We start from the raw sequence: 575,054 nt of genomic DNA, 5'->3' as shown, positions 1-575,054 counted from the left end.
ACTCCCCCGATGCTTCTTTTATTTGGATGGAATCCCCCCATTTCTCCCCTCCCCTTTCTTATTTTAGACTCGCTTCTGCATATCCGAGATCTCGACATTACTTTCTACCAGTTGAGCTACTCTCTGGATCACCTGGTGGTCAGAGGGCCACCAGGAGAGCCGGGAGGCCGTTACTGGCCATTTCAGCTCTTCTCAGAGGGCTAGGAGGGGAGGAGGGAGCTGATGAACTGGAGTTATTGGAGGGACTCAAGGGCTTCCAACTAGACTTTTCTGGGAGGTAAGAGGAAAGGAAGGTGCCCACCACTGAAGGCTGGATCCGCTGAAGGAGCTTCAGAGTTGGCGCCTGCCACCCTGAGCCTGCGCACTCTGCCCGGCCGTGTGGCTTTGGGCAGATCACCTCAACTCTTTGAGTTTCTGTTTTCTTTTGTGCAGAACAGATACCACAGGGCTGCAGCAGGTCAGGTTCCTCAGGAGACAGTCTCTGAGGTGGGGGTCTATTGGGGAATGTTCTGGAGCTTAGCACTTGCTGGGGGTGGTGAGGGAAGCAGGATTCAGCTGAAGGAGGAGTGAACTAGGCAGTGATTGCAACAGAGACCCCAATATCATCCGCCAGCTGGAGCTCCAATGTCCCCGCCATCATCCTCCCACCTGGAGGCAATGAGCTGGCCAGTCATTGGCTGCAGGCTGCTGGGGCTGGGAGGGGAGGGTGATGGTGGGTGAACAGCTACCTTCCAGCCGTGGGTGCAATTTCAGGGAGGAACCTGGCTGAGTGGTCAGCCAGTAACACTTCTAGCAACTGGGGGAATGAATGCTTGACCACCAAAGAGGCCCTGGCAGCGCCCCACGGTGTCCACTAGAACCCGAACTTCTAGGGTAGTCGGGAGGCTAGGCCAGAGCGCACCCACCAGCCTCTGGGTAAACGGATGCTATTGTTGTTATCGTGATCATTCTGGTACTGACAGTTTTTTTTTTTTTTTTTTTTTTGAAGTAGCAAATAGAGAAATGGAGCAGCAAGTAAAATCCAAGTGACCTTAAGATTCAGGAAATTCAGAGGATATAATAATCCTCTGAGTTCGGTGGCCTTGGCAAAGCCTCTAATCTCCAAGGCGCCGGTGGTAGTTTGGGTCTGGGAGGAGCTGCGAGTCTGCAAACAAAGGGCCTGTTGCTGTCTTTGAAGGGGATGCCGGGGAAGCGGAGGTTTCAGCAGAGCCGTTCTGCACTGTCCCCAGCCCGTTTGACGGTGCTCCAGAGCCTCGGGTGCAGCAGCGAACAGCAGAACGTGCTCTTTGGTTTTCCCTGGCGGCAGGCCGAGCTGCAGCCCAGGAGCTCTCCAGGCCTGACGCCGCTTGGGACTCGGCTAATTATTTACAGCATGCACTCTGGAGCGAGGGCGCGTGCTGAACACTCTGAATTTAAACCTGGCACCTTGAGGCCACCGTGGCAGGCCTTGTCCTCACCCTTGGCCCCATTGGGTGAGACATTGATCTCTCCCTGGAAAAAGCAAGCAGTCAGCAGAACACGCTGCTGGATACGCTGAGACGTCTAGGAAATCCACTGGGAGTTGCTCCCAAAGCCCTGGAAGCCCTGGTTTTCTTCTCTCCTGGGTTCCTAGAGGCCCGGCCTAGAGGGTGCACTTGTGGCCGAGGGGCACACGGTGGCCACAGTGAACTGCATGAGCTGGTTTAGTTTGTCATTGTGTCCCCAGAGTTTATCACGGGGCCGGCTCCATGGTAGAAGCTCAATGAATCTTTGCTAATTGGACGAGTAAATGAGGGAATTCTCCAGAAGGTGCTGGAAGGCCCCAACTCCACCTCCTGATCTTTGGACCCCAGGAAGCAAGTGTGTTACCACCATGGACACGTGACTTCCACGGTCAGCTCAAGGCCTCTTGCTCCCTCTGAGCCCTGGGACCTGCGTGCACTAGGTTGTCCCTCGCGGGTGACGTTCCACAGGGATGGAGAGCCATGCAGTGTTCTTTCCCAAGCCAGGGCCTTTACACCTTCTAACGACTGGCCTGGTCAGCAGCAGCTACCACAACGCTGGCCTTGACCTAGGGTGGCACGAGTGGCACCTCTCAGTCCCCATTTGTGACTCTTTTCTGACGCTATGGGGGGCTCTCTGGGGCCTGGGTGTCCTTGGTCTGTGCCTCAGGCAGGCAGATGAGCCCCAGGAGCGATCCCCAAGGGCGAGGGGAGGGAGCTGGGGGTAAGCAGCTTCCTTAGCCCCAGGCTGGACAGTTCTGTGGTGTGTTCCAGTTTCTCACAGGGTCCTGTGGGACAGAGCCTCTGCTGCTCCTGGCGTCCAGGGACTAACGCACCCCGTGCTGATCGCGATTCTCACCTCCTCAGGGGTGCTGACGGAGATCACCCACAGGTGAAGGCCTTGCTCCCGGGTGCCATCTGACAGCTCAGCCGTGTGGAAGAGCAACCGTATTCTTCTGTTTTCTGTAGCCAGTAACACAACGCCACAGACTGGGCGAGTTAGAAAGAAAGGAGGTTTATTTTGGCTGACGGTTCTGCAGGCACAAGGCTGAGGGCTGCCTCTGGTGACGCTGTTGTGAGGTGACACAGGGCGTCACATGGCAGGTGGCGCGACTGGTGTGTGTCTTTAGGCGTCTTTCCCTGGGAGCTTGTCTGACCCTGATCACTTCCCAAAGGCACCCCGTGAACACCAGGCTGGACTAGGTCTCTACTCTGAGTCCTCGTGACGGCGATCACAGCTCAGCACATTGAACTTGGGACGCTCCACCCACATCCACACCTCAGTGCAACCCAGCTGAATGTCAGACGCAGGAGACGTGGTCCTCCTGTGCCTTGTGCAACCCAGGAGTCTGAGTGGGCCTGGGGTCACGGCATGGACCCCTGCAGAACAGCGGGAGGTGAGGCCCTCTCCCCCTGTCTGCTTGGGATGCCTGTGTCTGTGGTCCAGGCAGGGTCTGGGGGCGAGTGACCAAGCAGTGCCACGCACAGGAGTGGGCGTCAGCATCTCCTGACTGGCTGCCACGTGGGGGTGACAGTGCTCTTGACAGTGAGGCCCAGGGGCTGGGCAGGGGGTGAGGCCAGTTCACACAGCACAGCTTGAGTAAGAGACTCCTGTGGTCCCCAGGTGTCCTCCGCACTGCCCCCAGGGGTCCACCAACTGCTGACCCCCGCATTGGCCTGGCATTTCTGAAACCATCTCCCAGTGAGGCCCCACCGGGATCCACACAGTGCTGGGCGGTCACCTGGAGCCCCAGGGGGCCCATCCTCAGAACTCCGGGAACCCCACAGACTCATCCCACACTCCCCGTGGGTGGGCTGACTGCTGGCCACATCCTGCTCAGCCACCAGGGGCCTTTCATCATGAATGTCCAAACGGAGCCATAAACTATTTATTTAAAGTAGCTCCTTTCAGCCCGTCCTCACAGATAAACATAAATAAATCACGTGGCTTCTCCATGAATCACGCATTAAGCACACATCTGTAAAACTCCCCATCAGTGGTAGGACTTTGAACATATGGGGTTTTAATTGAACACTAAATCAATTTTCCTATCTCTGTTGATGGAATTTTTAAAACTGTTCCTAGCTTTATTTAAGATGTCTGTCCTGGTTACATGATAGAAAATAAAAACCTCGGACTCTGGTGATTCTGACACCGGCTTCTCGTGCTCATTTTCCATAATTCAAATCCTGGTGCCGGGCACCTGTGATGGGGAGATTAAAAGGGTCCTTGGGGAGCAGAGCCCTGGAACACTCGGACACTATCAGAAAATAAAAGGCAGAAAGGTGGCCAGATCAAGTGGTCAGATCGCTGGAGAGCTCTGCCCCTGGGGCGTGAGCAGAGAGCGCAGGGACCCCGGGCTGGGGAGACACCAGGCAGGGAGGGGGAGGGCAGAAAGGCAGGTGTGCATACCGGGAAGGCGAGGGTATCTGCTCTGACAGGTCTTCTCCTTCCATGGCCCATGGAACCCACAGGCATCGGGTCTGTTTTGCAGATGAGAAAACTGAGGCTTAGGGAATTCACGGGGGGTTTCCCAACACCATAGACAGTGTCCAAGCCAGAATTCAGACCAGTGTGGCTCCAGTCCCTGCGCACTTGCTCTTTCCACAGGAGGAGGGCTGGATGGCCAGTTGTGTAGCGTCTTGTTGGGGTCACTCCTCCCTGATGGATGGCAATGGGACCACAGCAATGAGAGAGGCTAGTGTGATGCTGAGTTTCCTAGTTCAAGGTTACAATTTCTCTGAGGGCTCTGGGATAAAATATAAGGTCTCACGTTTTGGGAAGGAGTGAGTTTCACATCAGTGGAGGGAATCAAGGACAGCCCTCTGCTAACTCCTCTGGGCTCTTGTCCAGTGAAGTTGGAAGTCCCTTAGGTGCACTAATGGAGGTGTGTCAGGCTCTTTCAGGGGAAAGAACGTGTGAGGACACAATGAGAAGGTGGCCACCAACAAGTCAAGGAGAGTCTTCACAGTGAAACGCAGCCTGCAGGTTCCTTGACCTCAGAACAGAAATCAGCGCAGCTTCAGCTCTCTGACGGTGTGTCACGAAGGCCCTAAAAAATGAATCTCCCTTTCAGATGGTTGGCACAGGAATTTAGGGCGTGAAAAATACACAAATTGCCAAGCAGGGCTCCGGGTACCTCACGGACTTTCAGTACACACATGCGCTCCTCTGACTGCCACAAGTCCTGGGGACCCGTGGTGGCTCCTCGTGCTCTGTGCCTGAGCACCCCAGGCACACAGTCAGCACAAACATGTTTGCTGAACGGAGCTGCAGACACAGCGTGCACTCGGGGTACCTCCTGAAACCCAGGGGCTCTGGCCCTCTCCCTGTCAGGGACCTGCCCGAGCCCCACCCCAGTGCCACCCAGAGTGGTTCCTCTGGTCATGGGACCTCCCTTAGGAGGGCTGAGTTGCCTCGGGCAGCCACTCTCTCAAGAGCATTCTCTGGTGAGCGTCGCTATGGCCCTGACCCGGGGCTCCCAGAGATGGTCTCATGAGAGTCACACAGCAGCCTCCCGAGGTAACATCGTCCCCACGTTCTGTAGATGAGGAAGGCACAGTCCCTGGGTGTCCGTCAATCTGAGAAGTGGTAGTGCTTAGGATCAGACCCATGCAGAGTTGATCTCCGGGTTTATTTAAAGTGTAGGGGGCCCTGGCTCATGTGCAAAGGAGTCACATCCCGGTAAATCCATTGCCATGTCGGAATATCATCAGCTGAAAACGCATGGGGCACTCCTACCCCACCAGAGTCACAGTGCACGGCGGGATAGCCGTCGGTTGTCTTTGTGGTCACGGGGCTGATTTGGCGCTATGGCTGCAGCCACAGCCCAGCACCAGGAGGCAGGTTCGTCCTGCATGAGGCTGGCCTGGGGCAAGATCAAATTCAAAATTCAAAGTGGGGTTTCTGCTGAACCATGTCAATTTCACACCGTTGTCAGGTTGAGCAACTGCAATAGAACCGTCCTGAGGGAGGAGCCCTCGGTACTTGAAATTCAGATAGATTAAATGGTCACAAAGCATATACAGTTACAGGTACAACTGAAGACCTTCTGCTCCGTCGTGCATCAGCATTTTCTCCTGAATCCCCTAGGCCGTCCATTGGTAGGTACCACCGTTCCCTCCAGGGGAGGAAACGGGCACTGAGGAGTTCAAGTTCAATGACTGGCCCAACTTTCCATGGCTGATAAGGGGGTGGAGCAGGGTGTGCACTTGGCGTCCCTGCTTTTACTCATTGTGCTGTGTAATAACTACTGAGCGTTTGCCATGGGCCCCTGCTGGGGCTCAGTAGCCCTCACCCAGTGACCCCTTCCTGGGGATGCCCGAATGGCAGAGGACCTTTGTGGGGTCACATGGCGGGTGGGAGGCAGAGCCGCCACTTGCAGCCCCGAAACCTCCCCCCCCTCCCCCGGGACTCCTTGCTGTCTCCCTTGTGTGCCCCTGTCTCTATTTCAGCCTCCTCTGACCTGGGGCTGCACCCAGGTGGCCGGAGGACTCCTCTGCCCCAGAGGCGGAGGCTTGGTGAGTGAGCGGCAGCCAGGCTGCTCTGGGGAGCCAGCCCTGGAATGGCCCTGGTGCTTATTTTCTCATTATTTTGATTCTGAGCTTCTGCAAATTGGGGACTCAGCAGCACCAGGATTAGGCAATTTTCTTGCCTCCTGTAATGTACTTTCTCTGAATTGGTTCTATCGAGACAATTATCTGAAGCCTTTGGATTGCTCCTGCAGGCAAGCTGAGGGCGTCAGGTGACACATCTTCATATGCAGACAGGTCTTAGGGCTGCTTCCATCCTTACTGGGAGTCACAGGCATCGAAAGGAAACTCAGAGCAAAAAGGAAAGTTGCTCCTGAGCCCGCAGCCAGGGTCTCTGAGGGCAGACCTTGGATTTTAAACCCACGCGCCACGCCCGCGGTGCTCTTCCAACCCTTCAAAATGGCTAATATTGTTTCCAACTCTCAGTTGAGGAGATTGAGGCTCATAGAAGGCAAATCAAATTTCCCAGGTTAGAATTGGGGAAACCAAGTCCCAGAGAGGGGGTGTGATGTACCCAAAGACATGGCTGACTAAGGCGGGCTCAAGGCTCTGGAACCAGACCTCAGGTGTTAATCTCAGCCATCATCGCCACGTGCATAAGGAAACGGGGCTTTCTTCTTTCTCCTCTCTCCCTCCTCCCTCCCTCCCTCCTTCCCTGTGTTATCTGTTGATCTATTACTTCTTCTTCTTCTTTTTTTTTTATCAGCAAAGTTCTTTGGCATTGAAATAAATAGGTTCATGTAAAGTAACATCATTAAACCTTCACCCAACACACACAGGTCTGCCTCCCGTTGGGTGCTGTCCAAGGTACTCAATGCCGTTGGGCCCCATCTTGTCCAACCTGCACTATGGAACTCAGCATCCCCATTTAGCAGAACTTAAATGGGGCTGTTTGGTGAGCTATTTGGAGATTATGGCTAAATCTGGTCCAGAGTCCATCCATGAAACCTTTGTAGAAGTTTCCAGAGTGCTGAGTTAAGAATTTAGACTCTGGGCTCAGAAGACCTGGGTTGAAGTTCCCGCTTCTCCGCTTTCCTGCCATGAATCCTTGGGCCAGATCTCAGCTGTCCTGGACCTCAGCAACCTCATATCTAAAATGGGTATAATAGAACCGATTTCCTGGAATACTTGCAGAAAAGAAGAGAGATAAAGCATGTTAGACACCTGACTTAGCCACAGGTGCAGGGTAAAATGAACATAAAATGTCAGTTATTTTTTTTTTTATACTTTTAAGGCCTCATGAGTTTTGAGATCAACGCATGTGTTCCAAGAAAGCTTTGTCATTTGCTGGCAATGAGAGGCAAGTTAATCAACCACTCTGAACCTTGGTCTCCCTACTAGTACAATGATAACAACATCCATGCACCACTTGCAAGGTTCTTACAATTTTAAATGAAATTAAAGCTTGTCAAGTGCTTAGAATACTGATTGAACCTTGGGAAATGCTTTTTGCATAATTGGCATTGGGTTCCTTATTCTCTTGGTCTTGCTGGAGAAGGAGCATCCACAGCTCTGTGGTTTTAGGAGGTACCGAGAGGTCAGTCCATCCGCAACTACGCAGGCTCGACGGTCCCGTGTTTTCAATGTTATCTGAAGAACCCCAGAGACATTCTTATGGCAGCAACAGAGATGGCATCTGTATCACAGAGAGCATGATCCATTTGCAGTAGACCCCTCTGCGGGGGCCAAGGGGACAGGGGACAAGGTCGTGGGTCTGCGTGCACAGAAGGGAGGGGGGTTGAAGGAGCTTCGCCCATCTTCCTGCTGTTTCCCAGACATTCCAAGCTCAAGGCCATTCTCTGGGGAAAGAAAAATCCCTCTGGGGAGTGGAGAGTCCTGTTGGGAAGAGCGAGGCTTCTATGAATACAGACTGGGTTCTTCCGACTTGGTGACAGCTGTTTATGGATGAGGGTGTGTGACCGGGTGAGGTTTGTTCTGTCTTCAAGGGGCTCAGACCCGACACGCCTGCTCTAATGCAATTATTTCTGAAATGCTCTCGAGGATTCGATCTTTGCAGCTCAGCATCTAACCTGTTCTAGGGGTGTTGGTGAGACTGCCTGGGTGTGCGTGCGTGTGTTGTTTGGTGTAAATTCAGTCATTTTCAATTCCTGCTCCCCTGAGCCTCTCTTTTCTTGGCAGAAGCCCTTAGGAGCCACTTGGACGATGGATGCTGGTCCTTATCTGCAAAGAGCTGCCAGTCACAAGGTACCACCGGCCGACAGTGTCTCACGGGCCCTTCCACCATCTCAGGGCAATCAGGTCAAGGAAGCTCCAGAGAAGAATCTAAAAACAAGAGACAGACTGGGACACACTGAAGGCCCGTCCTCTGACGCACGTTCAGAAACTGCCCGAGTTGCCCCCGCTTCCAATGACAGTAATGGCACAAATAATTGGCACAGGACAGTGGCTTTTACTGTTTCATAACAGAGCCACCCCAATGTGTTCAGGGTGTGCATGCTGCCTTGTATGATTGTTGAGATATGAGGTGTCCCCCCGACTCTTGTGTGAGACACTGCGAGAACATTCAGAGGTACAATGATTGGGTTATGGGAGCTGTGACCTAATCAGTGGGTGCAGCCACTTGAAGGGATTAACGGGGGTCATAACTGTAGACAGGTGGGGTGCTATGGTTTGAATGTGAGGTGTCCCCCAAAAACTCACATGTGAGACCGTGCAGCAAGGTTCAGAGGAGAAATGATGGGGTAGTGAGAGTCTTCACCAATCAGTGGTTTAGTCCCCCAGAGGGACCGACTGAGGGGTGACTGGAGGGGTGGGCGTGGCTGGAGGGGTGGGCACTGGGGCGTGGCTGGGGGTATATCTCTGTATCTGGAGAGTGGAGTCAGTCTCTCTCTGCTTCTTGATCACCTGGATGTGAGCTGCCTCCCTCTGCCACACACTCCGCCATGATGATAGCGTCATCGGGAGCCCCCAGGAATGGAGCCAGCCTTCTGTGGACTAAGATCTCTGAACTGTGAGCCCTCAAATAGACTCTTCCTCCTCTGTAATTGTGCTGATCGGGTCCTTTAGTCACAGCATTGGAAAAGCCGACTAAAACAGGTGTGGACAGTGGAAGTGGTCACTGGATTTATATTTTGTCCTTGGCGAGTGGCGCTCTTTCTGCTTCCTGGGTGCCACGTCCTAGGCACACCCACACCTGGTTGCCACATCCACACCCCTCTGCCACGGTGTTCTGCCTCACCCTGGCCCAGAGCAATGGAGTCAGCCCTCTCTGGAGTGAGACCTCTGAAACCTTGAACCTAGATAAACTTTTCCTCCTCTGAGTTGTTCTTGTCAGGTCTTTTGGTCACTGAGGTGCAGAAGCTGACGGAAGCACCTCAGAACTGAGTGTAGTAGAGTCTGGTGCATTCGGTAAGTTCTGTTTGTGATTTGGGGTCTGCAGACCCCAAACTCAAAATAGCTAAGTGCAAGAAAGTAGAACAGTGACTTTAATATAATTAACAAATCCCACAGAATAGGGTACCAACATAGGGATCTGGAGTATCCAGAGGGCAAATAGCTGTGCAGCCCTGACGGTGTTGATTCACTTGTTTGTTTACTCGACACATATTCCCTGAATACGCGCTTTGTGCCAGGTCCTGTTCCTGGCACCGTGAGTACAGGCATGTCCTGACCTTCAAGGTCGAGCAGGGGAGACAGTCTTAACAAATGTTTTCATTAATAAATGTAGGTGCAAGGAAGAGCTCAGGGTGCACTGAGATGGCATAGAGGGCAGTGAGTCTAGGCCAGAGGTTTCAGGAAGTGACGTTCAAGATGAAGTTTGCAAGATGAATAAGACCTAGGTGGGTGGGGAGCCGGGAAGAGCATTCCCGTGGAGGAAGCAGGAGGCAGAAGACCTTGCGGGCCATGTTGTGGATTGTAGACTTTCTTTAAGAAGAAGAAGAGGCATGAAAGATCTTTTTAAAACTGGTGAATTAAATAGAGGAGGCGCGAGTCAAGCTGGAAGCTGCAACAGTGATCCTAGGAGGTGAGGAACCATCTCTGGACGGGGGGGGGGGGGCACGGGGAGAAGTGAGCATGTTCAAGGTGTACTTAGAAAGGAAGATCTGAGAGAACCGGAGAGAAAGCACATGTTGGGGAGCGAGGGAGAAGGAGTGTGAAAGGTAACTGCCAGGTTTATTGAGAGATGACAGCGGAAGTCACGGTACCACTTGCTGCAGATGAAGATACATGGTATTGGGGGTTGGCTTTGGAAGAGGAGGCCAAAAGTCCAGCCTTTGTCAGAGAGACACCCATGTGCAGATATTAGGAAACCAGTTTTGTCTAAAACACAGAGGATTTAAGTCCAAAATATCCGAACAGGGTAGTGCTGGGGAATGATATTGGCCAAATAATATCGTTATACCATGTGCATGTACAAATATGTAACAACGGACCCCATGATTGTGTACGGCTATAATGCACCCAAAAACATGTGCAAAGAGAAAAAAAATGACCTGAATGGGAAATGCCACCAGGGTGGACTCATCAAAATGCAGACTTTACAACCACGGAGGGAGTTGTTTTTCTTTTTTTAATGGGTGCATTCTGATTATACAGAGTAGTGGGGGGAGTCCTTGACATCACCGAGGAAGGACAAGCGAGTGTCCCAGGCTTGGGGTGGAGGTGAATGGGTGAAGGAAGTCGAGAAGGTGTGTCTGCAGAAGGAAGAGCGGCACCAGGAGCCGGGGTCATGGAAGCCGAGAGTGACAGGTGCTGCAAACAGCGGCCACCCCTGTGGTCACGGGGCAGCTGGAGCTGGACAGAGGGAGCAGAGGCAGAGTGGAGAGAGTCCTCATGGTGGTGGCAGAATTGGTAGGAGAAGGAAGGGGAGAGGAGGAGGAGGAGGAGGAGGGGGAGGAGGGGGAGGAGGGGGGGAGGAGGAAGCAGGAGTTCCAGTGGCTGCTGTAGCCACAGCTTCTGCGGGAGCCGGAAGTGGTCCCAGGGGGCAGGAGGGCAGCTGGGGTTGGGTGTTCTGCACCCTGGAGAACAGCGGTCTGTCTTTCAGGCGGACTGAGTGGCAGGACAGCTCTGTGCAAGAGGAGGGAGGAGTCCGTGTTCCTACTTCATGGATGGGGAGGTGGGGAGATGGGAATGTGGGGTAGTCTTCCCGTGAGAGAGGGGCTACTCCTTAGCAACAGGACCAGAAAGGGAATTCTGGGCCCTGAATCCTCAGTACATTCCCTCTCCACTGTCTGCTTGTGGCATAACACCAGGGGCCCTGTGTGTCCCCCCGGGACGTGCTTTCTGGGGTGGGGGTGGGCTTTTGTGCACTAATGGGCCCTCAGTGCCTAGTGTGGTACCTGGCACCCAGGAGACTCACCCATCACAGGAACGATGCATCAACCTCGAAGAGTGAACGACTCTCAACTAATAAGCATAAGACAATGAGGAATGCTTATTATTTTAATGAATTCCATGTCCCCTGCCCATCCTTTCTCTTTCTGTCTGCAAACCATATGCCACAAACTGATTCAGAAATATATTTTTTTAGGACATCCATCCATTAACATGAGAAGATTTTGAGATTCTGCATATGTTTGTGAATCACAAGTCCATACCACTAGTTCACTGTCTCAGATTTAAGATTCAAGAAGTGATTCAAATCTAGCTTTTCTGGGTTTTGCTTTTTCTTCTCTGGACCCAGCTTCTCGATTTCCTTCACATATTTACCTCCACCCCCACCCAGGGACACCCACCGACCATTCACATTCAGGGGTGTTTTAGGTCAATGTGGAAAGTAACATTTCTTCCCCCGAGACCAGCCTGAGTAGAGGAGCTCTGAGATCACGCTGTGCTGAGGAGGGGTCAGCTGGAGCCCATGAGGGGTTCACCATGCTGTCTAGGCATGGAGCTCGGCTCCCCTCTTCTACCTGAGAATATTGAGGAGAGAGAGGATCATGGAGTGAAGAGACCCGTCTGGGAGGCAGAGGGATGCAGGTTGCAAGCTCTGTGTTTAGACCGTGGAAAAGTCATTGCCGTCCCCAGGTCTCGGTCCCCCTCATTCTAAAGCAGAGACACAGGCTTATGTCTCAGGCCCACGGTGGGAATTACCGAGGGCATCATAAGAACCGAAGGCCCAATGCCAGGACTGTATCAGGGAGCTCAGTCCATGAACGTTTCCCCTCCACTCCTCGGAGAACCATTTACGTAAAGGAATAAAGGACGTTTGCAAACTGTGAAGTGCTGTGCCCGGTGGGGAGGGCCTTCTTATTTACCTTCCTATCCTGCTGTTGCCTTTGCAAAAACCCTGGGTTCCAGGGTCTGGACCTGCCCCCCCGCCCCGTTCCATTTTCCCTTCCTTCTGTTTGTGCCTCCAGCCTGGACTGTTCTCGCCAGCTGCACACTCAAGCCCCATGACGTCTCCTCTTGGACGGGCCTCAGCCTCCCTCTGCCCAGATGGGGGACAGGGTGTTCTGATCTCCTGATCCACCCAGGAGCCAAGCCAGAGTCCTCCCCCTCTCCCAGCCAGCCATCCATCACGTCCTGCTGGTCCAACCCGTCCACCCATCCGTTCCCACCACCTCGCCCTCCTCCTGGCTGAGATGTCTCCGGTAGCCTCCTAATTGGTCTCCCCGCTGCCGAGCTAGCCCATCGCCACTCCGTCACCCAGCTGGAGGGCTCCCTTCACCCCCGACCTCAGATGGCCCGCTGCTGCCTGGAGCACTGCAGCACTCCTCTGCTCCGAGAGCTCGTCTCCTCCGCGTGGGGTGCAGGTGCATTCGTTCCCGTAGCTGCCAGGAAGGCCGAGGCCGACAGCTCACCCCGGCCCGGCCCTAGGGAGGGTCTGCCGTGTTCAAGGTTGGGTCCCCTCCTCAGGGAACAACCGGTCAGTGGGGGGGCACCCAGGTCTGCCCCCCGGCTTCACCCTGGGACTTCTGAAAGGCTTCTCCTGCCCCTTCGTGAGCAGCTGAGAACTCCGCCGTGGGGCGCTGTTCTTCACCCCTCCCTCTGCCACTCTGCCTCCCTCCCGACCCTGCAGGTGACACCAATAAACCTTCTGCATGCGGATCTCCTGGGGACATGACCAACAATGTGGGTCTTCTGAGGCTCCTGGGATCTGCCTTCAGCACCGTGCCCAGCCCAAGGGCACACCGTGGGTTGATCAGCTGTTTGGTGGTCAGATGGGGCAGTGAACAGTGCAAAGAGCTTCTCTCCCAGGGTCAGCCCTGGGCATCTGTTCGGGGCCGCAGGGGTGTGGTCAGAGGACTCCCAGGGTAGCCAGTGAGTCACTGGACCCCAGGCAGCTGTGGCCTCGGTAATGACCATCTGCCATCCAGCGGGTGGAGGGCAGGAGGGCCCGCCGGGGGCTTGCTCTCATTGGCAATGCTCCTCCACCAGCAGGGCATTCACCTCGGAGTCGATTCTCGGGTATTCCTGACGCTGCCAAGCCTGGAACCAAAAGAAAAGGCAAGACTTTCAGAATGTGCTTTTCTCCGCAGCCGAGGCCGTTCTTGCTGAATTTCACCTTTTTCAGTGACTTGCTGTGGGATCTGCAAGGACAGACTGCTGGCAGGACTCCCTCTGTGATTTTGCATTCACCAGCCTCAGCAAGTAAAGGGAGATGGCAGGCGTCAGGGCCTCCCGAGCTCTGCTCTCCACCTGAGGCTGCTGCGCTTCACCGTCTCCAGGCCTTTGAACTTGGTGTGTCTGCCCACAGTGGCCTCCTTGGCCTCATCCACGTGCATGACTCACATCAGATAGGATCTCTAAGACGTCTTCTCCACACTTCTGCAGGATCACATGCCTCTCCTCCTCCGCTGACCAGACCAAATTGTCCTGTAGCTTCTTAGTTTTCTCTTTGCATTGGCTACTAGGAAGCTCGGTGCTCAGTGTGCAGGCGCCATCAGCCTGTTCAGTGTCTGCATGGTGGACACTGATCTTTTCTGACTTCCCCTTACTTGCTGACATTAATTTTCCTTTCCCTTAATTTCCTCGGTGTAATCTTCCCCTGACTCCACTCATTTTTTTCTTCAAGTGAGAAAGGAGAAACATTAGAAAATCAATGAGCTCTGACTGTCTGCTCGCCTGTTCCTGCTGGTTTGAGAGCCTATGGGGAGAAGACAGTAGCATCTTTTCATCTACTTTCCTCAAAAGCCGGACACATAGTAGGTCCTCAAAAGTATTTACTAAGTGAATGGAGCAGACTTAAGGGCAGAGGGGGTGGGACAGGTACTTTGAGGACTTTTTGCTTTGGATCTAGTATATAAAACAAAGGGAATGGAAGATCTCAACCATTTTGTCGGGTTTTATGCAAAGTAGGATATACTGGTCGGAGTTTGTGAGGCAAGGAGGAAGGAGAGAGCCCCGGGGGACAATGTCCCCCCCGGGGGGCAGCCCCTCCATGGGGCTGGGAATGGCCACTTGATGAATGGGTAGAGCCATATCTCAATCCCCCAAATATATAAAACACGGGACAAAACCCAGCCAGTAACTTTTTTGTGATGACAAAAATTCATTTCATTTTCCCCATCAAATAATGGTCGTTTCTGATTATCTAGCAAACCTGACACAGTCCTACTATGGAGATTCCTGACGTTATCATATTTTATGTAGACAGTATCCTCTGGTGACGGGATAAGGCAGACAGAGAAGACTCCCTAGGGAATCCAGAACTCACCAGGGGCCCCTTCAGAATGACTTGGCCCTGATCCACTTCTTCCTCAAAATAGGACAGAGACAAGCGCCATTTATTGGTGTGGACCTGGGCTGCAATTGAGGAGGGAGGAGATCATTTGTCACGGATAGCTTTTGGGGACAAGGCTGGCTCAGAATATTTGCCAACTTGGATGCGTGGGGACAGAACTTCTGAGAAGACCAACTGAAGGAGCTACAATTAATCACTGTGTGAACTCCAGGGAGCTTCACTTTGTCGGATAGTCTTGAATTCTGTCCCCATGTTGGGATGCCCCAGTAACTTCTTAATCTAGCGCTAACTCTATGTACTGGCCACCGGGCGCAGGGCTCCGTCGGCCTCCTTCAATTCATCTGAATACCAACCAACGAAGCAGCCACCATCTCTGAATCCGTTGGGCAGAAAAGGAAGCTGAGCCTTAGCCTGAGTCGCCAAATAATAAGGACCAGAGCTGAGACCTGGTGCGGTTCCAGCTAAATCCAGCAGCTGGGTTCTGACCTGGCCAACTGAGGGCTGAAACTGGCCCCTCAATAGGTTTGACTTAAACAGCACTTTTTTTTTAAAAAAAAAATGTCAATTGTTGAAAAATTAAAGATTTTACAAAAATATTTTCTTCCAACTCATCCTGAAAACCAGAACTATTCAGTAACACTGCCCATTCCCACCTGGTGACAACCAGCTGGCACAGAGCGGGGGCTGCCTCCTGCCACAGAGCTGTCACTCGTTCGTGGATCGTGGTTGGCCCCCGTAGGCACCTGAGATTTTGGCCTCTGGTAAAAACCACCCCGCGTGCCCGGCCTGGAGAAGGAAGAGCACCACCTGCATGCATTACGATCACCTCTCCCTCCGGTTCCTCCACCCCTGCCCAGGACTCAATCCGTGCCCTTGAAGTTGACCAGTGGGGCCAGAAGGACGGGAGACCTCGTGGCCCATCACTGTGACTGGGGTGCCTAGGAAAGGACAGCCAGGTCCTCCTTGGAAGCCAGCACAAAGGCTCAGCATTCTCTCCAGATCTTTCCTTTGTTTTTAAAAAGATCCTAGAGCATTAGAATTCTTGTAGGTATTGCTAAGTGGATGTCGAGTCCAGGTCACCCCCCCTGACGATTCCAGCCGTAATTCTGGAGCCCAGAGGGACCAAAATCAGGGAAAGAGGCCCCTTCCTTGCACTGACTTAACAAGGCTTACTTATGTCTCTGCGAGCCACAGGTTAAATCAGCGCCGTCTCTCCTGTACATCAATAATGTATGAATGTGTGTTAAATTGCTAGGCTTGCTTTTTAGTCCTGGGAACGCAGAGGAACAGATGCCTCAGCCCTAGACCGCGACTTCAGAGATCTGCCTCTTTACCCTTCTTGCATTAAACATAGGGCCTGATGCACTCCCAGGAAAAAAGTCCCAGGGGACACTACACACAGTCACAATCCGACCTGCTTGCCAGTCAAAGGTCACAAGCTCAGTGCTGGATGATGAGGAAGGTGACACCTGTCCTGGGCGGTGCTGGGTGTGTTGATAGAGAGAGAGATAATCTCTTCTCTAATCTTTATCAGCAACTCTTTCCAGTTGGTGTTGTTATTTACACTTTGAAAATGAGGCAACTGAGGCTTCAGGGGCTGACACACTGGAGGTCCCACGCTGGAAAGAAGCCATAATTGTGATTCAAATGTAGTTTTATTGGCTTCCAAAACTTTCTACCCTCCACATATGTAAATTCTTCAGCAATTTAAATTAAACTATCTGGCCTGCCCCAGAGAACAATTTGGAAGAGATCCATCTATCCCATTTCCTAATTATCCAGTGAAAAACTCTGTGCGTCTAGGAGAGTTCGGGCATCCATCACCGTATGAGGTTGGACAGCTTCAAGAACCTGGCACCTACGTGAGCTAAGGAGTGGGTGCGGGCAACCTCTGACTTCCCAAGTCACGCCTGGCAACGAGGGAGCCCCCTCTGCCCCGTGCTCCTTTGATCAGCAAGTCCACAGAGAACCGTCCTCCACGTTGCCAGACGGCTCAGTCGCTGCTGTGTGTCAAGGAGTGTTAACATTCTGTATCAGGGTCTCCAGAGGAGCAGAGTCAACAGGAAGTAGGACTGTTAAAGGGGACTCACGACCACATGTGGATCACCACGTCCACGGTGTCCGACTGTCTGCAGGCTGGAGAGCTGGAGGGACCAGGGGCTGCGCAGTCCAAGAGGCTGAAGCCCCAGGACCAGAGGGGTCAGCGGTCCTACCCTAGTCCCCACCAAAGGCTCGTGGGGAATCACTTCTTCTGCTCTGGAAGAGTGAGAAGCGAGAAGCCATTCAAGCAGATTCAAGCTTGCACCTGCTGCTGCCTTGCTCTTCCAGCTTTTCTTCCAACCAAGCCACCCTCCTATGGGTCGGTGCTGCCCCTGCTTGGGGAGGGTCTCCATTTCAGTTGGCTTCTCTCGTGCCAGTCATTCCTGGACACACCCTCATTCACACACCCGCAATGCCCTGACTCTTCCGCATCTCTTAATCCCCCCATCAAGTTGACAGTTCAAACTGACCATGACACCTTGTCTCCAGAGGCCGCCCTTAGGGAGAGTTGACCCGTGGCTGACCATCATCTCACATTGCTGCTCTCCCGAGGGCTGCGGCCCTGGTCACCTGGAGTCCTGGCCCTGAATGCTTCAAGGAAGGCGCAAGAGCTGAGCAGCAAGGCACAAAGGGAGAGGACAAGAGGCCCCCAGGGTCCCCTTCGTGTTGGGAGGGTGACCATGGTGTGTGAAGTGGCTTCCTTCCGAGCGCTGCAGGGAAGGATCTGCTCCAGGCGCTCTCCTCAGCTTGCGGGTGGCCCTCTTGTCCCATCTTAGGTGGCCTCCTCCTCTTTTAAGGACCCCTGTCATTGGACTAGGGGCCACTCCCACGGGCTCCTTCACCCTGGATGACCTCCTTACAGAGGGCAGCTCCTGATACAGCCCACTCCCACATGCTGGGAGTTAGGATTGATTTCAACACATGAATTTTGGGAGGGTCACAGTTTGGCTCATAACAACCCAGGAATGAACCCTTAAGGTTTGTACCTTCTGCTGTGTGTGAATCTTCATCAAAAGAAAAAACGCCTACGAATATTGAGCTGCGGTTAATGATATACAGGCTGCAGTGCTTGGGCAGGGTGGGGGAGTGTATTGATGTTGGCAAGGACTTTGAAATGCATCAGAAATAAGACAGATTAATAGATGCACGGATAAGGGATGGACCAGATCGAACAGCATTTTAATGGTCGACTCTCGGTGGTGAGTGAAGAGGTTTTCAGGGTAGAATTTATTTCCACATTGTTCTATTTTAAAACATTTACGATTCAATGTTGAACACTACAAATGGAGTACCCACTGTGTGCCAGGCGTGGAGTGGGGGGCGGGCAGGACTGAAGGAGGAGTTCCGCACCCTCGGGAAGCTGGCACTCTGCAGGAGCCCATGGCAGCTGAGTTTCCGGGGTGCATCCTGTGGGTGAGTCCTTCATGGGTTAGTCAGACCAGATCCGACCCCGATGCCCACCTGCATTTCATATTTAGTGGCTCGGTGGACCCGAGCCAATGGGGCTTTCTGCCTCCATTAGGAAGATGAATCCCCCGTCAGCCCCTCACTGTGCAGAGATGAACCACCCTGGGTCTGAGGGGCGAGCCACTGGAGTAACAGCCATCTATACACCCCCAGGAGTCCCTGGTGAGAACCCCCACACCATTTATGATGCACAGTGACGGCAGTGACGGCAGGACGGAGAGGCAGCTCTGCTTTATTGCTATTTGCACAGAACAGAAGACACCCCAACGGAGAAGCTCACTGGGAAGCAGTTGGCTGGGAGACCGTCAGGGCGCAGAGTTGATCACGGGAAGAAAACGGGCATCCGCACAGAGCCCTGGTGATAGTTTTAATACCAGCTGAACGCTTTTGAATTGGAACAAAGGGATTCTTTCAATCTTTTCAAATAACTTCTAGGCTTATGGTACAAATCCCAAAGAGTAAAATGTTGTACTGATGAAGCCACATAATAGAAAATAAGTTAACTCCTCGGCTAGAGTCTGTATTCCTGGAGTTTGGGAGACCTGCACTGAACAGAGAAAAGAAAAACCATTGCATCATCAAACAAGAGTTTTTCCATGACGTTAGAGCCTGTGGGCTTGAATGCTGATACATATGTTTTTTAAATGAGGCAAACTTAGGCAAGTTACTTGGTATCTTTAAATCACAGCTATTTTTTTAATCTGCAAAATGCAGATAAGATATCACCAATTCACAATGTCCTAAGAACTTGGAAATAAGGATGGGAACTACCTTCCTGGGACCCAGCCTCAGCTTTAGTACTGGTTTCTGATGCCCAGAAAATTTTATCCACGGGCACAATGATGGTGCCCATAGTGATGACGGTGTTCTAATGGCAGTGGTGACGATCATGGCAGAAGATGACGGGGAACAGTTGGACATGCAGGGGGCAACTGTCACCTCAAACAAGCCAGGAGGCTGTTCTGTCTCTGGGGGATTAAATGGCATGAAGTCCTCTAGGAGACCTGGACACGGGAACTGTGGAAAGAGTCGAGCATGGGTCGAATAAATCCAGCAGAAGGAGGGCATCTGACCACCGGGGGCAAATGGCTCCTCCTTAACCAGTGGTCAGCCTGGCTTATGGGTAGACGGCCACCGTCAGTGGGCCACGCTGCCGTGTGCCGTGAGCTGGGACAAGTGTACGTGTGAGTCTACGGGTTGTGGTGGAGGAGGCCCAGACAGACTCCACGTCTTGGGATTTCTGGCTGTGGGTTCTCCCAAGGTGTATTATTATTTGGGTGATATTATTATCATCTGCCTCATTAGTTTTGAGAGCAAACACCATCTATTTCCTTTTTTTAAATCTCTCATTCTTCCTGCATATAGACAATTCTTTGGTGCTCGATGGAGATCCGTTAAATCAATTAGAAGCATGATTTTGGCAGTGATAATTAATATTTCTAGCCTCGTGCTGCATTAGGAGGGCCATATGTTCAGAATATTTGTCTCTATACGGCTCCTCTTCAAGTGGGGAGCGAGGGGAAATGAGCACCTCATACTTTAGAGCAATTACCTGACATCGATCTTTGTAAAACCCTGTAAAAGTCGTCCCAGATATAACCTAATGATGGGTTTGTGACTCACCTCCTAAAGTGGTGTCATGCTTCTCAGAGAACCACCTTGGTTCTGGGTCAAGCCAAAAAGGAGACTGTTCACTAGGAGTTTTACACGCAGTCAGTAACCACCCTCCCCAGTCTCTTCCTGGTTATTCAGGAGATCTAAGGACAGGCTTCGGATGCCGTTTTGTCACCTGCCGTTCCAGGACTTATGACTTTACCTACATGGAAGCCAGAGGCTTACTCCACCCAGTGCCGGTGGCTTAGGAGGTCTCTCTGTCTGGCGGGACCCCGCGGGTTCCCAACACGGCTCCCTCTAAGCCTCTCGGTGGCTCTTCCTCCAGGCTCGGGAGCTGTATTCTGCGGGACACCGTGGGGACCCTCTGCTCAGCCCTCTTTTCCGGGTGCTCGGTGGAACCCTGGCTCCGTGGATCCCTGCATGTCCTCCACCCCAGGGCCCCAAGGCTCTTCCTGGCTCCGTGATCCTCGGTGGCTTCTGGGCGCTCTGTCCAGGCTGAGAGATTCCCGGGTCTGAACTGGTGTTCTTCCCACAGGAGTGGCCCTGGATCGCCCGGGGCCTGCTGTCTCTGAAACCGTTGTGTCTCGAATCTTGTTGGGTTTTTATGGTTATTTCAGTTGCAAACCAGGGAAAGCTGATTCTTACTACTCCGTCTTACCCAGAAGTGGCCTCAGGAGTAGTAATGTGTGGCTCTTCTGAATCACGAGGCCCCGGGTCGGGGCGATGAACATGTGTTGGAATATGGGTGGGTTTGGCTCCATTTTCAGTTCTGTTTAGGTAACTGGCTTTGTAGGGCTCTTCATAAACTATCACAGAAACCGACTCTGAACTTAAACTGAAGGAAGCTTCAAGGTCAACTTGCCCTGCCCTCTGAGGAACTCACAGACTTCTGTCACAACAATATCAACACAGAGCCATCTAGAAGAACGATTGCTTCTGCATTCCTGCCTTTGTTTCAGCTCTAGAATGCGGGAGAAGGATGGAGAAGAAGTGCAGATGGAGAAGTGCTGTATAAGACTAGCTCGAACCCTGGTTCTTCTACCGAGTAGCTGGGTGACCTCAGGCGACTTGCCCTCTCTGTTTTTGTGAGATAGGAAAATGCCTGTCTGGAGGTGTGGTTGAGGATATGAAAGAGGCACTATCTTTGTCTCACGTGGGCACAGAGCATAGTCGGTGCTCAACACACAGTGGCTTATTTCTGGTCTATCAAGAAGAGGGCCCTTCTAAAGCTGACCCTGGGGGACTGTAGGACTCGGGGAGTGGGGTAGATCACTTCCCCAGTCCCTGCCTTCGTTCCTGCTTCCTGCAGAGTTTGAATAAAACAGTCAGCCCAGGGAGCCCAGGGTGGGAGGCCCCGTCCCTTCCTGAAGGCAGGAATCGGGGCTCAGCCCTGGAGCAGGTTAGGACGCTCACTTTGTGTTCACACCAGCAAAGTGGGGGCTTTAACAACCTCAGCTGGACGGATGGCTGGCCCCCGAGTCAGCCGTCCCAGGCCTGGGGGGCTGGTGTCAGTACCTGGATGTGACTTTCTTCTGGCCGCAGGAGCAGGCCCTTCCACCGGTGACCAGCTCTCAGGACCAGGCCAGATGGATAGAGCTGCAAAAGCATCACCTCCCACAGGTGAGTTCTGTGCGTTTACCCTCCAGCCAGCACAGTTTCTTCACCAGCATTACGGTTCATGGCAAATTATGTCTCTTCTCTCTTCAAAACCCTCCATCAACTTTATACCTCTGGAATCAGCTCCAAATTCCTTACCAGGTCCTGAAAGTCCGGCCTGATGTGACCTTGCCTGAGGGTAATTTTCTCTCCCTTCCCTTCTGTGGCCTCTGTTCTTGCATGCACAAACCCTTTTGTGCCCCGGGGCCTTTGAACTTGCTGCCCTCCCTCGTGGCCTGGCATATTCTGTGTGATTTTGCTGTGTCTTATTGGCTTATCTTTGAAGTCTTCCCCATGTGTTAACTGATCTAAAGGAACTTCCCCCTAGCATCAAGGTAGCTCATTTGACAGAGGCGCGCTCCCAGGAACCGCATCATTTCCATTTTAAAGGTGACAGACTGTAATGGCTTGGAAAAGTGATACCTGCCTCAAGTCTCAGAGCTGGTAATGGTAGAGTCACCACTGAACCATTGCTTTACAGGAGGTTTTTCAGGGAATTCTTATCCCTTACTTATCAGGAATTCTTCTTTTTGGAGTCATTTTAAGGTCAAACTGACCCCCACGGTGCCTGTTGGGGAGGCCCTCTCCTGAGCGGTGGGCAGGGGTCACCTGGCCTTCTGCAGGCAGCTCTCCCTCTCCATCATTTACCCTGTTACGGACAGGCCTGGCAGGGACTCCGCTGGGAAGAGGCCGATGGCCCAGGCTTCCTAACGCAGTTTGTGAGGTCAAATGGGTGACATTTCCCCCTCAGGCCAGGCCATCAGGGGGTGAGCTGGGTCCGGGTCCCAGCACAGGGTGTCCCTGTCGCCAGCCGGCTCCACCCTCACACCAACAGACACCTCTCCTTCCACCTTCTCGTTCCTCCCTGCTGGGCCACGCTTTTGGCTGAGGCCATCCATGCCCGATGCTCAAAGGGAAAGGGGGCCCTGAGACGCCCCTCTCCTTCCCCAGAACAGCCGCGCTCCGGGGAGGTCAGGGGAGAGCCCTGGTTTGGAGTCCCAGGAACCCAGGCTCTAAGCACAGACTGTCTCCTCCCAGGGAGAGCAACTTGGGCCGACCGGTTCCCTCGGAGCCTCGCCTCCGCCCCCGTCTGAGCCTCTCTGGCTTCCCCGGGTGGTTCAGGAAGTGCCAGATCCGAGGTCGCTGGTAATTCTAACGGGAGCAGAGGATGGTGGTCCAGAGCCTTGGACTCCATTACTTCTAGTTAGGCTGGTTCACAAAGGCAGACTATTCATTTTTTTAGCGCTGCCGTTAGGCCCAGCTGCAAAGTTGGGAAAGCAACACGACTTTTGTCACTAGGTTATGGCATGAATCACCTGAATGAGCTCAAGGAAAGTCCTTTCAGCCTGACTGGAGAGCAGGAAGTAGCCCTGGACATCACTGTGGCCACAGTGGATCTCAGACCTCCCCGAGTGTCTTGCTTGTGCTTCAAATGTCCTCCTTCCTACTAGGATTCCAAGGTCCACCCACACTGCTGGGAAGGGAGGAGATCAAATGGCAGAGACTTCCTCTTCTCTCTGTGACCCTGACCACTGCTGTCAGGAGCTCTCCTGCACCAGATGAGCTGTCTCCAGGGGTCACTTTAGGTCCCCTGCAGATACATCCAATATGGCGCGCCCCACACATCCCAGACCATCCCTGATGTGGCCAGATGCCCAGCATCATTACTGTTAGAAACAGGAAAACTAGAACCACAAGATGCAGACCTATCAGGATGTCTAAGATTAAAAAGACTCACCCAGGAGATCCAACATGGCAGCGGGCGCGGAGAGATCAAGTCTCTGACCTCCTCAGCTGCGCGGGCATAGGGAGTCGTAAACCGTCTAAATGCTGTTTGCTCAGGATCACTAGGCAATGCTGAGCTGATGTGGATCTGGGGCGAACAGTCTGGGCCTCTCAGAACATGGCAGAGAACTGACGTCACCAGAATGCAGTGGAGGAGATAACTTCATTGAAACCGGCGGCGGCAGGTGTGTAACCCCCTACCTTCCTCTCCACATAGCGGGGAAACCTTGGGGGCCCCTCCCTGCTCTTCAGTGAGCGCGATAGTCAGACAGAGGGAATCAGGAGTGGCGCGGGACCCGCGGCGTGAAACCCCTGGCTACTGCTCCCACCAGGTCTCTTGCACCAGCTACCGGGGGCGTGGCTACCAGAGGGCAAGCAAAATTCGCCGAGGGTTCTCAGCCCCAAGCTCCAGAAACTTAGGGTCTGAGGGAACGGCCAACAGGGAGAGTGTGCCCAGTCGTTCACGAAAACAGGGCTCCCGGGAGCAGCAGACCTGGCATGCAGCCAGTGTTGTGGTGAGCGTCACCGGTGAGCGGGGCCTGGCTTGAGGAAAAGTGGGGAAGTGACTAGACACAAGAGCAGGTCCTAGGCACTCAGGATTGGAGACTGCCCAGTCTGGGAGGAGGAGCTGCTGCACAGTGATTGGTTCCCACGTATTGAGAGGAGAAGCTTGGCCCAGTGGGCACAGCTCCACCTCCTGGAAGAGATGTTAATCAAACTCTAAGACTGCATTAATTAATTTTTTTATTTGTTTTTTTTTTAATTTGTTTTTTCATTTTCATTTTTTTATTTTTTAATTTTTTAAAATATATTTTAATTTTAATTTTAATTTTTTTGATTATTTTTAAAAATTTTTTTCTTTTTAAATTTTCTATTTTTTTCTTTTGTCTTTTCAATTTCCTTATTCCCCCTTCCTTGAATTCTACCTGCTTACTCTCATTCTCTTTAGTGACTTCTTCCCTTCCCTTCTAATACCTTTCCTCCCAAGCATCAAATAAATTTATAGGAGTAAACAGTAACTCAGCAGTCAAACAGAACAAGAAGTAACATGAGCAGCATGAAAAAGCAAGGAAGAAAAGGAGTACAAACAATGCAGGACAGCCTAAATATTCAGGAGGACCTAGAGGCATCAGAAAAATGGCCAAATAAAGAACTCAAGGAATACCTTAGACAGATGGAATGGAACCTTAACGAGGATATGAGACGGCAAATCCAAACAGTGAAAGAACACATTGAAAATGAATTACATAACAGATAAAAGAAGCAAATAAGCATCTTTATCAGGAGATAGAGATTATTAAAAAAAAATCAAACAATAATTCTAGAAATGCAGGAAACTATGAACCAAATTAAAAACTCAAATGAGAGTATCACCAACAGAGTGGAGCAAGTAGAAGCCAGAACATCTGATAATGAAGACAAAATATATCATCTTGAAAAGAGTCTAGCCAACTCAGAAATGCTGGTAAAAAATCACGAGAAAAACATCCAAGAGATATGGGATAACATAAAAAAACCAAACTTAAGAGTCATTGGGATAGAGGAAGGTATAGAGATTCGAACCAAGGGAATGAGCAACCTGCTGAATGAAATAATTATAGAAAACTTTCCAGAAATAAAAAAGGAAATGGATGTACAAATTGTCAATGCATACAGGACACCGAGCACACAAAATCACAGTAGACCAACGCCAAGACACATTGTTATGAAGATATCCAATATACAAAACAAAGAGAAAATATTAAAAGCTACAAGAGAAAGGAGGCAGATTACATTCAGGGGTAAACCAATAAGGTTAACAACTGATTTTTCATCACAGACGCTGAAAGCAAGAAGATCCTGGAACAACATATTTCAAACACTGAAAGACAATGGATGCCAACCAAGAATTTTGTATCCAGCAAAATTAAGCTTCAGGTATGACAACAAAATAAAAATCTTTCATGATTAACAAAATTTAAAAGAATTTGCAGCCAGAAAACCAGCACTGCAAAGCATCTTGAGCAAAACACTACACGAGGAAGAAATGAAAAACAATAACCAAAACCAACAGTGGGAAGTACCTCAGTAAAGACAGAGGGCAAGGTGGGGGGAAGCTAATCATGGAGAAACAAACTAAATTTAAAAAAAAAAGATAAATAATCAAACATGGCTGGAAGTACAAACCATATATCAATAGTAACTCTAAACATTAATGGCTTAAACTCTCCAATAAAGCGACACAGGCTGGTAACATGGATTAAAAAAAACAAATCCAACAATATGCTGCCTCCAGGAGACACATCTGATTGGAAAAGACATACACAGGCTGAAGGTGAAAGGTTGGGGAAAAATATACCACGCACACGGTCCTCGTAAGCAAGCAGGGGTGGCCATCCTCATATCGAATAAAATCGACTTCAAGACTAAGTTAATCAAAAGGGATAAGGAAGGACATTATATACTGTTAAAAGGAACCATTCACCAACAAGACATAACAATTATCAATATTTATGCACCAAATAAGGGTGCTGCGATGTTCATAAAACAAACTCTCCTCAAGTTCAAGAATCAAATAGACCACAACACAATAATTATGGGTGACTTCAACACACCTCTCTCACCATTGGACAGATCCTCCAAACAAAAGTTGAATAAAGAAACTATAGAACTCAATATCACAATCAATAACCTAGACTTAACTGATATATATAGAATATATCAACCATCATCAAGTGGATATACTTTTTTTTCTCAGTAGCACATGGATCCTTCTCAAAAATAGACCATGTATTATGCCATAGGGCAACCCTCAGTAAATATAAAGGGGTGGAGATAATACCATGCATTTTATCTGATCATAATGGAATGAAACTGGAAATTAATGATAAAAGAAGGAACGAAAATTCCTACATCACATGGAAAAAGAACAATATGTTACTGAATGATCAATGGGTTACAGAAGACATAAAGGAGGAAATCAAAAAATTCTTAGAGATAAATGAAAATACAGACACAACATATCGGAATCTATGGGACACAATGAAAGCAGTTTTAAGAGGGAAATTCATTGGCTGGAGGTCATTCCTCAAAAAAAGAAAAAAAAACAACAAATAAATGAGCTCACACTTCATCTCAAAGCCCTAGAAAAGGAAGAGCAAAACAACAGCAAATGCAGCAGAAGGCAAGAAATAATTAAAATCAGAGTGGAAATCAACGAAATTGAAACAAAAGAAACTATTGAAAAAATTGACAAAACTAAAAGTTGGTTCTTCAGAAAAATAAATAAGATCGACAGACCCTTAGCTATGCTAATGAAGAGAAGAAGAAAGAGAACTCAAATTACTAACATACGAGATGAAAAAGGCAATATCACAACAGATGCTACAGAAATACAGAAGATAATTAGGAATTATTTTGAAAACCTATATTCCAATGAAATAGAAGATAGTGAAGACATCGATAAATTTCTTAAGTCATATGATTTGCCCAGATTGAGTCAGGAGGATACACACAATTTGAACAGACCAATATCAATGGATGAAATAGAAGAAGCAATCAAAAGACTACCATCTGGGCTGGGCATGTGGCTCAAGCAGTAGCGTGCTCGCCTGGCATGCGTGCGACCCGGGTTCGATCCTCAGCACCACATACAAAGAAAGATGTTGTGTCTGCCGAAAACTAAAAAATAAATATTAAAAAAAATTCTCTCTCTCTCCCATCTCTCACTCTCTCTTTAAAAAAAAAAAAAAAGACTACCAACCAAGAAAAGCCCAGGACCGGATGGTTATACAGCAGAGTTTTACAAAACCTTTAAAGAAGAATTAATACCAATACTTTTCAAGTTATTTCAGGAAATAGAAAAAGAGGGAGCTCTTCCAAATTCATTCTATGAGGCCAACATCACCCTGATTCCGAAATCAGACAAAGACACCTCAAAGAAAGAAAACTACAGACCAATATCTCTAATGAACCTAGATGCAAAAATCCTCAATAAAATTCTGGTGAATTGGATACAAAAACACATCAAAAAAAATGTGCACCATGATCAAGTAGGATTCATCCCTGGGATGCAAGGATGGTTCAATATACGGAAATCAATAAATATTATTCACCACATCAATAGACTCAAAGATAAGAACCATAAGATCATCTCGATAGATGCAGAAAAAGCATTCGACAAAGTACAGCATCCCTTTATGTTCAAAACACTAGAAAAACTAGGGATAACAGGAACTTACCTCGACATTGTAAAAGCTATCTATGCTAAGCCTCAGGCTAGCATCATTCTGAATGGAGAAAAATTGAAGGCATTCCCTCTAAAATCTGGAACAAAACAGGGATGCCCTCTCTCACCACTTCTATTCAATATAGTTCTCGAAACACTGGCCAGAGCAATTAGACAGATGAAAGAAATTAAAGGCATAAAAATAGGAAAAGAAGAACTTAAATTCTCACTATTTGCGGACGACATGATTCTATACCTAGAAGACCCAAAAGGGTCTACAAAGAAACTACTAGAACTAATAAATGAATTCAGCAAAGTGGCAGGATATAAAATTAATACGCAAAAATCAAAGGCATTTCTGTATATCAGCAACAAAACTTCTGAAACGGAAATGAGGAAAAACACCCCATTCACAATATCCTCAAAAAAAAAAAAAAAATACTTGGGAATCAACCTAACAAAAGAGGTGAAAGATTTATACAACGAAAACTACAGAACCCTAAAGAGAGAAATAGAAGAAGATCTTAGAAGATGGAAAAATATACCCTGTTCATGGATAGGCAGAACTAACATCATCAAGATGGTGATATTACCAAAAGTTCTCTATAGGTTTAATGCAATGCCAATCAAAATCCCAATGGCATTTCTTGTAGAAATAGATAAAGAAATCATGAAATTCATATGGAAAAAGGAAAGACCCAGAATAGCAAAAGCAACTCTAAGCAGGAAGTGTGAATCAGGCGGCATAGCGATACCAGATTTCAAACTATACTACAGAGCAATAGTAACAAAAACAGCATGGTACTGGTACCAAAACAGGTGGGTGGACCAATGGTACAGAATAGAGGACACAGAGACTAATCCACAAAGTTACAACTATCTTATATTTGATAAAGGGGCTAAAATCATGCAATGGAGGAAGGATAGCATCTTCAACAAATGGTGCTGGGGAAACTGGAAATCCATATGCAACAAAATGAAACTGAATCCCCTTCTCTCGCCATGCACAAAAGTTAACTCAAAATGGATCAAGGAGCTTGATATCAAATCAGAGACTCTGTGTCTGATAGAAGAAAAAGTTGGCTCCGATCTACATATTGTGGGGTTGGGCTCCAAATTCCTTAATAGGACACCCATAGCACAAAAGTTAATAACAAGAATCAACAAATGGGACTTACTTAAACTAAAAAGTTTTTTCTCAGCAAGAAAAACAATAAGAGAGGTAAATAGGGAGCCTACATCCTGGGAACAAATCTTCACCCCTCACACTTCAGATAGAGCCCTAATATCCAGAATACACAAAGAACTCAAAAATTAAACAATAAGATAACAAATAACCCAATCAACAAATGGGCCAAGGACCTGAACAGACACTTCTCAGAGGAGGACATACAATCAATCAACAAGTACATGAAAAAATGCTCACCATCTCTAGCAGTCAGAGAAATGCAAATCAAAACCACCCTAAGATACCATCTCACTCCAGTAAGATTGGCAGCCATTATGAAGTCGAACAATAACAAGTGCTGGCGAGGATGTGGGGAAAAGGGTACACTTGTACATTGCTGGTGGGACTGCAACTTGGTGCGGCCAATTTGGAAAGCAGTATGGAGATTCCTGGGAAAGCTGGGAATGGAACCACCATTTGACCCAGCTATCGCCCTTCTCGGTCTATTCCCTGAAGACCTTAAAAGAGCGTACTACAGGGATACTGCCACATGTTCATAGCAGCACAATTCACAATAGCTAGACTGTGGAACCAACCCAGATGCCCTTCAATAGATGAATGGATAAAAAAAAATATCGCATTTATACACAATGGAGTATTACTCTGCACTAAAAAATGACAAAATCATGGAATTTGCAGGGAAATTGATGGCATTAGAGCAGATTATGCTAAGGGAAGCTAGCCAATCGCTAAAAAACAAATGCCAAATGTCTTCTTTGATATAATGAGAGCAACTAAGAACAGAGCAGGGAAGAAGAGCAGGAAGAAAAGATTAACATTAAACAGAGACATGGGGTGGGAGGGAAAGGGAGAGAAAAGGGAAATTGCATGGAAATGGAAGGAGACCCTCATTGTTATACAAAATTACATATAAGAGGTTGTGAGGGGAATGGGAAAATAAACAAGGAGAGAAATGAATTACAGTAGATGGGGTAGAGAGAGAAGATGGGAGGGGAGGGGAGGGGGGATAGCAGAGGATAGGAAAGGTAGCAGAATACAACAGTTACTAATAGGGCATTATGTAAAAATGTGGATGTGTAACCGATGTGATTCTGCAAACTGTATTTGGGGTAAAAATGGGAGTTCATAACCCACTTGAATCTAATGTATAAAATATGATATGTCAAGAGCTGTGTAATGTTTTGAACAACCAATAAAAAAAAAGAAAAAAATAAATAAATAAAAAGACTCACCCTAGCAAGTGTTGGCGAGGGTGGGGAACAGGGGACTCCAGGTGGGAGTACAGAATGGCACAACCACTTGGAAAAGGGTGTCAGTTCAGGATTTAAACACACGCTCTTCCAAGACCCAGCAGCTCCATGTTCAGCTCTTTATCCAAGGTGAAGTGAAAAGTCCACGAACAGATCTGCACGTGAATGATGATGGACACCTTATTTATAATGGTCCACAGTGGAAACCACGCAGGCACCCATGACAGGGTGAGTGAGAGCCGATTCCGGAACAGGGTTCTGAATAACTAAGGTGGATCTTGGGAACAGAAACCCTACACGGAGCAGTAAGTCCTGCAGGAGCCGGTGGTGAGTTCTGGATCAGGCACACCTTGTCTGTCATGGAGACGAAACCAGTGGTTGCTTGGGCTGGAGGGTTGGGGATTCATTCCCAAGGGCACGTGGCCATCTCTGAAATGACAGTGGTGGCTGCAGGGAAAGGGAATTAAAAGCAAAATCCAACCCCAAGTCAGAGCGATGGGAGGGAAAGGAAGGCAGAGGAGCCAGAGGACCACTTCATTATGGACTCGCGTTGAGCCAGCGTGAGAGGCCCGCCAAGGCACTCTGCCCGGAGGCTGCAGAGACGGAAGGAAAGCTGCCTTGTATGTGGCCCGGCAGGCCCAGAGGGGTAGCCTAGTCCCCAGGTGAGAGGGCTCTTCCCCCCAGTCCTCCAGGGTTCCTTGGTGACAGGGGTGGCCATCTGCATTTGCTGATTGGCTTTATCCAAAGGAAAAACAAACTTCTCACATCTCCACGACAGGAGGAGCTTGCAACTTGGAGTCAGGTGTCATCCTGGGTCCTGACCCTGGGAAGAAGCTCAATTGGCTTTTTAAAAAGATTTGCATAGATTTCAAGGAGAGAGAAAGAACCTACAATCACCATCGGCCCTCCAAGTCCTACCACATCCTGGAATTTAATCAACATGGGTTGAAAATATATAGGAAAAAAAATCACATCTGTATTGAACATATAGAGACTTTTTTTTCCTTGTTATTATCCCTAAACAATATACCACCCAGGGGCTTACACTGTGTAAGGTCTTGGACAAGCAGCCCAGGGACGGTACGGGAGGATGTGCCATCGTTTTGTAGATGAGCCTGGAGCATCTGTCTGGTTATTTGAGGTTGGCCCCGGGACGAATCCCCCAGATGTAAGGAAAGACTATGCCAGGTTTCTGTTCTCAGGACTCAAAGGCTCAGGGGTCACTCCAGGTAAACTGGGCTGACTGGGCTGCACGAAGTAACCACACAAGAGACACAAGTACCTTGTTCTTTGGGGTCGCTGTGACGGCTCCTCTGACCTTAAGGGTCCGCAGGAAGAGAGAGCGAGAGCACCCACTGACCCCTTTTATTGAGGAGAAGCTATTCAAATGAGGCCAGGGGTCAGGTTTCAGGGGGATGAGTCTACCTTCATGATGTCCACTGTCAGCAGTTGACTGACACCTGGGTAGGCCACACCCAAGGGCACAGTAAGAGGAGGGGACACACACAAGGCACTTCCATGGAAGATTCTATCCTAAACAGGGCAAGGGGTTATATTACAGATGAACAGGTGAGCCTAGCTCCACCCATGGGCTGTAGCAAGACACACCCATGCACAAGACTCCGACCCTCAAACCCAAGAAGGGTGGGGAAAGCTCTGCCCCATTTCTGTGACTGAGCGCCTCAGCACCCAGCCGGGGAGTGTGACTCAGTCACGTGTGAGGTTGGTCTCCCACAAGACTACACAAGTTTTCTAAAGTAAATGGGCTGAGAGAGGGAAGGGGGGGGGCAGCCTCTTTCAGCAGGAGAGGCAGCAGGAGAATTGAGCCTCTTATGTTAAATTTGTATTTGCCCTTGTAGGTGTACATGCTCATCCGAGTTATCAACCTAGATACTAACACGTGTGCCTCTGAGCATAAGAACATCACACCTGAAAAAGGTCATTTAAAACGTGCCGCAAACACCTGCTCTTACCTAGGGCACCTCGGAGACCCTCCTGTGAGCTTCTTGAAACCCTCACAAATTTCTCTTGAGTTATTTTCACGGTTGTGTGAGGAAAGTTGTAGCTGGGTTGTACCCAGGTTCATATAACTCATATTAAAGAAATCCTCTTAAAGTTTTGTGGTAAGGGAGCCTAATTCCTTCAAGAGACAGAAAAACGCAATTCAAAGGGAATTTAGTAAAGAACATTAAAATAATTTAATACCTACCGTTCCGCAAAGCATAGAATAAGCTGTGCGCTTCCTTTCTCTTTCCTCCTCCCTCCCCATCCTCCCCAAATGGAACGGAGCATCCACCAGGTCCTGGGTCTGGGGGGGGGGGATGCCGAGCGAGCGGTGATGAGAGACAGATGTGGTCCCTGTCCTCAGGAGACGATGGTGTAGAGAGGTAGCCAGGTGGTGAACCAAGAATGTCACTAAGAGTGATCATGCTGTATTGCGATAGGTGCCGAGGATCCCAAGGTGTAATGAAAGTGAGTGTGCGTGTGCATGTGTGCGCGTGTGCAGAACTAGCTGGTAAGTTTGGAGACTGCCCTGGAGGCACTAGAGGAACGGCCTTACCTGGCTGCCCTCCTTCCTCCCTGCCCCTCAGCATCGCTGGCTCCTCTGCACCCAGACACGCCGTCTATTTCTCTGCTCTTTGAACACTGCGACCTTTGCAGTGTTGGAGCCATTCATTATTTATAGATTCTGAGGTTTGCAAATGTTAAGTAGAAACGAAGACCAATTCTCAGGCCCAGGTGGGGACCTGCGAGGTTCATGGTCACTGCTGGTCATCATACAGGGTCACCAACAGGAACCCTCAGCCAATGCATGTGGCTGGCGGGAGCCCAAGGACAGGTCAGTGCAGGGGCTGGGGGTGGGGTGGGGAGTGTGCCCCGACCAAGGGCCCTGGGCCTCACTAGTCAACTCTGAGTTCTGGGATGTGTCGGTCCCTATTTTCTCTTGGTCGTCAGATGACGGCCCTCGGAAGGACGCAACTGTAGGAACTGATCGCCACGCTCTGGGTTGCTCTTGTAGCCTCCGACCGTTCCCAGCCCCGCAGACACTCTCCCAGTCTCTCGGACTGAACTCTTCAGCAAAAGGGTGACTTGTGCTCCTGGCTGTCACTGAGTCAGCGGCACCCGCCAGCTCAGCTGGCGTCCTCGCGGGAGAGGGTTTGTACAGAGAGCAGCCACACAGCCCCTCCACGGTGGGCGCGCGCATCTCAGGCCTCTTCCTGTTTGTCAAGCAGATTAATCTGGATGTGTCACCTAAACACGGGGCTCGCTGGCTTGTGTGGCTGAGGATGGGCACAGCGCGGGCAGAGAGGGAGCCTCGCAGCCTCTCCACCCTCCATGACCCCTTGAAATTTGGAAGCGTGGGATGATGATGCTCACCCCGGAACAAGGTCACAGCTCTAGTGACCTCAGGAAACGGTCTCTGTGTCCCCCTTGCAACTGGCCGCCAGTCTGGGGAAGTCGGCCTCACTGGGGTCAGAGCGTCCTTGCAGGGTGGTGTGGCGAGCCCCAGGCACGGCAAGGCCTTACCGCGTCTGTGTAGTGGGGGTTGCAATTTTGTCTTTCTTTCTTTTCTTACTTAAAAAATAGAGAAAAACGTCCTTAGGTTGATCAACCAAAAAGGGCCAATTTCTGTTTTTAAAAATGGAGTCTTAATGTTTGTTGGTATTTAAAAATGTGAAGTTTATGTATAAAATATAATTTTCTGGATTAAAAAATAGGAAAAGTCTGGAAAAAAACTGGGCTTCCATTCCTGCACGGTGGCGTTGACCTGGTACTGACCCAGCCACTCCCAGCTGGTGGGGTCTGAGCTCCCCACTGCGGCCACTTCTCCCTTTAGCTTCCTGAACTCCCTCCGTGACCTGCTCCACTCCTGTAGGAGGTGGGTTTTGACTTGTTTTTCTCTGCGATCCTCTTTCCCAGTCCATGATGGTCCCCTTGGTCTCTTGGCTTCTCTGCTCGTCTCCCCAGGATCCCAGTTCCTCTTCCTGTCTACCTTTCAACCAGAAGGTCAGTTTTTAAATTCCACCCGATTTCCACGGCTGGAGCCTTGGGTTGGATGGAAACGTGAGCTCCTCCAGGTGCCGTGCTGAGGAGCGGAAGATGAGGAGAGATGGTCCCTGGTTATCGCCAGGAGGCAAGGCCTGGCGACCACAGCCTCTCCCCGCGTGATTCCAGCCTGTGGCGACTCTAAAGGAAGGTGTCTCCCTCCTCCTTCCCCATCCACCCTCGTAAGCCAGCATGGTGTGTCGGATGAGGACTGGATCCCGGAGCCGCCGTGGGGAGAGATTTATTCACTGGGAATGGAGTGGGGTGGGGGAAAGTCCCCAAGATGACAATTTGGAGAATATAGAAAATTTACAAGACATTTTCACAAACCTTTCTTAAACACAGCACAGAGAACTGGCCGGTCTATTCCTCCAGCATCTTAGAAATTTCTCTTCTCCCTGGAGCGGAGACTGACTTAACCTTCTGATTATTCTGCCCGTCTCTGTTGAGTCAGTATTTCCCAGGGTATTAAGATTGCTCAGGAGCATATTCTAACTATGCATCGCGTTACCGTGCCCTTGTCCGCGGTTCTGGACGGCTGGGCTGTCTCCTGTTCTCCATGTTCTCAGTGACATCATGCACAGACCTCCTGTGCTGGAACCCTTCCTCATGGTGGTTTCTGAAAGGGGGATTCTAGGTAAAGGGCTGGACCTCGCTAAGGGTGACCTATCAGCCCGTCCACAGCACCGTCTGGTGTCTGGGTTGGTATCTGGGTTGGTATCTGGTTGCACAGATATTGTGCTACCTCGGACTGGGAGCAGGAGTCGGGGCGTTGGCTTAGGGATGCTGGGACCTTTCCTGGATAGGAAGGATGGCCAGATTCCGAGGTTCCCTGCACGAGTGTGTTTATTTCTCTTAGAGATTTTCTGAAAAAAATATTTTTTTTGGAGGGGGTCAATTTCTTCCACCACCAAGGTCTTCCCCAAAATGGTGTGTGTCTTTATCCCTCCCTCCCTCCTTCCCTCCCTTTTCCTCCTCCTGTCCACCCCTCCCTCTTTTCTCTCTGGCTTGCAGTAACCACCATGCACTGAGAGTCTGCAATGGACCAGACGCGGCTCTTCATGTTGTCATTCACTGGATCCTCACCACAACCGTGCCAGGCATTTACCGTCACCAGGACGTCACGTGTAGGAGAGGTGACCCCAGTGGGTCTCCCGGCGTGTGAGCGTGCTCCTGGAAGGCCAGCCGCAGAGTGAAATCCACTCTGACCGTGCGCCCATGCTGCCCGTGGAACTCTGGAAGGGGCTCCTTGCTGGTCAGACGCAGGGGCCAGCTGGCTGGGGCTGCCATGCTCCCTTGGCACTTTATACGTGTATATGACATGGATCCTGCTGAAATGTCCTGGGGGGTCATTTACCATGGCCCGAAAGTCTTTTTTTTTGGGGGGGGGGTGCATAAAATCTAAAGCTTCCCACTCAAAAAGGGGCATCAAGTGCCGGGAAGACCAAAGACCTGTATTTACTGCCATCTGCCCAAAGTCCTTCCCCAGAGTGGACGGCACTGGGGACACGGGCAGAGCCCCCTGGGGAAGGGGCACGCAGCAGTGGATCGTGGGTGAAGCGAGTTGACACGTGCTTTTATTTCCCTCGGTTTCCCCTTTCCTTTTCTTCCCAGGAAAGAAGTTAATGAGATCGGGAAGGTCCCACTGTGCCTGACAAAAAGTGGTTGAAAGGAGGCGAGTCCGTGGTGTGACCCTGGAAGGTGACCACATCTCCCTGAGGGTCCATTTCCTCCTGCCTGGAATAAACATGATTCAAATCCTAATGACTGTCTCCAGATCGGACATGACACACGTGACTTACGTGGCGAGGGTCTGGAGTTACTTGCTGATCTCGGTATCACTGTTACTGTCTCTCTCTCTGTCCTGGCTCATAGCTTTCCTCTGCCTGGCTCCCCGGCCCCCGGACACACTCTCTCTGGTTGGTGGGAGTTCTAGGAACGGCTTCTACCTGCCCAGAGCTTGGAGACCAGGCTTCCCAGACGCACAGCGGAGGGAGGTGATAAAGATATTTAATACACGAAGCTGAGAGCTGACCGTGCTGCCCTGGAGAAAAACCAGGGTGTTGGGTAAAGACGTCTGGGGTGAGGCGACGGGGGTGGCTGGGGGCTTTACAGAGGAGGTGGCACTTGGCCATGACTCAAGTGACAGGAGGAGCAAAGCCATGGCACACTTGCTGCAGTGACACAAGGTGCCAAGGTGGGGCAGGGGCTGGTGGGTTCCAGAAGTGCCCAGGAGGCAGCGTGAGGATGCCAGGAGGGTCTGGAGGGGGTGGGCGGGGCCACTTGAGACCTGCAGGAGGCGGGGCAGATGGGGGAAGGGCGGGGCTGACAGCGGCCTTGTGAGCAGCAGGTTTGCTGCTGAGTAGAGCAGAGGGAGGGGGGACAGAGCGGAAGGCAAAGAGGGTTGGCTTGTGAGAGGGAGAGGGAGAGAGGAAGAGGGGGAGAGGGAGGGAGGGAGGGGAGAGAGAGGGAGGGAGGGAGGGAGGGAGGGGGAAAGAGGAAGAGGGAGAGGGAGAGAGGGAGGGGAGAGAGAGGGAGGGAGGGAGGGGGGAGAGGAAGAGAGAAAGAGGGAGAGAGGGAGGGGAGAGAGAGGGAGGGAGGGAGGGGGAAGAGGAAGAGAGGAAGAGGGAGAGAGGGAGGGAGGGAGGGGGAAAGAGGAAGAGAGGGAGAGGGAGAGAGGGAGGGGAGAGAGAGGGAGGGAGGGAGGGAGGGAGGGAGGGGGGAAGAGGAAGAGGGAGAGGGAGAGAGGGAGGGGAGAGGGAGGGAGGGAGGGGGAAGAGGAAGAGAGGGAGAGGGAGAGAAGGAGGGGAGAGAGAGGGAGGGAGGGAGGGAGGGAGGGAGGGGGAAGAGGAAGAGAGGGAGAGGGAAAGAGGGAGGGAGAGGGGGGAGAGAGAGGGAGAGAAGGGTGTCACGGAGGCTCCTGCAGCTGAACGGGGTGTGTGCCCATGGGAGGCTCGTGGCCGACTCAGAATCACGTTGTGGGAGAAGGTCAGAAGGGTCCAGCCAGGGCAGGGGTCAGGAGAGGCAGATATTCTTGAGTCCAGACCAATGAAGAACCCAGAGGCCGCATCTTCCTAAAAATGCAGGATCAGTTTAGCCAAAGGATGAGCCGATGCCGCCTCCATTTCTGCTTGGCTCTAGGGCAACGACCGACCGCAGAACACCTTGGAGAAAGTTGCCAGCCTCCAGGTTCTCTAATTCCATTTCTAAAATAGCTCTGAAGCCTTTGCCTGCTCATGGCAGGATAATTAAAACTAATGAAGTGAATTTAGGGGTGTGCATCGGGCTGAGGCGGGAGTCTGCTGGTGATTACAGATGCGCTGGGCCCTCGGCAGGTGATTGTTGAGCGACCCTCCTTCATTTGTATTCATAGAGGTGAGCAGCGTTTTCCTGCGGCTGGTGAACCTCGCAGAGGCACTGCTCACACGTTAGGTTTAGCATTTAGAATTCTTCACTACACCTGAAGAGTTCTGGGGCTTTACCCACCCGTTACAGATGACTGAGCATGGGACATTCTGTCCTATGTGCTTATTCTGCAAGTAATGGATTTGAGAGATGGGACCTGAGAGAGAGGAAGGGCAGGATGGAGAGGGAAGGAGAACGATTCTTCGTGTTCATATCTGTAAGTGTTGATTGAGCCCCTATTAGGTGCCAGACCCCGTGATGCACCAGATTTGTGTCCAAGGTCCTGAGGATCAATAAACAAAACGGACAAGGTCTCGCCTTTCCTGCACTTACTGTTCTAGTTGGTGGAAACAAAACCAGGAGGAATATTGGGTGGTAAACCCTGTGCAAGAATAGAAATAGATGGGTCAGAGGGCGCCCGGTGGTCCAGGTTGAGTTCTAACCTGAGATCCAGTGACGCAAGAAGGAAACAGACCCATAAAAACTGACAGGAGACCCTCTGAGGTTCGGGGAGCCCTCGTTCCCGCTGCAGCGAGGCGTGACCGTGGGCGCCTGGGCAGGGCTTCGGGAGGGGAAGGGTTAAGGCTCTGTTGTCAGGACACGGGGGCCATTAGGGGCTTGTGGTTGGGGAGCAGCTCTCCTCTGTTCTCAAAGTTCTCTTGGATGTCCATCGGGAATAACCTGTTGAGAAAGCAGGAGAACCTTCCAGGAGGCGCCAGCAGTGCCCGGTCAAGACAGGAGGGTGGCTTGGGTCACCCTGGCGGGAGATGGAGCGTTGGGAGTAGCCAGCCGCTACTCCCTTGAGGGGTCGGGTTGGCTGATGAGAACAGAGGAATCGAGTGGCCTTCCCAGGGTGCAGGCAGGAGGCCTCGCCAAGTCCTTCAGGGTTGTGCCCGAGTGGCTAAGAGACGTTGGTGCCATGTCCCAGGTGGAGGGACCTGGAGGAAGAGCAGACGGGAGGGGCGGCTGGATGTCAGAGTCCAGGCCAGCTGTGGTGACATCAGATGTGTGTCAATCAGACAATGGAGTAGAGAAGCTCAGACAGAGGGACGGTGACATGGCTCAGTGGAGGTGAAGGGGACAGAGGGAAGAATCAGGGTGGAGCGGACTGTCCTTCTGGCCACTTGGCTCCAGAGCCGGGACCTCGCTCGGTGTTAGCCCAGGATTGACACATCCTAAGGGACCCCAAACCCACCGCGGCTGTGTCCTTGCTCTTGTCACCAAGTCCCACTGCCAATTACCAGTCTGCTCCCACATCTCCCTCCGTCCTCAAGGGCAGGGAGGGCGGGTGAGTGGCCCCCCGCAGCCCTGGAGCTGGTGTGGCTGCAATGTCTGCCTCCATCCTCCGGGTGAAGTCCGCTGCCTCCCCGTGCCGGGTGAGAGGACGTGGCATGAGCTCAGCCCGCCCCTCCACCCCGCCCGCCCCCGGTGGAGACTGTCTCATCCATCGGCACAGGAACCACAGCGGCGAGGTGTGTTCGGCACCAGCCAAGTGCCCACACAGGGCTAAACTTAGCATAGGGAGGAGAAAGACTACGAGGCAGAGCAGGAAACTTCTTCTAATTCATTCCGTTTCCAGCATGAGATGCAGGAGGCCATCGTGGGCAGGACAATTAAGTCTCAATATGGCCCAGCTAAGCGTAAGAGTTGTTCTAAGGGGAAGGTCAGGAAATCCAATGGCAAACGTTCGGGGGGTGGAATGAGGTCCTGGAGGCGAGGTCTAATTATCTTGGCTGTGTCAATTTCAGAGCTGGTGGCTGGCCTCAGACATCCCCATGTCCCCAGGCTCTAGTGGGAGTCATTTAATAATAGAAGGAGCGTTTATAATAGCTTGGCTCTGAGGCTGCAGGCCACTCGGCGGGAGGGTGGAGGCGTGGGTCTCTCTGCACCTCTGATCTGGGCACGTGAATGCCCGTGAGGGCTGGCTGCTGGTGGGGTCCCAGGGGCACGCTGTCCGTCCCCCCCACCTGCACATCTCCTGCGTTCCCCCAGGCACTTCAGTGAGGGCGCTGCTGCTTCTGAGGTGGAAGGGAGCCGGCGATGAATAACTCCCGGTCCTCAGGGACGCGGGAGCACAGCGCCAGGGAGGGCATAGAGCTGGAGAGACGCACCCACTCCTCCAAGGCAAAGGGCAGATCCCCTGAGGCCACCTGAGGAGACTCGGCCACCCCAGGCTCGTCCCACTCTGGGACCTTGGGCATCCGTCTCAGACCTCAGACTCCTAAGCCAGCAGTCTCCTCTCCTCCGTCTCTAGGAACGCCTCTTTTTTATGTACTGGGGATTGAAACCGGGTCCTTAATCACTGAGCTACACCCCAACCCTTTTTGATATTTTATTTTGAGACAGGGTCTCGCTAAGTTGCTGAGGCTGGCTTTGAACTTGAGATCCTTCTGCCTCAGCCTCCTGAGCGGCTGGGATCACCAGCGAGCGCTACTCTGCCCGGCTGCATCCCTCTCACCTCCTGCAGGTCGGATGTGGGAGGCAGGGCAGGGGGAAATGATCCCAGATGGGGCCCCAGGGAGGCCCTGATTCTAAGCCCCCTCCCTGCCTTATCCCCACCCCACCCACGCCGCTGACTTAGAAACCGTTTCCTGGTTCTGTGGGATTTAGCATATTCAGGGACTTCAGGATCTGGTCCAAGTCCCCTCCAACACAGGGTCCTTCACTGTCACCCCCTGAGGGGCATGTCCTTATTCTTGACCACTTCTCAGGCAGGGATTCTCAGGGATGACTTTGCCCCTATCCTTCAGGGGACATGTGGCCATGTTTGGGGATCTTGGCCCGTCTCAATCCAAACCCGACCTAGCCACTGCTTCATTGTTGAAATATGCCTATGCCGACAGCCTCAAAATCATCGAATTCCCATGACCCGGAGCCTCGGAGCACCTTAGGAACTCCAGTGCTCATCATGACAGAAGCAGAGTAGGACTTCTGTCCACTAGAGGAAGGACAGTGCTGGCATCTCAAGTGAACAAAACGCCACGCAGGTCACCAGAGACCAGGGCTCCGGGTGGATGCTAATGAGCAGGAGCGAGATCCCTGGTTGACCATGTGTCAGATGTCCTTGATGCTCCGTCCCTTGCCCTCAGCTCTTGTCCTTATTGTTGTGTTTGTGAGGCTGTAAGACGTTGTTGGTGGCAGGATGACAGACCTCCTCTCGGCCCTCGGTGGGGGCACGGAACCAGGAGGCTGAGGTTGCACTAGATTGGCGTGACAGCCGCTTCCCGCTCAGAGAGGAAATGTCAACGCCAGAAGGATGCGTTCTAAAAGGACCACCCTTTGGTTTGCCTTTCTAAAAAGAAGGGTGGTTTGCTGAGACATCAGTGGTCTCCAAAGTCTTCCGCTTGTGGAGCCCAGCAGAGTTTTTAGAGCATTTCTCCACAATGTGCATTTATTTTCCTTTTTATAAGTCACAAACATGTACTGCTGCATCGACGTATTATGTACATTATCCAACAGATATAAGAATGGAGACTGAACGGGCCATGATAAGCATTTTCTATACGCACGCCAATAAAGGGCAGGAGGGGAGTGAACCTCAGAGGCTCAGAACTGACCCTGAGTGGATTGAAGGGAGGAAAGCCACTCCCCTTGCCCTTCACCTGCAGTCAAGGTCGTGAGCTGGGTTGTCTTCTTCCTGTCGCGGTCAGCACCCAGCTTCTGCTCACTGACTTGTATTTTGCACATGAGACACTGCAGTTAGCGTGACAGCGGACGGGCTCCCTGGACTAGGTGGTCCAACCATCCATCCCTCCAAAGAGGAGCAGAGAGGGCAAGAGGCTGGGCGGAGGCTCTGTCATGCACTTGTTAGGGGCTGAGAGGACACCCCAGCCTGGATCTCTGGCTCTTTGCTTGCCAACAGATCAGGTGGGAAAATGCTGTTTTAGGTCAAATGCTTTACAAGAGTAACCTGAGCTCAGGACCAGTGGGAAGAGAATTTTTTTGCTTTCTTTTAAATTATTGGGAAGTGTGTTTAATATGAAGTGGGTGAATATGAAGGTCCTGCCATGAGTTCCACTGGGTCCCTCCAAGATCCGCACGTGGATTCCTCCCTCCTGTAAATTAGAACGTGATTGCGTTTGGACAGAAGTTTAAAAGAGGTGACTTAGTTAGCATTAGGGCCACAGGGTGGGACTTGATCCAACCTGATAGATGTCCTTATGAAAAGAGGCAGTCTGGGCAGACACCGGGGAGCGTGGGTACCGAGGAGACGCCACGTGAGGACCACACAGGAAGGCAGCCGTCTGCCAGTGGCCACAGAATGGAACCTGTCCCACGGACATCTTGCTCTTGGACTTCCAGCCTGCACAACTGTGCAAACACAGATGTCCCTGAACTAACCGGCCAGTCCGTGGTGCTTTGAGGGCTGGCAGACTAAGACAGCCCTATTTGCTTCTGTAACAAGGCCCTGGTAATGTCTGTCTCCCCGTGTCTCAGTCAGCTCCCCTGAACACCGGGTGGTGCAGACAGAGAGCAGCTTCCATGTACACATAATAAGCAGGAGCTAATAGGAGTTAGGGCCCAGCTGAGCCGTGGGTGCTCCAAAGCGGTGCTGGGAGTTATCCCTGGGGCTGCTGGAGCCACAATTGGGTGGGGGCTGCCAGGAGTGCTCAGACGGAGGCGCCGGGTCACTTCCTGTCTCACAGGAAGTGCAGAGAGCAGGAGAGGAAACCAGACCCATCGCAGGAGATGTGGGCCATTAGTCTCATCCCTGCCAGCCGCCTCCTTCGTCATCTTGTCAATTCAGGAAGTATTTTTAGCTCCTACTCTGTACCGGGCGCCACGCCGAGGCCCGGCTCTGGTGGTGAGCTCGTCAGACGGCTGCCCTCCTGCTCACGGAGCTGGGGTCTGGGTGCACTGTGGGTCTCTGCATCCTCCAGGTCTCAAACTGCCTTCCTCCTTCAACCCGGAGCCAGGCGAGGAGACAGCAGGCTGCTTCTTCCAGTGTTTTCCTTTGTTTCCATCCCTGACAGCCATACTTCACGTCTGACAGGGGAAATGATTCTTCTCGACAGTGACAGATTTATGAGTTTTGACTGTTTGTGAAGTTCCCTAATTAATTCTTTATAGACTTCTATTGGCAACTAAATTTGTGTTTTGAGTTAAGGATGGGCGTTCAGATGAACTGCCATCCAGCACGGCGCTCCCTCGGCGCCGGCTCCGCCGTTCATCTCCTGCTCACCAGCAAACAGGCAGCACCGCCGTCTCCTGGCGACGCTCAGCAGGAGTTACCATGGCACACGAGAGACAGCGCCAGTGCCGGCCTGTCGTCACGGAACCCCTGGGCCATCTCCCCAGCAACCTGGCAGGGGCTCCCGTGCTCTCTCTGCACCGCGGGGGTTACTTTTTAATTAATTTATTTTCATGGGTGGCTTGGCATCTGCACCACCATCAAAAGCTCCATGTGGAGAAGCAAATTGAGGAAAGGAGCTACGGTGTGCCTTAGTCCAGAGAGAGAGGAAGAGAGAGAGACACAGAGAGAGAGAGACAGACAGACAGACAGACAGACATAGGGAGACACAAACAGTGGACACAAAGAAGGAAAGAAGGTGCCCTGGAATAAACAGATGAGGATCAAAAGGGACGGAGGCAGGGACGTCACTGTGTGTCAAGTGCGTGCCCTGAGCGGGGCGTGGTGCGGGACCCCAGCTTCACTGCCTTGTTTATTCTCAGCATGACTCCGTGAACAAGTGTCATGGCTTCCCCGGCTCTTCAAGTGCAAAACTGAGTAAGGTTAAATAAAAGCCCAAGCGCACAGTTTTCCAAGTGAGGGGCCAGTTGGGAAATTCACGAGAACTAGGAAAGAGAGATGGGGAGGGTGACACAGACACAGGAAGAGAGGGATGGGCGGCAGCAGAGTCTGGGAAAATACAGAGATGGAAAGAAGTGTGCAGAAGGGGACTGAGACAGTTGACCTACAGAAGAAGAGCTGAGGGAGGGAGAAAGAGAAGGAAACAGGAGTGTCTTTGCAAATATCATTCCATGGAAGACGGAAATGTCTGGGAAAAATGAGAGCCAGGGTCGTAGGATTATCAAATCATCAAGCTCCAGCCGTTTTCTAAACCAGGCTCGCGTGACCATTCACGTCGTCGAAACGCTGAAACGGGCTAAATGATGAGCAGAGGGACACACAGTCGCATTCGGAGACGAGGTGCGCACTCAGCACTCTGACCCCAGCGCGCTTCTCCCAGGGTGGGAGGTCAGCATGGCGTTCTGCAGGGCCTGGAGGTGGGAGAAGGAGGGACCGGGGTGGAAGGTGAAGTCACACACACGCCACCCCCTGCAGAGGCCAGCTGGCTTGGGCCTCCTGGTGGCTGTGACCAGAGAGCCCGGGGAGCACCGAGTGCCTGGGAACCAATTCTGGCACCTGTTTTATGGGTGACATTTCTCCTATAGCATCCTGGGTACCTGGGGTACCACATTTGTTAGGTAGATCGGGGAACCTGGGCATGGGAGGTCCCCAAATACGCCAAGTTCACACACTTCCAGGGCATAGCACTGGGACAAGGGCCTGAGAAGCCGGCATCAGGAGCCTGTCCCTAGACCTGAAGTGAAAGAACGTGACAGCTCTTGGAGGGGTGGGACTCTGCAGGAGGAGCCACAGGAGCTGTCTCCAGGACCCTGACGGCAAGGAGGCTCCGGGTGATGGGCGGCGTGGGCATCCATCCTGTGGTCAGGTCAAATGTCCAGTTTTGCAATAAAAAATGCTGGCGAGGTTGGACACGTGTACATTGCTGGTGGACTGCAGACCAGTGCAGCCACTCTGGAAAGCAGTGTGGAGATTCCTCAAAAGGCTAGGGATGGAACCACCAGAGGACCCAGCTATCCCACTGCTGGGTGTTTTCCTAAGTAACTAAAGTCAGCACACTATGGCCATATAGCCACCGCCAAACGTTACCGCAGCACAATTCACAATAACCAAGTCATGAAATCAACCCAGGTGCCCATTTACAGACGAATGGACGAAGGAGCTGTGGTCTGCAGACTAGAGTTCTACTCAGCTGTAAGGAAGGATGAAATCAGGGCATTTGTTGGTAAATGATGGAAATGGAGAACGTCGTGCTAAGTGGGATAAGCCAGACCCAGAAACTCAGCAGTCGAATGTCTCCTCTCCTGGGTGGAAGCCAGAGTAAAATAAAGGAAAGGAGGAGGGAAGGCCAGGGTATCCTAAAGAGATAGGGAGATCAGGGATGCAGAGGAGGAGGTCCAGAGGCAGAGTGGAGGAAGAGGAAAGGGTGGGCAGTGCAGAATGGATTATTATAAAGCCATGTTGTGTGCCTACATAGACATACCACAGGGAATTTCACCTTTAAGTAAGAACCACCAACCCCAAATGAATAAACAGATGAGTGGAAGGAAGTCTGGCAGAGTAGAGAAAAGAAAGGTGGAGGGGAGGGAAGATGGGAGGGGACAGGGAGGACATGAACTGCCGTTGAATTCCAGGCAGGCATGACTTTGTCAGGAGGAACACAGCTACTACGTGTAACTACCCAGCTCTAATAAGCAAGTCCACAGTTTTAGTAGAAAATTAAACTAAATTAGCTGGGACACAAATACCAGTAGCCTTGTAATTCCTCACCAGGTGCAACCAAGCCATGCTGATCCTACCATGAGTCTTGGCCACCACTGTCCTTGACACCAGATGCTGCTGCTGAGGCCCTGAAGCCACAATGCTGGAGCTCAACAAGGCGCAGACACCTTCTCTACATGTGCTTGGCGTTGATTTGAGCCATAATCTATCAAAAGACCCTGACCTGGGTCAATAGGGCATTTGGAGACACAACAAGAACATTGGTTAACGAAAGGAACAAGGTCCCCAGAGCACAGCACTGAGCCTTGTCCCCAGGTGAGAGCTGCTGGGGGGACAGGGGAAGTCCAGGTGAGGCGCGTGGGCTGTGCAGGTACGCGCACTTGTGTTTGAACTTGAACTCTGCCACTTGTTAGCTGCGAGATCTTGCGAACATGACCAGATTCACGCAGTTTGACTTCAGATCTCGCGCGGTCAACCATTATGTGGAAAAATCAGGGGTTGCTCAAAACACAGGCCTTGATCCTGAGCAAACAGGTGATGACCTGTGTTGACGAGGACGACATCGGGACCGTCCCCGGAGGTCGTGGAAGTGGGTCAGGGAGGGAGTGGCAGGAAGGGCTTTCTGCATGAGGGGAACTTGAGCTATCGTCGTCTTCATCGTCGTCATCGCTGTCGACAGCAGCTCCTGAATGTTAATTATGGGCCAGCCTGAGACCAAGAACCCACCTGTCCTCCTTTTCCTTCTCAGGGGCATCTTGAATTATTTATCTTACAATATACAAGGGCAGCCTGAGGCCAGCCTCCTGATGCCCCGAGCTTGCTCAAGGTCACAGGGCTAGGAGAGAGCGGAGACTCCAGCCCATGTCCGCTGCACTGCCCAGTGTCCTCAGGAACATCACCGTTACAGCTTTATGCTCTAGCTGAATTTCTAAAATCTAGTTTATTGGATTTTTCCCTTAAAAATGGGGTTTTACTTTTCCGCGGGCCTCTATGATGATTTCAGAGATGATTCCTCTTCATCGCTGATATGTCTTTGATTGACACCAGCTTTTCCAGCCGTAGTTTCTGTTATTTGTGGTCCAAAGGCTCTCTCAGTCTCTCTGCCAAGGAGTTAATGGTGTATGATCATGTTTGAGTGCACCCAGGGATCTTGCTGCTACATGTTCCCCTGGTAGAATGACGATTTCCATTGTTCTGGGAGCACAGGGCCCTGAATTATCAGAGGAGTGTGTCTATCCATCGAAACCACACTTAATTGACACCAACACACTGCTATTGCTCAACTGAAGATCCTTTTCCTGATTCCAGTATCAAAAGACTTCAGTGGAGAGGCCCCTCTGCCTTCGTTAATAAGATTTTTTTTTTTTTTTCCAATAACAAACTCAATCTGAGTCAGCTTGAGCAAGAAGCAATTTGTTGGAAGGACATGGGGGCATTTCAGAGAATCCAAGGAAATGTTGAACAACCAGGTCTAGAAATAAGATTCAAAAAAATGGGCTGCTCCGGGGACCTATATTCAGGGAGTTTCCACTTCATTCATCTTGAGTTCTGCAACTGAATCTCCAAAGCCGCGTTGGTCACTAGCATTTCATGCCTAACCTCAGCCACATGCTGGGCTGACCTACACCAGTTCACCAGAACCAATTAGTGAAATTTCAGGAACTTTTCGAATCAGTTGTTATACAATTGGTCACTTCAAATTGGCCACGGGAGTATTTACACCAAGGGAATTGGCCAGTGTCTCAAGTTAGGGTTTTATTTAATGATTTTTTTCCTGGAGAGGTGGTTTAGCAGCCGACCCTACTATCGACCCTTTAAGAACATAAACTTGGATCAGACTTGGTGTATTGGGGATCTCATTCTACCTCTCTCTTGCTGTAGAAGCTGGCAAGCTTCTTAGTCTGCCTGAATCTCAGCTTCTTACCTGTAAGGGACAAAGAACTAATTCTACCAACACATGTGAGGACTGACGGAGTGGATCCCTGGTGTAGTCCATGAAAGCACTCTGCGTCCATCAGCTGTTCCCACACCGCTGGGCCTGGGTCTTCCGATTTGATTTCTATCTTCTGGGCCTAAGCACCTCACAGACCTTGACAACACTTGATGAAGGAAGAGGGGAACGCGGGAAGGAGACAGGAAGGGCAGAGTGGCACCGTGGGAAATGGGCCCATTCTGGCTCGGTGGTGTGTCCCAGGATCTAGAAATGTGCCGGACGCATCATTGGTACTCATAAATCGCTGTTAAATGAATCAATCGATGCATAAACCCTGATCTTCTTGGGGCACATTTGTTAACGTCAAGTGACGTCTCCCTGACGTGTAGATTCTTCCACTCAGCATCACATTCCTACATTCCTGTCTTCTAGGTATTTGAGATAAGATCCTTCTCCATGGTTCCATTTCTCTGGTATGTGATTTGCGGAGGGTCCGGGCAGAGGGATGTGATAGTTGGTTTTACGTGTCGACCAACGGAGCTAAGGGATGCCCAGAGGCTGGTGAGCCACTATTTCTGCCTGTGCCTACAGGGCATTTCTGGAGGAGAGCAGTGTTCCAGTCAGCGAACAGAGCAGTGAAGATCCGCCCTCCACAATATGGAGGGGCATCATCCAATCCATGGAGAAGCCGGATGGAACAGAAAGGTGGAAGGGAGGCGGACTCTCTCTCTCTTCAGGAGATGGACATCCATCTTCTCCTGCCGTTGGACAGCTGAGGTCCTCATTCTGAGACCCTCAAACTCCAGGACGTAGGTCAGTGACCCCCTGGTCTCAGGCCTTTGGGCTTGGGCTCATGGCACCATTGACTTTCCCGGGCTTCCTGGCCTCCATCATCGTGTGAGACAATTCCCACAAAAACGTGCTTTTAGACGTCTCTCTATCCTATTGGTTCTGCTTCTGTGGAGAACCTGACGAATAGAGAGGGCAAAGGAAATGTCTTTGAGGGCCAGCCCCGGTGATGGCGTCTCACGGCTTCTTAGAAGGGCTTCCACTCTCACATCTCTGGCTGCACACCTTTTCCCTTTTCCCACATACATCACTTTTCCCAAGGCCACTCGAGGGGCCAGGACAGATGGGCCTGTAGTTTCTGACCTCGGTCACTCCGTGCCTGGAACTCTGCACACAGCACCCCACTCTGTAGGCTCCAGGTGGCGAGCTCGGGAGTGACAAAGACCAGCAGGAGGGACTTGCTGACCAGTGGATTGTAAGCCAGAAAGGACGGGAATAAGACCAGGAGTATACTAGCTTGTGGGGGGAGAGTCTGCCAGCCGCCCCCCAACCTCGGTGTCAGAAGTCTCCTCCTGGGGTTCTCCGGAAACTGAAGAAGAACAGGACGAAGCTGGTTCACGGCGCCTTGGGGAACCTCACCTCCTCACCGAGAGGGACACGGTGTCCTCCAGGGGACGTTCTGAGTCGGCTTACGTGGGCTTGGAAGCCACCTCCTGCGTGGCACCGGGGGCAGGGCGGGGTGGTCTCAGCTGTGAGTCTTCTTCCAGTCCTGCAGCTGCACCCCACCTTCCTGCTGGGTCCCCTCTCCTGGGGTCACAGGAGGGGTCTGGCAGTAGACCACATTTCAAAAAGGTTTTTTTTTTTTTGTACCTGGGATTGAACCAGGGGTGCTTAACCACTGCGCCACGTCCCCAGCCCTTTTTATTTTTATTTTGAGACAGGGTCTCACTAAGTTGCATAGGGCCTCGCTAAGTTGCTTTGAACTTGCAAGCCTCGTGCCTCAGCCTCCTGAGCTGCTGGGACCGCAGGTGTGTGCACTGCCACACCTGATTAAAAAATAATTTTTTTAAACACCAGGAAACAAACTGATTTCTTTTCCATACCATAAAATGCTATAAGCTAAAAGCATATTGAAAATTATTAGAGACATCCAAATGAATGGAAAGCCCATATGCAGAGTTAAAAGACCCTAATCCCTAATTAGAAAATGGGGGGCATCTCTAATCCCTGGTGGACAGTGCGGATCCAGAGTCTCAAGCGGGGAGCCCCACTCCTGTGGTCTAATGACAGAAGCCCTGTGAGGTCACTATTGCCAGCTCTACCTTACCCATCAGGACACCAAGGCACGGAGTTGAATGACTTTTCAAGGACACTGGGTCAGCCCGCGGCAGAGCCAGAATCTAAACCCAGACTTTTCCGTCTGACTCTAAATGCCAAGTTCTTTCTCCTCTTCTGGCTGCTTCTCTGTGATTTATCTATCAACCCTGTTCCAGAGACTCCTTTGACCTCTTCAACGAAGACCTAGCAGCAGAATCTATTGGAAAAAAAGAATTATGGACCTTCTACATTCCGTGTCAGACTCCCGCGGAGTCCAGGGTTTGTGGATTTTTTTTTTTTTTTTTTTTTTTAGCGCAGTGTTTCTTGGGGGATTCGAGGTCCCCGTGGGATGCTAAGCAGGCCACCTGAGCCTCCGGAAACGTCTGTGAGCTGGGATGGAGCTTGGTGTTCTCTGCAGGTGGCTTTCAGGGAGGCCCCTTCACCTCCAGCATGGAACCAGGAGGAGGCCAAGAGAGCTGCTCCCATGTCCCCCCGCCCCAGCGTACAGAGAGGGCGAAACAGTGCACTGGGGCAGAAGGGAACTGCTTGGTGGGGGGGGGGGACAGGATGGAGTCATCGTCTTTGCTTCTGGGTGGGGAACTGGAGGCAGAGGAGAGGGGGGAGCAGAGCGAGCACACGGTGAATGCTCATTAAGTCAGCTAAGCCCAGGATTTCCGCGCTGATTACAGAAGGGCTGCGCGTCTCACCCAGCCCAGGATCCCCAGGCCGCCCTCGCTGGCCCGCAGCTACGTGGCTAATTGAGGCACATCTTGCAGTGAAACTCCGGAGGGGGGATCATCGGCAAACCCTGCACTGCCCAGACACGTCATCCTGCTGCTAGTTTTTATTCTTGAGTTATTTGCCAGAAACCATCAGCTTAAGGAAAGAGGATATTGTTTTCCCCTCCTCCAAAAAGAGAACCTGCAGGCAGTTCGTGAGGCCGTCAAGCTGATGTCAGCTGGACTGATTTTCTGGAGACGGCATCTAGAGTTTTCTGGGTTAGGTTATATAACCAGAGCTGTGGACCTCAAAGACGATGGCGGATTTGTGTGTGGATATCCGGCCTCTGGGTGGGGAAGAGACAGAGTCTCCGCCCTGGCTAACTCTGCGGCTGTTTGGGCGCCTCCACGTTTATGAGATGGATTCATTGTCTTCTAAAGTGGACTGGATGCTGCTACCGAGTGACGTGCTGCAGCCTATTTTCCCTCTCACAAGAACCAATTGGTGTTGTCGGGAATCTCGTGCCAGCCATGAATGAAGCCATTGGTAGTTCCCCAGCAGCCGAGAGGAGAAATATCTTCACATTTACACCAGGGGAATGGGCAATGCTCCAAGTTAGAGCTTTTGATTTTCCTTGGAGAAGTGTTTGCCAGCATCCCCGGTCCCACGGTGGAGTCCTATGCTTAAGAATATGAGCTTTGGAGTCACACTCATGGATCTGATTCTTGTGCTGGGGTCATTTAACGACCCCAAAGTATTTAGCTTTTAAGCCAAAGCATTTGGCTTTTCTAATGTCAGTCTTCTCACCTGCCAAGGGGGCAGAGAGACTTCACAGGGCTTCCAGGAGGCCAGAGGGGAGAAAGGCCCGGAGCCGCCTCTGCGCCCAGGCACAGCTGCAGAGAATCCTGGGCTTGAAAGATGGCGGCCATGCTGAGGTCCAGAGACCGTTCCCAGGGGCATCAGGAACAGAGCTGCGGTGATGGGCAATGTCTGTCATGACGTGGGCGGGGCCGTGGATGGGAGGGGTGGAGCCCCAGCAGCAGGACCAGGGGCAAAGGCCTAGCAGCAGGTGACATTCAGCCAGCCCTGCGTGGGCCTGCCCTCTTCTAAGTGACTCACACTCACCAGGTAACACTAACCTGGTTGATCTTTGTGAGAATCCTGTTGGGCAGTGTGTCTCCACTAGGGGTGACTCTGTCCCCAGCGTATTTGGCAAAGTCTGGAAACGTTTTGGTTGTCGTGATTGGGGGGCTGGTGTGGGTGGGTGCTCCAGGCATCTAGCGGGAGGCACCAGGGACACTGGGGAACAGCCCACGGTGCCGAGGACACCCCTGCTCCCCACAAAGGACCCCCGGGCTCCGGTGTCGATAGTGTCAGGTTGAGGAACTCCGCAGGGGAGAATGGACGGCTGTGACCCCATGTGTTGACGGGACCAGTGAGGCACAGGGAGGGGCTCCGGAGGTTGTTCAGGAGACCAATGACGGCGCTGGGTTTAGACCAGGAGCTCACACCCTAACCTGGGCAGCGGGGTGGCTTCCTGTGGTTTGTAGGAAAGCGGGAGCGGGAGGAAGAGCGGAAGTTCAGAGCTACGCCTCAGGTTGAAGCTATGGAGAATCGTGTTTCTACTTTATCTCACTTGGCCGGCACTGAGAAGGGGATTCTCACTTCCTTGCTCTCCCGGGCTGCCTCCCGAGCCCCTGCTGAGACCCTTCAGCTCCCTCCCAAATCTCCCCTGGCATCGGGTCCTCCCCAGCTGCTCCCTGCCAGTCCAGGCTGGCGGTGAGGCCTGCAGAGTCAGTGGCTCTGACACGCCACAGTGGCCAACCCTGCGGGAAAGTGGGGCTGGAGGCGCTGCAGTGTCCTGGGTACAAAATGCCAACTCTGCCTTCCCACGGAGGAGGCCAGGGCCGGGGCCCGCTCTGGCACCACACGTAGTGAAGTAGCGGCTCCTCCTGGCTTCCAGGCTTTTCTGTGGCATGGCTGTCAAGTGCCCGGGGGGACTCGCCTGCAGCCTTTTCCACTGCCCTGAAGCCCTGAGCCTTTGACCTGCCCCTGGCTGCTCAGGCGGGAGTTAGGAAGGACTGGCTTTAATGTAAATAGAGGAGGAAGAGGAGGGGAGGGAGAAGGAGGAAGGGGAAGAGGGTCCAACCTGGATGGTGGGAGCAGCTCTGGTGACTCAGGGGTGAGGCTGAGCCTCGCTCCCCCCCTGTATAACGGGGCACTAGAGGAGGAGGCTGAGCCTTTCATCTTGTTAGACACAGATTCTACCCAAGAGGGCAAGGGCTCCTTTCTTAGGAATCCAACCAACACGGTGTCCAGCACAGGTGCCGTTGGAGAAGGACTCCGAGCAGGCCCGGTCAGGAAGGAGTGGCCGGCTGCTGAGTGGTGCCTGTCATACGCAGGGTGCCCCGCACACCTGGGGTTTGTGCCCAGGCTCAGCTGCGTGGTGAGGAGTCGGTGGAAACCGTGTCACCGCTGTTGTTGATTCTTGAGGTCACTGTAAATCAAAGGAAGGGACGTGTCTTTGTCTGAGGGAGGCAAGAAGCTGGTGGAGGACGCAATTTTGTTTTCCTGTAACTGATGGTTGTAGTGATAAATGGCTGTGCTGTCGGGGCCCCCACCTGTTGTGACGGGGCTGATTGGAAGTCTGATGATCAGCCATGATTATCTCCTTTGCTGAGACGTGCTCTTGCTGTGAGGTTGGGACGATGCAGATGCTACAAGGTTGGAGGCCAGGTGTCCTCCACAGTGGGGGTAAAGGCTGGCTGGGGAGCCGGGGGGCCAGGAGGTGGGGCTCAGCTGAGCTACTGATCCACGGGAGCCCCTCTGTCAGCAGGCGGTTTATGGGGAAGAGTGCAAAGACCTACAATGAGTGGACGTGCCTTGGTTCTCCTGCATTTCCAGGAACCCTCTTTAGGCGTGAGTTTCCCACCTGGCCCCTGGGTTCCAGGTGTGGGCTGCCGACTCGGGTCTGGCCAATCAGAACATTGCAGTCCCAGCCACAGAGGCAGGTTAAGGGCTCAAAGTCAATAAGAGAAATAGGTCCAGGAACTTTTTCTGGAACTCCTGGGAAAATCATTACTCTCTTTTCATCAGTCTTGCTCAGAGTGGCTGAAGGCCACTTTTGTCAGGACGGGGGGAGAGCAGGCCTGACAATGACGCCCAAACGGAGCAGAGTGGACTGGAGAGAAGGCAGGAAGTACAGCGTCTTTGAGCATCTGGATCCAGCCATGCCTGCAGCTAGGGACACCTGTGTCCACCTTTCCTTTCACCCATCCATGATGGTATTTTAGTCAAGGAAAAAAATGAGAGTCCTAATGAGTCCTAGCTGATAGCATATCCATGATCAAAGTACTGTTACCTAAAAGCCAAGTAAGCTTTCCTACATTTGCCGGGAGAAAGAGGGTCAGCACCCAGAACAAAGACAAAAGACTGAAAATGATTCTAACATGCTTCGCCCAAGAGTGAGAACTTCCACCAACTGAGTCTCTGCCCCTAACTAGGCTTAGGCCAGGAGGCTTCGGGGGGATCATCACTGATACCAACAACAGCCCCACAGTGAGGGCTGTTTTCCAGCTGAAGAAATCAGGAATTCAAAATCAATGTGTCTTGTGCAAGGTTCAACAGCTGGGTAAACTACGGAGCTTGATTAGAGTCCAGTTCTGCCTGAAGCTGACCCATGCTTTTAATTACCTGCTGCAGGGCCTCCAGGGGAGCCTGCTAAGGTGGGAGGGGAGCAGAGAGCTCCTGGAGCCTGGTGCAGTGTGGTGCAGTGTCTTAATTTGAGCAAAGTAAGGCTCCGTGGAAGCCTGCAGAGACCTAGAGAGAAAACAGAAGAATAAGGGAAATCTGTAGCAGGAAGTTCAAGAGCTGATCATGCAGCTCCTTCTACGGCTGAAATTAAAATAGTTGATCAAATGCACGTTATCGGCTGCTGGAATATGCAAGGGTAATAGCTGCCTCAGGTTCACCGCGTGGTCTCGAGCCCCCCAAGGGAGCTCCAGGGAAATTCCTGAAGGATATTATTGCATTATGTCACTCGAGCTGGTCCTGGAGCGGGGGAGGGGCGGTGGGGCAAGGAGTCACATCGAAAGCATATTTTGAAGTCGCTGGGACCAGTTCTCCAGGTGCAAGACAGCTGACCGTCTCCCAAGCTGCGGGCTGGCTGGAGACGCTCAGGGTTCCTCACTCTCCGATGCAGCGAGGAGAGCGCCGTGACAGTGAACAGGCCTCATTAGTGAGCCGTGTGTCCTGGACTTGAAGGAAAGCCAGCGTGTTTTTTTTCCTTGGAGACCTTCATTAAGCACCCTGCGTTAGTCTTAAACTGCACAAGGGGACGGTTTTACTTCAACATCATCAATATTTAAAAATATGGAGCGATTAGACCGTCTCCGGTTCAGTGAACGTCGGTTCCCGTTTCTCTTTCTCACCTCAGTGTGGCTTGGATTCAGAGCACATGGTTGAGGGTGATGGTGCTGATGGTGGTGATGGTGGCGCATCTCCGGCTCACCTCTCAGGGCTTGCCCCCACGTGTCCCTCTGCGTGGCCTTCCCGTCCTCTAATTTCCCTTCCTCTAGGATTTCAGTGAATTGGCTTCTGAGCCTTCAGACCCCGGCCTGGGCGTCTCAGTCAAGCTCTCTTATGAGACATTTTTCTCAGTTCCTAAATAGACGTACACTTTGCAAGAACTTAATTGCAGTGAGGTAATTTTTAAAATGACTGCTTGCATTGTTGCATTACAATAATAAGTAAATTTGATAAGAATAAACATTGTGTCACTTTTGTTCATTTTTATTCCTTATCACAGAGGCTGGCACCTGGTAAATCCTCCATAAATATTTTACAACTGCTCCGTGAAATGAGCAGATATTACTGACGAGGAGTTACAGATGAGGAAACCGAGGCACACACGGGGAATCGCAGGCCGGCAGACCAGCCAGGACTTGAGTCCAATCCCGTCTCACAGAAGCGCTCCCTCAACCACTATTCTTCCGATACCTTCTAGATACCTTTCTGTCTGGAAGGGGCCAAAGGGCTTGGTGGTCCTGGACAGCTGTTTGAATAATCCTGAAAGCTGAATGCTCTTTCTTGGGTCTAATGACCCCCAATTTCTGGATTTCACTACCAAGAAACTTGATTCAGTGGGCATTTGTGATGGTGATGGTGATGGGCATTTGTGTTTTTTTTTAATGTCCCTCAGGAGAGGCCGACGTGCAGTCAGGGTGAGGACCGTGGACTTGCCTTCGCCAGCCTCACCAGCCAGTCTCCATCTCCATGCTTCTCCCCACTTCAATGTCCCCCGTCACCGTGGTTTCTCAAGAGGCTGGGCTTGCTCTTTCCCCCTCTCTGGGGCCAGTTTTCTCTGGCCGATCCTCGCTGACACCACCCCTAGGTATTCCACGGCACTTGTCACACTGTATTCTAACCCTGTCTTCCAATTTAATCCTCTGGGTGCCCCCTAAGTGGACCGTGACCTGCTTGAGATCATGGACCAGGTCTTAGCCAATGCCCCACCCAACCCCTAACAAACGTCTGGCAGGTGAGAAGTCTGAGCCCACGGCTTCATAAAGAAGTGAAAGGCGGAGACGATGTTGCGTACTCTGTGCTTTTTATCATTTCCCATTTGAATTACATTTTCCAGAAGTTGAGGACTGTTCCTAAGGCCATTGAGATAAAAGATTTTAAAAGGACAGTATGAATGTCAGTGCTAAAATCGTTGTCAGCTTTTTGAAAAAGATTATTTGGGACCAAATGGCATTTTTTTGGAGTAGTTGGCCTGGAGACATTACCAGGCCAGTGGTTCTCAAAGCAGCTGCCCAGGGGAGTGTCTGGCAATGAGAGTGGCTGCCGTCTCACCGCTGCCATGTGCATTCGCCGCAGCTCTGCAGACTGTGGGCCCTGCTTGGAGGCATCTTGGTAATTCACGGATCAACAGAGGAATTTCTCACTGCATAGACCCAGATGCTCATGTTCTGAATTCTGACCATTCCTCTCCTTTTCCGACCGCACACACAGGTCCTCAGACACCCTAGAAACTGCAGTTGGCTTTCTTAAAAAAAAAAAAAAAGAAAGAAAGAAAGAAAGAAAACCCCACAACAAAATGCCATATTTTTCTGAGTTTTTCTAATTGGTTCTTTCTCATCTCCATATGGTAAACACATTCGTTTTGGCTTTCATTAAAGAGCATGAAAGAGACAAAAAAAATTTTTTTAATTGACGTTTGCAATTGCAGCCTGACATGAATGTTTTGATGCTGTTGTTTGGAGGATAAAAATAAAAGCTGAGTGTAGAAATATATTATTGATTCCTGCCTGCTCCTGAGGCCCATGTACTATTGATGAGAGCCCCGACCTTTGTTCCCTTACCCCACGGGAGCAAATTTGTAGAGCTTCCAAACACCAACACTTTGGCATGGAGCCTTTGATTCTTGGTGAGCCCAGCAAACTAGCTCAGAAAGTTCTTGTTAGTAGCACGGGAGGCCTCATCTGGGAGGTGCCAGGAGGGCCGGTGGAGCTGACCGCAAGGACTTGGAAGTGAAAGAAGCAATTTACAAACCAAGGGGCACCCCCCCCCGCCCCCGGTGATTGACAGAAACTCACCTCCAACTAGCATGGGGCTGTCTTGGTGTATGTGACTGGGAATGACAGAGGTAGAGCCATCGACCGCAGGGACAGCTGGATCCAGGAGTTCGAAGACACTCGGGTGTCATTGTTGTCTCCTCACCTCTGTATTTGAAATCTTCCATCTGAAACCTATTTTATCGCAGTAGATGAGCTTCTCTAGCAGTGGTTCGTCCTGAGCTGACCTTCAGGTACCATTCCTCCCCCTTTCTTGACATCACACCCCTCTCTCAGTCCCCAGTACCTCACACTGTGCTGAACTGATCAGCTTGGAAGCGGAAGGCTCCCGTGTCAGGTGGGAGATCTGGCCCGCCTTCCTTGAGCCTCTGAGACAGCCTCGCCACCCGATGAGCTCATTCTCCTCCCTCTGCCGGCGCTGCCCGCTCCCACAAGCCCCACTGAGAACAGGGCCCGGGCAGCGTGCAGGGGTGAGGACGAGGTGAACTGCTGCCTTCTCCCCAGACCAGCCTGGTTATGCGAGGAGAGGCTGTGGGTCAGGGACGAGACAGGCAGCAGAGAAGAGCCCCGTGCCTGGGCTGGAGCTGCCCATGGCTGAGGACCAGGTGTCCATGAGGACACGCGCTGGTCAGCAATGTGCAGAAGAAAACGGTGGTGGGCAGTCAGTCCTACAACGCTGGCCCAGGCGAGAAGGTCCTTATTCACGGACTCTGAGGACCAGGCTTCCGTGAGGAGGTTTTCAAGGGTGGAAGTAGATGCAGTCACTGTTGGAGCTGAGGACATGGCGAGGGGGATTTCCCGGTGGACCTGTCCACACGTGGGGTTGAGAGGAAGTGGGCGTCCTCGCGGCGGGCTGGCTAGTACTGGGCCCTGGTTCCTCTGTTCTCGTTGGCAGTGTGTGTTGGGACACCTCGGGATGCTCCTGCCTCCAGGGTCCACGCTGCCACCCCCGACAGAGGATCCCAGAGGGGCACGAAGTTTCATAAGGAATATCCACCCCAGGGTTATCTGTAATAGCAAAAAGTCGAGGTCCCCCAGTGTCTGACGATCGGAGGGTGGGGACACACGGCCCAGGGCAGTCGTAAGACCAAACAGTGCAATTCTGGAAAACACAATGACATGAGGGAATCCCTAAGCTCTGCTACCTCACGTGTGTTTACACCAAAGCCCAAAGAACCACGATGTCAAGTGGATACAAAGAAGGCACGCCACACTTTATATAATACGATCAAGAATTTAACAGGGGACTCCCACTGTGGATGTTTTAACTGGTTCTAAAGTGACCCTCACGCAGGGCCAGATGCCAGTGTTTGCGTAAATGTGTGTGTGTATCAAATGGGAGGAAATAACAGTGTATGTCTTGTATTTGCCAAGATCCCTGCAATGAATTTGTGCTACTTTTGTGATAAAAAAGGCCTGGTTTTCAGTTGTGTTTTCCTCATTGTAAACCTCTCTGTGACGATGCTTTCAAGATGCACGATTATTTTATGGGTCTTTCTTAGAGTAATGAACTCTCCATGGCACTGAGGTCTCCATCCACAGCACCTGGTTGTCTCCCCACCCACCGACCTCCAAATTCCCAGACCCAGCTGGGCTCGGCGTCGTCTGTTCTTCACCTTTGGTGGGAACCCCTTTTGGTGTGTGCCCTCCCCAGAAACCAGTCCTGGTTTTCTGAGGGCTGCCTGCAACCCCACCAGCCGCTTGTTGGCTTGTGACCCAGCCCCTGGGGGATGCTCGCTGACCTACGGGCGGTTCATGGATTCCACCACATGAACTGGGTGTCTCTGTGATGAACTTGCCACTGAACAGACAGGCAGCCTTCCCCCACCCTGTAAGAAAAATGGGAGCTTCCTTCTGAGCGGAAAGGAGCAGGAAGCCATGATGGTGTTGGAGGATGATCCCCCGCGCACCGCCATCTTGGATTTTTTATTCTTCTCTTCAGTTTGCACACATACATTCTTAGATTAAGTTTCTTTGTACTGGTGGCTGTTACATATAAAGAGTCCTAGCTATTGTGTTTCCTGTGCTCACGTTTTTCTGGGGAAGGTGTAGTCTAAGAAAGTTTTTCCTTTACTTTTAGCCAATCTAGACTCCATTCTTCCTCCAACCCATTACTTTGGGGAAATCTTTCTTCATCAATTCCATTTTGCTCTTGTCTTCCAGGTGCCCATGAATCCCTCCATCTTTCCCCATATCATCTGCTTCTTTTTGTATTGCTACCGGCTGTTTCTTCGCTGTACTTTGTAAGCATTCTGGGAGCTGAGAGAATGGTCTTTTTCATTTTGTTTGAATCCCACAACACCTACTACTGTGATAGGCAGAAATTGATTTCCTGAATGGGAATAAACTATAGGCCAATTGTTGGGAAAAGTGACTAGGGTGGACTTCAGCTGGTGTTGACAGACCCACACGAGTCCTCTCTCACTTCCTGAACACATATTCTGAAAGTGGTCCCTGGCTGGTGCTCTTGCGGGCGGGTTGATTCAGTTGGTGCAGGTGTGCAATGATGTAATGCGGTGGAGAGAGGAAGCCCTGAGAAGTGAGTCAGTTCCCACTTCCAAGATCAGCTCAGCTGGTCCACATCAGGAAACCTGCCACTGATTCACAGAATCATGAGCTCAATACATTCTTGATCCAACAAACTTTATGTTTGACAAATAATAATTGTGTATATTTATGGGGTAACAGGGAAACATGTATATTGTGGACTGATTAAATCAAGCTAATTAACATATCTATCACCTCGATTACTTATTTTTTATGGTGCAAACATTTAAAATCTACGTTGTAAAGCAATTTTAAAATACATAACACATTATTATTAACTCTAGTCATCATGCTGGGTGACAGGTCTCTGAAACGTATTCCTGCTGTCCAACTGGAACTTTAGAGAGAAGAAAGGTGATTTCCAGGCTGGTCAGCAGGGTGGGGAGTGGAAAAATGCTTGACGTGTTTGAAGCCATTATGGTTTGGGGATATTTGTTACCAGGAACAGTTACCTGATACACTCTCTATACCCATTTTTGTCTCATCTATGAAAATAGTACTTGCTTTGTAAGGTTTCTGTGAGAGTTGATCTATGTGTATAGCACACTGTTGGGGTACATGGCCAACGAGTACTCGATTCCTCTCGTACAATGTGCTCAGATGCAGAAGTTCAAGTTAGACCCCAGGCTTATTTTCTTTTCATTTATTAAGAGAACCCAATGGGCTTTCCACTGGCGTTGACATCAACTTGATCCGAACATGTCCACCATCTTTTTTATTAAGTTATTTATTTATTCTAATTTGTTCTACACGATGGCAGAATGCAATTCATTTCATATTACACATATACAGCACAATTTTTCAAGTCACCGGTTGTACACAGAGTATTTCCACACCATTCGTGTCTTGTACATGTACTTGGGGTAACTCATTCCACCATCATTCCTGCCCCCTGCCCCTCCCTCCCCTCCCTCCCATGTCCCCCCACATCCCCATCAGGAGTCGGCACCCTCAAATCAAACAAAACATTAGGCCTTTGGGTTTGGGGGATGGGCTTGCTTCACGTAGCATTAGATTCTCCAACTCCATCCATTTACCTGCAAATGCCATGATTTTATTCTCTTTGGTGCTGAGTCGTGTTCCAGCTGTACACACACCGCAGTCTCCCTGCCCTTCATCTACTGAGGGGCATCTGGGTGGCTCCACAGTTTGGCTGTTGTGAGTTGAGCTGCTGTGACCCTGATGTGGCTGTGTCCCTGTAGTGTGCTGATTTCAAGTCCTTTTGTCCACCATCTTTTGACCTTGGATCTAGCATTGAGGAGACAGGGGTGACGAATGCCCGTCCAGCTCTTCCTTATCCCACCCTCGACACAGCTGAGCCACCTGTGGACAATCACCTTGGACATCAGGGCAGGAAGCCCGGGAGAGGAGCCCAGGGGACATGTCCGTCCCCTGCTAAAAGCCAGGTCAAGTTGGGGGAGCACTCACAGTGAGCAGGAAGGACTTTTTTTTTTTTTTTTTTTTAATCAAAAGATAAGGCCAGACACTTCTCTTAGAATCCAAGGGAGGTGACAGGCGAGAGGCACAGTCCCCTGTCTGGACGGGTCTTGGTGCAGGCAGAGGGAAGGGTGGCTGTCGAACGTCCTGACAGATACGGGGACCTCGCGGGTGCCCACGAGGGCGATTTCCAGCACCTCCTCTTTATTTGGTAGCTGTGAAAACCCTCTGTTCTGGGATTCAGAGTCACCGTTTTCAATTTGCCAAGAGGTTCTTCTCTCCAGTGAGGTGTGATAAAATCTGCCAGGGGACAAAACAAAACCAAAACACTCTTCAGGGACCCAATCCACTCAGGGAAGTGCCAGAGGGGATGGGGCTCAGTGTCCTGTCTCTGATCAACTCAAGGTCAGCTGGGAGGCAGAACAGGCTGGAGGTTGGAGGGTTGTCTTTGAAGTCTGTCAAGCCTGGATCTGAGGGTCGGCTCCACCCTTCACGTCTCTGACCTTGGCCTAGTTGTTCAGTGGTCTGAGGCTCCCTCTCCACCTCTGCAGAGCACAGAAGGCAAGAGCTGCAACCCACGGGACTGTGAAGAGTCAGGAAGAAAAGAAGCAAAGGGTGCTGTGCAGAGCTGCTGGCCAACCTGTGCTCCATACAGGACCTGCAGAGCTACCGCTGTCCTGTCAAACAGTGATTACCCACCTACTGAGACCAGCACTGGGCTGGATGGACAGGGGAGGAAAGGGAAGGCACAGCCTTCGCATTAGGAAAGGAGTTTGAGCTGGGTGTGGAAGCTGAGGCAGGAGGATCCCCAGTTCAAAGCCAGCCTCAGCAATGGTGAGGCCCTAAGCAGCTCAGTGAGACCCTGTCTCTAAATAAAATCCAAAAATAGGACTGGGGATGTGGCTCAGTGGTCGAGTGCTCCTGAGTTCAATCCCCAGTAAACCTTCCCCACCCAGAAACAGAAGTTTGGAAAACTTTTCCTGTAAAGGCCAGAAGGTGAATATTTTAGAGTTTCAGGCCTGAGGCCTCCACTGCAGCTATTTAACCCTGCAGTGTAGGGGACAAGCAGCCACAGATAACATGCAGGTGGCCTGTGTCCCAGTAAAATCTCACTTACAAGAGCAAGCGTCCTGCGGGCTGCCACCTGGCATCCTCTATCCTGGAGAACACATGGGTAATGCCTTGGGCTAAGCCCAGAGGAAAGTGTTCCGCTATGAGTCTTGGGGAAGACAAGCCTGGCTCTGAGCGGAGGATCAGTATTATGCAGTTTCTGGATAAAAGGTGGCGGCAGGGGTGGGGGTGGGGGGAGCACACTGCATGTGGGGGACCGTTGACCTTTCCATATTTCTAAAAGGTCAGAGGTGAGAGACAAGCTGTTCCGAATCCCTGGAGAGGGTCTGCTATGGGATGCAGGGCCAGGGAATCTTTAAGAGTAATTGAGAGTGAACATCACTTTATTGAAATGAGCAATCGTTTTAATAGGAACACCTGACATTTCTCAAGTGCTCAGTCAGTGCCAGGCACCGGGTTGGGCACATGGGTTTCTCCCAATAATCGTAAGAGCTAGGTGCTGCCCCCATGTGACAGATGAAGAAACCGAGGCTCCGAGAGATCAAGTAGCTTCTCCAAAGTCACAGAGTAAATGCTAGAGGGGGCGGGCCACAGCTGCTCAACTCTGGACCCTTCCTCTTAAGGCCTAAGGCCAGCTGTTCCCCATCTCTGAGTGACAGGCTGGGGAGGTCCTTGTGCCTGTACGTTCAGCATTTCTCATCGTCTCCTGTGACATGAGGGTCACTGTGCTCTGAGTGAAGAGTGAGCTCTGGCCAGGACTTGACTTCTGCCCTGTGGGAATTCCAAGGACAGGAGGACAATGCTTAGTTAGAACTGACCACTTTTACCTGCTCATTAAGGCAAGCTCCCGGGACAGTGGCTCTTGATGGTGGTGGCTCAGAGCACCTGAAAGGGATTCCAGGTGTCCCCTGGTTGAGTGGCTGGGGGTGAGTGAGTCCCTCCGTCCCTCCCTCCTCTTACTCTCCCCCTGTCTTTACACGCCCACATGAATCTGCCGTCCTTTTAAGGTGACATCAGTGATTCTATAGGTTCTTCTTAGACCCTCCAAAATGTGGCTTGGGGCAGGCGTCTTCTGCTGCCACTGTCACGAACAGGCAGCCACCTGCTCCCTCTGGGGTGTGGGGCACCCGGGAGCTCATGGTAACTCGGGGCTCTCCTCTGGGTTCCAAGAACTCCCTCTCCACCTTCTCGTGGACCGGTTCTTTTAGACGTCCCTTTGCTCCAAGCTGCTGTCCCACTCCTGGTGAGCAGCCAGTGTGTCACTCTCCTGGACTCACGGTGGCTCCTGCAGGCCTGTGGGGTCAGAAGTGCTCACCAGAGGCAGGCCGCAGGCAGAGCCCTGCCCAGGTCCAGGAGTGCCAGGCTCAGGAGCCAGAGCGAACCTGCTCTCTAGGGATGGGGGAGCCACCACCCGTCCCTCTGGAGGGCCATCCTGGGAGAGAAGAACTTTATGCACGTGCATTTCTATTCAGGACGGCCGGGATGTGACAGTCCCTGCTCCTTTACTACTGAAACAGTCTGGGATAAGCAGCTTTGAGACCTCCAGTCTGGAGCAGCGCGCGCCACAGCGGGAAAACACAGAATCTGCATTTCCTTAAAAGTGGTCTTGGCTTTCCTGTCATTTCAGAAAGATCCCTGCCCCAAAGTTTGGAACTGAGGAAGTTTCCTGTGACGTCAACAGCTTGGTGACCACCGGAGCTGTAGAGGGGCGAACCTGCCCGTCCTTGGCCCCACACCCCCTTTCCAGCCTCGTCCGCTCTCTGTTCCTCCACGTCCTAATCCCTGGATCCTGTGAATCTGACCTTATTTAGGGAAAAAAAAATCTTTGCGGATGTATGTACATTAAAGGTCTTGAGACGGAGTTGATCTCGGATCATCTGGTCAGACCCTGAGTTCCTCCACAGACGTGCTGTGAGAGTAGGGCTGGGGGCACGGGGCGGACAGGGGAGGAGACCACGTGACCCTGAAGGAGGAAGGAGAGGTCTGTATCCAGAAGCAGAGGACACTGACAGGGACCAGAGTGACCAGAAGCTGGAGAAGCCAAAGAGCAGCCCGTCCTGAGAGCCCCTGGTGGAGGCTGGCCCCGCTGACACCTCGATTTGGGCTCTGAGCTTCTAGAACTGAAGGAACAAACCGTTCGTGTGGGTCTAAGACCTTTGCTTAGTGGTAATTTGTTCCCGCAGCCCCCGGGGACTAAGCTCAGCCGCTACAGGGACTAAGGCTCCTTCCCCGGGTGCAGACCGGAAGGAGCTGGGTTTGGAGGAGGGTGGAGTGTTTGGGAAGCTCGGAGGGGGAGGGCCTGGCTGGGTCTGGGCCCTTGAAGGGCCGGGTGGACCCGTGGGTGCGGGCGCCGGGCTGTCCTGGATTCCCCCCTCGGCAGCAGTCGATTTTGGAGCCCTGGCGCATCCTTGCTGTTCTCAAATAGCAGTGCAAGGCAGGCAGTCGACTCTGCCTGGGATTCACACCCACAGTCAGGCTTGATTTCTGCTGACGCCATGCAACGGCTCTGAGAGAGCTCACATCTGTATCCGTGGGAGGACGGTTTTAGCTTGGGTTCGGCGTGTGGGCCTGTGTTCAGTCAAGTTTTACAAAACTTTGCTGAATGTCTGTTCTATTCCAGTCCCTGGACTGAGTGAGCCCTGCAGGGGGCCAACAAGGTGACTGCGACATTGTCCCCACCCCCCGGGAGGTCACAGTCCAGTAACTGCAATGACAAGGCAGTGCTCCACGGCATGTTTTAAAACATTGGTGGATTTACGGCAGGTCCGCAGCTGTATTTATCATCGTGTGTGTGTGTGTGTGTGTGTGTGTGTGTGTGCGCATGTGCGCTCGTGGATACCTGTTAATGCAGAGGTGCCCATGTGCCTGTGTGTGAATGTGTGCACAGTGTGCACACCTACGTGTTTGCTTTTGTCCACACAGTGCATCTCTGGATCCACGTACAATTTGCACATGTATTGTCAAAATGAATATTTCATCTGTCTTTAGAAAGTTTTGCAGTCTTGCCCCACAGCTGATTGCATCCCCCCCGCCCCCCCACTACTGACAGGTCTGCTCTAATGATCTTAGCTTGGTAACCGCTACCCAGTCCCTCTTCAGTCAGTGGTTCATGCACAAGATATTGCAGGAAGTCACTGGGTGGGCTCATGGTTGCCCCCAGTCACCCCTTCCATCCCATCCATCTCCCAGACCCCCTTTCTCTTCCTAGTGTTGCTCCAAGGCTGCACAGTCTCCACGCTACCACGCTCTTTGCTGTGCCCCAAATCGTCTCCAGGGTCCTTCCTTTGGGGGAATTTGGTTGCTAATCCTCAGGTAGAAACTGGTGAGCATCTTCCATTGACTCCAGCGAAGTCACGTCTGAGCTCTATGTTTTCTTGTGGGTTGAGGGTGAGAGGAGGATTTGAAAGCATCCAAGGTCATCCAACATGTGGGGGGAAATGGCTTGGGGCAGAGAAAGCCCTGGGGTGCAGAACCTGGCCCAGGATGGCCCCTGGGGGAAGTCTCTGTTGTGTCTCAGCTCTGCCGGGCTCTGCTGTGTGGCCTGGGGCTGGCTGGTCACAGCCTCCTGAGCCCTGGGGGGGACTTGGCTACCAAACACTGGGAAGCCCTGTCCTGCTTAGAAAGACAAACATTGCCTGGACCCCTCCAGACCCACACGTCAGGCTCTCCAGGGGTGGGGACCCATGAGCAATGTTAATATGCTTCCCGGTGACGCTTTTGCCCTCTGGAGTTCAGAAACCATGGACTACGCAGCCTCTAAGTTCTTGGGGAAACTGAGACTATTATTTAGAAAGAGAAAATATTGACAGAGAGCAGATGGGATTTTCTCAAAGAAAGAAATGAAAAATCCTACGTCTTGCAAGAAATAAGAAAAAAAAATCCACAACTGTTTGAAGAAGCACATCCGGCGAGGAGGAGGGAGCCTGGGGCTGGGAATCTGACCAGAATGTTCAAACCAGGCTGGGGGCTCCAGGAGGAAGGACGCTCCCCCGCCTCTCCAGAGCCGTCCACCACCTGGCACCGAGACCAGGGAGCGCTCTGGGCCTGGATGCGCTTGGCGACTGTAAGTCAGAAGCCACAGTTTAATAAAGGGATGAAATACCCAATCTTGGGCACCACATTATCATCTTCCAATAGTTGGTTTGCACACTGGTTCACACGGTGGGTCCCTCCACATCATTAACGATAGTAATGATAATGACAATGACAAACGTCTGCTGAGCATCTGTCACGTGCTGGATGCGGTGCCTGGCCTTCCACAGAAATCAGTCCACTCTCTTGCAGCAGTCCTTGAGATGGGTGCTGGGTTATGCCCATCTCAGGGATGAGACAGGCAAGGCCCAGAGAGCTTGAGTAACAGCGTCTGCGAGCGTGCAACAGCGAGTGTGCACGTCAGCAAAGGTGTCCCCTCCTGAGCCAGAACAATATGCCGCCTTGGGCAGATACAGATCTACCAGTGCACGGTTGGCAGGTGGGTTGGCATCCTTATGTAAGGAAGAAGCACCCCTTGTTCCAGAAGGAGCCAACCCCAGGTGGCTCTCGAAGCTTGGCAACCATAAGGCAGCCTGGCCCCACCCATGCCTTCACCTAGCCACCTGTGTGCAGTGCACAGACCTGCCCTCCTGCCACTGTGGCAAGAGTGGGATGTGATCCCCAGCTGTCTGACTCTAGAGCCTACATTTTTTGTCCATGACAAATTTCAATCCTTGGCAATATGTAACAGTCATACGTACTTTGCTTTCTTTTTATAAAAGGGAGATGTCCGAGAGTCCGAGAGGGACCAGAAGGGAGTCCTGGCTGCCTGGTACTAGGTAGGGGTCACTTGGTGGTACTCTGCTGCCTGCCAGAGAAGCCACTGCAGATTAACTTATTTTTCTCAAGCAGATATTTTTAAAGTCCTCTGCAATGGGCTGTTGGTTTAAATTAGGGTACAAAGGCACTCTGAGGTTGGAGGACACATCACCGAGAAGCATGATAATTCTGCAAATGAGACCCGGGCTGGCCTGTCCTCTTTTCCGTAGGCAACATCCATCTGGTAGAAATTTTTACCTAGCACATCTGGTATTCCAAAATGAATATTGGAAAAGAAGCTTTCATTATGAACCCTCAAAGCCCAACAGTAAAAACACAAACAGTCCAATTAGAAAATAGGCAAAAAGACGCAAAGAGACTTTCCACTGAAGAGGATGTGCAGATGGCAAATAAAATGCGAACAAATCCTAGACATCCCTAGCCAGGAGGGAGATGCAAATTGAAATCATGATGAGATTCTGCCGCACACCTTCCAACGGCTAAAATGAAGAATGGCGGTAGTACCCAGTGCTGGTGAAGAGGCAGAGGAATCCACCCCGGCCCTGCTGGTGGGGACAATGGAATAGTACGCTGCTCTGGAAAGAGTCGGGCGGTTTGTGATAAACTAAACACACACTTACCACGCGGACCATCATTTCGGAGACTTGAAAACTAATGTGTACATAAAACCTGCTGGCGCATGCTCACAGGAGCTTTCTTTCCAATAGTTCCCAACTGGAAACAACCCATGTATTTGTCAGTGAGTGGATGGCTACACAAACTCTTGAACCTCCACACCAGGGAATGTGATTCAATAGAAATCACGAATGGAATGGCCCTCGGGAAGATCACGCTGAGTAAAAAAGCTTGAAATGTTTCTTACTGTATGGCTCCACCTATAGAATGTTCTGGATGAAGTGATCCAGAGAGGGACACACTAAACACCCTCGATCATCATGTGGGTTTCCACCTATGGAAAAGATCTTTATGCAGGAGCCTAGAGAGGTGTGGAATACCTGCCTGGGTACGCAGAAGCATGATAAATGTATTTCCAGGAAGTTCATAACGTTTGACTTTAATGTTTACATACAAAATAATATATGTAATTTGTATGTGAATCATAAAGTATAATAAAACTCATCTACTAATGTTCATGATTTACCCATTCCACCTCCCTAATTTATCAAAACAGTAACTATTATCACAACTTCTGAGTGTTTTTTATTTTGTTCCTGTAAATAAAAAGTTTTATTCTTAGGTGTGTTATTTTTAACCAATACAGTTTGATTCACTTGCTCTTGAGCTTTATTTTTTAAATGCTATAATATAACATGGGAGAGCCCAGCTGCTTATTTTCTCTCACTTGAGTATTATTATTTTCTAAAATTAATAAATGCTGTTGCCTAAAATTATATTAGTTTTTTGTCACTGTATACTATCTCATTGTTATGATACATCAACGTTTTCTATTCATTCTCCTGTCAATGGACATTTAGATTATTTCAGAAGCATAATTATTTGAAAAATAACAGATTCTGTATGCATTACAGGTGTGTATATAATTGTACATACATATATAGTTATATACATATGTATATTTATATATATATGATGGTTTTATATTTAAAAAGGGGAAAAACACAATACCTATGTGTTTGTATAACTGAAGAGAAAAACTATCTGGGAAGATGTACCTCAAATTGATATGACTCAATGAAGGTCACTGATGCCACGTGCTGACCACATACTGACCAACATGCTCCCACTGGACCTCCGGCCAACCCAGGGAAAACCCGCGGTGTCATGCAGTTCCAATGTGGCAGCATGCAGTTGAGAAGGAGCTGTCCTGAGGCCGCACATCTGAGCTGCCACTTTACTCCATCGGGTTCCCAGACCAAGTGCTGTTGTTGGGGACAGGAGCCGGCAGAAAGGCAGAGCTGAGCAGCTGAGCAGGAAAGAGGGGCCGGGTGGAGCCCTGAGTGGAGGCCAGGCCTGGCCCCTGCGAAGCCTCAGTTTCACTGTGGCTTAGCCCAGAGCCATGGTGCATCAGGCCCCTGTCTGCTCTGTGAAGGCCAATGACAGCACAGGGCTGCCGCTGTCCAGTCTCCTGCGTGGCCACGACATTGATGATAATCCCTTGTAGGGAGAGGGGAACCTCCGCTCAGCTCCTCTCAGGAGCATGGCTCCCAGACAGGTGGGAGGCAGGAACAAGTGGGGGAGGTCTCCGTGGGTGCTGCTGTGCAGGTGGAAGGCCTGACCTGAGAACCTGATGAGATCAGGTGGGTGGAGGGGAAGGACTGCCTGGCTGTGAACAGGGATGTCCCCCTCCCTCCCCTGCCCTCCCTGTCCTCCCCCCTCCCCTGCCCTCCCCTGTCCTCCCTCCCTCCCTTGCCCTCCCTTGTCCTCCCTCCCTCCCCTGTCCTCCCCTGTCCTCCCTCCCCTGTCCTCCCCTGTCCTCCCTCCCCTCCCTCCCTGTCCTCCCCTCCCTCCCCTGTCCTCCCTTCCTCCCTCCCTCCCCTCCCTCCCCTGTCCTCCCCTCCCTCCCCTGTCCTCCCTCCCTCCCTGCCCTCCCCTGTCCTCCCTCCCTCCCTGCCCTCCCCTGTCCTCCCTCCCCTCCCTCCCCTGTCCTCCCTCCCCTCCCCTCCGTCTTCCCTCCCTCCCTCCCTTCCTGCCCTCCCCTGTCCTCCCTCCCTCCCCTGTCCTCCCTCCCTCCCCTGCCCTCCCCTCCCTCCCCTGTCCTCCCTACCTCCCTGCCCTCCCTGTCCTCCCTCCCTCCCTCCCCTGTCCTCCCTCCCTCCCCCGTCTTCCCTCCTCCCTCCCTTCCCTGCCCTCCCCTGTCCTCCCTCCCCTGCCCTCCCCTGTCCTCCCCTCCCTCCCTGTCCTCTCCTGCCCTCCCCTCCTCCCCTGTCCTCCCTCCCTCCTGCCCTCTCCTGCCCTCCCCTCCCTCCCCTGTCCTCCCTCCCTCCCCTGTCCTCCCTTCCTCCCTCCCTCCCTCCCTCCCCTGTCCTCCCCTCCCTCCCTGCCCTCCCCTGTCCTCCCTCCCTCCCTGCCCTCCCCTGTCCTCCCTCCCCTCCCTCCCCTGCCCTCTCCTGCCCTCCCCTCCCTCCCCCGTCCTCCCCTCCCTCCCTGCCCTCCCCTCCCTCCCCTGTCCTCCCTCCCTCCCCTGTCCTCCCTCCCTCCCCTGCCCTCTCCTGCCCTCCCCTGCCCTCTCCTGTCCTCCCCTCCCTCCCCTGTCCTCCCCTCCCTCCCCTGCCCTCTCCTGCCCTCCCTCCCTCCCCTGCCCTCTCCTGCCCTCCCCTCCTCCCCTGTCCTCCCTCCCTCCCCTGTCCTCCCCTGTCCTCCCTCCCTCCCCTGTCTTCCCTCCCTCCCTCCCTTCCCTGCCCTCCCCTGTCCTCCCTCCCCTGCCCTCCCCTGTCCTCCCTCCCTCCCTCCCTCCCTGCCCTCCTCCCCTCCCCTGTCCTCTCCTGCCCTCCCCTCCCTCCCCTGCCCCTCCTGCCCTCCCCTCCCTCCCCTGTCCTCCCTCCCTCCCTGCCCTCTCCTGCCCTCCCTTCCCTGCCCTCCCCTGTCCTCCTCCCCTGCCCTCCCCTGTCCTCCCCTCCCTCCCCTGTCCTCCCCTGTCCTCTGCCTCCCTCCCCTGCCCTCCCCTGTCCTCCCTCCCATGCCCTCCCTCCCTCCCCTGCCCTCTCCTGCCCTCCCCTGCCCTCCCCTGTCCTCCCTCCCTCCCTGCCCTCCCCTGCCCTCCCCTGTCCTCCCTCCCTCCCCCTCCTCCCCTCCCTCCCTGTCCTCCCTGTCCTCCCTCCCTCCCCTGCCCTCCCCTGTCCTCCCTCCCTCCGCCCTCGCCGTCCTTCCTGAGCTGAGCCGGACACTGGCCGCCCTCCCACCAGATCCGTCTTTGGGAGTTACACGACGTGATCTAATACTCTTCACCGGGAGCCCATCCAGAATAGAGGGCGGGAGCTGAATGAGTCTCTGCTGCTACATTTTAACCTGCCCTTTTGTTCCTGGGAATTTGTAAGAAGAGAACAAACCGCAACCAGGAGGAAAAGGCAGAGGACCGAGGGCCGTGCCTTCTCCCGACTCGGCTCCCTGGACGGCCGAGGGCACCTCAGACACGAGCCCCAGTGAGACCCTCGCCCACTGCCCCGAGGCCCCTGCCCGCTCAGCTTCCAGGCCAGCTCCAGGGCTCAGCCCTCGACCCCCTCTCTCCTTCTCACCCGAGTCCAGCGCAGACACAGGCAGCCAGCCGCTCCACCACGTCCACTGCGCCCACGCCCCTGCCCGGCCCCTGCGCTCCCTCCTCTGCCTGCCCCCTGGTCTGCCAAGCTCCGTCCCCCTCCCAGGTCGCCTCTGCACGGTACCTGGCAGCGGTGCCCAGTCCACTCAGCGCCAGAACCTAACTGCCCACCGCCCTGGCGCCCCACCCCTTCTTCCTGGGCCTTTTCCCGTTTCCAAGCCCCCGCCCCCCATCGACGCACCGTGGTCCACCTGGAACCTTCCGCCTGCCGCAGGGCAGGTCCGCGGGCAGAGCCTTCGCTTTCCTTCCTGGAGACCCTGGCCACACGTCTCACCGGATGCAGGGAGGAGCTGGACACCGTGGGGACGCGGCGTCCACTCACTCTGTCAGCACCTGTGGCTTCCTCCTGGGGCCGCCACTGGTCCAGTGACCGGCTTTTAATGGTCAGTCAAACCCGATGTTTCCTGCCCTCGTGGAAACAGACCCAGTGATCACGGGGACGTGGAAGAAGGGCTCACGTGCTGGGGCCCCAGCGAGGACTTTGGGCTCCGTGTAAGGAGTCGGACATTGTCCCCAGGGAAGAGGTGCTGCAGCTGAGCTAGGAGGGGACACAGGGCAGGGGCTGGGGGATGGATGGGGCTGGGGCGCCAGGGCACTGCAGGGCAGTGGCACCGAATCTGGTGCAAGGGAACATTCTGCATGAAGCGAGACCAGGTCAGAGAGGCTGGACAGGGGTGAGGTGTCCAGCAGGAAGCTGGACAGGGAGGCAGAGTGCACGAGGCTGGGGTAGGAATCTGGTCTCTATGGTGGAGACAAGGGACATCCTTAATGGAGTTCAGTGAGACGATGGAGCTGGGTGGAGAGGGACTGGGATGGGAGAGGGGGCATCCTGAGGAGCTGCACTGCAAGATGTCGGGGCCTGGACCAGGGAGGATGGGGTGGAGGGGGAGAGAGATGCGGGTGTTTTTATTTGAAAGAGGAGCCTTCTTATGAAATAGGTCAAGGCCAAGAGGTGCCCCTAGGGCCTCCTCTTGGGAGTGGGGACAGCGATGCTGATCATCCGGAGGTTGCAAGCTGAGCTTGCGGAGAGCGGGACTGTGCTGCATCTGCGTCTGCCCCAGAGGCTTCCCTGGGGCCTCCTGTGTCCTTCCTGCCCCTCTGCTCCCTGGCCCCCATGGCCTCTGCTCCAGCCACACCAACACTCCGCCCCCACAGGTGCACCCTTGGGCTGGGGCATAGGTGGTGACCCCACCTGGCCTGTCCTTCCTCTCTCTCCTCAGCAACCTTCCCAAACCCCGAGTCAGGAATGAGCATCTTTGTGAAGCATCATGACTGTCCCCAGGAAGAACTTCTCTTTGTCCCCTGCGATCCTGTAGGTTTACGTAAATGTGCAGATATCACTAACCTGTCCTGTAACAATCCCTTTATAGGCTTGTTCCCTTACTGGACTGTCCAGTGTCTAAATTCAGTGCCTTGTAAAAGCTGTCGCAAAAAGAGCGACACCTAAAGTTCATCCTATGCTCATTATGAGACACGTGATCCCATGTTATGTGCATTCTTCTCTCAGCCTCATAACAAGCCGACAGTCATCACCCCAATTTACAGATTTGGAAGCTAAGTCACAGAGTGATGAAGTGCTGTGTGCAATCCCCTGGTCTGACTGACAGCTGGGGATTTGCACCCCCACACTCTTGACACCACTGTCATGGGCATTCGCCCCTGGGAATTCCCTCAGGAACGAGGGTGAGGGACACATGGGATTTAACTCTAGCTTTTCCACTTGCCCTTGCGTGACCTTGGGCCCATCACTTTACCTTTCTGCATCTTGGTGCTTCATGCATAAAATAGGATTAGTGCCGGGACTGAGGCTGTCGCGAAGGTTAAACGAAACATCACTGGGTAAGTGCCCGCCGTGTGTTAGGTACACTCCATTAACACCAGATCCCTCTTGGCTCCGTTTCTTCCCCAAAGAACAGGTGAAATGGCACACTCAGCCAAGAGACAAGATACTCCAAAGAGCATCCTCTGGTACCAGCTGCCAGCGTACCCAGAGACTTCGAGACTCCGGAGTTGCAGAAGGCGCAAGATCCTTCCCACATCTTTGACAGGGGACCTTTGGAACTTCCTGGTACAAGCCCCGTAATGCACATTTTCTATGGGGATATCAATTATGCATTCACTTGACTCATGAATATTTTAGGCTTCATATGCATAAATAAAACATACATTAATTAGAAGTTTGCAATCATATTTCTTTCCTGGTCTCTCCTCCTCGGCTTTATTTCTGAAGCCGAGCATTAGCGTGTGTGGCGAAGGGCCATCAATCATGCAATACCACCCTTCCTTGGCGGGATGGGCTCCCCTGCCGGGTCAGAACAATTGGTTCAACAGACCCTGGTGTGCAGTCGCCGGGCAACAACAGTGACCAAATTCTTTTGTTTCTCCTTTTTAGAAGAAATTAAAATTATTCATGAGGTGCTGCTCAACTGCACACTTGGATTCTTTCCCCCACTGTGGGGACAGATTTCCTGGCCAGAGCTTGCTGCTGAAGAATTTAACATTGGTTAAAAGCGAACATTTCCTCCAAGAGGGGACATTAATACACTTAATGTTCGGGGAGTCTTGGCATCCCCTGCAGCGAGGCTGCCAAACAAATTACATTAGGTGAGATGCGGTTGCTCTCCGCGGGATGAACAGGTGGCCGAGGTACGTCGTGCATCTTTATTCGCTTGGATCAGGTGCAAGCAGGTGTGTGCCGCTGAGGTCTTCGGACCTCAGGGGCCGACCGGCACCTTCCCAGGCCGGGAGACAGCACCCTTGCCACTCGTCCTGGTGCCGTGGAACTGGGGCACGGTGCTTGCTAGTGCCCAGGAGATGGGGGCCTGGTGCTGAGCGTCATTTCCTCCCAGTGGGTGGACTTGGCAGAGGACAGGAAAGAGGCTGGTCCCTGGATAGCTGTCAGACACCCTGCTGCAAAGGCCACCGGCTCCGAGGTTCCTGGTCACGCAGTGTGTACCAGCAGAGCAGGCTGGTGGGGCTTGGAGAGTGAGGAACTGGAGTAAGACGGAGTGGCCGGGACACTCCGAGAGACAGGTCATCTAAGGGTAGCTCCCGGGGTTTTAAAAGCCCTTTTGCAAGTGACCCAAGATGGCGAGATTCAGCAAGAGGAGCCTCCTGAATCAACAAGTGGCCCAGGGGGCCCACTGTAAATCGCTTTGTCTCCAGGGTTCAGTGGACAGACACGTGGTCAGCTGCTATTCTAGAGGCGAAAGGGGGGCCCAGGGCTCCCAGCTCACCCCTGTTTTGGTCCCTCTTGCTCCTCTAAAGCCTGTCACTCTGAGCCATCAAGCCAAGGTGAACGGCACCTGCTGTGTGGCTGCCCTGGGGGCACTTTATCCCTCTCTGTGCACAAGCCTTGTCCTCGTAACTCCTACACCAGGGGCTGTTGGTGAGCCTGCCCATCCTGGGCCACTCTCAGGATCACCAGGTCACCCACTAACACTCCTTGAGCTCACCACTGAGGGCAGAGTCTTAATTTTTTTTTTTTTTAATTTCTAACTGACAAATAGTGACGGGACATATTTGTGGGGTATAGTGACAAAGCCGTGCAGGTATACTACGTATAATGATCAGATCAAGCCGACTCGCATTTCCCTCTCCTTAAGCATTTTATTATCTCTTTGTGTTGGGAAGCTTTGAACTTCACTCTTCTAGTTCTTTATCTAATGCATGACCTACAGTCACCCCGTCACCCCACTGTGCTGTGGACACCGATGTGTTTGGAACCCATTTTCCACCCTCTTTACGTCGCCACCCCCTTCCCTTCCCAACCTCTCAGGAGCACGGTCCTGCTTCCTGATTCTGCTCTTTGCAGCCTCCATATGAGTGAGGACATGCGGTATGTGTCTTTCCGAGAGGCAGAGTCTTCTGAAAGTCACCTGGGCTTGGCCCTTGGGTTGACGGTGACCATCCTGTATCAGTCTGGGAGTCACTCAAGTCCATTCATTCGCCATGTGAGCCACATTTCTGGCTCTTGATGGGCCATTGCCTAGATCCTCCATCAATCAGCAAGAATCTGGTTAAAACCCTTCAATAAAACAGGTGCTTTTATAAACTGCTGATGGGATGTGAAAATTGGTGCAATCCTTCAGGAACAAAGTGGGACTATACGCCGACTGATCTGTGCAGTTTCACCCAGCGATTTGACTTCCGATCTAGCCGGGGGGAACCCTCCTCCGACCAGTTACCCAGCACCTTCTCTGTGCCAGACCTTGTGCTAAATAGTTTCCATAAATATCTCCTGTGGACCCTTGGCACCACCATAAAGCAGATATTAATAGCAATCCATTAAAAGACAGAAAACCGCTGCTTACAGAGGTTGCGTCACTTGTCCAAGTCTTTCAGCTGAGGGTCACTTGTCCAAGTCTTTCAGCCGATCGGTGAGAAAGGATCCATCCAGGTTTCAGACCAAAGCACTTTTCCTTCAGATAAATCACCCGTTGCAGTTGGCTGCACTCTGTAGTGATGCTATTTTGGAAGCTCCATTTAATAAGTTAAAATGAATTTTATGGGAAGCTGAGTAATTATCTGACTTGAACCCAATTAAAAATTGAGCCTATTCTGCCAGAGTCTGAGGGACTTTTTTGATGAATGCTGGACAAATGGATTTCTCTTTTTAACCAGAACTGTGAGGTTCAGACGGCGGGGCTGGCTCTGGAACAGAGCACCTGTCAAGAGGCTTATGTGAGGGACCCACATGCACCCACCTGTCCGAATGGCCACAAGGCAAGCACTAATCAGGGAGAGGATGCTGACGGACGTCTCTGCAGCCGAGGGGCTCAATTAGCACCTGCTTCTTCTATGTCCTTTTAGAAGCGCAGGGCATTTGACTGGACGTGGGCTTTAGACTCTGTAGACCTGGGCTTGAACACTGGCCTTGCCACTGAGTAGCTGTGATCCTGGAAAAGTCACTCTGCTCCATTTCTTGTATCTGTCGGTGATGGGATGAGGGGGACCTGGGTTGTAGGCGATGGAAGCTGAGCCTGGGTTCAGAGAGCTGCGGTACCAGGCTCCCTGCTCTCCCTGGACAGCTGGTGGCCGTCCCCCCAACACCACCCTGGAGGTGGACATGGGTGTCAGCCCTTGCTGCTCAGGGAAGGGGGAAGATGCTGCTGCTTTGTGTGTGATCCATTTTCAAAGTGGATTTCCCAGGTGTCCGTGTTGGGGACCTCGCAGCTCGGATTCTGCTCTGGGGCAGGCATATCTGATGGCAGAGCCCAGCGTGGCTGAGGCCTGGGAAAGGGGCATGGAGTCTCTGTTCCTCTGCTCCCAGGGAAGAAGGGTGCTTAGGTGCAGAGAGCTCCGCTCACCAAGGGCCTGCCTCCAGCCACCCCTGCCTGCCCAGGGCACCACCCAGTTATATCAGTGGATGAATCCAATCATTTCATCTCTAGAAATCCTCGCCCTGCCTCACACATGAACTTCTGCGGGACGCCTTGTGTCCAGGCCCTAACTCTGCATGGGGACAATCATACCCAGTGCTTGGCTTCAGTCAGTCAGTCCACTAGCACCTAATATAGGCCAGGAGCTCTGCTAAGTCTGGGATCTCGCCGTGAAGCCGAGGTTCACCGTGAAGGTCCCGTATTGCTCGTAACACTATCACTGATAAGGTCTGAGCTCAAGGTCCCGGCCAGGGGCTGCACTGGCCCCCGATGCCCCTTCTTCTCCCCCTTTGGGCTAAAGAAATGGTTCCTCCAAGGGATCAGAGCACAGTGCTGTGTGCAGTGATCCCCAATAACAGGTGTCCAGTAGGACGGACTCTCTCTCCCCAGCCCATAGGTTCAAGCTCTGCCATGTGCAGACAGGAGGAGTCCCGCCGAAGCTCGAGCGGGAGACAACGAAGAGAGTTCAGAGGTGAAGCGACGGGGCCTGAGACCCTGACCCACCAGTGCCCGACTCTCCTGCCTGGGTTCCCTGGGTGGGAGGGACTGCAGGGCGCGGCCTCCTGGAGCCGCCTTTGGGGTCTGTGTTTCCTCCCTGGTCTGCTGCGCTCTCTCTGCTTCCTGATGTCACACCCTGAGCCGCCTTCCTCCTCCACCACCCCCTTCCGCCATGATGTCCTGCCTCCCCCGGGCCCGGAGCAGAGGAGTCGGCCATCTGTGGGCTGAGACCTCTGAAACCGTGGGCCCCCAATAAACTTTCCATCCTCTGAAACTGTTCTCGCCAGGTCTCTTGGTCGCAGCAGCAGAAAAGCTGACTAAAACACACGCGAGTCCCGGGAGAGGACGCCGGCTTTCCAGGTAGACATCAAGACATTCAAAAGTCAAACCTGGAAACCTGACGATTGGGCCTAAATGCACGGTGTCAGCTGCTCAGGCTTCATCGGGGGTTGGCGGCCACCAAGCAGGTGCAAAGGGAATTAAGGCACCACCCACGACGTGGATGGGCAGCTTGCTGCTCGCAGGTTGGGATCGTCTCTGCCAGGCCCTGGCTTCGGCTTCCTTCGAACTCAAGGTCTCCGATCATGGCCGTTGCCAAGCCCTGAGGTCAGAGCGGAGCCCGGCCTGCAGAGCTGGACGTGGGTGCCTGTTACTAAGGGAAAATGGAAAAGGTGTTTGTGTCACGGGGGACAGGGAACCAAGACTGGACATGGGCGATGGCACTCCTGGGCGGGTGGGGTAGGGAGGAGAGGCCCGGCCGGCTGCTTCCAGGATGGGCAGCGTGGGGTGGCAGAGGACATGGTTTGGGACCTAGGTTCTAAGCATGGTCCTCCCTCACTCCATAACCTACTGGAGAGTCCGTCAACTCCTTTATACGATTGTCACCACACCCGGGTGGATGAGGGACTCAATAAGAGAATGCTAGCAGAGTACCGGGCTTCCTATATTGCCGGTGACAGGTAGTAGCTGCTAATTATCATGGTTATCAACATTACCGCGTCCCTGGGGCCACCTGCTGTGTGATCTTGGGCACGTCACCATTCCACTCGTGCCTCAGTTTCCCCTTCATGCGGCAGAGACTCCCCCCATCCATCTCCTGGGAACAGCGAGTGGATGAGAAGACAGATCTAGTGACACTTAGAAGTCACCTTACGTCCACCGAGCTAAGCCTTGTTTGGTAAAACTCAGGATGTGACAATCAGGGGGCAGGGCGAGCCCTCCACCCACCAAGGCCAACGCCGTCCTCTCCGGCCGTCCACCCCAAGGCTGCTGGGGAAGCGGGGCCTCATGTTCTGAGCGCTCCCTGCTCTGTCCCTGGTCCCTCCTGCACTAGAGCTGTCACAGAGACTGACCTGAGGCCACTGGTGCTGCTCCCAGAGGCCCTGGGGGGTCTGGTCTGACCCAGAGCTCTGTTCCCTGGAAGCACAAGTGGCACCTTGGTCATCCTCAGGCCCCAGCACCTGGCTCAGGGGTCTCTGGATTCTGGCCACTGGCCACCTCTTAAGCCTCTTCCCTCCCCACCATTGCTCCTGCTGAGGCACCTCCCCGAGTGCCTGCGGCTCATCCCAGGCCACGTGGACGCTCCTGAACCACGATGTCCACTTTCCTTAGGTTTGTCCTCCCAGCGCCAAGCCCCTGCTGCTCAAATACCTGGACAGGGCCAGGAGAAGTGCGGCCCGCAATGCGGGGCGTCCGCGGCCACGTGGGGGCACTGCACCGAGCCGTCCCTGCGCAGGCTCCTCCCGTCCCAGCAACCTCCAGTCTGACGTCCTGGCTCATGGGACGTGCCCAACGTCACACAGTCACGCGGGCTTTCACCAGTTCTTTCCAAGTTGGCTCGGACGCCGTGGGGTCCTCCTGTGCTCACACTGGGCCCCTGGTCGGCTGGCCTCTGCTCAGAGCCTGATTCAGGGCGAGGATTCTCGGTGGTTTTCTTTCTTCCACGTGGACTCTGCCAACGCGGCACCCGCCTCTTTTTTTTTCTGGAAGTGCATTTGGGGCTCATTCGCTAGAGTTTGAGCTGAGAAAGGGAGTGAGTGTGCAGATGCCACATGCACACACACGCACACACGTGCACACTCACCTGTGGTTCTTCGCAGCAGCTCACGATCTGGCTGGTGCAGAACCACCGTGATTTGCTGAGGAACAGCATTGCTGCCCCGTGTCAGGCTGACTCATTTCTGTGGCGATTATAACGAAAAACAAGCCCATTTCTGTCTCGACCCGGTTACTTTCAGCCCTTCTGCAGGTTCCCGCCCTGTCTAGCTCAGCATCTAAACAGCTTGTGCAATCTCCCCAGGGTTCCGCAGCATGGCTTACCTGGCGTGTTCTGAGGACATCGAAAAAGAATTACGTTTCTCTGGCTTCCCACAAGTTCTGGGAGGTTGAATGCAGTTCCTCGAATTATGGGCCACGGGCGAGGTGATCTTGTGTGATCACAATTTACCTAATCTTGAGTCTGATTCTGGCAGCTCCTAATGCATCTCTTGGAGATCAATACCGCTCACACAGAACACAGCGTGTACAAGATGTCAGCCGGTGTTGTATGTATTTCACATACATTATTCATTTAAGCTGTACGACGGCAGTATGAGGTTGAGTACTGTTGTTATCCCCATATTAAAAGAGATGTAATCAAGGTTCAGAGAGGTGAAGGAAATTTCCCAAGACCACACAGCTATTCATGCCAGGATGTGGGTTTTGACTCAAGTGTCTGCTCTTATCCACTCCGTCCATGTCCTAACGTGCTCCAAGGATGTCTGGTTACCTTCTAACCCTGCCGACATTGAGTGAGGTTTTATCGTGGGCCAGATATTTTAGAGGCTGCTCGATGTGCGTTTCTGGGTGGCTTCAGCTTGGTCCTTACGGTAGTCACCCGGGAACGTGAAGACTGACTTCCCCAATGTCCGCCTGTAGCCTTCGCGGTCAGTCAGGAGGCGTGGGATCGGAATCAGCATTTGGGCTGTGGTTCTGTCCCTGTGCTGGGGTCAGCAGGCAGCTTGGCAGGGGCAGGAGACCCTCCTCTCTCTGTTCTCTGGACCATGAGCTCAGGAGCCCTCCCTCAATGGGGCGGGAGCAAGGACCCTGGGGGGCTTTGTGTCTCGGCCATTGACGTCCCTGGCCGTGGCCTGGCAGAGCCGTCATCATCACCCCCCACTCTGCAGGTAAGGAGGCCAGGTGACCGTCCATGCTCCCGGAGGGGGACACTGCAGTCAGTGGGACACACCTCGGGGCAGGGGACCAGGCTCACGTTCCTCTCATTGATTTTCCTTCTGCTGGGACGCGGCCGTACCTGCTCAGCCGTCCAGACTGACCCTCCCTGCCCACTCCCCACGCAGCCCCAGAGCAAGTCCCAACTGCACGACTCCAGCTGGGTGTCCAGCTCACAGGCCCACTGTGCAAGGTCAGCTCCTGCTACCTAAGTCACCAGCTGCCACTCCGGGGACGCTGGGGAGGGCTGGCAGGAACCTGTGCGCTATTTGGTGACTTCTGTGAACCCACAATTATTCAAAACTATAAGTAAATAAGTCTCTGTCTCCCCCTCCCTCCCTCTCTCTCTCTCCCCCTCCCTCCCTCTCTCTCTCTCTCTCTCTCTCCCCTTCTCTCTCTCCCTCTCTCTTCCTCTCTCCCTCCCTCCCTCTCTCCCTCTCTCTCTCTCCCTCCCTCCTTCTCTGTCTCCCTCCCTCTCTCTTCCTCTCTCCCTCCCTCCCTCTCTCCCTCTCTCTCTCTCCCTCCCTCCTTCTCTGTCTCCCTCCCTCTCTCTCCCTCTCCCCTCCCTCTCTCCCTCCCTCTCTCCCTCTCTCTCTCTCCCTCCCCCTCTCTCTCTCTCCCTCTCCCTCTCCCCACCCCCTCTCTGTCTCTCTGGATAAGTTTGGAGAGACAGGGGTTCTCAGAGCACAGCACAGAGCTCTCTGCTCCCCTCTGTTGTCCGCCGCAGGCTGCCCTCTGGCCCTGGCCTCCCTGGAGTCCTGCCCCTGGCACCAGCTCCCTTCCTCCAAGATGCTGCAGCGCTGGCCGCTGCGCCCCTCTGCTGCCTCTGCGCCCCTCTGCGCCCCTCTGTGCCCCTCTGCGCCCCTCTGCGCCCCTCTGCGCCTCTCTGTGCCCTCTACGCCCCTCTGCGCCCCTCTGCGCCCTCTACGCCCCTCTGCGCCCCTCTGTGCCCTCTACGCCCCTCTGCGCCCCTCTGTGCCCTCTACGCCCCTCTGCGCCCCTCTGCGCCCCTCTGCGGCCCTCTACGCCCCTCTGCGCCCCTCTGCGCCCCTCTGCGCCCCTCTGTGGCCTTGGCTTGCTGACCCCCCTCCTGGACTCCATGGCTCCTCCTGGCCTTGCCCCTGCCCCTCAGGTTCAGCTTCAGTGTTGCCGCCCATGCCCTCCCCCTCCCTGTCCCCCTCCCCGCCCCCCCCCCCACAGGGACAACAAGCCTGTAAAGGACAGGACAGGACATATGGCAGGCTTCGGGGGCCATCTGAGGCCTCCTTGCTCCTCTGTGTCACAACCCTTCAATGGAAGGATCTCCTTCTTGGTTCCCGAGGCCCACCCTGGTGTCTGGCTCACCGTCTGCTGGCCGCCGCCCCCTGAGATCACGTCCCCTGGGTTTGCTGCTCCATGTAGCCGACTCCCCTCCGAGGCCGGCCTCCACAAAGGCAGGAGCTCCTCCTGACCACACATAGGCCCCACTCCGGTGCCGCCTGCTGCAGGTTCTTAACAGACACTGTCAACAAAAGAGAGCAGGAGGGGTCACCTGCCTTCCCCCTGACCACGGCCAGCAGGCTGAGGTCAGATGGCTGGGTGACAAGAACCTTCTAGGACCTCTCTCCTGCCACTTGCCTTCCACGCTAAGGAGGTCCAATACTTTTGCTCTGTATTTCGGTACCAGGGGTTGAACCCAGGGTGCCTAACCACTGAGCCACACCCCCAGCCCTTTTTATTTTTCATTTTGAGATGGGGTCTCACTAAGTGGCTTAGGGCCTCACTAAGTTGCTGAGGCTGGCTTTGAACTGGAGATCCTCCTGCCTCAGCCTCCTGAGCTGCTGGGCCTGGTTAGAATACCTTTAGTAAAGGGACTCCCTGCCCTCTGTCCCCTGTCCACAAGGAGGAAGGGGGCAGGTGAACAGAGCCCCCGCCCTGTCTGGCATGTCGATTTAGGACCGCAGATGCCAGGGACAGATGTTCCCATGACTTCAACTCCACCAATTAGAAAGCCAAACCGTGGCGTCCCGTTTAGAGCCAGCTCCCCCACGATGGGGGGATGGGCGCGGTGGCCACCTGGCTGTGCCCGTGGGGAGGACAAGGACCTTTTCTCTCTGGAGGGAGCCCGGCTGGTGCCTTTCCTATCCCACAGGGACCTGCAGGGATCTTAGAAGCTTCAAGTCATCCAGGAGAGAGCGAAAGGACAGACCCTGCTCCGTCCACGTGGCGCCAGCCCCGAGTGACCAGCTGACCTCTCTCGATGAGTTCCAGGCCTCTTGCAGCATCGCGCTCCCGCCTACGGACACCAAGCCGGGCTCTCTGATGGGGCAGTTCTGGGATCTGCCCTTTGGCTCAGGTGGTGCGATTCCAACCGTCAAGTGAAACCCCTGATCAGGAGGAGAGACTCGTCCCCTGTCGCAGCCACGGATACAAACTCAGGGCTTTTGCCCCAAATAGAACTGGTCCCGGGTCCACAGAAGAAAATGAATCTGTGCTGAGCCCAAGACCTTATCAGAAAGCCACCTGACGGGCCTCTGCCGGCCAGAAGAGCCGTGAGGCAGACCAGAAAGGAAAGAGGAAAGCCGCTCCGTGCTGTCCCCCGGCCACGGAGCCCAGAGGTCACTTGCACACCGCCAAGCCCTGGTCACTTTCTTCTCGGGAAAGCAGCTTCCAGAGTTGCTCCCGGCGCCGATCCAGGACTCGGAGAGAAACCAGTGGAGAGCTCGGCCTCCGGCCTCCGCGTGGCTTGGGCAGAGGCTCCCACGCTGGGTGACGGGTGGCAGTCTGGTCACACAGGGCTCTGCCGGCCGTTGTGAGGATTTGGGATTGCCCCCCAGTGAGCAAATGAGCACTGTGCACTGGGGACACCTTTTTTATTTTGGGTACAAGGGATCGAGCTCAGGGGCGCTTCACCACTGAGCCGCCTCGCGTCCCCAGCCCTTTTGGTCTTTTATTTAGAGACAGGGCCTGGCTGGGTTTCTAGGGCTTGCTCAGTTGCTGGGGCTGGTTTTGAACTCACGATACCTTGCCTCAGCCTCCTGAGCTGCTGGGATCACAGGCGTGGGCCACTGCGCCCGGCCACCGATCCCGTCTTAAGGGGCTGTCTGTTGGGAGGAGCTGGGGACGGAAGCAGGGCCTTGGTGAGCTTCGGAAGGAAAGTCTTTTTTTTTTTTGAATCCGTTGGATGTGGAGCGAGATCAAGAGACAAGGATGATGAGCCCTTAATTGCTGTGTCTCTCTTCAGTGTCAGCGCACAAGTCACTAAGAGCAGCTCGATGTCCTCTGTCCTGTCACTTCTGCACCGTGCCCTGTCTCCTCCTGGGCAGAGCGAGTGGCACTGACCCAAGTCCGCCCTTATCGGCTGTGTGCCCTGGGCAAGTGTCTTGACCTCCCTGAGCCCTTTCTTCTCCTGTTCAATTGAGCCGGGGCTTCGGCGCCGCCATCAGAGCACCTTGGGTGATAACAGGAGGCGGCTCGGGCGCCCGCTGGGGGACGTGCGCCCCCTGGGGGTGAATTCAGGGTTGGTTGCTGTCCTCTTTGGAGTCTGCAGGGCTGTACTTTGGCCATGGACTTGGGACCTTCCCTCGAGGCCAGTCACCGTCCCCTGGGCAGCCTGTGTCCAGCCGACAGGAGGTGCAGTGGTGGACGGGAAGGGAGCCCCTGTGGTGGCCCCTCCAGGGCTTGGTGGGGGCCTCTGTGGCCAGTTTGCCCACCTGTGAAGTGGGAGGGGACAGCTCTCTGCCAGTGTTGGGAGGAGAAAGGGAGGGGACAGAGGGACGCTGGGCACAGGGCGCCCTTCCCCCGCCTGCTGCTCCCGGCCTTGCAGGTGACAGGTGCCTGCTCTGGGCTGGGCCCTGGGGCTCCCGCCTGCTCTGGGTCACGGGAATCTCGCCCCTGTCCTCTGCTGCACCTCTGGGGGCGAACAAGGAGGGACAGACTTCTGGGTGATCTCCCTGCTGGGGTGTCCTGACTGGCCTCCCAGGTCCCCGCGGGGTGCTTCCGGGGGCCAGCGGGTCCTCAACATGCCGATCACATGGGGTTTCCTGAAGCCCCCCCACTGTCCAGCCACCCTCGGTTTCCTTGCGCCCCAGGGCCTTGCCACCTGCCGCTCCCTCCTGGCTGGGTGCAGGGGAGCAGGGGTGGCCGCAGGGCGCAGGCAGGGCCCGGGTGCAGCAGGGCGGCTGGCCGCGGGCGCTGGTTCTCGGAGCCCCGTCCACAGGTGCTGACAATGGACCCGTCTCCTTCCTGGCTCAGCCCGGCTCCTCTTCAGGACTGTCCTCTTTGTCCTCTCACCCCGTCTCTCTAGAGGGGCCACGGGAGGCCAGGGCTGCCGTCCAGGACGGGTGTAGAAAAGGGATTGAACAGGGCAGAGGGAGGAGCCTGGGAGGAGGACAGGCTCCAGGACAACCCCCGCTGTGAAAGTGGTGGCGTCGGTGACGGTGACGGTGACGAGCCAGTTGTCTGGATCCTGGTGACGCCCAGAGGCGGGCTCCCCGCACCCCGGGCCCCAAGGAGCAGGGCTCTGCTCATTCGCAGATGAGAGAGGCCGAGGCTCCAGGGGTGTGTGTGCCTGTTAGGGACGACTGTGTCCCACCCCGTCCCCAAGGCCCCCGGCCGAGCCACAGCGACTGCCGGGCGAGGGGCTTTGGGGACTTAATGTGGGTACAGTGGGTGGTGATGGGACGAGACTGGAGCCTCCTAGGAGAGGGAGAGGAGTGGACCTCGTCTTTGGGGGACCCTGCCCATGGCAGATGTCCCCAAGACAGGGAGCAGCCTCGCCGGATGGACCTCCTCCGCTGAACCTCCTCCCGCACCTTGGACTTCCAGCCTCCAGAACCGCGAGGACCTGCCGTGGGAGCCCCGGGCCCAGGTGTGCTGTTAGGGCCGCTGGGGCTGATGACGATCGCGCTGCCCGTGAGGACAGTGCACCTTCAGCCACCTGACGTCCAGCCTGGCCACGTTGGTCCTTCAGATCCCCTCCCACGTGGGGACGGGGGCGGAACCCAGTCAGATGCCTGGTGACGTTCTCCTCTCGGGGCCCCTGAAACCAGGGGCGTCATGAGAGTGCCCGAGAGCCATCGTGAAGGGGACGGGCTAGTGGAGACACCAGCCTTGGCGCCACCCAGCCATGTGTGAGCGCCGGCAGCTGCTCTCCTTGGACATCTGCCCCTAAGAGGAACGGCCCTTCCCTGTGAAAGCCCCCATGTGTCACTTGGGGTGGACGCCAACCTCGGTGGCAGGGACCGTCTGCCTGGATCCGTGAGCTTTGAAGACTCTGGGCAAGTGGCAGCAGCAGAACGGGCAGAATGTCACAGGCGGAGGGCCCGGTGGGTTCCTCTGTGTCTGGAGTGTCCCCAAAGGCCCAGGTGTGGACGGCTTGGTCCCCAGCTTGGCACCAGTGGCTGGGAACTGGAAGACGTGGGGCCTGGGGCCTTCTGGTCAGCGGGGACGTGTCCTGGGAGGGGACGGTGGGATCCAAGCCCTTCCTCTTTCTCTCTGTGCCTTTTTGTGTCCCCGCCATAGTGACGGCTCTGCTCCCCGGGCTCCCCTGCCTTGCTCCCCTGCTTCCCACAGGCGCAAGAGCAACCAGGGGCTCCTCCATCACAGACCCCCAAAGCTGAGGGCCAAAACGAACCTTTTCTCTTTATACGTCGATCGTCCGGGGTATTCGTTACAGTATGGAAAACTGACTAACACACCTGCAGTCCCCAGATCCCTGTCCACTTGGTGTCCCACAGGAAGCACCCCTGGGCTGGGAGCCCCTGGATTCAGGGCAGGGCTGAAAACTGCTTCTCCTCCCTTTGCTCTCTGCCTGTTCTCCTGAGCTCCAGTGAGAGAGCCAGGCCTAGGGGTTCTCTCCCCTACTTTATGTGAGGCCAGGTAGGTCGTCATGGTGAAAATGTGGAGGAAAAAAGGTGAAAGATGACGGATCCAAGCCTCAACAGGTGAGAGACGGGGGAGTGGTCTTGGGAGGATCGGCTCAGCCACGCACTCTCATGTGGGTAAGGAGTTAATTTTTTTCCCCAATTAAAAAAAAAAATCAGGTCCACTTTGCACATCCCCAAAAAAGCCTGCATCTCCTCCAGCTGAACGTGAATCACCCCGCGGAGACAACCGGAGCCACGTTCTTCGCTGAATACCAGCCCGGCACCACCAGCTCCAAAAAAGCCCAACTAATTATAAGTCTGCTTCCTCCACTGTTATCATCGCCTGGAACAGAGACACCTGCCTCCGTAATTATGCCCTGTTAATAAGCCTCTGCAGCCGACCCACCAGGGGCCTGGGGGGCGGGGAAGGAGATCCTTCCATCACAGCGTCGGGTTTCCGTCCGTCCACGAACCCCACGTTCCCAGAGGCCTTCCCGCCGTCGTCCGGATCATCAGGGAGACCGTGTGCTGAACTCAAAAAGTAAAAGTATAAATAAAAAAGGGATAAAGACTCCCAGGAGAAGGGGCCGCATGGGGAGTCAATCAAACGTCTCTGTCCGTGCTCAAAGCCACGCGGTCACCTGAGGAGGACGTTTCCCAAAGGAAAAGTGGGAGAGCAGAAACGCGCACCTCACAACTGCATTGTGTAGGCCCGGGGTGACGCGCCCCCGACTTTAAAAACAATCTCTATTTACATCCGCAGAAGTGTCACACACACTCCAGGGCACGTCTCTGAAGGAGGCAGCTTGATTCCTTTTTTGGAAAATTTTTTTATTGTGGTATAAATGATCATATATGATCAAAAAGTTTCCTTTCTAGTCATTCTGAGTGTCAGATCCAGAGGTGTTCATGATGATCACAGAATCCTGCAGCTCTCTCCACTACTCTCCCCCAACTTTTTGTCATCCCAAATAGAAGCTCTATAATCATGACAGCGTGATTCTTACGTACATCTACAATGTCTGACCAGAATTTAGATTAGAAATATAGCATTTTGGATTCCCAGCGGGCTCTTCTGCATGTCTCCCTGGAGGTAGCCACCATTCTGACTTCAAGCACGTGGATTAGCTTTGCCTGAAGATTCATACGGAGGGAACCCTGTCATGTGGTCTTTGTTGTGTCTGACTTCTTTCTTGAGATAATACCTTTAAGCCTCATCCATGGTCGTTCCATGTATCAGCAGTTTGTTCTTTTCTTTGTTACATAGTATTCCACTCCACTGTAAGAGTATATCGCAATTCATTTGTTTCCTCTATGCAATTTTCTATGGATGGACATTTGGGTCATTTCCAGTTTGGGACTATTGTGAATAAATCTGCTGTGAGAATTATTGAGTAGTCTTTTTAAAAAAATTAAAGACAGGTCTCCCTATGTTGCCCAGGCTGGCCTTGGACTTGGATCCTCCTGCCTCACCCTCCCAAGTTGCTGGGATTACAGGTGTGAGCCACTGTGCCTGGCCCCGTATAAGTGAATGTGGGCACCTTTACTTGGCCATTGTATTAGTTTTCCAGGGCTGTCATAACTAAGAATTAGAGACTGAGTGATAACAACAGCAGAAATTAATTATCTCACAGTTCTGTGGTTAGCAGTCCCAAAGTCAAGGTGTTGGCAGACTTGGCTTCCTGTCAGCTTTCTCCTTGGCTTGTGGATGACTGTCTGCCTCTGGTGTCTTCGTGTGTTTTTCTCTGTGTGTGTGTCCTAATCTCCTTTTTTTTATAAGGATACCAATCATCTTAGATTAGGGCCTCCCAAATGAACTCATTTAGCCTTAATTATCTCTTTAAAAATCCTTCTTCCAAACACAATTCCATCCCCAGGTTCTGGGAGGTAGGACATCAGCCTACGAACTTGAACTTGGGAGGACAGATGCAATTCAGTCTCCAACAGCCATGGACCAGGAGAGGGATCGTTTGGCCTTGGGCATGTGTTTCGTGTTAACAGATTCTCCCAGATTTGCCACATCCAAGTCCCACCGGCCCTGTGAGAGTTCCAGTTCCTCCACATCCTCGACAGCACTTGACGTTGTCAGTCTTTCTTTCATGATATTCATTCTGCAGGACGAGGGTCAGCGTCTCTTGGTGGTTCCCAGGTGATTTGGGGACAGTGACTCAAGGCCTCTGATCGGAGTCCTGCGTCCTAACCTGCACACTGTTGGGATGTATTTCGAGGCCACTCCTCGGAGGCCTCTGAACTCACAGAGGTCTCAGGAGCATGTTTGTCCACGCAGGTCTGAAGTGGCCTTTACCCCTGAGCGCATGGAGAAATTGTGAGCGATCTCAATTTACATCTTTGTGTGTGTATTAAATCTCTCTTCAATCAGTGTGCACGCCTTTTCTAAGATAAAAGCTACGTTTTACTTTAAAACATCGGAAAACATCTGCTGGGTCTTCATTGTAGGAGCTTGGGAGCGAGGACTCGGGGTACAATCGAGGGTGTGCTTTTTGATGGGATTCTCGTTTCAGATGCTCACTCATCAGAGAGCCCTGGTGTCACTCACACGCTGCTGGGGAAGCTTCCAGAAGACTGAAGATGAGGCCCAGTTATGTAGCATGCCCACATGTGCCCGTATGTGCCAACATGTTTGTATACACGCATGCGTATCTATTTCTAAGTAAACTGTACGAGATGCTGTGCAGAGAGACTTCTTAACATCTTAATCTGACGGGTGGTAGCCTATCAACAATGACAAAAATAGTTAGTATGATTTATTGGTGTCCCCAAGAAGTTCAATGACTCACCCAGCACCACAGTGTTTGGAAGTGGCGGAGCTAAGGCTCCGAACATGGACCCAACGGAGCCCCGCCTGTTGATAGTTCTGCTTTCCTGACGTGTCCACTGCTCCACACTCGAGATGCCTAACACTCACAATGCTGCAGATGGTGCTGCGCAGGCCATTCCACTCAGGAAGAGAGTCACACGGATGGTAGACAGGCCAGGGAGACATGATGCCTATTGTTGTTCCTATTATTTCAAATCTGTATCCAGCTCTTAGGGAGATGAAAGCCACTCTGTGTCCCCCTTGAGTGACAGGTCCATCCACCACAATGTTATTCCTTTCACGGGGAAATCAGCCTCCTTGTAACCTGTCCCCGAGACTTCCAGTCCCTAGCCCAGGATTCAGCCCTTAATTCAGTCTTCCCATGCACGCATCGTCTCCTGGGGCCCTCCCTTCTCCCTGCGCTTGCCAACCCCTCGAAGGCAGAGACCAGCCTCGTAGGCTGAACACCTCGCAGAGAGGCAGAGTCAGACGTTATTAAATAAATACTTGTTGATTGAAAGGTCCCACCAGGATGTCTCCCTCGGGGCTCATCCCGGGTATGTGGAAGGTCCCAAGGGATTTGCAGTTTAAATATTCATACAGTTTGCATATCATTTGCATAGTCCCCAGCAGACTGTGCAGTTGACACTCCAGATCTCTCCTGCTCTCCTGCAGGTAGTCATTTCCTCCTCTCTCCGTTCTTTCCCTCTCCAATGCCACGTGCGTGTCACATGAGGATCCGGGGCCCTGAAGTCCTCCAGTGCGTGAGCCCAGGCTGCAGCCGCAGAGGTCAGGTGGGGCTGCCTGGTGGAAATGCTTTCCTTTTAAGGGTGACGGTGGCTTCAGCCAGTGCTCTCACTCCTCGTTACTGGGCTCATGTCACCTGCGGTGGCCTGTGCACTGTGAGTCTCAGCCAGAAGCTCGTCAGTATTCTCAGTTGCAAGTGGTAGAAACCTCGCTGAGGCCGTTTAAGAAAGAGCCCTTGACTTCAAGGAAAGGCAGACAGACTGCAGACCCTCACCGAATCACTGCGCCTCTCTGCCGAGTCTGGAGACTCCCTGAGGACAGGAGCTGGGTGTTTCCCCGTGGAAATGAACATTTAAAGGGACAGGGAGAGGAAACCCCCAAGGGACTCGACCTTTGTTTCCCAGGTGCTTTTGAGCACCCAGTGCTGGGCAGTCCTGGTAGCAGATGCAGACGCAGTCCCTGCCCACTGCGGGGCTCCCGGTCTTGCTGCTGGGCAGCACACACAGGCTCCTAGAGCGAACGGTCACATGCATTATGCTGGAGGTTGGCACAGAGCTCTGTTCCGGGCCTAGAACGTTCCAGACAACAGGAGGGGAAGCAGTAGCGCCTCACGTCCTCTTCACAAAGCCTCTTCTGCATCTTCAGGAAACGTCAAGGGTGGCAGGTGTGACGGGATCCCTGTTCTGTGGGTGAGAGGTGGACAGTCTGAAAGGGGGTGTACCTACTCATGCTAGCCGCCGTGCCCTCCCACGCAGATAACCGGGCTTTACCCGTCTACACGACAGCCCCGGGAAGTCACGTCTTGTTCCTTGGTGAGAACTGGCACCTCAGGCTGAAGGAGCTGTCCAGCCACCACACGGTGCCCTGCCCCAGAAATGCCAACCTCCTTTCCCGGAAGGTTTCTCCGCCCTTTCATCCCGCATCGTAGCCTTGTTCCCGACGCTGGGTGAGGATGGTGGCGGTGGTGGCCTGTAGCCAGCGCCCCCCACCAGAGCTTGGCAGTGTGTGGGTGGCCCCGGGTCTGGCCTACCTGGCTTGGGTGATAAGTGAAGAGTTGCTGGACTTGCTACCAGCGGGCTCCAGGCTGTCCCCGTGAGAGTGAAGGTGCCGTTGTGGTGGCCACCCTTAAAAATGCCGGACTCAGAGAGGGCTCAGTGAGCGGTGTCGCGGATGTCCACAGACTGCATCTTCAATTCACTCCATAGATGAACCAGTGGATCTACTGCGTGAGAAGCGTCTCCCCCCACCACGTCCAGAATCGTCGATGGCGCAGCAGGAAGCCCTCGGTCCGTTTCTGGAGCGCTTCCTCGGCCCATGTTACGCGTCTTATCAACAAACGTCACCACCTTCCTTTAAAGCGAGTGCTGCCGTGCTCGTTGCAGGCTCAGAAGGAAGATGCGCTTGGCCAAGGTCACCCAGCCAGTAAGCGGTGGAGTCAGAATTCAAATCACAGCTGACTTTCACTTGCTTATTCAAAAATATTCACGGAGTGGCGACTGCCTGCGTTGGCTGGCCCTGGAGGTAGGTCAGGAATGAAACAGGGCAGATTCCTCTTCTCCTGAAGCTGTGTTCTACAGGGTGAGCACAGAGGCATACAAGAGGGGCAGAGTGAATGCATTACATAAGGACTATGGAGGCTGGATTGGAGCAGAGACCTGGAGAGAGCCAGGTTCCGCGGGTCAGTGTATACCTGGAGGACAGTGGACCATGCAGGGGGAACAGCCCAGAGCATTGGCCCTGAGCAGGGTGTCTTCACTCAGGGGCCAGGAGTAATGTCCAGGAGTAAGGAGGGGCGGTGTCCAAGGGCACTGGGCAGCTACCCTCAAGGCCTTGGATTCTGTGTTCCAGGGAGAGGGGTCACTGATGTGTGGAGAAGAGTCCTGCCTCGTGGGACTTGCATTTTAGAGGACTCGGGTTTTCTGTGGAGAGCGGACCACAGAGGGGAAAGGGTGGGACCCAGGAGCCCAGTTAGCCGTTGCAGGGATTCCGGGGACAAAGGTGGGGCTTTGGGCGGAATGGAGAGCTGGGTGGATTCTGAAGGACGCTGAGGGTCCTGGTACAGGCCTGCTCACGTGGACATTCTGAGGGAGAAGGGACGGGTCAGGAATGAGCCCGGCGTCACCTGCCTGAGCAACTGGAAGAGGCCGTTTACTGAGATGGCGAGACTCGGGCCAGAGAGGACTTGGGCAGAGTCGAGTCAAGAGTTGAGGCTGTGTTTGTGAAGACACTTCCCAGACGCGCAGGAGGAGATGCGCAGAGGATGGAGAGGACTCCGCGACTGAAAGCCTGCGAGGTGCCACTGTTGGCGCCAGCACCTTTGGTGTCCCTGGTGACCTTTCTGGAGTGCTGGGGAGGCCCCTGGGATCTGGCCCTGTCCCCTCTCTCCTCTCGGCCTCTCGGCTCCCCAGGGCCATGAAGTGAGCCGCTTCCTTTGGCCACCCCCCATGCTCTGCCTCACCCAGGGCCCAAAGCCACGGAGCCGCCGTCATGGGCTGACCCCTCCGACAGACACTCAGATACGTCTTTTCTCCTGTCAGTGGCCTGAGTCAGGTATTCGGCCACAGTGACGAAGAACTGGACTAACACAGACCAGAAGTGAATGGCTTCCCTGAGGACGAGGAGTATCACAGCACACTTGGGTCCCGATGCAGCAGAACACGACTAATTGTGACGCGGCCCAGAGGGCATGACAGGAGTGCCAGGTGTCCCCGAGCAGGTGTAGGGGACGGAGTTCAGGGGGTGGCTCGAGGGTCAGCCTTGGGGCCCGTGTCTTGCTGCCTCTCCTCTGCCAGGTGGACTGTCCTGCCCAGCACCGCGCACCCTGGGCTTCTTTCTTCAGAGCCACCTCAGACTTCCCGAGGAGTGCCTCTGCTCCAAAGAGCAAAGCCTGGGACAGATCACTTGCTATTTCTGCTACCGATAACCACGAATTAGAAAGAGGGGAGAGACGGGGGTGGCAGCTGCTGGATTTAGGTGTGCAGAGCGAGCCTGCTTGTGCCGTCACCCTGCCGGGCTCTCTCAAGGTTGGGAGAAGGTTTCAAAAGGAAGTTGAGAGGAAATCGACGACCACCTACCACACAAGCAGGGGATCCAGGTCTTCAAAGGCAGGGGACGGACCATCACCTCGGACTTGACGTGGCTGTCGGGCTGCCACTCCACCGGTCTCCCAAGGTCATTCGTGAAACAAACGTAAAAGGAGATCTGGGAGAGCCCTGGAGACACACACCTAAATCAACCTGGGCTCGGGTCTCAGGGACGCGGGAGGTTCACGGCGTGGCATCTGTTTGAATCAGATTTTTGTTTTTTTGTATCACTGTGGCCAAAGACCTGACAAGAACCACGTAGGGGAAGACGATGTAGAGGGAAGTTTGTTTTGGCTCACAGTTTAGAGGCCTCAGGCCACCGGCTGTCCACTCCACGGCTCTACCCCAAGGTGGGGCGGGACATCATGGCGGAAGGGCGTGTGGAGGGAAGCAGCTCAGGATGGGTAACCAGGAGGCGGAGAGCTCCCCTCAGGAGAGTGAAAGGCAAACCCCAGCATCATGCCTCAGTGCCTGCTTCTGGCCACACCCTACCTGCCTGCAGCTACCACCCAGTTAACCCATATTGGTGGATCAATCCACTGGTTGGATGGCAGTCTCAGGACCTAATCGCCTCGCCTCTGAACAGTTCTGCGTTGCCGCACACTTGAGCTTTGGGGACACCTCACATCTGAACCACAACGGCATCCTGTGTGAAGTGCTTGGGGTCAGTCACGCAGGCTGTGGATGCACCCAGCAGGGCTGGGCAGCCCAGGTCCGACTAAGAAAGGCTGGGCCCAGGGAGGTCTCCAAGGAGGAGAGCGCTCTGCAGCTCGGGACGGGGAGGTGGGCTTCTGACCCAGGGAACAGCCTCATCGGGGTGGGAGACTGAGATGCACTCAGGCAATGTCACATACCCAGCTGGGGGACCGCACCTTGAACCCAAGTGCCTTGGGATCTGTGGAAAGACTCTAACAGAGGGCAACAGGGTGGACGTACGTGGACTTCAAAGCAAGAGAAAATGTCGAAGGAGTGATCAGTCGCATCCTGCTCTCCGTAAATGAACCGGCTTCCTATGCACCCCGGGGAGCAGCTGAATTCCACATTCTCCAGATTTCGGGGGTCCAGAGGCAGGTGTGGAAGAATTTTCTGTTACTTAACCGTGCACCAAGTCAGCGTCTTGTGCACAGGACAGCTGCTCTTTAAAATCAAGAACTGAAGTTGTCTAAACACAGCTCTGATCTCAGCAACACCCCGTTAAGCACCTACGGTGGGCAAAGACAATTCCGTCCAAGGGTGACTGACGCTTCCCCTGAGAATGCGTGGGCAGCGGACCCCTGATGACATGTGCGCTTATTTTAAGCAGTATACAGGTGAGCATAAGATGATAGTCACTGCATGAGGGAATCGTTCCCTCTTCAACAGACTTTCAGTTGCTTTGAACACCTCCAGGAGACGTGCCCAGTCTGGTGTTAATGGATCTTTAACACGTCTTAATAGGAATCTCTTCTTTTAACATGTTGAAAGCAAAACTCCGGCTTAGACTCCCAAACAACTGACAAGCCGAGCGAGTGAGCAGCCCTTTCCTTCTCTCGTTTTATTGAGATGTAAGGCCCAGCGGCCTTATATATATATATGGTTTAGATTTCACTGTTGCCTTGTTGGGAGGAGTACTGCTTCCCCCTTGGCGGTACCGACGGCGAGTTCTCTTTTCACGCAGCTTTTTAAAAAGCAAGTGATCTGGAGGATAACAGAAGGTGAAGAGCACTTTAGGTGGCCTTTGGATGTGACAGAAATCGTGACGGAAGACAATCTAAAGGAACGGGGAGCTGCTAATGAAGTGCCACCGAGACAGAGACGGGAAAGCATGACGGTAAGTGAGATGTCGGGTGTAACACGCCACGTGCCCCTGAGTCCCCAAGAGACAACGCTAGGGACATGGAGAGGGGCTGCCAGGGCTGAGGGGGGAGGACAGTCTGAAGTGGGCCGAGGGTCCATTTGGGGGCCGTGGAAGTGTTCTAGAACTTGAGACCAATGGTCACACAGTTTTGCAGATGTACTAGGAACCGCTAGGTAGCCATCACTCAAAGCCATTTTATGGTGTGTGGATCGTGCCTCCGAAAACCTGTCAAGTGCTGTCAGGAAGGCACCCGGGGTCTGAACTGGAAACAGCCGACAACCACCGTGGACAGTCCCCCATGGGCTACTCTGAAGGAAAGGGTTTGAGGAGGCTGACCAAGGCCAGATGGCCGGATGGGGACAGCCTTGGTAGGAACACAGCCACCCACCCCGGGCACAGACAGGCCCACCCACCTCCAGGGGAGGCGGGAACATCCTCGGGCTGGTTTGAGTCTAGGTGTCATGAATGTTTGATGAAGAAAACTCATGTCTTATTTAGGACCTAAAGAAGGTCAACGTGTCCCTTCTGGGGGCACAGCACAGAACCAGGTGTGTCTGCATGCGGACGTGGCTCCCTTTAGATGGGTGTGCTCCCCCGTCTCTTGTTGGGGGTGGTTGGGCCCAGGCCACTTGGGACCTCACAGAGCTGCGTGGAAGCTCACCCACTCTAGGCTGGGGAGGGTCTGCTGGGACTTGGCAGCCGGTGCCACTGCAGGACAAGGTCCCTGGGATGTGCGACGGTGGTGCAGAGGGTGGAGTCTGCTGGGCTTTCTGACACGCCCACGTGCAGGTCAAGACAGCTGAGCAGAGGACGTCAGACGCTCCTCATGGCCATCCCACACGAGGCCAGCCTGTCCAGTGCACACGGAGGGATGGGGCGGGAAGCTGTGAGTCTGGCCCCTCTGCCCCCGGCTGGGGTCTTGCTCGTTGCAGCTTCTCAAACTGGTCTGTCTGCACACTGCCCCGACTCCTGCAGCGGCAAGTCACCCCCAAGGCCACAGCAGCCCCCTTAGAATAAACGGGGTGGAGCCCGGCTCCCGCTCAGCCTTCCCCAGTGGCCGCCATCTCCCGATGAATGAAATCAAAGAACGAGGACCTGAGAGCAAGGTTCAGCCTGATGTCAGTCCGCACTGTCCACATGAGGCTCCGGGGCACCTCACACAGCTGGAGGGAATGCAGATGTGCTGTGTGCGAAACGCGGGATTCCCACGCTGGGAGTGTTTGGAGATGGCGTGGGAGACACCGCCAGCTCGTTCTCCAATGCCCCTGATCGCATTACGATTCAATAAAGATGCCTTGGGTATGCTGGATAAAATATGTCATCAGAATCCATTTTACCTGCATTGTTGAGGATTTAAAGCTGGAGATCATTAGGGACACAGAGAGGCATTTCTGCCTGGTCCGCCTCCCAGTTTCCCACGCCTGGGGGTGGCAGAGGAGAGGCTGACGGTGGGCACTAACTACACTTAGGTAGGAGCCAAGCTCTGGTGCGCTGCGGCACAGGAGGTGACCACAGATGACAATTACGCCCTCTCTCCAAGCCAGAAGGGACACTGGACGCTTTCCCTTGGAGACCAGTCGAGGACTGGGGAGGCGGGTGGCTGAGCCTGATCTCACATTCCGCTGTGTGGACGCGTCCCTGGACATCACATGCTACCCCGTCATTCCGTACCATCCGTGAGGTCTGTATGCAGCAGTTAAAAATGAAATGAAAATGGTCACACAGTGGCCCACTGCGTCCCTCAGCCCTCCTCGCTTCCCAAGGGCCCCAGGCACCCTCTTGTCCTTGCTGGGCGAGACGGTCACGCTCTGGTTTGGGCACCTGCTGCCCGGGGATGAAGGGAGCTGCTCCTGTGCCTCCTCCGGTTTCCGTGCACACGCAGCTCATCAGAAAGGCCCTCCACCCCGTGTTCGGGAAGCCCCCAGCCCCCAGCGGCTTTTCTAGGTTTATTTCTGCTGACAGGACGCAGTGCCACTGATGTCACCGCTCATCCATGCTCATTCCTGTCTCTCCTACCAGAATGGACGCGTCCAGGGGCAGGGCCAGGCGCTGTTCACCTTCCAGGGCCTAGAGTAGCACTGCTGCCGAGAGGGACGTCCCTGCTGGCACCAAGTCCCCTGAGCAAGGAGTCATGTTCACTGTGACGGGTGCTGGCCAGAAGGGGTGCTGAGCCTGGGGTCTCCCCCCCTTCTCTGCTAACAGCATCCAGTGTGATCCGGGTATTGGCTCCCTGTGGCCAAGTTCCTCCTGAGCCGGCCTCGTCCCCAGCAGCAGGCCTGGTTCTCCCTGCCAACGGTTGGTCTAGTGGGCATGTGGCCCGGCTGTGGCCAATGAGGGTGTTACTGAAAGCTTGGTCCTCGTCCCCAAAGCCAATCCAATAACGAGGACACGGTTTTGAGAAAAAGGAGAAGGAAGGTTTATTTGCTAACAGAGGAGGGACAAGGGGCACTCCTGTCCCAGAGGCTGCGATTGTCCATCAGCAGGAGCGGGCGGCTGTTAAAGAGGTGACCCAAAGGCTACATCCGCGTGCTCCCTGTTGGAGGGTAATTCCCTTGTTCATTTGGGGACAGTCACTCTGAGGTCTTCTGGTGCCATCCCCAGAGTCTGGGTGGCTTCCTTCCTGTGCTGGGTGTGAGCTCAGGACAGGCAACTCTGCCTGGGAGGGGGAGAGAGGACCTGGGTCCCCTGAGAGTAGGGAGGGGAGAGATTAGGGAGGAGCAGGGAGGGAGGACAGAAGGAAACGCGCCCTGTTAAAGATCAGGTGGGTGGCGAGCAGCCGGGCTGCGTTCAAGGCACAGGTGGACCCTGTTAGAGGGGGTTCTGGGGAAATCATCTACTTTCCTGAAAGAGGAATTCACGTTCTCCCAGGAATCCTCCCGTCTGTACGTGGCGCCTGGAACTGCCGCGGTCCCTGTGACGGCCGAGGGTGAAGCCCTTACTGGACGGGCGGAGCCGAGGGGAGACAGGTCTGAGTCCCTGGAAGTTGCTGAGCCTCACGGCTTCGGGAGTCCCCGAGGGGTGCAGAAGGCCCTCCTGGATGAGCAGTTTGAAGCTGGACCTGTGACGGCTCCAGGCAAGTCCCCTGAAGGTGACGCCTGGGGTCTGTGTCCAGGCCGACTCTGTTTAGAGCCGCTTTTCCAGGAAGGAGGCGGGAGTTGGCTGTTTCTAGGGGACGGTGCTTGGGCTCCACACCTCAAGGAGGAGGGACTGGACATGGACAGGAGGTGGACATGATGCGCTTGGGCAGATCACCCCACAGCAGCTCTGCAGCTGGGACGGCCCCAGGATCCAGCCTCAGGACAGTCACCGGGTGGGGGTTGACCCAGGGTGGGTAGAAGGACTTTGGCCTGGCCAGTCCTCTGGGCCGAGGGCGCTTCCTGGAGAGGACTTGGGAGGGAGGCTGAGGAGTCGTGCAGCATGCCCAGGGCCTGGGGAAGCTGGGTGGCTCAGCCCAGGGCTCAGCGTTGACCCTGTCTTATGGGGGAGGGGACGGCTAAGCTGTGACCATCCAAGGGGTAGGAGAAAGTCCTGGAAGCCCTGGGTGCAGTGCACCCCAGAGCGGAGAGTGGCCTGTTTCCTGTCCACCCTCAGTGACCTTCGGTTGGGTCCTTGTCACTTACACCAACGTGTCCTAATGGGTACATACGGGTCCTCGGCGGAGCCAAGACCTGAATCCACACGCCCCCCGTCTCTCCAGCTAAATGGGCCCCTGTTCTGAGTCACCCAACGTGTCTCCAGGCAGGATCTTCAAAGGGCCCCAAGTCTGAAAATGAGGCTGAATGCGTCAAGAGCCACGATTCCCACGTGCGTCAAAGCAGCTTTCTTTCCTTCTTTGTGAACCAATTTCTCTTCTCCATCCGGGGGCCGCCCTGGGCAGCGGGAGTGCGGGAGCCGGGCTGTGGGGGAGGCTGGAGACGCAGGTAGCCGTCATCGCAGAGCCCATGACCGACCTAGAGATGGGAGCAGATGGTTTCATTAACAGTCAGTCAGTCACTGGAGGCAGGGCCTCTGTCACCAGCGAAGGCCGAGTGCGCTTCTGACGTGCGTCCATCACGGGAAGGCAGCACCCGGGGGCACTCAGCATGATGCTGAGTCATAACTGGGGAAGAAGAAGCCGATACACAATGTCACCATGCTCCAAAGTGTTTTTTTTTTTTTTTTTAACATATAAGACAGTGGAATGCATCACAATTTTATTACGTACATAGAGCACCCTTTCTCATATCTCTATTGTATTCATAGTGGGACAGGGAGGGATCGTGGGAGGAATAGATAGCTCCAGAGTTTTCACAGGTGCTGTTCCATCTACTTAATGCTTGTCCCTCCCATGCCTGGGAGACTCGGGTCATCCTTTGAGAGCCAGCTCAGCGTGTCCCCATTTCTCCCAAGAACGAGGCATCTTGTGGGTGCTGAGACGGCCAGGGTCCAGAGTGGCCCCCAAAGTCCTCGAGGTGGAGGAAGATGCAGTGATATTCCTGGATCCAGCAGTTCTTTAGGGGTGTGTGTGAGTGTGTGTATGAGTGTGTGTGAGTGTGAGTGTGTGAGTGTGCATGAGTATGTGTGAGTGTGAGTGTGTGAGTGTGAGTGTGTGTGAATGTGTGAGTGTGTGTGAGTGTGAGTGTGTGTGAGTGTGCGTGAGTATGTGTGAGTGTCTGAGTGTGTGTGAGTGTGTGAGTATGTGTGAGTGTGAGTGTGAGACTGTGAGTGTGAGTGTGAGACTGTGAGTGTGTGAGTGTGTGAGTGTGTGTGAGTGTGAGTGTGTGAGTGTGAGTGTGTGAGTGTGAGTGTGTGAGTGTGTGAGTGTGTGAGCGTGTGAGTGTGTGTGTGAGTGTGTGTAAGTGTGAGTGTGTGTGAGTGTGTGAGTGAGTATGTGAGTGTGTGTGTATATGAGTGTGAGTGTGTGTAAGTGTGAGTGTGTGAGGGTTGTGTGAGTGTGTGAGAGTGTGTGAGTATGTGACTGTGAGTGTGTGAGTGTGTGAGTGTGAATGTGTGAGTGTGAGTATGTGTGAGTATGTGAGTGTGTGTGAGTGTGTGAGAGTGTGTGAGTATGTGAGTGTGAGTGTGTGTAAGTGTGAGTGTGTGAGAGTGTGTGAGAGTGTGTGAGTGTGTGAGTGTGTGAGTGTGTGAGTGTGTGTGTGTGTGTGATCGATCTTTGGCAATAGAACAAAGCCTGTGGGCTTCCCCCTGCCAAAGAGCACACGCAGTCTCACACCAACACGCGTGCACACGTGCAGAGTTGCGTATGGAACTTTAGGGAGCTAAGGGACCCCTTGAGTCCTACAGAAGCATGCTCAGACCAGGATTAAGAACCCTCCGGGTCACACGGGTCTGTCCTGCCTCAACTCGGTATTGGACCTCAGAACCTCACACAAGCACCTGAGCCTCACTCAGTTCTGTTAGGAGGGGATTGTGGTGGGTTGAGTTGAACTGAAATCCCCTACGTGAGATCAGAGACTCAGGCCCCCAACCGACTCGAGGTCTCCTATGCCCAGGGGATCCTACCCACCACGTGGTCCCGGCAACCGACACCAAGCCGGTCACCTCTCCCTCCAGATGCCTTGGGTCCTCCTTCATCCTCACAGGACGCCCGAGTCCTTTCCTCCTGAAATGGCTCAGCAGGGAAACAGGAGCCAGTGAGACGGGATTCGCACCCAGGTCCCCTCCCGGAGCAAGATGCTCTAAGACCCAGCCCAGAGAGGGCAGCGAGGCTGGGAAGGCAGCGGCAGCCAGGCGGGGCAGAGCTGGACTCTGTGGCCTCCCGAACCTGGCACTTAGGGAAGACGGTTCAGTTTCACTACTAAGGCTAAGAGTTTCTCCTGTTCCGAAGAATTTATATGAAAGAAAGATGAAAAACTGTCAAAGCATTAGGAAGACAGAACCGCAGAGATTGGAAACACTGCTAATCGGGTGCTTTGGGCAGGGCAGGGGGGAAGCAGACATTTCACATACTGTTGCAAGGAATGCAATTGTGTGTGTGTGTGTGTGTGTGTGTGTGTGAGAGAGAGAGAGAGAGAGAGAGAGAGAGAGAGAGAGAGAGAGAGATGCTGGGGATGGAACCCAGAGTCTTGTGCATGCTAGTTAGGTGCTCTGCCACTCACAGCCCTATACACTTTTGAAGAACTTTTTTGATTGTAATCATCAAAGCAAAGAAATAAAGTAGGTGTTACTTAACCCAGGTGTATTGAGATGTTTCTTACAAATGTGTTTATATCAGTGTACAGTGAAGACATTCATTATTCACAATAGCTCACACCAGAAATAACCTAAGTGTCCAATAATAGGGGATTAGCTTAAAAAATGAGCTCATCCACACAATGGCACACACTGGAGCATTTGGAAAAATCCTATGCTCTGGTAAGAAGTCAAACTCACAGCATGTTTTCAGTGGGAAAAAAATAAAAATCAAAGTGGTGCTTAGAGTGCACTTATAAGGATCAAAACAGAGATGCAGATGTTTGGAGTATCTTTGGAAGGCTCACCACACACACAGACTCACACTCACACACACACAGGCTCACACACAGTTACAATGGTCAGTGCTGAGAGAACTGGGAAGGGACCAGGGCTGGGCTTGTACTTAATTCTCATGAGACATACTTTGTACTGTTTGAATTTTTTGCTTTGTGCATATGTTATTTTTTTTAGATGAAAACTAATCTTTTAAAAAACACAAGTAGCTCGTTCACAAGCAGCAGCCATCTCTTCAGTTTGTCTATTCACGTATCATTCACATAGTGACTAGGCACAGGTAAGAGCAGAAATCCGAGGGCCCCGATATTCATCTGCGGAGAGCCGTGGACAGAGCCTTTCCCCAGGGTCCCAGCCACAGCGGCCACCACGCCTGGGGTCTTCCCAGGCTCACTTTAGGAAGAGAGGAGGAAGAGGAGGACAGGTGACATTCTGTGAGCTGCTGTCTGTGTCTGAGCTCATCTAAGTGGCCTTCCTGCCATCGAGGCCCCAGCTCCTGGGTCAGAGCGAATGCGGGACTGAAGGAGCCAGCCCAGGAGAAGGCCCTGGGGCACGCGTGTCCTCTGTCACTGGGGGCCGGTGGCCCACGGGAGGGCATGTCCTCAGCTGAGACCGGTCCCTGCTGTGGGCTGCTGAGGGTAGGACGTCTCTGCTGCCGGCTCTGGGGACAGTGTGTGTGATAAACGCTCAGGATTCACACTCCGGGTGCGAACTGGGAGCCGCGGCGTGTCCCCAGCAGACTCGTTTAATATTTTAGTAGGGTGTGTTTTAAAGTACATCTCCAGGCCGCGCTAGTCGGTCTCTTTCCGCTCCTATTATATTCTTTAGTCCCGAGGGGTCTGTCTGTGCTCTGGAAAAGTCACCTCCGTGAGAACAGCCTTGGGTTTTCAACTAATATGTCCTGGGCGCTTTTAGCGAGAAGGCTCCGTGGAAGTCTCAGTGCACCCTCCTTCTCCCCAGGACCACCCCTGGCCCACTCAGGTCTCAGCGCTCACTCTGCGTGTGTCTTACAGACACAGTGGATCAGGCGAGATGTTGGGTTCTCTTTTTGCATCAACTACTAGGAAGCTCAGCGCCCGACTCTGCGCAGTTTCCGTTTGGTCCGTGAAAGTGGCTCTGACCTCTCTCTCTTCTCCCCCGGATCTGGTCCTCTCCTTAAGCTTATTTTATCTTACATAATAAGCACCCAACCAAGACATTCTGGAACACGGTAGGTAAATGGGTTTCCTAACCCGGGATGCTCTCAACTCGGGGTCTTTAGTTCAATGACACCTGCAAAGGTCCTTTTCCAAATAAGGGCACATGCCGAGGGCTTAGGGAGATGTGTCTTCTGGCGGTGACACCGTTCAGCTCACCACGTCAGGGAGTGAGTAAGCACAGACACCCATAAAGAAGAGAAGTAGTGGTCCGTGCCAGGGGTGAGGGAAGTAGGTCAGGTGTCATGGGATCCCCGTCCCCAGGGAAGCCACCATCACGTTCAGGAGTCCTGGCCCGCGTGGCCACTGTGCTTTATTAGCAAGAACCTATCACAATGTGGCACTCCACTACTCTCCACTTCACTGAGGGTGACAGGGCCGGGGGGCTCTTCATACCCATCCGTTCCCAGCCCATCATGCTGTAGATATCAGCTAGAGCCCAGAGAGGGCAAGAGGGTTTGCACAGCATGGTCACACCGCACAGGCCTCCAGATTCTGAGCCTGTCTCTTCCTACCAAAGAGGATGCAGACCTGGTTGATCAGCAATGAGAGATGGAAGTCGTTACTGAAGACTGGCTTAGATAAGGGCTTCAGGTAGTGAGCACCCTCAGGAGTAGGCTCAGGAGCACAGGCAGAAGGTGCATCTGGGGAATTGGGCAGGTTTCCGCTTTGACTCTGGGGTGCAGAGATGCCGACGTGGAAGGCCTCGTGCGTCAGGGAAGAGCAGCAATGACCTTGCTCTCCCAGGATGCCCTCCGCCTGGTCTGCGTCCTCCCACTCACAGATGGGGAAAGGCAGCCAGGAGTGGACAGACTGCGTGACTGGTGAGAGGAGTGGCCGGTGGCCGGCTCTGGTCCCTGGCCCAGCTTTGCCCCTACCTGGATTCATTCGTCCTGGTTAAGGTCCAGTCTGGACCCCAGCTTCCCCTCTGCAGACAGGAAGGGTGACGGTGATGCGGAACCTTCTGGTCCACGGTGGGCTTCCCTCCCAAACCCACCACCTGAAATCTTGGCCCCAGTGGGAGCATCTGGAGTCAGGGCCTGTGGGGGGGGCAGTTAAGGGACTCACGAGGGTCCCTGCTCAGCTCCCTGAACCCTGAGAAAGTCAAGTCCCGCTGCGTGAGCCACGGTCGGCACAGTCACGGCTCAGACGGGACAGTCTCCCCAAAGCTCCTGCTGGTCACTGTAGGAAGCTGTGGCCCCGCTGACGGAAGTGCGTCACTGTGCCCTTGGGGTGTGTTCTGTCCAGGCACACCGTCTCACTCTGCCTCCCGGCCACCGTGAGCTGAGCAGCTCTCCTCTACCTTCCCTTTGCCGCCATGTTCTGCCTCATCTCCGACTGCAGGTGGCCGGCCGTGGACTGGGTCTCTGACTGTGAGCCATGGTCTCCTTTTCCTCCTCTGAGTCGCTCTCAGCGGGTATTTTGGTCACAGCGATGACCAGCTCACTGGCCCAGCCGGGGGCCGGACCACACTCGGTTGGATGGGTTTGGGTACTGGAAGTGGTTCCTGAAGGCAGAGTGGGCAGGACTGTTCTGATGACACCTGGGATGTGGCCGGGGATGGGGGTCGACATAAGCAGAATGACGGGAGGGGACGTGGTGTCATGCACGGCGATGTCCAGGGCCTTCCGTGACAGAGGGGGTTGAGGTCGGATGGTGAGCTCAGACCCCCCTGTGGACTTAGGAAGGCCTCTGAACTTTTCCTTGACAATGCCCGTATTAATGGAGTTCAGGGTGACATTTCAACACACAACGGCAGTGTGCACGTCTGGGAAACCAGCAATTCCCCTGCATATCACTTCTTTGTTTGGGGCCTTGGAGCCCCTTCCTTCTAGCTCTTTCTATGTCCCTGTTTCCTTATCTATAAAGAGGCCGACTCACCTGGGCATCTGCGTTTTAGTGTGTTCTTCTGCTCCTGACTTCCGTGCATCTCAAGGTTTGCAGGGAGTAGATCTTTAAAGCGCAGAGGAAAGTGAAATCATGTTTCGGGGGAGTCATATCAGCACTGCATGGGGTGCAGGGAGGATGAGATGAAAGGTCCCATGTAGGCACGGGGCCTGGCACATAGTAAGTGCTCGGTGCACAGGGACTTCCTTCCCCTCTAGTTCCCCCACCAAGCTGCAGGCGTGGGGACAAGGGCTTCCCGGACAGGCTCACTTTCTGCGGAAGCAGACGGAAAATCTTCTTGCAGTCAGTCAACCCCCAAACCCCTGCAGATGTAGGATTCCCCACCGCAGCTAGTGACCCTCCTGCTGGATAGGGGAGGCCGGGCAATACCCTTTTCATAAAACACCGAGAAAAGAAAGGTCTTTCTGCGCTGGGCTCCCTGGCTGAAGAACCCTCAGAAACCCATCAACTCCAGCCGTACTGAACATCTGAATGCAATTTGCAAGCTATAATAACGTCTCTCTAGTTAGCAAATGTTTATGCCTCTCTGTAATTTTCTTTTCCATATGAAAATAGACCTGTCATCCTACATGGTCGGCCAGCTGCCTCGGGGATGTCGCTGATAAGCAGGAAGGATGGCTGGTCCTGCCGTCTGCAGGGCTGGGTCTGCGTCTCTGTTCTGGGACAGGCTCTGGGGTCCACTTTACAAGTGTCACTTACGAGGGAGCGAGTGTGGATCCTAGGAGGAATTAGGACACAGCGGGCTGAGCAGCGAGTGGCACTAATGCTCTAAAGCACCCCTGCCGCCAGGCAGGAAGCGGCGCCTTATGCATATTTCAGCAGTGCTCGGCCAGTGAGTGGGTCCAAGGGCCCCACCCTGGCACCTGTCCAGATCCAGACTGCGGGGCCTCATCCCAGGCCGGCCGACTCACCTGGGCATCTGAATTCTGGTGTACTCTTCTGCTGCCTGATTTCCGTGCATCTCAAGGCCTGGAGGGTGAGCTCTTGGAGCACAGAGGAACGTGGGGAAGTGTCTTTTCCACAACAGACGTGGGCCAGCCAGGCTTCCCTCCGGAGTTCACTTCCCTTTCCAATAACTGGATGATCCCAACACCCTTACCCTTGAACCAGGCCCTAACTGATCATCAGGGGCATCCCTTCAGCAGGTATTTATTGATGCCTGACGAGTTGCTGGTGCCCCGGCTGGAAGCTGGGGGAGGTCGCTCTGCTCCTGGAAGGGTACTTTCCAGATGGAACACCAGGCGTGCGCGCAGAGGATCATGGCAGAGTCTGAATAGTGTTGCCAGTGGGGACATGGGAGCCGGGGACCCCCGGGCGGCACTGGCTTAGTGTCAGGGCTCAGGGAAGCAGGAGGGGCAGCCAAGCTGAACCGAGGACAGCAGAAGTTAGCCCAGGGAAGGAAGTCTGACCTGGGAGGAAGGGACACCATGCGGCTGGGTACTGGGCTAGAGGGAGCCCGGAGGACGGGGGGCTTCCAGAGCTGTCTGCCTGGCTGCAGCGCAGAGCGGGAGGTGTCCCTGGAGGGCAGCAGGAGTCCCCGAGGGGTTCAGTGGAGTGTCCTGTTCACGTTCTGTAGGGAGCACTCTGGCTGCCCCCCACCCGGCTGGGCGGATCTCAGGTCTGGAAACGGCCAGGGCTGTGGCTGTCGTCCAGGTGAAAGGCCAAGGCCACCTGGGCCCAGGGAGCAGGTCTAGATGGACACCCGTCCACAAGATCAGGGTCCCGCCAAGGGAGCCGAAGTCTGTGCCGGCTGAGTGACTGACCCTGGGCAGCGTGGGAAGGTGTGAGGAGGCCGAGTCAACAAGCGGTCACCTGGAAGCCCACCCCCAAGCAAGCATCACGCCTCCCTCCAGCAGTTTCCTGACTTTTTCCCCCGTTTGACATTATGTCGCACAGATTTTTCATGCACAGCGGTGATTAAGTTTTCATGCACTTTCTTCAGAGTGGCTGCAGGAGGTCCTGCTGTGTAAACATCATGATTTATTGAAACAGTCCTCTTGCTGGACATCAAAGTTGTTCACATATTTTTCCACCATCATAAAAACACTTCCGTTAGCCAGGCGCGGTGAGCACGGCTGTGGTCCCAGCAGCTCTGGAGGCTGAGGCAGAAGGATCCCAAGTTCGAGGTCAGCCTCAGCAACTTAGCGAGGCCCTAAGCAACTCTGTGAGACCCTGTCTCAAAATAAAAAAGGTGGGTGGCGCTGGGGAGGGGGAATGCTGGGATGTAGCTCAATGGTCAAGCACCCGGGGTTCAATCTCCAGCACTCACCCCCCCCAAATGCTTCCCTTATTTTGACTTAAAGCTTTTTCTATATTTTAGACCATTTTGGAGAATAATTATTAGAGAACATGGACTTTTATGGGCTCAATCTTTCTAGAGAGAGGTGGTCTCCAGGGCGGACTCAGGCGGATCTCATTTGTCAGCTCTCTGTGTTCGCGGACTGGTTCTGAGCGCCAAGGTCTCTGAACACTTGTCAGACTTGGAGCAGAGGGCAGCTGCCCGCCGTGACCCTGACCTGAGACTCCAGGAGGCTCGTCCTCCCCAGAGCCGTCGAGGACACAGACTCCGACCCCAGACACGCGAGGGTCTGGACCCGGCTGCTGGCTGTGTCACAGCCTCAGGCCGTTCATCCTGCCGGGACCTCGGTTTCCTCATCCGTCCGATGGCCGTGACGGGCGCAGCTTGGTGGGCCAGAACAGGACGGTGAGGCCAGCACGTGAGGCACTGGCTGATCTTGAGCAGCAGGTGAACAGTCACGGTCCAGTTATGTGGCCTCACAGAACCTGCGGTGCTGACCCGTGGAGTCGGGGCAGCGGTGTGTTCAAGAACGGGGACGCTGGGGCCACCCGCCTGCCCCTCCCTCGCTGGCTCTGTGACCCTGCACAGCCTGTGAGCCCCAGCTTGCTGTCCTGCGACCTGGACAAGGTGATCTGCCCGTGACAAGGCTCGATGTGAGTTTGTAAGAGAATCCAGGCAGGCGAGGTCTGAGGACAGAGCCCGGCCCCGGGCGTGCCAGAGGGAGGTAGCCGGGGAGGACCCGCGTGTCCGCTGGCTCACGTGGACACGGCCTCTGGCTTCTCCTCGGGAACATCCTGGGTGCCTCGCACACAGCACCCAGAACTCCCATCGCAGGAGCTAGGGGGGTGCACCCTACAGACAGGAAGGTCAGGTTCAGGGGGCCCCGACCCGCCCCCCATGCTGGATTCAGTGGGCACGCTCTGTCCGGTCGCCTTTCCTGGACACCAGGTGACACACGCTCCCCAGGATACTTGACCACTGACTGTGAAGGTGGTTGGACAACGGCCAGAGACACGGTGTCCTTGAGGGCGTGGGGAAGAGTGGCCACCTTCACCGTCCCAAGAACTCCTAATTAAATCTCCGGCTTCCTTTGCCCAAGGCTGGCCCAGAGAGCCTTGATGAGGGCCCTTTCTGCGGAGGGTCACTTCAGGCTGGGAATCCCTCCTGTTCTTCAGAATCCGCTCCGTGTTCTTCTTCCTGTCAGGAGCCTCCTGATAAGTGAGCCGCTGTATTTCCCACGAGCTTGCCGGGGCTGGGAGAAGGGAGCCATTGTGAAATCGGACCCCGAGTCCCCAGAACGCACAGGTTGAGCTCCTGAGCATGACGTTCCCGGAGACAGACTGTCAACAGCAGCAGGGGACGTGCAGTCAGGCAGACACGGGAGAGGTGACAGAGGGACAGGGAGAAGGGGCACTGTGACATTGCTTAAGCTGGTTTCAGGATTTCTTTTCCTTCCAAATTTGCAACTGAAAAAATCCCGGAGGAAGGCGTCAGCGTGGTGCGTGGTCTAGGAAGAGGCTTTACAGAAGAGCTCGGGTAGGAGAAGCGTTTGTCATTAAGAGAATGAGACCGACGCGCCCTGCCTGCCCGGACCCAGCATTAGGTTCAGGATGGAGCAGGGTGAGTCCGGGTCCTGGTGGGCAGAGGCCCTACGGGGGCCCTGAGGGTCCGGCAGGCCCAGGGCAGGAGGTCCTAGTTCACGTGGCACTGGGCAAGCGCCTATCTTCATTTGTATTTTCTCCTTTACACACTACACATACTGATGCCGATTCTTCTGAGTGGCTTTGAGAGTTGCCAAAGTTTGTGTAAACACGTGTGACATAGGATGAGCCACACAATCCAAGAAATCCCGATACCTGTCAAGTGGTCTCCAGGGACTAGTCTAAAAATGAAGCAAAGGGACCCGAAACCCTCTCAAAGCCGGCTGCCTCAAGTTTCATAACCCGGAGCCTCCCAGCCCAGGGACTTCACAGAACATTACAGACAGATGGAAAGCGTCTCTCTCTTGCCCGTGCATCCCACCGCCAACCCTGCAGCCATTTCCCTTCCACCTGGCAGCCCGGGACCCGGGACGGAAAGGTCCGAGAAGAGCTCTTCTGCAGGATCAACGGTGACTGCCCAGAGCAAGGGGACAACGTGCTGACTGCTGCTACCCCCTCCGGACAACCCACACGCCATTTCTTGAAAGCGTGCTCCATGGACCAGGGGCATCTGTGTCTCTATGAGCTTATTACAGATGCGACGTCCAAGCCCCCCAGATCCCCAGTCAGAGCCTGCATGTCCACAGGCCACCTGGTGATGCCCACGTCCCTGGAATTGGTGACACGCTTCTTCTCCAGGCTCAGGGCAGGGCCGGCCCCTCCCTGTCACCTCTCTGGAGCCTGTGGTGTACTCTGCAGCCCTGGTCAACCCGTGGGACTCGTATGTGGACACTGTGCTGACTTCTGACTTTCCCTACCAGACTGCCCACCCCCCAGGAGCAAGGCCCTGGCTCACCCTCATCCCCGGGTTCCAGTGGAGTTCCTGGACCGTGGGTCACTCACTTAGCCTCGGGGAGTGGGACTGGTTTCCTGAGGTGATGGCGTGCGTGTGTGTGTGTGTGTGTGCGCACACGCATGTGTGTGTGCAAAGCCATCGAAATCTCACAGGGTGGGTGAAAAGCAGCCCATCCTGGTGTGCTGGCCACTCGTCTTTGTTGACCCAAACACCTGAATTAGAGCAGTGTCGGGGGGGGGGGTCAAAACTGATGTAACTTGGGCTCCTGGTTTCAGAGGCTCAGTCAATGGAGGGCTCCGAGACTCCAGGCCTGAGGTGGTGCAGAACTTCCTGGAGGAAGGGCTTCATAGAGAGAGCTGCTGGATGCAGGGAGGGGGAGGGAGAAAGAGAGGGGGAGGGGAAGGGAGAGGGAGAGGGAGAGGGGGAGAGAGGGAGGGAGACAGAGAGGGAGAGGGAGAGGGAGGGGAAGGGAGAGGGAGAGGGAGGGGGGAGAGAGAGGGAGACAGAGAGGGAGAGAGAAGGAGGGAGACAGGGAGAGGAAGGGGGAGGGGAAGGGGGAGAGGGAGGGAGGGAGAGGGAGAGGGGGAGAGAGGGAGGGGGAGGGAGGAAGAGAGAAAGGACCAATGCACCAGGGACAAACTATGACCCCCGAAGGCCCAAGCCCAGTGCCCCACCTCCTCCAGCCACACCCCTGCCCACATCGCCCACCCAGGACCATGGCCTCTCACTATTGATCCCTCAGTGGACTGGTCCCCCAGCTAAGCTTCAGCTCCCCTGATTTAACCACTTCACCTCTGAACACTCCTGCATCGTCTCACACTGGAGCTCTGGGGACATCCGAATCCAAACCTCACCTGTGGCCCCAACACCACTGGGGAGTGTGTCTGAGCACCCCATCGGTGTTATTGAAGCAAATGTGGAGGGGAGAGCCCCCTCCCCAATTACAGAAAAGGTTGTTTCTTTGCTGGGTCTGGCCAAGGACGGATCTCAAGGGGATAACACACTGGTTTGGAAGGCCACAAGTCGTGAGGTTTGGGCACATCACATGCCATGAATTCCTCACCCCTTTTCTCATGTTTTGGGGTGCAGAATTGTGAGCCCTCAGAACCTCCCATGCAGCTGTGAGGACCGGCGTTCACGTGCACCTCTCCGTACCAGTGGCACCTGTCAATCATGAGCAGGGGTGAGCCCTGGTGCAGGGCGCAGATGACCCTGGCCGATGACCCTGGCAGACTCGGTGCTGAAGGAAAGAAACCCACACAGAAGGCCGTGGGGGGGGGTGGGGGCCATTCATGTGAGGCGGACAGAAGAGGTCCATCCAAAGAGGCGGAGGGCAGGTCGGGGGCTGCGGGGGGCTCGCGGGAGGAGGATGGGGTGCAGAGTCACCGTGTGAGGGCCCAGACCTCCTGTGAGGGTGGTGAAATGTCTTGGCGCTGTTGGGGGTGGTGCGCGCAGCACTGTGAAGGCGCTGGATGCCCTGAGCGGTCTGCTGTTAGGTGAATTTCACCTCCAGGATCGGCACCCATCAAGCAGTGGGTGTGAGCCCAGCAGCTGACCAGCCCCTCCAGTCCCCCTGGGTTCCGACTCCTGACCTGAAAGGGCACCAGGCACAGGCTGTTTAGCAAGTTCCCCAGGTCGGGTGGAGGGGGTGCAGGGGTCACGCTGCGCCCGGTGCCTGAGAGTGGCTCTGGGGTCCCCTGCTGAGTCTGGGTTCTGTCTCTACCCCACCCCATACCTGTTTCCTGTTCTGGAAAAGTGAAAACTGTGATATTTACCATGTCAGGGCTGTTAAAATCACACCAGACGATGGTAACAAGGCACGTGGCATCCATTAGACGCTAAATAAATTGATATTATGAGGAGCACATGTCAAAACTGATTGTAAAAGTTAAAGACATTCGATTATAATGTAATGAGGTGTTTTTTTTTTGTTTTTTTAGTTTTTTTTTTATGATTATTTGAAGACACTGGGCTTTGTTGGGGTTGGAAGCTTGAAAGGGGAATAAGAATACAAAGTAGTCTAGATGATCCTAGGTGATTTTACTTTCTTGGCATCAGTGGGTTTACATAACCACATCTGAAATTCAGCTGTTGGATTCACAGCAGCGACAATCCCTCTCAATCAGGGGTTAAAAACAAATGGCCCCTCATCTGAAAAGACCCTGAAACTCTCTTTTGTCTTTGGGAAAGAAACAGGGACCAGAGGGGTCGCGAGCTCTTTGGCGTTGAGGAAGGAGGTCTGTATTTTGTGACACTGGAATCTCAACAGATCTCTTTTTTTTGGCCTGCGCTGTCCTCTAAGAACCTAATTGGTGGCTTCTCCAGTGACCTCCTACAGTCGGTGGCAAGGACCCTGAGTTGAGCTCCCGGACGGCCCGCCTCCTCCTGTCTCAGCTTCCCTCCACCTGATTGCGGCTGGTGCGGCTGCTCCTTTTACTGTGGACTTTCCTGTGAGTTGCCTCGGACGGACGGACGGATGGACGGACGTGGCCTTGCTGGTCCTGCCTGGGGCTCTGGAGTCAGACTCTGTGGCTCTGAACGCGGCCCTGTCCCTTCCCAGGTGTGTGGCGTCAGACGCGTTTCTTCCCTCGCGGAGCCTTGGTTTCCTCATCTCTTTGGTGGATGTCACTGCGGATGGGACAGAGGACTTAGTGAGATGGTGGGTCTGTGAAAAGCTTGGTGCGTCAGGAAGCTAGCCCCCGGAAACGGCGGCTCTTGTCGTCCTCTGGGCTCTGGGACCTGAAGCCACCTCTCCAGGTCATGCAGTGCCTGGGTAGGTACCACCCTGCAAAGCACCCGTCTTCCCCCGAGGACCCAGGGTGCCTCCTGAATTCTCTGGTCTCGATTTCTCCCTTCCAGCAGGTGCGACCCTCTCCCCACCAGAGACCCTGCTGTGCTGCTGTGGGGACTCCTGTCCTGGCCTTTTGAGTCACCTTTGTAATTTCAATTATCTTAAAATACCTTCTCTCTTTCCTCCTGCTTTGGGCTGGATGAGTTGAGTGGTACCCCTCTCTCTCTCTCTCTCTCTCTCTCTCTCTCTCTCCTTCCGTGCAGTTCCAAGGGCTCTGAACTTCTCTAACAAGGCGGCCTAGTTAACAGGCGCATCTTCATAGAAAGCCAGTACCAGACGCACTTGGATTGTTTTCCTAGAAATCAGACTCGCCAAGGTCCCCTGGTGTCCCCGGGCTCTCTGTGGGACAGGGGTTCTCTGTGCAAAGCTGCGAAGGTGGCTCCATCGAGATCCAAGGGACAAACAGCTCCAGGCTTGTCCAGCACCCGTGATGCTGGCCCTTTCCTCCTGGGTGGGGAAGGAGCTGCGAGGCCAGCAGTGGAGGCCACTCTAAGTCCACCGTGAGCCGGGACCCTGCAGGGTGCCTCCCCGTCCCCTCTCCTGCTCCCTGTGAGGTGGTCATCAGTTCTATCTGCAGAGACAGGTAAAGGGAGGCACAGGGGCTGAAGCCACTCTCCGGAAGCCACGGGGCTAGTGAGGTCAGGTCAGCTGGACATGGGAGGCTTCTGGACGTTGGGGACCTGCTGATTACTTCGGTTGTGGCAACAGCATCCGAGGGTAAGCCGATCTCCAAACTTTTCAAATGCTGCATGTTGAACACGGGCAGGTTTCTGTAGATCAATTACATTTCCGTGAAGTTATTTAAAACAAAACAAAACACCTTCCCGCTGGGCACGGTGGTGCGCGCCTGTCATCCCAGCAGCTCGGGAGGCTGAGGCAGGAGGATCGCAAGTTCAGAGCCAGCCTCAGCAACTCAGCGAGACCCTGTCTCAAAGTCAAACATTTAAAAAAAGTCCTGGGCTGTGGCCCAGTGGCTAAGAGCCCCAGGGTTCAATCCCTGGTTTCAAAACAAAACAAAACAACAACCACGAACCTTTCCATAAGGACTACCTTTGCCCTGCCCCCTTCATTTGAGAAGAAGGGGAGCCTCAGGGAGAGGCAGGCACAAACCCAGGGCCCAGCTTCACGTCCCACCTCTCTCCTCCATGGGGTATTTTGTGGTCAGTTTCCAAATCCACGCACCTTCTGCCAGCAGCCGCCATCTTCCGGAATTTTCCTGATCCCTCTGATGCGGGGAGCCCCTTGCCTCTGGGGCTTGTTGTCTGTGCCAGACAGGGCAGCCTGCAGGTCGTCAGCCTCGCCCTGGAACTCCAGCTCACGTTGCAGGAGCTCTCCTCATTACGGACAACTCTGCATTTATTGAGCTCCTGTTGGATACAGGGCTCTGGATCCAGTGGGGTCCATTCCCCAGAGGCCACTGCAAAAGATAATTTCTTTCTCTTGCAGAAGCTTCTCTTGGCTCCTGGAATCCAGCCCATCTCCAGGGCAAGGCGAGCTGCTGCAGAGGGTCCCGCTGCCCCTGAGCGGAAGCAGGCTGAGGAGGTCCTCAGCCCGGGGGTGTCCTCCTACTTAGGGTCACTCAGGGTCCAGGCCCGCGGGAGCTCCGCTGGCCTCAACATGATGATCAACGTCACTCCTGACAAGGACAGTCCGCTGGTGGGAGGGGACAGCTCAGGGAGGATTAGGCAGGAAAACTGACAAGGGACCTGCCACTCAACCCCACCCCATCCCGTAGGTCGGAGCCCGTCTCAAGGCCAGTTCCATCTGCGAGAGACGCTGGAGCCGGGGTCTGTGAACCAGAAAGAAGGGAAAGTGGGCTCCGGGTCAGGGCGCGGCCTCCGTCAGGCAGAGCCGGCTCCTCCTCTCCGTCACAGCCTCCCCTCCTTCTCTTGCTCTGGGCAGCAGCCCCTGACCAGGTCCCCTCCCCAGGGCCTGTGTGAGGGCCAGTCAGGTCTTCCGCTCCCCGCAGCAGCAGCGGTCTCTGCTGACCTCCTTCCTGTTGTGAGCTTTCCTTCCCTAAACCCCACAGAGGGCAGGTTCTGCTGGAGGTCGGGAGAAGGGAGGCCCTCGTGGCTCTGGGGCTCAGCGTGTGCCAGCCGTCCCTTCAGGGGAGGCCACTGAGTGACACAGAGGGTTGTCAGGGGCTCAGGGCTTTGGAGCAGGACGGGGCATCCCTGCTTTCTGCCGCCAGCACAACCGAGTTCCAGCTGGCCAGGGACGGGGAGGTCCAGGGTCACACGCCAGCTCCTCACCCAGGGGCTGTGAGGACCTGGGTAATGGCTGCCCCTGGCGCCCCCTGGAGTCACCAGGGCATTAGTGTCTCAAGAGGAGCAGAGTCACAGGAAGTATGACTACAAAGGGGACTTAGGAGGCTGGCTTACTGACCAAGCTGGACAGTCCACAGTGGCCGTCTGCAGGCTGGAGAGCTGGAGGGACCAGGAGCTGCGCAGCCCAGGAGGCTGAAGCCCCAGGACAGGAGGGGTCAGCGGTGCCACCCTAGTCCCCACCAAAGGCTCCTGGGGAATCACTGCAGAGTCCCTGGCAGAGTCCACTGTGGGAAAGTGAAGAGTCTGATGTCCTCAGGGACGGCAGCTGCAGGCAAGAACCCGGTCAAGAACGGAGCTCCCATCGGCTGTGCTTCCTGGGTCTTACCCATCCAAGGCACCGTCCTGCTGGACGGTGCTGTCCACAATAGCCCCCCACGTGCCGAGTGATCCTGGACACCCCTCATCTACACACCCCGAAGCCTCATGATCTTGGGCATCTCTCAATCCAACCAGGTTGGTGCCTCCAATGAGCCATTACAACAAGGACATGCTGAGTCCAGGGCTGGCCTGGCGTGGGGGGCCGCGATGTTAGCAGTTCTAGGCGCCAGTGGGAGTCCCTAAGCTCCCGGGGGACTCGGCCTCGTCCTCCTTGTTCCTTGGGGTTTTCTGGCACCGGGCCTTGGCAGCGTGGCGTCACGAGGCTTTGCGATCCCTCTTTCTGGTATCTAAACCTGAGTTTGCCTGAAGAGCACCCGGGTGGGACTGGTGCCTCCCTGCGTGCTGTGACTTGGACTTTCTTCTCTGCTGGGCTTCGCGAACAGGCCTCAACTGGACCCGCTGGGCAGGGGGGCACTTTTCAGAACAACCCGGCGTCAGTCACGGAGCATCTGTCTTGAGTCCGGATGGGCAGCAGTTGGCCAGCTTGCTGTGGCTCTGCCTTGGCCTCCTCCTGGAACTGCCCTCTCCCGGCCGCTGGGGGATGGACACGCGGGGGTCACACACCCTTCCAGATAAGGCCTCAGGGCAGAGAGAGGAAGAAGCAGATTTCGAAAATGGTGCTACGTATACAGAAATCTACCGCTAAGACAGAGTGATGTGTTAATTACCAATAAAATAAAGCTTCAAAACAGAATCAAGAGCCAGGCCCAGTGGTGCAGGCCTGTAATCTCAGGAACTCAGGAGGCTGAGGCAGGAGGATCACAATTTTGAGGCCTAGAGAGACCCTCAGCAACGTGGCAAGACTCTGTCTCAAAATAAAAAGGGCCGGGGATGTAACTCAGAGGTACAGTGTCGCTGATTGAACCCCCAGAATCTAAATAAATAAAGACAAACAGAAATAGAAATGAGCTCAGCCTGAAAACATGGAATCCACTGGAGTCCCCGACCCCGTCTAGCGTGACAATCTGAACGTCCGTGCATCTGTGCGGCAGGTTTCCGTTGTTCTTGTTCTGCCCGAGTTAACGGGGTTGCAGCCCCTGCGTCAGAAGTGCCTTCCCTAAAGGGCCGCCCGCTGGTTTGTGAATGTTAGATAGCGCCTCACCCTGAGAGCAGCCACAGGATGAGGAAGGCCACGGGACAGGATGGCCTGCACTCTGTCCCCGTCCGCCTGTGTTCCATGGTGACGGGGGTGGAATGGGAGTTGTTGAGATTTGGGTACCTATTCGGCTTTTCTGTCTGAGCTGAGGGCTTGGGCACCTCACCCGCCGGCGTGGGGGAGGCCCCTGACAAACCTTCTCTGGGACAGTAACGGGAGAGAGGGGTCTGCTACCATAGCGCCTGAAAGCAAGAGCCACAGCCCAGGGGGCAGTGGACTATGTCCCTGTCATTTCCAAAAAGTCACCTTGCAGGATTTCCAGGAACCGTGGAGTCTTTGGACTTTGGAGATTTCCTGTGCCGTCTGTGAACCTCTGTAGCTCCTGAGCTGATCGCTTTACCCACAGTAGTTTATTTTAGTTACTCTCCTGAGTCTCCCTTTTCACATGAGGGTCTCGCTCTGTCTGGGCTGTTTGTCGGAGAACCCTGAGAACTGCGTCACCTAATGGCTTCTTGAGAAGACCCTGGAGTTAGGGTGTCAGATTCGAATCCCAGTCCTGTCATTCACCAGCTGTGTGAGCTTGGGCAAGCGACCTAACCTCTCTGAGCCTCAGTTCTCTGACTGTAAAGTGGGGACAATCTTGGCATGTGCTTTTGGCCTGTGGACATTAAGTGAGATAATACATTCATGTCTGCATGTTAGTGTGGCGTCTGGCTGGTGACTAATACTTACTGTTGATATAAAGTTCAGTCTAGCCGACTCCACTGTGCTCAGCCATCTCACCCTGCCCCCCCTTCCTGCTGAGCCCACTCACATAGAAGCTGACCCTTCTCCCCTGCCACCGGCCCCCTGACCACGTCTCACAGGCGTTAGCTACTTGCTGAGTAAGTTCAGAGGCTGCCAGTTTTGAGAACTGGGTGACTGGGTGACTGGTACTCGCGCCTCCTGTCCCCGTCACTTGGGGGTTTGAAGCCTGCTGTCCACCTGCAACAGCAAGGGCTTAGCCCGCCCCCGTGCACAGCCTGGATCCTGACCTAGGAGGTCAACGCTCAGCGCCAAGCACCGCTGCTCTCGCTGCAGAGAGCGCCCACAGGCTCCAGACAGTGACTCTGCTGTCGCCTCTGTCCTTGGTGTGTCCGAGTGGTCAGTCCTGCATCCGGTTCCCTTTCACTTCCCCCAATGCCAGCTGTCTGACCTTCATCACGGAGAAACACACTGACCTGGTGATGTGGCGATTGCTGACCCTGAGCTGCGAACCTGAAGGTGTGGCTCATCCGGAAAATTCTGGGAAGTGCTTCCCGCTGTGTTCACACTTGGGTATCCAAGTCGCCCCCAGACACCAACCCTGACGCAGGTTGACCCTGGGAGGTGGCATGGGGCAGGCAGGGCCAGAAGCTGAGCCGAGCAGCGAGGGCAGCGGTGCCTGGGCGTGTGGGAGTCTCCCACGGGAGGGTCAGGTTGGCACAGCAGCGAGCAAGCACAAGGGGAGTGGGTCAAAATGACCCTCGGTGGGTACCGAGAGAGAGCGGCTACTGACGTGGGGACAAAGAAGCTCCGGCAGGTGCCTGGCCCAGGAAGAATGGGAGCCCAAGGGAACAGCTTCTCATTGTGTGGGAGTCGGCATCTTGTGTGGCCAAACCCGCGGGCACGTCGGCAGGCGCGGAGGCCGTGTCCCGGGGAGAGGCTCTGCTCCTGAGACGTGGCGTCGCCGGGTAAACGGAGTCTGTTTGGTCACTGCCCGCGTAGCTGGCCCATAGCAAGGGACTCCCTAGGGACGTGAAAGAGAGCCCTGGAGTCATCTTTGGCGCGACCCTGAGGTCACGTGCTCTTACTCCCACGCTCTTTCCTAGTCTCCTGTCCTCTGTCCCCATCTGGATGAGGGAAGCGACCGTATTTCACCAGGTGAGAACTGAGATTTCCAGAGTTCTCTCGGTGGGAGGTGTCCTCCTGGGTACTTTTGAATTCTTTGTCCCATTGAATATCCCCTAGTGCCAGGAATAGTCATCACCATTGTCCTCATATCACCCTCAAGGGGGTAGAGGCACAGAGAGGTTAGACAGCTTTCCCAGGGTCACACAGCTGGTAAGCAACTCTCTGTCCTCCAAGCCCTTTCATTTCTCGCGGCATCCTACGGCCACTGGGAAAGTAAAATGAGTTTTGCCAAAACTGAATAATAGTCTTTCTGCCCCTTAGAGACGGAGGGCGGTCAGAGCATAGATTTCAGGAGAATGCCATTTTTGACGTCCCTTTTGACCCCATTTAAAGCTCTTCTCCTGCACGCTCCACTTTCCCCAAGGCCAGGGGAGCGCTTCACGAAGCAGCGTGATTCTGTGTGATACTTGGCTCAATGCAGGGGTCGCAGGCCTGGGTCCCTGGGAGTGACCTCATGCAGCGAGTTCCTCTGAAACCCGGTGGATAATAAATTCCCTTCCCTCCTTTGTCATCCTCCGCCTCCCCGGTTAGAGTCAGGTGGCCGCGGCCCTGCAGCTTCCTGACCCCGCGGGAACGTCCCACTCCCTTCTGCAGTGAGAAGCCTGTTCCTGAGAAGCAGCTGCCCCTGTAACTGGCCGGAGATCCCAGTGCGTCATAACCGGTGGCCAGGATGACGGCGGGGGGGCGGGGCAGGCAGGAGGGGACCAGAGGTGCTGGGGCTGCTGCTCAGCAAGTGCCCAGCGGGAGAGCGCTGGTGGCAGGCGCACCCCACCCCAGGCAGCACTGGCCTCGCCCACACCCCGCGGGAGGCTGTGCAGAAAGGGTCCCTATTCTTCTGCCACAGGACGATGCTGTCCCAGGAACCACTGGTCATCACAGTCCCCCTCCTGTATTTCAGGGAGGACTCAGCCCACACAGGTGTCTCAGAGGACGCTTCTTGTCATTGTCAGAGCAAGGCTGCTCTCCCTCCTGCCCGGGCCGTCACTGCTCATTTCTGGGCACACGCCGTGAAGCTCCATGGGGGCCGCGCTTGGCGAGGGCGTCCTGTCTGAATGGTGTCCTTTGTCTTGAGCAGGCTCGGGAGCAGGTTCAAAGCTCCTCGTTCACTGACGTGGACAGGCTCCAAGTGGCCTCTGTCTCAGCTATTTTCCAGTCCTCTCCTCGGTGACGGCACAGCCCTGCCAACAGCCCACGACCCTCCCTTGTGCTCAGAGGGGCCTAGAGACCTGGCAGGGTGCCTCCCCAGGCTGAGAACAGTGAGCGCCACGCGTAACAGAAGTGCCGCTGCCGGGCCCCCTCAGAAGAGGAAGGACGGGGCCCAGAGGAGACAGGCTTGGGGGTCTCCCATCCAACCTCCGCGAACAGCTCTGTGAGGTGTGACCGTCTCCCTTCACCTCTCTGTGGCTCAGTCTCCTTCTCTGTCAAATATCAGGGTCCCCATGTTGTGCCAGATGTGCCACCTGGGATATGTCACTCGAGCCCCATCCCAAGTCCAGGATGAGGTCAGACCCCCATTTTGCAGACGAAGCAGAATGGGGAGCTTCACATCCTTTGGTCCCCTGCACCCACCTTTCCTCCTTAGCTATGGGTCCTCAGTTCTCTAAGCAGAAGATGGACGTTGGGCCCCCACCACAACTGGACCATGCTACTCCAACCTCACCTTGGCTCCAAGCCCACGACCCAGGTCAACTAGAACCCCCAGATGTCAGAGGGATGTTGTTATTAACCCACGTATCGAAACACGATCCTCAAATCAACTTTGTGCCTCTGCAGGGATCAGGGGCAAGTTAGCGGGTGCAGCAGGTGAACCCCGCCGTCCCAGGGACTTGACACAGTCACATTTTATTTCTTACTCACAAAACAAGGGGCACCAAGACACACCGCCTCCAGGGTCACGGTGGCAGAGGGGGAGAGTGCTGAGAGGGTCACCTGCCTCTCAACCCCTCGACCTGGAAGTGGCGCACCTCTGAACCTCAGCACAGGTCACCTTCCCATTGCGTGGGCCACACTGTCACGGGGCCAGCCTCAGCCAAGAGGGACAGTGGGAAACGCAGAAGGGTACGTGGTGGGGACCCTGAGGGGCCTGTGGTCCAGGCAACCCGGGGCATCTCCAGCCCCACCACAGCCAGGGCCTTCATCCGCTGCCCCGTGTGGAGGCTGGTCCAGGGGGCCATGGGGTCTGAGGGGTCCTTCCACAGAGCCAAGGGGGCCACAGGGGGTCGGCCACGCCTCCAGTAAGGGGTGGCTCCATCAGACGAGCACAGTTGAGATCTTCTCACAAGACACCTCCTCTCCCCCGTCCCTGGACATGTGCCTCTCGTTGGCCTCTCCGGACTCTCTGGGTGGTGGTGGCCGATGAGAAGCTGGACTTGGAAGCAGGACGGGAGGTGGGAGCGTCTGAGAGACCGATTTCAGCGACCTTTGCCAGCTCATTTTGAGACCTGGGAAGATCTCGTTCCCTTCACAGTCCTCCTGGAAGAGGGGAGCCCCTTCCTCCCAACCCCACGGCCAACCCCATCATGGTCTGGCTGACCGCAGGCGGGTGCTGACCTGTGCTCACCACCCTGAAAGGGCCTGCCCACAGCCAAGAGCCCCCTTGGGGACTGGGGTGTCAGAGGACAGGGACAAGTGTGGTCCTGCCTCCCAAGTCTCTCCCCAGGACTCCTCCCTCTAAGCACCGGCCGGCGAGGGGGGCACACAGGCTGGGGAGTCCCAGGGACACCCTCCTGGGAGCAGAGGGGAGGGGGACCTATAACACGTCACCTGCTCCTGTTGTCAGGAGGCGGATGACGCTTTTTGCTTTCTCAAATTTTCAGAAGCCATTCCCCTGCACCCCCCACTAAGTCAGAAGGATTCCCACCAGAAGAAGGGGAAAATCAGAAGACACCATTTACAGGTAACTATCAGAACCTCTGTCGGAACATAAATTTTTACAGACTTTCCAGAAAACAGTTTGCCATATACATCCCGAGCTTTGGAAATATTCTACCTGTCTGTGCAGTGATTCCACTCTCAGGAATTTATCGCGAGGAAATAATCACAATGAAAACAAATCAGGCCTACTGAAAGACGTCCAGGAAAGTATTACTTGCAATAATGAGATTTTAGGAATAATCTACGAGTCCAATAGGAGGATAAAATGGTAATGACGGTGTAGCCCTATGACAGTATTAGATAGCTACCGAAATGGTGTTTGAATCCTTTTTATGATGTGGGACCCGTGTGCCCAGGCTGAGACTCAGACGCTGAGTACAGACACGTGTGCTAACAGAATAAGGTGGCACCAGGGCCTTCAAATGAAGGCTGTGCCATGGAGGGGCGCTACTGGTGTTGCATCTTATTTCTTTATATTTGTCTTTATCTTCCAAGTTTTCTTCAATAAACATATACTGTTGTTTTAAGTCAAAAAAGAACAAAATAAACAACACACATATTTGGGGTTTAATAGATCTCCTTAACTGGAGAAGACCACGATTCTTGTTTATTTATTTATCTATGTGCACCGCTGAGGATAGAAACAGGGCCCCTTCGGCTGGGCAAGTGCCCTCTACCCCTGAGGTATACCCCGACCCCAGTTCTTATTTTGATTATTAAGCCTCAAAGTAACAGAGACATCTTCAACAAGGGGGCAAATTCCACAAAAGATGCTTTCTGTTAAGAGTCACGCTGAGATGTTTTGGCAAGAGGGACAGGGACCTGGGTAGGTAAGGGACGGGGACGTGGGTAGATGAGGGGAGGGGACGTGGGTAGGTGGGGGCGGGGACCTGGGTAGGTGAGGGACAGGGATGTGGGTAGGTGAGGGACAGGGACGTGGGTAGGTGAGGGACAGGGACGTGGGTAGGTAAGGGACGGGGACCTGGGTAGGTGAGGGACAGGGACGTGGGTAGGTAAGGAATGGGGACCTGGGTAGGTGGGGGCGGGGACCTGGGTAGGTGAGGGACAGGGACGTGGATAGGTGAGGGACAGGGACGTGGGTAGGTGAGGGACAGGGACGTGGGTAGGTGAGGGACAGGGACGTGGTAGGTGAGGGGTGGGGATGTAGGTGGGGGGCGGGGACGTGGGCAGGTGTGCGATGTCTCTCTCCTTCTCTTCCGAATAGCCTCCTGGCCTTAGGGATGGGCTCTGAAGCTCTGGCTCCCTCTCATCTGTGCACACTGACAAAGTCAACAATGTGTATTGAGCACCTACTATGTGCTGAACATCACCTCAGTTCTTGACTTCCAATATTGAACCACCAACAAGTTGGTTTTGTTCCCTAATAAAAATATGACTTTGGATTCCTCCCAAGCCTGCGTCATTAGCTGTTTGGTCCAATGCAATTGTTTGGATTCACTTCCCCCTGTCTATGTTTGATAAGCACCCTGGGCTGGATACTAGTCCAAACCCAATCTTCCCAAATGTTAGAATTCATGAATCTCACTTAGTGCTTATTTTAGGTCCAGTTTCAGGAAATTTTGATTTGATAGGAATCCAGCTTTTTGATTTATTTGGCATTTTTCTACTAGTACTAATAAATGGGTTCAGCAAAGTTGCAGGATACAAAATTGACATAAAAAATTAGTAGCATTGCTATATACTCACAGCAAATTATATGAAATGGAATTTAAGAAAGCAGTCCAATCTAAATAGCTAAAAAAAACCCTCAGAATAAATTTAACCAAAGAGGTGGAAGATTTTTAATATGAAAACCATAAAATCTTTTTTTTTTAAAGAGAGAGTGAGAGAGAGAGAGGGGGAGAGAGAGAGAGAGATTTTTTTTTTATATTTATTTTTTAGTTTTCGGTGGACACAACATCCTTGTTTGTATGTGGTGCTGAGGATCGAACCCAGGCTGCACACATGCCAGGCGAGCGCGCTACCGCTTGAGCCATATCCCCAGCCCCATAAAATCTTGATAAAGAAATCGAAGAGGACACAAAACGTGGAGAGACACCCCATGTTCATGGAAGGAGAATTCTGTTAAAATGTCCACACTGTTCAAACAATCTACCCATCCCAACAATCCCTCTCACACCAAGGGCAGTCTTAAAATAACCAGAACAACACCTACCTACCTTCTAAGGTTTATATGGAACCACAAAAATGCAAATTGCCAAGACCAGCTTTGTTAAGGTCTGTAAACAAGTCAGGATGGCGCCTGGCATTTTGCCAGAGGGAGTGGTTTGTGAGGTGGCGCCAGTGAGCCATTAAGTGTGGAGATTCCTTATTGGTTGACTGCTGTATCTAGTTTATGTTAATTAGATAAGCTGTGTGGAATGTATAAATACCCCTCCTGTCCTACAATAAAGGGCTCCCACTCCTGCTGCGTCAATGTACACAAGTTGTTCGTCACCCCCTGGTTGTTTTGCTGCAGCCGGACTGTGGCACAGCTTGAACCAGAAGAAAATCCAGGAAGCTTCCCATCACCCGACTTCCAAGTGTACCACAAAGTCCTAGCGACCAAAACCGCACGGTGTTGATATGGACCCAAAAACATCGGGGGATACAGCAGAACGAGGGCCTAGAAGTAGCCTCCAGGTCTGCAGTCAACTGACTCTCAACAGAGATGCTAAGAATGAGCGACTTTTCAATAAATGATGCGGGGGAAAGTGGTTATTCACATGCCAAAGAAGGAAACTCAGCCCCATCTCTCTCCAGCCACAGAGCCCCCTTTTAAACAAGGTTCCAGGGGAGTGATATGGTAGCAGGCCCCCCCCCCCCAAGAAACTGCCCAGAGTGGTTTGAAACACAAGATGGACAACACAAAAGCCCAGACCTTCTCTCTGGGAGCTCAAAGCCTCGGGGGGCACAGAAAGAGCTCTACATTCATTATAAAAGGACTAACAGCACGACAACCCCACCATGACAGCAACGATGAACTAGTAGCCACCTCTACGACTTACTGAGGGCCAGGAGTTCATGAGCAAGGACTCCGTTAGCCCTGGAGAGTGCTCTAGAGTTAGGTATTGTCCCTCCTGCTCAAAAAATGGAGAATTATCTGACCCGCCCGTGGCGCACAGTTGTGTGACACTGCCAACTCCAGGCTTCTGACCCCAAAGCACGTGTCCTTAGTGAGTTCAGCAGCTGGCTCTGCAGAGACGCGGTGGCAGTGAGTAACGCCTGTGGGGTGTGCCAGGAGCCCCGTGACTGGGGCTGGGGGGCCTTTAGGAGGGGGTGCCGAGTGCCTGAGCTGAGCCTGAAGTCCAGGGCAGGGGAGAAGGGAGACAAGGGACAGGGCCGTATGACCAACAACAGAGCCCGGCCTGGGTTTGGAGGTGGCCAGGATTTGGAGGTGGCCACCCCGACGTGACTGCTCTGTGGTGCAGGAGACAGGGGGCGGGCTGCCAGGCACTTCCTGTTCCTCCAAGGGGCCCGGACCTGTGCTGCAGATGCCGGGGCAGGGCCTGGGTACCATGAGCCTCATGTTTGTGAAGGAGGCTTTACTTGGAGAGAAGACAGAGCTCTCCTTGTTTCCAGGAAATGTGACTCTCTAATCCTGGAAATCACCTGGGAAAAAAAATCTTAACTCTAACCAGAAAGGGCAGGAAAGAGGCCATACTACAAGAAAGTTAGTAAAGAAAGTCAGTAGCACTAAGCAGGAGATACAGTGGAAAACAATCCCATCCCTCACAGAAGCAAAGAAGAATAATAATAATTAAAAAAAAACCAAAAACCCTTAAGAGCCAAATGAACCAGATGAAGAAAATTACCAGACTTTGCTGAGGAACATTAAGGAATCCCTCCATTAAGCGTAGAGACGTGCCATACTTTTAAAAGGCAAGACACCGTATTATAAATAGGTTCTCTCTTAATTCATTTACGGATTTAATGCAGTTGCAAAATAAATCTCAGTAGGACAGCTTTTGGGAGAGTTGACAAAATAATATTAAAATGCTTTTGGACAAACACGGGGGTAAAAAGAGCCAAGAAGGAAATCTAGGGAGCTCAGAGAGTGAGATTAGAGAACACTTAATGCCTGTGAGAGCGAGGGGTACCCTAGATTTAGGAGTGTGGCACATTGCATAAAAAATAAAAAAACCAATGGAGGAGAGGAGACAGGTCGGCAGTAGAGGTGAGGGCAACCCAGAGACCCACGGACACAGGTAGGAAAGCACCATCAAAGTGCCATTTTGAGTGGTCAGGGAATTAAGGTCAAACAGGGCCAAGCAAGGTCCCTGGGGGCGCACTTGTCCTGCCTTAGTTCACGACTCACTGCCTCCAAGACAGCACTCCTGCAGGGACCTGCAGTCTCCAGTTTGTTCTCAGCACCAGACCGTCCCCTCCCAGGAGGCCAGCAACTCGCCCTTGTCTTGTCGGCGTCCTCTGAGGAGCACCAAGCACTCCACACGTTTTCCTGGGTGAAGGGACAGAGGGCCCCTGGGGTCCCAGCCTCCGAGGACAGGAGGGCTTCACGTCACCGTGGGCAAACCCTGTGAGTCACGCTCCCAGGATGGCCCTGCACAGAACTGACAGAGTGGGAGAGTCCCATGGCCCCCGCTGTCCCATTTTCTCCTGCTCTTGGAGATTTGGGTTCTGCTGCTGCTGCTTTCTTATTTCTCAGGTGCAGTTTAACTGGGTCATGGATGGAAGAAGTTTGGGGAGGAGAGAGCCATTTCAGAATCTGAGAAACGTTCGCCCCCTCTGTCTTCCAGCAATATTTATTGAGCACCTATTTATGCTAAGAGGGCTCCCAAGACCATGGGGGAGGGTCTAAATTTAGGTGACTTCTGTGTATTATTCCAGATCTTTCTCTAACTTTCTGATTTCAGACAATAATCAATATTCTTGGGTCATTCCTCAACCACCACTGCAAATGGCCTCTTCTGGAGACTTCCGTGGTGGGTCTGGAGGGGTGTCCTCCTTCAGTGGGAATGCCACTGATGGGACCTTGAACCCTGTGCAGGAGATGCACATCCGGACAGAGAAAGACTGGTTCCTGGCTTCTCCTCTTCAGCTCACAGAGACCTCTGAACACTCACGCTAGTTCCCTTGGGACACAGCTCACCCTCCCCGCCGTCTCCGCGTCACATGGAAAGACCTGTGGTGTCTTCTTCACCAGATCACAGCGGCTGACTAGGTGGGACACGCCTGCCCGCAAAGGTCTCCTTTGGCCAACCTGCTCCTGTGCTGGTTCGCCGCATGACCTGGGTCATTAAGTGAGATTCTCTACACGTGCAGGACACCTCCGGCTCTGACCACCCCCAATAAGGAACCAAGACGCATGCCCAATGTTCTCATCATCCCCTCCACCATCGCTACTGCTAACTACCACGAGCTAAGCACCGTGCAGCACCGTGTTCTTGATCTATTTAATCCTCCAACATAGCTTTAGGAAACAGGGGCTGCTCTTGAGACTACTGATTTAAGCCAATGTAATTTTCCACCCGTTATCTATATGCTACAGTAATATATTCAGAGTAATCTCATTTCCTTCTATTTTTATTTCAATTTGACTTGATTTATTTTTATCGGGATCAATTCTGTTCACATAAATATTAGTTAAAAATGTTGCGGCCACTTTTTGACCTGGTGAATATTTAACCGTACCTCTCCTATCTGTAAATATTCCACGATTTTGATTTCTGGGGTGTTCTGACTCTGGACTTTAATAATAGAACTTCAGTGAAAATGATCCCCAAATGATATTTTTATATTGAGTATTTCTGATATGGATTCTATGAAATACGTGTATGTCATCAACTTTCTATACATTTTTTTCCTCCTAAAATTAATTTTCTTTCTCTTCCTTCCCCTCCCCTTTCTTCCTCCCTCCCCTTCTGCCCTCTCTTCCTCCTTCCTGTTGGTCAGAGCCTGGGGGGAGGGGAACAGTAGGGCGGATCAGCCACGGAATGTGGTTAAGACAATTGGCGCAGCTTGACTGGGGGCCACGGATCAGAGCGTGGAAACGCATCAAGGCCAACTTCCTGATTTTCATGGTTGCACCATAAGGTTATTTAGGAGAATATATCTGTGTGGGAAATCCTGGAATATTTGGGAATCGTGGGGCAATCGCATCTGCCATTCATTCACAAAGGGTGCGAAAATATTGATGTTTTTCTTCGTGAATATTTTTCCCTGTTTAAAATTATTACAATAAAGCTCAAAAACATTCTTATCTTAATTGCTACCTAGAATGTGTTTCATTTAAACCCAAAGAGGTGCAGAAAATAACTTCACAAGAAATGTAAAAAAGGGCTGGGGATGTGGCTCAAGCGGTAGCGCGCTTGCCTGGCATGCGTGCGGCCCGGGTTCGATCCTCAGCACCACATGCAGACAGAGATGTTATGTCCACCGATAACTAAAAAGGATGAATATTTAAAACTTCTCTCTCTCTGTCTCTCTCTCTCCCCCACTCTCTCTTAAAAAAAAAAAAAAAGAAATGTAAAAAAAAAAAAGAAAGCAACCAGATAAAAAGTAACAAAATGAAACAAGAAGAGCATCAAATTGTAGCCACCTTCCTTGGGTTCTATTCCTCTGCAGCCTTTATTTGATTTGGGATCCACTGGGCAGACTCCTTAGCCTTCCATTGCTTTACTTTGACCAACTGTAAAATCCAGGTAACGTTAATATCAATCTCCCCAATCTCATTTGAGAATTAAAAACCAGAAACCAGAGAGGGTTTTACATCGGCTGACCCCAGAAAGCTCTGATTTGTGCTAGTCATTTAAAAGCCTTCATTATTAATTTTTTTAACCAAATCTGACGGTGCCAGATCCTGCACGTCTAAACTTTGTCCAGAATGTTCTGTTCTCCCAGCGGTTTCTAGTCACAGGACTTGGCCGCGGACGGCGTTGGCTGCTGTCAGTTTTGCTTTCTGTTGATCATTCTACCAAGTCTAATTTTTTCCTCGGGTCAAATTTTTTTTTCTTTTGCAGATTTCGGTGTCATCAGAAAGCTGTGATTCTTCAGCCAGCGCCTCTGCTGTGACAGACCTCACCATGTGCGGATTTAACAGTTGTCAGCTTTGGTTTGTGCTGTGTGCTTCTGTGAGCTCCATGTATTATGGATTAGATAAAAGACCAATGGCACTTCCCATCTCTCCCTTAGAAAACACTCATCCGAAAACCAGATGTGTGCGTGTGGGTCTACCTGAGGGACACAATGACAACGCGTGACAGTTGCCCTGGATCTGCCTCCTCATCTGGGTTGCCACCTGGAGGGTTGTGACAGGGAAAATGACCGACCTTTAAAGCCCCCTTAACACCAAGACTTCAGATGCCAAGGGCAAGTCACGCCCACATAGAAGAACGCTTCAGGGACAGGCACAGGTTACCCTGGCAAGAGCCCTGGCTTTGGGCCCAAGGTCTCTGACCTTGGATCCTGGTCCAAGTACCACACCCAGGTGACAATCGTTGGGAAAGTCACTTGGCCTTCCCAAGCTCCCGTTGGTATGAGATGGTGGTGATGTTCACCTCTGGAACCTTGGAGACTGACGATGACTGTGGACAGTGTCCTCCAGGGTGGTCGACCTAGGTGCTCAACAGTAGAAGTCCTGATGATCAAAAGCTGCAGCCGCTGTAGCCAGCAGAACATTCTGGGATGATGCAAGTGCTCTATCCTGACATGGAAAATTGTTCCCACCAGCTGTGTGAGGCAGTGGAGCTCTTGAAATGTGGCTGGTGTGAATGACCAGCTGAATTTGTAATTTAATGTAAATTAAAGTAACCACATATGATTTGGCTTCTGCCTGGAACCTCATGGTCATAGATCTAAACATCCCCCAACCTCCCCCCAACCATTTACATAAATAGCACAAAATGCATTCATGCGGAACCGCACAGACCTTCTGAAATGAATCAGAAGTGCTGGTCCGACATCCAAATGTTAGGATTCAAGTGATTTTTGAGAAATACCTATAATTCAAACTTCTCTGTTTTCTGTAAAGGGCGATATTTTGTGATCTTCTTGGCAGAGCTGGCGAGACATTTGAATGGAAACTTCCAAGGGTGAAAGAGCACATTCACCCAAGACCTGGCCATGTGCAGGTCCGTGTGCCTCTCTGATCTCAGAGAAGCCTCTTACCCGCTCCTGGCCGCAGGTGCCATGCGAGACAGCTCCTCTGTCACCAAGCTCTCAGTCTGCTGGGGGACTTGGCTCTTCACGAGTGCCTTGGATGTCCCCGGTTCCACGTGCAGCTGTGTTCCGATTACTAGGGCCGGGCAGCAAATCTCCCCTGAGGCTTAGCTAGCTCCCATCACCGTTCATGACCTTTCAGGGTTTCTGTGGGCCCGAGAGCAGGTGGACCAGGTATCGTGATTTGGGGTCTCTCATAAAGTTGTGGTCACGTCACTATCTGGGGTTGGGGGCCATTCTGGAGTGATTTTCTCTTAAGTGTTCAGTAGCTGATGCTGGTAAGACACAGATGGGGGAGGACCACCCCTCTGTGTCCCTAGAGATTCTGCCCCATGACATCATCATGGGAATGGGCTTCTTACTTGGGCTTCAAAGGCACAAAGAGAGAGAGAGAGAAGGAGGAGCAAGAGGAAGAGAAGGAGGAGGAGGAGGAGGAGGAAGAGGAGGAGGAGGAGAAGAGAGAGAGAAGGAGAAGGAGGAGGAGGAGGAGGAGGAGGAGGAGGAGGAGGAGAGAGAGAGAGAGAAGGAGAAGGAGAAGGAGGAGGAGGAGGAGGAGGAGGAGGAGGAGGAGGAGGAGGAGGAGGAGGAGGAGACCGCCTCAGGGCTAGGGGCAGTGTGCACACAGCACGCAGGTTGCAGGGGCTGGAGGTGCTCAGCATGTTGGTGAAGAGGGGCTGGGGAGGCACAGAGGCCTGGTTGGCTGGAGGCCGGGCCTTCCTATGGCTGTTGGAAGCCCGTGATGCACAGAGGATGGCAGGGAACATCTGCATGGAAAGCATTCTCTCCAAGCGAGACCCAGATCTGGCGTAGGGCCACCACACTGAATTGTCCCCAGATGGGGCAACTCCTCGCTGCGGGGGGCAGGTGAGGTTCTGGAGTGAATGGTGGGTGAATGGATGGTGAGAGGCACCCAGCCTCAGGGACCTCAGAGCACCAAGAAGGCCTCTGAAGTCCCTGTTGAGTCCAGAATGGACCCCATTCAAGTGGCCTCCATGGACCAAGGTGAGGGTGAAGAGCGGGCAGAGAGGCCGGGCCTTGCTCTCCATGATGCTGGGAATCACAGCAGGGGTCTCTGGGTCAGGGGTCTTGCCACTCCAAGCCCCTGAAGTCATGAGGGGAAGGGGTGCCACAGTCAGGTGTTTGGAAGCCTCTGAACATGGTCCAGTCGCCAGGAAGCGTGTGGGGACTCCTGAGGCCACTGTCTTTCCCAGGCATCAGCGGGAGCTTTGATGAGCCTCTCTAAAATAAAACCCTATTGGCCCCATGAACAGATGGCATCAGCAGACCCTTAAAACGTTAGAACAGATGACAGGTAGTCGGCAAGAACAAGGGCTGATCTTAACAGTCTGCACCCAACACTGCTGAGCACTTTATGTGGATGAATTCATTGAACAGTCACAACCGCCCTGTGAGTGAGCTGCCGTCAAATAAGACAGGCTCCGAGACACAAAGTCACTTCCCAGGGCCACACAGCTGGCCGGAATAGAACTGGGATTGAAAGCAGAGGCTCGGGAGTCAGGTGGTATTGGATTCAGATTCTAGTTTGTCATTGCCTGGCTGTGTAACTGTCACCAAGCCACATGAACTCATTAATTCTTAATCTCTTCATTACACGCACACGATAAATCACCTACCCCAGACGGTTGCTAGCAGATCAACAGAATGATGCACACAGAGTCCTTTGCAATTGCATCTAGCACACAGAGTAGGTCTGCAGCCAGCGGCGGCTATGGTCCTTCTCGCTGGAGCTTCTCACAGTTTGGAATTCAGACTCTGCTTATAAATATGGGAGTGAAGGTCGACGCGCAAACCCCTAGGAAAAAGGAAAACAGTGTCCTGGTCGCCAGGCTGACCTCCCCAAAGCCCAGAGCAGCAGGAAGGGGAGGGCTGGCCATGGGGATGACCTCAGAACAAGACAAAGACAGACAGGGCTGTGCCAACCCTCCGCCCGCCCCGGTGCCCTGAGGTCGGCTGAGAAGGAAACACACTTCCACAGAGATGAGAGAGGGTGACTCGGCAGCCACTCTGATGTCCTCGCACGGTTTCATACGTATGTCCTCTGTGGTCCGCAGGAGTTACCACACTGCCTGCTTGGACACTGGGAGCGCCTGGTTTATCCGATGACGCTTTTTGTTGCATGGACAATAGTTCACGTTTCTGCTACGGGAAGGAGGGGTCTGGGTCTCAGTATTCATGTCACTTGGACGGATTATTAAACCATCTGTCCTAACGGAAGCTGGTGGGGTGGCCCACAAATGTCCACTCCTTCCCCCGCGTCCATCTCTCCAGTTTCCTGGGAGAACTGTCTCCCCAGATAGTTCTGACTCTGCCTGGGGCTGAGCCCTGGGGTGATCCCCATGGACGGGAACCCAGGGCAGGAGGTGGCATTGAGTCGGCGCAGGTGTGAGGTTGAAGAGAAATGAGGTCCCAGGATGAGTCCAGCGGATGCATAATTATGGGTTGACTAAGAGCCTGTGCCTAGCGGGAGGTGTGCTCAGCCCAGGCCGGGCCTGGGAGGAAGTCTACACCCTCAGAGGAGCGCCGAGAGGGAGACCTGTGAGGCCCGGGGCTTGGAGCACAGAACCAGGGTCATCGGAGTCATAGCAACAAAGTGGCCCCGGATGACAGAGCTAATGTGGAGGGACACCTGTTAGAGACAGCAGGCCAGGACTCCAAACAGGTCTGCTTGGTCACCCGGTGGGACCGGGACCTGGCTCAGGGAGAGGGCGGTGACTACACCTAGGTTCACCCGCACTGAGGCCCTGGGTGGAATGAGCCCATCAAACAAGGGTCCTTTGACCCAAGCAAGACACTTTCAGGACCAAGAGAATGAAAGTCGCCTGATACTAGGAGCAGGAAGTTGTTCACGGACCAGCTAAGAGTGGTCTCTCCCAAACCTCAGGGAGAGATTCGCTCCCCGCCTGGGCCCAGCTCTAGACAGGAGGCCATCACTGACGTCTGGACCTCAGTCCTCCTCCCAAGAAGACGTGACATTCCCACCAGTGAGGGGAGACCTGGGAGGATGATCTACCTGTGAGCTTTTCACGTCCCTTCTGAGAAAGATTTCATAGAATTACAGGAAGAAAAATTAAATTTAAAAAAGTAAAATGAATTCAAGTCCCTAGATGTCCATTTGAGTTCTGCTTTCATTTTATTTTAGCTCTTTGACCTTGCCTACCCCACCAGGACGGCTCAGGAATCAAATGAGGGCCCCCGGGTTGTGTGCAGAACCAGGCAGGCCCTTTAGGGGCCAAGGTCAGCAAGCAGGAGCCGCGCGTGAGGCTGGCCCTAAGCCTCTCCCCTAGCCCCGGACTCCAGCAGAGCCAAGTGACTCCCCTTGCTTTTCCCTAAGACTTCATTAGAAAAATGTGGTCCGCTCCTGGAAGAGAGTGAAAAGCAGTGATAGATGTCAGCATGCATCGTAAATGTTCAAGCAGCGCTTCTTAAAATTTAATGTGCATCCGAATCACCTGGGGATTTGTTAAAATGTACATTCTGCTTCAGCAAGTGTATTCGTTTCCTGTGGCTGCCAGCACCAATTACCCAAACTGAGTGGCTTGAAACAACATGAATTTATTCTCCTCCAGTTCTGGGGGCCAGAAAGCGAAGACCGTGGTGTCTGCAGGGCTGGGCTTCTGCCGTTTCTAGGGAGCATCTGTTCTAGGCCTTTCTCTCAGCTTCCGGGCCTGCAGTGGTCCTGGAGCTGCCTGGCCTGCAGACCAGGCTCCCGTCCTTGTATCTGTCTTCTCATGCCTTTGTCCCTGTGTGTCTCTGTGCTCTCTGCTGAAGGGACACCAATACACACGGACTGAGGGCCTGTCAATCGCGTCAGCAAAGACCTTTGATCCAAATAAGGCCACCTTCCAAGGTCCTAGTGGTGGGGATATCTTTTGGGGAGGGGGTTCAGTTCTACTCACTACAGTAGGGCTGGGGTGGGGCCTGAGACTCTGCATTGCTGGAGGCTCCCAGGTCCAGCTGGTCCACGGACCACACTTTGAGAAGCAAGACCCTGGAAGGTCTGTGGCCCTGATCATTGGCGGTACTCAGGTGTGCTGTGGACGTAACACGGGTGCAATCCCAGCCCACTGCAGACGGCACGGCTCAGGAGCCCAGTTCCTGAGCTTCTCCAGAGTGCTGCAGGGCGAGTCAACAAGTCCCGGAATCCCCCAGGTCCCGGGTCTCCTAAGATGACACTGGGCTGCTGTGACAACGTGTGGCCAGGGATCTCACAGCCAGGCATGCAAAGGGCACAGTCCTTTCTGCACCATTGTTCTCTGACTCCTGGGGCTTAGGGAAGTCTCCCAACTCCCAGAGAGACTTCCCCTGACAGTGCGTGTGCTTCCAAAGGCACGTGGGTGAGTCACAGGCTCCTTGTCACTTAAGGAAACTCACAGCAGCAGGCACATTTCCCTCTGAGAGGGAAGTCAGGGTCAGTGGCCTGCCTGGGTTTGAATCCAGACTCGGCCCCCTTGGTTAGCAGCAGGGTCCTGGTCAAGCCAATAGCTTCTCTATTTAAGCTTCGTTATCAGAAAATTGCTGGAAAATAATAGCACTGATGTCATAGAGTTGTTTAGGATATTTAAGAGCCAGCACATAGATAACAGTTGCAATAGAGCCCAGCACATAATGAACCCTCAAATACTGTGGCCGCTGCTGATATTGTATTTACTGTTGCATCATATCCCTGCAGTCCACTTGTGATTCTGGTTTAATACCGTCTTCTTATCTAGGTGTTTTGCAATAGAGAGTTTGGTCCAGGGACCATGATAACAAAATCCATTTCCCCATCCCTTTTAATATTTCATTTTATTTTTTTATCTGTTGATTTAATTTATACCTTGGCTTATCCTCAGAAGGCCAGGAGACAGAAAGGAGCGCTGTAATCCTTAGCACGGTCTCGTTAGGGCCTTCTCTGGATTGTTTCCTGACCTGGTTCCTCTCCATGTGCGAGATGCCCACCGACATTTCATCCCAAGAAGCGCCACACCAACGAGCGAGGCTCCCCGTCCTCGGCTCGACAGCGAGATGCGGAAGAAATACGACCATCCGTCCCCAGGGCTGGCGCAGAGGAGGGTGCTCTGACGGACCTTCCCTGGAAACCTCTGACTGCAAAGGAACGTGGTGACAGTGACGCCCAGGAGGAGCCCCTGCTGCAGGATGAGGTCCTCCGAAGTTGTCCCCTGACCTGGCCCAAATCGCCCCTCCCCTCGCTGCTCACAGTTCCTACACCCTTAGCATCCCTCCTTCCCCGAGCAGATCTTTAGGGGAAATCAAGTGACAGTCCGTCTGCTAACCTTTAAACATTTGGACATAGAAGTGACATTTCCCATAATAGTAAACTCCCTAGCTTATGGTTCCAATTTCCTGGTAGGTACAATACACGGCATCTCCTTCCCATTTCCCCCTCGTAACAACCCGGGGAAGTCAATATCACTGTTCTTCTTTTACAAGGAGATGGATTTTTGAGAGAGACCTACATCTCCCAAGGTTCAAGCTTTAGCATACAGCTGAAAACACCTCCGAACCTTTGCTATCGGGCCCCCAAAACCTTTATGTGGCAATATATGATCTACAACTTTCACTGTGCAATAAATGATGTGACATATAAAACACGACACGTTTACAGTCTGCCCTCCGCATCCATGAGTTTCATATCTGTGGATTCCCCCAGCCATGAATCAAAACTATTTTGAATTGTGACATTTAATAATTTATTATTAGAGCATTGTCATATAATAGTGGGGTCCACTTTGTCATAATCGTACATCAAAAAATTGCATCTGTAGTGATTGTACATGGATTTTTCTCCCTTGTTATTCCCTAAACAATACAATATAATAACAATAACAATATAATAACTGTTTGCAAAGCATTTACACGGAGCCAGGCATCACAGTGACTTAAAGGACATGGGGGGGGGTTACGTGTGAATTCTATGCTATTTTATATAAGGCGCTTGAGCGTCTGAGGATCTGGGTATCTGCTGGAGGTCCTGCAGCTAATCCGCGAGGGATACCAAGGAATGACTCCATGGTGTTTTGGGGGCTAGGACAAGTCTGATGAGTCTATGCACTTCATGTGCATAAGATGTGAGTGTTCTTCCTTTGCAATTACACACATTTCGTATTTTTCTAGTTGTATTTTGAATATAAAATATATATTTTACATACATATGTTTTGAATAGTGCATGGCATTTAAAAGGCCTGATTACACAGCTACATATTTTCTAATACTTTAAAGCGATTGAGGCCAGGCTAACTTCATAGGACCTGAAGATAAAAGATCAAACTTTCATTAAATTCAAGGCACATGAATCTGAACTCAGGGATTTCAGAAAAAAAATCTGAGCGGGCCATTGAGTTTCACGGTCTGCTCAAAGTCAGGTCTCACAATGCATGATGGATGCTTTTATATATTTGTTGCATATGAGAAATCAGCGGCTAACTGGTAAGAAAATTACCTGTCAGTTTCCAGAAAGAACAGGTGTGATAAGCAAACCGGGCTGTTGTACAAATTGTAACAAGTGGAACTTATTAGCTGAGTTTTGGACAGTTGCCTTCTCCTGCAGCTAGAAGCGTTCATTCACAGAGTTTTGGATTATTTCAATCATGTGGGCAAGAAGAGAGCCCAGGAACACAGGTACCGCCATTTGTTGAGTTTTTATGCCAGATGCTGCTTTGACTCCCGACAGAAGGCCACAGACCATAGAGGCCAGCCTCCTCCTAAACCCCCCCCACACCTTCTGCTGTGTCCTCCCAGGTCCCTTCCACCCTCTCCACCTGCTGTGGGACCTTACCCACCCTCATCCACTCTGGGTGGTTCTAGTGGGTTCCCTGGCCGGCTGGCTTCTGGTCAGCTTCAGCACAGCAGGAAACAGGCGCGAGGAAAGGGCAGTTGGGGTGTTCCTTCCTGTCCCTCTGCCTGGTGGCCCGGGCCTGCTCCTCCACGGAAGACCATGGTTCATGTGGAATGTCCCCCAGAGGCCTGTGTGTGCAAGGCTCGATCCCCAGGCCTTGGCACTATTGAGAGGGGGAAGTGACGTCATTGGAGCTGTGTCCTTGAAGGGGATATTGGGATCCCAGTCCCCACCCGGCCACCAGGAAGTGACCAAACCTTCTCTGCCATGTGCTTCTGCCCTGAGGAGCGGTGCCAGGGAGTCCTTGACCTTGAAAGTGTAAAAACCTTCAGGCTATTTAGGCTCCGATCTGCCTTCTCTTGTGGAGGTAGCCGCCGGGGCCAGAGCTCGTCTGGCAAAGGACCCTTAAGCTACACACATGGGAAAACTTCAGAGAAGAAGTGGCCAGGAGGTGGACCACCACGAGCAGGGGGTGGACACGTGGGGAGCTGGAGACCTGGGCCCCGTGGCTCTGCAGGAGGAGACAGATGGGCCTCCAGGGTCTGCAGGATCCTCTCTGTTTGCCTGTGACTGTCTGTAGCTGCTGCTTTAAACGAGAGCGACGTGCTCCGACGTTTCCAACGGTGCAGCAGCCCAGAGGAGAGGAAGACTAAAGGGGAGGAGGACCGGGAGCCGCGGCTGCAGGAGGAGACACGGATTCTGAGCCTGGGATGGAGGACGGGTCGGGGCAGCAGAGAGGGAGGACACATAGGAGCCCAAGGCAGGGCTCAGCCAGGACACACACACCATGGTGGAGCCCGGAACCACACAGCACAGGAAACGGGAGACGGGTGCTGAGCGTGGGGATCAAGAGCCAGCCGGAGCTCACAGGCAGGAGCAGGCCCGCAAGGACGGAGACCTGCATCAGTTTGTCTCTGACACAAGTGACACGAGTGTCCTGTAAGAGCTGGGGGCCTGGTCTCACACACACACACGCACACACACACTGGTGTCACACTCACACACATGCACACACACACTGGTCTCACACTCACACGCACACACACTGGTCTCACACTCACACGCACACACACACTGGTCTCACACACGCACTGGTCTCACACACACACGCACACACACACTGGTCTCACACACACGCACACACACACACACTGGTCTCACACTCACACACACACGCACACACACACACTGGTCTCACACACACACACTGGTCTCACACTCACATACACACACTGGTCTCACATACACACACACTGGTCTCACACACACACACTGGTCTCACACTCACACACACATGCACACACACACACTGGTCTCACACTCACACGCACACACACTGGTCTCACATACACACACACTGGTCTCACACACACACACTGGTCTCACACTCACACACACATGCACACACACACACTGGTCTCACACTCACATGCACACACACTGGTCTCACACACACACGCACACACACTGGTCTCACACTCACACACACACACACTGGTCTCACAAACACACACTGGTCTCACACTCACACACACATGCACACACACACTGGTCTCACACTCACACGCACACACACTGGTCTCACACTCACACGCACACACACACTGGTCTCACACACGCACTGGTCTCACACACACACGCACACACACACTGGTCTCACACACACACTGGTCTCACACACATGCACACACACACACTGGTCTCTCACACACTGGTCTCACATACACACTGGTCTCACACTCACACACACACGCACACACACACTGGTCTCACACACACACACTGGTCTCACACACACACACACTGGTCTCACACTCACACACACACACTGGTCTCACATACACACACACTGGTCTCACACTCACACACACATGCACACACACACACTGGTCTCACACTCACATGCACACACACTGGTCTCACACACACACGCACACACACTGGTCTCACACTCACACACACACACACACTGGTCTCACATACACACACACTGGTCTCACACTCACACACACATGCACACACACACTGGTCTCACACTCACACGCACACACACTGGTCTCACACTCACACGCACACACACACTGGTCTCACACACGCACTGGTCTCACACACACACGCACACACACACTGGTCTCACACACACGCACACACACACACACTGGTCTCTCATACACACTGGTCTCACACTCACACACACACGCACAAATACACACTGGTCTCACACACACACACTGGTCTCACACTCACACACACACACTGGTCTCACACACACACACTGGTCTCACACTCACACACACATGCACACACACACACTGGTCTCACACTCACACGCACACACACTGGTCTCACATACACACACACTGGTCTCACACACACACACTGGTCTCACACTCACACACACATGCACACACACACACTGGTCTCACACTCACATGCACACACACTGGTCTCACACACACACGCACACACACTGGTCTCACACTCACACACACACACACTGGTCTCACATACACACACACTGGTCTCACACTCACACACACATGCACACACACACTGGTCTCACATACACACACACTGGTCTCACACTCACACACACATGCACACACACACACTGGTCTCACACTCACATGCACACACACTGGTCTCACACACACACGCACACACACTGGTCTCACACTCACACACACACACACTGGTCTCACATACACACACACTGGTCTCACACTCACACACACATGCACACACACACTGGTCTCACACTCACACGCACACACACACTGGTCTCACACACACACTGGTCTCACACACACGCACACACACACACTGGTCTCTCACACACACTGGTCTCACACACACACTGGTTTCACACTCACACACACGCACACACACACACTGGTCTCACACACACACTGGTCTCACACTCACACGCACACACACTGGTCTCACACACACACACACTGGTCTCACACTCACACACACACACACTGGTCTCACATACACACACACTGGTCTCACACTCACACACACATGCACACACACACACTGGTCTCACACTCACACGCACTGGTCTCACACACACACACACTGGTCTCACACTCACACGCACACACACACTGGTCTCACACACACACTGGTCTCACACTCACACACACACACACACTGGTCTCACACACACACTGGTCTCACACACACGCACACACACACACTGGTCTCTCACACACTGGTCTCACACACACACACTGGTCTCACACTCACACGCACACACACTGGTCTCACACACACACACACTGGTCTCACACTCACACACACACACACTGGTCTCACATACACACACACTGGTCTCACACTCACACACACATGCACACACACACACTGGTCTCACACTCACACACACGCACACACACACACTGGTCTCACACTCACACACACATGCACACACACACACTGGTCTCACACTCACACACACATGCACACTCACACACTGGTCTCACACACACACACACTGGTCTCAAACACACACACACACACTGGTCTCACACTCACACTCACATACACACAAACTGGTCTCACACACACACACTGGTCTCACACTCACACACACATGCACACACACACTGGTCTCACACACACACACACTGGTCTCAAACACACACACACACTGGTCTCACACTCACACTCACATACACACACACTGGTCTCACTCACACACACACACTGGTCTCACATTCACACACACTATTCTCACACTCACACACACGCACACACACACACTGGTCTCACACACTCACATACACACACACTGGTCTCACACACACACACTGGTCACACACACACACTGGTCTCACACACATACACACTGGTCTCACACTCACACACACACACTGGTCTCACACTCACACAGGCACACACACACACACTGGTCTCACACACACATACACACACTGGTCTCACACACACACACACACTGGTCTCACACACACATACACACACTGGTCTCACACACACACACTGGTCTCACACACATGCACACACACACACACTGTTCTCACATACACGCACACACACACTGGTCTCACAACACACACACACACTGGTCTCACACTCACACAGGCACACACACACACTGGTCTCACACACACATACACACTGGTCTCTCTCACACACACACACTGGTCTCTCTCTCTCACACACACACACACTCTGGTCTCACACTCACACTCACACACACACACACACACTGGTCTCACACACACATACACACACACATGCATGCACCTGACCCGAACCAGAGAAACTAAACGAGGCTGCAGGAGAAGGAACAGTTGTAGACCCAGGTGCTGCCTTGTGCTGGGGACTGTCACAGACCAAAGTGAAAGTGTCTGTGGCTGCCCGTCTGTCTTTCCACCCTCACTAGGAGCAGACCAGGAGGAGGACTACAGGAGAAGTGGCTCAGTGTAGACCAGGGATAAGCCTCAGCAGCGCGGATGCGGTCAGTTTTAGGAAAGGCGCAGGTTTTTCTCACCTATTTCTAATTTCTCCTTAGGGCTGATGTCAAGGGCTGACCGTGAGGAGGCTGCTGGTGGTGAGGAGGATGTCATTGCTGGACTAAAGAGAGCAGAAACATTTGAAAGAGCGAATAATGAAGGTAGGTCTGTTCTGTTCACTTGAAGCCAAGCTCCTGGCCAGTGCAATAAGACAGGAAAAATAAATAAAATAGATGCACGTCCAAAAATAAATAAATAAAAGAGGTTGACTGTTTCCTATTTCTTCTCTCCTACCTGGTTAGATGGCAACCAGGTAGGAGAGAAGAAATAAGAAACAGTCAAACTCTAAAGGCTCCATGAACACCCTCACCTTCACCCCTGAGCTGAATTTTTCAAGGTGCAGTAAATCTTGGAGCATTGTGCATCCGGTTCATTAGCGCCTGCATCATCTGTTAGTTTACAGAAGGTTTTAGGCTGATTAAAAGAAGCCTGGAGAGAGAGCCTGCTGGAGATCCACCATGTGGGTCCAGTCCAGTGCCACGTGTCCATCAGAAAACACTGACCCAAGGACACTAAGAAGGACCGGACCACCGTGGCCCTCTGTGCTCCAGGATCACAGGAATCTACTCTGAGGTTGGGCGCCTCCCCTTCCTTCCGCTTCTCATGTTCACCATTTGCAAGTTTTTGTCTAAAAGAAAAAGCCCGAGACCCCAGAGCCACCTCATTCCCGGGCGCCTGCGCTCCCTCCGCCTTTGGGAGCGTGCCCTGCTCCAGCGTCTCCTCCTTGATAAATCTCCTCGTGCCTCCTCTGACGCATCCTGAAATTCCTTCCCAGTGTAAGGCCAGGACCTGCCAGGGCCGAGTTGAGGTCCCCTTCTCCCTTCTGGGGGCCTCCTTAGACCTCACGTGGTGACAGCATCATTATTTATAAGAAAATCGTAAGGCGTGGAGAAGACAGTGGAGCCTGTGATGGGGTGGGCGAGAGCCCCGATACCAAGGCAGTGCACACTAATCAGCCCTGGTTTTGTTTTAATTTTATTTTACTTATTTTTTTTCTTTTTGTAATGCTGAGGATCAAACCCAGAGCCTGATATATGTTAGGTGAGGATTCTATCACAAGCTGGCCTGAATTATAATTTTATATACTAGCAGAGAATAGAGACTGAAATTAAAATATTCCACGTTCAGCTGCATCAAAAATGTAAAATATGTCAGAATATATTTAATAAAAAAGTGCCCTACATCCATTGAAAACCATAAAACATTGCTGATTAAAATGAAAATCGTCTAAAAATAAGTGAAAAGACATTGTCATATTTGTAGATTGAAGACTATTAGGTTGGTCAGATGTCAATAATTCCTACTTTGAGCTATACATTTAGTTCACTTTTGATTATAATTCCAGCAGCCTTTATGGACAACAGAGGTCGAGGCCAGGCGTGGCGGTGCACCCTGTAGTACCAGCAACTCAGGAGGCTGAGACAGGAGGATGGCAAGTAGGAGGCCAGCCTTAGCAACTTTAGGGAGACCCTGTGTCTCAGAATAAAAAAATAAAAGGGCTAGAGATGCAGCTCAGTGGTAAAAAGTCCCTCAGTTCCATCCCAAGTATACAGAAAAAAAAATTGACAAAATCTGCTTTTAAAATTTAAGTGGAAATGCAAAAGTCATAGCACATCCAAGCAATTTTAGTAAAGTGAACAGATTTGGAGAATGAATGCTATCTGATTTACCTGACTTCTCATATGACCACTTTATCAAGAAAACGTGACATGGTTATAGTGTAAGACAATTGAATTGGTGGAATAGTCCAGAGAGTCCAGCAAGAGACTCAAACCTACCTGGTCAATGACCTTAGACAAAGATACCAAAACAGTTCATTGCAGACAAAGAAGAACCTGATCTCTTCCTTACGCCAAACACAAAAGTCAGCTTGACAGGATCAGGGACCTAGGCATAAAAGTGCAGAGTGTGAAATTTTAAGAGAAAATATAGGTGAATATCTGCTCAACGTAGGAGAAAATATTCCTCAGATAAGACACACAAAAAAGAAAAAAGAACAAAAATGTTAAATCAACTTCATCAAAATCAAACATTTTTTGCACATCAAAAGTCACCATTAAGAAAATGAACCCCCCAAACCACAGATTGTAAGAAAAAATACTGCAAAATATATATGTGACAAATGGCTTTGTCAGAATATTCGTGGAACTTCTACAAATCAATAATAATAAAACAAGCAACCCAACTTAATATGTAGAGTGCCTGAAGTACCTTTTCATAAGCAAAAATATGTATATTTAAAATAAGCACACACACATGTTCTAATATCGTTAGTCATCAGGAAAATGCAAAAATGCCTCATATCAGCATCCTACGTGAGTCGCTGAAACTGATCAAGATTGACAGCCTCCAATATCAGCCAGGATGTGGAGGAAACAGGAGTGCAGACCGTATAACCGTATAACCACGTTAGGAAAAGTCGGCAGCTTCTAGCCGACAACCTGTGATTCCAGTCCCAGACACGCATCAAAGAGAAATGAAAGCGTATATTCCCCAAAAGACCTCCACCAGAATGCTGATGGCAGCGTCTTAATAACTGCTCCAAATCGAAGACAGCCAAAATAGTCATCAACAGAAAAATGTACAAGCAATTTGTCGCTTTTTTATTCCATGGAATAACAACTCAGCAACAAACAGGAATAAACCACTTATGCACGTGAACAACAGAGATAAATCACTGAGAGTGTGGAAGGCAAGAGAAGGCTCAGAGGAGAAGGTTCTGTAAATGCCATTAGTATAAAGCCGTAGAACACGTAGAACCCGTCTATGGGGAAGCAGGAGACTTGGCTTCCTGTGGGAGCCCGATTGGCGCCTGGACTAAGGGAACTGTCCATGGGGGAAGTTCTGCTGTCCGTGGTGCTGATTAGACGTGCATTTTCCAAAACTCAGGCATTGCACACTTCAGATTTATGCATCTCACAGAAATTTTACCTACAAAAAAAAGAATTTAAAAAAATTTTGAACTCGGGTTGGCTTGCTTTTCATGGTGGATCAAGGTGGCGTTTCTGCAACTGCTTTGTGTGTCCCGAGCCTGGAGCAAAGGGGCCAATATTTTGAAGATAATGAGATCCAGGCTTCTCGTAGCGAGAAAAGGCAGTTACGAACAGAGAAAGGACAGAAGACAGAACATTCCCGGCGATGTTGGATTGGAATTCGGGACACTGGCATAAACCAGTGGTTTTCACATGGGTGTGTGTGTGTGTGTGTGTGCACTTGTGTCTACCCCAGCTCTATCTGCGAGTCCAGGAAGATTACTGTGTGGGGCAGTGAGCACATCCAGAGCCAGAGCTTGGTTCTCACTGCCAGCTTCCTCTGAAGGGAACTGCGGTTCCTTGGGTGGAAGGCCGTCATGGGAGGGGCCAGGGTGGGCTGGGCCTGGAACCCCTTGGGTGCTGTTGAGTTAGAAGTGCTCAAGAAGGAGGTGACTATTTTGACAAGATGTGGGGCCGCGGGAAGGAGTTCCCACTGGCTCCTGGTCTGATGCTCTGGATATGGAAGTAAATGGGGAGCCTAGAGTAGAGCTCACTGAATGACCTGAGATCTCTGAGCCCACCGTGAGACAAGGGGCAGATGGACAGGTAAGCAACAGAGGGAGCCGAGGTTCTTCCTCAGAGTGGAGCATCAACCAGAACATGTGGAGGACTGGTGAGTTAGAGAAGCCTCGGGAGCGCTGAGCCAAGATGGGTGAGCCTGGTGCAGGAGCAGGGCAGGCACGGGACTCGCGGTACCTGTGCACGAGTCATCTCTTGATTGCCAAGAGCGCGTAGAGTTCACAGTGGAGAAAACTGGCCAGACCACGTCACCCAGGTGATTCTGAGGAATGTTCTGCCAGATAACCAGCTTCCAAAATATCAAGGTCAAGAGAAACAAGGAAAGGCTGAGGAATGTTCTAGATGAAAGGAATCCAAGGAGACAGGACAGCCTAATGGGCTGCGTGATCTGGATTGGAAGGTGGACTGGGGCGGGTTGGGGCTGGGAAAGCCTGCTGTTGAGAAAATGGACATTTGGACAGGCTGAGATTTCATGGAGGCTTCTGTCAATGTTAAATTTCCTGAATTTGATGATTATGTTTACGGAAGAGATTGTTTTGTATGTTAAGGAACACACACTGAGACCAGTGAAGGAGGGGTGTGATGCCTAACTTCTCAGATGGCTCAGGAGAAAGTGCATTTGCATGGCGATGGGTCAGATGAGGCTCAATGTGAACCACTGTGAGCGCCGGGGGAGGGCACTGAGACCCTCTTGGACTCATCTTGTAGAGTTTCTCTAAGTTTGGAAGAGTATCAATCAGAGAGAGAGAGAGAGAGAGAGAGAGAGAGAGAGAGAGAGAGAGAGGGGGAGAAGACATGCACATCCATGATTCCTGAAGAGCAGGGCAAGGCTGTCCAACGCCGCGAGGTCTTGGCTGAACTCTGAAGCCGTCCCTGGGTTGGCGACGACAGGCAGACAGTGATGGTCACAGGTCTCTAAATCAGAAAGCTGGTTAGACCATAAAATTGGAAGGTAAAAAAGGGCATGTCGAGGTGTAGGAAGTTAATTCCGCTGCATATGTTATTCTGAAGGTTGCTATAATTACAAGCATAACTAATACGGAGTTACGTACCTTGTTAGGAAAGATCCTGTGCAGTAAGGAAGAACACCAGGCGGCCCTCTAGGTGCGCGTGGACATCTGGAACACAGACTGCCCGAGTCAGCCAGCCTCCAGGCAGATGTGATGGGCTGCGTTTAGCAGGCGGGGAGTCAGGGCATGCACAGGTTGACCACAAGCCACAGTTGAATGAATCAATGAAACTCCCGCGGGTTTGGCCAGACCCAGTCCTTGCCGACTTTTGGAAATAGATGTTTCCAGAAGGAACTCTGCTCTGAAGGACAGAAGAGAAATTGGTCTTGGCCTGGAGAGTTTGAGGGTCTCCTACAGGTGCCAAGAGACCGTAGCTGTCACCAGTGGGGTGATGGAGTTCGGGTGGGGAATGATAGGGGGAAAGAGTTGCCAGGGCAGGGTGGCATCCTGCTGTGGGGAGGGGCAGGGACAGCATGGAGTCCCTGGCAGGAGGAACCAGTGCACATCTCGGTGGAGTGTGGCTGCTGTTGGTGCCCACTCGTGCCAGTGAAGCAGACAGCGTGGAGGCCACGGTCCCGGGCAGTGTTCAGCCCTGACCTAGAAGACATCACGCTTCTTCCCGCCGAGGCAGACGCTTCCTTTATAGGTGTCTATTGTTCCTCAGAAGAAAGTCTCACAGAAAATCTCACTTCTCTGTGCAGCCCTTGGACCCCAAGAGGAAGCTCCCGTGAACATGCCCGTCCCCGCGCGCTCAGGTCTGGAGGCGCTTTTTGTACACACCTTCCCTAAGACCTGGCCCTGACATTCTGAGGCCCGTACTGTGAACCCACTGGGCGGGATGGAATTGGAGGGCGGCGGAAGGTACACAGAGACTTAAATTCCCGCGAATCTGTTTGCTGAGCTTTGTGGGACCAAGGAGCGCAGCCTGGAGGGACAGCTGGGTGGCCTGCTTCCCGAGGAAGGCTCCGAGGTGGCTACCTTTCTGCCCCCTCCCTAGGGCCTGGGGCTTCTTTCTAGGAGACCACCAAGCTCTGCCTTAGCCTGAAGTGACCAGTTGTGCCAAATGCCCACGCCCCGCCAATGGGTCCTCCCCCTCTGTTCTAGTCAGTTTTTTCACTGCTGTGACCAAAGGACCTGAAAGAACGTCGAGGTTTGCAGAGATTCCGTCCCTGGTCAGCCGACTCCATGGCTCTGGGCCCAAGGTGAGGCAGAGCACCATGGCGGAGGGTGTGGTGAGGGCAAGGAGCTCAGGCCATGGAACCACCAGGGATAAACCCCAAGGCACGCCCCCAGGGAGCCACCCCAGCAGCCACCCTGCCCGCCCACGTCACCACCCAGAAAATCCATTCAAGTGGATTAACGCACTGAGAAGGTTAAGGCTCTTAAAACCTCACCCCTGCACCTGAACTTGCTTGCATCGTCTGACCCGTGAGCTTTGGGGGACACCTCGTATCCCCCGCCTCCCCTCCTTTGTCACTTGGTCCCCAAGGGCCTGTGGGTGGAGGGTTGGCCAGTGTCCTCTGGTCCTCCAGTGGGCAGTGATGCTGTTTGAGCATTTCAAACAAGACCATGGCTGTGCTCAAAACCTAGGCAAGGGGGAGAGGGAGAGAGAGGGAGAGAGGAGGGAGGGAGGAGAAAACAGGGTGGGGAGAGAGAGCCGGGCCGGCCTCCTCCTCTGCCCACACCTCTAGCCTTGACCCCCTGGAATCCTGAGGGTGGATGGGAAGCAGGGGAGACAGGCAGAGGGGAGGGGACTCTGGGGACCCGTCATTATGCAGGGAAGGAAGAGGGAGGGGCTGTGCCTGCTGGAAGACGGGGGTCAAAGGAGAACATGAAGTACACAGTGTATTTCTTAAAGAGAGAAGTCACTGCTTCACGTAGACAGAGACTGAACACAGGACCGGCTCTTCTTGGTCAAAGGCTGAGGGAGACTCCTAAAACTGAGTGAATGAAATGTTCCCGTCTACCTATGAAGCAGCAAGGGGTGCCAACGACGGCCCCACCACGTCCTCCTGCCTCCAGCTCCCTCACTCCCTTAGAATACATGATATACACGGCATGCCGAGTGCTTACCCCACACAGTTACGCGAGTTCTGGTGTCGATTCATCAACATTCAGCTCTGACATTAAAAAGCACAGCACCGCATGCTACCACCGCGCTAGGACAACACGCACATTTTACTGGGCACTTACTATGTGACGGACACCTGCTGAAGCCCTGCTTGCTGATCCTCTCAGCAGCCCGATGGCAGATGTGGTAACTGGCAGCAGTCGCAGAGGTGACAGTTTGCCCTGTTCTTTGCAAAGCAAAGAGTCCCACCCAACTCTGTGACCAAACCTGGGCTCTTATCCGCTTTAGGAATCCACCGCTTTTTGGTATTTCCTTGTTTGGTTCTAACAGTTGGTGTGAGTTGGTCCCCTCTCCTTGTAGACATCAGGACAGTGGGGCACTGAGATGCTCTAGTTTGGGAGTGTCCCCTGAGACTCCTGGGATCCTTAATGACTGTCCTGTATTTAGCATGCACTGGCGTATCTATCACAGGTGGTTTCCAAGAGCTCGCAACCTGCTCTAAGTGCCAGCTGCCTGTACCTTGCAATCTCAGCCTCCATCCGGCAGGCCCCAGGTTCCAGTCTTAACAGAACTTCATGAGCTTTGGCTCTATGTATGTGAGGGTGACAGCTTGTGTGACAATCTAGTCTCCCCTGAATCCTCTGCCGTCTTCATAAGGGTTTCTAGAGAGGAAACGCCTTCCATCTCCTTAGAAGAAAGAGTAAGATGCAAACAGCCTGCCTCATCCTGCCTGATTTCAACTTTAAATTCTCTCTCCCAATTGATGCTCAGCACCTGTCTCTATCCCCAAACGTTAATTGATTACCTACTGTGTGCTGAGTCCTAACATGTTTCACTATGGGGGGTAAAAAAGAAGTGTAAATACAAATACACAATGTATCCATGACGACAATAAGCACAAGTGATACATTTCTTTATTGTAAAGCAAAAATTGTTTTTAAAGTTCAATTAGGCTGGGGGTGTAGCTCTGTGGTGGAGAGCTCACCTTGTATACAATAAACCCTAGGTTCAGTCTCTAGTACTGCAGAGAAAAGGAAAGAAAACTCCAGTTATTCTGCTTGTCTTAAAAAAGTGTTTTGGATTTACACATGAATTCATATCTAAAGTTTGACAGGTTATCAGCTAGCTTACTGTAAACATTGAAGACTAACAGATAATCGTGTTACAGAGTGATTGTGATAGTTAAAAATAAATTATATAGATGATAATGATGATGATGATGAGGAGGAGGAGGAGGAGGAGGGTTTTTGAGACAGGTTTTGGCTGAGTTGCTGAGGTTGGCATTAAAACCTGTGATCCTCTTGCCTTAGTCTCCTGAGTAGCTGGGATTACAGGTGTGAGCCGCTACACCTGGCCGAGCATATATTCTTAATTAATATCCTGGCTCATGGTAGATGGCTTAACGTACAGTAATATTTTTTGTCATTTTTATTATCACTATATTACAATGAACATATGCTCTAAATAATAAATGTAGGAAACCATTGACAGTTTTAAGACATAGACCCTAAAATATGAAAACCTACATTTAAACAGAGAAACATCCAGATGATAGGCTCTTCTTGGTGGACGGCTTCCCAGATGGCTCACAAAGGGACCAGGCCCCATATTGACAAGACCACCCATGAAACCGGGCCGTTGAAATTGACTGTCTGGACCCGGAACTCAACCCTGAATCCATACAGAGATCAAGCTGCAGATGAAGACGGGTGAGGCAGCCCGGGCACCCTAAGACGCACACCTTAGTCACAGTCTAGCTTATTTGTATAGTAAATGGATAGAATGGTTTTTAATTCCTATCCCAAATTTTCCTGAAATATGTGGTTCTCTTAGTCTACATTTGATTTTCCTGCAATTGACAGAGATAGGCCTAATAAATATTTTATTTCTTCCTTAATTATCCTGAAAAACAAACCTAAGTGCAATTGTAAACGTCAAGGAGTATTTGGATTTAGACTCCAAGAGGCAATAGAGAGTGGTGGGGAGTGCAGACTTGGTTACAGATGCTGTCCGCTTGAAGACTGCCAAGTGCGCCTGGCATGGGTAAATTTCTCAGTCTTTCCAAAGACACAGAAAGTGTGTATTTTTATGGGAAATATTTCAATATTCGAGTGTTGGCGGCTTTTTCCCCCACGTGGTTATGCGCTGACATTCTATAGACCAAGCAGGACATCTCACCGTAAGGACCCCTTAGCAAAATCACCCGGGCCAGGAGTCACCTCCTAAAAATCCCAGCCATTCATTCACTCCCCACATAACCACTGCCTGCCACATGTTCACCTTAGACCCTGGAGAACGCCCAAGGATGATGTGTGTGCGACAAGGGGCTTTGGGATCTGACCTCTTCAGGGTGATCCCAGCTCTGCCGCCTTCTGGCAGGGTCAGGTCATCTGTAAACCGAGGACCATCCCCAGTTCTCCGGGCTGCTCTGATAGTTAACTGAGACACTGCCCTGAGGGTGGATGGCAGGCGTTGGTTGGCCATTTACAGGTGAAGTCGGTTCTTGGGATCCTGAACAGCTCTGTGGTGGAGGCGTGGCCTTGCGTTTTCCACGTCTGAGACAGCAAGCTTCCGGCAAGCTTGGGCCGCTGTTCCTCCCCTGAAAACGTCCTCTCCATACAGCTCATGTGGGCACAGAAGCCATCGTGTTGAATTATGTGGCCTCAACCTTATTGCACCTCGGTGCCTAGTAACACTGCGTTGCATCTGATACCGTGGTCGCCCCGTCCTGTCAGACCCAATTTACGGTGAGCGGCAGAGCCACATTTCCTGGGTCCTGTCTTGCTCTGTACGTCCTCACTGACTGACTGGCAGAGGCAGGGGGGCCCAAATCTCCTAAATTCAGAGTCTGGGGCCGTCTGCCGTGTCCAGCGGCCTGGCGCTACCCTACCCTTCCTCCCCGGCTCTGGGCGTCTGCATCATCCTCCCGGAAGATGCCGCTTGGTTCCTACTGGAAAGTTCCCTTCCCGGTGTTCCCTTGGTTCAAGCCACCTGCCCTTCAGCTTTAGGACTTTCACGGAGGCTCCTTGAATCTGCTTATCTGTCTTTGATAAGAAACCATTATGTCCTCTCAAATCCTTTCTCCTGTATGTGTGCATTTCCCTCCATCCTTATTCAATTTTGAGATCTTCCCAAACTCTGCTTGATTCTACCACATCCTCCACCAGTGGGTTGAACACTCCGGAGGCGTGGCAGGATCTCCAAGGACTGACCGGCTGCTTGGCACCCTCCTCCCTTCATGGTGAAGGCTGACCTCCCAGATGGTGGCCTTTGGGGAGGCGCCCAAGTCACAGACGTGGAGCCCTCGGGCGTGGGATGAGTCAGTGTTCTCATATCAGGTGGAGGAGGTCGCAGTCTCACCTTCTTTAACAGGTGGACACGGGGAGAAGGTGCTGTTCTTGAATTGGGAAGTGGGCCCTTGACAGACACCTGATGTTGGACCTCCAGCCTCCAGAACGGCGGACAACCAAGATCTGTGGCTTATAAGACCCCCCAGGGCATTTTGTTATAGCAGCTGAAACAGACTGAGGCCACAGTGTGAAGAAAGACTCAGCTCCGAAGGCGAGACAGGTGTGTGCTTAGCACCACTTACCTGCCAGCGTTCCTCCCCTCTGGAGCCAAGGGTCCCCGTCTGTTGAAGGAGCTTGTTGACGTGACCTGATCCACGCGGGGGAAACACTGAGCGGACAGTGAGAGCGGCCTTCATCATTCCTGGCGGGTGAATGATCGGAACAAGTGATTATTCCTCCATCTCATCAAGAGAAAGATGCTCATTAACAGCACAAGATCGAACTCCTCAGGGTCAGAACGTGTCCAACCTGGGGAGGTGCCCAGTCCTCAGAGGACGGCAATGTCCATCTGGAGAAGAGGCGTTGCTGGAGGACACGAGGGCAGTAGGTGCTTCTCGTCCCTGAAGTGGACGGAGCTCTCACGTTCTCATCAGCACCAAGGCCTTCCCCAGGCGCTGCTTGAGTCCTTGGAACACCTGGACTGAGAGAGTCCGTACGCTGCAGTGCATCAGAGCCGAGGGCTCGCTGAAGCTGAGGGCTTTGGCCCCACAGGTTCTGATGTTGTAGGTCTGGAGTGGAGACCAATAGCCTTCGTTTCTGTTTTATTGCTGGGTCCCAGATGATGCCAGCTCTGCTGCCTGAGGACCACATACGAGAACTGCTGGCTTCCGATATTATCTCCCACTCTATCTTAGTGGTCCTCAACTGGGAGTCGATTTTGGACCAGCTGGAAGACTGTTGGCAATGTCTGGAGACATTTTTGGTCGAAACAACTGGGCTGCGGGGATGCTGCTGGCTTCTGGTGGATAGGGACCAGGGATGTTAGGCATCCTGTGTTGTACTGGATAGCCAATCACAACAGAGTTATGTGACCCTAAGTACTGGATTGACAATAGTCAATCTGATAACTAAATGAGCTACTAAGTGTCTGCAAGGAGGGTAGCATATATAGCATGGATACACTGTTCCACTGTTCAAAAGGATGATCCACATCCCAGGCAGGATGGAACAGGATGGCAAGAGATCTCATCATGCTACTCAGAATGGAACACAATTCGAAACTTGTGAATTATTTATTTCTGGAATTATTTATTTATTTATTCATTTTGAAGTACTGAGGATTGAACCCAGGGACACACTACCACTGAGCCACATCCCCAGTCCTTTTTTACTGTATTTTGAGACAGTGTTCACTAAGTTACTGAGGCTAGTCTCAAACTTGTAATCCTCCTGCCTCCTGCCTCCTGCCGTCCAAGTAGCTGGGATTAGAAATTCCCAGTAAGGACTTTTAGGCCATGGTAGACTACAAGTAATGGGAACCAGGGAAAGGAATACCACAGATAAGGAGGTCAACTCCATTGGGAGTCTGGACTCGAACACATGAACTTGAGGGTGGGACACATATTAGCTGAATCACCTCCTCAAAGACCCTCTCTCCCAATATCAACCCATCTGACATAATGGGGATTAAAATTTCAACATATGAATCTGGGTGTGAGGGACACAATTCAGCCCATAAATAACCCCAACTCTCTCTGAGCTGAAATTTCCTCCTCTCTCAAAAGAGCGAAGCTGATACGTGCCTGGGTGTGAGGAAAGCCCTTGGCACAGAATAGGGACTTGGTGAGTTCAGTGTCCTTCCTTGTACAACTCCCTGCTGCCATGGATCCTGTTCCTAGGGGCTGGAGAGAGGAAGGAGACTGGCCCACTCTTGCAACATTCCAGCCCGGGGTCTCGCTCCTCAGGCGCAGCCCTGAAGCATGAGTGTCACCTGGGGTATAAGCATGAGTGTCACCTGGGGTATAAGCATGAGTGTCACCTGGGGCTTATAGGGAATGTGGACCTCTGGCCCTCTGCCAGGTCTACACCCAAGCCAGAAGCTCCGGGTATCAGCTGCTTCGTCTGCACATTAAAACTGAGAAGCAGCCGTCTAGAGTAAATGCAAAGCGACTCACCTTCCCTTCCACCCTCTGCCTCTTCAGCCCAGGCAGCGTCTCCAGGGCTGAAGAATCCGCCCCCCCTCTCCATGGTTCTCAGGTCTCCAAGCACCCCCCTGTCTAGTCGGCTCTTCACCACTGTGACCCGAACACCTGGCCAGAGCAGCTCCGAGGAGGAGACGTTTATTTTCAGCTCAAGGTTTCAGAAGTTCAGTTCATGGTTGGCTGACTCCATTGCTCTGGGCCCCAGGTGAGGCAGAGCATCACGGAGGACATCATGGCGGAAGAGTGTGGCCGAGTGTGGCCGAGTGTGGCCGAGTGTGGCCGAGTGTGGCCGAGGAAGCTGCTCTGCTCATGGTGGCCAGGAGGCAGGGAGAGGAAAGGCAAGGAACACATGGGAGAGGAATCCTTCCAGAGCACGCCCCCGGTGACGGTGGCCCACGCCAGCCACCGCCCACCTGCCCACAGTCACCACCCAGTTAGACCCTTCAAACTGGGTCCGGCTGATCAGGTCACAGGTCTCGTCGTCCAGTCATTTCACCTCTGGACATTCAACAGAACAGGGATCTGGGGGGACTTGTCATATCCAAAGCGTCACGTTCCCTGCGTCATTTCACCAGATGAGAGAAAGAAACACTCCCCAGAGAGAGGGGTTGCAGTCTTGGCGCCACCGCTGAGGTCTGTGCCCGTCAGTCAGGAGGCGGGCGGAGGACAGCTGCCTGGCCTCCACTTGGTCTTCCCTGTCTGGGCAGCGGAAGGCCCCCAGGTGCAGCTCTGAGTCTATGCACGACCACTGTCATTGACAAGCGTCAGGCCGGCTCTGGTGGGGGTGGGAATCGTGGTCCAGCGAGTGGCTTTGGGACCTATCATGAGAAACGCTCAATCAATTCTGTTCTCTAATCGCCCCCGAAAAGCTGTGCACGCACCCGCCGCTCACGTCAGCAGCTCTTGGAGCTCACCTCTGTGACAATGGCTCCAGCCTCGATCCCCACAGTCTAAGGATGCCAACCCCTAGAACCCAGCACGTCCTCCTACGTGACACGCTTCCAGCTCTGGCCACGCACTGAGACAAGGAGAGAGTCTGGCCTCCGGGGGCCGGGGGGCGGGGGGTGGGCAGGAAAGGAGCTTGTACCCTTTCTCAGCATGGCTTCCCAGGCTGCCCGGCTCCTGACCTCAGTGGACACCATAAAGTCCATCTGCATCTCAAGCTGCCGCCTTCTGCTGCCCAGGCTGCTATCCGAAATCCGGACCCAGGCTCAGCGCCTCGGAGGCAGACGGAGCTGCGCGGAGACGGCACGACCATTCCACGTTCCCGTCCTGGGATCCTATAGTCTGAACAAATGGCTCAACGATTTTCTAGGCTCTTGGGTCTATTGCTCAGACCTGGAAGTCCCACCCCGTATCCTCTGCAACGCCAACCTCATTCCTGGCGACGCAGAAGGCACTGTGAACAGTCATCACGAAACCTCAGCCAGGCTGAGTCCCATGTCTGTTGCTCAGCGCCACGTTATTTGCACCTCAAAATATCCCCCAAATATTGATCCAGTAACCAGAGGGAACAGTCCTGCGATTGGCAGGTGGTTCCCTGGAGCTGCAGACCTGGACCAAGCCTCCTTCCTCTTGCAAAGAGGAAAGGTGTGGATGGATGGGCTCCTCAGCCCTCTAAAGAACTCCCGAGCCCCATCGATGGGCAATCTCGTCATGACAGGGATGACTCGCTAGTGACCGTTGTCCTAGCACGATCCTTCTTGAGACATTTAACTGCCACCTCGTAACTTCAAATTAAAAATTGTATTTTGAGATGATTAAAAATTCAGATGTGGTTGTAAACTTTAATACAGGAAAAAAAAAAACCTGTGTACTCTGTACCATCTCCCCGACGGTGGAATCCTGCAAAACCATCGCAGCCAGGACATCGACATCAACGCCACAAAGATGCCGCGCACCTTCCTCATCCGGAGGATCCCTCACGCTGCCCTGGCACGGCCCCCCGGCCTCCCTTCCCCTCCCTAACGCATTTGTGACAGCTCCACTCCCACCATTGGCCTTTCGAGAACGTCATGTTAATAGGTTCATGCTGTTTGTGAGCTTTTGATTTTGGATTTTTAAAAAATAATTTTTAAAAGAAGTTTTAAATAATTCTCCAAAAAGTTGCATTTGGGTGGTTGCATTTATCATTTTCTCCGTGCTGTGGCCAAGTGGCATTACAAAGTGTAGACGTGTCACCATTCATTCACGAGGGACTTCTGAGCTTTGGACTGTCAGGGTATCTTTTTCTTTTCTCTCCTCCTCCTCCTCTCCCTCCTCCTCCTCCACAGGCTCCGTGGGGAGGCAGGTCTCCATTCCTCGGGATACAAGTTCATTTTATAATGTCGGGTTGTGGGGCAGTTGCAGATTTCATTTCTAGAGACGCTGCCAGACTGTTCTCAGGGGGGTGTGTACCACCTTCTGTCTACACCAGAAGCGTGTGTCTGATCCAGTTTCTCCACATCCTTACCCGTATTTGATGTTGCCACTATTTTTTATTTTTTAGCCACTCTGGTGGCTGTGTAGTGCTGCCTCATTTTAATTTGCATTTTTTCCCGGGTGGTTTTGATTTGAGCATCTTTTCATGTGCTTTTTTCTGTCTGTACAGCCTCTTCAGGGAAATGCCTGTTCATGTCTTTTGCCTCCTAATTGGATTTCTTCGTTTCTTTTTTACTCTTGAATTATAAAATGTCTTCATATATTCTAGACATCAGTCCTCTTTCAGATATGTGGTTTGTAAATATTTTGTGCCCATTAGTGATTTGCCTTTTTATTCACTCACGAGTGTCCTTACAGGGCTAACATTCTTAAAGAAATCCAATTTATCAACTTTCTCCTCTATAAATCATGCTCTGGATATCAAGTTAAGAATTCTTTGCCTTGTTATAGTTCCTAAAGATAGTGTGTTCTCTGTTTGTTACTGTAACAAAATACCTGAGATAATCAACTTATAATGAAGAAAGGTTTATTCTGTTTCATGTTTTTGGCAGTTCAGTCCATGACCAGTTGGTTCTGTTACTTTGAGCCGATGGTAGCACATCAGGGTGGGGAGGGGGCGGAATGTGGTAAAACAAAACAACTATCCTCATCATCAGGATGTGAAAAGGAAAAGAGGGAGAGAAAGGGCTGGGGTCCACTGTCTTCTTCAAGTGCACATCCCCAGCGACCTGCCACACCCTCCTTCTAAACTTCCTCCCTGTAGCAGCCACCTGGGGACCACCACTTCACCACGTGGGCCCTTAGGATGTTTCAGATCCAAACGAGGCAGATATTCTCTGATTTTTTCCTATAAATTGTGTGGCCTTACATTGGAGTCGTGGTCCTTTTCTATCTATTTGTTTAGGCCTAGGCTGTGAGAGTTAGTGATGCTCCTCTATCCCACCCCTTTCCTCAGGCCCCTCTGTTGCAAGGGCGGCCCACCCTCTTGTGCACTGTCTTTGCGTCTTTGTTGAAATCAGCGGCCTGTGAGCGGCCCCTGCACCCCCTGTTCTGCCCACTGGTGTGTCCGTCTGTCCGTCTGTCCTGTCAACCCTGCAGAGCCTCAGGCCCCGGAGCTGTGATCTGGGCTGGGCGGGGGGTCCCCCACTTTGCTTGTCCTCACTGTTTTAGACCCAGTTCCTCTGCTCCTCCATACACTGTTGGCACCTCTGGTCCCCTGCTACCTTGGTAAACTGGCTCAGTGGTTCTAAGAGGCCTGCTCTCGGCTTTTCGCTGGTTTTGTTGTTGTTGTTGTTGTTCCTGGTAAGAAACTTGGGATTTTCTACAGAGACCGTCTGGCTCCTGCAGAGAGGGCTGCCCTGATTCCTCCTGTTGACCATTGGCTCTGCTGCAACTTGGAGAACTTTGTCGAACCAGGAGGGTGCGGGCAGGTGCCCTACCTTTTTCTAATCTTAAAGGTAAAACATTCAGGTTGTTTTACTCAAATGAGGAAGTTTCACTTTATTTAGTCTGGTGTGATTGAACATTTTTTTCCTTTACATTTTCTCTTTGATCCTCCTCCTCCTCTCCCTCCTCCTCCTCCCCCTCCCCCTCCCCCTCCCCCTCTCCCTCCCCCTCCTCCTCCCCCTCCTCCTCCCCCTCCTCCCCATTTAGCACCTACAATGGCTGGTTTTTATTGTACTTGGAGTCACACGAACATCATCGTGGTCTAATTTTAGAACATTCCCATCACCCCCCAAGGAGCCCGACCTGGTGGCAGCCATTCCCCTGTCGCCCAGCGCCCACCAGCAGCAGCACCCATCTGCCGGCTGTTACCGTGGATTTGAACCTTTTGGACAGGGAGTGTGATGCGACGGTAACTGGCTGCGTTCACGTGGAATCACACTTTCAATATCCACCAGTGCTGCAGCACGCATTGGTGCATCGTCCAGTTTTGGGCTGGATACAATTCTGCTGCATGGACATACACATTTCCTCTTCCAGTTCACCAGCTGATGGACACCTGGGTTTGTCCACCTCTGGCTGTCATGCGTAAGTCGGCTGTAAACTCTGGAGCAAGGCTCTGGGGGACATGGGTCCTCATTTCCATGGAGTAGAACGCCAGGCCACCTGTAAGTCTCTGTTTGCATTTTGAGGAGGTGCGACTGGTTCCCAGAGCTGCGGTGCCACTGCACCACAGTACCACCAGCTAAGGCCTGAGGGCCACGTCACGCATACTGTGACATCTCCCAGGCTGAGACACGTCTGAGGCACTTTGAGATCACCACCAGCTTTTTTATTTCTTGGTGTTGCAAAATGGCGCATCTTGCAGTCCATACCTGCTTAGATTTGAGGCCCGTGGTTTGTGTTCACCATCAGACACACACTGCCCATCTTGAGAGTAACCTACGAGCAGCGATGACGGAAATTAGGGACTGGAAGGGGAAGGGAGGTTCTGGGGGGAGTTTAGGGCTATCTAAGGTTGATAGAAAAAGAAGTCGTGCCATGTAGGAATTTATAACTAGGACGGACCTGGGAGGAGCAGAGAGGTGGAGAGTTCAGGTGAAGCCAATGGTCATCCATCACAGCAGGTGATCAATAAAGGTGCGAGACTCACAGATGCAAAAATAGCCCAGCAGCCACACGACTTAGAAATACAGAATGAACTACAAGAAGAAACAAAGAAAGGAGACAAGGGTGGCCACTTTGGTCATTCTTCATTGTGGGGGTGGAAGGATAGAGTTGGAGAGGTGCCGGAGATTAGCCCTGCATCCATTCTCCGCCTCTGTTTAATGTTTAGCCACGCGTTAAGTGTCAAATGTGGCAAAAGTATTAAAAATACACACTAAAATCAATGCTTTATTGAACTAAGCTCTCTTGAACACTTCAAGAGCAACAAGAAATATAAAATATGAGCCCTGAATAAGGTTTAAACACGAAGGGAGGTAGCACCAGCTGTGAGTCAGCTTTCCGTTACTGTGACAAATGCCTGAGACCATCAACTCAAAAAGAGGAAAGGTTTATTTTGACTTACAGTTTCAGAGGTTTCAGTCCATGGTTGCTTGGGTCGGTGGTGACACAGTGTGTCATGGTGTGGTAGGGCAAGCTGCCCACCTCATGGCACGTGAGAAGCAGAGACAGACAGAGACTGGTGTCCCACAGTCCCTTCCAGGGCGTGCCCAGTGACCTAAGGCCTCCCATGAGGCCCCGCCTCCTGAAGTCCACCACCTCCCCAAAGCACCACAGGCTTGGGAACCAAGCCCCCGACCCAGGGGCTTTGGGTGACAGTGGAGATCCAAACCCACCACCAGGCAGTGAGTCAGTTAGACACTTCACCTCTCCTACGTACTGTTTGTGCTATTTGTAGAAAATTCAAGGAGAGGAAAATAACATCTTTGTTCTGACACATATTAAGTGGCTCAAAATCCCAAGACACGGAGCGGCCGACATGGTCATTTGGATTCTGTTTCCAAGGACATTCAGGGTTTTAATCTCTCTCTCTGTGACTCAGTTTCCCCATCCCTAAGATGGGAAAAATACTCATTCATTCCAGAAAACCACATTATGCCATGAAACGTAGATAAAGGGAAGACTCTTTGAAAAGTGGAGTGCAGGGATCTTTGTTTTAATCGAGGCTTTTCACGTTGGCAGAACAGGTGTGGGCACACAGCGTGGGCTCTCTGTGCCTTTCCTGCGATGGTGAATATTTGATGACATGTAAGTCACTGAATTCTCACTTTTCTGTTTTCTTCTTCCTTCAAACTATAAAGTATTGAAATCCACAGCATTCCTACGTCCTCCTGTGGGAATCCCGACGTCAGACGCCTCTCTATCGCGTGTGAGTCATGAAGCGGGAACTGGCAAAGCTCCAGGGACCAGGAGCACCCTGGCACCTATGTGAGAGGTTCGAATGTGGCCAGTGACCAGAGACCCCCCCTGTTGTGCATTTGGGACATTCTACCTGATTTCCTTCTCCCGTTCCAAATGCACCCGGGTCTCCACAGCAATTCAGAGTCACCCAGTAGGCCCAGGAGCACCGTCCGACGTGGTCACTGCTTGGCTCTCAGAAGCAGCCTGTATGTCAGAGCAGAGGACCCTCTCTCACCGCTTCCTGGAGACTAAGGGTAAGGCCTGTGGGCCAGGGGTTGGTACAGTGGGTCTTGGCTGGTCCAGGGCTGGCCGTACACTCTCTCCTCCAACTGCTGCTGCACAAGTTGAAGTGACGGCATTTCGTGATTGCACCTTACGGATGAGGAAATGGGCTTAGAATGGGGGGAAATTGCCCAGGGCCGCTGGGCTAGGAGGGGCCTCGATTTCCAACGTGCCTTGGAAGTCTGCGCTCTGGCCCGGGTTAAGCCACCCCGCACACCAGGAGCCACCAGCAGATACAGGGAGGAGCCCACCGGACATTTCGCCAGCGGCAGGGGTCACGCAGACACTGACTTGATCTCGCAGCGGTGCAGAGGGGTTGGCTTATTACGAGTTTCACTCTCTTCTTTTCACCAACAGGAAGCTAGAGAGGCAGAGGACGGGAGGGAGAGAAGACAGAGGCAGAATGAGAATCGGCGGCCATCACGATGGGGCGGGAGGAAGAGGAAAAGCTGCCCGGGGAGGAAGCTGAGGGGCAGGAGAGGGCTACGGCGGACCCAGGGCCACCAGAGCTTGAGGGAGGACTGAGGGGCACTCCCTAATTGTCAGACCTCTTATTGGAAATAAAAGGACGAAGAAAAAAGGGGGAGAAAAGGAAGCCTCCCGCATCGCGCACCCTCAGGGCCGAACACAGTGCCCAGGTCATCGCTGTTAGTTCTCCAAAGGAACCTTAGGGTGGTTGACCTCCTTTTCCCCAATGCACATGACAAGCCCAGGTCCAGCCCAGCCATCTGGCTCCAAATCCCCACTGTGCCGCGCCCTGGGCGGGACCCTCTGCCTCCGGGAGCCTTTGCCAGTGTGATCTGGAGCAGAAGGAGCCACTGGTCCCGAGACGGAGCCCCGAGCCTTCACCCGCCAGCTGGGATCTGGACAATGACTGCACAGCTCCGACCCCAGTTTCTCACTTATAAATTAGGGGGAGACGCAGCGCAATCTGCAGACATGTGAGGAGAACCGTTAAATAAACAGCGCACAGCTAGAATTGCTACACGGCATCCAGCGGACGCCCTGCGCTGAGCGGCCCCTTCTCTGAGGACTCTCCCTGCTTCCCAGGACCCTTCTCTTGGCTCCGAGACATTGAACTCTCCCCTGTCCCCTCTCACCCGCTGGACCCCTCTTTGACACCTCCAACCTCTTCCACTGGGTCTCGGTAGGAGCTTTGTGTGTTTTCAAAGAAAAGTCCCGTCTGGTATCCCAGCCATTGTCTTCACTCCCTTGTGGCCCTTCCAGAACTCTCATCCATCATCTGTGACTCCCTACTAAAATCTAGGTTCCGCAGGGACAGAGAGACCACCTGTCGTATCCACCCCTACATCTAGATGGATATTTATGGTACTAGTTAGCTGGTTAATCAATACACAGAGTATTCCATTTGCTTACGTGGCCTAGAAGTACGGGAATCGTGAACAATGACCAATGGCTCAGGGTACCTCTCCTGTGACCTAGTCACCGACAATCGATACCCCCGCGTCTCAGTGATATTGGAATGAACAACTTTGTTTTTCAGAGCTCATAAAATCGTCCACCTTTCAAGGAACTCGGGGGTTACATTATACTTAAAAATTACTCGGGGTGATTAACGTCTTGTGCTCATGTCAAATGCAACGAAGACTCAGAGTTGACCCTAAATTGAATCAAACTCATCACAAATTGGCTGAGCACCTGCCCCGTATCTGCAGCTGTGCTGGGCCCTGCAGAGAGAGGCTCCTGGTAACCGGTGACTGGGGGTTTGTCCTGGAGGAGCTCCAGGGGGGTCATCTGCGTGTCCTCAGGTTGGCGATGTGCTGCCGCGGGGACCGTGACGTCTCATTCAGGGCCAGAGAGGAGAAGGGCTGAAGAGTCCAAATCCAGCTGACCAACTGCACCACCTCCTGACGCCACCTCCGACATCTGGCTCCTGAGACGGAGGCTGGGGACCACCGCTCCTGCCTGTCGTGTGCTGCAGGGTGTCCGGCGCCACACCTGGTCTGTGACATCAGAGTCTCCATAAGCAGACCCCCGGGTTTGTGTTCACGTTGGAGTTGGAGGCGTGGCCACATGAACAGGGACAAGGCATCGGGGTCTCACTTCCTACAGGTCACCCGGCATGCGAGGTGGGGCGGGGCCCTGGGAGGAGAGGGGGAGATGAGTGGGCCCGACGGAGACTGAGCTGGGCGTGCACCTGGCCACGGGGTCCCAGTCCCGAGCAGGCCTGAGGAGGGAGCTGGGGCAGGGGCCAGTGGCATGTGCTCACCACAGCAGCGAGGGAGCGACCTGGCGGAACATATGGGACCAGGTATTCATTCAGTGACAACCTAGGGAGAGGCCGAGGAGGGGACAGCCAGGCTTGGTCACTTCCCGTGGCTAGAGGACTGCATTCTCCTCTGCTGGCCGCTACCCTGCAGCCTGGTTGCATAACCCGGAAAACGGTGCATATGGACTGCCCCCGCACCCTGCCGAGGCCACGTAGGACCGATGGGTCCGGGACAGATGGGTCCGGGCCAGCTGAGGTTGCTACCTCGGCTGCCGCCAAACCTCAGTGCCAGATGCCAGACAGGGGCTGTCCCTCTTGGCTGCTTGCAGATGGGAGTGGCCTGGGGTACTATGGAGACGCAGGTTCTAGCCGAATCCCAGGACAACTGGATCCTAATCTTTAGGGCTGAGGGCCAGGCCTCTGTGCTTTTAAAGCCCCAGAGTGTGCCTGGTGTCACGGGATCAAAGATGATTTTGGGGGGGGGTCACTGTCCCCGGAGGAGGCCTAAGTACAAAGAGAGCAGGATGACTCTGTGCCCTGATTAGGGACAGGCGCTGAGGGGAAACAGCAGGAGGGCTGGTCTGAAGGTGCCTCAGTCTCCAAGGCATGTGAATTAAGGGGAAAGGAGAACCTCACACCGTTTTTCTTACTTTTGATATAAAAGAAGGTAACGGCCCATGACTCATAGTCTGGCAAAACGCTGATTGTCACAGTGAGAAAGTAACTAGGTCATTGCTGCCCGGCCTGACACCGGCCACTAGTGATTCAGAAGGACCTGGGGGTGCATGAGCCCCTCCTGCCTTCACCTACTCCTTCCTGGGTGGGGAGGGGGTAATGTGCTGCTCATTACGGGGCCTGGCAGGTGGGGAAAAGGACAGACATCGTCACCTACCCCAAAGAGGGGTTCAAAGATTCAATTAGACGCAGAAACCCAGAGATACCCCGCGGTCCCGAGAGGTCACGTGCGGAGACAGCAACCCTTTGCCAATCAGCCACAGCCGGCTCCTGCGCTCCTGAGCCCGGGGCTTCCTTTCAGGCTCAGCGCCTTGATCCGGGACCGGCAGTTCAGGCTCACACTGAGACAAAGGAGGCTGATGAACCGACGCCCCTGCTGTGGGGGGCGGGGGGGGGGCGCTGAACGGCTGCCTCCCAAAGATCTGCTCAAGTTCTGAAGCCGGTTCTGTGAACAGGGCTGATCTGGAGATAGGAGCTTTGTGGATGTCACTGAGCTGAGGCTGCATGGGTTTAGGACCAGACTGCAGTCCTCATAAGGACAGCGAGAAACAGAGACACGCAGGAAGAGTGACAGGTGACAACCGCAGCAGAGACGGGAACAGTGTGACTAACAGGGGACATCCAGGATGCCGGGCCCAGATGCCAGGAAGCCTCCAGGCCCCCCGAGCCTGCACAGGGGGCACAGTGCTGCCCTCACCTTGACTCTGGGCTTGCGGCCCCCACCACCTGAGAACACGTTTCTGTCCTTTGAAACCACCCGGCTTGGGGACATTTGGTACCGAAGCCCCAGGAACCAGAGACACCAAGGAACAGGAGATGGCTCAGGGCTGCGGGCTCAGATCAGAGAGCGGCTGAGCAGAGGAACCGCCCGCTGCCGGGGGTGGAGTTGGAGAGGCCCAACTGTCACGGGCCGCGTCACGGGTTGAAATCTCCGTACGCATGTCTCAAAGGGTTCATGGCTCCTATTTGGCTCCAGGCAAAGTTGGAACCCGACTTTGGTAGCATTCGCCAAACTCACTGGAGATCTCTGGGTTGGCTCCCTCTGGCCAGTGGGCACCCGGGGGAAGACTCTCTCCGCCCTCGTTACCCTTCCAGCTTCCTGACAACAGGATGCACTCCGGCTTCAAGCCAGAGTCACCCAGCATGACGCCCTTGTCCCCAGTTCCTGCCAATCCTGCCCCCTCTGCAGTGAGAGTCAGCCGCCCGGCTGGCCCCGACAGAGTCCTGCCCCAAGGGCTCCAGGGCTCCAGGGCTCCCAGGGCCAGTCAGGTGTCTCCCTGCTCCTGTCCTCATCTCCGTGTCCGGCTGTTCCACCCACATCCGAAGCCCACGCCCGGCTTCACACAGTATCTACGGGGTCTCTTCAACCGCTGAGGAAGGGGTCAGGATGCCGGGGAGGAACAGCCACCGCAGGCCCGCGGCCCTGCCTTCTGGGAGCTCGCGTTCAGCATCGTGGAAAGTCCCATCCCAGAGACCTCGAGATGACAGCGGGAGCCCAGGCCCTTGAGGGGGCCTCCACCAGCAGGAGACAGGGAGTCCCCGTGGTCCGTGTCTTCACGGCTGGGCCAGGCAGGAAAGAGGGGTCAGTCATGGGAATTAGGGATTAGTCCCTAAGGCTCCAGGAGGGGCTGTAAGAACACAGGGACGGAGACGGAGCGGGGCTTGTTTCTTTTTATTTTTTTTATTTCGCCCTTTCTTTCCTTTAATTTGCCTCGTTCATATTGGGACACGGGCCCCTGGCACTTCACTGGCATCGAGGCGACGGAGAACAGCTGCTTTCGCGCCAGGAAGATGGTAGTGGCCGGTGGGCAAGGAAGGCCCCCTGCCGGGTTCTCCTGACCCTGCTACACTCTGGGTTTCCAGCAATGTGTACTCCTGCAGGAGGACAGTGACCCGGCCACCGAGGGTGGCTGTGGGAGTTAGACGAGGTGATGCTCTGTGCCTCTCCACCCGTGGCGCCTGGTGTCAGGTGTCGTCCCCAGGATTGAGCATAAACTTGTCACGCTCCTGTCAGACTCTGCCACCAGGCTCAGCTCCACAAGCCCCTCGTCCCTTGTCCCCACAGAAGCCAAGGCCCACTTTTCTTTCTGTGTTTTCACCTTTTGGAATTCAGCATGGACAGCTCCTTCTGACCGCGGCCTCTTCTCAGCTTGGTCATCTAACAGACGCTTACGTAGTGGCTCGTCCTGATGCAGGGGACAGAGCAGAGAACTCGAGGGACAACGTCCCTGTCTCCTGCACCTTACATCCCACTGATAAGAGGAAGCGAGGAGCCAGTAAAGGAGGGCCAGGTGGTGTCCATGTTGGGAGTGCGCTGGGGTCCAGACGGAGCTGTCCCCAGAAGGTCGCGTACGAGGCAATGCTGGAAGGTTCCGAGGTGACATGATTGGGTTCTGAGAGGTGTGACCTAATGGGCCGATTAATGCCCTGACGGAGAGGAGCTGGGTGACAACTGGAGGCAGGGAGGCTGTGGCTGGAGCAGGTGGGCACCGGGGCGTGAGGCCGGGGTTTGTACGCCCTGAGTGCTTTCCTCCTCCTGGCCCGACGCTCGGCGTCCCCGCAGGCCCAGAGCTATGACGTCCGGGGACCGGGGACAGAGCCTCTGGAACTGTGAGCAGGAACGTCCTTGTCCTCCTCTCAGCTGCTCTTGTGTGTCTTTTGGTCACACAATGGAAGACCTGGCTAAACCAGCGAGGGATAGAAAGCAAAACTGAGCCGTGACGGTTGGATACCCACTGGGCACTGGGGCTGCCGCAGCCGGTGCCAGGCTCCACCCGGTAAAGAGAGGGGCTGGCATCACGCGCTGGTCGGATGCTGCTCTGCAAACGGAGACATCTTTGCTTAGAGGATCAGAACTCTCACGGCCTAGAAATAAACCAGGGCTGGCTGATGGGCAGGGAACCCACGACCGAGTGGAGGACTTGGCCAGTAACTCTTACCGCACGATCCCCCAGCCCCCGGCTCGGCCCCTTCTAAATCTAAGATGTCAACATGCACCAGGAAAGAGGAGGCGGAGGGGGAGGCAGCTAGCATGGCCACGCTGAAGTCAAACCGGCCTCCCTCTTTCTAGAAGGTCAATGTGCGCTTTTAATTTCTTCTGCGGAAATGGAGGTAGAGTTTTCCCAACAGAATATGAGAATATTGCTTCTTCATTTAATTAGGAAATTCCTCCCGAAGAGTTTTCATTGAAAAAAATCTGTTAGGTGTAATTAAAAAGATGAGCAGGCAGATCCGGGGGGAGGGAGCCCAGGCTTCCGGGCACAGAGAGTCTCTTGTTGCTCCTGGAAGACCCTCCAGCAGCCCCGCTCCCTGCCCCAGGGTGCTGGGCAGGATGGATGGCTTTCCCTCGGGCAGGTGGGACGAGGTGGGCAGGCCTGTGGGCATGTTGGAGAAGGGACCCCTGCAGTGAGCACTCCAGGGCCCTCCAGGTCAGCCTGGGACACGGCCCTGACAGCAGAGAGGGCCTTGTGGTGCAGCCAAAGGTGGACAGAGGGTCAGAGCGGCAGGAGGAGGGCTGCGGCGTGGGGGACATCCCTCCTCTGTCTCCGGCTGCCTGCTCCCGCTCACAAAAGTCACTGGAGCCTGAGCCACCTGTCCCCACACGGAAAAAGAGGACTCAGGTGGAGCAAACCCACCCCCCACCTTCTCTGAGTTGGTCACCTGCCACCGGCTGGTGCCACCGCAGGTGTCCTGAAGTTCAGTTGAAACGATGTCCTTGGCAGAAGTCATTTTCCGTTCTATTGGCGGTGGGGGGAGGGGGGTTCACGTTTCCTTTGATCATCACACGTTTTGAGTCTCCCTTTTCCAGGTGATGCGGAGCTGAGGTGCAGAGGTACGAAGGGACTCCTACCAGACCTCGGACAGAGGCAGAGCCAGGCGGGGACCCGGGTCTCAAGACCAAGGTGTGAAGCTCCAATGCAGAATGGATTCTGTTCTGCAGAGTCTCGCAGTGTGCACAGAGTGGGCGTGAACCGGGCCAGCGTTAACTGGGTTAATATCCCCCCAGGGTCATGTAAGGCAGCTCCAGGGCCACAGAGCAGGACGCCGACACCCAGCTCTGCGGCCTGGGCCAGGCAGGCTCCGGGCGGGGGGTGGGCACGCTCCCTGGCTTAGAGCAGATTCCACATCTGGAGAAGCCGTCACACTCCATGGCCCCTTCCTCCGCCTTCTGCTTTGATTGATCATGACTTTCATGATTCATATTGCTTAATTGCCTTCCAAATGGGTTATTTCTGGGTGGTAACCTTATGAGGGCAAGTTTGTAGGTCTCAGGAGCATCTTAAATGCCATGTTGCAAAGCTACGAGTAAATGAGACATGATCTCCTGATAACACAAGACGTGCGGGAAGGCTGTTGCTTGTTTGCTAAAGCAACGAAATATAAAGAAATATTCCCTCTCTGTGCTGTCCAATAGGGTAGCCGCTAGCCTCTGTGCCTATTGGACACTTTATGGCTAGTGTGACATGTAATTACATTTTTAACTCTATCTAATTCAGGGAAGTCAAGTGTGTGTGTACGTTGTGTGGTGGCTACCATCTAGGTCAGGGTAGCCCTGGAGCAATTAAAGGCTGAGGATCATGGAGTGTTGAATCCGACTTCTGGCTCTCACCGCCTGCCCGTGGTTGGACAGGCCAGTTAAGCTCTCGGGCTTGAAATTTCTCACCCATGAAGAAGGTTTAGGAATTTCTTTTCTTTCAGCTAGCTATTGTGGTGATTTAATAGTACACTGAATGTTTACTGCCTAGAATAAAACCCGCACATAAGATGGACACTCACCCGTTGAGAGCTGGTGATACTGGGCGTACATGCGGTGGAGTGGGTCAGAGGCTCAAACACGTTTTGCAGATCACCATCCTGAGTAGCAACGTTCTATTTTTCCCCTCACGAGCTTTCGTGGGCAGAAGGAATCCCGGACCAATCTGCCTGGGATTTATCTATCCAGGATCAACTCATCCCTGAGGATGTTGTGGAGAGAGGCATGCAGAGCGATGCTGGAGTGTGCTGAGGTCGGTGATTAATCTGCAGTGGCCGTGAATGTGCCTTAGGGACAACTGAGGGGTCATCAGGTCTGCCCTCTTGTCCTTGACCATATTTGTACAGCACCATGGAACTTCCTGAACGTGTCTTCCCACTCCGGTCTCCGTGTCTCTCCTCTGCCTGGAGTGTCACCATGTACCCACAATAGCTCCCTTTTTCTGCCTTCTCCATTTCCTCTCCTCTCAGCTCCTCTTAGAGAGTCAGTTCAAACTGTGATCCTCTCAGGAGCCTTGAGCCACTTCCTCTCTGTGCCCCTGGAAGAAACCCTCATTGTGGCATCTTTGGATGGTCTATTGCCCAACTTCAGTTTCTAGAAAACCTCAGGGCCAAGTACTAAACCTAGTAGGGAAAGGATCTGTGTTTACCAAACAGTGTGATGACTGCAGCCAAGGGGAGGGTAGAGAAGATGGTGATGGTGATGGAGATGATGGTGATGATGGTGATGGTGGTGATGGTGGTGATGGCGGTGAAGATGGAGATGATGGTGATGGAGATGATGGTGATGGTGGTGATGGTGATGGTGATGACGGTGGTGATGGCGGTGAAGATGGAGATGATGGTGATGATGGTGATGGTGAAGATGGAGATGATGGTGATAGAGATGATGGTGATGGTGATGGTGGTGATGGCGGTGAAGATGGTGATGATGGTGATGATGGTGATGGCGGTGAAGATGGAGATGATGGTGATGGAGATGATGGTGATGGTGATGATGGTGATGGTGATGATGGTGGTGAAGATGGAGATGATGGTGGTGATGGTGATGGTGGTGATAACGGTATAAATGGAGATGACGTGATGGTGATGATAGTGATGATGGTGGTGGTGAGATGGTGATGATGGTGATGGAGAAGGAGATGATGGTGGTGGTGGTGGTGATGGTGATGGTGGGCAGTGATAATGGTGATGATGGTGGTGGTAATGATAGTGATCATGGTGGTTGTGATGATGGAGATGGAGATGATGGAGATGGAGATGATGGAGATGGTGATGGTGGTGGTGGTGATGGTGGTGGTGGCCACCGTGGTGATGACAGCAGACATTTACACTGTGGCTACCCTGCTGTAAGTTCTTTATACATATCTGTGGCATTGCATTTACTTAATCCTCATAACAACTCTACAAAGTGGCTATGTTTTTTGTTCCGTATTTGGGAGTGAGTAGAATGGCTGATCTAGTTTGAATGATTTTCCCAAGCGAGTTAGAGGTACAACGCTGTTTCCTCTCCAGGGCCCACACCTCCAGGTGCTGAGGGTCCAGGTCTGCTGTGCCAGGGATCTGTGCCTTGCCCCTTCTCCCTGCAGAGAACAGCGTTGCTCCGTGAACAAATGTTGCTCTGACTCCTGTTGATTTGGGAGCCCAGGGACCAGGCCTCTTGCAATTCAGCATAAATCTCAGCCTCAGAAACAGCCCTGCCTGGCTCCGCGCCCTGCCGCGCCCCCCCCCCCCCCCCCCCGCCCGCCCCGTCCCGATTCCCAGGCGCTTATCACTGGACAGCTGCCATGGAATGATTTGCAACCACTCAGCGTTCTTCAGCAGGAAGCTGAAAAAATACCTCACAGTGTGGACTAGCAATTGCAGAGCGTCTCAGGAAGGCTGTCACCTGACCTTCTGCAGACCTGCCTGTGCCCCCCGCCACACACACACCTTATAACGAGGGGCTCAGCTGGCGCACCTCATCAGGGAGGGAGAGACCTGAACTCGGGGCTAAGCAGACCAAGCGTGCACTGGGGGGTCCAGGCCTCCCGGAGCTGCGGGTTCCTCTTCATCCTCCTCCCTTGATGTTCCTTGTGCCTCTTTCTTGGGCTAGGACGTGTGCTGGATGCTGGGTCCCTGGGTTGGAACACCACCTACCGCTGCCCCAGGAGGACACTCAGCCTAGTGGGGGCAGATATCTGCCGTGGGAGGGAGAAACGCGGTGAACCCCGAGCCCAGGGCTGTGCAGGCACAAGGGAGGGCCACGCCACTCTTCCTGGGGGAGTCGAGGAGGCCTCCCAAGGAGGGAGCATTGGGTCTGTGAGGCTGGGAGGGGAGCCCCGCAGAGCAGGGAACAGCTTGTGCAAGGGCCCGGGGCATCCAAGGATGCCGAGAGTTAGTTACTCACCCACTCGGCCAGTTACGTGATCAAACCGGAATCTGGGCCTGGTGTGGAGGTGTCTGGAGACGGGGTCAATGTCTTGTTTGATGTTCATCATGCGTCAAGAACACTGAGGGGGAAGGACCCTGTGGGGCTGGGTTCCAGGCCAGGAAGGCATCCCCCGTAGACCGCTGGCTTGGAAGCCGTCTGTCCCCTCAGAGTGGGCTGGGCGCCTTTGACAATGACACAATTGCTTTTCTTACGGCCGATCGGAAAGGCCTAGTGAAATAAGGCCCGCTGGGTGTCATGGAGGGAGGAGGGGAGGGGGCAGCGGGGGTCGCCTGGTGAACTCTGAGCACTTCAGACAGGTGTGCACCAGTGGACCTCAGCCAAGGTGGGCAGACGAGGCTCCGGGGGCTTCGGGGACCTGTCTAAGTTCACGAAGACGGTGAGGGCTGGAGTTCAGCCCGGAGACCCCATCAGAAACCCACACTTTGGAGCTGTAGCACTTTCAAGTTGCAGGTCTGTGAACTGCCAAATGCAGGGGCCCATCGATAGCCCTCCGTGAAGGTCTGACCAAAGGACATCGAAGGCCGGGAAATCCACAGGTGGGAACCCTCCCACCTGGCCAGCGGCAGCCAGCGCGACACTCAGCCCGGGTCCTGCGAGAGGCGGGAGGGGACAGGGGTGCGCTTGGCTCTTTCCTAACCCTCCGTGATTCACTGTGACATCTGCCACCAAAGTCGTCACAAAACCAGTCAGTGACACAGACTTTGCTAATTTGGGTGGTGTGTGCAGGGACCCCCTCCCTTGTGGTTTCCAAGGGTGGGAAAGGCCAGGGAGACCCAGGATGACTCCAATTGTCTGGGAGGAAGCCCTCAGCCACCTCTGGGTCCCTCTGTTGAAGGTCAGCTCCTGGCACTGACCTGGCAGGTCACACGTCCCCTGAGGGTGGCTGGTCTTGATCCTGGAGGTGGCTGTGTGTGCCCTGGAGAAGGGAGCCCAGGACTTGTTCTTGTTGTACTTGGGGAAGTGAGCGCAGAGGGGACCGCGGGGTGCCCAGGGGCACAGGGTGTGTCCCGCACAACCTCAGCTCTTCTGAGAAGCAGCTGGTAGAAGAAAGGCCCTCCCCTGGACTTGGGGCTGGGCCGGGGATGTGGTGGTCACAGAGCGCTGGATCCGGAGCCAGGTGCTCCCCCGGCCTGGACGTGGTCACTGGGTTCATGCTGGGTTGTGCTCGCTGTTGCAGGGGACCCTGGGAAGGCGTGTTGACGGTTCTGCCCTCCGTTTCCCCACCTGTGTGGCCTGAGCGTGAAGTCAAGAGTGGCCAGCAGAGTCGGGTACCCAGCAAGAGCTCAATAACCGTCAGCTGTGAGTGTCAACGTCCAGAAATTGTCTGCATTCCAAGAGGCATCTTCTTCACGTGTTGGAGTTCAGAACGTGTCTTAAACTGGATGCGTGAACTTCAGTAAATCTAAAATTGCCTAAAATAAAATGTTTATTTAGAAATCAATGCATTCACTTAAGGTGGCAAGGAAACGCCCCCTAGATTTTTTTTTTCTCAGTTAAAAAAAAAAAAAAATGTTAGAAATGAGTTAACTTCCAATCATGAGCATTTGAGAACCCAAATAGGTATTATGGGGCCTCAATTTGTGCCATAGTTGAGGATTTGCAATGGGGTAGCCCAGACCCTTGCTGGTCCTTCAGATGCTCAGTGCTCTTCCTACCACAGGGCCTTTTCACATGCTGCTCTTTGCAGTTCTCCTTCCTTCTTTCTTAATACCTCGTCACCCGTTCACTTCCAGCTTTAGTATATTTCCTCAGGGATGTTCTGACTTTCCCACGTAGGTCAAAACTTTCTAATACCAACTATCATTCATCCTAGCCCTCGACACAGTCACGATTTTATGTGATTTACACGAACGTTTGATAACTATCAGTCTCTTTCAAGCAGGCTCCAAGCTCCGTGGAGGAAGTGCCTTGCCTCGCTCTCCTAGATCTCCCCGGAACCGAGCTCCACCAGGGCACAGTTCTGACTACTTGTTCTACTGCGATTCTGCGCTGGTCACGTTTTATATCGGGTTGTAATCATTCCTGTCTCTGCCACACCTCGCCCCTCCCACCTTTGAGAGTCCTGAGAGCAGGTATTGCTCCCTGGAGCCACAGGAGTCATAAATCTGCAGCCAAAGCTCAGACTGGTCTCCCGGGCTAACCCTCAGCCCCTCCATCCCTAGTGGACGCTGCCGCTTGGCTCCCGCAGACGACTTAGCACCTCTCCACTAGTCCTCCAGCAGCTCAGTCCTCGCACGGTGGCACGAGTGCACGTTCCCCGGGTGGCCAGGAGCCTCCCAGCCATTGAGTTACCACCAGGAAGAGGCACGGGCTTCAGGCAGCGCGGAGTGGTGGAAAGACTCGGGCAGGGGTCAGGGCTCTGCGTCCCAGCCCTCGCTCCACCCACACTTGGAAGGAAGAGCAAATGTAAACGGGGTCAGCAGCGTCCCTGACATGAAGACCTCCGCAGGGCCATTCCGCGCCCGGGTGCTAAAGCTGGGCCTGAGCATCACTGAGAACCTTTGATAACTGAAGTGGACCGGGGAGGAGGGAGAGTTCAGCCGGGGCCACCCAGCGGCTCATTAGCAGAGCAGAGATTAGGACCCGGTTCTGTCTGACCTCAGAGCACAACTCTTCCCTGGCAGCCAGCTGGCCTTCTGCCCTGGCCATGTGACCCTGGGAGGAGGCTTGACCTCTCTGATTCTTCATTTCCGCATCGGGGACCGAGATGCCCCCCACAGACTTGCAGCGGCTGCCTCTCAGGGCCCAGCTATAAAGCTCATCCAGGTGGTGCCCGTTACGACTGGACTCAAAACCACGGACAGGGAGGGCAGGAGGCATGGATCCTTCTGGTGGTCTGCTCAACACAGAGGAGACTCTGCTTATTCCTGAGTCGTCACAGCTGCAGGGGGCGGGGCAGAACCAAAGGCCACAGGACTCCTCCTGCGGCAGCCCCCGGCCTGTTTTTATTTTTACTAAAACACAATCTCAGATTCGATTGCTTAGTCTCAGCCGAGGTGTGAGCTCTTCCAGGAAGGGCCCGAGCAGTTAAATACGCTCTGCGCCCGGCGCTCCGCCAGCCCACGAGCACTCAGCACTGGGCCTGCGGGACGCTGCTCCTCCTCCAGCACTGGCCTGGCCCCTACCCCGTCCCTGAACAGGGGCTGGTGTCCATAAGAATACAACGGTCAGCTGCCCCGGATGGACCATGGTGGCCGCTGGGGTGGCGGGGGACAGGAGGGTGATGACTTTGTCGGGTGCCAGCGTGGCCCAGCTCCCTGGCTGAAATCTGCTTCTGGGTGAGCACCCCGTGACGAGGTCGGAGGTGGATGACGTTCACAGGCCCGGCCACCCGTCTCTGCTTGGGGGAGGGGAGGGCCACTCAGCCCTCGGGAGCCTGCCCCTCCCAGGAATGGAAGGCGGGAGTCACAGCTCGCGCTGCCCGCGTGTGTCCGTGCCGGCGTCAGGCTGGTCACTCACCAGGTCACACCCACACCAGTCTCCAGGGAGGGTGCTGTTATCACCTGCCATTTTACAGGTGAGAAAACCGAGGCTGCGTGTCCAGGATCCCACAGATAAGTGGTCGACGTGTCATCGAAAGCTCAGGCCTCGTCCCCGATGCCAACGCAATAACGAGGACAGGGTTTTGAGGAGAAGGAGAAGGAAGGTTTACTGCTTTGCTAACAGAGGGACACGGGACTCCTGCTCCAGAGGCGGCGATTCCCCGTCAGCAGGAGCAGGAGGCTGTTAGAGGCTACATCCGCGTGCTCCCTGTTGGAGGGCAGTTCCCTTGTTCATTCGGGGACACTCTGAGGTCTTCTGGTGCCATCCCCAGAGCCTGGGTGACTTCCTTCCTGTGGTGGGTGTGAGCTCAGGACAGGCAACTCTGCCTGGGATGGGGAGAGAGGTGACCTGTGTCCCCTGAGAGTAGGGAGGAGCAGGGAGGGAGGACGAGAAAGAAACGCGCCCTGTTAAAGATCAGTTGGGTGGCGAGCAGCCGGGCTGCGTTCAAAGCACAAGTGGACCCTGTCCCAGAAGCAGGATGTGGACCTTTGGGGCTGTGCTCCGAGCCCCGCATCCAGACTCTCAGAGATGACGAGGCGGGGGGCTGCCCACGGGGGCTTCGACGTCGTGCGGGAGTTTCCCGGGAGCCCAGAGGTGCCCAAGAGCTCAGGCCTCGGGGAACGTGATCATTGCTTCCACAACTCACACGGCCGGGGTCTAAGAACGCAGGAAAGAGCTGCGGGGAAAGGGAAGGAGTGGGCCGGGCTGGGGTCATGGGGAGGAGGAATCATCTTCTGCCTGCCTCCTGCCCTTGGGGAAAGCGGACCCCTGGCACCCCACCCCACTCCCTATCCCGCACCTTGGCGCGAGTGGCTAGCTGTGACCGGCACCTGCTCATGAACTGAAGGACCAGGCTGCCAGGGAGTGGGCTTGGCCAGGGACATCACCCACAGAATCCAGGGGCCTCCAAGAATGGGGAGCCCGTGGGTACCCTGCAGAGGATGGGGACCACTCGAGGCGGATGGCAAGGGCACAGGCTTCGAACCTTGCCTGCCTGGGACCCGACTTCCCCCAGGGGACATGTCTGGTGCCTGCTGGCCCCACCTCCTTACTGTGTGGCAGCCCCTGGGAAGGACCCGTCCCGGGACTTCCTGTTCCCAGCTGTGACTGGCCAGGGGGGTGGATGGTGCAGGCAGGAAGGACCATGCAGAATCCTTCTGTGGAACGGACACGTGGACGCGGGGGCTGGGGGTGGGGGGGGGACAGCAGCATCCTAATCTCATGGCTTCAAGTACAAAACCAGAGCCCCGTTACCAGAAGAAAGAGAGGCGCGGCCAGGCAGAAAGTAAGAGGCTCCTCCGTGACCATCAGCCGCGACCATCAGCCTCGAACTGCGCCTTTAGGGAACAACCCAGTGAGGGGCAGCCCTGGGGACAGAAGGCGCAGGGCACGCAGCCCCTTCATGCCAGCCTGGGTTGCGCCCCACGTCCTCGTCACTCTGCCCCTTGGGTGGGCTAGAACACAGGGTGGCCTCTGAGAGCCCCTGGCTTCTGCTCCAGCTTCTGACTGTGCCCCCACATTAGCATCCGTGAACTCAAACTGTCAGTCGCGGGTAATTAGAGGCGATAAACAAATGCTAATTAGCACGTTGGCTGTTCCCAGAGGATGCCATGGCACAGACCCGAGCCCAGAGTTTGTTTCCAGATCCCTTGGATCCCAGCTCCAGGAAGCCTCACGCACAAGCCACCACCTGCCAAAGGCCGGGCCTGCAGCCTTCCAGATCTGCCTCCCCCACAGCTTGGCACCCGCTCGGCCCCCGCCCCTGTGGTGTCCCTCGAGTCTCAGTGTTCCGCTTCATAAAACAAGGATAAAAATCATCCCTAAGGTGGCCCTGTTATGTGAACTAAAGGACAGACCTGCAGGTACGCTGTCGGCGGGTGACCTGTGAGCAATCGAGGAGCTTCTGTGGCCCCGTGGGAGGTGCTGCGTCCAGGGCCGCTGCTCTGCTGGGCGCTGGGAGGTCCCGAGGACCAGGGCAGGTGCCCCCGCCTGGCCTCAGTTTCTCCTCTCTCTTCACCCCAAGTCTTCTGCGTTTGTTTCCTGGGGTCGCTATGACAACCAACCCCAACGGGCGGCCGGACTGCAGAAGTGTCTTCCCCGGGAGCCCTGGCCCCTCGGGGGTGACACCAGGTGCTGGCCGCATCCCTTCCTCCAGAAGCTCAGGGAAGAGCCCATCCCACCCGTCCCCACCAGGCGGCAGGTCAGGTCCCCATGTGCCCCAAACCAGAGGCCACATGGAGGGTTGCAAAATATCACTTCTCTTCCCACAAACGTCATTTCCCCTTAAGAAGACTTCACCTCCGTCACCTTTGTACCCAGAGCGGCAGAGACGGCCCGGGGACCGTGAGCACGTAGTGACAGCAGGTCAGAAGCCTGGCTTTCAGGACCACACGGCTCCAATGTGCAGAAGGAAGCTGGATCCTCCTCGTAATCAATCACCGGGGCCGGCAGGGAAGTCCACTTGACCTAAACACCCGAGAGCCTGCCACGCTGTCAGGGCTCGGAACCTTAGCGTGACCCCCTGGGGACTTTGGAAGTGCCCTGCACAGTCTCTGTAGCACAGGCATTTGCTGATGAGCCCTGGACCTGCCTTTGCTGGGCCCCGAGCTGGGCCTCTCCCTCGAGAGTGGACAGGGCCCAATGTGGCCCCAGTCCTCAGAGAACTCATGGAGAAATCTTCCAAATGGGCCCCGGGGTGGAGAGGGGGCTGGAGAGGGGCTGGAGAGGGGGGTGGAGAGGTGGGTGGAGAGGGAGTGGAGAGGGGGTTGGAGAGGGGGGTGGAGAGGGGGTGGAGAGGGGGGTGGAGAGGGGGTGGAGAGGGGGGTGGAGAGGGGGTGGAGAGGGGGGTGGAGAGGGGGCTGGAGAGGGAGTGGAGAGGGGGTTGGAGAGGGGGGTGGAGAGGGGCTGGAGAGGGGCTGGAGAGGGGGGTGGAGAGGTGGGTGGAGAGGGAGTGGAGAGGGGGTTGGAGAGGGGGGTGGAGAGGGGGTGGAGAGGGGGGTGGAGAGGGGGTGGAGAGGGGGGTGGAGAGGGGGTGGAGAGGGGGGTGGAGAGGGGGCTGGAGAGGGGCTGGAGAGGGGGGTGGAGAGGTGGGTGGAGAGGGAGTGGAGAGGGGGTTGGAGAGGGGGGTGGAGAGGGGGTGGAGAGGGGGGTGGAGAGGGGGTGGAGAGGGGGGTGGAGAGGGGGTGGAGAGGGGGGTGGAGAGGGGGCTGGAGAGGGGGCTGGAGGGGGGGTGGAGAGGTGGGTGGAGAGGGAGTGGAGAGGGGGTTGGAGAGGGGGGTGGAGAGGGGGTGGAGAGGGGGGTGGAGAGGGGGTGGAGAGGGGGGTGGAGAGGGGGTGGAGAGGGGGGTGGAGAGGGGGTTGGAGAGGGGGGTGGAGAGGGGGTGGAGAGGGGGGTGGAGAGGGGGTGGAGAGGGGGTGGAGAGGGGTGGAGAGGGGGGTGGAGAGGGGGTGGAGAGGGGGGTGGAGAGGGGGCTGGAGAGGGGGCTGGAGGGGGGGTGGAGAGGTGGGTGGAGAGGGAGTGGAGAGGGGGGTTGGAGAGGGGGGTGGAGAGGGGGTGGAGAGGGGGGTGGAGAGGAGCTGGACAGGGGGCTGGAGAGGGGGGTGGAGAGGGGGCTGGAGAGGGGGCTGGAGGGGGGGTGGAGAAGGGGGTGGAGAGGGGGTGGAGAGAGGGCTGGAGAAGGGGCTGGAGTGGGGGCTGGAGAGGGGGCTGGAGAGGGGGGTGGAGAGGGGGGTGGAGAGGGGGGTGGAGAGGGGGTGGAGAGGGGGCTGGAGAGGGGGGTGGAGAGGGGGGTGGAGAGGAGCTGGACAAGGGGCTGGAGAGGGGGCTGGAGAGGGGGCTGGAGAGGGGGGTGGAGAGGGGGTTGGAGAGGGGGGTGGAGAGGGGGCTGGAGAGGGGGGTGGAGAGGGGGCTGGAGAGGGGGCTGGAGAGGGGGGTGGAGAGGGGGTGGAGAGGGGGTGGAGAGGGGGTGGAGAGGGGGCTGTAGAGGGGGGTGGAGAGGGGGGTGGAGAGGGGGTGGAGAGGGGGCTGGAGGGGGGGTGGAGAGGGGGGTGGAGGGGGGGTGGAGAGGGGGTGGAGAGGGGGCTGGAGAGGGGGCTGGAGAGGGGGGGTGGAGAGGGGGGTGGAGAGGGGGTGGAGAGGGGGCTGGAGGGGGGGTGGAGGGGGGGGTGGAGAGGGGGCTGGAGAGGGGGCTGGAGGGGGGGTGGAGAGGGGGGTGGAGAGGGGGCGGAGAGGGGGTGGAGAGGGGGCTGGAGAGGGGGTTGGAGGGGGGCGTCGAGGGGGGGTGGAGGGGGTTGGAGAGGGGTGTGGAGGGGGGGTGGAGAGGGGGTGGAGAGGGGGTGGAGAGGGGGTGGAGAGGGGGTGGAGAGGGGGTGGAGAGGGGGTGGAAAGGGGGGTGGAGAGGGGGTGGAGAGGGGGTGGAGAGCGGGTGGAGAGGGGGGTGGAGAGGGGCTGGAGAGGGGGTGGAGAGGGGGGTGGAGAGGGGGGTGGAGAGGGGGGTGGAGAGGGGGCTGGAGAGGGGGCTGGAGAGGGGGCTGGAGGGGGGGTGGAGAGGGGGGTGGAGAGGGGGATGGAGAAGGGGTGAACAGGGGATGGAGAGGGGGTGGAGAGGGGCTGGAGAGGGGGTGGAGAGGGGGTGGAGAGGGGGGTGGAGAGGGGGGTGGAGAGGGGGCTGGAGAGGGGGCTGGAGAGGGGGGTGGAGAGGGGGCTGGAGAGGGGGGGTGGAGAGGGGGGTGGAGAGGGGGGTGGAGAGGGGGCTGGAGAGGGGGGGTGGAGAGGGGGGTGGAGAGGGGGCTGGAGAGGGGGCTGGAGGGGGGGTGGAGAGGGGGGTGGAGGGGGGGTGGAGAGTTGGCTGGAGAGGGGGGGTGGAGAGGGGGGTGGAGAGGTGGTGCAGAGGGGGGTGGAGAGGGGGGGTGGAGAGGGAGCTGGAGGGGGGTGGAGAGGGGTGTGGAGAGGGAGCTGGAGGGGGGGTGGAGAGGGGGGTGGAGAGGGGGCTGGAGAGGGGGCTGGAGGGGGGGTGGAGAGGGGGGTGGAGGGGGGGTGGAGAGGGGGCTGGAGAGGGGGCGTGGAGAAGGGGGTGGAGAGGTGGTGGAGAGGGGGGTGGAGAGGGGGGGTGGAGAGGGAGCTGGAGGGGGGGTGGAGAGGGGGCTGGAGAGGGGGGTGGAGAGGTGGTGGAGAGGGGGGTGGAGGGGGGGTGGAGAGGGGGCTGGAGAGGGGGCTGGAGAGGGGGGTGGAGACGGGGGTGGAGAGGGGGGTGGAGAGGGGGGTGGAGAGGGGGCTGGAGAGGGGGGTGGAGAGGTGGTGGAGAGGGGGGTGGAGGGGGGGTGGAGAGGGGGCTGGAGAGGGGGTGGAGAGGGGGGTGGAGAGGTGGTGGAGGGGGGGTGGAGAGGGGGGTGGAGAGCGGGGGTGGAGAGGGGGCTGGAGGGGGGGTGGAGAGGGGGTTGGAGAGGGGGGTGGAGAGGGGGCTGGAGAGGGGGGTGGAGAGGGGGCTGGAGAGGGGGCTGGAGGGGGGGTGGAGAGGGGGGTCGAGAGCGGGGGTGGAGAGGGGGGTGGAGAGGGGGCTGGAGATGGGGGGTGGAGGGGGGGTGGAGGGGGGGTGGAGAGGGGGTGGAGAGGGGGGTGGAGAGGGGGGGTGGAGAGGGGGCTGGAGGGGTGGTGGAGAGGGGGGTGGAGAGTGGGGTGGAGAGGGGGGTTGAGAGGGGGATGGAGAAGGGGTGGAGAGGGGGGTGGACAGGGGGGTTGAGAGGGGGCTGGATAGGTGGGTGGAGAGGGGGGTGGAGAGGGGGGTGGAGAGGGGGGTGGAGAGGGGGGTTGAGAGGGGGATGGAGAAGGGGTGGAGGGGGGTGGAGAGGGGGGTTGAGAGGGGGATGGAGAAGGGGTGGACAGGGGGGTGGACAGGGGGGTGGAGAGGGGGCTGGATAGGTGGGTGGAGAGGGGGGTGGAGAGGGGGGTGGAGAGGGGGGTGGAGAGGGGGATGGAGAAGGGGTGGACATGGGGGTGGAGAGGGGGGTTGAGAGGGGGATGGAGAAGAGGTGGAGAGGAGGCTGGAGAGGGGGGTGGAGAGGGGGGTTGAGAGGGGGATGGAGAAGGGGTGGACAGGGGGGTGGAGAGGAGGGTGGAGAGGGGGATGGAGAAGGGGTGGACAGGGGGGTGGAGAGGAGGGTGGAGAGGAGGGTGGAGAGGGAGGTGGAGAGGAGGGTGGAGAGGGGTTGGAGAGGGGGGTGGAGAGGGGGGTGGAGATGGGGTGGAGAGGGGGGTGGAGAGGGGGTGGAGAGGGGGGTGGAGAGGGGGTGATAGGGGGCTGGCGCGTTCTGAAGGAAGAGGTGAGACCCCCAGTTGGATGAGGTCACCAGCCAGGACAGATAAAGAGCCTTATGGTGGTTCTGATGTGGCTTCAGTGTGTCCCCTGAAGACTCACTTCTTGGAGGTAGGGTCCCAGGGTGCCAGTGCTGAAAGGTGGGCCTTACTGTGATTAGGTGAGCTGAGGTCACCAGGTGGGACCCAGGATGGAATCCTGGTGGTTTTATAAGCAGAGGGACAGAGACCAGCAGAGACGCACGTGCCTGCACTCCCTGCCACTGGCCATATGACACCCCACAGGGCCTCAGGACCAGGCCAACAGGAGGCCCTCACCAGTGCAGCCCCTTGACCCCTCAGGAACTGGGAGCTAAATAAACCCCTTTTCTTTATGAAGTGACCCAGCCTCGGGTATTTCATTACAGTAATGCAAAATGGGCTAACACAAGGCGTCGTGGATGTGCGGCTGGGCAAGGATAGATCTGTGAGATTTGATCCTTAGGTCAGCCCCAGGTGATGGAGACCAGAACCCCCTTTTCTCAACTGGCAGATTGAGAAGCATTTCCAGTGCATCTGAACAGGACAGGTCTCATGGGAGGTACTAGGATATCATCAGGGCTCAAATAATGAACTTTCCAGAACTTGCCTCTGCTTGCCATCCTACCCCCGCCTCTCTCCAGCAGTGGAGTGTCAGAAACCTGCTCACCTTCTCTGTGCCGAGTCCTCAGCTGTTCGTGGGTGCTGGTGGGCACTTCTCCCCGGGAGCAGCTCACAATGACCTTCCTGCTCTCCTTTTCTCAAAGTGGAGAAGGCCCAACAGGGCTCCCTGCTAACCATGAGGAAAATCTTGAATGAAAGGAAAACTTTTCTTTTTTAAGAATTCATTTCAAGCCAATTTGCAAATAAGTCTCTTTTTTCTTTTAAGAAACGTTATTTTCAGAGCCAATTCACAGCGCGGCTTGGGACTGGGAATGGGAGACGGAGTTTTGTCAAACACAAGCCATTTAGCTCTATTAAAAACCCCTCTGTGCATTTTGTGGCTGAGCGTCAGTCCCACAGTTGGACGGGAACTGGGGCCAGGCTCCAGCAGCAGCGGCAGGCGATGGCATCCAGAGGCCTGCGCGCTGCGCCCCGGGCACCGGGCACCAGAACGCGCTGCCAAAGGCCCCTCCCGCCCTCAGCAGAGCGCAGACCGCGCCATTGTTGGGGGAGTTGGCGGAGGGAGCAGTGGAATGGTGTTTGGAAATGAAGAGGATCAGCCAAACACCAAGGGAAACAGACAAGGAGAGGCTTAGAATGAGAGCCGGCCGGGTTTGGGGGTCTCCTGTACTCACTTTCCATGACGTTTCTGAAGAGCGGCTCTTATTGGCCAGGAGGATGGGGCTCCTGCTGCTCTCGGGCTTTGTCCTGGGGAGGGAGAAGGCCGGACGCTGGGTCCGCTGGTCCCCTGCCCCCTGGAAGCACCCAGCTCTGAGCACCTCTGCCTTCCCTGCCTGGGCACTGAATGAGTCCCCACCTTGTGCCCCTAACGCTGACCTTCAAGACGGCAGTCCCAGGAGGCCCCCCAGGAACAGCGGGATGACTCTGGGCTCCTGGGGCCTCTCGGGGGCCCCGGTGCGCTGTGCCGCGAGCTCAGCATGGACCAACTGAAAGAGTGAAGCAGGGTCCCGGGAGCCTCTGCCAGAGGAGGAGGAGGAGCCTCCTGGAGGCGGCGGGGCCCCTCCTGGGTCTCAGGGTGGACATGAGCTCAGCAGGAGTGGAAGGACCTTGGACGGCACCTTCCAGTCCAGGGAACCTGACGTCCCGGGCAAGGCGGGGGCTTCCAGAGGGAGTGCCCTCCTCAGCCGTCACTCGGCCGGAGCCCCTGGCCAGGGTGACTGTGCCTCTTCCTCCTGGGGATACTGAGCAACCTCCAGAGACAGCTTGGGGCGATGCCCTGAGTGGCAGAGAGTGCAACTGCCACCAAGGGAGGGCAGGGCAGAGATGCTCCCAAACATCCAGTGCCCACGGGAGCTGCGTCCCAAGGCCAGCGGCTCCCGCGCCTTGGGCCAGTCACTTTGCAAACTTGACCCCCCCATGTGTTCTCAACGCCCCGGGAGGTAGAGGTCTTGTCAGCGTCTCACCGAGGTCAAGGAGGTGCTGAGAAGCCAAGCTGCATGCCCCAGGTCACAGCGGAGCAAGAGGCCCCGTGTGGACAGGAAGCACAGGTGGCCACAAGCACAGGAGAGAACCCGCTGCCTCGCGGTCAAGGTCTTCGGACACCGCCTTCCGGAGTTCAGCCTCATTCCCTTTCGGCAACACCTGGGTGTCTGCAGGTTTTCCCCCATGTCCCTATAAAAGGCAGAAAGAGCAAACGAGTGTCAAGGCATTGGTCCTAATGGCCCCTTGCCTCGCCCCCTCACTGGGCAGGCTCCGGCCCATTACTGGACGCCAGATCAACTGCAGTTAATGGAAGTGCCCGGCAGGTTCCCATCCTCGCTCCTCTGCGCAGGGATCCTGAGCCCCGGGTGCGCTTCCCCGTGACTGGCTGGACGTGAGACCTGGGCACAGCGGCTGCTCTGGGCTGCTGGGAGATGCCCACGGACCCTCCAGGTCTGGCTTCCTGCCAGTGAAGGTGCCCAGGCTGGTTTCCCGGAGCTGCTGGCCACCGCAGCAGAGAAGAACCTCCTGCCGCAGAGCCTGACCGTCTGTCAGGAGATGTGGCCGCGGCCCCTGGTGAGGTGCCAGCTGGAGAGCAGGACCCTGCCACCTGCAGGCCTGCGCCCCACCAGTGGTCCTGTGAGGCAGAAGTGGACACCCCCTGTTCAGAGGGGAGACAGTGCTCCGAGAATCCAAGTCTGTGAAGCCAGAAATCAAACCCGGACACTGGGTGCAACATGCGACGAAATAATGACTGTTCATTTGTTTGTTCGATGGCCTTAGGGCAGAAACTGCCCCTGGTTTTGATCACCATCTTTTCCCATACCAGCCACAGGGCCTTTGCTCGGTAAAGATTAAATCGGTCACACAGAGCAAAAATCGGTCACAAGCAAATAACCCCCACAGGGAAGCACCGACCTGGACTTCATGATCTTCTCTAAATAACTCTAAGGGGTGACGACACCTGGGGCCCTCTGTGTGCAGTTCATCATGAAGGACAGAGGCCCTGAGACAGTCGGGGTCCCCTCACTCGCTGTGCTACCCAGACAAGTGAGTTCACCTCTCTGAACCTCTATTCTGTCACCTGTAAAGTAAGATGATAACACCCACTGCACAAAGGGCTGCTGTGGGATCAAATGAGTGCAGGTGAAGGAGATCCCTCAGGTACTCCCAAGGCAGTCAGCTCATCCACTGGTTCACGGGGTTTTTTGAAATATTTTTTCTCATTTTAATACAAATTTCAGTTTTATTTCTTCTTTGATAGTTAAAAAGGTGAGGCTCAGCGAGGTCACGCAGCTGCGGGGGGGCACATAGCCAGAGAAGTCATGTGAAGCAGAACCTCAGAACTTCAAGCTTCTCTCTTTCTGTGATATTCTGACATGTTTTAGCAAGGTTTGAGAATCTGGAATTTTGCTTTCATAATAAGATAGTTTGGGGAAGGAAAAGGAGGAAAATATTTAAATGAGCAGTAGAATCAAAGAACCCGCCTTTTGGAAGCAAGCACTGATGGGTCTGAACTTGCAGAAAGTGTCTACTTAGAGCTGATGCATCTGGGGCTTTTCTTCCTTGAGGCAGCGAGTGCCCTGTACTGACTCCCGCTCTCATGGGAAAGGATCAGGGATAAAGAGAAAGGGGCAGAGAAGATGGAATGAATCACTGGTACGCAGCCTAGAGGAAAAGCCAAGATTCAGACTCTAACAGTCAGTCTACAGGAAGTCGCCTCCATGTATAAAGAGTTCTTACAAATCAACAAGAAGACAGATAACCTGGTGTAATAAATGAACAAAGGACTTAAATAGGCCTTTCTCCCAAGATGACATCCAGAGGCAACAGCATGTGACAAGAGGCTCAGCTCCATGAGCCTCAGGGACATGCAGATCCAGTCCACAAGGAGAGCACGCCCTAGCCCTGGGGCGGCTGAAAGGGGAGACAGACCACAGTCAGTGTGAACGAGGAGGAGTTGGGACCTCAGGTGTGACTGTGGGTGTAAAATGGCCCAGCCACTTTGAAAAGAGGGGGACCGTTTCTCAGAACATTAACGCAGCATCGTCACCTGACCCATGAGAACTGAAAACGCGGCTCTACTCCAACATCCGCTGTGAGTCTTCATGACAGAGTGGAGATGGTCCAGGGGTCTGTGAGCCCGCGACGAAGACCCAGAACACAGTCTATAATACAATAGAACATTACTCACCCACACACAAAAACAAGAACAAAGATGATGGATGCAGAAATACGGAGGAATCTCCACACAATGTTAAGTGAAAGAAGTTGGGCAAAAACGAGGGCACATTTTATAACTCAATTTATATGAATTTTCCAGAGGAGACAAATTTATCGACACAAGCGATCAATTAGATCAGTTCTTCAGGGAAGGGGGGCGGTCATGGAGAGCAAGGGTAAACGGGATGGATTTCTTTGGGTTGAGGGAGAAACTCTAAAGTTAGATTGGGTTACGGTTGCCCAGACCCACACACAAGGCTAAATGTTGCCGAATGGTAAATTTGGTGAACTCTGGGATAGGTGAATTGTAGCTTAATAAAACTGCTAAAAATGGCTCATCCATTACCCCTTCTACCAGGGATGGGCCCCAAGCACTAGACCCCAAGCCATCTGACCCCAGACGCCACATCTCACGCACCATGGCGCACCAGCAGGACGGTCAGTCCCAGACTTCAGAGGGCTCCTTTCCCTCAGAGGCCCAGGGGCCCATCTTGGAAGAAGCCAAGAACAAGCCACCCCCAGTGCAGAGAGCTCTGGCAACAGTGGCTTCAACTGGCACCAGCCCAGGGGTGCGGGCCACCACCCTGCAGCGCTGCAGTGTGATTAAGTTAGAATGTGCGCAGGACTGGCTAGCTTGGCCTCCGGCTCCCCAGCCAGGCCAGCCATCCATCTAGGACACACTTAGCAGGACCGAGCGGCCAGCTAATTAATTGTTGCATCAATAAAACCAGGGTCTGGCCGTCTCCTGATGAATTACAGTGTTTCAAAGGACTTAACAGCTGCATTAGAGAAAGAGACAAAGGCGATCAATATGGGCGGATGGCCTCAGCGGAGTCAGCAGCTCTCAGGGCCTCGAGGCCAGCGGTGAGATGCGCACTTACCTCCAGAGCAGAGCCCGTGTTTCCCGCGGGCGCAGCTGTACGGGGTTTAAAACAAGAAGAGCGTGGCTGGCAGGGTGGCCCGCGCCTGGGATCCCAGTGACTCAGGAGGCTGAGGCAAGAGGACTGCAAGTTTGAGGCCAGCCTCAGAATTTGAGTGAGGCCCTAAGCAACTTGATGAGATTCTGTCTCAAAATAAAAAGAATTAAAAGGGCTGCAGATATATCTCAGTGGTGAAGTGCCCCTGGGTTCAATTCCCAGTAACCCCTGCCAAATAAATAAACAAATAAATCCAAGAAGAGCTGAATGCTGGTCCCAGGAGCAAAGTGCTCGGCCCACACTCAAACTCGGGGTGGGTGGGTCCCCAGTGCACCACCGCGAGCTACTCTACCTGGAGGTGGAGCTGGGCCAGTCCCCCAACCCCGGCCTCAGCTTCTCTTGTCTGCAAGATGGAGAGGCGTATTGAATGTGGTCAGGGATCCCAGGGGTGATGCTCCAGGGCTTGCTGGGCCCGTGATCAGAAAGTGTCCCTGTCCCTCAAGGAACACTGTTTTCTTATTATGCTCTCAGAAGCAGAAGCACGGACTCCATCCTCCTTCAGGGCAGTGAATTGCCCTTTTTTATTGAATTCAAGGTCTGCATTGGCACAGGTTGAAGCCGACTCTTGGACCTGGGGTCGCAGCGACGTTGACACACAGCTAAAACCAACGTCACGGCCGATTCCCAGCAATCCCACCACCAGCCCGGAGCCCTCTCCTGCTTTCTGTGGCCACCGCCCCCCCCCAGCCCTGGCAACCCCCGATCTGTTCTGCACCCCACAGCTTCGTCTTGGAGGTCTGAGTCTCATCCGCGGAGTCACAGTGAGCTCAGATCTGAACCGGTCGTCGCAGGCTGTTGGTCTCGGGGAGCGGGAACAGTGGGATCCCAGCGTGTGGACACACCCTGGTTCCGTCCACTGGCTGAAGGACATCTGGGTGGCTCGGTCTGGGGGATTAGGAACAGAGCCGCTCTTCCTGGGGTGGACAGGTGTCGGCCTGAACCCAGGCTCTCCTCTCTCCAGGGTAGGCTCTGGCTCCGGTGCCCAGTCCACGTTTAGTTTGTTAAAAGCTACAAACTGCTTTCCAGAATGGCTGGACCATTTCCACTGGCACCAACAGAGGGGAGAGCTCTGGTTAGTGTGGCCACATCCAGAGTTTTCTACTCCGAGCATCCGAAGAGGTGCCCAGTGGCACTCCTTTGAAGTCGAATTTCTCTAAGAGCCAAATGCCTTGAACATCTTTCTTTTCTTTTCTTTTTTTCTCTCTCTCTCTCCCTCTCTTTCTCTCTCCCTCTCCCTCTCTCCCTCCCCTTCTCCCCTCTCCCTCTCCCTCCCCCTCCCCCTCCCCTCCCCTCCCCCTCCCTCTCCCCCTCCCTCTCCCTCTCCATCTCCTGGTGTTTTCTGGCAGGTGAGCTGGAGGGTTGTGTGGCTCTGTGGTTGGATATCTGCATGGCAAATGCTTTTACCCGACCCGTAATTTGGTCTTTTCATTTTTCTTAACAGCATCTATCAGAGAGAGAAAGTTTTAAATTTAAATAAAGTTCAATTTATCAATTTATCTTTTATGGAGTGTGCTTTTAGTGTCCTAGTAACCTGTCTTTGCCTAACCCTGGGTCACAGTGCCTTCTCCTAGATTTTCCTTTAAAATTTTTATGGTTGTGCTTTCTGCTCTAGGTCTCTGATTTACTTTGCATTAGCTTTTGCATAAAGTGTGAGAGGCGCAGCCCAAGGACCACTTTTTGCATGTCAATGCCGAATGAGTCCTTTCTGACAATCAGCTGGGCACGTTTCCCTGGTCTGTCTCTGGACACTTCTCCCTTCCATTGACCTGTGTCCGGCCCTTCACCGATCTCCTACTATGGCATTGCTCTGATCTTATAGCACAGGGAACTTCACGGTGGGATTCCTCCAATTTGATTCTTTTGTTTTTATACTATTTTGGCCTCCTGAGGTCATTTGATTCTCTCTGCACACTTCTGAGTTGGGATGAGAGACTATCTTTTGGAAGGATTTTAAACTATGAATTCGAGACATCATCTTTCCCGACGAGAATGGCTATAACAACCCACGTGTCCACCCAATGGACGAGTGGACAGAGTGGTCCATATCCACAACGCAAGAAAGGTCGTCATTCGCCCGATTTCATTCGCATGTGGAACCTGAAAGAGCTGAGCTCACAGAAGCATGGCAGAGACCAGTGGCCACCAGAGTCCACGGAGAGAAACTGGGACTGGGTTCTGCCATTCTCTTGCGTAGAAAAGGTGACCGTTCTCAACCACGTTGTTCTGTATAGTTGAAAGCCGCTCGAAGAGAGGATTTTGGATGCTCGCCTCACAGAGAAGTGGAAAAGGTCCGCGGCATCAGCCGACCTAAGCATCCTGAGTGGATCATCCTGAGTGGCTCGGTACACAGTGGGTACGGGCACTAAAGCATCTCGCCGCAGCCCACAGAGACGGATGGTGATCGCCTGTCAACCAACAGCAACAACCAAACACTGTGGACTCAATCTCTTCTATAGATCGGGGTCTCTTCAGGGAGCTATTTCCTCCTGGTGAGCTTTAGTTTCTACTTTCAAGCAGCCGGGCCTTTTCGTAAGTACTTGCTGCGTGTTTATCGAGCTCTTGGTGGGTTCCCTGATTATCCATTTAACACCTGCAGGGTCTGTAGTATTATCCCTTTGTTCATTCTGAACCCTGGTAATCTGCGCCTCCTCACATAGTTCTCCACCAGTCTACCCAGAGGTTCATCAAGCACATCGATTTTCCCCAAGACCCAGCACGTCTGGATTCCATTGATTCTCTGTGTTGCGATTGCTGCGAAGTTCATTCACGGTTACTTTTCTCTTAATCAATTCCTTGTTAAGGCACACATAATAACACTGTTCTGCTCGTCCGGGGTTTTCTTGTGCTGGTTATTTCTATGTTAGTTAACGTGGACGCTCAGAAGCATGGATTTGTGATCTTTCTTATTTTTAATGTATCATTTTTAATTGCTCTAAAATTCCCTGTGAACCCTGCTCTATTTTCTCCCCACAAATGTTGATATGATGTATTTTATTTTCACTCAGTTCTTGGCATTTTCTAACGTTCCTCAAGATCTCCTTTATAACCAGTGCATTATTAAGGAGGATGCTATTTAATCGCCAAGTGTTTGGAGACTTTTCTGTTATTTTCTGTTATCCGTATCCAGTCCATTGGTCAGACAGGGTGCCTGTACGGCTGCACTGCTTTTGAATTTGTCCAAGCGTACGACTCAGGATGCGTCTTCCTGGCGATCACTGCATGTGCGTGTCAGAAGTGTGTGCGTGCTGTCCCCTGGATCCATGGCTTTCCTGGGATTGTGCGGGTCTGCATCCTTGTTGCTGCCCGTCCGTGACCCCCATCTGGGTTAGAGAGTGGCGCTGGCTAGCTAAGTGCACGTGTGCATGTGTCTGATCTCCTCCCGTTGGTCAGCTTGTGCTCCGGGTGGTTTGGAAGCTCTGATGTTAGGTGCATTTACATGGAGGACACTATGTCTTCGTGGCCCCCCTCCCCATCTTGATTCTTGCCAGCTTTTCTTTGTTCTGAAGACTACTTTTCTGGATATTAATATAAACACCCGGCGTTTCTTTCATTCTTGTGGCATGACTTTTTCTTTCTCATGCGTGTAGCCCTCCCGTGTCCTGATATTTGAAGTCGTCCCTCGTAGGTCGAGTTTCGCTGGATGATGACAGTTAGCCACCTCACAATCTCTGCTGTGCCAGCCATGACAGCGGTCACAGCTGCTGACCTATGGGTAAACGGGGGGGCTGCTCTACTATCTGCTGTCTCTTGGTTCTCTGTTTCTTGACCCTTCATTTCCTCTTTCTGCCTTCTTTTGTGTTATTTGAACTTTTTCCCAACATCCCAGTTTAGTTTGTGCTTTTTACTATTCCTCTTCACGCAGAACTTTGTCTAGTGGTCTCTCTAAAGCACTTAATATTCACAGTCTATTTAGAGTCAGTATTTTACGACGTCACGTGGAACATAGAAACGTGACCACCACATCGTCTGCCTGCCCTCCTTCCGTGCCTGTGCCGTCTGTGCGTCTCGTCCGCACATATTAGATCTCTCTCTCAATAATGTTAATGTATTTGCTTTCAACTGTTAAAGTCTGTTTCTCAAAACTCAGGAGGAGACTCACATTTATTCAGGTACTCACCATTGCTGCTGCCCCTCCCACTGACCCCTGTTCCAAGCTCCCTCTGGTCCTGTCCCCTTGGGTGCCTGAAGAATCCCCTTTAGTGGTTCTTTTACAGATCAGTCGGGCAACGAATCACCTTCTTTCGCTCCATCTGAGAGGGTCCGCATCTCACCTTCTGAGGGATGTTTTCTCTGCAAACAGATTCTGGGTTGACAGCTCTTTTCTTCCACATTAAAAAATATCGTTCGGCTTCCTTCTGGCCTCCACAGGTTCTGATGAGAAACTAGTAGTGACCCAAATAGTTGCACCTTATAAATGGTACATCCACCTTCGCTGACTGCTCTGGAGACTTTCATCTTTATTTCCTGGAGTCGGACATGAGCCATTGGGGCACAGAGTTCTCAAGTTTATCTTGTCTGAGTTTCACCAAGTTTCTATAGTTTTAAAGTGTTTTATGGAGTTTTTTGTTTGTTATTGTTGTTTGAGGTTTTATTTATTTATTTATTTATTTATTTATTTATTTATTGGCTAAACTTTGCAAGTTCTTCGCAATTATTACTTGAAATGTATTTTTGTTCCCCATTTTTTTCCTATCCTTTATGACGTGAATGTCAGGACTTTTACTATTATCTCTGAGACGGTATTCTTTCATCTTCCGTCTGTTCAGCTTGGATGATTTCTGCCGCTCTAGAGGTCACCGACTCTCCTGTTATTTCGTCCTGTTTTTAACCTTCTTCCAGAAAGTTTTATTTTTGTTCTTATTTTTTTTTTTCAGTTCTAAAATTTCCATTTGGTTCTTCCCATCTTTCTTTGTGCGTTAGTCAGCTTTTCACTGCTGTGACCAGAATACCAACAAGAACAACGTGGGGAGGAAGGATCTATCCTGTCTCCTGATCCCAGAGGATTCAGCCTTGGTCAGGCGACTCGGTGGCTCTGGGCCTGAGGTGGGCAGGACACCATGGCGGAAGGTGTGGTGGAGGAGGAGAGCCGCTCAGCTTACGGCAGCCAGGACACAGAGGGAGACAGAGAGAGGAGAGGAGGAGGGGAAGGAGCCGGGGAGGGAGAAGATGGCCCCAGGGACTCTTCCTCCAACCAGGACCCACTTCCCTGCCGTCCATCCGGCTACCAGTGGATTAACCCACTAATGGGAGCCACACCCTCACGATCCAGTCACCTCCCCAAAGTCAGCTTCTCTGCACTCTGCGGCATTGGGGGTCATACTTTCAGCACATGAGCTTTGGGGAGACATTATAAATCTGAACTGTAACACTTTGCAAAACACACACACACACACACTCACACACACACACACACATCCCCATTTCGAGAGTGCCCGTCTGTGGAAACGCTGCTGTCGTGCTGTGATGCTCCAGTCTCCTTTTGGGATATGCTGACGGAGGGGTCCCCTTGGCCTGGAGTCTCCTGCGCGGCTTCCTTCCCTGCGGGTCACTTTCCCCCGACTCTTCATCGGCTGACCCATTTGAACCATACCTCCGTGTTGCACAATGAGACGGGGATTGTTCAACTCCTGTGGGAAACGGGGCTGAGCCCACCGAGTTCCGCACCCTGTACACCTTGTAGTCTCAATGTCCTCTCCACCTCCAGGGCTCGCGGGGCCATCTGGAGTTGGCCTGGGTGTGAGCCACCGTCCGTTGGTCTGGGACCTGGCAAGGGTCTATTTTCTCAGTTCAGTTGTTAGAATCTCTGGAACGCTGTGACGCTCAGGGCTGAGCCCAGGTAGAAACCACACCCCGGGGCCCCCCGAGTTCTGCCCCAGCGACCCCTTCCCACCACTTGGCACTGCCTCTCTCTTTGTCGTGCGTAACCAGAGCACAATCTTATCATCCTCAGGTTGCTGTGCCCTCCTGCAAGGTGCTCACAAATGGCCAAGCAGTGGGCACACACGGGGGACAGAGGGCAAGTTTCTGCTCCACCCTCTTGGGACCACAGCAGCCTCAATCAGAGAGGTCGCTCCCTCCCTCAGACCTCTGGGCCCCTGCACTCCCCTCTCCCCACCAGGACACCCCTTTCCCATCTTTTGAGGCTGACCTAAAGGGTCTCCCCAGTACACCGCTGTCTTCCCTGATGGCCATTTGCTGATCTGGGGGTACACGGGTCCAGGCTAGGGGATGCGAGAGGGAAAAGATGGCTCAGCTTATGGCTGGTTCTTGGCACTTTGGATTCCAGTCCCTCCCCGGGTCTGCCTGCTGTGATTGAGTTCTCCAAGCGCAGACCCACACAGGATGTGCTCACTGCGTCCGTCAGCTTTTACAGCATGGCATTGTCCTTAGACTTGAGGAAGTGAAGGATTTACTTACTAGAGTCACTCAGGCTCGAACCTTGGTTCTGACCCTATAGATCTACCCCCAACATTGGTGAAGTCAGTACATTTGGCCCCCAGTACCTGTGGAAGACGGTTCTGGGCCCCCTCAGATGGCGTGATCTGCAGACGCCTGGGTTCCTTATACATAGCGCTGTGTCTGCCTATGACCTGGCACATCCCCCAGACACGTGACATCATTCGAGGTCACACCTAACACCCCATGCAATGTAACCGGTGTGCAAAGGGTTGCTGTCGTTTAGGGAATTATGACAAGAAAAGAAATCCGTGCACTTTTTTCCCAAATATTTTTTATTTGAGATTAGTTGAATTCTAGGCTGTAGATCCTGCAGAGGCAGGGGACTGACTTTATTATCCTCTTTTATGAAGGCTTATATAAATTAAATAAATTCCCCAACCACACACAGCAGGTCATTAGCACAGCAGGATTTGAACCCGGCTCACGCTGGCTGAGGCCCATTCTTCTCCCAGGTCCCTGTGCTGATTTCCTATGATCATTTTATTACCCGCGAGCATGAAGCTTATGTTTTCCTTTCTCTGAAAATGGTGATTGATGGCCACTCTTAAGCACTGGAATTGGATCCTCAAATCCCAATACAATTTTGTCCAATAAAATAATAACAACCCGAGACAATTCATCGCCTTCCCAGCCTCTGTTGTCTCGCAGTGATCTGTGAAGGTGAGGGCCACCTTCTCTGGCGGGCAGCCTTGTCCTTGGAGGCGCAGCTGCCTTGGAACCCTGACTCTTCCTTCACTCCAGGTCTGCAGAGAGGCTCTGTGGAGGAGAGACTGGGCTGCGCCGCTCGTGTTAAACCAGGCACCACCCGTCAGGGAGATCAACGTGTTCGGTGCCCGTGAGAATGAGGACACGGAGCTGGCCGCCGGGTCCAGGAAAGGAGCCAGGAGGACTCCAGACCTGTCCCCGAAAGACATGTGCCCACCAGGTGCCTGGAGCCAAAGAGACCTGATCAACATCAGTATTTTCAGGAGAAAAAGAGTCCACACCCCAGGGTCTTTCTCTCCGTTAGAGCAACCAGTTAGTGCCCTTTCACTGGATGTCGAGAAAACCCCAGGGCTGGGGACATGGCTCCATTGGTAGAAGGCTTGCCTGGCATGCACAAGGCCCTGGGTTCAGTCCCCAGCTCCACCAAGAAAAAGAAAACCCAAAAAAAAAGAAAACCCCGAAGAGGGTGAGTAAGACGACCAAGGGAGGAGGAGGAGGAGGTTGGAGGGACGTAGCATCTTCCCAGAAGGTAATGGGACTCTGAAGTCTGTCAACACTTTATATAATCACATGTGCAAGGGACACAGCCCAAAATAGAAGTCAAGAGACTATCAGGATTCCTTTCAGTTGGGGGTTATCAGAAAGAGGGTGTCAAATTGGGTTAATGAGGAGAACAAACATGAATATATGTACACATACATACACACACATATGTATTTGGAAATTTAAAATTTGGAACACCACACACACACACAGTGTTTCCAAGTTCTAGGAGTTGTACTAGCTTCAGGCATGGCTTGATCTAGCACTCGGTACATCAGGAGTATCTCCCTCTACATACTTCCCCTCCTGTCAGCTTTGTCCTGGTGAGGGCTCTCCAATGGCAACACAGACACTGGCTTTCCTCCTGGCTCGTTAGTAACCCTAGCAGGAAGGTGACACTTCTTTCTCAATAACCCCATGGTTTAGTCAGCCTTTTCACTGCTGTGACTAAAGAGCCACCAGCACAATGATAAAGGAGGGCTCAGGGTTTCAGAGGTCTCCGTCCACACAGCCAGCTCCATTCCTCGGGGCTCGAGGGGAGGCAGGACATCATGGCGGAGGAGTGTGATGGAGGGCAGCAGCTCACATAATGATCAGAGAGCAGAGAGAGACTCTCCTTGCCAGGTACAAACGTAGACCCCGAAGCCACGCCCTCAACGAACCACGCCCCCAACGAACCACGCCCCAACGAGCCCCGCCCCAATGAGCCACGCCCTCAATGAGCCACGCCCCCAATGAGCCCCGCCCCCAATGAGCCCCGCCCCAATGAGCCACGCCCTCAATGAGCCACGCCCCCGATGAGCCACGCCCTCAACGAACCACGCCTCCAAATGAGCCACGCCCCCAACGAACCACGCCCCCAATGAGCCCCGCCCCAATGAGCCACGCCCTCAATGAGCCACGCCTCCCAATGAGCCACGCCCTAAATGAGCCACGCCCCGACGAACCACGCCCCCGACGAGCCACGCCCCCAATGAGCCACGCCCCCAGCCACAGCCCACCCCCTCCAGGTACCACTCAGCCACTCCCATCGGGGGTCGATTCACTGATCAGGTTAAAGCAATGGTCCAATCCTCCTCCACACCTCCTTGCCTTGTCCCCCAGGTGAGCTTCTGGAGGACGCCTCACACCCGACCCAGACACCCCAGGGCAGGTCTTAGGGCAGCTTCTCACGGTCTCTCCTTGGCCAGCCTGGTACCCACCCGGCTCCCTCCCACCATCTGGCGCAGTGACCACCGTTCCTCCGCCCAGCCAAGCCGGATCGTTCGGCCTTTCCTGTGATTTCCTCGGGGAGACCAGCTCAACCTGAATGGAGGCTGCGAGGGGAGGAGAGGGTCTTGCAGAGGGAGATGGAGCTGTTGTCAGATGAATGGGGAGTGGGGGGTGCGTCCAGGATGAGAAGCAGAGGAAGGAAGAGGCTCTTCATGGATGGAGGGAAAGGGTGTGGACAGCGGACCCCTGCAAATTCTCAGTTCTCCCATGACAGGTCCTGTCCACCCAGCGCCCCTGGGCTCCTGCAGCCCCTCTGCACAGAAGCGCATTCACAGGACCTGCTGTTTGAAGAGACTGACTCCCAGATCGCGGAGCACCCCGGCAAGAAGCTAAGCCCTAACACGGGACATGCCAGGGGTCCATTAAGGAACACCTTCGTTGTGATGGTGAGGGAAGCCCGAACTGTAGATGGTCCCTGGCTCCCAGCCCCTGGCATTCATTCCCTCCAGCTAGGAGGAGCCTGCCACCTGCTTGTAGCCATCAGGGAGCAGAGAGACCCTGAGAGGGTCACTCCCTCCCTGGTGACAGTCTAGGACTCCCTGTTAGCCAGCAGGGCTAGGGTTCTCTGGCCCAACTTAAAGGACGATGCTGACCTTTTACGAGGGCCGGGAGGGAGCAGTGAGAGGGCACATGCTTGTTGTCAGCCATTCTTCACGATATGAGGAGAGAGTTCAGCACTGCAGATCCAGGACAGTGCAAGGCGATTCAGCTCCCTGCGTCCTTCAGGGGTGACCTCTGGATGGCTGCACCCCGGCCGGGGCCCCTTTTCTTCCCCGTGTGTCATCCTCACAGAGGTCTATGCAGCCAAATGAGGATTGTGCCGATGAACCAAGTATTGGAAATCCAATTTATCATCATCCAATTTCAACAGAAACTGGTTGAGTGTACTGGGAGCTGTTCCAGAGTGTTGGTGTTGGAGAAGCACTGAGCTCACCCCAAAATGACGCGCGGCGGGTAGGGAAAACAGGTGTCTCAAGCAACCTCAGTTTGAAAAAAAAAATCTAAAATTGGGTTCCTCCAGGCTTTGGAAGCTAAAAAAAAAACCCCAAAAGAACAGTTTTTGAGCACCTGCCAAATGGTCTCGAGTGCATTATTTTAATAGTCTAGGGAAAAAGATCTTTATTTTGCAGATGAAGAGGTGACATTCACGTGAAGCTGAAGTGAGCTCAAATAAGTTAGGTCCCCTGTCCAGGTCACCCGGGTCTGATCCACACCCTCACCGACTTTGAGAACAGAAGCGGCCGTGGAACCTACCAGGGTGGGATGGGTCTTGGAAGGAATCTAATGCCCAAGAGAGAAAGGGGACAAGTGGGAATGGGAGCAAATGACCTTGATATGAAAACTTGGACATTTAGCACAACTTGGTCCAGTGGTAGGTTTCCAAGAAAATAAACTTCCAAGAGAGACCCCAGGGAGAGGTGTCTGCTCCCAAACCCCCAGAAGTAGATGCTTTCCATTTTTTAAGAGCAGATATGAATCATTTTCTTGGAAGCCTCTATATTGATTTTTTATAAATTTGCCCCTGGGCCTCCCCATAGCTAACAGGAAGAAACAAAGACCATCAGTTGTAAGAAACACAATTTTTTCTTTAATCCCCATGAATTCTTAGTTGGAAAGGACCCTCGATACAAAAGACAGATTATTTAAGGGGAAAATAAATAGAATTAGATCAATGTATATTTCATATAGACCTGGAGGACGTGCAGGGAGTGAGAAATCCTCAGAGCTATGGCTTTGAGTGGCAGCTTCTATAGCATCACCAGCAAAGAACAGTGCTCAGGAGGCAGACGAAGGGACTCGGAGTCTCCAGCGGTGGCAACCTGGGGCACAAGCTAGTCCATGGTGGGTGAAGGCTGGTCTGCAGAGCTCATGGAGAGTGATTCATTGGGACCATCTCTGGTCACCCGGGTCTGAAGCTGTGCTCAGTGGTCAATTAACCTGTGCTCTCCTTGGTGGAGAGGGGCTGGAAGACCCTTTGTCTCTGCAAATCTATGTCTTGCTTTGAGTGAATAGAAGGAGGGCAGAGAGCTTTCCTGTACCTGCTGCTTCTTGGAACCTTCGTATTTTGGGGGTAGCGTATTCTGAAATATGCTAACCCCAAATAGGAAGTATTTTTGAAAATAATTTTTAATTTACATGTAAAAATAATCAATAGCGGCAACTGCCATTTTTTTTAATGCAAACTAAATCCTGGGCCTCTGCGTGCACTCCAGCAGCCAGGTGTTACCCTGCGGGTTTGCAGATGAAAGACAGCCCAGGCCAGCACCCGCAAGACCCGCCCCTTCCCAGCTCACCGTGGCTACCTCCAGCTGCTTCCTCTCACCTTGCAAATCAAGAAGAATTTCTCCAAGTGCTTCTCTGAGGGAGTGTCCTGGGTGAGGTGATGATTACGGCTGTCAACAACAGCCTTCAAACAGACACGAAGACCAGCCTCAGGGAAATGTCTCACCTGCCCCTGAATACAGGTGAGAGCAGGTCAGGTCACCTGCCCCTGAATACAGGTGAGAGCAGGTCAGGTCACCTGCCCCTGAATACAGGTGAGTGCAGGATGCCAAGGTCAGGTGGGGTGTATCCAAGACAGGAGGGGCCTGGCTATTCTATCCTTTCACACAGGCCAATGTCAGACTATTCAGAGAAGCTTCTAGAGCACGTCACTCTCACGGAGAGCCCAGCAATCAGAGCCGCCTTCCACCTCTGGCATCTGACTAATGAACTCCTAAGAGGTCAGCTCTGCTTCGGTTAACACCTGCGGAGAGGTAATGAGCTGCGGCATGGACTGAGGTAATTACCCAGGTTAGAGGCAGAGGGAGGCTGAGCAGGGTCCACGTCAGGCAGACACAGAGCTGTCGAGAACAAGAACAGGAAAGGTGGGGGACGGGGAAAGGCTGCGCCATTCAGTCAAGCACAGTCTTAATCAGGATCGAAACAGACGCAACAACAAAACCCCCAAGACGTGAGCTTCAGGAACTCCCCTAAGGACCAGGTGGGTATCCCTCCTGGCTCCTGTCGATCATGGGTATGACACCTACTGTGCGCGCAGGGCGAGGCTCTGAGATGCAGTGTGAGTCCTGCTCTCGAGGACTCATCCCTTTCTGGACCCTGCTCTGCCCTTGGGGGGAACGATCCCAGGAAACGAGAGTGAAAAACCCTTTGCCTCGCAGGAGGAGACAAGGCATGGCCATTTCCCGAGTGTCACCCATAAGCCTGGCCACTCCAAATTCCTGGGAAGGAGTCAACAAGCCTCCCCACTGTGCTGGTGTCAAGCTGAAATTGGAATCCAGTTGCATCTGAGGGTCAACCCCAGTCCTTTCCCTGGATCTCACCGCTTCTAGACAATAAAGGGCAGCGGTCCCTAATGCAGCGGGGCCTGGAAACGCTTCCTCTGGGTTCCTTGTGACTCCCCCTCCCTTGGGCAGATCCCTTCATGAAATAAATCACCTTCCCGCTGTGGCACATGTACAATGTGTTGTTGGTCTAATGTGGTTGTTTTCATGGCGACTTTGCCTGTTCAGATCCCCAGCGAGGAGGAGGGATGGAGCCAGCCCCTTCGATGTCACAATAGAATGGAGGACCCAAGGGCAGCCTTGCTCAAGAGCCCAGAGCTCTGAAGCCTGTGCTGGAGGCAAATGAGCTGGTATTTTGTGCAGAACGAAAAGGAGGAGAAGTGTGGGGAGACAGGTAGGAGAAGGGGCTGGCCTCCCTGCCGTGATGCCCGGATGCTCATTATTCCTGCAAGAAGGCCCTCAGCCCTGGGATTTCAGAGCCTCCTGGAACCACTGAACTTGGTGAAGTGCCCAGAGGTGCCGGGTGCTGAGGAGCATTAACAAGTCCGGGTTACTTGGGCACAACATCAATCATGTCGAGACTCGAGGTGAGCTCAACAGGACTGGTAAGGGGAGAATTTCTCACTTCCCTGAAGTCTGCTCCCACCTCTGCTCAGCGACATCCTGTTAGATATTGGACATGATCTCAAGGAAGACGGCAGCGCGTGGCCACGCAGTAACATAATCGATCTACCTTGAATTCTTTGGGCCTTTCCAGGGCCCTAATTGCTTTAAAAACCTGTTCTGTCCTTGCTCCTTCTTCAGGTGGTGCGCAGGCTCACCGATAGGGGATGACGTGGGTCAGTAAGGCATCTTCAAAGCACAGGGCCGAAAGAGAAAGGTGATTTCAACTTTTAGAGTGCCCCAGGAGAGCCACGTCTGAGTCTTTCTTTCCGTCACTCGGGTTGCCATGGTGCCGAGAGGGCTTGGACTCCAAGGAGACTGGGTAATAGCAACGGTACCGTTCCCAGAGAGCTCAGCGTGTGATCAATACCGTTCCGTTTGCCCTTGATTCTTGGAGAGACCCCATCTTGTACTTTTTCACAGAGGAGGGGTCTGAGGCACAGGAGGTTAAGTAGCCGGCACAAAATCTGAATCTTGAGAACAACACAAACCAGGGTTCGAATCCAGACCCTCTGATTCCACAGCTGTCCCAGATCCATCAATATGTGCTGCCTGAAGGAGATGATGGCGAACGGAGATGCTCACAGAGTTAATGCAGGTCTTCTTCTCTGACGTCCAGGACTGGATAAACCTGCAGGGAGCCCACTCCTGTCTCTGGAGGCCAATGTGGTTACCCCAGAACCACAAAGGGGCTGCCATTACCAGGAGGATGCACACACAGCATCCCCCATCATGAAGGACAGCTGGATTCCTCCTTCATTGGCGTTTCCGATGGCAGGACGTCAGCAGGGCAGAAGTTGGAGGGTCACACAGGAGGACAGTTGATGGAAGGATGAAGAGAGAACATTTTTAAAAATTTTGGTGCCATGATAAACAGTGGGAGACACCCAACAGCTGAACAGAGGTTTGGAGGTGTTTCCCTTTTCCACAACTCAACCCGTAATCACTGGGGTCTGTCGACGGTAACACTGAGCCGCACCCCCAGCCATTCTACCCTGGGTATTGACCCAGAAGTAAAGATCTATGTCTAACAGAAATCTGTACACAAAGGTCCATAGCAGCTGTATCGCAAAACCCGCAAGCTGAGAACCACCAAACGCCCATCTGGACGAACAGGCTATGTCTGTTATCTGTGAGCGGATTCTGTGCGTCAGGAAACGGGGAATCCACCGTCAATATCTGCAGTGATGTCCCAAATAATCATGCAGAGTGAAAAAAAATTCAAACAGAAAGGGCAGGTGCGGTTTGGCTCTGTTGATATGAAATTCTAGAAAAGGCAAGCCAGCCTAAGGCGCCGGAAGGCCAGCCAGGGTTTGCCCAGGGACGGGCGGGCAGGTTGCTGGGGAGGTGTGAGAGGGCAGGAGAAGGCTTCTGGGGGCAGCGTACGTCTCGACCTGGGAGACGTGAGGTGCTCTGGTGCAGACGTCCTGGGAACTTCCCCCGCGTCACCTACAGCGGGGCCAGTCACACCCCCACGGCTGCTCAGAGAGGAGGAGCCCAGGACCTGCTGTGGGAGGGGCTGCAGAGTGAGGAGCGACACCCGGGGCGCAGGGACAGGGCTTTAGTTCAGTGATGGGCCGTGGGAAGGCGCCACAGTGAGGAGGGGGACCCCACCGCAGGGGCCTCCCGTGTGCACCTGGGGCCTGTGATCTCACCCCGACGCTCTGAGGGGAGTGGCGTGCTCAGATTTGTCACAAGTGCAGAAGGAATTGTGTCCCCTCCCAAAGTCGGACTCTTCAGCCGACCCAGGGACGTGATTCCCTGGAGAGGGAGCCTTCCAGGGGCATCATGGTACGGCCAGGTCAGCTGGTGGGACCTACGTCACCCCACTGTGTCCTATAAGAGGAGTGAGGACACCGCCGTGCCCAGAGGACACCTTGGGTGGACCCAGGGAAGGCGACCTCTGCAAGCCAAGGAGAAGGGCCTTGGTGAGACCCGACCCCACGACGCCTGATCTCCCGGCTTCCAGAACTGTGGGACAGTGGGTTTCTCTTTCACCACCGCCCAGGCTGAGCTAGGACTGTGGCGGCCAGCGGAGCCCGCCTGGACACGGGAAGACCCCGGTGCCGACACAGCCACTGGTGACCTAGGAGGTGGTGGGGGCTGTGGTGAGTGAACTGGCAGACGTGAGGGGGCCTGGGGCTGTCCCCATGTCCCCTGACACCTGGGGACCCAAGCTGCAGTCAGGGGTCTGAGTTCTTGCTTCTCAGGACCCACTGCAGGGCGGAGGCCAAGGGAGGACTGAGATGACCCCGGCTGCTGGCTTGGTTGGCCCCACGGGGAGGAGCAGGTTTAGAGGGAGATAAATATCCGGCTCTCAGATCTGGCCACCTCCGTGGGTGCCCGGGGGTGGACGTCCTGCTGGAGACGCACAGCCGGTGCTGGAACCTGAAGCCAACAGCGGGTGCGGCCTAGGCCGTGTGAGGGCTCCCGGCCCAGGGCTTCGGAGGGACGCCACCTGGGAGGTGGTCAGTTGTGACTCAGAGAGTCCTCTGTCAGTGGAACCCAGAAAAGTGGGGACAGAGCAAGGAGACCAGGCGGAAGGTCAGCAGTCGTCCAAGGATGTCTGGGACTGAGCCAGTGGACCTGCGGAAGCAGCTCCCCAGACGGTCCAAGTGAAGGCCTCTCCAACCTTCTCTCCCCCCCATGGCTCCCATTCTCTCCAGTGGCAGGACGTAGACACTAGACTCTCTCCTCCTCCATGGGCCGCAGGGGCAGAACCCCTGTCCCCAAAGCCAGACACAGAGCCCAAAGTTACTATGCTAGCTCCACTGACCTTTTGGTGTGAGAATGTCCACAGAGCACTTCCCGGATCTACGCTGCTCCATGGGGGCCGTAGACCCCCATTCCAGAGAAGGCTCTGCCCTCTCACCCACAGGTAGGAAGGTGGCCCAGAGGGGCCAAGAGCAGTCTCAACGCGCAGAGCCCACTGCAGTTCCCCTCAGCCTGTTCCCGTCTGGGCGCGTCGCATTTCTTCACGGCCGACCACACTTCACCAAACGGAAGCATGGATCTGGGTGGTCCCCCACCCCCGCCTGGATCTTCAAGGTCTTCCGTCCAAGGGTCCCGTCCGACTCATATGATCAACTGGACTTTGTGGCGGCCCCAGGGACGTTGCACATTCCATCACTGACGTCGCTGAGACCTACAGCGCCACAGAAGCCCTTCAGGTCTCTGTAGCTCTTGTTTGCTCAGGAGGACGGGCAGGGCCTTCATCTTTATGGGGTGTGACGTTTCGTGGTGGGAGGAAAAAGAACAGATGCCTGCAGTAGGCTCAGAGGGTGCCGAGAAGGAGGCGGGGAGGGAGACTGAAGACGGGGCGCAGCCAGCAAGGTCCCTCCGAGGCAGAGACGCAGGAACTGGGGCTGAAGGGCTCGATGGCAGCACGAGAGTCCAGGGGGAGAGGCAGCAGTCCTGGTGGGGGACGAGCTTGGTGTTTGAGGAAGGTCCGTCCGTCCGTGTGTCTGGAGAGGTGGTGAAGGCAGAGGCAGGAGCCAGTTGTCTCAGGAGCTGCGTGGGATGAGTGGTCTCCTCCCCAAATACACGTCTGCTCACACGAAGCCGGTGAACATGATCTCGTCTGGAAAAAGGTTCTTTGCAGAAATAATTAAGGATCTCAAGACATGGGCATCCTGCACAGGGTGGCCCCTAATCCCATCCCGAGTGACCGTTGGAGAAGAGGGTGGGAGAAGACAGAAAGAGCAGGTCACGTGAGGTGGGCAGAGCCTGGGATGAGGCGCGTTCAAGGCCAGCGATGCTCAGAGTTGACAGCGGCCTCAGAAGCAAGGAATGGGTTCTCCCTCAGAGCTTCTGGAAGGAACCGACCCTGGTGACCTTGGCTTTGTCCTTCTGATTTCCAGAACAGTAAGGGAATGGATTTCTGCTGTTTCAAGTCAGCACACCTGTGGTGATCTGTTACACAGCCGCAGGCATCCAACACGGAAGGCATGGCTCCCACAGGCCCCCACCGATCTGCTCTGAACTGGTGCTGAATGCGGTCCGGCTCCCGCGGAACCAGCCTGGATTCTTACAGACTTGGTCCTCCCTGGGAACATCTGCCTCTCAATTCTGAACGTTCTAGGAGACGTACAAGACACCATCATTTCATTGAAACTCAATTTGCTTGAATTTGCACTGCCTGAGAGAATTGCATCTGTATGTTTGAAAATTCAGCTCTATTGTTAAGCACATCTTGGCAGCCCTCCTCGCACCAGGCTTAAATTATCTTTCCGGTATTATCAAGATTCAACAGTAGCATTAATTGTTCTGGGACCAACTCTAATAGCTTCAAATAATTATTAGCAATTGCTCATTATCTCTTTTTGAAAACCCTAAATATATATCTATTTTTTTAAAGACATTGGCTCACTGAGACTGGAAAGGACGCAGACTTCCATTCACGGGGCTGATATGACTCAGAGCATTGTTCAGGAAAATAACAGTTATTGGGTTGGTGGGTGCCAATTTGAGATATTGACTGTGCTGATTGATAGACGAAGCCTCGCTGGGATGGCAGAGCTCAGCTTTCACATGGGAGGCGTGAGATGTGAGGAACACGGAGGATACTATTTTAGTTTGTTCTCTAAGCCACCTAGGCATCTCTTGTTTTCCTCTCTTGCACAAACCTCCATCATCCACACCTTAAAATATGTCTCCTAGATTGAGGGCAGAAGGACTAGAAATACCTTCTCTTGGAAATAGGCCTGTCCCTCTGCAGAGGGACTCTTTTTTCCTCCTTAATATGGCTGGTTTGTGCCAGAAGAAATCACTCGTATTCTACCTTAATTTTCACCTACCCTCCACCCATCTGTGTATCCACACACATAGCCATGCATGAACAAATCCAGTCATCCCTCCATCTATGCATGCATACATCCATCCACCCACCCACCCATCCATCTACCCATCCATTCATCTATCCATCCACCCACCCACCCATCCACCCATCCATCCATCCATTCACTCACCCACCCATCCGTCCATCAATCCACTCATCCACCCACCCACCCACCCATCCATCCACACATCCAACCATCCATCCACTCACAACTCCATACATTCACAAATTCTGTCATCTAGCCATCCAACTATACATCCATGCATCCATCCACCCACCCACCCATCCATCTACCCATCCATTCATCTATCCATCCACCCATCCATTCATCCATTCACTCACCCACCCATCCATCCATCAGTCCATTCATCCACTCATCCACCCACCCACCCACCCATTCATCCACACATCCAACCATCCATCCACTCACAACTCCATACATTCACAAATTCTGTCATCTAGCCATCCAACTATACATCCATGCATCCATCCATCCACCCACACATCCATGCACATATCCATACATCCACAAATCCAATCATCTACCCACCATCTATCCATGCATGCATCTAGGCGTATGTTCATGAGCACATCCATGCATAAATCCTTCTGTTCTTCATCACCAATCATTGACTCACAGATGTCCCTCCTTTCCATTTCTATCTTCTTTTAGAGCTCTCACTCTTCCTAGTTTTGACCTCTTACCTTGACTGTCATGGTTTCTATTTCTTTGTCTCCTCAGGTGTCTTTGGGGGAAGCTGCATAAGCCAGTGACCTAGGTCTCCATGGTTTTACTTTTGGCCACCACGATGACCAACGTGCCTCCCGAGTTTTTGTTTTAGAGTTGGAGTGTAGGTTAGGATTCTCACGCTCTTGTGAACTTCGTTACCCAGGGCTGCGTTTTGATGGCGTGGAGGTAGCTGTCTCCTAGGGGCAACGAGCCCACAGGCTGGACTGTGCTGGGTGAGGCCAGCATGCTCAGGGCTGGCCAGCCCACCAACACTTACTAAGATCCCCTCTGTCCCTCCCTAAGATAGCTCCAGACTGAAGGTCACCCACAGTCTCCACATGGCACCGCTGCATTTCTGCTCTGTGGGAGCAAAATGCCAGGAAGAGTAAAGACCCAAACTAGAACTCTCCACTGGTGCAGCTCCTGTCCAGGGCCCTGGTCTGCGCCTCCCCTGACCACCTTTCCCCTCACAGACTCTGTCTTCCTGGATCCTCTGCAGATTGGACTTGGGACCAAGACCTGCCCTTGCAGTTTTTATCTTCCTCATTTTCCCCTGGCTCCTCCAAATCTGGAGACAGCCACCTGCTCCTTCTCTTCCACCACTCACCCATATGTACACTTCTCTAATTATTGAGTGTCTTTTTTTTTTTTTAAACACAAAAAGAACACATCTCAAATTTAGAGCCTTCCGTAGGTAACATTCCTCAGCCAGATTCTAAACAGCATTGCTTTATTTTCTTTGTATTTTCTGCAAGGAATATCTTCTACCTATGACGCCGCTACCATAAAAAGGCAAACGCTTTTCCTTTTATAGTAGGAATGCAAAGTTTAATTCTGAGGTGAAAAAAAAAGAAAATAGCAAGTAATTGTGATAGAGAAAACATGCAGAAATCATGAACTGGCGGAAATCACTGAATTCAGTCTTCACGACACTCCTCAAGGGTGTAAGGCTCTTCTTCACGAGAGGATCTGGAGACTGAGCGAGGAGGAGAAACTGGCCCCGGTCCCACACAGGCCAAGTCAGGCCTGAATGGGCCCAGGTCATGGCACACCTCCAGGACTCTGCCTCTCAGCTGAGTGTCAGTCGTAGGTCTCACCGCCTGCTGTGGTTGGAGCTCGCCTGAGTGTCTCCTTATGCAGGAGAGTAGCCACGAGGACCAAGAGAGTGATGAGTGAAGGACTAGCACCGACTCTGTATCCGTCTCCAAAGCCTGGGGCGTGTCGGCCCGACCATGTTGCTCCCCCCAAAATAAATAACTGCATCATCCAACGAGTTCCATTTGATGGGTTGACCCCAGGTCACAAGACAAACCTATGTCAAAAACATTTCAGAAAAATACTCCATCAAGCCGTACTGAAGAGCCGGGCCTGGCAGTCGCCAGTCGCCGTGACCAGCGAAGAGGGCTTCCAGGGCCTCCAGGTCTAAGGCCACGGGGAAGGAACGGATGAGTGCTCAGTGTCCTCCCGCGGCAGCAGGACGGTGAACTGAGCTGAAGTAGGTCTCCCGGGACTCCTGTGTTGAAGCCCCAGGACCCAGCGTGGCCGTGTTTGGGGACGGTCCTCCAGGCCACTGAGGACACTGAGATGTGAGAGTGGGACTAGGTCCTTGTAACAAGGTGCTGCAGAGTCCCCCTGCTACCCCACACCTGCACCCCACCAGAAAGGGCCTCAGGAGGGGAAACCGTCCTCTGCAGACTGGGAAGACAGGCCCCGCCAGAACAGGGTCCTGCCGGACCTGCATCCTGGGCCTTCCAGACTCTAGGACCATGAGAAAATGAATTTCCACTGGACCCAACCTACGGTGTTCTGTTACGGTAGCCCAAGGAGACGAGGACGCGCGGTGACTGAGATCCATCTGCCACGGAGGTCCGGTGTGGCCGGGTTGCTCTCTACCTAAATTAGCAGGAGGGAGTACTGCCGCTTCTCTGTGGAGCGGGCTCGGGGTCCAGGAAAAGCTCGGAGCGTGGAAGACCACGAAGTGGACGACCCAGGGGAACCCGCAGGACTGCCCCGGTGCCAGGCAGCCCCCAGGCTCATGGGGCCGCCCACTGTGCTCTTTCTTTTCCCCAAATGGAAACTGCCTTATTTATTTATTTTTCTGCTTGTTAAAATCACACGCCCTCTATGCAGAAAATAAACCGGCGGTTCTAAGGAGTAACAAAGAACAGAGACTGATGCGCCCCCGGCCCGGAGTCCCTACGGCGCGGCCGCCACTGCTCACGTCTCCAGACTCATTTCTTTATCCGCTCCCCTGTGTACACACACACCTAGAGATCGTGTGTGTGCCTTAAAAATAAAAACGGGAGCAGGCTGTAACTGCAGCTTCAAACCTGCACTCCGCGCTTGGGAAATTCTCCGAGGGACAGAACCCTTCTCTGCAGTCAGCTGCTTGCTCCAACTCTGGCTCTGCCGCCGGCTCACGGGGGCCCTGCCTGCCCTGGGACTCCAATGTCCCCCCCAGAAAACGGACAGGAGTCGCCATTTCTCAAGCTTGGCTGAAAATTGAGTGACCTGGTGTTTGGAAAGGATGTAGGACTTCACCTCGGACAGAGAGGGTCACAGAGGAGCTTGCACCCCACTCGGAGCCTCATCCACGGCTCCAGACAGTGAATGCTTGTTCAGTTCTCAGGTCTGCTGCTGGACTGGGCGGTCCTGTTCCTACGGGTGGACTCAGCTCATCTTGGCTGGCCTTGGACATGCATCTATAGCAGCTGGCCTGTGACGGGGCTGGCCCATCTCAGATGAGCTCGCTCACCAGCATGTGGCTGGCTGCTGCGGACTGGTCACATGTCATCCCTCAGCAAGCTGTCCTGGACCTGCCCGGTCGAGATGGCTCAGAGCTGGCCCGAGCCGTCACTTTCCCTGCACTGAGGACATACAGCTGATGACAAGGCCAGTCCACGTACAGGACGTGGGGAAACAGAGTCACCTTCTGACTGGAGAAGCTGAAGGTCACGCTGAGAAACTACGGTACAGGTCAAGTCAAGTCCTGGGGACATTCTTACAGCCACCTAGCACGTCACATACTTTCTCCACGTTTTATCAGTGCGTCCTCCTTGTACGTGATGGAGGGCTCCTTGTCCCACAGTCAGACCCCACGCAGTGAAACAGTGTGATTCACAGCATCCCAGGTTTCCTCTTCCCCTCCCGCCCCCACTGGGCCCCCTTAGATGGCCACAAGAGCCACCTCTGACATTTCTCTCCCCTTTTCCTCTCCAGCTTTCACCCGGCAGAGAAGACATATGACCTCTGACCTTCTGAGTCTGGCTTCTTTCACTCAACGCAACGTCCTCGAGTTCCATCCATCTTCCTGCAAGTGACGTCATTTCCTTCCTCTTTGTCACTGATGGAGCTCCGCTGCCTACACCCCACGCTTCCATCACCCACTCATCTGGTCCTCGACACCCAGGCTGGTCCCTTAGTTGGGCTGCTGTAGCGCGGTCTGCCTGTGTCACCGAGGTGTGTGACTTTCAGCCTTTAGGATAAACACGGGGGGGTCGCACGGTGGTCCCATTCTTGATCATCTTCGGAGGAGAGTCCACGCTGATTTCCGCAGTGACTGCACTCGTTCGCACGTCTCACCCACAGGGTAAGAGTGACCCTTTTCCCACATCCTCTCCAGCAACTGTCTCCCCTCTGACCGGGGGAAGTGACATCTCAGTTGAACGTTTTTTTTCATATTTCTTTTTTCCATTTAAATTCTATTATTTATTCTTTAGTTGTCGTATGACACAATACTTTTATTTTATTTATTTATTTTTAGGTGGCACTGAGGATCGAACCCAGGACCTCGCGCATGCCAGGCAAGCGCCCCACCGCTGAGCCACAGCCCCGGCCCTCAGCAGATGCGTTATTGCTGTAGAGAAAGGTCACTGATTTCTGTACGTTGATTTGTAAACTGCTGCTTTGCTGAACCTGTTCATGAGCTCTAGCAGTCTCCTGGTGAGTCTTTTGGAATCTCGTAAATATAGAATCATGTCATCTGCAAACAGAGATGATTTGATTTCTTCTTTTCCCGACTTGTGACCATTTAAGTTTCTTCTCTTGCCTGACTTTTCCAGCTAGAATTTTAAGAACCATATTGGAGAGTACTGATAAGAGTGAGAATCCTTGTCTTGTTCTGGATTTTTAAAGACATGATTTCAGTTTTCCCTGTCCTCTATGACGCTGGCTCTGAGTTTGTCATTATGGCATTTAGGATGCCAAGGTAAACCCTTCCTATCCTCAGTGTCTCCAGTGGTTTTACCCTGAATGGATACTGAATTCTGTCCAAGACTTTCTCTGCATCTATTGAGATGACTGAGTGATTTCCATTCTTGATCTTATCAGTGTGGTGAATCACATTTATTGACTTGCATGGCAATGTCTCCAAGCCTGGGGACGCAGGCTTTCTCTGAGCAGCCATCTTGACTCTCTGCATACTCACAAATCACAGAGAAGGAAACTGGGGCTCAGGAGGCCGATGGCCCTGGAATCCCAACCCAGGCAATCGGGGCCCAGAGGAGACTAAATCACACCACGGAGCACAGCACTCCCCCTTCCTCTGCCAGATCCCGAGAGAGGCTCATCTTGGACTTTTGGTGCTTCCTAGAACATAAAGAGAGCTCCTAACTGGATCTGCCTCTGAATTTGTATCTGCAAAAAAAAAAAAAAAAAAAAGTCTGAGCATCTTCCCTGTTCCTCCCAGTTCCACATCCAGGCCAGAGCTCCCGGGGACTGCGCGGCCTCCAGGTCAGCAGCCAGGTGTGTGCTCATCTTTGCCTCCTCTCTGGGGCTTTTCTTGGACTGTGGAGAGGACCCCCTCCCCTCAGTTTGGACCCATGCCTTTCCCGTATCCTTCGCCAGTTCCTTGAGAGAGCTGACCTTCAGGCCACAGGCCGTCCAGGGGAGGGCGGGTCACGCTGATGGAGTGGGAGCAGGAAGTGACCTTAGACTCGCTCCTTCCTGGTAGCTGCAGAGGGTGGGGTAGGGTGGGAGACCTTTCTTTTTGCCTCCCTGTGAAAGGGAATCAGGAAAGAGGCTCAGTTCTGGGGGAAGGTGGGTAGAATGTTTTCTGGATTTAACAAAAGGAACTGAATACGATCTGAAGAAACAGGACAGACAGACACAGGCAGAAAAGATGGACTTCAACACCCGGTGCTGGGAGACCTGCCTGTCCACAGGCAGAGGATGGAGATGAGCCTCTTCCGTCCCTATGAAAATCAACTCACAATGAATCAATGACTTGATTAAGACCTTAACACCCTGAAACCACTAGGAAAAAACCAGGGAGAACGCTTCAGGATATAGGCACAGGCAACGATTTCCTGAGCAGGGCCTTAATAGCCCAGGAAGCAAAAGCAAGAACTGACCATAGAGACCCCATCAAAGGGAAACCCACCCACCAGGGTGACAATCAGCAGGACGGAGAGACTGTCTGCAGCACCAGAGAAAGTCTCTGCCAGCCGTTCATAGACAGAGGGTTGGTATCCAGAGTATATAGAGGACTCAAAAAACTCACATCAATGTTTATAGCAGCTTGATTTACAATCATAGGCCCTGGAACCAACCTAGGTGTCCCTCAGTAGATGAATGGATAAAGAAAGTGTGGTAGATATACTCAATGGAATATTACTCAGCTTTAAAGAAGAGTAAAATTATGGCATTTGCCAGTAAATGGTTGGAGTTGGAGAATACCATGCTAAGTGAAATAAGTCAATCCCACAAAACCAAGGCTGAACCTCTTCTCTAATGTGCAGCTGCTGATTCACAATAAGGTGGGGGCACTAGGGAAGGATAGTGTTACTTTAGATTAGGTCGGGGGAAGTGATGGGGGAGGAGGAGAAGGGATGTGGGTACAGGAAAGAGAGTGGAGTGAAGCAGACATTATGACTGTGGGTACATATGTGACTGCATGACCAATGTGACCCCACAACATGTGCACTCAGAAAAATGAGGAATTATATCTCATCTCTGTATGAACACCAAAGTGCATAAATGCATTCTACTGTCCTGTATAACTAATTAAAACAAATGAAAGGAATTTTTAACAAAGAACAAGTTTTCCAATAAAGAGATGGGCAACTGATCTGAAGACACCTTTCAAAAGAACTACAAATGGGCAATATGTGCATGAAGAAGGCGTTCAATGTCTTTAGTCTTCAGGAAAATGCAAATCAAAATTACACTGAGATCCCATCCCCCGTCGGCATGGCTACTGTTACAAACAAACCAACCACAAAACACTAACAAAGAAACGGACAAAGAAATTGACAGGGCCAGGCTGCAGCTCAGGGGCAGAGCGCTTGCCTGGCGTGCGTGAGGCACTGGGTTCCATCCTCAGCCCCACATAAGAATAAACAAGAAGATAAAGGCATTCTGGAAAAAAAACCTAACAGATGTCGGGGAGGATGTGGAGAGAAAGGAACCCTATATACACTGTTGGTGGGAATGCAAATCACCATGATGGAAAACACTACGGAGATTCCACAGAGAAACTAAAAACAGACCCACGGTAAGACCCGGCCACCCACCCTGGTGATCCTCGGAGGAGACGGAGTCGGTCAGTGTGCAAGAGATACCCGCGTGCCCACGTTTAACGCAGCACTAGTCACCATAGCCAAGATGTGGAGTCGGCCTGGGTGCCTGGTGGCAGGTGAGCGACAAGGAAAACCTGGTGTAGACACAATGGGTTGTTGAGTCTTAAAGATAAAACAGACATCCTGTCGTTGGGATGGAGGACATCATGTTAAGCAAAATAAGCCACACGCAAAAAGGCAAGGATGGTGTGATTTCTCTCATATGTAAAAACTATTTTTAAAAAAGGCAAACCTGAAAGTAGAAGAAGGAGGGAATATTTTTCAGGGAAAAGAAGAGGACCCCAGAGAGAGGGGAGAGGAAAGGAGGGCAGAGAGCAGGTGGACGTGATCCAGGCAGGATACATGCATGGATGTCAGTGTCACAGTGAGACCCACCAATTTGTCCAACTGAAATGCATTAATCCTTATAATAACAGAAAAGAAAGGCAGAGATACTCACTGTGTTTCTGTTTGTCCAGCCTCAACATTGCGCTGAATTCTAGGACTCTAACTTCCACTCAGGATTCATCCCTACACACACTCTATCTGTCCTCCATACTGACAGAGTGCCTGGATCCACCCATGCCTGAAGCCCCCTGTTACTTAGTCAAATGAGCTCATACAGTTCTTCTTCTCTCTCTCTCTGTCTCCCTGTTCCCAGTTTAACTTGTATTTCCATCAGTTGAAATGAACAGTCCTACCTAATACAGAAATTTAATCATCGCTCCGTCACAATTCACAATAACCAAACTATGGAACCAACCTAGATGCCCTTCAACAGATGAATGAATAAAGAAAGTGTGGTATATAGACACAATCGAGTATTACTCAACCATGAAGAAGATTGAAATCATGTGATTTGCTGGTAAATGGATGGAACTGGAGACTAGAATCAAGTGAAATCAATCAGACCCAGTGAGTCAAAGGCCCAGTGTTTTCTCGGATATTCAGAAGCTAATCCAGAACACGGGGGAGGGGAGAAAGAGGGAAAAGAAACGGGGAGGGCAGGAATCATCAAAATAGAAGAAAGATTAGGGGGTTAGAAGGAGGGGACCATGGGGGGGAGGGTGGGGAGACCAGATAAGAGGAAAACAGGGCGGTGCACCTGACTGACTTCCAACGGACAGATGTGAACTGACCGTCCTGGGGGCCCAGGCCTGTACTGGGGTCTCGAGAGGAGCAGAGTCACAGGAAGTATGACTACAAAGGGGACTTAGGAGGCTGCTTACTGACCACGCTGGGCAGTCCACGGTGGCCGTCTGCAGGCTGGAGAGCTGGAGGGACCAGGAGCTGCGCAGCCCAGGAGGCTGAAGCCCCAGGACAGGAGGGGTCAGCGGTGCCACCCTAGTCCCCACCAAAGGCCTCTGGGGAATCACTTCTGCTCTGGAAGAGCAGTAAAGAACCAGTAAAAGGATGAGAAATAAGTCAAAGGAACACAGCTATTACCTATACGTTTATAATATATGCATTTATATACTCATGTCTAGTTATATATTCACATATAAATATTAATATGTCGCTTACTTTATTTATGATCTATTTGTGTTTACACCCACCACATACATTTGTGCACATATAACTATACACAAATATAATATTGTTATGTTCATTATATAAATTCATTTAGACTTGCTCTATGCTCTCTTAATATATTTATATTATATGAATAGCTTACACGTGTCATATTTACTGCATACAAAATGTGCATGTGCTCATTGTATCTATCTATCATCTATCATCATCTATATCTGTCATCAGCTATCTATCCCCTATCGGCCATCAGGTATCATCTATCTATGTATCTATCACCTGTCCATCATCCGTCTCCATGGCCACCATCTGGTACCTGTCCTCTATCATCCACGTACCTATCATCAATTATCCCTCTGTCTGTCATGTGTGTATCGTCTATCTTTAGCAAAGTGCCCCCTGACACATAGAAGAACTTAGATAATGACCGGGGATACTTTTGGAAAGACGCAGCTGTCCTGATGAGCCCTTTCCTCCGCCTGTGTCACACCACCTGATTGTCACCACTGCCTCGAGTGGGTGTCGTGCATATTTTACAAACAGGGAGCTGAGGCTCAGGGAGGCCAGCTGACAGCAGGAGCACACACTAGGAAGCGATGGAGCTGGAAAGGGGCTCAGGCGGGATTCCCTACTCCACCTCTGAGCTGTGCCGATTCAGCTTGAAATGAAAGCAGGAGAGCAGGTGCAGAGCCTGGCCTGGCTGGCCCAGCGCACCTCCCGCCTCAGCAGGGCTGCGCCTGCAGGTGGAGCGCATCTCCATTGCCTCGCTGGATCCACTTCTTGTGCTTTTTAAAGGTTTCTGACAGCAAAGTGCAAGGCCAGAGGACATCCCTCTCCCTGCCCAGCTCATTCCTTATGACTTGATTTAAGCACACAGCCCGGTGCAGGCTGGTGAAAGACAAAGATCCCAGGACCTGGGAGAGTCCACTCTCCAGGCGCCTCAGGGGCTGCGACGACCTTCAGCAAGCGTCTTTGTTCTCCCCTTTCCAGCCCTGAGATTCTGCTTCAGTGGACAGGGGTGAGGCCCGGAATCTGCACTCACAACAAGCACTGGGGGCTTCCACACCCGTCTTGGAAAAGGCGGCCCTGGAAGAGACAGGGAGCCCCTCTGTCCAGTGCACACGTTCTGCTTTGCTTTCATAAACATTTACTGAGCACCCACTATATGCAGAGTCGCGATGAAGCCAACATAGCACGTGACAAAATGCAATCCAAACCCCTGCAGCCCCAGGCTTTTGTCATTTCTTGGTTTTCATGCATGGATGGGGGACCACAGTGTACTCACTGGCCCTGGTCAGCGGCTCAGTTTCTGGAGAACACTCCACTGACTGCCCTCTGTTCTGGGTGCAGGGCCAGGTCCCGGAGATGCAGTGCTGGAGGGAGACTTGGCTTCACCCTGAAGCAGCAGGTGCTGGGGCAGAGACACCAGCAAGTACATGTGGATCCAGGCGATGGAACAAGACGGTGGCCATCGCTATCCAGGGAGTGGGCTGGGGTCAGGAGATGGAGTGCCACAGTTGACGTCACCACCCAAGGGCTGAATGCAGAGCCTGTCCCTTCACAGATGTGCAGTGACGGTCAGTGCCTCGCTCTGTCTGGACAGAGCTTCAACAATACCGCAGATCTTTATTGTCAATGTTATTTTTTCCTGCAGTGAACCATGGCCAATCTCGATCCCACATCACTACATCAGAAATTCTTCAAATACACAATTTGGGAGTGTTAAGTTGCACGCCTCTCTGGGCAGCATGATGCACTCTCCCTTGGTCCTGCCCAGGGCGTGAATCACACCTCTGCCCAGTGTATCCACACTGTATACACTACCCTCCTCAGTCACGTACCAACATCCCAGGCTTCAGCTCGGCATGGCAGCATCACAGTGTTGATGTTCAGCCCTGAACTTGCCTGATAATGTCCCCACAGAGCAAGGATGGTGAGCAAAGGAGTCACCAGGTCACAAAACCTGGAGAATCAGGTTAGCTCTGGTACCATGTGAGCAGGCTCAGGGCACATAGGAAAAACACAGCTTATATAGAACGTGGTACCGGGTCAGGTTCAGACACCCACTGGGCTTTGGATAAGGCAGGAAGCCCCGGTTACCGTCCATGACTAGCTTGGGGCCAAATAGAACTCCTGCCCTGGCTGTGTGACGCGTCCTGTCCACGTTCCACGCCTTACGTAGGGTGGACAGAGTTCAAAGGCCCCAGCCCAGGAGACTTGTCCTTTCTTCATAGGAACGGGGAGCTGAGCCAGACGGGCAGAGAGGGGAACCCATATCGTCTCCAGGTTACGGAAGTCGACAGAGCTGAGTATTCGCGGGAACCACTCTGCACTCAAAGCAACGACCTTCGCCACTGTTATAGGATCCTGGCCACCGCCACGTACTTCCCGTCTCGCGCACTGGTGCCGGAGTCTTTGCGTGGCCCAGTGTGTCCACTGGTTCTTTTGCTCTTCTCCATCCCCTGACCACGCTCTGTCTTTAGGAGTCTGCGATTATGAGTGGGTTAGAGAAATGACTTGGGTCTCCCCAACAGGCTGAACGCGTCATGAGGCAGGGACGCAGATCAGGGAGGTGGCTGCTTTCATCTGACCCAGTCACCAGCCAGGGCATGGAGTTGTATTCAAAGGTGTTCAGTGAATTTCAATGAAGGGAAGGCAGGAGGGAAGGAGGGAGGGAGGCGGGAGGGAGGCAGGAAGAGGGGCCGGGAGCGGGGCACCGGGGAAGGAGGACGGAGTGAGCCTGGAAAGGCTGGTCCTGGGCGTCTGAAGGCCAGACTCCTCTCTCTTGCTCTTTGGGCAGGTTTTGGGGCCCAAGATCATCAAACCTGGGCTCACCCTCAATGGCACGATGCGTTATTTTTGGCCCAATCAGCACCAGGATGTGGTTCCGGAACAGGGAGCCATGTTGTGGTGAATCCCACACCCTCAGTGGGCCGTGCCGTGGGGTCGAGCAGTGGAATGTCCTGTGGCTGTGGAATGTTCTGGGCCCTGAGTCCTGGGTTGTCGGTCCATTGTGGCACTTACCATACTGCTAGAGATGGCAGCGATGGCCCGCCCGTCCCCTAGGTACACTTGGGTACTCTGAGCACAGAGGCCTTATCCAGTGGGTGTGTGTGGGGGGGGGGCTCCAGATTGCACTTCCCTGTGCGGGAAGCTACAGGAACCCCGTGGCTCTGTCCGAGGTCCTAAAGGGAGTAAAGAAGACCAAGAGTCTTGGAGAAAGCTCCAGACTGAGTTCAGAACTGATTAGTAAACAGAGGCCAGGGCTTGGTGGAAACTGGTTATCAAAAGGTGGCATTATTTGGGAAAGCCCCTGTCCTGCTTTACTGGCAAGGGAGAGATGGGTGGAGCCGAGGACCCTGGTGACCGTCGGTAAGCCTGTGGGGTGGAGAGAGGATCGCGTTAGATGAGCCTCTACTGAGCGCCCAGGGCTGCGCAGACAGCGGGCTGCGTGGACAGGGCATGGGTTCTGGAGTCGGGAGGATCAGGCCAGGGCTGGCTCTGCAGCTTGTTGGCTCTGTGAAGGGGAAAAGTCACTCAGGCGCTCTGTATCTCCATTTTCATCACAAAAGGGAGGACATGCACCCCTCCCCTGGCTCCCTGTGAGAAGGAGCAGTTGATGGCTGTTCAGCAAGAAGCATGACCCACGGGAAAGCACGTGGCGTCGGGTGGTTCGGGGTAAGGTTGTGTGTTCAGAGAGCCAGAGGGTGGCCGGTGGCTGCCATGCTTGGAGAAGAGTGGCCCCCACTCAGGCAGAGGTTGAGTCAGGAGCACCTTAACGTTGTGTGCAGACCAGGTCAAAGGGAGCCCCACCAGGATGCGTGACTGTGCCGCACTAGTCAGATGTTTAAAGTTGGGTTTCCTACCAAGGGCTACCTAGAAAATAAAGAGGAGGATGAGGGTGGGTGGAAAGGGAGCGGAGGGTGGAGACGGGCCAGGTTGGACCACGTGAGGGGTGCGCCCTGGGCCGGGGAGCAAGGTGGCAGGGACGGCCGTCAGGCTCATCCTAAGCTGGGAAGGTGACGACGGGGAGGGCTGTGGAGAGGGGACCTGGACTTTGGGGTGAGATCGGGATTTTAGTTTGGGGAGAGCTAAGTCCCCGAGTCCTCTCAGATACCCACGTGGGACTGTCAAACAGGCAGATGAACCTTAGGTCTGAATCTCACAAGGGAGGTCTGGCCCAGAAATTCAAACCTTGAGTTATCGGCTTCCAGGTTGCGTCGGATGCCACGAGGCCGGTTGAGGACGTAGACAGAACGAATCATTTGGGAGAAGGAGACGGAACCTGTCTGTCTGTAGCTGAAGTATGTGCATGTGCACACCACACCACGGGCCGTGGGCTGCAGCAGGCGGCTGCTGCGATCCTGGCTCTGCCCTTAGGACTGTTGTTAACTGTGGGCAAGTTACCCACGTCCCTTATCCACAGAAGAGGGCACTGTCACCCCCAGGTTTCTGTGAGGACTAGAATGTGCTGTCACCCCTGGTTGTTTCCGTGGAGGCTGTTCTCCCCCCGGGTGCCCAGCCTGGGCCTCAGCTCGGCAGACCCTCAATTTACACCATGCTCCTTTCTAAATCGGTTCCCAACCCCCAGCAGCCGAAGGCAGACCGTTGATAACTCTCTGGGGTTTCTTCATTTCAAAAATTCCTCCCCTTTCCTGCCTCCAAATAATATCTGGCTGGTCTAAGCAATCTCCAAACTTCTCATGTGGAAAAAAAATAGACTATTTGGGATGAGCCACTTTCTAAGCTGCATGCTAATAAGTGGCGTTCTTATTGTTATTATATTTCCTTTCAAATCAGCAAGTATTCTGATTAGATCGTGTAAATGGGGGGCAATATCAGCCGGTGATGTGGAGGAAATAAAGTCTATTCTTGGAAACTCTTTCTCTTGATTAGTCCCTGGTGCTTCGTGGACGGTGGCTGATGTCAGTGGATCATCGTGCGATGACGTCAGTGCTGTCTGGGGGGAGCTGCAGCAGAGGGAAGGAGGACGAATGGTGGTGCCCTGAGAGCAGAAGCCCAGCACCTCTATCGCAGGCCTCCCCAACCACACCGTCCCTCAGTGTCCAGCAGGCGGCCTGCACCAGCTGCCTCCTAAGCCTGGGGCAAGAGAGGAGAGGAAGAGGAGTTGAGACCTCGGGCTCTGGTCCAGGAGCTCAGGTCGAACGTGACCCTTAACTGCCGCAGGTTTCCACGTCCTCGTCTGCAGCATGGGGAGACGCCCCCGTCCCCGTGAGGGTTCAGTGGAGGGTCCATGTGAAAAGCTAGGACTTCAGGTGGAATAGGGTCCACGATCACCAGTGTCCACACCTCATCATCCACACAGCCTCCCGTAACACTTCCCTCACTCCCCCACAGACGAACTCCAGAACGTTCCTGGACTGCTTAAGGCCCAGAGAAAGCAAGTAGCCGGCCTGGGCCCGGATTCTGAAGAGAGCAGACAAGTCTGTGCTGTGGCGCCTACTACCCCGTAGGGGAGGCGCTGACGCCACGCACACCATCACCAGACGCACGTGGACCGGTAAGTCCTGCTTCACACTGAGACATCCCCCTACATGACGGGGGATGCTGGCTTCCTCCAGTAACGGGCCGCCCGGTCCTGGAACACTCGGCATCTGAGCCCGTCCTTCTGCAGAGTCGTGTCGTGTGACCCTTGTTGTTGTGGATGCTGTTCTGAGAGGCGATTTCGCTGACCTTAGGAGAGGTCGGAAGACGAGAAGTGGCTGAGGTTCTGCCCCAGTGAGATGGGGCACCCTCAACAGGCAGAGCGGCCCCGGGCAGGAAGAGCCTGGGGCAGGAAGACCCTCCAGGGCAGGCGGGACCACCTGGGCAAGATGACCATCGGCGGAGATGACCCAGGAAGGCCCTGCTCACCACGCGAGTCGCACAGCCTCCAGGGCCCTTGAGCTGAGCACCCGGTTCCACCTCCCCGCAGCTCCACAGTGACGACATTTGTTTGCGATCAGACGGAATCTGGGGCACCTGTTCCAAAAATAGCCACAGAGTCCGGCTGGAGGAGGAGCGGGGAGCTGTGTCCCTCACGTCCTCTTCAAGGACTCCTGACGCCCATCACGGAGCCAGACAGGGGCAAGGGCCTGAGGAGGGTCAGTCTGATCTGCTCTCGACCTTCTCCCCTTGAGCGGCTCCACCCACTCAGTCCGGCCCTGGGGGACCCAGCTTTGGGGCTGCCTCTAGGGGTGCACCCCAACTCTGGCCGGGCACTCACCCCAGGAACGCTGTCCTTCTGTCGTCAAGGTGCGGTGGAGGACTTCAGGAAGCCCACTGTGGGGGGCTGCTGACCTGCAGATGTCCACAGCGGACGGCGGCGTCACCCAGAGGCCTCCTGAGACCCCTGGAGGGACTCACTGGTGTTTAAGCCACATGATGGCTCCGTAAGACAGGGACTGTCCTACTCGTTTTATATTCCTACATGGAGATCGGATGACGATACGTGCTTGTGACGTGCGGCACATGAAGGGATGAATGAGTCGATGAGCAGATACCTGAAAGGTAGAATCCATCTACTCCCTCAACAAATAGGCACTCACGGGCTTCCGTTCAGCCTGGTGCTTTCAGAAGCAGGATTTGGTTTAATGTGATTGTTAGTGTGCGGCTAGGAAGAATTCTGAGATTTGTGGAGGGGAGTAAACTTGATGTTTATATATCTGAGGGCTTGAGCAGATGCGAGATAGGCTCATTTACAGCCCGAGATGAAAATGAGAGAGATAACTGGACCACCCGGTCAATCAGCTGGAAATGTTGTCCTCTCCTGGACTTAGCTGTCTTTCTGTATTTATTTGGTGGTCTTAAAATACGGCCAAGGATTCCTTAATGCTCCTTCCTGCAGGAGAGGAAAGTCCATTCTTTACTCTTGAGTGTGGGCCAGACTTTAGCCCTCACTTACCTTGAGTAGAATATGATGGAAGAGCTGGTGGTTCACTTCTGAGACCGCTGCAGGAGGTATTGTGGCTGACTCCAACTCCTCCTCCTCCTCCTCCCCTCCTCCTCCTCCTCCTCCTCCTTCTCCTCCCCCTCCCTCCCATCCTCCTCCTCCTCCTCCCCTCCTTCCTCCTCCTCCTCCCCTCCTTCCTCCTCCTCCCCTCCTTCCTCCTCCTCCTCCCCTCCTTCCTCCTCCTCCTCCCCTCCTCCTCCTCCCTCCTCCTCCTCCTCCTCCTCCCCTCCTTCCTCCTCCTCCTCCCCTCCTTCCTCCTCCTCCTCCCCTCCTTCCTCCTCCTCCTCCCCTCCTCCTCCTCCTTCTCCCCTTCTCCTCCTCCTCCCCTCCTCTTCCTCCTCCCCTCCTCCCCCTCCCTCCTCCTCCTCCCTCCTCCTCCCCTCCTCCTCCTCCTCCCTCCCTCCTCCTCCCCTCCTCTTCCTCCTCCCCTCCTCCTCCTCCCTCCTCCTCCCCTCCTCCTCCTCCTCCTCCCTCCTCCTCCCCTCCTCCTCCTCCTCCTCCCCTCCTCCTCCCCTCCTTCCTCCTCCTCCTCCTCCTCCCCTTTTCCTCCTCTTCCTCCTCCTCCTCCCTCCTTCCTTCTCCTCCTCCTCCCTCCTCCTCCTCCCTTCCTCCCTTCTCCTCCCCTCCTTTTCCTCCCCTCCTCCTCCCCTTCTCCCCTCTTCCTCCCTCCTCCTCCTCCCTTCCTCCTCCTCCCCTCCTTCCTCCTCCTCCTCCTCCTCCCCTTTTCCTCCTCTTCCTCCTCCTCCTCCCCTCCTCCTTTCTCATTCTCCTCCTCCTCCTCCTCCTTCTCCCCTCCTCCCTTCTCCTCCCCTCCTTCTCCTTCCCCTCCTCCTCCCCTTCTCCCCTCTTCCTCCCTCCTCCTCCTCCCCTCCTCCTCCCTTCCTCCTCCTCCCCTCCTTCCTCCTCCTCCTCCTCCTCCCCTTTTCCTCCTCTTCCTCCTCCCCTCCTCCTCCTCCTCCCTTCTCATTCTCCTCCTCCTCCTCCTCCTTCTCCCCTCCTCCCTTCTCCTCCCCTCCTTCTCCTCCCCTCCTCCTCCCCTTCTCCCCTCTTCCTCCCTCCTCCTCCTCCCTCCTCCTCCCTTCCTCCTCCTCCCCTCCTTCCTCCTCCTCCTCCTCCTCCCCTTTTCCTCCTCTTCCTCCTCCTCCTCCCCTCCTCCTTTCTCATTCTCCTCCTCCTCCTCCTCCTCCTCCCCTCCTCCCTTCTCCTCCCCTCCTTCTCCTCCCCTCCTCCTCCCCTTCTCCCCTCTTCCTCCCTCCTCCTCCTCCCCTCCTCCTCCTCTCCTCTCTCTCTCCAATCGCTGTCAGGATAAGCCAGATTCTTTGTGGTGATCACCTTGATCCCCTCTGGAGAGCCCCATGCCCAAGTGGAGAGGAACTGGGGCCTCCAGCCAACAGCCCATGATGATCTCGGAGGCCAGTCCTCCAGCCCCAACCAGGCCTTCAGACAGTCGCAGCCTGCTCAGCATCTTGATGCCACACCTGGAAGGTCCCTGAACTGGAACCACCCAGTGGAGCTGCTTTCCAACTCCTGACCCATTTTTGGATAGTCAGCTTCTGTTGTTTGAGCCCAAGTTTGGGGGGTTGATCTGCTCTGTCATAGTAGATACTAACACAGACCCGATCCTGTTCTTGGTATCAGATTCTGTGTTAGGGCTCCATCAGAGAAGAACCCCCAAGAGACAGATTGGTGGTTAAACAGAAGATAAAGGTCGCTGGCTAGGTCTGTGACCGTGGTAGGTGAGTGACTTGGCCTGAGCATCAGGGGAGCTGGTCCTGCGGGGCCTGCGAGCCTGTTGCCTCACCTCCCTTGCTGGAGGTTGAGATCGACAAGCCGTCACTAGGAAGGCCATTGACGTACAGACCCAGAGCTCCTGGGACTCATGGGCATGAGCTAGAAGTCCTGGTAAGGGACTGGAGCCCGTGTCCCTGCCTCCAACCTCAGCAAAGTGGGGTCCTGATGCGGAGACCAGCACCCTTCTCACGGAGCTGAATGTGCACTGCCCCCCACACTAAGGAGCGAGCCAGCAGGGGAGCTGAGTGGGGGGCAGAGGGGCCTCTCTGAACCTACATAAAAGCCAACAGTGGTGCTCTCTCCTAATCCCTGTGAAAATAACCAGGAAACTGACCCCACGGTCTCCAGGGCCATCCACCCGGCCAGCTCTGACTCTGACCAGGGTCTCTGCAGCTCCCAGGTGTCTCCAGCTCCGTTCCTTTCCTGGGTCTCACACAGACCTCTACCTTTAAGGGAACCTGCGGTTGGAGCAGATGGACATAAAGGCCACCTGACACGCCGTGACGGGGAGGGTTTTGGACAGCTAGAGGGGCTCATGGAGGCTCATAGAGGACCTAAGAGACGACCGTGCATTTGCCAGATGTTAAAGGTCTTTATGAAGAAGAGGAAACGGGGTGTTCAGGGACCCACTTGGGAGATGGCAAAGGTCCACTATGGATGGATCGGCGTCTGCGTGAGCAGAGCGGTGGCGGAGGAGGCTGGAATTAGCATTAGCAAGAGGGGACCAGGCAGTCCTCCCCGGGCAGAGCAAAGCGTTGGATCTCCACTCCCCAGAAATAGGGAGCTGTCAGAGTCCTTTCAGCTGCGGGTTGACATGGTCAGAATCTTATTGGAGAACCGTCAGCCTGTCAGGTGCATAGAGAGAGCGTTAAAGGCGAGTCAATGTTGGAGGAGGGAGATCTGTTATTAGCCTGTCACAATAATTCACTGGGAGAAGAGATGGAAATCAGGTGTGGGGATGGGGAACGGGGCATGTAGGAGGACCCAGGTGGGAAATTAACCAAAACCGTGGGGAGTGGGGAGAGGGAGGGAGGAGACAGCGTGACTGTCGGGACTCTGGGCTGGAGAGGGGCTGAGGGTGCTCACTCCGAGGAGGGACTCTACCAGAGAAGAAAGGCCATCGGGAGAGATGTGCTTGGTCCTGGCTATGCCGGGTCTGGAGGTGACCAGGACACCCAGGAGGTGGGTGAAACGGAGCCTTTGTATATTTTTGGTTTACCTGGTCACCGAGGGACGCCTGTGGGCCTCGTGACTCTGAGCTTTGTCCCTTGGGGCCAAACATGGAAACCGCCCAAGTCCAGGGCTGGAAGCAAGGGTGACCCCACACCTCGTCCTCTGAGGGACCCTTCACTGCGGCTGATGAAGGTGTTGACCATGGGGGGTCGGGAGACAGGTCGGACCCCGGCTCGTGGCTTTGGATGCCCACGTGCGTGTCGATGGCACTCAGATGGCTTCTCAGCACCTCGCTGGGTCTGATGGTGTTGTGCATCTTGAAGTCAGAGAAATCTGCTCTGTTGTGTGAGCGACAGGACCGGCCTCTCCATCCTGCTGTCCGCCTGCCAACGAGGCCATGCAGTGCGCCTCCTCCAACCACAGCATTCTGTGCTTTGATTTTTCCCGGGGGAGTCCTCGGCCTGCTCCTCCCTGGTCGGCAGTGGGGGGCCAGGCTGGGTCTGGCTGCTGCCCTCTTCCCTCTTGTGCCCCGTCCTCTTCTTGCTCTTGTTTGCATCAGAGGCTCTGGTCAATCAGAGGAAGCAGTGAGTCACCAGCAGGGGACCCCCACTGACATGTGTCACCCAGAGGGAGACATGGAGGTGGGGGCGTCCGTCCCTGAGGGGCAGAGCTCCCGCAGCACCCGGATCAGGAAGAAAGACGCAGGAGAAAGAAAGAGAGAGCAGACTTCCAGGTGCCTGGCCGTCAGCGGGGGGGCGGGGACGAGCGAGCTGAGCAGTTCTTCAAGGGAAGGTGAAGACTTTCAAATGGGAAGTCCCGGCAGGGGCTGCCCGGCTCTGCCCACACCGAGTCTTGTGGACGTTTTACTAAGCTGGAGGGCAGACGCTCTCCACGTGCTCCGCGACTTTCAGCATTTGGAGAAATCAGGAACGACCACAGCACAAACCCGGCCCTCCTTCCTTCCTATCTGCCGCCTTGGGGGGACGGTGAGGGGGCCTGGTTCCTGGCTCCTGAGAACTTTCAGGACCCCGGAGAGCGCCAAAGCCGGCAGCTTGGGGAGAGGTCTGTTCTGTGACCTCTGATTCATAGGTCATCCTCACCCTAAAGAAAAGGCTTTGTAAGGTTTTGAACAACCAATAAATAAATAAATAAATGAAATAAAAACAAAACAAAAAAAAAGCAAGAGGCGTCATCAGCAAAGCTGGGGTCAGGTGGCCAGGGCTTCCCGCTACTTCTTGAGTAGGGAATTTTTCTTGGGACAGACCCTGAGAACAGCTCCTAAGTTTTAGAACTGAGAAAAGTGCAGAACTAAAACGAGTAGTATCCTCGGTTATGATATATAGAAGACAAGGTCTCTGCCCAATCCCACGAAGCAGGCAGACTTGGGTTCAACATCCCGCTCCCTAGACACCTATGAGAAGACTCAGAGAAGCCGAGCGACTGTCCAAGGATCACACAGCGAACGTGTGGGCCAGAACCCAGGTGCCTGACTCCTCATTTTCCTGCTCGTGTATTTCAAACATTTTGAGCACTCAGAGTGTGCGAGGCCTGGGGACACAGCGGCAGTTCTGCCTGCCGCAAATGGGGCTCTGGGTCACAGTTAGGGGACAGTGGGGTCGTCGGGGCGGTGCTCAGCTGACAGGGGCTCACTCCAGCTGTCACCCTCCCTCGGGCTCCAGGGTCTTATGGGAGTCACATCAACTCTGAGACGGGGCTTCCTCACATGCCAAAGGGGGTCCCAGGCCCTGCGGCCTCGGAGAGTTCTGAAGAGTTTTAAAGTGGCCTTAGAGGGCGGCTGGATTTGGTGAACTTTGGCAGATATTGTCGGAACCCTCAGAGGAGGTGAGGAACGACCCCCATTTCCCCTACTAGCAGGAGACTGTGGGGTCGCCCAAGAGTAGGTGTTTGTTTGGTTTGGTTCTTGGGTTTACTGCAGACCTGACGGGCACGTGGGCTTCCCCCTGTGCAGGGCCGGCACTGCCCGTTCATGAGGTCTGCTTGGCTGCCTCTGGAGGCCGCTTCAGCATCTTGGGGAGATGAGAAGAGCTGACCCCTCCAGAGAGCTGGACGGTCACTGGCAGAAGCGAATGTGCAGCCTCCGGGTGTCAACTGCCTCCTCATCAGGACATCAGGGAGCCTCTAAACGGGGCTGCCTGGTGGAAAGGCCTCCTGCTGACCCCCGCCTGTGGCTTAGCGGGTGTCGCTCAGTGCTGACGGAGAATGTGCCGGCCACAGCCCCCAGCTGCTCTGAAGGAAAGGGTGGGACTGGAGGGGCCTCCGAGGACAGAAAGTGCTGCAGGAAGAAGGGGATCCTTCGTCCTTGTCCTTGGGGAGTGTCCTGCCCTGTGGGAGCTCAGGTGGGGAGTGGTGGGCCTGGGCCTGAGGCCATGAACCAGTTCGGGGTTCTAGATCAGGTTTCTGGCTCTGGGTCTTCTCATCTGTCATAGAGGGACCCACAGAAAGCGCAGGATCAACTGTCTCACGGGGTTGTTTTCTACAGCAGCACAGAAGGGCACGGAGGAGCCAGCTGCCAGCGTGAGGCGACCACCACCCGCTGTACGGATCCTTCATTCTGGGCCAGAAGGAGGGTTTCCGGTTTGGGACCATGTCACTTCATGACCTAAAGGACCTTGTGGCCCTTGGGGGGCACACCCATGTTGCAGCTGGGAGTGTGGCAGGTCAGAAAAGGGACTCGATCTGAGCTCACCTGGGGTTGGAAGAGTCTAAAAACACGATTTTTGTGAAAGTAACTCAGTCTGGGGCATGGTATACAGTGAGTGCTCAAGAAAGGCTGACTTTCCCTGGGTATCTCAGACACGCTGCTGAGGACCATGTGAGCTTGAAGGATGCATCCCTTGCTCCCTCACCTGGAGACGGGGGAGAGGACCCACCAGCATCTGGGCCAGGCAGAGATGCAGGAGGGGGACAGCACCTCTAGGTACTCACAGCCGCCGTGAACCCATGCTCTTCTCCCATGGTCTGAGGCTCCTGAAGGGGTGAGACTGCAGGTCTTTGCCCAATACCCGCCTTGCTTTCCTTAAGTGTCATGACGCCTGGGCCTTGCCCCTGAGCTCGGTCCACATGGGCATTCTCTAAGTGCCAACTCTGCCCCGGCTGGACTTTCTTGGGTCGAATCTTTGCATGGGGGAGGCTACCTGCCACCCTGCGTGAACAACAGTCCTCTGCACTCCTGTCCTCGTCACAGCCAAAGGAGCGCGTCCCCTTCCACTGACCATGCACTGCCACTCTGTTGGGTCAGGCTGACAGGATGACCTGCTGGTGGCTCTCGGGTCTCTCAGCCTCGGGGCAGAGCTCTGTCTTGCACAGAGGAGGGGAAACTCCCACCTCTTCACACCAGAGCAGCTGCTGCCTCCCAGAGACCCCGGGCTCAACCGCTCTGTGGCCCCACGTGGCAAGGAATGCCCCAGGCCCACCCACTGTGAGAAGGCCGCACTCCGGCCTGGGCCCCAGGGGGGAAGATCGAAGATCCTGAGGTGACCAGACTGTACTGTCCCTAGGAGCAGCTCCAGGTTCAGAGCGAGCACGCCATGTTCGTGGGGTTGTGAAGGAGCGAGACTCGGTTGGGAGAGTCTTGCTGCTGGGCATCTGGCGTGATGACCTTGGGCGTGACTTTCCGGGCTCCAGTATGACTTCAGCAGGGTCCACAGAGGCTGGTGTGTGGGCATCCTTCATGGACCCCTTTGAAGATCTCAGGAGAAACTGAACAGACCCAGGGAGACTGAGAAGAGGGAAGGAGATTCTAAACTCCCCACTGAGGACACATTCTCAAATACCACAACGGGGCCGTTCTGAGGGAGTTCCGTGGGGTCAAGATGGGGTGACCATGGACCTAGGAACTACTATTCTGAGCATAGGCATCTGTCCATCCATCCATCCAGTCAGGCACTGTCCCTCCATGGATGTATTTGTTTTTCTCTCTGAGCATCCATCCATCCATCATCCATCTGTCCATCCATCCATCTGTCCACCCATCCATCCATCCATCCACCCATCCATCCATCCGTCCATCCATCCATCCTTCCATCCACCCATCCATCCATCCATCCGTCCACCCATCCATCCATCCATCCATCCACCCATCCGTCCATCCATCCATCCATCCGTCCACCCATCCGTCCATTCATCCATTCGTCCACCCATCCGTCCATCCACCCGTCCGTCCACCCATCCGTCCATTCATCCATCCGTCCACCCATCCGTCCATCCATCCATCCGTCCACCCATCCGTCCATTCATCCATCCGTCCACCCATCCGTCCATCCATCCATCCATCCACCCATCCGTCCATCCACCCATCCGTCCATCCACCCATCCGTCCATCCACCCGTCCGTCCACCCATCCGTCCATTCATCCATCCGTCCACCCATCCATCCATCCATCCATCCGTCCACCCATCCGTCCATTCATCCATCCGTCCACCCATCCGTCCATCCATCCATCCGTCCACCCATCCGTCCATTCATCCATCCGTCCACCCATCCGTCCACCCATCCGTCCACCCATCCGTCCACCCATCCACCCACTATGTACCCATTCTGTACAATATTCACTGATTCCCACCGTGTCCCAGTCACCATGCTGCACCGTGTGCTGGGCTCTGAGCAGGGACGGTGACAAACAATCTCCTGCTCTCATTCAGGGAAGAAGACAGAGGACAACGTGGACAAATGAACATGAGCCTATGATAAACCTCAGGCAGTAGCAAGTGCTGTGAGGACAAGAGACGAACGTGAGGAAATCGAGAGTGACTGGAGGGATCTATTAGAGACAAGGTGGCCGGGGAGTTGAAGCAGAGCCTGAGATGGGAGGAAGAGGGAGTCTTGAGAAGACCGAGCGGGCGTGTGAGGCAGGAGCAAAGGCCCTGCGGTGCCCTTGTGTGAGAGAGCGTCAGTCTGGCGGGGCCTGAGGGGGCTGTCTGGGGCAGCCCTGGCCGTGGGAGGAGAGGAGCTGGCTCCGGGGACTGTGGGGAGGAGTCTGGATTCCATTCTGATTGTAACGAGAGGTACCGAGGACCAGGAGCAGTGAGTGGGACCCTCTCCCGCGTACTTTGGGAAGACGGCCCTGCCTTCTGGAGGAGGGGCAGACGTGGAGACCGGTAGACACCAGTGGATGGGTGAGGCCATCGCAGGAGCCGGAGGGACACATGATGGGCAGATGGTGACAGTGACGAGACATGGCTGGACCCTGGTGCAGTGAAAGGCCATGAGGCAGAGCTGGCTGAGGGGCGGCACGTGAGGGATGCCCGGAGGGGACGGTGACCCACAGGTCCGGCCTGAGGAAGCCTCCCTGAGAGCAGGGTTCTGCAGGCTCCTCAGCCAGCGCTGTGTCCCCATGGCAGCTCCACGGGCCACTCCCCAGGCAGAGAACGGGTCCTGGGGGGCCCTGCCTGGTCTCAGCCTAGGTGGACAGGGTGGCTCTTGGTGAAGGTCAAGGTCATCAAAGTCAAGGCCGTCAGAGTGGGAGCTGCTCAGGAAGACGGACCCAGGAGAGGCCCAGAGGCAAAGCTCGAGGCTGAAACCCTGAAGCCAGGCGTGGATTCTCCCAGTCTCCAGAGTGTCCAGTGGGGGAAGATGAGTCATTTCCCCTTCACGCTAATACTCAGCCTGCCGCGCCTTGGTGACACCGCCGGCCGTGGCAGCCAAAGTCAGGACAACAAAGACACGACTCCAGTTCTCATTTTCATATCAATTGGCAGAAATTATCTTTATTAGAAAAATGAAATTCTCCTGTATTTACATTTTTACACCGTATGATTGGGCACTTCTTTTGCCTCGGGATTTATGTACATATCAGTTTGCACACACATTTCATAATCCCATTCCTTAAAACAGTTGATAACACATTGAACAAAATTAAAAGACGTACTACAAGAAGACAACCATAGTATATGCTTCCTCTATCGTAGAAAGGTGTTAAGCAAACGTGTGGTTTTTGTAGCTATGCTTGGAAATATCTAATACGATTATCAGCACTTCCTCATGCAGTGGATCAAAACATGACAGACGTGAACCGTTGTGGTTGGTAAGGGAAGACCTGACCTCACATGAAGACCACTGAGCTGAGGGGCTCGCAGCTCGCTTGGGCTCCACCGTGCACGACACCCAGCCACTTCTGATGTGAGTTTTAGACGGTGTTTGAAGGCAGCTATGAAGGGAAAGCCTCTGCACATGAGCCCCATCCTGACTGGGTTCAAAGCAGACTCAGACCCAGACCCTGTAGTGCACGCTCTTCAGTGCGATGGCCTCCTTCTGGAGAGGACCAGTCTGTACGCTGCGCCGCGGTCTTACGTATCATGAGTGGAAAACAAATGGCTCGTCTTTTTTTTTTTTTTTTTTTTGTCTGAGTACATCATTATCTTTTATTTTTATGATCTACTTCTTATTCAAGCCACCCATGAACTCATCTGATTCTTTCTGAATATTCAGCTTGAAACATATATATACTGTACATAAACACACATACACAGACATTCCAGTGTGATGTCAACGATGATGAATTCTACCGATTAATTTGGCAAGTAGATGCTTTTAAATTTAGCAGGGGGACGAATAAGATTGATATGCAGAATTTTAAAACAGCTGGTTGAAAAAAAATCTTCAGGGACCCGCAAGCAACCAAGTCACATCCAGCCATGTCATTACTTGCACCTGGCAGTGAACGCACTTTCTATGAAAATGTTATTCTTGACTTAAGATCTTGAAAAGAATCGAGACAGTTGACATCCTTCTCCATGAAAAAAGTCGGGATAGCCTGAATGTCACAAGTCCACACTCATCTTCCCCGATCCACGAGAATTCTCCAAGAAGACTCCGAGGAGCCATACCAAATCATCATTGGAGTCTTCTACTTCTAAGTTCTATCATCTCCCTAGTGATCATGGCCCCATAGCTGTGTCTACAAACCTAATAAACTTAAGATTTAAAAAAAGGTAAAATAGATTTAAAAAGTCAATACTGTTCATTCACTTGAATTAGCTTGACCGAGAATAGAAATGATTCAATAAGTCTTAGATGGCTAATGTAAAAACCTCAATTGAATTCAAAAGGCTATGATTGTTTTTCATGGCGAAACTGACAATGTTCTTTATATTTCTGGACCTTTACTATTTGCTCAGTTATCAATACTCTTTGATTCGAGCCCTTTAAAATCCTGAAATGGCAAAATGTCAGATCAATGAGAAGCATTTAAAATGCCGAAGACGAACTCATGTTTGCTGGAGAACAATTAACCTTATTAATTTAAAAGGCAGCTGCGGCTTTGGCTATGTGTTAGGTTAATATCTTTCCAGGGTTCATCTTAAACCCTTCCCAAAGGTCTGAAGGAGAATTAACTGGAAGAGGTTTTGACCCGGGGCTACCACTAATGAGGAATGTTCTAGAACTGCAAAAAATGCAAACGCCTTGTTTGGCTGGCACGGTACAGAACAGGGACTTGTGATAATCTGCTCTGTCTTGTTGGTTTCTGCAGACCGCTGTCACCTTATCTGAGGAAGTTAATTTGAGGAATGACTCCATCTTAAACAATTTGGTTCTTGTTCCCTGGAGAGTTCTGTGCTTTGAAATATGGCTCCAAAGTAATGCTGTTGGCCAGATCATTCTTTGGGGTGCTCCACTTTCTGCATAGCTCAACATCCCTGGGAGCATATCGTCCTGCACTTGCAGACAGCAACAGGATCTCAAAGTAGCTGTTAATGTCAACAACGCTCTGTCTCGGCTACGTTCAGGGCCGGCTTCAAGGTGGAGGCAGCTGGGGACTAGGAGAAGGGCACTTGCGTGGGTTCACTGACCCTTCAGAAGGACCCACTACGGAGCCCCCCAGAAAGACATCCTTTAAAATCCCTGCTCAGACTCCTCGTCTATACCATGGTCTGCGTGCCTCACCTCACAGTAACTATAGGTGCCAGAAAAGAAGCGTGGCTTTGAACGTGGGAGGAGAAGGATGCCCAAGAAGACACGTGGGTGCTCGGGAGCATCGTCTACAAGGTGCATTCGACACCAGATCCTCGGGGCTCCTGAGCCCAGGGAACTATTCCAACTCAAGAACTCTCCTTCGTGGGACCAAGAGAAGAAGCGGTCAGCGGTCAAACAGTCATCCTGACACTCGTGACAGGACAGTCTCTCTAAGGCAACTGGGAAGCGTCACAGCAGACCAAGAGGGGGACATCAACAGAGCACTTCGGCAGCTGGCCCTCAGCCATCTGACTCCTGAAGCTCCCCAGCCCTCGTGCCAACCTCGGTCCTCGGCCTCGTCAGCCTCCGAACCTCATTCTATCTGCCTGGCAGAGAGGAGCGGACGTAGAACAAAGAGGAGGGACGGTCACCTAGCAAATGACATCACCTCCTTAAAAATGGGTCACGAGGTTTAGGAGAGCTTCAACGAAGGGCCACAAGGCAGTGTGTGTGTGTGTGTGTGTGTGTGTGTGTGTGTGTGAGTGTGCGTGCGTGTGCGTGCGTGTGTGTGCGTGTCTACACGCGCGAGCACACCATGTACATATGTCTAATGCAACAAGCCCTGATGCCAACTGATACAGTCAGGAGAGAGTGGGAAGGGATCTTCAGGATCAGGCACATGCTAAAGAGAGAAAATGACTTCTCAGGAACCAAGAACTAAATGCTGACTGCACTCCTGTGAAGGAGGAGAGAACAGACGGTGCTCGAGTCTCGGGAGGGACTGTGATGGACACACTCCACTCCTGACTCTGAGGACCAGGGGCAGCACACCACAGAAGGGGACCTCGCCACGCAGCTCCCCCTCTCCGACTCCTCTCCTGACCCCCTGGAGGGGATCAGGCACTTGGAGAATGTGTCCAACATCAGGGATTCATCACTGACTCTGGTTTCTGATGAGGCTGAGAACAACTAAGCCTCAGATTCCTCATCTGCAAAATGGGAGCAATCATCCTGCTATCCTATGGCTATTTTGAGAACCGCATTCTAGAATGTTCCTAGAAGATATTCTATACTCAGTGTGGGTACATTTTGATATTTCCAGATCTAGTTGCTGACACATGGTGTGTACTTGTGATAAACAGAGAATCTAACATCTCAGTACTGCACCGAACTGGGTTGGACAGGGTAAAAAAAATCCCCTCTCCACCCGGCCGGTCCTCCCGAAATCCACGTAGACTCCCTGTGTGGTCTCTCTGGGGAACCGGCAGCTTCCCGTCTCCAGCCACAACAGTAGGCACTTGGTCCTCCCTGGTCCTTCCCTGATGCATTTATGCCCTGGACTGTCAAAAGTGCTCCTCACAAGTCCAAAACCAAACCCCAAAACCCTGGGGGAACTGTTCCGTCTTCCCCATCACGGTCCATTTCTAATCCTGGCAGGGTTCTTCCAACCCCCTTCTGAGGCACATGTCACTCGGCAGAGCTGGGAGGAGGTGATCTGGCAAGGGTTGGGAGCTGGAGGACGGGCCGAGCCTGCCTGTGCAGAGGGGTGGAGGGTGAATCACCCTCCTGGTCCGCTGCTCCTGGGTTCCTGGACACCTCTTCCAACACCGGGGCGTTTCCAGGAGCAGTGAGTATATGGGAGAGCTTTTTTTTTTTAAAGGTTGATCTTGGGATCGGATTCATTTTTACTTCTTGGCAACAACTTCCTTAATCCTTTCTAATCCTTACTGTTTGGTAGGCGTTTGCCATCTACGCATCTTAGTTATTTTCCATGTTAAGGAACGGAATTTCCAAATCACAAGCTAATTCTGAAAGAGACTGTGTTTTCTAATGCCTTTATAGCCCCCTGAGACCAAAGTGGACTTCAAGAGAGAGTGGACCCTCCGTCGAGTCCCATCAGGTAACCAAGGTACTTGGTTCACCTCGGTGCTTGGGAAGTAGTGCTATGACTTCAAGGATTGCTGCCAGATTTCATCTTTGGTTCGTGGTTTTAAGCCACATCCCTTGTTGGTCTTTCTCAGGGACAAAGTCCCTGGGAAAATGAGGAAAAGTGAAAGAGTTTGTAGGAAAACCCAGGTCACAGGGGCTTCGCGGTCTGACTACACAGGGCACAGGAAGCCAGGTCAATTCTATGGGCCTTTCTGATTCTGACCCGAGGTTCTCAGAAGGGTCCTCCTGGAAAAGACCTAGAAGCAGGTCAGCCTGGTAAGGGGAGCAGAGCCGGCAGTCGGACCCCGCGGCTCCGCCCCTCGCCATCCAGCCCACTGGGTGTCTTCCCCATCCCTGCCCCGTCCAGCTCCACTTTCTCACCTCCCCCTCTTGCCCAGGTCCTGTGCAGTCCTACGAACTCTGTTTCTTCTCAGACCCCCCGGGGCAGGCATCTCTTGGCGATCCTATACCTTTGGCACTTGTAGGCACAGAAATGCAGGGTTGGGGAGGAGGGTAAGGGGTTTAAGGAGGAAATCTATGTCTTTGGATGGGTTTAGAGAAATCAAAGCCCACGTCAGCGTCCACTTTAGAACAAATGTAAACAGCATCTATTCCACGATGGCTCACCCCAGAGTTTTGCCTTTTAAGGGACCAAGAATACCAACACCCCAAATCCCCCCTGGGCTCTGTTACCCTCCCTAGAACTGAGATTAAAAAAATATAGAATGCCTTCTCTGCGGAAGCAGCCTCCCGCCAAGACCACCAACCGGGTTTCCCTCCTGTCAGGGCCACCACTGCCGCTGGCTTCTTAACAAACACTGCACATATGTACAACTCCGTTGGGAGGATACACCTGGGTGTGGACTGTAGGAATCGCGGTCTGTTATATACACGGACCACGGCATTGGTGTTCCCAGGGGAGTGCGTCTGACCAGCTCTGAGCTGACAGATGCCAGGTGGCAAAGCAGAACCCAAATGGACAAAGACAGATGAACACAGTGCAGCATGGGGGGGGGGCGGGGGACAAGGGAAGCCGCGCACTGGGACGACTTTTCAAGTATGGACCCAGAATGATCTTTCCATTGGCACTTTTCAACCCTGTTTAGCAAAAAAGATGAAGTATCCAGAAAGGGCCTGATTTTGACTTGAGTCAACATAAAACGATGCAGCTGGAAGGGAGGCAGACCTTGCCCGGGACCTCACCTATCACAAACCAGCCAATGAACTGGTCTTCCACCCACCTCCATCTTTTTTTTTCTAAGTTTTATTCTGTCTACCGCAGCCGCGGTCCACACAGACACGGGCTCCGTTTCGGAAACAACCCGCGATCCCTCAAGGATTCACGCATAACGGCTCCGCACAAAGAAACAGTCCAGATATGTGCATCCTGCTAACGAGCATATTCAGCTCCTCTGAAGGGCCTTTAGGTCTTCTCAAGTGTTCACTTAGGCCTTAAACCGCCAGGGACTTCAGTGCAAGGTATTTATTTATATGACGACCGATTATCAAAGCTGCACTTTTTAGGTTTAAAGGAGATAAATCTTTAATCACCATTTAATTAACACCAACTTTCTTTTTCTCTTTTTCATTAGCAATTCTATTTGCAAAGAATTCAGGGCATTTGTCATTTCCTGAGAAGGGTGCAGAATATTAGACACACATCCGTAGTAGACATATCAAATGGAATGAACAATGTGCGCCCGCTGACTCCTGTGGATCTTTTGACTAATTAACCACCTTGGCTAAAGTCCCATTTAGATGAAGCTATTTCATTTGTAAACAAGGTGTACTTTTCTTTCCTCCCCAGAAAGTACGCGTGAATTGATGTGACAGATTTTGCCACAATGGGTGAATTTTAATGTTTTCATCAGAAAAGCTAAGTATGAGGTCTTTCCTGGGAAATAAGATGAGAAAACCAAGGAGAGTCCATGAGACACTCATTTGTAGTGGTGGACAAAGTAACGGAGAGAGGTGGACGGGTGGTGAGGTTATAATCCCTCCAGCTCTTGGAACCTCACTGCCGGGGAGAGGGACCCACTGGGAACTGTCTGCTTGGGGCACTGGACACAGCCACAAACAGCCCCAGAGCCTGCAGGTACAAGGCTGAGGGAAACTACGTTGCTGAACACCGAGGTTCCCGGAGCAGAGTCTGTGCCCAGAGGACTCTCTCACAGAGTATTCTCAGTTCGGTGACTGTGTGTGCCCTACCCAGGGACAGGAACCTGGCCATCGCACCCCAGTGCACCTCTCTGAGGATTGGGGGGTCGTCTTCAGAAGGGGAGTCACTTGTGGTCACTGACATGTCAGGAGAGATGGCAGCTCTGACTTAATCCAGGCAACACTTGGGCCTTCTGCTTAGACGGCTTCAGCCACCCTGATCTCAGGGCCGGGTGGTCACGGAGCCCTCTGTAAAGGGTGCAGAGCTCAGGGCTCCCATGAGCTCCCCTCACCTCCCGCACCAGCGGCACCGTTTCTCAGGGCGCCACGGATCTGGTTTCACTTCTTGAGAGAACTGAACTGACCTGGGCCCTTTGCCTCACTTCACAGGATGGTCTCTCACTTGGAAACCGCCCGTCCGGCAGTGGCTGATCTTCCTGTTTGAAACCATGGCCTTTAGGAGTCAGAGAACGGGGGATGGAAAACGTGGCTATGGTATAGACTGTAATTTCCAGTTGTTTGTACTGTGACTTGTTTTAAAAACACCTTGGATATGAAGAGAAGTCTGTTTCTCCCACCATATTATTGTTGGCTTTTCCCAAAAGCCACGTTTTTAGTCTCTTCCTCCAGAAAGGTGTGGGATCAGCAGCCAACGATGCCGTTCTTAGGGGAAGGCTTGCTGACGGATGGAATCAGCCCACTGTACCGTCACTCTCCGTGGAGACTGTGTGTGGCATGAGGCAGCCCCTGGGCTCTGGGGGCACCCGAGGAAGACAGAACGCCTCTTTGGATTGGTGAGACATCGTCGCCCTGGGTTCTGGGAGGCTTTAGGACTGACTTCCTGTGAAGACAGGCCAGGCTCATGGGGACATGGCAGTGACCTCGGCTTGGGGGCCAGGGATGGGATGCGGTGGGAGGGCAGAGTCAGAGGGGCTAGAGACTGCACAGCCTCAGAAACTGACATCAAGGTCAGAAATAGGGGTGACCATCCCAGGTCCTCTTATCCAGGTCTCCCCACTTGGGGGTCTTGAAAAGATGCAGCATCCAAGAAACAAAACGTCGTTTTCAACCCGTGGGTCCCCTGCACCACCTCCGCCTCCTCTGCCTAGGGTGATAGGAGGACGTCCCTCCCAGGGCCTCCTCTGCTGCCTGCTGCGGACCTCAGATTCATCTCAGCTCCTCCTCTGCCTAGGGTGATAGGAAGACGTCCCTCCCAGGGCCTCCTCTGCTGCTACTGCGGACCTCAGATTCATCTCAGCTCCTCCTCTGCATATGGGAGTGTCAGGAGTCAGGGTACCTTTCCAGACTAGAGCCAGTCCGTGTCTCCCTGAGCTCTGAGAGAGCCATCCCCAGCCTCTGTCCCCTTGGAGAAAGACGCTGCCTATGGAACAGAACCCAGCCTGAGGGGAAGAAACGGGTCGTCTTTGTTCAGCCTGCCACCCTGTTTCCTTCTCCAAGAGCCCAAGCAAACATCAGTGAGAAACCGGGAAATGGTCAGGGTTCTGCAGGAGGCTACCAATGAGGCCGCGGTCCCCTGCAGAAACGGATGGCTATCAGCCCAACTAGTTCCAGGATAGTTGCGTATTTAAAATCTACTAATAGAGTAGAACCATACAAAATGTTTCAGTCAAATTGTTTGCTGGTTTTATGATATTTAATTTTGAAACTAGAAAATCCTGGTCTGAAAAAGTGTCATAAAATAACAACGACCTTTATTTTTTCTGTTTGCTTTTTTTTTTTTTTTAATGCGGCAGGTGCTGTGCTAAGAAGTTTCCCAAGTGTAAATATTCCCCTCTCTGCCTCCAACTGTTTTTGATAACCAGAGTCACCCGTGCCGTGCATGCCCGGGTTTTAGCAGAGTAAGAATGAGATGAGACAAACGCGTCTGGGGGTTTCACAAATCTCTGTTGGTGCTGACGAGGCAGTTTGCCTTGGAGAGAGAGAGAGCGCTCAGCGCGTGCAGTTCACCCACAGTTTGGGGGGTGCTCAGGAGGAGGCTTGAGTGTCTCATGTTTTGGAGACTTTTGATTTGAGGAGGTTGGGGGTGGACATGAGCGTCCAAGAGCATTTTGTGACATTAAGGAAGATAAACCTAAAACCATGCTAGGCTCGGGCAGACAGATGGCACGGTGCTCCTTACAGATCACTGTATGCATATGGCTGTTGGCACGTGTCACCACATTAACAACTCTGGGAACAGAGACACACAGCTGATTAGACACCACCCTGGCTGTTTGGGGGACGGGACAAGTCGCGGTCCCGCTGGGAGGGTTGGGGTAACAGATACTATACAACCCTGAGTCGTCACCACAAGGGAGGAAATGCGAACTTACGTACACAGGAGTCTTCGGGGTCAACTACAACGGCCACTGTGTCGCGGACAGAAGATCCACACTTAGGTATCGAGGACACACACGCATTAGTCTATGCGGCTCTGAGCAAGACCATCAGAGCCCAGGATGAGAGGGAAACGCACATCAACATCCAAAGAGGTCCCTGTGGCTCCGCCTGAGAGTCCCTGTGGTGTTTCGCTCCAGCTGTGTCTCGGAGGGACGGCGGTGAAGGGAGCGGAGGAGCCACCAACACGCCGATCTGCTATTCTTGGGGGAGCCTGGGGCTCTCGGGGTCAGGCCTGGCATGAGGGGCAGCATAACAATAAAGTGAGAACGGTTACGAGCCAGACTTCCTAACCTCCCGCACAGGTCCATCTCGCTCCGTGCAGGTGCGTTCCTAACTGTCCTATTGTCTGTGTCAGGGTCACATGCATACCATATTGCTTATTCTGTATCAGAGAAACCATTAGGCATTTCAGATGAGGAAATTACATGGTGGACCGATGTTAATGGGATTTGCAATACAGGGAACCATAACCTCGCCATCAACACCGCTGGGCCATTATTGCCAACACACCTGGTAAGGCATGTCCGGAGACCTGCCCTTTTTTTGTTTGTTTGTTTTTGGTTAAGGACTTAACTCTCTGGTTTCTGCTGTGCTCAGCACACAGCTCAAAGATTCCTGGAGTGGAAGATTATGGCATGAGCCATGTGCAAAAGAGCCAACAAAAATGACCTCTCTAAGCCCTCCTCCTCCTTGCAGGGCACTATCGGACGACCACATTCACCCTCCAGAGCGCTCACCACTCCATGTTTCCCTATGATAAAACATTAATGGGAGAGCTTAAACATCAGATTCGATACTAGGCATTTTCTTGTACACGCGTCTATTGCTGCAGGAATTTAAAACCCTGGGGGTAGAGTACATATTATTCTTATTTGCAGCATAAGGCATAACATGCTCCGAAATATACACATCGCTGTGGCCCCGACTGTCCCTGGAACAGTACGATGCCGTGGACCTCAAGGATGACCGAAGATAGCCGTCATTCATGGCCTGCGAGGGCAACGAGTGTTTATAGGGGTCCGAGGGGCATCTCCCAATAACGAGGCGCTGGTCATCCCCGTGGGAGTGGAGGAAGGGGTTGTCGGAGGTGTGGTCCGGCAGCAGAGACTGGCTCCTCTTGCTGCCCTCCAGACCCTGGGGGAAGAGGGAGCTCTTGTTCCCCGAGAGTTTGCTGGAGGGGACGCTGAAGAGGCTCCCGTACAAGTTGCCCTCCAGAAGCCGCTCCCTGTCCTTGAGGCTTATGCTCCGGGAGGGCCTGCCCAGGTCCATCTCCCGGGGTTTGTCCAGGATGTTGTCGTAGGAATGCTGGCGGCTGATCCTCAGTTTGCTCTTCTGGAACTGGAGAGCGTTGTTCTGCGCCCAGTCCTGCTGGTAGACCTCCTCCCGGGGCGTGGGGTTCCCCGTCTCCTGCAGCATCTGGTCTTCGTCGATGTCGTAGAGGTTGCCCATCCGCAGGCAGGCGTCACACTTGAAGGGGGACCTCATGGTGAAATGGCCGGAATAGGTGGGCAGGTTGGAGAGGCAGCTCCTGCAGTGGGTGGAGCCCTGGCGGTAGCGGTCGCTGCCCTCGCTGTGGGGGGACCCCTTGTCTTTGAGGGTGAAGTGCTTGGCGTAGAGCTTGTACTGGTGTCCGTTGTTGGGAAGCCCATCTTCGTTACGCAGGGGGTTGCGGTTCATGGGCAGCGTGGAGTCCGCCTTGTGGAAGTTCTCGTTGTGATCCTGGTAGCTGTCCGGGAAGCCCACGTTCTCCGGAAGGGCCATGTTTTCCACGAACTGGGGCGGGTCCAGGTGGAAGCTGCGCTCCTTCTCCCCGTCGATGGTGTAGATCTTGTCCCTGGGCGAGCCCGCCTTGGTCTTCAGGTAGGTGCGCTCCCCCTCGCTGCCGTCCTGGGGGAACTTGGAGGCCAGGGACCTCTTGAAGTTGTCCTTGGTTTTGTGGCTCTTGCTGTTGTCCAGGTCCCGGTGGCACGTGGCACGACTGGACGCTTCGGAGATGTCGGAGTGGGCCACCTCTTCGGGAAGGTACCGGGGGCTCTTCAGGGAGTGGGTCCTGTTCTCCACGGTGGTCCCCTCCTCCCTGTGGGACACGGGGTTCTGGCTCAGAGAGTCCTGGCGCAGGGACTCCATGGACTTCTTCCACAGCTGCCGGGGCCTGGAGCTGCCTTTGGACTCTGTGCTCACGGCCACCTCCACGGTGTTGGGGTTGGACTCGTTGAGGGTGAGAGGGTGCTGGCCTTGGAACACGTAGTTGTTGAGGTTATCCTTGTGCCTGTTGGCGACGAACGTCTGGAGTTCATTCATGTTGTCCCCAAAGATGCTGTCCTTCCCCTGGAAGGACCTGTTGTCCGAGTAGATGAGGTTGCCCTTGTCTGGGACCATGTCCATGATGAGGGAGCCTCTCTGGATGAAGTCCGGGGCTCTTTTGGGTGAGTCCAGCCTGGAGTTCATGTTGGACGTGCTGGACGTGTTCTTGGCTGACCGAAGGAGCTTCAGCATGTTGCTCTGGGAACCGGTCAGGCTGAAGTCTGGAGACTTCTTCTTTTCTTCGATGTGCACTCCGTGGATGCAGCTGTAGATGCCCTGTGAGGGAGCAAGACCAAACAGCCGTCAGCATCGTCCCGTGGTGCCAGACCGTTCCCACCTGGACCTCGCCCACAGAGGGCAGGCGTGAGCTTCCTGTAGGCACCCCGGAGAAACAGCGGTACCCTGTGACCCCTGATGAACCCTTCACTGTACCTCAGCTTACGAGGCCTCAGGTTTGTCTGACAGCTCCGGCTCAGGACTACCTTGGCCTCGAGTCACACGTGGAGTTTGAGAGAGGAATCAGCTGACCTTCATACTGTAAGTCCCTGTGCCTCAGGACTGACCCACCAGGACATTCAGTCGGTCCCCCAACACCTGCAGCACAGAGCCAGACTTGTCCAAGTTCTCGAGCAGCGTCTTTGGAGTTTGGACACCAGAGAGTTAGCTATTGACAAAGAATCCAAGTCCCCAGGCAAGGGTCACCTACAATGGATTCTTTTCTGGAATCCCCCTGCCTGTGGGCTGAAGCCACCGAGAGATCAAGGCACGGAGCCAGGAGGAGCCAAAAGAGGCTCGAGAAACTCCCTGTCCTGGACACACTGAGGGAGGAGCGAGATCCCCGGGAGGGTCAGACCCCTCATGGAGGGACAGACACAGCTGCTGAACAGGAGGTGGCAGGCCAGCCTGCCATGCTGTGGGGCTGCTGAAGGGGAGGCCACCAGGTGAAGTGGCTTAAACCCTGGAGTCACCCTCTTTGACTTCTTATTAACCTGCTCTGTTTGTGAGTTTGTGCAATGCACTCAGAATTGGGTTCCCATCGCTAATGATCGTGATGAGTTCTCATGACACAGAGATGCCTCCATTCCGTCTGTCCAGGGAACTGAAGGACGTAGGGATTCCCGGGCAGCTGAAACATGACACGATCACCTCTAAGTCTCCTCATTTTCCATTCCTTTCTTAGAAATAACTTTTAAATTTTTTTCAGTACTGAGGATTCAGGGGTGATTCACCACTGAGCCACATCCCCAGCCCTTTTTTATATTTTATTTAGAGACAGGGTCTGGCTGAGTTGCTAAATGCCTTGCTAAGTTGTTGAGGCTGGCTTTGGACTCACGATCCTCCTGCTTCAGCCTCCCAAGCTGCTGGGATCACAGGCGTGTGCTGCTGTACCAGGAGTAGCTTTGTTTTTTGTTTTCAGTTAAAAGTGTCTGTTTAGGGCCAGGAGCGAAGCTCAGTGGTGGAGGGCTTGCCTAGCGTGTGTGAGGTCCTGACAGCACTTCAAAAAAAAAAAAAGAGAAACCAATAATGACTGTTTAGCTGTCGTCGGGGACAAGCTCCTGATTCATGCTCCTGTAACAGGCAAGAGAGCATCCACGACGTTGTGATTTGTGGCCGCCCACTTTCTCCCACCCCTACCCCAGACTTTGGCAGCTGTACCTAAAGGAAACAATCGGCTCCGGGCTGCAGGACTGACTTGGTCCTCCCAAGACTAACAGGAGACCACCCTGGAAGGGATCTGCACAGCTGATTCAGCAGCTGCTACGGACTGTGGTGTGAGCTACAGGAGGTTTGTGTGATTAACTGACTCTGGTGATGGAGGCTCCACTGCTCCCCCACGGCGGAGACCAGCCTACCCCGCAGGGACGCTCCGGGACTGTGGCAGCCTCGACTCATCTGCAAGGTCGCATTTTTCTGGACATTTCTAAAGACAGCTTCCACGGCAGCCTTTTTGGAACGGTCAACAGAAGGCGGACCCTTGTGGGTTGGGGCACTCCTTTCTCTAACCCTCTCCACCCGAGCCTCTGAGGCCCCGGATGCTGACCTGTGGCTTGAACTTGCACCCCCCTCTGGGGCCTGTGTGGTTGGCTGTTCACCCTCCTCACTGCTTGAAGGGCTCTGGAGCATCCACACTGTGGGTGTGACAGTCCTGCAATGTCCCAGGTGCCACCTAACCTGCATGCTCACCTGTGACTCCTTGCCTGGTTTAGTGATATAACGATCTTAGCTCTGGCCTAGAGGGGTGCTGCTCCTGAGCTCTGGCCTAGAGGGGTGCTGCTCCTGAGCTCTGGCCTAGAGGGGTGCTGCTGCTCTGGGTGGAGATCACGTGCTTCCTGACGTCAGAATCGGCTGATGACTGCGCTTTTCCTTCTTGTTCTCAACATTATGAAAACACTAGTTTAATTTGTTTTTTTTTTTTTTCTAAATTTGCAGTTTTATTTTAAATCAGCTCCCTTTCTCCGCCTGGAGATTCTAGAACTTTCCTCCCTCCCTTCTCCCTCAGAGCAATCTGCTCCCACTGGCCAGGATGAGCTGGCCACCATGGAGCTAGGAGGAGGCCCGGTCAGGAGCTGGGCTGGTTGCAGGAGGTGGGTGGGGGCTGCTTCGGCTCCCAGGACTAATGAGACACCGCTAAGGCAGGTCCCAGGCACAAGAGGCAGAGGGAAGGACCAGCCAGGTTTGGCTGACCGCATCCACCAAATGAGTTGACTGGCCTTCCAGATGCACTGCGCCGGAGGACAAGTGCAGGAAAACTGGAAGAGTCGGAGGCCTGGGACCCACTGGACACGGGTCCTGGCTCTGACATCCATTATCCGTATGGCCTTGGACGGGTCACTCTGCACCCCTGAGAGCCTCAGTTCCCATGTCTGTGAGTGGGACTTGTACCCACCCCATGCACACAGGGGCAAGATAAAATAATGCAAGGAAAGCACCCAGCACAGTACGTGCTCCATTAATGTCCCCTGGATGACTGTCCTGTGACCCGGGACCTGCCCTTGCCTGCTCTCACCCTGGCTGGAGCCCGCAGAGCCCATTCCACAGAAGCTGCAGGAACGCACACTGCTCTGTCCAACTGAAGCTGTGCTCTGGGAACTCACTGTGGCCCAGATCCTACCTGGGGGCCACATGAGCCTCTGGGCAGGGTGGCTTCCCTCCCTGACCCTCTCTTCTCTTCTCTGTGATTCACGGGGCCATGGGAGTGAGATGCCTCTCGTCCCCTCAGTGAGAACTGCTAACTGTGGACTGTTCCCTGTGCTCTGCTTCCAGAGGGTCCCGGCCCCTCAGAACACCCTGGGGTGAGGCTCTGCTGCTCCTACAGGTGCCTCCCATGCTGGCCCCGACCCTCACTGTCTAACTTCTGTTGGTCCTGACTGTAGGGTCACCAGGTGCGTCCTACATCCTGCTTCTGGCTCCCCTGTTGCATCACAGGGCAGGTGGACACAGCTCCCACGTCCTGGACGTTGGCTCGCTGCACTTCCCACTTCTAACACTTTGGGTGGCAATCTTGGTGGCTCTGCAGCTCTGGGTTTTTCCCCCCACCTTTGGTAAAGAAGGGGATTGAAAACTCAGGGGCCCTCCACCACTGAGCCACACCCCCAGGCCTATTTTGTATTTTATTTAAAGACAGGATCTCACTGAGTTGCTTAGGGCCTCACTAAGTTGCTGAGGCTGGCTTTGAACTTGCAATCCTCCTGCCTCGGCCTCCCAAGCCTCTGGAATCACAGGTGCGTGCCACCGTGCCCAGCCCCATGGTGATTTATTTTTATTTTCTTTTTGCTGGTGACAGTGAGCATTTTTGTCTAAGTAGAAGGGAAAGTGTTTTGTAGAGAAAACCAAAGGAAACAGCACCCCAAGACAGGAGGGAGCGTTTGTGTAAGACATTGAGAAGGTGCGGGGGAAGGAGGGAGGGGCTACTGCTGTAAGAGAACTGGGCTCCCAGGCTAAATCAGAGTCTCCTCTGAGCTCCAGCCACGTCCCTTGGCAGGGCCACGGGGCTGCCCGCTGAGAGCCGAGGGCTTCACGTCTATTGGCTGGATGTTCACTGTGCTCAAAGGAGAACTGGTGATGAGAAGATCTAGGATCTAGGCAGAGAATGTCTGCCTTGGGGTGATGTGAATTTCAGAGCCTTAGGGATCAGCGTCCTTAGAAAGGAGCCCAAACTCTGAAGCAGACTGATGCATGTGCCCAGTTCTGCCTGGGAGGCAGACCTCTCTCTTCCGTGCCTCTGTCTGGCCTCCGGGTGAAGTGTGCAGAGCCCTGTTATTTCAGGGAACAGTGAAGCCCAAAGGTCCCGCTCTGGCCTTTGGAGCCTCAACCTCCCCCTGCAGGACGGTGGGATCGGGGCAGCCTCGCAGGGTACTGTGGAGACTGGAGAGTCTGGAGGGGACGTCCCTGGCCCAGGTCCGCAGTGAACACACTCTGTGCGGCTGTTGCTGCAAGTTCCCTACTGCGGGGTTTTGTTTTATTTTAAGCAAATGATTGCATGGGCCCAGTGAACGGGTTTCTGCCTGGCGAGTGCTCCCCATGCTGTGAGTCAGAGTGGGCATCAGATGGTGAATGTGTGGACGTGCCTGAGAGGCAAGCTTTGCCGGTGGAGGTAGCCCTTGACCAGAAAGGAAGGAGCTTTTTATTTTTTGGCAACTCAGGGCCGACTCAGCCTATTCTGAGCTCCCCTAGTAAACAAGAGGCAGGGAAGTATTAATAAGAACGAGAATGTCCTCCTCATACAGATCAGGTTACACTGACTTTAAAATACAAATTTTGGGGGAAGGAGAGCCAGTACTCAGGGAGGGCTCCCCGCGGCCTTTGGGGACACAGCGGTGATGGTACCTGGGAGTCCCCATGGGAATCCAGAAGTCCCTGCTCACATAGCACCCGGGGCCTCTCCCCCTACAAGGGGTGGCCAGATTCCCCTGACCTGCAGCAACACCAACACAGCCTGCTCCTAGCTCCCTGTCCTACCCGTCAGGAGGCTTGGAACAGGGGCCAGGGACTTAGCTCATTTTTGTGAGGATGATCCTATCAACTTGGCTTCCTTCAGGGGTTCTAAGATAGAGGAAATGCTCTTCCAAAACCAAGCAGGATTTACAAGCAAACGCCACAGTGTGCATTTGCTCAAGATAATCCCAGAATCATTTGGATATGAAAAGCCTTTGGCAATTGGCTGGGAGAATTAAAGTTGGCATAATACCTAGCTATATGCATGCACGTTGTTATTTTTAAGCAATCTGTGTGTTTAGATGCCATCAAGCTAATTAGGAAGTATGTATTTGCACAGAACCCAAGTTTGGAGTGCTACTGAATGGAGAAAATAGATCTTTCTCGCTAAGCTAATGTGTACCTTCCGAATCTCTAAAGTTCTTAAAATTGCCAAATGCTAAGAATACACAAATTTATTATAAAGTGATTATTTAGTTTTCCCAATGAACATTAGCATATAAAATCAGATGTTTCTAAACAATGTTTTTTTTTTTTTTTTTTAAACCATATTTCAAATTCTAACTCAATTAAGCTCTTTCAGGGTGAAAAATCCTACCAGGTGGTAAATGGAAGAAATAGGTATAGATGGAAGAATGGATGGATGGATGGATGGATGGACAGGTGTGTGGATAGACTGACTGGAAGATGCATGGACAATATGCAGGTATGTACATTTCTTACATCACAGGCAGGGGTGTGTCTAGGTTGTGGCACACGTGTGAGCATATGCTACGTGAGTTGCATGCACATGTGTGTTCACAGTATGAACTATATAAATGTCCTGTGTTGCTCACATTTGATGGTTTGTTGTTTGTGGAAGAGTGAGGGCTTTTGCTGCCCCTGACCATCTGGATTCGACCCTGTCTCCACATTACTGGCTGTGTGATCCGGGAGAACTCTCTCGACCCCCACTTTCGAGTTTTGCCATTTGCAGATCTGGGACTAGTAGCACTTCGTACCTCACCTTTAGATTGCAGATTAAGTGAGAGGAAGGACACAAAGTCCTTGTATGCACCTGGCCTGTGGAAATGCTCCATCGATACAAGCATCCCCATTGCGGAGGAACTCCGTCACGTGTACTCTGAGAGGAAAGCCACTTCCAGACTGAGCTGTGGGAAAGGAGGCTTCCATGAGTTGCACGCGAGCTGACTGCAGCGGGTGTATCCTGTGCTGTTGTGTGTGTTCAGCTGTGTGTGTTGAGCTGTGTGTGTTGTGTGTGTTGAGCTGTGTGTGTGTGTTGTGTGTGATGAGTTCTGTGTGTTGAGTTGTGTGTGTTGAGCTGTGTGTGTTGAGTGTGTTGAGCTGTGTGTGTGTGTGTTGTGTGTGATGAGTTCTGTGTGTTGAGTTGTGTGTGTTGAGCTGTGTGTGATGAGTTGTGTTGTTGAGCTGTGTGCGTTGTGTGTGTTGAGCTGTGTGTGATGAGTTGTGTGTGTTGAGCTGTGTGTGTTGAGCTGTGTGTGTTGAGCTGTGTGTGTTGTGTGTGTTGAGCCGTGTGTGTTGAGCTGTGTGTGTTGAGCTATGTGTTGAGCTGTGTGTGTTGTGTGTTGAGCTGTGTGTGCTGAGCTGTGTGTGTTGTGTGTGTTGAGCTGTGTGTGTTGAGCTGTGTGTGTTGTGTGTGTTGAGCTGTGTGTGCTGAGCTGTGTGTGTTGTGTGTGTTGAGCTGTGTGGTTGAGCTGTGTGTGTTGTGTGTGTTGAGCTGTGTGTGTTGAGCTGTGTGTGTTGTGTGTTGAGGTGTGTTGAGCTGTGTGTGTTGTGTGTGTTGTGTGTGTTGAGGTGTGTTGAGCTGTGTGTGTTGTGTGTGTTGAGCCGTGTGTTGAGCTGTGTGTGCTGAGCTGTGTGTTGAGTTGTGTGTGTTGAGCTGTGTGTTGAGTTGTGTGTGTTGTGTGTTGAGCGGTGTGTTGAGCTGTGTATGCTGAGCTGTGTTGAGCCGTGTGTGTTGAGCGTGTGCTGTTTCTGGTGGATGTGCCTGGAGTCCTCTGGTGCTGCAGGTCTTTGTTTCATCCAGGCTCTGCTGGGTTGCCGTAGTTTTGTTAGAAGTCTGTGCAGGCTGCATGGCGTGTGACGCAGATCTGTTTGTTGTGCGAATCGTGTTACAATGACGCAGAAGTCTGCGTACTGGGTGGCATATGGGGGTACTTAGGATGGAGGCTACAGGTGGAGAGGCTTTGTTGACCCCTAGTTTTTAAATGGAATTAGTTACTAATGTTTAAAATTGGTTTCACATGAAACCAGAGGACACTTTCTCTCTACCTGACAGTGCCGGCCACACTTCCCACGAGACAACCCGAGGGCAGCTGAGAAGGGCCGCCTCCTCCGCCTCCTTCGGGTTCATAGCATGCCATCTGCCATCTGCCCAGTCTCCGGCTTCCCTGCTGCTCCCCCTGGAGCCTCCTCAACGTGGCAGGGAGCTTGGTCTCACCTGGCTGCTGTCCTCGGCCCAGCCTGCCTCCCCACCCCACTCCCGTCTGAGTGCGCACCTCTGGCTTGGGCATGCACAGACCCGGGGTCCTTTCTGGCAGACCCAAGACGGGAGGGTGAGGAGGCGAGGATGTGCAGACCCCAAAAGAAGTAAAACCCGCCCACTCCTCTGGAATTCCCGGGCTTCCTGCCCGCTACCCCAGGACGCAGCCAGCCGTGGTACTGACCCTGCTGATGGAGAAGAGCAGCCCGGGCCGGTCCGAGCACACGCCGGTGAAGCAGAAGCGCAGCTTCCAGTAGAAGAGGTGCTCCCAGATGAAGGTGATGAGGCTGAGGGCCATGGCGGCGGCCAGCATGTAGAACACGCCCGCCATGTTGTCGATGTCCAGCTGGCTGCTCATCACCTCGTTCTTCTCGTTGTGGCAGATCCCCGTGAGCCACAGCGTCTCCAGCTCCTCCATCTCCCCTGAAAAAAACACAACACCCAGGCAGTGAGGACCAGAGGGGCCGGGACAGAGCGCCTGACCCACAGCTGTGTGACCTTGAGGCAAGACGGCCCTCTGGTCGCTCACTTGCTGAGTCAGGATAACAAGGATGAGGCCTGTTATCATCACCGTGAAAGTGGAACCGCGCTCAGAAGAGAGACCGGGGCTCGGGGCCTGCTTTGGTTTGGTTTGGGTCATTACTAGGCTCTTCCACTTGCTTACCCACCCCTGCCCCCAGAACCCCCCCAAGCTCTGAGTAGGATGTGGGGACCGACCAGCAGCAAGCTGCACGGACAGACCCCACTGCCATCTGACTTCGTTGCTGGCCTGCTGTGTGGACCTGGAGCCACACTGATGCCGTCTGTGGGACGTATAGCCCCTGCCCAGAGCCGTGGTGAGCACCCTGAAGGGCCTGTTCCCAGGCCGTCCTCATCAGCCATGGCTTGTGCTGCTCCTTACTGCCACCGAGAGGATGCCGCCCGGGGCCTGGTGGAGGGCAGCCCCCGAATGGATCCCTTCCTTCTTTCCCGTCTCTTTAGAACATCCAGAGTTACTCCCAAAAGCCACCCCCCCGCAGTATACATGGGACACAAGACCTCAATTGAAGAAGACACCTCCGGCTCCGAATGGCCCCCTGCAAACGAAACACCTCCTCACTTCAGTCGCAGTTAGAGGAGCAGGTGGGGTTTTCAATGAGAGGAAACTGGTGGGCATGCTCAGCGTCATCCTCGGTCTGTCATGTGGGAGGAATTCTCTGATCTAAGCGTCTGGTAATTACACTGACTGTCGGGCAATTCACTAAACCATGGCACTTAAGACGATGATTCAGCCTTTAAAAATCATCTTTCAAGGATACCAATAATCAAAGAAGATGCATGTAACGTTGAATTCAGATTACGGCTATATGCATTCATGTGCATATGTAATTTCTAAGATGTGAGAAGAGACATTTGGAGGAAAAGAAATACTTCAAGTGTTTTCATTGATTCTCCTTTAAAGAGGTGAATCATGGTTATTGATCTCAAATAGGTCCTTTTGGTTTTGTGAAGTTGGCATGTGTTGCTCTTGGTTTTGTTCTCGCTCTTGAATTACTTGAACATATGAATCTAGGTTGAGAGAGATTTTTTTGGTTCAGTCTTTGAAGATGACATCCAGTTTCCTCCTGGTTTGGACTGCAGTCGTGAGACGGCGGCTGATCTTATTGGTGCGGCTTTCTTTGCAATCCATATTTTCTCTTGAATTGCTTCTGAGGATTTCACTTTGTAACCCCCCGATCCTCAGTGTCTCTACAGCTTTGTGATTCCAGGCCTTAGAACAGCGATGAGTTGATGGTACAGCATGTGGCCTTTTCAGACTGGCCTCTTTGACCTATTAACATGCATTTCTAATTCCTCTGTATCTTTTCCTGGCTTGACAGTTCATTCCTGTTTATTAGTGAATAATATTCCATGCTCTGGATGGGCACTGTATTCATCCGTCCACTTACTTAAGGACATTTGGTGATTTCGAAGTTTGAGCCATTACGGATAAAATTGCCCTAAACATTTATGTGCAGTTTTTTGGGACCTATTTTCAACTCATATGGGCAAATACTTGGGAGCATTCCTGCTGGATTGTAAGGTGAGACTCTGTCTAGCTTTGGGAAAGTGTGACCTCTATTCCAAAGTGGCAGTCCCCTTTCCCACTCCTGCCATCAAGGAGCAAGAGTTCCTGCTGATCCACGCCCTCACCAGCATTGACTGGTGCTGTGGGCGTTCAGGATTTTTGCCATTTCAATGGGGGTATAATGCTAAAGGGGGTGTTTTGCTTTAATGAACAATTCCCTAATGACCTATGATAATTCTCTTTTTTTTCTGAAAATTTTTAAAATATCCTGGGCTTTCTTGTTCTACCTTCCAGGTTACTAACCTTGTTTCAATATCTCTATTCCTCTGTCTCTGCGCTGCTCTTGGATGATGCCCATGGATCCATCTTCCAGTTCACTTGTTCTTTCATTGTGATATTCGGCTTTATGTTTCAATTCTGATCTACTTATTTTAACTGGGGCATTCATTGTTTTTGTTTTGTTTTGTTTTTGGCTTTCTTACAGTTCTGCCTGATCTTTTTGTCATGATGTCGCACTCCGTGGTTGTGATTTTTAAAACTTTTATGTATTTAACAGTTTCAAACCTATGATCTTACCGACTGTCTGCTGCGTGTGCCCACTCATGGTGGATTACTTCCCTGTGACATTGGTAGCTTCTGATCAGGAGCTAATCCTCTGCAGAGCTGTTCCCCCTCTCACCACCACGAGTCCCCCAAGAACACCACGTTATAGAAATGTCTCTACAGAGGGTTTCTGGGTTTGCTTCTGCCACATCTCCAGGGGTTTTCAATGTACTAGTTTCAGTATGGAAAAAAAAAATTTTTAATGCAATTACTGCACCATTTGTACAGCAGACCTTTGGGGGGCCAATACTTGTTTGTGTTTCAATTTCTCATTCAGAAGCTTCAAACAGATGGCAAACCTCCTTGCATTTCCTTCACTTTGATGGACAGAGATTTTTCCTAGTTTCCTTTTCATTAAGGTCTCAGATTTGTTCATCAGAGGGAAAGTATACATATTTATGAAAGAGAAAAAAAATGTGAAACCTGTCCCCTTACAAGTTCTTCACCCACAAAGAAGGTGGCTTGCTCTTCAGTGGCACAGGGCAAGGGATGGGAAGGGGTACCTTGACTCAACTCCTTTCTTTCCAACAGCCCCCGGCACTTTTACACAGTCACACGTGTCGTCAGAGACTCGGATATTACTTCATTGTCCCCCAGCACCACCAGGAGCTGAGTCCAATCCCTCCGTCCGCCATGTTGCTTGAGGCTTACATAACAGCTTCCTCTCTTCCCCAGACCAGCGCCATCTCTTCCCCAACGCTGTCTTCTCTCTCCCTTTGGAGTTTATGAGGGCATAAAAATAGGTCTTCTGCTCATGACTCATAAGACTCCCAGCACATCTGTCCTTACTCTTATCCCCCCAAGAGCCAGTTTGTAAGCCTGCAACAGCAGCCGCCAGGTACAAGAAACATCACCTCGATTTTTTTTTTCAGGATGTAGATACAAAGGATTTTCTTCTGCCCTTTTCCCCACACAACAGTTTTCTTTAGAATAAGTCAACTTGCCCAGCCAGGCCCAGATTCCAAAAAGAGAGCAATTCCCATTTCTCAATTCCAATTACAGCCTGTTCCAATCATTTTCCAGTTAATCATTCCTTGCCTCGTGGCTCTCTCTGACTAGTGTACCCAACTGTAGTTCAAATACTTTCTTATTTCGTTTTAATTTACTCAAGTATATTGTAATCTCCTTGAGGGAGAGCAGGGACCATGTTTTATGATTTTGATATTTCTCATGGCTTGCAGCACACAGTAAGCACTGAGTCCATGTTTCCTGTTTCTGTTTCTTTCCTTCTATCCTCAGGCTTATATTGGGCAGGACTGCAAAAAACAAGTTCGGGTCTCTTCGGTGAGCGGTCTTGCCAAGGGGAACCGTGCAGAGGGCCCGGGGGTCGGTGTGTGAAGCGTGTAGCTCCCGCTGGGTGAGCATCCAACGTCATCTTCCACAGAGGAGTCTGTCAGATCACTGTCCTGCCAGTTTTCCTATTGCAAAGAGGTCACAGCCTTTGTTAGTGTTACCCCGTGAAGCAGAGCTGACAAATGGGACAATTAAATCTCTTTCCGGAAGCCGACTCCTTCTTGCTGGGAAGCCACAAGCTAAGTGCCCTCCTGGGAGCCGGCGGAGCCTCGGGTTGGCGGCTCTGGGTCTCATCCATAGTGTCCCTCTCCCTTCTTGAGAAGACAGATCCCCCACGTAAGCCTCAGAACTGGATCCTTTTCCGTGTACTCCTCTAATGACAGACAGCGTGTGAGTACTTGCAGAACTCCTCTGCACCCTGGGAAATCACACCTGAGTTAACAATGCTTCCTGTGTCTGTCGTCAAGGGAGAAGATGGTGCCAAATGCAGGTGTCCCTGCTGCTCTGAATTCCGCAGCATCCTGAGACTGCAAGTCCAGTGCAGGGAGCCAGGGAGCAGGGGCCACAGCCCTCTCCTCTCCTGATGTTGGCACCTTCAAAAGCCAGAGAGCTGCAAAATCTGAGAAGGAGTTTGTGCAGATAGCTGAGGCAGCGCTGGGTATCTCAGACTCATTCCGTTGTCTGCTTGGGTGATAACTGCTAGAGGCGGCAAGAGAGGAACAGGTCAATCCGAAGAACAGGTACAGATGGTGCAGGTTGGTGCAGGGGCACGGGGTTCCCCAGTAGCCGCCCAGTCGCAGGTAAGGCACAAGGCATGGGCTTCACATTTGTGAAAAGGAGTGATTGAGTATTCAGCTAGATCCAGCCCAGCAAATCGAAAGATGCTTTAGGTAGAAAATATAGGATGAACCACAAAAGTTAGCACCAAGGAGGCCTGTCCAGGGAAGAGGCTCCGAGAAGACTCTGCTATACACCAAGCAGCAGCAGTCAGCTCCTGCTCGGCCCTCAGACTCCTTCCCAGCACCTGCAGATCAGATTTCGTCCTATTCCACAGGACTGTCCAAGAGCTAAGGGGACTGCTTCCTGAAAGGACTCTATGGAAAGCAACGTGACAAGCCTCCAGGCCTCCTGAACACTGTCCCCCGAGGTCAGCTGGGAAATCCAGTTTGCACCTTTAGGCTTTGTCCAGAACCCAGGAAATTTGCTGGAACATTTTTAAAAAAACAACCTCTACGTATAACCTTGCAGGAAGACATCTAGATAGTTTTCTTGGTTTCTGGCCAAGGCACTTGATCCTAGGCAGTAATGCTATAAAAAGTGATTGTGTGCGATTGAGAAACTGGGTTTGATGTTCTGTCTCAGATTTGATCAAGAAAGCTAATGCTTTTGTTCATCAGAGGATTTCACATGTTTTTTTTTTTTTACTTGTTCATTCACTCCTTCATCCGCTCACTCCTTCATCCAATGTCTCCTTCATCCGCTCACTCCTTCGTCCGCTCTCTCCTTCGTCCGCTCTCTCCTTCGTCCGCTCACTCCTTCGTCCGCTCTCTCCTTCGTCCGCTCTCTCCTTCATCCGCTCTCTCCTTCACTCGTCCCTTGGTGAAGAACATCCAAGGCCCATGCATTTTCAGGCAGAGGTGAGCAACGTGACCTTTGGCCTCTGAGAGTTCAGAGTCCCGTGGAAGTTCCAGTCCTGCACCCCAGCAGTTACGGAGTGCGCGGATGGTTGGATGGGCGTCAAGCTGGAGGCAGGAAAACACATGGAATGTTTTGAGATCAGAGAGTAGCTCAGAATTGGGAGGAAGGAAGAGGGATTAAAAGAGGGGGGCCCCAAGGCAGGAGTTAGAATGCAAAGCCTCAGCTTCTGAGCTGAGGAGTCTAGGGCACCCTAGGAACGAGAGGGCACCGAACGTGTTTCCACAGTGAAGGCCCGGGTGCAAGTCCTGCTGTGGATCAAGAAGACACTGCTGCCCGCGCTTCTCCAGTCACGTCTCCTGACATGCCGTGCTACAGTGTGGAAGCAGACCACTCTTCTGTTGGAGAAAGTCGTTATTACAGTCTCATCCTGATCTCAGAGTCGGCCCTTCTGCTCCCAGGAGAGACAGTGACTGGTAGAAACCCACTTGCAAGAGTCTACTACTGACAAGGATTCCCTGTCAGGTGTCATCGATGTCACCAGGTAGGCAGCACTGTGCTGAGAACCGGGCGATGACCTCTGTGGCTCAGTCACCTGCACTCAGATCTGAGCCCCAGGAAGTCTCTCCAGGGTACAAGGGAACGTAGGCAGGACACTGATTTCGCCTGCCCTGACACCCCAGGTGCTTCTTCAGGACAGAACCTGTCACCATGGCGTCCAGCCATCACTTGCTCTTCATCAATCAAAGGTGGCTTTGCCTTATGCTTCTTGCATCTCTGGCACAAGTCTTGGCACGTAGTTGTGGTTTATAAAACCACAAGGTTCCTCTGTCCGTCACTAGCTTGTGACCCACAGGTCTGGGGATCAGCGGGAGAAGAAGCCAGCAAGGAAGGCCAAGTCCCAGCAAAAGGGTCAGGAAGAGTCTGCAGACCCAGGGATCAGGGCTGACTCTCAGGGACAGCAAGGTCCACTCCAAGATCCCAGCCATGGACTCTGGTGGTGCCCACGGGGAGCAGACGGCCGTCTGTACCTGGGCGACGTCGGATGATGGTGCTGCTGTTCCGGGGGGATCTGCCAGAGCACCAGGAGGGGAAATGGCCCTGCTGGGCACTTTGAGAAGCCCACCTGGAATTGGAAATGGCCAAGTGACAACTTTCTTTGTGGACATTCTAGGGCACAGATTCTCAACGAGGTCAGGTGTGGGGGTGAACCCGCAGCCTGGGAGTGAGGTGGCCGGGGCCCGGGACTGCGGAAGGTCCTCTCTTGCCCAGCTGCCCTGCTGGTCAGGTCTGGGGGTCTGGTCTGTGGCCTCCGAGCAGGGTGAGGTCAGTCAGGTCTGACCACTGACCTTGGGGCTTGGCTTTAGTTTCTGCACCCTCCAGAGTCAAAGGCAGAGTCAAGCCAGTCTCCAGGAGCAGCAGGAAACTCACCCTTTCTTCCCTGCGGGGCTCCACACCTTAAGTTTTCCTTACAAAGAAGCAAAGACAAATACCCAACCTCCGCCATCCAGAAAACAAGACCGACCCGTCTGACGAATGAGAGAAAGAGAAACCCGTGTGACCTGGGGTCTGGAATATGTTCTGGAGTGTGACCTCTGGGCCCAGAATCCCAGAGGCCACTGCAGTTTGCGGAAGAGAAAAAAACATACTGGGATGTCGGTGGCGACGGGGAACAGAACAAGACTCCAGACACAAGGAGACTGGATTTGGAAGATAAATATTCCTTATTTAAATGTCAGAATATTCCATTTCTGTATAATGCTGAGAAGCCACAAAACTAAAATAAAAATAGGGCTCGGCTTAACTGTCTCCAGTTAGACGCAGACGAGCTGTCTCAGGCACAACGCTCGTCACCACCTTCCGACTGAGGTTTCTGCCCCAGGATGCAACTGGAGCACCATGGGGTTCACTGCGGCCTGTTGCCATCTGGCTAGACTTCACAGGCCGTTTGACCCGCCGGGCAAGGTGGAGTCCAGTCATTTGATGTCCACATGTCCCCATCTTGTATCTCTTGGAGAAGACCAGTTAAAAAGAAGAGAGAGGGTTGGGAAAGCATGGTCCCAGTTTTCCGTTAGAGGATGGAGTTGGAGAGAAATGAACCTCTGAAGCCAGACGGAAGAGAAGTGTTGAAAGTCTCTGAAATCCTGTGTGCACCAAGCACTCTGGAGCCTCCTTAACCAACTTGCCTCACACGGGGAGAGACGATCAGGCCAGTCCCACCTGAAAGCCCTGTGCCTGTGCGAGCGTCCGCGAAGTCACAGTGACTTTTTGACATGGCACACTTTTTTCAGTCGATTGTCCTCACAATCTTGTGACTCATCCCGTCAAGGCGTGAGGACTTTTTAATATCACAAAGGGGTCCTGGTATTTAAAAGATTGTCGACACAAGATGAAAAAGGATAGCAATAATCCCATCTCCCAGGCCAAGAAATATCTCCTTTCGTTCAGCAAATACAATGACCTCACTGTGTTTCAATTCCTTTTTTATTGAAGTGTTGACAGCAGGCTCCCCGGGGCTGTAAAATCCATAGCAAATTGGCTCTCTGCCATTTCATTTCCATCCCCGCTGCCCAGGACAGTGCAGAGAGCTCAGTGGGCCTCCAGTCTCGGCTGTGGATGAAGACGAAGAGGAAGAGGGAGGGAGGGGAGAGCAGGGGAGAGAACACAGGAAGGGGTGGGGAGTGGACAGAAAGAGAGAAACGGGTCCCTTGTCTAAGGCCCCGTCCCTGTTGCCGGCACCATCCATCACAAGGCAGAAGGAAGCCCCTGTTTTGTCCATGGAGACTGGTGGGCTGAGGGCAGGGCTGGGTGAGGACCCCAGAGGGCTCTCAGCTCTCCCTCTGATCACGGTGTTCCTGTGGGTGCTCCTCCTTCTCCCAGGCTCAGATTCCAGCTCAGTATGTGAAGCAGACGCCAGGTCCCGGCTCCGCTCGACAAATCGTGCACCTGAGATGCACCAGGGAATCTGATGGTCAACTACTGTCGGTGATCATCCCACATCCAGCCGCTCACCGCGGATGAGCACCCTGGATTTCAGTTATACAGAGCCTAGAGCTCCTTCTAAGGCAGCAAGGAGAAACAGGGCCTCTGATGGGGGGAGCCACGTGCACCATGGGGGGAGCCAACTGGCTGCACCCCTTTTGGAAACGTTGCAACTCTGTAAATCTGAGTGTGTGCACACTGTGTGACACACTGGTTCCATTCCCAGGCATATTCCCAAACAGGTAAGTGACCATGTGAACAAAACAACTGTAAAAGAATGTTCAGAGCTCACAAAACTAGACATGATTGAAAGGAATAAATTGTAGCGGAATTCTCCAGTGGGCTGCTGCACAGCAGTAGAAAATGAGCTATGGGGATAGACACTGTGAAAGACGTCAGTGAGACATGTGTTGGAGGATCCACCATTGATAGGAAGCTCAAAGGCAACATCTATCCCATCGTGGAGGGCTGGGAGGTGACTACCCGGGGGGAGAGTCCGGCCGACGGGGCCGGAGGGAGCTTTCTGGGGCCACCTTGTGCATGTCCATCTGGGTGGCGGTGGAATGTGGTATGAAAATTAACCGGGCGTTGGGGCTGGAGTAATATGATGAAAGAATGTTGTAGTTCCCAGAAGACACCAAGAAAGAAAAGAAAAAGAGAGAGAAAGGGCGGCCCAGGAGAGGAATAGGCTCCTGTTAGGAGGGATAATAAGGAAGAGTGAGTAACCAGAAAATAGAGGGAACAAACTTTCTAAATCAGAAAGAACGGAACCTTTTTTTTTAATGTGCAATTTTTTAACAGTGAGAGAGAGAGACTTGAAGGATAAGGGGGAGGAGCTATGTTTAACTCCAGTCTCCCAAGTACATGTTTCACTTTTTCCATCTAAACCAGAGGCCAGACGTCTTTTTCTGTAAAGGGCCAATTAGTGAAGAGGTTCTACTCTGTGGCCACCGGGTCTCCATTACGCCTCCACCCGAGGCAGCCACAGGCCCTGAGCCTCCCGGCCTGGCTCCAACAGAGCCTCTTTCCACCAACAGGCAAAGGCACAGGGGCCACCGGTGGCAGAACCCTGATGACGCAATCAAACAAAAGAAAATGACATTCAAAAGAACCCATGTGTGTGAATGAAAATAAATCCCCATTTAGGGGGATCCTTAGCATTGGTATCTGTAGATCATTTCAAGTACTCAACTGTGTGGGGAGTAACACACCAAGCCAATCTTCTGCGTTAGAATAATTATAGTCCACCACTAAAAGAGGAAGGAAGTGGCCCTTCCAAAAGGCTGACAACTTTCACAGGTCAAGGTCACACAGTTGGTAAAGGTCAGTTCTCAAAGGCAACCCCAAAGCCTCTGTACCTACGTTCACCTCATGTTGCTGTGGGAATGGCCTTTTTTTGCATGAAATATTGCAACCAAAGTTTTAAGAAAGCACTAAGATATGTACATCACTCACTAAAATCACTACATTCAAATTGAGGCCACCCTGAAATAACCCATTTCCCATTCTAAGATGGCAGAGAGGACACAGTGTCAGTGCTGCTAGGCTCATTGTCAAGGTGAGCCCGGTTCATCATTAGTAGTGCTTTGGATGGGAACAAACATTTTGGACATTTGGACACCCTATAGGAAAACTCCTAAAGATGTTAGCGTCACTATCAACCCTTCAAATTCTACATCCAAGTGTTGGTTGCGCATAGACAATTAAAAAAAAAGAAAGAAAAAAAGCGATTGGCACGAAGCCCTTCTTCTATCAGTACATACCATCACAACATCACAGCGTTTAACATAAAAATCATCACGTAACGGCTTCTGGTTGAATGTGGACATTTTATGCAAAAAAAAAAAAAAAAAAAAAAAAAACTGAAATAATTGTGAGCCGTATACAATAGAGCAAAATAAAATGTTTGAAATATAACAAATGAAAATGGAAGATATATAAGCAAATCCAGCTAAAGATTATAATTTCTTAAAGAAATGCGTCTCTGGGGAACAGGGATCACCAGGTAAACATAAACTGGTTGTACTCTAGTAAATCTGAGTGTGTGCACACTGTGTGACACATCGGTTTCATTCCTAGGCATATTCCCAAACTGCAAGTGACCATGTGAATAAAACATCTGTGAAAGAATTTTCAGAGCTCACAACTAGACAAGATTGAAATCATGATGGGTGAGTTTTCATGTATTCTTTTCACATATGGGATCGTGCCTTTCCAAATGAAAGTGTCTGCGTGACACAGAGTGGGAGGGATGGGGGCCACTGTCTGTCCTACCCCAGGACCTTGCCTGGGACGTGTGGTCCCGCTGACTTACAGCAAGCCATTCATTCCGACCTCTTTCCTCTTTGAAGCTTCTCCTGACATCTGACTTTCTGTGGCTTAAGTGGCTGCTTGCCAGGCTCAGGGTTGGCACCACTGACCTTGCCGAGTCCCCGTGTCAGACGGCACTGCAGCTCGCAGCTCAAGGGGCCTGTTGGGAAATTGGTGGGGAACTTCCGCCAGTGAAAACCCTCAGAGCTCCAGCAGCGCACAGAGGGAGAGTCCCCTCGATGGCCCTCCAGGGTACTCATGGGTTTTATCTGTCTCTTGAGTAACTGCTGTTCCATTATTATTCTGAATTCGTCTCTGGTTAAACCAGGAGGGAGATAAACAGTCTGATTTTTGTGGTTCCATCTGGTCCCAGGCCAATGAAGAGGCAGTTAAGCCCTTGATTGCTGATCCATGCTTAGAACGGACACATTTCCTTTGGAAAAACATGGCTTTTCTGAACGAATAGTTTGCCTCCACATGATTTTTTAGGTTGAGGGAAGGTCAAGATGACTTAGTGGCTGGGGCGTGACATGGCCGTTGACCACTAGCCCCCTTGAGCGTACACCAAGAAAGCTGATGTTTGGGGGGCACAGATGAGGTCTCTGTGTGTGGGAAGGCCGGCCGCCCCGAGCAATAAAGAAATCCATACGAAAAATCGCTCAGTCCATTGTCGTGTTGATCCTGAGCCTCACAGACCCTGGGTCCCAAAGGGGCCACATCCTCACGTGCAAGGAATTGGAGGGTCATGGTGTCCAGATCCAGTTCCAGGCCTGGCTCAGTCCCTGTCCAGGTGAGGGGCTCTCAATCCTGCCTGTTCCTCGTTCTCACTGTTAGGCTCCACAAATGGAAGTGAAATCCTTGGAGCAGCGAGGAACTCTGTGTGTGCTCTGATCCTTGCTGATGAGGAAGCGTAACACTTGGGTCTGTTGACTTCTCCCGTTCCTGCTCTACCCCGATGTCACCTGCTCCCTACCACGGCTGCTGCACGGGCTGATGCTCAAAAGTTCTAGACCCTACGTTGCTCCAGGATTCAGGATCACCAAGGTCTCTGTGTAAATCCAGTGAGGAGACCCGAGAGAAGGACCATGTACCAAACCAGGAGCAAAGATCCAAAACCATGGTTCCAACAGAGTGGGCTGCTGGCTGCTGACACTTGTATCTAACACCGACCAGAGAATCAGATGTTTCTAAATGCAAAATGCTGTTCTTCTAAAGACGGACTCTTAAATCTCATGGTGGATTACAATCACCCAGAGAGAATGGGAAAAAGTGCCCCGGGAAGGGGTGGAGGGGTGGAAATCAGGCGTATTCTCAGACTTCCCAGTGATCGCACTGCACATAAAAAGTTCAGAGCGTCTTAGCAAGGAAGGCCAGACCGCAGGAACGTGGCATCACCGGGACGGCCCAGCCCCAGGACCTTCAATGCGCTGTTATTCTTTGTTGCATGAATAACCAGAGGGGGAGTGAATGAGAAAGTGGACCAATGAGTCCGGGGGCTTTGCGGCTGGCACCCAGTTCTTGCTAACTTGGTCTACAGAGGAGCTTCCCTCAGTCCAAACTGTGGTTTCTGCCTTTGAAGTCTCCATGGGACTAAAACATGTTTAGCCAGGAACAGTCGCTGGGTGGAATGCTGGGGATCAGGCAGCGCCCAGGAGCTCTGTGGGAAGCAGCAATGCCAGAACCAAGACGGGTCTCTGTGGGCCTGGGAGCAGCTCTGCAGCCTGTATCGCAGCCAGCGTCTGGCCTCCCTGACCACATTCTGTCCTTGTCTTACTCCCGCTCATCTCTTGCTTCTGGGTCCTGCATTTTCCCCAAACTGCCAGGGTTGAATGATCTCAGAAATTAGGCTGGGTCTCTTCCCATGGCGCTGGGGCCTGAGGCCTGGACAAGTCTCCTTCCCATGGACATGGAAACACAGTGCAGGTCACTTTCTCTCCCACCCTCACCCTCTGTCACCAAGTTGTCACCCACAGCCCATACTGCTCCATCAGTAAGAGGGGAAGGAGCCTGTGATCTGGGGTCTGGCGGATCTGCATTTAAATCACAGCTTGGCCCTGAGCCAGATGAGAGCAGCTGCCTTACGGGATGTCTACCTGGGCGCCAAGGCTAGTGGAGTTGCCCATTTGCCTGGTGTTTAAAGCAAAGATCCGGGCCCTCCAGCACAGGCACAGATCCCAGCAGCCAGGTGATCCTGCACACCTCCCTGAACCTCCCTATGCCTCCATTTCCTCATCTGTAAATAGGGACAAACAGGGACGATCCTCATCCATTTAGTCAGTACGGGACTAAACAGAATTCATTCACATAGAGACTCCGGTGGTTTCGTAATGCATGGCTGACCCTCCGGAAGCATGATTGTCATTATAAATATCTATTAAAAGATAAAGATGATGGTAGCTGGAAAGTATTGTCATTTAAAGCACTGGAAACACCCCCTCAAAGAAGGCTCCGCTTCTCTGGGCCTCCTCTCCCCCCAAACCCGCCCTGTCCTTATTTTGCATTTATCTCTTTAAATGCTCGGAGGTTGCTGGTTGCAGCCGGGTGTTGCTGAGTCATCTGAGGACACAGGGACCCATATCAGGAAAGGCTGCTGGCAGGGGAAGCCAGGGGGGGACAGATCACCCTCTCCAGGCCGGGCCAGCCAGCATGGCCTGTGCCTTGCACCACCCTGGAGCCAGGTTGCACCCTGGACCCTGGGAGATCCCCTCGGCTCCCTCTGCCACGTGGTCCACGGCTCGGGGACAGGCCTGGCTTGCTCCGCGGCCGCCCAGGCTGGCTGCTGCCTGAGCCCCTGAGACCCCCTTCCTTTCCCGGCTTGCTTCTCCTCCCCTCCCCGCTCTTCCTCTCTCCTTCCTTCCTGATGCTGCTTTCTTCTCTGTCCTCCATCATTTCCTCCCTCCTCTCATTCCTCTCTTCCCCTTGTCTCTCTCTGGCCCTCCTCCACCCCCTCTGTCTTGGGTCTCTCCTCTTCCTCAGGAGAACGGGGAGGACGACGGCCTTCAGTCCCCTCAGCCCTTCTGTGGTTCCCCAGAGTCCAGATCAAGTGTCATAGGCCTCCTCTGTACAGGGCCCTTGAGGGGATACTGTCCTCTCTGCCCTGACTACTCAGCGAGGCTGCCTGGGGCGGGGCTCGATGCCTGAGGGAATGTCGGGGCCTGGCCTTCAATACACTTCATTTTCAAAAGCAGGCCCTGGGTCACAGGGCGAGGTGGAGCCTGTCATCCCAGAGCCTCGGGAGGCTGAGGCAGGAGGATCACGAGTTCAAAGCCAGCCTCAGCAACTTAGCAAGGCCCTAAGCAACCCAGTGAGACCCTGTCTCTAAATAAAATATAAAGAAAGGACTAGGGAATGTGCCTCAGCAGTTAAGTGTCCCTGGGTTCAATCTCTCAACTCCCCCCACAAAAAGCAGGCTGTGGCTAGACATGGCCATGGGTATCTGCTGACCTGCGGAAACCATTTTCTCCTTAATGACAATCCAGCAGGGTGCAGCACACATTTCTTCCTCAGGCCCCTAACTGCTGGCTCCACGGGTATAATTCCTGGCCAGGATTATACTCTCTACCAGGATCACGATCACAGATACCGAATCCTACAACCCAGAAGCCAGCTTTGAACTTGTGGAAATGGAGTAGCCATGAGTCCGGCTTACATGATCGACACTTAGTGAGATGCCTGTCTCCAGTTAGAGAATTTGGAAAACAAGAGTCGGTTGATGAGATACATGAAATATGTTCATGCATGGAGAGAGGGAGAGAGAGAGAGAGAGAGGGAGAGAGAGAGGGAAACAGAAGTAAACCTCAAGTGCTCAGACTTGGGGACCACACGGGTCACGTCAGCCCCCGGCACAGCGGGGCTTCAAGCTCCTTTGACAGGAGATCTGACTGAAGTGCAGCTGGAGTTGTCAAAGCTCTCAAGTCCTCTGTCACGCTAATGACATCGCAACACGCAAAACCACACCAGTGAAGGACACAGAAATCAGAGATGGCGCCTCCGTGGGGAAGGGATCGGGCTGGGCTCGGCTGGCAGAGTGGCAGGACGGCATGGTGACGTGAGCAGGGTTGGTCTGTCCAAATAAATAAGCAAACAAACCATGTGTGCACCCCGAGGATGCCCAGGATGTGGACTGTGCCTGTGGCCCCTCGGGTCGTGCCTGAGCTGAGCAAGGCCATGTCCTGCGTCCTCGCTGTCTCTCCTGCCCTCCTCGGCTATGATCTGGGGAAGGAGAGTCACCCGGGGGACCGCAGCGCTCATTCTACGGGAGGTTTCATGATTTGGACTGAGTCCCCTGTGTCTGTCCTCCCCGCCCCTTGCTCCTGCCCCAGGGGGCAAGTCTCCCCTAGAGGAGCAGGGCAGCGATGTCCCAAGTCCCTTCACGTGCTCTCTCCAACACATCTTGGTCCAGGAGGCAGGAAGTCTGGGTTTTAGCCCCAACACTGCCGCTCTTCACTGTCAACCTGGGTGATGGGCTTCAACTTCCCGGGGAATGGCCTTGGTGGCAATTTACGATCCACTCCAGGTCTAAAAGCCAAGGGAACAGCACCACTTTCAGCCATCCCAAACGGCTGTTAGAAAGATGGAATCAAACGGCTGCTTGACTACAATAGTACATCAACTCGACAGGGAGGAATCGGTCTGTCTTAGGGTGCGCACAGGTGTTCTGGAAGACTGTCAGATGGGACAGCATCTAGCAAGTGCCTCCTCACATCTCTCTCCCCACAGGCACCTGATGTTCCTTTCTCAAGAAAATAATACCCTGCACATCAGGAAGATATCCAACCGACGAAACCGCTCCTGCAAATTCCCAACAGCAGTACCGTCAAATCGTCTATTCATTATCCAGCCACTGAGTGGATTTAACTGAGTGCCTACTGTGTGCCAGGCCCATTGAGTCTTGGGGGAGGGGGAGAGGAGGGCAACTAGAATGGTCATGAACAGGGTGCACCCCAGGGACAGAGAATGCAGCCCCAGTGGCCAGGAGACCCGGGCAGAGCAGACCAACAGAAGTTCATGCAGGCCAGGCCGCGGGCTGGTTTCTTGGAGCTCCTTCTCCTTTTCCGAAGCGGGCATTCATTCCCGGGAGCTTCCATCCAGGGACTGCCTGGTCTGCAGCCTCTTGATTTTGGACATGTCACTCTTGCATCTTTAATTGTCTCAAGGGATTTTTAAGTTTCCCTTTTAATTTCTCATTGATTGGGCAAGTTTCTTTGTTTTTACATTGAATCTGAAAACAACTCTGATTTAGAGATGGGGAAATAGATACTCAAGGGCAGTTGATGTGGCCAAGATCACGCTGCTAGGGACCAGGAGAGCCTCCTCGTGGGCCTTCTGCATCTTTTGCTTTGCTACAGGCCACAGGATGCCAGGAGCTCAGAGCTCAGGGAGTTGACAGGAAGGGCGTCTAGCCCAGGGGTCTTCAGAAGTGGGGTTAGGAGAAGTGGAACTCATTTTTTGTGCTTTCTTAATTGGTGCACTGCAATTCCATATAGCTCTGGGGTTATGCCTCATTCATATATGAACACAACAGAATTTGATCAATCTCGTTCCCCCTCCCTGTGATCTTGCTCACTCTACTCATCTACCTACTGTTATTACTATTATTTTAATGAGTACAAATTCCATTTTTAAAGGGGTGGCATCAAAGATTCTAGGCTTGTCTGGAAAAAATCCAAAGGGTAGGATTTCAGGTGAGGCAGTTGAGAAGTGAGGGGAGGGGTCGGGAATTTCATCAGCTCACTCCCAGACCTTTTCCAAGCCGGCCCTAAGGAGACCGGCTTCCAAGACCTCTAGGTGCGCTGCCTTCAGGATGGGGCAGTCACCAAGCTGGGGCCTGCCGGCTCTCCCCAAGACTAGAACACCAGCCCAGACACTAAGCCTGGAAGTTGGAAGAGGGTCGTGCTGAGGATAACAGCGGCTCTCCCGGCAGCCCTCAACAACGCATGGAAACCCTAATTAGAGACACAAAGGGCTTCTGACAGCACTCACTCCCCACTCCAGCTGGCAGCACAGGGTCCCTCGCTGTCAAAAGCCATCCTGCACATTCCAGGGAACAGCAGCCCACGAATACGGACCGAGGATGTCAGCACCGGCCCCCGGGGGTCAGGGGATGGGTTTCTGCGTTGCTCCACATCCCCGAGCTCCATGAGCACCGTCCCCTGGGTGGGGCCCTCCTCAGCTCCAGAGCCAACCCCAGAAAGGGTCCTTGTTAGGGCAGAGCAGAACCTGTGGTCCCTTCCAGGGCAGCAATGATCTGGATGAATCCCAGCACTGCTGGCCATGGTACAGGGGAAAAGGAACAGAGGAGCCACGCACCTGTCCACCTGGAATGACTCATGCGGCATCTTTCAATGCTTCCTATAGGAGAGCCATCATAAAGGCTCAAAGACAACATACCTGAGGTCACTAACTAGTTCTCAAGCTGGGAGAATCCTGGAAAACTTGGTTGAACTTGCTATCCTCCGGAGACAGAGATATGTGTCATGTCTTTCAAACACTCCACATGTAATTCTTATCCCATATGACTAAATGGGATGTCATGTTCCATGGAAGACACCTTGTGAATAGCTTACTAAAATCTAATGACAATACAGTAATATAATGATTGACGTGTATAGTTCCATTTGTTCAATGAACTGAGACCAGATACCAGAGAAGAGTCATGTATTTTTTGAGTTTAAAACTAAATCCATACCATAAACATGAGCAGACTACCAAGAGGAAGAGGAACAGCTGAATGTCAGGGTTCTTACTCAGAGTCACCTGCGGCCAGCAAGGGTCATGGGAAATGATCAGAATCGGAATCTGATACACTTGCTCAACTTTCACCTCTCTCCACAGTGTTGTCCCTAGACCAGCAGCATCACGGGGAGCTGCTTGCAAAAGCAGGCTCTCGGGCTCCTGCAGACCGACTGAATGAAATCTTTATCTTAAGGTCTTCACGTTTCCTGTGGGTGGTAGGTATGAGATCCACGTGGCTCGACCAAGTTGAACCTCACTGTACCACTCTGCAAAATGGAGATGGAAAGACGTGCAGAGAGATGGTACAGGAGGAGTTAGGCTCTCCTGACACCAAGCATGGGGCACTTGGCGGGCGCAGGACCACAGAGGAGGGACTCTGAATAACTGTGCCATCTCGCTCCCCTCGATGGCTTCTTGCTGGTCCTACCCACAGGAGGCTTCAACCCCCATGATCTTCCTCCTGCCTCTTGGAGTCCCAGTGTCATAAAAAATCCCCATACTCATGAGACAGATGTGCCCTGGAGATCACCTGCTCACCTCCACTTTGAAGCCAGAAATGCGGCTCTTCAAGTCCCGGCTCGCTTGGTCCCTGTGGTCACCCTAGTGTCAACTCTCAGGTGCCAGGGAGATTTCAGGCACTCAGTAGAAAGCGAGGTGGCTGGAGGAGGCCCCAGGAGCTCCTATCCCTTCTATTCTGGTCTAATCTCACTACCTGTGTTTTTCTCTATGACTCATTCTGTTTGTTCATTTCCTGTTTTGAGAACAAACCCGAGTACATCTCATCTATCTGCTTAATGGCCCTCTTGGCTCCCCGAGGCACTAAGGAAAAGAGGGATGTGTGTGTGTCCAGCCACACAGATGTCCCTCTACCTGGATTTATAGAGAGGAATTCAAATACTTATGTTGGTATGTATGTGCTTCTATTTTAAGTTTGTATGTCGCCACCAGCTAACTGTCAGTCCCTGGAAGGAAAGAGGAAAGACTGACATCCCCTTCTTGGGCATCAGTGCCTAGGAAGGAATGTGTTTCTCAATCAACGCGGGGAACGGGTGCTGATAGTTGCCAAAAAGTACCTGTGAGCACTGTTTCTAGACTACTGAGAGCCAGGGATGCCAAGATGCTCCCCTGCATTCCAGAAAGCACACAGCAGCCAGACAGGGGAGGCAGGCAAGGTGGAGACTGTGCAGCCCTGCAGGCACGGGATCAGCTGCCCTTTTTCCTAGGGAAATGCCTGGCAGGCTTCATGCAAGAGGTTCCCCCAGTATCCAAACACTCACTCAAAGGTTATATTTACACAGCTCATTAGGAAAATTTTTTTATACTTTTGACACTCATTAGAGTCGTAATCGTCCACTGAAGCGCCTCTATAACAAGAGATAAACACTCCGTTCTAAAGGATGAATAATAATTAGGTACTTCTTGGCACCGTGCTCTTTACAGGTCTAATTTTAGAGCATAATTAATCCTGCTGAAGTTGCATAAGATAAGTGAAATATTTATGCAGCTGTGTTAATTCATGTATTTACTCCTAGAGAGACATTCAGAATTGGACATGGCTTTCCGGGAAGATTATCTTAAGACGCCCCCCAGAGCAACGTCATTTTCTCTGCCCTGACTTTGCCTCCAGATGGCCTCGGAGGATGAAGCTTTAGAAAGATGAACATTTCCCAACCCTGGCAGGATGACCAGGAAAGCAATGAGGCAGGACGTAAAATATCGACAGGAACCAAGATGCTCTGTAAGTAAGCATCTGTAAGAGGCGGCAATGAAGGCACTTCCTGCTCAGCACCAGGAAGGCTGTCCCTGGTACAGACTGGCTCTGTTATTGCCACTGCAATACTCAGTCAGCTGTGCTGAACGCAGGAGTTGAGCATGGACAGTGATGGTGCTGATGGGCAGGAGGCATTCGGGGTGAGGAGGAAGACGGTGATGATGGTGGTGAAGATGATGGTGATGATATTGTGATGATGATGGTGGTGACGGTGTTGATGTTGATGGTGGTGGTGGTGGTAGTAGTGGTGGTGGGTGGTGATGGTGGTGGTGGTGATGATGGTAGTGATGATGGTGGTGATGGTGGTGGTGATGGTGGTGATGGTAGTAGTGGTGGTGATGGGGGTGATGGTAGAGATGGTAGTGGTGATGGTGGTGATGGTGATGTGGTGATGGTGGTGATGGTGGTGATGGTGGTGATGGTAATGGTGGTGGTGGTGGTGGTGATGGTGGTGATGGTAATGGTGGTGGTGGTGGTGATGATGGTAGTGATGATGGTGGTGATGGTGGTGGTGATGGTGGTGATGATGGTGGTGATGGTGGTGGTGATGGTGGTGATGGTAGTAGTGGTGGTGGTGATGGGGGTGATGGTAGAGATGGTAGTGGTGATGGTGGTGATGTGGTGATGGTGGTGATGGTGGTGATGGTAATGGTGGTAGTGGTGGTGATGGTGATGGTGGTGGTGATGGTGGTGATGCTGATGATGGTAGTAGTGGTGGTGATGGAGGTGATGGTAGAGATGGTACTGGTGATGGTGGTGATGGTGATGGTGGTGATGGTGATGATAGTGGTGATGGTGGTGGTGATGGTGGTGGTGGTGGTGGTGGTGATGGTGGTGGTGATGATGGTGGTGATGCTGATGATGGTAGTAGTGGTGGTGATGGAGGTGATGGTAGAGATGGTACTGGTGATGGTGGTGATGTTGATGGTGGTGATGGTGATGATGGTGGTGATGGAGGTGATGGTAGAGATGGTACAGGTGATGGTGATGGTGGTGATGGTAGAGATGGTACTGGTGATGGTGGTGATGGTGATGATGGTGGTGATGGTGGTGGTGATGGTGGTGGTGATGGTGGTGATGATGGTAGTAGTGGTGGTGATGGAGGTGATGGTAGAGATGGTACAGGTGATGGTGATGGTGGTGATGGTGGTTACAGTAACACTGACTATTAAGGTGACAGCTTATGGCTATTGAACTCTTTCTGGGTTGTAGGAGCTATGCTAAGTTATTTACAGAAATCCTCCCATTCCATTTTCACACAGTTGATAACAGGACCAATGTCTTCACCCATTCAAAAATGAGCAAACTGAGGTGAAGGTTGATCATCTCTTGCATAGAAGTTTTAATAAATGGGACAGTACAGATTTGGTTCAAAGAGACACTAAATTACTCCTTCCTAAAGAGTTCTATAAATCTCAAGGGTCTAATTAGTCAACTTTGATAGACATCTTACAAAATTAAATGAAGCAAGAGTTTTGCCTAATTGACCGTCTTCCAGAATAAGGCCTCTGAAGAAAGCCATTGCCCTGTGCTACCCAGGGAGCTCACAAGGCTCCCACACAGTGCTGCAGTGTCCTCCTCTGTACAATGGGAAAGAGAAATATATCTGACCTCAGAAGGTTCTTGTGAAGACTAAGGGAAGCGTGCCACGTATCACCTGTGGTGATGGACATGTGCTCCTCCCTAAATGGCCTCACTGTTGACCATAGATGCCATGAGACTGTCGGCCACAGTGGACAGGGCTGGAGTTAGGACTCGCTTGACAGACAGCCAGCATATTTAAAATCTTCCTGGCAATTGAAATTCGTCCTGACCCCAACCCCTCATCCATATGTGTATTCGTGTGCTTAACCCTTCATTCATCAATTCCCTGATCTGTTTGGGGTTCTGGGGTGCTTACTGCTGGGGCCGAGACTCCTGTCTGCTGACCAGGTCACTCTGAGCGGAGGCGTCAGGCATCCCTGCAGTTGATGGAGCAACTGGACCCCATCCTCAGTGTCCTCCAAGGTCCGCGCTCCTTGTCCAGATCTCCTGCCATAAGACTCTACGTCCAATCTCTGGACTTTGGGTGTGGCCACTGGACTTGCTTTGGAAAGGAGGAGATTGGCAGGTGTGAATGTGACAGGGCAGAGAGTTGAAATCTGCAGGTGACATTCAGCATTCCTTCTGAGCCTCCAACATGGCCGAAAAAAGAGCTTCCGCCGGTATCTACCACCGGCTCAGCGTGGGACCCAGAATAAACACGCACGGGGCAGAGGTCACACAGCCGACCCACAGGCCAGGGGCAGAGCCTAGAGCTGCCCCACCCAGCCCAGCCCGAGGCAGGAATCCTCCACTTGACCTGCGTCCCCAGGGCCACACACAGAACAGGACCAAGGACTGGGGAAGGCAAGGAGGCCCTCCGGGGATCCCGAGGATCAGGGACTGTGGTGCTTGAGGGTAAAACAGACCCATTTAGAATGCTGGGGGCAGGGGAGAACAGGGTTGCACTCCGGGAAGAGAGAGGGGACGAAAAGCCACAAGGAACTCGCCGCCATTCAGAGCTCGCCCACCTGTGGCCTAGCCTCTGTCCATTCAGAGCTCGCCCACCTGTGGCCTAGCCTCTGTCCATTCAGAGCACGCCCACCTGTGGCCTAGCCTCTGTCCATTCAGAGCTCGCCCACCTGTGGCCTAGCCTCTGTCCATTCAGAGCTCGCCCACCTGTGGCCTAGCCTCTGTCCATTCAGAGCACGCCCACCTGTGGCCTAGCCTCTGTCCATTCAGAGCACGCCCACCTGTGGCCTAGCCTCTGTCCATTCAGAGCACGCCCACCTGTGGCCTAGCCTCTGTCCATTCAGAGCTCGCCCACCTGTGGCCTAGCCTCTGTCCATTCAGAGCACGCCCACCTGTGGCCTAGCCTCTGTCCATTCAGAGCTCGCCCACCTGAGGCCTAGCCTCTGTCCATTCAGAGCACGCCCACCTGTGGCCTAGCCTCTGTCCATTCAGAGCTCGCCCACCTGTGGCCTAGCCTCTGTCCATTCAGAGCACGCCCACCTGTGGCCTAGCCTCTGTCCATTCAACGTCAGGATGACTGTAGCGGTTGGTGGGTCTCCTCTCAACTTCAGGCAGCACAGCACATTCTGTAATCAAGTAGAGCCGCCACCTGTCCTTGAAGGGGCTCCGGCCCTCTGCCCTGAGCCTTCACAGCCCCTGTTCCTGGGCACATCTCTGGTGCCGACCCTCTCCGTGTTGACTTGACTTTTCCTAACTTGGTGCCAGCAATTCAGGAAGAAATCATGGATCCCGTGGCAGGACTCCAAGGCCACGCCTGGCCCACGCGGTGAGATCACCAGGGGGTCAGCAGGAAGACTCTCTGCAGAAGCCACCCCTCTGGGCCACGTGGTCATGACTCCCTGCTTCCTGCGGCCTGCAGCCTGGGAGGGTGGGAGCTGCCGCTGCTTTGCATGTTAGGCAGCGAAGGGACCAAGTGTGGAGAGAGCCCCTGGGACAGGCTTTCTCAGGAGCTTGACTCTTCTCACTCCTCCACGGGACAATGCAGAGAGAGCCACATGTTAGTTCACCACGAATCACCCTTGGTCACAAGTGCTGGGTTCTGTAGAGTCTCTTACCCAAACATCACGGGAACCCTTCCTCTGGAATTTGGAAATTGGGACAGAGGCAGCTCGGTTCCATGTGTCTGACAGCGGCATCCAGTCCCAGCTCTGCTAACACGTGAGGTCACAGGATTCTGTTTTAAAGTGGACATGAAGGCCTGGGTGCTGTGTCGTGTTTGCTACTCCCTGGATCCAGGCCTCGGTCTGCCAGAGGCAAGTAGCGAACAATCATCTCCCAGTCCTGGCCGCTGAGAACACCTGCAGACGTTGCCAAGTGTCCCCAGGGAACAAAAAGGACCCTCTGCCTCTGAGGAGCACCCCTCTAGGAAGAGGACCTGTGGGTTCCCTGTCAAGGCCCCCGACGGTCCTGGTGCCGACTTTCCCTAAAGCTATCTGTTCAGCTCCTTGCTCATTCACGGGGAGACGCCTGCACATCCTTAAAGTAATTTCCCTTGTTAAACACGGTTACCTAGAATTGGTCTCTGTTTTAAGCCACCTGGGTGCACGCGCGGCATGAGAGGCACTTCACAGATACCCCTGGCCAGCAGACCCCTTGCCCCAAGACCCACTGCCATGTTCATCAGAAACCAGGGTCTCAGGTCCCCCAAGCGAGGGGTCCTGCAGGGTCTTACCATCACCCACAAACTGCAGCAGGGCCAGGTCGATCTGCCTCTTCCAGGGCGACCCCTTCTGGAGGGCAATGCCGTAGCCAGTGGTGGCGAAGATGTACCCGCTCCCGATGGTCACCAGCTTGCAGCCCTCGTCTCTCCCGGCCTTGTAATTCAAGACCGCGGCGTCGTAGATGAAAGCGTCCAGCTTCCTGAAATGACAAGAGACCAGGCCGTCATGGGGTGGCTGGGACCCTCCCAGAGCCCGCTCCCGAGCCCGAGCCAGCACCCCACAGGCAGGAGCTGACCACTCAGGCTGTTCCATCCCCTCGTCATAAAAGGATCTATTTTTAATGAAGAGATAAAAGCCAGAACCTTCTCTCCCCAACTCACAAGAGGCAGCTAAATAAAGGCCCGAGGAGTCTGTGTGCCCAGTGAGTAAACAGGCAGGTTGGCAGGTTTTCTAAGTGTTGGTCCTTTGCATCTCCCAACGGGGAGAACCGTGGCCTGCTTAGAAAGGTGGGCACCGCAGCCCAGTCAGCCACCGAGGACCGGAGACTCTGGCAGCCGCAAGGGATGGGGCCAAAGAGGAATGGAGTCCTTTCCTCCCAAGATAAATACACTCACTGTTTAAGGTGTCACAGAGATCGATCACCACAGAGGGATCCTAACACTCCAGATAATATAGAAAAGTACTGATGATGCAATCAAAATCAAAATTCTTCCATTAACAAAGTAAATAGGTTGCAAAATTCCATAACTCATGATTTTATAACTCAAAGATGACCTCTGCTGACATAGTTTTAGGCCGTCTTCCAAGGTTTTTACGCATATGCACACACACATACACATGCACACACACACACATGCACACACAAACATGCTCACACACACACATGCACACACACACATGCACACACACACATGCTCACACACACACATGCTCACACACATGCACACACACACATGCTCACACACACACATGCACACACACATGCTCACACACACATGCACGCGCACACACGCATGCACACACACGCATGCACACACACGCACATGCTCACACACACACATGCACACACACACACATGCTCACACACACACATGCACACACACACACACATGCTCACACACACACATGCACACACACGCATGCATGCCCATACACAGGGGTTGGCACACTGTTAATGTAGAGACAATCTAATAGGCAGCTTGGACTCTGGCGGTCGGTCTCACTGTGCCAGCTGCAATGACTTGGTGAGGCTGCAACAGGGTGTCGGGGCCGAACCCTCCCCCCTTCCAGAAAACAGTCAGGTGTCGAAGTCCTGGTTCCCAGATGTGACCTTACGGAGACAAGATCACTCAGGTGTAAGTGGTTAAGAGGAGGAGATACTGGAGTAGGAGGGACCTGATCCATGTGACAGATGTTTCTACAAAAAAGAGAGAATCTGGCCATGACAGCTCACAGAAAGAGTGCCCTAAAGACTAGAGCTCTGGGCCCTGAGCCCAGGAACCACCAGGTCCAGGGGCAAACTGGTGCAGCTCCTGCCCTCACACCCACGGCGTGAGAGGCACTTCACAGATACCCCTAGCGAGCAGACCCCAGCCCCGCGACCCCCGATCTGGGACTCGCAGCCTCCTGGACTATGGGACGGCAAGCTTCTGGTGTGAGAGCCCTCGGTTTGAGCTACTTTGTCAGGGCAGCCCCAGGAAACGAAGACACACCCCACAGCGGACAGAGAACACAGACCAGTGGACCCACCTGGTCCCAGAACGCCTCTGTTCACAAAGAGGTTGTCCATGGGCCGTAGCTGGCCAACCCTTGTTTTATAGCCCCTAAAACAAGATGATCCCATACAAACTATTCCCTAATGGTTTTCTTTTCCCACGTCACACAGAGTAAGTGTATACCCAGGCCCACAAATAGCACTTGTTTCTTTATTCTTTTTAGACATATTTCTCTCTATGGCCCACATGCCATCAAGTGCTCAGTAATCTTGACATTTGTTTAACTGTAAGTTACCATAGAGCTCAACATTGAGAGCGTCCCTGTTACCTCAAAAGTCCTGCCTACCCAGGCCGGGCTGGGCTCAGTGGCAGAGCGCTTGCCCAGCGTGTGGGAGGCACTGGGTTGGAGCCGCAGCACCACAGGTAGATAAATAAATAAAGGCCCATCCACAGTTAAGAGCTGTCTGTATAAAGCCTTCCTTCCTCACGCCCAGCCTTCCTGACAGCAGACCTCACGTGACCTTGTCAGAGGCAGGGCCACACCTTCACCTGGACCCCGGGAGGGACCATGGGTACAATGTCCATGTATTAAGGCTACCCAGCAAGGCTGGGCGACACCCCGGAACACAGAGCCGGATGTCTCCAGAGTAGGCAGGAAAACGGAATCAGAGCTGGCCCAGCCTCCGACACACTCTCCATTTCTTGACTTTTTCTCTTTAACAAGAAACCGTAAGACAGTGAAGCGAAGAAGGAGCAGAGGTCTGGGAAGGGGGGGGCTGCGCTTTCAGGGACCCCCTGTGGGAAGGCCGGCAGCCTCCTTCTTCCTCTGCACCTCTCTTGACTTTGTAATGGTCACAGGTCGGGCGAAACCACAGGGAAGCCACCTTTCTGGACAGCCAGCCACAGGGAAACTGGAACCGTGGGACGGAGAGCGGCTCAAGACAGCGTCAGTCTGAGCCGACGGCGCTCGGGCTGTGGCAGGAGCACTCCCGTGGTCAGTAGGAAGGATCTGAGTCCCAGGCCAGGCTTGGGGGACGGCCTGGCTCAGGGAAGCCACTGCTTCCTTCTGGATGGCTGGTTCCTCGTCCGTGAGATGAGGTGACCCTGCGGGTCCTGCTGAGATACGTGTCCAGTGAAGGCGCTCCATGATTCTGAAAGCCAAGAGTCACCTTTAGTGGCCATCAGTAGACGCTCCGGGTAACACGTGTGTCCTGAGGACTCGAGATCATGGACGGCATCTGACCTGCTGATGAGGCCAAGGTGCTTGTGACGTCAAGACTCACACACCAAGCTGCCATGGAGATGCCGAGAACAAACCCTCTTATCTCGAGTCCTCAAAAACTCAGCGTCAACACACACACGCACCACACACCACACGGGCGTGTGCAGGGAACACTCAGACACGGAGGCCGTCAGTGGTATTCGCGGGATGACCTCCCCCACCTTGCTGACTGCCCCACACGGGGGAGCCACGGCCGAGACCTAAAGACCTACCTGCCAACCCTGGGGGCGTCTAACGGCAGTTTCAGCTGGTATTTTTAGGGACGGAAGCAGATTTCTGCACATCAGAGCCACAGTTCATGAGGAATCTTATTCTGCTGAGCAATAAAGAGTCAGATGAGCAGGAAAAAAAAAAAGATTTTCTTCAGGAACAAAGATTTGCAAAAGCATGTCCCTGTCAACTCAGAGGCAGGACAATGAACTGTAAAAGTCAAGTCGATTTTGACCAAGGCCACTGCACATCGGGTACCTGGGCTGACCTGATGGACGTCATCTCAGGCCTGTAGCCCCAGACAGCCACCGAGGGGCCTGCGTTGTGGCCTGACCCCTGTGGTCCTGGGGCCATGTCAGAACTAAGGTGGTGAGTTCACCATGAGACTGCAGGGTCCTGAACTAGGTGTCACTCTTCACCCAGGATTCTAGAGAGCTGGGTCTAGACCCAGGGGCCCCAGATACTTGTAAAACCGCCCTCTGACGGAGAAGACCACTGCCACAGCACTTTCCAAAGGAGTGCACGGGTCGTCCTCCCGAGGCCTCCACCCACCCACTGGCAGACCGCGTCATTTTCCTCGTTGTCCTATGAGCAAAGTTCTCAGTCGGCTTGGAGTTCATTAGGGACATTCCCAAACTGCCCAACAAAGCCCTCCTGGACAGCACTGGCCCTTGGAGCCTGAGCCATTGATGGGAATGCTCGGCATCTCCACTCCCCAAAGTGGAAAACGAGCCTTTGAAATGTGGTAAGTGCTGCCGAGAAACTGAGTTTTTAATTTTGCTGAATTTCACTCATTTGGATTCCGACAGAAATGGCCAGGTACGGCCGGGGCCACAGCAGGCAGGGGCAGCAGGGGAGCAGGACTCTAGGTCCCCCTCCTTGTTCTTGACCCAAAAGGTTTACTTTTGATCTGTTTCCAGTTGGAAAAAAAAATCGTTCCTGTTGTTAAAAAGGCAAAATTGAAAATTGCTGACACACTAGAAAGAGCGCTTTGTAAGGCAGAGACTTTGGTCAAGGCAGCTGCTCGTCTGAGCCGGTTTTCTTTCTGCAAAACAGAGCTGACAATCTGTGCCCTCAGAGGGCTGTGGGCCCTCCAAGTGAGGTTATGTAAGTAAAGGGTGCGGGCCGCGGCGGGACACAACCAGCGCTCGAAATGCACACACGTGTCCGATCGAATCGGAGTTCACAGCAAAGGGCTCACAGATTTACATATCTGATGTCATCGATCCAGCCCAGAACGCGTCACAGGCATCACGTCACTCTATTTACTCCTCCTAAGTGCACAGGGGAGTGCACTCTCCCACCGTCCGCTCTCCCGACTGTCTGATGGGGAAACCGAGGCATTCAGCACTAGGAGGACTCAACAGCCTCGAGGTATTGAAAGCAGAATCTGGACTTAGCAGGTGCCAAAAGCCACAAAGGTGACCACTATGACCAGGTCATGTCACCCACAGGACTTGTGGAATAGATGGAGGCAGCTGTGTGGACTGCGCAGGAAGTTCCGATGCAGATGGCAGCTGTCCAGCCAGACTTACGACAGAAGGGGCAGAGCGAGACCGAAGCCGCGGAGTTGGCGGTGGCTCAGCTTCTCTTTCCCAACAGACGCACAGCCCTGAGGGTCTGGCGCTACCTCCGCAGTGCCCTCTTGTCCCCAGCCCACCCCACCCCAGGCTCCAGGGGACACTGAGGCGCGAGTGCTGTAGTTTCTTGTTGAAGGCAGAGGGCGGGACGGGGGGTGGGGGGAGGCCACCAGAAACTGAAGCCCAATGTGGACCTAAAGCTGTTGGGGACTTGAGCCGTGGATGGCAGAGACAGAGTGACATACGGGCGGCCGCGTGGTAACTGGCGGCGGGGCTAAGAGAAACACAGACCAAAGGCCAGCACCGGAGGGACCGGGCCTTCAGAACAGAGCAGCCTGGGAAGGCGGGGGAGCTTGCGGGTGAGGGAGCCCAGTTTCCGTTCTCTGAGGACGTGTCCTGCTTTTTTTTTTTTTTTTTTTTAATTTATTTTATTTTTTTTAGGAGTAAGTCATCTTCTTCGTGCCTTCCCAGCTGAGTGTTCCTCCCACTGGGCAGGAGGAGGCTCAAGGGTCAGGGTCTACCTGCGATGGGACACCCGGGTCCCCAGCAGACATCACACAGGCTGTGTGGGCGCCGTCACCCTCTGTCATCAGCGGCCCTCAAGGAAGCCCCGTGATTAGAAATGACGGTGATTCAGAGGGGTAAGACCTCGTGTCTGTGAATTTGCAAAGAAGCCAGGCCAGGAGGGGTGTCACGTGGGCTCCTGCTGCCTGAACCTGGTGCTCTCCTGCTGGAGTTTCCGAGCTCTGAAGAGCTGCCACGGCTTCCTTAGTCTGTGTGTCTGACCTTGTCACGCAACAGGTCCAAGTCCCTGCTGGACCTGAGGGTGCCCTTGAAGTCCACTCCCAGCCCCAAGGCTGCCTGTGGGTGGACCTGGATTTCCATGCACCAGGGAAGACCAGGTCCCAGCGTCAAGCCGTGGCCTCTTCAGGGACAGGGACTCGTATTGTCAAGAGGCCTGACATTTCCTGATCAAAAGTTTCCGGTTTTAGCTCATCACCTCCTTGTGCGTGTTTCCAGATCCTCTCTGGGGGGCTCGGCACATTTAAAGGCTAATTATATAGTTAAAGTTAATTATTCATTCATTAACATTCAAGAAGCCTTTAACAAGACATCGACTTGTTCTGAAGAATTAATGAAACCCGAGTGCCGACGGTCGTGTGCGTGTGCGTGTGTGTATGGTGTGTGGTGCGGAGGTCTAGTCTCAAGTGTGACTGCAAATGAAACATCTCTTTGATGATAACTGAATGCATTTTTTTAGGTCATGTCAAAGCCTTGCTAGGAAGAGAACTAGATTATCCAGGCCAGCCAAGCCACTTGGGCAACTGTGGAGCGGGCAGGGAGTCCAGGCCCCCTGGGCCGGCCCTGTGAACAGGGCCCAGTCCATAGGACCTCTCTGGTCTCCATTCTTCCCGCAGGGCTGGCTGTTGGATGCACTGAAACGGACACAAGGGTGTTTGCTATTGTGGACCCTGGTGAAGTCCAGGGGAATTTTTTGATAGTGACAATGTCACTGTGGGGAGGGGTCACTGAGGCATGACAGCCTTGAAACTGTCTACGTGGGGAGACCCTCAGCCTGCACAGAGACTCGTCTGCCACCACACAGTATGGTCTCACTCTGCCTTTCAGAAAGTGACCTCCAATCATATTTTGACTGAGTCTGTGAGTGGGAGCTCGAGAAGCAGAACCACGCCGACACTGAGTCGTTTCCACCAAGGGGCACTTCCAAGAGCTCCCTGCACCAAGCCAACTTAATTCCCAGATCAAGGTCTTGCACCGCCTAGTTAAATTGTTTCCAGTTTTTTAAAAGTATTTTTACTGGAATCGATTCTTCTCGTGCTTAAATTCCATAAAGATTTGATTCATTGATCAGCATTTGGATCACAACGCATTTTACTGATTTATACCTTCTGCCATCGTGAGTTTCCCTTTGTAGTCATTACTTCCACCAAGTCCGATTCTCCTGGGCCAAAACCAGGCAGAGACAGAAAATTAGCCAAGAAGACTCGAGTTGTCTATGGATTTTTAGTCAATAACAAATTTCACCCTGTGTGCTTTTAGCCGCTGCTGGTTTAATTTGTGTTGCTGATTTCAACAGTAATGTTCACTGTGGATTGGGGGGAAAATGATGGTGGATTTTTTTTAAAACAAAATCCTGAGCGATTTTGTAGGACAGAGACACGGAGAGGAAAGAAGTGGGGAGGGAATGAGGGAGGCAGAACAGGCCCAGATGGGACGGGGACGGGGTGAGGCAGGAAGACATGGTGGAGAGAGACCCAGGAGGAGAGAGCAAGAAGTCAAAGGAGGAGAAGGGACGGAGAAGGAGAGAGAGTAGGGCCCAGAGAGGGAGAGGAAGGCAGGAGGGTGTGGACACACAGCAAGAGTCCAGAGGCAGGAAGAGGCGAGAGTCGGTGGGGTGTGGGGTGAGCCCAGGACAAGGGCACCGAGGCTGCACCCCACCTGCTGACTTAGTGGGAGGGACTGAAACGACGCAGCGGCTCTCTGCCTCGTTTCCGTTAGACCTAGCATGGCATCCCAGCTGACTGTGTCCGGAGAGCAGAGGGATCACGTAACCTGCCCATGAATTTTTAGATAAGGAAGCTGAAGCCCAGAAATCTCTTGTGCCACCAAGTGAGTGATTCTAGACCAGTCGGCCACCCACCAAGGCAATGCACCCCAAGATGCCCCATGGGCTTCCTAGGGCAAGCCCAAAGGTGGGAAGCCAGGTCAGGGGAGCTGGGGGGAAGACATGACCTCTGGCTCGTCTATGGCTGGCTGGACAAAGTCACCGTCACCACCAGGAATCTGAGGGCGAGTGATAGGCGCTAGGCAGACCCCGTCTTTCTTCACGCCACACTCTTGTTCTGACCGAGGAGGAGTCTGGATGCTTCTGGAATGTGAATCCTTCACGGAGCTCCTTGGATTATATTTCTCCAGGGCGGAGGCCTGAGCTAACCACCTGCTGCAATCTGCTCAGACTTTTTTACTGCCTCCCGACACTGCGCTCTCTGCCTGCCTATCTCATAACCCCCTTCCCGGCACACCCCTAAGGGCAGGAACCATAAGGAGAAGGGGGTAGGAAAGGGAAGAGTGCAGTCTGAGGGGTTGATGAACTTGTCCAGGGTCGTTCAGCTGGACATTCGTGGACAGGGAATTCGAATCCAGCGTGCTAAGCCTTGAAGCCCCCCATGCTGCTCGTAATGGCTTGATCTGCCAAAGTTGTCATGCACCAGGACCCAGGGCCGGGGAATCCTGAAGACCAGGAAGCAAGGAAGTGAAAGAGGAGAAAAGAATCAATATCTGTCAAAACCCTGGTGTTGGTCCAGCCCTATTGTATGACGGACAGAATGCAGGCACTTTTCCTGAGTCATCTTGTCTGATTCTCAAAGGAGACAGGGTTTCCCAGATGTGGGAAATAGAGAGACTGTTTAATTTGCCAAAGACCACACAGCTGGCCGGAACCTGAGCCAGGATCGAAGCCAGGCACAGTTCACTCCAAAGTCCACGCTCTGCACCAAGAGGCACCAGAAATCCACTCAAACATAAGCACTCAGAATGGGAGTTGCAATTCCATCCATCGGTGGACTAGAAAACTATTTAACAAAATATGAGTATTCTGACCTCGAAATTCTACTTCTTGCTCTTGCTCCTAGAGAACTACTTGCAGAGGGGCACAGAGGATTCATTTAAAAATTTTAACACATCCATGCAACTGAAAACCCTCCCCTGACCAAAAACAAACTCCAGCAAGAGGAAAATGTTTGAACCAACTGTGATGCAGACAGACGGCTGTGGATTCTTCCCAGCAGCCCAGGAGAACAGGAAGGCACAAGACCCACAGAGTGGGAGGGCTTCGGAACGTGTCAGCTGGAAACCAACCCTCCACACACTTCAGAGTGGACGTCGTCCCATGGAATAGAGTGTTATAAGTCTGTGTGGACATGGATATATGCAAATGAAAAGAAGCAAGGCTGAGGAGAAATGGAATCCACCCTGAGCCCAAGGACGGCATCCCAGGAAGAAGGACAGGTACTTCGAGGAGGAAGACCCTGCGGACAGGGAGGTCAGAGAGAGATGGCCACAAGCCAAGGAGCACCTGGAGCCACCAGGAGCAGGAAGGCATTCTTTCCCAGAGTCCTTGGTGGGAGCATGGCCCCGGGGACACGTTGATTCTGGACTTCTGGCCTCCAGAACCTGCCAGAGTACACTTCTGTCTGTGCGCCCGCTGGCCGTGGCAGGCTGCAATGGCTGCCCGGGCCATCTCCACAGCGGGGAGGTCTGAGGGTGCACAGCCCGAGCGCCTCTCCTCCCCCGGCCTTCCTCCACAGGGAAGGAGCTGGGCTGCCAGGGAGGCCGCTGCTTGAGGCTGGCCCAAACACTGGCCGCCAGCTACGAACAGTGTCTCGGCCTGGGCTAGGTGCCCTGGGTAGCCCAAGCTAGCCCAGGGCACAGGAAGTTCCCACAGCTGCTGGGGCAAGAACTGGCAAAGGAACACCGAGGCCCGTGCTTCATCCAGGTGGACACTGTGGCACCTGGGCCCATAGAGACTTGCAGATGGTTTCAACTCTGGGAAGAAAGGACGCACCGAATCTGCGCTGTGGGTGGTCAAGAGCACCGGGTTTTCCTGCTGCAGGTCCTGCTACCCTGTAACAAGCAGGTGCCACCCTCTTGGAACGATCCTCTCTCGGGACAAGCAGAGGGCTAGCACACTGTGGCTCCACAGAGATGCGGGCTCTGGATTTGCACGTGGGCTCTGCCTCTCGGCAGTCGTGTGGATGAGCAGCAGCGGCCCCCTGAGCCTCAGTGTGCTCCTCCACACAAGGGACAGGCGGGCTGAGTCGGGACCAAATGAGATCACAGGGTGCAGGCTGTGAGAGCCCCTGCCCCTGCCCTGTTCTCAATATAAGGAACGCGTTTTCCCATCCCTCTTCTCACGGGAAGGAGAAATAATGCCCCTTTTAAAACAGTATCAAAGCTCTCAAAGAAAAAAAAGAGACATTTTAAAGTTAAAATATGGACAAAAATTAGCACCCGTGGGCCGTTAGAAAGTCTAATTGTGGCGCTCCAGGAAGGTCACACTGATGATTCAAAGCACGGGTTATGGCACAAGACAGACAGAGACCCCTGTTTAATCTCCTAATGCTTTTTTCCTTGATTGCGGAGAAATCATGATAGCCACGTCTAAGGGGGTTGTTATCAGAGTTAGATGAGATAAGGCAAGTAGACTATTCCGAACAGCAGCTGCCGTAGGTCAACTTCCAATGAGTGTTCCCTGTGCGTTAGAAATACCTCCCTCCGTTCCCTAAATAACCCAGGAAGCTTACACAAGATGGAATACAATGAGGTTTAAACATATGGATGAAGCAATTCGAGTTAAACAAATCCCGAGGTGGAACAGTGTCTGAGGCTTTAGGGGAAGTCGGTAAACACTTTCGGGCTGTATGCTCCCACAACTGCTGAAGGAGAATCACAAATTACGCTCTGAATTATGTAGCAGCCCAAGCAGAAAGCAAACTATGAGTAATTAAAAGAATTGTGTTGTCCACAGATGAAAGCATGCCTTCAACCGAAGCAAACAACATTGTTCACGGTGCAGAAGTCTGCCCCATGACATAAAATGTCAATTCTCCACAAACCGCCTTGCAAGAGCAGTATCAGAAAGCTCTGGGAAAAGAGCTACTTCTTGTAGTGCCCTTCAAAGCTAGTCAAAGCACCACAAAGCTGATTACTATTCCTATGATTAATTAATATTAATTAATATTCCTAAGACTCAATAAAATAGCACTTAGTGGTTAATTGTGGAAATTAGCTCAGAGAATTGTATAGATTTCATGGAAAAGAGCAAAGGACAGATTTGTACAAACACTGATCCAACTTATGTAAACTGTATAGACACGTCAACAAATATGAGATGCAGAAAGAAATGAAGACTTATGCTCAGAAGACACTTATGTTAGTATAAGGGATATTCGTGTGGCTGAGAAATCATATATAAAACAGGAGAACCATCACCCAGTCACCTAGCACTCTCTCTGTCACGTTTTGATGTATTTCCTTCCAGTTTCCTTCCTTCCTCTTCCTTTCCTTCTCTCTCCATTTTTGAGTTTGAGAATGATGGTCATGCTTCATTCCACCTTCCCTGTCCCTCAGTTTTTCTGATTTTAATGCTTTTATGGGTAGCCTTAAAAATCCTTTCATATCGTTTTATTAGCATTTAACAGGAAATAATTCCAAGGACAAAAAAATAATGTCTCTGCTTTCCTGGGTTTATTATTATTATTATTATTATTATTATTATTATTAAGGAAAAAATTTACTGACTCTATCATGAGGTAGCAATTATTTTTGAGCTTTATTTGCAGTGTGGGGGTGGATCTTAGAAACCAGGTCACTGTCGATCTGATTTCCTCTGGAGATGACGCTAGTCCATTTAGAACAGCTCGCCCAGCCCTGGTATCTGCGCCTGCTTTCAAACTCAGCAGCTGCAAATGAACCATCCATGCTTGATTCTGTTTGACTGATAAATACAGCAAATAAACCCTGCCCGGATGGCATCCTTGAAGGACCTTGCTCGGCGTGGCAATTAACCTTCAAAGAGCATCCTGATACGCTCCAGGTCGACCTGCGTCTTCCGATTCCAGTATCCCTGAACCAGCTCCTTTTGAGGCTAGAAAAGAGGATGCTGTCACCTCATCAGCTCTCAGATCACCGAACAACGTGATACATGTCATCTCGGTATATTTATATCATATGCCATACCTACTACATCACTCCAGTTTGCAATTATTCCCGGAACTCTGACTATAAATCCAGCCGCCTCGCTGGCATTTCCAAGTGGGCGGCAAGCCCAGCTCCCACAATGATTTAGCTAAACCGTTGAGGGATCAGTCAGCCTTATTGAGCTTCAGGATCTCCATCTCCTGAAGGAGTCTTCAGTTTGAATCTGGCAGAAGTGCTGAGCTTGTGGTTTTGTCCACTTGCCCAAATGGCCAGGGAACACCGGCTTTGGATGACCACAGCTCGGTCATCCTGTGAGTCTCGACCCGTCTCCCCTGGCTTGGGCTGCGGTCCCCTCCTCTGGAGCAGATGTTCTCGGAAGCTGATCAGGAACGGCAGAATCCTCTGAAGAGCATGGGACTTCCGGGCCCCTTCCCCCTGGAGATCAGGGGTCTCCATAAGCCACCTTTATCCGCAGCCCAGGGATTCGGACTGAGCTGCACTCTGGAAAACTCTGTTCTAGAATCCGGGGCCACTAACAGCTCCTCCTCCTCTGGCTGGGCAGCGTCCACATCCCAATCAGCTGTCCCTGAAGGTCCTGTCTCTGACCATGTTGGCATGTCCAGCTCTCTTTTCCTGTTCTTTACCTGACAACTTCGTTTTTATAAATTCCAGTACATTATGGAACTTAAGCCCCGACTTTCTCTCTGCTTTCCTTCAAACCCTGGTGGATTCCAAGGAGAAGTGTCCGCCTTGTCCGCCCTTCACCTGCTTGTCTCCGCCCCATGAAGCTGTTGGTGAAGTTCATCTCCAGGCCACCTGGAGCAGGTGGGTGGGGTGCTTGTTAGTGAAGAGGGCAGGTTCTGTGGGCGGAGAGGAAGCCCGCACCAGGCCCTGACTCCACCATTAACAAGGAGGTCATGGACAGCTGGTCCATGGCCAGGCTTGGAGACACTCTTTGGAACACTTTTCTAGATCTCTTTTCTGCAGAACTGATAGTCGTTTATACGTAGGATTTGTCTAGCTCTTGACCAGATAAGTGCTTAACACAGATAAAAAGGATCTCAGAACTTATTTCAGAGGTAAGAGAATTCAGCCTTTCACTTCTGAGGTGGGAAAACAGAGAGGTGACATGACTGATGGGACCGTCCTTCAACCTGATCCAAAGCCCTCAGTGTTGGAGGCTCTGCCCCCGCTAACCCTAACCCTGGGCCTGTGGGATGAGCACGTGGATTCCCACACGGCAGGCATTTCTGAGACTCCTGGGTGGAAGGAGAGGTGCAAGGCCTGAGGTGCAAGGCCTGCTGCCCTGTAGGGTATGCCCTGAAGTTCGGCAACTCAGGAGGAGAGACACGGAACGGCAAAGAAATGGAAGTTTCTAGAAATGCTGTATGTGAGGAAGGAAAGTGAAGACTTTTACTTTAAGCGGAAGTTCATTCCACTGTTGCTTTATCGTAAGTGGTGTTATATCTCATAATAAGCAACGTTTATAAAGGAAACGAGGTGTGAGGGGAGGCGGAGGTTCGGAGGAGTGGATACTGGGCAGACCCAGCCCGTGGTGGGTCTTGGGTGTCCTACAGGGTGGCTCTGGTGTTCCCTTCTCATAACCATCTGGGGAATTAGAGTCACGATCTCCAGTCATACATCAAGAAGAGTTCCAGATGTTAAAATGCAACCAAAATAGAAAGGAGCACAGGAGAATTATTTTGTAGCCTCAGAGTGAAGAAAGGCTTTTGAAATATGACTCAAAGTCCAGAGTCCATAAAAATGATTGACAGATTTGACCACAAAGAGAATTAAAACCTACACGGAAAAAATATCAGTAGGCTCAAAAGACAAATGGAAAACTGGGAAAAACCATTTGTAATATGCCACCAGTCAAAGGTCTACTCCTGTAAAACGTAAACTAGTGAGAAAAGACCAGCGTACCAAACGAAAAACGAACGACAGGTCTCAAAAAAGGAATTACAGGCAATTCTTAATTATGTATAAAAATTGAAAAAATTTACTAATAATAAAAAGTGAAATTAAAATGTGTCAGCACATTTTTAATCTATTTTCTTAGCAAAAGTTTAGAAGGTTCATTATGCACTGCATTGGCAAAGACTTTGGGAGAAATAAGCTCTCTCACTGATGCGCTAAATACGAATTTCCTTTGAAGGTGAAGTTGTCAGTATCTGTCAGACTTACAATTACGTGTACTCTTGACCCCCGTTTTAAGAAATTCGTTTTACTTTACGTGAGGCACACATGCAAGGATATAACGAAAGACTGGAAACAACCTGAATGTCCACTAGTAGGGGACTGGCCAACGACAGCCGGTACACTCACACAAAGAAGGATCATGCGTTGATGTAGAAGATCTGGAAGAACACGCTGGGAAGACAGACGCTACCATGAGCAGAGAGTTCTAGGCAGACGAGGAAGAGTTTGTTCATCTTATATGCTTTTTGATTTTTGAAATCACATAAATATATTATGTATTCAGAAATTTATTTAATTAACCAGGAGCCTGTCAAAAATGCATACGTTTTTCCCAGCATTAGCCCCACTGAACCTGGATGCCCAGGTCGAGACTGCCCTGCTCACCCCAAGGGTGTGTTGAGTTAGTGGCTCTTTTGTAAAGACTCTATACAGTGAGCTCCAGCTTCTGGGTTTCAGGGAGCAGTGCAAACCAAAGCAGCCATCCCTCACGCAGGAGATGGAGCGCTGAGTGAACCGCCGTCTGCCCAAGTGTGGCGAGATGGATGCCATAATTATTATATGGCTTCCAGAAAACAATCTGTACAATTTATAGCCAGGGATGGACTCCAATTCGCTAAAATTTTTTGTATTATATGTAGAAAAAAATGAAAAAGAAAGAAAACAACCCATTTTGTGTTCTGAGTGATAAATGAACAAAGAGGGAGCCAGCCAGACTTTCAACCACCAATTCCAACCACTGCCATGTACATTGTGTTCTGTGCAGAGCAACAATATAGATATTGATGAAAAGACCTAAGCGGGGGGGGGGGGGACGTCCCACACCCATGGCTGAGCTGGAAAGTCACCCAAAACCTGTCTTTTCTGATCTCTCTCAGGTTGAAAACATCATGCCCCACAGTCCCGCTAGGCAGGCTGAGGTGGGTACCTAGGGAACTGAACCTGCTTGGGCAACAAACACAGGGCGAGCAGGCCCTTAGGAGCACTGTCCCTCACAGCCCTGGACAGGCTGCACCCGAGGAAGGGCTCATCCAGATGAGAACACAGCTGCACCTGGGGGAGGCTCAACCTGGAGTTCCACACAGTAACGGGACGGAGGCCCTAGGAGGTGACAACCTCACACACAGAACGGAGCTAAAGGAGACAAGTAGAGAACAAACTGTACGATTTTACCTCCATTAAAATAATGGGAAAAGCAACCTCTGGCTGTAGAGTAAGGACGGTTGGTGGCAGAAGGGAAGAGGGAGCGGGTGGGGGGCATTTCTGGAGAGCAGTGACCTGGGTGATCAGTTTGTGCAAAGCCGTCAAGCCATGTACTTGGTATCTGCAAATGTTTTGCACTTTTCTTAATGTTTTTTATTTAATAGTTTTTTTAAGCATTATAAGGCAGAATGAGCAGCATGCGAATGAGTTGGGGAATCATGCGCTCCCAGCCTTTGCTGAGATACCAAAGAGAGTCCAGGCAGAGGCTGAGAGGACCCAGCGCTCTCTGCCAAAACCCCTGGGGAGCTATGCAGAGGTCCCGCTGGATGGCTTAGAGTTATTATATGGCAGCGCAGCCTGTGGGGGCCTGTAGGCCAGCCCAGGAGGACGAGGTCCTTCAGTGAGCAGCGGGAGAAGGCTCTGTGGCCACCTTTCAGGCTCAGGAATCTCTCCCGGCTCATATTTCTATAAAAGTTAATTTTCTAGATAATCAAAACTTCTCTCATTAAACAACTCCCTCACTTAAACTGAAATCATCTTTAATGGAATTCCTTCTAAATTGTATTTCACACGTCCCTGACTTTTGGAAGATCCACGGAAGAGAATTTAATCAAACAACAAATGACAATGCTTACGATTAAGTGCTGTCTTTGTGCCAGACACTGCCCAAAAGGCTTTCTATCAATGTTTCTCGTTTAATCCTACAGAAATCCTTGGGAATTAAGTCCTATTACTCTTCCTGCTTTATGTATGAGGCTCAGAACAATTCAATAATCGTCCAAGGTCACATGGCAGGTCGAGAGCAGGGGCCCGTTGTGCTGCCTCCAAAACCTTAACTCCAACCACATGCCCACCTCTCTCTATAGCCTCATGGGCTGAGTCTGGGTGGCACCTTAAAATGCCAAGGGGTGCCCGGGAATGCTAGCTGCACCTCTAGAGATGTGATTGGAGTCCTCATTGTGTTCCTTTGTTTCCCTTCTCCTTCCCCGCCCGTGTCCTCCACTTCACGGGGTGCTGGGGTGGCACCCTGGGCGCCCCCATGCTAGGCGAGTGCTCCACCGCGGAGCTGCACCGCAGGCTGCTGTCATCAATATCATCGTTTCAGTTTACAGGAGAGCTCTAATCAGTATGCCACATGCCCCCCCAAAACCCCAACTCCTACCTAAAATCTGGTAAAGATCTTTTCCACCTCTTTAAAGTCTCAACCCTGTTAGATCTGTTCTGCTGAATATCCCACAGAGTTGGACCAACTTCTTTATCAGTTTAAGAAACCCCTCTGGTTCTCTGCATTTGAAAGTGTCGTGGGTTTGCTTGCCCTTAAGGGAACTCAGGGCTGGGGATATAGCTCAGCTGGTAGAGGGCTTGCCTTGCATGCACAAGGCCCTGGGTTCAATCCCCAGCTCCACCAAAAAAAAAAAAAAAATCATCTAAACTTAAGGGAACTCAGAAGGAAGTCGTGGTGCTCAGTAGGTCAACAGGAACAGCCCCCACCCGCGTTCCCCTGGCCCGCGCTCTCCAGAACACACGCACAGCGCACAGACAAGCCCAGGGCGGCAGGGAGCCCTGTCTGTGAGGTTCAGGGCGGCAGGGCTGCGGAGGGGAGCCTCCTGTCCTTACCCCGTCTTCAAGCTGACCAGGGCGTCCTCGACCCCCTTCTGGTTGAACTTGGTCATGTACTGGTGCATGTAGGGGTAGTTATTCCGGATGTTTCTCTCCGTGCTTCCGTTAGGCACCGTCCCAAATCGAAAAGGTGGAGAATAATCGTGAGGTCTCTGAAACTGGAGGGGGAGGGGAGACAGAGAAGACCAGGAGGGGAGCAGGGGAGCAGGAAGAGGGGAGGGGAGAAGAACAGGAAGAGGAGATTAGCAATCAGGGCACCTGGTGCCAGGAGGCAAACACATGCATCAGTGGAGAACAGCAAAAGTTATTTATTTTGTGCTTTCCTCGTACTTCTTCTGTGAGCTCCAGGGGATGGACGCAGCATCTGCGTTTCTGTGTTGTTCCCCCCAGTCCCAGCACAGGGCCCACCTGGCTGGGTGGCAGTAGATATCCTTCGGGATACATTTTCCTGTGACCTTATAGACCAGCAGGACACCAGGCAGGCAGGCAGGCGGGCAGGGCTGGGGAAACGCTGGCCAAGCTAGGATTAAGGTATGATTTTAGTCCAATTCATTTCTCCACCTTCGATGAAATTCTAGGTGACCCCCGGATCGCACCTGCTCTGAACTCCACTGGTAGTGACTTTTACCCGGAATGTGACCCTGTTGCCCTTCGTCTGCTCACTTCCGTAGTCACCCGTCTCTACAGGCTGTACTCAGGGAGTGCCCAGGGGACCACAACGCAGGGCACAGGGCAGGCTGGCTCTACGCAGCAGCTTTCCGAGGAGGCCCAGGACTTCACGGCTCTTGAGCCTCTAAAGGCACGTAGTCCATGGTCTCCCCTGACCACCTGGCGAATGCTGTCTGTCCTCCGCTTTGAGAGGTCAGGTGAATCTGCCTGATGGGGGGTCAAGAGGACTAGCTGGTTCTGAGTCCCAGAAATACAGCTACACCTGGACATGTCACCGGAAGGGCTACAGCTGTGAGCTCGGGCTTGCTGGGGGAAATCAGCCTGTGTCACTGAGAGCTGTGGGACCCGAGGCAGCTCACTTTGCCTCACACTGGCCCTGCCCACGTTCCCCCAGTGGAGAGGGGCCCTGCTGGTCCGGGCTCCGTGGACCAGGGCTGCAGGTTTCTGTGGAATATGGAGCCCGGAGCCAGAAGGCAGTGGGCAGACGCGAGTGAGGACTGGGCTGGGCCAGTGCTGTGCCGGGAGCCCTGGAAGGGGTCACTGGATCCTCAGAACAGTCCTGCGCGGGACGAGGCTTAGAGGGCCCGACTTACACATGGGGACGCTGAGGCTCGGTGTCACGTGGCCCAGGACTGCATGGCCAGCAAGCCGAGGCTGGAGCTGAAACCTACGGGGAGGCCCTCACCCATCGTTCCTCAGAGACCACCGAGTGCCTCCTCGTCAGAGAGGGTGGGGGCTGCAGACCCCAGAGGGGAGACACCCAGGGGGTCCGCGTCAGACCAGGCTCCAGGACTCGCTCAGAGTCCTCTCCAACTTCCAGCGCCACGTGCCTTTCCTGGAACCGAGAACTGCCTGAGAAGTGTCCGGTTTTGCCCAAGTCATCCCGACCGGCGACGTTGCTCTTTCTCCCAGACTCACACTCCATGCCACTGTTGGTTAGATTTGGGGTTGAGAATCATTTCCCCTGGATCAGGCAGGCCTAACAGACAGCCAGAAGTGGCTTTGGGAGGAGGGTTCATTCTTTGTCCAAATGAGATTCTCTGCCAAAACACACCTTGCATCGAGTGTGAGTGCATGTGTGTGTGTGTGTGCGCGTGCACGCCTGTGCAGCAAAATGCTCTCTGCAATCAGTTGGTCAAGCAGCGTCCTCGCTCATCACCAAAAGTCGAGGCCCCTTCCCCGGCTCCTTGGGCCTGCAGCTGCCCCCGCTGAGACCAAGCATCCCGGCGTGGTCATCGATCTGGCCCTGCCGCTGCCGCCCACCTCCAGGGGAGCTGCAGACAGACGCCTGTTTGACTAGTGGCCTTCACTCCACTCTGCACGTGTCCTAGAGGAGCCTCGGCTCTTTTGAGACCCGCTTTCTTCCCTGCCCCTGATGGGCACAGTGACGGAGACGGACGCTCAGCCTCTGTGATGCTCCGGCGTTCTCTGGCTTTGGGAGCAGCATCCTTCACACACACTTCAGCCCGGGGCCAAGATCCAGGGATCTAGACCAGAGACTGACAGACTTGTTAAGGCAGGACGCACAGCACACTCCACTGCTTCCCTGTGTGTACCCACACGTGTGCCCATGCTCACAAAACTCCACGGTACTCCTTCTTCTACACGTGATACACGCCAGTGTTATCCATTATGCTTTTAATGGTACAACTCTTGGTTTCACGGCTCACGGAAGAGCTCCGGCCTACAGTGAAACAGGTAGGGCGTCTCATCTCTCAAGTCCAGGTCTCGTGGAAGGCACTCCATGGCAGTCCCGGGCAGCCCAGCCGTGCTCCACTGTAGGGGGACTTTGTCCCAGAGAGCTCCAAGTGTCACAGAAAGGAACGAGCATGGTGTTAGGGAAGGGAGGGCAGCACAGAGCGTCCCCATCCTGCCTGCAGGACAGAGAGCATCAACCAGGGCCCAGGGAGGTCTGGCTGCTCTCCAGGCTGCCCTCGCTGTTCCTGCGCACTGGCTGGGGGCAACCGAGGGCAGCTGCTCTCCTCCCACGTGGAGCTGTGTTATTTGGGGGCAGCTCAGTAAGGAGTCTGGGCCTCAGTTTCTCTAGCTGTAAACAAAGGACCCCTTTTGAAGTTAATTGTAAAACTGCTTCAAAACACACCTGCGTCCCCACCGCTTGCCACGCATCGCCCTCCTGTACGTGATAATCTCGCACGCCTCTCGGAAACCTATCTTGACTTCATCCAGAGCCGTTGGGCCAATAATGAAGCCAGCCGCCCTCCAGGTTGGAGAGCCAGCCTCACTTTCTAAGTCTTCCCCTTCAACATGGGCACCCATCTGAAGTCGTCCAGGGAACAATATGGCAAGTGCTGGTGGTGGACAGGGAGAGACACAGGTCAGGGAAAGAAGACTTTTAGGAAAATGCAGCGATTAATCGGGTTGCTCCTCCATTCTTCTTGTGAACCCCAAGCCGCACACTGTTGTTAAAGACCTCGCTCGGTCTCTATGTCCATGGTTAAGGACACCAGGCCCCTGTGGCCCTGTTTCTAGCAAGGTCTTCAGCGGGTGAGGAGCCGGGTGTTGGTGGACGTGAGTATGTGGCAGAGGCAGCCTTGATGGGAGCCCGGGGTCGGAGGCTCCCTGACAGGAGCCCTGGACCGGGACCACGCAGCGGCACAGGGAGGCACCGTGCAGGGCAGCAGCACTCCTCAAGAACACGCATGCAGAAGTCCCTGGATTCCTTCCTTCCACGGGCTGTCACAGCCCTCCAGGCCCCGGAAGTGAGGAATGGTTTGTATCAGACAATGACAATGACGGGGAGGAGGAGGGGGGAGGAGGGGAGGAGGAGGGGGGAGGAGGGGGAGGAGGAGGAGGGGGGGGGAGGAGGGGAGGAGGGGGAGGAGGAGGAGGAGGGGGGAGGAGGGGGAGGAGGAGGAGGAGGAGGAGGAGGTGGAGGAGGGGGAGGAGGAGGAGGAGGGGGAGGAGAAGGGGGAGGAGGAGGAGGGGAGGAGGAGGGGGGAGGAGGGGAGGAGGAGGAGGAGGAGGGGGAGGAGGAGGGGGGGAGGAGGGGGAGGAGGAGGGGGGGAGGGGAGGGGAGGAGGAGGGGGAGGAGGAGGGGGAGGAGGGAGAGGAGGAGGAGGAGGAGACAGGAGAGGAAGAATAGGAGGGAGAGAGGAATGAGAGAGGAAGTGGACAAGGGGAGGTGGCCCTGAGACAGGGTCATCTCCCGTGGGCCAGCTGTACCGCGAGGGTTCCTTCAATCCTCACATGGACCTTGCCGGAAAGGTGTCAGCATCTTGCCTCTATTAGGAAACGAAACCTCGGGGATGTGGGCATATGGAAGACGTGGGACCACAGTATGGCAAGGTTGGGGTCTGAACCCGGCTGACCCCAAACTCGACATTGCTCTTGCCACCACATGGATCTGCCTCTCAGAGACGGCTTTCCTCATCGCGGAGGTGCCCAACGCTGTGGAAAGGGCCCCCACCCGTGGGCCGACTTTCCTTTAATCATTCCAGGGGAGCGTTTGCCCTCGAATCCTCCTATTTGTAAGGCAAACCCAAGCTCATGGGAACACACAGTGGGCTCCAGATATGCTCCACTCGCTGCAGGCGCTAATGGCTTAAACGTGTCAGCAACCTGAGTGCTTACGCAGGGACTCACGACTAAAGACCAAAACAAACACTGTGTGCCGTATCACAGCGATTTCATTTATATAGATCTTCATTTTGCAAACTTGCTTGGTCTATCTGCTATTAATATTCTGGGAACAGTTAGCCTATTTACTCTAATAATTCTGCTGTTCGTCTAATTGTAGCAAACATTTAATTAAAAGGGCTATGGGTTTGCCTCTAATGCTCCTAGCAGGGAAACGGAGCTGTATCCCCTGAGGATCTATTGTCAGCCCTAGGTGTTTCCAAATCAAAGGTCAGTAAAATTGTTAGTGCACTTAATGAGTTTTCCCACAAGTGGTCGTATCAGATCCAAAACTACCAAGCGAGGGACATTTTCCCCCTGAGCAACAGAAAGCAAAATACGCTGCAACTACCTTCTCAAAACGCCTCTCAGGACAGCGCTCTCCCTGCTCCCCTTGGGCTTCTGGTCCCTTCCCCTGGGCACTGCAGTTTGGATCCCACAGCCATGGAGTACTTGGCAGTGCCGTGTCTGCAGGATGCTATGGGCGCATCCACACACGCAGCTCCCTCTGATCCTCGGCACAATTCACAGAGAACAGGCAGGCAGGGGGCGAGCGGGAAGCCACCCTGACCCCATGCCAAGCTTCACCTGGTGCCTCAGACACCCCTCGCCTCAGCTGGGGGTCTTCCGGCAGCAGCCCCCACCCCACGGGCCAAGAACTGGGTTGAACCTGCTTTATTAATAAGTGCTCAGGAGGAACCCATAAGGGTCGGGGTGCGGGGTACAGAGGAGGATTAGAAATCATCCTCACACGCGGGAAACGGACACCTCCGCAGCGCGGCAGCCCTGACGCTGCGGAGCTCACCGGTGGAGATGGGCTTCCACGGGAGAGGGTGCCCTCTTTTCCCTCCAGTGTTTCTGAATGGCCACTCAAGCCCGGCCACACTCTGCATTGCAGTGGGGACTTGGGGGGAGCAGGCCACGGACAGGGGAGCTCTGGGGAGTGTCTGAGAAGGAGGAAGCCACGGGACACGGGCCCTCGCTGGCCCTTTTGTGTTCCTTGAAGAGATCTCAGGACAGCTGCAAGAGCTGACTGAACGTCACCGGAAGGCAGCTGGTTGCATGATGGGGAGGAGCTAGAGGCTGATGGTGTCCCTCGACAGGAGTTCAGAGGTGGAATGTTTGGTACTGAAGACGAGGAGTCCAAGGCTGGAGTCCATAAGAGGTTCTCCAAGGTCACAGAGCTCGGAGGTACCTGCAGCCTAGCAGCCCCTCCACACTAAGTTTCTCACGGCCCAGGACAGTGGACAGTCCCCACGTCATGCCCCCTGGGAGGTGTGAGCTGCTCTGTGCTCCTGAGTCAGAGAGTGCCCACTGAGGCATCCTCAGGAAGACGGCAGAATCAGGAGGTGGGGAAACTGGCTTCTAGATCACCCCCAGAGCCCTTCAGAGCTGGTGAGCTGACCCTCAGGTGCTCAGACCACTGCTTCTGGGGACAGCAGTTAAGACCACCCTGACACAGAGACGAGAGCAAGGCCACCTTACCTTCTTGTCACTGAGTCCTGTCACTTGGTCCACAAACTCCTCCTGGATCATGAAGGCAGCCAGATTGGCTGTGTAACTGGCCAGGAAGATGACGGCAAAGAAGGCCCACACGGACACCATGATCTTGCTGGTGGTGCCCTTAGGGTTCTGGACAGGCACAGAGTTGTTGAACACCAGGCCCCAGAGGAGCCAGATGGCCTTTCCGATGGTGAAAGAGGGCCCGTGGGGCGCTGCGAACGACAGGAGAGACACTCTCAGCACTTCCCCACACACCGCTGGCGCAGGCATGGAAACTAGGGGCGGCCGTCGGCCACGCTGAGGATTGCTGGGGACGGGTTGGTAGCACCGCAGCTGTGTCCTCTACCTGTCCTAGCACCAAAGCCACAGTCAGCTTCATCTTTCCTCAACAATTAGCAGTCTGCCCACATTTCTATCTAACTGGATCTTGGCACATTTCTTTAAAAAGAAATAGGAAAAAAAATAAGAGAGAGAGAAAGGGAAAGGAAAGGGTTCTGAAAAACGGGGATTGGAAGGAGAAGCAGCCGATGCCCTATTTAAATTTGGATTTGATTTCCATTTGGGAACCAATCTCCTCGATAAATGTAAAGAGAGCCTGATTAAACCCGCCGCTGGGGGCTGCTTCTGTAGGCGTCAGATGCGCCCTCCCAGCAGAAGACGCGATTCAGCGGGCCTCACGTTTGGGATTCTAACTCCATGGTCCCTAGCAATGGCTCCTGTTGGGATTCAGATGTAAAGTGAGCTCTATGTGGGGTCAAACCAGACTAAAGCTCTCTCTGAATGGAGACATTAAGGGACAGAACAATAGAGCTTGATTCTTCCAGCACTTCACAGATGGAAGACGTTTCATCGCGGGGTGGTAGAGAATGAACCGGGCTCTGCTCTCTCCCTTCGCATCTCCTTGCAACGGCTACGCGTGTCCCTTTTAAGATTCTTAGACGTTCCTTGCAATAGACTTAACTAAAGAGGCAGAACAATGCTGGGGAATTTATTGAGACCAGGCCGACGCAGGCTGTAAAACACTCACGTTTGTGTTTTCCAGTCTGAGTTTTGCACAGGGAAAAATCAATTTATGTCCTTGTTTTGAGAGGAAAGAAGGTCTTCCTTTAACAGAAGGTTAATTTTTATGTCATTTAAGTAAATGAAAATATGAAAAAACAAAAAAAGATCTATGGAGACCAGGAGACCAGTCTGCAACGTGAGCAGAGCGGGCAATAAATAAAGTGGCAGAGTGTGTTCAGCTGAGGGGGTGATGGCGCCTGGGCAGGGAGCTGTGTGCACCAGGCGCGGGCACCCCTCACCGTCCCTCATCCACCGCAGTCAGGAGAGACCAACCAATTCCACCATTTCACTCATTCTCTCCCGTTTCTCTTTGCCTCCCTCTTCAATCTCATGGACTGATTCCCAAGAGGCTGGGAACTCTTAGGAAAAAGTAATAATAATGATTAGAGTCAAACCAGCTAACCTCACGACTACTTAGTTTTATTAGAGATGCATGTTGATCCAAAGTGACAGCTTCTCGGGAATCAGACATAGGTGGCCACAAGGGACCTGTCCAGCACTCTTGGGGATTCCCGATCCACGAGTCCTATCCCTGGGCCACATAGAACTTTCCCCATAAAGTGCCATGTAACAGAAAAGCATTCTGCACAAAAAAACCACAGGGAGCTGGAGCTATCATTTCCTGGGAGCCGTCACATGCACAAGAGCAGGACACAGGAACCCTCCACCTAAGGGGAGGGCTGGGCAGTTTGCGTCCTGGCCTTCTAGGGCTCGCTGCAGCCGAGGGAGGGACTGTGGCATGGGATGGCCTTTGCAGCACTTTAAGAAAACAAAACAGAATAAGAACCCAACCCTTCGTGATCATTCATTCTCAAATGTTCCCACTTATCTCCATCCTCATTTCCTGCTTCAGGTCCGAACCACTCTGACCACTGGGACACCTTCTTCAGGGGTTCCCTGCTTCTATGGTCACTGTCCTTTCCTTTACCTGGACAGACAGTGACCTGTTCACATCGTACACGTGGGTCACCGGCTTCCCTTCCCTGGTATTTTGAAGAAAATGTGAAGTGCTGGCTCTCCGCGGCCAACCGCCCACCACCCGACCTCTTCTCACCCCCTCGGTCAGCTCCTGGCTGCTGGACGTGCCTAGACGGGTCCCACCTCGGGGCTTGTGTGTCTGCTGTCCCCACTGCTGAAGTGCTCTCCTTGGCTCCTCGTGTGACTGCGTCCTCCCATCTCAGGGCTCAGCCTGCCCCCAGCCTTCCTGAGCCCTCTTCCGGCTCTAGCACCCAGCTAAACCAGCACCCTGCCCATCACGGTCACCTCGCCCTCTGCCCCCTTCTTTCAATGCGCTGCTCCCGGTGGTCACACAGCCCCACGCCAAGATTCCTGGGGGAGGCAGCCTCTAGCTGACCCCCTTTGCAATCAGTGCACGACCCGGCACCTTGCGCCTACTCCAGGAATGTCCACCAGCCAACGTGTGAAGTCACAACAGCATGGACGCTGGTCACACAGATGTGAGATCTGCCCTGCAGCCGCACAGTCACCCACAGAGAACTGCCTGGGCCTCCACTCACTGGAGCCCCTGCGTGGCTAACTGCATGGCCTTTCATGGAAGGCACACGGTGTCCCCTGAAGCGGGAGGTGATTGTGACAGTGCCATCATGGCTGGTTGGCTGGAGATGGCTCAGTTGTTAAGAGGTGGAGGATTTCAGTTAAACTCGTCCCTCCTAGAGCCCCATGACTCTGGCGGTTTCCAACACTTAACCTTCCGGGGGGAAAGCGTGCGTGTTGACGTCACGGGGCCCTGTCACGGGGAGCGTCTGAGAGCTCAAACTCTCCTACCTCCCACAGCCCCTGAGAGCCCTGTGCCCGCTGTTGGTCCCCTCCAAGCTCCTGCTTGTCACCGAGGAGACTCCCTGTTTCTGAATCCTGGCTCCTGGGGGTGCCTCTTTGTGAGTTAGAGCCAATAAGTGCCTCCCAATTCAATTTTCTACCTACCGGTTTCCTCTAGATCAAGCACGATGCACTGAAGTCGGGCACCGTCAAGAGGGAAACGCGGCTCCTTGGGGAAAGACACCACTTTATAGCTACGCTGTCAAACGCATGCAAATGTGACTCCGTAATTTGAGGAACGTTCTTAAACTAGATTCTCTGTGTAGACTGAAGTTAAGACTCGCTACGATTTTCATATTTCTTTTGACACAGCCTTTTTAATTAATTGCCAAAATAACTTTGTTCAGAGCTGCTTCCTCAACAAATCAAATATCAACAGTTTTCATCTAACAATGATTGACTTCTCCTTATAAGATTAAAAGGTTTCATTTTGCTTTATCCCTTTCATTTTTCTTTCTTTCTTTCTTTCTTTCTTTCTTTCTTTCTTTCTTTTTTAGCTGCAGAAAATGAACCATGTCTGTGTGACATGACAAGCCACCTCTGTGGTCCAGCACCACTGGTAGGAGGGGGTTCCCTAGCCACGTGAGACGAGGTACTCAGAAGGTGGACTTGGGGTCCACTGGTAAATCACCTTTCCCTTTGGCCAGGTTCCTGTTGTAGCCCACGGGACTGAAGTACTCAAAGACAAACACGGCGATGGCAGACACGATGAGCAGCATCACGAACATCATCACCCAGACGGAGGCGCTGAAGGGCTCTGCGGGGACAGACCAGGGCACAGAAGCAGTCAGTCAGCGGCTCTCCACCGGCCCAGGAGCCCGGATGTGATGTGCGGGCTCACCAGCCGAACTCCTCCAGCTGGAATCTGATCATTCAAAAGAAGCTAGTCATTAAGAAGAAAAAAAAGAAAAATAAATATATATATATACATTTATACATTTTCTTTATTTTCTAAAATATTTGAGATACTTTATAAGCTTGCATATGACATGATAAAACTAGGGAAGAGCAGAGGACATTTTGCAACTCAGATCAAGGAGAACAGAATCAAAAAGGAATGATCAGATGAAAGGAGAGAGCTAGGACGTAAGTAAACAGACTGCGGATCCCACAGGATGGCGGGGCCATCCCGAGAACAAAGCTGGGGGACAAACGGTTGAGCCCGGACTCCTGCAGACTGGCCTGGTTCTGAGTTTTCTCTCCATCTGCACTTCTTACACACTGGTGGGCTGGTGGGTAGGGATCTCAGAGGTGATGGGAGAAGGACAACCTGTTGGGAAGGATTCCGAAATCATGGGTTGAGGAGGATGTCAGAAGGCATGGTCTCCACGGTGACTCTCCACTGGGCCCTCTGCTACAGGCAGACCAGAGCTCTGGAGCCTGTCAGTCTTGCTGGTGCAGGCACCGGGCTCACATGCAAGGGGAAGCCATCTGAGGACACCGTGTCACGTGATGGTTTAATGGAAAAGCATCACTTAAGACATGCAGGTAGACCTAGGCGGGCAGCAGTCGGCGGGTGGACGGTGAGTCACTTTCGCCAGCTCATTTCCACATCACTTAGGCAGTAGGCAGAGATCTCAAGGGCTGGCCAAGTCCCGAGGTTCTCAGGCTTATAACACTCTAGGAGGGTAAGAGACCCTACGCAAGATAAATTGTCCCTTTGATTCAACCCAGCTGAGGATGTGAAAATTAGCTGATGAAAGCCATTTCATCTACTTTTGATATAGATTTGCTGAAAAATCAACAGAGACTAAAATTTCAAAAATGAGTCTGTCTGCACTTGATTGCCTCACTGGGAAGAAGTCTTATAGACACAGATACCGCGGACCTGACGCCCTTTCCTCATAAGCAAACAGTGTCTGAGGGTCCACAAGGGCAATGATGCCTCTCGACAATGAGCTCTTTATTATTTATGATAAAGAATGAGGCCGATTGCAGACTATTAGTCTGTGACTGCCCCACCTAGCTAGGACTCATGCAAAGTCCTACTCAATGAGCTCAGTGTGTAGCACAAAACCACCTCGTCTGAGGCCTTAACTCCACGCTGTGATCTGAAAACGGGAACAAGTGCCGGGCAATCTGATTTTGATAGCGCGAACACGTTAAGAAGCAACCAGTAATAACACAACCGGCTTAACACAAGGAGCTCGGAGATCAGGGAGACCTTGACGGAAGTTCATCTTACTTAGATTTGGCTTGAGTAATAGACAATATTAGGCCTCTGGAATCATATGAATTTGGTAATGAGGTGCATCCAAAAGGGAGAATAAGTGAATGAGTAATTAGGAGATTAAAAGTATTTAATAGCCAAGAACAGAGATGTTAAACTAATTGTCAATTCTGGTGTGCTGATGGCATGGTGTGCCTTATCAGAGGAGTATTCTTGTGACAAGGACGTGAGCATTTAGACATTTGTGATTCTCGTTACATGTACGTGAGCATTAAGATACTTGGCGGTGTGCCTTACCCACGTGTGTACATACACAGTACGGCGAATGCAGCAGCGGGTTTGGGTTTCCCTTAGTGCACTGGAGCCACGCGGGAGAGGGGGTTCATTCTGACTTGATCGCACAAGTGTGCAGTGTGATTTGCTGCTGTTCAGTCCCCAGTGGTCCCCGTTCCCTCCCTGTCCCTGTCCCCTTCCTCTACCCACTGGTCTTCCTTCTATTTATAGACAGACGTAAAGGTGGGCTTCCGCGTGGCGCATTCCTCTACGTGCACAGCCCAGTCTGGTCCACTTCACTCCACAGTTCCTCCCTTTCCTGCCCTCCCTGACCCCCTTCTTCCTCTGCTCCACCCATCTCCCTTTTATTTCCGTGGGACCCTCTCCCACTTTTCCAAGTTGTGGAAGCAGCCCCAGCAGGTGAATGGTCCAAGGAAACGGGAGTCACTGATCTCAGGATGAAGCCAGAAAAGGGGGCGATGGGCGGGGTTGGCGCTGTCCGTGGTGGATAAAACCCGCTTATGAGCCAGCTAATTTCTCTGTGGGCTGTGACAACATTTCAGGATCGGGGGGACCCTGGCTGAGCCCTTCTGCTCACGTGTCAGAGTGTGCACTCCTGCAGGGGACTTCCATGGGCATGAGCATCCTGCCCACTAACACACTGGTCAGAAAGGTCAAGGACAGCTGCTCTGGCAACAAGATGGTGTCCCACTTGGAATTGACGACATTGTCCCTGGCTTGTGAGATGGCAGGTCAAGGGGCTCTGCTGCAGGGCTCTGGCTGTAGTGTACCAAGTACCTGCTAGTGACCCTGAAGAACCGCTATCCTCAGATGCCACACACGTGCCCCACAGTGAAGAAAAGTGTTGGGGCAACAGCAGGAGCCGGTCCATAGCAGCTACAGAGGAACCCGGAGCCCTTTTGAACAGGTGCAGATTATATCCTCTAATGACTTGAGCCAGAACCAGCATCCACCACAGAGAAACTTCAATCCCAGAGACTCCAGGACAGCTTTTCTTTGGGCTAAAGAATTCAAATTGCTTGGAAAGTCTTCAAAATTAACTGGTTGGAAATGTTACAAGAGATGTCATCTCTGTCCTTGACGAACCATTTTTACACAAAAGCTCCGTGGCATTACCTGCAAGTGTTTCCGGTGTGAGTTAATGGAGTTTGTGGAGGAGAGAGAATAGGGAAGGATGAACAGCAACGCAATCAGATTTCGAATGTTTTGGCTCTTCCAGATGACTGAGCCAGTGAATGGGAAAATGTAGCTTAGCACGGTTCATTATGACTTTCAGAACCTGCAGATAATGACCGTGAATAAGGGGGTACAACGTCAGTCAAACAGGGTTGTAATTTAGTGACTAGGGAAAATATTAACCTCCTGTGTAAAAACAGCTTTGCAAATTGCTTCCTCCGGGTATATTTTTTTAAAATATACAGCAGAAAAGTGGGGGGTGGTTTTGCTAAATTTGGCAAAATACTTGACTTTTTATGGAAATGGTCTCTGATGCAGGTAAGACCCACAAAAAAAAAAAAAAATCTTAAGAAACTGGGTTGAGGCCAAATTCAATATCAGTGACCCGATTTTACAAGTCAAGTCAATTGATACATATATTGATCTGATTGAATTGGAAACAAGTTCTCTCCGGCTCACTAAGTAGATCTGAAGACAATTTGTATAAACAAAACACATTTCTGTCAACTTTGTCCCATGAACCCACTTCCTGCACCCCGTTCTCAGCTCCAGGGCAAAGCCCCCTGCCAGGGGGTCTGGGAGACAAGGGAAGAGCAGCCGTGGCTGGTGGGTGAGGCCTCTGTCAGACACGGGGCAAAGGGACACGTAAGGAGCCTATTGAGTGTGTACCTGTCAAGCTCCACGTCACTCCAGTAAAGGGTACCAAAATTGAAGCGATGACTGCAAAATCAAATCCAGTGAGTGGCAAGGATTTCGGCAGCTTAACTGGATTATCAAAAATGAAGTAGTAAATCCACATGCTGCCGAGAGTGAGGCACGGTCCAAAATCCTGTTAGTCAACATTTCAGCAGGAGAAGGGAGCATGAAATCTCCACGGCGCTGACATCACACATAAGTGAGGACATTGGAGGAACCAGACAAGGGCCTGCAGTTGGTTCCACAAGTTGGTTCTAGTCGGCAACTTTCCATAATAGAGATTTTTGTTTCTAGAAAAATGTAAGACATTTAGTTGACGTCAACACTGTTCTCCCTACCCGCTTTCTCTCTCTCTCTCTCTCATGCAGTTTTACTCTAGAGATTACAGTTTGCGTCAGCTCCCCAAGTTTGGGGCAAACCCATTTATATGGGCATGATAAGGAAGAATTAATCATCTGAATTCTGCTGGGCATGGTGGTGCACCCCTATAATCCTAGTGGCTCGGGAGGCTGAGGCAGGAGGACCGTGAGTTCAAAGCAGCCTCAGCAACTTAGTAAGGCCCTCAGTAATTTAGTGAGATTCTGTCTCTAAATAAAATATTAAGAAGGGCTGGGGATGTGGCTCAGTGGTTAAGTGCTCCAGGTTTAATCCCTGATACAAAATCATTATCATCACGCTCATAATTCCACAATCTTCCACAAGATAGCCACTTTTATTTATTCATTTTTTTAATATTTTTTTGGTTGTTGAGGTACCTTTATTTTTTATTTATTCCTCTGTGCCTCACACGTGCTAGGAAGCACTCTGCCACTGAGCCACAACCCCAGCTCAGACAGCAACTTTTAAAAAGCCATTTAAACAGCCAAACAGCCAACAGCACTTTGCTTTAAAGAGGTTCCACGGCTCTCGCCAGGGCACCCAAGTCACCCAGCTGTGGTGCTGAAGCCAGAGGACAGGAGAACAGCCCCCTCCCTGATTTAGGAAAAAGGTCTCATGTAAACGTGTGAATTCATGAAATGGTTCAAAGAATGTCCTGCTTTAGAAACCACTGGGCTTGAAGGAAGGCACATTTAAAACATGGCTCCACTGATCTCAAATCCGCGCAGATTCTTGAGACTGCTCCTGTCTGTGTGCAGAGAGGCGTGGATCAGGTAGGCTCACCATTCCTCTCCCTCCGGCTCGCAGACCAACCTCTGCCACTAAGGTACGGAGGACGGTGGTGGGTGCCCAACGGAGGTTTACGGCTGACTTAGATCAGCTGTGGACAGACAGGTGTCTTCATTTTCTAAATGTTTTGCCGGGTTCTCAGCAATATTATCTACTAATTTACGCTCTACAGCGTCCAGACCAGTATCTGAGTACGCGCAGCAGAAATCCCCCAGAGAAAGACAAGTGGAAGCCACCCCCGGGGCAGGGCAGGGCAGGGGAGGAGTGCGATGACTCAAGTGCAAGAGGTTCTGGAGGGCGCCGGGCTGTGACGTGGGAGCAGATGGGACCCGTTTTGTTTTATGACTTCATCCTGTAAAACAACCAGGCCAAGCAGAAGGGTCGTGACTGGGGCGAGACGTTCTTTTCCTTCTGCTGTAGAAACCTTTAAGAACACGGAACTACCGTTTCTGTAACTGGGGTGACTGGGCTAACTGGGACTGGTCAGGCTTCCCTCCGCTTGCCTGCACTGTCCCGCTCCTGTCACCTGGCTGGCTTGCATTGGCTAGACCCCCGAACATCCCTTTTGCGGTTTTCAGGCTTATAAGGAGTGCCCTTGCAATTGTTCGGGGCTGATCAGGGGAACAGCCTTACGTTCTGGTCAGCCGCCACCGGTGCGCTTCAGTAAAGGCTCGATGCGACGATACGTGAGTGGTCTGAAGTCAGTTTATGAAACCCCGGGACGGAGCTTGAACTATGACAGTTGGTCACACGGAACCCAACAAGGTCCAGTCTGGCCACAGGCTATGAGCAAAGGGGACGGAGCAGCTGTGACCCCTTGTGGGAAAGCGGCGGGAGCCCCTGGAAGTCCACCTACCTAGGAAGGCAGAGGGTGAAACGGTGCCGTTGCTCCTGGACACCATGACGCTGATCCCCGTCTCCACGAAGGGTACGGAGAAGTCCACCACCTCGGAGCGCTCCTCGTTGATGGTGAGTGAGCCGACCGCCATGACCGCTCGCTGGTAGACCACCTGGAGGCGGAGAAGGAGCGGGGTCTGCGGCTCTGCCTGCGGCCCGGGCCCCCTGGGGAGGGCCTGCGGGACGGGCGCCCACCTACCTCCCCGATCATCCCGTTCCACACGTTGTTGACTTTCTTGCCGTGCTTCCCGTTGGTGACCAGATAGAGGTCGTAGGTGAACTTCACGGTCCGCGAGAGCTTCTTCAGGATGTCGATGCAGAACCCCTTGCAGCACTTTTTGACATTCATCCCCTCGTTGGTTGAATTGCTGTGAAGGAAACCCCAAGACCACAGAAGGTCAGCGAGGGTGGGCAGGAGGGGTGGGGAGGGGCTCTGCACTTGGCCAGCTCCTCTCCTGCGCCTTGCCGATGGGGAAGGGGGCTCAGGGAGGAACTGGCCTTTCCAAGGACAGCAAGAGCAGAAGCGTCCTTCATCACAGCGGTCATCATGACAACTGTAACGTGTGGGGAATGGCTCCTGGCGAGGCACTCCGCTAACGGCCACTGCCGGCTGGGTTGACCCGTGATTTCTGAGTCAGGAGCTGTTTTTCACCCCATTAAGCCAGCAAGAGTTGCCAAGCGTACTTTTAAGAGTGCATAACACACAACCTCTTTAGACCAGTGTTTAGTGGCTCTATCTAAAAGTCAATCATGAAGCTCCCCAGAAACTGGGGAGAGGATGATGTGAGATCCTCTACACTTTATCCTGTACTTAAAAGTCTCGAAACCCAAGGCAAGAGGGCAGGGTTCTGAAAAACCTCCCGAGAACCAGGAGACCCGCGTTCTACCCCACGCGGGAGCTGTGGACTCCACCTCTCCTGGCAGAGCCGGCTCTCCGTGAGGGTTCATTCACAACTCTCCCCGTCTACCTCGTTGGCATGAGTACAAAAGGGGACACTCCAGGAGGAAACGCTCTCCACCGGGAAAACCCCGATCTGAACCCAGACAGTGCCGTCGCCTGGAAGGCCGTCTTGGAATCCCCATCCTGCGTTCCTCACCTGACAGAGTCACATTCCAAGAACACCCCCACGGACCTTAAGTACTTCTAAAAATGAAGGGAACTTGGTCTTCCCAAACCAAGTGGCCAAGGCCCCTCACCACTCACACAGGAGGGTCAAGGCCTCTGTGGACAACGCACTTGAGTCCACTTGGCACCAAGCCATCCTCTTGGCTCAACCTTGCCTGGAGTCGCTGAGGTCATGAAATGCGTGCTCTGTTTGAATCTTCCATTTGGGGCTCATTTACGCACTGGACTGTTTTTTAAAAAAAGCATCAAAATGATGTTTATGGAAATCCAACCCCATCGTAAAAAACATGTTTCCATGTCATGAAAAACAGAGTCGATTACATGGAGGTACAAACAGAATGATCACAGCTATGTAAAAGCAGATGAGCTTACTGGGGGAAAAAACTGGGTAGAAAAACAATGGAATAGAAGCCATTTCTGAACGGTGGGAGTTTTCTTCCTTGTATTCTTGGAGGCTTCCCCCAAATATCTAGAGAGTGTGGGTACCTGCAGGAGCAGAGGCACCGCTGGACACAGAGGGTGTGGACCTACACCTGCAGCCATGGATGCAGGTTCTGGCTTTTTAGGAGACTGACAGGCCCCCAGGACTCCACGTTTACCAGAAGTGACAAACAAGGCTCGCCCTGGGGAGTGTTGCCAAGAAACAAACAGGACGCCGTGTCTAACAGAAATCCTTTGCAACCATGGGCTGCCTCAGCCCTTACCCTGGGAAGATGCAATTGATCTAACTCGTGTTGATGCTGGGTCAGGGCACCCTAGTGATTTTCCACTGACATCGAGGACGTCGGACCCCCGTCTCACCTGGAGGCCCAGGCCCAGTCCACACATGGAAGAAAGGAAGGAGCAGGCTCCCGCCCCACAGGAGCCCAAATCGTGAACTTGCACGTGCTAAGCCATTTCTAGTCTTCAACAGGAAAGTCGATTCTTTATTGAGAGCGATTTAGTTTGGGGATTTCTCTTCACACTGACAGACTCGGGTACGGGTGACCCCCTTGTTTCAGCTCCAGTGCTACCAAATTTAAAGATTTCAAACTCTTCTTATTAACTGTGAAGCACCCAAGGCCCCGTGGCCCTATCCAAACCCGGGGGTACCGTGATGGGGAAGGAGGTGTCCTGCCAACGGCGCCCTCAGTTTTGCGTCATTCTTTCCACGTCTGACCAACTTCTGCCGCAGGACGCCCACGCAGATCCATACCTCCTGGGACGACCTCCCTCCTGCTCCCCCAGGCCCTTCCAGCTCCCCCGGGTCCCCTGGGTCTCCTTTGTCCCCAGCGTGGCCGCTCCTTCCTTCTTCAGGCCTTTGCTCCTGCTCCTCCACCTGGGAGGCCCTGCAGACGTCACAGGTCCGCCTCCTTACCCTTCACGCTGTCCTTGGGCACGACTGGGTGGCCTCCAGAGCCACACAGACCCCTTGCTCTCTGACCGTGACACCTGGTTTGTGGTTTCACAAGGTCCACCATCACCTGGCGCTGCCCACTCCCTTCACGGCAGAGTCAGGATCTGACTGTCTATGCCATGACCAGAGGTCCCGGCTCCTCTGTGCCCAGAACCGTGCCTGACACGCGAATGCACTTAATGCGTGTTTATGCATCAATGTACTTACCTTTTTTTTTTTTTCACATTTTTATTTATAACAACATCTGTGCTATTTAACTGTGGAGGAATTCAGCAAAAATCATCGAAACACCATGTCCCTGGGTGGGGTCACCTGCTTGCCTTTCCTTGATGAGTTGCCTATTCATCTCCAGGGAAGGGGAGCCCGGTGAGGGACACGCGGAGTGGGGAGGCCTATTCAGGATGGATCTATTTATTCTCTTCATGATCTATTCAGAATTTCACCTCCAAAGAAGTTGACCTTGCAGATGAGCTCTTCTCCAAGCCCTAGTGCGCCTTCATAAGACACTTGGCAAACGTACATTAGAACCTACGCCCAACCCCAAGCTCTGAGATCCGGGGCCTGATCCTGACTAGTGGGGCCTAAAGTCGGAGTGTGCTGTGGAGGGGTCACGGTGTCTGCTCGCCCTGGGCGCTCCAGACCCTGGGTCCTGTGCAGAGATCAGCCAGGCACAGTCCCATACTGAGGTGGCTTGTCATCCAGTGGGAAGACAGACGGATTATAAACTGTAAAGGTAGGTGCTACAGATAGAGATGGACTTTACCCTGGGCACTGCAGGGGCAGGCAGAGCTGGCCTAACCTGGGGAGGCCGTGGCCAAGCTTAAAGACAAGGGGGAAGGGCCCCAGGGGAAAGCAGGTGACCAGGAAATACTCGGTCCAGCAGAGGCCTTCCCTTCTAGTGGCTCTCCTGGTGGGGTCTGGGCCCACGCTGGCTTAGGACAGCCTGGGCCATGGCGTTCTCTGGGTCCCCTTCAGAGGGTCAGCTCTCCCTCCGCATCGCAGACAGGAAGTGACAGAGGCAGCCCAGCTCGCTGTGGGCAGCAGGACGCTGCCGAGGTCCAGTCTCCACCTGGATGGCATCTGAACCTCACACCCAGGTATGTGCCTGTCCTGAGCCTCCGAGGCAGACTTCTTGTTCTTTTTTGGTACCAGGGGTTGGACCCAGGGGCACTCAGTCACTGAGCACCTTCCTAGCCCCCTTATCTTCTGTTTTGAGACAGGGTCTTGTTGAGTTGCTTAGGGACTTGTAAGCTGCTGAGGCTGGCTTTGAACTCGAAATCCTCCTGCCTCAGCCTCCCGAGCCACTGGGATCACAGGTGTGTGCCACTGTGACCAGCCAAAGACAGACTTTTAGAAATTTTCAGAAGTATGGGTCTGGGGGACACACAGGAGATGAGGGGAGAAGGACACGCTGGGGATGCGTGTGACGGCCAGGACCCGGAAGTCATGGTTCCAGCAAGACTGAGGGGAGGGCTATCCTTGTTGCTTTGGGAGTTCAATCAAGGCCGGTGTGGCGTGCCCCCGGCAGGTGTGTCTGCCGACCCGTTATCATGTGGTCACTATAGTAATAGGGTCATTCTGAGTCACACTCACAGCCAGCCACAGATGTGTCATTGGCAACGACACCCGCGATTTAAGAGAACCAGCCCCCGTCACTCACTTGATTTTGACGAACTTCCGACAGGGCACCGTGTTCCTCACGCACGTCTCGGTCAGCGGGTCTATGTCCTCCACGATGACGAAGGGGGCCTCCTCCAGGGTGACGATGCTCAGGTGGTTGTCGTCCGGCTCGCAGTCGGAGAAGGACTTGTACCTGGGCCACACGGCGTGCCGCAGGCTCAGGCTCTGGTTCTCCCACTTCCCCACCTGCATCAAACACAGAGGCCACTCGCTCTCCTGCCCCAGGACCCCCTGCAGGGCCAGGCCCGCCCCCTAGGCGTCCTGGGGGGCAGCATCCCTCCTGAGGGCGTTCCTGCCGCGAGCTTCAACATGTGCACGATTAAGAGCTAAGAAAAATGGAAAAGGAAAGGGTACAGAGCACCGGGCAGCTCCACCTCCCAGATCCCGCCTGGAGTAACTACACATGGCGTCTGGGGGACGTCCGAGCACTGGCACCCTCACGGCTCCCCAGGGACCCCTGAAGCGAGGGAAGCAGCATGGACCTGGAGGCTGACCAAGGTGCAGGCCGTCTCCGCCTCTCACGGGCCTGCAGCTCTGAGGCGTGCACATCTGAATCCCAGAGCTTCCGCCCCGTCATCTGACAGAGGCCTAGCCACACCTGGGAGTCTAACAGGGCCATGCCTGGCACGCGGTGGAGAGTCCCACCTTCTCTTCAAGTACAGAGAAGAGAAAGGAGCAAAGGTAAAAAGGTGCTAAGAAAAGAAAGTACAAGAGGAAAGGGGAGAAGAAGATGCAGTAAGACGTAGTCAGCGAGGAAAGCAGAGGCCTGGGGGAAGGGACAACCCAGAGGGACAGCAGGTGACGGGATCAGAAGCATGTTCCAATCCCGGATACAGCTCCCGTTTAAGTTGCAAATTAAGTTGAACTTTGGTTAATCTGCACAGAGGGGAGACGCCGCTGCTTAGTGCACACGGAGACCTGTCAAAACAGAATCGATTACATCCCCTCAGAGCAGCAGTCGGCCTCTGAGCAAAATCAAATTGAAGGCTGTAGGTTTTGAACCTTAATTCTATTTGACAGGTTATTGGCACTATTCACATTCCTGCCAGGAGGAAGCTGCCCCACAGCCGCTCTCGCCGTCCTCCTCCTGCTCCCACGCACGGTGCTTGACACCGCAGGTCAGCGCTTCATCTGTAACACCAACCTCCAGGAAAATACCCGTCTGCAAAGCTAGGTGCAGGCGCAGGCCTGTCTGAGACGACGTGACCCACTCACCTCTCCCCCCGCGGCACGGTGTGGCCAGAAATGAACGGAGGCCTTCAGGAGATTCAGACACACTGCACCAGGCAGAGGGGACGGGCAAGGAGGGGGCGGGTCCCTGATCCCTGCACTGCCTCATCATTTGGCTGGCTGTAAAGAAACATCCATGTGGCTGATCATGACCCTGTCTCCTTAAGGTAGGATGGTCAGCAGAGCTCTTTGCAACATGCTCGCATGGGCCACATGGGCTCCGGAGAACATGGGGCCCATGGGATTCTTCTTTCATTCCACGTGGATCCATTGAACACCTACTATGTGCTGACACCAGCCGAGGAACAATCATGGATTGTTCTTAGAATGATTTCTGCCATCTTAGAGCTACCAATCAGCTGCAATAATAGGGTTACTACAGTGGCTTGGGAGGCTGAGGCAGGAGGATTGCAAGTTCAGAGCCAGCCTCAGCGACTTAGCAAGGACAGAGATCTGACCAATAATGCTGAACACAGATTTGCACACCTTTTCCTCTGGAATAGATTATACTAACCCCCTTTCTTCCCATTTGTCTTTGAAAACTCGAACACAACCTTTGAGAGAGGTTGGGTAGCTTAGTGGAACAGCTTTGGGGGTCAAGTAGAACGAGGGAAGTAGAACGAGGGGTTCTTACTGGCTTCACCCTCTAGCTGAACAGGCTGGGGAGAATCCTTTGACCCCTCTGAGCTTCTCTTTCTCTGTTAAAATGCAGAGAGAAAAAAGCGAGTCCCTTTAAGGACTGCAGGGAGGTTTGAATGAGCCACTGCTGTCTGTCACACGGAACCGACACCCAGCGAGGCCGGTGACATCACTATTCTGTTGCTGTTGCTGTTGGCATTTGAGACAGAGATCAAATGTCAGCTTATTTGTAAAGTGGTTCTTGCTTTTCCTGGAAACCTAGAATTTTGCATCTCTCTCTACCACAGCGTGTTGGTACTATGATCACAACAAGGTCACCGCCGACACTTGTGTGTTCAGGAAGGGTGTCCGTCTCACCCCTTAGCCTAATTCCACCAAATCCAACATGGTGGGAACGGAAGCATGGAGAGGTTCTGTGAGCTGCTCAAAGTCGCACAGCAAGCAGGTGCAGACAGGGTCCACCATGGGGCTGTCTGACTCCACGGGGTGTCCCATCGTACACTCAGTGCCTCTACCAACTGAGCAATGACAACATCGCTGTACCTACAAGGCCCTTCCTTCCTTGCAGACCTGCTCCTGACACCCCAAGATAACACAGATCAAGGCTTGAACGAGCCCTGAACCAGTTGGTTATGCCATTGGTCTCCCTGCAAACAGACATCAAGGACGAGAGCCAGCTCCAGAGTGTGGTGTCTTCCTAGCTCCCGGCTGCTGCCCGCTTCCCGCCACATCCATGCAAGAACCCATGCGTCAGCCCAGGAGGACGGAGGGAGGTGGAGGTGGAGAGTGCTTGATCAGGAACTGAAGCTTCTGGGTAAACCCTGCCCCAGATCCTGAGGGCTCTCTCCTCCTCTCCTGAGTCCACAGCTGCTTCAGGGCCCATCTAAAACACCAAGAGTCCCAACTCCAAGACTGTCTACCAGATCCAAAGCTGGTGGACGGCTGAGCTTTGGCATTCTGTACCCAAAGCAAAATACCAGGGAGTGAGGATCTCTCCCAGCAACCTCCGTCTCCCAGACTCCAAGCCATGGAGGACGGCTGTCTGCACAGTCCTGGGAATTAAATTCCCTGGACAGCAAAGGCACCGTGCTCTCACCACCTGGAAAGGCAATCCAGTCACCCTGCAGTGTTCTCAGGGAAAGCAGGACTCCACGTAATAAACCCGGAACTGGGGGTCAGGAAGCCTTGGTTTCCATCCTCACATTGTCTCTGCTAACCCCAGTTTGCAGGGGCAGGAAACAGGCTTGGAACCTCCACACTCCAAGCGTTTCTCTTTGGAAATTGTTTCCCAGATGGAAGAGCGCCGCACACTCTGAGAACGGTAGCTAGCGCTCTCATTCCACCTTGGGCCTGATGGTGACACCCCTGCTGTTCTCTAAACTGGGCCTTCTTCCTTTTCCAAGGCCCTTCTCCATGATGCACTCCGTACTCTACTGACATCAAGACCCATAGAAAGCTGCTCTGAAGAGTGAGCCAAACCGAGGTCGCAGCACCCTTCCTTTAGCTCCATGTTTTCTGAGGCAGAGCAGGTGAACGAGGCAGCCACTGCGGTCCCGTGAGCCTGTATCTGGAGCTAGAAAGGGAAGGTCTCCCGGGACAGGTGGCCGGAGGCCTGGTTAGACGGAAGGAGGAGCCGGACAGAAAGCACACCTGTGCACGGCATTGGGTCCATGCTCACGCGCGTGCCTGGAGGGATTCCACTGAATTTTCAGGATCACCTCGGTGCTGTGGACCCTTCTCCGTCCCCCTGACGTGGACCAGAAGGAAAGGGCTCAGCCTCGTGAATGGCCTGGACTCAGCAGCAGTCAGTCGGTTGTAGTCAGATTTTTTTGCTAGTGGGACCAAAAGACCTGAGAGAACAGTCCGAGAGGGAGTGTGTTTGGGGCTCACAGTTCCAGAGGTCTCAGTCCACAGAGAGCCGGCTCCGTCGCTGAGGGCTTGACGTGGGGCTAGAGCATGGGGAGGGTCTGGGGGAGGAAGGCCATCCAAGACGTCCACCAGGAAGAGACTCCACTCACCAGAAACAACACGCCCCCACGACTGCCCGCCACGCGCCACCTGCCGTCAGTCCCCACCCGACCCACCCCTACCAGGGGTCAGTCCACTGACGGGGCCGAGGCTGCCATAGCCCAAGCGCGTCACCTCTGAGCTCCTTCCGTTGTCTCACACATGAGCTTCTGGGGGACATCTCACCTCCGCCCATGCACAGATGAGCAGATTTAGATCCTGCCCGACCCTAGCCCTGTGACCTTGAACGACCTTGGTTTCTGCAGACACAGCATGGTGGCATTCCATTTCAGTCATCGGGAGGTCACAGGGGGTTAAGGACAGCGAACCTTTGCGAGCCCACGGTGCCTGGCCCACAGGAAGTGCCCGCTGCTCCTGCTGTCATTTAGTCCCCAGGTGCTAAGTCGCTCTCGGAGAAGCCCAGACTGAGGCAGCGGAGACCAGCCCGGTTCCTGCCATGGGGTGCCCTTGACCGGTCCTCCTCTTGGTCTCGGCCTCCTCTCCTCTACAGGACACCAGGGGTTGGGTCTGGACTAGGGGACCTCCAGGGCCTTTCAGGTCTGAGCTTCTAAGCAGCATGCAGGGGCCGAGTTGTCTCCCCAGCACCCCGCCCCCCGGATTCGGGACCAGGTGCTCGTTGAGAATGAGAAGAGGGAGAGGGTAGCGCTCCTCGCTTGATGTCTACTTCTGGACAAGTCAGGGCAGAGGGACGCGCCTGCCTCTGGAGCAGGTGGCAGGAGGTTCTGAGAATCCACCAGAGGGCTGAGGGGACAGGGTGGGGTCCGCAGAGCCCTCCAAGCTGCAAGAACCAGTGGGCCCCAGGCCTGACATCTTCTAGAAAGAGGCACAAGCCCAAATACCGGCTCCGCCACATTCCTGCTGTCGCGCTGTGGACACTGATGACCAAGTCACCGTTCACACTGCTGGGTGTGAGCATGGGCTTCAGGGAACAGTGCTGACGGGTTTCCATGCACATCCATCCTCAAAGCAGCTCCAGGAAGCAGGTGACCATGACGACCCTCGTTACATAATGAGGGAACTAAGAGGGACACGCCTTGCTCAGGTCACGCCATCAGGGCCACCGCAGGATGTAAGTCAGACAGCGAGAACAAAGAGCGCCGCTCGCCCCTGTCACTCTCAGAAATGGACGTCTGTGTTTCAAAGGCACCTACCTCATAGAGCAGCCAGGGGCTCACAGAGGAGGAAGGCGGGCTCCTACTTCTGCCATCCGGAGCTCTGACACTGGTTCAAATATCCGTCCCCGGGGTCCTGGGACCCTGTGGTCCTGCCCAGACCCGCGACCACACGCAGCTCTCACTCTCCCTCTCACGGATGAGGAGACCGAGGCAGGGGGTTCACCGGGTTTGAAACGGGTAGGACCAGGCTCTGGACCCAGGACTCATTTTAAAATCACTGAGGAAGCAATCTGAAGCTTTCACTATGGAAATAAAGACTGACCACCCTGAAGACGTCTGCAAACCACCGCCTCTGCCACGCGATCACAGCCAACGGCAGCTGGTGGATCGTCGCCAGCACACGGCCTTAGAGGGGTGGGGACCGGCCTCCCACAGGGGCCTCCTCCAGAAACCCCTGACTCAGTCTCATCATGAAACATGAAAGTCTTCACTGAGGAACATTCTAGAAAATATCCGACCAGTACGCCTCCAAACTGCCAAGGTCATCAAAGAACAAGGAAGTCTAAGGGACTGTCGCAGCTGAGAGGAGCTGAGGAGATATAGGATTAAATGTACCTGGTTTCCTGGATCAGGAATCAGATGGAACAGGAAAAAGGGATTAGACAGAATCTGAGCAAATCCCAACAAAGCACGGGCTTTACCTAACGGTAGTGTATCGTTGGCTCATTAATCGTAAAAAAATAGACCATGCTAATGTCAGATGTTAATAACCAGAGAAACTGGGCACAGAGCACACGAGAAGCTGCTATATGTAAAAATACTTTTTTCTGCAAATATGAAACTCTTCTAAACTAAAAATTTCATACAATTTTTTTCCTGAAATTCAAAAGGGGATATTTTAATATAAGGAGCACATGTCCAGAGACAGAGGAGCCCCGTTGCCAGGGATGTGACCCTGGGGCCATTCAGTCTGCCGTGGAAGCCAGATGGCCTCTTCCCGACTGGGCCGCTTGGTGAATTGCTTCCTGTCTTTTGGCCTCAGTTTATCACTAAAAATGGGATGATGCAACGGCTTGGCTCACAGGGTCTTGAGAGGTCCTGATTACCAAGTTAGTCACAAAGCAGGGACCACATGCCCAAGGCCGTTCTGCGTGGCTCTTTGTTCTGTTTAAATCAACGGGGAGGACTTCAAAAGGGGAGTGCGTACTGTGTCTTAAAGACATAAAAAGAAAAAAAACGCTTTGCCTGTCCACATCCATTCCCTAATGACTTTGGCTACAGCACATGGATTTTCCCCTGGAGAGATCCTGCTTCCAAGTTCAAGACGGCCCCTGTCCCTTATTTGGCAAATGGGTTCATGGGGTCCCCCTAGCCACAGCCGTGGGACCAGTGATGTGCGTGGCCTAAGCCGTGCCCATGGGTCTCCCTGGGGACCATCAGGACGCATGGTCCTGCCAGGACCACCTCTCGGAGGATGGACCCTGGGCTAAGAACCAGGGAGGCGGCCCCAGGAGGGACGTGCTGCTCTGGCTGCTGACCCCCGCTGGGCCCTTCTCTGCGGGGCTCTAATCCCTGGGAACTTCCACCCACAGCGGAAGTTCAGGACCCACTGCTTTCATCTCTACCTCGGGATTCAAGTTCTTGGACTTAAAAACAGTCAAAGAGGCCACTTGGGAGGAAAAGAATCTTAACCTTCAAAACAAACTGAACTTTGGTGATAAACCTCTGAGTATTTTCAGAGAATACACTGAAGTGGGAGGACAATGGAAATAATTGACCTCTGACGGGGAACAGTGATTCTGCTGAAAGAAATATAAAAAGGCAAAGTTAACTTTGTGATGACTCTTTTTATCCATTCTTATTAATAAAATCTGACTGTGGAGGCTCGCTGCTCCTCGGCTCCTAGACAGCGTTCCAGGAAAGGGCAGCCATGGCTCACTGACATGTCCAGCCAGTGGTCTCTGGGAGCGTGGGTGACTTCAGCTCCACAAGCGTTCCCATCTACCCCACTGGTGTGTGGCTAGATTCACAGACATCACGGCTCCTGCAGAAGGCTGGAGAAACCAGGTTAACAGATGCAAGCGGCTCTTCGTTCAAAGGGAGATGAGCGTTTGATCTTACTTGATCTACTTACGAAATGCTTACAAGAGACAATTAAAACAACCTCGTAACTGGTCTTTTGATCTCCAAAGCCACCCACCACGATCGTATGTCTAAGTACCCAACTCAGGGGTCCGGCCCTGCTCACATCCTTCCACCATGCAGGCTGTGCACAGAATCCCACCTCTCTGCATGGGTGTGCGCCAGTCCACCTCTCGCCCCTCCTTCCCTCCCATTCCCCACCCTTTTCCCATCTCACACTGAAACACAGACATGCACACCTTCACACATACATGCACTTACACCTATACACACTCACTCCCTCCCCTCCATGACCTACACCTCTATACGCAAGCCCACACAACACACATCTGCACACAAGAGCACCCTGGCCCACTCAGGCTCACAGTATGATCACTCACAACCCCCCACACACACCGAACACACTTAGGCTCACACCTCTGTGCACACATGCACGCTCTTGCACACAGACAAGAGGCTCTACTAAGCTGATAGGGTGCATGCACTTTTCGCCAGACGCACCCCGGATGACACCCACTTCCTGCCTGAGTCTGGAGCGCCCTGGTCATCTCCACCTGCTGACCTCCTACCCTTTCTTTTCTGGCCTGGCTCGAATGCCAGTTCTTCCCTGGGGCCTGATTCCCCAGCTGGAATTCACTTTTACCTTTCCTGAGTCTCTAGAGCTTTCTCTTTTGTTCATTCATGAGCTCAACACAGGTTCGTTCGTTTGGGGATTCGCGAGGTGCCAGGCACTGCGGAGGCCTGGAGCTACACTGTCAACCGTCCCTGGAGGCGATCTTCCAGGCTGGCTGCAGAGGAGAGCAGTGAATGGAGGTGAGTGCTGCACCCGGGAGGAGACAGGAGGCTGGCGAAGAAGAGCGCTTCCTGTTGCAGAGGGGAATCAAGAGCTCTTCGGACAGGAAGTGATTCCAAACAGGCAGCAGATCAGAAGAAATCACGTGTTCCTGTGAGGGTTCACCTTTGGTCTGTGGACAGCTGAAGTGTGTGGGCAAGGCCAGGGGACTTATTGGTGATTTCAAGCCGGGGAGTCACACCCCTGACTTTGAGAAGTCCCTGGGGACGCTTCCTCCTCATGCAGTGCAGGGAAGGGGTGTGGCTACATGGGCTGGGCGGCAGCTGCAAGGGACTGGATGTCAGAAAGCCGCGCGCGGTGAGCCAGGCCTGACTTCAGGGGACCTCAACAGGACTCAGAGGCTGACCCACTGGGGGGTGCAGAGGGAGGTCCAGCTGGCCCTGAACTACAGCGCTGTAGACCGCCCTGGCCGCCTGGTAGTACAGGGCTCAGCCCCCGCCAGCTGCAAAACCATTGCTGGACCGAACTCAGTTCTGTCTACAGCGTAGCATCCATTTTTACTTAGAATTCAAAGTTAAAAGAGGAAATTGCCTGTTTACCCAGTTCCTCTCCTTGGAGACCAGACAATAGGGATTGCAAGACTAAAAATCAGAGAGGACGTGTATTCAAACTGACCAAGTGCCTGCCGCCTGCTCTCAGGCCCACCTGGGCCCGGGGAGCTTGCTGGGTGATCTCCTCACCAACAGGGACAGGCTTTAAAACAAACACTTCAGTTGTACAAAACACCAGAGAACATTCTGCTCCAGGTAATAAGAGGTGATTTTCTCCCAAGCTGGAGAAAACATGAGTAATTAACTCTTCAGGAAGACGAAGTTCAGGAGGAAAAACACAGTGAACGGGAGGCCAATCTCCCTCCACCTGAAACATCAAGTCCTCCAAGGGACCGGGTAAATGGCGGTGAAGGAAACATGACGTGATCGAGTGTCCGCATTCAGCCTAGGCAGCATGTCCATGAGCAGCACGCACACCCAGCGCTCCCAGCTGACAGCAGGTTTACACACAGGGAATTCTGGGCTCTGAGTTGCCACTTGAAACCAAAAGCAGATCTGAGTTTGATTGATCTGGAAACTACAACTAAGATGTCAGATCCACCCTGTGGCTTGAGAGCGAGTGGAAACGAGCACTATCTGGTACCTTGAGTACTTTGAGAATGGAGGCCGTGTTTTTCTTTTTCACCAATATCTGATCTCAGGATCGTCTGTGGCAGTTAGTGTGCTAAACCACATGTCACCGTGGAACTCAGTTACCCTACGCGGTGTAGAACAAACATCTACAAAGGCACTGCCGAGAAGCAGATGTGGGCCAGACCCACCTGTGCTAGGATGCCCCCGGCCTCGGTGGTCACTGGGTTAGGGTCACTGGTTAGGTCACTGCTGGCCAGATGCTGAGAGACTGCGCTGTACTGAGTGCACTGGTGGAGAGTTGGTGGGTTCCTGGGAGTGTTACATGAATAAGAACCTCCCCCGGGGACTGCCTGGGAGTGCAGACACCTGCATGGGGAGTCAGAATCAGCAGATCTGGGAGCGAGGCTCAGGTCTCCACTTTGCAGGCAGCCTCCGCCGGGCTGTGTGGCCTAAGAACCCTATTGGAGAAGCATCAGGAGGATGGGAACTTTGGATCAAACGCCACCTCAAATACGGATGGAGACCGTTCTTCTTGGGCTACTTACGTAACCAGTGCAGTTGCCAGCAGATCTCAACGAGCTTCATCAGCGATTAGAGTCTTAATTAAATTCCTCTCAGTTGAAATTTCCGAATTGCCTAATTGTTACCCGCACACACTGGAGCGGTGGGTTTTTTCTTCCTGCAATCACGGCTCTCAGGATGATCTCATATCTCTGTGGATAACAGCGTCGACGGTCCCAGGCCCCAGCACGGGCTCGTCTTTCACGGAGACGTGTTTTGATCTCCCTCGTTTCCAGGAACAATCTGCACGTCTGCATCCATTCTTCTCTTGGGTTCAGCCAGCGAAAGAACAGCTGCATGCATGTTCAGGTTTAAAATTTAAATTTCAAAATGAAAGTCTGCGGCCCAGGGAGCGGCTTCTCCTCCAGGAGTCGTGCATTGTCTCCAGTCCCTGGAACGCCTCTGTTCCCGGGTCCCCGGGGACAGATACAAGTCCTACTTCTTTGGTTTACTTTTAATTCTTTGTGTGCTCTTAAAAGTGATGTGTTCTGTTAATTAGCTAAGCCGTTAATAGTGTTTTCTTTCTCCTCTTTGATTCCGCATTGGAATGATATAACATCAGAGACTCGAAAAATCAGCAAAAAAGTAAAGAAGCAGCTCTTTCATAATCACTAATTAATTTTCCAAACAGGCTCTTGAGGGTCCTTCATTGTGTAACTTCTGTGCCCGCCTGCCCTCCGTGGGCTGTAACAATGTGACAATAATCACGAATAATTAATAAGGGTCGTCGCCGGCATCTATTGAGGGGCTGCCCACCCCCATGGGCATCTCCCATTTCACCCTCATAGTCCTGGAAGGGAAAAGGCCAATCATCACCCCCACTTTACAGACTGAAAAACAGGGGACTCAAGATCAAACAGCAAGTGAGAGGACCCAGAGTCCAACTGAGGGCATCTGGCAGCTGACCCTTGGGTCCAGTACAGCAAGGTGGACATCATGTTTGCTTTGGAAAATATCTAGAGAAATAGGAGAGACTGGCCTTGTCCAGGGAATATTCCATGGATCAACGGGGCGTAGAGGCGTTAGCCCCCTGTAAGGGACAGTGCAATGTTCCAAGAGCTGCCACACATGGATTCTGTTCCCGTCTGGGGGAGAAACGCAGGTGTCGCTGCCTGTCAAGCAGAGGGAGGAGTGGCCGTCCTGCAGTCTGCTCTCATGCACCAGGGACTTTCCCGCTCCGTGGGCCTGTGAGCTGGTTCCTCTAAGACCCCGAGTTCCACCCAGAAAAGCTTCAACAGCACAGCCACTGGGCTCTCCCTGTGCAGCCCTGGGGCCAGATCTGCCACTTCCACCCTGGACATCCAAAGGCGGTTAGAACAACAGAGCGGGGGAAGCCAGCTGCGCCGAGGTGGCCTGTGTGACAGGTGACCTGGAGACTTCATCCAGGAGGAATGTCGATCGGACTGCTTGGCCTGTGCCGTGACCTCCACCCAGTGCATAGAGGGACGGGAGGGAGGGTTCTGTCTCCCCGCTGGACTTTCCTGTGGCAGGTGAGACACCAGCAGTCAAACGCGGCATCCTGTTCACACTGCTGCGTCTGTTAGTGTCAAAACCCAAACATAAGCTTGACTGAACTCCTCAAGGGCTGCTGAGCGGAAGGAGGAAGGCGGAGTGCACACAGAGCAGAGGCCCAAAGGGAAAGGGACCACCGGGGGGTGAGGCCGGGGGAGTGAGGCCGGGGTCGGGGGCCCAGCTCGGGGTGCGGGGGGACTTGACCCGAGGACAGTCCCCTGGTACAACACCAGTGATAATGCTTGTTGTCTTCAACGCCTTCACAAAGGCTGTTTAGAAACATGGCAAGAGGTTTCCTTTTGACCTTCTAATGTACTTTTTTCTGGGTAAATTTCAAAGATCAGTGTAGCTTCCAATTGTAAAATAAGTGAGATTCCATTCCATCTGGCAGAGTGAAGAGCTATCTGGGGGGGTACTCACCTGGACAAGACTTAGCAACTCTGCTCCCCGACGGCCTTGCCAGTGAGTTAGAAATCGGTCAAGGGAGGAGGCCGGCTCTTTCCCTGGGATGGCCGCGAGAGGGTCCCTCATTTGCTGGGATAATCAATTCATTTTGAACAGCCTGAAGCAGGCCAGAGACCCCCACCCAGGAGACCCTTGCCATAACTAAGCACAATTGTTCCTGGTCTCTGGGCCAGGTGGACGGCGTGTGTGCAGGGTCTGGGCTCCAGGTCCCCAGCCTGGGCGGGGCCTTCACAAAGGCATTTGCCTCTCGAAGGACTAGAGTTGGGTCCAGGGAGCCAGGTGGTGGGAGGAAAGGGGAGGGGACTCTGTTTCCCTGACACCGATTTTCCCAGAGGGTGTCCTTGGCCTGAAGTGGGTGCCCAGAGCAGTGACAAACTGCTTTGGTGTCAACTTCTACAGATGTGAGCCTCTGAGCCCCTCCCCTTACGCACTGGGTATAAAGCTCTAAAACTTTCTGAACTCGGGATTCAGGGGGGGGATCCGACGGAAGCCAGAAGCCCCCCTTTGAACCTGGCTGCAGCCAACAGACCTGCTCCGTGCTGCTCCTCTGTGCCCCGCCTCATCTGTCCTACTTCAATAGGACTTAAAAAAATAAAAGGAAGACCTTAAAAAGCGACCAGATTCTGGAGTGTGTAACCACTTATCAAAGGAGGCAAGTCCCAGGTCCTCCAGCGGCCGACAGTTTCAATGCCTCAAAGCGGACTCCAGGGATGGCAGAGGCCAAAGCTCACAGATTTCCTCAGTCAGCATTATGTAAAGAAGCCAATTCCATTTGGATCTCGGCCCTGGACAGTTCAAAGCTAACCTCATTGACGGCCGTCCACAGAGTTTTAAAATAAGGTTACAGGCCTGGGGGTATCGATCAGGTGAAAAGCATTTCATCCTCTTGCCCATGAAAAGTTATTGGGCTGTGAGTGTGGAAGTGTTGGGAACTTAGTAGCAGGTCTCAGATGGGCTTTTGTGCTTCTGTATCTAGGACAAAATAATAAATTTAAATCTTTAAGATGGACGTTTTCCTCCTTCCAAATGAAAGGGCGAGCCAGAGCTTGGAGCCTGAGGCCCTGCTAGTTATTACAAGGACGTGCACCGAAGCCCTCGTGCACGGGCGAACTCCGTTGCCGTGATGAAATGCACAAGGATCAGAATTTCAACTCTCCTTAGATAAGATGCTACTTTGACAATCATTTTTCTTTGCTCAGCTCTGGCCCCAAACTACTTTGCTCCAAGCTCGTCTGAGCCCTAAAGTATTCCAGCCAGAGGATCCTTTGAAATACTAAAGCCAACAGAAGATTTAATGGTGAGGAAACAGTAATAAGCTTAAACACAGCTTTGCCCACTGTTAAAAACGCGACTACCAGGAGGCAGTGGGGGAGAGGAGGCCCCCATGGGACAGGCCAGATAAGACCAGCTGCTTCAGAAAACAGAGCCCACGTCACCCTCGACTGTCCGTCCAATTTCACCCAGACCAATTATCCCCACCTCAGACATGAATCCACAACTGCAGAGCCCCGTGGAGACGCTGGAGGAAATGAGGACTGGGAGGACCCATCGGGCAGCTGCTCAGCGCTGGGCTTCCTGCAAAATCATCCTGGCTGGAAAAATACCCTACAGTCGGGGGAAGAAGACCCAAGTTCAAGTTCAACTCTGATGCTTATGAGCTGTGTAACTGAGTTAGAGCAAAGATTTTCAGATTCACACGACTTGTAACCACAGGCAGAATCCCAAGACCCCTGATTACTTTATTGTAACCGATGAGCAACGCTGTTCTCTAAGCCCTGGTGACTTAGGGTTCAATGACTTGGTTCATGGCTCACTCATTCAATAATGTTTAGTGCTTATTAGCCACGAAGGAACTCTAAACCAAGGGTCAGCAAACTACGGCCCGGGCCAAACACTTTTGTATAGCCCACGAGCTGAGTATGGGTTTCCCATTTTCACGTGGTTAAAAATGGACACAATAATTACATTTGTGACATGTGAAAATCACATGAGATTTGAATGTGTGCCCAGGAATGAAGTGAGATTGGAACACAGCATGCGCATCTCCTACCGTATCCTCTACACGGGCTTTCATACCGAAACTGCAAGTTGGGTCCTAGCCAAAGCCACGGTGTGGCCCACAAAACTAAAGGATCGACTAGCCGCCCCCTTACAAAGAATGTTTGCCAGCCCCTGCTCTGACCCCTGTGGACGGGGACCCACTGACCAGTGAGGACGATAAGGTGCTCTCAGGACGAATGACACTGTACAATAAAAGGGAACAAGAGCCAAAGGGTCAAGGTGAAGCAGAAGTGAGAGAGCAGGTCTGATAACGAAGGAGGACATTTGGAAAGGAGCAGTGACCAGGGGAGCCGCGGGAGTCTGTGGAGGGCTTGGGAAGAACCAGTCGGTGGGACTATCCCTGTGGACGAAAGCTTAGAGGGTGGGCGTGGGGAGCACGTGGGGAGCACGTGGGGAGCACTCATCCAGACTGGGTGAAGGGCGCAGTGTTCAAGAGGGACCCAAGGAGACAGGACGTCCCTGGGTCAGGGCTGAGGTCCCCAGGTGCACGCTGGAATCAGCCTCTGCAGCCCTTAGTGATCGGCGCGTCTGGGGATAACACTGGTGACTTCACCCACGTCTGTCTGGCAGTGATCCCTCCCACATTTGGATGTGGTCTGTTTGCGAATATTTGACGCCCGTTCCCTAATGAATGTGCTCCTACTTGTCAGATTATTTGCTTAGATGTAGGGGTCGGGCTTTTGGTCATCTCTCCGTTCAGCACCGCCTGTCCACTTTGGCCACTAACCCTCTGGGGAACGTTCACTCAGAACAGCTTGATCGCAATGATTCGAGACACATGAAACCAGCCGCACTCGGCTCTTCTCAACGTCTCTGCTTGGACACCATTTCGACCCCAGGGCCCTGGGCCTTCTGTTTTCTCCCCAGGCTCTGCTTCATGCTCCCACACCTCTTGCCTCCCGGCCAATACCTCATCCTCTATCACCTCAGCAGACTTTCCCCACCCACAGCGATCCTGCCCCTACTTGGTCCTCTCCTGTCACCACCCAGCGCCACAACCCCCAGCTGAGCCAACCAGCCACTTCTCACCTGGAAGCCACCAGTTCAGGTGGAGAACATCACGTGACCACAGAGATGAATGGCGTTTCAAGTCTAAGGACTCCCTGTGCAGCTAAGCATCTTTCTCTTTTTTCCTAATTGCATCTCCCTCGTTCCCTGGAAACTATTTCAAAACTTCACATCTGCCAGCCCCCTCCTCTCCCCCGTTGACGGATCTGCCTCTGATTTCAGATTATCCGGACAATCCAGAGTCCACAGACCCACCGGCCTCTGTCCACAGGTCCTCCTCCTCCTTTCTGTCAAGAATGCAAGAGGCACCCACCTCTGCTCCAGCCTGACACTAAGCCCAACACAGTCACCCTGGACAGTCCTCTTCTGCATTCTCCTCTCCTCTAGAACTGGCCTCGATGCCCTCCAGGGCTTTCTCTGCACTCTCCATTGCCCATTAAGTCCCCAGGGCATCTGACATCGGGGGCCACGCCCTCTGTCCTTGAGTGTCTTCCCTGGGCTGCCACAATCCTACTCTTACCCACCTGCTCGCCTCCTTCCCGGAGCGCGTCTTAGGTGTCTTAACCTCGCCCTGCCCCAGAGGTCCAGGCTCAGATCTGTCTGCCCCCCGTCTCCAGGTACCGTCTCTACGTGGACAGCACTTGGATCGGAGGCCTTTCACCGGCTCTTCTCTGCAGCCTGCAAGAGAACTCAATTTCCTCCTCTCACTTTCCTTCAATCATAAAAGAATATGTACAGTTCGCCATCTGCCTCGAGTTCTGGGAACCTCGTTACGGTTGGATGTGTGCTGCCCTCATCCCCCCAGAGCTCAACGTGGGACAATGAGGGAGCATTCAGAGGTAAGACCACTGGACGGTGGGAGCTGTGGTTGTGACCTGCTCTTGGCGTGGATGAACAGCTGGTCACTGTAGACAGGTGGGATGTGGCCGGGGAAGGAAGGTCACTGGGGCCTGGGCCTTCGGGGTTCATATTAGTCCTGGAGAACAGAGCCCTGTCTGCCTCCTGGCTGCCCTGTCCTGAGCGGCTTTCCCTACCATGCCCTTCCCCCATGACGGTCTGCCTCACCTTGGGCTCAGAGGAATGCAGTCACCATCCATGGACTGAGACCTCTGAAACCAGGAGCCCTAGACAATCATTTCCTCCCTAAAGTTGTTCTTGGCAGGTCTTTGGGGCACAGCAGTGAGAAAGCCGACTAGCACAAGTCCCAGTGCTACAATATTCCTGTGCCTCTCCCCCTCATTCATCACATCATGGACACACCACCTCTGAACGTCTCCCACTGTCCATCTCCCTCCTAACCCTGGCCACCACTGCAGTGAGGCCCTCAGCTCCACTGGCCTCTGCAGCGGGTCCTCCTCCTGTTTCCCCGCGGCCCAGGCCTTCCTTTTCCTACCTCTGCTAGCCGGTCATCGCACTGTGCTGCTGGAGCCCGTCGATGGGTTCTTCTACGGTCGGCGTAGAGAGAAGACAGGACCCTCCGCCGCCGGCCTTCCTGGCTCTCTGCATGGCCATTTCTGACAGCCAACTGCTGATCCCACGCCTGCCCCACCTCGACGCGTGAATCAGAGAACTGATCCCAGGCTCTGGTACGAGGAGCCCTCTGGGTGCCAGTTTCACACCGTCACTCACCCTGTGCAGAAAACCCCTCCCACTCCCTGCCGGGGGCTCTCCTCGCCCCGTCCGCCCTTCAGAACCCAATGCAGAGGGCAGCTCTCCCGGCAGCAGCCCCTGAACCCAACCCTGGGCAGGTGCCTCCTCCTTTCCTTCTCATCGAGGACTGGAGGCACCCACACAGTCATGGCCCCGGGATGCACTCAGGACAGGGTGCTAAATGAACAAGTCAGTAAGTGAGGGTCAGTAGAGCCACCAGGAACTATCCATCCCCAAGGCTCACTCTTCCCTTCTGGTGACAGGCTCTAAACAGAACATGGAGTTTGGAGGTGGCTGAACTTGAGCCTGAATGCCTGGCTCTGGGGCTCAGCAGCTGTGAGACCTCGGCTGACTTTGGGCCTCAGTCTCCTCGTTGGTCAAGTTGGCACAAGGAAGCCATCACGTGATTCCTGAGGAAATTTAAGAAATCATTCTGTAAAGCCCTTATTATACCAACTTTCATACAATCCATGACTGTTCAACCAACGCGAAGTGCTTCTTTGCAGACGGGTCTCTGGGAGGGATTCCGTTAGCTCATGTAAGTGAACCCCCAGCAGGATGCGTTCAGTTGAGGCTCCTTCCCACCCACCATGCACATGTCCTCTAAGGTCAAGGTGGACCTCCAGCTGCAACTCCAGAACAAGCTACAGTCAGACAGAACAGACAGGGATCCCAGGCCGGGAAGACGGATCTGCTGTTCATTACTTCTCTCTATTTTAGACAAAACTGATATTGCCCCTGATACAATCCCGTGCCCAGAGAAGAGGGTGCTGCCGAAGTCAGCCTGGAGTTATTTTGGTTCTATCATCAATAAATCCGAAGGTCTGGGAATGATCTTTATTTTCACAGGCTAGTTTTAGGTTCTGAACAGTCGCTGCATACCATTAATTCCAGGACCATACACGCAAGCCGGGCTTTGTTGGATCCTCATGCATGGCCTTGCTCGTGTTCAATTGGCCAAGCAGCTGTATTGGAAAAAGATGAAAAGAAACAGAGAATAAAAGTGACTGGAGACAACAGAAGCTCTGAAAGGAGCACCCTGCTCAGGGAGTGTGTGCAGGTCACCACGCGGATGGTGACGGGAGGCCTGGAGCTGTAAGGCCCTTCTCGGGTTACACGCTGCTGTCATTTTATTTGACCTTCATGACAGACTTGCTTAAAGGTGAGAGAGAGATCATTCCACCTTTCAGAGCAGGGAGCAGGTGTTCGTTCAAGTCACTTGGCCCAGAAGGCACAACAAACGTGTGAACTTGAACCAGAAGCAGTTTTCTGGCCCAGACTTTAACTGAGGTTTCAGTCTTCATCCTGCTGTGTGGGACCCAAGAGAAACCCACGCGAACCTCTTCCTCAAGAGGCTTATCCTCAGGCTTTAAACCCAGTTCCTCGGAGCAAAGACGGCGCTGCCAGGAAGCTCCTAGAAATCCACTCAAAATGCAACAAACCACCCCAGTAATTGTCAGTTAAAACCCTAAGTAGCACTTTGCACACCTGATGATCCCCATTGATTAAGCTCTTTCTGCTCCGTCCCAGGTCCTTTACTGGATGCTGCACGTAAATTACTCAAAATCCCTGAACCTTTGAAGTGACTGGTTGACCACTTTGGTCCTCATCTCTCTCTGGCCCTCACTTCTCTCATACGTAAAATAGGATGAATTGAAACATCTACCGCCTCAGGTCGTAGTGAACATGAAACAGGATAAGGTACATGCTGAGTTCAAGGCCTAGAGAAGCAGAACTTGAAAACTGTTAGGCTGCTGATCACTATTATTATCACTACTGCCACTAGGAGTTATACAGGAAAACCAAACCAGGTGTTTTCCATTTCAGTTCTCCACCTCCCGTGGCCCTGGGTGAATTCACCTGCATTATAGAATTTGTATGAGAGCCGGGCACGGTGGCCCACCCTGTAATCCCAGTGGCTTGGGAGGCTGAAGCAAGAGGATCTCGAGTTCAAAGCCAGCCTCAGCAATGGTGAGGCCCGAAGCACCTCAGTGAGACCCCGTCTCTAAATAAAATACAATACAGGGCTGGGGCTGGGGCTCAGTGGTCGAGTGCCCCTGAGTCAATCCCTGTTAACTACCCCACCCCCTGGCCAAAAAACAAACAAACAAACAAAAAAACAGGATCTGAATGAGGAAGGAATACAACTAAGTGGTTAAAGCATCAGCTTTAGACTCAACCAGCAAATACTCAAAATACAGCTCAGATTATTGAAAATCAACTTGGTCTCCTTAGTGTTCTCAGGGATGATGAATGGCACCAATATCATACTCTTTCCGTGAACTAGTGGACCTTGTGGGTCTTGAGTTCTGACCACAGGAAGCGTTTAGTGAAAGGCGGCTCCAGTGTCCTCTTAGAAGCCCCATGGGGTAGACACTGTCATCGCTGCCATCAGATGATGGGGACACTGGATGTCCTGAAACACCAAGACTGACAGAGCTTCAGGTTGGCCTGGCCTCAGAACTAAGTGTGACCCATGGCCAAACCTGACCCTATAAACGCCCATCAAAACGCCCTCCCCCCATGCATGCTGAGCCCGAGTGTCACTGTCCCTGCTGAGCACGATGCTGGCCTCCCTCTGTCTACAGGGGCCAGTCATCATCTCTCGATGTCAACACATCCCTGTCTCCAGCTTCCATGTCCATGGATTTGGGAGCATCACTTGATGGGAATCACGTCCACAGTTTTGAGTCCTCCTGTATTTTCAGAGCCTCCATCCATCAATGCCTCCGTGACATGTTGGTGAGGAAACGGATCTCACGGTGTCCATTCAAGCTGCCAACTTGAAAGCTGGGGGTGAAGTGAGGCGTGCACAGTTCCTACGAAGAACACTGGACAGTCTCTGATCTTCAGGGCCCTCATCTGATGAATGTCCCTGCCTTCCCTACCTGAAGCGTGGTTGCTGGGATCTGACAGCCATAACTGACCCACACCCTCCCTTCCTACCTTAGCTCTCGGGGCCGATGTTCTTCAAGCTGCTTTAATCTCCGAAAAGAAAAAACTTCACCATCCGCTATGACCTTCTGCACCGAGGAATCAGGACCAGGAGCCCGGAATCTTCTGACGCTCCTTGTTGGCTTCCACTTTGAATATAACAGAAGGAGGGACCGTTGGCCTCTTGCAGTCATCCTGCGACTCCCTCCGAGGGAGCCCGAGTTGATCCAACCGTGGGCTCTTTCTGTGTTTCCAGTGGAGTCTTTCACCCGGGAGAAATCAAGATGGTTCAGCCCCTACTTTTTCCTCCTCAACAAATCCATTCAGCCTTTATAATTCGCAGAATTGTGATTCCAATGGAAGGAGTTTAGATGGTAAGAATTCTACAGATAGGATTGTGATGAGCTTTAAAACAATTTTCAAAAGACAATGGCTAGATAACAAGCCATATGGTGGAGTAATAAGCAATGAAGGAGCCCTTTAGTGCAGGGGTGGGGCTGATTTGCGTCCTCAGATTTGCAGAAGAATGTTGATTGGTTTGTGCAGAGATGCAAGAGTCTGATCAGGAGGCAGATTTTCACGCAGCTCAGTGGGACACTGAGCTGAACTCAGAAAGAGCTGTGTGCGGCAGCGGGGAATCTTGTACCTGCAACAGTCCTTGCAAACGCCCTGCGAGTCCACCGTGCAGGGATGGGGGACTCCCACCATGGGTTTTCATAATTAAAGCCCTGACAGCAACGCTACCCACATGCAGAGAAACCCCACTTCTACCACATGGTGTCGCAAAAACAGAAGGGACATTGAGGCCAACAGGACTGAACCGGAGCCCGACTCAGCCACCTGCTTGCTCTGCTACGGTGGGCGACTCACTGACCCTCCGAGACTCAGTTTCTTCATATGCTACTGGGGTGGGGGAGGGAGGTACTATTTATCTGGAAGGTCTATTAAGAAGTGATCGATGTAGGGGCCGGAGCTGTGGCTCAGAGGTAGAGCACTTGCCTAGCATGCGGGAGGCACTGGGTTCAGTCCTCAGCACCACATAAAGATATTGTGTCCACTTATAGTTAAAAAGTAGATATTTTAAAAAGTGATCAATGTAATGAGTATAGATCCCCGGGCCATAATCGGGGCACAGTAGTTCGCATCATCACCATCATCATTGTTTTATAAAACATGGGGAACTGTCGCCAGGCACCAGCTATCAATCCCCTTGTCTTCAGAGCCTAAAGCACATAAGGTCTCCTACGACTTGGACCCCAACAGTGAAGATTCAGTCCCTCGCCATTTCTGCCGCTCCCACTGGTCCACCCCAGGCTCCCATGCCAAGAAAAACAGGGTAGAGGGGAGGCAGCCTCGGCTGCCAACGGCACAGATGAGAAAACCAAACTGCAGCTCCAACGTCCTTCCTGTCTGCTCCCAAACAGGACAGCAGCAGAGGCCACCAGACAGGCTGAGGAAGTGGGCAGCAGGGGCCGACAGCCGAGGTGAGGTCTGGGAGCTGCTCTCCAGGTCAGCTCTGAGATGGGGGACACTGGAGGGCCTTGGGTGCTCGTGGGTCAGAGGACCCTGTGGCCGACTCTTCTTCAAGCTTCAGGATCCGGGTCACAGGTGAGCCTTCAGGAAGGGTCTGCTCCTCCCCTCCCCAGATCCAGCACTCTCTGCCAGCAGCCCCCATCTCACCATGCTGCGACGGACAGGCCTTTCCCTCTCTCCCACCAGACTGTGAGTTCCCTGAGGGCAAGGACGCTGCAGCACCCATTTCCACCCCCCACTGGCCCTGCTATGGACCTGGCAACCAGCAGGAATGGTGGAGCCTTGGTCAACAGACTGGCAGTGGTAAAACGGAGGGTGCAAGAGTGACCATACAGTGGGTGAGTTGAGTGATGGTCCGGTGGGCTGACAGGTGTGTGGTTGACTTTGTTAGATATTTGGTCATGGTGACTGGATGGATGGAGGGGTGGATAAATGGACGGATAAACAGTCAATCACATCAGCAGTCACAGTTTGCAGTTATTTTATCCTAAAGGAAACAGCTGATGATCCAATTAAAGGTCTGACTATTGCCATGCCTCCCACCCACTCAACTTCCCAGGCAACTTCCCATCTACAAAAACAAGTACTCTGTGGAAATTTCCATCATTTGTTCCAGAAACTACGCAAGGCAGTGGAAAGAGCGCTAGACCTGGAATCTCACTAGACCTCAACTGGAATCTCTTCTCAGCTCTTGATAAAAATGTCACTAGACATCCCCAAATGTGTACTACTCAAATACAAAATCAGAAAATTCTACCTGCTTTGCAGTGATAAAGCGAAATAATAAATTTGAGAGCCTATATCGTAAGGTTTGGTTTATTTGCATTATATTCAGAGAATTGCTAAAATCAATCTCCTCACTCTACTTGCTTTTAAACTTCTTTTAGGAATATTGCATTTTTCCCAGTGAAAGCTCACTTGAAACCCCAATGCAGGGATCAGATAAAGCTCTACTGACTCTGATTGAAGCCGGTGACTGTCTCATCAACCCCTCACCTACCCAGGGACCCCTTGGCACTCCAGGTTCTGAAAGAACTGAGCATTCCAGGGAACACAGACAAAACCCTTGGCCTAGAATCCCGGGGCTGGCTTTCCCTCCCCTAGCTCCCACAGTTTAGATTGAGAATGCCCCCCAAAGGCCCACGTATTGAGGGGGGAGGGTGCTGTTAGGGGGTGTGGAACCTTTAAGAGGCGGGGCCTACAGGGAGATCTTCAGGTCATTGGGGGTGTGCCTTGAAGAGGACCATGAGACTCCGCCCCTTCCTCTTTCTCTTATTCACTCTCTGGCCATGAGGGGAGAGGTTTGTACTGCCATCTCTCACACCAAGATGTGCTACCTCACCAAGGCCCAAAGCAAATGGGGACAATCAATCATGGACTGATGTCTCCAAAACTGTGAGCCAAAATGAACCTTTTCTCTTCATAAGTTGAGGACCTCAGGCATTTGTTATAACGCTGCACGCTGACCCTTCTTTCTTTCCTCCCTCCGTCAGAGATGCTGAGGCCTTCTTGGGCCCACTCAGAAAATCTAAATGGTTTTTACCTGTCTGTTCAGGAGTGTCTAGAAATACTTCTGACTGAGAGACTTTCTGAATAATTGACTGAACTGAGATCATTTAAATAATCTATTTCTCATTTCCATCAGTAATGGCAATGGGGAGCCATCAAGGGCACAGCTTTGCCTCACATTCGTACCATCTGTCATCGGAATCATGCCCCTTTCTGCCTCAGACAGCTTCATCTTCAGAATGGGCTTCTGAGCTAGATACAGATGGACCTTCCCTCCACACCTGGGTTGACTCTGCTCCATTTTGGCACTTCCTGGGCTCCACCTCTGCCTTCATCAGAACACGACGCTGGGCCAGCCATTCAATCCATGTGGCTTCCAATTTCTCCCCCGCGACATGAGGACAGAGTTAATAATAATCGGAGCTGACATTTATTGATCATCTTCTATGTGCTAATCAGTGTTCTAAGCACCCGATGTATTATCTTGATTAATTATCCTAACAACTCTACGAAGTAGGTACTATTATTATCTCCTTTTTAGATATTAAAAAAAAAATGCAGAGAATACTGTGAGACGGAAATGAGACAATGCATTGGAAATGCCCTGCATGGCGTCTGGCACATCACCGGAGCTCAACTAATGGTGTCTGCTGCTCACAAGAGCCTCACATCCATCAGCCACATTACCATGTCCTCATCACACCATTCATCTTTGTCATCAACTCCCCTACTAGAGCGCGCTCCCACACAGATGTCTCTTCTGCGCACTGAGATTATTCTTTTTGTCTTAACTTCTGAAACCCAGAAGACTTCCAGCAGACTGTTGCCTTGCAGAGGAACACTGGGTTCAACGGCTGCTCATTACAACCATAAAACAAAAGGAGAAAGGAAAACCAAGAGCTAGTGCAAAACCACACACACACACACACACACACACACACACACACACCCCGAAAGGGGTGGCTTCACTTATTCTAGTTGAAGGGGTCAACTTGAGAGAGACTTGGTTCGTGTCCTCATGGCCACCTCACATACTGTACTGTGTGGCTATTTAAGATAGTCATTATGCGTGACTCCAGGGAAGTCAGGTGATAATCTAAAATCTTTACAATGGCTTAACTTTACCTCTCTATGGCTCATATCATTTTGAGAAACTTAATGATCATTATATAAGGAAACAATTAAATTCCACACAGACTCCGCCAAGGTCGATGATATTACCTAACCCATTTTACAAAAGGGCCCTCGGCTTTAAATATGGATTTGGAAGAAGAAAAGAGAGAGAGAGGGAGAAGGAAGATGAGCAATATCACTTGCAGGCAAGTTCTTTTTTTTTTTTTCCCCCCCTGGAACTATCTAATCCAGAAATACCAAACCACAGACTCCTACCTAAAAGTTTTCTTTTTTTTTTTTTAATGGACAATTGAATTCCCCATTCAGCCCTGCATCTTTCAGAATATCTTCTTTCTCACACCTTCATTCTCTTTAAATAGCCCCTTAGAACGTTCTCCAAAGATGCGTGCTCACCACCATTTTCATTTAAAGACGCAGTAGGACTTGTGTTCTGGTGTTGAGGTTCGACGCTCTGCCTCTGCAGGTCACGAGCTGAGACTCTGGGCAGGTTACTGAATTTCTGGGGGCCTCCTTCTCTACTTCTGTAAAAGAGGGGCGTAGTGTCTCATGCCGGCCTGAAGAAGTTTCACGGCACATTGAAAGTGCTGCACGAGTGTTAGTACAGGTATCTGTGTTGCTGTCTGACCTCGCGCTCTCCAACAGGACCACCGGAGACTACAGAATACAGTCCGTGGTCTGCGGGCTCCAGCAAGCCTGGTCCTTCCTCCCCTTTGAGCAACGTGTATTCGTTTCCTATTGCTGCCCAGCAGATGACCTTGAACTGGCCACTTGGAACAGCACTCTTGAGCTCACAGTCCTGTGGCTCAGTAGCTGAGGGAGGCTCAGCTCGGTTCCCTGAGGGCTTCTCTGGAGCGTCTGGGAAGAACCCACTCCCAGACTCACTTGGTTGTTGGCCGAGTTCAGTTCCTTGAGGCTGTAGGACTGAGGTCCTGGCTTCCTGGTTGGCCGTGGAGGCTCTCAGCACCTGGGGTCCCTGCCTTCCTGTTCTGCAGCTCGTCCATCCTAAATCTGGAACTCAGGCAAACTCTTCTCACGTGTCAGATTTCCCTTCTGCCAGCTCTAGAAGCTCCCCCACCCTCATAGGTTTGGGTGGGATCCACCCTAACACCCTCCCTTTTGAGTGATTCAGTGTCATCTGAAAATTCCCTTTTGCTCTGTGCACCACAGAAGCGCAGGAGTGGAGGCTCATTATCATCACCATCTCACCTGCATCCCCAGGAGGGGCTTAGAGAAGGCAAGGGTCACGGGGCCATTCTTGGAATTCTTTCTGTCACAATCTATTCCAAAGGCACGAGACTCTTGCCCAGGGGCCTTGAGCACCCGGCCTCAGGACTGTGACTGGGATGTTCCTGCTGCATGGAATGATTGTCCATCACAGGCTCAGATGTCCAGACCTTGCACCGAACCACAACTGCACAAGTGCTGTCTCTGGTAGCACTTCACTTGGCCCGACCAACAACTCTCCATTTACCAGAGTTTGCTCAAGAGCAGCAACTTCGCTTCCCTCTTTTCTCTTCCCTCCTGTTTCTCAAACGTCGTGGCCAAGCACCCTATTCCAAAGGAAGAAGACAGAGAAGCAAGCGCCTCGGCAACAGTGTGGCCTGGGGCCTCAGTCTGTGCCCAAAGCAGTCGTCCCGCATCTTCACCAAGCATCCAGCACCCCGTGGAGCTCACGAAAATGCAGATTTGGGTTCCCTAGGTCTGAGGCAGGGCCTGGCCCTCTGCAGCCGTCCCAAGGCATGCGGAGCCCAGGCAGCCCAAGCAGCCAGGCTTGTGAGATGAAGAGCCCCAGCTGTGCCTGCCTTTGGGGTAGCTCCTGGGGGAAGGTCTTTCCACTCATTTCCTGCCACTCTACAAATATTTCTGAGCCCCCCCCACCCCCCCACCCCCCGTATCAAGTCCTGAGGGTGAAAGGTGAAGAGGGGACTGACGCACACCCAGAGGGCCACAGTCGGAACGTGGGGCTCCCCGGGGCTGCGTCGTCCTGCGCAGCGCAAGCTGCGGTAGGTTTCGGGGTGCCTGAGGGGTGTGTTATCGGCACACTTCAGCTGGGGTCAGTCCCCAGGACTGTGTTATCAATCGCCATTTGCTGACATCCTCTGATTACATTTCTCTTCCAGGATTTCTCTTACCCAATCATCAATGAAATGGGCGGGGGTCAAAGGGGAGCCAAACCCCACGTTTGCCCAACTCCTTCAGTCCTCTGGCAGCTTGAACCTTTTCTTAGGCTGCCAACATCACACCCACACACAGGCAAACACACGCTGAAGACCTGCTCATCCCATGAGCTCGCGGGGCCAGTCCAGGTTAAACGTGGTGGTGACGGTGGAAGAGGGCGCAGGAGGAAGGGCTGAAGCCGTCTGTAATCACCAATCACATCGCGCTACCAGAGGCTGGGGAGCAGAGACGGTTAACAGATACGGGGTGCGTTTGCAGAGAAGAGGGATTTCTAATGGTCTCCAGCACAGTAGGGTATCTAGGGTTGTGACAACCATTAATTGTGCATCTCAAAATGACTACTAGAGGGGATTTTGAATGTTCCCAACCAAAAGAAATAATGTATGTTGTAGGCGATGGATATGTAATTATCTGATCATTGCACACTGCACACACGTATTGAAACATCACAGTGCCCCCCCATGCCTATGTACAATTATTATGCACCAATTAAAAATTTTAGAATCATGACTCACTATGCATCACCATGCCTCACTGAATATGATAATGCCATGATGTGCCACAGTCAGAACCACAGACTGAAGAGAGGGATCTTGGCTTTTGTGAGGTGCCCTTCACCTCGTCTATACCAGGATCTCTCACCGGAACCTACTTCATCATCAAGGACACGAGAGACAGGGTGCACCCCGTTCCTTCATGAGCCTAACTGTACGTGCAACTCCTGCAGAGCAGAGAGTACAAAGCCTATAAACTGTGATAGATGTTTGCACCCCAAGTTCCAATTAGCTGGGTTTGAGTGCGAGCTACTGCACCCAGGGGAAAACAGCAAATGGCATTCTCAGGGTAGGAGGAGAAACCCCGTAACTTCCCCTCCAAAATCCTGCCCCGCTGGCTCTGCCGTGTGGCGTAGGGAGGAGGAGCACAGGCTTTGGGTCAGGCCGACCTGCCCTCACGTCTCGCTTCTGTCCCGTCAGCTGGGGACTCTTGGGCAGGCCCCTGGGCTCTCTGAACTTGAGTTTCCATGTCGGAGGCAGAAAACCCACTGTAGATGGGTTTAGAAACAGCTGCTAAGTGAGATTCTGAGTGGAAAATTCTCCTGCAGTCCTCGGTGCAGAGCAGCTCCTGATAAATGTCCAGTGAGGTCCCTCGCTGCAGACTGCAGAGGGGCCATGGTGCGCGCCTTGTGGTAGGGCCCAGGAAAGAGAAGGGACACGCACTCAGGCGATTCCAAGGCACCTGCTGACGCCCTTCAGAGCCGGTGTTCCTCGGTGCCCTGTCTGACCTGACCATGGGGACAGGTCCTAGACGTGAAGTGGGAAAGACCACCCTCCTGGGCTGCCCAGAGGTGGAATCGTGGAGAAGGCAGGTGTCCGTGGCAAAGAGAGAGGAATGTTCAAGAGGACAGAATCATCAGGGAGTCGGACAGGGGACCTGGGGAGGGCAGGAGCAAAGTGTCCCATGCCGGGGCCCAGGGGACAGGCCAACGTGGGGAGGTGGAGGGCGAGCTTGGCCTCGGAGCCGATAAGGTCGAGCACCGGTGGGTCATGGAGGGTGTGTGCCGGGGGGTGTCCTGGGGCAGCTCTGGGGACCAGGAGCCAGGGCTCCGCTGGACGGAGGGCTCTGCCTTGGCCGCTGAACTAGGGGCTTAATGGGAATGCAGAGTCAGGGGCTGAAGAGGGAAGCCGGCCCCCCAGAGCGAAGGGTGCAGGACATTCCCTCCAGGGAGATGGAGAGCGGTCACCTCTGTCCTCTGGAGCGTCATCGTCATCTTTAACTAGATCTTCTCTAGGGAACACAACACTTGTTTTTCTTTAATATTATATGTTTTTGTCCTATTTATATTTGAAGTCAAACTTCAAACCAGCTTTAAATGTCTTTCTTTAAATATCTCAATATATTTATCCCTTTCAGAGCCAGTCTGGGATATGTTAATCAGCTCAAGTCAGCCCTTCTACAATGTACGCATCACCAAAACCTCACACTGTGGGCCATAAATATAGGCAATTTTTGATGTACTCTTTTTAAAAATTAATTTAAGCCACGAGTCTAGATGTGTACACAGGTGTGTATCTGCACACGTGCATATTTTCATTTAAAACGATTGCAACCGTACCCTAGTCCTAGTAGACAGACTGCTCTCAAGGAACCTTAGAGGGGTGATTAAGAAGAAAGCGGCTCAGCCTGCTGAATGCCAGTTCACCCTAGAAGCCCCAATGCCATGTCCCCACGCTCATGAGGACCTGTCCCAATTGATCAGGTCAAATTCACCCCCCCGCCCCCACGTCCTGTGACACAGAGACAGCCGGTGGGACACAGGTGGCATTGCACCAGGGCTGGCTTGGTTCTGAGCTACCTGAGCAGAGTGAGGGCTTCGCCGCAGCCTCACAGCAGCCCCAGGGCCTGGGAGATGGTGGTCCTGGAGTGGGCACCACCGTGGGTCGCGGTCTTCCTGGCCTGGCTGCTCATGGGCTTGCATGCAGGGATTATTTTGAAACCTCTCTGGGAAGCCTTGGACCTACCAAGCTCCAGGCAAGCATAAATAAATAAAAGGAGAGGCAAAGGCACAGAGTCCTGATTTGCAAGAGAAAGCCTTTCAGCTCTGCATCAGTTCTGCATCTGCAGCTCAGGGGACTGGGCACAGCTCGGCCTGATCCACAGCAGCCCCACACAGAGGCCCTGCAAAAGCGAATGGCCCTCTGAGGGCCCGGCATGTTTGCCAAGACACCCTCATCTCATGCTTCTGCTTCCAGTGACGCCACAGGGTGACCTCAGCGATGAAAAGAAAGCGCCTCCGAGTGCCAGACCACAGCTCCCTCCTGGGCCGTCCCTCCCCTGCCAACCTGCGGTGCCAACGTGCAGTCCTGGGGGCAGCCTGAGGATGACATGACTGTAGTTATCTGCTCCGCCGGCTGCTTCTTCCTTAGCAGTAGAAGCGCGGGGCGTCATCTCTGAAGCCCCCGGTCCCCTGTGTGCCAGGAGCGCCGGCCAGCGACAGGAGGCGTTTGGAACGAGAGCTCAGAATCAAGCTCACGTGGGCAGCAGCCCCCTAGTGCGTCCTCTGGGAGATGGCTGGGTTCCAACAGGAAGGACAGGGGGACACACAGACACCCGGGGGCATTTTTCTTGCATCCAAAATGGACTTTACCCAGGACAGCTCTCCGTCGCCAGCCTCTCGCTGCGCTGCAGGGGCCTGGCACACTGCTTGCTGACAGTGAGCAGGTCCCAGACACCACGCAGCTCCCAGGTGTGAGCCGAGCCTGAGCTTGGTGTGGGTCAGACCCACCAGGGAGGAGGTCACCCTGCTCCCAGAGTGCCCCTCAGATTGGGATGAAGACACCCCAACTCATCCTCCCAGAGCAGGAGCGCCTCATCATCTTCTGTGACAATAAGGAAACCAGTGAGGGGGAAGACAGGGACATGGGACTGCACCAGAGACCCAGGAGACCGCAGGCTCCGGTTCCCAGAGGATCAAGGAGCCCGTGCACACGGGTGGGTGGGTGGGGGATCCCAAGGAAGGGGAGAGGAACACCCTCCAGGCCAGCCCCAAACCCACGCTCCGGGGGACGAAGACCATCCTCTGACAGAGTCTGGCCTCCAGAATGTCCTGGACAGGATGACAAAGATCCAGGGGGTCAGCGATGGAGGAGGAGGACGCCCAGAGGCAGGAGGGGGCCGGCAGAGGGATTCTTCAGACATCAGGCCGTGCGTGGGGACACACCCCAGGGAGCCTGGCCCTCACACACAGGTGACAGACAGTGGAGGACGTCCCCAGGGAGAAAAGGTGCAGGGTCACGACGGGAATCCAACCCCACGTCTCAGGAGTCTGTTGGGATGAAGCCACTAGGAAAGGCTGACGGTGATCTGTATTCCAACTGCTCCTAACAACCACCAAGCAGCGCACAAGAACAGAGCCTGCCCACAGGGGCACCAATGAACAGCTGTCGCGGGGACAGTGAGGGACCAGGCTTCAGTCAGGGTCTTGGCGATTCACCCAGGGAAAGCAGCAAGTGGTGACGGATTCCCCTGGTGTCCATGTGGGGGATTAAATGTGACCCTCGGGGGGAAGCTGTTAGCTAGTTGTGCTGAGGATCCCAATTGGCAGCATTTAAATTTTTTTTGAAAAAAATAACTACATGCAACTAACTGAGCAGATCCCGTGCCATCGCTGTAGGCATGTCGACACGTGTGCAAGATGGGAAGTGTTGGCACCACTCTGGAAAATTCTGGGTCCCCGTCTTGACCATGGCTCTCCCAATGGAAGATATTCTCAGATCTGACCCCATAGGCAAGACTTGCCCCTACTTGAACTTTATGTAGCTGGAATCCTACACATGACCTCTGGGTCTGTCTCTGTTCAGTGTAATGGTTCTGAGGTTCACCCACAGCATCCTACTAGTGACTCATTCCTTTTTGTGAATGAGCAGCCTTCCATTTTATTAAAATGCCATTCATTATTCACTTATCCATTTCCTTACCAAGGGACGCTTGAGTCGCTTCTGGTGTTTTCCTGTTCAGAATAAGTTGCGCTGAGCATTCTTGGACAAACGGAACCCTGGGGACATATGCTTGATTTCTTTGGCATTAATAACCAGGAATGGAATTACTGGATCACAGGTTTAGGAATGTTTCACTTTACAAAAACACAGCCAGTTTCCAGGGGTTGTGATTCTATATTCCCACCAGCGAGGGAAGCCACCTCACTTAAACTTGATATTGTGAATCTTTTTGATTTAGAGTCACTCAATGGATATGAATTCGCGTCCCACTGTGGTTTTCATTTGCATGTCCCCAATGACCAAGAGGTTTATCATGTCTTCACGGATTTATCAGCCATTTGAGCAATGTCTTTCTCTTTTGATTATTGATTTGTTGGAGTTCTTTACATATTCAGGTTATAAGTCTTTTGTAACTTATATGTATTGCCAATATTTTCTTCTGATTTGTAACTCGCCTTTCTCATTTTCTAAAACTGTCTTTACATGGACAAAGTTTTTTTAATTTTGACAGAGTATAGTTTATGATTTTTATTACATGTCTAATGTTTTTTGCATTCTGTTTAAGAAATGTGTGATCCTTTCAGATCACAAAAAAATCTTCCCATCTTCTAGAAAATTTGTATTTTAGTTTTCACATTCAAGTCTGCAATTCAAGTAAATTTTTGTATATTTTTATAGTATGAGTGGTGAGCTAAGGTTAATTCTCTCTTTCCATGTGGATATTCAATTGACCCAATACCATTTATTAAAAAGCCTTTCTTTTCCTTTTTTCTCATAACCATTCACCAAAAATAATTTGAATGTACATTTGTGAATCTATTTTCATTATTGCATCACCATTAAATAAGATATTCTCTATAGCATTTTCACAGATACCTATTATTAAATTAAGGGATCTTATTTGTCATGAACACCTATTGGATTTTGTCAAATGCATTTTCTGTATCTAATGAGAAGATCACATAATTTTGTCAAATGTGTTTTCTGCATCTATTGAGATAACCATATAATTTTCTCCTTTATTCAGTTAATATGGTAAATTACATTGATTATTTAATGCTACAGCAATACTGCATTCCTAAAATAACCTCACTTATCCATGATGAATTATCCTTTTTAAAATATATGGCTGAATTGTGATCAGTAACATATTGAAAAGCTTTGTGTACTTTGATGTTATTTCTTTTTTTAAGTGTTTGATCAAAGTCAAGTTAAGCCCACTGGGCCAGAAGTTTTTCTTTTATCATATCCAAATGGTAAAGTTTTTAGATATATATTCAATTACTTTAGCAAATACAGAGCCATTCAGATGGTTTCTTATCATTTCAGTTTCTAAAAATCATGTTTCTTCAAGGTATTTGCCCGTCTTATTGACATTGTCAAATTTGCTGGCATAACATTTTTATAACATCTGTGATTTTCTGTGGTGATATCCTTGTGTGTGAGTGTGTGTGAGAGTGTGTGTGCATGTGTGTGCATGAGTGTATATATGTGTGCATGTGTGAGTGTGTGAGCATGTGTGAGTGTGTGTGTGAGTGTGTATATGTGTGCATGTATGTGCGTGTGTGGGTGTGTGAGTGTGTGCATGCGTGAGTGTGTATATGTGTGCATGTGTGTGCACGTGTGAGTGTGTGTGAGTGTGCGTGTGTATATGTGTGCATGTGTGTGTGTGTGGGTGAGTGTGTGGGTGTTTGTGTGTGTGTGTGTGTGTGTGTGTGTGTGTGTGAGAGAGAGAGAGAGTGTGGTTTTGGGTTGGTCTGCTTTTTCTGTACCAGGCATTGAACCCAGGGTGCTAACCACTGAGCCACACCCCAGCCCTTGTAACATTTCATTTTGGGACAGAGTCTTGCTAAGTTGCTCAGGGCCTCGCTCTAGGGTTTTAATACTAGTTATCTGCACTTTTCTCTCTTTTGTGCGATCCTATTGCTAGGAATCATGAGTTAATAATTTTTGAAAGAACTGGCCTTTTGCTGATTGCATTCAGTAGCTTGTGTTCTACTCTGTTGATTTTTACTTATTACTTTCCCCTTCTCCTTCACCTGGGTCTACTTTGCTCTTCTTTTTCCAGCTTTTTAACACAGAAGCTTCAGTCGACGACTTTCCGTCCCCTTTCTTATGGTCAGCATTGAAAGCCAAGGGTTTCCCTCAGCACCTCTTCAACTTCATTCTTCAAGTCTGAAGAGTGCGGTTTTGTGATTATTCTTTTCAGAACATTTCCCGATGCCTGTCTCACTGCTTTTTGACCTAAACATTCTTTAGAAACGTAGAGGGACTCCTCACTCGGGGGATTCTCTCTCTGTCACTGATTTCTGTTCCAGGTGGTGCGCCGCGTCTTCTCGGCGCCTCTGACTACGCTGAGATCTGTTTCACGCTCCGAGGTGGAGCCCACTTTGCTGAACCTCCCCATCTTCTTGGAAGCCCGTGTGCTTTGTGGCTGGGGGCACAGCATCGGACTCCCCCTGGCTCCTTCCCTTCCCCAGACCCGAGGGTCTGTTCTGGTCTCGGGCCGGGCTCCTGTCTGCACAGCATTTCCCGGGTCAGTCCCCAGCACTGCCCCTTCCCCGGGGTCTCTCCAGCCTCCACCGACTGTGAAGGGAGGCTCCCTCCCAAGGGGCGCAGGGCTCAGGGGTCAGGAACTGCTTGTCAGGGAGGGCGGACCACCCCCAGGCCTCCTTCCTGGTCCCTCTCGCTCCACTCTCCACGGGAAACTGTGGTGACTCCTTTGAGAGCTGGCTGCTGGGGGGCACACATAGGGCCATCTGTAGGTCCCGGGGGTCTCCTCTATGACTCAGGACTTGGCCTGTGTAAGGTACGGCATGGTTTTTTTTCCTTCGCACACTGATTTTTTTCACGTTTTCAAAGAGAATACGTACGTACTTGAAAATGTGCTTCACGAGAATCCTAAAGTCCTTCTCCGAACGTGATTTACCAGAGTGATAGATTCAAGTTTTGGGAAATTAGTTTACTTAAAGCAAAAGACCAAGTAAATGGAAACGCAGGGTGTTCAGCCATACGGTAAATGGAGCCCATTTAGAAGACTCAGGCAGACTGGTGTGATCACTGCAGTGTGCTCAATCCTGGCTGCTGCACGGCGCAGACCAAATCCTGTCTTAGTCATCCCAGATCCTCCCAGGACTGCTTCTAGGGGAGCTGAGGTCCGGACCCACAGAGCACTGCGCACCAGGAAAGCATTCCCACGGCACCCTCAGTCGTCCACCCTGGCTTTGGGGTGGAGGCTGGAGCAGCCCCAGGAGACGCCCTGGGAAGGAGCAATGCAGAGCAGGCACCCGTGCCTTCTGCTCCCCGCGTCCAGCCCGCGGACTTGCTCACCTTCTCCCACTCGCGGTCTTTGTTCAGCACGATCACCACCAGCCTGGGGTGCACCTGATAGCCCTCCTCCGTGAAGGACAAGTCTTTGCCGTCCCACGTCACATTGACCATGAATCTAGATGGAGGAAGAGAGAAAGACAAATTTTAGAAAAAAATGAAACAGGTGTCAAACAAATGAGTGGACGCCACGCGCAGCACAGCACCACGGCCACCATGCACCCCTGAGGGCTCCTTCCAGGCACTGCCCACCGACCAGGCACTGTGGTCACAGAATCCCCACCCTGCGTAGGCATTAATGACCGACCGTTTAGCTCACGGAGTGGAATGTTCTTGACCGGCAGATCCACAGATCTGGGCTCAGTGACCTCTCGGGAGGATCTGCGCACGTCTCTGTCACGCTTTGGGAGGCTCCTGAAGGAACCTGCCCACTCCTGAACCACGGTGGCCAACCTCCGAGCCGTGAGACCTCACCACTCATCATTCACTCAGCAAGTTCTCACTGAGCACCTGCTCCACGCCACGGTGATGAGGGTAACCAAGGAAACCAACGTGATCCCCGACTTCATGACCTCCATAGTCTCAGGGAAGGGAGAGCTGTCACTTCATGAATCACAGACCTATGACAAGTGCCACCACAGAAAGAAGGCCATGTCAGGGGAGCGTGATGGTCAGGTAGGCTGGCTAGGTAAAGAAGGACCCAGGCAGGCAAAGGGACAGCACGTGCCAAGGGCCTGTGGTGAGGACCTGGAGAGACCCCAGAACCGAAGCGGAAGGAGACAGGGAAATGCAGCATTAAGTGAGGCTGGGAAGACGAGTGGGGGCTGGCAGGGTGAGCCGCATGGGCCACTTGACGTTTCGTCTTTATCTTAAACAACGGGAAGCCATCGCCCGGTTCTAACTGAGGGGTTGACCTCACATCTGTTCTCAGATCAGGAAGGCCGTGGAGGACAGGTTGGAGGAGGGCTGGAGTGGGGATAGGTCGCTCTTGTCATCGAGGTGAAAGCCAGTGGTGACACTGGTGGTGGCCAAAGAAGAGGAGAGGAGGAGGAAGAGGAAGAACGGGAGCAGTGGGCCCCTGGACCAAGCGGGCGTCAGCCGTCAGGGTTCCACACTGAGCGAGGCGTGGGGACGGGGCAGGGGATCGATGGCTCCTAGCCCCTCCCCACGTAACGTCCATGCAGCAAGTTGTTCAGCACAGGTGACGTCCGGGTGCCCTCTGACACTTGTCCCCTCCCGCTCCTCAGGTCAGGCTGCCTCTGATGGGCCACCAAGTTAGGGCTCGTCTCCCAGAATCTGGGGAAGCCAAGGCCCACGCTTCCTCCCCGCGGCTTGGGGAAGATGTGATGTTCAAACCTCCAGGAAAACCCGCGGGGGCCGCGGGGCAGACCCCAGTGAGCACCGGCGGAGCTCGCTATCACTGCCCCAGGGAGAAGCCCTGTCTCAGGCCACGGCATTCTCCTGCTTCACCTCCTCTTCGCACCAAAAGCAGCTAAAGAAGTCAACACAGACCCGGGAGGACAGTCGCGAGCGCCGGGCATTCCACAGAGAGACTGGCCCGGGGCCCTTGTTCACCTGTGGTCTGCCCCGCGCACAGAGCCTGGCCGCATCGCATGGGGGATCAGGCCTCCAAGGACAAGGTGAGTGGACGGGAAGACGGACGCACGGGGTGTCCATTCAGGGGACCCTCTGGGTCATTAAGAGCCATGTTCCGCGACAAGCCAAGGGCTTGGGGAAACGCTCACTGTTTCCCGTCAGCAAGCAGAACAGGGATGGAGACGGCGCTCGTCCACGCACGGGAGGGTCAGGGTATTCCCCACTTCCTTTCGTGGGTCTTCTACTCTCCCAGTTCTGCACAACCAAGTCCTTTAACTAACAGAGAAGGCAGCACTGCCCTCCTGGACGGAGCACAGCAGCCCAGTTCTGCTGGACGCGCGGAGCCTCCTCTGATCCTTTCTTGACTAACGACTGTTTGCTGTCTGTCTGAGCGAGTCTGAGGATACAGAAACGGACAACAGGGAGCCTGGCCCTCTGACCGCACCTGCGTACACTCACACGAACGGTGGCCAGAGCTAGCACGCCACTGGTGCCCTGGTCAGGGAGGGAGAGAGACTGCAGGGTCACAGAGCAGGAGCCTGTCTCTCAACCTGGGGCTGGGAACGGTTCTGGGGACCTGGAAGGGGAAAGGTGGGGGACGGAGAGAGCCTCCGATGAGCAGAGTCAGCTGGGCCCAGAACCCTCCAGGAGGACCTACTGTGTGCACGGGGACGAGTCGGGGACAGCAGGTCTCCCGGGACCTTGGGATGCATCTGGGTTTTGTGGAAGGCCCCGGGGCCCTGATTCAGAAGGCCTCTTGGAGGAGAGGTGCACCAGGGCCACGCCAGGGCCACACCAGGGCCACGCCAGGGCCCCACCAGGGCCACGCCAGGGCCACGCCAGGGCCACGCCAGGGCCCCGCCAGGGCCACGCCAGGGCCACGCCAGGGCCACACCAGGAGAAGCAGAAGTGAGCAGCCGCCCGGCACCGGGGGAGGGCGCCCGCACCGCAGTGAGTGGCTCAGCACAGCCATCGCCAACGCAACGGAAAGGATTCTGTGTCTCCTTCCCTGATGCTTCTCGGCTGGCCGCTGGCCTGGGAGGTGTAAACGGACATGGTGCGGAAGGGGCACCTCAGGAGCCCTTACCAAGGCCCTTGGGTTTAACTGGTGCATGATAGTCAGCCCTATTGGGGGGATCACTGCGCCCTATTTGCACACGTAGGAAACCCACTTGACCCACCTCGTCCCAGGGCCTTCCTTGCCCTCCCCTGATCTGCTCGCTCTGTGATCTCCCTTCAATCGTCACCATTACTCTAATCAGTGCAGGGCGGTCATCTTCGTTGGCAGGATTCGTCACGGTGTACCCACGTGCACACGGCATGATCTGGTAGATTCGGTTCCCTAGAACTTCCCCGCGGCCTCCCCTCTCCCTCCCTTTCCATCCGTAGCCGCCCTTCTATTTCTGTGAGGTCATGTTCCTTTCTTACCCCCCCAGCCCCCCAATGAGAGAACATCGGACCCTCGACCCTCTGAGCCTGGGTCGCGTCACTTAGCGGGATGATCACTGGTTCCGTCACTGAAGTCCTTGGACGGGTGTAGAGAAAAGCTGAACTTTGGTCGAACTCCTCAGGGTCTGCAGGTAGCTGACTGAGACCTAGATCAGACTGTTTTTATCCTTCAAGTTGACATTTTAGTTCCATTCCTCTTGGTTGTTTCTGGCCTTGTCACATTGTGTGGCATAGAATAGTGGCCCAGTCCATGCTGGTGGCTGAGGATCCTGACAGATCGACACTGGAAGTCCCATCCCCTCATCCGTGCGTGTGTCCACTGTTGACACGTCCACCCGTCCTCCTGTCCGTCACTACACTCATCAACACGCTCGTCCATCCTCCCGTCCAAAGGACGTGGGTGAGTGCCCACCATATGCCACACCCTGTGCCAAAACCTTCGCTAAGAGAATAACACAAAAGTGGCCATGTGTTTTCAGGGTAGGGAGGGAGACGTAGATGACTGCGCACACACACACGGAGAGCAGTGTGAAAACAGAGGTGTCCACGAGGTGGGGAGCGCACAGGGAAAGGTGGCCGAGGCTACTGGGGTTCCAGGGCTGGAACCGGGAAACAGGTGGAAATGTCTGGGCAGGAGCAGAACAAGGTGAGTAGGAGCGAGGAGAGGATGGACAGGTGAAGGGAAAGACAAGAGCCAAAGGGAACCGGGACTTCCTGGGGCCGCAGGTCCAGCCCGGTCAGAGCCCTCAGGATGCCGAGAACATGGGGCAGAAACCTGGGAGCTGACGCTGGAGACAGCAGCAGGAATCAGACAAGAAAGTCATCAGCAGAGCTCCCAGGGCCTCTCCCTGCTGAGGTCACCCGGGGGGAGGCTCAGGAGCAAGTGTGAAGGAGACAGTGACCCGGACGGAGGACACTCGTAGTGACCCGGACGGGAAAGAGGCTCCTGAGCAGCACAGGCAGGCGGGCGACTCTGGGGGACGCACAGGCCGTGGAATTCCACCAGCCCCGCTCACTCTCCGCTGCTCCTGCCCCTGCTCCGTGGTCAGGCTGGTCAATGCGTGGAGGTGCCTCTTACTGAATCCAGCGGGCTCTCTCGCCAGGTGTCCGTTGTCCAACACTTCGGGGTGGATGGACTCAGGTTGAATCTTCCTAATGCCCCGAACGTGGTGAAAACTGACAAGGTTTAGTAAAGGATCAAGAAGTTTAGAGAAACCCAGGTTGTTATCTGTTTGGAGGAGGTAGATGCCGTGGTTTCCATCTTGAATCTTCCCCAAAGGCTTGGTCTACAGCGTGGTGCTCCTGGAAGATGGCGGAGCCTTCAAGACCCAGTGGTCAGTGGGAGGTCATTAGAGCAGGGTGGGCCTCCTTGGAAGAGGGTAGGGGGAACCCCTGTCCTTTCTTCTCTTTTTCGCTTTGTGACTACAAAATAAGTGCCATTTTTCTCCCATGTGCTCCCACCATTATATGCAGCCCTACCACACGTCTGAAAGCCATGGTCTTGCCAATCATGGACTGGAACCTTCAAAACTGTGAGCTGAACAAACCTTCGCTCTTCATAAGTTGATTATCTCAGGTTATTGGTGATAATGATGAAAACTGACCAAGACAGTAGACCAGAGAGCAAATGTTTTGATTTTTGACAGACAGATGGCCCTGGGGACAGCCACTTGCAGGTTATGTGCTCGGACTGAATGTCAGGCACTGTTGAACTCCAGAAGCCCGCATGTACCAGTGAGTGTCTTTCTTTGGACTGACCTGTTTAAATGACTTAAATCTCCGTCTTTAATTTCCCATCTCTATTTCTCTACTCATTCCCTTTTCTTCCATTTCCCAGTGAAAGCAGGTGGAATTATCAGGGTGATCATTTGGATTCAATCTGCCTCCTTCAGATTACATTAAAACAATTATATAGAAACCCTGATGCTACGGATTGTTCGGAGTTCCTTGAATATTCAATATTCTGGACCAATGACTCTATATACTCAACATTCATATGGTCTCTTTTCATCTATTTGGAGTCACCAGTCCCTTGGGAGGAAAAAAGAAAAACTCTAACAGAAATTTCTGCTGAACAGTGATTTCATTACGAAGTTGGCAGGAAGCAAGTACCTATTACCTTCAATTCCCCCTTCCAATTTCTAGGAAGGACAATCCATATTTCCTTGGCCTTTGTTCCCACTTAAACTTGCTCCAGAGCAAAATTTTTTACCTAGGGAAATAGCATTCTATACCACATTGCTGGGTCCCCACTAACACCTGCTGGCAGTGGGGTCAAACAATAAAATCTCATCTCTGTTTTGCTTATCTCTTGAAAACTGATCATTAGCTTTGGCAATCAGATGAAATACCAGAAATTCTCGCTTCAGATTACATCTTCAATATTTCCAGCAAATACATGAAACCTTACTGGCAAAATCTAGACGGTGACTGACGCTTTTTGCAAAGATTCGCTTCTGGTCCTTGTGGTCCATTGATGGTGAAGTACCACACACAATACTGATCCAGAAGACATGTCGATGCGTGTGATGTGCATACATGCAAGTTTCTTTCTCCATCTACAGTCCTGGTGGTGGGGCTGATGTCTAGGGGAAATAAACATTTCTTACTGCTTGCATTTCATGCACCATATTTTGTGCATCTTGGTTGATAGTGATCAGAAACAACAATGGAAGACAGGCAGGCCATATTCTCTGTATAGCGCCTGAAAAGGAACTGGACCGTAACCGCTAAGTTCTCTCTCAGCCTGCACTGTCTAATACGTAGCACCAATCACGTGTGGCGACTGAGTGCCTGAAATGAGGTTAGTCTGGTCAAGAAATAGAGTAAGTATAAACTACGCACTGGGTTTTGAAGAATTTCTATTAAAAAAGATACACAGAAGACCCCATGATCAGGTGTTATGGATCGCAGATTGAAATAGTTCAGACACGTTGATCACCTAAAAGACATATTAAACTCAATCTCATCTGCTCTTCTTTGACGCTTTCACGTGCTACAGAACACTTAAGTGGCCTGTGGCTCCTGCTGTATCTTCACGCAGTTCTTGAGTCGTCCTTTGGTCTGTAACTAGTAGACTGCAGGCCCCGGGACATCAGAGGCCCCACCCGCCTTGCTGAGCAGGTGCTGTCCAGCGAGCGGAGCGCCGGGCCCAGCTGGTGCCGAGTGACCGCGTGCGGAGGGCAGAGCCTGCAGCGTGTTTCCTGTGCTGCTGAGCTGTCACGAAGCAGAGGAAGAGGACGGCCTGGACCACCCTCCAGCCGCGTCACCTGGGCACCACGTCACCTGGGCGCTCCCTAGGTTAAACCCTGTGGACAGGCTCGACCTTACCCTGTGACCTGACCTAACTCACGGTGCACAGTGCCTACAACGACGCCTGGCACACGGTGTCGTCTATGAACACTGGTACTGCCTGCGTGCGCTCCTGGGCCCTGTCACTGTCCCCAGCCTGTGGTGTTTTCACAGGCCTCCAAGGCAACCGCCTCTCCCTGCTACTCAGCGTGTCCAGGTCCCCCGTCCTTCCGCCAGCCACCGGGGCTGCGGGAGCCCTGGGCTCTGCACAGCTGCCCCCTCCCCCAGATCTCTTTTTCACGGCTCTGCCTGCAGTCGTCAGTCTCCTTCGACTTCCTGAATCTGTCTATCTGAAATGTCCTCTGGACCCAGTTATCATCCACGCGTCCTTCTGGACTTTGGTTCTCTTACTGTTTGGTAAATGCCACGTAACTCAGTGTGTCTCAATCTTCAGCTGATTTTCCATCCGCCTTGCCATTTCCCGAGTTCCAAGGCCATTTCCTGAACCGCACTGTCCCTTACACGCTCCTCCAGCGGTCTGAGTGTCGCCCTTTTGTTCACTTGGCATTTAATCTGCACATTTTTTAAACCCAGTCACTACTTCCTTGGCCTCTTCTCAGTCCCCAGACATTCTCATTTCAGAGGGGTCTCCAGCTCCCTCCTGTAGCCTGACACCTTCCTCGGGGTGCCCTGGGGACATCCCAGCACACTCTCCCCCATGGGAAGGCCCCTTCTTTCTCTTCCGAGCGACTTCATTCTACTTTCACCAGTTTTCGGTGCCCCTCCCCCGTTTGTGTCCCTCCCCCAGTGTCACAGCGCCTTGAACCAGCTCTCCTGGGCGCGATTCGCGGGGTGTGCGCTCCTCCCCGCCCAGGGCTCCATCTCCCATGCACATCGGTGGGACCTGCTCCCCTGAGCCACGAGCAGGGCCCCCCAGCACGGCCCAGACACAGATGTCAGCCCAGAAACCTAACCACACGGGACACCCACCCGCCCGGCCTCCCTTAGCCGTCACCCCGACGGGCTCCGAAACCAGGGCACAAAGAAAAAGCAAGGAAAATACGTTAAAAAGAGGAGAGACAAATACTGTTTCCTCCTCAAACCCAAATTCTGTTTTGGCCAATTTAATAAATAGCAATGCTTTTGCCGCGGCCGGGGAAGACTGGATACTAAAGAATGAGAGCCGAGACGGGAAGCTCCAGGGAGGTGGAGAGCACAGCACGCGGAGGCAGCCAGGGAGGTGTCTTGCAGTCGCAGCCTCCGCGTGTTGGCTGATGAATGAACAATTCATCAATGGATCACCAACAGGCCTCCAGGGTCCTCAGCCACGCTCCTTTCCAGTGAGCCAGTGGCAAAGAGGGACTGGAGGGGACACTGTTTGGTTTAGCGTCTTCCTAACTCTGGGCGGAACAGGAAGGCTCAGCGGCCACCCCAGGTGATCTCTAAATCCTGCTCCACTGCTCGTCTCCATATGCGGGGGTTCTGGGAGGAATCTGGAGATTCCAGGGCGTGTTGGTGACATTATTAAATTGTGCCAAACACATCACCATGGCCTTTAGGGACGGTGCCTGAATCATGGAACCAGCTCACTCACGAGCTTCTAATGCAGGAGAGCAGAAAATGTGGCAAGAGGACAAAGGCTGGTGGCTCACCGGGCCATCTGTGACAGTGGCCGAACCTCAAGGTCCCAAAGGGCGAGATGCGCAGGGCTCTTGCCTTTTTCCCCCACAAAAAAAGTGAACCCAATGAGATGATAGGGATCGAGTGACACTGAATTCAAGTTTGCTCTTATCCAAGAACTTCCCGGATCTCCCCACACTGGGACGTAGGAGCCACCAAGTGGAATCTTCGTCCCTGGGGTCGGCAGCTCTACGCCCAGCACGGAACGCACACCGGTGTCTGGCCCAGGGCAAGTGACCAATGCATTTCATGGGACAGACATCTCCGTTCTGTCTTGTTGTGGCTGCTCCCTCTGGTAAGCGGGTGACTACCTGTGCCCCGTGGATCACCAGCAACGGAAAGAGCTCACGCAGAGGCAGAGAGGCCAGGACCGGGTGGCAGGCTAATGGGACTCCAGGACCCACCTCTTCCGAAGCTTCACTGCACTGTGCCTCCTGATAAGGTGTTATCTGGAAAGATCCATTTCTATTCATCAACTCAACAAAGGCAACAGGAAGCAATTAAGTTATTGGAATTAGAACCCTGGTCCCTAGATCAGGTGCTCCAGGGTCTTGCCCATGTCCCTGGATGTGGAAAGTGAGAGCCACTACCCAAAGACACAGGACTGACAGCTCTTCGGCCTCTGCCATGTGAGACATGTGGCACAGGATTCTTTCCATATGTTACCCGAATTCTCATTTGAAGAATTAAGAGTGGATTTCCCTGTTTTACAGAGAGAACAGAGGCTCCTAACATCTCCTAATGTGCTCCAGGCCCCACAGTGGACCACAGACCTCCAGATGCCCAGCCTTCTCCTCTCTCCTCCGCTGCCTGAGTGACAGAAAGCCCCGTTCTTAGTTGGACACAGAACATTCAGCAATCAAGCTCACAGTTGCCAGCCTCCCTGGGAGTGGGGCACCACCTTGTCCCTGTGTTCTCAGGGGTAGGAAGACAGAAGACAAGAAATGTGTGACTTACAGAAAGCAGGCCCATCTCTGCTCCTTCCTCCTTCCGGTTGCAATGCAGATGTGATGGCTAGAGCACGGGTAGCTGTTTTGGACCATGAAAGCGGAAGCCACTGGCTGAGGTGGCCCTCACAGGTAGAAGCCTGGGTCCCTGAAACCGCAGAAGACCCTGCTCCTGCCCTGGAGCCCAGCTGGAGAGAATTCCACGCCCATCTTATTTAAGCCCTGTGCATATCTCAGGCTTTCTGCCACTTTAAAACAGAATGAATCCTTGCTGGTCTAAGTGGCAGAGTGAGGACTTGAACCAAGATCTTTTGGATCTCCAGGCTTTGAATAAAGCTGCCGCAGCTGCACGTGGCCTCTCCACCTCGGAGCAGGCGCGGGATCCGACCCAGAGGCCTCCCCCTGGCGCTCATCTTAAACCCAACACTTTGGCATTTTGGCAAGGCTGGCTTCCTCCATTTCTGCCCTGTGGTCAGATACTCCTTGCTCCTTTCCATTCCTTTTAATCCACCCCTCCAGGGACAGTCCCTCCAACACTCAGGTTTCCTGTATATTATGTTAGAATATTAATGGTTTTTTGCAGTGAAAATTAAAGTAAATCAAATGAAAGCACCAAGCCCAGTCAATGTGAGCTGGTTCTCCCTAAGACGAAGCACCCTGGGATCCTCAGTCCTGAGCGAGTCTGTCTCCCACAGGACCACACGGGGCGCCACCTCCGCCCTCCTCCCACGCACCCCTCCCCACCTGGCCCGCAGCTCCGCCTCGCTGGAGGGAAACCCCAGGGGAGCCACCTGCCCCTCACATACAGCGTCCGGCATATGGTGGGCGGTGGGAGTCCATTTGCTGGATGAACGGGAACAGGTTTTCATCTGGCCAGAGCCGGCATCCTCAGCAACAGGGACGACACCTCAGGCCATCAGGAGAGAGTTAAATGTGCCCTGGCCTCAGGAGCGGAAGAGAGCCGCCCAGCCTTGCGGTGAAGCTCACAGCCCGGTGTAAATCCAGCACTCATAACGTTTTACATCTGCCACGGACTTCTGATGTGGAAATCAGCCCCCTACAGCCTGAGCTTTGCAATCCTGGTCACTGCCCGGTATTCATATTGCCACCCCTAATTACTAAGGCCACCCCTCTTCTTGGGGAAGAAAAGGATGCACTTACCACCTAATAAGCAGAAGAACAACTGTGGGTCCGCGAGGGTGTTTTATCCCCCCATAGTATTTCCTTCTTATCCATGGCTTACGTTTCTGTGATTTCAGTTACCCACAGTCAACCAGTCGGAAAATATTAAGTGGGAAATTCCAAAGAGATTCTGTAAGTTTTAAGCTGCACTGAACCGTGGGATGAACTCTGTGCCATCCCACTCTGGACCACACCCGATGTGAACCATGCACTTGTCCAATGTATCCAAACCGTATAAACTACCCTCCCGACATCATTACAACTCCTTATCTAGAACCACTGAAGGCAGAAGATCCTCCTTCTGAGGGTCATTCATGCTGCCTGCACTTTACCTCAGCTCATCAAGTAGGCCCTGAATCAGCTCATATCATCACAAAGGGAAGAGAAGGGAGTATTGATAATAAGATATTTTGAAACAGAGAGACCACGTTCACATAACTTATCACAGCATACCATTATAATTATCCTATCTTAATATGAGTTACTGCCATCAATCTCTTATTGTGCCTAAGTTATGAATTAAATTTTATCGTAAATGCCGTGTATATGACTGTACAAATGGGACTCAGCACTAGCACCAGTTTCAGGCATCCACTGGAGGTACTGGGACACAGGTGAGGGAGACCAGAGTAAACGAATAAAGGGAAGATAGCTTTTCATTCACTACAGATTTCAGATTTATCTTAGATCTTTTCCTGTTCTCCCTACTTATCTCCCCAATAGCTTGGAAGGGTTAAGTTTTTAACTACAGAGAAACAATTGTAAGGCAAGGAGCAGGAAAAGAGAAGAAACGAGGAACTGAAGACAGAAGACGGAGAGACCTTGAGGCAATGGAAAAGCTGGGGAGAAAGAGGGTGAAGAGGGCGGAGAGGAGGGACAGGCGCCTCCTCCACTCGACAGTGGGACAAGATGGAGCGTGAGCAGAGCAGGCCTTCCACACGGCGGCCAGGGCTCGGTGGGAGGAGGGCCTCCGTCAGAGGGCGCCAGGGCTCGGTGGGAGGAGGGCCTCCGTCAGAGGGCGCGGGCCGAGTGCAGGATGGAGGCAGGCCAGAGCTGGCGAGCAGAAACAGGAAGGGGAGTGGAGAGGGGAGGCGCCACGCTGCTGGCTGGCACCAGGCCCTCCCTGGTGACACGGGGAAAGTAGGTCAGCCCCAGAGCTGGCCCAGGGATGAATGGTCAGCCAGGACACGGGTGGGAAGTGAGGAGGGAGGTGGAGAGACCTTCACTAGCCAAACAGGAGGGACGGAGACCAACTGGAGACAGAATCAGCCCACAGAACGTCCCGGTGAGGGTGCTGTAGGACCTCTTTGGTGTCCAGGACAGCAGCCGCGAGCCACCTGTGGTCAGTTGGAATTGAACTGTGGATGGCGTGAGGGCAGAAGTAAATTTTTAATCTGATTTAAAGTTAATTAAGTTCAAATTAATTCACCACATATGGCTTGTGGCCGCCATATTGGACAGCCAGAGTGTGCAGAAATGGGCTGTATGGGTCCCACTGGAGAAGGAACTGAGTGTCACCCAGGAGGCTGCTTTCCAGACACCTTAGTCTACTACTTTGGTGGTACCCAGCTGCATTGAGATGGCACCATGGGTGGGCTTTATTTTTTAACTTAAATTATTTTCACGTACATTGGAAAAACAGAATTAGCATATAAAAATTAGCATATTGGAGCTGGGGATGTGGCTCAAGCGGTAATGCGCTTGCCTTGCATGCGCGGGGCGCTGGGTTCGATCCTCAGCACCACATAAAAATAAAATAAAGATGTCATGTTCGGTGAAAAAAATTAAAAAATCAAATAAAGAAATATTAAAAAATTTTCTCTCTTTCTCTCTAAAAAAATTAGCATGTTTCATAAATATCATGGCTTAGGACAAAACTAGAGTAGAATTTTATGTCTCTAAAAGGTACTGTATATAAAAATGCCATGTGAAAAGTATCACAAAGGATTTACAAATATGACAATAATAATAAACATGTTTTGTATTAATGGAATCAGGAGATTTCGTGCCTCTCCCCCTGAGCACAGCATTTTCCGGGTTCAGCCGTGTTGGCCCAGGAGTCAGTATCCCACTCTTCATGTGTAAATGACAGTCCACCGTGGAGCGGCACCACACGGTGGCTGCCCATTCATCTTGGATGGATGTTTGGGTTTTTCACACATTTTTTTGTGTGCATAATGTTTCCAGGAACATTCATGGAAAAGTTTTGACCCAAATAACTGTTTTAAATTCTTTGGGTGTATAACTAAGAGTGGTATCATTTCAGGTAAGGAAAGTTCTGGAACTAGATGGTGGTGATGGTTGCACAACACAGTGAATGTCCTTAATGACACCGAATGATATAGCGTTAAGTGATTAAAATGGAAAATATCATGTACATTGTTTCACAATAAAAATCATTTTAAAAAGTAGTGGAGGCAGTGAGTAGACGGCTGAGTCGACACTGAGCTGATTCAACAGATGATGACCAAGAGTCTAAAACCGGGCCGTGAGACTTATCATGGGGCTTGGAGCTTTTTGGATTCACCCCTGTACCCATGAATCATTTCTGCAGCCTTTCTGGAAGACGCAGGAGCCTCTATCTTCTCTGCTTCCCTGGAGAAAGGGCCTCGGAGCTCCCCGTGCCAACACCATACTGCACACGCACAGGTCAGCTCAGACACCCACCTGGTGACCGCCACTGCCCCAGTGCAGAAGTCCTGCTAGGCTGGGTGTAAAGCCCCCAGTGCAGAAGTCCTGCTAGGCTGGGTGTAAAGCCTCCCAGTGCAGAAGTCTCCTAGGCTGGGTGTAAAGCCCCCCAGTGCAGAAGTCCTGCTAGGCTGGGTGTAAAGCTTGAGTGATAGTCTTCAACACCTTGGAAGAGTTTCCGTGACTTATTGAAGCCATGGTTTCCATCCCTCCCCCCTCTTTTATTGGTTCTTTTCAGTTATACATAACAGAAAAAGCAGCCTCAAAAGGGTGGGAGGCCTTAAGGTGCTGGGATGAAGAGCATGCTGGAGAGCCATGCTCTGTCTCAGTTTCTCAACTATAAAATGAGGTTGATAACAGAAACCACCTCCTAGTGTTAGTGTGACAGTTAAGAGAGCTAGTATATGTAAAGTGCCCAGGACAGCATCTGGCACACAGTGATCACAGAATGTTGTTATTCATATTGATGGTGATGGTGGTGGTGGTGATGGAGATGGTGTTGATGGAGATGGGGATGATGGTGGTAATGGTGAGGATGGTAATGGTGGTGATGATGGTGGTGATGGAGATGGTGGTGATGGAGATGGGGATGATGGTGATGATGGTGAGGATGGTAATGGTGGTGATGATGGTGGTGATGGAGATGGGGATGATGGTGATGATGGTGAGGATGGTAATGGTGGTGATGATGGTGGCTGTGGTGATGGTGTGGTGGTAGTGGTGATGGGGGCAATGGTGATGGTGGTGGTGATGTGGCGATGATAGTGATGATGGTGATGGTAATGGTGGTGATGATAGTGATATGGTGGCCATGGTGATGGTGTGGTGATGGTGGTGATGGAGATGGTAGTGATGGTGATGGTGATGATGGTGGTAGTGGTGATGTTTATGGTAATGTGATGTGGTGATGGTGGTGATGGAGATGGTAGTGATGGTGATGGTGATGATGGTGGTAGTGGTGATGTTTATGGTAATGTGATGTGGTGATGGTGATGATGGCGAAGGTTGTGACGGTGGTAGTTGTGGTGGTGGTGGTAATGATGGTGGAGATGGTGGTGGTGGTGGTAATAGTGGTAGGGTGATGAGATGCTGCTGCTGGTGATGGTGTGATGGTGATGACTATATTTCTCAAAGTAATGGGGGCAGTACCAAGGAGTGGTTGAGAACAGAAGCTGTGGATTTGGAGTCCTTGGCTTGTATGTTAGGTTGGTGTTTATTAGTCTGAATCATTGAGCTAATCGATAACCTCTCTGAGTTTCATGTTTTTTGAGTCTGCATAATGGGGATAGGAAATGATGCATCTTTTAGGGCCGCCCTGAGTATTTAAAGGGCAGTGCATACAAAGCTCTTTCTGCAGAGCCTGGAGCAGTCACTGGAGAACAAACAGGAGTTACTGCTGGTATTCATGGGCACAATTAAAAGTGGAGTGATCTGGGCCAAGGAACAGATGCTACTGAGTTCCATGTTTGAAGGGTGGTAATAGTGATGGCTGATCAGCAAAAGCGGGTGGAGGGTTCTCAGGCAGAGAGTGTAATGCGCCCAGACTGTCTCCACCTGGAAGGGTTTTAAGGTGTGTTATCTACTGACAGAAGCATCTCCCTCCACCCTTACTCCCCACACGCTGTGAAACTCTCCCAGTCTTCCTGACAGATAGTTGCCCATCTGGTGGGAGGTTCCCGGAGTCTTTCTGACATCTCCCTCCTCCTAGACGGTTCCTTTCACAGACAGCTCAGAGCATTTATCCAGGGCTTCCTTACCCTGAGTCAGAATTATTTTCTTAGAACGTCAACCTGCTTGTTCTAGCTCTCCACTGTAAGAAAAGGAGATGGATTCTGCTATTTCCAAAAGACAATTCTTTAAAATCTGAAGACATTTCTTAGTCTGCCCCTAGGGCTCTTTGGTGGGATCCTCAACCATTCCTCATAAGGTGCATTTTACACATGGGTGCTTCATTCCACCCAGAAAATACGCTGGTGAGTTCTTCTCTCTCCAGACAGCATCTGGAATTTTCAGAATGGTTTCCGCATGAGATTCCATCCCAAGAAATTTTATGTAAAAATTTATAAACACTCTTACAATGAGTTATGCAATCCTGTGCTTTATCTCAAAGAAGTAATTAAAACAAGTATCTTTACCTCTGCACAGGAACCATTAATGATAACCTTAAACTGGGAGCTCAGCCTGTGCTCGGCGTTGTGTTGGGTGTTTAACATAAGTTATTCCACTTTATACTTGAACAATTCTGCTGCTAAACAGCTAATACTTTCAACTGAGAGAGTGTTTGCATGTTTGGAGATTGGACCTTCTATCTTGGAAAGGAACTATAGTCTATGCTTCATTTTCATTTCACTCATCAAAACATTCTTCAGTAAGAGCTATTTGATGTACAAGGTCCTTTTTTAAAAATATATCTAGCTTTTTCCTTTAACTAAGAGGTCACGTTTTGCATTCTCTGACTCAATCCTCAAAGGCTCTGAGCCTGCTTAAAATGGACCAGGCAGATAACATTAGGATGAGCTTGAAGTTTAGGAGGATTTTTTCTTTGGGAGGGAGTTTTTTTTTTTTATTTATTTTTTTCCTTTGGGAGAGATATTGTATTTCATCCACAGAGGCTCTTTTTGTTTGGGGTTGATTTCAAAAGAAAAAAAATAGAAAAGAACAAAAATCCATTATATAAAGGCACTGGAATCGAGTGTGAGAAAACAATTTAGAAGAGAAGATCCTGAGAATCTATGATTTTGAGAGAACTAGAAAATCATTCTTGGTCAAGAAGACGATGCCTCTCTGGTATGAGCATAAAATCAGAGACTGATTTCTTCCAGTTTAAGTCAAACTAAGGGTCAAAATGTCAAATCATCCTTCAACTCTTAGTATTTCTCTCCTGGGCAAAAACACCTAAGAAGACAATAAAATGTTGCCATTCTGCCAGTTTCAACATGCTGGCCGCCAAACCCAACAGATGCACCAACAAGAAAGGCAGATCTGAACCAGCCCAGCAGGGGCACCATTTGGCAAGTGGACGGCCGCCGCCATACTGGTTTCTATTTCAGACAACAAAATTGTCCAACGCTGTCTCATAGAGTTACCTCAACCAGCTGTGGGGCTGACAGGTCTGCACCTGCTTTCAGTATCAGATCTGGCTTCAGAACGGCTCAGTCTATTCCTGTTCTTCTCACCACATTAAACCACAGGAAAAAAAAAAAAAAAGGAAAAAGAAATCCCAATGTGCACGTTCCGGAACTAGTTCCTAGGCATCCACGTATGATCTGCTGTGGCACAGAAGTGAGGCTTGTCGAGGACGGGAAATGCCCCAGAGCGAGAGGAACTGGAGCCTCTGGGGTTCCCAGACTCGGCACTGAGGGAGAAGCCAGCGAACTGAACTTGCTGTTCACGCCACTTCAGCTTCATCACCTGGATGTGACAGCAGTCGCCGCCAAGCCACCAGAGATGAGGAGGCTCAACTGGAAGCTGAAGCATCGAGCTGCAGAGGCAGCTCAGCAGCAGAGCGGCCAACAGACATCCCCCACATGCGGGGAGGTGCATATGTTTCCATTTATTTGCATCCTATTGACTATGCACAACCCTTAACAAGGCAAGTGGGAGAAGCCGCAGCTGACAGCAATGCACAACAAGGAGTCGGGAAGAAACATGAATCAGTGGGTTGACAGGATCAAACCTGGGCTCGACTGAGTCTCCTTATCGTCTTCTTAACAGCAACTCCCCTCCCTTAGGAAGAAATGGCAGGGGCCAGCACCACGGTCCACATGAGCTGATTCACGCAGAAAATGCACATGATGTGCTGTGCGATGGCAGCTGCGTGCAGAGGCAGTTATCAAGGGACTGCTACAGTTTACTGGATTCTATTTGTCCATGAATAATGGCATCATATTCTTAAAGTTTGTTTTTAAGTAATGATAAAAAGATGAGGTTCACAATCAAAAACACCCTCTGCCCGGTGCATTGGTATGATTGACATAAATCCTGATAAACATCCAAAGTGTGCCATCCCCAGCGATGGCGTGGGTGCTGGTGAGGGTGCAGGCTCTGGGGTTAAGCTGTCAGGGTTATAAACCATGTCTGCAATTTGCTCCTTAGGAGAAGAACTGGGGTGAGTTGGTATTTCACCTCTGTGAGCCTCAGTTTCTCAACATTTAAATAGAGATATTAACCCATTTTGTCCCATCATCCCAGATAGGGAACACTCACAAAAACTTAAGCCACCAACAAATATATCAGTTATGGTAACTTTGAAATAATATCTGAATATCTATTCTGTTTACAGAATTGAAAACTTGGGATTTGATGAGTTAACAACATCAACTTCAGGGTTGTTGAGGAAATTAAATTGGTTGTTGAATAGAAAGAACTCAGCATGGTGTTCCAAGCATAATCCAAGCGCCTGGTGAGCACCAGTCCCAGCAGAAATGGGAACCCCATTAGTTGCTGTTATCATTCCACATTTTTCTCCCCCCCACACCATGATGGTCAAGAGGTGGGACAGTCTCACATCTTCCAATCTTCCACAGCATTTATCTTCTGGATTTGGAGGCACACGAGTTGGCCCACTGCCTCTGAGTCGACTTGGTTATCTTCTGTCACCTCTATGAACCTGGTTATCTTTATCTGTAAAATGGGAATAACCTCATATGGTTCATAGACTTGTTATGAGGATTGAAGATTTCTTATTCAAGCAAATAAGCTCTCTATACTGATGTCAGAATGATTAAAATGACGATGAAGGAGAAGCACATGAAAATGGTCACCTTTTACACCCAGGCCTCTCAAAGGTCCAAAGCTTGGTGACCTGAGTCCTCAGGAAAAGAAAACTGAGAAGGCTGCGTCACAGCATCGCCCAACTGGTGAGGAGGTCCAGCAGCCGAGTGCGGGAGCTCTGCACACACCCTGAGCTTGCAGACATTTATCACTGAGGTCTGTTCATTCTTCCTCTATTTTCAGTAAGGGAAAGGAAAATCCTGAGATAAAAACCATCTGGAAGGAAAGATATGACCTCGAGAGCCACTGGGAGTGGCCCTTCCACTCTGCTGCGGGGACGCACAGACACCTCGTGCTCCACGGGGGCTGCATGGTGGCAGCCTGACTGGTCCGCTGAAGCAGTGAGCACCGCCCACCGCCAGCTCCTCTCCCACTGGCCTGCTTACCCACCTCTTGTAGGCGGGGCCCCTCCCCACCACATCCCACTTGGGAGCCCTTGGAGCGTCCCCTCCAGCTCCCACACGCACCTGCTGGCCAGGTAGCACGTCCAGATCTTCTGGAGGACTTGGGGTGCTAAGAAGGGACAGGCCTCGCCTTGGCTGCCACCACTCCGGGTCTCTCTTGACCTTAAAGCCACCGTTCCCTTCTGCATGGGCGGAGGTGCTCCTGGACCACCCAGCCTTCCGAGTGAGAAGGACCTGGGGCTGAGTACTCTTTCCTCGGCTCCTGGAGGCCAAGGTCTTCCCCGCTCCACGGCTCTGCACTCCTGCTCCTTCCTCCTGGCACTGTGTCTCTCTGGCTCTTTTCGTGTCAGCTTCCAACTGAACGGTCACCTCTGAGAGAGGCATTCTGCGCTGGCCCCAGAGAAGCACCTCTCTCTTCCTGGATGTCTCCGTCTCAGCACCTCATGTCTCTCCACCAGAGCAGCCCAATAAAGTGTAACATCATTGATTTGATTCATTTTTTAACTTTTCTTTTGCCTAAATTCCCTATTAAACTGCAGTGCCATGAAGACAGCAGGGGCCTACTGTTTCCACTGTGTAGACCCTGGAGGTGAACACTAGGTGCCGTCACTGGAACTGCCATTATGACTGCCATCCGCCAACTATGACCTTGGAAAGGACATGTGACTTTCCTGAACCTCAATTTCGTCATATATGAAAGGAGAGCGGTACCATCTGCCTTGAGCCTGCTGGTGCACTGCGTGAGGAAGGCACCACGGCTCTGTTGAATCAGTTCTAGAACTTTCCACACGTCAACTTTCCTGAAATAAAGACCATATTACAATTGCTGGAGTCTTTGACTACATAAAATATGGCAATATCTCACCTGTATACAAGTTCCTCTTACATTAAAAAAAGTTTCCTTTGAAAGACACGGTTAGGTGGCTCCAGGTGTGGAATTACTGTTACAGATGCAGTGAAGATGGGTTCTCATGCATTCTACTCAGCTCTTCCTCTACTTCCTCCCTCCCACTTCCTGCCTGAAGACTGCCCTGACCCTAGTCTCTTAGTTGATCAGACTGTCTTCTTAAATTTTAAAAAAAAAAGTGTCTACTTTTCCTTCAAAAGCCCTAAGGAGTTGGAATGATGAAATACACTTAATTAAGCTGTGCAGAGCAACCCGGCTATCCAGGTGGCCTCTTTGTCCCACTTTCCTTGGTTATTCTGAGGATTATGCTATTACATAAGAACGAACATTCATAGATGGCTTACTATGTCCCAGGCACTGAGCTAAATGCTTGGCATGCATTATTTAATTCTCACAAACTCCCCCACTATGAGTGGGGACGAGCATTATTTCCATTTTACTGATGACAAAAATAAGGTCCACATATATTTAGTTACTTGCTCAAGGTCCCACAGCTATAAGTGGCAGAAAAATCTGGAATATGATTCCAAGCCTATGAATATAGAGGCTTGAATCCTCCCAAGACACAAATACATACTCAGCATAAATTACGTCCATCAAGGAATTCTCTGTCTGTAATTAAGACCAACAGGTCTTGTGTAACACGGTCTCTCTAAAACTCTCACCTGAACACACTTTTGTGGGTCACATTCTACTCTGACAGATGCGGTTCCCTGAACTTATTCAGCATGTGCATGGGCTAATCATCACGATGCACAGAACAGCTGCCAAGTGTGCCCACCCCTCAGTTCCCTGGTTGCCAGGACACAAACCCCGAGGGGAGCTGGGAGGTCGACGTCCGCAGAGAGCCGTGAACCGGGCTTCCGTGGCCGTCTGCCACGGCTCCGCTCGTCTCCACATCACCCCTGATTCTGCTTCAGCCGCCTTTCCTTCTAAGGCAGAAAAATGGCAGCCGGAATCCCAGGTGCAGTTCGGAGGAGTCCCAGGTCGAATCGCCCGAGGCCTCTGTTCCACCCACGGAGGGCGTGTCCCTCCCCCAGCCAATCACCGAGGGGGGACGGGAGGGAGCGTCCTGATTGGCTGCAGGAGGGGAAGGAGGCTGCGGCGCCCAGACTGGAAGTGCGGTGTCGCCCGAGGCTGTTCCTAGCAGGAGACGCCACGTCCTGGGGATAGAAAGCCAATGCTGCCCCGGAGCCGCCTCCGCAGGCCACCTTGGCCCTTCTCTGACTCTCCGTGGCTTCCCGTGATGCTGAACAAAACCCGAGGCCCTGACCCCGGCCTCCAAGGTCCTCGCCCCGGCCTCCAAAGTCCTCGCCCTGGCCTCCAAGGCCCTGACCCCGGCCTCCAAGGTCCTCACCCCGGCCTCCAAGGTCCTGACCCCGCCTCCAAGGTCCTGACCCCGCCCCCAAGGTCCTCACCCTGGCCTCCAAGGCCCTGACCCTGCCTCCAAGGCCCTGACCCCGCCCTCCAAGGCCCTGACCCTGGCCTCCGAGGCCCGGCCCCGCCTCCGAGGTCCTGACCCCGCCCTCCAAGGCCCTCATCCGGACCTCCGAGGCCCTCACCCTGCCTCCGAGGCCCTGACCCCGCCTCCAAGGCCCTGACCCCGCCCTCCAAGGCCCTCACCCTGGCCTCCGAGGCCTGTAGAACTTGGCCCACTTCTCCAAACATGGTCGGCTCGCCCACTCGGCTGCTGCCAGCTGGCTGTCTTGCAGTTTTTCAAATCCTCCAAGCAACTTCCCAATTCCAGGCCTTTGCACTTCCTGGTTCCCTATCCAGAACGCTCTTGTCCCAGACTGTCACATTACTCTCTGATTCACTTAATTCAGATATCTGTCAAATTTTTCATCTTTCCAGCCATTCCACCGAAAATAGCCTTTCTTAACTCCACTTCTCACCCGGCGCCCTTTCCTCCCCCCCCATATCAGTTCCAGTTTGACATTACCTGTGCTCGTTTATTTTGAGTTTCCTCACTGGACTAGGGCTTCCGGCATACCTGGTCTGTTGTGCACAGCACTGTGGGTGGCATAATAGGCCCTTGTCCGTAACTAAGAGCTCAATTACCAGACTTTGAATGTGTGAAAGGTGCGTTCCTCAGCTTTGTGTGGCTGTGACAAAACTCCCGAGAAGAACGACTTGTGGAGAGCACGTGGAGCAGAGGTGCTCACGCATGGCAGCCAGAAGCAGTGGAGACGGGGAAGGGCCAGGGATAGGATAGAGTCCCAAAGGAAACATCTGAATGTTAGGGTTTGGAAGTGAGGTACCCCCAGGGCTCATGACGTAGACGTTGCAGCAAGGCTTAGAGGAGAAACGACTGGTCATGGCAGCATTGACCCAGTCGGGGAACTGATCACCTGATGGGATTAACTGGGTGGTGGCTGAGGGCAGGCGGGGTGTGGCTGAAGGAGGTGGGATATGGGGGCCATGGCTTTGGGGCCTATATCTGGGGTGTCTCTCTGCTTCCTGTTCATGTGAGCTGCTTCCCTCTTCTCTTATGCCTCACCTCGACCGACCCCCAAGGAACGGAGCCTGCTGTCTGTGGATTGAGACCCTGAAGCTGTGAGCCCCCAAGTAGACTTTTCCTCCCCCACAGCTGTTCTGTATGGGTCCTTTCATCACAGTGGCATAAAAAGCTGACGAAAACACCCAAGGACCCCTGCCTCCAGCTGGGCTCCACATCCTACGATTTCTACCACCTCCAATGGTCGATCCAGCTGTGAATCCCGTGGTGGATTAGCCCGATAATGAGGTCAGAGCCCTGGTGACACGGTCAGTCTAAAGAGCCCCCTCTGAACACTGCTACCCTGGAATCGGCCTTCAACACATGAGCCGTTGGGACAAACTTCACATCCAAACGACAATAAAGGTAAGTGAACCAGAGAGTCCAGGGCATCAGTGTAGGAACACGTGTAGCAGATGCCAGGGGATTGGTTTCATTCTTTTTTTCCTGTTTTATTTTCACCTAGATGACCAAAAACACTCTCCCCCAGACCTTCAGAGAGCTGAGTCTATTTAAGAAATGCTCTGTCTGGAAAGGAAAAGATTTATGAAGCTCATGATGGAGTTTAAACTCAAATAAGTGGTTCAGAATCATGGTGGCACTCCAACCACCTCCTCCACTGAGTCAGTTATTCACAGGCCTCTTGCCTCCTGCGTATGCCGTATCTGAATTGAACACTTTAAATATCAAGGCAGACAACCCCATTATGAACTGGCTGGTACCCAGAATCCAGACCGTATCTTGGCTTCCCTCTTCCTTTCTACTTTTATGTCCCTCTATCTGCTTAGTCAGAATGGCTGAGATTTCCTTGGTGATGATTTTGCTCACTGCTTGGTAGAGATTTATTGGCCGTCCTCAGAAGGCACAAGAGCTCAAGGGACTCACTCTGGAATGACCGTGGGTCGGTCACTTAGCAGCTGAGTGTTTGACTAATCTTATGAAAATTGTCCCAGGAAAGACCAGATCCTCTCTTTGGTCTCTGCTTGTTTTATTCTTTTTAATGCCAACACAGATCCTTATGGTAATATCAATTATTATTAGTAGTGTGGTTATTTATATTGATAGTGAGACTATTAACATTTTCAGAAAGGTTTTATAGCTTATAAAACAAATCCCCGTCCATCACATTGGTGATACATTCCCTCAAGTCAAGCCAACAACTCCAGCTCCCCACGGGAGGATGTCTGTGTGGCTTTCCTTTCCCCCGAGTGCCAGAGGATCAGGAGACCTGAGGTCAATATCTGAGAAGCTCATCTTGATTTGATTCTACCGTGACCCTGGGAAAGCTGGTTCTTTTTCCTCTCACATGTTTTCCTCACATGGAAGTGGAGACAATGAAACTTATTTCAGGGTTATGAGAATAAAATAAGATGGTGCATGTAAAGTCCTTACATAGCACCTATGACAGAACAGGTGCTGTAGCAGTGTCTGTTATTCACCTCCCAGCACATGTTTGAGTGCCAGGTACAAAAATAACGTGAGGGCGGTCCCTGGAATTCATCATCATCGTCGACATCATCATCAGACTTTTATTAGCAAAAAGAACCAGGAAGGAGAGAAGGCTTTGGTGGTGGAAGCAACGCGTCTGTCATCACGCCTTTGCCGTCAGCTAGACAGTGAGACTTAACCCCGACTCTTCAGGCTCCTACTTCCTCATCCATAATACAGCACAAAGAATTCATTAGCACCCTTGACTCCGTGAAGCCAGTCGAAGGTAATTTGTCACAACTAATAATGTATTTTAGGAACTTAAGCAAAATGTTATGAATTATTTATTTAAAAAACATAAATCAGTGTAGCCCTTGTCACCACTCATTGGCATCCTGAGGTTTCCTGAAAGGAGAAAATTCTGGAGTTTGTGACAATCTCACAAGAGCCTCCTGAAGCCTCCTTAGGTATGAAGATGGAAAGTGCACCCTTCAGCACACCATGCGACTTAACTCCACATTCCTGTGCCCACGGCCATCGATGGACAGAGGAGAAAGTGGAGACCCAGAAAAGTTAATCTTAAAAGATTACAGCCAGATACAAGGACAAAATTGGACTAAGACCCAAAGTGCTAAATCTTTGGGTACTATTTCCACCATCACATAAAAACTCTGAGGAGGGCAAGAAATGTGGCTCGCCTGAGAATTACACCCACACCCATCTGGACCCAATTTCCCATTATTTTTACCAGGAAGAATGTTCTTGCCCTCACACCCACAAACCTCTGTGTGGACACCAATCCATGACTTTCCTGAGCAATGACTGAGCCAGCCAAGAACCGGCTGCCCCCATGACTTGGAGACTCAAGGTTTCGTCCCACACCTGATGAAGAATGGTTTCTCAAAGAGGCTTGGATTTCTGCCAAAGAATAATTTGAATTAATATCTTTAGTTTTTTTAAATTTGTTCCATAAGTTATGTAGAAATGTTAGGTAGTATGTAAATATTTTGGAGACTTTCCAGAGGTCTTTATGTTATTGAATTCTAATTAATTCCAACATAGCCATTGATGCTTCGAGTGAATCCTTTTAAATGTATTCAGACTTGCTTTAAGGTCTAGAATATGGTATATCCTTAAATGTTCTGTCTGCATTTAAAGAAAATGTGTATTAGTTGTTTGTTGAGTGTTCAATAGGTCAAGTTGACATTAAGTCAACTGATTGTGGTGTTAAGATCATCTGTGCCCTGTTCCATCAATATTGAAATAAAAGTATTGAAGTCTCCAACTTCAACTTTTTGTTTCTTCTTGCAATTCTATCAGTTTTTTGCTTCATTATTTTTGAAACTCTATGAGATGCATAAATATTTGGGCTCATATGTCTTCTTGATGTATTGACTCACTTTCATTATGAAGTGACATTCTTTATCACTGAAATGCTTCATGATCTGAAATTTACTGTGTTATCAATATAACCAGTCCAGTGTTTCGTTAGTGCTAGTGTGTACATCTTATCCATATTTCAAACTTCAAGGCATTTATGCCTTTATATTTAAAGTGGGTTTCTTATGGATAGCATGTAGTTGGGTCCTGCTTTAAGATTCAATAAGATAATCTCTGCTTTTTAACTGAAGGATTTATGCCAGTTATACTTAATGTGATTAATGATGGAGTAGAATGTAAAAATATCCTCTGGATGCTTTTCATATATGTTCCATTTTTTCTTTCTTTTTCCCCCTTTTCATCTACCTTCTTTTGAATGCGTTAAATAATTCTTCATGATTTCTTTTTATTTCCTTTGTGGTATACTAGGTATAGTTCTTTTCAAATTTAATGGTTTCTTTAGGGTTTATTATTTTAAACCAGTTTTTTGCAAGTGATGTTATATCACTTCGTTGTAGTACAGAAAATTCAAATAATATATTTCCATTTCTCTATTTCCCACTTTTGTACTATCATTGCCATATATTTTACTTTTGCCAAGTTGTAAAACCCTTGCAGCATTGTTAGAATTTTTGTTTTAAAAGTGATTTATCTTTTTAAAAATATTTTTTTAGTTGTCAATAGACCTTATTTTATGTATATGTGGTGCTGAGACTCATACCCAGTGCCTCACACATGCTAGGCAAGTGCTCTACCACTGAGCCACAGCCCCCGCCCCTAACAGTCATTCATCTTTTAAGGAGATTAAATTCCTTTAGAATTCTTACCTACTAACCAGGTAGTTTTCATTTCAGGGGTTCTTCATTCTGTTGCACTGATCCACATTCCCACATAATATCACTCTCCTTTTCCCCAGAGATCTTTTCTTTATCTTATTGCCCAATATTCTTTTTATATTAAAGCTTTATAGTCACAAAGAGTAGGTGGGTTCGCCTTGACAGATCCACACATGCATGGAATTTGACTTCTCTTCCTGATCCCCACTTTCCATCCGGCCCTCCCTCCTCTCCCCTGATCTCCCTCCTCTCTTAGACTTCCCAAAGGGCTTTATTTAACGTTGCTTTCAGCGTGGATCTGATGGTGATGAATTCTTTCAGTTATTCAGTGTGTAAAAAGACTATTTCACTTGCACTTCAGAAAGTTATTTTCACTACATAAAGAATTCCACCTTGTGTTTCTTTCTTCATTACGTTACAGTCTCCACTGTCTTCTGACTTCTATTGCTCCCAACGAGAAATCTGCTGTCCCCCTTCCTTTGTGTTTCTGTGAACACCGAGTCTCTTTTTTCCTCTAGCACCTTTCACTGATTTTCAGAGATTGGACCATGTTGCTGTGGGCCCTCGTGATTCTCATTCTCAAGAGCCTTTGAGTTTCTTGTAGTGTGGGTTTACAGTTCCCATCAAATTTGGAATATTTTCTGCCCATTGTTTTTTCAAATATCTTCCTTGCCCTCCTCCACGTTAGGGACTCACAGAACACGTATAGTAAGACCCCCAGTCACTCTCTTTTCGTTTCTTAAATTCTGTTTTCTCTGAGTTTCATTTGGCATGGTTTCAGTGGCTTTGTCTTCAAATTCACCAACCTTTTCTTCTCTGATATCTAACCTGCAGTTGGTCCCATCCAGTGTAGCTTCTGTCTCACACGTTGTATCTTCCATAGATAGGATTTTGGTGTGAGTCTTTTAAAGTCATTTTCTATATCTCTATTTAAATTTTTGAATCAGTGGAATTGAGTGTGACAGTAAATCTTTGTGGAAATATCCTCACCTGCTAATTCTGTGACTTATTTCATACTGGATGAGTTCTGATGATGTTTACTCTTCTCATTATGAGTTGTATCTCCCTACTACTTTGTATGACTGATAACTTTTGCTTGGATACAAGAAATTATACATTTTAATTCATACATTTAATTTGTTAAATATTGAAACATGGGCACTGTACTTCTAAACTTCAGAGTTGGTTTTTGCTGTGCACTAGGCAGTTCCTCGCTCTCATGTGCCAATCACTGCAGCTCAGCACACTGGGATCTCAGGCAGCTCTCGGGGTGGTCTGAGCAGTCCGTCCTGTTGATCAGGCTCTTTGGATCCCATGCTCACCTCTTTCCCTTCAGCTCAAGGAATCTCAGGCCTTTCCTGGGTCCCCATCCTGAAGTGGCAGCCTGGAAACGCTCTCAGGGCAGCGATCTGGACAATAAGCAAACTCACTAGCCCGTTTCCTGACCCTTTGTCCATATCCAATGTCTCAAAAATAATCAGTTCACGTTTTGTCCATTTTTGTCTCCTTCAGTCCGTAGGGTCTACACAGCCCATGGTACTGACTCTGCCTGGGGCAGAAGTTCAAGTCAATAGGACGAAATTTAATAAAAGTAAGAAAGACCGTTAAATCTGTCAAACACAACCCAAGTTGTTAAAATCTACAAATGCAAAAGTGATTTTTTCGAATATTGAAAACCCCGGTAGCATGAAGAAGAAAAGGCAGAACTGTGTATTTTCAGGGTTCAATGTCACACTTGACATTTTCAGCAATGACTCTTAAACAACTATCATGAGTCCCTTCAGACTCCACCATTTGCCATCCGTGTCACCACCATTTGCCATTCATGTCACCAACTTCACCAACTTCCCACTGGAACAAACATTTTCTTCTACCTTGAAAATAAAACCTGAAAATTAATCCAGGATGACGAGTGGGCACTTTACTTGGGTAGTCCCTTAAGTTCTCGCTGTGGGGTCAGCTGTGCGAGGCACAGATAATTCCAGTTCTCACCCAAGTGGAGTGAAAGTGTAAAACCCACAGCTACATAGAAGGTCAGTCAGCCCCCCAATGACTATGTCCCCAAAACACCCCCGCTAGGGTTTCCAAATACTGTTTTGTGAAAATGTGGGTTAAAGATCAGCAGTACCTCTCCAGTCTTGGGCGAATCTGATGGTGGAAGACCACAGACTGGAGGTTCCTGGTGAGTGGCAGTGTTTGACAGCCACGCTGCAGGGAAAGAGGGAACTGTGTGGTCCACTGTTGCAGCTGCACAGATCCAGGTACGAGGTTCTCGAGGCCAACTCTCAAAACTGCCTCATTCTAATTCTCATCCTAATCTTCCTGTCTTAAGGGACACAAAGTACAATGGCTGATAATCATATTAAATCAAATGCATTTGTGATAAAATAAAATGCTTAAAGAAGCCACGGAGGTGGCTTGTCCATGAATTGAACGACCCAGTGGGGTCAATGAACGGTGCCCTGGGTGGGGGACAGCCACCTCTCCCTCCCAGGTGACCATCATCAGCAGGGACATGGGAGCATTCTTATTAACTTTTTATATTTTTCAAAATAAGTGAAAAGTATACTTTTTGTGAACTCTTAAATTTCTAATCACTGAGGCTTATGTGACTCACAACACACTCCCCGCACACCCTCACACACACGTCAAGTGTGCAGCTTTCAACAGTGCAGAGTGGTTCAGAACCAGACCTACAGACTCCCACGCAGGCCCCAAGCTGGGTCAGTCGCGGCCTTTGGCTGGGCTGTGTTCCTTCTCTTGTCCTCGGTTTCCTGTCTATAACAGGTGGTGACCGGCCTCTGGCTGCCTGCCGAGCCTCCATCTATCTCTTCCTGGCTCTTAACAGAGCGCGCACTCCCTCGGGACTCTGTGCCCCTCAAGGTTCAGTAGGTGCTGGGGAAGTCTGCACTATTCCCAGCTGCAGGGAAGGCTCTGGCTTGGTTTTGCCTCCTCAGTGACTGGGTCAGAGCCCAGAATTAAGGCAGTCACAACATGTCACTCTCTTTTTCTATTATTTTTATTTCATTTTATTTGGTCCCAGAGATTGAACCCAAGGGTACTTTAATCCTGATCTATACACCCAGTCCTTTTTATTTATTTATTTATTTATTTTTAGTTAGAGTCTTGCTAAATTGTGGAGGCTGGCCTCAGGAGGCTGGCCTCAAACTTGAGATCCTCCTGCTTTCACCTCCGACATCCTGGATTACAGGTGTGTGCCACCACGCCCAGCAGCACATGCCACTTTCAAATAACTCTAATTGGCCCAAGGAAAGGCACATCATCTTCTAATTTGGCCACAAACATAGAAGTCATCCCAGAGACTGATGATAGAAAATTTGAAGTAATGAGGAAGCCAGTGAGAGAAAAAAGATCACATTCCCCAAAAAGCAGATCCCAAAATACGATTGTACTGTACTTAAAGTCATACCACCTCTGGATTTTCTGTCATGTGAAATAATTCAATCGTATAACTCTGCATTAAGGTGATTGCTTCCTGAAGTAAAAACAGCCTAACTCCCACCTAAGTATCAAAGACAATAAGAGCTAGCCAGCATATGATAAGTCTCATCATTAGAGCAAGTCCACGTTTCCATTTCATCATAGATTAAAATAAATGTGCTTTCATAATGTAACTTAGGAAATGAAGTTTCCCATCGCCCCACAGACAATGGTGCATTAATTACATTAAAATCTAAAACCCCTTTCACTAACACTGATGGGAACGAGCAGGACGTCAGCCCTGTCTCGGGAGGACGTTCTCAGGATCCCTGGGAATCCGAGCCCTGTGTGCTCACCCTTGCCTTTGGCCAGGACTTCATCCTCGGGACACCGGCTGCGGCGACTTGGACAATACACCAGACTTGGGCGGATCTGCCAATTCATTCAACAAACTTTGGGGCCTGTATGAAAATGTGGCTGTGCTCCCAGGCCCAGGCAGAATGCAGGCAGCACCACCGGGCTGGACCGCGACTCCTCCGTCCCCGGGATGCACGCCAGACTTGAGTCACCAGGAACCTGGGGGCTCAGCACCGGCACACCGGCAGCATTCGGGTCAGAGCAGGAGGAGGAGGAGGCAGAGAGGCAGGAGCATGGACGGGGACCGTGAAGAGGCCTCTCGGGCCCCAGCTCCTGCCTAGGAGGGAAGAGAGGCGGCTTGTGGCCTACCCCGAGGCCGTCACCAAGGGCCCCAGCAAACGAGCCTGCCCTGAGCACCTGTCATTCCACACGCCACCCCGCTCCCCTCCCTGTCCCCGACAGGAAGGATTTTTGTCCTTCTGGAGGACGCCAGAGGCTTCTCCAGTTGTGTCCAGAAGAAGTGAAGGCAGAGGTGGTTCCTCTGCCCGGACTCTCCCGGCTTCATCTCTCCAGACCCAAAGCGAGACCTGCCGCCTGTGCCCAGCTCAGTACGCTGCTGATTCCAATGACTCACAGCACTCACTGCTGGGGTGATCTGCCTGCTGGTCACCACGTAAAAGTCCTACTGTCACCACGCACTGATTACAACTGCTGCTGTGGCTACTTAGCTCTGCTAGGTTTCAGTAGGCCTAGATCAGCCACGGATTCGACGTGGTTGACAGGTTCGTTGGACCTTCCATGAGGTCTAGCTCAGAATAGGCGCTGTACAGACACCCACCAGGCTCCACCAGCACATCAGGGCTGGAACCAGAGTCTCCCCGTGGAGAAAGGCAGCCGGAGTCCCCTCCCTGTGGGTCAGCGATTCGGGAGGAAGCGCCTCATGGTTTGAAGCCCATGCTCCTGAGTCTCCACTCTCCCCTGGGCCCTCTTGCCACATCTTAGGACCTCAACTGCCACCAATGATCTCAAGCCCTTTGTACTGTGTTCTCAGCCTGAGTTCCGACTCCCGTCTTCGGTCACCTACTGGAGATTTCCACCTGGATCTCTCAGGAATGTCCAGTTGGATGTGTCTGAAATCAGACATATTTCTGACTCCCTCTCCCACGATGTTTCTCCCCCTTTTCTTGTTTAGTAAAAAGCACCACCATCCATTCTGCTAATCAAATTTAAAAAATATTGATAACATATCTTTTTTTTATTATCTCAATTTATCCCTCAAGCCATGCTCTTTTGCACCCCAAAACTGTGCATTGATTCAGTCCATCGTATTTTGCTGGATGCATGGTCACTACTCTCATCCAAGCCGCCGTCTTGTCTGTCTGTCTTGGACCTAGATGGTGGTCTCCTAGCTGGTCCCTGTGCTGCACAGGGAACCCCACCCCACTCTGCCCCTGTCAGCAGGCCCCAGCTCGACTTATATGGATGACCAAATCACCAGTTTCACAATGAAAACCTCTCGTATTCAACCCTGGAGGACGCCGATCGACAGATCCGTACATTTTATTACTAGGCACTCTGGCTCAAAGATCCAGAGATTCTCCTGTGGCCTAAGGCAAATCTGAACAACATTTGGGCTTTATGTGTGACCCCAAAACAACCCAAGCTACCTTTCCCTCAAGGTAACGTCGCGGCCAACTTCTGGCCCTTTTCAAGTTGCCAGCATCGAGTTTCACCATTTGTCGAGCTATTCACTGGATGCCAATTGGAAATGATTGACGTGCACTGCAGGGCTGGCATACGGCGCTTCTGACTTCCAGCCAGGAGAGGCAAGGCTGTGTTCCAGGAACCAGGGCACAAACAGAGATGGTGCTGGAGGGCGGCTGTCGGCTGAGCGCTCCGGCTGGGACCCAGGGGGCTCAACCCCACCTCTCCTGGGCCCTTCAGGACACACAGGTCAAGCTGTGCATTTGGCCGGGGAAAGCAGGGGGATTGATATCTGTAGAGTGCCAGGTCTATCCTAGGGCTCGGCTAAGTATTTCATGTGCATTTAATTATCCCCACAATCCTCTGCAGTTGGAATTTTCTGTTTACAATCCAGGAAATGGCAGCTTGAAGGAGGAGAGCAACTTCCCAGGATGGTGGGGATGAGAGGGTTTGGGCACAGCAGTGTTCAAAGGCACATTCTGCAGAGTCACAGAGCCCTGGAGCACGTTTTGTTCTCAACAGCACCTGCCCCTGGGTTCCCTCTCTACTCAGCTCTTGTGATTGACTTTGAGGCTCAGCTTTTTCTCCCCTTTCCTGAGCTCAGGGTCCCAGTCAGATTTGCAGCCCAGACGCCAGGGCGACTCGGTCTCTGGAGAGCCTGATATCACTGACAGCCTGTTGGTCAAGCACATGGGGATCCCACAGATAAATATTTGCTAAGAGTTATCACATTCACCCAGGGAGGCTTAACTGTGGTCAAGCTCAGAGAATTAACCAGGCAGGCGCTTTCTGTGGTATTAAAAAGAAACCAACAGTGATGATTCTGATTGTCAAATAAAAATATGCCAACTGGGCTTGGAACAGTGTCTGTGTGGGTCATTAAGCCAGAAACTTTTCCTGTGCTTATTTCCGAAACAAAGATTGAAAAAGGAAATCAATGTAAGTTGGACACAAATTAAGCTCCAACTTGCGTATCTCCCTCCCGTTTCTCAGTTCCTCTCAGGATCATCACAGGGCCATTGCTTCTTCAAGCAGAAACCTGACTTCACAAATCAAGAAGTTGGCATAAAACATATAATTGAGCCAACCAAGCATTGCCAACCAAGGCCAAATGACTTCAGCACCAACTCCCAACTCCACCGGGAGACTTTTTTCCTACTTGTTTGTGATACAAATACACAGAGTCACGTCCACTTGATTTCCAGTGGAGTAACTTCTTCGTGTCCATCTCTTAGGATTAAAATAACAGCCACAGGACAGAGGTCATCATTCAGTTGTTACAAAATAAAAGTGACACACGCTTCCACGACTCTCTTCCTGACCTGGTGTGCAGTCTGCAATGTAACTGGTGAGCACTCAAGAGACGATGAGGACCATCAGGAGAAAATGATAATGACCTCAGGGTCATGCGTGCAACGCCTCCCACCTGCCAGGCACCAGGCTGTCTCACGCACATGCTGCCACTTAAGTCTGCCTCGGTAAGAAGAGACGGCATCGCACACACACACACACACACACACACGCACACACACACACACCCGGGGCTCAGAGTGGTCAGCAACTCATGCTTGGTAGGTATGTGGTGAATCACGGGCCAGCCGGTCACACCACACAGCTGGGGACTGCTCTCTGCACCATGCTGCCCCTCGTCCCCCAGGGCCATAAGGCTCCCCAGGCAATCCTTGGGCAAGATGAGAAATATTGACTTCCCCCTTCTCAGACCCCTTTCTCAGTAATGTAAAATGTGTCCCCTCCACTGTGGAAGGGGGGACCCAGGTGCACACGCCAACACGCACACACGCACACACACAGGCACACCCGTCCATGGTGCACACCCGTCCATGGTGCACACCCAGGGTTTGGCATCCCTAACTCCACAGCCCTGAAATGCGGTAGGAAACTTGCCCAGGCCCACACGGAGGACCAGAGACTGCACAGGGACCGGCAGCTCGAGACGTAGCACAGCAGAAAGAGTAAGACCGCCCCCAAAGAAGCCTGGCACACGTCCCCAGGGCGCTAGTTCTCGGTCCTGCTCCTCTTCTCCGGGTGCCGTGCCCACCGTGACACTTCCCTGTCTCCTACGGCTCTGCCACGGTGAGTAGGGCTCCCTGTCCCGGTGCCCTGTACCTCGGAGAAGACAAGAGACAGGTGCCACCCTGCTGGCCCCGGGCTCCTGCAGTGGCTCTCTGGGTCATCTGGTGCTAGTCCACTGGAGGCAACGGATTTCTTCTTTTTTCACCATGAACAAATATCGTGGGCTCTAGTGAGCAGAGACACCTGTTTCCCTCCAATTCTGTCCACAGGTTTCATCGATCCAGGCCGAGTGTCCCTGGTCTGAAATGCCTGGGGACAGACGTAGTCCGGTATTGGCTGTCTGCACAGACCTAATGAGCTACTTGCGGGCTAGGACCCGAGTCTCGAGACAGAATTCATTTAAGCTTCACATAAGACCTCATACTCATAGTCCGAGGGAAATCTCATACCATGTTTTAGAGCACCGTGTTCTGACGGCGAGCCATCACGGAAGGTCAGGAGTGGAATTTTCCACTTGTAGCACCATGTTGGCACTCAAGAAGCTTCAGATTTTGGATCATTTGGGAATTTTATATTTTCAGAGTGGGAATGCTCAGAGTGTGCTAGTGACCATTTATGGACAGTCTTCCCACGGGCCAGGCCCGGGTCTGAGAGCTTTTCTCATGCCCATATTGCACTGGAGGGAACAGATGGGACTCACCCCAAGTCTCAGATCTAAAACTGGGCAGGTCAGAGACCTGGACCCAGGTCACCTGGCCCCAGAGGCCACACTCTCAACTGCAATGCCACGCCATCTCCCGGGGAGCCTGTCCACTCATGAACAGGACAGAACGGGTCCCACACCAGCAAAGCAGGTCACGGTTTACCTCCATGCCCCGGGATGTGCTCTGTGCATGGCGAAGGGACAGATGTTTAATAGCTTCGCAGTTGCAAGGAGGCGGTTACATAACTCGGCTGAGCTATTTTTGAACTTTGAAAAGAGCAGTCAGCATTTTCCAAAGTGTCCTCTGCAAAACGAGGAATATTGAACATAACGGAGATCTCCCCTCTCCCCTGCGGTGCTCTTGTGAAGCTGTGGGACAGAGCAGGTGCGTGGCCACATCACCCACACCCGCCCTGGTAAGGAGCCCCTTGTAGGAGCCCCTTGTGCCTTCCCCAGCCCGACCTGGTCATGTTGCTCTAATACCCTGACCACACAAGGCCATGCACAAAATCATGGGCAATGCCCCTGGGGGCCACCAAGTGACACGTCAAGCTGGTGCCAAGGTGTGGCTCAACCAGTCAGAACGGACACCGGAGCCCCAGTCGGGCATCGTGAGACGGGCAGGTGCAAATTCATCCAACGCTTCTGCGGCTCTTTGCCTCTGCCCCGTCACACAGGGGACATCTTGAGAGCTGTGTGTGTGGCCAGCACTCTGCCAAGTGAGACTTCTTCCTCCAGCTTTTCAGGCTTGGAGTGAGGAGACCCTCCCCGAGAGTCCTGGGGCCCCGCTAAACCCGGGGGTGGGTCCAACGCAGGCTGCAGAGGTCGCATCTCTGCCGTCAGCTCCCAGAGTGAGGGCCCTTCCCATCACCACCTAGGTGTCCGTCACAGGGGAATGACCAGGTGAAAGATGAGGTGCTCATACAACAGGACGCAAGGCAGCCACCGAGAGGAACACACGACGACGTCCCCGTCACCGAGGGGACTTCCAATTGCAAGGTGCAGGCAACGGGAACTCTGACCTATCAGGCACATCTGTCTCCACCAGGAAGAACTGTGGCCGGAGCGCCGTGGCACATGAGGCTTTACCTGAACTACAAAGACGTGCGCGGATGTGGATACGTGTCAAATCGTGGTAGTGGCTTCCCCTCCCGTGGAGAGGAGGAGAGAAAAGCAGAGCCAGCGTGAGATGTGATCAGACTTTACATGATCATTTAATGTTTTATTCCTTTTAAAATGTGGGGAAACGGGCGCGTCAACCTTCATTCTCGGTGACGAGGACTGGGTATTCCATCAGACCCTGCTCTAAATTCTTTTTCAATATTTAAAAGAAATAAACAAGCATTCCTGTTACCTGAGTTTGTCTTTAGATAGATCTCTCCTGTCTATCTCCCGTCTTGTCAGCGTGGTGTTTGGGACAGAAGTTACACCTTGGTCATCTGTGTGCTCCAGGGCGAGCACGGGTCTGTTGGACAGAAGGACTGATGGAGGCAGACAGACAGAGTGTGTGTGGTTTTTTTGAACTGTTTCCCTGGCTTCCTCCAGCTGTCAGTCAAGGGCAGACTGACAGGTGCCACTCTTTCCTGAGGTGGTGTGAAGAACAGCGTGGGGTGGGGGAGGGGTGAGTGCCAGCCCTCAGGGACAGAGGTGCTTCATCACACCCCTCGGAGCGGAGGGTGACTTAGAGAGTTGCTGCCTGGCTTTTCTGGGCTGAAATGGCATTTACAAAATTGCTGCATTCAGAGGTGCGACTCGTGGAAGGAGCGCAGAGCGGCTCCCAGCAGCGGGGTTTCTCTCCTTAAAAAATGCCCTCCGAGGTGGTCCCTGGAAAGACCTGGATGTCTTGCCAATTATCCTCCCAGAGTTTCCTTTCCTATATAGAGTACATTTCAATTGCCTTACAATTGAGTTATGTTCCCGTCAAAATGCTACATCCTGAATATCCCAGCTGCAGGGCACATCTCGTTAAGGAGAGCGCGGATTCATTAGCCCAGTCCCTGTCCTCGGCTTGCAGCAGCCGAGCCTCCAGAACCAGCCCTCGGGTCTCACCCTGAATTCTATTTGGACAAGGACTTGGAATACCAAACACGACGTGGCAGAAACAGGATGGTCAAAGAGGGGGAAGAGGAGCCGGGAAGGGAAAACCTCAAAGGAGCAGCTTCCTTAATCCAGGTTTGTTTTTCAGGTGTATCACACTCACAGACACACATCATGTTCGTGCACACACACACGCACATGCACACCCCTTAATTCCCAATTCACAGGTGACCTCTGAAATGTCCTAGAATCTTCCCGAGATGTGACAGATTGGCGTACCCTGCTGGCAATCGACAAACAAGGTCTCCTGACTTTCATTTCTGATGACCAAAACCTTCACTTGCGACTTTTAAGGTTGTAAAATGATTACCAGCCGCAGGCATGGTGCCAAGCAGCACCGCCCCAGCATCTCACTGAATCCTCATGACAACCCCCAGAACACGGTTCCCAGCGCCTGGTCCTCAGGCCAGCAATGTCCACATCACTTAGAAACGTGCCATAAGGGGAAACCCCTGGGGATCGCCCCACACCTAGGAATATACTTAAAACTCTGAGCCTAGGGCCCAGCAACTGGTATTTTTACAAACCCCCCAAAGATTCTGGTGGGTGCTGACGTTTGAGCATGACCTCTTGGGATATAGGCGACATCATCGTCACGTTGCGATAAGCACCACAGAGGTGCGGACATGGTCTAGTCCTACAGACAGTGGGCCATGATGGTCTAGTCCTACCGACAGTGGGCCATGATGGTCTAGTCCTACAGACAGTGGGCCATGATGGTCTAGTCCTACAGAGACAGTGGGCCATGATGGTCTAGTCCTACAGAGACAGTGGGCCATGATGGTCTAGTCCTACAGAGACAGTGGGCCATGATGGTCTAGTCCTACAGAGACAGTGGGCCAGGATGGTCTAGTCCTACAGAGACAGTGGGCCAGGATGGTCTAGTCCTACAGAGACAGTGGGCCAGGATGGTCTAGTCCTACAGAGACAGTGGGCCAGGATGGTCTAGTCCTACAGAGACAGTGGGCCAGGATGGTCTAGTCCTACAGAGACAGTGGGCCAGGATGGTCTAGTCCTACAGAGACAGTGGGCCAGGATGGTCTAGTCCTACAGAGACAGTGGGCCAGGATGGTCTAGTCCTACAGAGACAGTGGGCCAGGATGGTCTAGTCCTACAGAGACAGTGGGCCAGGATGGTCTAGTCCTACAGAGACAGTGGGCCAGGATGGTCTAGTCCTACAGAGACAGTGGGCCAGGATGGTCTAGTCCTACAGAGACAGTGGGCCAGGATGGTCTAGTCCTACAGAGACAGTGGGCCAGGATGGTCTAGTCCTACAGACAGTGGGCCATGATGGTCTAGTCCTACAGACAGTGGGCCATGATGGTCTAGTCCTACAGAGACAGTGGGCCAGGATGGTCTAGTCCTACAGAGACAGTGGGCCATGATGGTCTAGTCCTACAGACAGTGGGCCAGGATGGTCTAGTCCTACAGAGACAGTGGGCCAGGATGGTCTAGTCCTACAGAGACAGTGGGCCATGATGGTCTAGTCCTACAGAGACAGTGGGCCATGATGGTCTAGTCCTACAGAGACAGTGGGCCATGATGGTCTAGTCCTACAGAGACAGTGGGCCAGGATGGTCTAGTCCTACAGAGACAGTGGGCCAGGATGGTCTAGTCCTACAGAGACAGTGGGCCAGGATGGTCTAGTCCTACAGAGACAGTGGGCCAGGATGGTCTAGTCCTACAGAGACAGTGGGCCAGGATGGTCTAGTCCTACAGAGACAGTGGGCCAGGATGGTCTAGTCCTACAGAGACAGTGGGCCAGGATGGTCTAGTCCTACAGAGACAGTGGGCCAGGATGGTCTAGTCCTACAGAGACAGTGGGCCAGGATGGTCTAGTCCTACAGAGACAGTGGGCCAGGATGGTCTAGTCCTACAGAGACAGTGGGCCAGGATGGTCTAGTCCTACAGAGACAGTGGGCCAGGATGGTCTAGTCCTACAGAGACAGTGGGCCAGGATGGTCTAGTCCTACAGAGACAGTGGGCCAGGATGGTCTAGTCCTACAGAGACAGTGGGCCAGGATGGTCTAGTCCTACAGACAGTGGGCCATGATGGTCTAGTCCTACAGACAGTGGGCCATGATGGTCTAGTCCTACAGAGACAGTGGGCCAGGATGGTCTAGTCCTACAGAGACAGTGGGCCATGATGGTCTAGTCCTACAGACAGTGGGCCAGGATGGTCTAGTCCTACAGAGACAGTGGGCCAGGATGGTCTAGTCCTACAGAGACAGTGGGCCAGGATGGTCTAGTCCTACAGAGACAGTGGGCCAGGATGGTCTAGTCCTACAGACAGTGGGCCATGATGGTCTAGTCCTACAGACAGTGGGCCATGATGGTCTAGTCCTACAGACAGTGGGCCATGATGGTCTAGTCCTACAGAGACAGTGGGCCAGGATGGTCTAGTCCTACAGAGACAGTGGGCCAGGATGGTCTAGTCCTACAGAGACAGTGGGCCAGGATGGTCTAGTCCTACAGACAGTGGGCCAGGATGGTCTAGTCCTACAGACAGTGGGCCATGATGGTCTAGTCCTACAGAGACAGTGGGCCAGGATGGTCTAGTCCTACAGACAGTGGGCCATGATGGTCTAGTCCTACAGACAGTGGGCCAGGATGGTCTAGTCCTACAGAGACAGTGGGCCAGGATGGTCTAGTCCTACAGAGACAGTGGGCCAGGATGGTCTAGTCCTACAGAGACAGTGGGCCAGGATGGTCTAGTCCTACAGAGACAGTGGGCCAGGATGGTCTAGTCCTACAGACAGTGGGCCAGGATGGTCTAGTCCTACAGACAGTGGGCCATGATGGTCTAGTCCTACAGACAGTGGGCCATGATGGTCTAGTCCTACAGACAGTGGGCCAGGATGGTCTAGTCCTACAGAGACAGTGGGCCAGGATGGTCTAGTCCTACAGAGACAGTGGGCCAGGATGGTCTAGTCCTACAGACAGTGGGCCAGGATGGTCTAGTCCTACAGACAGTGGGCCATGATGGTCTAGTCCTACAGACAGTGGGCCATGATGGTCTAGTCCTACAGACAGTGGGCCATGATGGTCTAGTCCTACAGAGACAGTGGGCCAGGATGGTCTAGTCCTACAGAGACAGTGGGCCAGGATGGTCTAGTCCTACAGAGACAGTGGGCCAGGATGGTCTAGTCCTACAGAGACAGTGGGCCAGGATGGTCTAGTCCTACAGACAGTGGGCCAGGATGGTCTAGTCCTACAGACAGTGGGCCAGGTAGAGCTGGAATCTGGACAAGTCCCTACACGGCGCCCCCTGCTGGCCACCTGAGAAATGAGCACAGATCAAACCAGGGAACCTTAGGCAGAAACATGCCAATGACGTCGGAGTGAGATGCTAAATCTCAACAGCTGGGCCATCATGACAGGCCACAAGGTACAGTGACACTTCCCAGAAACAAGAATGTGATGTCTACCCTGATGGGAATGGTTGAATGAATTACGATACATCCAGATGATGGAGTGCAATGCAGTCTTAGCACTGATGCTTGCCAAGATCTCCATTGACCTACGAAAATACTCAGACACAAAAGAGATCCAGCCCACTGGTGGAGGCAGCTTCCCCAAAGCACATCGGGCTGCTGCGGATGTGGGAAGTGGCCGGTTTCACAAAATGCTGGTGTGAATGTAGAGGGTATAGTTACTTGGTAAGCACAATTTGGCAATAGATACTTAAATCAAAAATGCACCTGCCCAATGACCCCCCAAACCCCACTCTTAGACTCAACCCTAGAAAAACAATTGCACGTGTGATTCAAGAGACAAGTGTGACGATTATCCCTGGCGTTTCACTTCTAACGGAAAAACAATCTGGGGGAAAAAAACTAAATTCCTATCATTATGCAGATTCGAAAAATAAACCATGGCATATCCATATTGAAGAATACGATATGCACATTGCAAAGAATTTAGATAGACTGGAGATATAATTACGATAAATGGTGGACAGATAGATAGAGTTTTTGAATTTAAAAAAGTTGTAAAAAAATGAAAATAGGATGATATATATCTCAAAACAAGATGGGAAGAAAACAGAGAAAACAGGGCAGAATCAAACAAAACAAAACGTCTGCACACACACAACAGTCTCTGCTTTCAGAGCACATTCATCAACGAGTATGTAAACAAGCAAAAAAAAAAATCAGGGCAACTAAACCCTGCGCCCACTCTGGGAGCAAGCCAAGAGCCCTCTCTTACTGGTGCAGAGTGTGAGTCGGGGTCTCCGGCTTCTCCGTCTGCCCGTAGCAGCTGGCCTTGGCCTCGGGGATGTAGGAGAACTTGTCCAACATGGAGGACGCCGCGGTGGTCAGGATGCCCAGACCGTCCCTCACCCTCGCCTCCAGGCTGTAGTCCCAGTCATCGTAGGAGACGGAGATGAGTCCCGATGGAAACTCTTTGGGGATGAGCTCCGTGTTCCCAGAGACCAAGCTGGGGACAATCCAGAAGAAGTCATAGCCCGTGAGGCCCAGGGAGCGGGCCTCGCTCAGGATGAGGACGGCCTCGTCTTTGGAGCAGTAGAGCAGGATGACGGAGGAGTGGATCTTCTTCAGCTGGACTTGCGTCTTCGCATCCTCGAAGGACGTGTCCAGCGTGATCACGTTCTGCATGTCCCAGCCCACGAAGCTGTTGTCCACGGTGGTCTTGATGAAGCTGATGAAGTCCCTGTAGCCAGGGAAGATGGTGGTCACCAGGGAGAAGACGTGCCAGTCGTAGTCCTGCATGACCTTGAGCATGACCGTGGCTTGCTGCTGGATGGACGCTCCAAACTGGAAGAAGGTGGACGTCGGGTCCTGCCAACAGTGAGAGGAAAGAAAGCAGAGGATGAGCGAGGCGGGCATGGACAACCGTCTGTCTGTCTGTCTGTCTGGGCTCAGAGAGGGCCCCTCCTACAGCCAGGGGAGGCCAAGCACGCCTGTACCCATTTAAAACCATTCCTGAGCACCTACTGTGTGCCAGGCTCTGCAGCAGATCAGGGAGCTGCAGAGGGAAGGTGCCTGCTGTTGAGCCACCCCCAGCGGCTCTCCTTCCCTCCGTTCCTCCTCTCCCACCCTTGAGTCCATCTGGTTCCAACAGAACAGCTCTCCCTGGCCCCAGGCTCCTACTGGGGAAAGGGAGCAGCATCGGGAAACAGACTCACAGGACACACTGGAGCCCTGGAGTGTGCCATGCCTCAGGCCATCAACCCTCTTGGCTACAGGGGCCAACGAGCTCCCATGCCACGCAGGCCCCTCCGAGTCGAGTTTCTGTAACGCCAACTTAGGTTCCCGTGCAATAGATGCAACGTGAACGCCAACGTGTTCACACCAACACTCACGGGTTGAGCTCCTCTGTGCGCCAACTTCGCGCCAGACCTTGGAGATGGTGATTAGGAGGCAGATCCCCCAGGGTCTCTGCCGTCACAGACCTGATGGGAATGTGGGGACAAGCCAGCCAGGACCAGTGACCGAGAGAGGCCATGTGGAAGGAGGGTGCAGGCGAGACACAGCTGAGGGGGCATGACAGAGGTGTCCCGAGGTACATTTTGAGGGTTCCAGGAACTGTGGACAAGGGCCTTCTGGCCCAAGGAGTAGAAAGGATCAATGATGTTGAAGAATTTGGCAGGAGCCCCACTGTGTAGGGCCTCGAGGGCTGCAGGCAGAGGCACGGAGCATTCCGAGCACAACAGGCGACCACTAGTGTTCACACACTGCGCGACCCGGTGACGTGCACTGGGCTAAGGGTTCCTATTGGTCCTGACATCTGCAAAAATCTATGAACACGAGACTAAATTTTCACTCAGAAAAGCAGGCGACAATACACCGCACCCTGCTCCGTGCATCGAAGCCCCAGAAGGATCCCAGGAAGTTGCTCATTTATGGGCAAGGGTGGGTGAGGCCGAAAACGGCCACGCGCCCCGTCAGTGTCCAAACCCGGGTCCTGAGACTCCACACCCTGTCCCCTGGCCCACACCCCCCCACGGCCTCTCGGGGTCCTTTAGGATTGGCACAGGACTGGTGCGTACACCCGTGGGAGGATGGAAAACTGCAACCAGGCAGAGGGTGGGCCCTTTGTCAGGATGCGAGAAACACCGAGAGTCCCCAGGTCCTGATCGCATTGCAGCCACGTGTCATTCTGCACTGTGGGCGGGGCCTGTCTAACGCCACCTCAGCAGGAAAGCACATGGGACCCCACTGTGCACACGCGTGTTCGAGGGGCACAGGTCGCCTGTGTCTTTCGGGATGGTGCTACAGCTGCGCCCGTGAGTCCTGGAACAGGTCCGCCCTCTCCCGTGGACGGTCATGGAAGGCTGTCTAAATGGCCAGACCTCTGTGTGCTCTTTTCTGAAATGTGTGGGTTTGGGGATGATCTGGGTGCTATGTGGCCCAAAGGCAGAGAGAAGAAACGGGGACAAATAAATGCCTCCTGGGCTCCTTCCCGCATCACAGCTCTGTGAATTTTACCTAATTAAATCAATTAAAATGGGTAACAGATTTAAAGACTTTGAATAATTATCTTTTCCCTACAGTAGCTTTTGGAGAAATCCAATATTCTCGAATTGATTAATCATGTTAAATCACATCTCAACAAGACTGTGGGAGCCTCAAGGGCAGAGAGACTGAAGTCTGTGTCTCTTTGTCCCTGGAACCTCCCAGAAGGCTTGGCCCGTGACACACGGAGAAGAGAGGGATGGGGGTCCACGGCAGTGACGAGCGGGTAGCCTCAGAGAATGTCCTGGTTTAAACAGAAGGTGGCAGGGGAGGGCTCGGTCCCGGCACTGCATTTTGAACGGACCTTCAGCGTTGAGTCCCGAGGAGACAAAACGTCCCACACCATCACCACCGTGTCCACCCGCCCGGAAACCACTCCTCCTCCCAGAGCCCTGAACACATTTTAATGCACCTTCATTGATATGGAGGGGAATAGCGGAGGCCGGTGAGCCCACAGGCGTCCCTCAAGCCTCTTTAAATACCAAACAGGGGAGCAACCCAAAGACCCTACCAACAGACGAGGGCACCAGGGTCAAGTCTAGGGGATTTGGAACAGGACCACAAATGCCCAGGGTTAAATACTAAAGAAACGCAGCGTCTCCCTCCTAAGGGGATGGTCTGAGGAAGCTGACCGGCAGAGCTACTCCTGGACCACGACAGGCCGCGGGTGGGCATTGTCCCTGCTGGAGGTCACGAGACATGGAGAGAGTCCTCAGGAGGACCCACACCAGGGCACAGTTAGGACCCACAACATGGGCCTTGAGACAAGCCGAAGCACACAGTCCCTGGGATCACCGTGTCGGAGGAGAGGTGGCGGTCACACAGGCCAGGTGCAGCGGGAGTGGGGCTCTTCCAAGACCCTTGCTCCAGGCATGGTGGGTTAGAGGTTACGGCGTACCCATGAGCTGCTAAACGCACCGAGCGGAGCTGTCCGTCTTTTCTAGCTCTCCCCGCACAGAGGATGGCGTGGCGGGACTGTGGACTTTGTGAAGGACAAAGACCATCATGGGGACGGCCGTTCATCAGCCCAGAGCCAGCCAGGCACAGGCCATCTGTGAAAGGAACGTACAAAACCCTGGCCTTGTGCCATCCTGCCCTGCAACACTTCAGAGCCGGCCAACGTCTCCCGGGACTGTCCCCTGTGGTCCCCATTAGCTGCCCCTCCCCCAAGACGGCTCGGAGCAGAACTTCTGGGGTCAGACTGCCCAGTTCCAATCCTAGCTGCACTCTTTGGAAAGAAACCGTCACCGATGCCCTTCATGTGCCTCAGATGATCATGCTGCACCACTTTCATTTCCACGGGCACCTGGAACTTCAGCTTCAGACAAAAAGCACGGTGGATCAAAGGCTCTGTACTCCCGGAGGGGGGTGTGAGGAGGCACTTGCAAAGCTTAATTGCAGGAGCAGGCTCTGAAGACGCTCGCACTGGGACTTTCCTAAGGTGATTTAGGGACTGGTGGGGGCTGGGGAGTCCGGCCACGGTCCAGAGCTGCAGAACGGCCCTCCCGCCTCCGCACGCCCTTCCCACTTCCCACCCTGATGGCGGGGCAGTGTCTCCTGCTACGCCTGGACTCGGGACACTAACAGATGGCCCCTGACCCCCTCTGGCATGTGGCTTCCTGAGGATGCGCAGCCAGGGGAGAGGAACAGGTTTCCAACACCCACTTTGGTTCTGAAGCAGAAGCAGTTGCGTCCCCAGGCTCAGGCTCTGCAGAACAGACTGTCTCAAACAGAGCGAGGGAGGCCGGGGGTGTGGGGCTCTGGGTGTCTGTCTGCTCCAGGCTCCGCGTTTCAGTCCTACCATCCATGAGGTCTCATTAGAACAGGCCTAGAGCGTTGAATCCTTTTCTAGAATGTTCCAGCGCTGGCCGAGTCCCTAGAATGACATCCAACTCCATGGTCATTCCCGGGAGTATCTTCAGATCCTGGTACAATGATGGACATGCAGGAAGCGCAGCCCTGTCCCCAGGCTGGTTTTAGAGGCGCGTGACAACTTTCATTTCACTTACCCCCTAAATGATTCTAAATGCCCGAGAAAGAAAGGGCCAGCCGCATAACGCCCAAGCCTGGCATTGCTCATAGCAACCAGGAAGAGAGCCCCGGGTGGCCCCAGGATGACGGCAAGGACGCTCCGCCTTGACCACTTGGAGAGTCACTGTAAAACGCGCCAGTGCGGGGGCCCTGTGTCAGTCCAGTCGAGATGGAGGTGCTGAGACCTGAACTCCAAAGCTGATTGGTTCGTTTCCCTGAGCCTCACCTCAACAGCAGGTCCTTCCCGGGAGGCAGCACCTTCAGATCCTGGTGCAGGGATGGACTGACCGCTCTGGGCAACGCTGCACCCACGTCCACAGCCCTGCTCCCACGGCCAACAGGGTGGGCACCCAGTGGAGGAAATGTCGCAGCAGCCCAGCAAAGATGGCGAGAGACTCCTTGGGAACTCTCTTTCCTCCCCGAGGACTGCCCGGGTGCTCCTGATGAACTTCCTGCCTGAGGGACTGTTACACGGTATCCACTGAACTTCTGTGCCTCTCCATAGGCAGGAGGAAAAGTAAAGGCATTGAACTGGACAGGCCCCAGGACTCAAGGGAGCAGCCTTGTCACTGTGCGCACCCTGAGCGGTCCCACCGGCCAACGGCTCTGCCCTCCTGTCACCCTCCCCCTCGCCGTCGTCACCTGGGCCCTCATCGCAGCTGGCATTCATCGGGTGCACCCAACGCTCAGCACAAGTCACATGGAGCGGAGGCACTATCATTATGACCCCTGAGTCTCAGAGTTTAAAACTGGGGTTCAGTAAGGGTGAGCTGCCCAAAGCGTACCTAGCACCCGGCAGAGCTGGGAGTCCAGAGTCTGTGGCTGAACATGGCTTTCAGGGGTGCTGGACAGAAAGGGGTATGTGTGTGTGTGAGAGAGAGGGAGGGGATGATGACCAATAGCAAAGAAGACCCCCAGAAGTAGAGACCAGTGTCCACCATCTCCTGGCCACTGGCAATCAGCTCCGGGGCCGGAGGCTGCGGAGGAAGTCACAGCAGACACCACGTTCAGAAGCACATCAGCTCCGTTGCCTTCGAACACAAAGTCCACCCCCAGCAGCTGGTCAGAGGTTTCAAGACCCAGGTTGTGTCCCAGTTCTATTCCTGGGGAAAGAGAGGTCCCCGTCACGGGAGCTGGGGGCAGCCTTACTTCCTCATCACCCTGCGAGTCCCCACTGTCCCCGTCCCTGTTGCACGGGCCTCTGTTGCGATGCTCCAAGTTTCTCTCTCCACCTCAACGGGGTGACTCCTGTCTGCAGCCCCCGCCCGGCCTCCCCGCCTCCCCGCCTCCCACCCACCTGTGCCTGGCTACTGCAGCTGTCCGACTCCCTGGCCTTCGACATAGACCACAGGGCCCCCAACACATTTTTCCGGTGTCCCCCATGACCTTCAGAACAAAACAGAAACATATGCCAGCCCATCCCCTGAAGTCCAGCGCGAGGGGCTCAGTATCCACCGTAGCACCCAGGGGCTCGGGTGCCCCATGAGCATGCGACCGCCTGGTGACCGGGTGAGCTGATCGAGAAATGCAGGCTCGGCAGGAAAACCAAAGGCCAGCGCTGAACCCGTGCCGTCCATCATTTTCCAAGAGCACATCCCCCCACCACCCAGGAGCACAGGGTTCCCCAACAACCAGCTCCGCTTATGGGACCGTTTATCGGGTTCACATCCTAGACCTCGACTGCCCACTTCACAAGCGCAGCTCCCAGCATTCCTTAAAGACTCCATCTTCCTCTGCTCTGTCCTCCTCTTTGAAAAGAAGCTGAATTTTTCCCTTTGTTTTTCCGCTTTGTGGGGGCATCATTAACAAATAAGAGTGGTGTGCCCCACGGCGCAGACCTGATGTTTCGATATCCGTGTGCATTGTGAGATGATCACTATAATCAAGCTAATCAGCACTTCCACCACCTCACGTTACCTTCTGTGTGTGTGATAGAAGATATGTAAGGTCCACTCCTTCAGCGAATTCCAAGTACATGATACAGTATGGTTAACCAGCCGCTGGAGTGTACTGTAGGTCCCCAGAACTTACTCATCCTCTAGCTGCAAGCTGTACCTCTTACTTCACCTCCTCCCAGCCCTTGGCAACCACTCTTCACACTCTGAGCTCGACATTTTCATGTCCCACATGTAAGTGAAAGCATGCAGTGATTGTCTGGCTTATACACGGTCTTGCAGGTTTATCGATGTGGTCCCAAATGGCAGGATTTGCTTCTTTTGTAAGGCAGAGTGATATTCCAATAAATATGTACATGTGTATCCATGAGTTCTGCATCCACAGATTCAATCAAGCATGGATGAAAAGTCAGGTTTTTAAATTCCATCTGAAACCACCACATGACCCAGTTATAGCCCTCCTTGGCATGAATCCTAAAGAATTCAAGTCCTCATACTGAAGTCATCGTCATTTACAACGCCGGGACACATGCATACCCATGTCTGTAGCAGCATGACTCACAAACTGAGGGACTAACGGAGTGTCCATCACCAGATGAATGGATAAAGAAAATGTGTCGTACACACAACGGGGTTTTATTCAGCCCTAATGAAAATGGAAGTCATGTCTTCTGCAGGAAAATGGACGGAACTTCAGAACTTCAATCTAAGCGAAATAAGCCAAACTGAGAAAGTCAAGGGTCATAGGCTTCTCTCATATACGGAGGTTAGAGGGGAAAGGGAAGAGGAAGGTGGAGGATCTCGTGAAAATCTAAGGGAGATCAGTGGAGTAGAGGAAAGGGACCAGGGGCCGGGAGAGGAGGAGAGAGGGGAACAATCTAATGACCACACTTGATTGTTGTACTGTGTGCGTACACGAACATACAACAATGCACGCCACCAGGATGCACAGCTGCAATGCACCTATAAAATACGGAAAAGAGGAAAAATTCCATCTCCACTGGACATACAGATTTTCCTTGTAATTGTCCTTAAGCAACACAGTGTCACATCTGTTTACATAGCATTTGCATCGCATTGGGCATTACAAGTCATCTAGAGATCAAAGTGCTCAGGAAGAGGTAGTAGACTATGTGCAGACACCCCACCATCTAATAAGGACTTGAGCAAACACAGGTTCTAATGCTGCAGACGAGGTCCTGGAATCAGTCCCCTGTGAATCCGAGGGACGCCTGTTTACCACATTTTCAAGACACTTTCTTTTCTTTCCCTTGGACACATACCCAGCAGTGAGTCGCGGGATCTCACCTGGAGACCTTTAACCTGCAGCTGCAGGTGGCTGTCCAGGGGGCTGGAGAGCTCCAATCCAGAGACGGGGGGACGTAAGGTGTGACCAAGAGCCTCTGCCCTGGTCCCCGGCTCAGAGGAAAGGGTGGGTGTCAGGTAAGGTCACCTGGCAAAAGCCCTACCAATGTGAGGGCGCAGGAAATGCAGCCTCCTAAGAGTGACCGCACCCGCGGCCTCATCCTAGCCTGGGCCTTACCTACTAGCTGCAGGGGACTGTTTAAATTCAAACCTAAAGGATCAAATGAAATTAAATATGGGGTTTCTTGGTTGCTCTAACCACATTTCAGGGGCTCAACAATCCTTGAACTTTAAAACCCAGGTCTCCCCACTCTTACTGGCCTCACCCCAAAAGATGCCTATTCGGTTGGTCTGGATGGAGCCCAGAAGTCGAGTCCCCTGGGCCAGCCTGAGGGCAGGCAGGGGGAAGACTAGCCCAAGACTTCAGGGTCCCACCGCGCATCAGCTCACGGGGGCTGTGTGTCCCTCCAGGCGTCCCTGCTCCACATCACCCCCAGGAGCAGAGGCTCCACCAAGGAGTCCAACAGCATGGAGCGTCCCCAGAGCATCGTCCCCGTTTTCTGGGTGAGGAAACTCAGGCTGCAGAGCCTTGGGTGGCCGGTGCCGACCGTCACGTCACTCCTGGACAGAGCAAACGCGGACTCTCTGCCTCCGAATCGGGTGCTATCTTTGGGTGCCGTAACTACCTGCAAGGGGCGCTGGGCACACAGACGGGGTGAGGATGGCATTCCTGGTGGTGAAGCGGCCACCTTGACCTTGGGGTCCCACACCCTCAGGGACCTCTCGGGCCGCCACCTCCATTCGGTCACCCTTCTGAGTTCCCAGCACCTCTGCCTTGTCCCCAGCCCTCAGGCCTGCCCACCATTGCCCTGTCAGAAGGACCCTTGAGGGCCAGGCACCAGGCGGCCGCCCTGGGCAGACGGGAACCTGAGCCTCACCTGGTGAGCAGACCTGCCGCTGGACCCACTCATCTACCCACGGCTTCAGTCCTTCAGCAGATCCAGCAGGCCCCGGGCCACACCAGGCACTGCTCCAGGACAGCGTGGGGGAGGAGCCACCAGAGGGCAGGTGACATTCCTAAGGGAGGAGAGTGGCACGAGGAGGGGACGGTGCAGGGGTGGGGAGCAGGAGGGCACTGGAGGGGATCAGAGAGGTGGAGGAGGGGGTCCACCTGGGCAGAGAGAGGAGCACAGAGCAAACTCAAGCCCAAGGCTCAAGGGCCGCGATGGGCAGAGCGGCTGGAGGGAGAGGGGGAGGGGAAGCGGGACGGAACAGAAGCCTTGAGTCGGTTGGTTTTCCCCACACTCCTCTGCTGGGGTCTCAGCAGGGCCACCTGGGGGCAGCTGGGGCCTGCAGCCGTCCTTGCCCCCAGAGGCGTCCACGTGGGAAGGGCGGTGGAGCGCCCCAGCTCCCCTGACCTCTGGGGCTGGCACTGTCCCCCTGGAGTTCCAGACCCTCGTCCGCAGGGCCACTCCCCCAGGAAGCCCTGAGACTCTGGAGCAGGGTCCACAGGGCAGGGCAGGCGCAGCCCGCATCCTGCTGCAGCTCCGCTGGGGCCGCCTCTGCGTTGACCAGGACCCACAGCAGAGCTGTCCTGGGGCCCAGCTGGCTCCCCAGCTCAGGAGCAGGGTGTCCAGGAAGACATGTCCACCCTGGGCTTCACCCGGTGCTCGGTCAGGCTGCGGGTGAGCTTGTGACCCGCCTCTGGCAGGGACGTTGACAATGACGGGCAGCCTCAGGCGAGGACTGATCACTCTACACAGGCAGCCTGGCTCCCACCAACGCCAGAGAGTCCACCAGACCAGAGGCCACTGGGCAGGTCTCCGAGCACTGGATGAACCTTTATTTTGCCCAATCAATGGCAACTGGGCCTCAGGCCTTCTGCGTACACCTGCAGCCACGTTTGCAGGTGCTCTTACTTGGAGAGGCCCGGGCCGCCCTGAGCCTGCTGAACGTTGGTCACTCTGACCACAGAGCATGGGTTCTTCCTTTATCCCTAACAATGAATCCCACTGGGAGCCAACGGTCTCTTTCTCAGTCAGGCCAATTGGCTCATCCAGTGCCCACAGTGCCCGTGATGAAGTCAGGGGTAGAGACATGTCCTCATCTGGTTCAGTCAGAGTGACCCCAAGGACTTGTAGAGAAAGGGACCAGGAAAAGGCAGCTTCTTTCCCTGTTACCCCCGGACCTAGAAGGATGCTGAGCCAGAATTTCTGGTAGCCATCTGGCTGTCATACACTGTCCCAAGAAGAAACCCATCGGAGCCAAGGCAACACTGCAAGATGGAGTGATATCCTTGCCAAGCACCTGGTTCAAGCCACACCTGACGCCAGTGCTCTTATTATCAGCTGCATGCCCTGATTAATGACATCATTTTGCTTAAGCCAGTTTGAATTAATTTTTCTGTCACTTACAACCAAAGATTCCTGATGCCACTTTGGCTAGAAAGAAGAAAAGAAAGGAGAATAATAATGTGGCTCTTTCTTTGCTCATCTTTCTAAACTTGGATTGGAAGAATCCAAACCGCAGAGGGGTACATTCCCCTTCTCCACCTCTCCCCCTCTTCACGCTTCCCCCAAGGAACCTGCCTCTCTCCACACCGCTCCCCCCCACCCCATGGGCTCTTCCCCCTTCCTTCCTTCCTTCCTTCCTTCCTTCCTCGGTACCCTGCCGCTGAGCTTGGTTCTTCTTCCCGTCTGACAGTCACAGCTGCCGTGACACAGACATGACAAGTGGCCCCAATAACAATGGTTGTCGTGAAGCCGCGGCGGGAGGAGGAGAGGCCAGCAGGCCCGGCTCACTGAGCTTTCTTCTCTGGTTGTCATGGGGGAGAGCAGGAGGCAGCTCTATTTTTGGCAAAGGGCGCATCTTGGGCTCCCCGTCCTCTTGCTGGGGCAGCCCATTACAGTGGGAGTGACCCCTTCAGGACTGTACCCCATCCCCTGGACATGTCTAGCCCCAGAGCTCCAGGGAATCGCTTCTCCCGGGATTCCGGGCCCAGGTGTGGGAGTCAGACGACGGGGCTCCGGGCGCGGCCTTGGCAGGAAGCCCGAGGGTCTCCAAGGCTCGCTTTTCTCCTGTCTATCCCGGAGGGAGGCCGAGGCCCTACTTTGGGCGGTTGATGACGACAGCACGTGCCCTGCTCTCAGCGCACACCAAGAGCTCCACCACCAAGGGCCGAGACTGGAGTCGGGAAAATAGCAACCAGACGACAAGGTGCCCAGCACGGGGACCCGGCACGGCCCTCCCTCCCTGCTCCTGACCCTGGCTCTGGGGCAGCAGCACTGTACCCAGTGAAAGCTGGTCGCCGGCCCGTCCTGGTGCTAGAGCCCAGAGCCCCCGGCGCAGGGCGCACTGGCCGGCTCCACAGAGCTGGGAGGGCGCTGACCGCTGCGCTGACCCCCCGAGGGCGTTTCTACCCCGTTTCACAGATGAGGAAGTCGAGCTTAGGGAAGGGCCTCTCGGGGCGCACAGGAATCACAGGAGGCACCTGCCCAAACGCAGATTCCCAGGTGGGGGCTGGGCTGTTACCTGGGAGCCCCCGAGGGACACTGGCGCTGCCGGTGCATGGACCAAGCTCTGAGTCTCAGAGTTTAGAGGCCAAGGCACATGTCCCTGGCACCAGCCAGCGTCTGTCTGCACGGGGGTCCAGCCCTCGAGGCTGCCTCTGAAGCAGCCTTTGCGGGGTGCAAGGTGGCCTGTCTCCTCCAGGAAGGCACAGGGTGGGCCTGAGGCCTGACGTCCTGTCCACCCCTGTCCACCGTGGTGTCTCCATCAGGCGCCCACAGAGACAGCCCCATGTCACCGATTGTCAGGCCCACGGTCTCATCCAACGAAGCTCCTCTGGGGACAGGCCATGAGTCAGTCCCTACTGCAGGGGAGGGAGGACGAGGGGCCACTCGGGTGAACTGCCCCACTCCTGAGGGAGAACTGGACTCACCCAGGAGCCAGAAGAGCATGGAGAGGTGGCCATCCGTCAGCCAGGGTCAGGGGCATCTGCCATGGTAAACAGGTCCCCAGGGAACACAGCTGCCCGTCTCCTGCTGCTGATGAACTCAAGCAAGTCTCTGGTCTCCATTTCTTCATCTATAAAATGGACCTAATGGTTTCCGGGATCCCTGGAGAGGGCTGGGCCTCTGTGGCACGGTGGACATCCTTGGTGGGTCCTCTGTGCAAGGTGCTCGGTAAGTGACAAGAGCTGCTGCCTCCTCCCCTACCCCACGGGGCTCCTGGAACACTGTCCAGCCTCGGCCGTTGATCTCAGCACCAGGCATCTTAGCATCTCTAAATATCTGTCTCTACGCAACCAGATTAATGTCGACTCATCTCCTCAGCAACAGCATTCAGCCTGGCTCCTGGCACGTGGTCGAGCTTGGACACATCTGTTGAAGGTGTGAGGAAGTGGGCGAGTGGGTCGATGGGTGGGTGGATGGTGGACGGACAGATTGCCTGATGAATGCAGGGATGGATGGGTAGATGATAGATGGATGGACAGTCAAATGGGTAAATGGACAGATGCAGGATGGATGGATGGACACATGAATGGATGGACAGTGGATGATAGATGGATGGCCAAACAAATGGATGAATGGATAGGTGCAGGGACGGATGGATGGATGGATGGACAGGTGCAGGGATGGAGGGATGCATAGAGTGATGGAGAGGTGCACAGACGGGTGAATGGATGGATGGATGGATGAAGGTGTGGGATGAGACAGTGGAGGAAGGAGTGGAGATTCAATGACAGAGAGTTACAGGGGCATCAGGGATTTGGGGCTGGGGTGTAAAAGAGAGCTGCAGGAAAGCGGGGTGTGAGACGAGGGAGGTCGGAGCAGGACTGAGCGTCTGAGGTGCGGGAAGTGAGTACACAGCCTGGGGCGGGGGAGCCGGGGCGGGGGGCCGGGGGGAGCCGGGGCGGGTGCTCTCCACTGTCTGAACTCTGGCTGCTGCTCCTCCAGGACTCAGAAGCAGACACCGTAGCCAAAGCGGACTCCGTCTTTATCCAAACCCAGCGACACGTGGCAGGAGTCCACCCCCACCAGCAGCTGTGTCCTTGCCGCGTGTGAGCTGACCTGGGCTCTCCAGCACAGGGGCAGCCGTGTCTCCTCCCCGATCTCCAGATCTCCAGCTCGGTCCCAAGCCCTCCCCTCTCTGCTCACCCCCAACACAGGAGACCTCAGATCCCGCCAGGCGCTCTGCTCTCATCCATCTGGGGCTGGCTGTTTCTTACTGATTATTCCAGCCCTTTTATTGTCCCGGTGGGCTCTCCCCTCCTCAGCAGGAACCCGCTCGGCTGGGCGCAGGCCACCTGTCACAGTCCCAGACGGAAGGACGCAGCTCTGGAGCAGGTTTGAAGGGTGCTGCCACACCCCACCTGACTCCCAGGCACCCAGAGTCCCTGTGGCCATGGCCTCCTCTACGCGGGCTTCAGACGCTTTGCAAGAGCGGAGACCCAGCGCAGTCGCAGGCCACGTCCTGGTGCAGCCAAAGGCAGCAGGTTCTCAGCCCTCCCTGAGACAGTGGCCGACTCTGTCCGTTTCCTCCGCTACAAAACAGGAAACCTACCGCCACCGACTCTACTCTCATGCCCTTGGAGGCCAGCAGACCAGCACAAACGCCACCTCTGCCCCTGAAGACCCACCCACAGGGGCCGGGGCACAGCAGTGGCCTGCGGGGAGCCCCAGGTCTTACCCTCGCCAAGCAGACTCCCAGGAACACAGTCGGAAGTTCAGAGGCCACAGCACCGGACGGAGCTCCGACTGCAAGGCGCCTCGGCCTTGAAGTGGACCCTGCTACCCAGCACTGCGGGAAGACTTCCCGTCAGCCTGTGGGATCTAGCCTCACTAGAGCCCTGCGGCCAGTGGTTCCTGATACGCAAAGGCCCTGTGGTAGGGAGCACGTGTAGTCAAGGTGAGGGTTGTGCCTCTGAGAGCCTGAGCTGACCTCCACTCTGGTGCTGGCCACAGCCACTCAGTGCCAGGAGGCTCCCGGGACAAGCACACAAACCAGCAGGTGGCTGCAGATGCCCGCAGGGCCTGGGCCTGCTGCTGGGAGGTTGCCTGGAGCCCCGCCCCCTTCTTTCTCCTCTCCTGGGGCAGTACCCCTGTCCCCTGGGCCCCACAGGGACTTAGCGCCCACTGCTCCGCTCCCCTTGCGATGGCCTCTCTGGCTGAACTCTTCATCTCATTGCTGGATCATGCCCTCCTAAGGGACGGCTCCGTCACCTCCTCCAGGAGGCGAGTCCTCTCCCGAGCTCCTCCTGGTCGCTAATGACCACCTGTTCGTGGGCTTCTTCACAAATGTGTCCCCCTGGAACAAAGCCCACTGTGTTTTATCATCCACTGTGTCTGGGGGCTGGCGGATGCCGGGCTTTGTCTGGGTTTCCTGGCTCCTTTTGTGCGAGGTCAGGAGTCCTGCTGGGTGTGGCAGGGTGGACGGCCTCCCCAAGTGACAGGGCACCAGGGAGACACCCAGTGGCTCCCTCCCCACCTCCAGCCTCAGCCAGCCAGGTGACCTGTGGGTAGACATGCTCCCAGGCCGGCCTCCGAGCCAGTGGACACTCTGCAGGATGTCAGGGCCTGGCTCCTGCGGTCATTTCCACTCCGCCCCCTTGAATTCGCTCATGTCCTCTGCAGAAGATGGGTGGCTCCAACTCCTGACCAAGAGGCAGACTGTCCCCGCGGCTCAGATCTGCCCGAGCTGCCACCAGGTGAGCGACGGGGCTGGAGCCAGTGACCTAAGTGCGACAGGTGGGCCGTCCTCAGTCCTGGACTCTGAAGCGAGGGCTCTGGAAGCAGCCCGCTGTCCTGTGGCCTTGCTGCGGCTCAGCTTGGTTTCTGGTTTTATGTTTTCATGGCAAACATTTTACTACTTCTCCCAGTTAGCAAAGGAGAACAGGGGTCCAAGTCCTTGAGGGCTTCTGAATAAGTCCCAGAGCCACCCACGTGAGCCAGGTGTCTTAGGAAAGTCCCTGATTTCACAATCCTCGAGCTTCCAAAGGACCAGGTGTCAGGTCGTCACTTACCTCTCTCCCCCTCCCTCCCTCCCTCTCTCCCCCTCCCTCCCTCCCTCTCTCTCTCTCTCCCTCTCCCCCCCCCTTCCTTCCTTTCTTCCTTTCTTCTATTTATCTCTGTGCCAAGTACTTCAAAGAAGGCTGGAATCCGGGGTGGAAATAAGCAGTCCTAGACCTCCACTCCCAGAGCTAAGAGTCCAGATGGGGGAGATAAGCATTAAATACACAGATACACAAATGGAAAATTGCTATTGATATTTGTATTTTACAAGAAAAGCTTATGGTGCTTTAAGAACCCAAAATGGGAAAAATCAAACTACCCAGAGGATCAGAGATTTCCCCCAAAGAAGGACATACTGGCACTGAAGTTACCTAGGCAAACAGGAGAGAAAAGAGTGACTCCGGTAGAGAGAGTTCCTCATATGCAAAGGCCCTGTGGTAGGGAGCAAGTGTAGGGTTCTGAAAGGAGCCCTCGGGACAAGGATGGGGAGCCGGGTTCTCTGCTTATAAAACTTGTTTTTGTTCCTTTTTATAACAGAGAAAAGGCTATTACCTTCCTCTCACCTCTCAGTTGCCTGGAATCTTTTCACAGTTTCTATCTAATCCCTTTCAATAATTCTCTGGCTGCTAATCAGAGAAAAGGTGCTAATTACCTTATTAGCATGCCTGCTTCTCTGTGATCACAAAATGCTCCTAACTCCCTCCCCCTGGGGGATACTCTCGACTGTCACTCTGGCCCTGTGTGCTCCAGGCCTCCGCCTGTTCTCAGCAAGGGGCGAGGGGCTGGCCCTACCTGGCGGTCAGGGAAGATGTGCTAAGGGGCCGCCAGGTCACACCCTGTGGGTACGAATGGCACTCTGACCCCGGGGTGCTTCCACAGCAGGAGCCCCCGCCCGGCCCCCAGGGGCCCACCAGGAGGAGCAGGTCTCTCATTTCCGATAGCATCCTCAGCACCGGGGTCCAGGGATGGCCGCAGCCTTTCCAGAACCTTCCAAGTCTCCCCTTGTGAAACTTCCATTTACTTTGAAAGACATTATCAGCAAAGTCACAGTCCACAGTGTCCCTCTGCACACACTGGGCAGCCAGAGTGGCCGACAGGAAGCCCACACAAACCCTGAGTGGCCCTTTCCTAGGGAGAGGGAGATGACCAAGCAATGGCACCAGACCTTGCTTCAGATGGGGACAGCACCCCTCCTTGGGAAAGACTGCCAGGGCCCTGACGACCCCAGATGGCAGGCCGCCTGTTCACCATCCCAGAAAACTGCTCGGCTGTCTCCAAGCTGGGCGACTTCGGGTGAGATGCCTAACCTCTCTGTGCTGGGTTTCTTCCTCCAGGAGTGGAGACAAAAACTGGAAGTCCTGCCTAAGTGCCTGAGGATGGAGGACGGCAAGGATGTAAGAGCTCCCGCACATTCGGCTCTTACTGCAACTGAGACAAATGTCAACCAGTGCCCCTGGACTCACCACCAGATGGGCCCTCATGGACAGCCCTTGCTGGTGGATTAGGGCAACGTCGGACCCCTAAAGCCATCTTGGCTGGAAAAGCAGACTGGATTGCCTGACTTCTCCCGACTAGTCTTCACACTTATCAGTGACCGCCCCCAAGCGCTCGCGCACACACGCGCACACACAGAGTTCATCCCGCTTCCACGTCTTTACCCACAGAGCTGACGCGGCCTAGGAGCTCGAGGTGTGGTCCAGGAATCTATTTCTGAAGCAGATTCTGAAGCAACTGGCTCTCAGCTAACCACCCAGGGAACGGGAACGGGAGCCCCTGGCCAAACAGACCCCAGGGACCCAGCGAGGGGAGGGTCGGCTGCGTGGACCTGGTGGAGACCTCGGCTTCCAGGTCAGGTGCAGGCTCCTGGGCAGGGCAGGGGGGACTGGGACACCTCCCACTCACCTCTCCCAGCCACGGAAGCAAGCGCTAAATAAATACCTCAGCACCGACGGCCTCGTGGACGGGGGGTCCACAGCCTGGGCCGCTCACAGCGGCACCCGGGTGCTCAGTAAGCACTGGTTGGGTGGAGGGGTGAACACAGAGGCACGGAATGAGCAGAGCGGGTGTCGATTGATGGCGATGCAGACAAGTGTCAGCTTCTGCCCCAGCCCAGACTGATTTCATGATCGTCTTTCCCCTGAGCCCCTGCGCAGGTGTGCTCTGTCTCGACACCACCCCACGGTACCCATTTCCATTCAAATATTTGGTTTTGAAGGTCACAAGAATAAGTTTCCATGCGACCGAGAAATAGACTGCATTTGCCATTCAGCCTGAAAGGAGCCCCAGGTGATTGGAGCCCTTTGAAAACACCCCCCACCCAAGACAGGAGGCGAGAGCGTCTACCCACCCCCTCCTGCCCACCAGCACCCGACCCGGAGCTGGAGCCAGGGTGAGGTCACTGACATTGTGCCCTCCTCCTCCTTCTGCTCTGTGGAGCCCCTCCATCCGAGAGCAGGGAGGCTCATCAGCATGGAAGCTTGCGAGCCAGGCTGGCGGCCAACGCGGCTCTAACGGGATGAGGTGTTCCAGAGTCCGTCTGCGACACAGGACTCCGGCCACGCTGGGGGAGGAGCCGGGGGAGCAGCAGGAAACTGCTGAGGGTGTTCTTGTGGTTTTCTTCTTTTACTAATTAAAAAGGTAGCAAGTAGCAGCGAGCCCAGGGAGCCACTGCAGTCCCATGATCCAGCGGCATCAAGGCTGAATGGTGGTGGTGGGGGGGGGTCTTCCTGGTTGGGACCCAGCTAAGGCAGCCCAGGCAGCACACAGGAGAACTTGGTAGGAAAGAATATGAGCTTTGCACGGTGCTCTGCACACAGTAGGAGCTTGATAAGTCATGTGCAGAGTAGGTGATTCATAAGCATCAGTTAAAGACATGTCCATGTTTATAGTAACCCAGAAAAAAGCTACATGAAAAAAAGTAGGACGTGATTCTGCACGTGATTTTGTACGATGATTTCACATGTGATTTTATCATTTTGAAATAATAAGCCAGCTTATAGTTATATAACAATCATACATTAAAATGTGTAATATATGATATTATTTCAAAAGAGTTACATATTACAATAAACTATTTTCAAATAATAATACATATTACATGAAATAATAAACTACACAAAAAAATAACGAAAAAAGCTGATAACCCTGAAAACATGAATAGTGGTTGTCCCTGGATGGCAGCACACCATGTCACCGTCTTATGCTTTTCCTGTTATTCTCATATTCTCTATAATCAATGTGTTTCCTGTTTAGAGGAAAAAATCAATTAACTTTAAAGACAGCGCATGGCCAGCCCAGCGGGTGGGAAGAGCACCTGCTTTGAAGCCAGCCAGACCGGCCTTTGTTAACGCATCACCTGACCCACAGGTCACCGTCTTCAGCTTCCTGATCTGCCCCCAGAGCGGATGGCACTCACCGTCCTAGTGGACTGTAAATCCCGGCCCTGCAGTGCCTCTGTGCAGAGAGCTACATGCTGACACCCGACAGGGCGTGACTTTAGGACCCAGCAGGCTGTTTAAAAGCCCTCGTCACAACCCTTCATCAGGCTGGGACAACTGTCCAGAGCCACCGTCTCATAGAATTTGTGGCCCATGAAGAAGATGGTCCCTTCCCCATCAGGAGCCACCGCTCAGATGTAAAAAGCACCCACAATCCAGCGGGGGTTCCCATCCTCCAGGTGGGGGCTCATCTCTGGCACAAGGTCCTGGTGTGTGTGGGAAAGCTTCCTCCACCCGACGTTCTGCTCAAACCTCAAAAGCAGCGTGCCACCTAGACAGAACAGACCGGGACGCTGCAGGACGCCCAGAACAGGCCCCCTGATCTCTGCCCCCCACGCCGGGCAGTGGTGGGAAGGGGGCGAAGGGATCTCTCCCCGAACCTTACTCCTGGTGGCCACACGGTTGAGCACCTGAGGTTTAGACATTCTACTGCGGTGGTTCCAGCCCCGGGCGTAAAGACGATGGCTACAGGTTTCCACCCTGAGTCCTCGGTGGGATCGATGCGAGCATGCTCCTCACTCCTGCACCCCTCCAGGAGGCGTTACTGGATACCTACTATGGCCAGGCGCTGCTCTAGGCACTAGAATACAGCAACCAAGGGCTTGCATTCTGTAAGCTGTGTGCAGATGTAGGGCTAGGCCCTAGTGAAAGACAGGACCTGGGCCTGCCATGCAGGGAGGGGGACTCCCGGCCACACAGGACGGTGGCCACAGAGACCACACTGTGGAGCACACTGCATCCGTTATATCAGGCAAATGCAAACATCTGTGACAGCAGCTCATTCAAAGGGTGAACGTTGTGGGCTCCAGTTTATAAATCAGGAAGATGAGATGAGGAAAGTTACCTGTTGGAGCCGGGGATTCAACTAATCAGGGATGAAGCGGCGGCTCCAAAGCACATGGTAGGTGCCAAGAGGGGGCATGTGGATGACCTGGACACCAAGGGGAAGAGGCAGGTGGCCTGACGGCAAAGTTGAGGGGACCCCAGGGGAGACAACCCACCGAGAGCTGGGGGGAGGCTCAGAGCTGGCCAGGTCACGTGTGTGCGGAGCACAGCTGCCCTGCTTGTGGGGTGCTGGGGTGCCTGGGACTTCCTGTGTGGAGTCGCGGCCGGCCCTGAAGCAGCGCTCCCCTCCTGGCTCCCACCCTGGCGACCAGCCGACCTGCCCCATTGCTCAGGCCCGAGTTCTCTTCCTGACACGTGACCGTGGCTGGTGCTCACTGTAGGGTCCTTGTGGGGTTCACTGAGCTCAAACAAGCGGTGTCACTTGTCGCCCGCTTGATGGTGGCTTAACCAACCCCTTATTTCACACTGGGTGATTGAGAAACGTGGAGTGGGCCTCCCTGGTCTAAAGTCCAGGCAGAGCACAGCTGCGTTCCGTCCTGGAGGCTCCAGGGGATGATCTGTCTCCTGGTCTTTCCAGCTTTGAGAGGCCACCTCCGATCCTTGGCTAGTGGCCCCTTCCCCTGTCTTCAAAGCCAGCCCCCTGCATCTCTGACCACTCTCCTGCCTTCACATTCTCCCTGACCACAGCCCGGTCCTGCTCTGAAGTGTCTGTGGGACCCGATGATCGCTCCATCTTAACGTCCTGAGCCTAATCTCACTGCAGAGACCTTTCGCCAGGTAAGTGACGGGCACATCTGGAGATCTGGACATGACACCTTGGGGAGGGGGGCTCAGTCTTCCTACCACCTGTGATCTTGCTGACTGCAATACCTGGCTGGTCGTGGGTGCCTAAGAGCTGTCCATCACCACGAGATTCTTGTTCCATTACATCCAATTCAAGAGCACGAGAAGGAAATGCCAACGCCTCAGGCGCCAGGAGCCAGGAAAATGTGAACCGGTTGAGCCGTAAACCCAGGGCTGCCCAGGCCTCGGGGACAACTCCCAAAGATGCGCGATCCTGGAGTCCCGCTAGAACCAAAGCGTCTGATACACTCGGCTGTCTCATGGATACGATCGACAGACCCGTCTGCTCGTGTTCCGCATCCCCATGCCAACCGCTAGAGCAGGCCCTGAGCCACGCCAGCCACCTGGTTCCCTGTGACTCACAAATGGCTAGAGCCTGGGCTGGGTGCAGGGAGCTCTGGACCATTCGCAAAGAACTCCAGGCAAGTGGGGGTGGAACCGGAAACGCCCCCAGAGGTGCCTGGGCTTCACGAGAACTGGACGGTTGGGAGCCGGGAAGTGGGACCCGAGCTCCCTGGGCTGGGACGTGGCACAGGACTCTGGGTGGCAAAGCGAACTCCCCTCCCATGTTAGGCGGATGCCACTTAACAATCCCCCCCACACTTGAGGCGGCAAGCTGCACGGGCGCCAAGACCTGGCCAGAAGCCGACGGCTCACCTCCCATGCCCGCCGGACCCCAGCACAGCCAGGACCCCCAAAACCCAGCTGCATCAAAGGATGAAGGGATGACAGGGAATGGCCGAGAGGAAGACGCCAGGCCTGACCGTCACCCAGCCTGATGTTCAGGTTCTAAAGCGGGCGGACACCCATGGCCCGTGGGCTACGTCCACCTTACACAGCCCCAGAGCTCAGCCCTACGCGCTCCGGAAGGCATTTTCTGGGGCTGCTTTTGTGTGGTAACCAGTGTGCACATGGCCCTGGTCTGTTTCCCACCTGGCCCTTTACCTAAATAATTTTCCAAACCTGCTTTATAATTTATCCTGGTAGCTCATCCAAATGATCTTGGGGCTTTTAAATCTGCAGCTTCCTAGGCTCAGGATCTGAATCTTAACTAGTTTCTCAACATTCAAGAATCCTTGCACCGCAGGAAAAGTGATCCAATTTCACACAGCAGGCGCAAAACTTCCACATTGAACTTGAATCTCCAGAAAGGTTTGTTAAAACAGGTTGACAAGTCCCATCACCAGAGGGACTTACATGACCCAGTAGGACTCATATGAGCCTGAGAATGTGAATTTTGGGTCATGTCGGTGAAGTGGCACCCCTTTTCTCCACTGAAAAATCTTAACTGGGATTCTCCAGAAATCTTCTCCATGGCTGACTTTAGGACTGTCAGAAAAGAGTCTCTGCAAAAGAGTCCAGTGTGGATAAACTTCCTATTTTCATGTCGCCCTGTTTACTTGGCCACTGGCTGAGAAGATACCAGCACTCCAGGTGCTGGACACCCCTTACTAGTTTTCACAAACATATCAAGTATAGTACTTTGAAGAAATGTGCAAACCAGGCCTCTGGCCTTGAGCTGGGCTTCAGAGGTGTCTACATTTCTAAGATAAGAGAAGTGACCAACTGGGCTCCATGGTAACAGCTGGTGGGGGAGGAAAGAAGGGGAGAAGAAGCTCTCCCCTTCTCAGATGCTGTCCTTGAAGGGTTAACGTGCCCAGAACAGTGAAAGAAAAAGCTGCTTTTGTGTGAACTTCTGCAGACTGAGCTTCTGAGCTCCTCTTCTTTCACGCTGGGTATAAAACTCTGAAAATCCCTGAACTCGGGGTTCAGGGGATTGACTGATTACAGCAAAAACTGTGCCCTCTGAACCTGGATGCAGCCAAATAAACTGTTTCCTGCCGTCTTCGGTGTCTTGCCTCGTCTGTCCCCACAACATTGGAAGTGATGCTGTGCTGCTGGCCGGGGACCACACTCTGAGAACCACAGCACAAGAGTCACTGGATACCCACCACTGTTTCAAAGTCACTCATGTCCCACATGGTGGCCGCAGATTCTGGGCTGAACAGGTCCCACATTTTAAAATGTGGGGTGCATTCTTCGTGCAACTCTGCGTCGATGAACAATATGAATCATCAATGTGTTAGGAGGCTAAGGTGCCAACATATTAGAAAAGGAAGCCACGTTGTAAATGGCTGAAATTCTTTTACACAGTTTTCATCACTCCAGAGTCTCTCCTGGTGGACGGCTCACGGCAACTCCAGGACAGCCTGTGGGGAGGTACTATCCCGCAACACGCTCCGCACTCCCATCTTGGGGGACAGGAGGCTGAATCTGGAAGAAGCTGGAGATGGATACAACTTCACCTCCCCTCCCGTTCAACAACCATCACGGCCATCTACTTCCTTCTCCCTCTGTCTACCGCTACTTCTCCTCTACTGACTTTCACACTTGGTCTCACCCATACCCAAGCCCCCTGCCCCAGTAAGTAACCCTGTAGCACAGCTTCTCCTACCCAAGGAGGCTGCGGTCACCCTCCCTGTTCTGCTACAGGCAGGCAGTGCGCGTCCTCAGGGTGGGCCTCTGTGCCCTCCAGCTCCACAGCAGCCCTTCCACTCACCGTCTCACTCCTCCGGCTCCTGCCACGCCCCCCGAAACTCCGCCTATGCCAGTGCCGTCTAATCCAAATACAGCGCAAGCCATGGGGACCGCATGGCATTTGCTAAAAACTGTGTCTGAAAAGTAAAGGAAACAAGTTGAGACTAGTCTTATGATGTAGCTTCAGCCCACTGTTCCAACACGGTTCCGCTGTTATGGGAGACGGATTCAGAACTTGCTGAGGGGACACTGTCACTCTCTGAGTCCCACACCAGGCCTGAGATGGGGGTGTTTCACATAGAGCAGCCACAGCCTGTGCTCAGTCCCCAGGGCCAGCCTACTGCACAGTGACGGCTCTGCGACCCACACAACCTCCAAGTCAGGTCCGAAGGGCCTTTGTGGGCCTGCAGCCACTCGATCTCTCTTTACTGTCACCTCTCCTTTCTTCTTGACACACTGTCCTGCTCCTCGTCTGTGCCCCTGACCACTCCTTAAAGGCGCGTCCTTCTTCGCACACCTCTTAAAGGGCTGTGGTTCCCCCGCATTCTGTCTTCCGCCTACTGTTCCTCCCTGGGTCATCAGTTTACCTGGAAGTCTCACCCATTTCTATGGTTCCAACTATATTATGTTGATGTCTTCAAAATCCGAATCTCTGGACCTCATCTTTCCGTGGGCTTAACTGGGTGTTCATGGTGCCCCATGAGCCAGTGGGACTCAGTGAACTGACTCACCTCACCTTCCACCACCCACACCTGCTCAGTCAATGACGCCAGACCAGAACCCTGGAGCAGGGGCTCTCGGCGCGGTGACCGCACCCCCGGGAGACGTGGGCAGAGCTGAAAATGTACTTTGTTGCCCCAGCTGCGGGGTGGGATGAGGTGGGTAAAGTCCGTGGATGTCGCTGAACATTCTGCAGCATACAAGGCACCTCCCACAAGACAACACCCTAGCTTAAAAGGCCAGAGTCCCACTGTCCAGAAACTGCCCCAAACCCTTAGCTGTTGAGGGCCACGGCCCAGCCGAGTTGGGATGACCATGGCATTTTGCCAGAAGGGAGTGGTTGAGAGGTGACGCCAGCGAGAGCCATTGAGATGATGAAGTGCCGCAGTCTGGCTGGGCACAATTCAGGAGCCACTTGTCAAAAGAAACAAACTTTATTTTTAGAACCACACACGCCAAACAAAACAGCGCCTCAGGAAAAAACCCTCAGAGCCCAACTGCCACCACCGGCTTCCCACAAGCCACACACCCCAACAACCTCCTCCTCCCACAATCCTCCTGCTCTTGAGGCCCATTGGCTGGGTCGCATGGGCGGAGCCAAAAAAGTCCCCCAATGAGCAGCTCCGTGGTCTGAAAGGGCAGGGAAACAGCCCAATGAGCATCACCGCAGAGGAGCCAATCAGCTAGATGTTGCTGGGGCCGCTGTGAGCCAATCATCAGCTGGCAGTCTGAAAGTTTGCTGGGGCCCCTTCAGCTGTGGCTCTCAACAATGAAGGTTAAGTTAAGCTGTGAATTCAATTGTATATAGACCCCTGCTGTCCATTTCAGGCACCGGCTACTTTGGAGTTCTCCCGGGGATTCCTGGGGAGTTCCGTTGGCTGGTGAAGTTCCGATGGAGGGAGTTCCGGTTGGTGTGTGGTGTGCCCCAGAGGGCCGTGTGGGTGGCGTCCGGGGAAATTCGGAAATAAAGTTTGTTCCTGCTTGAGTGGCTCGTGATTTGTGCCCAGCCAGACTGCGGCACTTAGCTGCATCAGTGCCCAGGCTACTCTTGGGCCCCACCCAGGTGTACTGAGCTAGAACTCTCCGGAGTGGGGCCCAGGATCAGGGCACCTCCATGCACTCTCTGGGAGAACCGTACAAACTGAAGTTCACAAGTCGCCACCCCAGAGGCAGCCCTGGCACCAAAGACCCAGACATGGGGACAGCGGAGGGGGGGGGAGGAGGTTCAAAGTCCCAGGAACAGCACTTGCCCTGGTGGTCTCCAGGTGAGCCACTGCACTTCCAGCTTCCCCTTAGTGGCGCTCTTCCAGAGGACAAGGACCTGCAGGTCACCATCAAAGCCACAAGTACTGAGTGAGCATTGTGCGGCTCAGTCCTGGGCCCAGGGCTTATCTCTTCCAGTTTCAATCCAGGAACAGCAGTGTTTGGTGCACCGGCCTCCGGAGAGACGCAGGAGAGGCCAGCACAGGCAGAATCCTCCAGACTTTCCATCTTATTAAGCCCAGTTTATATTTTAAACCATAGGAAGAAAGTGTTCTTGAGATTTGGGGATAAAGACGTCAGCTGGATCTGCTAAGGAAAGGCCCTGGGGATTGTTCAGATCCACGCAGCGGCTGGGAGCCCAGGAAAGAAGGACCTTAGAGAGGAAACAAACTGGAATCCAGTTTGGGTTCTGCCTCAACAGACTGTGGATCTATTTTAAATCACTCCAGTTAAAGAAATATTTATCAAGCACCTTGGCGTGAAGCAGGCATAAAGCCAGCCACTGGGGGTACAGGAAACCAAGCAGGCGAACCCGACCTAGGGAGATCGCAGAGGACGAAGCTCTCCTTCAGGTGGGGCCAGGTCTGGTGGTCGGACCTGAGGAGAGAGTGCAAAGCCTACACCGAAGACCGTGGGATGTCGAGGGGGACCCTCCTTCCCTCTGGGGACACAGACCTTCTGGAGAAGGCCAGCAGTGGCCTAGGTTGACAATTGAGGGAGGTGAGTCTGGAGGGAAGGGGACCAATCAAAGAGAGAATGACAGTGTGACAAAGGGCCAAGGTGGTGGGAGAGACGGGAGCAGTGTCAGGAGGGGTGAGCAGGCCTGTGACGTGTCCCCCACAGAAGAGCCAAACCATTCAGAGAAGTGGCGGCTTCCACCTCCTCCCTCATGAAACACGTGCCCCTGAGCACTTCAACTCAGAGCCCAACGTCCAGCTTTGGGAAGCCAGGAGGCACTCGGCTGACCTCCCAAACCCACAGCCGGCACCACCGCCGGCCCCGGGAGCCGTCCTGAGCTTGCCAGCCCTGCTGTCCCTTCAGGGTGACTACAGCCCCCTGACATCACCTGGAACAGAGAACACCCAGCAGGGCCCAGCCAACCCACAGATGAAGAGCAAAGTGACGACATTTCAAACCCCTGAATTCTGTAGTCGCAAGGTGGACACGGAAGGAGGGAGGGACCGCGGTGACCTTGGGTGAAGGGGGACATTTCAGTCTGAGGTGATGATAAAGATGATCATGGAGAGTCAGGCCAGCACAGCGTGTGGAGGGGTGGACGGCGGCAGCTGGGAGCCAGGAGCTCAGCTCGGGAGCTGTGCCCGGGAGAAGGAGGAAGCAGGCAGTTTAGGGGGCTCAGCCTTGCCCAGCGGGCTCTGCAATCCGACCCCTCTGCCTGCCGAGGGGTCCTGCCCCAGCGGGCTTTGTGCAGCTCAGCCTCTCTCAGAAGAGCCGACACCTTTCTTCCCTGCAGATCTGGAAGCTGGAGACCTGGGAAGCCATGTCGGAAGAGTAGGAGGTACAATCTCAGGAAGAGCGATCACAGGACAGAATCCCTGTCGTGGGCATGAACATTCTGCCCGGTCTCTGGCCAGTCTTTGGATGAGGCGTGTCAGGAGAAGCTCCCACAGTTGGCATCTAGGCCCCAAAGGACTGAGATTTGAGTTGCCTCCCAAGAGACGGAGCTGGAAACCTGGGCCCAGCCAGATTGATTACCTGCTGACACACAGTGTGGCCACTCTCTGAAGGAGCACAAGGTGACCCTGACCTGCCACAACACGACACCTGCAAGTCCTCGTGCAATTCAACATCACTCACTCAGAAAGTGGGAGAACAGAGGCTGGTCCCTACAACAGTGCACTTAACGAGGGGAAGGAAATGAGAGGGGACCTCATCAGAGGACTAAAAACACAAAGTAATGGAAACTTAGAAGTAAGAAATAAAGTAACTGAGATCATCTGCTGGAGGGACTTCATCAGAGAACGAAGGTGACAGAGGCCGGGCAGCGGGAGCAGAGACCACCAGTGACGGGCCACCCAGGGAGGCCAAGACCAGCAGCACCTCAGGAAAGGCCCCAGGAGGCGGGACGGGGGAGGCACGGGGAAGAAGAGCCCTGAAACCCCCCGAGGTGGGGAGAGACGGGCTGGTGCCTTCTAGAAACTCAACAGGTGGACCACGCTGGCCACCTCACAGTCACCCTGACGAGAGCCAGGAGAAAAGGAAATCTCAAAAACAGCGAGACAGAGACGACAGGATGCGTGGGACAGCGATCTGGGATTCCCCCAGACAACATTAGAAACTCCACGGCTCAGAACGCGGCGGAATCACATCCTTGAAGGGCCGAAGTAAAACCTGATATTTGAGCCGGGCACAGTGCACACACCTCTGAACCCAGCCCCTCTGGAGACTGAGGTCAGAGGATGCACATTCAAAGCCAGGCTGGGCAACTGAGCAAGCCCTCGGCAATAAGCAGCTCCCTTTCTCAAAATGAAGAATAAAAAGGGCTGAGGACGTGGCTCAGTGGGTAAGTGCCCCTGGGTTCAATCCTAACCCAACCCTAACCCAACCCTAACCCTTATTCATGTACTTATATGTGGTGCCAAGGAGGGAACCCAGGGCCTCACACATGCTAGGCAAGCACTCCACCACTGAGCTACAACCCAGCCCACTAACTAATACAGAACCCCAACTACGTGGAATTAAAGGGAAAAAGAGACCAATCTATAATCACAGTTCTCTTCAAACTCAATCACAGATGTTTGCCATTATTTATTAGTCTACAAATCAGCTCACTTTTTAAAATGCAATTGAGCTATTTTAAAGAAATTTTTATAGCTTATATAAATGAGAAACCCTGTGTCACTGACATAAATAATCATCATAAAAATGAAACAAGCCATATCATTAAGTCCTGCTAGACACCACGGGAGGCCTACCACGTGGGTCTGTGTTCGCTGAGCCTGGAGCTGTGGGCCACTAACACCATCTTACGTTCCCACGTGGTGTGCATCCCATGTTCCAGGGGACACGGACAGAGCTCAGTTCTCTCATGTGAGCAAAGGGGGACACTGACAGGTCTCATGTCACAAAGCCAGATGCTGCCTCCGCCGGTACTCGGATCCTCTGCTGGGTGCCGCTCCCTCTGTGTGGCTGGGCCTCCTGGCAGCCAGAGGGGCCCAAGCCCCCTCTCAATGGGTATTTACAACCCAATAGAAAACTAAGTTCCAGGATCCTAAAACAACTCAAAAAGTCAGCGTGCTGGGAGCACTTGGCATCGAGTCCACTGAGGGCCAAGTTTGCTGGGTTTTTAATGTGGCTGTGTCATCTGGAGTTACCCCCCGCCAAAATATATATATATATATGGGAGCCAGCCCTCCGTTTCCAGGAATGGCACCACGGGCAGGCAGCCCCCCCCCCCCCCCCCCCCGCAGGACGCTCACAAATGATGCATGTCCTCTGAAGCCACTTGGCTGGCAGGACTTGAAGATTTACCCCTCGGAGGCAAGGCGCTATCCATCAAGTGGCCAGCCTGACACCACACGGGGTGACGAATGAGATGTGGGAGCCGAGGTCTCTCAGGCAGCGGCTGCGTCAGTGGAATGCAAAGCAGTCCCTCTGCTGTGTGGGGCTCGCTGCTGGGAACGGACTTCACCCAAGACTTAAACCCACCCGACGGCTAAGAGGAACTTGAACTCTCCACCCTGACTAACGGATCACGGTGGTTAACCTCCACCAACCAGCTGGTAAGGCCCCACCCCGCGTGGAACCCACATGCAAGACACCGGGGTAGAATCAGACGACTGGGTGTGACTCCTGGCGCTGTCATCTGCTAACCACGTGATGTTTAGAAAGTTATTTAAGACTCTCAATCTCCTAAACTATAAAACTGAGCAGATCATATTCATGCCCCAAATGAGATAATTATAATAAAACTGAATTTCATCTCAAGCTGTCTCCAGAGACTCTGGGAAGCCTTTACAGGTACTGGGGCACAGACGGGAAACAAAAGGAAGTGTCCCAGGCACGTGCCAAGCGTTCACGAACAGCACGTCGCCCACTCCAAAGCCAAGAGCTGAAGACATGACTCACGCTGTCTCTAACCACAGCACGTGTTTAGGAAACCGTCACGTATACGAATGTTCCCACTCTGCTCCCTAAACCCTAAGTACACATATGTGTACACACACACACACACACACACACACACACGTACACACACAGTCTCTCTCCCTCTCTCTCAAGATCCACTTCAGCTGGTGGTATGCCCAGGGAGCAGACCTTGGTGGATATAAACCTCTCTCAGACTCAACCTTAACTCAAAGTGAAAATCCTTTCTTATCTACAAAAGAAGGACATTCTCGGTGGATCCTCTTGGAGCCCAACCACGAGGCACGGGCGAAGATCTTCAGCAAGAAAAGATGGCAGTGGTCTGAGGAGGCGGCAGGGCCTGGAGGCAGACACTGGCCCCGCTGCTCTGGCTCCGTGGGCCCGGACACACCCCTCCCTTTCTTACAGGCAAAATGAGGCGACTAAACATCCCACTCCCAAACGCCACAGTGTCACAGCACGGGCAAAGGCCAAACTGATGACAAGTAAAAGCAGTGGCGTGTCCCCGTCCAATACAGACCAGGACTGAGTGCAGTCGGGGCCGGAAGCAAGGCAGAGCATGAGAGTGTCCACGCACAGCCCTGGCTCCAGGACCGCGGCTCCGAGGCCGACTCCTGTCTCTGTGAACTTGGCCCAGCCCCTCGGCCCGGCTCAGCCTCAGCTGCTCCGGGGAAGGGTGCTGGCACTTGTAGTCCTGCCGGATTCTTGTGTGGAAGGTGTCAGCACGTTGCCGGGTCCATTCCTTTCCCGTCCCCCGCCCCCCATACACACACACACACACACACACACACACACACACACGGCTCTTCCCTCAGGATGAGGTCACTTCTCTCCCACCCTGTGACCTGGGCCAAGCTGACCACAGAGACCCTGTCGGCCAGGAGGGAAGTGCCCCCGGAAGGTCTCACTCCGTTCCCCTTTGAGGAGTAGCCAGCGAGGAGTCACCGTCGGTGTCCAGCCCAAGATGAAAGCCACTTGTTGTGCATTCTGAGCGGATGCTCCACCGGAACCGGAGCGGTGTCTTAATGGACCTGTTCTGGTGACATGATGCAGCTCTGCTTCTTCATCTGAAATGGCAGGTCACTCTGTGGGACCGAGGAGGAGCAGCAGATGGATGTGCAGTAACCCTGCTCTGTCCCACGGACACCTGTAAGGCATGCGGAGTCGTGCCCACATTCCCTCCTCCCACAGCGGAAGCGGTGGAGAGATACTGGGTGGACCGGAGGAGCAGGGCCTCTTGCCTCTTTTCAAGGTGAGAACTTCCGTCTGGTCACATGGAACACAGCTTCACCTGACCCCTCTGGTTGGGAGGGAGACTGAGTCGGCAGCCAGTTTACTTTTCTGCCTGGAGGAAGCTCCAGATCTGGAACCTGGTGAAAGGAATCCATCTTCTGTTGCAAACTTACCAGCAATGACACAGGGGGTTGCCCAAATTGTCCCATCTGTAAAATGGGAGGGACAGGGAGAACAGAACCAGGTGGCGACCTGGAAACCAAACTAGATACCATCCCCCTCGTGGCAGTCCGCCTTGCTCATTATATCCTGACCACAGAAGACCTGGATAGTTGGCCAACTGTAGGCAGATTTTTTCTGACTCAAACCGTTTGCAGTGGCTGTTCCTTAGTTCCTGGGATGCTTTTCCCTTACTTCTTCCCAACATGACAGGCTCCTTCTCATTCTTATGATTCTGCTTAAATGCCACCTGCCCTGACAGACAAGTCCTCTATTTCTAGGGCAGGACCTTGCTCCATGGGTCTGAACCACAGCTCTGTTGATTTTTCTCTCCCCTAACATTTTCAAACTCTGAATCAGTTTTTCATCTGTGCAGCAATGACTCCCTGGGATGCCAGTTAGAATCTGGTCATTTCGTAAAGAATCCTTATCATCTAGCTGCAGAGTCAGCTACTCGAGCACTTGATAAATGTTCTTTCAGTGAATGAATATATTAGAAAATTTGGGGACTGGAAGGTATTACAAGGGACTGTGGGACTACAGAGTCCCTTGATATGCCAATACTATGAAAGGCTGTCACACATACCTGAGATATACGAACAGGGACACGTCACGGTAAACATATACCTAAGACTCATGACGTGTGTGTGTGTGTGTGTGTGTGTGTGTGTGTGTGAGAGAGAGAGAGAGAGAGAGAGAGGGAGAGCAACCTCAGGCTTATTGTTGTGATACTGGAAATTTCTCTTTTAAAGTTGGACCTGTGTCACCCAGTGGCCTTTGAACCCCATGAATAATGTAAAGGAGGCTGCAGCTGCCGGTCACTATGGCTGTCTGTCGGTCATTGTGCAAGTCACTGCAAGACGACAGAAAATGCACACATTGCCATTAGAATAAAACCTGGACAGCTGCCCACGCTGTTTGTGGTTAACTTCCCAACGTGGGTTCTGCTCTGTCACCTCAGGAGGCACCACGGTGCTGTCCCCAGAGCCTCCGATGATGCTCCGGGGTGACTCAGGCCGGCAGATGTCTACCTATCTGCAAGGCTCACTCATGGCCCATCAGGTCACTTATGGGACATCCACAGAGTCAGGCCACTCTGGGTTCTTTTAGACCTTTCCTTATGGGAAACCTCAAACAGGAAGGAGGGAGAACAGCATAGCGAGTGCTCATGACAACCACATCACAGTCGTGGGCTCCTGGCCGTCTTGGTCTCTACGAGCTCTTCCAGGGTCTCCTGACCCAGAGGGTCTTGAGGTGAGCCTAGACACCGAGTCACTTCACCTGTACACATTTCAGTGTGTATCACCCAAAGTCAAAGACTCCCCACTCAGATACCACCACGATGCCAACGCCGCACTGAATCTAAAAACCAGGAGGAAAAAAAGACCTTACGATGATCAAGGGCTCGCATTTCCCTGACTGCTCTAGATACTTTTTTTAAAGCTCTTGTTTGTTGGAATCAAGAGGCACACGGGGTCCATGTGTCCAGCTTGTTCACACGACTCTTGAGACTCTGTGTCCAAGTTCGAGTCCCCTTCCGCCTGCCCCTTTTGTTGGGAGCGTGGGGGGCTGAGGGGACACGACTGGGTCCTGGTGGTCTCCGGGGTGGGGACGGTGCTGGCCTTCCTGGGGTGTCATGCAGGGGGCCGGTCCCCTGCCGTGGTTGTTGAAAGTTACTGTGCCATCCAGCGTCAGAGGCGGACGTCGTTGATCGCTGCTCAGGGGATGGGGACTTTCCCTCCAGGGGAGAAGCGTTTCTGGCCGTCCCTTTCTGTAACCGTGGCAGGTACTAATGACCGCTGCCTGGATTCATTAATGCCCTCGAATTTGCAAAACAGAGTGGTTCCAGCTCCTCCTCCTCCTTCTCCGTTTACTACCTGGAACAATGCCCCCAAGAGGCCCTTCCCTCATGGACGCTGGGCGGCCTGAGAGTCGATGCTGAACAGGCAGAATCGGGCTCCCTCCTTTCCCCTCAGCTAGATTTCAGAACCATGAGCAGCTCCCTAACGTCCTGTGAAGGCACCAACGGCTTCTCCTTTATTCCATTATAAACTCATGAATGTGGCTGTGAACTTGAGGCTCCTTAGTGTTCCAGTTCCTTGCAGGTGGACCTTTGTTGGTGCCCGAAGGTTCCATCCTGGGCCAGCTGGTAACCGCAGGCTGGCCCTGAGACCCTCCAACTGTGCTCTGTGGCAAGCATCTTCTCTTTGCTACCCCCAGACACAGTCACCTGCCCATTTCCAGAGCCGTCTCTGAATCAGCAACTTTCTTCTTCATGGGAAATAGAATTTAAAACCCCAAAATTTGAATGCGAGGGGCACGTACTGTGTCCTAGAATACATGTATTTTAAGTTAAAATACAGCCCAAGGTGCTTTTGATTGTCACATAATAACTGAACTTATTTATGGTGTGCCTGTGCTGTTTCAGTACACATATACATGGTCCAAGGATCGAGGGCAACCAGACCTCCTCCAGCAACCTCTCCTCAGACACTTACCAATTTCTGTGTGTGAGAAGATTCAAATTCCTCTTTCCTGGATATTCATACTGATTCTCTTAGATTTTAATTCTAATTGACCTATTATGTGCACTTATCTGTGGGGTACAGCGTGATACATGCTGCACAATTTGCAATGATCAAATCGGGGCAATTAGTATTTCTATATCCTCAAATATCACCCTTCCCATGTGTTGGGAACCTTCAGACTCTTCTCCTCTGGTTACTTTGAAATCTATAATAAATTGTTGTCAATTATCGTTACCCTGCTGTGCTATAGAAACTGATTCCAGTTCAGAATTTCAACAGAGCGCCTTCCTCATGATAAAACGCTCCCTTTGATGTTATCAGCATGGTTGCTAATTTTCTTTATCCCATACTCTACACATACAAGTGTCAGAAAAATGACATTATTACTGTCCTCTGTAGTTCTGAACATGGCTGGGGATTTGCTTATTGTTCTTTTGGTTCCTAAAGTGTTCCCCATTAGGTAGGTATGAAGCTCTGGTCTAAAATCACTTGAAATAGTGCTTTTCTGTATGATTATCGCAAAAAAATAGGTTTATATGTTTAATTTTGTTCCTAGTACTTGTGAATTGATTTTTTGATTTTTCATAATTGGGTAAAATATTGACGTAGTCCTAAAGTCAAATCTATACAATAGTGTGTATTCAAAGAAGTTTAGCTTCTATTCCCTCCACTCCCCCTTCATGAGCCACAATTACATTTTATGTGTGTGCATGTGTGCACGTGTAAGTATGTGTGTGTGTACAGTGTGCACGTGTGTGTGTCGCGGAGACAGGCAGCAGACTTTCACTGTGGAATCCTGTTCTTGGACCCGCACCTCCTTTTCATAGACGTATCCTGATGTTCTCGTGGTCACTCATAGGCTGGAGTCCTACCCTCAGCCCCAGGATGGGACTTTGAGAGAGGCCTTCACAGAGGCAGTGAGGTCAACTGAGGCCTTCAGGGTCGGCCTTGACCCAGTATGACCGGTGTCCTTGTAAAATGGGACTTTGAGACAGACACGCTGATGAGGGCCGGGACCAGGGCAGCTGAGACGCTTCTACGTGACAACCCCAGGGAAGCAGAGAGACACCAGAAGCTGGAGGAGGGACAGCCCCCCACCGGCCCCAGAGGAGGCCGGCCCTGCTGACCTCTTGTGCTCAAGGCCCCTGACCCATGAGACGATGAGTCCCCTCACTGAGCCACGTACCTGAGGCACTTTGAAAAGGCGTAAGAAGCCGACCTGATGCCTTGCTATCCTATGGTACTGGCCGTTTTCTACGTCCCCTCCTGTGGGCAATATGGAAATCAGTGACTCTCTTCCTTGGCCCATTCCTCTCCTTAAGCTGGCAGCACAGTGGTGCCCACCTGTGGTCCCAGCCATCTGGGAGGCGGAGGCAGGAGGATCACAAGTTCAAGAGCAGCAGGGCGACGTAGCGAGACCCTGTCTCCACATAAACTAAAGAGGGCTGGGGACGCGGCCAGGAGGTGGAGACGCGCCGCGTGTCTTTTCAGTGAGCAGTTCCCAGTCTTCATGCTTCATAAAATCATCTCGAAACGTTACTGCAGGGGCCGGGGCTGTGGCTCAGTGGCAGGGCACTTGCCTCGCATGTGTGTGAGGCCCTGGGTTCCATCCTCAGCACCACGAATAAATAAATGAATAAAATGAAGGTCCGTCAACTAAAAAACAGAAAATAGACCTTATTGCAGTTCTGAACACTTTTTCTGTTCTAATGTCTTGGGAGTGTTTTAGTTAGTTTTTTCATCAATGTGACCAAAAGATGCCAAAGGACTGTCGCAGGGGAGGGAGTTCTCTTTGGGGCTCACAGTCTGAGTCCACAGATCTTGGTTCAGAGGTCTCAGTCCATAGGTGGCTGACTCCACTGCTGTGGGCCCCACTGAGGCAGCACATGGTGGCAGAGGGGACAGGAGGAGGAGAGCTCAGGACATGACAGTCGGAAAGCAGAGAGGGCTCAGCAGACCAGGGACCAAGTACCAACCCCAAGGCCCTCCCCAGGTACCAGCCCCCCAGCCACACCCCACTGCCCCAGGTAGGCCACCAGGTGGAGTGACCACCGACTGGGGGACAGTAGCTCCCTCTGACTGTTCTTGTACTGTCACACGTGAGCTGGGGACACGGCACACTTAAACCCTGTCGGCTCCTTCCCGGCTCCCCGCTCCTCTCTCCCGCGTGTATTAGATCCTCTTTGTGTTTCATACAACAGTTCTTAGGGGTCTTTGTCTTTCATACAACAGTTCTTAGGGGTCTTTGTCTTTTATCTGGTTTTGGATGTTTGCATCTGTCCCCTTTTTAATGTCCACTTATTTGGTGGCACTCTGCATTGCTCACCGGTTGCTCCTTCATTCCTGGAATGTTTTCTTTTATTTCTGGTTTTCTTCCAAACTTTCTTCACTTCTCTCCTGATTTTTTAAATTTCCCTCCAAGGCCTCATTTCTGAGATTCCCTCACTCTGACGCATGTTGAATCTCCCCTGTTTCACGGCTTCTTGGAGCCAGGTGTGAAAGGCGGGGATCGCAGTCTCCGCCCGTCTGGGGCACGACTGTCCAACTGTCCGTGGCTGGCCTGACCTTGGAGGTGGCACTCCACGGACATTCTTTTTGTAAAAATCATGATCACTTTGTATCAGATTCACCTACGATTCTTTTATTTTGATCCTTTTCAAGTGAAATTACTGTTCTTGTACTTTTAGGAGGGACAGGTGGGCCAAGAGACTTCTCTCCTTCCCTGCTCCAAATTTCTATTTTTAATACTAAACGATGGGGATTACAGCCTCTTCACTGGGGGAGGCCTCCTCTCCGCTCCTCCCCAGGTCCCCACCACGGCTCTGCCCTGCTCTCCCCAGTCCCTGCAGCTCTGTCTCCCTGGTGGCGGCTCATCCTGGGACAGTTCAGGGTTTTTGGATTCTGAGAGGCCGTGGCCACCCTGGGCCTTGCTGCGGCTCTCCTGCTCCTCCGCCTGAGCTGGCCACTGCGAGGCTCCGGTCCTGCTGGGGTCCTCCCCACTGTCTGCCCCGCTCTCCAGCAGCTGGGGGGACTCTGGCTTCACGGATTCCCCTCGTGATCACCGGTCACCGCCCCTCCTCCGCTCTGCCCCACGTGGGCACTGGGGCTGCTGTGATTTCCGCCACCTGCTCATTCTGAGCTCCCGGGGACGGGGACGAGCCTGAGCTTGTTTTCTTACCTTGTGGTTCTGCTTTCAGGGGGTTCAAGGGCATCCGCAGCCACAGGTACACTCACTCACACGGAGCACACGCACACGCACACACGCACACAGACACACACACACGCACACACACGCACACACACGCACACACACGCACAGACACGCACACACACAGGGGGAACCTGACTCTCCGTGAGGCTCTGTCACAACTACAACAAAAGCCCCCCAGTCTGCTCGGCTCCCGGGTCGCTCTTCACTGAAGGGGGCCCAGTTCCAGGGACACAGCCCAGGGTGTGTCAGCATCCGGCCCCAGGGCCCCACGGTTACAGTCTCCATGTGACCCTCCCTTCGCGGTCCTTCCTCCCTTCACCACCAGGGAGTGCTGTCTGTTAGTCAGGGCTGTGACGTGCACACACAACTACCGGATGCCACCAGGGTCACCTGAGTTTCCACAGGTTTAAAGGAAAAGGGAAGCATGTGTCCTCCTTTGGAGTCAGAAACCATCAACAGCCGTCCTTCTGGCTGAGCACCAAAGACGTATGAGAAGAAAATTCACCCGACAGAATATTCTACACGCAAGAAAAAGAAGTGCTTTGCAACCCAAAAGAAGTATTAGTAGAAAGCTCTAATGCCGTGGGGAATGCTCACCCTATGGTGCTCACACACAAAAGCAAGGCCCAAGATGTGCACAAGAAATCTTAAAAGACACCTGTTGTCTATACTTACAGAGAACGGAGTCCCAGTATGTGCACATGATGCAGAGTGATTGATTAAAACTAGTGGACACATCTCAGAGACTTAAGTCTTGTGGTGACAACATTGAAAATCTACTGTCTTGATGATTTTGAAATGAAAACACGAAGAGAGATAAAAGTGACCTTGAGAAACTAGGCCAAAATATGTGTATACTGGTGTCTTTAAAAATGACTTTTTTTTTTCTATTTTATTTGATAGTATTTTTTTAATATTGTTTTTTTAAGACAGAGAATTTTTTAATATTTATTTTTTAGTTTTCGGTGGACACAACATCTTTATTTTATTTTTTTAATGTGGTGCTGAGGTTCAAACCCATCGCCCCGCGCATGCCAGGTGAGCACACTACTGCTTGAGCCACATCCCCAGCCCCTGAATATTGATTTTTTTAGTTCCAGGTGGACACGATGTCTTTATTTTACTTTACCTGGTGCTGGATCAAACCCAGGGCCTCACACATGCTAGGCAAGCGCTCCACCTCTGAGACGCAACCCCAGCCCAGTATTTTTTTTATTTTTAACAATGCAAACACGTTATTCTAACAACCAAAGGGCTTTCTGAAAGAATGAAAGAGGGGTTTTCCTGCGGCTGTGTTGCTCATGCCCCGAGGCCTAGGCACGCTGTCCCCTCCTGCACACTCCAGCACCCAGATTACCACCCGACACCCTCACAGACGGCCAGAGGCAATAATTTGGGGGAGTATAGAATCACCCCAAAGAGGTTTCGAAGGGCATATTCCCAGATTACACTGCAGCCCCTGAGTCAGACCTGGCTGTGACGCTCAGCTCTCTGCATTCTGAGCTGCTTACCTGGGGCTCCGGCAGGAGGTGGCCGCGGACCCAATGGGAACGCAGTGTTGGAGACGCGTTTTTCACGGGGCACATAATTTGAGACCTGCCTGTATAACTGTCATGAAGAGCATGTCCGGTGCCTGTAACCAGATTACTAGTGATGAAACACACAGCCTCAACTTGTCCCAGCTCTCTAAGTGATTCTGGGCAACAGGCCAACAAAAATGACCCAAAGGCTTAATATTTCTTCCTTTTTTAAAACATCATAACGTGGGTGCACCTCAAAGCTTATTCACTTCCACCTATAACTCAGAAACTAAGGGAGGAAAAATATCAGTTCAAATAATGTGGTTTTCTCTGTGTGCCATTAGGCACGTGCTTGGAATTCCGTCTATTCACTAAAAATAGACTCTACCTGGTATCAGCCGGGCTTCCCCTGTTCCAGTGCAGCAAAAATAAATGAAGGCAGAAGAAAGCAAATAAATATGCCAACACATACTTCCAAGGTGGCATCTAAAAATATCCAGTCATTCCTCCCTCAAGCTAGGAAAATAAAATCAATGACCCCAATAAAAGAAAACTATTAAGACATCTGAGTTCTGTATATTTGGCTTAAATAAAAGCAAAGACAGAGAGGCCTCCCTCCATGAGATCTGCTTACTCTGCCTATCCCAAGTCAGAAGAAATGGGCCTCGGCGGTCCCAGCAGCTCTAGGTGGACTAGGTGGGGACCCGTGGACGCGCCCACTCTCGAAGGCGAGGTCCCCAGGCGGGAGGTCCATCTAGGAGACCCAGAGGCTGCTCCGCACCAGCCAGCGTCTCCAGACAGGCGCAGAAAGGTCCGCAGGGAGCTGGGTCCAGACCGCGCACAGCTAAAGCAGGACCAGGCCTGGCACTGCGCTGGCCCGAGCTCACAGCAACCAGGCTGCAGACAGGCCCGAGGTGCCAACCTGCCGCCAAGGTCCCGCCAAGGTCCCTACGGCGCCCGCATCTCCAGCCCCCTCCTAACGCCAGGGGTGGGGACCACATGGAAGGAAAGAGACCCGGAGGTGCGTGGGATTGCACCGCCCCCAGGCACTGGAACAGGAGGCCCACGTTACAAACACGTGTGCGTGTGTGTGCACACACATGTGTGTGTGCACGTGTGTGTGCGTGTGCTCAAAGAAATTTTAGTAGAATTTCAATACAGGAAGAATAGTGAAAGAATCATTGAGGTAGACCAACCACTCAGATGATTATTTTTTTTTAAATTCGAAACCAGGAAACCAATTTCCAAATCAAGATACAGAACATTACAAGAAACTTCTCTCCAGCCCCTCCAGATACACCCTCTTCCTGATCAATGGTTATCTGACCCCCTCCCTCTCTCTCTCTCTACACACACACACACACACACACACCCACACACACACCCAGGACAAAGACTCTTTGAAGAACACATCATCTGAACACTACACAATGTACACATGTGTCAAAATGTCACATGGTACCCCATAAACATTTGTAATTCTTTGTGTATCAGTTAAAAAGAAAAACCTCTATATACCAGGCACTGTGATATGTGCATCACCTAAAGTTCATTCCATATTCACAAACAAACCCCCCAAAGGAAACACGTGTCTTCTCCATTATGAGGAAGGGACAAGTAAGGATCAGAGATGCCAAGTAACACTCCCAGATCAGCACAGCAGACATAGGCCAAGCCTGACTTGATCTGCTGCAGACCAGCTCCCAGCCCAAGCTCCTTCCACAGCAGCCAGATCCCACCAGGCTCCGCTGTGATCCCTGCAGCCTGTGATCCCTGCAGCCACAGGACTGAGCCTGAATGACGGGCAGGGCCCTCTACCTGACTGTTTTCCCCTCCAGTCAGTGTTGAAGGCCCATCCCACTCCATAATCAGGGGAAGAAACACGCGGACTCTGGCGGACTATCTGCTCTGAGGGGTTGAAGGAGAACAGACGCTGGCCCCAGAGGCCGCCTGGGCAGAGGCGGTTCCTGTTCTCAATGCCGACGGAGCCCGGCCTCCCCTCTTTTCAGGAGCGCAGGAGAGATGCTGGGCAACAGAATCTGTGCAAGAGGGTTTGGAAAATGCAGTCTTCTTGTTTTAACAAATAACCTGAGATTTCTAAGATGCCAATGTCCTCACTGAAAATAAAATGGAAAAAGGCAGACGCAGGCGTATCTTCAGGACGCACCTCACGGAGCACCCTACGGAGTTAGCAGGCCACACTCCCCAGGCCTCGCGCCAGGTACTGCCATCAACTGCACCTGCAAATGAGGAGTCCGGGTCCCAGGAGAAAGACTGATGTCCCTGGGAGGAGAAAGGATGGCCATCTGGCCGGGAGTTCAACTCCAAATTATCAAATGGCGCAACTGGTAAAATAAATGAGATTTCAGGTTGCAATCCTGGTTCTTAGCAGGAAGCGTCTCTGAGGGTAACACCGCACGTAGCAGAGGCCGTAGGGGTGGAGAGAGGATCTGTGTGGCTGGGCTCTCGTGCTGATGTCCCTGTGGAGACGGAACACAGAAGAGAGACTATTTGCTCAGCAGAAGAAGGGCCGGCTTCACTTCCAGCAGCTCGCTGCAGACTGCTGGGTCCCACTGCTTTGTGCCATCGATGGCAAGAAACAGGTCAACGTACCTCTGGGTCCCTTGATTATGAAGGGGGGGGTCTGCAGGGAGAATAACCTGTCCTGCGTTAGCGCCTTCAACCAGAGGCAAGGAACCAGCCAACGCATCTTCTTGTGACTAACGTCCTGCGTATGTGCTGATGTCCTTGACGCCACCCAGAGGTCACCTTGGCCTCAACCAAGACTAATGAATCAGGCCAAAGAGGACACAAGGTAGCCATGCCAAGTGCCGCTCCTGGGCAAATATGAGAGAGAGAGACAGAGAGGGAGAGGGAGAGGGAGAGGGAGAGGGAGAGAGAATATTCAATAAGTAATTCAGTGCCCGGCAGAAAGACGCTGCGAGCCTTGTCCAGCTCCAGAACCACTCCTCTGCAAGCTGGCTTCCAAAGGACCTTCTCCTGCAACACAGAATGGTGGTCGACACTCATATTTTGGGGCTGTATATTTGATCTTGTTTTCCCATTTCAAATCTCGCTGGTGCACAGGTCTGCCTCTCCTGTTGCCGGCGGGGAACCGGGATGCAGAGTGAATGGCGACTTCCCCAAAGCCACACAAAAACTTTTCTCAAAGGGAAAGGTAAATCCGTCCCATCTCCAACTGCTGCTGGTGAAGACCCCGGGCTCAGTTCCTCGGAGGCGCAAGTTCTCAGGGTCCAGCATGCATCACCTGGATGGCTCAGGGAGGAAGAGGACTGGATACTGTCTCCAATCTCAGAAGCCTCTCTGGGACCCCGGGGGTATCCTATTGCACCGTCCTTTCTACCCACCTGCTGGGGCATTACAAATGCGCATCTTACCCTTAAACACTCAGCAGCAAGAAAGGAGAGCCCCCTCTGGGAATGTGAGCCTGCCTGCTGCCATCTCACACCTTTGGCACAAGTGATCAGCGGTAAGGGTGAGGCTGTGAATCACCTCCCTTCCTACCAAAATGCAAAATGAGATCTTCACCTACCAGCTTCACTTCCCCAATTTCCAAGGCAAAGTGCTGAAGAGGGTCTTGCACTTTCAGACCACAAAGCCCATTTATCAGCCCCGGGATGGTTTCTTTGAGCTATTTGAAGAGGTGACTTGGGTCACTTGCCTCATATTGCCTGTGCCGTGCCTGTTTCTCCTTCTCTCCAAGGCAATAAAGTTGAATGTCACATCTCAGGGGGCTGTGGAGTGCTCCACACTCCCAACAGGAGGCGAACAAGAGGGTCTCAGCAATGAGAGCTGATAAATTAGGAGGAGAACATTCTCTTAACTACCTTCTGCCCTGAGATCACCTTCCCCAAGACGTCGACCTCTGGGGGTCTCTGGAGCAGGGAGCCTGCAGAGAGGGTTCGCTGGGATAGACGCGGGGGCAGGATGCGGGGCACCATTGATTTCTATCAGAATAGACAAGGAGTAAATAGGAAAGACGGCTGTGGGCTGGGGGGACTGGAATACAAATGGAAGCCACCAGGCAAAGACACTGAGTTCCGCCCAGTTTCAGGCCGCCGGCACCGGCAACCACCAAGACACGGAAAAATAATAAGCAGAAATTCTAGGCCCAACATCTCCATGTCATTGATTTGCCTTATCCTGAAAGTTCTTCTCTTGCCGGCAGTTGCCATGGCGATGGGGACATTCTTGGCTGGGCTCTTGATGACGGTAAATAAGCAAACAAATTAACAAACCTAATTTCAGCAAGTTACAAGGGTTAAGTGGCAAATAAATGCAAACTAATGTGATCGGATGTGACAAGGGGGGGGTGCCCTTGGAGACAGGCCTGGTGGTACAGATGCCCAGAAAAGCATCAGGGAGCTGCGGAATCTCCCCAAATCAGAGGGAATGAGAATCGCTGTGTGTGAGTGTGTGCGTGTGTGTGAGTGTGTGTGTGAGTGTGTGTGTGTGTGAGTGAGTGTGTGTGTGTGAGTGTGTGTGAGTGTGAGTGTGTGTGAGTGTGTGTGAGAGTGTGTGTGTGTGAGTGTGTGTGTGAGAGTGTGTGAGAGTGTGTGTGAGTGTGTGAGTGTGTGTGAGTGTGTGTGTGAGTGTGTGTGAGTGTGTGTGTGAGTGTGTGTGTGTGAGTGTGTGTGTGTGTGTGTGTGTGTGTGTGAGTGTGTGTGTGAGTGTGTGTGTGTGTGTGTGTGTGTGCGCGTGAGCATTTCCTTCAAATGCGTCATGGTGTCTGTCCCCAACCAAGCTCAAAAGTGACCACAAGAGAGGATGGCTGGAGGAGGCCACCTGAGGAGGTGGCACTTGAGCTGAGACCAGAAGAACAAGAAGAGACAGGCCAGGCGGGGCCCAGGAGGATGTGGGAAGGGGTGGGAAGCGAGGCTCGGCCACTGGGGAGAACCAGGAGGAGCCGGGAAGGTGCGTGAGCTGGGGGCGGCCGAGAAAAGTTGGGGAACAGAAAAGAGAGGTTTTTAGGACGATCATGAAGGGGTGGGTCAAGACATGGGGTCTTTTAAAGGCTTCTTAAGTGCTGATCCCTGCAAGAGGCTCAATAAAGAGAAGAACGGTGCTGGGGGGCGGTGGGGGGGGGCAGACACTTCGGAGCTGCCCATCGGGCTTTGGGGAAGGCTGTATCCTGACACTTGGAGGAGGGCTGAATCTGGCTCATCCCCTGCTCAAGTGGACCTCGCACCCTGTCTCCAGCGCTGACGACACCTGCGTTGTCCCCAGAGACCCCGGACCATGTTCCTTTGGTGGCTCCCCTGGCCCTGTATATCCTGATGATGCGTTTTTGATGCGAGGGGTACGGGGTCCTTGTGACCGTCACTGTCACCTGGGGAGAGGATAAAGAAGCCAAGTTTGTAAGCTACACTGGAGCCTTCAGTAGGTCTAAGGTAATGGGGATGGGGCTTCCAGGGGGCAAGGGAAGATTTTAAAAAGGTGGTGATAATGAAAATAGCTAGATAGGCCCTGAACAGGAGCAAGCCGAGAAGCAGAACAGCAGACCAGAAGGGAAAGGAAGAGAAGTGAACAGAGCTGGGAAGAGAGTCAGGAGAAGAGTCTGGACTAGCCCATCCTGCCACCCTGCCCCTCCATGGGACAGCACTGTGTCCCTGCGTGATGCACGCTCCCGGCTCCCCGCAGCCATCCCTCCAGGCCGCACGTCCGCGGACTGAGCTGGATTAGTAGAACCTGAACCCCACAAGGCCCCCAGCTCCACAGTCACCAGACAGCGTTGACGGCCACGGCCAGGGTGAGGACTGCAGCTCCACGTCCCCTCCCAGTGTGTCCCAGAGCGGGTGGCAGTGGGTGCACCCTGAATGGCGGTCCACCTCCTCGTGTCTGCGCAGACTCTCCCTCACAGGGCTTATCACCCAGGCGTGACGGTATGGTTGCCACTGACGTCCGTGTCTCTGTCCCTCCCGAAACGCTGCGAGTCCCGTCCACGGGAACAGGCGAGGACTGTTTTTAGCTCCCCGGCAGGTAAGGCAGACAGACCCCTCATTAGATGATTCTGGGGATGAGTAAACGGACAGGTGGGACCTCAAACCAGAACTCACAGTCCTCAACAGGAAAACAGAATAAAATAAAGCTGTTCATTTTTCTGGTCTGATTCCCCTACAACCAAATCTTTTTTAAAAATATCATGAGACGATTTCTCGCACGTTGAGCAGTTAATTGCCAAGAAGTCTCTAACGAGAAACGCCCGTCTTCACGGCTCCTGAAGTTGAGCTCTTCCTCTCCTGTGAGCCAGCCACCACTTCCTATCAGCACCATCCAAGAAAACAAAACCGTCGCTCCGTCAACACGGACGACCAACTTGACTGAGCATCGAAAACTCTCTCCAAAACCCAGACACCACGCCTCAAAACTTGGCTTCATCTGAAACTGGCCCCGTGGCCTCCTGACATGGGACAGACTAGTCGTCAGCGTCCCCACCCCGCGGCTCCCTCCCCAGAGAGCAGAACACTGGTGGAAGCGCAGCGTCACCCACGTTCCAGCCCAGGAGGTCTTCCATGGGGCCATGTGGCCCCTGTGCTCTGCTGGGCGCCACGGTCCCCTTCCCCCGTCTTTTACCCTCTTCCTGTTTTCTTTCCATTACTCCATCTCCAGGCACACGTTCACCATGAAACGTCCCCCGTAGTGAACGCAGCAGGAGGAGACCAAGTGAAGTCCTGCGGACCACCCTCCCCAAGCCCAGGTCGCCCCCTTCAGCCCCCACCCCTGTGCTGTGTCTGTGTGTCCACCTGGGCCTCGGCTGGGCCTCTGCTCGTGTATGACCGTGCTGCCCCACGTCTGGAGTGAACGGAAGGAGCAGAGGCTGCTATTTATTCTATGACTTGCTGGGTTTTTCCAAAAGCAAACCTTGGAGACCTCTCCATGTCAGCGTGAGGCTCTGCCTCCTTCTACCGGAGGAGCCCCCTGGGGCGCCCATGTGCTGGGGTCAGCCGTGGGCTGGGACTGGTATCTAGTCCACAGCTGGTTGTGCCATAAACAGAAGAACCCAAGCAAAGGAGCAAAGGAGCAGAGGAGCCAGATGTGATGCCGAGCCACGGTTCCGTTCATGTGAGACACCCAGGCTGGTCAGATCATGGGGACAGAACGCAGACTGGTGGCTCCCAGGGACAGGGGAGGGGAGGCGGAGAGTGGACAGGTACAGGGTTTCCACAGGGAGTCACGAGGACGTTCTGGAACCAGATGATGGCGGTGCCCGCACCGTGCTGTGACCGTACTCAACGCCACTGAGTCGTCCTTTTTAAACAGTAAGCTTCACGCTGTGGGTATTTTACCACAATAAAAAAACAAAAAAACAAAAAAAACACGTGGAACTGCGTATCACGGAGCCTGAGCCTTAACGTTAGCAGGGGCTGGCGAACTGCCCCACGAGGTCCACTCCCGTCCTCTGCTCCGTGTTATGGTGCGGGGCTCTTCTACACACCCTGCACTTAGGCCAGCCTCTGTCTCCCCCCTTTCCTCTCCTCCTGGCTTCCCTCCCGGCCCCTCCCACTCTGCTCTCTTCTCAGGAGAGTGGCTCCGTCCCCTCCCCTCCCTGCACTTCCTCCAGCCCAGCGCTGCCCATCGCCCTCCCTCCGAGGGTCTTCAGGAGCTGCCCAGGGGCTTTCCCTCCCTCGAATCTCAGGCCGGAACAGGAACCCGCCCTGGGGGGGTGACAGGGGCCTCTGGTGCCTGGAACCCTTTCCCTGTGGTCAGATCAGGGCCAACAGAGGCCTCAGCAGAACCAGCTTCCCACACCTCCCAGGCCCTCCTGCCCCAGGTCAGCCCAGGACTGTCCTGTAAAACAGCTTCCTGGACAACTGCGGGCCCCGCACGTGTCCCCGAGTCCCTGGCTGCACTAGGAGGTAGGAGAGGGCACGTTCTGGGTCACATTGCCTGGGCTCACATCCGACTCAGCTACTAAATCAAGGAGCACCCTCAGGTGCTTCTGAACAGCACTTCATAGTCCTTAGAATGAAGGACCAGTAAGAATCCAGCAAGGTATGTACGCAAGACCCGCACACAGGTCCCGACACGGGGCGAACCGGCATCTACTGCTGCTGTGACCAGTCACCATGGGCACAGAGACCAGCACAATGCACGTCACCGCACGATTCTAGAAAGTTCTAACTGGGCTTCCCTGGCCATGATCGAGGTGTTGGCAGGAATGTCCTTCTGGAGGCTCCAGAGGAGAAGCCGCTGGCCGCCATTTTCCAGCTTCTAGAGATGTCCCTCAGTGCTGGGCCAGCAGTCCAGCCCACACTGCCACCTGTTCCTGGGCTCCAGCCACCAAGGCTCTTCGGGGGACCCTCCTCCTGCCCCCACACCAGGAGCTCTTGTGCAGGAACGGGTCCTCCTCCCTGGCTGCGCCTACTGCCCAGGAGAGGCACCTCTGGAAAGGAGAAGGAGGGTGGCCCAGCCTTCCAGGGGACAGGCGGAGGTCCAGCCCCCTTCCCTCCCCAAATCCCTCTCAAATTGCCCACACAGCACTGTCCTTTTTGGCCAACGGACCCTTGGTTTGTTGGAAAGAACAATCACTGAGTTCTAAGCCAATGTGTAGGAGCCCTGAATTCCCTGGCGGACTCTGGTGTGGGTCGCTGAAGGGACCTCCCTGCGGTAGGAGAAAGGCGGTCTCCTCCTCCGTCCAGAGCCCTTCCTCGGGCAGCATCCCAGGCACCCTCTTCCTCTGTTCCCCTCCCCTCTCCCCTGCCGGCGGTCCTCGCTCACCACCTGCTCCCTCTCTCGAGCACCTGATGCGATGCCGGGGTCTCTGCCTTCCGGGCCCCTGGCTTGGGTCCTGGACGCGGTTCCCATAAAAAGGGCAGACTTCACACGAGAACTCCCGACACCGCTGCCCAGAAATCTGCCCTGCTGCCCCTGAGCGATGACCGGTAGGCATGCCTCTGCACCCTGAAGTTCTGAAAACCATCTGACACACACCGCAAGGACAGAAAGGACCCGGGCAGGAGGGGGGGAAGCAGCCGGAGCCCCGGGCCAGCTCCCCCGCCTCAGATCTCCACGACTTGACCACTGGCTTCTCCTCCGAGGCCTCGGTTTCCTCGTCTGTAGAAGCCCTGCGCAGGGCCATGTCGTGGTCTCCTCCAGCCCCGAGAACACGCGGGTCCATCCCAGGGAGGTTAGCAGGCCACCCTGGAGAGGCAGACGTGGCACCGACCTTGTCTCAGAGAGGCTCTGTCTGAGTGGCAGCTGCACGGCTGACCAGCTGAGCGTGCCCCTCAGGGAGGATTCACCTGGTGGCAAGTGACAGATCTTCAATAATACAGAAGACCTATCAGCTCCTGTGCCTGGGAAGACGGCTTCAGGACTGAGTGGCAAGCAGCGAGGCGCACAGGGGCGGCGCTTTCTGACTCTGAGCTCACCACGTTAGAACCCTTCTCTGGCTGGTGCCACGGCCGTCCTCCTTGGAGCTTTGCACACCTGTTCCTCTGCCACCTGGGTGGTCAGTGTCCCCAGCAGCTCTCCAGTCAAGTGGCCCAGTCAGTACCCTTGGCTGTGACCTCTGGGAGCCCGTGAGCCAAGCACAGTGGCCGGTGGGGGGAACGGTTCTGAGCCCTGGAGCCCGAGTCCAGGGGCTGCCTTCCCCACAGCCATGACCTGATGGGCCGGAGGGGAACCACGGGAAATCACAGCAGCTACCGACAGACAGAGGAAGGACCCTCGGGAAGAGAGACACAATGCCACACCGTGGTCCCTGAGGATGTGTCTGCCCGCTCTGAGCCTCGGGCTACTCATCTACAAACCAGATGACAGCTCGCCTCAGGACCACCTGCCATGACACTGGCCCCTCGCTGACGCTGACAGCAGTGTCCAACCAGAGGACCGCGTCCTCCTGGTTGTTCACCCTTCTCACCAGGGAAGCTCTGACTAGGTGGGGCCTGAGAACCCTCCTGCAAGGCCTCACACTCCGGGCTGAGGCTTCAAATGGTGTGAAATGGCCAGGTGAAGCGTGTCACAGGCAGAAGAGGCCCCAGGCAGCCCAGGACGAATGTGGGGTCCACAGGCCGAGAGCAAAGCCCTGGGAGCGCAGTGGAAATCGAGTCGGGGGCTGGAGGATCCAGAATCAGGGTGTCCTGTGAGATGTTCTTATTTTAAAAGCAGCCACTGAAGATCGCGTGGAAGTCAAAGAGACCAGGAACCGGAATCGTCGGATGGGCCGCAACGTCGTGGCCCTAGGAGAAGGTGGACTCCCTACAGGACACCAGGAGCCTTTGGTTCACGTCAACATGCATCAGAAGTTTCAAAAGTTAAGTGAACTTTTAAACATCAGTCACTGGAAAAATCTACTGAACAGTCAAGGGCGCTAGAACTCCCACTCCCTGGGCTGGGCTGGGCGCAGGGCAGAGCGCTGCCTGGGGGTGTGAGGCCCTGGGTTCACCTCTCAGCACGGCGTATGAATAAATGAATAAAACCAAGGCCCATTCATGTCTAAAATGTATTTTTAAAACAGGGAAAGTGAGCAGGGAGGGCCTGGAATCGCTGGCTGTATCTTGACCTTGGGAGACGGAATCCAGAGCCCAGGGGAGTCCACCAAGTAAAACTGAGTTTTGGACAAGGCTGGTGCTCCCACTTGTGGTCGCCTGGCAATGTGACTCCCACTGTCCACCAATGACACGAGAACGAAGCGCACCGCACTCGGGGCTGAGCCAACGGAGTCTAGAGAGGCCACGTCGGAGAGTCCAGGGCGGCTCAGGTGGGCTTTGCAGGGAGGGAAGTCATCAAAGCAAAGACACTGAATCACGGAGGGGGGAGGGTGGCAGAGAAGACTGTGGGTCCCGTAGATCTGCTGTTCCTCCCGCTGATCCAGGTCACCATGTGGGTAACGGATCATGTCATCACATGTCCTCACTGTCTCATCTGCTGTATTTTTCCATGTCCCTCCTGGGAATGGGTCACGGGATACAGAAAGAAGGTGGTTCACTACGTGTGCTCCCTCCTATTTGCCCATTAAAAAAATAATAACAATTAAAAAGGGGCTGCAAAGGCTCCATGGAGAGACCAGAACATATATAAAGAAAGAGGCTACTTTTAGAATGTATTAGTTGCCTGTGGCTGCTGTAACAAATTACCAGGAACTTGGTGGCTTCAAACGACACACATTGATTCTCTTGCAGTTCTAGGTCCCGAAACCCTAAAGTCATTGTTCTGGACTGAAATCAAAGTGTTGGGAGAGGTGTACTCTGTCCAGAAGCTCTAGGGAAAGAAAAATTCCTTGCCTTTTCCATCTCTTAGGGCTGTGCTCCTACATCCCTTGGCTCAAGGCACCTGCCTCCCTCTTCAAAGTAAGAAGCACAGCACGGTCCTCGGCCATCAGTGGTCTTCTCCTGCCGTGGAATCTCCCCCAGTCTTCCCCATATAAGGACCATCCAGGGTGATTTCCCTTCTCATTGATCACATCAGAGAAGTCCCTTTGCCATACAAGGTGACAATTCCCAGAGTCTAAGGATTAGGACCTGGATATCTTAGGGGGACATTATTCAGGCCACCTCATGGGGCAAGAGGGTAGAAATGGGAAGGAAAGGCAATTGTAAGAGCTGCTGCTTAAAGTGTATTATAAAGCAGGTTCTCAGTACTGTCTTTAGGAAAGGGCACACGGAGATGAGAAAGTAAAAGGTCTGGTTTGGTTTATGACTATGAACTTTGCTCTGGATGTGACACAGTCCTGATAGTGGACTACCCTAAGTGCTGGCATGGAATGTCGGTTATAAGCGTTGACGCATCAAATTAATCATTTGAAAAATATCACATCCGGCAACGTGCCTGACTCACTGTAACTATTTCAAGATTTTTTTTTCCTGCAGTGATTTTAAAGAAGCATTGGTGTACAAGGAGGCGAGGAGACTTGGATATAAACAGCCTCATACGTTTGAGTCCATTTCTTTACCCGCCCTCCCCCAGCCGCGCTACCTGTCGTGTTGAGCTGAGGCGATTAGGCAGACCAACAAACACGGGAGTATCATCTTCTGTCACCCACAGACCTGTCGTTCCCACTCTGAAGGAGAACCGATGGGGAATTTCAGAGTGAAAGTCACCATAGCACAAGTCACAGGGGCCAAACACGCAGCATGAATGGGGGACGCGGTCCAGACCGGTGACCGGCACCTGCCCAGAGAAGGAGCCGCCGCTCCTGTGTACCCGACTCTTGCCACCTCAAGAGCGGGGATCACCAGCCCTTTCCATTTTCAAGAGGAGTCAAGAATATCTAGAATTTATGACATATTTCCTGACTGTTAATGTTGGAGACAAATTCCAAGCACCTTGCGAAGCCAAATGATACCCCTGCCTGGAGGAGATGTGAGGGAGAGTGGGATGGAGACGGAGCTGGAGTCCCCACAGGGCACACAGCAGGGGAGGATGCTGCAGGAAGTGACTCGGCTCATTCATACTCCTTAAAGCCCACTCCACAAGTCACCCTGCCCTCCCAGCCTCTCTACTCTGATGAAAGACAGCTAGCTTCCTTTTTTCATCCTCTTAAGAAAGTTAACCAGATGTTGGGCAGGAAGCACTCGGCCTACGGTGGACGGTGGATGCTCTGCGACTGGACTGAACCTGAGCATGCCGGGGAGCAGCGGACCCCCAAGAAAGGCCATGGGAGCTGAAGGGGGCTGCTCCGGGCCCCCAGCTGGCTCCCACTCCAACAAGACTGTGCTTTCCCGGCAGCCTCCCCCGGCCCCGGGTTGATGTCCTGTGCCGAGACAGCAGCTGGGCCCAAACCAGCGTCCCAAAGCGGCCTCCAACAGCAACACTAATGTGGTTGTGTCATGCTGAGAAATCCGTCTCCTTGTACAGAGGAAACAAGTTAGTGCAAGAGAAGGAATTAGAGTGCAGCCTCACCCCCAGACGTGCATTCCATACAGCTACTGGAAAACGAGGCTCAGCTGCACGGACCAGCAAAGAACCAGTTGAAACACAGGGTTGAATAAGGAAGTTAAGAAGTGGAAGAGAGAGGGGAGCCTACGACCATTTGTGAAAAGAGAATGGCAGCCGGCGCGGTGGTGCACACCTGAGATCCCAGTGAGGAGGCTGAGGCAGGAGGATCGTGAGTTCAAAGCCAGACTCTGCAACAATGAGGCGCTAACAACTCAGTGAGACCCTGTCTCTAGATAAAATACAAAATAGGGCTGGGGGATGGGGCTCAGTGGCCGAGTGCCCTCAAGTTCAATCCCTGGTACAAGGGGGTGGGGGAGGAAGAGAGAGAGAATGGTAGCGTGATTGACAGAGGGCTGCCTTGATGGCGGAGGCTGGAAACATCAGAGTGAGCAGAGCCAGTCTTGGCTGGGTGGAGTCCACAGTGTGCAGGAGCGAGATGGAGAACTCAGGTGAAAACAGGTCACAAATCAGGCTAAGCTCAAGGGATAACGGTCTATGGGTACGCTCCAATTCAGTAAAAATCGCCAATAGACAACACCCTTAACCCACACACAGGGTGACTGTAAGGTCTAGTCCAGCATCTCCTCCAGGAAGAGAGATTAGGAGAAGAAGGCTGCTGAGCACGTGGAAGGCTGATTAATCATTCTATCACAGGCTTGTGCTGCTCATTCAAAACCAATAAGTACTGTCAACACACAACCACAGCAGCAAATGGAATCAGCCCACAGAGAGAGGCCGAAGGCAGTAAGAACTGGGAGACGAGAGGAGGTGGGCTTTTTAAAAATGCCAACAGAGGCAGGTGACGGTGACCTAGTATAGAAGCGCGTGCTCCGCTCACAATCACAAGTGGCATTTTATTTGTGGCTCGGCTCAAACCCCAAGGACAGCCCAACCGGGAGACCCAGAGCAGTCGTAACAGGGGAGTAGAATCTGTACCTGGCTCTCCTGTGCACCTGGCTCTCCTGTGCACCTAGGCTCACCTGTGCACCTACCCCACGGGATCCTAGTGGGTCTTTCCTGCCTGACCGAGTTCACGAGACAAGCATGGGCTGCAAACTGCAGCTTCCCATCGTCACCCCCAACGTCCTCGGTGCTGTGCTCCAATGAGCAAAACCTGCCAATCTGGTATGTTCTGCAGACAGGAGTCCAGGCAGCCGGGTCACATGACCAGAGATAAACCCAGCGGGGAGAGGTCATGTGGGATAGAGAGGAGCAGGAAGCGAACACGCAGGATGACAGTCAAACACAGGCCGGACCGAGGCCTGGCATTAAGCAGTCCCTGACCTTGGCCACACCAGAGCGTGGTCTCCTCTGCTCTGTGGGTGGGCAGCGAGACCTGGGGAGACGGGCCTGACTTTGAACTCAGTTTGAGTTCCTGCTCCCACTTCCTAGCTCTGTGCTCCCTGAGCGTCTCCCAGCCTCCGGTGTGTCAGGGGCACCCAGCAGCCGGCAGTCTCCTTTCAGTTTTCATGTGTCATGGATGTCGAGCTTCTTACTTCCCTGGGAATGATCCCTACCTAGGTGAACCCCTACATCCTGATTCTCCTGAGTCCTCCAGAGCTTTCAAAACAGGAAACAGAAACGAGAACGGTATTTAGAGTTTTGAGAGCATTAACCACAGTGCTCACATCTAAAATTATTGTAAATGAAATAAGACGGCACAGGGGAAGTGTTTTGCACAGCTCCTAGGAGAAAGTAGGTTCTCAGTAAATGCTGCCCGCCATTATGTATGCAGCATGGACGTGCGACGGTAGGACCCAGGAGAGGACAGAGCCCACTGAAAGGCACCTGCACCTGGTGAAGCAGGAGCCGTGCAGGGAGCTCCCCCTGTGGTGCCACCTGGCCTGCTCCTTGCACAACTTCAGGGGACCCAGTCCTACTGCAGCCCGTGAGCAGAGTCCCCACGCCACCCTGCACCCCGAGTTCCACAACACAGTAGCCTGCATGCAGCCAAGTTTCAGGCTTCCCTACAGCACTTGCTTCCCCAGGGCTAACCACCACACGTGATGGTCACCTCCGACGCACACAGCCATGAGGGCCGGTTTTCTTAGCATCCATCACCCACGGCACCTGAGGAGGGGTATCCCACCTGCCCCCCCTCTTTTTCAGATTCATGAATCAATGAGAAATCACAGGAAAATATCTGTGTCTGTACTCGGAAGATGGCTCTCATCGTGAACTGCTAAGCCGACTTTGTGACGCCAAGATCAACTGAAGCTGAAGAGGATTCTAAGAAACCCTCTCACCTGCCCCTTTGTAAGAGGAAAAACCAAGAACCCAAAAGGATGGATCCCCCAAGCCCGTTTTAGCTCTCGAGTGGCTCTCGGTCACTTCCCCTCACTGGGTCACCCAGCAGGACCACGGAGGCTGCTAGGGGCCCGTGGGACCGCACAGTCTCCCCTCTAAAAGTCATTTCAAGCTCACCCCCCAGATGACCTCACATCCACCTCCTCCTGGGAGCAACAGTCTATGGCCTGTGTCTTAGTGGAGCCACCGAGCAAGGTGTCTGCCCTCCCCGGCCAACACCGGACCCGGTTCAGTCAATCGCAGCCCCAGAATTCACAAGGCCGGGGCAAGGCCAGGTCAGAGCTGACCCCTCCTGGCTGCTGTGTGCTGAAGTGACTGCCCATCACGTCCCGGCTCCGGGGTCCCCAGAGAGAAGGGCTCTTCCTGTTCTCCAGAGAGACCTGCTTTTCGGACACCGCTGAAGCCTTCCAGTGAACCCTTTTTAGCTTCCTGGAGTTGGTTTCTTCTCCCCGCGGCCCTGCTGCAGAACCAGAAAGCACCCGCTTTGGGGTGGGGTGACACTCACCAAGCATCCTTCAGGGCTGGTCCACCGTGAAGCCCTTCCAAACCCTTCCATCACGCGTGTGAACGCTCAGTCACACACAATGGCACATTGCTCTTGGCTTCACCCATAACATTTCTCCCCAGAAACCCATAAAAGCACCTCTAAAGGCTGAACGTCATATCAAACATAAAAGGTCCTCAGTCCCAACGGCTCATGACCAGCTATGAGGTTTGACAGACTGAGTTAGTGGAATATCAGTGGCAGCAGTGACATTTGAAAATGACTTAGGCTTATTTATCATCTAGCACATCCAAGGTCACTTCTCTATTCACAACTCTCCGGCTTATTTGTATTCCAAATTCTTTCTGAGTGGGAGAGAAATGGAAGCAGTGTTTACTAGTTTACGCTTTGTCTTACACATTTTTCATCCTGTACAGAACAAAGCACATGCTCGTATGTTGAACTGATCACACAACATCTTGCAAACATTAAAATCCTCTCTTCCAACAACTTTAAAATCTCCTTACTCCCCTTACTTCTGCCTCCAGCCTCCTGCCAAGAGAGAAAGGGTTCCATGAATGAACCAGAAGCCCTCAGACGCTAGATCTCACTTCTAGAATAACCTGGGATGATGCTCAGGCGAGCAAGGTGTTAGCTTGGGAATCACAGTGCAGATGTCTTTGGTTGAGAGACAGACGAGGGAAATGCCTTTGGCCCAGTGACTCTCGGGCATGGTCACGTGAAGCAGGTGGAAAAGCCTGTGAACCTGCTGCTGTGCGGGTAAGACACGGGTCTGGACGAGGGGCGGCTTGGGCTCTCTGGGCGAGCACAAGGTCATCCCAAGGGTCCCTCAAAGAACCAGAGGAGGCGATGCGGTGAGGGAAGCTGAGCTGGACTTGCAGAGGCTGCTGGCCTTGAAGGCGGGGAGGGCCACGAGCTGAGGAAGTCAGACATCCTGCAAAAGCTGGGAAAGGCAGGATGACAGATGCCCCCGGAGCTTCCAGAGAGGGCTTGGCCCAACCCTGGACTTCAGTCCACTGAGCCCAGTCATTCAGACTCCTGACCCACACGACGGTGAGATGATACACGTGTGGAGGTTCAGGTGACCACGTCTGTGGAAGCTCTTCACAAACATGGGGAACTAAGCCCCGCTGCATCGGCTGGAAGCGGTGGCCGTGGCTCTGGAATGCCGGCCCCATTTCCCAGGCGCCTGTGACATCCTAGATAGTCTAGGGAAGATTAATTTGATTCTCATGAAGCTCAGAGTGTATCTGGGGCTGGATCCAGCCCTCGGATGCTCCCGAGCCTCTGCCCTGCCCCATTAAAGCCCTGCCTAGCGCTGTCCCAGGGAATGGCCGTCTGGCTTCTGCCTGAATGTGCCACACAGCGGCAGCTGCCTGACTTCATGAGCATCATCCCATAACCGAGGGCTTGGCTGCGGGAAGGGCTGCTCTGAGAGGGAGCCAGGAGCTCTCTCCTGCACAGAACTTGCCCCCGGGCCTTGCTCTCCTCCAGGACCACCCAGGGACCGCGGTCTCTCCCACAGAACCGCCCTGTGGGAGTTTGGAGACTGCGCTCCTGCACCCACTGCACCTCCTCCTGAAGGCCCCCTAGAACCCTCCTCCTCCCCCTGCCCACCTTCTGTGTTCTCTGGCTCTTCAAAAGTACCCAGAGCAGTAGCGAGTAGTAGCCGCCAGGTCAGGACCATGGACGGCGGGCTGGGCCGCCAGTGCTCAGCATCTTCCCAAGTACAGATGACACAAAGGTGGCTTCGACTTACTCCCTCTTTTCCCGTGTGAGGACTCGTTCTCTGAGAAAGGAAAAATTGCTTCAGGCAACCAACCTGTTTGGCACCCATCCTAGCCCCTCTCTTCTCTCCCTTCTCGAGGGCACCCACTTCTGCCTGAAGCTGTGCAGTTGCCGTGGCTGGTCATTCAGTCTGTCCCCCGTCAGACCATAAACTCTGCGGGAGCAGGGCTCAGTCCATGGTCACTGTCTGGTGTAAGTTTCAACCTGTTAACACCTTCAGTCATTTCCACTTGGATGGACGCCTCCACCTTCCCAGCCCGGCACTTGCAGAATAAATTTCACAGCCTACGTGCAAGACCGAAGCGTCTTGGTCTCTTCGACAATACCTTGACAACTTTGTGGGTCAGTGATCCATATTTGATGCTGGATTTCATTGGCCAGTATATGTACTTTCCTCCTGGCTAAAATGAATTTACAAATGTATTAGAACCTTGGGTCTTTATTCATGCCTTAAACGGTGACTGTGAACCAGCCAGAGGCTGAAAATAAGGAGGTGAGTAGAGCACGCTCCCTGCCCTTGGCACACTCAGTCCAATGGGAGAGAATAAAAAGGTCACTTGGAAAGCAGGTGGGCAGGGCCAGTAAGGGCAGGGATCGGCCAGCGAGGCTGGGTCAGGGGCCCCAAAGAGAAAACCCGTACCATGCCGTGGAGGTGTCTCAAGAAGCAACAAGGATTCTAAGTGGCTGAAACCAGGGACAGCAGGGAGAGGAGACGGAGAAGGATCAACGAGGGACTCCAGGAGCAGGTCAGGCAACATGGACTTTATCCACACGCACTGGATCACTGACAGCATGACGTTGGCATTTCCAGGCACAAATCTACTGTCTACAGGACTGAAGGACAGACGCGTAGGCGGGCATTCAGAAGGCTGTTGTGACACCCAGGTGAGAAATGCATGGCGTCTGACCCAGGGGACAACGGAAGGTGGGGAAGGAGAGAACTTGAGAGAGTCATAATGTTTAAAATAGACCTAAGTGCCGAGACCTGTGCTACCCAGAGACCTGCTCCAGGTGAGCGGCTGCCACTCCGGCAGAGAACTAGGTCACTCAAGGGGGAGAAGACTTCCTGCTCCTGCTGAACGCACTCCACATTTCGGAGCAGACTTCTATTTGGAAACCAGTTTGCCCTTACGTCTGCAGTTTGCAGGACTCATTTGCATGTGTTTGACTTTGCAACGTAAGCTTGCTCCCAAGCACCGCTCCGTCACCCAGGCCTGCCTCCGTGCTGCCACCAAACACCGCTGAGCACGTGCGGTGAGCAGGCGCGGCAGCCACAGATGAGAAGGTGAAGCCACACAGGGTGGGGGTCATGGGCGAGGGGCCCTGGACCCTGGAGCAGATCCTCACTAAACGTGCTGGGCATGGACTGGGGGTGGGCAGCCCAGTGGGCTGTGGGGTCACAGAGAAGCTGTGCCTGTTTACATCAGAGGAAGTGGGACACAGGGAGGAGAGGCTCCTGGGTCTGAGACTTGTTCAGTTTCTCAGCTGGACTTCGGACTTGTCCCAGGAGGGCTCCCGGTCACCCGTTCAGCCCTCAGCACATTTCTCAGATGGGACAAACCTGAGCTCCACTCGTGGGCACTGCGTTTCCACACACACATGAGATGACCACCCGTGGACACACTGCGGCAGGTAGTTCTAATGGCTGCAACTTCTTGCCGATCACGGACCCATCTCGGCGGATGGTGCAAAAGGCACACGTCAAGTCGCTTGCTTTACGAGGGCGGGGAGTCCTGTCTCCCTTGATGGCTGCTGAAATCTCAGTGTTTGGCGAAGAGTGCCACAGCTGGCGGGTGCCCATACACAGACGTGGGATGGACGGACTGCTGAGAGGCCAGGCGTCTAGCAGAGCTGGGTTTTGCAGCAGCTTCTCTTCCTCTGTGAGGGTGACAGGAGCTCAACACTCAGACTTACTCTCTGGGGCTCCTAGCCTTGACCCCCATGAGTGGGCACCTACTATCCAGTGCCCTTCCTGTCCCTGATGAGTGCAAGAGCCACCTTGCCCCCATCGCTGTTCTTCACACAGACGGCAGGACCTGGAATCGAGCCTCCTTGCCAAATCTTCAAATATCATCAGTCACACTGGACAATGGCCCCAGGCCACTGCGGCCTAATGGACCATGATGGATGAAGAGGGATCCAGAGAAAGGCTGTGATTACAGGGAATAAGATGCTGACTGACGGGTCTCTCTGCGCTCTGAGGGCACGCGGCTACTGGAGCAAATGAGGCTGCGTCCAGAGCCGGTAACGAGCAGCTGAGCAAGCTCGGGTGCAGGCCCAGCTCGGGGCCAGGGGATGACCACGGGAGGAGGGTGGCACTGCCGTCTGCAAGTGCCTCACGAGGAAAACAGACAAGTCGCCAAATCATCAGGAGCGGCTGTCGGGTGCGGTGATGGTGCACCGTGGGCCCCATGAGTCTGGGTGTCACAGGGCGGCCTCAGCAGAAGGCAGCACTGGAGCTCACTTCAGCACAGGGTGGGCAGCCGGGGGTCACGCTCAGACCCAAAAGTCCTCTTGGTTCCGCTCAGTCCGGCTGGGTTGGTGGCCAGTGACGACTTCCCCAGAGTCTCAACTGTCCTGAGATGTGAACTGCACAATCCCGGGGAATGGGTGGCGGCGAGGGTCACAGACACACAGCGCCTAAGAGCAGCCCAGGAGCAGGGAGGGCTGGGGGCTCTGGCCACCGGCCCCAGAGCTGCGGCCCCAGGACGGTCAGTGAGGTGTTTGCTCTGGGTGAACCACTTAAGGGGGCAACAGCAGACCCCGTAGGTGAGATCAGTAATATCTTAATGCTTTGTTTTCACAAATCCAAAGCAAATGCAGGAGGCAGCCATGATGAGGGAAATGTCCAAATCTGAGATAAAGATGGGATCTGACCCTGTACTTGCCTGACCCTAGTCCCAGCCCTGTCAGATCCTCTATTTAAAAATCCAAAGGTTCGATTCATCATAGAATCATCCACATTAATTCTTGTTCTTTGAATCTTCATCTTGATAACTGAGTTTGGGGGCCCCCTTAAATTTCACGTCTGTCACCTAATGATGATGTGTGACGTGTTCCAAAATAGCTAGAAGAAAGGGTCTCTGAATGCTGTCACCACAAAGAACACAGAAATGACTCAAGATGACCAACATGCTGCAGAGCTTCCAAGGGCAGATGCTTTCTGAGAGGCAGCTGGGTCCACTATGGACCCCAATCTAATGGGGTCAGGATTCAGAACCCCCAGAGCCGGGAGTCCCGGCTCCTGGATCCACCTCCCACCTGCCTCCCACTCTAACGTAGAAGTTCCCGGTGGGAAAGGCGAGGAATGGTGGAATGGAACTGGCGAAGCCATCCTGTGTCTACGTGAGTGCACCAGAGGGAACCCCACGTTATGTCTGTCTGTGGCCGTGTATGAACAGAAGAGAGACCAGCAGAACAGAAGGAAGGGAACAGGAGATGGAGAGAGGAGGGAAGCCCTTGGGAACTGAGCGGAGCCGGTTCTACTCCCTGCACGGACGATTCTGTCACATCGGGTTCCGTCTACGGGGGTGGTCAGCTGTGGAAAGGGCTCTGTTTTGCCTTGTGCTCAAGGTGGTTCCAGGATAAGGAGGGAAGGGGAGGGGGCAGGCTGGTGCCTCCGGGGCTGCTGGGCCGTGGGGGCTGGCGCCCAGCACCCTGCCGCTGCTCAGTCCACCCCGCTTCTCTGAGCGTCAGTTGCAGGTACAGCTCCCGCTCCGTGGGCTGCCCACACCTTTGCTTCCTGCCCCAGGGACGGGCTCCCCCACTCTCTTCTCCACCATGGAGCCAGCCAGGGGTCTGGGGCCGGGGGCAGACTCCGCTGGGTCAGGCCTCTCGGTACGTGGAGGGCTTTCCTGGGCCCTCTGGGAGGAAGAGAGCTGTAAGAACTGAGACTCACCAGGTAGCAAAGCTGGTTCCACCAAGAACCCAACCTCTCTGTTCCCCTGTCTATAATGTCGTGGCCACGCTGTGATCCCAGTGGCTCAGGAGGCTGAAGCAGGAGGTCAGTTCAAGGTCACCCTCAGCAATGCAGTGAGACCCTAAGTAACTTACGAGATCCTGCCTCAAAATCAAAGATCAAAAGGGATGTGGCTCAGTGGTTCAGTGCTCCTAGTTCCAATTCTCAGTACCAAAAAAAAAAAAGCTGGAAATAACCCATGACTTCCTTTGAAGAACTACTGTGTCAGGTAAAGTCACGACGCGAGCACTAGGTCATCTCGACCTGGCTGCACGTCCACCACAGGCACCAGGACGCCAGGCTCCACTGGCACTGCCTCCGCGTTCCACTCCGTAGAGCTCCTGGAGACGCTGGTGTGAACCCAGGGTGGGCAGCCCCCGGGCAGGAAGGAGACAAGTAGCAAAGAGGAACTGTGCGCCCAAGGGTGCTACTCCAAGGGTGGTCCCTGACCTGTTTGCTACAGACCATGACAAGATTGTTAAGGCTTCGAGAGTAAGTGTTAGAACGCACAGCCACCTGGCCCAGCCACACTCGAGACACAGGATGGCTTCCCCAAGATGATTTCTGTTATATTTTATAGAGTACTGGACAGTGAAGGGGGGTACTTGAAACAAACCCGGGGTCCTACAGAGAGGGACCAGCCTCGGGGCCAGGCGGCCTCTGTCCAGACCCTGTCTGCCCTCCGGCAGCTCACCGACACTCTCTGGCTCCGTTCTTCTTTGGGAGAATGGGAATCCCCACACCTCCCCGCCTCATTTTTCCAGGAAGCACAGACATCAATTAATGTATTAAATAAACACCTTTCACCGCGTCAAGGATCAATAAAAATAAAATTGAAGTGCATTATGATATTATGATCTTGATACAAGATGAAAGTTTATTGAATGCAATAAATGTGAAATAGGAGTCTTCCATATTCAGTTTCTGAATAATCAAGTACAGGGATTCTGGAGTCGAGAGACCAAATGTGTGCGCCACTGTTTACTAACCGTAAGACACAAGACGAATCAATTAAATGTCACAATCCCAGCTCCAAAATGAGGGTAAGCAACCCAGGATGTTGTAAGGAGGAGATAAAACTAACTATGTAGAAAGCTCCGAGCGCGGAGCCTGGCTGCCCAGGGCTCAGCAACCAGCATCGTTACGGCCACTGCCACTTCCCTGCCAGGGACCCCACCCCGGGCCTTCGCAGCTGTGGTCAGGACACACAGGGAGCTGGAAAGGGCTCGGTCAGACCCCCGCGCTTCCGAAGTCTCTGCACGATGCCACTAGTCCCCTGGCTCGTCACTGTCACCTGCAAGTGTGTGCTAAACTGCTTAGGAAGCAGCTTCAGACTCCTTCACATCTCATCAGCCTAATTGGCTATGATTCAGAGCTGAGCTCTGGAAGTCCTTCCAGGGGACAGGGGACAGGGACTGCAGAATCCCCACAGAAGCGGACCCACGGCCTCTGCAGAGCAGCCACTGTGTGGGTGGGACAGGGAAGGCTGACCCGTCCTCTGAGACGGCTGGGCCTCCCCTGCTCCGGAGCAGCCCCAGGACCTGGGTGGGGCCTGGATGGATTGTCCACACCTGGTCACTCAACACACGCACTGGCCTCTGCCCTCCGGGAATCCCTCCTAGACGACCCTCTGAGGTAGAGTCATTTCTGTCCCACTTTATGGAAGAGGAAGTCAGGCCCAAGCGGCTGCTGAGTGCACCGCCAGGCCCTCATCCCAGACGCCCCACTCCACGCTCTGCCACCCAGGGACGGGCAATAAGTGCTGAAGGCGGAGGACGAAGACAAAGGGACGCTACGGGCAACTGGCGATGTAGAAGGAGGGACAGGGTCAGCGGGAGGGGAGGGGAGGCCTGCAAGGAGATGACGCTGGAATGAGGGTCAGCCAGCCAGGGCGAGAGCCAGGGCGAGAGCCTCCAGGCTCAGAGGCAGCACATGCAAATGCCCTGGGGCAAGACAACCTGCCACCTCAGGAACAGAGAGGAGACTACTAAAGCAGGTGAGGAGGCTGCCAAAGGGCAAGGTCCACCCAGCTCCAGACAGGTCACTCTGAGTCCCTTGGTCCTGCTTCTTGGCTCAGATGGACTCACTCCCCCCAGTGATAGAAACTGCCATATTCTATTTTTCTGGGCAGGTCACCTGACCTGTCTGAGCCTCAGTTTCCTCATTTGGGCATCATGAGGATGAGGTGTGATGACACCCACAGAATACCCCAGGGCCAGCCCGTAGCAGGCATCTGACAAGCACATGCTCAACAAGTAAAGAGACTCTCCCGCGCAGCGCACCCAGCACCCACGCCCCCTTTCCAGCTCGCCTTTCAACACACGTGCACACACAGATGTACACATACGCGTCCACACATGAATGTACACACGCACACACACAATGTCACATGCAGGCATGTACATGTGCACACATGTGTATACATACACACACGTGTGCACACACAGGTACCTACCTGCACACATGCATGCACGCACATGTCCCTCGGACCCCACAGAAGGTCTTGCTTTCCTCCACGTCCATTGACATCTCCCCCCCCTGCAGCAGCTCACTGTGTCCTTAAGACCAGCACAAATGCTGGTGGCTGTCCCCTCTTCATCCCTGTGCTGTTTCCCACACCTAAAGCCCAGCTCACCTCAGCTCTGCCCCAGGGCCCAGGCCTCTGCCTCTCCTCCCACCCAGTCTGAAAGCTTCCCCGGACACTCCTCCCTCTCCTTCCCTCCCTCCCTCCCTCCCTCCCTCTCCCTCCCTCCCTCTCTCTGCCTCCCCCCTCCCTCCCTCCCTCTCCCTCCCTCTCTCTCTCTCTGCCTCCCCCTCTCCCTCTCCCTCCCTCTCTCCCTCCCTCTCTCCCTCCCTCTCCCTCTCTCCCTCCTTCTCTCTCTCCCTCCCTCTCTTCCTCCCTCCCTCTCCCTCCCCCTCACTCTCTCTCTCCCTCTCTCTCCCTCCCTCCCTCCCTCTCTTCCTCCCTCCCTTGGTCTCCACTCCCTCTCTCTCTCCCTCCCTCTCCCCCTCTCCCTCTCTCCCTCCTCCTCTCTCTCTCTCTCTCTCTCTCTCTCTCTCTCTCTCTCTCTCTCTGGTCTTAACACTGTGGCTGGCTGACCGTGTGGGGTGATCTGTAACTGTCTGGGGACTGAGAGAGTGAACAGGCTCACAGGACCCACCGCAGTCAAGGGACGAGTATCTGGTAAGAGCCTGTGTGTCTGTCACGCCATGCACACGGGGATGCCACAGCAGCAGTGCTCTTGAGGTGCTAAGATTTGGCCCAGGAGAAGCCCCACTGAAAGTCAAACAAGACGGTGCGTGATCGACGCGGCCTCTGAGCTTCAGAGTCCCGAAATCCCTCAGGATGGGACAGCCCCGTGTCAGGTGAGTGGAGGAAGCGGAGAGAAAACCCTCCATTCAGGAAGGTACAGGTGAGCTGGCTGCCTCCTGAGCTCAGAAACAGAGGGCTCCCCCGCAGGGAGCGGGGATGGCCTGGGGCGCAGAGATGGCGGAGATGGCGGAGTCAGCTGGCTCTCCAGGCCGCACAGGCCAAGGGTGACCCCAGGCTGCTCCTGGTCCTCCAGCTGCACTCCACAGTGGAGCCAGGCGACCTCCAGCTCTGGAATCCCCAGCCAGCCGCGGCAGGGGCTGTGAGCAGCAGCAGCAGCAGCCGAGCCAGACACACCCAGCAAACACCCAGTCTGTGCGTCTGGGAGCGCTTTATTCCACAACCTTCAAAGCAGGCCCCGGGATGGCAGGTCTGGAGGCCGAGATCGTTGGTGACCCGGCACAGACCTGTAACCAGGGGGGGAGAGGGCAGGACGGGAAGCCAGTGGGAGCCCACTTCCTGCTGTCACTGTGAGGGGAGTGCCAGGAAGCCTCCTTCAGGAGAGAAGGGAAAGAAGGGAGGATGAGGGTGAGGTCACCAACCAGGCCTCCGACCTCCCTCTTCTCAGGAGGGAGCTTTGGTGCATGTTGACTGAAGGGGATTGTTGCCTGGTGAGTTCACCTGAGACGGAAACAGCACAAGTGACCCCGGTCTGCTCATTTCCACAGATCTTCCAAAGAGCTCTCTGTCACACAGTGTCCCAGGCGCCTGGTGGCCTAGGAGGCTGGGCCGTGGTGCCATGCCACATGCAAAGAGAACAGCCTCAAAACCGTGAGAGCCGATGACAAGAATCTGCTAAGCCCACCCCTCACGCCAGGCGCGGCTCACGTGATGCCCTTAATTAATTAGTTATGCCATTAATTAATCAATCCTTCCTCACGGGCTTGTCCAGAAGCACAGATGGAGGCTCAGAGAGGTTAGATGACTCACCCTTGTCGCCCCCAGGACAAGCTGTGACCACCGTAGCCCCTGCCTCTGCAGAAGGGCTCAGGTGAGACTCCCCTTGGGTGTCTGCCCACTCAGGTGGGCCTGTGGCTCGTGGACACGCCTATGAAGAGGACCTGATGGTATTTTGCATGTCAAAAAACGAGGAAGTGGCACTAGGGCTGTGGCTGTGGCTGGGGCTGGGGCTGGGGCTGGGGCTGGGGCTGGGGCTGGGGCTCAGCGGTAGAGCACCCGCCTGGCACTCGCGGGGCCCTGGGTTCCATCCTCAGCACCAGATAGAAATAAATAAATGAAGTAAAGGTGTGTGTCCAACTACAACTAAAAAATATTTAAAAAGAAAGCCCCCTTGGTCTCAGCACATCTCACCACCTCCTCTCCATCCCCTGTTACTACTGGAAGTCCCAAAGCGCCGGGTGCGCCTGGCTCCAGTGACTCTTGGTTCCGCGATCCCGCTCTGGCAGTGGGTGGAGTGGACGGCACAGAGGAGGTGAGCCTTGCCCAGGCCCCACAGGCTCAGCTGCTCCCCGCTCGCTGAGAGGGAGGTGCCGGCTTCTGCTCGGCGATTTCTCTATGGCAAGTGAAGAGCCATCGAGCAGCGCGAGAGGCCACTTGTAGACAGGCAGTGGCTATTCCAAGGGTCAACTGCTTATTTTTTGAGCACGTGAAATGAGCGTTTAGTTCAGACCCAGATTCCATTGATGCAAGAATGAAGGAAGGGGTAAAAATCAATCAATCGTTGAAATGGGGAGGGGCCAAGGAGCGTCAGGAAGGTGGGGAGGGGGAGGAGAGGGAGAGATGGGGGCTAGACCAAGAGAAGGGAGGAAAGAAAGGGGACGTGAAGGAGAGAGCTGAGAGGGGTGGTGGGGATCCGAGGGGCTGGCCGGGTCCTGGGTACTGATGAGGCCGAGCAATCGCAGACTCTGATGCTCACAGGCACCGCGGCTCCAGGAGTGAATGAGAAGTGATGTTGGAACCGCCAGATGGGGAAGCAAAGGGTCCCTGGAGCGTGTGTGATCTAGTCTGACTCCAGGAAAAGGACACTTCCCCCACCCCAGGGTGGAAATAAGACCCAAGCAGCAGCTGAGGGCGGGGTGCGCCCAAGGACACTGAGCCCCCCAACTAGCCCACAGAGGGGCCTCTGCAGGGTGCCATGTGGCCGAGGCAGGGGAGTATCCTCCGGAGGAAGGAGGGCCGCAGAGGGGCAGCCTGTCCTGCCGCCCACCCAGACAGCGGCTCTGACGCACACAGTGCCGTCCAGCTCACGTCCCTGCTCTCCGTCTCCCTGGTGGTGGGAGCTCGGGACCCGCTCTGGAAAACACACCCACAGCATCGGGAGGCAGAGAAGATTCCAGAATCCCCCGCCCAGGGGCAACCACCAGAAAGGGGGTCTCTGCAGAAGCCAAAACTGGATTCAAGCGCAGACCTAGGTTCCCACAGACTGAATGGTCTGGAGCAGCCTCATCGCCTTCCCGAGCCGCGGCGGTCCTGGAAAGTCCCTCCCCCTGGGACTGCTGTAACCCTGATGCAGCAGGCGGAACCGGGACCGTTCCTCACAACTGTCCTTGGCCTAGCAGATGTCTTCCCTGCACCCTGTTCTCCTTCCTCTCTCCCGGCCTGTTGAACGTGGTCTGCGCAATACCAACTTGGCCTCCAGGGTTTTCACAGGCCACCAAGTGACATCAACCAAACATGCCATGTACAGATCTGAATCCAGAGGACGTCACCTTTATGTACCTATAAAGCACCAATTCACCAATAAATGAATGGAAGGAAAGAGCAGAGCGGCCGGGGAAGGGGAGAGGAGGGAAGAGGAAGTGCCGGGACCGAGATGGAGCAAGGTTAGGCCACCACGGGCCCCGCTAGGAGGGTGACTGCGGTGCACCAAGAAAAACATTTGCGGAAGATACTTCCTAAATTCAAACTTGAGATCACTTCATCCTCTGACCTAAGAGCTCATCTCCAAATCTCCCTCTCAACTGAAGAACGTAAAGATAACCCCCCACACACCCCGCTGCCCAGTCAAACCAGCAGAGACTGTCCACCACAGTGACGATGGCCAACAGACGTGGCCATGACAGCTCTCAACAATTAAAAACAGGAAAAACACTAACCAGGGTGGGGATGTGCCCATCCAGGTCATGCCTCAGTTGGGCCATACCACCTACAGTCTCCAGCATCTCCCAATCACCTACGCAGATTATTAAACCGTCAAATGGATCAATCCACCGATGAGGTCAGACCCAACCATTTCCTCCTGACCCAATCACTTACTAAGAGCCCCACTTCTGAACGTCGCTGCACTGGGGACCAAGCCTTCGACACAACTCCTGGAGTTGGTTCACGTCCAAACCCTAGCACCCGCTGCCTGTCAAAGGCAATGGAGGCCGATGTGGTCAGAACCAGAGAAAAGCACCGCATCACCCACCAGGCACCCCCACCCCACGCCATGTGTTCCCCCTCCAAGGACTTCCAGAGAGGCTCCCTTGTCCTTGACACGTGTCCCTTTCCACCATCTGTCTGTCCCCACTGTCTTGGCCTGGACAAATCACTCCAGGGGCGTCTCCTCCTACACCCACACAGTCCCCTCGAGAAGTGCAGGACGCTCCTCCCTGGAGAGGCGAGGACATAAAGGACGAGCCGGGTGCCTCTGGGCTCTGCCAAGCCCTTGGGAATACCACTGTCGTCCCTGGTGAGCGATGCCCGATCATGCTGAGCAAGTCAGCCAACCTCAAAAACACCAAGGCCGATTTTTTTCTCTGAGATGTGGATGCTGATTCACAATAAAGGGGGGAGAGGGAGCTAGGGAGGAAGAACAGAGGTGCTCTGGATTAGGCAGAAAGGAATGGAGGGTGGGTAGGAAGGATAGTAGAATGAATCGGATATCACCAGCCTATGTACATACATGATCACACACTGGTGTGATTCCAACCAGTTACGACCAGAAGAATGAGAAGTTAGACTCCATGTATGCACGAGGTGTCAGAGTGCATCCTACTGTCACATATGGCCAATTAGAACAAAAAACAAATCTGAAAACAAAATAAATATTCCAGCATCCACACAACAGAGCATCTAATCCCAGCATCAAAATGCAGATGGGCATGAAGAGACATTTGGATTTATGACAAAAGGGACCTCATCTGGAAGCCCTCCCAGGGAGGTCTGGCAGGGCAGACCCTGGGATGGTGCCCGCATCCCTCTGCCCATTTCTACCGAGTTGGTCCTGCAATCTTGTTTGATCAATAATAAACATAGCAAGATTTTTTTTCAAAAAAAATGATAATAGCTGACATTTCTCATGTGTGCCCTCTGCCAGCCTGTGCCAGGCTCCGCCAGTTCTCCTCCAATCTGTGAGCAGGCGCTATGAGTGTGCCCACTGTGAAGATGAGGAAACTGAGGCACAGAGCCTTCTATTCAGTTTCCAGAAGTTCCCGGGCAATGAGAGCCAGAGCAGTGACCCCACAGGTGTCCAGCAGGGAGAGCCTCGTGATGACAGGTCCACACTAAAATAAGCACCTGACCCTCGTCACAGAGCACGGTGCGGCTGCCGGAGGAGCTGCCCAGAGGGGACGATTCTTTCCAGCGGGGCCTTTGCATCTGGGGTAGAAGGGGACTAGATTGCCATCGTAGCAGGAAAGCTCCCTTAGATGGTCTGTAAACAATGTTCCAATAAAACTTTATTTACAAAAGCAGACAGCGGGCCAACTGACTGAGGATCAGGGTCTGCCAACCCCTGGGTGAGGGCGTTAACACAGAGAGGGACTACTTGTCGCTGCAGCTAATGTTGGTCAAGCTGCATGGGGCTGGGGAAAGGACAAGGGACAACGGTGCTCACTGCTCTCCCGGAGGTTTGCCATCACAGGCAGACAGGGGTCTCGCCCTCGCAGCCTGCCCTTCCTTCCTTCCCAAAGCGGAGCAGGCCACGCCTCCCGCCCACAGCCTGCTCTGACCCTGGGAAACTGGGAAGGGAGACACCCAGCTCTCCACCCAGACCCTCTTCCTCCCAAAGCCCTCAGTCATGTAGATGGGAATGAAACGCATCCAGGAGAGAACAGAGATGCTGAATCAGACATTAAACAGAGAGGCCGGCGCGCACCTAAAAGTCAATGCCCCGCGTTTATTTGGGGGATGAGGCGTGTGTCTCACCTCATCTGGGATTCCAAGGCTCCCTGCCTCATTCATGAGGGTTCTCACTGTTTGATGATGTGGCCAGTTAAAGCAGAAGCTCGCGGAGTATCCGGGAAGTGGACCGCAGGCCGTGGAGACAGGGCACAGGCAGGGTGCAGGCTGGGCTGCCCATGAACAGGAAGGAATCCTCTCCAGACACTTCCCAAGGCAGCCTCCTGCTCTCGGTGGATTTTTGTTTTTAATCTTTAAATGTTACACCGTGACATTTCTCCCATCACCAATGTTACTGTCAGTTCTGGCAAAAAACATAACAGACCCGCGCTCGTTCCTGTCCCTTCTCTGCTCAAGATGATGACAGGACGGAGGTGCCTCTCCCCCAGAGGTGGTCGGCTGCTGCTCCCCGCCCGGCTCTGCAGGGATCAGGGAGGATCCACAGGGTACTCGTTTGGGTACCTGCCTGCACTTCCTCCTGTCACCTGCAAATCCATGCACCCAAAAAGGACCCAAACGCAAGAGCCAGGCATTTTCAGATGGAAAGATTTTGTTGTTGACGCTGTCTATTCTGTCTTGGGCCCAAGAGTTTTTATTTCGTTTCTACGTATTGATGAGTGTGAGCCCCCCACCCCTGCCATCGTCCCCTCTTTTCAAGCTCCCTCCCTGTGTCTTGGCCGAGTTTCTGCTCTCTGGTCAAGAGTCATTTAAATGGAGACCATCTATTAACTCAGCAAATAGTTACTGACATCTGCCATCTCAGAGGCCACGTCAGGCTGCTGTTAAGGTGTCCACGTTCTGGAGGGAGAAGCACGGGAGACATTTGCACCCTGTCACCAAGAACGAAAAGGAAAACCTCTTGGGCTTTGTGGCTCGCGTGCTGACCCCGGGATGGCTCTGCCACAGCAGCTGTGGACGTGAACGCAATCATGTCCACGCGTGAGGCGGGGGGCATCAACTGGGAGAAGCAGCCCACAGGAGTGCACAGGGTGCCAGTTCCAGGGGAGGTGTGCAAAGTGACTCTGAAAACATTTGGAATCCTATTTTCAAAGTATTGGGTGGGGTGTGGGCTTGACAAGGAAGGAGCCTCTTCTGTAAATCTTCAATAAAATGACAAGGCGTCTGTAAAGAGATTCGTCACTCTGCTGCCTGCTCCCTGAAGCTGGTGGTTATATAAAAGCCCTGCTTTGAAGAAGCCAGCAAGCTCCTAAGGCAAGAGCTGTCTCCAGGTTCCGAAAAATGTGCATGTCTCTTAGGTGAGGGCCTCTCCGTCTCAGAGGGGTCACCACGTCTCTGGGCTTGTTTCTCCGTCTGCAAAAATGGGGACATAGTGCTCACCTCCTGGAAATTCTCATGAAGATTAAAGATAACATATGTGCAGTGTCTAGCACACAGCAGGTGCTCAATAAATGAACACCGGTAGTATGATCAGATTTTCCCCAACTCCACTCCCATCCCTGAATGGGAGAGCCTGTCCATCCTGTGGAGCCCGGTTCACGGCAGGTCCTTGGTGAGGTTCCTCCGGGAACGTGCTGATTTGAAGCAGATCCTTCCTCCTGTATCCGCACTCTGCCCAGCACTGGGCCTCCCCCTTAGTTCTCTATATGGTGACCTAGTCCCCGAGCATCTCACACTTCCTGTACACAATGATCCCCGGGCATGTCTGACGGCTGCCACACAATGAGATGCACACAGTAGGACTCCACAAAGGTTCCTCTTCATGGCCAGGGCGCAGCAGACCTCGGGCTTGGCTCCCCACATGTGCTCCGACCTTGACCACTGGAACATTCTCCTGACCCTAACCCTACGGTGGTTAAAATAAGTCCACAGTTTTTTTTACACCTCCACCTTGAAAAGGTGGAGTCGAATCTTTGCCGTGTACTTGGTGATTCACCTCTAACAAACGGACTGTGGCAGAGGTGACCGTCTGCGGTTTCTGAGATGGCATCAGCTCAGGCACAGGGGCTCCCTTCTCTCTCTTGGATGCTCCTCTGGCGTAAGCCAGCCGCCATGTGAGGACATTCAGTATGAAGGCACAGGCCTCCCACCAACAGCACAAAAGTGAGCCGTCTTGAAGGCAGCTCCTCTAGCCTCAGCCCAGCTTTAGACCATGGCCCCCTGCCACCTCCCAAGACTCCAAGCCAGAATCCCCCAGCAAAGTTGTCCCTGAATTCCTGACCCACAGAACCTGTAAGATAATGGAGAGCTGTTGTTTAAAACTTCTAGTCTGTGGGTTATTTGTTATGCACCAATAGCTGACTCACACATCTCATGGGCACATAGTTGGAGATTTTAACCCAGTTCTCAATTGACATTGAAAAGAAGCTGCTGGGATGGGGAGCGGGTGCTGGGGAAGGCTCTCTCTCACTCACTCCTAAGGTGCTGAGGGAGAGAAATATGTATATACATAGGATATCATTCACTCCTCTTGCTATAAGATGCTTTATCTGCTCGTGGTAGCCCACACTGAAAGAGCCCTTTCGGCATCAGGCTGTGAGCAGAGCCAACACCAAGGATAGTGAGAAAGGGCCCCGCCAACCTCCCGTCATCTCCGCGGGGAAGGTTCCTGCCACCACTGCAGCTCCCTGCTCTGGGTCCCTACTGCGGGGGGACCACAACCACACAGCTTAGTGCCTACGGGTTTTCAGACTGTCTCAAGCATCATCCAAGATGCCCGATTCTCAAGGCCAAACCCCTGGGCCAAACGCTCCTCTTGTTCACCCAAGCCTAGGCATCACAGTGGTGGGGTGCCTAACCTGCACTTGTCACCATCCAGTCACCAACCAATGGGAAGGGGCCAGGAAATCGTCCTCTACGTCACATCCACCTGGCTGTGGCTACACTCCTTCCCTGCCTCAGGCCTCTGCTTTCCTCCAGGTCTCCCTTCCGTCCTCCTAAAGTCTCCCCTAAAACTACCTCAAAGCCCCAATTTAAGTCACTCTTCGGCTGAGCTACCATGGTGCTCTGTACTTATTGATAAATTCACCTCTGATAAATACAGAACGAGCATCCTCCTCTCTATGACTGCTCTTGGAAAACTCTTGGGGAATCAGCTGTGTAGGAAAAATACAGGCTTTTTCAATTTCTCGATCGCCAGTGGCCCATATAATAGTCGATGCTCAAAAGAGGTGGATGAAATAGATGAGTGTGTTCTTCATTCAAATGCTGCCCTGCCTGCTGGCTTCCTCTTACCATCTCCATAGAGAGTCTCCCTCCCCTACTCAACCGTGAGCTCCCGGGGGCAGGGAGTGGGTGCTTTTCACATTCCATCTCTAACGCCAGCACAGGGCACAAGTCATGCTTTACTTCACAGTGATGGGTCAATATTTGCAGATAAGTTTGTGAGGACTGTGATCCATTGAGTTAAGCAACGAGCAGGTGACTGTCCCCTAATCAATGACGATCATTAGGCAATACAGAGAAACTGGTCTTGAATTAAACATTCACTATAACTAATCTCCTAGAAAAAGACAATTCAAAATCATTCTTTTTAAAAATTGTTTTGGGGGTACATTGGCTGGTGCCATGGTCTTCTTGGAGTTAGTGACAGTTCCTGCTAACTGGCCAAAGCCTTTCTTGGTGCTTGTATCACCAGGCTGCAGAACCGACTCGTGATGGCCAATAAGGGATGACCAAGGGCAGGGCCCCACCAGTTCAGAACTACCAGTTACTGACAAAAAGAAGAAAGTGGAAGTCTTCTCCTCCCCTTGGGTTCCCCCAGCCTCTGTGTGCTCAGTCTCCGCCCGTCCAGCAGTCCTCAGACCTCCTGCAAACTGGCCAGCACTGCTCCAGCTACAGGGGAGAGCAGGTCAGAGTGGGACACCACTTCACCATCAATTAATCCTGACTGATCTCCTGCCAGAGGTGACGTCCTATCCTCAACGCTTGGCAGCGAGCCTGACGGAGATAAGAAATGCCAGACTGGGTCAGACCGATGGCCCGTTCGGGCCACTGCACTGTCTGACAGAGGCTTCCAGAGATGTTTTGCAAAAAGAGCTGCACGCGTGTCCTACGACATCAGTCATCAAAAATGCACGGTCCTTTTGCCACAGACAGTCGTGTACACACCCAGCTCCCAGGTGCCCACTTCCACACGGCCAGAGCTCCCACTTTCTTCACTCCTCCCTCATGAAGCCAGGAATTAAGTCCTTTCTGCCCTCTGCCAGGGTTTCTCAACCTCTGCACCACAGATCGTCGCTGGGGGGACTGTCCTGGCCATAAAGGACTATTTGTAGCATCCTTGGCCCCTGCAGGATAGATACTAGTAGCACCACAGACACACACTCAGTGGTAAAAAGCAAAAACATCTCCAGACTTTGCCCTGGAGGGAGAGGAGACAAAACCGCCCCCAGTGGAGAACCAGGGCTGCAAGCCAAGATGGTAGCCGGAGCCAGTGATTGGTCAGGCATGAGCATGTGACCCAGTTCTGACCAATGAGATAGGAGAGGAAGCCCTCTCAAAGGCTTCTGGGAAAAGTCCTCTCACTGTTGCTTAGGAAGTAAATGTCCCTCCTCTTTTTCTGGTTGCTGACAGGTGCAGATCTCAGCCTGGAACTGCAGCGCACATCTGGGAACCACCCCAGGATGCAGCCAGGGGAAAGGCTCCGAGAGAACACAATCCCTGGCTGCAAGTGGCATGCCCACCCAGGGCCACCGTCCCCCAGGACTTTGGTCACACAGGACATAAACATCCATCTGCACTGGTGGGATCGACTGGAGCTGGGATTTGTTAATGAGAGCCCAAAGCAAAATCCACCTCATGCCTTTCCTGTCCTGTATCGCCACCTTTCTGTCTCCCCGCGAGTACCTCGGAAAGTCGCTGGACTCCAACTCCTGTCACACCACAGAAGGCAGGTTAAAGAGCCCGGATTCCGAGTCCCACCAAAGCTCAACAGCAGCTGCACGACGCCACTCAGCCATGCCACTTGGTCTTCAACTCCGCGGTGGAGAACTGCCTCCGCATCTGCACCCCTCTGAGGCTGTATGAGGGCCAGATGAGGCAGCGCCTACGAAGACGCCTCTGGGTCTCATTTCACGTTCAGTCCCTGTCACTCTCCCACTGGTGGCAAGTCCCCACCCACGTCCCCCGACGCTGGTCCGGGAGCATTCATTGAGTCTGGCTGTGTAGCCAGGATGGTGTAGATCAGTTCCTCAAACCTGGCACCGTTTCCTGTGGGGGCTGAAGGATGCTGGGCCGTGGGCAGCCCTTCTGGGCACCGGAGGACACTCAGCAGCCTCCCTGGTCTCTACCCACTGGGTGCCAGGAGCACCCACCCTGAGTCATGAGACAAAGATGTCTCCAGACCTATCTTGATAGAAAACATGCAGAATTACTCCTGTAGAAAATGCAAATCAAAACTACTCTAAGATTTCATCTCCAGTCAGAAGGGCAGTCATCAAAAACACAGACAACAATAAATGTCGGTGAGGATGTGGGAAAAAGGCACACCCATACACTGCTGGTGGGACTGCACACTGGCCAATCACTATGGAAAGCAGTATGGAGATTCCTCAGAAAATTTGAAATGGGAGCACCAATTGACCCAGCTATCCCACCCCTTGGCATATACCCAAAGGAATTAAAATCACATAGTACAGTCATACAGTTTATAGCTCAATTCACAATAACTAGACTATGGAACCAACCTAGGTGTGCTTCAATAGATGAATGGATAAAGAAAATGTGGTATTTGTATCCAGTGGAATATTACTCAGCTTTAAAGAAGAATAACATTATGGCATTTGCCAGTGAAGCCGACATTATGACTGCGTGTGTCTATGTGACTGCAGGACCAATGTGACTCTGCAACATGTGCACTCAGAAAAACGAGAAAGTACACCCCATCTAGGCATGGCATATCAAAGGGCATAGATGCACTCTACTGTCAAGCGTAACTAATTAAAACAAATTTGAAAATTTGGAAAAAAAAAAGAAAATTCTGCTGTGGGTGGTGGAAATTCATATGAAAATACTTATTCCTTGATTCAAGAAACTCACTCATGTACACCATAGCTTCCTTTTTATAAAACCATAAGCCTCCCATGACCACTCCGCGGCAGCACGCAGATGTAGATTTAGATGCTGGCTCCCTGTCTACTAGCCCGTGGGCATGGCTGACCTCGGCTTCTTCATCCCTAAAGTGGGGGTGATGAAACCCACCTCTGAATCTCTTTCAGATCTAAATAAAATCAAGGTCAGAAAACACTGGACCAAAAGCGCGACGTGCGTTAGTCCTTAGCCGCGCTGTGCTCACTCTCGAGCTCTTGGCTCCACGCCTGCCGCCTGGTCCCAGGAAGTAGGACCCGCTTCCTGTTGCGCTCCTTCACTTCACTCTGCGACTTTCCAGGTGCGAGTCCCATTCCAGGTGCAGAGGTGCGGTGCGCTGCCCGAGTCCACTCACATCCTCTTATTATTTCGGCCAAGACAACTGGACTTCCAACGGCCAGCACTCACACCTCGTCAGAGAGCGACCCTGAGTGTCAGACCATGCCCACCTTGGGTCAGAAGGGCGAGAACTGACCGCGCACTCCACCCCGGAGTGGTCCTCCCAGGGTGACCCTGGCTCTGCTCAGCCCTAAAGGAGCAGGCGGATAACTACCTCAGCTTCCTCACCTCTTGGCAGGGTGATTCTCAGAAAATCCCTGCAGGGTCACTTCAGCGCCACCCTGGGCTCTGCTCAGCCACCTACCCCAGCCCCTGCCCCTGCGCGCCCAGGTAGACCTCAGGCACTCAACCTTTACTCCGAGCTTGTTTACAGGAGAAACCCACCTGAGACCCTCTCCCTTTAATGGTGGAGACACTGGACTCCAGTCTTTAACCAACTGCCTGGTTAAAGACCTTTTTTCCCAAGACACATTAATTGTGTGGCCTTGGGAGAGTTGTGAGCCTCTCTGGGATTCCGTTTTCTTTGTGTGAATAGGAGATGATGGCACCTCCCCAGGACTCAGCTGGTCGATGCCTGTTAAATAGGTGGAGTAGTGGACCACACGCAGCAAGCCCCACGTTGGTCAGTTCCTTCTTCATCAGCCCAGTGTCCTCAGCAGCCTGGGCAGAGTGCATGAGCTCGGAGCTGCGGCCCACTGTCTCAATTCAAGCATTGTCTCAAACTCCAACTTCCAAAAAGAGTCAAGAGCAAGAAGAAAGCTTCCCCCATTCACCCCGAGCACAATGCAGCCTGCCGTGGTGAAGACACCCGTGGGGACAGGCTGCCTGCCCACTGCTGGACGCTGCCCTGAGTCGACTGGGAACTCTGCCTGGATAGGTCTGCATCGGCTGAACCACCTTCCTGGGTGGGGCAGGCCAGAGACACCAGCGCCTCACCCTGGGCCCGCAGAGGGGAGCGCGCCCCAGACTGCAGGGTGAGCGAGCAACGGGGTCCTGCAAGGCAGGTGCCCAACACTCCGGCCTCCTTGGTTGCTGCTGGAAGTGGTCGAACACCGCAGTTCATAAAGATTCCTCTGCCGCTTCCTCTGTCCACCCCGACTGTGGACGGCTCCGTTTCCACACTGCAGCGGGGCTCACCAGGCTCCTTTCCAGGGTCAAGGTCTGCAGCCTCTTTCCTGCGCACACTGGGGACCCAGCAGGGAGGGGGACTTCCCTGGGCCCAGCCCGTCCTTCTAGCCCGAGGGAGGACATCTGTAATGGTATCCTAACTCCCCTGAAATTCAGAAAGACCGGGATTTTGTTTCAGTAGTGGGGGGGCAGGAATGAGGGGATCGGCTGCCTATTTTGTATTTAGACGTATTTTCAGCTCAGGCGTAAGCCACGTTCGGTATCGGGCGTGACGCTGAGCCTTTTGCCTGGCCTGGCCACCCTGTGACAGTGGGCAGCACCCGTCCAGTCCTCTTCCGTCCTTATTTTTCTCCATTACACTTAGCACCTCCTGATACACTATATAATCCACTTTATTTTGTTCACCTCCCTGGATAAAAATGAAAGCTCTGTGAGATCGGGGAATATTGTGCATTTTTTTGAGAGTAGCATCCAACTCATTGGAAGAATCTGCTAATATTTGCCAAGTGAGTGAATCTCCCAGAATCTTTCCAACAACCCAATGGACACAGCACCATTATCATGACACCGTGCCATCCTTATTCCCACACCTTAGAGCTGGTAGGCAGGATAATGGCTCCCAAAGACGTCCACGCCCTGGTACCAGGACCTGTGAATGTGTTGCCTTACGTGGCAAATGGGGCATTGCAGATGTGATTCAGGATCTTCATAAGGGGAAGTTATCCTGAATCATCTGGGCGGGGGGTGAATGTAATCATAGCAGTCTTCTAAGAGAGAGGTAGGAGGCTCAGAGGAGGGAGAGTCGAAGATGCTAGGCTTCTAGCTCCGAAGGTGGAAGAAGGAGCCATGACTGAGCAGTGGATTCAGGTGGCCGGGAGAAGCTGAAGAAGACCAGGAAACAGATTCCACCCCGGAGTTCCAGAGGAACGTGGCCTGCTGTCACAAACCCTGACCGCAACATGTGAGACCCATTTTGGAATTCTGTCCTCCAAAACATGCCAGTTAGATAATGAGAATGGACTAATTTAAGGCATGAAGTTTGGGGTCACTTGTTATAGCAGCAATGAGTAACTAAAACACCCATTAGTCAGATGGGGAAGCCAAGACTCAGGGTCACGTCCTAGTTCCCCCCGAGTTAAGTGGGTAAGTGGGGAGGCATGAACATAGATGCAGTCCCTCCAGAGCCCTTCCCCTTATCTTCTCCATGAAGCCACAGGCGTTGGCCAAATGAAACACACGGCACACTTAGCCCCAGGGCTGTGGCGCTGTCACAGCGTGACTCCTACAATCTCTTCAGCATCTGCTCTGCACTTAGAAGGGAGCTCTTCCACTCTGTGGAATTCCCACCTCTTAGTTCAAAGTAGACGTGAAAATACACAGGTATAAACAAGACACAGCCTCCCATGGGTCTCAGAGTCTGATGGAAAGACTGGTCATAAACCAGGAGCGATAAGACACTTGGAAGGTAAATTCCAGGGGAGCGGGAAGCGCCCTTCACAAGTCCTTCCCAGGGCCTACATCACCTAGTAGGTGCTCAATAAATATTTGTTGAATGGATGCCAAGTGAGCAGGAACTCAGAGTAGCTTTCGAAGGACTCTGAATATACAGAACTGGAAGGGATTAATTCTGATGTGTATATGAGTGTGTGTGTGTGTGTGTGTGTGTGTGTGAACATATCAGAGAATGGATCATTTGAATTGACCTCTGCGGAATTCACAAGATTTGGCACAGAGTAAGCGCACTCCAGAGAACTATGTGAACAGGAGTAAGGAGGTAGCAAAATACCAAGGAAAATGGAACATTCTGGGGTGAACATAACACTGAGCAGGTGGCTCAGAACATAGGGCAAGGAGACTGACCTGCTCCTGCCAGCCACAAGGGCCAGCTCAGGCACAGAGCAGAAGAGTGACATGGTTAGACTGGTACATCATGATGACTGAACCTGAATCTGTGGAAATGCTACTGATGGGTTTTCATTCCTCAGGTCACTGTCAGATACTAAAAGACCTTGTGTGTGTTGAGAGGTCTCACACTGCCTGTTTTACCAGGGACTACAGCAGGGAAAATGCAGTCACAGTGAACCAGAAAGGTAAACCCTAAAGCACAAGCACAGAGACCAGGAGACAAGAGCACCAGAAAACATGTGAGGTTACCAACTCTTACTTTAAGAGGAAAATGACAAAATGATAATCCTACTATATTTTATTTATGGTAGTGATCCTAGCCTGTGTGATAAGACAAGAAAAATTCTTTAAGAAATAAAGTACTGGAAAAAAGTCAGCAGTCACAGACAATATAATTGCCTACATGGAAATATCTAGAATAAGTCACAGGGTGAATAATGAGAACTAATAAGAAATTGACAATGATTTCAAAACAACATCAATGTACAAAAAATAATCATTCCCCTAGGAAGATTCCCTATCAAATATTCGTTGAATGACTACTGACCCTACAATCTCTTCAGCACCTGCTCTACACTTGGAAGGAAGTTAGTTTTTCATTGACATATTCATTCAATTATAGATTCGTACGGAATCTATAAGTTCTGCACATCTTTAATCAATTAATGGAATTTTTCATAGAATATATATAATGTGCATCTAAGGATAAAGGACTATGAAGAAAAAAAGGAAATTCTGATAAAGAGAAATATGGCAGAAGGATTTGCTTCTCAAAAATCAAGCTTTAGAAAGCGAAATTAATGCAAAAAAAAAAAAAAGCCAGTATTAACAAAGCTTGAGAATAAACAAATAGTTCAGGGGAGCAAAATGGAGAATCCAGGAAGATTATACAACTGAGGAGCCATTGCAAATGTAAAAGAAAATGATGGGATCTTCAATAAGTGATGCTGAAATAATTGGTTCTCTGCATGAAAAATAAATAAAATTAGCTCCCTGTTTCATAACACATACAAAACATGTCCCAGATGGAATAAATATCTAAATGTGAAAGGCAAAACTTTAAATTTTAAAGGGAGCATCTTTATGTTATTGGGATGGGAATGACTTCTTTTAAAATGTGCAAAAAGCAAAATCCATTAAGAAAAATTCTGATAGATTCTTGTGTTAAAAATTTTAAAGGTTATGAAATTAACACATAAATTTAAAAGACAGCTGAAGACAAGGATTTTAAAATTCTGCAATGCTTTTAATAGATTAAAAATTAGTATTCATGACATATAAAAGATACACGCAAACCCAAGAGGAAAAACTAATGGTTCCAATAGAAAAGAAAACCCGAATGGCCAGTAAATGTGAAAACATGTCCAACCTCCCACGTTAATAGATAAATGCAGATCAAAAACAGCAGTGATATTCCACTTCACCACTATGCAGTAAGCGAACATGAACGCGGCTGATGTCACCAGGATTTTAAGAGAACAGGAAGAAGTGTGCTTCATTCATTGCTATGGAGCACAAACTCATTCACTCTGAGAACAACTTGGGATCTTTAGTGACACTGAAGATTCCCACACCTGTGACCCAAGAATTCCACTTACAGATATGTGTCATTGAGAGAAATCTCTCCTACGGGCCCAATGTTTACTGTTTCACTGTTTTTGATAACAAAACGAGGCCCGTCCTTCTGTTTATGGAAGCCAAACTCGGGTGCATAGGCACAATGGATACTGTAAACAGTTAAATAACTAGAGACACGTTTATAAACACCGGTGAATCTCAGTAACATAACATGGAGTAAAACAGTAAACTGCAGAAGAACTCATATGACACGGTGTTGTTTGTTTAAAATACCCTCATGGCTTGTCCTCGTTAGGTGTTACACGCACACACGGAAGAACACGCTGATCATCTCAGGTAAGAGCTCCTTCTGAGGAGGGAGAGAAGGGAACAGAACAGGGGGGCAGCCTTCAACAGCATCTTTTTTTTATATTCTAAAAAAATCTGGAATAAATGTGACAAAAACGTTAACATTTGTTAAATCTGAATAGTTGGTACATGGGTGTTTGTTATTTTATTCTCTGTACTTCTCGGCATGTCTGAAATATCTCAGCATTTATAAATCTCTTCTTTTTAAAGAGAAGAAGGAAAGTTTCAAACACAATGAGAAGACTCCCTCTCAGAGTCTTCTGAGTTCACCGGAGATGTCTGTGATGCTCGGAGCAAACAGAATATCTGAGATCTCTGGCATTTGAAGAATTGAATCCATCTGGCACCAACCTGTGACCTCCCTATTAAAAGAGCGCTGGCAAATTCAATCACTTAAATAGACAACATCAAAACAGGTGCTTTTAAATTCCACTAAGCCTTTCCTTAGGCAAGTAAAATAAGACCTTCAACAGAAATCAATTGACCCAATCTGAAATAACAAAAGCAAAAGCAGCTGTGTGTGTCTGAGGCACATTTATCTGGTTTAGGATTTTAATAATTGGTATATGACATTAAGGTGTCTCTCTCTATATAAAAGCACAGACCTCACGCCCCACGTTGGGTTGCTTTGTCAGAGCTGCCCCAGGCACCAGCAGCTGGACATGCACCAAGTGCACCCACACAAGCCCCCTCCCCTGGACTCACAGCGCATCACTAGGACAGTCCATGACCTCGCGGTCGGCATGTTTAAACACAGAGAGAACAAGACAAGTATTTAATGAGCATCTCCTAAATGGCACCTAGGTAACACAAAGGAGATAAACTGACAATCAGTCCAACTACACATCTCTCCAAGCGGCCAGCAGAGGTCCCCCACCTACCCACTTGCCTACCCCACCCCACCTCCCACCCTCCACCCACAGCAGCCCCACACCCTTCCACTCATCCATTCAAACCACCCGCCTCCATCCATTCACCCACACGGCCTCTTCATCCCTTCTCCACCTCCCACCACCCAGGTCCTTCCTCTGAACCCTCCACCGCCCACTGGATTGCTCCCCATAGCCACCCTTCAGCCCTCTTCTGAACTGGGTTGAGTAATACCTTCCCCAAATTCACCATCGACCGGAACCTCACAACGTGACCTGAACTGAACACAGGGTCTTGCAGATGGAATCAGCTAAAAGAGAGGAGGTCCCACCGAATCAGAGCGGGCTCTCACCCCATGACTGGTGTCCTACCAGAGGTGATCCAGGGACGGACAGACGGCGGGGGGGGGGGGGCACGTAACCATGGAGATGGAGGTTGGAATGACACACGGGGGACACTGGAAACCACCAGAACTTAGGAAGGGCAGGGAGGGTCCTCAGGAGAGCACACACCTGCCGGACCTCTGGCCTGCAGAACCGTGATGGGATGAATTCCCGTCCTATCAGCCACCAAGGGCACAGTGCAGACCCCCAACGCGCGACGGCTTGACGTGGCTTTTCTACCTCACGATGCCGTGGAAACCAAGCACATCCAGAATAGGCCCCACTCGAGGCTGGAATTTTGATCTTCCTGGGGCTAGTGCTATGCAGTATCCACTCTCTCGTGACGCTGGACGGCAGCAGTGAGCTCCAGGTCCCGGTTGACCGTGGGATCATGTTGGCAAAGAACTAATAGCTCCATGGTGTGCTGTGCTGCTAAGCTATTTTGTTTGGTAGATTAGGTGTCTTCAAAGCATTTTTGAGTTAGGATACTTTTAATTTATGATGAATTTAGTGGGTCATAATCCAATCTTAAGGTTAGACAGCATCTGGGCTTTGTTGGGCAGCCCTAGGAAGTGGATACTCTGGCACCCCACCCACTCCTCTGCATCTCCTCAACCCCAGCCTGTAATTCCCCCAGGGACCCAATCCTCTGCCCATCTATCCATCCACCCCATCCACTATTCATTCCACCCATCCATCCATCCATACCTCCATCCATCTATCCGCCCATCCATGCATCCATCCTTCTATCCACCCACCCATCCATCTATCCATCCATTCATCTATCCACCTACCTATCCATCCATCCATCTTTCCACCCACCCACCCACCCATCCATCCATCCATCCATCTTTCCACCCACCCACCCACCCATCCATCCATCCATCCATCTGTCCACCCACGCACCCACCCATCTGTAGTCTACACACACATACTTTACTTAGGGTCCATGTGCCACACGTTGTTTGGGGTGCTCAAAGACAAGAGCAGTAGCAAGATGACATGGGACCTGCCTTCCACATATGCTAATATCACCACTAAAACTGCCGTCCTCACGTACAATCTGACTTCAGGGGGCTTGCCAGGAAATCCGAGGGTCAAAGCCTGTCCCCTCCGCCGCCTGCCGCCTGCAGCTGTATTGTAGCACTTGGGCCTCTCCAGTGTAAGAGCTCCAGCGCTTCCACCAGGTGATGAGAAAGCATCCAGGGTCATGCCTCAATGGACATAGGACATTAAATAATCATCCACATAAACGCAGCTGTGTAGGTTTCACTAATTCTATGAAGGAAAACAGTTCTGTGAAGAAGGTATGAGCCCTGCAGAGCCAGGCACGGATGCCCCTGGAGCGACACAGAAGGCCTCTCTAAGCTAGAAAGCAAAACAAACTCCTAAAAAGTGACCAGGCCAGGGGTTTGGTGCAGGATCAGGGGTTGGGTGGATCCGGGTCTCCAGGGAGGAACCATACAGGCTGGAGAGGTCTCTGCAGAGAGTCGGCCAGGACCTGAAGACCAAACGGGATCCAAGAAACCAGCGCGGCGAGAGACGGCCCTGGTCCTCAGTGGTCCTCGACAGACCAGAGTGCAGGAGTCACTCAAAAAGAGGTGGTGACGTCACGGCCCCGGCATGACAGAGAAGCCCTCAGATTGCTGCTCAGAACAACCCCGTAAGTCACTCCCAAGAAGTCACTGAATGACAAAGGAAATCATGACACCCAGGCTGGGCCCCGATGACGTCTGGAGACTGACGAGCATGTCTGTGCCGACGAGCTACGTCACAAACACCTGCCGCGCCTGCCGACTGCCCAGTTTCGAGATCAGTTAGTGCAGAGTCAGTGACACTCCAGGGCGTCTGAAGCCACAGGAACGGGATGTGAAAATACATGTCATCCCTCCTGACGGAAGAGTGGGGACCCGCCCATCCTTGCGGTCTGTTGCTACCGCCCGAAACGGAGGGCAACAGAGATTTCAGTTAGCGGAAGTGGAAATAGGCATCCTCCCCGCCAGGTTTACAGGCCACTAAGTCCCACGCACAGACCCCTGGGTGCCTCGATGTGGGGCTGTGTCCCTATCCGTCCTGCACGGTGGCTCTCGCTCATCCCCCAAAGCTGGGTGTTCAAGACGCTCCTGATAAAGGGAAGCGCCAGCGACACACTGAGACAGACAGACAGACAGAGAGATGTGCTGCCCCCGTGAGCCGCGGTCCCAGCAGCAGACGGTCAATCAGCAGGAGGCGGGGCCTCCCTGGAAGAGGAGTCATGTCCGAGAACCGGGAGACTGTCCAGGCAGCTGGCTAACAGCAGGAGAAGGGGAAGGACATGGGGTGGCTGTCACACCAGCCTGGGCCTCGGCGCTGGGGACAGGTGTGGGCTGCACTGAGCGCGGAGGGGACCCCAGGGCGGCTTGTGCAGGGTTGCACCACTGGGTTGTATTGTTGAAAACACTTTATTTAAAGGCTATTTTAATTTAAATTAAATGAAAGTAATTTTATTTAAATGAGATTTATCTAAAATTTATTTAAATTGATTGAATCTATTTAAGTGGATTGTGGAGGGAAAGATCGCTGGCAGAAGAGAGTGACTTAGAGAGCACAGCACCCTCCCAGGGAGAGCCGCGGGGGCCAGGCCTGGCCGGGGTGGGCAAGTGGGCAGCCATCAGGCCACCCAGGCGGCCAGCCAGTGGCCACACCTGATCCGGGGGTGCCCTGGGCCCTGGCTCGGGCTGACTGTGGCCATGTCAGGTTGGAGGTGAAGCCTAATCTGTTCTGGGGATTTCTAAGTTTAAGCCATGATCTTTACAAGCAGCTTATGCACCAGACCGCGGGGGACCCTGAGAGGAGCAGGACCTCCTAGCTGCTGTCTCTGGTAGCTCAAGAAGGTCCTGGAGTTCAATAAACAAAGTCGTCAACGCCATCCTGACAGAGGACAGGGGACGGGAGATCTGAGTTTGGGCCAGTTTTGACACAGTAGCCAGTCAGGGAGTCGGGCAAGATCAGGAGAGCAGAAGGTCAAGGTCAAGGTCAGGTGTGTGTCCAACAGAGATGGCCTGATACAGGGGACGGGGTCACAGGGCATCAGGACAGCCAGAGAGGAGGGAACCAGAAGCCACCAATACCCAGGGCTCAGGAAAAGGGGAGCAGGGAGGTGACACTGCCTGAGAGGAGACGTTCCCACAGCGGGGACCACCCGTGGGACGCTGGAGGCTGCCCATCAAGGGCAGGCGGGGACATCCCCCAGGGCAGAGGGGTGGGGAGGAATGCCCTGCAGAAGGGAGCCCGGAGGAGGAGAGGGAACCGGTGAGTCCTCGGCACACAGGCCCAGGCCAGGGGGAGCCCCGGAAGTCCCTCGGGGTCTCCACCTTCCAGCCAAGAACAGGGAGGAGAAGTAACGGTGCCAGGCGCAGCCGCCTGCCAGGGTCTGCTTGTGCGTCCTGATAGCGCCTCAGCTCCTCCCACACGCTGTCGGGGTTCAGCCCCCCGAGACCCTCCCAAGGATGCGGGAATAAAGGTTCCGAGAGAGAAACCTACTCGGGACTTCGCGGCTGGCAAGTGGCCACGTGGGCGTCAAAGTGACATCTAGAGGAAGTGGGTGGTCTCCCCTCTGACCCCATCATTCCTTGGAAGACGGTCCCGCTGCCCTTGGACCAGGATCACAGCCCAGAGCCTTCTTGGTGCTGGATCCCAGCACGTACTCATTCCTGCAGGAGGAGAGTCCTGTTTACATTGTCATCTCGGTCGTCATCCTAATTGCTTACAGAGAAGCAAACTGAGGCTCAGAGAAGTCACATAACTTACTCCAAATCACCAGCCAGGAAGAGGCAGACTCAAAACCAGCGGTACCTGAGGAAAGTCCCCCGGCTGCTCCTAACCATCGCCAGCTGCGCCGTCTTCCATTCACAGAACGCCCACAGAAGCACTCTTCAAACCACCCTTAAATCTAATTTCCTACCACCTAGATCAAACTAATTCAGAAAGTTTAGGCTGGTTTCCAACCCAATGCCTGTTCTCCCTTCTTTAGTAACAGAACTCCAGTTTCACTCCAGGAGAAAAATTCCAGCTCAAACGCTATATTCTCCAGCTTCCCTTCCTGCTGCAGGGGTCAACGATACACAGACTGAAAACTTCTGACCTCCTGAAGAAGGGACCCATGGCTGGAACGTGCCCTGGTGGTTCTTCTCCTTTTACTTGCTTCCTGCTTTGAGTATGAGTGATGGCTAGAGCTACAGCAGCCATCTTGGACCATGAAGCAACGTTCATGATGCAACCGTGTGGCAACAGAAACCCAGACGCTGTGAAACCACGGAACCACACCTTCCAGCCCAGACCACCCACCCCAGACCGCCTCACCTGAATACTGTTCTCGTTTGTTCCAGCAACCGATTCCTCTGCGCTTCTACTGGCGAACACTGTTCCTAAGCCATGCACCATCCCTGCCCTGCCCACAGGCTCACTGAAATCCAGGTGAACAGAGGCTCTCGCACCCTCATTTCCACCGTCCGAGTGTGTCACACTTTGAATGCTGTCAACTGTGCGTCTCACTTTGGTGACCGACAGCCATTAAAAGGAGGATTGTTCTCCCTGGTTACTTCAGAGGGACTCCCCCAACCCACAGCGAAGCAGCTCTGGGGCAGAGGGTGGCGTGATGTCGTATGTGTCACTGTCACTCTGAGGTCAGCGGTGGCAAAGGCACAGAAAAGCCACAGCGATGACAAGGACATGCTGGAAGGTGGCGAGGGAAAGCGGGAGCTAATGCATGCCGGCTCCCAAGTGTCACCTGCCAATCAAAAGTGAAGCAGGACGGTGGCCCCTCCAGACGGGGCAGAGGGGACACTCTCCAAACAGGGCATGAAGGCAGACGGACTTGGCAGCAAAACGAGACACGGAGCCGGAGCCTGTCACTGTGCAAGATGGCAACGGCTGCTGGTGGCTTCTCTGCTGAATCGGGAAGCTGTGGGGGGGCTTTGGAATCACCCCTCAGTGTCCCCATCGTATGAAGAGACTCAAGGGGGCTGGGCAGGGTGACCAAAGCCACACGGAACCCCGCGGCTGGGCTGGGCGTCCACACCCTGGGCCTCCCTCTCCCTCTCCACGGCTGCCAGGCCTCTGAGGACCACGTCACCTGCGGCAGGGGCCAAGCTCTGCCAAGGGCCAGACCCTAGGCACTCGGGGTTGGAGCTGGGCCCTGCTGCCCACCGTGAGGAAGCTCCTGGACAACAGCGGACGGAGGACCGTGGCCTGTCCCAGGGACCACCGCAAAACCAGGCGTGGCCCAGCCCCTCGAGGGTGGCTTGTGCTCTCTGAGTCATTGGAACCAGGTGGCCTCCCAGACCTGGGGCCTGACAAACCAGAAACCCCAGGGATGGCGTCCAGTCTACCGTCACGGCCCCCCGGTGACCGACACTCACCGTCACAGCCCCCCGTGACCGACACTCACATCACGGGCCCCCGGTGACCGACACTCACCGTCACAGCCCCCCGGTGACCGACACTCACCGTCACAGCCCCCCGGTGACCGACACTCACGTCACAGCTCCCCAGTGACCGACACTCACGCCACGGCCCCCAGGTGACCGACACACAATGTCACGGCCCCCAGGTGACCGACACTCACCAGGGTGGGAACCCGAGGCTGCATCACAGCACACCTCTGTCTGAGAACCCGCCCCTTCACGGCCATGGCTGGTGCAGACCGTGCTGGGCCTCTAGGAGGCGCAATGATGGCCTTCCCAGTTCCCCCCCCCCAGGGCCCTCTCATCTCCTTCCCACCGACCACAGTCCCACCTCCAGCTGCAGGCCTGGCTTCTTGGAATAAAGACTACATTTCCTCATTTTTCCCATATCTTTTGCAGCAAAATATTTGCCATGTAACAAAATTCTGTTCATCGAGATATTGACTTAATGACAACTTATATGCACCCTTTGCTTCTTTCTCCTCATTTTTCTGTCTTGAAATGAAGATCTAATGGCTGGAGCTGCAGCAGCCATATTGAACCACACTGACCTTGGGAATAAAGCCACTGGAGAAGGTCAGCATAGAAGCCACCTGCATCCTCATCATACAGGGCCAACTTATAGCCTTGGGCCATTCACTTGCCCACTACCTGCTTCTTTTAGAATTTTAGAATTCTGTTTAGAATTCTGTTTTAGAATTCTGTTTAGAATTCTGTTTCACCTAAGCCACTGTTAATTTGGGTTTTCTTTCATAAACCACAACCTAACCTAAACGATTCAGTATCCAGTGAATATTTGGTGAATCAATCAATCAACCAACCTCAAGCAAAACAGAAGCTCTGGATCTCAAGTCACGGGTAGTTTTGATCAGTTAAAAAAAATAAAAATCTGTTGCTTCACTATAACTTTATCAGTAGAAAGAATTCTCCAAACTGCAGCATCCGTGAGGACCAAAAATAACAAAAAGAACCGCACCGGGTGGTGCGGCCATGGACCATCTGCACAGGGTGGCCCTCGTTCGTCTTTCACCCTGCCCAAAGCCAGGGACACTGGGACAAAAGCCCTCTTCCCCCTCCCCTGAGACGGCAGCCATGCCCCCTCCAGGACCCAGGGACCTCGTGCCTCAGCAGCGCGCTCGGGATCTCTCTGCCCGCTTTACTCCCAGGCACCCACACGTGGTCCTGTGGTGGTCCCAGCTCCCTCTCCTGCCCAGAGCTCCCATTACCCGAGGTCGCCCTCCATCCGTCACCATCGAGTTACCCCGAGGGCTTGGGTGAGCATGTTGCTCTTCCTGCTGGGCTTTGTCCTCTCTCCAACGACCCCCAGCCGCCCAGGAGCGCAACCTTGTGGGGCTCAAGGTGCCCAGGCACTGCGTCCTCTGCCCTGGGCCCCTTCATCTCCACTCCTGGGGACAGAGGTCTGGCCGGATTCCCAAACCAGGGAATATGGTTCAATATGGCTGCTGCAGCTCCATCCATTAGATCTTCATTTCAAAACAGAAAAATGAGAAAGAAGCAAACGCTGTGTATAGTTGTCATTAAGTCACTTTTGCCACTTAACAGAGTTGTCAGACTAATCGCCACCCACCTCTTCAAGGTGCCCCCAGGATCTACCCCACACACAAGTTAACTTACTACAGTAATTACACCACAGCCTGGACATGGCTTGAGCGCCGCCCAGGGGTCTGTGTGTTGGAGGCGTGATCCGGGGCGTGATCTGGGAGCTGGGTGGAGGTTAGGAAGCAGGCCAAGCCGGAGGTCAGTTGGGCGCGTCTCCGAGGGGAATGGGTCTCTCATGAGACCCTCTGGTGATTCTTTCAAGAACATGATTGCAAAAGTCTGAGCCTGGCCCACCCGGTCCCTCTGGCTTCCTCCATGCCTAGGTATCATGGCTCTGCCGTTGCCATCTGCCCTGATGTGATCTGGCAGGGACGTGAGCTGACACAGGCACCCCACCCTGGACCCTCCAGAACTGTGAGGTACAGAATCCCTTTGCTTAGCCGTCAGCCATCTCGGACATTTTGTTACAGCAGTGAAAGGCTGACTCATACTGATTGCACACTGAAACCCGGCATATGCTCGACAGCTTTCTCATCTGTGATAAGGAGTTTGAAAGGTTCAGTGAAGGTCTGGGTGTAAAGTCCGGCTGGTAGCACAGCGTCCACGGGGTATGGAAGGCCTCGGTGGCCACCTGGTTAAGGCTGGGCAGAAGAAGCTTGGATATGCCACTTACTCCAACCCCACCCCAGGCCAAGGCCACACTAATGGCCGCCAAATGTCACCTGTGCACCCCTGGAGGCAGGTCCTGACGAAACAGCAGAGGCCCAAGGGTCAGGACATCACCACCCGGGAGCCAGGACCCTCCCAGGGTCCAGGAGGCCCCCTGAGACCTCCCAGCCACTTGGGCCCCTGTCCCTCCTCGGGGGCCACGTGGGAATGCCCATCGGGCCTTGGAGAGCAGCTGCTGCCCTTCCCTGTCGCAGGGTCTCCCAGGTCTCCACACCAGGGCGGCCTGAGAGCCGCAGAGGTTTGTGGCCTCCCCTGGGCCTCCCCCTACAGTGCACTTTGGGGAGGGCCACCCCGACGCGCCCAGGGTCCCTCCCGGAGTCCACTCCATCTGTCTCACCGCTGCCTCTTCTACAGCCGGCATCAAAGGGAGACGAGAAGGAGCAGCGGAGCTCAAGGAGCCAGCGTGTGAGGAGGACAGCGGGACGCTGCAGGCAGCTGGGCACCCACACATACGTGGACGCGGGGGGCCTCGTGGGAAGCGGGGACAGAGCCGTCTGCCTGACTACGGCCTCACGCACCAACTCGGACTCGGCTTAGAGACATGAGGGGCTACAGAGACCTGGACCGATGACCGAGGCCTGTTAAGAGTGTGATGATAGAGGGTCAGCGTCCCACGAGGTCAAGAGGATCCACTGAGACAGCGTGTGAGAGCCCAGCAGGATGCCAGCCTAGCAGTGGGCACTTAGTCAATGTTGACGCAACATGGACGTCCGAGGCCAGCCCCCCAGCAGCTCTAGACAAAATAGCCAAAAGCCGGAAGCACCCAACGTCCAGTGGTGCATGAATGATCCAGCAGAATGCGCCCATACGGTGGAGTGTTAGGCAGCCTTGAAAAGGAGGGTCATTAGGACTCAGGCTGCAACAGGGATGAACCTGAGAACATGGCGCTACCTGAGATAAGCCCCACGCAAAAAGATGAGGAGGGCACGATGGCACGTCCTTCGTGATTGACGGCAGTCCCTGTAGAGTCGCCCAAGGTTCAGAGAAAGGAGGGTGGCCCCCTGGGACCGGGAGACCAGGAGGGAGGTCACTGCTCAGCGGGTACAGAGCTCCAGTCCTACAAGACGAGAAAGCTGGGCGGGGGGACAGTGGTGACTCGGGGCACGAGAGTGACGCACTTGGTGCCGTGCGCCGCACTTTAAGGTGGTAAAATGGTTAGAAGGAGACGGAAGAAAGCCACCGGGTCTAAGCAGCCTCAGGCTCCAGCAGGGAACCAGGCAGAGGGAGGCTCTTCCTCGTCCTCCTCTCGGGGGTCCAAGGCTACGGGAAGTGGCCTGCGTCCAAGGACCCATTCAGAAACCTAGATGCCTCCGTCAGATGCCTCGGTGGCCAGCACGGGGGTGAAGAGCCGGCGAGGTGGCCCAGGGCCATGTTCCAAACCCAGAGCCATTCAGACAGCTCAGGGCCCACAAGGGACGTCAGCTCACCCACGTCGCCAGCTGCTGCGGCATGAAGACGGCAAAGGGCCGCTTCCATCCTGGGAGGAGGAGGAGGAGGAGGCTGCCCCGAGACCGACCTGGCCAGGTGGCAGCAGGAGGGACTCTGCCGGAGCTTGACACCTCACCCAACTCCAGCCACCCTGGAATCGGGGGCAGCCACCCCGCTCCCTGGACCTGGGTGTCATTTGACAATGGTGCGTACCTCACAGGGCAGCTGCCAGGCGAGATGGGGTCACCTCGTGTCCACCCTCTGCCCACCCTCTAGCGGGCAACGCCTCATTCAGAGGCATTTGCTGTGGTGGAAGGGGAGTGGGGCCTGCTGGGAGCCCCCAGGCCTCACCTTCCGGGGAGCCTGCCCTGATGCCTGTCGGGACAGGGACAGGGGCTGCACACAGCTCCCCCAAGCCCCTGTGCTGCGTCTCTTGCCAAGACTCCTAGAGCCAGGACCAGGGCATGCCCAGCCCGGGCCCAGCCCTGGCCAGCTGTAATGTGAGAAAGAATGAGCGGGCGCCCACGGACACCCTCTCCCTGGGTCCCGGCCGGGCACACGCGCTCTACCTCTACCTCCTCTTCTCCGTCCCTCCTCCGTCCGCATCCCTTGGGCTCAGAAAGACACTTGCGTTTGGGCTTCTTTTGTTTTGGACACCGGGGATTGTCCTCAGGGGCACGTGACCACTGAGCCCACCCAGCCCTGTTTGTACTCTATCAGGGACAGGGTCTCACGGAGCGGCTCAGCGCCTCCCTGGCTGAGGCTGGCTGTGACCCCGCAATCCGCCCGAGCCGCCAGGGTCCCAGGCTGCGCCACGGACGCCCCACGCGGGCCTCTTTGTGCGACTCTCCCTCTTCCCATTTCTTCTTCTGTCCACACACCAGGCAAGAAATATTGTTTTACTTTAAAATCCACATAAAACACCCAAGAAGAGCTCGCGCTCCACCTGGGAGTGACGGCGGGAGGCGTCTGTGCTGCGGTCGAGGAGCGCCGTCCACTCTGTCAGGTCACCTCCCGGCACACTCACCCGTTTATCCCCTGCCCAGTGATTAGGAAAAAATACACTGCGCACCTCCTAGGGAGCAGTGGATGTCCCATCTGTGCTGCAGACACCAGCGTGGGGGCGTGGGGACGTGGGGACGTGGGGACGTGGGGACGTGGGGACGTGGGGACGATGGCAAATAAAGCAGAAAAGCCGATGTCTGTGGCAGAGCTCAGAACGTGGCCACTGTGGCGTGCCCCGGTGAGGACTACAGGACACGGCCCAGGAAGTGTCCACAGGGAAGTCAGCGGCTCTCCCGGAGGGCCTAGGCAGGCAGGGAGCAGGACAGCCCAACAGGGAGGCCGAGATGACGCAGCCTAAGCCCGCGCCTGCCGGCTGGGGACCCCGTGACAACGTCCCGAGGCATACTGGTTGTGGTAAGTCGGGGTGGGTGGAGGCCAGCTGTCCCATATAGACAGGACAGCCACCGCACCCCGCAGCAGGGGCTGCTGGTCCTCGGCGTCACAGTGCCAAGGCCAGGAGACTCCAGGCTGAGACACGGTGCAACCCGCTCGGCTACTCGGGCCACGACCTTGAGGGGGCTCGCGCCACACGGGTAAGAGGTGAACCAAAGATGGACACCTTCCCGGGGGGTCGGGAGGGGCTTTGCTTAGGCAGGGTTTGGGAGGTGGGTGCTGATGTCGGGCAGGGGGACAGAACACGCAGAGACCCTGAGGGGGCCACAGAGCGCGGTGGGAAGCGGCAGAGGGCACAGGTGGGCGGGGATCAGGTGGCGAAGGGGGTATGGGTCAGGATGGCGGGTCAGGGCCTGGCGGGTCGCGAGAAGGCCCGTGGGTTCCAGACAAGACGTCCTGAGGAGCCCTGCAAGGCTACCCGAGAGAGCTGGCCGACCACTGGACCCGGCTGCCCTGGGAAGGTGGAGCGGGGAGGAGCTCCCGTGGGAGGCAGTGGCCGGGCCGTGGGGTGGGGAAGGACTGAGATGCAGACTGAAGGAGGGTGATCGTAACCTGCCCTCACCCGGCACAGGGAGGGCGGTCAGCAGGAGCCCACGAGGGAAGAGCCCGGGGAAGGAGGCAGGCGGGAGCCGAGGCTGCGGAGGTCAGCTCCGGGGTGCAGGAGAGAAAGCGCCTGGGGTCCAGTCCTTTGCAGTACACTGTCCCCCGTGGCGGCCACACAGGTGTGGCAGCATGCCCCCGAGGACCCCAGGCCTCCCCACCAGGAGCAGGTACAGCACTGGCCACCCCAGTGCCATGGGGCACACACATGTGCTCCAGGAGAACACAGGACACGCAAGACCACCAGGGTCAGGTGTCCAAGCACACAGACAGGCCTGGTCCAAGCCCACCAGGGTCAGGTGTCCAAGCACACAGACAGCCCTGGTCCAAGCCCACCAGGGTCAGGTGTCCAAGCACACACAGGCCTGGTCCAAGCCCACCAGGGTCAGGTGTCCAAGCACACACACAGCCCTGGCCCAAGCCCACCAGGGTCAGGTGTCCAAGCACACACAGGCCTGGCCCAAGCCCACCAGGGTCAGGTGTCCAAGCACACAGACAGCCCTGGTCCAAGCCCACCAGGGTCAGGTGTCCAAGCACACAGACAGGCCTGGTCCAAGCCCACCAGGGTCAGGTGTCCAAGCACACACACAGCCCTGGCCCAAGCCCACCAGGGTCAGGTGTCCAAGCACACACAGGCCTGGCCCAAGCCCACCAGGGTCAGGTGTCCAAGCACACACACAGCCCTGGCCCAAGCCCACCAGGGTCAGGTGTCCAAGCACACACAGGCCTGGCCCAAGCCCACCAGGGTCAGGTGTCCAAGCACACAGACAGCCCTGGTCCAAGCCCACCAGGGTCAGGTGTCCAAGCACACAGACAGGCCTGGTCCAAGCCCACCAGGGTCAGGTGTCCAAGCACACACACAGGCCTGGCCCAAGCCCACCAGGGTCAGGTGTCCAAGCACACACAGCCCTGGCCCAAGCCCACCAGGGTCAGGTGTCCAAGCACACACAGGCCTGGTCCAAGCCCACCAGGGTCAGGTGTCCAAGCACACACACAGCCCTGGCCCAAGCCCACCAGGGTCAGGTGTCCAAGCACACACACAGCCCTGGCCCAAGCCCACCAGGGTCAGGTGTCCAAGCACACACACAGCCCTGGCCCAAGCCCACCAGGGTCAGGTGTCCAAGCACACACAGGCCTGGTCCAAGCCCACCAGGGTCAGGTGTCCAAGCACACACACAGCCCTGGCCCAAGCCCACCAGGGTCAGGTGTCCAAGCACACACACAGGCCTGGCCCAAGCCCACCAGGGTCAGGTGTCCAAGCACACACAGCCCTGGCCCAAGCCCACCAGGGTCAGGTGTCCAAGCACACACAGGCCTGGTCCAAGCCCACCAGGGTCAGGTGTCCAAGCACACACACAGCCCTGGCCCAAGCCCACCAGGGTCAGGTGTCCAAGCACACACACAGCCCTGGCCCAAGCCCACCAGGGTCAGGTGTCCAAGCACACACACAGCCCTGGCCCAAGCCCACCAGGGTCAGGTGTCCAAGCACACACACAGCCCTGGCCCAAGCCCACCAGGGTCAGGTGTCCAAGCACACACACAGCCCTGGCCCAAGCCCACCAGGGTCAGGTGTCCAAGCACACACACAGGCCTGGTCCAAGCCCACCAGGGTCAGGTGTCCAAGCACACACACAGCCCTGGCCCAAGCCCACCAGGGTCAGGTGTCCAAGCACACACAGGCCTGGTCCAAGCCCACCAGGGTCAGGTGTCCAAGCACACACAGGCCTGGCCCAAGCCCACCAGGGTCAGGTGTCCAAGCACACAGACAGGCCTGGTCCAAGCCCACCAGGGTCAGGTGTCCAAGCACACACAGCCCTGGTCCAAGCCCACCAGGGTCAGGTGTCCAAGCACACACACAGGCCTGGTCCAAGCCCACCAGGGTCAGGTGTCCAAGCACACACAGGCCTGGCCCAAGCCCACCAGGGTCAGGTGTCCAAGCACACACACAGGCCTGGCCCAAGCCCACCAGGGTCAGGTGTCCAAGCACACACACAGGCCTGGTCCAAGCCCACCAGGGTCAGGTGTGCAAGCACACACACAGGCCTGGTCCAAGCCCACCAGGGTCAGGTGTCCAAGCACACACAGGCCTGGCCCAAGCCCACCAGGGTCAGGTGTCCAAGCACACACAGCCCTGGTCCAAGCCCACCAGGGTCAGGTGTCCAAGCACACAGACAGCCCTGGCCCAAGCCCACCAGGGTCAGGTGTCCAAGCACACACAGCCCTGGCCCAAGCCCACCAGGGTCAGGTGTCCAAGCACACACAGGCCTGGCCCAAGCCCACCAGGGTCAGGTGTCCAAGCACACACACAGCCCTGGCCCAAGCCCACCAGGGTCAGGTGTCCAAGCACACACACAGGCCTGGCCCAAGCCCACCAGGGTCAGGTGTCCAAGCACACACAGCCCTGGCCCAAGCCCACCAGGGTCAGGTGTCCAAGCACACACACAGGCCTGGCCCAAGCCCACCAGGGTCAGGTGTCCAAGCACACACAGCCCTGGTCCAAGCCCACCAGGGTCAGGTGTCCAAGCACACACACAGGCCTGGCCCAAGCCCACCAGGGTCAGGTGTCCAAGCACACACAGGCCTGGCCCAAGCCCACCAGGGTCAGGTGTCCAAGCACACACAGGCCTGGTCCAAGCCCACCAGGGTCAGGTGTCCAAGCACACACAGGCCTGGCCCAAGCCCACCAGGGTCAGGTGTCCAAGCACACACAGGCCTGGCCCAAGCCCACCAGGGTCAGGTGTCCAAGCACACACAGGCCTGGCCCAAGCCCACCAGGGTCAGGTGTCCAAGCACACACACAGCCCTGGCCCAAGCCCACCAGGGTCAGGTGTCCAAGCACACACACAGGCCTGGCCCAAGCCCACCAGGGTCAGGTGTCCAAGCACACACAGCCCTGGTCCAAGCCCACCAGGGTCAGGTGTCCAAGCACACACAGCCCTGGTCCAAGCCCACCAGGGTCAGGTGTCCAAGCACACACAGCCCTGGTCCAAGCCCACCAGAGTCAGGTGTCCAAGCACACACACAGCCCTGGCCCAAGCCCACCAGGGTCAGGTGTCCAAGCACACACAGGCCTGGCCCGGGCGGCAAAGGCTCTTCGTCTTTGGTGAGGAAATGTCCCAGGCCCAAGGCCACTCACGCAGCCACAGGGTGCAGCAGGCCGGGCATGACCGCCCTCTCCAACCAAGAAGGATAGGGGGCTCGGGGGGCTCTTGGGGGCCACGGCTCACGCAGCCAAGTGGGTGGTGGGCGGCGCAGGAGAAGGGGGCCTGGGAGGAGCAGCCGGGTGGGGACTGAGGGGTGGACCACAAGAAACGCTGCACACTTAGCCTCCTGTCCCCTCTCCCCTGTTCTCTAAGCCCAGGGGCATGCTCTCTGCCCAGCAGCTCCTGGGCTTACGCAGACCTGGGACTCTGCACCAACTTCTTGCTTTTCTCCACCCGAGGGGTGGCCAGGACAGCAACCTCTCGTCCTCAACTAGGGCGAGGGCCCAGGGCCTGGGAGCCCAAGATGCCGGCCCTGCTTGGCCCATGTCCCCGGGGAGCAGCTCCACTCAGGCCCCCTCTGGTCACCAAGGCTGCGTCCCGTCTGGCCCTTCATGTGGGGTCCAGGGCCAGCAGCTCCCGGGAGCTCCTTACAAGTGCAGAGTCTCGGCTCCAGCTCAGACCCGCAGATGCCAGCCAGGCCCCGGGACCTGAGCACACGGGACAGCTTCAGACTGTCCGGCCCTCACTCAGAGCCAGCTGTCGATGGAACTCGCACGGTCACTGTTTGTAACTGGGACAAAAAGGTGCTACCAGCGCGGCCTGGGATCATCTGTTCTTGGACTTCGAGGGCTGCTCGGGGCCACAATCCCAGGGACATGTGAGGAGCCCCGTGGCCCTGACCACTCTCCTGACTGCAAAACTCCAACAGGCCCTTCTCCCCCGGCTCCCCCCACCTCGGGCGCCCTCTGTGAGGTCTTGGGAACTGGCTGTGAACCGCCCAGCGACTGGACCAGCCAGCTCTGCCCCTCGCACGCCATCTGGACCTGTGGGGGACAGTGGAGGCGGGCGCCGAGTGTCCTCCCCCGCCCCCGCCGTCCTGCCCCACCCTCTGGGCTCCTTTCTGATCCCTCTCCTCCTCTCTCCACTCGTCTTTATTTGGAAGAGCCACCGCCGTTCACATGGTGACTATTTCAGAGCCCGGTCCCTGGACAGCCAGAGGACTCTGTGTCCTCAGCAAAGTGATGACTGTCATTCAGTCACTGGCAGCTCTGTGCAGAGGGGCAAGTCCAGGACGCTGGCATCGGTGCAGGTGACACACATCAAGGCGATGCCTGGCACCACGGGGTGGAGTCCTAGCGCCCAGGGGCTCGGGGACGTCAGAACCAGGCCGCGCTCCGCCCAGCAGCTCCTGCGCCTAGTCAGCCCTGGGACTTGGGTAACAACGTCTTCCTTTCTCCACCGAGAGGTGGCCGGGACAGCAGAGCCCTCGTCCACACACCTGGAACCCTGGGAATCGACGTTCGCAGGAATGCAACGTGAGCGCTGGGCCTCGGGGAACCCGTCTCTGTCAGCGTCTGCTCGCAGACCAGCGAGGTGCCGGGAAGCTGTAGAGTAGGCTCCCACGTCCAGAACCCGACCCAAGTGGACAGCTGGGTCTACTGACCGAGGCCCGGGTCCCCTAGGAAGGCGGGCACGCATCTCTTCTGGGTGCCCTGATGGGGACAGTCCCCTCCTCACCCTAATGACATTTCACTGAATGAAAGCTCAAGGGCACTGGGCCACCGCAGAGAGGACACTGGGCCACCGCAGAGAGGACACCTTGAAGCCTTGAGGGGACCGGGTGGCACAGAGCTCAGGGGAGCAGCTCCCTCCCGGTGGGCGTGGGTGGGACGAGGGGGCTGTGCTGAGCTTGGGCACCTGGGGGCATTCTGGACCTGGTGGCTGAGGCTGCTTCTGTCACTGGCAGGTCCCAAGCACCACCCGGCCTGTCACTCTGCTTCTTGGAAAGTAACCCTAGAGGAGAAGGGGAGGCCGCTGACCCAGGCCCAGGGCCGACCACTTCACGTGGACTGTCTCCCTTCACCCTAAGACTCCTTCAGGCGTCACACCTTCAGCGAGCTCCACTTCACAGATGAGGAAACGGAGGCTCAGAGAGGGCCAGCGGCTCGCGCACCCCAGAGGTAGAGTCAGACTCAAGCCAGTCCACGGCGGATCACTGCATCCAAGAGTCTTCCCAGGAAGACCCTGGCGCCAGGCTCAGGATCCGGAGGTGACCCTGCCTTTATCTGGGGCTGGGGAACATCAGGGGCCCCTCAGTGGGCCCAGGTCCTTCTAGGCCACCTGAGAGCCAGCAAAGACGTCTCCAGTAGTGTCCCCTGCGGCTGGGATCAACCTTAGTGACGAGGAGATCCACTGGTGGGGACTGAAGGCCTTTGCTTGTCCTGTTCCCTGGGATTGCAGCAGGAATGAAGGAAACTTCCGCACAAGTGGAGAGTGGAGAGGGAACTTCCACATCCAGCCGCCCTGAGCAGGCTTGGCTCCGCAGAGCCAAGGGGTCCCTGCCATCATGGGTCACCAAGGCAGGGGGGCGCCCGCTGTCTCTTAGCCGAGCAGCCACTGGGAAGCACGGGAGCCTCACAGACGCCCGACTCTGCTCCCACTCGCAGAGGGCCCGTCCGACTGCTCCACAGCGCGGCTGAGGCATCCGAGGGCACCAGCAGCGCCAGGATTCTCCAGGCAGAGAAGGTGGGGGTCACCGGGGCTTGGGGTCCTCTCAAGATCTCAGGACCAGTTGGGTGTGAGGCTTCTAGAGCCGGGCAGGGCCTTCAAGGTGTCAGAACACCCAGGGCTCTGGGCCGAGCCCCGGATCTGGATTCGGTCTCTCGGGGGTGGCCCCGGGAAGCTGCGTCTTTCCCAAGCTCCCGGGAGAAGCCACATGGAAGTCTGAACCCTCTCAGGTGGGAGGTGGCCGTGGAGGGCCGGAGAGGAAGGTGCTCAGAGGCAGAAGCAGGCTGACCACACTCCAAAGCTGTTCAACAAGTCTTCACGGCTGCGCTACAGTCACGCACGACAGTGGGGCCCAGGGTGCACAGCCCCGCGCACGCACGACGACCGTGTCACCATCACCGCCAGCACCTCCCGCCCTCCCTCCCACCACCCCTTGCTTTAATGTGCGGGTCTCCCTCCCGTCGTCCTCCCCCTCCCCCTCCCCCTCTGGGCACCAGGATTCCAGATGGACGCGGGACCCCTGGAGAATGCTCAGCATGATCACGGCATGACTAGCAGATTCTGTTCCCCGGTGTTTTCCCACGGCTTCTCTTCTTCTCCTTCCTCAACTCTAAGTCCCCAGAAGCATTTTAAGCTTTCCTGGAGCCGAGGGGGAACGGGAGGAGTTTCCAGGCAAGACCATGGAGAAGGCCCAAAGAAGCTTCCACAGATGAGTGTTTAGCCACAGGCCAGAGCCGCTGGGCTGGTCTACGAGAGGGGCTCTGCCGCCAGAAGGCGTTGGTGGCCAGCAAAGTCCTGGCTCAACCGGGTCACTTGAAGGTCCTTTTCCCTCCTCCCCTTCTGTCCCCCGAGTCTAGGGTCTGGTCATCCTTTCCTTACCCCCCAAACTGGCACGACATTAACTGATTCCGAAGTCACTGTCATGTCTGCAAGGAAGAAAGGACCACGGATCAGTGACAGTCCCGTACTTCACAGATCAGTGACAGTCCCGTGCTTCATCAAAATGAAAACCATGAGCATCGAAGGGCACGAGGAAGAGAACAGCGCCCACAGATGGGAAGAACACATTACAAGTCATAATAAGCATCCAGCAGCCAGAACATAGAAAGAGTATTCACACTCAACAATCAAAATACCATCCGATAAAACCAGGCAAAGGATTTCAGCTGACACTTCTCATAAAAATGGCAAACGCGTGGCCAACGAGCACCCGAAAATCAGCTTGACGTCCCTGGTGATTAGCGGATGCAAATCAAAGCACGAGATACCACTTCACACCTGCTAGGCTGGCAAAAAGCTAAAATAACGGAAAATAGCCAGCGCTGACAAGGACGTGGAGAAATGGGACCTTGCACACTGCTGGTGGCGGGTGCTGAACCCTGCAGCTGCCTGGAACCCAGCCGACAGCCCTTCAAAGGCCAGACACGATTCCTGCGTGACCCTGCAGTCTTGCTCCAAGGAGAGAGAGAGAGATGTATTTTTTGTGAAGGGAAATGAAAACAGATGTTCAAACGAAAACTTGTATGCAGATGTCCACAGCACTAGTGTTATTATCTGTGGTTCTGGGCAAGCATTCTACCCCTCAGGTACACCAGACCTTGACAGCAGCAATATTTATGAGAGCCACAAAGTGCAAACCACCCAAATGTCTGTCAATCAATGAGAGAGGATGAAAAGAATATGGTATGTCCACACGACAGAATATTATTCACCCATAAAAAAGAACAGTTAGCCCCGAATGGTGGCACACACCTCTAATCCCAGCAGCTCTGAGGCTGAGGCAGGAGGATCATGAGTTTGAAGCACAGATGTACACAGTATCATGCAAACCAAAAGAAGTCAGGCACGGAAGGTCACATATTTTATTTCATTCATTCATATAAAATGTCCTGAATAAGCAAATCCATAGAATCAAAAAGGAGACTAGTGGTTTCCAGGCGTTCAGGGAGAGGAAGGAAGTGGGACGACTACTGATGGATGCGAGGCTTCTTTGGGGGATTTGGCCATGTTTTGAATTGGTGAGGGGAGAGCACAATATTAGCCCATATGCTAAAAACCACTGCACTGTAAATCTTCTTTAATGTCAACCTTATGCTGTGTGAATTACATCTCGATTGGAACCATTTAAAAATAAGACCAGGTGCATCTGTGGACCAATTTCTCCCCACGGGGCTGAGCACTCTGCATAGGTCAGACATCCGGTCTGCCCCTCAGAGAATCCTCCGAGTTCTCAGGAGGACTGTCTACGGACGGTGCAGTGCAGGAGTGGACAGCGGCTCTGGACCAAAATGCCCGGGCTAACATCTCAGCGCTGACCGTGCCAGGAGGCCGCACCAGCCCCTGCGCCTCAGTCTCCCCATCTGTGCCCTGGAGGCTACAACGGCTTTCAGTGCCGGGCGCTCTGCCCCCAGCCCAGCCCCCTGAGTGGGGTCTCCAACTGCCCCATGTCACGTGGGGCCTGAGAAATCAGAGGGAGCCCTGTCCCTCCTGCACCTCTGCGCGGGCCACTCGGCCTCCCTGGGGTCTTCTCGGAAGGCCTCCTCCGCCTGACTGAAACTTCAGCCCAGCTCTGACGTCCCTGTCCCTGGGTGACACAGCACCACCCAACCGCAAGAGTCCGGGGACTGTCAGTGGCGCCCGACACCGCCGACCGGCCTCTCTGGCCGATTCCTCCCCGGAGCACCTTACTCTGACCATGACCTCTGCTGGCCATAAAAGAGATGTTCCCTCGTGTATAACCTGGGTGCACCGTGGGGCCCAAGAGAGTGACCGTCTCAGGTTCACAGGGGAATGCGAATGTCGATGCCAACCAAGGGCCACCGCAAGTGACTGTGACATCACAAAATCTACGTCCCAACCCTGACCTGCTAATGAGGTGCCACACCTTCGTTAAGTGAGCCTGTTGTCGCTAGGGGACGGGGCCAGCACCCGAGGCTTCGCCACCAGGTGCCTGGAGCTGGGCCGGGGATGACAGCTGACCGGTCAGCGTGGTCCCCAGCTTCCCCTCCTGGGACAGAGTACTTAGGGAGCAGAGTTCACTTTGGGCTCATGGTTTCTGTCCCTAGGGGCCAAGTCCACTGCTGTGGGCAGGACATGGCAGCAGAAGGGCGCGGAGAAGGACCACTGTCGGCTCACGGCAGCTGAGAAGCGGGGGAGCGAGGAGCCAGGGACAGGGTACAGCCCAGGCCACACCCCAATGACCTCTTCCTCCAGTCACACGCGACCTGCCCACAGCTGCCACCCAGTAGGTCCCCTCGACTGCTAGACTCTCAGGTGGACGGACCACTGATGGGTTCACAGCTCATCACCGGGTCCAACCACTCCGCCTCTGAAGGTCCCTGCAGAGTGAGTCTCGGGTCAGACACGTAGAACATTCTGGAACTTGTTTGAAGTCCTATGTCCAGTATGCGCTGTGGAGGACAGAGCAGGGCAGGGGAGGAGAGAGCCGCGGGCACCTGGGGTCCTCAGAGGGCTGCTCCCGGGGCAGGAGAAGATGGCCCGGGTGGTGTCCTCAGGGAGGATGCGGCACCTCATTTCTCGCCGTGGGTCACCGTGGCCTGGCCAGCACCTGAGGCAGACGTCTCCTCCCCGTCTGCCTGCGGCAGCCCCCACAGAACAAAGGGCTTAGTCCCTGGGGCTAAGGAGAGAGGAGGGCAGCTGGGGGCCGGGAGGAGCCCAGCTGCAGTGAGCCCGGCCCCACCCTCTCTGCGGGCACCGTGGGCTCCCACTAGCAGGTCCACCAGGAAGGGGCTCTGGGACCTGGTTTTCTTCGCCATCACAAACCAACCCCAGAACTAAGCTAAACTTAAAACCTCTGCCGTGCCTTCTGGTCCCTGGTCCCCTCCTCTTCACGGCGTGGTCAGGAGAGTGGTCACCCAGTGACAGCCACTGGCTCACGCTCCAGGGTCTGTTCCCCACTGTGAGGACGGTGCCCGCTCCTCCCCAGCCACCCAGAGAAGCCCACGGAGCACCTGCCCTGGGCCAGCCCTACGTTGGGGGCTGGGGACACAGAGATCACTGAGACACACGCAGTCCAGGACCTCAGGGTCTTAGGTTCTAGGGGCTTTGGGGACAGCATATGGACAAACAAGTAAGCGTGGTGACATCCCCACGTGGAAAGGGCTGGGGAGGAAGCAAACTCTGAGGCCAGAGAATAAGGGGAACTGGGTGGTCAGGAGGCCTCCCAGGAGCGGCCCTGACAGCGGCCAGCACAGCGCTGCTTCAGGCACAGGGAAATGAAGAGCCCGGGTTGGTGCTGTGGTCACGCTGTCCCCAGAGACTCCTAACCCCCACCCTGATGGCAGGCAGGGGGGGCCTCGGGAAGGTGATGGGTTCTGGGGGCACTCGGTGCCCTGATAAAAGAGGCCGTCCTCCAGGTGAGGTCCCAGCAGAATGACAGACCAGGAGGAGGGCTCGCCAGACACTGAATCCGTGACCTGGGACGTTGTGGCTCCAGACTATGAGAAATAAATATGCTGTCGAACAGCCACCCACCGTGGGACGTTTTGTTACAGCAGCTGGTGCACCCTAAGACCGCAGGAAAGGGCCTGGCCCATTCTGGGAAGAGCCGACCATGGCTAGTACCGTGCTTTTCAAATGTGCTCGTCAGAGAGCCTGGTTCAGCACCTGGGGAGGGGGGTTGCTGCTGACTTGCAGGAGCCTCAGCAGGTCACCATCTGCACCCCAGGGTCAGCTGGTCAGCAAGGTTGAGGATAGAACTGAACTGACCCCATTTGCCAAGACTCATGGAATTAATTCATGTTAAGTGCTCACTGCGCAGTATACCGTAAGTGCTCAATAAAGGGTGCTGTTATCTGCATCCCCTCCCTCCCGCTACCTGGCTGCCAGGATTCAGCACAGCACTGAGATCTGATTCACCTCCTCCGAGTCCCCTGTTGTGACTCTCACAAGTCGTCACCAAGTATTTGTCGAATAAGCAAATAAATGAAAGCGTGGGCTTCCTGATCACCTTTATCTTCAGCCACCAAAATGCACCTGCTTAGGATCAGGTCTCCTCGGCAAGCAGTGTGACCCGGCCAGGCCCCGGATCGAGTGGAGGGGAAGGTGGACGGAGAGGGTGATTAGCCGCGTTCGCAGAGCCATCTGCACCCGTTACCTAAGCACAGACCTCCGTGGGTGCCAAACTTCAGAGCTCTGAAAGTTGGAAGGGATTCCGAGCTTGGATCCCTCAGGCGAGGCTATTCTTGGAAGCCGAGCTCGCTCCTGCCACAGGGAGATGAGTCATGCCGAGGGGGAGCAGCGATTCGTCAGGGTCCATCCACACGCCGCAGAGCACACAGGGAGGGACGGCCGGAGCCTGGACCCACATCCGGGCCTTGCAGCCGGTGACAGTGCCCAGGACCCTGGCCACGCATCCAACACCGGCCCTGTCTTATCAAGCAGCCCTCTGAAGACCTGTGGGGTGGTCCCCACCACGTCCAGGCCACCCATCCTCAATTCCCACCCCGACCCCATTAAGCTTGCAGATCTCTACTGGAGAATGCACCGTGCTCACAGAGCCCTGGCTGCACCTGAGGGCAGAACCAGAGCCATCTTGTTTTATTTTGCTTTTGCAAAGTTCCAACCGTGAGAGAATGACAGTCCTAAGCAGCTTCGATGCCAGCGTCCAAGGACCAGGCAGGGTGGCTTCGTCCTCGTCCAGCATGAAGCAAGGTGCCCGCTGAAGAGCTGCCCACTGGAGACAGGGCCGGGAGCCGGGGCGGAGCGGGCGATGGTCCCTCTGTTCTCCCCGGCCCTGCCTGGCGGTGGCAGCCCTGGAGTCGGCCTCCCCGCGCACTCTGAAGCGCTCGGCTCCTCACACAAGCTCCCGGAGAGGGCTCCAAGTGAAGGCAGCTTAATTAAAACCACGTTCCATCAACTGTCACTCTGTTTATGAAGAGAGTCACGGGGCTGGAGATGGCGCAGCGAGCGCGGAGGATTAACGCCAGGAGAAAGCAAGCTCCGTGCACCCCGGGCCTCCGCCGTCTTCACAGAGGACTGGGGACACTGGGGACGGTGGAAAGACAAACAGGACTCCTGTCTGCCTCTGCCTCTCGGCCTTCAGAAGACCCAGCTTCTGGCTGGAGCAGGTCACCTTTGAGGGCTTCAGCAGGGCCTGCTCAAAGCCTGCACCTGGAGACTGCGTGCCAGGGACCAAGGTGAGGGCGCCTCAGACCCCACCTGTCAGGATGGGAAGCCACGACCAGGGACCGGAAAACGCTGAGCCCTGGCACCAGGCACACGCTGTTCTAGACCCAGAGTCGGAGGCCGGAGCTGGCTGCGCTGCCACAGAGCCCCTTGCAGACCCCGTCCTCCACCAGTTTCCTGAAGCCACCCACCTCCTTTGTGCAGTGGAGGGATCAGTCCACCTGAAGCTGCCCTGAGGGTGGACGCTCCCACTCCACATAGGACACCGCAGCCATCTCGGAGCCACTTTATCTGCACTTGAAACCTCTGAGATGTTGTGTGGTCACACTTCTCCTCCTCTTAGGATGGAATTCGCAGAGGGCTTGGGGACGGCCCGAGGTTCAGGAAGGACGGGGCAGTGTCTCTTCAGTGCAGGTGACAGGCACGGTAGGCAGAATTCTAAGATGACCAGCAACGGCACACACGCTGCACGATCGCCCCTCGGGGACAGCAGAACCCGTGAGCACGCTGAGACGTCACCCCTGCGGCTGTGTTACAGATGTAAGTGGGGTCCCTGATCAGCCGACCTTGACTTCATCAAAAAGGAGATGACCCTAGGTGGGCCTGGCCTCATCGGGTGAGTTCTTTGATGGAAAGCTTAGACTTTCCCTGGACTCGGGGACCAGAGGCAGCAAAGACCCCATTTCTGTGCCACTGCTGGCTTTGAAGAAGGAAGCTCCAAGAGTCCTACAGCTGCAGGCAAGTGACTCCCAACAAGAATCAGGCAAGTTTAGACGAGGACAAAGTCTCAGAAGAGAACACAGCTCTAGGTGACACTGTGACAACAGGCTGGTGACCCCGGGCAGAGAACCCGGCTAAACAGTGCCCAGCCTCTTGACCCTCAAAAGCCATGAGTTGGTATCGGGTGTTGACCGCTGCGCTCGTGGTGACTTGTGACGTGGCCACAGAGAGCCAGTCACCAGCGAGGAGCCAGTCCTTCCTAAGGAGGTCAAAGGGGGGTGACAGCAGAGGTGCCCCCTGAGGAACGGGCACTGGACGTCCGCCACCTGGGACTCCTTTGATAACAATAAAGCAGAACAGATTTCAAACCCTGCCTGGCCCATTTCCTTTGGCTGTCATTCTCTTTTTAAAACTTAAAGGCCACGTGGCTGCCCTGGGCCGACTTGATCACAGCACGATCAAGTCAGTGTCCTCGGAGGAGGGAAAAGGGGCCGGCACTGGAGGGACAAGCTGCTCTTTGCAAGGGGAAAAAAAAAACTGTTTTCAAAGGAAACATCCGAGTCTCCAGCCTAAAAGAACAACGACTTCAGCCGAGAAGAGACTCCTACCGGGTGGCGTTTGCAGGAGCCGGAGGAGAGGACGAGGCGGAAGCTGGTTCTGGGTGTGCAAAACTCCGACGGATGTGCAAGACAAACATGCCCCGTGGGGGCCGTGCCAGCCAGCCCACGAGAGCTCAGCAGAGAGGCCGTGCCCGGCTCTGGAGGTGGCCGAAAACACTGGGCATTGGACCCCACGCAGCACTGACCTCCTCACGTCTGGGTTTAAATGGCCACCTTTGTGCAAAGCCAGCTGGACCCTGGGACATCTCACTGCCAGAAGTCCCCTGCACGGCTGCCCAACGCAGTCCAAGCCAGCCCCCAGGCGAAGGCCAGGAGGCCCAAGTGCGTTCACCGGCCTCTCTCCACCCTCTCTCTCCCTTTGCTGTCGGTCACACTGAGAGGCCAGGCCCTCAGGGGGCTGCTGCCCTTGCAGGGTCCTCCTCTGCCCCCACCTCCCTGCTGTCCTGAGGTCACCTCCCTCAGGAAGGCTTTCCTGATCCTTCCGTGACTGACCCGGGGCTCTGCCAGCAAAGCCTGTTCTTGGTCTCCTCGTCTGCTCAACGGGCCACGTCTGGACTGCAGGAGTGAAAACTACACAAACTGGCTCCCCTTGGGGCCCAGGAGACACCAGCGAAGGTCTCCGTCATTCACTGAGCTCCTGCTCAGCACCACACTAGGTGCTGGGCCCCTGGCTCTGTCCCCACCAGCACATTCAGCCTCAGGCTCAGCAAAGTGCCTCCTAGACAGTGAGCCTCTCTGAGTCGTCTGCAAAGCAGCTGGCTCACTTATGGGGTGCGAAGGAGGTCACCTCATAGAACCGGAGAAGAGGGCAATGGTACCAGAGAGTGGGCCCAGAGCAGAGGAGAGGGAGGGTGGGGAGAGGCTGGGGAGCATCAGAGGGGCCGCTCCACCACCCAGCACAGGAAAACTAACAGCCAGGAGCAGTGTGCACACCTGTAATCCCAATGGATCAGGAGGCTGAGGCAGGAGGATCGCGGGTTCGGAGCCAGCCTCTGCAAAGTGAGGTGGTAAGCACTCAGCAAGACGCTGTCTCAAAATAAAATATAAAAATAGCTGGGGATGTGGCTCAGTGGTTAAGAACCCCTGAGTTCAATCTCCGGTACCAAAAAATGATGAAGAAGAAGGAAAAAAAATCACGATAAGGTACTATGTCTCTCAAAATAGAAGACAGTATTTTGAACGTACTTATCATTTTAAAAAATGGTAAAGACTTCAGGCAATACTGATCACTCTCAGTTGATTACTGCGCAATTTATACACTGGTCAAAACACCACAGCATAGGTCACAAATATGCACCCAAAGAACCACGTGGTGCGTGGGCCGCTAGAGTGCACAAGAGGCTGCGCCCTGCCCATCCAAGCTAGCACTTGAAGCCCACCTATGCCTCGCACAGAGCCCACCTCTACTCATATCAGTCGCCAACGTGTCTCACTCATAGATGGAATGTGCACAAGTCCAGTTCATAAACAGGTACAAATATATGGGTCAATCAAGAATTTTTTAAAAAAGCAACTCTGGCCACGCCCCGTGGTGCACTCCTGTAACTCCAGTGGCTCAGGAGGCTGAGGCAGGAGGATTGCAAGTTCAAAGCCAGCTTCAGCAAAAGCGAGGAGATAAGCAACTCAGTGAGACCTGTCACTAAACAAAATACAAAATAGGGCTGGGGGTGGGGCTCAGTGGCCAACTGTCCCCGAGTTCAATCTCCATCACCCAAAAGAAAGGAACTCAGGCCTCTTCTTGGGTCTGCTATTGGGATGAGAAGCTTCCCGAACCCTGCACCCAACACCAAGGTCAGTAAGACCAGGAGTGAGGCCCAGTCACTGCCCTCCTTTAGAACCCCAACTGGAGGAGGCAAAGGAAAGGGAGGGTGGCCACGTGACCTCCAGGAGAACAGTCTGCTTGGGGGCCGAAGCCCTGCCAGTCCTGCCTCACACGACTCAGCCCCAGCGCAGCCCAAGTCCCCCTCTGGGGAAGTCCTCCGTCTCACCATCTGACTTTTCTCGTCTGATTTGGTTTCCCGGCTCCGCGCCACCTGGCACATTGCTTATTCTCTGCCTCCAGCCTTCGCAGCTGAGCCCCCAGGGCCAGGCTGTGGATCTGGCTCGGTGCTCTCTAACTAGGACCTCGGTCAGGGCCCGTCCCATGGGAGACGTCAGTAAACACCTGCTGAATGGATGATCATGGGAGCCCAGGAGCTGCCCGCCTGGCTCCTGCTTCCTGTGGCCGGGAGCCGTGTCTAGACCTGGGTGCGGATCCACCTGCAATCCACGCACCAACCTGCAGGCCAGGCACCCGTCGCAGGGAGCAGGAAGCTGTGTCGGCAGGAGTTTCGGCCCTTTGTTCAGCTACGCAGCCGGGGAGCTCCAGAGGACGGGCTACACCCACACAGGCTGCTGCAGAGTGATGCTCTTGACAAGCCACGGGAACGAGAGAGTGAATGGACGGATGAGAAGTCCCAGGTCTGTCCCATTCTGTCAGTGGATCGCCAGGAGCTCTCCTGGGGGCTGTTCTTGTCCACTCCCCAGTTTGGGGGGTGCTGGGGATTGAATTCAGGGGCCCTTGACCACTGAGCCCCATCCCAGCCCTATTTTGTATCGTATTTAGAGTCAGGGTCTCCCTGAGCTGCTTAGGGCTTTGCTGTTGCTGAGGCTGGCTTTGAACCTTCGATCCTCCTGCCTCAGCCTCCTGAGCTGCTGGGATGACAGGCATGTGCCACTGCGCCCAGCTTCCCAGGTGGCTCAAGAAGAAAGCCCACCCTCCCAATCAGCCCCAGGCCAGGGTTTGCTGAATCCATCACACCTGGGGGGTGCCCACCATTCACACCCCCCGCTTTCTTTCCCTCTGTGCAGGTCTCCAGCGCCTACCAACACGGGGAACGGCTGGTCATCCCACCCAGAGCTTTTGAGGACAACCAGACTGGAGTGGGGGTGCCTCCCAGTGACGCCATCGGTTCTGAGCCTCAGGAGGGTTCGGCCCACGTGGATAACAGTTTGGAGGAACAATGATACCAGAATCTGATGCCTCTGAATCCTCTCCCTCCCTGGAGCGGGGCATGACATGCACCCCACCCCAGGGGGCCTGGGAGCATGAGGCTGCAACGGGTACCAGGTGTGTGGCGAGAGCCAGCGGCTGCCCGCTGGGCTGAACTGCAGGAAGCCAAGGCCACCATCTCACCATCTCCCAGCAGCTGTGCACAGGCAGGTCCCAGGGAAGCTCACCGCACCAAGGGGAGGAGCTGTTCAGGAAAAATAAGGAAGCACAGAAAAACCCTGGCCACGTCTCTACCCAGGACAATCTGCTCCAGGACAATCTGCTCCAGAGCGCAGGGCCGCGCCCGGGCCAGGCCGGCCAAGCCGCGCATATGCTGCTCCTGGGCTAATCCACGGATCTCGGGGAAAAGAGCGCCACCGCTAAGCTGCTGAGCTCTAAAAATACCAGCCCACCCACCACGGCACGAGGTGGGCTCTCGGTGGGCAGCAGTCCTCCAAACAGATGCCTGCCCGGGCTTCCCAGAATGATCCCACGGCTAGGAGTCAGCTGGGAACCTGGTTCTCGTGGAGCATCGACAGAGACTGAGAAGCTTCAAGACAGCTGGTGTGTCCAGGTGCCCTGAGCTGGGAGCAGCGAGGGGCACAATCAGCAGCCTCCTGCCACAGCCCCAGAAGGCAGGACGATGCAGGCTCTGACCCTGTCCCCTACATCCTAACTGTGCTGCCGTGAGCAGGGACTCAACCTCTCTGAGCTCAGTTTTCTCATCTGTAAGAAGGAAATTAATAATCAGCAGCAGCATCTCACCTGATGGGTTTTAATATTGATTTAAATCACATTATCATCAAAGGTTCACTGTCCCTCTGTATAGCACAGGGTAAAGAACAAAAAACCTCATGATTCTCTTGACAGAAAAAAGCTCTCGCTGAAATGCAACGACTACTCCCGGCAAAAAGCCCTCACACACTAGGAAGAGAGAGAACACCTTCAACCAATGGAGCCTTCTGAAAAAATAAAAATGAAATACTGCAGCCACATCCCACTTAGTGATAAAGGACCGATTGTCCCCCCAGAGATGAGCAGACCACTCAGCTGTGCGACCTCTGACCAACGCCCTGACAAGGTCAGCTCAGAGGGGGGAAGGTCTGCCTGGGACTCAGAGTCTCCGGGGCTCAGGGCTCAGTTCTCAGGTGGCCGTCCACTGCTGTGGGCCCAGGGTGAGGAAGACATCCTGGAGGAAGGGTCCAGCAGAGGACAGCTGCTCAGCCAGGGTGGGCCAGGAAGAGAAAGGGACTGCGGGACAGACGGCCTTCCCCAGCACGGCCCGACACCAACCCCCAGCCACATCCCCGCCCACAGCCACCACCAGTGAGTCCACTCCAACTGGCCTGGACTGAGGGTCCCAGGCTCTCGCAGCCCATCTTCACCTCTGAACTGACAGGCGACATGGGGAGCGCCTCTCATCTGAACCCCAGCCCCTGCAACAAGGCCCCGTGTTTTCCAGACTGTCTGCCCAGTGTAATTAGGTAGAACTAAAGAGACAACGCTAATTAATGAGGCCATCCCAGGGGGAAAGGACATAAAACTGTCTCTGCTCACATGTGACATTTGTTCCACCTGCAGACGACCCTGCAGAATTCACAGACGATCGGTAGAACTAAGGGACAGCACTCAGCAAGGTCAGTCAGTAGAACTAAGGGACAGCACTCGGCAAGGTCAATTAAGGGACAGCACTTGGCAAGGTTGATCGGTAGAACTAAGGGACAGCACTCGGCAAGGTCAGTCAGTAGAACTAAGGGACGGCACTCAGCAAGGTTGATCGGTAGAACTAAGGGACGGCACTCGGCAAGGTCAATTAAGGGACAGCACTTGGCAAGGTCGATCGGTAGAACTAAGGGACAGCACTCGGCAAGGTTGATCGGTAGAACTAAGGGACAGCACTTGGCAAGGTCACGAAGCATGCACAGTGACAACTGAGTTTCCACAGGAAAGAAACGGAGTTCAGAAAAGAAGTTTGACATTACACAATGTCTACAGGTCTCAACATCCCCCGGCGCCTTACCGTACAATTGTTACGGTTTTACGCATCAGTTAAAAAATAAAGTCAAGAAAGAGAACAAGTCTATTCAGAATAACACCAAAAAGAGTACAATGCAGAGAAATAAAGTTAACAAAGGAAGTAAAAGTTTGTACCTTGAAGGCTAAAAACACACTAAGAGGAATTAGAGAGAATCTAAATAGAATGAGTGGCACTCCATCTTCTTAAATTAGAAGACTCAGTATTGGTGAGATGTGAGAGTGTCCCCACAGATTCCGTCCTCCTCAAAACCCCAACAGGCTCAAGACTGGCAGAGTGATTCTACAACCTATATGGAAATACAAACGGCAGGATATTAAGGTCTGGACGTGGAATGTCCCCAGGGTCTCCTGTGTTTGGAGGTGGAACTCGGGGGAAGCCATTGGGTCCTGAGGACTGTGACGTCTGTGGATGGCTGATCAGACCACGGGAGGTGGGACCCAGCTGGAGGAAGCAGGTCGAGGGGACTGCCCGAGGCTCCTCTTCTCCCCAGCGCCCCCTCCCTCGTTCCCTCCCTCCCTCCTGGCTGCCCTCCCGCCATGATGCCTGCCTCACCGCGGGCCTGGAGCCACTGAGATGGCTGAAACCGCGAGCCAAAATGGGTCTTTTCTCCTCAAGGCTGGGCTTGAAGGAGAGGTATCTTGGTCACAGTGACCGAAAACTAACACATTTGAAATAGGCAAAATGGTCTGGAGACAGAAGCGTCATCTTGAGCCAATACACCATCCACGTACAACCAGCTAAGAAACAGAGCCGAGGTTCAGAAACGAACCTCCTGATTACACCAACTGCTTTTTGACAAAGGTGTCAAGCGGATTCAAGTGGGGAAAGCAGTATTTCCACAAACGATGCTGGGGAACTTTGATGCCACGGAAAAGAGGGAACCTCGACCCTTATCTCAAACCACACTCAAAAATCGACTCCAAGTGGATCACAGACCTGCAGGTGAGAGCTAAGAGCACAAAGTCCCAGGAAAAGAACAACAGAGGCAACTGCCCCGACCTCTGTTGGCGGGAAAGTCCTGAAGAGTGTTCGAGACAGCAGCAGGTCCTGTGGTTCAACGAGCCTAAGAGGGAAAATGAAAATCAGCCTTCGTCAAAACTGGAACTTTCACTCCAGAGACTCCACTGAGAAAAGCCAGAGCAAGGTAGGGAAAGGCAGGGGGGCCCATGACCCCAGAGGAGAGGTGAGGAGGGGAGGGGGAGGGGGAGGGGGGAGGGAGAGGGACAGGGAGAGGGAGAGGAGGGAGAGGGACAGGAGGGAGAGGGAAGGGACAGGGACAGGGAGGGACAGGAGGCAGAGGGAGAGGAAGAGGGACAGGGAGGGAGAGGGACAGGGACAGGGACAGGGAGGGATCAGGAGGGAGAGGGACAGGGAGAGGGAAAGGAGGGAGAAGGACAGGAGGGAGAGGGAAGGGACAGGGAGGGACAGGGAGGGACAGGAGGGACAGGGAGGGACAGGAGGGACAGGGAGGGACAGGAGGGACAGGGACAGAGAGAGGAGGGACAGGGAGAGGAGGGAGAGGGACAGGAGGGAGAGGGAAGGGACAGGGACAGGGAGGGACAGGAGGCAGAGGGAGAGGAAGAGGGACAGGGAGGGAGAGGGACAGGGACAGGGACAGGGAGGGATCAGGAGGGAGAGGGACAGGGAGAGGGAAAGGAGGGAGAAGGACAGGAGGGAGAGGGAAGGGACAGGGAGGGACAGGGAGGGACAGGAGGGACAGGGAGGGACAGGAGGGACAGGGAGGGACAGGAGGGACAAGGACAGAGAGAGGAGGGACAGGGAGAGGAGGGAGAGGGACAGGAGGGACAGAAGGGAGGGTGAATGAAGCAACCTAAGCAGCCCAGGTGCCACGTCTTCCACGTGACCTTCCCCTGTGGGTACCCATCTTGACTCATTCTGAAAACCTGTGAATAAGTAGAAGGAAGAGCCGGAGCTGAGGGAGGGCCAGGAGGAGGAGGGCTGGGCCAGGGACGTACCTGGACTGAGCTGGAGCCGAGGACACCCCAGGCTTGCACAAGTATGTCAGGAGGAAGCCAACACGAGGTGAGATGTACGGTACTGATACAAAGTATCCTAATGGAGAGACCCACACCACTGGGGGTACCTGCAGACCACACCTATGACAAAGGACCTGTACCAAGAGTACGTAGGACGTCCAGGGCCAGCGGGCAGCTCAGTGTAGGCAGCTCGCCCAGCACAGCGAGCCCTTACCAGTTCAGAACAGGAAAAGACAGACAAGTAGAAATCCCAACACTGATTTCTCCAAAGATAATAGCTACTAGACAATGGAAAGGCACCATCATTCCTTAGGAGAATGGAAACTAAAATGGCCGTGAGATGTCCTTACAAACTCACAGAGTGACTCCAGTAAGAAGAGCCAGGAACACACGCGTTCGCTGAGAGAGAAAGAACCAGAAACCCTTCCATATTGCTGATGGGGATGTGAAACAGCACAGCTACCCGGAAAATATCTTGGCACTGTATTAAAAATTTAAACATAAACTTACTATATGACCCAGCAATCTCCCCTCCCCAGGTATCCAACCAGGAAATTAAAGCATGCATCTGGGCAGACTTGGACATGAATATTCATGAAGCATAGTTGTGACAGATAAGGAGGAGAAACCGCCCAGATGCCCACTAGCTGGTGAGTACAGGAACACAATGCTGCCTGTTAGTACCGTGAGGCACTGCTGGGTAAGAGAAAGGAAGGTACTGGTGGCACGTGCGTCCACGTGGACTGACCTCACAAACGTCAGGCTGGACAAAGGTCCAGACTCAGAAACCACTTCCTCCTCTGTGTGGAATGTCTGGAGCAGGTGGCTCTGCAGAGTCAGGAAGCGGACCCCGTGGCTGGGTGGGGGTGAGCGATGATTGGCAGGTTCGGGAGAATTCCACAGGGGGACGGGAATATTCTAAAACCCACTTGGATGGTTGCAGAGTCTGCACCTCGACTCAAACACCGCTGGGTGGTACATCACCATGAGTGCATTTTACAACGTGTGGATCTGCATCAATGAGGCTGGAAAGGAAGGAAGCCCGCCAGCCCACCCAAGAGTCTCCCTCGCCATCGGGGCCACTGTTCGTCCAACCTAGTCCTTCAGAGAGCGGGAGCCAGGGGAGGCAAAGGAGGGGTCTGTGGGGCTGGCAGGGCTCTGACCTCCTTGTCTCCGCACAATCCCACCCAAGCAACAAACAGCACAATAGTTACACGCACTTATTTTCACTCCCTGCAGTTCTAGAGAGGGAGTCTGGCACAGTCCAGGGGCAGCCGTCTTTACACCAAAGGGTAAGCTCACGCTCAGCCAGAGGGGAGCTTGGGAGAGGTTTCCCCACCTCATCGGTGCCCACGCAGGGCCAGCATCCCCTCCTCTGTCTCAGGGCATGGCAAGGCAGTGGAAAGGGATCATCACGTCGTCAAAGACTTGGTAAGTTCCCCCAGATCTCTGACTGAAGCAGCCCTCCTCTGTCTGATTAAATATTAACTTCTCTTCTCCAAAAGGAGCACCAGAAATGGGCACTATTCTTTCTCCATGATTTGCTCTTTTACAGTAATAAATAACTTAGAGAGTTTCACGTTCATAACAAACCTACGGATGGGGTCCGTTCTATTTTATCCCTCTGGAGGAAACTGCAGCACAGAGAGGTTTTGTGAGTTGCCCAAGATCAACAGCATGCTAACCTAATGGAGCCAGCATTCCAAACAGGCTTTCCACCCCTTCGACTCAGAGGCAGTAAATCGCAAAGTATAAGAAAACTGTAAGTAGCTTTCAGAGCCACCTCCGGCCCTCCTGAGACCCACAGGGAATAAGAGGTAGGTTTCTCCCACTGCAGACGGGAGGGTGTGCGAATGGCGGTGGGGGTAGATACAGAAGTGCTGGGTGCCGTGCTGAGCAGAAGCCTGCAGGTCCCAAGACACCGCGTCCTCTTTCCTTGCCTCGTCCCTGAGGAAGAGCCTCTGTCGGAACCTCTCCACCACCAGACGCTGTCCTCCCTGTGGGTTCCACGTCCCAGGCAGCTGCCCACCTAGCTGACCCCCAAAGTCAGCCCTGACCCCTGGGAGGGGTGGGCGTCCTCAGCTGCTCCAAGGGCATCCCTCTTTGCCCAGTAGCCCTGGCACCCGACTCAGGTGGGCTGCTATAACCCGGGGGCAGGGACTGGTGCTGCGACTGAGAGCGGGCGCCCGGCTGTTGGGAGGACACCCTGGCCACGGTGGCAGGAGCAGAAGCCTCGCAGAGACCACCCAGCTGTACTGTTGCCCAGTGCTCTGTTCCCTCGTGGGGGTCCGCGGTCCCACATCTCCCACCCGACTGTGGGGTTGGCCAGGAGACTCAGCTGGGCCACAGAGTCCGTCAAAGGGGACCGTGTGTCCCGCCGGGCTCAAGGCTACAGACAGAGACCGTGGGAACCTTCGTGCCAGGCGCCCACGGAGCTTGGGCAGCTGCGCCTCCTCTTCCGTAAAGGAGGAAGGGTGAGTGGGAGCTGGGGCGCTCCCTCCTCCTCACCCAGGTCTCCAGGCAGAATCACTGGAGCCCGCGACACACGGAGCGCCTGGGGCTCCAGGGTTCACTGAGCAACTCTGTGCTCAGCACTGCACCAAGCACCAATGGGGCGGCACAGACGGAGCCTGATGGGTGACAGCGCTCTTACCCAGCAGGGAGAGAACAGTCGATGCCCCGAGACAATGCCCGGAGATGATGCCCCCGAGTCTCTTGCAAACACAATAGGGGGCGGGGACAACAGGACAGGCTTGGGAAAGCTCGGACGAGGGACAGGATCAAGGGTCCCAGGCGCAGCTCTTGCACTCACTGCCCATGACTTTGAGAATCGCCCTCCCTGAACACCTTTGCCAGCTGCCCTCAGACACAGCACTGGTGTCCAGGATATATAAAGAACGCAGAAAACTGAACACCAGAAAAACCAAATAACACAAACAACAAGTGGGCAAAGGAACTGAAGAGACGCTTCACAGAAGAAGAAATGTGATCAGCCGACAGATATATGAAAAATTCAGAATCTCTGGCAATTAGAGAAACGCAAATCCAAACTGACTACTTCATCTTGCACTAGTCAGAGGGCAGTCATCAAGAATACAAGTAACAATAAGCGTTGGCGAGGATGTGGGGAAAAGGCACACTCACACATTGCTGGTGGGACTGCAAATCGGTGCACCACTCTGGAAAGCAGTATGGAGATTCCTTAGAGAACTTGGAATGGAGCCACCATTTGACCCAGCTATCCCTCTCCTCAGCATTATACCCAAAGGACTTAAAATCAGCATACTGATGGGACACAGCCGCATCAACATTTATAGCAGCACGATTCACAGTAGCTAAGCTATAGAACCAACTTAGGTGCCCTTCAACAGATGAATGGATGAAGGAACTGTGGTATATATACACAATGGAATATTAGTCAGCCATAAAGAAAAATGAAATGATGGATGGAACTGGAGACAGTCATGCTAAGTGAAACAAGCCAATCCCAAAGAACCAGAGGCTGAATGTTCTCTCTGATACGAGGAGGGCTGACTTGCAATGGGCTGGGGGAGGTTCACCAGATTGGACAAGCAGGGTTGGGGGGAGGGAGAGGGGTGGGAACAGGAAAGACAGGAGAGTGAATGAGACAGAACTCTCCCGTGTTCCTGTATGAATACACGACCCGAGAACCTCCACGTCATGTACAACCACAAGAATGGGAAGCTACCCTCCATGTATGTGTCACATCCAAATACATCCCCCCATCAGGGATAACTAAAAAGGAGAGAGAGAGAGCCAGCCGCATCTGCAGAACGTGGTGCCCGTGCGGAGCCGGGTTCGGGACCCTCCTTCTCCACTCTGACCGCCGTTTATTCCCCTCTGGAAGCACTTTTGCAAAAGAGGAGCTGGGGCGACTGTGGGGTGCAGGGCTGGGGCAGGCGAAGTGGGGAGCCCCTGGAGCCTCGAGCTGCTGTCCAGCTGTCCGGAGGGCGACAGGTGGGCCGAAGCCACGGCGGCCACCGCGTGTTGGTCCCCACCAGGCAAACCCAGGGCACTGTGTGCTGGAGACAGGACTTTGGAGACAGTGAAGATGGGATAAGGTCGGAGCGCAGGGCCCTGATCCAGTAACAGAAGAGGGAGGGGCTCCCGCTCATCACCAGCACACCATGCCAGGGAGGGCCAGGGCGCACCCAAAGAAGAGGGCAGAGGGAAGCCCCGCCAAGGGCCACCTGAGCTTGGACCCCAGCCTCCAGAATCAGGAGGAAACAGTCTGTTGCCCAGGTCGCCCGTCCCTGGCACTGTCGCCGCAGCCTGCGCTGGCTCAGGCAGGGGCTCGACTGCGGAGCCACGAGCTGGCTGAGAAGTGCTCACTGGCCAAAGCCGGCAATTTCAGCACGAATAAAAATAACACGGGTGGACTCACAGTCCGTCCAGAGGCTGAGAGTCGTGATCCCATGACAGACTTACGGCGGGTCCTTCCCTAGCAGATCCCCGACTGATAAAGAGAAGGAAGGAGGGCGCTGGGGACAGCCTTGGGGTCTAGCTGGCCAGCAGCCTCGACGAGGAAGAGCCTGGGTCTCCACGTGTCCAGCTCCCAGCCCTGACCAATGACAGAGAGGAGATGGTGGCTTTGCAGAGACTCAACCAAGTACCCAAAATCAATGTCACCGATCTCCGGACCCCGCAGCGCCTTGTGTCTCTGGACAGGATGCACCAAGGAGGACTCAGTGGCCCTGCGGTGACATTCCTGCCAACAGTGTGTGAAGGAAGTGGGCAAACGTAAGCAGCCGGTGAGCCTGGGTCTCGGGCACAAGGGCGTCCCGGCCACCGTGCTGTCTGCATTCCCGTAAGCGTGAAAACATCTCCAAATCTGTCGACAGAATGTTTAAAACCACGTGAGCCCAGGCCCTGCCCCAGGCTAGTGGACTTGGACCCGCGGGGCGAGAGGCCTGGCGCCCATGGTTCTGTGCTGAGGTTAGTGTGTGACGCTCCCTGAGTGACTCTTCTGGGCCTCCTGGGTTGACAGCCCTGTGGCCTGAGGGGACAATGACATTCTGAGACTCCGTGGACCCAGTGGACATCAGGGGGGACAGTCCATGCAGGGACGGGCCGTCACAGGGCAGATCCTCACCAGCAGCAGTTCCTGGGGACTGTTAGGTGAGGGTCCCAGAGATGGGACCAGCCTTTGGACAGCTCCCTGCACCTCCTCGCGGCTCCCAGGGCCCGAGGCCACCAAAGCTCGAGACGTACCCTCTACCAGCTTTTCAGTAAATGAGTGGTGCTCCTTTTTCTTTTTTGATTTTAACTGTGGTTCTAACATCACAGAGTTCACTGATCTTGACCATTTCCACGTGTGCACACTCCTGCTGCTCCACCACAGAGCCCCAGGGCAAACCTGAAACTGCGGCACTAAACAGCGATGCCCATTCCCCTCCCCAGGGCCGCCTGGGCCGTCACCACTCAGCCCTTGGTTTCTGTGAGTGGGACCACATGAGACACTGAATAAAAGTGGAATCACACAGTCTTCATCTTTTCGTGATCGTTTTATTTCACTTAGCAAAATATCCTCAAGGTCCATCCATGTTGCAGCATGTAACAGGCTTTCTTTCCTTTTCAAGGCTGAATGATATTCCACTGTCTACACACACCAGATAGTGTGTATGCATCCGTCCACTGAAGGACACCTGGGTTGCTCCCACTGCTTGCTTATTGTGAATCACGTGCTTTTACCTGGTGGGCAATCTCCATTCTAACGGGCACACAAGTCACCCACCAACGGTATTACAATACAGACTGGGATTTAGCAGATCTGACGAGGAGGCATCCCAAATTCCACGTTCCCAGAAAGTTCCCACGTGACTCCGTACTGGTGGTCTGCAGACCACGCTTTGACCAGCAAAGATCTAGACCCACTGAGAGGAGAAAGGAGCTCAGCAGCCCTCTACCACCTCTGGGGGTCCCAAGCCCCTCGCCCCCTGCCCCACATGCCTCCCAGAGGGCAAATCCACAGTAAAGTGTAGGATTTTCCTCCTCGGTTCAGCTCCCAGGCCCTCCTCTCTGGTGGCCGCTCGCTCTCACCTCTCACCTGGCCAGTACCCCATCAGTTGGATCTCCATACTGGACACACAGTCCCAGGCGACCCCCGGACTCCCGGAGGCCCACCTGCCTTCCATGTCTCCCTCAAGCCAGGTCCTGGAGCCCACCCAGGGGACACATGACCAATGCATGCAATGACCGGAATCCAGGGTGTCGGTACCACTGGTGCTGGCCGGGATGGTCTGGGGCAGTACAGGGACACGGAGGTCAACAGCGTCGGATCAGAAGGTGAGGGAGCTGCTCCTTTCACGTCTGTCTCAACCGTTTAGGGAAAAGTCGCAAAGGCCCCACTACAACCGCTGGTCTGTCCTCCGGTGGGAGAGATGGGCCTCGGCTCCGAGCCGGAGGGAGCCAGCAGTCCCCACAGACAGGGAAGCGCTGCTCCGTCTTCCTGGTGTGTATTTATTTTTACACTTTCCTTCTATTTGTAGGAAGTGATACTGATTTTCCATTTCTGGCTCTGATGCCAAGTTCCCTTTTTAAAACAAACGTATTAAACTAAAAGTCAGCAACTTAAAGCACATGCCAGACCAACGAGCAGAGGAGGGCTTCAGTGGCCAGGCCCTGGGTGCTGCGAGGAGGTGCAGGGAGCTGTCCAAAGGTCTGGCCCAGCAGCCTGGGTGCGGCCGGGGACCCCCCACCTAACAGTCCCCAGGAGCTGCTGCTGGTGGGAATCTGCACTGTGATAGTCCGTCCCTGCATGGACTGTCCCCCTTAGTGTCCACTGGCCCACAGAGTATCAGAATGTCATCGTCCCATCAGGCCAAGGGCTGTCAACCCAGGAGGCCCAGAAGAGTCACCCAGGGAGCGCCACACACCAACCTCAGCACAGAACCATGGGCGCCGGGCCTCTGGCCCCGCGGGTCGAGTGCACTAGTCTAGGGCAGGGCCTGGGCCCACACAGTTTCAAAACCATGTCTACAAATTCATTTTCAAATTGACAGAAACGTTGACAACACAGTAGCCAGAGGCCTCCACACCCAGTGCCCAGACGTGGGGGTGCTGGGAGGGGTCTGGGCTTCTCCCTCAGAAGCCTCTACCCGACCTGTGTCCTGCCCCCATCAAATCCAGGGGGCCTCAGGTCAGGCACCGACCCTCCAACCAGATCAGACACCAGCTCCAAGAGAGGGGCTCTTCCCCTATTCCCTGAAACCCAGGGACGGAAAGGGACTTTCCGTATGAGGTGTCCCCAGGAGCGCACCTGGAGACAATGCAAAGTCCAGAGCCTCAGACGGGGTGGCGAAGGCCTTAACCCAATCAGTGGATTAATCCGCTGATGTGGATTGGCTGGGCAGTGAGTGTAGGCAGGCAGAGTGGGGCCGGATGCGGTGGGTCCCTGGGCTGGCCTTTGGGGTTTCTATTTTGTCCCTGGTGAACAGATCTCTCTCTGCTTCCTGGGGCCCTGTCCTGAGCTGCTGTCCCCGTTCACGCTCTTCCGCCACCATGTTCTGGCTCTCCTTGGGCCAGAGCCAGGGAATTGGCCATCTATAGACCAGGACCTCTGAAACCATGAGCCCCACATAAACTTTCCTTCCTGTGTTGTTCTGCGAGGTCCTTTGGTCACGGTGAAGCAGCGCTGACTGAAACAGTCTAAAAACAACTGCCGCTGTGGGCAGAGGCCGGTCCCCGCCACCGGGGAGGGCTGCTCATGCTACAGGGCCCTACGGTGCAGCCAGGGCTCCTGCGCTTCCTTTAACTCCCTCAGCTAAAGTGATTTGGATCAAAGAAGTTTCTAAAACTCCCTGTCCATGCATATGACCAACAGTTTTTTCCTTGACCTTAAAGGCTTACAAAGGGCATCATCGTGGGGAATTGTGAAACCATCATGAAAATCAACTACCTATTTTGAGATGTCGCCATGTGCTCCGAATAAAGACACCCTAAAGCCGGGGGCACAGTCATTCCAACAGGAACAACTTCTACTGCCGCAAGCAGTGTTACCATTTTAAAAGAGAAAACACCGTCCTCAGTAATTAGATGCAAACCACCAGAGCTCAGAGCTCGGGGACCTGTCTTAGAATGCCCAACTCAGCACTGGGGGGACGACCCAGAAAGGAACCCAGGGTGTCATCCCGCTCCCTCCCAGTCCTCCTCAGCTCACCCGAGCTCCCCGGGCTCGAAGAAAACGTGGAAGTGGGTGCTGTTCACAAGGGTGCTACTAAACAGGGCTTCCTCCTCCCCGGGGTGGGACAGGCCAGGGGAGGTCTGTCCACTCGGCGACCTGGTCCTGCCATCTCTACAGTCTTGATTTACTGGCCAGAGCCAGAGGAGAGGGAGCCTGCTCCAAGGTCTGGGTGCAAAGCTACTTCCTGCAAAATGCCCGAGGACCCTCTCTGCCAGTGAGGAGGAGCCGCTCCCCGGCCTGGGTCGGAGGCTCACTCTCAGCTCAGCGCAGCGACGTCTGCTCCTCAGCCGGGTTCTTGGCATCTGCCCTGCTGCCTGCACTGGAGAAACCAAGACTGTAAGACAGTCACCCTCCCCCTGGGGAGCCAGAGCCCCGGGGGCAGGAGTCATCAGACAGTCACAAGAGGAAGCATGGCCACACGGACCAGCAGCGAATGCCCACCTAAGCAGAGAAGATTGGCAGCTCCGGGAGTCACAGGAAGGAGCAGCAAGTGACCTGCAGGGTGGCCCCTATTGCTTGCAAGGAGGACAAGGGGACAAGTAGGGGAGTCCAGGACGGCTGGGTTGGCCACACAGGGCTCTAAGGCATCGAGACGGTCACACACAGAGGCTCTCCCTGGCCCAGGGCCACGGCTTCGCGTCCTCATTTTATTTGTCACACGTATTCACGCCCCTTCCCTCCAAATAAAACTCTCACACACCTGACCCCCCTCGGCGTCTGCTCCTGGAGCATCTTGGGAAGAGGAGACACTGGCTGCTACCATCTGAAGGAGCATAAGTGACAACCAGCAAGTCAAGAGACCCGCGCTGCCCCCGTCTCAAGGATCAAGACCCCAGTGAAAAGGAATCGTCTGTTTAACTGAATCGGCTCAAGTGACCAGGATGCTTTCTGAGTCACAGCACGTGCTGGGGTCCCTGGGCTTGGCAGAGTCCCAGGCTCACTGAGGGCTGAGATGTGGACGGTCCTTCCCTCCGGCCACCACCTCTTGACCCACTGTTGGGGAGACTCCTATAAACCTGGGACAAGAGCCTCGTCTCCCAGTGAGGAAGGAAGACGGGAGGCTGTGGGTCCAGCTGACCCTGCTGGGCCTTGGTGAGTCTCCAGCGGGAAGGAACCAGGTGGATACAGGGAAACCGCAGCCCTTGCAGAATCTCCTGGTCTCTGGTTGAGAGTCGGCTCCCCTGGGAGGGAAGTGCTGCTGCTGCACGTCAAGGTGTTTATCGGCAGGTTTGGGGAAATCTATTTCAAAGTTTAGTCTCAATTTCTAAGACATCAAACCACTTTCATGTAGGCAAAGGTGACGGGGAAACTGACAACGGGTGGCAGTCTCAAAGATGAGAGGAACAGCAATGGTATCTACAGCGCCATGAATCTGGATCCAGCACAGGTGGGGCGTTTCCCATAATCAGCTCTTCAAGTCATCACGGGACTCCCTGATATCACCACTGGCTTCTTCAATGAGGATGTTCAGAGAGGTTCAGTCGCTTGTCTGAGACCACAGAGCAAGCCAGTGGCAGAGCTGGGATTCAGACTTAGGTCTCTCCAGAACCAAAAACTACATTTAGGGGCTGGGGTTGTGGCTCAGCAGCAGAGCGCCTGCCTAGCAAGTGTGAGCACTGGGTTCAAGTCCATCAACAACTAAAAAAACATTTAGTAAATAAAAAAAAAAAAAACACTACATTTAGCACTGTCTCCGGCGAGTGCTGCCCTGAGACACTGGCCCCGCCCACAGATACAGCAGGAGTTCCGGGGCTGAGGACCTAGTGGGCACTTACTGGGTACCCCGTGTGTGCCCAGAGGGTCGATCCTGAAGCTACAGGAAGACACAATGCAGCTGGGTCTCTCTGTTTCTCCAGTGGAGGCCCAGCCCACCCTCAGCAGCAGTCACTACCTCCATTAAGAAAGGAGAAACTCAAGACCCGGAGCCCACGCTGCTCTGAAGATGCCCATCGGCCTGACAGTGCTGAGGTGCATTCTGGGTGAGCCTGTGCGTCACACGGCCTCCGAGTCACCACTGCTGAAAGACAGCACACCTGGGGCCGGGGGCGGTGGTCCTTGCCCAAGGCGGGTGCTGTCTACAGAGCAGGAAATCCCTGCGTCCCCGCAGGATGGTGATCAGTCACCTCGGCCATCTCGGACAAGACCAGGAAAGACACAGGGAGACCCCCTCCCACGACTCCAGCCGCCTCCACAGCCTTTCTCCTCCTTGAAGCTCTGCGGCCGGGGTCTGAATGGCTGGAGGTTCCAGGAGATGCTGTCCTAGGCGGCTCAGGGGATGCCTGGCCATCGCCCTTCCTTATGTCCCTGGGAGGCAGACTGTCCCGGCCGACTCTGCCTCTTCCTTAGCTGCAGAGCGACGTGGCATCCGTCTGTCCGCATTCAACATGGAGGCTCTTCAAGAAGCTGCACAGAGCCACCTGCCCTCCCCCGGCCCCTTTCCCTCCTCTCAGAAACACAAACTCACCTTCTACGGACGCTCTTGGGGGACCAGGGCATCAGCAGCCCGGCCCTTGTCACCTTCCCCTGGGCAGCCCAGCTCTTCAGTGCCCCACAGATTCCAGAAATGCACATGGCCCAAGGGGACAGTGACTACAGAAAACCCATTAGTCAGGAGCAAGGGATTTTTCCCCCTTCAGGACAAGACAAAAACATCTCTGCGGTTCTCATAGAAAAGCAGTCTGAAGAAACTTCTAGCGGCAGATGCATTCACTTGTTCTCTTCCTGGTGAGTCCACTCCACAGACGCGGCTGGTTGGGAAGCTCTGGCCTGAGAGGGGTTCTGGGCAGCCCTGACCTCTAACTGACCATCAAGGCTCAGCCCACGGTCTCTCCTTCCGCTCTGCCTGGGTGACTCCATCCACCTCGGAGCTGAGGCTTCCTTGGGGCCCACCGCCGCCCGGCTCTGGGCTGCTTCCTCCTACTCACCATGTCCAACAGCAGCGGCCACCCTCCCTCCTAGGGCAGAGCACCCATCCCTCTAGACCAGGGCTCAAGCCCTGGGGTGCTGGCCGCCGCCTCCCGCACACCCCAGCAGCGCCCTGCCTCATCCTGGGTGTGCATATCCATCACTTTGCCCAGGTCCCTTGACCTCTGACCTGGACAAGTCCAAGAGCATCCCAAACTTCCCTCCGGCGTCCAGTGTTGTCCACTGTAACTCATTCTCCCACTCAACAGCTGAGAGGGGACTCTTAAAAAGCAAAGCCTGTCCTTCCTGGTCACTGTGGTTAGGAAAATTAGCTAACACCTCTGCCTCCTGCTTCACCACCCCTGCCCCTGAACTGCCCACCCAGCCGCGTGGCCTGGCCTCCTCTCCACTGACATGGCTGCACACCTCCATTCCCACTCCCTCATCTTGAGTGCAATCATTTGGCCTTCTTTCCGATCTCTAAAGGAACCACAGACCTTCTGACTCGGGGCCTTTGCACATGTGGAAGGGCCTGCTCCCCACCACACCTCCTCCAGCTTGTGTCCTCACCTACCAACGCATCACTGCCTGACAGGAGCCTGCCCCCAGCACCACACTGACCCCGAGGTCCTCTCGAAGCAGCCTGCTCTTCTAGTCACTGTGATCATGGCCATTTCATAAAACATGACCACGCACTTTGGGTGTTTCCCTCCAGAGACTCTGTTTGATGGAGGCTGAGACCACGCGTCTTGTGTTCCTCCAAGTCCCCCACAGCTGGCATCGGCACAAAGTGGGGGACACAGATATGGCTGGACACAAGGAAAACAGTGTCACTGATCCCATCAGAAGTGGTTCTGCTGGAGCCCAGGCGGGGTATGGGAGCTGAGTCCCAGCCGTCTCCTCTGAGGTGCCCTGCAGAGCCTCAGGAGGAGGGTGGGAGACGAGTCAGGGAAACAGAGGGCAAGTGGGCAGAGGGGCCCTCCTCGCGTGATGTATGTGGTCTGGTCACTGAATCTGTCTGTCCCTTTGGCCAGGACGCTGGCAGGACATCGACCGTCTCCGAGGTGAACGGAGTCCACTGTGGCCTGCCTTGTAGAGCAGCGTCCCTTCCCCCACTCCAAACAGCAGTGATGCCGGGTAAATGTTTGCTCAAGGGCTACAGACGTGGGCATGGCGGGCATCGCCGCAGGAGTACGAGAGGAAAGGCTTCTCACCTGCTCAGGGCCTCGCTGCAGGCGCTGAATACCACAGGAGTCCAATACACAACTCAATGAAGCAATCAAGTGATGACATGGACGTCCTCAACTCCCCTCTGCCACTCAGAACCTTTCCATCAGATTACGAAGCATTCGTTACGTGCAGGGCACACAGGGCACAGTTTCGCCCAGCTTGTAGGGGACAGTGGTGGTCCGCGGATGACCAGTATGATTCTTCCAGTTGCTGGATTCTCCAGGCTGCCCACATGACCATGCCCAGTCCCCACACCAAGTCTTGATTCCCTGGAGAAGTGGCAGATAATCCTAAAAATAAATCCAACAGGACAGATTCCCACATCCCCCGGGAGCGCAGAGGGCCCGGGGAAGACCACGGCAAGGCCAGAGTGAAGGGACCAAAACCCTGCCACACGAACCACAAGACGGCAGGGTCACGGAGCACGGGAGGCATCCGATGAGGAGTCTCAAGACAACTTTCAATCAGCCGCCCACAAACGTCTCCATTTCTTTGCCAGGATTACACCAGGGCGGCTCTGGTGTCTGCTGAGTGGGCAGATGGGGTCCCAGGGGAGCCGGGAGCTGTGCTGAGCCTCCTGCAGCAGCAGGAGCCCAGAGGAGGAGGAGGAGGAGGAGGAGGAGGACAACCACAACGATGACGAAGCAAGGCAGCTCTGGAGCCCTGGCCAAAAGCCACAGCACCTTTGCCCAACGCTGACCTCGTCACCTGAGATGGAGGCCCGTCCTCCGGAGGGGAAAGCCCTGCCCTCAGCAGAGCTGCCCGCCCCCCAGTACACGACTTGTTCTGCAGATGTGGAAAAATGACGAGAAATCGCACAGACGTGTCAGAGCCAAGAGTGCCTTGGGCCATGAGACGCGTCCCCAGGCCTCTGGGCACCAGGGAACCATGTAAAAAACTCAATGCATATGACATGCATATGAAACACACGTGATGGTGCGTCTGCAGCTACGTGCACAGCGCATGTTGAACAACATGGGACACTGAGTAAATGAAGGAAAATAGACTTACACCCATAGGCTCACATACGTACACGCATGATACACAGACGTGCACACGGTCACCCTCCGTGTCCCCAGAGATGGGTCCAGGGCTCCTGGTGGGTGCCAAAACCAGAGGCGGCTCGGGTCTCCTGGGTAAAATGGCATGGGTTTTGCATCGAACATGCACACACCCTCCCCTAGGGCTGAGTCATCTCCAGACGACCCATGATCCCTGACCCAGTGCCCAGGCTGTACATTGTCTGGGGAATAACAACAAGATAGAAGGCCTCTGTGTTCGGTACGGATGCCTCTTGTTTCTGAATACTCTCGATCCATGGCCTGACTGAATCGCAGACACACAAGGCATGGATCTGGAAGGCCAACTGAACACACACGCGAACCGTGTACAAGTGTGTACACGACGCCCAAGCACGCCAAGAACATGGAGGGAACAGGGCCCGCGCCCCTCCCACCTGGAATGCCAGGATGACAACATTCTGAGGAGAGAAATTAGTGGAAGAGGTTTTTCTGGGGGGGATGTGTCCTTAGCTGTCTTCTGCTCCTGTTTGAATTCTTTTTTATAGACGCTTTTCTTTTGTGTCTGTTTGCCTTAGTCGTACATAGATCAGGCTCATTCTGACACAAGCACCAGACACACCCCCGTGCTCCCCGTCTCCCTGCCCTCTGCTCCCACTTGCTCTCTCTCCTCTATTGATCTTGGGCTATTTACTTATAGCTTTTTATTGTGCCCCATGGAGACACAGAAGGGCAAGAGTCACTGGGGTGTCCAGGTACATAGTGGGAAGCTGGGTGGCTCCTCCCTCTGTTCCCCGCTCTTCCTGCCCCGCCTCCTCCCCATCTCCCTTCTATTCTCTTGAAATCCCCCCACTTTTTAATTTTTCCCTTACGCTTCGGCGTGTGAGAGAAGACCTGGACCCGTGGCCTTCTGGGTCTGGCCCATGTAACTCAGCACGGCGTTCTCTCCATTTCAGCCATTCTCCAGCAGACACCACAGGTTCATTGTTCTCGTGAGTGTGCTGCATCAGTGGGGGGGAAGCCTCGGGGGCCCAGGCTGTGTGTCATAGGACCCCCTAAGAGGCCACCGGGACTAGACACTGCTGTCGCCTCCGCCTTCTGGTAAAGAAACTCAGGCATGGGCTAAACGTGACGTTCGCAGTGGACGCCTGCAGATCGGAACCCAGGGCAGCTGCCTTTGAATCAGAAAACTCCAGCCCTGAGGGTCACCATGAAGCCCGAGAGAGCGCTGTAGCAGGTGGGCGTGGAAACACTTTCCTGCCAAAGGATACATTTGGGAGAAAATTTTTGCCACAAGCACATCAGAGAGAGCACTAATCTCCAAGATAAATAAAGAACTCGAGAAACTCAACACCAAAAAAAAATTTAAAAAACAATCAATAAATGGGCTGAAGAGCTGAACAGACACTTCTCAGGAGATACACATTCAATCAGCAAATCAATCAGCAAATATATGAAAAAATGTTCAGCGTCTCTAACAATTAGAGAAATGCAAATCAAAACTACTCTAAGATTTCATCTCACTCCAGTCAGAATGGCAGCTATCGAGAATACAGGCGATAATAAGTGTTGGCGAGGATGTGGGGAAAAGGCACACGCACGCATTGCTGGTGGGACAGCAAATTGCTGCAACCAATCTGGAAAGCAGTATGGAGATTCCTCAGAAAACTGGGAATGGAACCACCATTTAACCCAGCTATCCCACTCCTCAGTCTGTACCCATAGGACTTAAAATCAGCCTACTATAGTGACAAAGCCACATCAATCATTTATAGCAGCTCAATTCACAACAGCTAAACTGTGGGAGCAACCTAGGTGCCCTTCAGTAGATGAATGGATAAAGACACTGTGGCATATATACACAAAGGAATATTACTCAGCATTAAAAGAGAATAAAATTATGGCATTTGCAGGTAAATGGATGGAGCTGGAGAATATCATGCTAAGCCAAGTAAGCCAGTCCCCAAAACCAAAGGCCAAATGTTCTCTCTGATAAGTGGGTGCTGATCCATTATGGGGTGGGGGGGGCATGTGAAAAATGGAGGAACTTTGAATGGGTGAAGGGGAGGGAGCAGCTGGGTGTGGTGTTGCACACCTGTCATCCCAGCAGCTCGGGAGGCTGAGGCAGAAGGATCGTGAGTTCAAAGCCAGCTTCAGCAAAAGCGAGGTGCTAATCAGCTCAGTGAGACCCTGCCTCTAAATAAAACACAAAATAGGGCTGGGATGGGGCTCAGTGGTCGAGTGCCCCTGAGTTCAATCCCTGGTACCAAAAAAAGAAAAAAGAAAAAAGGAGAAAGGGTGGGAAGTGGATATGGGGACAGGAAAGATGGTGGAATGAGATGGACATCACTACCCTAGTTATATGTAGGACTGCACATAGGGTGAGGCACTACGTACAACCAGAGAAATTAAAAGTTGGGCTGCAATTGTCAATAAATCCAAATGCATTCTGCTCTCCTATATACCTAATTAAAATAAGTTAACTGATTAAAAAAACTTTAAAATAAAAAAATACTGAATTTGGTGCGGGGGGGGGGGGAGGACTGCCAAGCCAAACGCCTGTTGACCCCAACACACCAAGTAAGTTCTTTCTGTATTCAGAATAGCCCCTGGTGGGGGGTCTCAGCACGAGTCCCTGACACTGTCTACCTCCAGCTTCACCAGTAGATAACAGGATGCCCCTGTGGGGGGGACGGACAGCAGAGCAGGACGGGTTGGCTTCTCCCCAGACGACCACAGGCATCCACAGCAGCCCCAGCCACCTCTCCCCCCAGCCACCTCTCCCCCAGCCACCCACCCCACCCCACCCCCCGCCAGCCGCCAGCCACCTCTCCCCAGAGCCCTGCTACTGAAACTGCCATGAGCCAGCTTTAACTTCGCAGCAGCAGGTTGTGGCCTGGGGAGCACTCTCAGGGACCCTGCTGGGTCTGTTTCACTGTCCAGGCGCCTGGCCTGCAGGGCCAGTTTGGCAACAGCACAGAGCCCTGTCTGGAATTTGCCAACCAGGGCTGGGGAAAGGTGGACGTGCTCCTGCGAAGGAGAACTGCCCTTCTGCTGGGTTCACAGGCCCCTCTACAACACAGGTTGCTTTGCTCTGTTCCATTTTGGGGCTGGGGATTGAACCAGGGGTGCTTCACCACTAAGCTACATCCCCAGTCCTGTTTTTATTTTCATTCGGACTCTCGCTATGTTGCTTATGGCCTTGCTAAGGGGCTGAGGCTGGCCTCTAACTTGAGATCCTCCTGCCTCAGCCACCTGAGTCACTGGGATTACAGGTGCATGCCACAGCTGCCACAGGTCTTTTTGAAAACCTAGTATCTGAGCACCCTGATGGAGATGGTGGGACGCAGGGGTGAACTAAACATGTTTACCCTCTGGCGCAAAGAGCTGATCTTCTAGGGACAACAGGATTGGAGGGAGGCTCCCTTGGCAGCAGGCAGACTCTGGGCACATCCTTCCCGTGCACATCTCTCCAACCCTGCCAGTGACCCAGGGTGGGTCCGCATCACAGCAAACCATCCAAAGGAACAGCAAAGTGGAACTCAGAGAGGTTAAGTACTGGCTCTGAGGTCGCACACTGGCAAGTGGCAGAGCCCCAGGCCCCAGGACCACAGAGCCAGTACTTGGCTGCCAAGGGGCACAGCTCTCATCTCAGAGGGGATCAGAATTCCCTTGGAACAGGGCTCGTGACTTGCAGGGAGTGCGGTGTCACCATGGCACGGAGCTCCTCCTGACGGCAGCACTCTGAATCATGGGGAGCCACACCCAGGGCTTGTCCAGGAGTTACATGAGACCCCCAAACCACACCAAGTGGCACATTCCGAGCACTCAGCAGGGCTAAACCCTCCGTCACAAATTCTTGGCAACAACAATTCAATGATCCACGACTGATTCCAGGCCATGAATGTCAAAATCATGAGCAACCAGGGCACAAATCAGAGCTTCCCAAAAGGTTTCCCACAGAACTTTATTCTGCAAGATGCTTCTCAACAAGCTAAAAGTGACCACTTGTATTAACTAATCTCTGACTGGTGCCAGGCACTATGCTGAGCACCTATGCATATTAATTTTATCTCCCACAACCCTCTGAGAAAAGCACCATTCTAACCCATTGTACAGACACAAAAACAGGCTGAATGAAGCTGGCTGAGGTTCAAGGTCACACACGGTGAATGGTGGGATCAGGACTAAGCTCAGACTGGCCACCTCCAGAGCCCTGTCCTGTCGGTCACTCTATATACTCTCCACCTCTGGAAACTGCTCTGTGTGCTTCCTGGACACCCATGTACATTAGCAGGTTAGGGAGACTTCTTACTATTCTTCAACATCTACCAGTAACACAGCAAAACTGTAAATAACAAACCAGTAATGAGCAAATAAAAAATAATTACACATGGAGCCGAGAGACAAAATAAATAATGGGAGCCAGATGCAATGGCGCCCGCCTGTCATCCCAGCAACTGGGGAGGCTGGGGCAGGAGGATTACAAGTTCGAGGCCAGCCCCAGCAACTTAGCAAGACCCTGTCTCAAAACAAAAAAAACCAAATAAACAAAAAATAAACCAAAATAGATAATGGGAGGGAAGATGAGAGAGAGGGGAAGCCACTTGACACAGAATGATCAGAAAACGTCCTCTGGGAGGGCATTTGGACTAAAACATTTAGGCTGAAAATTAACAGAGAAAACCAAGTCAACCCAAAGCTCATTCTCTGAAAAAAAAAAAAAAATCATGAATTTGAAGGATCTAAATAGACTGATCAAGAAAAAAAAGTAAAGGTTAATAAAGTAGGGGCCATCACTACAGACCTTTCAGATATTTTTTTTACTTTTCTTATTTGTTTTAATTAGTTATACGTAACAGCGGAATGCATTTATGCACTTTGATATATCATACATAGGTGGGATATAATTTCTCATTACAAACCCCTTTATACCTGTAAGTTTGACAACCCAGATGAAATGGACAGACTTCTGGATACACACACGTACATGCGTACACACACACAAAGCACACACATACAGAGAAAACAGAAATTAAAATGACATTATTGCCAGGCACCGTGGCGAACACCTGTAATCCCAGCGTCCTGGGAGGCTGAGGCAGGAGGACCATGAGTTCAAAGCCCGCAAAGCCCTAAGCAACTCAGTGAGACCCCATCTCTAAATAAAATACAAAAAGGGCTGGGGATGTGGCTCAGTGGTTAAGTGCCCCTGGGTTCAATCCTGGGTACTGAAAAATAAATAAATAAATAGCATTGTTGTTTAATGTGTGACACAATTATTGATAATTTTAATTATAGTCAGTAATTCCAAAACAATGGCCATACAACACTGCTGGAATCAGACAAAGAAAGGTAAATACAATGAGCATTATTTTTTTAAATGTTAAGGAACATTCCATGACCCTGGGCAGTAGAGGAGTGAAGAGCAAGCTAACAAGGGGGGACTGGCTCTGTCCTTCACAGGGCCACAGAGGGCCGGGCCCCCAGTGCTGATGCTGAGATACAGTCTGGGAAGCCCCAGGCAGGACCCCTGGGACCTGGAGAGGAGCCGGAGGGTGACCGTCACCGCACCCGAGGGCTGTGACTGTGCACAGCTAAGGGTGCTCCACCGGGAGGCTCCAGCCCAGACCACATGAAGCAGAGGCAGTGGAGCGGAGAGCGGCCACGGTAGACCAGGCGCCCACAGAGGAGTCCTGACCTTTGAAAGCTGATGTGTAAACGCGAGACGGAGAGGGGGAAGATGTGCCCTCTGTGTCCCCAGAAAGCCCCAGGCACCAGCCCCCGCCATTCCAGGATGCGCACAGCTAGTTTGTTCTGGGGAGCTAAGAACAATGTCCACTCAACCAAAACAAAAGAGACTTCTGCACAAGATTATGCACGGTCAGTTCTCTGACAACTCTTTCCTAAGACGACAAACAAACCCAGACCCCGGCTCAGAATGCATACTGTGACCGGCTAACCAAGGAATGGCCAACTAGGGTGACCTGTGCGAGGGCGTCAGGAGCCACATGGGCGAAAGGCTGACGTCCTGGGTCCTTTGCTGGGGCAAGGTCAGCCCCCCACCCCATGCACCAGGCTTACACGGCTCTTAAAGTCTTTGTTTAAACCTGTTTGATGTATTAATTTCTCTTTTTAAAAAAATCTCAATTTTCAGTCTCCCTGAACTGTTGGAAGACCCGATGACATTAGGCCCACGTTCTCAAGTGGCAGGGGTCAGCTGACGGGCCACTCCCATGCGCTCAGATCTTACCTGGTTTGTTTAATTTTTTGAGTTTCCACCCCCTGTTTTCTGTGTTTCCTCCCCACCTGACATGGGCTGCTTCAGAGGTATTGACATGAAAACAGACATACAGACCCAATGCATGGAATGAGAGACCCAGAAATGAACCCACACTTACACAGTTATCTAATGCTCCACAAAGGGCTCCAAAACACACACTGGAGAGAAGACAGTGGAGCTGGGAAAACTGAATAAGCACCTGCCGAAGACGGAAACTAGACCCTCCCACCCTGTACGAAAATCAACTTAGAAGGGAACAGAGACCTTAACCTGAGACCTGAGACTCTGAGGCCATTAGAGGCAACGGGGAAACACTTCAAGATAGGCGGTGATAGCTCAGGAGATGAAAGAATGGACAAATGGGATCACATCAGATTAAAAAGCTTCTGCACAGCAAACCATCAACAGAGTGAACACAGAACCTACAAAATGGGAGAAGATCTTTGCTAGCTGCTCCTCTGACAGAGGATTAACATCCAGAACAAAGAACTCGAAACGCTCAACATTGAAAAAGTGATCCCATCAAAAATGGGCAAATGGTCCAAAAAGACTCTTCTCAAAAGAAGAACCACACATGGCAGATCATTATGTGAAATAACGCTCAACAGCTTTACCACCAGGGAAATGCAGATCAAGACTACACTGAGATTCATCTCCCCTCAGTCAGAATGGCTACCATCAGAAACAAATTAAAAAATACCAAACACTATCAAGGGTTGTAGGAAAAGAGACACTTATACACTTTTGGCAGAAATGCAAATGAGTATAGGCACAAAAACAATCCAGAGTTCCTCAAAAATCCAGAAGTAGACCTACCAGCTGATCCAGCCACCCCACTCCTGAGTGCACTTCCAACGGGAATGGAGTCAGCATACAAAAGATCAACCCATCTTTACTACAGCACTGTTCACTGCAACCCAGGTGCAGGATCAGCCAGGTGCCCATCCATAGATGAATGAATTTGGAAAAAAAGGGGGGGGATATACACACACAATGGGATGTTATTCAGCCATAAAGAAGAATGAAATCATGTCATTGCAGGAAAATGCGTGGAAATGGAGATCATCATGTCAAGCAAAATAATCCAGACACAGGAAGACCAGCATCGACCGTTTTCCCTCCTAGGTGGGAACTACAGAGAAAATAGGACCTGGAAGCGGAAGCAGCAACATTAGGGAAGGAGACCAGGGGGAGGGAGAAGAGGAAGGCAGGAGAGGGCAGTGGGGGTGTTAGACACAATCCGTGCAAGTGTGGAAAGTCACAGTGAAGCCCGCCAGTGTGTACGATCACTATGGGTTCATATTCATCATTTCAAAATCTAAAAAAAAAAAATAAAAGGTAAATAGAATCATCATATGGCCCACATCTAATTTCACCACGAATTAAAACATACATCTACACATAAAGTAGTAAAAAGTGTTTCCACTGTATCCTCCGTAATAGCCCGAATGTGGAAACAACCCCTGTGTCCATCAAGGGACGATGACAAATGGTGACGTGCTCACAGGACAGAACAGTTTTTTGCTAAGTGAAGGGAGGCAAACCCAAGGGTCCCATCCCGAGTGACCCGGTACCCAGAACAGGCACACCCTCAGGGACAGCAAGCTGACCAGTGGTGGCTGGGGGATGGGGGGGACCCATGGGCGTGATCACTGAAGGTCACGGGTGTCCCCGTGGGTTGGGTTGTGGGGCGCTCCAGGTCACTCTAAGGGGGGTTTATGGAGTGGCTCTCGTGGTCCAAGGCCACATGCTCTGGTAATGGCCATCTGCGGGCGGGAGAGCAGGGAGACCCGTGGCTGTGAGGTCCAGCTGAGCCTCAGGAACGGAGGGACCAGGGACGCAGCCCCGTCCAAGGCTGAAAGCTGGAAATTCCCCTGGAGGGTCCCTGGCCCAGGCCCACTCCCCAAGGCCGAGTTCCCGGGCCGACGTCCACAGCGAGAGCCGCGGCCGCCCCGCGCACGCGCAGGAGAGGCCAGGCGCCGTGCGGCTCGTGCGCATGCGCCCCCTTTCCCGCTCTTTGGCGCTCTCCGGCCTCCAGCCGCTGGACCGAGCAGCCCGCCTGCAGGGCAGGTGTCAGCAGCCCCGTTTGCTGACCTAGGACCAGGGTTCTCTGGAAACACCCAACGACACCCCAGAAGAGTGTCCACCGAGTCCCCAGGCGTCTCTCCGTCCGGTCGGCGTCACCTGGGGGGTGAGGAGGTGAGGGCCTGGCCGCGCTCTGGGAGCGCCCCTCCGCCGTGTCCCCACGTGCCCAGGGGCCCTTTCAGGTGGCCGATTACACTCTGTGTGAACTTCCCTCAGGAAAAAGTAAGAAAGACAAAGCCAGGTGCTTTCCGCGTCCCGCGGGGATGGTGTGTGCAGCGGGAGTCCCCAAGCCCCGAGGGCGCCTGGGGTCCCCAAGTCAAGTGCGGACTGGTGTCGGGGTGACGGGCGCCCCCGCAGCTCACCCGGTGACTTGCTCACTGACGGTTCAAAATGACCGTTGTCTTTGAAGCTCTCATTTCTTAGGGCTTCTGTGTTTTCACTTGGAGGTTGCAGGGGTCCCCGAGGATGGCCGTCCCCACACACACCCCTCGCCACAGGAGCCTGGAATCTGCCTCCAGAGGCGGAGAGAGCACCCTTCCCTGTGCAAACCCATGAACCACCATCTCAACCGAAAGGACAGAAAATGACCAGAGGCTCCGGCACCGCGTGGCAGCACCTGCACCCCATCCTGCCGCAGGTGGGATTCACAGAGAGCCAGGCCCTGCTGAGAGCTGACTGGCTTCTGCACAGGATCTCAGACGGAGACGCTCCCTGTGACTGTTACAGGTACCTGGACTGGGGACAGTTTCCCAGAAGTTTCCTTTATTTCATGTCCCCAGGAAACATACGGGTTGGAAAAACCGGGGGATGGGCTGGACTCTTCCTTTCTCCACCCTCTCCCCCTCAGAATGACCATAGGGAAGCACACCTTGGAGGAGGAGCACCCAGGTTGCAGGACAAGGGACTGTCTCAGGTCAGAGACCCAGGTACATGGCTTACCTGGGAGCAGGCTCAGGAAGTGTGATGAGTAGGAGAGAAGACAGGAAAGGGGAAGAGGTCAGTGGGCAGTGATGGGCACAGTAGGGGACTGTGCTCCTGCTGGGGGCAACGGGGACTCGGCCCCTCCAGGAGCTCTCAGACAGCGTAGACTGCACCTCAGTGTGGTCTCACCAAGCCACAAGGAAGCGAGGACCTTTTACACCAACTCTGACCCCTCGTGGGTGAGGGCGGCTCGGGGAAGGATGGCTTCCCTGCCTTTTCTGGTCAGCCACGGGCAAGACCAGGCACAACCCCTGGCCAGAGAAAGCCCTGGGCAGAGAGGTGACTGCACTTGAGGTGAGAAGTCTTGGGAACTTTCCGTCCAAGCTTCACTCAGGTGGCCCTCAGGTGGGCCAAGAGGTTATGGGCAAAGCGTTAATAACGTAGCTAAAGGCACATTCTGACTCACTTAACTGGAAAAAAAAATAGTGCTGAAGCTTGCTCCATGCACACTTGAATACAGGGCCCCCAGAATCGTCCTTGGGACTTGATTTCTCTCCCTGTTGCTGGGCTGCCTTCTCATTGGCTGAGTCACTGGCTTCAAGTGGAAGCAAGAAGGGGCCAGCAGCTCTCCCCTGTCATCTTCTCAGACTCACTTTTAACAGGAAGTACAGAGTCCCCTCCCCGAGAGCGCGTATCTTCAGAGGCACATACTGGAAAATGCACAGATGAAATGATACCACGTTGGGAATTATTCCAAAATAATCTACTGTGGGTGGCGAAACTGATGGTCCATGTGTCGATGAGGGCTTAAGCTAGATGGTGGGCATGTGAAAGTGACCTCTGTTTTCATGTATGTTGGACACTTCCCACAGTAAAAAGGTAATGTTGAAAAAAAATAACCTCTTTCACTCAAGTTGGAGTCAAGCCTCATTCCATCTCCTGGGCTCTTCGTGAGCCACCTAACTATCCCTGGACATTCACTGAGGCCAGGGGGGTAGGAGGACACTAGTGGCCAGGGCCTGGACGTATATGCCACTTCTGACCTGGTAGGAGATGTCCAGAAGAAGCTCATGGGTCACAGCCGGGGAGGGGGACTGACAGGGATCAATCAGGAATACCCACAGAGGAATGTTAGTGGGTGTTAAATACACAAAGAGATTGGAAACAGAGTGGGTGCCGGGTATCTTTGCTCGTCCAGAATCCTTTGCTGGTCTGGGTCAATGCATTCCAGCTTTCCCCTGGAGAACGGTCCCTTTCTGCCCTTCCAGCTCTGTGGACCGACACCCCTGGAACTAGCAGTGCTCATGTGGCTCATCAGGCCTCCGAGAGCAGGCCATGGTGACTGATAGAAAGATGGGTGTGTGACACTGGGAAGACCCATGAGACGCGATCCGGGGACATTCTCTTCCCTGGAGGTGGCCAAGCAAAAGGTTGAGTGTCTGTCACCAGGGAAAGTCTGCTAAAGAATGAGTCTGACACGGAAGAAAGTGAAGCCAACCAAAGACAGAGGCTCCTGATAACAAGGGTGGGCCTCCCACTCAGCCCTGCTGGAAGCCAGACACCCTTGGGCCTTTTAGTTATCTGACCAAATAAATTTCCTCCTCAGACTTGAGGCTGGGCTAACTTCTGTCACTTATATCCCTTGCTAATAACCTGAACTCTGGTCACCCCCACTGTGGCAACTGGAGTTTATCATGCCCTGATACCTGCAGAGATGGGGTACAGAAAAATCCTCCTTAGTGCAGGTTTTCTAGGATGTGAACAACATTGACCACCATTCACGCCCTGAGAACACGCTCTATACCCAACCCTGCGCCCAGACATGGGATACAAAGATTCCATGTCTTCCAAACATGGTGGGGACAAAAGAAGAGATACAAAGCGCAGACAGTCGGCCTGGCCTGAGATCCTGGGTCCTTCCCAGCCCTACTGGGAACTGTGCATAAAAGAGTACTCTAGGCAAAACTCTCCTCTCTCCTAAAGAAAGTGCTCCACATGACCCAGCCCTGATGGCCCATTTCCATGACCCAGAAGTATCACAGTTTGAGCCAAGAAGAAAGATCCAATATTGATTTATTCTACTTGATCGGAGACCACAGAATCTAATTTCCACCAATGGAAGATGAGCATAAACATAGTCACATCCAAGCCAGGGCTCTTAAAAAAAAATGCTTTCTCTTTACTCTTTCTTCTGCTGATTGGAGATGGAGGACAGCAAGATATTGGGGATTGGAAGAGTCACAACATGGCAGAAGTCTGAGTCCTTGACGCCATTGCGGAGGAAAGCTCTTCACCAATCAGGAAAGCCAAGACATGAGCAAGAAACAAACTTCTGTGCTTGACCACTGAGGGGCTTATTTGTCACAGCATTCACCATGGCCCTAATACACTGTGAATCAGTGTGTGCCTTGCCCATTCTGCACCGGTGAGCTTTGCTCTTCTTCCAAGAAAAGGGGGTGTCCCAGCTGTCTTGGCTAAGCTAACTCCATGAATATCTTCCAGGAATCTATTAGTTGATGCAGGTCAGGGATTGGGCCTTTGTCATCTCTTTAGCTTCAGCAGTGTGACACAAACAGTGGATTCAAACAACCAAACAACAACAACAAAAAAAAAAACCCATCCGAGAAAGGAAGGCAGGTGGATCTTTTGCTTTCTAACCCAAGGGTTCTTAGCTGGGGTGACCTTGTGCCCAGGGAACACTGGGATATGTCTGGAGATGCTGTTGGCTGTCACACTCAGGGAGTGTTCCTGGCATCTGGAGGTAGAGGCTGCTGAACATCCCACGCTGTGCAGGACAGACCAGACCCCACCACAAAGATGTCTCCTGCACAAAATGCTGGAAGCGCGGGGACTTGGGACTCTGCTCAACCTACGTTCCTACCTAACTTGACCAGTTTATCATGTTCTCAGTCCCCTCCTCCTCCGGAACTCTGCTGCCTCCTAAAGCCAAAAAGTCCTTTTCCTGGCTTCCTAAATCATGAAACATCGGTTTTTCAGATGGGTCCCCTAGGATTTTACCTCTTTATGAAAATCACCTCTGCTTTTCTCACTAAGCACCTTGCATGCATGCCCAAGAAGAGAGTCAGCTCCAGCTCAAGGAAGACCTGTCTGCCATAAGGTGCACATAGACCCGGAAAGCCCTCACCTGCTCCTGCCTCCCAGGGCTCTACCTCCCACCTCCCACTGTCCCCACCCTCAGGCTCCTGGTCATTCCAGACTTTGGCTCGTCCTGGCCTCCTTTCAGTTCCTACACCAGCAAAGCTAATGGGAAAGTCTGATCCAATTTCTAATATCCAGTTTTAAAGCTCCACATCCAAGCACATCTTTCCAAATCCAGCCACAGAAGTCGCAGGTCATCAGACAGTCTGAGGATTGGATGCACTTTAATTACTCTAGCACCCTGGTCAAACGGGCCCAGGAGGTCACCTAATCACTCTGCCTCATGTATTGGCTTGTGGCCCAAGAAACGCTGGGGGAAGGTCATCCAGCTTGTGTGGGAACACCGTTTAAAGGGACCCAAAGTCTTGGTCTTCAAGCTCAGAAGCTGTTACAGGGAAGATGGCCTTTTGGGAATACACTCAGGCCGCCCCCATGTATTCAGCTTTCCCCTCTGGAATCTCCCTCAGCAAGGTGCCCAGAGAACCCAGGCCCACACGGCTTGCTCTGGTCCCAGTGAGCACAGAAATGTCCATCTTGGAATTCTCAAGAGCCTGGGGAACACGAAGGCCTAAGCCCATCGTCCATTTCCATAACACCAACACAAGAGGTTTCAGACTCAAGCAAGGGCCCTGGGTGGGGACAGGGGCACATCTCAAGTTCCCAGGCCATTCTGCCTGAGCTGACATCAGAGGCCGATTCTTTCAAAGCACAGGGATGTGACAGTTTCTCTAAACTATGAGTCACAGCAGAGCAGACAGACAATCACTAAGAGAAAACATTCTCCTGGAAATGAAGGGTGACCAAATACTCAAATGTTTGACACTTTAATACAGATCTCACCCCAGTGCCTGTTACGCCATAGGAAAGATTTCAAATAATGGAAACACTGTCAGACAATTATTTTAAAGGCAGAGTTGGCACACGCACACACAAAAAATCTCATCTGGCCCTGAAAACAAGAGGGGACCATGGTTTAATTAAAATAAAGGATTGCTTCTAGACTCCTGAAAACCTCTTCTCCCTAAGGCTTCGTACCAGATGAGCTCCACTCACCAGGAGCCTGAGCCCCACCACAGTTCACTCAATGCCTTTCTTTCTGGGCACTACCAGCTGAGAAACTGGTCACCTCTTGACAAATGTATTATTTTTCCAGCTGCACCCATGCTCGGGAGGCTGAGAAGCCAAATTCCCTCCTAATGTGGGGTCCCTGATCAGAATGTAAGATACACCTCCTGTCGCCCCAGCCAAACACCTAGGAAAAACACCACCTGGCACCGTGCTGAAGAGCCCTTTTGTGGTGTCAGCTGCCCCCTTTGCAGTTTGTTGGAGCTGGAGGAGTTTTAATGCAAGTGAAATCTCTCTTGGGAGACGGTTGGTAAGGAAGCCACAACGGGGGAGTGGGGGCCTCCACACAGTGAGGCCGTTGCACCAGGTGAGAGCATTCCAAATGAGCTATTTTCTCCCAAATCCTGTAATTGCCTGGAGCATGTGATCTTCTTGAAGGTCACTTGAGACAGGCTGCTGTCAAATCTCTCCCAGAAAGTTTCTGCTTTGATTAGTGAGTCCCTGATGCTTATTTCCTAAAAGGCTCTTTTTGTCCTTAAAATAAAAAAAAAATGGGGAATGTTAAAATTTTAAAAAGGAATTAGATGAATAACCAGCTAAATGTAACTTGGCGAGATGAAACGGGGAATCGAGATAATGTGCAAGCAGTGCCGACCTCCTCGGGCCCCCTGCCGGACGGTCAACCTTAGAGACAATGGTGCATGGTCAGCAGATCTGTCCAGGCGACTCGGAGACGCAGGACATCCATCATCCCCTGCACCGCCCGCCACTCATCCTTTTGATGGAACACAACTACATACATCACTGGTGAAACCCATGAACACCAGGCCCTTGGGGCCTACGGAGGATGGGAAAGGCCAAAATATAAAATGAAATCAGAACTCTGTGCCTTTAAGGACTCAGGTGTCTAAGGCAGCATCTACCCGCACCTAATAAACAGAGAGGGAGCTGCCCTGGGCCTGGCATCAGACACAGCCAGTGATGCCAACGCCTCCATCAAAGAAGAAATGTCAAAGATGATCCCCGACCCAATGAAATGGGGCCAGTGCTCCTGGCTGTTTGCCAGAAATATGGGGACACCTCTGCCATCCAGGCCTCTGCCATCCAGGCTCAGGGGCTCCCTGTTTTAGACGCTGGGATACTCGGTCAATCAGCAGCATCCAGTGGGTTGGTGTGTTGATGCTGTTGTTGTTGTTGCTGTGAAGCCCTGGATCAAGTCTGCAAGCTCAACGTGCTTTTGTTTTCTATGGAAGGTTCTAAATTAACCTGTCAACACTCATATCCTTGAGCAAAGAAGCCACTGCTTGTTGATGCCGTGATTTGTAAGGCACTGAAGGTGCACTCAGCCCCAAGGACGCCCCAACTCTCCAGCTTTGGACTTCGGAAAGCTCCCACTTACGCTGGGTGGATTTCTGGAGCGGGGCTTCTCAAACTTCAACCAATCACAAATGGCCGGGTGCCTTCTTAAAATGCAGACTTCCGACTCCGTCAACCTGGACAGGACTGGACACTCTGCATTTCTTTCTGTGTGTGTGTGTGTGTGTGTGTGGTGCTGGGGATGGAACCCAGGGCCTCACAAGTGCTAGGCAAGTGCTTCTGCCCCTGAGCCACAGCCCAGCTCAGGTTCGGCTCTTCTAGCAGCTCTGGGAGGATGCGGAGGCTGCCGGTCCGTGGACCATGCCTTGAGCACCGAGGGTCGGGAGGACCCTCATTCAGCTGGCTGGTGGCACGAGGTTGGGGGGGTGAGCCTCGGGTTCTGCAGTCAGACCAGCTGGGCTGCATCTGCTGCCCTGCTTCACCCTCCCCCTCCCATGTCCCCCAGTGTCCCCGTTTGCAGGATGGTGTCCAGAATAACAGCACAAACAGTGCTGCTCAGAGACCTGAACGAGGCCACACCTAAGACCACCACACTGTGCATGGCTCACAGCCCTCTGGACATCAGGTGTGCTGCCCTGTGTGGTCACCCTCTCACAGGTTCCTGGTCTACCACCTCTCCCGCCAGATGAAATCCAGAAGGGTCCTAGAGGAAGCCGCTGCCTGCACTTCAGCTGCGCTACTTGACATTCAGTGGTGAACGGAGGGGGGCCCACCCTCAGGAGCACATTTCACAGGTGACACAGAGCCACACACGTGGACAGACAAGTTAAAGCTTCTGAATAGGTCCCTTGGGAAAGCAGACGAAGGACTATCAGGCAGGCCTCTGCCAGGAAATGACATTCAACCAAGTTTGAAGGATAAGGAGTCATTAACCAGGTGCAGAAGAGTGGGAAGAGCATTCCAGGAATAGGAAAGAGAGGGTGCAAAGGCCCTGGGGTTGGAAGGAAGGAAGAATATGCCAGGAAACAAAGCCAGAGCAGAGCAGGAAGCAGCTGCGTCACCAGGGCCACAGAGGCTCTCACAAGGATACTGGGTTGTACTCCAGAGGCCACGGGATGCCACGGAAGAGCTGCAGACACATGTGTCTCACAGAACCTTGATCCAGAGGCACAGGAATCAAGTCTCACAATGGCCAAAAACTGATCTCTTAAGGCCTTGCGCTTCAGCCAGAAACTGAAGGTCTCAACCCTGGGGACAGAATCCCACTACAGAAGTTCATGGCCACAGGAGCTGGGAAAGCAGAACCACACGGTCCTGGGTGGAGCAACTCCAGTGGAAAGCCCCTTACTGGACAAGCAAACAGGCCCCTGGGCAGCCTGTCCCTCCACTGCCTGCCCAGGACTGCAAGGGAATAAGCAGATCCCTTCACAGACTGCCCTGGAGCCCCCTCAATTACACAGATCCAAGACATGACGGGGAGCGGCAGAGACTCCCCCCCCACCGCCCTGTCTGAAACCTCAAAGCAGAGCAGGGAGTTACCACGTGACCCATCCCCTGCAGTCAGAGAGCAGGGTCCAGTCCCCAGTCCCCAGCCCCCAAGTCCCCTGCCGCCTAGCCAAGCCCTGGGCCTGCCTGAGGCCGGGCGGCAGGAGCAATGGCTGTAGCACAGAGGAGGGGCTCCTGGCTTCCTTGGCCCCCAAGCTCAAGCACCTGCAGGAGAGAGGGAGCAGTGGGCGGATGCTCAAGGCCGGCCTCCCCATCTCCGCTCACAGACCGCAGAGCACTCTCCAGCCTGGACCGTGCTGTCACGCTGAGCCGCAGGGAGACCAGGACTGGGGAGACCAAGTGAGGACACAGAGGGAGACCCACCCCACTCCCCCCAGGGAAGCGGCACCCCAAGCTTCTCTTGTCATCTTGCTTTTCTTCATGGTAAGAACGACACAGAGCTCCCTTCACATTCCTGTGTTAACTGACGGGTTTCTTTATTTTATTGGGAATATTTTGAACTATTAACAGGGCTTAACATTTCCTCGGGCATTTGTCAACCTTTGGATTGCTATTCCCTAACCACTTGTTAAATTTTCTTTGTCCATTTTTCTTCTCAGGTGTCTTAGTCTGTTTTCTGTGGCTATGACAGAACGCCTGAGACCAAGTGATTTATAAAGAGAAGATGTTTATTCAGCTCACAACTCTCGAAGGTGGAACCGAAGATCCACTGGGCAGCCCAGCCTGGTGAAGGCCATAACACAGCAGGGGAGGGGAGGACAAGGGGCACATGCCGAAGAGAAAGCAAGAGACACTGGGCGCTCACACCCCACCACGGCTTCCAGAAAGGCACCCTCCCTCGGAATGTCCCAGTCACCTCTTCAAGGCTCCACCACCTCTCGGGACTCCTGCCCTGGGAATCAGGGTTCCAACATGTGAACGTTGGGGGACACGTTCAACCAAGGGGTGTCTCTTGGTCTCATGGGTAAGTCAGCTTCCTGAGTCCAAGTGAGTGACTCTTGGGCAACATCACTAAGCTCTTTTCTCTCTACCTTTTGTCAGTGTCTCTTAGTTTTCTTTGTGGTGTTTCTTGAACTCTCTGTAAAGACCACAGAGCAGCCATCTGATTCTGCCAAAAATAATTTCTGTCTTTGAAAAAATACGGTTTTGAGAACATCCGTGAGTCACCTGCTAACATGCCCCAAATGGCTCAGGCATCCTTCTGCTGTCATAAACCCTGCTGGTCAGTGACAGCACCCCCCTACTCTTTTTCTGCCTCTGGAGAGTCAGGGACCAGACCACCGTCCCTAAGGGTGGCCTTAGGGACCGGACCCTCTAACTTGCAACGGTGTCAGGAATGAGGATGTTTTCTGGGACTTCTGAATCGCGCTCTGAAGTCTGAGGCCACCAGGAACAAAGGGTGGGGCCTTGGTGGCCGCCGATGCCCTCAGTCACTGAAGGCCAGAGTGCTCTTCTGTCCCCCAATGCCTCTCCTCACCACCTTTCTTTTGTCTAAAAAGCTTCGTCATAGCAACAGGGACCAAGAATCGCTCTCAGACACCAACTCCTTGGTCTCAGAATCCAGCTGCACTGGGACAAAGTGAGGAAGTCTCGGGGGAGATTTACCCACTGGACAGGAACTGTCCCACCCCCGAACCTTGGCACGTGATCTTCCCTCACTTAAACACAACTTCCCTCCCCCATGACGATCGTTCCCCATCTCAGCTTCACCATCACAGCCCTTGGGAAGCCTTCTCCAGCCACCAGGGTAGACATTAGAAGGGACACCCCTCCGCACCAAGAGCTCTTAGTATCGTTTCTAGAACTAAAAGGACAACAACTGTGTGTAAGAGTAACTGCCCGTGTATCCATCTGTCTCCCAGCCTTTCGGCAGCATGTGAGTCTTTCACCACTGTGTCCCTAGAAAGGAGCACAGAGTCGGTCACACGGATCACAGTGTGGTCGTCCCTCGGTGTCTGTGGGGAGACTGGCAGATACCAGAATTCACAGAAGCTCAAATCCCTTATATAAAACAGACCCAGCTATCCCACTCCTTGGTCTATACCCAAAGGACTTAAAATCAGCACACTACAGGGACACAGCCACATCCATGTTTATAGCAGCTCAATTCACAGCAGCTGAGCTACGGAACCAACCTAGGTGCCCTTCAGCAGATGAATGGATAAAGAAAATGTGGTGTATATTCACAATGGAATATTAGTCAGCCTTAAAGAAGAATGAAATGGTGGCGTTTGCCAGCAAATGGGTGGAGTCGGAAACTATCAGGCTAAGTGGAATAAGCCAATCCCCCAAAAAACAAAAGATAAATGTTTTCTTTGATATGTGGATGCTAATCCATAATAAGTGGAGGGCTAGGGAAGAACAGAGTCACTGTGGATTAGGTAGAGGGGAGTGAAGGGGGAGGGGTATAAAGGGTAGGAAGGATAGGAATGAGTCAGACATTACTACCCCACGTACACACATGACTATATGACTGTGTGATTCTACATGATGTGCAACCCGAAGAATGAGAAGTCAGACTCCGTTTATGTATGTGTCCAAGTGCATCCTACTGTCTGTCATGTATAACTAATCAGAACAAATTTTTAAAACCCATATCCAGAAAAAAAAAGAGTGCACTGTGTGCATATGACCTACGACATTCGCTCATATACTTGAAACCACCGCGTGATGACTTATAAAACCTCAGTAACATGACCACTATGGAAGTACTGCTCTATTGTGTTAGAGAACAAGGACAGACAGTGCAGAGAACAGTGCAGACACAGTTTTCTTTCCTGAACATTTTCAATCCTTGGTGGGTTGAATCCATCCATGCAGAACCCACAGTCACAAAGGGCCAACCGTGTATATTTGTGGAATCAACGGATCATTTCAGGAGTTAGAACCCAAGAAAGGAGCTGGCCCTCAGCAACAGTCCTCCTACCAGAAGCGCTGGCCGTAGCTACTATCAAGAATTTCATCCCGCCCTGGGCTTCTCAGGCCTCGGGAAGGTGCATTTCTGTTTGCTTGGGGACCTTGAGTCCCATGGATAGTACAACAGTGTGATTCCGGGTGGGGACTCTGGATCACAGCTCCACATCCCAAGGCCCTGGAGACAGAGGTCAGTCTCATGGACAGTCAGCGGTGGACCCCAGGGGACGGAGGGCTCCGAGGCCTGCGCGAGCTCCCCTGGCTGGCGTGGCTCCACTGCTGCACGTCGTTGCTGGGAAGGTGGTGCATGATTCCACGGGAGGGGACAAGGGAAGCTGCGCTGTTGGAACCTTTGTAGACTCTGCCCTGTGGGCCCCTTTTCCCGGCCAATCTTAGTGGGTGACCTTCTGCTGGAACAAGCCACAGCCCTGAGGGAGCCACGGGTGTACCCCAGTGTGACCACCAGCGAGCTCTGGGAGCTTCTAGGGAACTACTGAAGCCAAGGCAGGTCTTGAGGACCCTTGATGGACTGCACTCCCTACGCTCACAGGGCCACTCTTAGGGACATTGTGAAGGAAGGGACTGCAATCATCGTCCACCTGGCAAGTGCGGACCGTGGCGCACGGGCCACCTGAAGGGCCGCCACGGTGGAGGGACGGAAGTGCTCCCTTCAGGACGGAGGGGGCAGTGCTCTCAGGCAGCAGGATGAGTCACGGGGGCCTGTTCGGCCCCCCTTTTCCCTGACAGATGACTGGGCAAAAATAGAAGAGGATCCCTTCTTTATAAATATCTTACATGTAAATGTCTCCAGAAAGCACCGTGTGCCGCGCCAGTCTGCGGAGAGACAGATGCAGAGCAGATGCAGAGCCAGGAGGACGGAGAGCTGCAGGAGAAGTTTCCTGGGAGCCCTGATGTGAGGGAGGGAGCGCCATGGCTGGGAGCTGCTCCCCAAGGCCGGCTCGGGCCTGTGTGGCAGAGGAGGGAGGGAGAGGATGCTGTTACATCCCAGGGCCCTCTTTAACAGACATCTATTAAGCACCTACTGTGTGCATGGCTCTCTTCAAAGGACACATGGTTGATCTAGACAAATAGAACATCCTGCTCTCCAAGGGCACACCCTCTCATGGGGACAGTCGGACGACACAAAATCATGTCTAGACACAGAACTGGGGAAGGAGACGAAGCTGAATACTGTGGCAGCTGGACAGATGACCAAGAACTCGCTCCCTGGCAGCGATGTTGGAGATGAAACCAGAACAAGGAGAAGCAGCCATTCCTAGGAAGATCTAGAGGATGGGATTCCCAGGCAGAGGGAACGGCAGGTGCAAAGGCCCTGGGGTGGGGGTCTAGGAGTGTCCCCGGAAGAAAGAGAAGGGACAAGGGAAAGGAGAAGAGGCTTCAGCCTGGGACATAAGCCAGCAATGGTGGTCGGCCTTCCAGGCCACGGCGAGTTTTAACTCAAGGCAAAATGGAGAATTATAGGAAGGTTTTCCTAAGGATTAATGCGATTAGATGCACAGGTTTGGCTGTTTCCTCTTAGCTATTACACTGCTAGGTCACATGGTGATTGCAGGATGTTGGAGCTAGAGGCGGAGACCAGAGAAGGAGACGAGCTCTCGCGGACTGGTTTTCGTCAAGAGTCACCTGAGCTGGAGAAGTGTTCTGTGGGCATGTTTGAGAGGTAGAGCTAGCAGCACCTGCTGGAGGCCTCAATGCAGCAGGGAGAGGGAGAGAGAAATCAAGGACGACTCTGAGGTGCAGAGTTTGGACAGCCACGTGGAAATGGGGACATTTATGAAAAGAGGAAAGGCAGGCAAGGACCTGAGGACTCGCTGAAGATAAGGAGACTCCGAAGGAAAAGAGATGTGTTCAGGGTCACATGGATGGAAATGAGGAGATGGGACACTGGTTCTTGGGATCCCAGGGCAGGGTTCAATGATAAAGGCAGCTGAATTTCCAGGGCAGGTTCAGAGAGGAGCTGGTGGGGGTGGGGGGGTGGGTCAAACCAGTAACCCAGGCACATTCAGGGCATGCCGCGTGGCTGATCTGTTTTCAGTACCCACTTTTGTGAAGACTACTTGTAGACTCAGAATTAATAGAATTTTTGAGAGGAGCCGATCCTTGGGCTAAAAGGGCACGTGCATCTTTGCAAACAGGACTCGCAGAGCGTCCCCGAGTGGGCAGCTAGCGGGCAGTAGGCAATGAGCTCCAGACCCAAGCGGATCCTCCAAGCCACCCTGTGCACCTTCTCCCCGCTGTCAAAAGGAACAGGACATTATATAAACCTCTGAAATGCCAAGAGGAGGAGTTCTATATTTAACTGCCTCCCCGCATCCAAACATCACATGATAGAATGTTGAGGATCCAATTCAACAACATCGAGTAACAGGGATGGAACCCGAGGGACCTCTCCCCTGCTCTCCTCTCTGGCTCCCCATCTCAGCCACCCACTGTCATGTCTTCATTAAGGACGTTCAGGAGCCAGGAGCAGCGAGGCTCAGGCAGATCCCCGGGAAAGCAAGCAGCTGGAGGAGTCAAACGGATTATGCTAATACAGATGCCACCACCCCGAGTCTATGGGGGAGCTGGAAGTCGGGCCAATCAGGGCCGCCGCCTTCCCCTCTGCCTTCCTGAGAAGGGGGATGAGGAACGCGGGGGAGGAGGTGGCTATATAAAACCAGCGCCCTCCAGGCTCGGGAGGCAAATGAAATAGAACCTCAGCCCCGCACCCAGCAGCTACTCCAGGCACGTCTCAAGATTTCAAGAGCTGAGGTGATGGAAGGAAGTGGCTGAGGTGATCCAGGAGGCCGGGGAGAGGCCCCTGAACACACTTATTGACCAGCTTGCGTCTGTGGGCAGTCGATGACTGTTAAACAGGGAGGCGGCGGAGAGCAGGCAGTAATGAGCCTGGGAGGGCACAGAGAGGGGCTGTGACAGCAAGGGCCACAGAGATGCTAAGCAACCGCCACTGCCTGCAAGAGTCGTCCACGCCACGCCCTGGAGCGAGCTCCGTTCCAGACAGAGAGCAAGGACTGGGGGGAGCCTGGGAGCCCCAGCGAGGCCCAGGACACCCCGTCTCAGCTCACCATACACTCCTTTTTTTTTTAATACCCAGGAGGCAGCAATAAATAAGAGGGATAAAGGGGACCTTGTGCCCTCAGAGAGCTTCCAGGCTACTGGGGAGGCCTCCAGCACACGGGGGAGGAAGGGACTTCAGGAGCAAGCCCACAGAGGAAGGCCACCCCGTCCTGCCAAGGTCAGGGAGACCTGGGGGGAGAAGTGGCTTATGAACAGGGAGAACTGGAGGGAGACGCTTACTGGGGCAAGGAAGCGCGGTCAGTGCGGCAGGAACGCCGGGTGCCCGTGCTCAGGGTGCCCGTCACTGCCCCCTTTGCTCTGAGAGTGCTTTACCCTCAGTCCAGCAGGGAGCCCAGGTCCTTCTGTCTAGAGCACAAACAGGAAAAGTGACTCACGGTTGTTATTATCATTAGTTATTATCATTTGCTCGTTGTCATTGCTGCTGTCACCCCTGCTGGGGCCATCTCTGTGATCTAACTTAAGAGCACCTACTGAGTGCAAGGCCCTGCGCTAAACATTTCAACCACACTATGTTCTGTCAGGTCCCAAATCCCAACAAGAAAGATGCCTTTCCAATTTCCATTCATAACTCACTCAAAATTGCACAGCAAATAAAAGTGGCAAAGCCGGATCTGAACCCAGGTGATGTGACCCCAGTGCACCTGAGCCCCTGCCACCCAGCTCATCACACGTCACATGTAAAGCCATACGCTGAGCTACATCTCCAGGGCTTTCTTACTTTTCATACCCCTGGGCATTTATTATAAAAGACTTATCCCATGGACATTGGAACCAGCTGGACCTGGGGTTAGGTCCCAGACTCATCTCTGTCCATCTCAATCATTTCCAACAAACTCCTTGAACTCCCAGGGTCTGTTTCCACACCACAAAATGAGGACTCAAATACCTGTCTCCTGGAGGACTGCTAAAAGAATTAAATAAGATAATGCACTGAAGACTGTAGCAGAAAGCCTGCCACCTGATAGGTAGTATTAGTTCCTTATTGCTGCTGTAACATGTTACCACGAACTTAGTGCCAAAATCAATATGATGTGTCCCATAGAGTTCATGAGGTCAGAAGTCTAAAGTGGGCAGCAGGGCTTCCCAGAGCTTCCCTCAGAGGGATTGAGGGGAGAATCCACTCTGTGTGCCTTAGGACTTCTAGAAGCTTCCCACATCCCTTGGCTCCTGCTTCCATTGCCCCATCTCCTCCAGCACCGACGCTGCTGCCTGCCTCCTGCGAGTGCACTCGTGAGGGCCCTGGGCCCACTCAGAGGAGCTTGGATAAAGTCCCCACCTCGTGGTAGGAAGACTCTTAGCTTAATCACATCTTTAAAATCTCTTTTACCACTGGGTGCCATGACACATGTCTGTGATCCCAGCCACTGAGGAGGCTGAGGCAGGAGGATCGAAAGTTCAAGGCCAGTGTCAGCAACTTGTGAAACCATGTCTCAAAATTAAAAATATAAAGAATGGGGAACGTAGCTCAATGGTAAAGCTCCGCTCAGATCGATCCTCAGTACCACAAAATAAATAAATTAGTTAATTAATTTTTTAAAAAATTTTAAATCATTTTTGCCATGAAATCTAACACTTTTCAGGTTGGGATTTAAAAAGTGGGCATCTCTGAGAGGCCATGATCCTACCTGCCACAGTCACCCTGACTAAAATTACGTATCTCCACATGCAAAGTCCATTCACCTCATCCCCAAAAGTTTCAACCCATAAAAGCATCCAAAGTTCAAAAAAATTTTTTTTAGTTTTTTAGTTGTAGAGGAACACTACCTTTATTTTACATGTTTATTTTTATGCAGTGCTGAGGATGGAACCCTGTGCCTCTCATGGGCTAGGCAAGCGCTATCAGTGAGGTACATCCCCAGCCCCCCAGGTTCAAAAATGTTTATCTAACTAAATCTCATCAGCTCACAGTCCCCAATCTCATCATCCAGCTCACCAGGTACCATCTAGGTACGGTCCATTTTGGAACCTAACTTCCCTCCCCCCATGGGCTGGTAAAAGTGGAAAACAGATCATGGGACCCCCCCCAATACAGCCCTGGAAGAGGCAAGACACCGGTCACGGACGTTCCCATAGATAAGGGGAACAGTGGGAAGAAAACCCGGTTCCACCCAACTTTGAATCACAGCTGGTGTTGCAAGTCCTGAAACAACCCTCAGGGTGCCATGGTCCTGCCCTCTGGCCCCGAAGCTCTAACCTCCAGGAACCCTTCCTCTTGACGAGGGACAGCCAATATCTGCGGCCGGTCATTTTACAACCTGTTTCTTGATGTGGAATTCGGGGACGGTGCAGCCGTCTGTCCTTTCTCCCTCTCTCTGTTCCTTTCCGTCCAGGCTGCTGAGGTGTTTGCTGGTGTGAAATGTCATGAACCGGGTGGGCTTCCTGTGCGTGTCATGGAACCCACTTCTGTCAACAAGATCATTCTTCACAGACCCTTCTGGACAACCCTCTCCTCCTGGCTTTTGCTTGGATGGAGGAAGGGGGTCCACGAGCCACACCCCGGATCTCCTCAGCCCTCCATGCAGCTGAGGAGCCCCAGTGGTTGTCCACACAGTCCTCGCCTGGCACGCTTCCTGACTGAATCTCCCCATTTCGGCATCTTCTGCACCCTGGATCAGCCAATAATTCTCCAATCGTCCAATCTGGGTTCCTTACCTCTCTCCTCCCACATTGTACTAAAAGCAGCAAGAAGAAACCAGGTTGCGCCTTCAGCACGTTCACTTGGAGGTCTCAGCGAAGTTCAGCCTTGACAAGTTTGGGTCTCCGTAAAACCGTAGAATGCCGTCACCTGAACTTTCTGCCACCCTGCAACAGGACCCCCTGTCCTCCAGGTTCCAGGAGCATGCTCCTCGGTTCCATCAGAGGTGGCCCTCCCTGGCAGTGAGGGCCTGCGCATCCTGATGGTGTCCGCATTCCTGCTGACAGTCCGTTCACCATGAATCACACTCTCCAAAACGACACCTGTGCTCTACCATGCTCCTCCCCTTCAACAGCAGAGCAGTGAGTGTATCTCTACTCTCAGTCTGTTCAGGGAAACACAGACTGTTCTGTGTGTGTCCAAGTTCTTCCAGGCTCTGCCCAATACCCATTCCAAGGCCTCTCAGCACCCCACTCTGCCCCCAAACCTGTATGACTGCAGTGCTCAGAGAGCAGACCAGCCGGAGAGAGAGACGTGAAGAGGTTGTTACAAGTGATTTCCTCCATGATGGTGGGGAAGGGCAAGGCCCGTCTGAAATCAAGTGCCTGGGGGAGCTCTGGGTGGGAGCCAAAGCGTCCATCCTCAGGGGGAATTTCCTCTTCTTTAGGGAGCCTCCGCTTAGCTCTCGAGACCTCCTAACAGATGGAATCGAGTCCGCTCATGTGGTCGAGGATGATCTCCCTTCAAATCAACCAATTACAAACTCCCATAGCATCTAGAAGAGACCTTGGCCACCACACCTGGTGCTTGATGGAATAACTGGGAGCTACAGCTTGGTCAAGTTGACACACAAGAGTGACCATATCACCCGGGTGCCACGTTCACCGTGCCACTCAGGACAGCTTCCCAGCATCTCCATATGCCCTCCGCCAGTTCCCAGGGCCAGGAAGACACATAGTATAAACAGGCCTGAACCACTCTTCCTTGTGCTCCTAACCATCCATCACCCAACCCCACAAATTCTGAAGACTCCCTATTGTCCCGCCCTCCCAGCGAGCCCTCAACTTGTACCTTGAGAAGCAACATTGCAAATTTTGGAGCATCATCTCCCACAGTGCACACTGTAATTACACCTCTTCAACCGATGAAAGTCCAAACCGCTCAGATCCAAGAGTACCTCTCCCCTCCCCCCCGCCCACAACTAGACGTGCAAGTCCTCATAGCAGTGGGGAGCGGAGGGTGTCTGAAACCAGTTCCTCATCCATGAAGATCCAAATGGATAGCTCAGAAGAACCAATTTGGAATGCAAGAGGCTCTGAGCTAACCCTACAGGGTGCAGACCTGTCAGGTATGGTGTCAGACAAGGACCCAGGTCAAAGTCACTAGTTAATCATTAAACTATCTTCCTAAAAACAGAAGCCTTGTCGTGTTTGCTTCACACATTCTAGGTGACCTTTTCCATCTCATTTTTCTTCATAATTTTGGATGAACTTATCCATTGTTGTGAACATCTTGACAGAATGAGTCCAGGGCTGGGGCTGGGGCTCAGTGGTTGAGCGCTCGCCTCGCACATGTGAGGCACTGGGTTGGATCCTCAGCACCACATAAAAGTAAACAAAATAAAGGTACTGTGACCACCTACAATGAAGATATCTTTAAAAAAATGAGTCCGTTCCCACCTCTGATGACAATAACGGCAATGATGATGGAGGTAGCTGCCACCAGTTATTGGGCACCTGCCTTGTGCCAGGCAACGGGGCCAGGCACTTCATGCACCAAATTTCCTTTGATCACAATTTTGACCTGAGACCCTAAGGTAAGGATTCAAGTTCCTTGTTTGAGTTACCAGTGGGAGAAACTGAACCTTAAAATCACCAGGGACACCTGGATTCCAGTATAAAACATCTACGTCACAGTCCTCCCACCTACAAGACAGAGGACCAGAGTCCTGACCTCCAGATCCCTGTCTATCACTGGCTGCATCCCTCGTCCCCGCTCATCCTCCAGGTGAACGGACCCCAGTCTGCCCCCCCGCTCTCTCTCTCTCTCTCTGAACAACCTGCTCTGCTGTGTACTCCCCACCAGGATGTGGGACCAATCGACCAAGGACAGAACGCTCTACCACCAGGAGCCAAGACAAACCTATATAACTCTACATTGTGGATGATCCCAGGGACTGTCATAGAACTGTCAGAAGGCCGGCTGACGCAGCCGTAGTTTCCTCCTCTGAACAATGGGGACAATTGCGGGATCATTAAGAGCATTAGGGAAGCTCTAATTGCATCTGAGAGAATCTGCTTGGCTCAGCAAAAAGGAGGCACTGGCCCAGCATGAACCGGCATCCCACGAGCTCAGAAGGACCCTGCTGTACCCCCAGAGCCCAAGTCCACCCACCAGGGCCACAGAGCACAGACAGACTCCGCCACACTTGACAGGATCCTCCCCTCTGGGGGTCAGCTCCTTGAGGCCACGACCTGGGGTGGGGGAACAGCTGGATTTAGAGCAAGGAGCCAGGGTCCAAATTTGGCCTCTGTCCACCCCGGCCACGTGAACACGGCCACGTGATTCACCCAGACTTCAGTCTTGTCATTGCTAAGGCACAGGCATTAAGTAGGTAGCACCTCCCCTCAGGGGCTCCCATCAGTACTGGCTTGTTCAGGTTGACCCTGGAGACTGGGAAGTCAGAGAGGCCTGGGATGGAACCAGCTACCTACCAGCGTGGGCAGTGAGTGGGCTCTGCTTCCCTTCCATGGACCTCGGTTTACTTGCCTGCAAAATGGGGGTAAGAAGGGCAACGGCACCCAGCCCTCCTGGAGGGTGAAATGAGACGTTTAAAGGTCACAGCCCAGGTTCCAGCACAGAGTGCACGTTCGGCACGTGCCGACCATCACCATTATCATTATTATTTCTAAGCCATCGTTATCAGAATGCTGTGAATACAGGAGGTGCGTAAGGACCGTTGGCTGGATGACGCAGGAAGGAGTGTCGGGGAGAGCAGCAGCAGCCGGGCCCTGCAGCGCCGGGAGTGGAGAATTCTTCATGTGAGTTCTTGGGGGAAACAGAAAGCCTTGCAATTAAGGAAACTGGAAAAGCACCAAGAGACTGGCCCAGCTGCCTGAACCCAGCCGCCTGAACCCAGCCGTGTGTGAAAGGAGCACCTGAGGGAGGCGGCTTGAATCAGGCCACATCAAATCGAGATCGTGAGACCGATGGGACTGGAGGCCTGGAATCTGCAGGCCCTAGAAGCAGGAGCTTGGGGTCAAGCCTGCCCTCCCCCAGGAGGCAAGACCCCAGGCTGCGCCCAGGACACCTGCCCAGCCCTGTCGCCGTGACAGAGGCCAGGGCCAGTGTCCCCGTGGACCACACAGGTCTCTAGACACCCTCAGGTAGGAGGGAAGAGAGTGGGTGGCTGTCTCTGAAGAGGCCTTGGGCAAGACGGGAAGGTGAGGAACCACGTGCAAATGCAAACAGCAAACACTCGAATGAAAAGCCACCTGCTAAGTGGTCGGAATGCAGACTCCAGTTCCCGGCCGCGGGTAGGGCTGGGTACTCCCAATTTAAACACGACACCGCAAGGGATGCCGAGGCTGTGGACCATGGCCACACTTTGAGTAGACAGCCTTAGACGTGACTTAGTCCAGTGTTTCCAACATCTTCAGGACAAGCACCACCTGGGAACCTTGTCAGAGAGGCGAACATCCAACCTCACACAGACCCACCACATCCAATGAGGTGGGGAGACACCTACGAAGCTGTGTGCTTAAAACTCTGCCTAAAGCTGGGGCCATAGCTTAGTGGTAGAGATGCCCTAGGTTCACATCCAGCACTGAGAGGGGGAAAGAGAGAGACAGGCGGAGGGAGGGATGGGGGGAGAGAAAGAAAACGCCCCCCCAGGTTATGTTTAACATCTCGTAGGTTTAGGATATACTGCTTGATCTCTGTCTAGTAGAGCAAATTCAAATGCACCAGAATCCATGTAGGTAATATGAACGACCTAGACTGCCCAGAGATAAACAGTGGGGAGTGGCCAGGACTGTGGCCGGCCTGCAGTGAGACGGCTCAGCTAAAGGGGGCAGCCATTTTTCTGCTCAAGTCAAATGTTGCCAGGAGGAAATTCAAGCCCTGTGTTTTCAGATTTTTTGATCGTTCACCAAAAATCCCAGCTTCAGATGTTTCCATGACTGTTCTGATGCCTTATTTAAGGCTCCTACTTAGGCTAAACAAACACATCTGCAGGTAGCCATTTGTGACTCTTGGGATCAGTAGATGAGAAATGGGGTCCATGCTGTACTGAATATTTCATAAGCTTGGAAGAACTCAGGCCACGGCTGTAAGCAAGCTGTCCCAATGTTATGGTGTGGATGTGAGTGTCCCCCAAAAGCTCATGTGTGAGACCATGCAAGAAGGTTGCAGGAGAAATGATGGGGTCGTGAGAGTCTTCACCAATCAGTGAGTCAATCCCCTGAGAGGGATCAACTGAGTGCTACTGAAGTGGGGGTGTGGCTGGAGGAGGCGGGAACCCAGGCATGGCCTTGGGGTGTATATCTGTATCTGGAGAGTGGAACACCCCTCTCTTTCTCTCTCTCCCTCCCTCCCTCCCTCCCTCTCCTGATCACCATGATGAGAGCTGCTTCCGTCTGCCCTGAGGTCCCGCCTCACCTCGAGCCCTGAGGAATGACTAAGACCTCTGAAACCGTGTGCCCTCAAACTCTTCCTCCTCTACAGTTGTTCTGGTCGGAGCCTCTAGTCCAGCCGTGAAAAAGGAGACCAAAGCACCCAACTAACTGAAGGAAGGGGAAGGAGGTCTGAAGTCTCTGCTCTGGGGTGGGATGCAGTGACCCAGTGCAGTCACGTCAGTCCTGCCACCTCCTGTTGATCCGACGTTTCTGAATGCCAATCACACGTTGTTAATCCCCTTTTTTAAACAAAAGGCATTTGTACTTAGTGTATTTTATTTTGCTAACAGGACACAGCACACCTCAGAGACAAAGGCGATAAGATCATGAACAGTGTACGGTGGAGAAAGGACTCGGGCCCACAGCACAGATCTGAGAACTGGGTCCCAAAGCAGAGAAGTGCTCTGCCCACAGGCACTGAGCTGGTGATGGGCCAAGACTAGGCTCCCAGCCCTCCCCGACTCCCCGTCCCGGGAACTTTTCTGTCATATAACTCAATAGGTAGCCCGTGGGAAAAGGAGATCCCTGCTTTTCTCCCGTCCAGTAAACACTTCTGGCACCTTTGGTGGCCAACTGTCTCCACCTCTCCTCCCACGTGGCTCACGTGGACAACCTCAGCATCTGTGGCCCTGAGGATGAGCACATCACCAGCCTGGCCAATCAGTAGTCAGACCCTGGCCACTGCGATCGGCTCAGTTGTGGGCACATGATCCAGAGGGTCCCATCAGAGTTAGCCCTGGGGGTCCATAGGTATTGGATTTCCCAGGAAGGAGGCTGCCCTCTGTTCCCCTGAGGGACTGAACTGGTAGGATGAAGGGGCAGCACCAGGAGCCACCTGGTCATACTGGGAGTGGAGACAGGACGTTCCCTGGAAATGAAGCCAAGTCAGAGAAGAAGCAGGCTACAGAACAGGTAAGACCAGCTCCCCAGACACCTCATCTTGCCAGGCTGGAGGACGACTCCTGGTACCATCAACGCCACGCCACCCGGCTGCCACCTGTTAATGACAACCCTAATACCTAGTACCTAGTACTTTACTGATGACAGCTGTCTACACGATGGCACCTGTAGGTAAACAGGCCACTTCCCACACTTTACAGACGAGATGCCAGGGCTCAGCGGTGAATGAACAAAGCCTTGCCGAAGGTCACGCAGCTCGCCAAAGGCAGGACAGGGACCATAAATCCCGTCCTGTGACTTCAGTTCAGAGCAGTTTCTACCTCAGCATTATGCAAGATGGAACCTGGATTTGCACTTGATGCATTTTATTTTATTTAGAAAAACAGCAGCCCCACCCCCGACCCCACCCTGCCTTGACTTCAGAGTCTGGTCCCCTTAACACGCAGCCGGGTCTGTGCTCCGAGGCTCGCTCCAGTGGAAGCGCACTAGAAGGTCCTCCCGTGCTCTGTTCTGGGTGACGGGAAACCAGCGTATCCCCAGATGCCATCTTCTTACATTCCAGGGCTCCAAAGGCGCCAGCCCCGGGGGGTGCTGCAGGTTTACTGAGTCCCGAGAACCAGAGCCAAGCGCGGCTCATGTAAGGGGAACAAAGGGCCCAGCGTCCAAGACAGCAGCAGGTCCCAGCTCGGCTCTCGGCTTGGGAAGGGCAGCGAGCTTCAGACCCAGATGAATAACTGAGGTCACAGAGGCCGGAGCCCGGGCTGAGGGAAGCCGACCTCAGACACCCAAACCCTCTCTGTCCCCACCCAGCTTCTCAGGGCTCCCTGCCTTCGAGCCAGGCCTCCCTTCTAGGCCTCCCTCCGACCCTTCCCGTGTAAGACGCTCGAGTCTCGTCCCTTTTCCATGAGGTACTTGATACAACTCGATCCTTGTGCCACCACATAATAATTCACCAGAACACTTAATTAGCTCCTTAGATAAAAATAACATGTAATTTGTTTGGTAATTATATGTTTCCACAACTGCTGAAAGCAACTCATTATAGGAATTTGGTACACTTAGGATAGATTACCTTAATTCTGTTTTCTGTTTATCCAATTACATCCGTCCGTCTTCATCCTGTGACGGACGTGTTGACCTGGAGAAGGTGAGCGCGAAGCCGAGTTGCTGCAGATTTCATGGTTGGTTTGTGTGTCCTGCTCTCTCCCTCCGGGCGCTGACCAGCTCTGTCAGCGTAATGGACAAGAGCCCTGGAAGCGTCCGTGCAAGAGGAGAGTGTGCAAAACTTCCCTCCTCAACAGGAGGCTTCCAGCTCGGATCCTCCCAAGCTACCAGGATTGTCTTAGAGGGTGCGTGGATAGGATTTCCTTGTAAAATGTTAATGTTGGTACTTTTCCTACTGCATGTGAGAAAACAACATATAACCGGTGTGTCCAAATCACTTTTGCTTGCAGTAGGTATTTTGTTTAAAAATCTTGGCATGATTAAGGATAGTTGGAACCATTCATTTTTTGAGCGTGCTAATGAAATTTCATTGATATTCAATACACAGGGTCCTTCTCTCTCAAGAGACTTTTATTTTACAATAAAATTATATGATCCCTGGGATTTCATGAAAAAATTAGGGGGTAGGAAAGACGTGGAGGAGGAGAAAACATTAAGAAAACAAGGCTGGCGATGTCTTAGAAATGGTTACTAGTGCGCCATGTGCAATGGGTGCAGAGGTCTTTGAGATTCCGACTTCGGTCCCCTGGGATGTGGACCCAGGAATGGCACTGCTGGGTCCGACGGTACACCTACTTTTAGTTTCTGAGGAACCTCCAGAGCAGCTGCGCCCTTTGCTGTCTCCACCCACAGTGCCCAGGGTTCCAGTCTGTCCCCACCTTCCCAGCGCTGTTCCCTTTGTCTTTGGGGGACGGCCAGGAGGGGTGAGGTGACTTCACAGTCACTGATTCTGACCTGCATTTCCCTGATGGTTACTGATGTTGGGGACTTTCCATACCCACCGGCCACTGTACGTCTTCTCTGCAGAACAGTCTGCTCAATTCCTCTGCCTGTTTTCTAACTGGGTTACTTGATGTTCCCACTAATGACAGGCAGGTTGTCTCATAGGTTTTATATTTAACCAAATGGTATGCCGATATTTTCTCCTGTTATGGTTTGGATATGAAGCACCCTCCAAAGACCTGGGTGTTGAAGACGCCTCCCCAATGCAGCAGCGCTCACAGTTGGGACTTTCAGGAAATAACTGAATCATGAGGTCTCTGACCTCATTTGTGGATCAATTCATTTGATGGATTAATTATTAGAATGGACTACTGGAAATGGCAGAAACCACAGGAGTTGGGGCCTAACTGAAGACAATGAGTTCTTGGGGAACATGTCCTTGGGGACTGAATCTTGTCCCCAGCCCCTTTTCTCTTCCCAGCTGCCTGAGATCAATAGCCCTGCTCGGGCATGCCCCTCCACCATGATGCTCTGCCTCATCTGAGGCCCTAAGCAAGCGCTGTCCAAATATGGACTGAAACCTTTGAAACTGTGAGCAAAATCGTTTCTCCTTTAAGTTATTTTCCTCGGGCCATTTGTCAGAGCAACAAAAGGCTGACTAACACACTCCATTCATCCTCCTGATGTTTCTGCTGTGCAGAAGTTTCATTTCAGCATTGTTCACAACAGTCAAGATACGGGAAAAAACAAGAATCCATCAAGAGATGAATGGATAAAGAAAACACGGTATCCTCACAAATAAAATAGCACTCCGTTCTTAAAGGAAGTAAATTCTACCATTTGCGACAACATGGAAAAATATGGAGGATGTCCTGCTAAATGAAGTAAGCCAGTCACAGAACACACATTTCATGATGCTGCTTTCACAAGATATCTAAAATACTGAACTCACAGAAGTGTAGACTAGAATGATATTTTCTGGGGTTTGGAGATATGGAAAAACAGAGGCTTGTTGAAGATGTAGATTTTAGTGGCGTAAGATGAATCAGTTATGCAGATCTGGACAACACAGTGCCTATGGCTAATAGTATTGTATTCTTAAAATTCTTAAGAAGAGCCCGTTTAGGTTTTCTTACAATAACAAAAACACAGCAAAGAGTCACCAAAAACTCTCAGGGGATGGATATGCCTGTGACCTCGAAAGCAGCGATGGTTGTGAGGTGAATGCATACGTCCAAACTCATCAATTGTAGGTGTTAAATATGTGCAGCTTTTGCATGTCAGTGATACTTCCATAAAGCTGTTTTTCAAAAGGATTGACCATGACCTGACACTGGATAAATATGTACCTAAAGATTCATTGCATGGGGCTGGGGATATGGCTCAAGCGGTAGCACGCTCACCTGGCATGCACGGGGCACTGGGTTCAATCCTCAGCACCACATAAAAAAAAATAAAATAAAATAAAGATATTGTGTCCACCAAAAGCTGAAAAATAAGTATATATCAAAAAACTTTTTTAAAAAAGATTCACTGCATATTTTCATAGTGATAAGTTAATTTAAAATTGAGTCAATTTCAAGATAAACTGATAAGTAATACCGTAGGTCAAGGGTCAGATGCCTTTTTGTGAAGGGCCAACAAGTAAGAACTTCAGGCTGAGCAGCTCCTGCAGTCTCTCTAGCAACTGCTTGACTCAGCTGTTGAAGCACAAAAGTCTCCACAGGCAGTACCTTCACAAATGGGTGTTCCAATAAAACTTTATTTACAAAACCAGATGGTGGGCCGTGGCTTGCAAGCCCCCTGAGAGGTACTCTAGTTGATATGACAGAAATCACAAAGGTAGTATAGTCGAGACGAAAGAGGGAGAACCATATTCAGTTCTTGGGACGCTAAGTCTCCTTCCCTTAGGGTTACTACTTAGTATCAGTTCAGTCTTACCGAGAGACTACAGGACATACCTGGTACTAGGTAGAGGCACGTTTAAAAGGAAAACGGGGACAAGGTGGGTGTAGGGAGGAACATCCACTCACCCATTCATTCGGCAACATATCGTAAAAAGTCATGTCGGCACGCAGCAGAGGGTGGCACAAGGGGAGCCAAGTGCTCCCTCTATCCCTCACCATCGCCAGCTCCCACTGAGACCTGCTCACCCACAGGTCCCCCCCAGTGTGCTTCACAGTGGGGAAGGACTCCCCCACCGAGGCCATTTCACAGGCGAGCTGTTAGCATCATCATTCTGATTCTGAAAGACCAATCGTCTTTGAATCTCTGGCCGAGGTGAAGGACAGGTGTTGGGGGATGGCTCCAGGGGTCCTCCGGGCAGCACCAGCCTGGATAACAGAACTGACATTTAAGATTATGCTTGATATCAAGAGCTTCCCATGGCTGGTGTCTGCTTGCTTTTGGAGCTATACCTACCAGACATACTCCCAAACTAACGAAGGAGGCATGAGGCGAGACCTCGATAGTCCAGAGCCATGAAAGAAATGACAGCTAGAGGTGACATTGCCTCGTTAACAACTACACAGCCTTCTCAAGTGCAGCTACAAACCCTGTGTCCCAGCAAAGATCAGGCATGCTGAACTCACCCTTCTGCCCTGGGCCACCCAGGTATGACACGGCTTTGTCACCAGATGATCAAAAGAGCACTTTGCGGGAGAACCCATCAGCTCATCCCTTAACCGAGCAAAATGCTTCTCAAGACCCTGATGTGCACCAGGCCCAGTACTAAAGACCAGAGGTCAGAAGGAAGACACTCGGCCCCTGTCCTCGAGAAGTTCACACGGAAACTCCACGAGGCTCTCCTAGGGACAGCCATGCCCAGAAAACACTTGGCAATGTCTGGAGACATTCTGGGTTGTCACAGTCAGGGACCATGGAGTGGGGAGGGGAGTGTCAGCGGGAATCTGGTGGGTAAAGCCCAGGGAACCTGCTGAACATCCTGCCAGACAAAAGACAGCCCCTCAGCTCAGCAGTTACCTGGCTCAAAATGTCAAAGTACCAAGACTGAGAAACAGAAGACACAGACGTGCACAAATGATGGTGGGAACAGTGTCACTAGATCAGTGTGCGCAGGACCCAACTGTAGCAAAAGGAAGAGGAGAACGACTTTTGAACGTAAACTTAGCTTCTACCTTAAAAAGAAATGAAATCCTTACTTGACGCCTGCGACCCTCCTTATAATTCTCCATTTCTCTGTTCCCTTTTCATGGCAAAAAAAAAAAGATTTAAAAGTTGTGCACGGCTCCCGTCTCTACTTCTGAGCCCACCAGAGTCTCTCCTCCACCAACACCAGGCACAGTGGAAACCAGCACATCCCCCAAGGCCCCTTCCCCTGTCGTCACAGGCACTGCAGGGTCCTCGTTCCACCAGCAGTGACGCAATGGGCCCTTCCTTTCCCGGACCTGCCTTCCTGGGAGTCCCACTCCTAGTTTTTTCACCGGCCCCTGCTCCCCCCCAGCTCCCTGCTGGCTCCTCTCCCAACCTCTAACACTGGAAGGCCCAGGAGTTGGCAAACTGTAGCCGCCGGTGGGTCGAACCCAGTCTACCACCCCGTTTTGTGAACGATGCTACGTTAGAAGCCAGCCATGTCCACCCACTTACATATGTCTAGGAGGGGCTTTGGTCCTACAGGGGCCTGGCTGGGTAGCTGTAGCGGAGACTGTAAGGACCACAAAGCCTAAAACATCTCCCCTCTGGCCCTTTGCAGAAAAGTGTGCAGACCCCCAGCCTACATTATTGTGTAATCCGTCTTTCTCTTTAAATGGATCCAATTTTTAATTGAATTTTCATTATAGAAATTATCAACTATGCAAGAGGAGAGAGTTCCACGAGATTCAATACCACCTAAATGTTGTCAGTTTTTCTCTGACCCAGAATCTGTCCTGAGCTACAGATTCGTGTATTCAGACACCCTGTTTGACGTCGATCTCCACGTGGATATGAAGTGCATGAGAGCCGGCCGAGCAGAGGTGGAGACATCTCCCTTTCTCTGCACCTTCACCCCCTTCCAACAGCAGCTCCCTCCACCATGTTAACCAGGCTGCATTAAAATTGCGACTTTATCCACGAAGGCAACATGAGTCAGTGATACACCAAGATTCCCTGTACTACCTTTGTAACTTTTCTGTAAACCTAAAATTGACCCCAAAATCAAAAGTTTATTAAATTAAAAACCCCAGGAGTCGTTTTTTTTCCTCTCTCATGGTTGACTTCTTTATTTTACCCACTCCAGCATCCCGTCAGCAAGTGCAGAACATTCTACTTTCAAGCCTATCCCACATCCGATTGTTCTTACCACCAAAGCCTCCTGGCCCAAGTCACCAGCCTGTCTCGTCCCCAAGTGGCCTCCCTGCTCTCTCCCCTCCCTTCCCACTCCCTTCCACTGCAAATGCAGCCTCATTGGGAGACTTTTTAAAAGAGAAAAATCTGTCAATCATCTGTTCCAACCCTTGCATTGGTTTCCTGTCACAGCTAGGACATAAGACAAACTTCTCCTGACCACAAGTCCCCTGGGAGCTGCCATCTGCTGCCACTTTCCATCTGATCACTCCGCGGTGTCCATCCTGGTCCTTTCCACCGTTCCCTGAACATGCGCAGCCCACCCTCCTCTACCCACTCCAGGCTCTAGACACTTGCTGTCACCCTCTGCCATTCTCCACATGGCACGTGTCCTCAGCTCCTGAGAGAGACCTCTCCTGGCCACACCTCTAAGACACTCCACCTTGGCCACCCTGCTTTATTCCCTGCTCAGCACATACTGCAGCCTAGGCTTATCTTCTACCATTACTCGTTCTTTTTATTCTCTGCCATCCCATTTAGAAAGCAAGCTCCCTGATGACAGCGACTTTGTCCATCTTGTTTATGGCTGGACCTCGTCCCTTGAACAGGCCTGATATTAGTAGAGACTCCCATATCTGTTTAATGTCATCTGTTGAATGAACTCTGCCCTGGAGAAGTCAAGAAATGCTTCCCAGAGCGGATGGCAGCTGAGCTAGGACCCCGGCAATGATGAAATGAACGCAGGTTTATTTCTCTGGCTGCAAAGCCACCCCCACCACCAGGAATGCCTGTGAAGGCCACTCTCCTGATGGTTGAAAAGTCTACTAAACACCCTCCCCAGTCAGGGGCTGGGACACATCGGGTCTGACAGGCTTTTTAATCCCCAGAGGCGTGCCCCAAGTCCTGAACCTCTAAGTCGTTTCAGCCCCCCAAATTCTACAGCTGCCTCACCCCTGCCCCATTAGCCTCTCAATTTTCTGAGTTTCCTCTTTTCTTTTTCGACTTTAGCTACCCAGAGTCTATGCCTGGGGCATAAGAGCCAAGAACAATTTCTGCCTTTGCCCATTAGGTGGAGTGGGGTAATCTGCACCAAGGCATCGAAACAGGGAGCAATAGAAAACAATGAGGCATGAAAATCCAATGTTCCCACACATCTTCCCCCCAAACTGTGGGGTGCCCTAGGGACTCGATTCAAAAGTTAGTGATTTTCCTAGATATCTTTTACCTACAGAAAAACAGGACATCTTCCGTAAGACTAATGCTTGGCCAACATCATGCACCTCGATTTTTACATCCATTTTTGCAGGACAGTTGAAGGTTCCCTCCCACCTCTATCATAATCACTAATGGCCACTACCACCTCATGGTTTGGTATGTCACCTTTTCAAATAACACTCAAATCCATTGACTTAGAAGCTCCACCAAGACCTCTGAGCTCAAGGCAAAAAAGGTTACCAGGGAGTTACCAATCTGTTAAAAAAAAGAATTCTCAGAGCCACCAAGACAATTCAGCCACTGTCTGCCCTCTGACTCCTCTCATCAGCCACTTCAGGTTTTCCCAAGGCGACTGCAGGTGAGAACTTCAGTCAAACCAGCAGGAAGATAAATGCTGAACGAGGAAAAACAGAACTTCCTGCTGACTTAGCACCATGCCCACAGAGAGGCTGAGCTGCTCCCTCATCTTGAGGACTCACAGTGAGCCTGTGCGAGCCCATCTCAGTCACCTCCTCCCAGCAGTGGCCACCAGGCAGGCCGAACAATGGAGTACAGGACAGGACTGAGCAGAAAAATCAAGACACCTGGCAGACCCAAGAATGGGCTCATGCCATTTCCATTTTCCCCAAAGAAGCATGGAAGTCGAGAAGAGTTAGGGTTAAAATGCAAACAGCCCTGCTCCAACCACACCGTCTACATACGGTCGCCCATACGCACCCGTTCCTGGCCGCCTACATGTCCTGATTCATGCTGTTCTCTCCGGCTGCATAAGCTCAGGGATTATTTATTTTTGCCAAAGTTGGCATTTGATATGGACATAATTATTGTTCAACTCCATGGACGCCATGTGCCTGACTTTCTCCCTCGATCCACTCTTGAAATCCTACAGATCCATCAAATCTGTCCTTGTCCCCACCACAGCCCTGACCTGGCACATTCCACTGTGGCTGCAGCTAATTGTTCTTGAGCTTTTATCACCTTTCTTGGCTTGGTGTCCAGTCACCTTTGGCATTACCAGACAAAGTCACTCTTCCTCTAGGTAAATCCACTTCACCTTGGCAGACAGTAGTGCTAAAGTCGGAATTCTCCCCACACTCCGACCTCAAAAATGGTAACCCAGGCAATGAAATGTCATTTGGCACTACAAAGAAAGTAGCTATCAAACCACTAAAAGACAGGACAAAATCTTACATGCGTGTTATGTACTTGTAGTACCTAGCCAATCTGCAAAGGCTACATGCAATACAACTCCAGCTACATGTCATTCTGGAAATGGTAAGAGTATGGAGTCAGTGGGAAGATCAGTGTTTGCCAAGGATGGGAAATGAACAGGCAGAGCACTTTTAGGGCAGTGAAAATACTATGTGACATTACAACAATGAATACATGTCATCATGTATTTATCCAAACCCTAGAATGAGTCTTTACAGTAAAGTACAGACTTTGGGTGATGATGATGTGTCCGGGTCACCAACTGTGCCACTCTGGTAGGGGATGTTGATAATGGGGGAGGCAGAGCACCTGTGAGGGCAGGAGGTCTATGGGAAGTCTCGGTACTGCTTGTTCAATTCTGCTGTGAACCTAAAAGTGCTGTTAAAAATAAAGTCTTGGGGACCGGGGCTGTAGCTCAGTGGTAGATCACTTGCCTTGCCTGCATGAGGCACTGGGTTTGAAACTCAGCACCACGTAAAAATAAATTTTAAAAAAGATTTAAAAAAATAAAGTCTTGGAAAAATGATGCATGACTCTCCCCTCCCTCAGCCAACGAGGCCACAAGCACTGGCTGAATGGGCATCCGTCACTCACAGGAATACCTCAGATGCCAACCGTCCTCGGTGAAGGAGGTCTGTCTCTGCCCACTTGAAGCTCATCGGGAAATACTGACAGGGAAAACCACTTCAAGTGTGATAGATCCATCCATTTTACACACAAGGAAATGCCAGTTTTCCCTTTAATGTACATTGTATAGGCATTTTATAACGGCATGGGGACAGGTGATTTCACAGGTTGCTATCTTGTTTCCTGTGCTCCCTGACTGAAAAGCCTTCAGTCAGAGGACAGGCCAAAATAAACTATGTCGACAGACAGGAGTTCCTTACACTGAATCCAAGTCCTTCAGTCGAGAGACTCCAAAGTCACCCAAGCCTTGACTGGCTGGCTAGCTCCGTTCCACAGGTACTACAGGGTACCTGTGTCTTCATGCACCTGAACCTGCCACATGGGCAAGGGGAATGCAGAGACCTCACAAATGCAGAAAGACCTAGAATTCAAGACATCCATTCAGGAAGTGTTAGAACAACGCTCACTCCAGAGAATGTCCCGCTTTACCTGCCGAGCCGTGCTGTACGCATCTCAGACAGTTACGTTTCCACAACATCAACCCATTTTATAGACAGGAGGTTGAGAATCAGAAGTCTCAACTTCCCTATAAAGACCCTAGGATGACACTGGATCCCTTTGTATAATCCAGAAAAATCTCCCCGTTCCAGCCTCCTTAACTGAGTCGCACTTGCGGAGTCTCTTTGCACAGGAGGGTCCAGGAGCTGGACACACACACCTCTGGGCAGGGTCATGGTTCTGTCTGCCACAACCACTAGGCGTGTTTGAGACCAGATCTTAGGGACACTGAGCCTGGGAGTCCTAGAGGGTTTCAGGAATGATCCCAGGACAGAGGCAGTTCCTCAGAGGCCAGAACGAGACCCCATATGGGAAGAGCAAAGTCACGGCTGGAGCCGATGGCGGCCGAGGACTGAGCTGGGCAGCTTTAGCCCCCGCCCCCAGCCCAGTTCAGGTGCAAGAGAAGCAGGAAGAGGGCTTGGAACTGAGCTCCAAGTTCCTCCCGACCTCTCTGAATTCATCTGCTTGGGCGGCCACAACCAAGCCCCCAGACAGGGTGGCTCAAATGACAAACCTATTGTGTCACAATGCCAGAGGCCCCAAGTCCAAGAGGAAGGTAACGAGCAGGGTGGCTTCTAGAGGTCACCTTCCCTCCTAGAAAGGAACTCTGTGCGTCAGTGTCCTCCTCTCTTTCTGTGAGGACACTAGTTGTACTGGACAAGGTTCCACTGAATACAGATGCAAAAATCCTCAATAAATTCTGGCAAATCAGATACAAAAACGTATCAAAAAGATCATGCACCATGATCAAGTGGGATTCATCCCCAGGATGCAAGGCTGGTTCAATATACGGAAATCAACAAATGTAATTCACCAAATCAATAGATTTTAAAGATAAGAACCACATGATCATCTTGATAGACGCAGAAAAAGCATTCGACAAAATACAGCATCCCTCTATGTTCAAAACACTAGAAAAACTAGGGAAAACAGGAACTTACCTCAACATTGTAAAAGCTATCTATGCTAAGCCTCAGGCTAGCATTATTCTAAATGGAGAAAAATTAAAGGCATTCCCTCTAAAATCTGGAACAAATCTCTCACCACTTCTATTCAACATAGTTCTGGAAGCACTAGCCAGAGCAATTAGACAGACGAAAGAAACTAAAGGAATAACTATAGGAAAAGAAGAACTTAAACTAGCACTATTTGCTGAGGACATGATCCTATACCTAGCAGACCCAAAAGGTTCTACCAAGAAACTTCTAGAAGTAGTAAATAAATTCAGCAAAGTGGCAGGATATAAAATCAACACCCATAAATCAAAGGCATTCCTGTATATCAGTGACAAATCCTCTGAAATGGAAATGAGGAAAACTACCCCATTCACAATATCCTCAAAAAAAAAATAAAATAAAATACTTGGGAATCAACCTAACAAGAGAGGTGAAAGATCTATACAATGAAAACTACAGAACCCTAAAGAGAGAAATAGAAGAAGACCTTAGAAGATGGAAAGATCTACCTTGCTCGTGGATAGGCAGAATTAATATTATTAAAATGGCCATACTACCAAAAGCACCATACAGGTTCAATGCAATTCCGATCAAAATCCCAATGGCATTCCTTGCAGAAATAGAAAAAGCAATCATGAAATCCATCTGGAAAAATAAGAGACCCAGAATAGCTAAAGCAATCCTAAGCAGGAAGAGTGAATCAGGCGGTATAGCGATACCAGATTTTAAACTATACTACAGAGCAATAGTAACAAACACAGCATGGTACTGGCACCAAAACAGGCTGGTAGACCAATGGTACAGATAGAGGATACAGAGACCAATCTACAAAATCACAACTACCTTATATTAGACAAAGGTGCTAAAAGCATGCAATGGAGAAAGGACAGCATCTTCAACAAATGGTGCTGGGAGAACTGGAAATCCATATGCAACAAAATGAAACTGAATCCCTTTCTCTCACCATGCACAAAAGCTAACTCAAAATGGATCAAGGAGCTAGGAATCAAACCAGAGATTCTGCATCTAATAGAAGAAAAAGTTGGCCCTAATCTCTGTCACTTCTTTATCTCTTAAAGACTCCATCTCCCAGCACATTCACCTTCTGAGGTCCTGGGAATTAAGATAACATTTGACACTTGGTGGACACAACTGATCTCAAACCACTCAAAGCAACACACTCCAAATGCCCCAGGATTCTTCTACCCTCAGAGGAAGCCAGAGATGTGCCTCTTTTCCTAGAAACCGCTGGAATTTAGAAATCTCAAGCACCAAACTTCCTGCGATGGTGGAGGTAGGGACACCAAGGACCCCCGGCAGACCAAGCCGTGACCCCACGGGGGCACAGCCAAGGCTCTCTTTCAAAAGTTGATCTTTAACAAGTTAGTCTGGGATGTGGAGAGTGTGGAGAGAGTGCCGAGGTGGTTCTTACGCTTGTGCAAAGGACCAATCACACCCCAAAGCAGAGACTGAGACAGGCCCCTCCTCTAACCTAGAGGAAACGGGAACTGCTTGGGACGCTCCTGGCCTGAAAGAGGTGGTGCCTGGGAAAGGCGGCCTCTGCTCCTCGTCACAGGGAGGCCTGCTGTGGAGGCAGCCGGGAAATGGCTCCCAGGAGAAGCGCAGGCACCACAAGAGCACCTTTCTATCCCGACTTGAGGGGAGGAAGCTTCAGAACGTGCTCAGCTCCACTCTCCATTTTAGGGCACGGCAGACACGGGGCAGCAGAGATGGCCTCCTGTGTCCCTCCTGGACAGACTTCCTGCACACACCGCAGCACAGAGGACACGTCAGCTGTCGACCACAGCCTCGTCAGATCCACCTGATGTCCACTGGGATACCCAGGTCAGCTATTAAAATTCTAAAATGCTTTAGTTGTGACTGTGACCACCACAGCCTCCCAGACCCTCAGGGGCCTGTGCCACTTAGCCCCTCCCTCAGGAACCCCCATTTCCCCATAACCAGCCCCTAGAAATCCATGCTGACACAACAGGGGGTCCAGGACCTTGCAAAGCGGGTGTCTCCTCGAGGGGCCCAGGGCCAGGTGCTCTGAGCTTCCCCACATGGTGATTCCGACCCCACATCTCCCCCGCTTCTGTTTGAAACTCACATCCCTCCCCCTCACACCTCTTAGGGACAAAGAGAACAGCTGGCTGTTCCCTGCCTCTCACGCAGTGTCCCCCTCACATCGCCAGGCAGTCACTGTTACCTGTGCACCCTGCCGGCGACTTCAGAGAAAGCCAGGAATCCCACCCCACCGTCCCCACCAGGCCTGTGACAGGAGCTCCGGGGCCCACTCGGACCCAATTCTCTCTCTCGCCTCCTGAAAACTCATAATCATCATCATTACACGCAAATCAGTTCCCACCAAAATGATTTTCTGCTGGGAAAGTTAACATTTTAAAGCAGTTCCTGAAATAACATTGATACCGAGACAACAGTTGAGCGAGGCCTGGTGACTAAGAATGAATAGTCACAGAACTCCCTGCCAGGCTTCAAAATATTTATTATTTTTTTTTTAGAAATTCAAATTATTTCACTGTACTTTGTATTGGAATCCATCATTATCTGAGATTTTTCCATTGACACAATGGGAAATATCAAAGAGGTTAAGACGTGCAACACCTTGGGAATATAAAAGCAGTGACTAAATTACAATGCCGTCTGCAGCAGGTGTCACAGAGAGATGCAAATTTAAACAATGAGATACCATTTTCATCTCGCCAATTAGAAACTTCCTAGTTTCAAATGCTGGCAGGAGTTAGGTGATAGAATTACTTTAAGACACAGCTACCGAAAGTATCCAGTGCCCAATTTTTCTAGAGACTAATGAACAGTATGCATCAAGATCCTTACATTTCTTCATGCACAGTGACCCACTAATTTGCTATAGGACTCTATTCAAAAATAAGAACCTGCAGTGCCGCATTTCATTAAAGATATTCACTGAAGTGCTGTGGTTTTTGGTTTTTTATTCTAATTTGTTATATATGATAGCAGAATGCATTACAACTCATAACACACATAGAGCACAATTTTTATATCTCTGGTTGTACACAAAGTCATTTATGCCATCGTGTCCTCATACATGCCCTTTGGATAATGACGTCCATCTCATTCCACCGTCTTTCCTACTTCCCTGGCTCCTCCCTTCCCTCCCACCCCTCTGCCCTATCTAGAGTTCGTCTGTTCCTCCCATGTTCCCGCTTCCTACCTCACTATGAATCAGTCTCCTTATATCAGAGAAAACATTCGGCATTTGGTTTTTGGGGGATTGGCTAACTTCACTCAGCATTACCCTCTCTAACTCCATCCATTTACCGCAAATACCATGATTTTATTCTCTTTTATTGCTGAGTAATATTCCATTGAGTATATACACCACAGTTTCTTTATCCATCCATCTATTGAAGGGCATCTAGGTGGTTCCACAATTTAGCTGTTGTGAATTGTGCTGCTATAAACATTGATGTGGCTGTGTCCCTGTAATATGCTGTTTTTAAGTCCTTTGGGTATAGACCGAGGAGAGGGATAGCTGGATCAAAAGGTGGTTCCATTCCCGGTTTTCCAAGGAATCTCCACACTGCTTTCCATATTGGCTGCACCAATTTGCAGTCCCACCAGCAGTGTATGAGTGTGAAGTGTTGTTTTTAATAGCAACAAATTTGAAGAAATCTAAATTATTGAGTAAATTGTGTTGTGCCCACAGGATGGAACACAGTATACCAAAGTGATTGTAAATAATTTGAAATCGTCTTGGGAAGAATAAATTATAGGCTATCTATAAAATCATATAATAGTGTGTGTGTGTGTGTGTGTGTGTGTGTGCACGCACGCATATGAGGTAAGGAAACAAGAACTGGAATGAGAAGGTTAACAATGGCTGTCTATGGATGAGAAGATTAAACTGGATTTTTATTTTCTTGATACTTCTCTTAATCTCGCAAAACCTTTAAAGTGTGCCCACGATAGATTACTTTTGTATTAGCTGCAGTTATTTTTTATTAGTGCTTCAAGTACTTACCTCTTTGAGGTATATATGAACATATTTATAAATGAAATACAATGATGTCTTGAATCTGCCTTAAAACAATCCAGAAGTCGGGAATGAAGAGAGTTGGTGATTCAAACTAAAAACCTTCTTCTCAGCAAAAGAAATGATGGATAACATGAAGAGAGAGCCCTCACGGTGGGAGAACATCTTCACTACACGCACATCCGAACACTAATTTCCAGGATATAAAGAGAACTCAAAAACTTAACACCAAAAACAACACAAATAACCCAGTCAATAAATTGACTAAGGAACTGTACAGATACTTCTCAGAGATATACAATGAGGTCAGGCGCAATGCACACGCCTGTAATCCCAGTGGTTCGGGAGGCTCAGGCAGGAGGTTCGCAAGTTCAAAGCCAGCCTCAGCAATTTAGCAAGGCGCTAAGCAATTCATTGAGACCCCTGTCTCTAATAAAATACAAAATAGGGCTGGGAATGTGGTTCAGTGGTCGAGTGCCCCTGAGTTCACTGGTCCCCCCCCCAAAAAAAATATACAATCAATCAACAAACATTTGAAACAATGTTCAACATCTCTAGCAATTAGAGAATGCAAATAAAAACTGCTCTAAGATCTCAACTCACTCCAGTCAGAACGGCAATCATCAAAAATACAGGCAACAATAAGTGTTGGTGAGGATGTGGGGGAAAGGCACACTCACACATTGCTGGTGGGACTGCAAACTGGTGTAACCAATCTGGAAAGCAGTGTGGAGATTCCTCTGAAACTGGGAATGGAACCGCCATTTGACCCAGCTAACCCACTCCTCAGTCTATACCCAAAGGTCTTAAAATCAGCATACGACAGTGATGCAGCCACATTATCGTTCACAGCAGCTCAATTCACAACAGCTAAACTGTGGAACCACCTAGATGCCCTTCAGTAGATGGATGGATAAAGAAGCTGTGGTGTATATACACAATGGAATATTACTCAGCATTAAAAGAGAATAAAATCATGGCATTTGCAGGTAAATGGATGGAGTTGGAGAATATAATGCTAAGAGAAGTTAGCCAATCCCCAAAAACCAAAGACCAAATGTTCTCTCTGATAACTGAGAACATTAGAGAGAGAGGGGGCATGGGAAGAAGGGAGGAACTCTGGACAGGGCAAAGGGGAGTGTGGGCGGGGAGGGGCGTGGGGCAGTAAGGTGGTGGATGAGACGGACGTCATTACCCCAGGTACCTGTGGGGCTGCACAAATGGTGCGTCTCTGCGTCAGGTACAACCAGAGAAATGAAAGGCTGGGCTCCACTTGTGCACAACGAAACGAAACGCATCCCACGGTCACAGGTAACTGATTAGATAAAAATAGGAAAATGTTTAAATAAATGAATAAGAGAGTGGGTGGAGTCCCCCAAGCCAGAGGCACGGCCAGGCACTAGTCACCGCCGCAGCTGGGGACATGGAGGTCACCACTCTAGTCTCTCTGGCTTCGTACCTCTGTGAAATTTTCCCTGATCCAAGTCTTTTTAATGCTGCAAAACAGCAAAGAGCGAAGGGGGGAAAGGGGGGTGGAGAAAACACCTAACCCGAGTTGACAGGGGCCAGACCCACAGCCAGGAGCTGAAATGCGAATGTGGCAGGAGGCCCGGGTCCCCACTGGGGCTGCCATTTCCAGACCCCCACGAGTGGACGGCAGGCCGGCCCCGGACACCCATCTTCTACAGACCCACAGTCCGTCCGCACGGTCCTGGATTCATCCCCCAAGTCAACAAAGCCAGGCTTCCTCAGCCCCACAGGGACCTTAGCTTCAATAGAACTCACCTGGGAAAGACGCTGTCTTGTGTTTCAGCCTAGAACACAGATATGGAGACAATGGATTCCAAATGCCACGCGCTCTTTCTGGCTAGATCCTCCCAACTTGAAGAGACAAGACAGGGCCGGAGACACTCAGCCATTTGTGAAACAAAACAGGAATCGGCAAAAAGCTCAATGTTGTGATGGCAAGAAATGCCACCCGGAGGAACATTCAGAAGCCGTCAGAACATCACTCAAGACTGGCACCTCGAGAAACGCGTCCAAGGGAGAGAGAAGCTAGACTGTCAGCTCCCTCTGGCCCTCCAAGAGCCACCTGCCTGCTCTGCAGCGCCCCCTTGTCCACGGTGATGGTGACCTGGGGGGGACACCAGCCTCTGCTACATCAGCTCTCAGTTCACTGTAGACCCCCACCCTGCGACCACTGGGTGAGTTCCCCCTCTTCTGTGCTCCCGGGACCCCTCAACACCCTGACCATGGCCCCAGCACAGTGAGTCGGGTCAGAGGGAACAGTGGATCACAGATGTGTCCTCAGAATAGTCTGGATCAAGGCACAGGCTCAATCACTGAGTGAAGGAGGGACATATTAATAGATCAACACATACAGTGTCTCCCCCTTACCTGCAGAGGACACATTCCAAGACCCCAGTGGATGGCTGAGACCATAGCTAGTGCCAGATCCTACATACCTATGCTCTTTCCTATATGCATATCTCTGTGTTAAAGTCTGACTTATCCATTAGGCACAGTATAAGATTAGCAATAACTAATAACGAAATAGAACACTGTAACAATATATTGTAATGAAGACTGTGAATGTGATTTCTTTTTATCAATCTCTCTCTCTCTCTCTCTCTCTCACACACACACACACACACACACACACACATACATACACACACACAGCTGATCTGATAACTAAAAACAGCTACTGAGTGACTAACGTGCAGGTAGCATACACAGGACGGATACACTGGACAAATGGATGATTCCCACCCCAGGCAGGTCAGAGCCTAAAATCATGAGATTTCATCACACTGCTCCAAACAGTATACAATTTAAAACATAAGATTATTTCTGGAATTTTCCATTTAGTAATTTTTAAGCCATCATTGATTGCAAGTAACTGAAACTGCAGAAAGGGAAACCATGGGTGTGGGGTACTGTTGTGAATCAGTTCCAGGGAGGCCTGTGCATGGGTCTCAGGGGGTCTGTGAACTCCTACAACTGCACACACTGGGCCTACATGTGCATAACAATGTGGGAAGAGGCCACAGCCTTTATTAGGTTATAAAGTGGCCGTGGCTCCCCAGACACCAGCCCTGTATCACCTTAAATTTTTTGAGTGAGTGTGCAGGCCAAGCCCTTGTGTTCTAGAGTGAGCTGTTTGTTTTAGCAAAAAGACATTGTCAGAGACCAGTGAAAAATGGGTGACCCCTTTCAAGTCTAGGCCGAGACTTAAAAAGGAAGACCCTTCTAATACGCCAGCTCCAGCAAACCAGACAGATCAACTGCCACTCAATGGACATTCTTCCTCTTCAGTGGGGAGCGTGGAGGGGAGGGGTCTGGAGATAGCCACGCCTGACTGCATGAATATTCTCTCTGAACACTATATGCTGCTGCTGTTTGGATTTTTAGTCTGCACGTGATCACCTTTTCATAATAGACGTGAATTACAAACAACACAGCCATCTCCATCATGGGGAAAGTTATGAAATTTGGAAAGAGAAGGCATTTGGAAAGCCAACCAAGTCAACTTGTTTTTTTCATTTTGTTTTTGTCATTGTTCTGTTGTTTGGGTTTCTTTTCCTTGAAGGAATGTGGAGGGGGGAATAGAAGTAGTAGAGAAACAACAGAATTGCACCCAGGGCATTTTGCCTTTAGCAAATGTTCAAAAATACAGGGGAGCCAGGGCGGTGGCCCACACCTGTAGTCCCAGCTGCTCGGGAGGCTGAGGCAGGAGGATCGCAAGTTCAAAGACAGCCTCAGCAACTTAGTGAGGCACGAAGCCACTCAGCAAGACCCTGTCTCTAAGTAAAATACAAAAGTTAGCTGGGAATGTGGCTCAGGGCTAAGCACCCCTGAGTTCCATCCCTAGTATGACTCCCCCAAAAGAAATGCAGGGGAGAATAACAGACAAAGAAGAAGAATATGACAATTGAAAAATCAGAGAGGGGTCTGCCAGTCTCTGGAATGTGAATGTGTGACGACAGTAAGTACAAAACTGGGAATCTGCTTCAATAAGTAAGCTGGTTCACTCCGTGCAAAAACTCCCTATTTAGAGATCATTAGCAATTATTCTAAACATTGTCTTCTGCAGATGAGCTTCTTAGCCAAAAACATTTCCACTAGTAAATACGAGGCGCTGACCTAGTTAAGCTTATATTTATATGTGTGTGAGAGTTGATATATACATAGGTTTCCTGCTTTTCAAATATCATCTGCCCTCAGGATGATGTAAAGTCCCTTGGGGATTTAAGGGGATGATGCGGGGATCATAAATTCCTCCCCCATGCCAGGCAAACTCATACTGAATCACTCACACACTTGGAGAAAGTGAAGACGTTGGTTTGCAGCCAAATCTAAGGGCCTAAAGCACCAGGGCTTGGGGATTTAAAAAAAAAAAAAAATCAAGGATTTGAGAGGTGCAGAGAGTCTGGATAAGAAAGAGCCTCCGAGGTGGCCCAGCCCAGCCCTGCCAGCACAAGCCAAATCAACCTCATTCCTGACAGTCAGGCCGCCACTCAGCTCAGTTCCATCCTGACAGATACTTCCTATTTGTGGAGCCCTAATTCCAAAGCTCATTCCTCACATCAAGCTGAAACTTCACTCCTTAGCATCCTGCTCTCAGCTCTGTCCCCGAACAATGACAACAAAAAAGATCAATCCTAAACCTTCTACCCTGGGACAGGTCATGGGGTGTGTGGATGCACCTCTCAGATCCCCTCTGAGATTTCCCTTCTCCAGGCTCGACATCCAGAAATAGTGCTTCTGAGGCTCTGAACATATTTCATTTACAAACTACACAATCCTGAAGGTCCTTTTTCCATGCCCATAGAAATTCCCCACATTCGTTCTTACAATTACCCTCTAGACCTGAGTGAAGCTCTAGAGACGGTGGCATCGGTGTGGCTGGAGACCATCAGCTGTGCCACTAAGGCTCTGTTCCTACGCCCCTGCTCACAGAAGAAAGCTTTGCAGCCATCACCTCTTACTCTCAGAGAAGAATCCTGGACTGCCAGACTCCACCAGTGATGTTTGAGGAGTGGAAATGTGGACCAGTGCTGGCCACTGAGACAGAAGAAGCAGTCTACTGTAGTAAAAGGATAAAGATTCTAGGAAGAAAAAAATACTTGTTCTGCTTTCCATTTTCTTTCTGTTTTGAATAATGGCAGGTGAGGATGTGATGACTGGAACAGAGGCAGCCACCTTGTCACTCAGATAAACCAGCTGCTGAGGAAGGGAAGGCTGAGTGCTTTACAGTTATTAAGTCCCTGAACCAGACCTGGGGTTCCTTGTTACTTAGTGATGCTGAACGTCTCAGTGGGCCAAGCCACTGTGGGCCAGACAGCCTGCTACTTGCAGCTCAAAGCACCCTCAGTGACAGAGAAGGTGTAATCGAGCTGCGTATATATTCTAAAATGAGGGAGGTGTGGTGCGTGTGCGTGTGCATGTGTGTGTGTGTGTGTGTGTGTGTGTGTGTCTTAGAATCTGATAAACTTCTGGTCAAAGCAAAATAAACAAGGAAACAAACAAAAATCCGTGATTGGGTAACACAGGGTTCAGTGCTTACAGAGACCACGCAGTTAACTGATGAGTGAATCAGGCTAGGTCTGAGACAACAGAGTGGGAGGGTTAGGGTCAACTTAGAAATGCTCTGCACATCCAGAGACATGAGCATTTTTATCAAAGGGCGATCAGCAGAATAGAGGAAAAGAGCCAGGGGGAGGGAGGAGTGGAAGAAATGGGAAATACTGAGGAATTATACTGGCCAAAATGTATCGCTGCATTGTGTGCCTGTATGAATGTATAACAGTGAATCCACCATCATATACAACTATAATGCACCAGTAAAAAATCTGGAACACATGCAAGCATTTTTAAATACCTTACCAGTGGGAAAAATATGCATCCATACGCCAGACCCAGCCTGCAATCCTTTAGCTCCCAACCCTCGCAAAACCCACTCCCTAGTTAGTTTGGGGAGCAGGGCATCCCCCTTCTTCCAATAGTGCAAATGCTTCTCAATCCCCTAGGGAGACGGTGGTCAAAGGGCTGAATTTTCCTTTGTAAGACAAATAAGTTCTGGAGACCTCACGTATATCCTGGTGACTACACTTAATAAGTGCGTATCATACACTTGAAATGTGCTGAGAGTAGAAGTGAAGTATTCTTGCCACAAAAATTAAAAGGGTGGTGATGTGCCGGGAGGGGTCATTAACAAACTCGACCGTGGCGATCAACTCACGAGGTAAGCCAAGACACCACGTGGGACGCCTTCAATGTCCTCGGTCCCTATTTGTCCAGTTTACCTTCCCTGCAGTCTGTGATGCTGATCCACCCTCTCCCTCTGGAAAGAGTCCTGAATTTTCACTTCATCACCAGCATCTTAATCATTTTAGTTCAGACAAACAAAATAGTAACAGCAAAATCTGTTGTCTGAGCTACAAAATCTCTCCTGTCTGTGTTGAATCTAATCCCCTTCCCTAAATCATCTGGACTCCCAGTCACTGCCTTGAAAATGTAATAAAATAAGAACAAAGAACAGGAACCCAAAGACCTCGTTTCTTGTGCTATGGCTCAAAATAAATCCCCACTATTTCTGGGATCTTCATTTCCTCATCTGAAAATAGGGATTCGTTAAACAGATATTTTGGGGGGACTGCCAGATTCCCCAGGTTACCACTAAGTCATCAATCCTTGGCAGAGATAAAGTGAGGAACTAGAGACACCGCCACTCTACACCCTAAACCCAGGCGGACACAGGCTCCGCTTGGTAGAACACTTAGTGCAAAGGTCGAAGAGACGGTCTCCCTGGCGAGGGCTTCCCATCGCCCACACTTAGCCTCCCGTTTGCTGCACAGAGCTCACAGCAAGGGCTGAGAAGATACAGGAAGCTTCCGGCCGGTCTAACTGAGCAAATATGAATCATTTCACGCCGGACCCCCTGTTTCTGGGTGTTCTGTGGGATTCTTTCCCAGCCTCCTGCAGGGGATATCTCCTTATCACTGTATAACCTCCAAGCCTTTTTATGGTTACTAAAAAAGTCCATGTACACTGGAGACAAAATAAAAACCACAGGATGTAGAAGAATGATGACAGCCTGTATGGTGAGCCAAGCCCTGAGCCATGCTCTTTATCCCATGTAGGTCTCAGAACTCCGGGGACTAGATGCCATCCTTGTACCATCTTACAGAGAGAGACACTGAGGCTTAGAAATAAAAGTCCTCTCCCCATGTTCTCCTAGCCAGGCAGTGGGGAGACCCGAAACCCAGGCCACCTGATCAAGGTCCAACCGACAAACCACTCGATCCACCCCGCTATGAGTCTCCCCCCAAAGACAACCTCTGTTCACATTCTGGCCAGACTTTCCTTAAGAGCACATGAAACTTAGTGAGTTAGGAGTCTTCCAGACAATATCATCCCAAACTCTCACTTTGCAAGAACTGGAGAAAGGTCAAGGGCCGTTCCCAAGGTCACACTGGTATTTGGAAATGGAATTTAGTCCAAGGCTTTCTGGAATCATCCAACACAAGTGGACAGAAGTGGTTGCCTGAGAACTGTGTCGAGAGGGACTTAAGACCTGGGTGCAACCGGAGATTAATGAGGGTGGCTGAGGGTGGCGTAAACGTGGAGGTGTGGCGTCTGCACTCTCCACCACCTTCCCCAGGAGCAGCCCCTGGAAGGGAAGATTGCCAAAGAAGGGCTGCTTCCTAAAGACCCGATATTTTCCTCACCGATATCAGGGGATGTCCACCCCCACTGCCTCAGGGCCAAGCACATAACACAAATGAGGGGAGTGGGCAAGTTGGGGGCTAAAGAAAGGAGAGGTGCCTTGGTGGGTGTGGGGGCGATGGGGGATGACTCATCTCCAGCTACCAGTGTGGTCAGGCCTTCCGATTTTTTTCAAAAAAAAAGATGAAACATGGATTCATTTATCTTTTTTGTGTGTGGTACTGGGGATCGAACCCAGGGCCTTGAGCATGCAAGGCAAGCACTCTACCAACTGAGCTATATCCCCAGCCCCCAAATTTGCATTTTTAAATGTGATTAAAACTTTGAAATGTTGACAACCAATTCAAATTGGAAAGCTGAAGAGTGTGGGGGATGTCGGGTGAACAAGACACACTGGCAACAACCTTAGAACCGCTCATTCCTCAATGACCACTTCCACGGTGCGTTGGTAGAGGCCACCAGCTCGCCACAGACCTGAGATCCAGCCCAGGCTCGTCCTCTGACCCCCTCTTTCTCTTCCCTCCCCCTCACCCCTCTACAGAAGCCTCTTCCATGAGGCTCTCGGGCGGACAGACACCATTCCCAAGCCACAGATCACTGCTCTCCAGGGTCCACCCCCAGGCCGATAGCCCCCAGGGCGCCTGGCAGGGCTCTGGGGCCACTGGGAAGCTGCCTGTGGCTCTCCGACGACGTAGAGGAAGAGAGGGTGAGGACAGCATCTGACGGCTCCTCCGAGGGCTAAAGACAGGCACCCCCTCTCCTGGGAGCTGCCTGGTGCCTCTGAAGCCAGAGTCGGTGGGTTCCATAACATCTGCTCTGCGCGTCCGTCCTTCCCATGAGCTTTCACATCTAACAGGAAGGCCTGTCCCTCACGCCCCAGCTCCAGGGCTGCTGGGGCGGACAGCCAGCTTCTGCCTCCTGCTGGCAAGCTCTCCTCAGCTCCACAAACCTTCCTATGTGACCTCCCACCCGGTGCCTGTGAGTTCCCAGGAGGCAAGTCATTCTGTCACTGGAGGGAAGGGAAGACTCGGCACACGCGTGTGATGAACTGGGGCTTAGGGACCCAATGCCAGCAGAGTCACCCAGACCCCACAGATATGCTCTTCCGGAATCCACAGCAAGCTCGCATCAGACCCTACGGCTTGATTCACTCACTCAACACACATTTACCAAGCAGCAGATGCAGAGAGAAGACCAGCACAAAGTGCCAAAAGGACTCACGTCTGGACCCGAAATGACCGAACCAGAGGTGGGAAAGTAGAGGGATGGTTTAAACAGTGGTGGTGTGAACAAGACACCCGCAGCCATTTAAAACCAGGTTGGAGAAGTCTATTTAATGAGGGAAAGTTCCAAAAATATCTGATCAAGTTTTAAAGAGCAGAAAAACAGGTTGGGAAATGAAAGTGTCTCAAAATCAGAGTGAACGCACGCGGTAGATTCCCTCTTCTGTCTCTAAGACGTAGAATTTTTACAAAGATCTGTAGTTATTTTAAAATTTACCCAGTATTGCTTGGAAATAAAAAAAGGAAGTCACAGATCAAAACCACAGAGGACCTCCCCAAAAATGCGTAAATTAAAAGACAAGAGTCAAGACTGGGGTGGTGGGGAGTGGGCAGCTGGGTGGTAGAGCATATGTCCACTTACTATCACAAGGCCCTGGGTTCCGTCTTCAGAGAGAGAGAGAGAGAGAGAGAGAAGGAGGGAGGGAGAGGGGGAGGAGGGAGGGAGGGAGGGAGGGACTCCACAACTTCAAGTAGGAATCAAAGCCACATGATCCTCAGGGGAATGGTACCACGTGAGCCACGGGAGCCCAGGTCTCAACACCCCCTGGGGAAAGGGGACAGACAGCAGAATTGTGCTGCTGGCTGCGATTGGGGCTGGAACATAGGTCCCACCACCAAGAGTCACAATCCAAGAGGAGACCCCTGTCTGAGTCAAGGAACTAAAACCAAGTCCCCCGTGGGAGACGAGGGCCCAGGCCTGCACCAGCTCCGTCCAGCGGGAGAAGGCTGTGGGCCAAGCTGCTGACACAGCCCTGAGGGAAGCCCTCACCGTTACAGATGAGGGACAGAGGGACCCTAAAGTCACCCTGAAAATCAGCTCAAACAAAGCCTAGAGGACCCAGGAGACTCGGATCCACAGCTCTGCACTCGGGAGGGCTTATGACTGAAGAAACGAAGATGCTGGGTGATGAGAGAAAGAGCGTGTGACAAGAAGGATCCCGGGGGCCGAGGAGGGGGTCTCAACATGAGGAGAGCTGTTCAGAGAAAGTGAGGGAGAAGGGACCAGGTAGGCACCCTGGGAATACAGCCGATCATGGTGGAAGTCAAAAACTCAGAGAGGCAAAATAATAGACCAGCCACACATCAACCGAGGTAGTTAACGGGAAATCTCCCCAAAGCACCAAGAGAGAACCCAGAAAAACAGGAGACGTGGTCAAGGAACCACAATGTGCTTGGACCCAGAAGGAGAGAACAGAGACATGGCAGCAAGGAAACATCAACAGCGGGGCTGAGATTTTTCCAGAATCAAAGAAATACCTGAATTTTCTAAGAAAAGGCACAGAATGCAAAGTACAACAAGCAAACCCCACATAGTAGTATGATCCCAAACCTGTAACGTGATCAACCAACAGAGCCTAGAAGGAGATACAGCAGAATGGCCGCAGAACCTTTTCCTGGTGACACTATTGGGAGCAAAATTTTAATCTCTTCTTTAAACTTTAATGTCGTTCCTAAGTACTTCAGAATGAAAAGACATAGTTTTATGAAATGACTGTGGAAGAGGAGCATTTGTGATTTCAGATACACAGAAACACACACACACACACACATTTTTTTTAAAATCTTCCCTGGATGGACTTACTCCTTTATCCGAGGAGACACATACAGAAAGCAAAACCCCATCAGCCACTGCCATGGACGATGGCTAAAGTCTGTGTCTTGACGAGTCCCAGGTCGCGGAGCCGGAAAACCAAGGTCCGGTGCATTCCTGGGGGACCAGTCCTGCAGCCAGAGGGTCTGTCCCCCAGGCAGAGCCAAAGTCACCAAACCAAGAGAAGACTAGAACATTAAGCACTATTTTCACCTCTGATTTAATTATATTTCAGGACCACCAACTGATACGGGGAAAATCAACACCTCCGCTGTAAATTAGATCAACACCACAAAGTCTGCCAGTCGACGTTTCAATTATGATAAGGCTTTGTTCTTTTCTTTGTGTAAGCTGAGGGAAAGAAGAAAGTGTGTGTGTGTGTGTGTGTGTGTGTGTGTGTGTGTATTTTAACTAATACATTAACAGCCATGCTTACCCGTGGGCACTACTACACTGCCAATGCAGAAGTGAAAATGACACAGACGTGTTCTGGACAACTTTACCAAGTCAGCGTCATCACAGGGAGAGACACAGGTGCCCTGCAGATTTGAAGAGGTTGAAGCTTTGGGGTCCTAACGCCATCGGCATGCCCAAGAAAGGCAGAGTTTTAGGACACATCCCAGGCTGCCTTTGGAGCCAAATAAACACCACACGACACTCAGCTCTAAGGGAACAGGTGGCAAAGGCACGTGCCAACTAGATGTGCTACTAATGGAAGGAGAGGCTCTTCCCATCTCAGATGATTTCTTTCCTTTTTAAACACATCCAGGTTTCTCAAAATATCGCCCTTTCAGACGTCACCTGCCCGTCCCACCAATGGGACCCAGCATCTGCCCCAACACTGTCCCCACTGACTTCTTGACTCCCAACCATCTGGCCTCATCCCCAACAGTTCCACCAGAATCACAGGCAGGGCAGCCTCCCCCAGACGACGCTGAAAACCCCACCACAGTGGGGAGTTTCCAACCTCCTCCGCCATTTTTGAGCCGATGGATTCTTTCTCTCCCCTCCTGTCCATCCCTCCCCAACCTCTCTAAAATCCCGCCTTCTCTGGAAATGACCTTTCTTTCCTGCCTCTGCCTTTTCCCGATTCATACTTCCACCCGCATCTTCATAGGCGGGGAGGGGGGTGGTCCCCTAGGACCACCTGCTGCCACCCACACCCACTGATGTCTCAAAACTCGCTTTGTCATGGTCCCTTCCAGGGAAGGCAGGGGCTGGTCTAGGCAGCCACAGCCTGACATTCACTGGGTGAAGTTTCACGGGTGGACAGGGTCATTGCTTAGCAAGGGGGTGCTGGTCCATGAACACACCCCGTTTCTGGTTTTTTTGCCTACAGGTAGGTGGGTAAGTCAAGGGAGAGGCTGCACACCCACCTGTCAATCAGTCTTAGAAGACAGACAACTGGAAAGACACTCAGGAATACCAGACCCAAGCCACCTTCCCGGATTCTCCTCAAATCAGAGTTTTCCACTAGGCTGTGCAGGGGCCCCCTTGGTTCTAGAAATTTCCCCTTCATTATGGTTATTGTTTGGTGTGTGTTGAGTCAGAACTTCCAGCAGGAGGTGGGATCGTGGTGATATTTAGACCCCATGGTAATATTTAGAAGCACTGCCCCAACCCCTGCTGGACACCGCTGTTCTCCCTCCTGGCCCGTCCTTCCTGCGTACAAGCCCTCAATCTGCTGCACCACTGGTGGCTCAGTACCTCCCAAGCAATGAGGCTTGTTTCCGGGCTTCCTGAAAAATGGGACGGCCAAAGGAAAGGACAGGCTTGACTTGGTGAGATGTAAGATTGCAGCTTGAGACCAGAAAACCAGCTATCTAGTCCCATCCCCCAGGATGCGGTCTAGCCGAGTCTCTAAACTCCATCAGAAAGTTAGAGGACACTCTGGTAAACCCCAAGGCCCTTTCCACTTCTGAAATGGCCCATGCACTAGGGGCAGAGCATGGCCATTCCTTTCATCCAAGAAAGGAGCACCCAACACTGAGAGGTAGCTGGGAGGACATTCAACCACACACAGGGAGCCGCTAGGCTGCAAACCATTTAAAAAGAATGTTTAATAAGATGTCACATCACTGGCGCACTTCAGCGGAATGTGTTGCAGCCCAGGAGGCCTGAAAGAATTAATACAATTCCCAGAGGGGCCAGTGGGAAGTGCTGAGCAGAGCCAGAATCAGATTTGGTGAAAATAAAAGTGCTCTGAGAACGTCAAAGGGAAAGAGACAAATGTCTGCGTGCCGACTAGGATGTCGCCTGCCATCTGAGGAACCTCTCCATGAAGGTCTAGGGGCTGGGGACCAGCACACGAGTACACCCTTTCCTCCCCTTCCGGACTGACTCCCGTCCTGGCCTGCATGGAGTCAGAGTGCACCCATACCTCCATCCTTCCTTTCTCTCATTCCTCGTTTTTCTTCTCCCTTCCAACCTTCCCCTCTCCCTCCAATTCAGCAAATCCCCCATCAGGCCCCCATAACATCTCACGCAAACCTTCAGACCCTTCTCCCCTCTCCAAACCAGTGCTCCCGAGCTGCCCGCAAAAGGACCTTTCCTGTCCCCCCAAGCCAAGAGATTTGGGCGCACTCTATTTCATTTTGAAACTCTTCCATTTCAAGACCAAGATCCATGATTGGGTGCCAATTACTCCTGTGAGGGTCTCAGAGCCCCTGCCCCAGGACCATCCCTACACAAGGGTCATGTCAGGCAAAGGCCAGGCCCCTGCCCTGGGCCTGGAGTCACTTCTCCCACTCAAACCCATAGGGAGAGGAGGGTCCCTCCCAGGCCCCTCTAGCCTAAGGCTTCTCAGGCTGCTGGCCCCCATAGTTCATCACCCAGGGTCCCGAGAAGCAGGATATTTTCTGTCCTTTTATGTTTTACCTAAAATCTCACCACAATAGACCCTTTATTATGTTTTTCAAGTGATTTTTGTCACTTGTCACAAGAAGGAAAATGGGGACACTTTCCCACGCGATCAGGTAAAGTCAGTATCCGAGGAACCTGAGCCGTTCTGCTCCAGTGCTCGGGCTCCCTCTGCGCGCTACTGGGAACCTCTGAGCCTTTCCACCTCGTTCCTCCTCCCACTTCCGCATTTTCCACGTTCTTTGTGGCACACTCGGTGCCCCCAGGGACCTCACTCTCAGAACCAAGGCTGAGGCCATTTCCACTCGCTCCCCAGTGGGCAGAGGTCAAGACTCCTCCCGCCTTCGGATTGCTGGGGGCCAGGCCAGGGGAGCCCGAGGACCTGCGGGGCTGCCACACATGGCGGGCGCCCTCCGGGGTCCGGGCAGCCGGTCACCGGCCGGTCTTACCTTGTCAGCCATGATCATAGATGCGCCCCCGTGGATGCCCAGGATGGGGATGAAAGTCTGTGAGGAGATAAAATCCAGCATCTGGGCCACAGCCTCTTGGTCGGTGTCGTCCCCAAACACCAGGCCGTGGATTCGTGCCCCGGACATGAGGTCGCACACGTGCGTGATGAGGCTCTTGGGGTCGGTGCGGTTCATCAGCAAGGCCACCACGTTCACGTCCAGGGGCAGCCCCGCTGCCTGCTCGGGGCCCCACAGGTTTCGAAGTTGGCGCTCTGTCACGTCGTGGCTGTGACCCAGCAGCACCGCAATGTTCAGCGCGGGGGGACCCTTCTCCGCCGCCGCGCCCTGCGCCGGACCGCGCCAGACCAGAAGGGCCGGCAGCACCAGCCAGGTCCAGTAGCCCAGTCTGCCCATGGTCGCCACTTAGGGTCCCTGCAGGTGGAGAGCGAGAGGCGGGGCGGCGGTGAGCCAGGGGCCCGGAGGAGAGGGACCGCCGAGCGGCGCCAGGCGCGGAGCCGAGCCCAGCCTGAGCCGCGGTTGTCACTCGCTCCATCCCCTGTCCCCGACGCCAGGCAGACCTCTCGACCCCTCTACGACCCGACCTACAGCTCCAGTCCGAGCCAGTTCTCCACCCCGTCCCCAAGCCGGTCCTCGAATCCCGCCTCCCTCTCCTCCCCGTCTCCAGTGGTTTCCCCATCCTGGGCTCTGAGCACATCCCCCACCACGCTCCCCAAGTCAGCTGCAGACCACCGCCCGCGAGGGCCCAGGAAGCCAGGACCCCGCCCAGCCGGTGGCTGCACAGCGCGAATCCTCTCTCCACCATCTCCCCCCAGGGTAGCGCAGGGCAAGTTACCGACCCCGCCCCCTGCTCTCGCGGAGCGCACTAGAGTTCGGCCCCGGCGCGCGGAGGCGGCTGCGCTCTTCTCCTCTTCCTGAGCCCGGAGCTAGTTGACTGACCCCACCTCCTTCGAGCCCACCCGGTGCGCTAGCACCGCTGCAGACCAGCTTCTCTCCTACAGGATTCACCCCAAGTGCTTGGAAGTAAGGATGCTCGCTTTTAAGTCCAGGCTCGGTGGAGCCTGGGGGAACTTGGGGCCTGGCCACCCTGGAGCCCAGGCCACGGAGCGGCTTTCACTCAATTGCAGGCGTCCCAGGACCCGCCCCCTACACACTCGCGTGCACACAAGCGCGCACACAAACACCCTCTCTCACGCGCGCCATGTGCAATGCAGAATTCCGGAGAGTAGGCGCGTCCCCCCGCGGGCCAGCGCGTAGGAGCTGGCAAAGAACGTGCGTGGGGGGAAAGGTAGGCTCCCAAGCAGCTCTCAGACAGACGAGGACTGTACAGCCCCTCCCCGGCCTTTCCACTGCGAACCCAATTGCCAAATCTTAGATGCACGTGGGCAGTGGGCTGCACACGCTCACAGACCACGCGCGCTTTTCTGCGCACATCCGCAGGCCGCCGTAGAGAGGCCCGCGGGCAGCAGGAATCCCCACACGTCCTCAGGCGGTGCACACGCATGTGTCGCGACAAGAGTAGAGCCGCGCTTGCCTGTTAATACCAGCACAATCGTGCACGCGTGTGCAGGCGCGCGCCCCTCTGGCCAGCCACTGTTGGAGCCGGGGGAACTTGGGGCGAACTCGCACCGGCCTGGGCATTCTTCGGGTGAGCACCGCGGAGAGCGGGGCCGCAGCGCCCCCTGGTGCTCCTCTCGCGCCTCACTACTGGGCTCCCTCTCCCGCTTTCTCTTCTCCCTCTCTCCCGATCCCTCTCCCGCTCTCCCTCCAATCGAGCCTCTTTCCTCCCGGCCCACCGAACCCATATCTCCCGCTGGGACGTACCTGTAGCCGGAGAAGGTCGAGGATGCAGTGGGGCGCGCTGCGCGCACGAGCATCTCGGCCGCCTCAGCAGCCACCGGGTTTAGCGGGCTCCCGCATGCTGCGGCCCCCGCGCGCTCCCCTGGCTGTCCCGCGCTGTCCGCATCGCCCCCACGGGGGGCGGCTATCCCAGCCGGAGGCTCTGCAGCAGGGCTCTACCGGGGCGAAGGAGAGATGGAGAAGCAGGGTCAGCCCCCGGCACGGGGAAGGGGGGTTGGGGGGGAAGCTGCATCTGCAATGCTCACAGCCCCCCCCTGCGCCCTGGGGGCTCGGCCAGAGAGGGGAGGCTGAAGCTCAGTGCCCCAGACGCCCTCAGTGCGGATCCTCGGTCCCCGTGGCTGATAACTGTAGCTCCACTCAGGGGCGCTCGGCAGAACGGGAGCCCCAGGCTGGCCACCCACGGGAAGCTAACTGGGTACCTCCACCCTCTCGCCCCCTACCACCTCCCCGGAGCCGGCTGCTGGGAGTTGTGCGACCAGGAGCTGCTGAGCGAGGGGGTAGGGAGAGAAAGAGGAGGGAAGGAGGGGGCGCTGGCGGAGTTTGCGACGAGCTGGCAGGAGGAGAGGGGGAGGGAAGGACGCGGGCACCCGCGGTCCCGGATCCCCGAGGGAGGTGCGATCACTCCCACGTAGCGACCCTCTTGCGGTCCTGCCGCCCCCTCCTACCCAGCCCTTCCACCAACCCCCTTCCCGAGGGGCCTCCGCGGCTCCGCGTCCCGCGCCCGCACTCACCGCAGCCTCTCTCCACATAGTTCTCAGCAGTGGCCGCTCCTGGTCATCTCCAGGGCTGATGGCTGCGGCCGTGACTCTCAGCGCTCACCCGGCCCCATGCTCCAGCTCAGCCCTCGGAGCCCGCTCCAAGAGCCCCAGCTCGCCTCCTGCCCCGCTCCGGACGACGGCCGCCTGGTCCTCGGAGCGCGCCGGAGCACCCTCTCCGCAGCCCAGCGCCGGGCTGGCGGGTGTGAGGCGAGTGTGTGTGAGAGTGGATGAGGGAGCGCGCGCGCGCGTGTGGCCGGGGATCCCCGCGGTCCCCGGCCGAGAGAGGCGCGGGCGGGGGAAGGCTGCTCCCCCGGGGCCCGGGGCTGCGGGGCCAGCTCGGCTCTGGGCGTCGGTCCCCCGCTCCTCCGCGGGAGTCCAGAGCGCCCGGCCGCCCCGGTTCACAGCTCTGGCCAAGCCAGGTTCCTGGGGCTGGCTTCTGCCGCGGCCGCCTCCCGGGAAGAGGAAGAGGAAGGCAGGGGCGCCCAGCACGCCAACTTAGGGACTTGTTCCCGGCCACCAGCGCAGCAGCCCCCGCGCCAGCCCGCGACGCTGGGAGCTCCGCGGGGCGAGAGCGTCTTCCGCCCGCCGCCGTCCTCCCGGAGGCGGGCCGAGGCAGACCCCGCAGTCCCCAGGCGGCGGCGCGGAGCGCACGGCGGCGAACCAGGCCGAGATAGGAGTCTGGCTGGTGACGGGGGCGCCTGCGGTGGCGCGCGCGGCGGTCCCGGGTGCTGGATCCACGCTCTCCGCCCGCTCCGGGCGTCTGGTGCCGCTGAAGAATCAATTATTCAGGTCTCCGCTGCCGCTTCCTCCTCCCCCAGCGCCTCGCGGGAACAGCGGTCCCCCCGCCGGCACCGCCGCGCCGACACGCACACACCCGCACAGGGAGTCTGCTCCGCGCCTCCGCCGGTGCCGCACCGCCCCCGGCCGGGAGCCCACCCCTCTGATGTCAGGGAGCCAGAAGCCCCGGGGCAACGACACCTACGTCCCCGTCCCTCCTTGCTTTCTAAGTTGCACCTAACAAAAGTCGCCCTGAGCCAGGAAACCTGGGACTAAGTGGTGTGTGGGCTGTTGGCTTCAGTTCTGGCCACCTGGCATGGAACCGGCAGTGAGGAGAGGGGCCCTTCTGCCGGCACCTGCCCCTCCAACGCCGCCCCTGCCTCTCTCCCCCGCAGGCCCTGGGAGGAAAGCGGTCTTAAATCTTAGGGGGTTTTAAATTCGTTGTCCAAAGCTACACCCTCCACTTACCAGCCTGATGTCACCTGCTAAGGTGAAGGTTTGTGACGCCCATCCATATGTTAAAATTCTGACACTTAGGGGACCTATTGGGAGTAGGGGGCTTCCTGGGGTGATTAAGTCGTGAGCGCAGAATGACTAGGGCTCTTAGAAAAGAGATTCCAGAAAGCTAGCTGACCCCTTCCCTTTCAGACAGAAGGTGCCATCCCTGACCCAGAACCCAGCCCTACCAAACACTGAGTCTGTTTTGCCTAGATCTTGGGTTCCCAGCCTCCAGAATTGTGAAAAATAAACTTCTGTGGTTTCTAAGCCGCCCAGGTTATAACGTTTTGTTATAGCAATTCTTCAAAACATCACCTTTAGGCCTTTATTTATCTTCCCTTAATGACTGCTGATCTGGAAAATGGGAGGGGTCAGTAAAAATACCTATTTCTCAGGGTTATTTTGAAAAAAAAAAGCAAAAGAGTCTCACTAAAAGAGTCAACACCGTCTGGCACATAGTAGGTGCTCATTAATGATGAGGTCCCTTTAAGGTGGCCTAGAAGGGAGGGTACTCTTTCTAGGAACTTGGCTGTGACTGCTGATATGGAGACCTATGGATTTGTTAGTGAGCTGAGTTCCCTGGGGTTTCATTACCCAAAAGACAAAGGAAGGGTAGGAAAGACCCAGAAGACAAATGAAAATAGGGAGCTGTGTGCTCTGAGGCAGAGAATGAGGAAATGATCTGTTTCTGCAGGCCACTGCTGGGCCCGGCTGGGCAGGGCTGGGCAGGCTGGGCCCCTCCTGTGAGTGGCAGCGGTCATTCCTGAATTTGGCACAGGGGCAGGATTCTGATTCAGGGATGGATGAGGAAGTTGGGTTGTTTTATTTAAATGAAGTGTGAAAGTCAGGAGCCAGGCCTGGTGACACATGCTCAGGAGGCTGAGGCAGGAGGATCACAAGTTCAAAGCCAGCCTCAGCAACTTTAGCAAAGCCCTGAGCAACTCATTAAGACCCTGACTCTAAATAAAATTTTTAAAAGGGCTGGGGATGCAGCTCAGTGGTTAAGCGCACCTGGGTTCGATCCCTAGTGAAATAATAATAATAATAATAAATAAATAAGGTATAAATCACATGCAATAAAGGGCATGTTATGGGTTGGATCTGAGGTGTGTCCCCAAGAGCTTCTATTAAGGCAGGAGTATTCACAGGTAAAATGACTGGATTGTGAGAGCTGGGACCTGATGGGTCCACCCGGGTCTGAAGGGACTGACCGAGTGCTAACTGTGAGCAGGTGGGGTGTGGCTGCAGGTGGGTGACGGGGTGTGCCTTGGGAGGTGCTTCTGTCCTTTGGCCCCTTCCTCTGCTTCCTGACCCACTTGCCCAGCTTGGGCCCGGGAGAGCTGGCCGTCTGTGGGTGAAACTTCTGGAACTCTGAGTCCCACCCAAACATTTCCCCCTCGCAGTCCTCCTTGTCAGGCTTGGTCTCAGTGATGAAGGGCTGAGGCCGGCACACCTCTTAAGGTTGTTGAGTTCTGAAATTGTTCGCATCTGCGTAGAACATCACCTAAAACAGGACACAGGGCCTTTCCGTCACTCTCAGAAAGTGCCCTTGTCCTTTGGTCGTCAATTTGACTTCCCCCATCTAGCAGAAATCATAATTTTTATTTCCAACACCATGTAAATAGTTTTGCGCTTTTTTTTTATACCAGGAATTTTTTTTTTTTTTTATACCAGGAGCACTTAACCACCGAGCCACATCCCCAGCCCTTTTTTTATATTTTATTAGAGACAGGGTCACACTGGGTTGCTTAGGGCCTCACTGAGCTGCTGAGGCTGGCTCTGAACTCAACAGTCCTCCTGCCTCAGCCTCCCAAGCTGCTGGGATCACAGGTGCGCGCCACCACGCCTAACCCTTCTGCCTTTTCTGAGCGTCATATGAGTGGAATTGGACTGTGTGTATTCTGGGTGAGCAGCTTTTTTTCACTTGGTATCCAGGAGGTCCCACTGTATTGCTGCATGTATTGACAGTGTTTATTTTTAAACGTTGGGTTTCCAGCTTTCCATTTATGAATAAACCACACTTTGTGTATCCAATCTCCTATGGATGGACACGTGAGCCATATCTGGGGAGCGTTTTAAAACCCAGATGTCTACCACAACTTCATTTCATCAAAATCTACAGGGGTGGGGCCAAGCAGGGACAATTTGGTTTATATTTTTATTTAATTCTTTTATTAATGCATAATAATTGAGCATATGATCTTTCAACACACGCATTCAGCATGCTGTCATCAAATCAGGAGAATCATCTTTTCCTCATCCTTAACATTTCTTTACCTTTGGGGCCTGGGAACTGCTCTCTCTTAGGTCTCCATGAAATATATAACAGGTTATTGTCAACTATTGTCCCCTGACTGTGCTGACTTGGTCACTGGATCTGTGTTTTAGCACCTGTAATCCAGTCTGCCCCCCTAGCCCCCTCTGCTACTGCCCTTCCAGCTCCTAAGAGAATCACTATTCTACATTCAGATCAAGTTTCTTCCTAGCTTCCACAATGAGAGGGAACAGGCAGTATTTATCTTTCTGTGTCTGCTTTATTTTGCTTAGCATAAGAGTTTTATTCCTGTTTGTAGCTGAATACTATTCCACTGTGTCTATATGTACCACATTCTCTTTACCCATCATCCACCGGTGGACTCCAAGGTTGATTCCACACCTTCGCTATTGTGAACAGTGCTGCAGGACATAGTTTTAAATCCACTGACAATTCTGCTGATCCTTACATTTTCCATTCTTTTTTTTTTTTTAAGAATTTTACAATATTTATTTTTTAGCTTTTGGTGGACACAACATCTTTATTTTGTATGTGGTCCTGAGATCGAACCCAGCGCTTCGCGAATGCCAGGCGAGCACGCTACCGCTTGAGCCACATCCGCAGCCCACATTTTCCATTCTTGAACGTAGATACTGACCTGGAAATGGATTCACTGATGAAAACCACTGTATGGGGAGCCGGGAGTCATTGGTGCCCAAACTTGTAGAGAGGCGGATAAGGCAGATGCGGTCTCTTGAATGGAGGAAGAAGACAGTCGCTCATTCAAAGGAACCTTCGTTCCTTGAACACTGCCACTGTCCGCTTGTGTTGCACCAGGATGGACGTGTCCCCAGTGTGCTGAGCCATTGGGCCAGGCCCCTGGAATGCCACCACCCACGCGCATGGGATCATGACAGCCTTCCCCAGGCAAAGCCGCAAAGCTAACCCCACCCAGAGCCTGATTTGCTGAGTAGGATGTTGTCACTCAGGTGCTTCGGATGGCAGACCCCCTGCATCACAGCTATCTCACCCAGGGCCGTGTTTAAAAAGGAAGAAAAGAAAGAAAAGGGGGAATCCATGCCGTGCTCTTGTGCAGCGAATTTTGTAAATGGGCTTTGTCACTGATCCCGTCGTTCAAGTAACTGAAGTATCCAGTCTGGACCTAAGGAGCAAAGCGATCGGTCCTCTAACGCTACTAAAAGAATGACCCCATGGTCACCCTGGGGGTTGAGCGCCATTGTTAAAGACCAGTCACTGTCCTGTGTCCCCAGGACAGAACTGAACTGAGCCTGTCACCGATGAGGCTTCTCTTCACGTCTCTGAGCTCCAAGGAAATTGGAAAAGAATCATAGCAACATGAAGCGGAGAAGTCTTCGAGCCTGCCCTGGTTGCTGTCCTTAAGTAGCCGCCCACCTGAGTCGCGGTAACTAACGTGGGTTATTGCACCCAGGGTCTGAGAAGGCCTGAGGGGGAAATGGTTTTGGTTTCAGAGCCTACTGCAAGCCACACGGTTGCTGGTGATATCTGCTCAGTACTGTTTCTCTGGATGTTTCCTGAGGACTCGGACTTGGTCCAGCACCTCCGTTTTGCACATGGGAGAACTGAGGCGCACACTCTCCTGAGCCCTGCTCGAGCACCCCCGACTCTGACCACCTCGGTCTCTCTGCTTTCTCTGGGATCCTGAGCTGTGTGTCAGCAGCCCAGCTTTCTTCTCTCCAGACCTCCGCTTCCCCGTGTGTAAAAGAAAGGGTCAGATGACCCAGGAGGACCTCAGACCTGCCTCCTGAAGCAGGGTAGGTTAGGGACCCTTGTCCTGGCCCCTCTCCCTTACTTCCTGTGCCCAGTCTTACACAGGGCTGACTGGCACTCACAGGCCCACTTCTGCCCGGCTGCCCCCTCACAGCTAAAACAGGGGGCCAATCCCTTAAAGGAAACCACAAGACCCTGCTTCTCAAAGGCCTGCCTGGGCAGAGCCCCCAAGCTTGACCCATAGTCGCCTGCAAGGGCAGATCACCTACTGAAGACTCCTCCCTATTGCCTGCATCTCATGCATCTGACTTGAAACCTGGGAAGAATCAGTCCACCCTTCAGCAGTAAGAATCTCGGGAAGGCACAGCAAGCTGAGTACCAAAGTGACATGGTAGCCAAGTCACCCCTCATTTAGCATAAAACACTCCTGGCAAAAAGACCACCAGAGGTGAACAAGGACTCAGAAGCACATGATCCCAAGTCCCCTCGAGTCCTCTGTCGTGTTCCCTCACAGCCTCGCTGGATCTCCCTCCAGTCGGCTCTCTCAACTGCGTCTCTGTCTGGGGGAGTTCTTCTCACGACTGCACCCCAGCCGGCACCAGGCCACCACACCCTCCACGCCTGGTGCTCCATGACTCCGCTCTTGGAAGTCTGGACTCCGGGATGAGCCGAGCCACTGACTGACCCTCCCAGAGCATCTTTCAAACGGCTGCACCTGCTCCTGCTCCCACGACCCACTCAGCATCAGCAGCTCTCATCGAAGTGTCGGCCCCTGGACCATCTCGCCGCCCTCCCGTGACTGAAGAGAGCGGCAGAAGACTTCTTTTCTTGCTGGTGTTTGTATAATGCCACCCAGTGTCCTCCGGTGTCGGCAGGAGACAGGAGACGCCCAGGCTCCCTGTCGAGACAGGAGGAGGAACTGGAGTCAGAATCCTACATCTGCCATTTGGGGCAGAGTCACTACCCTTTCCAGGCCTCAATTTTTTTCATCAGTAAAATGGGTGTAGAACCATCCTGCCTCCCCCACCTAGCGCCACGGCGAATGCTGTGCAGGGTCACCCCTTGGTGGCGGGAGCTGAGGGCTCACCCCTCCTCACCCCTTTTGGTGGAGGGCTCCTCCCAGGGGCTAGCTCCTCGTGCCCCTGACTACGCAGCGAGGTGCAGGAAACGGCCAGCAGTCCCCTAGAGCACCGCACCTATAAGTAGCCTCCAGGGTGGACAAGGAGAGCCACTGCGGTGCTGAGCGTCCCCAAGAAACTGGAAGAGCCCGGGGCCAAAGGGGGGCAGCAGCATGTGTGTGGCTCAGAGAAAGGGCCACAGGGCAGAGGTGGCCAGGCCCCTGTGAAATGAGCCTGCACCTTTGACTACTGCGGCTTCAGAGAGGAGGAAGCCAAGCGTGGGTCACCATGAGTGGCCAGGCACCTGCCCACCAGTAAACAGGGCTCCACCTGAGGCTGAAGTCTGATGCACCACGTCAGGTGTCTTGCTCCTGTAGGGCAAGGAACCCGGAGCGCTCCTCCACGGGCCCGGCCCAGCGCTGCTCCAGCTCCCGCTGCCGTGGGGGTCCCTCGAGTCAGACCCCTTCAGGCCAGTTCCCAGGGCCCAGGTGCAGAGGGAGAGTGGTCTACGGCGCTCCGGTTCTTGAGTCTGCGCGGGGACGACTTCTTGGGAGCCACCCAGATGCCAAGGCCAGAAGTTGTGTTCCCTGGCACCCGAGGTCCTGAGAGCCTCAGGGTTCATCAGAGCCAGTGCCAGTCTTTAAAGGCCACCACGGCTTAGAGACAGACATGAGGTGAGGTCACCAGCTGCTAAGGTGGCACACAGCCTCTTTGCACATCTCCTGTCACAGCCTCGCCTTTCCCTGTCGTGAGAGTAGATCCCTTCGTTGGACATGAATTCCGAAAGAAGCTGCCAGATAGACAGAAAGTCACCAAACACTGACCTCAAGGACAGATGGTCCTTGTTGGTCAACTTTCTGTTACTGTTACAAACGCCTGAGATAAGTCCACTTAAAAGGAGGAAAGGTCTCCGTTGGTTCACAGATTGGGAGGTTCCAGTCACGGCAGGTTGGCCCTGTGGCTCGGGGGCCAAGGCAGCGCATCAAGGCTAAGGACGATGCTGGCCTCCTGGCAGCCTGGAAGCAAACAGAAAGAGGAAGAGGAGGGACCGGGTCCCAGTATCCCTTCAAGGGCCCCCAGGGACCTGATTTCCTTCGCCGGATTCACCTCCTGGACTTTCCACCACCTCCCACGGCGCTGCAGGCCAAGAGGGAAGGCGTGACACATGGGCCTTCGGAGAATATTCAAGGCCCAACTGTAGCCGGGACCCCAGGCCTGTGTACCACAACTGGGCGACCGACAGGCACCTGGGCGCCCTGTGCCCTTGGGTTGGGACTTGGGATTAAGGGTGAGGAAATCTCCCACAGAGAGCACCGAGCATCAGCTTCCGACTTAGAGCCTCTGTGGGGAATGAAACAGGTCCCGTGTACCAGGCAAGGTCTGAGCCACCGGGGACACCAGGAGCCACTGTCAGAGCTGGGAGTGAGCCCATTCTTGTCGTCCTGAGGAAGCTGAACTTGCACCCATTCGTCATCTAACTGAACTATTGTTGGTCACCAACTCGCTGAGCCTCGTTAAACAGGTCATTGAACCTCCCGAGGCCGTTCCCCTCCGCTCAGAGGGTGCGGAACGTGAGATTGTCGAAGCCTCCTGCTGGGACTTGTCTTGGGCAGCAGAACCTTTTGGAAGCCAACTCACGCATAAGCCTAGCCCAGGAAGTAGCTGACTGTGAGCTCGGACCCCAGGTGGGGTGGTCGGAGCCTGGGGTCTCACGCTCCGCACCTCTCTCACGCCCATTCAGCCCACACCCACCTGCACCCCAGCTCCTGACCCCACTGACTCTGATGGACACATTGGGAACACAGGTCCTAGGCTCCCTGCACCATGTAGGACCAGGTCCTACGCTCCTGGTCACCTCCCCAGGACCAAGAGGCTGGACAGACCAGTCAGATGAGCAGGAAGGGGCTCCGGGACCCAGGACTGCGGCCAGGATCCAACACACAGAACCCGAAACGTGGCCTGGAAACTGACCCCACATGGATTCCTCAGCCCCTCTGAGCCCCAGTTTCCTCCTCTATGAACGGGGATGATAATAGTACTCAGCCCAGCACTTGGCAATAGTAGTACTTACCATCCCAAGAACAGTCCCCACCGAGGGGTGTGTGAGGGGTGAGGGAACAGGGCAGCAGCCCCATCCCTGGCACAGTGTGCAGCACAGGAAGGGCTTATACCTGCCTCCGACTCCTGCGCTGCGCATTGTCCTATCTTTGGGCCTGGAGAAGAGGTTCCCCCGAGACGCTGCCGTCCCCTGATGCTCTGACAGCTTTGCTGGGCGGATGCCCCTGGTACGTGCTCAGGAAGGTGTGGCCCGCAGGGCAGAGGGGGCGGCCATTGGTCGGCCCTGTCTCCCCAGCTCAGTGTGTCCCAGATGGCGCCCGCGGGGTGCTGGCCAGCGACACGTTGGCATCGCCTGCCTTCCTTGCACAGTTCACTGAGCCACACGGTGTCCAGGAGCCTCAGGCTCTGCCAAGGAGGCGGCCGCCCCTCCCGGAGCCGGGGAAGACAGGCATGATGGGCCCCAGGGAGCAGGCAGAGCCTCGTCTCCAGAGAAGGATCAGGCGGCATCTGTCCAGCCACCGCCCCAAGCTCCTCGGCTCCCTCCACCTCTCGGAGAAAGAGAGGAACCCAGCAGAAGGCCGGCCCACCCCGAGGCCCTGCCTGTCTTAAACCTTTCTCTAAAAGCGACAGCTTTTAGAAAGAACCACGAAGCCGAAGGAAAATGAGCCCTTCACACAAAAGAGAAGTCAATTTCCTCACCTGAGAAACAGAGGATGATAAATCAATCGCCTTCCGCAACCACAGTCCCCCTCTGAAGATTCAACTAACCACAGACAGGAAACGGTCCACAGCAGTGGCCCTGGACTGAGCATGTGCAGACCTTTCCTTTCATCATCCCCTAAGTCACGCAACGTGGCGATCATTTACACAGAATCTGCATTGTGTTGGGCGTGATCAATGACCTAGAGTGATTTGAAGTATAGGGGAGGCTTAGGTCGGCTGCCTGCGAACACTGTTGCATTTTATGGAAGGACTGAGCCCTCTCAGGGTTTCCTGCCATGGGACATTCTGTATCCCACCCTCTCTGGACACCAAGGGACGGCTGTACTGATTCCGCAGTCTCTGTGGGGACTCACGGTACATGGCATTCAAAGACTGGCATAGTGCGCGCCACATAGAAAATAAATACCAGCGACTGCCGTGTCTGTGTGATACCCACACCGTCTCTGACGATAGCCCAGTGGAAAGCATTTTGAACCCTCCCGCCCAAGCTCACATCCGTGATGCCCTTCCTCCTCTTTGTGTGGCAGCAAGCTGCTGAGGCCCTTTCTCCTTAGCTACAAAATGGGGATGACATCGGTGTCTCCCTCACAGGATGGCTAAAGGATTAAATGAGATGAGCGTGGCCCGATACCTAGTCCGAGGTCGATAAGCAGAGGCTCCATGACCATCAGCCTGGGATCACCAGCCAGGGTCACGCAGCCTCAGGACCGAAAGGGGTGCTTCCTGGCTTCCCGGGAGGTCCACTCTGCTGCTTACTGCTGCCTCACACCCAATTAAAATTCCTGGCTCTGCCCTCCGAGAGTCACTCTTCCTAAAAAAGAATTCCATTTGTACTGGGAAGTCACAAAATAGATTGTCACCAAGTCCAGCGGTCAGATCCAAATGGCATGAGAACATCTCTCTGCATTAGGCAAAGCTGCCCAGGGAGTCAGGCTACAGGGATGACTGGGACCCCAGCTCTGCCCCGCCTCCCTAGCAGCTCGACGACAATGTGTCCCGCCTCCCCGCGCCTCAGTCTCTCCATCTGCAAGATCAGAATGGGCCCAGATGAAGCATCTGGATAACACTGGCGGGGTTTTTAATAAATATTTCAATTAATGATAAACGTAGTGTACTTCACAGCTTTCTTAAGTGAGGTATCTGTGGGTTTGTTGTTTGGGTTTTTTGTTTGTTTGTTTTATTCTTTGAGAAAGAGCGAAGGATTTTTGGTGATTTCTATTCGTGAGAAAGCATGTGCGTAAATGAGACCTGGGATTCTGAACTGAATCCTGGAGCAGGAAGAGGAACAGAAAGGGAAACCCACAGATCAGAACAGAGCCTGGAGTGTTCACAGTGAGCTGCGTAACACTAGGCAAACTGCAGGAAGCCTCCCAGAAATCCCTGTGCTCTTCCTCAGGATTCCTACAAACCTAAAATCATCCCACAATAAAAAGTTTATTAAAAATAATCAAAAACCAGTGTAGGCTTAAGGGAATCACTTATACGCTTATGTCATCACAAACTATCTCCAGAAGGGGCCCAAGGAGCCCACGCCAGGGGCTGCCTACCGGGAGGGGCGTGGGGTGCTAGGACAGGGAAAGGGAGGGCCGGCAGAGAGCGCCCACACAGGGCCTTCTGTGTGAGAGTGAATGAAAGGCTTGGCGCCAGGGAGCGGTGGGCCGTGTGCTCAGGTGGTCACCATGTACCCGGGCGCCCTGGCGTCAGGCAGCAGGAAAGCAGAGGATCCCTGACGGCCAAGGCAGAGCCCTGGGCTCCATCATGCCCATGCCCGGGGCCCCAGTGCACCCTGTCTCTGATCTGCTCCGTCTCCACAAATGAAAAGAGCCCGCTGTCTGCAAGGGCTGAGGACCCCGGTGACACAGAACACACTCAGCTTTCTGAGTCCCAAATCCTTTCCAAGGCGCCTCTTCCAACGCTCAGAGCAGACCCCGAAGACTGATGTCACTGATCCCAAGTATTTACTCAAGGTCCCACTGGTGCTGAGAGCGAGGATTGGAGCTGGGGCTTCTTCCCCAGGTGGAAAGGAAACGCTGCCTTCCTGGGAGGTGGTTTCTAGCAAGTGGAGGGGCCCCTGCTGAGTCGGGAAGTCAGCGGCTTCCCAGGTCCCTGGCTGCAGTTCTCATCACAACCAACAGAGGGCAGCACGGGGATCCTAACCGCGAGCCAGGATCCAGCACTGCTTCCCCAGTCCAGGTGCCAGCCGGGCGGGGTGGCTGTGCCTGTGGTACCAGCTACTCCGAAGGCTGAGCCCGGAGGATCCCTGGAGCCCAGAAATTTTAGGCCTGGGAACATAATGAGACACTCTATCAAAAACAAGATGTTAGAAGTACAATAAACTCAAACCCAAACTCGAAGCTTTTGACAACCAAGGCTCATAGATTCATTCCGGGAAGTTGAGGAGTGAGGTGATAACTCCGATTCAGTTTGTTAAGCCAGAGTCATCACACAGCAACGGGAGGTCTGATCCAGTGGAAGGAGCGGGGATTTGGGGGCCGTATTACAGTCAGTTAGGGCAGGTCATCTAGCCCCTCAAACCTTAGCTTCCTCCTCTGTGAAATGGGGTCAGCAGTACCTGCCAACTCTGAATGACAGTGGGCGTGACACTGAGGCATCCCCAAACAGACAGTAGCTGTGTTACTATAGTAAAGGAGAGCTTGAAGTTCACACAGACTCTAGCACTGAGAATGATGTCATTTGAATACTAACTGCACCAGGTACCAGGCGAAGCATTTGATATGCATTATACCATCTGGTCCTCAGAATAACCCTCTGCGTTGTGTGTAATTATTACAGCTAAGAAGAATGAGCCCCGAAATAGTAAATTACTTGCCCAAAGCCACACAGGAAACCAGCTGCATCTCCAGGACAAAAGCCTGTTTTCTGGCTCCTAGTCAATCACACCTAACTGCTCTGTTTGCACTGTCTTATGGAGGATGCAGGACAACCCCAGTCCAGAGAGCTCCAGATTCAGGGGCCAGCAGATATTCCATCGTACAGATAAAAAATGCAGATCTGTGGGCTCTCCCTCTGCAAATCCTGACGCTGCAGATCTGCAGTGGAGTCAGGGGATTTGCACGTAGCACACTGTATTTTCCAAAGCTGGCCGTAGCAATGCCCCCCATCTCACAGGGGAGAACTTGTAGAACTTGAGAGTGGGTAGGCCTCTTTGGCACCCTCAACCTACACAGTGCAGCAGA

At 53.3% G+C, this 575,054-nt stretch overlaps 1 protein-coding gene across 1 annotated transcript; it reads right to left on the bottom strand.

Annotated features, from left to right (window-relative positions):
- Nucleotides 1–234,820: 234,820 nt before the first annotated feature.
- Nucleotides 234,821–560,473, bottom strand: Grin2a (glutamate ionotropic receptor NMDA type subunit 2A). The gene is made up of 12 exons (XM_077106022.1): nt 560,045–560,473; nt 376,315–376,907; nt 336,715–336,829; nt 303,193–303,398; nt 299,210–299,378; nt 298,970–299,123; nt 293,242–293,367; nt 289,695–289,924; nt 283,902–284,062; nt 267,387–267,574; nt 243,970–244,208; nt 234,821–236,623 (listed from the first exon to the last, which is right to left on the bottom strand). The coding sequence occupies exons 1-12, from the start codon at nt 560,456–560,458 to the stop codon at nt 234,821–234,823; spliced, it is 4,398 nt and encodes a 1,465-aa protein (XP_076962137.1). The 5' UTR covers nt 560,459–560,473.
- Nucleotides 560,474–575,054: the final 14,581 nt, after the last annotated feature.

Source organism: Callospermophilus lateralis, chromosome 19 (genome assembly GCF_048772815.1).
Source record: "Callospermophilus lateralis isolate mCalLat2 chromosome 19, mCalLat2.hap1, whole genome shotgun sequence".
Taxonomy (NCBI): domain Eukaryota; kingdom Metazoa; phylum Chordata; class Mammalia; order Rodentia; family Sciuridae; genus Callospermophilus; species Callospermophilus lateralis.
This window is presented reverse-complemented; position numbering and strand designations above follow the sequence as displayed.

Bases quoted from the DNA above. Each gene is read 5' to 3' on its own strand.
- Grin2a (XM_077106022.1), bottom strand. From the start codon at position 560,458: ATGGGCAGACTGGGCTACTGGACCTGGCTGGTGCTGCCGGCCCTTCTG. The intron at 376,908-560,044 runs GTAAGACCGGCC...CACTGTTGGCAG, and splicing joins CTATGATCATGGCTGACAAG to GACCCGACGTCCACCTTCTT. The intron at 284,063-289,694 runs GTAAGGTGGCCT...CTCCCCCTCCAG, and splicing joins CAGGACTCAGTGACAAGAAG to TTTCAGAGACCTCACGATTA.